General features: G+C 42.4%; 6 protein-coding genes, 3 long non-coding RNA genes, 1 other non-coding gene and 1 pseudogene across 33 annotated transcripts in view; 5 read left to right on the forward strand and 6 right to left on the reverse strand.

Moving 5' to 3' along the window:
- Positions 1 to 2068: 2068 nt before the first annotated feature.
- Positions 2069 to 44346, reverse strand: LOC117981474 (uncharacterized). Its single transcript, XR_008626457.2, has 3 exons — positions 42713 to 44346; positions 38954 to 39043; positions 2069 to 3505 (listed from the first exon to the last, which is right to left on the reverse strand). It is a non-coding gene; the product is annotated as an uncharacterized LOC117981474 (long non-coding RNA).
- A 13773-nt stretch (positions 44347 to 58119) lies between these two features.
- On the forward strand, positions 58120 to 62038 carry LOC117981475 (collagen alpha-1(I) chain-like; annotated as a pseudogene).
- Positions 62039 to 77536: 15498 nt separating this feature from the next.
- On the reverse strand, positions 77537 to 115792 carry AZIN1 (antizyme inhibitor 1). Of its 4 annotated transcripts, none has more exon segments than NM_001291493.1 (13): positions 77537 to 79913; positions 80503 to 80717; positions 81053 to 81168; positions 84279 to 84441; positions 85408 to 85482; positions 85886 to 85967; positions 87470 to 87604; positions 89961 to 90133; positions 90867 to 91040; positions 94751 to 94947; positions 101210 to 101355; positions 109506 to 109643; positions 115318 to 115792. In NM_001291493.1, coding segments are annotated over 10 exon segments (1347 nt in total). In that variant the 5' UTR covers positions 94853 to 94947; positions 101210 to 101355; positions 109506 to 109643; positions 115318 to 115792; the 3' UTR covers positions 77537 to 79801.
- Positions 115793 to 115996: 204 nt separating this feature from the next.
- Positions 115997 to 319943, forward strand: ATP6V1C1 (ATPase H+ transporting V1 subunit C1). Of its 3 annotated transcripts, XM_034966453.2 has the most exons (14): positions 115997 to 116134; positions 132731 to 132894; positions 291469 to 291639; positions 293011 to 293078; positions 299524 to 299609; positions 301701 to 301795; positions 303386 to 303477; positions 304542 to 304640; positions 306526 to 306594; positions 313609 to 313701; positions 313790 to 313883; positions 315370 to 315467; positions 316974 to 317100; positions 319312 to 319943. In XM_034966453.2, exons 3-14 carry the CDS (start codon positions 291508 to 291510, stop codon positions 319405 to 319407), a joined length of 1149 nt encoding a protein of 382 aa, XP_034822344.1. In that variant the 5' UTR covers positions 115997 to 116134; positions 132731 to 132894; positions 291469 to 291507; the 3' UTR covers positions 319408 to 319943. The 3 variants fall into 3 exon arrangements, with proteins under 3 accessions (XP_034822344.1, XP_003821776.1, XP_034822345.1); XM_003821728.6 differs by lacking the exons at positions 115997 to 116134; positions 132731 to 132894 and adding an exon at positions 271635 to 271879; XM_034966454.2 differs by lacking the exons at positions 115997 to 116134; positions 132731 to 132894 and adding an exon at positions 271702 to 272216.
- Positions 124648 to 128181, reverse strand: LOC117981477 (high mobility group protein B1-like). Its single transcript, XM_034966455.3, has one exon. The coding sequence runs from the start codon at positions 125746 to 125748 to the stop codon at positions 125104 to 125106; it is 645 nt and encodes a 214-aa protein (XP_034822346.2). The 5' UTR covers positions 125749 to 128181; the 3' UTR covers positions 124648 to 125103.
- LOC129398635 (uncharacterized) lies at positions 135148 to 188229 on the reverse strand. Of its 4 annotated transcripts, XM_055116815.2 has the most exons (4): positions 188096 to 188196; positions 152743 to 153151; positions 149679 to 150111; positions 135148 to 140007 (listed from the first exon to the last, which is right to left on the reverse strand). In XM_055116815.2, the coding sequence occupies exons 2-4, from the start codon at positions 152830 to 152832 to the stop codon at positions 139853 to 139855; spliced, it is 678 nt and encodes a 225-aa protein (XP_054972790.1). In that variant the 5' UTR covers positions 152833 to 153151; positions 188096 to 188196; the 3' UTR covers positions 135148 to 139852. The 4 variants fall into 4 exon arrangements, 1 of the variants encoding a protein (XP_054972790.1); XR_008626460.2 differs by lacking the exons at positions 135148 to 140007; positions 149679 to 150111; positions 188096 to 188196 and adding an exon at positions 162694 to 163052 and having other exon boundaries at positions 152304 to 153151; XR_008626459.2 differs by lacking the exons at positions 135148 to 140007; positions 149679 to 150111; positions 152743 to 153151 and adding an exon at positions 167971 to 169573 and having other exon boundaries at positions 188096 to 188229.
- Positions 319944 to 390925: 70982 nt separating the features above from the next.
- BAALC (BAALC binder of MAP3K1 and KLF4) lies at positions 390926 to 532054 on the forward strand. Of its 12 annotated transcripts, XR_010112826.1 has the most exons (5): positions 390944 to 391280; positions 463125 to 463291; positions 496770 to 497324; positions 501819 to 502328; positions 504166 to 505998. XR_010112826.1 is itself a non-coding variant. In XM_034966457.3 (3 exons), exons 1-3 carry the CDS (start codon positions 391121 to 391123, stop codon positions 478287 to 478289), a joined length of 438 nt encoding a protein of 145 aa, XP_034822348.2. In that variant the 5' UTR covers positions 390926 to 391120; the 3' UTR covers positions 478290 to 480498. The 12 variants fall into 12 exon arrangements, 6 of the variants coding, with proteins under 6 accessions (XP_034822348.2, XP_034822349.1, XP_054972792.1 ...); XR_008626461.2 differs by having other exon boundaries at positions 501819 to 505998; XR_010112825.1 differs by lacking the exon at positions 501819 to 502328.
- LOC117981478 (uncharacterized) lies at positions 419970 to 461972 on the reverse strand. 2 transcript variants are annotated; one of them, XR_008626463.2, is made up of 5 exons: positions 458154 to 461972; positions 452993 to 453063; positions 429712 to 429993; positions 422142 to 427208; positions 419970 to 420155 (listed from the first exon to the last, which is right to left on the reverse strand). It is a non-coding gene; the product is annotated as an uncharacterized LOC117981478 (long non-coding RNA). The 2 variants fall into 2 exon arrangements; XR_004673022.3 differs by lacking the exons at positions 452993 to 453063; positions 458154 to 461972 and having other exon boundaries at positions 422142 to 433235.
- LOC129398636 (uncharacterized) lies at positions 472249 to 568874 on the reverse strand. Of its 4 annotated transcripts, none has more exons than XR_008626465.2 (4): positions 536621 to 541865; positions 496482 to 496872; positions 482030 to 482168; positions 472249 to 476383 (listed from the first exon to the last, which is right to left on the reverse strand). It is a non-coding gene; the product is annotated as an uncharacterized LOC129398636 (long non-coding RNA). The 4 variants fall into 4 exon arrangements; XR_008626466.3 differs by lacking the exon at positions 472249 to 476383 and adding an exon at positions 565220 to 568874 and having other exon boundaries at positions 481939 to 482168; positions 536621 to 536685; XR_008626464.3 differs by lacking the exon at positions 472249 to 476383 and adding an exon at positions 549187 to 549579 and having other exon boundaries at positions 481939 to 482168; positions 536621 to 536685.
- The window catches only part of FZD6 (frizzled class receptor 6), a 34248-nt gene continuing 7096 nt past the window's right edge, over positions 549565 to 576716 (forward strand). The window contains exons 1-4 of the mRNA XM_003821733.4: positions 549565 to 549818; positions 550779 to 551107; positions 569312 to 569508; positions 575210 to 576227. Of these exons, the coding sequence (XP_003821781.1) occupies positions 550931 to 551107; positions 569312 to 569508; positions 575210 to 576227 (1392 nt within the window). The 5' untranslated portion in view covers positions 549565 to 549818; positions 550779 to 550930. The remainder of the gene's footprint in view (positions 549819 to 550778; positions 551108 to 569311; positions 569509 to 575209; positions 576228 to 576716) is intronic.
- LOC129398671 (small nucleolar RNA ZL63) lies at positions 559850 to 559895 on the forward strand. The gene has a single exon (XR_008626548.1). It is a non-coding gene; the product is annotated as a small nucleolar RNA ZL63 (small nucleolar RNA).

A 576716-nucleotide genomic window follows, 5' to 3' on the forward strand; every position in this document is an offset into this window, starting at 1 on the left:
CGAGGCGGTGGGGAGGGGGTGGATCACCTGAGGTCAGGAGTTTGAGACCAACCTGGCCAACGTGGCAAAACCCCATCTCTAGTAAAAAAAAAATACAAAAATTAGCCAGGCATGGTGGTGGGTGCCTGTAATCCCAGCTACTCAGGAGGCAGAGGCAAGAGAATCGCTTGAACCTGGAGGCAGAGGTTGCAGTGAGCCAAGATGGCACCATTGCACTCCAGCCTCGGTGACAGAATAAGACTCCATCTCAAAAAAAAAAAAAAAAAGAAAAAAAAAAAGGAACTAGGCCGGGTGCGGTGGCTCATGCCTGTAATCCCAGCACTTTGGGAGGCCAAGGCTGGCAGATCACCTGAGGTCAGGAGTTCAAGACCAGCCTGGCCAACATGGTGAAACCCTGTCTCTACTAAAAATACAAAAATTAGCTGGGTGTGGTGGTAGGTGCCTGTAATCTCAGCTACTTGGGAGGCTGAGGCAGGGGGAATTGCTTGAACCCAGGAGGCAGAGGTTGCAGTGAGCCGAGATTGCACCATTGCACTCCAGCCTGGGTGACGGAGCAAGACTCCGTCTTTAAAAGAAAAAAAAGAAAAAAAAAAACTAAAGTGCCATAGAATTTGTGCATTAACAGTAGAGTCACCCTAAAAGATCAGGATCTTCAACCTACAGGCAAATAAACCCATAGCATTTATTTGTCCAAGCCGCTCTATATGGAGGTTGTTCCGCCACAGTAGCCTAGCCTGGATCCTAATTCTGAAATGAGCAGTTGTAACAGATACCAGCAGGTCTGATTTCACCTGTATTCTGCACCCTTTCTTGGTATCTGAGGAAGGCTTGGATGATCCCGTACTCACAGTGAGTAAGGTTGCAGCTGAGATCTAAGGCCTGAGAAATGTGCAAACAAACACAGTCCCCTAACATCCTTCAAGTACTAATATGCCAGATACAATCCCATCAAATCCTCACAATAGCCCTTTGAGATAGGGAGATATAGTTGGCTGCACCTTCTTGGAGCTTCTTCCCAAATCTACTCTCTCTCTGACAAGGACACAAGTCAAGAGGAACTGAAACTGGGGAGACTGGAAAGCACAACAGCTGCAGAAACCCAGAATTAGGATGCAGAGCTACAGCCAAACAGTAGGCTCCCACTTTGAGCAGCTAACTAGAGTGAGCGCCTACTGTTTGCCAGGCCCGAGCTAAGCATGAGATGCAGTGGTGAGCAAGCCAATGAGGGCCTGCCCACTTGAAGCTTGCTGCCTAGGTGGGAGGAGACCGAGGTTCAACAGAAAATCATGCATGTGATCATTAAAGTTGGGAAGAAAGTTAGGGAGGAAAAGACTACTGGGCCCAAAGTCATGAGGAGCTTCAGGTAGGGGATAGGAATGGAGTCAGGTATGGAAGGCACAGTAACTGGGATGGGGGCTGACCTCTGGGGGATAGAGGGACATGGAAAAGACATTGGTTCCTCCCAATAAGGGAACTTAGTAGTCTCACCAGCACAAGGAGGCTGTCTGCATGTTTTTTATGGCACTACAAACGTGGCACCTTTGCCCATAATAGTCCTAAAACCTGTCCTGTGCCCTAAGAATTTGACCTAAAGACTCTCTCACACTTTCTTGGTTTTACCCCAAGATGATTATTTTCAAAATGTATTTTAAAAAGAAGGAGCTGTGACTTCAGCTATTAACAAAATAACACTCCATATGTTTCTATCAAAAAGGCAATTTTTTGTGATTGAAGAACTCAGAGCCTCCTTGCTGAGAGGTTAAAGAGCCAGAACTGTGAGTTAGGCCTCTCTCTTCCTCTTTTGCTGATCCATGCAGCACAAGGGGCTGAGAAGTTTCTGGAAACAAGTCTGCTTTATCATTTAGGGATGAATTTGTCTGGGAGTCTCCCGCTAATAACATAACTCCCAAGTCCTGGCATATCAGTTCCCAGGGCTACTATATGCATTTTTGCAGTCGTCTAATTTAACTAGGGAGTAAGTAAAGTGGGGCAGTATTTTACGGAAGGATTCACAGTTTAAATGTTAAATGAGCAAACTTCTATCTGTCCTGCCAGGAGTTCAGGAGGGGCGGCCAGCTTTGGGGGGCATCTCATGCATAACAATTGTCAGCTCAGGCGTAGTACATGGCTCATGCCTATAATCCTAACACTGGGAGGGCGAGGCGGGAAGGTTGCTTGAGGCCGGGAGTTCAAGGCCAGCCTGGGTAACATATCCAGATCCTGTTTCCACAAAAACAAAACAAAAAACTAGTCAAGCATGGTGGTACAAGCCTGTGTGCTTAGCTACTCAAGAGGCTGACGCCAGAGGATGGTTTGAGCCCAGGAGTTCAAGATGGCAGTAAGCTATGATTGCACCACTGCACTCCAGCCTGGGTGACAGAAACCACATCTCTAAAACCAAACAACTGTCAGCCCAGCCCTTGGGTTTGAATCTGCACAGGCATGAGCCTCTGCCTAGTCTAGAGAGTCACTGGGAGCTGGGGGACTGTGGATACGGCTCCCCTCATGGCTTCCTGGAGGGTGAGTATTGCTACTTTCCTCTTCCACAGAAATCTGGGCCTGGGGAAGGTGCCGAGGGATTCAGGAGCACCAAGGCCTGTCTGTCAGGCGAGGGTGGTGTCAGTGAGGCCAGGAGGGAGCAAAGTCAGGTGGCTGGGAAGGGACAGTGGCTGCAGGGGGGACATGGTGTGAGGCCCACTTGGGAACACCCCGAGTCACAGTCTATACTCCATCCAGAGCCACTGGGAAGGGGTCCCAGCCTTTAGCCCCAACAGTGGGCTCCCCTGTGGTCAGAGAAGATGGGCTGGTGGCTCCTCGGATGGGAGCCAGCCCCAGGCCTTTCTGACTCACTCCCTCCAGGAACAGAGGGGCAGAGGCCCAGAGCGGAGATGGTGAGCTGAGTGAGAACTCCAAATCCCCATGCCTCTGGCCTTCTCGCTGACCAATCCCGCCTTCCTTCCCTCTCAGGCTGACACCACCCCTAAGGCCAGCAGCCAAGAGTCTCAGCAGTGTCTTCAACTCAGCCAACCCAGGAGCTGCTCAGCCACCAGGAAAGAAAACCGTGAGTGTCCTACCAGGCAGCAGCACTGAGAGGGGGAAACTGTAACACACACACACACACAGACATACATTCACACACACACATATGCACGTACACATGCACACACACAGATTCACACACACAGGTGCACGCAGACACACAGAGATTCACACACACACACGCATGCACACATGCACACACAGATTCACACACAAATGCACAATGCACACACACAGATTCACATGCACGCTCACACATGCACACACACAGATTCACACACACATGCACATGCACACGCACACATGCAAACACACACATACTGCATGCTACAAAACAAGAATTAAGTCTGAGGCTGGGCGTAGTGGCTCACACCTGTAATCCCAGTGCTTTGGGAGGCCAAGAAGGGAGGATCACTTGACTCCAGGAGTTCAAGACCAGCCTGGGCAACATAGCAAGGCTCCATGTCTACAAAAAAAAAAAAAAAAAAAAAGATTAAGTCTATATCCTTGGTTGCTGATCTGTGGGAGGATAAATGGTACATGTCCATATGTGTACACAAAACTTACCTGGAGAGTGATAAAATTTAGTCACACACTTTTAAAACTGAGAGCAGAGGCATAATCATTGTTCAATAAATGCCAGTTGCTTGATGCGAGCAGAATAGAGGTAGTGGTGCTTTCACAAAGAGAAGGGAAAGAGGCAAGAGAGAGATAAAAGAAGAAGGGGTAGCAGTGAGATGGGAGAGGAGGGGACACACAGCAGTGGAGGGGACACAGTGGAGTGAGAGGAGAGGATCTGGGGACAGGTGCTGGGGAGAGCAACTGCGTTGCTGCTCAGATGGGAAGGAAAAGAAAGAAAAGCAGAGGAGACTGAGACAGGAACCTGGTCCTAAGGGAGCTGTGTTTCTGCACCACCAGGCTGGTGTCAGACATGGACACAGTACTGTGCACTACCGGCTCTTATGCAGGCTTCATCAGAGTGGAGCATCGTGAGGAAAAGGGGAAACCGAGGAGGCACAGTCAAGGTAGGGACCAGTTGTGGCAGCAGGTACATGCCACCTTCCAGCCAGTGGTTCTGCTGCTCAGCAATCACCTGGGAGCTTTGAAAACAACTGCAGCTTGGACCCTACCCCCACAGGTTCTGCATTAACTGGTCTGGGAAGGGGCCCTGGCAGCAGAATTTATTAAAATTTCCCCAGATTCCTCTAATATGCAGCCCAAGTTGAAACCACCCAATTTCCCGCTTAAGGGGGAAGGAGAAAATGTTCCTCAGGCCCCTACTATGTGCTGCCCACTGCCCCACAAGGTAGGTATCCTGATGCCTGGTCTACAAGTGATAAACTGAGTTTCTGCAAGACAAAGGGACTTGTCTGAGTTGTTGCTACTAAGGTGCAGAGCTATGAGGGGAATTCAGATCTGACTTCAAACTCACACTTTCCCCACCCAACAAGCAAAGGTCCACCTATGGGGGGTGGACCCTGACAGGATCACCCTGGCTTCCCCAGTCGCTGGTCCCCACTCCAGTGTGAATGGCTCCCTGCTCCTTAGCCAAGGAGATCTTCGAGAGAAAGTCTGAGCTATTGCTGACAAAGCTTGCATCTGTACAGCTCTTAGCATTTTCAGAGCTTCTCCCACACATGATCTTATTTGATCCTCACACCTACACCATGAGGTGAGCTCAGCAAGAGGGATCATTGAGTCCACCCTACAGTGGAAGGGACTAAAACTCCAAGAAGCCAGTGATTTGTCCAGGGTCACAGAGCTCATTAATTGGCCTAGAGAAAACCAGAATCCAGCTCTTCTGTCTTTAAGACCAGCACTTTTTCCTATCTCATTCCTGAATCAGGGTGTGGATGATCTGGTATTGCTGGAGGAAACCACAACTAGCCACAGAGCAAGCAACTAGCTTAGCACAGTCAGGGACAGGGTCACTGCTTAATAGCAGAAAGCTCTTAGGAAAACACTGGGATGTAAATGCTGTTGGTTATGATGATTATTACTGAGCTATGCAAAGACGTTGCATGCCCTGTGAATCAAACATGGGAAAACAATATCCGGCAAGTTCAGGTTTTAGTAGGAAAAAAATGTTTTTGAAATCAAGATTAAATTAGAGACCTGTCTGTATTTATCTTCATTTGAAGCAACCCTCTCAAGCAGATGTCAGCAGGCCACCGAGGGCAGGGACCCAGCAGTATGGCCCAGGGCCTTCCTACCTGGTGAGAACATGCTCCCTGACCCCCGCCTTGTCCTGACACCTTGGCAAGGCGAGTTCTGTCCTGCTGGAAGAGGCATAGTTGGAAACCAGCTTGGGCTCTGCATGGTAAGAGGTAAGACCTCTGGGTGAGAGGGGTGTTGAATGGCACATGACTCAGAGCATGATTGCTGCTTGCCGCAGGTCTGTGGGGACTTCTGACTCACCTGTCTTGGCCAAATGGGATTGTTAAGAGGCCAGAGAAAAAGTAAAGACAGCAGAGTTGGAAACCCAGGAGACAAATTCCCAGGCTGTCAGAGGCAGCTCCTGAGGCCCCTCCTCCCTGGGAAGGTGCAGGGAGACACCGCAGGCCTCCAAGTATCCTCAGCTGACCCAGCTAGAAGCTGATGTCTGAATTCCCGAAGAGGGTCCCATGGCACAGTTGACCTGTAATGCCGCTCACGGTGCAGCTGAGGGGCAAGACAAATGTGCAGGGACAGTGGCCAGTGGTGCACCTCCCAGCCACAGCCTCTGGGAGATCCAGCATAGTGAGGAGTGAGTGCACCGCAGCTGGAAGGGTGAGGGTGGGCTCCAGGCTGCCCCTGCCCTGCTGGGCTCTGTGGGGGTGTGGACATGGTTTATCAGCTCAGGGGTTTTTGGTTCCAAGCTACAAAGTACAAAATACAATCCTAACTTTAGCAAAAAGAGGAATTTACTGGTCACTTATAATCGGTGTGTGAATAGTGATGAATCAAGGTTGAATGAACAGAGATAAGTTGACAAATAGCCATACATAAGCCAGAAAGTGACAAATACTAAAGGTCTGAACAAAGTGCTACAAAGCAGAACCTGGTCACATCTGGCCGGAGATGGAGAACCATCTCCTGAAGGAAGCTCAAGAATGGAAGAACGCTGAGTAGGAACGCAGGAGGTCTTTCGAAGGTGACCATACAGTGTCTTCCCTCAGGAGTAGAATTCTCAGACAGAGAACTGATTGGCTTGTCTTTTTTTACTTTAATTTTTTAAAATAGAGATGGGGTCTTGCTATTTTGCCTAGGTTGGCCTCGAACTCGTGGCCTCAAGCCGTCTTCCTGCATTGGCCTCCCAAAGTGCTGGGATTAGAGCTCTACCCTGACTGGCTAATCTTGGGCTATGGGCCAACCCCTGAGGCCAGGGGTCCTGTGATTGGCAGCTCCGGTGGACAAAGACTAGTTCCCCAGAGGAAAAGAAGAGCCTATCACTCACTCCTACGGGGTGGAGCAGTGAGGGATGGTGGGAGGCAAGACAGACATCCTCTGCAGGTAAGAGAGGAGGGAGAGGGCTGGAAATCAGGGGAACTGTCTGACTAAGGAAAGAGTTGGGATGATTCATGGATGAGATGGGGCAGGGAAGAGATGGGCCTGGCCCGAGCCCAGGGTGGGTGTCAGACATGGACACAGATTGCATTGTTTCATCTGCCTGGAAGCCACACCTCCCACCCCTCCCCTCCTTCTGGGAAATTACCCTCCCTCTTTCTCCACCCCCACCTGTGTCTCTTGGGTCACCTGGAAGCTACTCTGACATCCTATACTAGTGGCTCAATCCAGGGGTGTCACTGGACCCAGCCCGGGCCAACCATGGTACTCAGCCCTTAAGCAAAACCATTGCCTAGTAGGTCCTTAAACAAGTTTGAGCTGCATTTCTGTCCTTTGCAGCTGTCTACATTCAGGGGTCTATCTGAAGCCCAGTTCTTGCCCTTCTGGAGCTCAAAATAAAGCAAGGGAGGCAATGATGACAAACATAGCTAGAATACAATGTGAGTGTACTTATCTCATGTTTCTGTTTGTTCCCATAAGTGAAAATATGAATATCCAGGTAAATACACGTAAGTACAAGCCATGTGCACACATTGGTGTATGCAGGTACTGGAAGCACAGAAGAGAGGAAGAGGGGCTTCTCAGGTGAGAGACCAGCTGGAGAAAAGAGTGCGCATGAGAGAGCACTTGACAGTTCCAGGGAATTCTGCCCAGCGTGACTGGAGTGCAGCACACACCCCAAGGAGTGGCTGGGCATGAGGGAAGAACCTGTCGGAGCTGAGCCTCACGTGTGTTGGGAAACAGTTTAGATTTCATTCTCAGGCATGGGAGAAATGCCATCAAAGGTGTGGCAGTTTGGGAGCTGTGTTTTTGAGCAACACCTGGTGGCAATGTGGTGGCCAGGCCCCCTCCCCTGTCGATTGAGCTTCAGGAAGGCCCCAGAGCTACTGCAATCACAGAGGACAAGGGGTTCAGCGGCCAGAGGGCAGACTCTCACAGGTTGTGTCGAAGACAGGACGAAGATGTGTTGGGGGGCAGAGCCAGCGGCTCCCAAACTGAGTCATCAGCCACGGGCTGTAAAAGGAGGTTCTCAAGGAGGGGAGGCCAAAGGGGGAGGGTGGCAGGGGAGTGGAGAGGCTAAGGAAAGGGGAAAGCCCAAAGCGAGAAGTGGCAGAGCCAGGAAGCAGGCGTGAGCAGAACTAACTCCAGCTCGGGTGGACTCCCACGAGCTTGTCATGTCACCTTGGAGGAGCTCGCAGGAAACCCCGGGTCCACTTAAAGGGGCCCGAGTAGGACAGGAGCAGTTATGACAGCTACAACATCACTAGGAGATAGGAATTTTTCAGCTCTATGATAATCTGACCATGATACATGACCGCTGTCACATTTGCAGTCCACTATTGACCAAAATGCCGATATTGGCACAAGACTGTATATACATTTATTGCATCATGTTTTACTAGCTGCATGATATATTCCAATGGATTTTCCCTAACTTGTTTTATTTTTTTAATTTAATTGAATTTTTTGAGACAGAGTCTTACTTTGTCACCCAGGCTGGAGAGCAGCGGTGCAATCTCAGCTCATTGCAACCCTCTGCCTCCCGGGTTAAAGCAATTCTTGTGTCACAGCCTCCCAGTGTAGTTGGGATTACAGGTGTGCATTGCCATGCCCAGCTAATTTTTGTAATTTTAGCAGAGATGGGGTTTTGCCATGTTGGCCAGGCTGGTCTCGAACTTCTGGCCTCAACCAATCTGCCCCCCTCAGCCTCCCAAAGTGCTGGGATTACAAGTGTGAGCCACTGCTCCTAGCCTCCAACTTATTTATTACTCTATAGAGAAATATGTAGATTATTTCTCATTTTTCCTATTACAAATTGGGCTTTAACAAGCACCTTGGAACAAAGGTACTTGGATATATGTGCAAAAATGTATGCAAGATATGTTTCTAGTAATGGTCAAAGGGTACGCACATTTTTGTGTAGTAAGTGTTGCCCAATTCCTCTCCAAAAAGATGTAGCAATTTATAGTCTCAACAACAGTGTATAAAGTGCTTATTTTCTTACCCATACTGGATATCAACAATCTTCTAAAACTTTTGTCACTATATTTCATTATTCTTTGGATTTGTATTCCTTTGATTATTAGTAAGGCTGAGCATCTTTTCATCTGTTTCTAGACATTTGTGGTTTTTCTTCCCACACAAATGGAATTTATCAATTCTTCTTTTCAGCTGTCTTTTTTCCTATTGAATATGAAGAGCCCTTCACATATTATGGAAATTTGCACTGTTGACTGTCTTTTTTTTTTTTTTTGAGATGGAGTCTCGCTCTGTTGCCAGGCTGGAGTGCAGTGGCGCGATCTCGGTTCACTTCAACCTCTGCTTCCCGGGTTCAAGCGATTCTCCTGCTTCAGCCTCCCGAGTAGGTGGGACTACAGGTGCGCACCACCATGCCCAGCTAATTTTTGTATTTTTAGTAAAGACGGGATTTCACCATGTTGGCCAGAATGGTCTCAATCTCTTTTTTTTTTTTTTTTTTTTTTTTTTTGAGACGGAGTCTCGCTCTGTCGCCCAGGCTGGAGTGCAGTGGCGCGATTTCGGCTCACTGCAAGCTCCGCCTCCCGGGTTCACGCCATTCTCCTGCCTCAGCCTCCCGAGTAGCTGGGACTACAGGCGCCCGCTACCACGCCCGGCTAATTTTTTGTATTTTTAGTAGAGACGGGGTTTCACCGTGTTAGCCAGGATGGTCTCGATCTCCTGACCTCGTGATCCGCCCGCCTCGGCCTCCCAAAGTGCTGGGATTACAGGTGTGAGCCACCGCACCCAGACTTGACTGTCATATGTATTGCAAATATTTTTCCCAGTTCATCAGTTTTCTCTCCACACTCACCCCTGCATCCTGTCTACCCCAAGTCTGGGTGTGTCTCTCTGTCTCTCTTTTTTTTTTCCTTAGGAGTTGTAGCTTGTCACATAATCATATTTATTGATCAATTTCTTTCTTTCTTTTTTTTCGAGATGGAGTTTTGCTCTTGTCCAGGCTGGAGTGCAATGGCTCGATCTCAGCTCACTGCAACCTCCGCCTCCCGGGTTCAAGCAATTCTCCTACCTCAGCCTCCCGAGTAGCTGGGATTACAGGCATGCACCACCACACCTGGTTAATTTTGTATTTTTAGTAGAGATGGGGTTTCTCCATGTTGGTTAGGCTGGTCTCAAACTCCCAACCTCAGGTGATCTGCCCGCCTTGGCCTCCCAAATTGCTGGGATTACAGGCGTGAGCCACCACGCCCGGCCTGATCAATTTCTTTATAAAAGCTGGGTTTCATATGATTTTATGCTTGGAAAGGCTTTCCACATTTCAAGATAATATTTCTTCTAATTCTTTGATAGTTTCATATTTTACATTTAAACTTTGATCCATCTGCAATTTATTTAGTGATTGGAGTGTGGTAGGGATACAAGTTTATTTATTCAAATGGCTCTCTAGTTTTCCCAATACCATCTAATGAACCGTCCATTTTTCTCATTTGGTTTTAAATGCTGACCTTTTTTTTTTTTTTTTTTTTTTTTGAGACAGAGTCTCACCCTGTTGCCCAGGCTGGAGTGCAATGGGGTGATCTCGGCTCACTGCAACCTCTACCTCCCCGGCTCAAGCAATTCTCCTGCCTCAGCCTCCCGAGTAGCTGGGATTACAGGTGCACGCCTCCACGCCCAAGTAATTTTTGTATATTTAGTAGAGATGGGTTTCACCATGTTGGCTAGGCTGGTCTTGAACTCCTGACCTCTTGATTCACCCACCTCAGACTCCCAAAGTGCTGGGATTACAGGTGTGAGCTACCCCGGCTGGCCTAAATGCTGACTTTTTCATACAGTCAAATGTTATGTATTTTATGTCCAATTCACAGACAAGAAAACAGAAACTCAAAGAGATTAAGCAATTTGCTTGAGGTTTAACAAGGAGCTAGTGACAGCCCAGACTTGGAAACCATCTATACTGCTTTCAGTACAACCTGCCAGACAGGGAGAAGTCAGCCAGAGTCAGTGACTAGCTGGAGAGGAAAAGGACGGGTTGCTTCAACAGTGAACCTATCAATCATGGCGCTGAAAGTCAGGAAACTTGATCTTTTGAGCCAGTTTTAAGATAAAAGATGCTTCATGTGATGATGAGTACAGTTTGGGATATGTCAGAGTGGAGATGGTACCCCGATAAAGGAGTAACCAGGTGGAAATTTCCAGAACCAGAGTTTGAGAGAAGAGACAATAGCATGAGTCATGATGGGGGTCATGGGAACTAAGGGAGAGGGAGGTGTTAAGCATGACTACCATCATGGGCACAAGACCAGCATGGGGACGAGAGCAGCGTGGGGACAGGGGTGCTGGCTTCATCACGACAGGATGAGTGCAAGGAGAAAGAGGTTGTCAGGGGAAGGAGAGGGGCCTAGAGAGTTCACTCTGGGGCCAGATGGATTGCAGCTGCTGGCTGAGCCCCCCAATAAGCAGTGAGATACACAGACCTGGAGGTCAGCCTAGCTCCTTCCTGAGGGAAGATGGAGTGGAGTGGCGCAGTGAGAGAAGGGAAGGCCAACAGGGACAGGGGAGCCAGGAAGATAATAGATTTGAAATGAAGAAAGGACCATTTGTTGCCAAAGGATAGAGGAGGGAGACTGAAAGTCCTCAAGAAGCAGCCAAGAATTTTGGTGCCAAAAAATAAGGACTTTTAGATGAAGCAAAGAAATCTATAAGCTGACCCACAATGACAATCCCTAAACGGTGAGTACCCATATGATTGCCAACCTTTGTTGTAAAGCTTTGTTGTTGCACTCCTGGAGGCTGGGTGAGTTTACGATGCTATTCCAAGAAGAAGGGGGCCCAGAGAGAAGTGAGAGCCACATTGCCTGTTCACTCGTTGTAAGAGGCAATCGCAGACAGGTCACGTGCTAAATTGTGGCAGTAGAGACCCAATTCATAGGAGGCAGAGGAAAAAGCTCTTGCCAAGGCTTGAAGTCACCCTCTGTAGCTTCCTGGAGGCAAGTCTTGATAGCTGGGTAGAAATTGAAGGACTTGTGAGCAAGATTAGTTAGGTGGGGAGAAGCCTGCCTGTTGCCAACCTGGAAACTCAATGGGGAAAAGAAATAGGAATCTGTGAAGGTTTTTGAGCAAAGGAATAACACTGAGAAAGTAGCATTTTAGGAAGAATTGTCTGGCAGGCAATGTTAGACAAGGTAACAGAGTCTAGAAGATCCAGAGGTGGCTTTTGGGAAATGTTTATTTAGCAAACATTTCCTGGGAATGAATTACACATCAGGTACTTGGTATAGGCACAGAGATGAGCACAGATAGGCACAGAGAGCAAAGACGTTGGAGCAGGATGAGGAAAAGCTTCCTAGAGGAGTCAGGTTCTGAAAGATAAATAAGAATTTTCCAGTCAAGCCCCCTCCTGGGTGGAAATGCCTTTACCTTTAGGAATACATATTAAAAAGTCCAACAATATAAAAGGGATGCAGTAAAAGTCGATCAACATAACTTGGCTTGCAGTGCCTCCACCCCAAAGGCAGCCACCGTCAGTAGCTTCTAGCATAGAGTAGCGATTAAATTCATAGGCTCTGCTACTAACCTGCCTAGATTGAATCTCAGCTCCATCACTTGCTAGTTGATGACTTTGGGCAACTAGCTTAGCTTCTCTGTGCCTCAGTTTTCTCATTCAGATGAAGAGGTTGATGATGATAAGACCTAGCTGCAGAGTTGTTGAAAAAATTAACTGAGTTAAATTGTGTAAAGGGTCTAGAATAGTGCCTGGAGCACCGTGAATACACAGTACATGTCAGTACTCTTGTGACCCTCTGAGTGCTGAATGTGTATGTGTATCATCAGTTGGTATGGATGAGGATAAGATAGGATAGTGCATATACAATGCAAATGGTATTCACCAAAACAATGTGTTAGCCAGGCACAGTGGTTTACACCTGTAATCCCAGCACTTTGGGAGGCCGAGGTACGCAGATCACTTGAGGCCAGGAGTTTGAGACCAAGCTGGCCAACACAGAGAAACCCTGTGTCTACTAAAAATACAAAAAAAAAAAAAAAAATTAGCTGGGCATGGTGGTGCACGCCTATAATCCCAAATACTCAGGAGGCTGAGGCACGAGAATCATTTGAGCCTGGGAGCTCAAAAACTTCACAAAAAAAACACTTTTTGGTGAATACCAAAAAATTACAATTGTTGCTGCTCTCGTTAGTGCAGCAGTGAGGATGAGATAGGATAGTGCATACAAAATGCAAAGAATGGTATTCACGAAAAAAAAAAAAGTGTTGTTGCCCTCATTAGTGCAGCCGCGTAGTCAGTCAGCTGGCCAGTGGGAATCAAGGCCAAGGCTTCTGCCAAGGATGATCACCTATAGATGTGTTGAATAAATGAATGAGGAGTGAATCTTTCTTTGTTTTTTTGTTTTGTTTTGTTTTTTCTTTTTTGAGACAAAGTCTCGCTCTGTCACCCAGGCTGGAATGCAGTGGTGAAATCTTGGCTCACTGCAACCTCTGCCTCCCAAGTTGAAGTGATTCTCAGCCTTCCAAGTAGCTGGGACTACAGGCCTGCACCACCATGCCCAGCTAATTTTTGAAATTTTTGTCAAGATCAGGTTTCACTGTTGCCCAGGCTGGTCTTGAACTCCTGATCTCAAGTGATCCACCCACCTCAGCCTCCTAAAGTGCTGGGATTCCAGGTGTAAGCTACCACGCCTGGACTGTGAGTGAATGTTTCACCTTACAATCACAAGACTGACTACATCAGTTCCATGCTTCTTATCCTGATTTTTTTAAAGTGCAAAAGTAGGAAGAAAGGGAGTTTCTCTTTGTGCCAGAGAGTCTTCAGTAACTCGGCACCATTCCCTACCTTGCTAGCAGGGATCTGGTTTCGATTCCATCAATGAGAGGTACTTCTGCAAGATCTGGAAGAAGGAAGAGAAGAGCAGACACAAGACTGTGTAGTGGCTTCCAGGAATTAGCATGAAAGTCACCCATTTTGGTCTGCAGACACTTGTGATCATCACTGCAGTCTTCTGCAGTTTCTGTAACTTCCTGACTCTCTAAAAGCTAGCAGCCATCCTGAGAGGTAAGACTAGTTTGCCTTTACTTTTCTTCCTCCAACACTGTCAGTAGTTTTGTAACCACTTAATTCTCTATATTAAACCCCTTTCTGTTTGAAATACCTGGGGTGGTGTCTGTTTTCCCAACTGGACTATAACTAAACACTTTCTTTTTATCAGGAAAGGAAAAATTTCCCAGCAGTCCACCATCAGACTTTTATCCACATCTAGAGTAAAAAAGCTAAGTAGGTCACATGCATACTACAAAACCCAGCCAACTGGCCAAGGTAAATGGGATTACCGTAACAGGCTTGAACTAGTCCTGACTCCTCCCCCAGGGTTGGGCATATTACTGCCTCATATCTGAATAAAGAAGAGGAAAATGACTGTGTGCAGACACCAATAGTTTCTGCTACTAGTGCTTTGGAGACCCCAGTGCAGTTTGGAGGGTCCTAATAAGAAAAGTTGGCCTGAGAGTGGGGTTTGTCTTTTGGGTCTGGCTGATGGTGGTAATGAATGTCTAAGGAAATGGGCTTCATGATAAGGCTGAGATTCAATTAGAAAAGAATCAATGTGTTTGTATTGATTTGAGGTGGGCACTTGTATTTTCTTCTATGCAAGGCTAGGCATTCTTGGGACAAAATAGAAAATAGAAGTGCAGTGAAGTAAAGCAGGACTAAAAATTATGTGTACATTGTCTATTGAATGGACAAATAATAATGCTTCTCACATGTATTATATGTTTTAATAAAGATAATACTAAAAAATAACCACTTTAATAGTACTTACAGCATGCCAGGCATTTTTCCAAATGCTGTCTGTGCATTGTCATGTAATCCTCACAATAATATAAGGTAGGTATTATTATTATTCCTATACACAAGGTGAGAATGCTGAGGCACTTGAGGTTCCCCCTCTCAAGGTGAGAACCTCAAAGTGAGAACTCTCAAGGTGAGAACCTTGAGAGTTGTCCAAGGTCACACATAGCTTTAGGTGACAGAGCTGAGATCTGAACCCAGATGGTCTGGGCCTGAGATCATACTGAGAACATAAATTTGGCTGGGCACAGTGGCTCACAGCCTGTAATCCCAGCACTTTGGGAGGCTGAGGCAGGAGGATCACTTAGCCCAGGAGTTTGAGACTGGCCTGGGCAACAAACAGAGTGGGACTCCATTTCTCTTCCCATTTTTTTTTTTTTTTTTGAAACAGGGTCTCATTCCATTGCCCAGGCTGGAGTGCAGTGGCGTGATCTCAGTTCACTGCAATCTTCATTTCCTGAGTTCAAGCAATCCTTCTACCTCAGCCTCCCAAGTAGCTGGGACTACAGGCACACACACACCCATGCCTGGCTAATTTTTGTATTTTTTTGTACAGACAGAATTTCACCTTGTTGCCCAGGCTGATCTTGAACTTCTGAGCTCAAGCAGTCTGCCCACCTTGGCCTCCCAAAGTGCTGGGATTATAGGCATGATCAACTTCACCCAGCCCTTGAGACCCCATCTTTACAAAAAATAAATAAATAAAAAATTAGCTGGGTGTGGTGGCCCATGCCTGTGGTCCCAGCTACTTGAGAGGCTGAGGTAGGAGGATGGCTTGAGCCCAGGAGGTTGAGGCTGCAGTGAGCCGTGATTGTGCCATAAATTTAAGGTGGCTTTTTGTCACTATGTATTCTGTTCATCAATAGATGCCAAAAGAAATCACATGAGGAGCTATGACATTTGTTTATGTTTGTATATGTGTCTTGTTGCTGCTGTAACAAATTAACACAAAGTTAGTGGCAATAAACAATATAAATGTACTCTTTTCAGTTCTGGAGGTCGAAGTCTAAAATCCACGGGGTTGCATTCCTTCTGGAGGTGCTGGGGAGAATCTGTTTCCCTGCCTTTTTCAGCATCTAGAGGCACCCACACTAAACGGCCTCTTGGCCCCTTGCCCCCATCTTCAAAGCCAGGAGCGTAGCATCTTCTCTCCCTTCTGACCTCGTGCCTCCCTTTGATGAGAACCTCTGTGGTTACACTGGCCCAACCAGGTCATCTAGGAAAATCTTCCCATCTCAAGATCTCTAGCCCAATTACACCTGCAAAGTCCTTTTTACCATGTGAGCTTCCAGAGAACAGTACACTGGCTTCTTTGAGGAGCCATTACTCAGACTAACCTAATGTTACAAGGAGAGCTTGCCCTGGAGAGGGTAGGAAAGGGCCCGACTAACGCAATGAGTCCATCACACAGATAGAAGGGGCAGAGGCCACTGCGTGAAGGCCCAGGCCGGCTTGCCCTGAGCTCTTGCCTGGCTCCATCCCACACTGTGGCTGGTGGGGTGGGTGGGCACCTCATCTCTGAGGACAGAAGGGGAGGGAGTCCTGTGGGGGCAAAGCAGCTGGTCTTGCAAGAGTGTCCTGCTGTTGGCTGGGCAGGGCCGGCTCTGAGGAGCCTTTCCAGGGGAGCTTTGTTTTTCCAGAAGAAAACTGACAGAAGGACAGCTGCCCCAAAACAACAAGAACTAAGTGAAAGCTCTGCAGAGGTGCAGATGGTAGCTATGTCCCTCTCACGAGGGTCCTCCCATGTTAGCAGGCCACAGGATGCATGGTGCCATCCAGCCAGTGGTCCACGTGGGCCCAGCTTGAGTATCTTCCTGATAATGGAGGCCAGGATTTGCAGCTGGGCTGAGATGATCTGGGCAAGGATGCACGGTCAGCCTCAAGCAGCCTGCACATAGCATGCTGTCCTGCAGTGTGCGGTGGAGTCACTGGGGCATGGGGTGGGGAGGTTATATGCTGGGATAGTCCAAGGGCTCCCACTCCTCTGGAGGAGCTCAGCCTTCTACAAAGTCTTCCTCTGGCTTCTCCTCTTCCCATTGTCCTTAATAATGAACTTGCAATAGGCAACTTTTACAGGAGACTCTAGAATTATGAATAAGGCTGTGGGCTGGGGGTGGAGGGAGCACCCAGGAGGAAGGGCTTGGGCTCCCTGCCCTCAGTGGCTCATGTCTGTCTGGGGAAACAGACATGAAGATGGAAGGACCACCATAGGTAAGACACCTCACGAAAATGTTGACGCTGCTTTCTGGACTCTGGCTTATGCATGGAAAATATGCAAGAACAATGAAGTTCGTTGCCTTCTGCAGAGCACTTCCCCGGATCCCGGAGTGAATTTCATACTTCAGGAGCAGTCACAATAAAGTTCTTGCAAAACAGCTTCATGTCAAGCCAGCTGAAAGAGGTAGTTCAGCACGACGTGCCTTTTCCTGGAGGCATTACTGAGCTTTTCTTGCCTGCCAGAAAGTTTCCTCTTCACTGCCTTGACGAACACAAACTCTGTCAAACACGAATTCAGGTCTGCATGTCGTCTGCGAACACAGCTGGGGCCAGCGTCAGGCAGCTGCCAGCTACAGAGGGTTTGTTTTCTTAGCAACCCTCTCCTTTCTTGACAACAGCAGCCTGGAGCCAAGCTCCAGGGTGACAGGTATGGTCAGTGATTTGCCACAGTGGCTTTTGTCCCATCCCCCCTCAGAAGTGCCATCTGGGCATGTTTTAGCCTGAGCCTGAATCTGGCCAATCCTTACACCCCCGACTCGACTTCCTTCAGACCTGGCCTGGCTTCAGCTCCTGGAACCCTCCCCATGCTGAGCAGTGGCCTAGGGAATGCAGACTTGTCCTCAGCAGTGAAGTCAGGAGAGAGAAGGATTCTAGAAAACACAGGGGGAAAGCAAATGCTGAGAAGGGCTGGTAAAGGCTGAGTGGGAACCCCTCATTCCTTACGCCAAGCGGCCCAAGGCTCCTTCTGACTCAGTTTCCTTCCCTGAAGGCCAGAGCTGTGAGGACACATACCCAGCTTACCTCCTGAGGCAAAGCTTACCCCCCTGGCTGTGAGGGCAGCAGGGACTTAAAGATGACTGAAGCCAACCCTGTCATCTATCAGATGTGGAAACTGAGGCCCAGAGAAGTAAATGACATGCTCAAAATCAGAGGGTGGGTGAGCGGCAGGACTAAGATTATTACCCAGGACCCACCTGAGAAAACCAGTAGAACTGGCCTCCAATTCCCACCCCCAACACCACCCTGACATACACACACCAGTTGCAGGTGACCGTTCTGTGACTTTCACAGCCTGACGAGACTGCCTGATGACCTGAGCACACACCTGCATACAAGTGCGGGCTCAAGGGAAGCCTGGAACCCATGCAGTGGTCGTTACAGCCACCACTGTCTGCAGCTTAGCTCTGTGATGGCCAGGGTCAAGTGCCCGCCTGCACCAGCTCCTACAATCCTCATGTCTCGGTGGACTAATGATGAGCCCCAGTTTACAGACCGGCAGATTGGACTAGGGGAGCTTCCTTCACTTGCCCAAGTTATTCAGCCAGAAAGAGGAAGAGCCAGAATTTCTGCCTGGTCTGCTGACTCCAAACCCACAGTGCTAGGATTCTGCCCCTGTTTAGACAGGACCTGCTTCCATTCTTCCTTTTTTGGGATGTTCCCCTGGGCCTTCTCTCCAGGTAGAGGGCATGCATTTTGGCAGAAGGAGATCAAGGGTTGTAAAGTTGGAAAAGAATTATTAATCTCATACTAGTGTGTAGGAAGCCCAGGGACAAACAGGGAAGTCATGCAGATCCCTCCAGGTTACCTGAACCTCGACGAGGCAGAGGCCTGGGGCTGGGGCCAGGGGCAGGGGGATACTCACTTTGCAATGTATACCATTTTATATCTTTTATATCTAGTACTGTGTGCATATGCTGTCTTTTCAAAAATGAAACAGATGTTTCAGAAAAAGTTGCTCAGCTGTATTCAGAAGGGGTGATGACCCCAAAGTAACCCATCATACATGCTTTTTGTAGCATAAGCCCTTGTGAGGCCTCGTGGCTTCTGGAACCAGCCCAGGGAATTTGTTGTGACAAATAATAACCTGACACCACCTTGGCAGAGCGTTCCAAGTGGGTTCTCGTCTCTCCTAGCCCAGTTCATGCTTTGACTAGCCTGAAAGCTCCACTCAGCACAGGCCTGGGTATTCTCTTTCTTCTTAGGCATCCAGGAAGAGGGGCAGAGGCTCAGGAGATGCAGTTGTTACCGGCCTCCCTCATCTTTTCACCCCAGTAGCTCCTTATGTTACCTCTTCATCACACTCAACATGTCCTGGAATTATCCTATTTATGTGTTTCTCCCTGCCCTTTTCTCTCCCCAGTAAGCAAGCACCACAAGAGTATGGACTTGCTCCTGATCCTGGCACCTAGAACAGTGCCTGGCACAATGTGGGCACACAAGAAGCCTTGAGGCCAGGTGCGGTGGCTCACACCTGTCATCTCAGCACTTTGGGAGGCTGAGGCAGGCGGATTGCTTGAGCTCAGGAGTTCAAGAACAGCCTGGGCAATGTGGTAAAACCATGTCTCTACAAAAAATGCAAAAATTAGTTGGGTGTGGTGGTGCGCACCTGTAGTCCCAGCTACTTGCAGGGCTGAGGCGGGAGGATCACCTGAGCCCAGGAGATTGAAGCTGCAGTGAGCCAAGATCATACCACTGCACTCCAGCCTGGGCAACAAAGTGAGACCCTGTCAAAAAAAAAAAAAAAAAAAAGCTTTCTTGAATACTTGAGTAATACAGACTCAAGTTGTCAGAGAAGAACTGAATACCTGCCTGAGCTGTACTACGCATTGAATGTGATGGTCCACGATGCATGTAAAGCTCTTATGAAGCTTTCTGCCTAGCACAGAGCCTTGCACACAGGTGCTTAAGAGATATTGAATGGAGGCTCAGAGAGGCTAACTTTATCAAGGTTACATTGCTAGTGTGTTCCAGAAGAGAATGTGGCTCTGATGTGTTCAACTGGTACTCCAGAGCCCAGAGAAAGAGGGCCTTTCGCCTTCTCCCTTAGTCATTGATATGGTTTGGATCTGTGTCCCCGCCCAAATCTCATGTTGAATTGTAATCCCGAGTGTTGGAGGTGGGGCCTGGTTGGAGGTGACTGGATCTTGGGGGTGCATTACCCCCTTGGTACTGTCATGAGTTCTTGTGAGATCTGGCCTTTCAAAAGTGTGTGGCACCTCCGCCCTCTCTCTCTTGCTCCTGCTCTGGCCATGGAACACATGCCTGCCTCTCCTTTGCCTTCTGCCATGATTGAAAGTTTCCTGAGGCCTCCTCAGAAGCCAAGCAGATGCCAGCATCATGCTTCCTGGACAGCCTGTGGAATAGTGAGCCAAGTAAACTGTTTTTCTTTATAAATTAAAAAAAAAGAGAGAGCAATATTGAATGAAGGAACGAACAATGAATGATGATGACGAGTCATGATTCATGATGAATGAACGCACAAAGGGGGAAGAGGCCTTCAAGACCAACTAGCCAAACCCAAATACTTGAAAACAAGAGAAATTAAGTGGCTTTCACTCATCTCAGCTTTTCTGAGAAATAAAGAATGCTACACCCTCCCCACCGTGTGGTTACAAGTCAAACGCCAAGCCCTGCTCCAGCCCAGGAGGGGCCTAGGGAATGCAGACTTGTCCTCAGCAGTGAAGTCAGGGGACAGAAGGATTCTAGAAAAACACAGGGGGAAAGCACGTGCTGAGAAGGGCTAGTAAAGGCTGAGTTGGGAGCCCTTCATTCCTTCTGCCAAGTGGTTCAAGGCTCCTTCTGACTCAGTTTCCTTCCCTGAAGGCCAAAGCTGTGAGGGTGCATACCCAGCTTACCTCCTGAGGCAAAGTTTACCCCCCTGGCTGTGAGGGCAGCAGGGACCTAAAGATGACCGAAGCCAATCCTGTCATCTATCAGATGTGGAAACTGAGGCCCAGAGAAGTAAATGACATGCTCAAAATCAGAGGGTGGGTGGGCAGCAGGACTAAGATTATTACCCAGGACCCACCTGAGAAAACCAGTAGAACTGGCCTCCAATTCCCACCCCCAACACCACCCTGACATATACACATCGGTTGCCCACAAGAGCATTCAGACCCTTGTAGGGTACTCCGCCCTCCCTGGACATCATGGAAACAGCAAAGCAGAACATGAGTCCCTTCCTCACACTGGCCAACAGAATTTGGAAAGATTGACTTTTGACACTCTAGGCCCAAGGCCTAACGTGCCTAGAAATCATGAGCTCTCTATTCTAGGTAACCCAGCATCCCAAGGAGCAGCTGAGCTGCCTGCGAAGCAATTTCTGCTGAGTTCTCTGGGGCTCCTACTCTCCCAGGCTGGCTCCTAGGTGAGCCTGCTGGCCTCCACTCCACACATGGGATGCTCAGATCCCATCCTCCGCCTTCAAATCAGATCCACACCTGGAACTGGCCTGCAGCTCCCAGGCCATCATTTCCATTGCAGTGTCTTGTCCAGCCCTCCTGCTGGGACTGCCACATCAGCCACAGCATTGGTTCCTCATTTTTGCTCACTCCCCTTGCCTCTGCCTCCCTTCCCTGCAAGCATGCCCAACCCCCGAAAAATCCCCCAACCCCCACCAGGAAGGCAGAAGTGGCAGCAGAGATGAGGATGGGAGCAGAAGGAAGTCCTCCTGTGGGGAGTTGTTGATGAGCCACTGCCCTGCCTGTATCAGTGCTGCTGTCCATTCCTGTTTCTTCCATGTGATGTGCACATAGTAGGTTCCCCAACAAATCCCAGTGAATTGAATTTCCTGTCATTTTCTCTCTTACCAGAAGTTCTTTTGTTCCTCTAACTCAGTTGCCTGACTGGTGGTGAGCACAGACATTTAATAGAGGTCAAGTAGGCCGGGTGCGGTGGCTCACGCCTGTAATCCCAGCATTTTGGGAGGCCGAGGCAGGTGGATCACACAGAAGTTCAAGACCAGCCTGGCCAACATGGTGAAATACCATCTCTACTAAAAATACAAAAAATTATCCAGCCGTGGTGGCGCATGCCCCTGGTCCCAGCTACTCAGGAGGTTGAGGCAGGAGAATCCCTTGGGCCTGGGAGGTAGAGGTTGCAGTGAGCCGAGATCACAGCACTACACTCCAGCATGGGTAAGAAAGCAAAATCCTGTCTCAAACAAACAAACTAACAAACAAAAATAGAGGCCAAGTAACCAGATAAGCTAGGGTTAGAAAGGAACTAGAACAAACATCCTGAGAGATTGTATTTTCTTCTCACTCCTCCATAAACCAGCCTCACATCTGGTTTCCTGTAGGTGCAGAGACCGAGGCAGGGCCAGGTGCTGCCCAGGAAGGAGCGGGTCTGGTTTCCAAATCAGAGGGCCGGAGCGTGAGAACAGCCTAAGTGGGCCGAAGGGCAGGGAGAGAGCTATATGGCTGTACCCTTTCTGCATGGAAACAGGACAGCCCAGCAGTGGGTGGTAGATGCCAGGGCCTGGCATGGGGAAAGAGCTTCTGATTGGCACTTCCTGGCATACCTGAGTGGCTTGGTAATTTCCCGTTCCTGGGACATGTGGGTGCTTAGGAACATTTTAACCCAGAGGCAAGCAAGGAAGGTTTTGTCTTGATCTTGCAGTCGAAGTAACAGAAAATCCAACTCAAGTAAAAGTAACAATAGGAAATATCATACAGCATTTACTGTATGTCAGGCCCCATCCCAACCCTCTCTACATTAATTGCTCACTCCTGTCAACAATCGTATGAGGAAGGAATCCTATTATCATCCCTATTTTACAGACATAGTCACTGAGTAACCTGCCCAACGTCATGAAGCTTGGCAAGCCAGGATTAAAACCCTGCAACTTCGCTCCTGCTAACTCTTCCCCCCTCCAGCCTTTTGAGATCAAACAGGCAAAACATCAGGTGTGCTGGGCTTGTGTAACCACGTCATAGAAAGGAGATGCAGGTGGGTCTTGGAAGACAGGGATCAGGAATTTTCTCTTTTTGTTTTTCACTTTTTATTTTTGAGACAGGGTCTTGCTCTGTGGCCCAGGCCAGAGTGCAGTGGGGTGATCACAGCTTACTGCAGTCCCAACTTCCCAGGCTCAAGTGATTCTCCCGCCTCAGCCTTCTGAGTAGCCGAAACTACAGTTGCACATCACCACACCTGGCTAATTTTTATTTTATAGATTGGGGGTCTTGCTATGTTGCCCAGGCTGGTTTTGAACCCGTGGGCTCAAGCAATCCTCCTGCCTTGGCCTGCCAAAGTGCTAGGATTACAGATGTGAGCCACCTTGACTGGCCTCTTTCTCTTTTTAATTTTTCTGTTTTCTGAACTCTAATCCCATGGCAGATCCCTGATCTCAGGAATCAGTGTGCCCCTGGCCTCCCCTTTTGGATCTTTAGTTCCTGTTTTCCTGTAGGCTGGATTTATTCTCATCTACTGCAGACTAATTTCCTCCAAAATCCACTGCAAAGCTACCGTCAGCTCTCACAGAGAAACAAACTGCCCTCCTCCCTGTGCTTCCAAGTTTGAAATTTCCAGAAGAGGACTCTGACCAGCCTGTTGGGTCAGTGCTGTCTCCTGGCCAGTCTACAGTGGGCAAGGGGGAGAGATCCACAAGAAGACAGTAATTATCATTCAAAGTCTTGGTGGGAGGTACCAGCTCCAAAAAGTGGGTGGACGGTCCTTTCCGGACAGGCAGTGCCCAACATCCACGGTACAATTGCTGGGAGTGGGAAGAGTTTCCAGATCCAGGCCTCCAAACACACAGTGGGCCAGGAGCCTCTGGGGGCTCACCAGGCAGCAGGTGGGGGCAAAAAGGAAATAAGAAGACTAAGAGGGTTACTCAGAAAGGAAATGAGAGGCCAAATGCGGTGGCTCACAACTGTAATCCCAGCACTTTGGGAGGCCAAGGTGGGCAGATCACTTCAGGTCAGGAGTTCGAGACCAGCCTGGCCAATGTGGCAAAACCCAATCTCTACTAAAAATACAAAACATTAGCCAGGCGTGCTGGTGTGCGCCTGTAGTCCCAGCTACTTGGGAGACTGAGGCAGGAGAATTGCTTGAACCTGGGAGGTGGAGGTTGCAGTGAGCTGAGATCACGCCACTGTACTCCAGCCTGGGCGACAGAGCAAGACTCTGTCTCAAAAGAAAAAAAAAAAAAAGAGGCCAGGCATGGTGGCTCATGCCTATTCTCCCAGCACTTTGAGAGGCCAAGGTGGGTGGATCACCTGAGGTCAGGAGTTTGAGACCAGCCTGGCCAACACGGTAAAACCCCATCTCTACTAAAAAAAAAAAAAAAAAAAAAAATCAGCCAGGTGTGGTGGCACCTGCCTGTAATCCCAGCTACTCAGGAGGCTGAGGCAGGAGAATTGCTTGAACCTGGGAAACAGAGGTTGCAGGGAGCTGAGATCGCGCCACTGCACTCTAGCCTGGGAGACAGAATGAGACTCTGTCAGAAAGGAAGAAGAAAGAAAGAGAGAAAGAGGTGGGGGGGAGGCTGGTAAGGAAGGGAAGGGGAGGGGAGGAGAGGGGAGGGGATTGGAGGGGAGGGAGAAATGAGAGTGAGCAGGGAGGGGCAGGAAATCAAGAGTGGACCCCAGCTCAATATGGGTCCCTGCAACAGACTGGGGAGGAGACGTGACTGTGAAGAATAAAGTGCACCTGGATTTACGGGTCAAGGGTGAGGAGCCAAACAGGATTTCTGTTCTAGTGTTTCTTCTAAAATCAGTCTCCATGGAGCTTCAGGAGGCCTGCTGGGAATTAGTCCTCATGCTTCCTCCCAGCTTGTACCAAACCTATTCCTGAGTGACAGATCACCCCAAAACGTAGCTGCTAAAGCAATAGTTGTCATTTATTACCTCTTACAGCTTCTAAGAGACAGGATTTGGGGGCTGCTTGACTGGGTGATTCTGGCTGGGGGTCTTAGTCCCTTTTCTGTTGCTTATAACAGAATACCTGAAATGGTAATTTATGAAAAAAGACATTTATTTTATTTTATTTATTTATTTTTTAGACAGAGTCGCGCTCTGTTGCCCTGGCTGGAGTGCAGTGGTGTGATCTTGGCTCACTGCAACCTCCACCTCCCGAGTTCAAGTGATTCTCCTGCCTCAACCTCCAGAGTAGCTGGGATTACAGGTGCGTGCCACCATGCCCGGCTAATTTTTTGTATTTTTAGTAGAGATGGGGGTTTCACCACATTGCCCAGGCCAGTCTCGAACTCTTGGCCTCAAGCGATCCGCCCACCTCAGCCTCCCAAAGTGCTGGGATTACAAGCGCGAGCCACTGTGCCTGGCCAAAAGGAATTTATTTCTTACAGTTCTGGAGGCTGAGAAGTCCAAGGTTGAGGTGACACATCTGATGCTAGCTTTCTTGCTGCTGGAGACTCTGCAGGTTCCCAAAGTGGAGCAGGAGGTTGAATGTGCTAATGTGTTAGCTTGGGTCTCTCTTCCTCTCCTTAATAAGCCACCAGTTCCACTCCCATGATAACCCATTAATCTATTAATCCATGAATACATTAATCCATTCATAAGAACAGAGTCCTCATGATCCAATCACCTCTTAAAGGCCCCACCTCTCAACAGTGCCACCTTGGGGATTAAGTTTCAACATGAGTTTTGTAGGGGACATTCAAACTATAGCAGGCTCTCCCATGGATTGCAGTCCCATCGTGGCTAGGGCTGGGTCAACTGGAAGACCTCCACACTCACAGGTCTGCTGTCTGGGCTGGGGGCTGCCCAGCAGGGGCTCCACAGGCATCTCTCTGCATTGCTCTAGGGCCCTTCCATGTGGTCTCCCCAGCAATGGTGGCTTCAGGGTACCCAGACTGCTTCCATGTTGACTTAGGGGCCTGAAGGCACATATTCCAAGAGACAAGCAGGAGCTACGTTACCTTTTATGAGCTAGTCTTGGAAGTCACACAGCATCATCTCCACAGCACTAGACCAACAGAGGCAATTTCAAAGGTTCACCCAGGTTCAAGGCCATGGAGCATGCCCCACCTCTCCAAGGAGGGACGTCACTATAACACTGCAAGAACGTATGGCATGGGATGTGGCCGGTGCGGCCATCTTTGGCAGTCTGACACTGTAGCTTCATCCCAAGCTACGCCTCTTTTTTGTTATAATTCAAACCATATAGAACATAAAGTAAAAAGTGAAAGTACCTGCCGGGCGCAGTGGCTCACGCCTGTAATCCCGGCACTTTGGAAGGCCGAGGCGGGTGGATCACCTGAGGTCAGGAGTTTGAGACCAGCCTGGTCAACATGGTGAAACCCTGTCTCTACTAAAAATATAAACAATTAGCTGGGAGTGCTGGTGGGCACCTGTCATCCCAGCTACGTGGGAGGCTGAGGCTGGAGAATTGCTTGAACCCAGGAGGCAGAGGTTGTAGTGAGCCGAGATCATGCTACTCCACTCCATCCTGTGTGACAGAGCAAGACTCTGTCTCAAAACAAAACAAAAAATGAAAGTTCCTGTCTTATCCTGCTACCCAGAGGAAACCTCTCTTACCAGTTGGTATTCAGATTCCTTTTCTAAGCACTTACAAATACGTATTTAAGTATGAATGTGCTGAAAATTTTCCAGGGGCCCTCCAAGGCTACTCTGCACACTTCCCCACTCTGCCCTGTGCCCCGGGAGGCTGACCTGCTGCAATGGGCTCCCTCACCTTTGGGCTTCCAGGTGGGTTTGATAACTGGGGGGCACCAGGTGGAGATGGGAGAAAGGGAGGAGAGAGGGAGGTGAGAGTACTGATTTCCCCATCTCCCTCCCTGGCTGTCTCAGTGAGGTGACCGTGTCCACTACAGTCTCAACTCCTGTGCATGGATCCTCTGCATCCTTATCTCTGCCTTTGGATTACACTGTGAGCTTCACAGCAGTTATATTTTATGTTGATGACACAGCAAGTGATAATAGAGTCCCCAGTGCTATGTGCCCCAGGGGATCGCAGTGTGCCTGGTGGTTTCCATATATCCTGCCCACAACTCTATAAATATTCCTCTTATTAAACTCTCTGCACATTACCCAATGTCCAATGTAAGTGTGCTCTTAATTGATGAAATGTAACATACCCCCCCAGTTTTAAACGGTATGATGCTATGCTATTACATAGCAACTAACTTTTTTCACTTTCTGTATCGCCTGTATCTTTCCATGTCAGCACAAATAATCACCCCTATTAATACTTGCATGTGCCATCTAGAATGCATATTTCCTAACTGGTGTGACCTTCCCCACTGACAGACATTTAGGTTGTCATCAACTTTTTTCCCTTTCACAAGCACTGACACAATGAACATACTTGCATATGTCTGTCTGTCTAAGCTGTGTTTCCTTGGGTTAAACATGCCTGATATAACTTGAAGGTTGGCCAGGTGCAGTTACTCACACCTGTAATTCCAGCATTTTGCAAGGCTGAGGCAGGTGGATCGCTTCAACCCAGGAGGCGGAGGTTGCATCAGTGCACTCCAGCCTGGGTGGCAGAATGAGACCCTGTCTCAAAAAAACAAAAACAAAAACACACACAAAAATTAGCCAGGCATGGTGGCATGCACCTGTAGTCCCAGCTACTCGAGAGGCTGAAGAGGGAGGATCACTTGAACCTGGAAGGTGGAGACTGCAGTGAGCCAAGATCATGCCACCGCACTCTAGCCAGGGTGACAGAGTAAGACCCTGCCTCAAACAAACAAACAAACAAAAAACCCTTAAAGGTCAAGGAGTAGGTTCTGGAGCTATATCTCCTTGGGTACAAATCCCATCTCCTTTATCTAATGGGAAAGCTCGTCTCTTCTGCCTAATGACTGTGCAATTGTGGGTCTATTTAACCACTCCCCCACTCCAGTTCCCTTAACCATAAAAAGGTGATAATACCTTTCCATAGGGGCATTGAGGGGGCCAATCTCACAGGGTCAGCCTAAGGATCCAATGATATAACCATGTAAAACATCTTGTACATTCAGCCTCTCTAAGATTCCATTTCCCCATCTGTAAGATGGTAACATTACATCCCTGGTTGATTGGATTTGAGGATTAAATCTCATAGGGTTGTAAAGATTAAGTGAAATAATCCAAGTAAAGCACTTAGCACCATGCCTGGTCCCAGAGTAAGTGCTCCATAAACATTAGCCCTTGTGGTTATTGCCTATATTCTCTACTAAGTTTAATATTTTATTACAGGTATTATGACTACTATAAGTTTTACAGCAGTTATATCTTACATTGATTATGGTTCTTAACAACTAAAAATATTTGCTCAGAGTAATCTAGGAAGAAGGCTTTACTTAAATGGACCCTTTAGACATAGAAATGTACACAGAAACATAGGTTATTAATTTGTTCCTTGTTACTTCCTATTGGAAAAATCAACCAAAGTTCTTTCCGTAGAGTAACATGTGAGTATTTGGGAGCTGGTGGGTGAATGGGATGGATTGCTTTGATGATTATTCCCATGAAGATGAACTCCAGATTTCTATTTTTCTCCATCTGGAGAAAAACACACATTTTTGCCAACATGCATATTTGCACCTCACCACTACATGAGCAGGCAGAGGACACATTGGGGACGGAGCCCATCCTGAGTCCTTGAACTATGGGAACCTGTAAATATTGGGTGGGAATACTAATCCCACGGAGCATTCCAGGCTATCAGGTGAACCAGGTGAAGTGTCCCTGGCAGCTTCAGAATAAACATCTACAAAGGCCAGGGTGTTCACAGCTGTTGAAGAGGAGCCTGTGGATTTTTGGAACCGACACCCCTGCCAGAGAACTACTAGTTTTAACTGCAGTTGTGACAATTAAGCAAGAGACATACAAACATATTGCTTAACACTTGTCTGTCAACACCCGGGCTGTCCACAGACCTGTGGCTGCCTTCTCATGGAACCTGACATCTCTATTTGGACAGTCTCCCCTGCAAAGTGTTTCCATCCAGAGAAAGTTCACCAGGGAAGCAAAAGGCATTAGGGTTTGCAGTCCCACTGCCCACTAGGGCAAAAGCCACTAGGACGGGCATCTAACCACGTGGGGCTTTGGAGAGTCGAAGCCAGCCTGGGGTGGGGGTGGGGTGCTCCTCCTGCAGGTCCCCTCTCCGCCCCCCCTTTCTGGCATAAAGAGATATATTCTCTGCACGGCTGTTTGCCCTGAGAAGCTGGAACCAGGCCATGGGATGCTCAGGCTGACACAGGGAACATGATCCTGCCCGCTCAGCCCTCCACTGGCGGGAAGCTGTTGTCCTTACAACTCCAGTTTGGTGATTCTCAAACTTCAGTGTGCATCAGACCACCTGGGGGGCAGGGGAGGAAGCTTGTTAAGAAGGGAGATTCCCAGACACACCCCCATAAATTCTTACCCGATGGAGGAGACTCTGCAACTGAGAAATATCATCACCATCAGAATCACAAGCTAAACTGTCCCCCAAGCAATGTTTAAAAAATGTCTGTGCCATCATTGAAAAGTTGGGAGATTTAGTGTACAAATTTTGTCTGGGCAAGATGGCTCACGCCTGTAATCCCAGCACTTTGGGAGGCCAAGGTGGGTGGATCACCTGAGGTCAGGAGTTCAAGACCAGTCTGGCCAACATGGCAAAAGCCCGTCTCTACTAAAAGTAGAAAAATTAGCCGGGCGTGGTGGTGCGTGCTTGTAATCCCAGCTACTCAGAGGCTGAGACAGAAGAATCGCTTGAACCCAGGAGGCAGAGGTTGCAGCGAGCCGAGATAGCGCCACTGCATTCCAGCCTGGGTGACAGAGCGAGACTCTGCCTCAAAAAAAAAAAAAAAAAAAATTAATTAAAAAAAATAATAAAAATTTTATTTTCATCCAGAGCACAGGCAAGCCCAAGTCTACTTTACCAGTCAGTAGTAAGAAGCCAGTACTATGGAGCATCTGCCCTTGAGGCAAGGCTGGCGCCCTCCAATCCAACCATGCACACATGCTGCGTGCACACTCATCACTCTGGCCGTGTCCTGTACATCGACTTTGAGTTTGTAAACTCTGCTCCATTCTTCCAGGATGAAGAGAAATAGCAGAGCCTAAAGCATACGCCTTTCGGCTTTCCCAGCTGCAGCGAGTTGTATTCATGTCCCTGCTGCCTGGCCTCTTAACTCCACTCTACTAGAGCATTTCTCGCTAGAATAGAACTTCCAGAAGGGAAGGGCTTTGTCTATTTTGTTCTCTGCCATCTTCCTAGTGACTACCGTGGTGCCTGGAACACAGTAGGAGGTCAAAAGTATGTATCAAACAACTACAATGATAACACTTCACATTACTAGGATGGCTATCATCAAAAAGACACCAAGTAGCCAGGTGTGGTGCTGCAGGCCTGCAGTCCCAGCTACTTGGGAGGCTGAGGCAGGAGGATTGCTTGAACCCAGGAGTTCAAGACTTCAGTATGCCATAATCGCACCTATGAATAGTCACTGCACTCCAGCCTGGGCGACATAACAAAAAAAAGAAAGAAAAGAAAAAATAACAAGTGTTGGCAAGGATGTAGAAAAATTAGAGCCCTCATTGCTGGTGGGAATGTAAAATGATGCAGCCACTTTGGAAAACAGTGTGGCAGTTCCTCAAATGTTAAATGTATAGTTCACACAAAAGCCATCAATGCCACCCCTAAATATAGACCCAAGAGAAATGAAAACAAGTGTTCAAACAAAAACTTGCACATGAAAGCTTGTAGCGGCATTATTCATAACAGCCAAAAGGTGGAAACAACCCAAAATGTCCATCAAACAGTGAATGGACAAACAAAATCTGGTACATCCATACAATGAAGTATTATTTAGTCATGAAAAGGAATGAAGTACTGATACATGCTATGACAAGAATTATGCTGTAAAAGAAGCCAGATGCAGAAGGCCACATGTTGTATGATTCCACTTATATAAAATATCCAGGACAGGCAAGTCCATAGGGACAAAAAGTAAAGTAGTGGTTGCCAGGCCCTGGGAGGAGAGGGGAATGGGGAGTGACTACTTCACAGATACAGGGTTTCCTCTGGGGAGGAAGATATTCTGGAACTAGACAGTGGTGATGGCTGCACGACATTGTAAATGTACTAAATGCCACTGAATTGCACACTTTAAAATGGTTAAGACGGTGAATTTTATGTTATGTGTAATTTACCACAACAAAAAAAAGTTTCGGATGAATGAATGAATGAGTGAATAAATGAGTCTTCCACCGCCATGCCCTAAAGGCCAGGTGTTGACAAGGAAAGTCTAAGTTGTCTCCAGAGTCCGGTCCCCACCCTACCTTCATCCTTGCGGTACACCATCTGTCCTGGGAGGGCAGGCGGGGCCCAGCTCCAAGCTGAAAATGGGGCAGAACAAAGCTCCTTGGCTCTCCATCTGCTTCCAAATCTGGAAGATGGAGTGGGCAGTCACACCCACCACTCAAGACTGCTGGGAAGACAAGCGAAAGTTCTCTGCACACCGTAGACCCGCAGTGAGTACTGCTTCCCTTCCAGTCCTCCACAGGGGAGCTATCGCGGGAGGGATTCCTCAACCCACACAGCACCTGGCTCGGGGTGGGCTGGCTGCTCGTTGTGGGATCCTGTTGGGGCCTGGACATTTGCTGTGCAGGCGAAGTGCTGAGAACACCACCCCTCAAAGTTCCACCTGGCAGGTGTCCATCCCTATTAGTAGAGCCCACGGTTCCCAACATTGTACTGCACACAGCATGGCACTCCATTACTACCTAATTTCTTGAAGATCAATGAAAACACACCGGCTTTCAAGCAGTGGACACTTCATCCCCGAAAGACAGTCCCTGCCACAGGCTGTGGCGCTCTTGAGTGATGGGCTGCAGTGGTGGGGTGTAGTGGACAGCAGAGTCACTGGAACCTGGTGATACAGAAAATGGCAGAAGCCACTGGATCTGGAGTCCTGGCTCTGTCCTTAAAGGGATGGCTTTAACCTGTATGCTCCTGGGCTTTTGTGAGAATTTAAAAAGACTAATGCGGGCCCGGCGCGGTGGCTCATGCCTGTAATCCCAGAACTTTGGGAGGCCAAGGCGGGTGGATCACCTGAGGTCGGGAGTTTGAGACCAGCCTGGCCAACATGGTGAAACCCTGTCTCTACTAATACAAAAAATTAGCCGGGAGTGGTGGCACATGCCTGTAATCCCAGCTACTCGGGAGGCTACTCAGGAGAATTGTTTGAACCCGGGAGGCGGAGGTTGCAGTGAGCAACAGTTGCCTGGTGACAGAGCGAGACTCCATCTCAAAAAAAAAAAAAAAGATGAATGCACCTAAAATGGTGTTATTGTGCACCCTTATACATTTTACCACTGTCATGCACCTAATGTGAGTGATCACTACATGTCAGCGTGAGCATCATCTAACATCCTGCTCTCTTTGCATCAGAGCTGACTATAAATAAAAATTCCACTCTGTCCACATTCACAACCCATCAGGGAATCTTGATCTCAATGGATGGAAACCAGATTACATTGTAGTGATTCCACCATGACGGCGGCATCTACTCCCTAACAGCCACTGTGGTGGGCATTTTCTCAAGGTCGTCTCTTTTGGTTCATTCTTCCAGGAGCCTTATAAGGTGTATTATTTTCTCCTCTTTATATATGAGGCTGAGAGGTTAAGTCACTTGCACAAGATCACATACCCAGACAGTGAAGGCACTTCAAAGCCTGCACCCTTCCCATTCATTTATTCATTTATCCTACAAGATTTATTAGGGGCTGACCACTGTGCTGGGCCCTGGGGGAGCAGATGACCAGACCTGGCCCTGGGCCTCACTGAATGTACCAGCTAGAAGAGAGCAAGTAGACAGATGATTTCAATGATGAGGGGATGCGAGTGACCCAGTGAGGAAGAGGGGAGGGCTCTCCAGGAACATCAAGCGCTTGTGTAGGCAGGGGTAGGAGACAGCCTCAGGGAGGGTGGGAGGATGGAAAACTGCAGAGAGTTTTGATTACCTGGAGAGCAAGGGAGAAGAGTGGGTATCCACAGTGGTGGTCAGGCCAGATAACAAAAAAGCACTCAAATCATGATGAAGAGCTCAGAAGCCATCCCCTGGGCAGCCGGGAGTCACTGATGAATTTTAAGCAGGGGAGTGATACGATCAGATTTTCTGTTTCCATGTCCTTTGAGCCTACAAATGTTCCATAAGACCCACAAAGCAGCTGTAATGCAATCCCCCTACACACCTTCCTGGCCTGTTCATTTTTCACCCACATACATTTAAGAGCCTTGCTCATAGGTCAGGAAACAGGCTATGAGGCAGACTTACATGGGGCTTACTAGGGAGATAGCTAGAGCTACACCTGCAGGGAAGTCAATGAAGCAGGATTGGGTAGGGCAGAGGCTGAACTGAGATGCATTTGCAACAGAGACCTCAACTGGTCCTATGGAGAGCTCAGAAGCCCGGATGTCCCAAAATAATGCAAGGGGCCAGGTCTGTGTACCCCCTCATCAACAATTATTGTATGCAGGTGGCATGGGGTCCATGGCCTTGGACCAGGCAGCTCCCTTCGGCTGAGGGCAGCGTCTGGGGAGGGACTCAGCTATGAGCAGTTAGCAGGCCACACTTCCTGCTACTGGGGATGGAGGTCCTGGGTCGTGCAGAGGGTCTGGGTGGGACACTAGCGTCCATTGCAGCCTGCTTGGCTCAGAGATCTGTGCCAACAAGTCTTGATGTGTGCTGTTTCCCGGCTCTTGCCCCCAGCTGCTTCTGCAGGAGCCAGTCCTCTGCAGAGTTCCCCTTGAATATGTCAGGACAGCAGCCAAGACACAATTCCTATCATTTCCCCCTCTCCTCTTCTGCCAGGGACCAGCTCATGTACTTCCGCAGTACCTGTCAAACTCTTCCCCCACCACTCTACCTGGCTGCCTATACATGAACAGACAGAGCTATGCAGTCTTCTGTGGCAAAGCGGGGTACAGAGTATTCCCCTTTGTGGCACACTCCCCTAAAGGAGCCCAAAATAACTTCTGTGCCCAGCTACTCAGGAGGCTGAGGTGGGAGGATCCCGAGGCCAATTTGAGACCAGCCTGTGCAATATAGCAAGGCCCTGTCTGAAAAACAAAAAAACTCCTAGGCTTCAGTTTCCAGGGTTAGCTCCTTGACTTACTCCCTGCTGGGCTGGGGAGTTAAAATACCTAAAGCTGTGTTTCTCAATCCTGGCTGCCCAGTAAAATCCCCTGGGAAACATTTTATAAATATCAACGCCTGGGTCCCACCCCCAGCCCAATGGCATCAGAAACTTTGAGGGTGGGGCCCAGGCACTGTGTTTTTTAAAATTCCCCTGGTGATTCTAAATATGCAGCCAGGGCTGAGAACCAGTGACCTTGATTTTTATTTACATGGATCAGTCTGGGTGTGTGGAGGGACAGAGGTGATTTGGAGGAGAGCTGTGAGGATCCAGAAGATGATGGGAGTGGAAAAGAGGAGGTAGAGACTCAGAAGCAGAATAAATAAGGGAGCTGGGTAAAGGCAGAACAAGAAAAGCTGGAGGAATCACCTGGGGAGCTAAAGGAATGCTGGGAATGAGCTCCCCACCACCAGGGATCCCTATTTGATCGGTACAGGTAGCTGAGCGCTGGGGAAAGACATTCAAAATAGCCAGGTGATTTCAATAGGCTGCAAAGCTGAGAGCCGGAGCTCCAGGCCATGCCATGGCCTCTTATCTGGGAGCCTCACCACGCAGGTGTCCAGGTGGCCTCCACCCAGTGTAGACAAGCCAGCCATGCGTCTCGCCACCTGGACCCTGGGGTGAGGTCTTGAGCAACATCAATTTCCATCCAATCTAAACTTAAATATGGGCACGCCCAGCCTCCCTCCTGGGAAAGCGTCTGAGTGGAGCTGTTCTGCATGACCTGGGTGGCCTTTTGTGACATGTTCTCAGGGGACTCTGTGCTGGGCTGTCTGCTCCTCCTGCCTAACTGTATTGGCACATGGTTTATCCGGTTCAGCATTTTCTTATATAGGTAATCTTTTTCTAAAAAAGAAATTGCTTGTTTTCTAAAGGCAAATGTAACACACTATTTTCCCCAAAAAAAACATGAAGTAGAAAATGAAAATCGCCCTTAATCTCAACACCCAAAGGTGACGCCAGTTGAGAACTGGAGAACCAGCAGCTGACCTGGTTGTCACAGCTGGGCCTTGGTGTCCCATTGAGCACAATCAGCGTCTCAGAGCACCAGCACCAGCCAAGGCCACTGTGACTGTGAAGATCGAGACAAAAACAAGAGCACAGTCCAAACCACAAAAATAACCCACCATCCCCCTATCCTGGCTAATGGGTGACTATTTTCTTTGTTTTTGTGTGTGGTTGTTGTTTCTACCAATTTATAGCCTCAGTCAATTCATCTCCATAAGAACTATTAGACACTCATCTCATCCAATCCAGAGCAAAGATCTGCTTCCTTGCACCATCCCCAAGCTTCCAGCTACCTACCCCAGGCCCACATCTTATTATGAGTCCTTTCCTGCTCCTCTTACTGGGACACCCCACGGTTCCCATGGTGTGCATGCTTCCAAACTGCAATAAGCTGGTAAACCCAACTCCATGTGTGGTCCTGGTGGTCTCTGGCTGGGGCGCATTGACACCACAGAATTTGGAAAATACCCCTCTAGACATTATTTTTTCTATGAACATAGATATATTTTTATTTTAAAAATGAGAGAGGACTGCAATTCTTTTTTTTTTTTTCTTTTTTGAGCCAGGATCTCACTCTGTCACCCAGGCTGGAGTGCAGTGGTGTGATTATAGCTTACTGCAGCCTCTAACTCCTAGGCTCAAGTGATCCTCCTGCCTCAGCCTCCCAAGTAGCTGGGACTACAGGTATGCACAACCACGCCCAGCTAATTTTTAAAGTTTTTATAGAGATGGGGTCTCCCTATGTTGCCCAGGCTGCTCTCAAACTCCTGGCATCTAGCAATCCTCCCACTTCAGCCCCTCAAAGCACTGGGATTACAGGAGTGAGTCACCACGCCCAGCCAAGAGAGGACTATAATTCTATTTTGCACTTTAAAAAAATGAGCAATCTCTTAGGAATATTATTTGAAAGAGCTGTTGTTGTACAGATGTTGTAGGCTCACTAATACCACTTTCTAACTGTGTGATGATGTGTTTCTTTAAGGCTTTTGAGAGCAGGATCTAACGCTTTTTTTTTTTTTTTTTGAGACAGAGTCTCACTCTGTCGCCCAGGCTGGAGTGCAGTGGCACGATCTCGGCTCACTGCAACCTCCGCCTTCCAGGTTCAAGTGATTCTCCTGCCTCAGCTTCCCAAGTAGTTGGGACTACAGGTGCGCACCACCACGTCCAGCTAATTTTTGTATTTTTAGTAGAGACGGGGTTTCGCCATGTTGGCCTGGCTGGTCTCGAACTCCTGAACTCAGGTGATCCACTTGCCCTGGTCTCCCAAGGTGCTGGGATTACCAGCGTGAGCCATTGCACCCAGCCCTAATGCTTTTTTGATATCAGCCATGGACTGCTGGCTTTCTTTGGCAAATTCTGAGAAGGATCACCTCTTTACCAGGCTTTGGGTGTGGAGAAGCCACAGGTGAGGGCGGAGATACTGCAACCATTCCCCATGGGGCAGGACACAGGGCCTCTCAGGTGTGGCAGGATAAGTGGCCACACATGCAGAGCCAAGCTTCAGAGCTGGCTTTGAAAGGAGGTTCTCACTCCCCAGCCCCAAAGGTGGCTCCCCCAAAGATCAGGCATGTGGAACGCATTTCACTCTCAGCTTTCAGAATACCCACTGCATTAGAGGGGATTCATTTGGGCTAATAAGGCTTGGAAGCCATTTGGCAGATTTATGTTTCAGAGAGAGGTTCTCCAGGGCAGTGGAGCCAACAAAATTCAGAAACAGCAAGGTCAGATCAGCTCTGTTAACTAATTCAACACAAGTCCGTTAAATCAATGCCAGGCAATGGGCCTTGTTCTAGCTGAGTGCTCCTCAACCTCTGCTTTGTACCCAAATCACCTGGAATCTGCTTACGACAGACAGATTCCCTAAGTCTGGGTCGGGTCTGAGATTCTGCATTTCCAACAAGTCCATGAGTGCTGCTGATGCTGCCAGGGAGTCACCAGGCCCTTGCTGTCCTGCCAGCATTTGCTACCCCCTAAGTCTCCTGCAAAACCCCCCTCACTGCCTGCCAACAGGAGCGGAGAGTGTGTTGAGGACCACATGACATATTGAGACCTCTCTTCCCACAGTGGAGAAGTCTTCCAGTCCGTGCATGGATGATGCCACCACCGGCTAAATGTCCTCTTCTCCAGCAGTTGAAACAGTAGCTTTGGCTGGGCACAGCAGCTCACACCTGTAATACCAGCACTTTGGGAGGCCGAGGCAGGAGGATTGCTTGAGACCAGGAGTTTGAGACTAGCCTGGCAACATGGCAAAACCCCGTCTCTACAAAGAATACAAAAAGTAGCTGGGCATGGTGGCACACACCTGTAGTCCCAGCTACGTGGGAGGCTGAGGTGGGAGGATCACCTGAGCCCAGGAAGTGGAGGTTGCAATGAACTGAGATCTCGCCACTGCACTCCAGCCTGGGTGACAGAACACCCTGTCTAAAAACAAACAAACAAACAAAACAAAATGAACCCCAGCAGCTTCGACATCCCTCCCTCATGTGCAGCTGTACCTGGGCGATATGAGACGACACAGACAGGGAGGGATCCCACCTTCCTGCTGGAGAGTTGCCTGGGACTGTTAATAGACCTGCTCCTAAGGAGCCCTGTTCAAGGACCAAAAGACCTAGAGGCCCTGGAGCTCCAGACTAGTACCCTCTGCCCATCTCTAGGATTATCTCCTTATAAAAGTTCATTATTCCAAATTGAGAGATCAAAACACAAGTAGGTTCAAAAGAGTTTAGCTTCGCACCACTGCACTCCAGCCTGGGCAACAGAGCAAGACTCTGTCTCAAAAAAAAAAAAAAGAGTTTAGCTAACTTCCTGATGGACATATTCAGAAAACGGCACTAAGACGGGAAATCCAGCTGGCTGGAGAGTAAGCACTCCTCCTCAGGCAGGCCTTTCTGTCCTCCTCCATCCACTGCTGGACCCCTGATCCAGTCCACTGGGGCATTTCTTATGCTCCCTGGTACCCGCTACTGTCTGTGCCACCTCGGCCATCACCTTGGGTCCCTGTTCAGCCCCCTCACCCCCTCCTAACAAGGGGTGCAGTTGCAGAGGGGCCTCTGAACAATATCAAATGAATAATGCCTATGTCTGTAGTGACTAAATTCTACAGTCCTGAGCTGCCATTTTTCTTGTTCTAGAGCTGTGCATCCAATATGGTAGTCACCAGACACATGTGGATATTTAAATTTACAATTATAATTAAATAAATTTTAAAATTCAACTTCTTGGTAGCACAAGCCACATTCTAAGTGCACAAGGGCCACATTTGACTAGTGGCTACAGTATTGGGTGGTGTAGATGTACAATGTTTCCATCCTTGCAGAAAATTCTATTGGACAGTGCAATCTAGATGTTTCTCCCCAAAACCCACTAAGGTCATAGAATGCCTCTGGGTGTTTTAGGAAAAGGCCCCTCTTCCTCAAGACATCTTACTGACCCCTACAGGAAAAACATAGAAATAAATATACAAATCTACAACCACTGATAAATGGCACCCGAGAGCTGTGCAGCGCACAACCTGCACCTTCATCTGCAACAGCCCTGATCAAAGTCCTTCACTGGTCCTTTGGGTTTCACTTATCTCTGTTTTCTCCATTTTCAAAGGCCCCTGCTATGAACTGGATGTTTGTGTTGCTCCAAAATCCATGTGCTGAAGCCCTTTCCCCAGTGTGATGTATTTGGAGGTTGGGCCTTTGGGAGACCCATTAGGTTTAGATGAGGTCAATACGGTAGAACCCCCATGGTGGAATTAGTGCCCTTATAAGAAGATGAGGAGACCAGAGCTTTCTCGCCACGTGCACACACCAAGGAGAGGCCATGTAAGGACATGACCTGGAAGAGGCCCTTACCAAGAACCCGACCATGCTGGCACCTTGATCTCAGACTTCCAGCCTCCAGAACTGTAAGGAATAAGTGTCTGTCTGTGGGTTTTTTTTTTTTTTTTTTGGATGAAGTCTTGCTCTGTCATCCAGGCTGGAATGCAGTGTCATGATCCGGGTTCAAGCGATTCTCCTGTCTCAGCCTCCTAAGTAGCTGGGATTACAGGCACCCCCCAACGATGCCCGGCTAATATTTGTATTTGTAGTAGAGGTGTGGTTTCACCTTGTTGGCCAGGCTCGTCTCTAACTCCTGACCTCAAGTGATCCGCCTGCCTCGGCCTCCCAAAGTTCTGGGATTACAGGCGTAAGCCACTGCACCCGGCTGTCTGTGGTATTTTTGTGAGAGCAGACTGAGCTGAGTGAGACAGCCTCTTATCTTCTTTTTTCTGGGGGGGGGGTGGGATTTTGCAGTTGTTCCTTGTATTAGTTTCCTGTGGCCTTTGAAACAAATGACCACAAACTGGGTGGCTTAAAACAATAGAAGTGTATTCTCACAATTTTGGAGGCAGGAGTCTAAAGTCAAGGTGGCCTGCAATCTCTCCAAAGCCTCCCTTCCTTACCTCTTCCAGCTCCTGGTGGTTCTAGGCCTTCCTTGTCTTGAGGCTGCATAACTCCAATCTCTGTCTCTGTCTTCAGCAGGCCTTCTCCTCCTATATCCAACCCATCCAGATATGTGCATTATCAAGTAAATGAAGACATGATTGAAGTTAAAGGTTAGAAGAAACAGAGCTGTCTCTCTTCCCTCCCAGCTCTCCTTCCTCAAGCCTTCCCAAACCCTACCCCCAACTCACTAATTCTCTCCCCATCCCACACAGAATTGAAAGTTTCTTGGCATTTTACTGCTGTAAGGCGATGATGAGGGGGAAACACAGTAGTGACCCAATATGATGGGAGTGTCAGAAAGTATGAGAAATAGCCAAGGCCAAAAGGGGAAGATAAGGAAGGCTTGACTCCCTCTGTGTGGAGAGATCTGAGGAGGACTAAAGGGCAGGGCCAACACCTGGAATCCCTTGTAGGGTGGGAGGTTCTTCATGAGAGCCAATATCCCTAAGTTTCACCAAACTCAATTAAACACACAGGTCAGATTTATGAGGCTGGTCACCAGGGAGTGTGGTTTTCAGTCTGTCAGAATTACCAAATGAGACATCCAAGGACAGGAACCGGCAACAGTTCCCAACATGCTCAGGCCACTATGGCCTGGCCCACACCGCATGCACTCAATTCTGTGGGAGGAAGCTTGAGGGCCTGGGAGATGGAGTTCCTGGCGTGGACACAGAGAAGTACAGCTGTTTCCTTTCAGCTTTATTTTCTAGTGGAAATTTCACAAGCCAAGTTTTGGAGGTGGGGAGAGGTGGGGAAAGATGGGAATCTGACAATGTAGAATAACAGAGTTGACAGTGGATGTTTCCTCCTGAGCTAAACCAGAATTTTCCTGGGCAGCAAAGAATAATAGAATGGGCCCAGGTTTTAGAGCCCAAGTGGTCTAGGTGGGATCTTTGACCCCGCCACTTGCTAACGCTGTGCCCTAAGGGTAGTTCCATAACCTCTCTGAGCTTCTATTTTGTCTTCTGTGCAAAATAGGGCTGAAGCACCTCACAAGATTATCACAGAGATACTCTGCTACTGGACTGTCTTCCTTCCCTTCTCAGCTCTCTAATGAACGCTCTGGCCCACATTTTGGGTTGAGGCCTCCCAGGCAGGCCCACCCGCTTTGCTCCTGCCCTCTTCCCTCCCTGTTCACCTAGAAGGGACCCAAGAGCAGCTCCCAGGAAGGCCTGCCCCATCAGAGCTGGCTAGCAAGGGGCCTGCGGGGTTGCTGAGAAGACACCACTGCACTCTCACCCAGTGACCTTTCCCCAGGGCTCCTAGGGAGTGGGTGCTCACATCTCCCCTTCCCAGGGTACCTTTGGGTGGTGCACAAATAACCAGTTACTCAGCTCATGTCCCTGAATTGGCAGGACAGCCTTGTAGGCCCCAGGGACATTCAGTGACCTCAGTCTCAGAGAATGTGGGGGAATTCCATGAGAGGCAGGACTGCACAGCCCAGCCTGAAGGGAAGGTCAGGGCAGGCTGGGGAGTTGACAGAGTCAGCTGAGGTGTGGGGTGGTGTACTGTACCCCTGGGTGTCAGGGTGGCCCCCACAAGCCCAGGGAAGACAGCCAGCTGCGTGGTCTGCAGGCCAGGCGCACTTGCGGATGTTGCCACACTGAGCCTGCCTCTCCTGCACTGGGGACTGCCCCCAGAAGCCTGAATTGTTTTCAAAGCTTCCTACTGCAGCTGCTGGGCCCCGCCTGTTTCCTCCCGGGAGACATTGCTCAAAGAGAGGCCCAGGGCCTTTTCCCAGCCCCGGGGGGCCGCCCTGGAGCCAGGCCTCAGAGGTCTCAGCTCTGGAGTCCCTGCCAGCTGCTTCTCCAGAATTTGCTTCTCTGCCTTCTCCTACTGGGGTGGAGATGAAGAGTATCTAGGATGGCCAGTTGGAGCAGATAACAATACAGGATGACCAGTTAAATGTGAATTTCAAGTAAACCGTAAACAATTCTTTATGATCAGTATGTCCCATGCAATATTCGAGACATACGAAAAAGTATTTGTTGTTTATCTAGAATTCAAATTTAATAGGCCACCTGGCAATCCTGGCCTCACCTCATTTTTTAAATTCTAAGAATATCCCTCTTCTCAGCTTCTTATCTGTGGGGAGACACTTAGAAATAAGGGCAGCTGGGCGTGGTGGCTCATGCCTGCAAACCCAGCACTTCAGGAGGCCAACATGGGAAGATCGCTTTTGCCCAGCAGTTCAAGACCAGCCCGGGCAACATACCAAGACCTTGCCTCTACTTTAAAAAATTTTTATTTTAATTAAAATTGTAAAAGAAATAAGAGTACACATAAGGCATTAGTGTTTTCCATGTGATTACAAATATTAATCTGGTTTTAAAACTCTGGGACACTGTTGATCTTTGCAAACATTTCCTTTCTTTCTTTCTTTTTCTTTTTTTTTAAAGACAGAGTCTCACTCTGTTGCCCAGGCTGGAGTACAGTGGCACAATCTCAGTTCACTGCAACCTCCACCTTCCAGGTTCAAGCAATTCCCCTGCCGCAGCCTCCCGAGTAGCTGGGATCACAGTCACCCACCACCACGCCCAGCTAACTTTTTTATTTTTAGTAGAGACAGGGTTTCACCATGTTGGCCAGGATGGTCTCAAACTCCTGGCCTCAAGTGATCCGCCTGCCTCAGCCTCCCAAAGTGTTGGGATTACAGGCATGAGCCACCTCACCCAGCCGCAAACATTTCTTAAACTAAACTTTGTATTAACTACATATTACATAGTTCCTTATTGTAATAAAATCTCCAGTGGCTAATTTGTTTTCTGTGCTTTTCTTTCTGTATTTTGTTACCCATATGTGTTTTGGAAATGTCCTGCTAGCGTATGGGAGACTACTCTATTCTTATCTAATTATCAATGCTGTTGAAGGAAAATATCCTTTTACCTTTCTCTTCTGTTCCTTTTAAGAAAAACCCAAGCACGAACCGGCACTCTGTTTCCCCTGGAAAAGGAAGCTGCTAGGTGGGTCCCAGTGTTTTTGGGAGGGTGGCTCCTGGTGAGTGACAGACACCCCTGGTGTATGCAGAGTCTTAAATGTCTGCTCTGGACTTTGAGTATGTGAGGCCAGAGGCCCAATTCTACAGGCTGGGCCGGAGGAGGGCGTTTTTGGATGTTTTTAGGGCTGTAAGAATGTGTTCCCTTTATTTGTGCCTCCTTCTGCTTCTTTTCCCATCTTTTCTCCAAAGGAATAGAAATATCAATGTTCTAAAGTCCAGAGTCACAGGATGAGGGTGTTGGGGGTAGAGCTCCTCCAGGGCCTGCACAAAGGTCCCAGGTCTCTGCCTCTGAGCATGTGGTGGGGACCTGAGTCACCTTGCAAATGCACCCCAGCTTGGAGAGCCTGCCCCGGCAGCTGCCCGACCCCTCCCAGGCCCAGCTGCTCCTCTAGGTCACTCAGGAAGAAGCCTTGGGAACATCCTGGCCTGCCTGTGGCAGCACCCTGGCAGGGTACCAGCTTGGGGCCCTTCCTACCCTTGCGGGGAGCCAGCATTGGAACCACCCCGCTGAGTCTGGAAATCCTCAGTTTTCTGACGCAGTTCCTCCTCAGCCACGAATGCAGGCAGAGCCTCCCTGGGCGGGCCCTGCAGCTCACCAGCTGCCGGTCTCTCCCCCAACCTCCCACGTCTCTTCCCACACCTGCCTTCCAGTATTCTCCAGCACTTTGTCAGGATGCCTTAATGAGGCTAGGTTGCAGCAGGCCAGCAGCATACTCACCTGACTCAGGGAGTGTGACACAGCATACGTGCTACCCAGAGCAGCTCCACTGAACTCCCATGTTGACAGCAGGGCCCTGCCTTCCCCGAACATGGGCTGGCAAGTTTCCTCCATCTCTCACCTTCTAAATCTACTAGGAAGCCCTGTGGTAAAGCTCTCAGTCTCAGGCTGAGATTGCTGGGTTCAAATCCTACCTCTCCCACTTACTAGGTGGAGTGACCTAACCTCTCTGGGCCTTAGTGTTCTCATCTGTGAAAGGGGGATAATAACCATCCTGTATCACAGGCTATTGTTGAGAATTAAATGAGGCAACACATTGAAAGAGCTTAGAAAAATGCCTGGCACATAGTAAGTGCTTATTAGATGTCAGCTGTCATCTAGATTTGCCAGGTGTCCTCTGTGGTCATCAACATTTAGTCCCTGCAGTGGGCAGCACTCAGTACAAGGCACTAAATTGCAGACATAAGAAATACAAGCTGTCGCCCTCAGCTGCTGCTTTTAGGTACCCTTGGAGAAAACCTAAAAGCACCTGCATAGTAGATTTCTCTTCTCTCTCTTTCTTTTTTCTTTCTTTCCTTCTTTCTTTCTTCTTTTTTTTTTTCTTTTTTGAGACAGAGTTTTCCTCTGTCACCCAGGCTGGAGTGCAGTTGCACGATCTCAGCTCACTGCAACCTTCACTTCCCAGGTTCAAGCAATTCTCCTGCCTCAGCCTCCTGAGTAGCTGGGATTACAGGCGCATACCACCACACCTGGCTAATTTTTGTATTTTTAGTAGAGATGGGGTTTCAACATATTGGCCAGGCTGGTCTCAAACTCCTGACCTCGGGATCTGCCCGCCTCGACCTCCCAAGGTGCTGGGATTACAGGTGTGCGCCACTGTGCCCAGCCTCTCTCTCTCTCTCTCTGTCTTCCTTTCTTCTTCCTCTCTTTCTCTCTTTTTTTCTTTTCTCTTTTTCTTTTTCTTTCTTTCTTTATTTCCTCTTTCTTTCCTTTCTCTATTTCTCTTTCTTTCCTTTCTCTCTCTCTCTTTCTTTGAGAGGCTCTCACTCTGTTGCTCAGGCTGGATTGCAGTGTGTGATCTTGGCTCATTGCAGCCTCAATCTCCTAGGCTCAAGTGATCCTCCCACCTCAGCCTCCCAAGTAGTTGGGAAGAGAGGCGTGTGCTACCATACCCAGGTAAAGCATAGTGGATTTCTGTTTTGCTTTATGGCCACATTTGCATGAATCCTTTGAATGTTCCTCCTGCACTTGGAGAAAATCTCACATTAAATGTCCCTGCCTCCCCAGGGTAGAAGCCAGAAACTCGAATTCTCAGCATCCCTTATGGTAGGGAATGGGCCATGGCCAGGCTCCACATCAGAGGGACTTGGGTGAGAGCCTGTGGAAGCAGGAGACCTCAGGTGCCTCAAGGGCGGGTGCTCCCCTCCGTGCTTTCGTACACTTTTCTGTAGAAGTCATTGCAGATTGAATTGTGTCCACCCCCAAAAAAAGATGTGTTGGAGTCCTAACCCTCAGGATCAGAATGTGACCTCTTTTGGAAATAGGGTCTTTGCCAATGATCAAGTTAAGATGAGGTCATGAGGGTGGACCCTAATCCAATGAGTCCTTATAAAAAGGGGAAATTGAACACAGAGGCAAACCTCACACAGGGAGAACCCCGTGTAAAGATGAAGTCAGCATCAGCGTGATGTTTCTACAACACACAAATGCCAAAGATGGCGGCAAACCACCAGAAGAGAGAGGCAGGGAGCAGGTCCTCTATTACAGCCCTCAAGAGGAACCAGCCCTGCTGACACCTTGACCTTGGACTTCCAGCCTCCAGAACTGTGAGAGGATACATTGCTGTTGTTCAAGCCACCCAGATTGTGGTATTTTGTTATAGCCACCTTAGCAAACTATACGGAGGGGAAGCTCCTATGTGTTATGTCAAATGTAAGCTCCTAAGAGCAGGAAATTGTGTCTGTTTTATTTATTGGTGCATGAATGGTGCCCAAGAAATGTGTGTTCAATAAATGAATGTCTTCTCCATAGTTCCCAATGCAGAACATACAGGATAGGAAAAGGCCAGTCTTTGAAAATCCCACACACTTCTTATCCATTACCCTCAGACCTCAGCTATGGTCCAGGGAGGGACTGTGCCTGCCAGTGCCCTGACAGACATCCACAGAGACCTCTGATGCAGCGGGGTTTTGGGAGTTGGGTGGGCAGTGGGGCTGGTGGGTGGACGTCCAGCCTTGTGGCTTTCAGGCCTATACCAAGAGCTGAAGAGACCGTAGAGATCCTACTCCAACTCTTCCATTTAAAAACACAAAGCCCACAAGTCCCAGTGAGTATTTAGGTATCTCCCTGACCCATCTCTTTCCACAGGGCACAGCCACCCAAATCAGCCTCAGGCTTGGCTGAAAGATACATCAGCATGGACCATTTCAAATCTGTTCCATGCCATTTTTAGGTCTCTCTCTCTCTATATATATATATAATATGTGTGTATATGTGTGTATGTGTGTGTACATGTATGCATATCTATTTTATGCTTGGCAAGGTCACACTGAGGAGGTGCTTCATGGCAGGGAGCACTTCTGAGTTCTGAAGAGAAGGAATCCTGTTGCCTGTGGTCACACAGTGGCTCTCGTGACATGCTTCCCAGCCAGAAGAAGGGTCTGCACAACGTACTTGGCTAATCTAAGTGTGGTTAGGTTGGGAATCTTCTCTCCCTTGGACTCTGAGTGTGCAAGTGTATGTGTGCACCTGTGTGTGCGGGAGGGAGAATGTGGTAGGGGAGACCTAGGAAGGCCTCTCCCAGAGGAAGAGATGAGGCCGCCTGCCCAGGCCTCTCTCCATCTGCCTGCGCAGCCCAGATCAGAATGAGGACCGAAGCCCCCACATGGGTCCCTGGGAGTCCAAGGGCACTGCCCAGAGGGGTTCAGCCTCCAGGCCACACCCAGGCTGGTCTGGGAATGACCCTCCTTTGTGTTAAGAAACATGAGCCTCCTGGATTCCACTTGGGGCTGGTGTGTCCCTCACAGAGAGCCCTTTGTGCCTGGGAGAGGGTTGACCCCTATTCTGGCAGCCATCCAGATACTGCCTGCCTCGAGCCACCCTGCCCTGGGGCTCCCCACCATTCCTCCTCTCCAGCTGCACCTCCCTTCCTCCCAGGGTGCAGTCTCCTGCTGAGGGCAGGGCACCCAGGGGAGCCTGAGCTGTGCCAGAGGCATGACCCTGAAAGCCCCAGGCCAGAGACTCGGATGACGCCAAGGACTGTTGTCATGGAGAGGAGAGAGCTCTGGGGACAGCCCACATGTGGGGACAGCCCAAAAGAGTCGGGGCTTCTTGGCGGGCCCATTTCAGGGCATCAGGGATGAGAAACATCCATCAGGGCCAGGCCAGGGCTCCATGACTGCTGCTCTGAAGCAACAAAGCCCCCTACTCCACTTTCATCTTGCCAGGGCAGAGGGTGGGCTACAGCGGGATCTGGCTTGTTGCTGGGAGACACCATCACTGAAGGTCCGCGATTATCATTGCAACTGTTCATGTTCCTTTAAAAAATTAAATTAAAAAAAAAACCCAACATGAGAAATCTCATGCTTGTCAGAGTCGTCCTCCCCCGCTGTCGGCTCCCATTATGAATCCGTGGCATCTTCTGCTGAGAGTTAATTACATGTTGTGTGAAAGATACCAGGCTTCCTTTAAAAATTTTTTCTCCTGGATGGGTTTTGACCCCGTCAGCTGCCTCCCTCTGCTTCCTCCCTGTGCAGCAGGAAAGAAGGGCATACTTGGGGGAGGCACAGGCCTGATGTCCTGGCCCTCTGCTCCTCAGAGCCCGCGTCCCTCTCGCTGATTGCTCAAGGCCTCCCTGAACCCAGGCAGTTGTCACCCAGCGCCCGGAGAGCCCGCTCCTGCCAGAGCGTGGGGATCATGACAAAGCACAAATGGAGGTGCTATTTAAGGTGCCAAGCACTTAGCCCTCCACAGGCTGTTTCCTCTCACCCTCCTCCCTCACAAAAAGGGGGGTCAGGTGGAGGGAGGGGTGCAAATGGCTTCCTGAAGCCATCCCTGTGAAGGCTCAAAAGGGAATGTGACCCCTCTAGGAGGCAAAAGGCAGAGCCTCCCAGTTGCTGGTTCTTTTTTTCTGCTTGCTCCCACACATAGACAGAAATTCTCATTCTCGAGATGGCTCATCTTTTCTCCTAAGAGGCGATGACCCGCTCCGGAAGCAACAAGTGTGGACTAATACCATGAGTTATTGCCTCTCTGCAGTGTTGAATTTCACCTCTTTAAGAGATGGCCAGTGGCACAGCTGTTGGGACCTCTCAGAGCATGTTACAACACCCCTTGCTCTGACAAGTCACAGCGTCTCGGAGCTGGAAGGGCCTTCTCAGCCAACCCCTGCCCTGAACTCAGGCACATCTTAAAGAATTTGTAGTTGGGCACGGTGGCTCACGCCTCTAATCCCAGCACTTTGGGAGGCCAAGGCGGATGGATCACCTGAGGTCAGGCGTTCGAGACCAGCCTGGCCAACATGGTGAAACCCTATCTTTACTAAATATACAAAAAATTAGCCAGGCGTGGTGGTGGGCACCTGTAATCCCAGCTACTCGGGGGAGAATTGCTTGAACCCAGGAGACAGAGGTTGCAGTGAGCCGAGATCATGCCCTTGTACTCTAGCCTGGACAACAAAAGTGAAACTCTGTCTTTAAAAAAAAAAAAAAAAAAAAAAAAGCAGAGAATTTTCTACTGTCCCCAGATATTAGTCTTGTACACCAATCAATAAAGGAAAACTCAAGATTGTGAGTTAAAAGTAATCATGTCTATAATGACAACTCTCAACTAACTACATACAGAATACTTACTTTTTAATGGGGGCAAAGTACTTTTCTTCATTCTAAACTTGATAGTGTTGAGTATGGGGATGTCAACTCATTTTAATTGTTAGGACAAATTAAGAAGAGCACTCTGCTGCCACTAGATTCCAAAATAAAATACAATTATGAATTTTATATTATTTTGAATAACTTGCTTTGCAGCTTCCCATCATAGGTACAACCAAGAATTGACTTTATAAAAAGAATAACTGCTCTCTTTGTTTTTATTCTTCAAAGCAGTGTTAGGTCAGTCATAGTGGCTCATGCCTGTAATCCCAGCACTTTGGGAGGCCAAGGCGGGAGGATCACTTGAGGTTAGGAGTTCAAGACCACCCTGGCCAACATGTCGAAACCCCGTCTCTACTAAAAATACAAAAATTATCCAGATGTGGTGGCGCGTGAACCTCCTCCTCCTGGGGGGTTGCAGTGAGCCAAGATCACACCACTGCACTCCAGCTTGGGTGATGGAGCGATACTCTGTCAAAAAAAAAAAAAAAAAAAAAGCACAGTGTTGAGTACTGAAAGGGTTGAGGAGGCACATTCGGCTAGTGTGACAAACCACTGGATTACTGAAGAGTGGGTCGTCCACAGCCTCTAAATTCCAGGGGTTTCAAATGCAGTGTGTAAAACCTGTTAAATTGAAAAATCCTGTGCCCTGTGCCCAGAGATTCTGATTTAGTAGGTCTAGGGTGGGAACTTGCCTTCTGCATTTTTTAGCAAGCATCATGGCTCATTCTGATGCAAGCAGCCATCCTTCCAAGTGGAGAGACTCCACAGGGGTGATGGCTGTGGCTTATAGGCAAGGGAATCAGCTGGACCGCAGCAACTGCTGCTCTCTTCCCAGCCACAACTTTCCTGGAATGCACATTTCAGGAAATTACTTGTATATGTATTTTTTAAAAATTGTTTTTTCCCCTTGGTTATAAAGCTAATGTAAGGCTGGGTGCAGTGGCTCATGCCTGTAATCCCAGCACTTTGGGAGGCCGAGGCGGATGGATCACCTGAGGTTGGGAGTTGGAGACCAGCCTCACCAACATGGAGAAACTCTGTCTCTACTAAAAATACAAAATTAGCTGGGTGTTGTGGCACATGCCTGTAATCCCAGCTACTCAGGAGGCTGAGGCAGGAGAATCGCTTGAACCCAGGAGGCAGAGGTTGCAGTGAACTGAGATCATGCCACTGCACTCCAGCCTGGGCGACAAGAGTGAAACTCCATCTAAAAAACAAAAAAACAAAAACAAAAACAAAAAAAGTGCCAAGTGAAAGTGAAGACACAGCCACGTGGAGAGAAAGCCATGTGCAGAGGGTGCCGTGATGCAGCTGGAAACCAAGGAACGCCAATGATTGCCCTCCAGGAACAGGTGAGGAAAGCAGAAGGAGCCCTGCTGCCACCTGGACTTCAGATCTCTAGCCTCCAGAACTGTGAGAGAATGAATTGCTGTTATTTTGTCCGGTGCTTTGTTGTGCAATCCTAGGAAACTAATCTACTATATGTTCCCTGGTGTGGTGTCAGCTGAGCCCGAAAACCTAAGGTACAAAGGACAGTTCTTGCTCCCTCTCAGAAGGGCATCCAGTCCAGCCTGCTAATCTGTTTTCCCTGGGAACATTTCTTGCTTCTGGTCACAGGAGCAAGAGCCCAGTAAGGGTCCATCAGGGGCCTGTCATCCATTAGGGCAGGGTCTGGTTTAGTGCTTTCTTCAGGGCCACATCTCACGTGGTAAGAGGAATACACAAAAAATCAACGTAGTGTTTTTCTTCAAACTCTTGGATTTTGGCCAGCTGCAGTGGCTCACACCTGTAATCAAAGCAGTTTGGGAGGCTGAGGCAGGCAGATCACTTGAGGCCAGGAGTCCAAGACCAACATGTTGAAACCCCATCTCTACTAAAAATACAAAAATTAGCTGAGCATGGTGGCACATGCCTGTAATCCCAGCTACTCAGAAGGCTGGGGCATAAGAATCACTTGAACCCGGGCGGCAGAAGTTTCAGTTGCAGTGAAAGGGCAAGACTCTGTCTCCAAAAAAAAAAGCTCTTAGATTTAACAAAATGGAATAAGTATTTATTAGGCTCTTTCAACACCTCCTGGATTAAAGCCTCATTCAGCAGCTCACACTTTGTCACTGATCAGGCCTCAGACGGATTCACTACCAGGGCCTCTCAGGCCCTAAGCCCCTGACTGTCAGGCTGGGAGGTTGAGCTACTGTTACATTCCTGACTACTCCTAGATCCGTCTTTTCTCTCGTGGCTTCTGAAAAGTTGCCCTCTCAGGTTGATCGTCTTGATCTTGGACAGAACTGGGACCTAAAGAACCCCATGTGCGTATTATACACTTAAGGAAGTTGTTACCTCAAGAGTTAAAAGTCTAACACATTTTCAGCCATCCTTTACCAAGTGCTCACTGGGTGCCACTTACTTCCTCATGTTCTCACAAAAGCCCTACAAGGTAGGCTGTGATATCATAAGAAACATATATTTGGTCTCTTCCCCCAATTCCTGGCCCCGAGCTCCTAAAACCTTTGCAATTTCCTGAACAATAGAGGTTCTAGGTGCATCTTTGGTTCTAATATTTTATCTTTGGCACAGGTTTCTGACACAGAGCTCCCAATCCCCTTGACACTTCCTGGGTGACAGGAGCATCTTTTGTTCTAAGGAGATGACTCTCAGTGGACTCCTGGATGGGGGCTGGTCGCCAGAAAGACCAAGCCATGGTTAGAATCCTGGATCTTTCAGCCCTACCCCTCATTCCCTGAAGATGGGAGAAGGGCTGGAAATGGAGTTAATAATCGATCATGTCTATGTGATGAAGCTTCCATCAAAACCCCTGAACTATGGGAGTGTGGAGAGCTTGTGCACTGCTGAGTACATGGAGGGTGGTGTCCCTGAGAGGACAAGGATGCTGTGTCCCTTCCCCCATTCCTTGCCCTCTGCATCTCTCCCATCTGGCGGTTCCTCTGTATCATTTGTAATATTGTTATAATAAACTGGTAAATGTACTTAAAGTGCTTTCGTGAATTCTGTGAGCCACTCTAGCAAATGATCAAACCTGAAAAAGGGGTTATGAGAACCTCCGATTTATAGCAAACAGATCAGAAGATCCAGAAGCCCAGATTTGTGCCTGGCATCTGAAGTGGGGGGCTGAGCCTGAAACCCATGGGATCTGACTTTAACTCCAGGTAAATGGTGTCAGAATTTAATTAAACTCTATACACCCAGCTGGTGTTGGAGAATTAGTTCTTGGGGGAAAACTTCTACCCCCGACATTTGATCACCGAAGTATCCTGTTGGGTGTAAACAGAGAGAAAAGAAGTCTATTTTTTCCTTTACATAAGTACAACAATCTCTGTTTTACAATTTAAAAAACTGAGGACCAGAAATACCAGCAGGCAGCCCAAGGTAGCAGAGCTTGTACATGGCAGAGCCAGAAGCAGAGTCAAGTCTTTTTAACACTGAGTGTCTGGCTGTCTGTTCTGTTAGGTAGTCAAGAATGGCTTAGAGGATCAGTGGAAGGCAGCTTGTCAGTAGAGTGATAAATGCTAACAAGGGATGCCAGATGTTTTGAGAATTTATGCCAAACCTTTTGAGGCAGATGTTCCCAGTTCCACTCAGTTTCATCTCCACCTTTTCTGGCATCTGGAGTAATAAGGAATTTTGTCATCATATGGCCCCTGAAAATAAGCTAATCCCTGCTAACTCACCTCTTGATTTTTATATCTCAATTTCAATAAGTCTATGCCCAAAAAGTTGCAAGGAAAGTGCGCCCTCTAAACATATACAAAAAATCTTTCTTTCTTTTTTTTTTTTTTTTTTTGAGATGGAGTCTCACTCTGTTGCCCAGGCTGGAGTGCAGTGGCACAGCCTTGGCTCACTGCAACCTCCACCTCCCAGGTTCAAGTGATTCTCCTGCCTCGGCCTCCCGAGTAGCTGGGATTACAGGCACGCACCACCGCACCCAACTAATTTTTGTATTTTTAGTAGAGACGGGGTTTCACCATATTGGTCAGGCTGGTCTGGAACTCCTGACCTCGTGATTCACCCTCCTCGGCCTCCCAAAGTGCTGGGATTACAGGCATGAGCCACCGCGCCCGGCCAATTAAATTTCTAACACATGAACTTTGGAGGTCACATCCAAACCACAGCAAATTGCTCTTTGGGAAAAGTTTTGTGAAGAGAAGCAGCTTCTAATTTATTTTTAAATATGACATGCTAGCTTTAGTGAGGTTCGCTTGTGTTCCTGAGTGTGGGTTTACGCACAACAGGTTAGCTTTAATGAGGTACACTTATATCCCTTTGACCCTCAGCCCTGGTTCCAATTGCTAGGTTAGGAGCTAAGGCTCTTTCTGCTGAACAGTTGCTGTGGGTCAAGCAGAATGATGTTGCCAGGCCAAAAAGCCTGGGCTAAACTCTCAGGCAAAGAGCAGGCAGGCAGAAATCCTCAACAAAATACTAGCAAACTGAATTCAACAACACATCAAAAAGATCATTCATCATGACCAAGTGGAATTTATCTCAGGGATGCAAGGATGGTTCAACATATGCAAATCAATCAGTGTGATGCATCATATCAACAGAATGAAGGACAAAAGCCATATGACCATTTCAACCGATACTGAAAAAGCATTTGATAATATTCAACATCCTTTCATGATTAAAAAAAAAAGAATCCTCAAAAAACTGGGCATAGAAGGAACATACCTCAACACAATAAAAGCCATATATGACAGACCCACAGCTAGTATCACACTGAATGAGAGAAATCTGAAAGCCTTTCTTCTGAGATCTGGAACACAACAAGAATGCCCACTTTCACCACTGTGATTCAACATAGTACTGGAAGTCCTAGCTAGAGCAACCAGACAAGAGAAAGAAATAAAGGACATCAAGTTGGAAAGGAAGAAGTCAAATTATCCTTGTTTGCAGATGAAATGATGTTATATTTGGAAAAACTCAAAGAATCCAGCAAAAAACTATTTGAACTGATAAATTCAGTAAAGTTTTAGGATACAAAATTCAACATACAAAGATCAGTAACATTTATATATACCAACAGTGAACAATCTGAAAAAGAAATCAAGAAAGTGATCCCATTTACAATAGCTGCAAATAAAATAATATACCCAGAATTAAACTTAACCAAAGAAGTGAAAGATCTCTACACTGAAAGCTATAAAGCACTGATGCAAGAAATTGGAGAGGACAGGCCAGGCACAGTGGCTCAAGTCTGTAATCCCAGCACTTTGGGAGGCCGAGGTGGGCAGATCACCTGAGGTCAGGAGTTTGAGATCAGCCAGGGCAACATGGTGAAACCCTGTCTCTACTAAAAATACAAAATTAGCTGGGTGTGGTGGCACATGCCTGTAATCCCAGCTAATCGGGAGGCTGAGTTAGGAGAATTGCTTGAACCTGGGAGGCAGAGGATGTAGTGAGCTGAGATCACACCACTACACTCCAGCCTCGGCAACAAGAGTATATCTCCAGCTCACCAAAAAAAAAAAAAAAAAAAAAAAAAGAAATTGGAGAGGACACCAAAAAATGGAAAGTTATTCCATGTTCATGGATTGGAATAATCAATATTGTTAAAATGTCCATACTATCCAAAGCAATCTACAGATCCAATGCAATCCCTATCAAAATACCAATGACCGCCAGGTGCAGTGGCTCACAACTGTAATCCCAGCACTTTGGGAGTCTAAGGCGGGTGGATCACTTGAGCCAATGAATTCGAGATCAGCCTGGGCAACATGGCACAACTCCATCTCTACAAGAAATACCAAAATTAGTCAGGCATGTAGCACACACCTGTAGTGCCAGGTATTTGGGAGGCTGAGATGGGAGGATCACTTGAGCCTGGGAGATGGAGGTTGCATTGAGCCAAGATCATGCTGCTGCACTCCAGCTTGAGTGACAGAGCAAGACCTCTGTCTCAAAACAAAACAAAACCACAAGAAAAAAATCAGTGACATTCTTCACAGAAACAGAAAAAAAAATCCTAAAATTTATATGGAACCACAAAAGACCCAGAAGAGCTAAAGCCATCACAAGCAAAAAGAATAAAACTGGAGGAATCACATTACTTGACTTCAAATTATACTACAGAGCTATAGTAACCAAAATAGGCACAGAACTGGCATAAAAATAAACACATAGACCAATGGAACAGAATAGAGAATCCAGAAACAAATCCATACACCTACGGTGAACTCATTTTTTATAAAAGTGCCAAGAACATACATTGGGGGAAAGGACAGTCTCTTCAATAAGTGGTGCTGGGAAAACAATATCCACATGCAGAAGAATGAAACTGACCCCTACCTCACCATATATAAAAATCAAATCAAAATGGATTAAATACTTAAATCTAAGACCTCAAACTATGAAACTACTAAAGGAAAACACTGGGGCAACTCTCCAGGACATTGGTCTGGGCAAAGATTTCCTGAGCAAATACCCCAAAAGCACAGGCAAACAAAGGGAAAATGGATAAAATAGATAACATCAAGTTAAAAAACCTTCTGCACAGCAAACAAAATAATCAACAAAGTGAAGAGACAACCCACAAAGTGGAAGAAAATATTTGCAAACTACTCATCTGACAAGAAATTAATAACCAAAATATATAAGTAGCTCAAACAACTCAACAGGAAAAAAATCTAATAATCCAAATTTTAAAATGGGGAAAATATCTGAATAGAAGTTTCTGAAGACAGGACATACAAATGGCAAACAGATATATAAAAAGGTGCTTAACATCATTGATCATCAGAGAAATGCAAATCAAAACTACAATGAGTTGTCATATCTCAATCCAGTTAAAATGGTTTTTTTCAAAAGATGGGCAATAATTAATGCTGGCGAGGATGTGGAAAAAAGGGAACCCTCATACACTTTTGGTAAGAATGTGAACTAATATAGCTGCTATGGAGAACAGTATGGAAGTTCCTCAAAAAATTAAAAATAGAACTACTATATGATCCAGCAATTCTGCTGCTAGGTATGTCGAAGAGATATCTGTACTCTTATGTTTAAAATTCACAACAGCCAAGATTTGGAAGCAACCTAAATGTCCACCAATAGATGTATGGATAAAGAAAATGTCGTACATATGGGCCAGGCACGGTGGCTCACAGCTGTAATCCCAGCACTTTGGGAGGCCAAGGTGGGTGGATCACGAGGTCAGGAGTTCAAGACCAGCCTGGCCAAGATGGTGAAACCCCCAACTCTACTAATAATACAAAAATTACCTGGGTGTGGTGGCACATGCCTGTAATCCCAGCTACTCAGGAGGCTGAGGCAGGAGAATCACTTGAACCCAGGGACAGAGGTTGCAGTGAGCCAAGATTGCGTCACTGCACTCCAGCCTGGGCAACAGAGCAAGACTCTGTCTCAAAAAAAAAAAAAAAAACAAAAAAAAGATTAAAACAATTGAACTCATGGAGACAGAGAGTAGTAGAAGGATGGTTACCAGAATGGTAGGTGGGCCAGGGATGAGGGGGAGTGAGGATGGTTAATGGATATAAAAACGTAGCTACACGGAAGGAATAAAATCGAGTACTTGGTAGCACAACAGGATGACTACAGTCAATAATAATTTATCATACATGTAAAAATAACTAAAAGAAGGCCAGATGTGGTGGCTCACACCTGTAATCCCAGCACTTTGGGAGGCCGAGGCAGGCAGGCAGATCACTTGAGGTTAGGAGTTTGAGATCAGCCTGGCCAACATGTGGAAACCCCGTCTCTAGGCTAAAAATACAAAAAATGAGAGGCCAAGGCGGGCAGATCACGAGGTCAAGAGATCGCCCACATTGTGAAACCTGTGTCTACTAAAAATACAAAAAAAATAGCTGGGCGTGATGGTGCGCACCTGTATCCTCAGCTAGTCCAGAGGCTGAGGCAGGAGAATCACCTGAACCCAGAAGGCAGAGGCTGCAGTGAGACAAGATCATGCCACTGCACTCCAGCCTGGGTGACAGAGTAAGACTCTGTCTCAAACAAAACAAAACAAAACAAGCAAACAAACAAAAACTACTAAAAGAGTATGATTGGAATATTTGTAACACAGAACAGATAAATGCTTGAGGTGATGAATACTCCACTTACCCTGATATGATTATTATGTATTGTATGTTTATACCAAAATAGCTCATGTACCCCATAAATATACACACCTACTATGTACCCATAAATTTAAAAAAATCTAGAAAATGATCAAATCTAAAATCTAAGCTAATTTCTATTTGAACTAAGAAAAATTGTTTTCCTTAAAAAAAAAAAAAAAAACGCAGATAGGGTCAAAACCCAAGATGAGGCTGTCTTGGAAGCAGAGACAGCACACAGGAAGCCCCATCAGACACAAAGGAAGCCTATGAGGCCAAACGTGGGGGCAGAAGACAGAAGAGCCGACAGCTCATTTGTTTCCCTGGGAGTTCCACTAACGAGTGGCAAGGATGGAGTGCTTGCCTCCCAGTGGGCTGCTGGGTGGAGAGGAAAGCTGAATAAAGCAAAGCCTCTCAAAGCAGGCAAAGCATGGTAAAGGCTGTAGTGGAAGTGCCAAGGGTCAAGTTAACTCATGAGAAAAGCTTCATGAAGGTGGCAATCCAGCTGGGCCCAAGCCAAAAGCATAAGTAATCAGAATTAGAAACGGTGGAGGAGTCAACCCCTACTGAGACAGTTCGGGTTCTCAGCCTGAAGGAAAATGTGGAAGTTGGAGGTTGTGGAGTTTGTGACTTAAGCCACAGCCCCCTCCTACACCTGGCCTTAGCTCCCAGGATACCTGCCCCCCACTGGGCCAGGCCACGGACTTCCCAAAGGGCAACCACATAAAGCACAGGACCTTCCACCACTCACACTTTCCAAACCTATCCCTGGCCACTATTTCTTCCCTCTGATGTCACAGGGCTCTGCATCTTGTCCCACCTCAGCAAAATTAGACCCCCTGGTTTCCCAAGAGATGTCATTTTTAACTCTTTTCTACAGGCGCCTGGAGCACAGGGCTTCCCAGAAGTCTGATTCAATGCTATTTTGAGCTGGGTTAGATTGGCAGAAATGAACCACCCACCCTTGGAAAAGTCACACTTGGGAAAAGACTGCCCCAGCAGAGGTGGACTGGGAGCTCTTTCTCAGCATGAGTTTGAATGGGGGTCATATGGAGCAAGGAGACGTTCACATGGTTTCTGCAAAGCTGTGCTGACAAATAGCTCTGGACAGATCCAGACCGGTTCTGTTCACCCAGCTGTTATGCCGCTTCTGCCTGCAAGATGAGAAAGACACCTCCCCTCCCCAGGTTGGCATCATTTATTGAACCATGGCTTTGGAAAGAACAACAAGTTCAAATCCCGGAAAGAAGCTGAGCGTGAATTCCAGCTGGAGGCCCACCAATGACAGCCCTGTCTTGCTATCCTGGGGGGCATGGCATGGGTGGGCGGGGTGCGATGGGGTGGAGGGAAGGAAATCCAAGCACCTGTGGATGCTTGCTGCCTTACTCTGTCCTCCTGGCTCCACGTCACCCTTCCTTCCTGCTTGACGTGATCAGGGAAATCTGCGGGGTTAAAGAAGCTTCTAGAAGCCACTTAGTCCCCCTGCAGGTAGATGCTTTTTTAAGGGTCTCTTGCTCACTTTGAGCATTCTAGAACCACAGATGCAGCCTCTCAGAGTGGTTACCGAGCACCAACTCAGGGGCAGACCATAGTGCCCAGCCTTGTTACAGCGAGGAAGGTGACTCTCAGTGGACTGGGGCTCTTGAATTCCTTTACCCTCAGACATACATCCTTCCAACCCCATCATCCCACGATGGTGACAGGGTCTGTGGTCAAGGGAAGGGGTCAGGTTAGGTCAGTGCAGTTCTTCAAGTCGGACCCCAAGCAGGCAGCACCAGTCCCCAAGAGTAGGGCTCGGCCAGAGCTGCTCCCATCAAAGGGAACTGGGTGGGGCCCTGTTATTCAGACACAAATATCTGCTGGGCCCCTGGGACCCAGGGTGTCCAAAGGTGGTTCTTTTCCTCCCTCAGAAACTTGGCCCAGGGCCTTTCCCAGCAAGTGCCTCCCCCTCCTCCCGCCCTCGGGTTCCCTTCCCAGCCACCCACTCAGTGAGGGCTTCAGCACGTGGCTGTGGGGGGCGGCGGGTTTCCTCTCCGCCCCGGCAGCTCTGCAGAGGGTGGTTTTCGCCCTCTCTTCTCCCCCATCCCCCGTGACTTCTTGTAAAAGGCTCCGGCGTCCCCACCCACCTCCGCCCTCCCGCGGCTGCCAGACCGGTGCCTGCCCCCGCCTCCCCCGGAGGCCGCGCTTTCTCCCCGCCCCTGGCAGCGGGCTCTGCTTCGGAAACTGTTGACTCAGAGGGTGGCCGGGCGGCCAGCGTCTGATGTCAGCCTGGAGCTGGGCCAGGGAGTGCAGGGCGTGCGGCGCTGGGAGCGAGGGAGGAAGGGTGCGGGGCCGGGCCGGGCTGGGTGGGCGCCCGCGGCAGGCGTAGGGGCTGCGCTCGGCGCTCCCGGCTGCGCGCTCGGCCTCGGCGGCGGCCCGGGCGCCCGTGACTCAGGGTGCGTCACCGGAGCAGATGCCCGGGGCGGTTGGAGGCTCCCGGGCTCCCGCTGACTCATCAGAAAGGCCTGCCGCGCGGCCCGGGGGGCGGGGGAACGTGGGGGACCGCGGGGAGCTGCCGGGCAGGCGGCAGCCGAGGTCGTTTGAGGCGCGCAGAGCCGGAAAACCCCACGGAGACGGCTGCGCGGGGGCGGGGCGATCGGCACTGACCAGGTCACCTGCAGCGCGGGCTGACAGCGGGCGACTGAAGGAGGGAGCAAGTCTCCCACCCCCAGCAGCCGGCGGCCGCTTCCGAAGCCTGCCCCCTTCCACTGCGGAGCGGCGCCCCGCGGGCCCCCAGCCAGCGCGCCCGAGGCGCCCCCGCCCCGTGTCGCTCGCGCTGCGTTATTGGGAGAAGGCGGTTCCTGAGCACCAGCGCGGGCCTCGGTGACACCGGAGGTCGCTGGGGTCTTCCCCTTCCCCTTAAGACTCTGGGTCTGTCTGTGGGAAAAGCTTTCATTCCCCACCCCACTCTACGCCGACCCTCTCCGGGGGAGGCTCCACTGGCACTGTAGACACCACGTGCTGGGTAAAAAGGCCTGGTCCCAGCGCTTCCCTGTCACTGACTGCTAACCACAAGGAGCCGTGGCACTCAGGAAATGCGGCAGGGGGGCTGGAGAACTATCAGGAAGGGGTGTGGGCAGAGAAGAGACTTCCACCCAGTCTTGGAACACGGACACAGTCCATGGCATTCAAAAGAGGTGGGAGGCTCCTCTGTGCACGGTGCCTTCCGCCCCCGGGACAGGTGGAGGAGGGGATTTGACTGGTCCTCACCCTCTGCATTTATAGTCTGGGCACACCTTGGGCAGTGCGGCAGGAGGGCGCTGTGGAGTACAGGCACATGCAGAAGCTGTGGCGAGGGCTTCCTGGTGGAGCTGGCAGTAGGGCAGGGACCTTGAAAAGGAATGATTTGAACAGATCGGAAAAGACATTCCAGACAGAAACAAATGCCTGAAACCCAAACCGAGAAGCAGGAAAGAGCAGACTGCGTTCTGGGAATGGCAGGGAGTCCAGTTTGACTGGAAGACCTGAGGCTCAGAGGCGCATCACGGCCCAGATGCAGACCACAGAGGCAGGCACAGTGGCCCAGGAGGACCGAGGACCTGGAGTCACGGGGTTCCGCCCGCTGCCCCTGGGGAACCGAGTCATGCCAGTTCCCAGACAGATGAATTCCTTCCAAGAATTCCACAGTCCTGCTCAATCCTAGCCGCCAAGCCTCCTGGCCTTGGATGGCTGCTGTCTAATGCAGATCCTCTTTCATCCAGATTTCAAATATTTTTCCTATTCTGTCCTTTGATCACTAACGTTTATGTTTATCTACATCAGCATCCCTCAATCCTGACGGCACTCTGAAATTATCTAGGGGTGCTTTAAAAAAGAAAAATGTTGATGCATGGCCCTCCTCCAGGAAATCTGATTTTATTGGTCTGGGGTGCGGCCCAGGCATCAGCAGACTTTTAATGAGCAGTTAGAGAGGAGAACCACTGATGGAGATGGTCACCAGGGAGTGTCCAGGTCAGACCGCCACAGAAGAGTGCAGCCTCCTGGCCTTCAGACCCAACTGGGACAAACCCCGAGAACAGCCTTGGCAGACCTCCAGGGGCAGCTGGACTCCCTGAGGCTGGATGTTGCAGCCTCTCCCAGGCATCCACTCTGCAGCTGAGGCCAAACTTTCCAACGGGAAGGGAGGGTGAGGCTTCTATTTGTTTCCCAAGAGCCAGCTGACCTTTGAAGCTAGTGATAACCACCACAAACCTCACTGGTGGGAGAACGAGGCACTGCAGCCAGTTCTCATCAACCCCACATCCCTGCAGGGGGCCCCAAGGCGGATGTGTCACCATCCTCTGCAACGCTGGGCCTCAGAGGTGGAGGAGGCCCAGCCATGGCCAGATGGGGGATCTGGGGAACAGGTCCTCTGCTTTCTGGGAAAACAGAGGTGATGATTCCTGGCCCCAAAGGTTCTTGTTGGGAGTCTTGAGATAAATCCCCTAGCAGTGCTCAGCATGGGGAGAATTTTCAGTGACTGTTCCCTTCCTCCTGTTTTGCTAATAACTCTTTTCACAAATTTAGGAGAGTCTCCGAGTCTGGGCCTTGCCACTCCTCACTCAGCATCTGACCATCCCCACCTCCTGGATCTACAGGGTTCATAGAGGAGGACCCAGAAGAGGGAAAGTCAGGCTGAGGAACTTGGCCTCCCTGCTGCAAGGGAAATGACATCGGTTACCAAGGAGGTGACCAGCTATCCTTTTCCAAGACTGAAAAGCAGAAATATGGCCCTGAGCCTAGAGGGTCTAAGAGAACAATAGGAAGAATTTCCTGACAAAGGACAATGTTGCCTAAAGGACTCATAAAGCTCTGTGAAAATAGGAGACTCCTGAGCACCAGACCCTTCTCCACCAGGCAGTGTTTTTCCCATATGACAGCTGAGAAAACTGAGGCTGAGAGACATGTAATAACTTGCTGAAGCAGCAACCAGCACGGCATATAGCTGAAATCTGTAGATCAGCAGTTAAAAGTGGTAGGGCAAGTCCTCTCTGACTTTCAGCGCTAAGAGCCTAGGATTCTGTGTTTTTCTGCTTAAGCCTGGGAATCAGAGTCCTACAAAAGCCGCGCCTAATCCTGGGGGTGTGGGCTTTAAACCCAGAGAGAAAGCATGTTATTGGAATACTCCTGCACTTTTCTCCCTTTGAATCCCACCACGGAAAGAAAATTCTGTGACGTGTACCCAGTATTTATTGGAGGGTATTTCCTAGCAAGAAAATGAGGGCGATTGACCAGGCACGGTGGCTCACGCCTGTAATCCCAGCACTTTAGGAGGCCGAGGCAGGCAGATCACCTGAGGTCAGGAGTTCGAGACCAGCCTGACCAACATGGAGAAACCCCGTCTCTACTAAAAATACAAAATTAGCCGGGCGTGGGGTGGCGCATGCCTGTAATTCCAGCTACTCCTGAGGCTGTGGCAGGAGAATCGCTTGAACCCGGGAGACAGAGGTTGCAGTGAGTTGAGATCAAGCCATCGCACTCCAGCCTGGGCAACAGAGTGAGACTCTGTCAAAAAAGAAAATGTGGTACATCTATACTAATGGAGTACTATTTAGCCGTCAAAGAAAAAAAAGAAAAGAAAAAGAAAGAAAGAGAAAGAAAGAAAGAAGGAAAGAAAGAAAAAGAAAATGAAGGCGATTGTCAACAGCCTCTGGAAATACAGAGCAGGGTCCAGAAATGGCCCCTTCTTAGATGGCGGGCTGGACAGTGCTGCTCCTTCTTAGCCACTGGCGGCAGAAAGACAAAGCCTGGTAATTGTTCTTGGGATTCTCCCTGTCACCTCTCCTTGTAGGTCACAAGCTTCCTGATGCGACAGCCCGTGGGACTACTAGAAGGAAAGATACTCCTTTTCCCATTTTACAGATCAGGAAACTGAGACTGGACAGAAACACCACCAGGGTTGAACTGTGAATGGATCTGACTCCAACCCACAAATTCTTCACCTGGTCTCGAAAAGAGGCCCTGGCAACCTACTGCGCACCAAAGGGGAACCCGCCCGCCGTCCCAGGCCGGGCTCTCCCTGCTGCGGGGCGGCCCGGGCGCGGCGGGACAGGGAGCGGAAGGAACGGGCTTGGCGCGCACTCGCCGAGGCCCAGGCAGGATTCGAGCGCCAGGGAGGCGCCCATTTCCCTTCCCCCGCGCCTGGGAACGCGGTGCTGGGGGCGGGGCCCGACCGCTGCCCCCTCCAACCGCCTCGACCGCCAGGTGCCCCGAAGCCCGGCCTCCCCTCCCACCCCCGCGCCTGTTCCCGGCGCAGCCCGAGCCGCGGCAGTCACGTCTCACCATCCGGCCCCAAAGTAAGAGCCAGCCGCAGCCGCGCCGACCCCGCGCTGGGTGGGAGGGCGCGGGGAGGGCGGGGAGGGCGCGGGGAGGGCGGGGCAAGGAGGTGAGGGGAGGGCGGGTTGCCTGGGCCCCGCCCGCTGCGCCCGGGTCGGCCGGGGAGAGGCGCGGGCGAGGCGCAGCGCCGCAACCACCGCCCCTGCCGGGCGCTCGGCGAGCGGGGGCAGGGCGGGGTGAGGCCTGGCCGGGGATGCCGCGAGGCCGCGCCTCCAGGGCTGTGCGCGGGCGGGTGTTGCTGGGGAGAAAAGCGCGGCACGGCCCCGCCCGAGTCCTGCGGGCACAGCGCTCTCTGCTGGTGTGGGTTGAGAACTGCATGAGACTAATTAAAGACCACCATCCACTTAAAAAAAAAAAAAAAAACCTAATTCGAATCGGAACCTCACTGTGTTACTGTGAATATGCCTAATTACTATTCGTCAATTTTAAAAAATTAATACATTGAAATAAACTAAGAAAGAAAAACCTAATTCAATAATGTGTCATAGGCGTTGCAGGTTTGAAATGTGGAGAAGGAAAAAAGAAAAAGAATCACTCATCATACCTTTATCTAGAAAGAAGCACTCAGAATATTCGTGTCTGTCTTTCCAGGGCTTCTTATCTGCAAATCTATGCATGTATGCATTCTTTAGAGGATAAAAAAGGCCGGTGGTGACTCATGCTGGTAATCCCAGCTACTCAGGAGACTGAGACGAGATGATCTAGGGTATCGCTTGAGCCCAGGAGTTCAAGGTTGCAGTGAGCTATGATGACACAACTGCACTCCAGCCTGGGTGACAGAGCAGGGCCTTATTAATAAATTAATTAATTTATAAATTAATAAATAAATTATACAATATTGTCAGCTTTGTGAACGCAGAGGCCTTATTTTGTTCACTGCCCTATCCTCGGTGCCTGGAACACTGGTAGTTGTCTGGGTGCTCAAAAACCATTTGTTGTTTCTACCAAAATGGAATCATGCTTTACACAGTAGGACCATCATTTTTAGCATACTTAAATGTGCTAGTATGATGCCCCGACCCCCTCAATGAGAATATGTGAGAGAATGGATGGTCCACTGGCCTCTTTTTTTGTTTTTTTTTTTTAGGCGGAATTTCATACTTGTTGCCCAGGCTGGAGTGCAATGGCCCCATCTCGGCTCACTGCAACCTCTGGCTCCTGGGTTCAAGTGATTCTCCTGCCTCAGCCTCCCGAGTAGCTGGGATTACAGGCATGCACCACCACACCTGGCTAATTTTGTATTTTTAGTAGAGACGGAGTTTCTCCATGTTGGTCAGGCTGGTCTCGAACTCCCGACCTCAGGTGATCCGCCTGCCTTGGCCTCCCAAAGTGCTGGGATTACAGGCCTGAACCACCGCGCCTGGCCCCACTGGCCTCTTTAACAAGAATCTGGAGGCCAGATATGTTTGGGATTTAGAATTATTCACAGTGCGCATATAAGGTGACTCTCCACCATGCTCAGTCCCATCACATGTTCTGTAGCACCATGTTTTGCTCCTTCAAAGCTGACTGCTGTAGTCTCACAAGTTTATGTTAATCCCATCCATGCTTGTCTCTCTCAGGAAACTGCCCTGTCTGGTTTGCTCACCATAGTACTCTCAGCATGGAGTGGGTGCTCCATAAATATGTGTTGGATGAACGAATGAATGAATGAATGAATGATGAATACTCTATCCTGTTTGCCTCCCCTGGAGTCATGTGTGGAGTTCTGTTTATCCCATCTCAGGACAAGCCCCAGAGAACCAGAATCATAGAAAGGGGGAGGTGTTAGTTTGCCCATCCAACAGAGCATCTGTTATGTGCCAGGCTCTGTGCTAGGCTGTGGGGATCTAAAAAAGATGCAGGCCAGGGGTGATGGCTCACGCCTGTAATCCCAGCACTTTGGGAGGCTGAGGCAAATGGATCACTTGAGGTCAGGAGTTCAAGACCAGCCTGGACAACATGGCAAAACTCCATCTCTACTAAAAAAAAAAAAAAAAAGCCAGGCGTGGTGGTGGGAGCCTGTAATCCCAGCTACTTGAGAGGCTGAGACAGGTGAATCACTTGAAACTGGGAGGTGGAGGTTGCAGTGAGCTGAGATCTCACCACTGCACTCCAGCCTGGGAGAAGAGCGAGACTGAAAAGACCTGTCAGCAGGGTCAAAACAGGGAGCAGGTGGCATGCTCAAGGGTGTGGACAAGGTGTAGGATAGCCAGGGGATGGTCCAGTTCCCAGGAACCAAAGGGGAAAGGCAAGAGGAGGGAGCAGTTAACCAGACCTAGAGAGAGAGGGCAAGCTAGGTGCAGGGCCCCTTCAAGGGCTCCAGCCTCTGCTGGGAGATTCAGCCCGCCAGAGGCAACTGGACAGGAAATGAGCCCAGGAAGGACTACCCTGACCCCACTATCCTCCCCCAGGCTTCTCCGCTCCACTTTGCTTGACCACAAAGCAAAGAGGCAGGGGAAGCATTGAGGCAGTCCATGAACATCAGCCTCCAGGTGCAGAGCAGGGTGGATGGTGGGTGGCAGGACAGCTGGAAGCTATCCAGTACCAAGAATGAGGCTGTGATAGCCAACAGGAACAGGAAGGGATGTGATCATAGTCACAGATACCATGACCACAGACTTGGCCTGGACTGGGTTTGGGCTGGCAGAGAGAGGTCAGAAGCATATGACCCTTGCAGAGGGAGTGTCATCAAATTAAGTAAAGTTGGGGCCAAAGGACAAAATATTCTAATGTCAAAGCTCAGTGTAAGACAAAGAAAAGGAAGCGCCACCTCACCCAGTCCAAATGGAGGACTATGCCAAAGGGTGATACCTCATGGGAAAATTCACTTGCAAACGGGGAGGATAAATGCATCTCTCTCTCTCTCTCTCTCTCTCACACACACACACACACACACACACACACACACACACACACAAAGCCAGGTATCTTAGGAAGGTGGAGGACAGAGACGCAATGTCTCACGTTGGTGAATTGGTGAATCCCTATCTTAGGTGTAAATCAGAAAGCTTCTTGGAGAAAAAAACACATTCAAAACTTGCTTGTAGCTGGTATGTGCCTGTAGTCCCAGCTACTCAGAAGGCTGAGGTGGGAAGATGGCTTGAGCCCAGGTGTTTCAGACCAGCCTTGGAAACATAGTGAAACCCCATTGCTAAAAAAAACTATACAAACAAAAAAATTTGCTTGCAAAACACCCAGCTGGACTCACTGTGGGTTACAAGCACGTTTAAGACTTGGTCTCTGAGAAACCAGTTGACTGCCACCTCAAGATCTTAACTTCTAAAACACAAAAATAGACCCACAAAGTCACAAAGCAATGTTTCTCAAAGCCACAGGGGAACTGCCTCCTACAGATAAAAAGATCCCTGCTTTGAGCCTGAATGAATCAGCCAAGGCCCCCTTTCTTCCAACCAACCAACCCTATAACCAGGTAAGCCCACCTCAACAACCTGACCCTACAAAAAACCCTTCCTAACCCTTTTATTGAGTGGCTCCGAAGGCTCACCCAACATGTGGGTTCCTTTGATGCATCAAAGTAAGCAAACTTGGCATTTTGTGGCCATAGGCACATCCTTAGTGGGCCTGACGTCTCCGACTTGAAGGAGTTGGTGGCCCACCTGGAACAGCCATGGCTTGAACTAAACATTTAACAATCCCTACACTTGAGCTGGGGTCTTCTGGAACATCCTCCCAAATCCCCACTGCCAGCCTGTACTGTACTTTGCTGGGGACTTGCAGAGGCAAAGGCTGTTGCTACTGAGGGAGGGGGAGGGCAGTTGGGGGAGGAGGGCTTTGGGAACGGGAGGGAAAGTGAGGCAGGAATCCCCTCTTCCTCCTGGCTCCTCCACAAAGGACTAGGGGCAGGGATGTAGAGATGCAAAGGTCAGGGAACCGGGGACACTTGTGACACTCAGAAGTGTGATAGAACATAAAAGCTTAATACTATGTGAAATCAACTCTGAACAGTGGGAAACTCAGCAATTGTTTGCTGCAACTTCCAAGGCACTATAGCAAATGTAATCCACAAGCGTCATCTAGTGGTACAATCTGTCAGTGCCGGCCAAGCCCTGAGCTCTGAGCGGCAGCTCTGCCGGGTGAGAAGTCTACACTCGGTGTCCAGAGGTCTAGGACCAAGATGGACAGCCAGCCACATCTGCCAGGGACAGCATTCAGCCTAATTGCCTCGGGCATTCTGCTCTGCAGCGTAGAAAACAAGCCTTGAAGGGAACTCTGAGCTGGGACTATAGGCATGTCCCACCATGCCTGGCTAATTTTTTATTTTTGTATATATATATAAAATATGTAATACATATAAATGATATATATAAATAGATCCCTGCAGATAATATATATATAATCTAATATATATAATCATATATATAATCTAATATATAATCATATATATAATCTAATATATATAATCTATATATATGTAAAATCATATATATATAATCTTATACATATATGTATAATCTTATATATATATATTAGAGATGGGGTCTTGCTGTGTTGCCCAGGCTGGTCTCAAACCCCTGGCCTCAAGCAATCACCCCTCCTTGCTCTCCCAAAGTGCTGGAATTACAGGCGTGAGCCACTGTGCCCGGCCAGAGCTGGGGATTTTTGGGGCACAGAACAAGCTGTGGTTGCTTGGTAAGTGACTGGGGTTGCGTGGGCATTACAGCTGTTGATGCCTGCCCAGTGTAGCATCCCAGATATGAGGGATATGAAGAGACAGTCTCACCTAATGTGTCGGATCGCCTGCGGTGCCAGCCGTTGTGATGGAGTGGGGCAGGCCTATCTCTCAGGTGGAACCAAGAACCCAGCTGGAAGGCTCTTGAAGCACACAGGGATAGAAGTGCCATGCGGCAGGGAATTGGGGCTATTTTGTTTGCTGCTGTCCTAGTGCTAGAATCGTGGATAGTGCCTGGCACCTAAATATTAAACCAAATAAAAACTCGTTGGCTGGATAAATAAATGAATGGATGGATGAGAGTTAAAGCCCCCATCGGGCTGTGCTGTACAGGAGTCAAGGACTCAGAGGGGCTGAGGGATCTTGTGGGATGCTTCCCTTTGAAGGCCAACCAGAGCCTGGAAAGCTCAACCCCAGTCACACTCCAGACAAGACTGTGAAGGGAGAGTTTAACGCAGGTTAGCAACTTAATCCAGCCAGTTTCAGAAGCTTACCCTACAGCCACAAGGATAGTGGTCTGAGGGGAGATCCTGGTGGCAGAGACAGCAGTTGAAACTACTGAAATAGTCCAGGCAGGACGTGGGAGGGTGGAGCTTGCCAGGATCTGGAAGCAGGCATGGGCTCTGCCCACCCTAGGTACAGACCCTGGCCGGGCCGTTTGTGCCTTGTCATCAGGCTGAGGCTGAGAGAGGGGAAGGAGAGAACTGGGTGATGGGCCTCTGGTTGATGGTTTTGGGTTGAGTTATGGGAGAAAGAGATGAAGATGTTGAGGAAAAAAGGGGTCATTCGAATTAAAGAAATCTCATGGCTTCAGGCCCTGGCTGGGCCAGGAGCCTGGACCCTGGGCTCACCTTCTGCTAGAGGAGAGGTCACTGGAGGGTTGCAAAACAGCCACACCCTCTGGAAGGGCCAGGCTCCTAAGTCATGGTGCAAGTGTCCCCAAGGGCTTACCTAAGGGCGAAGTGACTTCAGAGGCCAGGAAGACACCTTCTGCAATATCTGAAGGCTATTGGCTATATTATTAGAAAGAGAAAGGCGTAAAAGAATTGGAAGTGTGGAGAAAAAATGCTGGCAGTCAGTGTTAACAATAAACTCAGGCTTTTTGGCTGGGCACAGTGGCTCATACCTGTAATCCCAGTACTTTGGGAGGCTAAGGTGGGTGGATCACCTGAGGTCAGGAGTTCGAGACCAGCCTGGCCAACATGGCAAAACCCCGTCTCTACTAAAAATACAAGAATTAGCTGAGTGTGGTGGCAGGTGACTGTAATCCCAGCTACTCAGGAGGCTAAGGCAGGAGAATCGCTTGAACCTGGCAGGTGGAGTTGGCAGTGAGCCGAGATCATGCCACTGCACTCCAGCCTAGGCAACAGAGTGAGACTCTGTCTCAAAAAAATAATAAACTCAGACTTTTCCTGGTTTGGGAAGAGGAGAAAAGGGGGCTGAATGACAGAATAAAAATAGGGAGGTGTCTAGAAGGCAGTGCCACACAATATTAAGGCAGGAGTCTGTTAGAAAGCTGTCAGGGGATTTTTAAAAATAGCTTTTATATACTTTATTGCTGGAATTTTGATCATTTAAAAGATTTTATAATGGGGAAAAAACAACGATCTAACTTTATAGGGAAACAAAGAAGACAAAAGAGAGCAGGAATGCAATTGGAGCTTGAAAATGAGAGGAGAGTTCGAGACCAGCCTGGGACACATAGCAAGACCCCATCTCTACAGAAAAAAAAACCATGTTTTTAAATTAGCCAGGTGTGGTTCTGTACACCTATGGTACCAACTACTCGGGAGGCTGAGGTGGGAAGATCGCCTGAACATGGGAGGTCAATACTGCAGTGAGCTGTGATTATGCCACTAACCTCCAGCCTGGGTGACAGAGCAAGACTCCATCTCAAAAAGAAAGAGAGGAATGAAGGAAGGGAGGGAGAGAGGGAAGGAGGGAAAGGGAAAGGAACAGTGACTGAGAAGGGCTGGGAGTGGACGTGCAGGGGCCAGTCAGGGGTCAAGGGTCAATACAGTGCTTCTGTTCCGAATGACCAAACATACTTGTTATGGACTGTGTCCCCATCAAAATTCATACACTGAAATCCCAACCACCAGTACATCAGAATGTGAACTTATTTGGAAATAGGGTCATTGCAGATGTAATTAGTCCAATTAACATGAGGTCATTAAGGTGAGAACAAGTCCAATATAACCAGTGTCATAAAAAGAGGAAATTTGGAGAGACTCATACAGTGTGCAGGGAGAAAAGCATGTGAACATGAAGATGGCCACCTACAATCCAAGGAGAGAGGCCAGGAACGGAGGCTTCCCTGAAAGCCCTAGAGAGAACCAACCCTGCTGACCATTTGGACTTCTGGTCTCCAGAGCTGTGAGACACATTTCTGATGTTTAAACCACCCAGTTTAAAGTTTGTGTATTGTTTGGGCAGCCCTAACAAGCTAGTACACACATCAGCAGAAACCGTGGTTCTGACCTTGTTAAGCAGACAACGTGGCATAGGCTTTTTTTAAATTTTTACCTTTTTTTTCGAGACACGGTCTCCCTCTATAGCCCAGGTTGTAGTGCAGTGGTGCCATCAGAGCTCACTGCAGCCTTGAACTCCTGAGCTGAAGTGTTCCTCCCACCTCAGCCTCTCAAAGTGCTAGGATTATGGGCACCCGGCCTCCCAACTTTTTTCTTTTAATGATTGGAAAACGGCACCACAGTTGCATGTGCAGGTCCCATGTACCCATTCCCCTGCTACTGGCACTGTCAGCTGCTGCAGACTCGCAGTTGTAGCTCATGGCTGCATTCTTCACTGGAAATCAGCATATAACTGTGTCCATCACTGGGAACTAGCCTCTCTCACAGGGACGGCTTGCCCAAGGTTGTGCCTCCTCGAAAGGAGTGGCCTGTAGCCAATGACTGGCTAATGCTGGGATAAAGTCCCAGCTGTCCTGTCTCAGTTTGGTTCAACTCTGAAGGGCCATCCCAGCTCCAGAACTCCCATACAAACCCTAGATGGTGCCAATAGTTCTTGCGGAAGTGGTAAAAATGACAGCTTCAGCAGTTACACGCACAATACTACATGATTAATGATAACTGTGGAGTTGATCACTCTTTTCAGGTTTGTAGGCTTTTTAAATTTGAAAATAACAGTGAACAAAAATTTTAAAAGTGCTGAAGACAGAGCTTCACAGAATGTTTTGTGTCTGGGTTTTCTATCTGAATGGAACTTCCTATAGGCAATTCAAAATGTGGGTGAAATCTGAGTGATGTACTGTAGGATCATGGGGAAGAGACCGGATCCAGAGCCAGCCTGCCGGGCTACAATCCTAACTCTACCACTTACTGCTAGCTATCTATAACAATTTTTAATTTTATTTTAAAATATTTTAAGGCCAGGCGCGGTGGCTCACACCTGTAATCCCAGCATTTTGGAAGGCCGAGGCGGGTGGATCACCTGAGATCAGGAATTCGAGACTAGCCTGGCCAGCATGGTGAAACCTCATCTCTACTAAAAATACAAAAATTAGCTGGATGTGGTGGCACACACCTGTAATCCCAGCTACTTGGGAGGCTGAGGCAAGATAGCCGCTTGAATCCAGGAGGCGGAGGTTGCAGTGAGCTGAGGTCACATCATTGCACTCTAGCCTGGGCAACAAGAGTGAAACTCCGTCTCAAAAAACAAAAATTAAAAAAATATATTAAATATTTTTATTTAACATAGAGATGGGTTTCACCATGTTGCCTAGGCTGTCTCAAATTCCTGGGCTCAAGTGACCTGCCCACCTTGGCCTCCCAAAGTGCTGGGATTATAAGGTGTGAGCCACCCCGCCTGGCCTATATGACCTTCTTAAGGTCTGTAAAATGGGGCCATGAGTCTCTATTTCATAGGATGGTTCTGAAGATTGAGTTCATGTAGAAGACTAAACAGGTTACTAACCAAAGCCCTTGAACAGTGCCAGAAACAGTGTTGCAATGGTTGCATGATCCTGCAGTCCCCTAGCTGGGCAATGGAACTTCCTTGCTGCTATTATTATACAATTACAGTAATGTTGGTCTTCTCATTCATGCCACAGTACAGCACAGGGCTTACAGTTAAGGAAATAGGAGTCCTCTGCTTTTTAAAGAGGTCAACATCAGTTCAGTTTTCTTATCACCCATTACCCATCCTGGGCCTATGGCCATAAGTGTAAGAACATAAAGATTTAAGGTCAAACCTTGAAATAGCTAAAAGATTTGGGTCATATAGATAAGGCATATCAAGAGATACTTATTATTTGACCCCCTGAAAGGCTTGACATTGGTAACCTTGCCACACCTACTACTTCACTCCTGTAATACCTTACCTTCAGGAAGGGTCCTTGCTGCTTTTCCTAAAAGATCTCTTCACTTTCGACTTAAAAGATGTATATAAAGACCTGCTTTTCCCATGTCTTAGCTTGAGGTTATATACACAAGAAAAGCCAACGATTAGTTTCTACCTTGAATGAATAAAGGCCTAGGAACAGAGAAATTCAAAGCAAGATTTTACTCAACACTTTATTACCAGCAACTCTATTCCCCTTATGAAATTTACAGGCGGAACTAAAGGTCGGAACTAAGTTATTAGTAGTATAACCCATTGTTACTCTGGGAAACTTAATCCCCATTGCAACGGTGTTGAGAGGTGGGCTCATTAAGGGGTGATTATGTGATTATGTCATGAGGGCTCTGCCCTCATCAGTAGATTAATGTAATTATCTCGGGAGTGGGTCAGTTATTGTGCGAGTGGGCTTGGTCCCCATCTTGCTCTCTTCCCCTTCTGCCTTCCACCATGGGATGACACAAGAGGGCCCTCACCAGATGTGGGCCCATCAGCCTCGGACTTCTCAGCCTCTAGAACTGTAAGAAATAAGTTCCTTTATATACATTACCCAGTCTGTGGTATTGTGTTATAGCAACACAAAGTGAACCAAGACACCCTACCATCTGACAATTCACAAGCTGCAACCCTTCCACTTCCTCAAACTGTGGGTCTTCTTCAAGGTAAAGTGCTACATTGATTGTAATATTTGTGTATTTCTTTACCATTTAGCGCGTGCAAACTGTACTCCATTTTTAATTAGTTTCTATCAGTTTTGTAATGTTGCACTGACAAAGTTTGAGTGCTGTGCCTGAACCCCATTTTTTCAATTTGTACAATTTCACATAGTGATTTTTAGGAAAGCATATGTCAAGTTATAGCAATACATAAAAGGGAGTGGTAGCATCATGCCAATTGGAAAGGACAGCACCATTTTCCTCCTCAATGTGAACTTCTCATAAGCTCTGCACTACTATTCCCTTCCCTGACTGACCTCCTATACATTGGTCCCAAATCCTCAGTCATTTGGGGCAATATGCAGCTAATGTTACCTAAACCCTTTTTTAACATTTAAAAATGATGTCTGTCGGGCGCGGTGGCTCACGCCTGTAATCCCAGCACTTTGGGGGGCCGAGACGGGCAGATCACCTGAGGTCGGGAGTTCGAGACCAGCCTGACCAATATGGAGAAACCCTGTCTCTACTAAAAACACATTAGCCAGGCGTGGTGGCGCATGCCTGTAATTCCAGCTACTCGGGAGGCTGAGGCAGGAGAATCACTTGAACCCAGGAGGTGGAGGTTGCAGTGAGCCGAGATCGCACCATTGCACTCCAGCCTGGTCAACAAGAGCAAAATTCCGTCTCAAAATACATACGTACATACATACATACATATATAGTCTTTCTTTGGGGATCACTGAAGTTCTCTTCCCTCCTCTAGCAAGCTTTTAAAGTGTTGTTTATATTCTTGCCTCCAGCAGAATCATAGAATTAGGAAAGGAGAAAACCAAACTTTGAAAATGCTCTTACTTCATTTCTGTTGATAATCTAACAGTATGGAAGGTTAGGTTTAAATCACGAAGTAATGAAATCGGAAAGGCATTACTGGGCACTAAACATAGAGAAAATGCCTTGAGTGCATTGAGACAGGTTTGTTGTGACATAAAAACACCACAGAGTAGGCGGGGCACAGTGGCTTACGCTTGTTATCATTTGAGGCCACGAGCTCAAGACCAGCCTGGCCAAACATGGCAAAACTTTTTTTTTTTTTTTTGAGACGGAGTCTCACTCTGTCACCCAGGCTGGAGTGCATGGCCGGGCAAAACTCCTTCTCTACTAAAAAAACAAAAATAGAAAAATTAGCTGGGTGTGGTGGCACACACCTTTAATCCTGGCTATTCAGGAGACTGAGACAGAATTGCTTGAACCCGGGAGGCAAAGGTTGCAGTGAACAGAGATGGCGCCACTGCCCTCTAGCCTGGTGACAGAAACCGTTTAAATAAAAATTTAAAAAGCACAGAATATATATGTTTCAAAGACTATTACCTAACTTACAAGTTAAAAGCATCCCAACTCATTACGTTTAGAAAACAAGATAGGCTGGGCGAGGTGGCTCATGCCTATAATCCCAGCACTTTGGGAGGCCGAGACGGGCGGATTACGAGGTCAGGAGATTGAGACCATCCTGGCTAACACGGTGAAACCCCGTCTCTACTAAAAATACAAAAAATTAGCCGGGTGTGGTGGCGGGCACCTGTAGTACCAGCTACTCGGGAGGCTGAGGCAGGAGAATGGTGTGAACCCAGGAGGCGGAGCTTGCAGTGAGCCAAGATCGTGCCACTGGACTCCAGCCTGGGCGACAGAGCGAGATTCCGTCTCTCACACACACACACACACACACACACACACACACACACACCACTTAAATGCAGAAATTAAAACTCTATTTCTGTATATCACTATGGTAAAGGGTTGTTGGTTACCTGTACCATCAATCCACAAAAGGTATAAAACTTCGTGTATTATTCTTATTATCTTGTGCTGATACCAGAGTACCTTTAAAATTCCACCCAAATTTAGTTCCGAGAGGCAGATGGAGAGTTTGGATTGTCTCCAAAAATCTAAAAGGCCCTTGTTTTGACAATTAGGTTTACGCATGTGGTACATATTGAGGGGCACATAATCACTGGTGGATTGGAAATGCATACCTATCCTTGTTCCTTCCCTAACTAAAACGGCATTTAAAAGGAGTGAAACTCACCAGGATGGAGAAATCGAGAGATTAAAAAAAAAAGAAAGCTAGAAAATGGACAGATTGGTTTATAATTTAGCAGCTTCAGGAAATGGAATACCAAGGCCAGCAGTGGGGACAAAAAAAACCTCAGAAATTTAAAAAAAAAAAAAAAAACCAAAAAAAAAAAAAAAGTGCAGGACTTGGCAGCAGTCCAAACCCCTGGAGGTGGGGGCAAAATAAGGATTGGATGAATCTGTCTAACCACTCAAATCCCAGATCCTTTTCCCTACACTGCACAGTTGGGCAACAGCCCTCTCTCATTTGTTCATTCTCTAGAAAAGGTAGCCCAGTCTCTGGGATGGCAGGGGTGTGTTACACTGAAAGCAGAGGCCCAACCCTCACCCTGCTGGGTTCTAGAATGCTGGTAGATGGTCTATCACCCTTCAGGCACGATACAAATTGATTGAGAATCAGCTAAGACCTTGACATAATGGCATAAAAATTCCCTAACCAATCATATGTCATACAAAGTTCCCTAACTAATCAGCTGGGACAGATCATTTTTTCAGTCGACAAACTGCACTCATGCACTCAGAGCTGCCTGTTGGCTCTTTAGTCCCCACTCAGATACAGGGAATGCTTAGAATCGTTAAGATTTACAGATTATAAAACAAGACAATTTAGGCAGGGCACAGTGGCTCACGTCTGTAATCTCAGCACTTTGGGAGGGCAAGGCAGGTGGATCACCTGAGGTCAGGAGTTTGAGACCAGCCTGGTCAACATGGTGAAACCCTGTCTCTAATAAAAATACAAAAACCAGACAGGCATGGTGGTGATGCATCTGTAATCCCAGCTACTCGGGAGGCTGAGGCACGAGAATCACTTGAACCCGAGAGGCAGAGGTTACAGTGAGCCAAGAGTGAGACCCTGTCTCAAAACAAAAACAAGACAATTTAGATTGTCCAGAGCTGGAGGAAAGGGGACCAACGTGATGAAGGGAAAAAAGAACATTCTTAGCGATAAAACATATTGTTGCAACCTTGGCTCAGAAGTTTAAAATTGCCTAAGTGGAAGACAGAAGGCTTGGAATAGAGCTGAGAATCCTCCACCCCACCATACCTGGTGAAAGCAGAGCAATTTGAGAAACATAAAATAGAAAATAGATGGGAGAAAACCAATCAACTCACAGAACTAAAATTCTTAAACTTCAGCCAAGTGTCCCCTCCTCTGCATATTGCTGCTAAAAACTGAATGGGGACAAAGTTGTAGGCACAGGTACGCACCAGATGAAGTTGGGCACCATTATTTACAAATAAAGGTTAGCTGGACTCTGGGGTTAAAAATAATCTAAATAAGATATTGCAGTATCTTTAGCACATCTACACAACCCCTTTGCTGTACTGCCAATGTGCAATCACTTCATCTGTCACTCAATAGCAGATACTTAACTCTTTAATTGCCCATAACTGATCCAGTGCTAATCTTCTCAGGCCATCAACAAATCAACTGCAAAGGGTTTTGACAGACATAAGCAGTATCATGGTAGAATCAGGGTTTGAAAGACCACTTAACAATGGAATTGCTTTTAAAGCTGATGACAATTACATATATAGGTAAAGGAGTTCAGGCATATGAAAGATGTTCTTTTTCTCTCCATTTAGTACCCCAAGACCACAAAAAATGAAGCATGCTGTGTAGATTAAGCTTTCTACAAATTGCCATTAAAATAAAAAAAAGAAAACTTTTTACAGTCTGTTTCCGATAAATAAAACAAAATCTTCAACTGTGTAACACTAAAGTCACATTGCCTTTTGAGTCTCGGTGGTTTGTGTTCCACTCCTTTCTGGGTGAAGACATGCACTATGATTTAGAAGATATGTGTAGTAGAGGCCATCTGTATGCAAAGAGAAAAGTTTCTCCGGATGTCTGAGTAGGAACTGAGACTTTTCAGGTTAGCTTTAACTTAATGCAAATGCCAGTAAAGACCAGAACTAGTTCGTTTCTTGTTCCTAGGCCAGGTTTATCCTCATTATGAAAGCCTGCTGCCGTAATTACTTGCATCACACCTTTTTCCTCTCAGGATGGATGCGATTCATAGGATTTACTCACAACTCAAATGTAGGAGACTAATTTTTGTTTTACATTTTGATTCCTGCCAATTTAAGTTTCTACTATTACTGTGTTTCTTTTCTTTTTTTGAGATGGAGTCTTGCTCTGTCACCCAGGCTGGAGTGCGGTGGTGCAATCTCCACTCACTGCAACTTCTGCCTCCCAGGTTCAAGCAATTCTCCTGCCTCAGCCTCGAGTAGCTGGCACAGGTGTGTGCCACCATGCCTGGCTAATTTTTGTATTTTTAGTAGAGATGGCGTTTCACCACGTTGGCCAGGCTGGTCTCAAACTCCTGACCTCAGGTGATCTGCCTGCCTCAGCCTCCTGAATTGTTGGGATTACAGGCGTGAGCCACTGTGCCTGGCCTGTGCTTTAATACTATAAGGTTACATTAAAATTAAATCAACTAAAAGGCAGCAATACAAAACCTTCTCTGATGCCCAACCGAAAGTCCAACTTACAAGGACAAAAGAGAATGGTCAAGTACATGCTAAAGAGATCTTAATACCAAGCTATCAACCACTGGCAGTATCTGCCATTTGCATCCATGTGCCAGGCACTTTCAAGGCCTGGTAAGGTTAAGTTCTAGTGTCTTCATCCTACAGACAAGAAACCAAGGCCCAGAGCAACTTGTCCAAATCAGTATAATCAATCTAATAGGTAATAAGGGTCGTTTATTGAGCCCTGTGTGCCAGCCAGTTCTAAGCACCTTGTAACTGTTACATCCTTATAACCTTATGAAGCTGCTACTTTTACTACCATCATTTTCTTTCTTATTAGAGATAGGGTCTTACTTTGTTGCCCAGGCTGGAGTGCAGTGGTGTGATCGCGGCTCACTGCAGCCTCCACCTCTTGGGCCCAAGCAATCCTCCCATCTTGGCCTTTTGAGTAGCTGGGACTACCAGCTAATTTTGAATTTTTTTGGAGAGACAGAGGTCTCCCTACATTGCCCAGGCTAGTCTCGAACTCCTGAGCTCAAGCAATCCTCTCACCTCAACCTTCCAAAGTGCTGGCATTTACGAGCATAAACCACTGTGCCTGGCCTTACCACGATTTTCCATCTGGGAAAACCGAAGCACAAAAGGGTTAGGTGACTAGCCTATGTTCATACAGACAGTAAATGGCAGAGGCAGGATTTGAGTCAAGCAGACTGGAGGCAAGGTCTACACCTTTAACCACCACCCTATACTAGTGCATTGCCTGAATAATTAAGTAAATCTTTAAATTTAAAGTTACTCCCCAAAATATTAAGTCACCCAGTTAACTAAAGTGTTCAAAGAACAAAGAGATGATGCTTTTCATTTCAGCAGAGTTCAGAAGACTTCTTAAGGCCAAAACAGGTTAGGAAACTAAAATATATACTCTAAAAAGAAGAAAAAAGGAATTAAGCAATGTGTGGCTTCTCTAACCCAGTATTTCCATTTAATGGTATTAATGCCCATATTTACTTGGAATAAATCTAGCTTAATTTGTCAATCTATTCATTTAGTCCGGGTTTTAAATTGTTAGGAGGCTAGTGAACTGAAGTGTCTAGAAAAGGCTGTCCTGGAAACAGTGCTCACATATATACTGGACTTAACCAAAATGTCACTGTTCTATATATAACTTCCAGCATTTTTTAGCAGAATCAATTTACTTTCTAATAAAGCAAGATTGTTAATACACATAAAGCTGATATGTAAAATTTTACCTCTATTTCAGATAGAAGCCAAAGTAAAACATGAGGAATAAAAACATTTATCTATGTATTCAGAATCACACACAAGTTACCTTTACAGTTCAATTTACTATATAGAAATCATTGGGTTTTATATTTGCAGTTAACTTTTGAACTGAGATTACAATATTATAACAAAAAACTTTACATTAATTCAGAACTTTTTAGCATACCAAATTGAAATACATAGGTTCAAATTTCAGATTTATGGCAAACAGTCTTCAAATACAATACAGACATTTCTTAAAAGTTACCGTATCATTCACATGTGATATTTGCAACTCTGAGCTATTTCATATAGAACAGCTCTCCTGCAGATATGGCAAAGTTGATATGCCATGAAGTTCAAGGCCTGTATAGTCAAGCCAAGGACTCAAAGTTGCACCATCTTTAAAAAGGTTTGGCATTTCTGGACCACAACAATGCACAACATGTAAAGAAGGTAGGAAACAGTTCCCCCTCCTTGTTAAATGGTTAAAAAAAAGTTACATGGTAGCTTGGAATTTTGCATAAAACCCCATAATATACCTTGGAAAAGTCCAAGGGCAATTTGATGGCAATGGATTGGGGCCCTATATATATATTTTTTAATAGAACCCATGAGATTCAAATGGGCATTAATCAAATCAAAAAATATTAAGCACCTACTGGTTTAAGATATTTAAATTTATTAGAGATTCATGATCAATTTCTTTCCACCTCGAAATCAAGGTGTAAAAACCAGCTATTAAGTGCATTCCAAACTTCTCCTATGTAGCACAGGTAGAATTTTCTGTCCATTGGCACCAAAGTGAAGTCACATTTCCTCTTGGGAGACAGAAATTCCACACCTGAACACAGAGTAAGTTAGGAAAAAATGACCCCTGTTGTTTATTACTATTGTGATTCTGAGATCTAGGATTTCTAATATACTAGCAGTAAACAAAGCAAATTCCTGGCAACAACTGTCAGGTTAGTGATGCTAACTCCCTTCCCCCAACCACCATAAAATTTTAGTAAGAAAAGAATTAAAAGTAATGACTAAGCAGAACAAATTGGAAATAACAAGAAACTAAGGGGACAGTTCAAACCAACAACAAAAAATCCTAAATTTGAAATCACTGCAACTGAAGATAATAAGTGTGCTTCACCCCAACCCCCATCCCAACTCTGAATTTAAACATTCCGTGCAAAAGAGCAACAGGTTTCTGGATAAAGATGTAGCCCTTCTTTAAGTTTTAGTGCTCTGCAGTTTTCTGCAATTTTATTTCCCTCCCCCCAAGTTTATTCAAAGTATTTAACAGAATCTTCCATTTCAGCCAAAAGATTGTGATTCAAAGATTTACTAAGGTACTCTATGCATTCTATCTATACAGAAACACCTATTTATTATTACAATTGATTTATGCAGGATTAACATTTTTGGTGTTAAAATTGTTAAACATCATGCTTACTGCACATCAACTCTCCATAATGAATCTGAACTTCACAATGATTTACCAAACACTTTACTTAAATTACTAATTAAATAAATGAAAAATGCACCGAGCCAAACAAAACTTAACTGGGCTATAAAGAAAAAAACCCTTCAAAACAGTCCATATACACATCTATTTCAAAACTACCTTTGCTAGCTAGCCCCTTTCCCAAAGTTTTAGCCTGAAAAAACAGTAAAATCTACACAAAATTTTATTGCAATCATACAAGGGTTACATTAGGTCAACAAATACTATGATGCAATTTTACATTTATTAAACTACAGTTCAAAGCACAAATTTACACATTCTAAATACACTAAACGTTATCTAATGAAGTCACACTGGTCTTCTAACATTTGATATATCTGGGTGAAAGACATGAACTTTACAAGACTTTAAACACAAATCCTTAGTATAAAAACTGTGTTCTTGTATGTAAACGATTTAATGGGGAACCCAATTAATGGGCTTCCATCTCCACTAAGTCATCCATTTTGTTGCATATTTTATTTTAAACGCTTAAGGGGTAGGACAAACTGGTAGGTTTAAATCTGGATACATTATCTAAATCTCCCATTATCCCCAATGAATTATAGATGAAAGCTGATTTTGTCTGGTCCCAAATAGCTATTACTAATAGTTTTTGTTGCCAAAAGAATTAAGAGAATAAGATTGTTTAAATTATTTTTCCACACTGGAATGTTGACCAGACAAGCTTAACCTGCAACTTCAGATCTAAAGAAGCGTTAATGCCTGTTTAAGCTTCAGCGGAAAAGCTGTCTTCTTGGCTCAGCTGAATGCAAGAAGGCACAAAGAAGAAGTTCTTCATCATTGAGTCTGAAGTAATTCCAGCATCTTGCATCTCATACCTATGTAGAAAAAAAATCAGGTAAATTCTCAGTTTAAGCCCAAAGACCATGTAATCACATAACAAATGGATAATAAAACAGGATTATAACTAGTCTTCCAAAAACCTTTAAAAGATCATCATTTTTCTATGATAGTCATGCACTGCAGAGTGATGTTTTGGTCAAAGACTACACATATGACTGTGGTATACCGTAAAATTACAGTGAAGTTTAAAAAGTCCTATCACCTCGTTACATCGCAGCAATCATGTCATAGCACAATGTATTATCCTTTCTATGTTTAAGTAACTTAAGATACACAAACGCCACTGCATTACAACTGCCAACAGTATTAAACAGAGTAACGTGCTGTACAGGTTTGTAGCCTAGGATCAATATACCACATGGCCTAGATTATGTAGTAGGTTATGCCATCATACAATCGCCTAATGTTGTATTTGTCAGAACAAATTCCCATCATTAACTACACTGTATAGGCAATACATGACTGTACTTCTAAGTTTAGCATTCATTACAGAATTAAAACTTATTAGCAAGTCTAAAAGGACAGTTCAAATATCCCATCTGCCTTAAAATAAAATCACCTTACCAATCACTGAATGACATCATGTAATAAATGGCTGGCCTCTGAAAATCATTAAAAGCAGATGGTTCATGGAAAGAATCTGCTCCCATGTTATCAAAGATAAGCCAATCTCCCACATTCAGCTCAGGAAGAAGACAGCTTTCCACAATTTGATCAAGCTCATCACAGGATGGACCCCAAAGGCTGCTTGTAAACAGAGGCTCATCTTCCTTGTATTTCTGTAGGAAAAGTTTTACAATTTAATTTTTACTCATACTTACGCAGGTATTGAATTTGTGAGTAAATAAGTATTTTTCACTGTCTCAGATCCAATGTGCTCATGGAAAAAAGGCCTAGAGCCAAGGGCAGGGTGCTACTTAAGCCTCAATGGTACCATTAACTCCACGTAAAGGCAACAAACTAAAAAAGGGACTCCACCAGAAGAACGCAAATCCTCAAAAAGGACATTTTTCCCCATTCTAAAATGTTTTTCAAAAAACTGGGAAGCATCTTAAAAATAACAGCTCAGCTTATAAAATGCCAAATAGGTTTTGATATTTCTGATAAAACTTGCCTTGTGAACCTCTGGAATGGTATTTAAGTCCTCAGACAGTTTACTTGCAAAAGAACCATAAACACCATCATTCATATAATACATGAAGGCTGGTTCATCACTTCCGGTTTTTTCTACTGGAATAAAACAGGAAAGGGGAAAATGAATTTTTAATAAAATGGCTCATATGAAACAAATTAATGTAATTTTCACATTTCTCAAACTATTTAAACTTAAAAAGACACATAGAGCACGCATTTCACAAAGGAAGATAACCAATGAGCACAAGAAAAAAGTGCTCTAGGGCTGAATGCGGTGGCTCATGCCTGTAATCCTAGCACTTTGTGAGGCTGAGGTGGGAGGATCACTTGAGGTCAGGAGTTCAAGATCAGCCTGAACAACATGGCAAAACTCCATCTCTACTAAAAATACAAAAATCAGCCAGGTGTGGTGGTGCATGCCTGTAATCACAGCTACTTGGGAGGCTGAGGCACTAGAATCCCTTGAATCCGGGAGGCGGAGGTTACAGTAAGACAGTGAGACAGTGAGCCAAGGCTGTGCTACTGCACTCCAGCCTGGGTGACAGAATGAGACCCTGTCTCAAAAAAAAAAAAAGAAAAAAGTATTAAGATTCTAGAAGACTTTCTGATAGTTGCTGTTTCAAAAAAAGGGGAAATGAAGCAGCAAGGAAAAACACTTTTTAGTTTCTTTTCAAATCAGTAAGAGGAAGGCAATATATGCACAAGGAGTTAAATATGTGTTTGAATGTAGAATTAAAAATAAAAGTTGAGATTGTGCCACTCATTCCAGCCTGGATGACAGAGCAAAAACCCTGTCTCAAAAACAAAAAAAAAAGAAAAGAAAGAAAAGAAAAAGAAAAAGAAAACAGTGCTCTACATCGTTAGTCATCAGGTAAATGCAAATTAAAACCACAATGGGCTACCATTACCACCAACCTGACTGGATCAACTTAAAGACTGACACTACAAAACATCAGAGAGCGGGAGGAGCAACCAGAGCTCACATGTATACACTGCCAGTGGGAATCTGTGTGTGTGTGTTGAGACAGGGCCTCACTGTTACTCAGGCTACAGTGCAGTAGCGTGATCACAGGTCACCGCAGCCTCGAGCTTCAGGGATCAATAGATCCTCTCACCTCACTTTGAAACCTTTGAAAACGCCCATTCTACTCACAGCTACTCTACTCTTAGCACAACCAATACTCATTTTCAGGTTTTTAAAATATCACTCTCCACGAAAACAAACCAAGGCTCCCTGGAGAAACAACTGATTACAGGACTGAGGCTCATTTAAAAGGTTAAAATGAGCCTGGAACATCTTGATATACCAAAAAATAAAGAATTGCTCTGAGAATAATGGAGACATGTCAAAGGAAAAATGAGAGTAACAGATTATATAAACCTATTGAATAAAGATCTATGAGTCTAAACTCATAAATAAACAGGAGGGAAGGAAAAGATATTCTTTAAGTAAAGGCCAACTAATATAAACAATAATGAAGTTAGAAATTCAACAATAGATGCTAAAACTAATGGGGTGAAAATCTGGTTAAAAACAGGTAGTTTACAGAGTCTCTAATTTAAACTTGCCACTTCACAATGGAAAGAAACCTGCCCGACACAACCTTAAACAAGTGCTCAAAACTAGCATTTAAATTAAAAAAAAAAAATCTAGCTGGGTGTGGTGGCACGCACCTGTAATCCCAGCTACTTGGGAGGCTGAGGCAGGAGAATTGCTTGAACCTGGGAGGTGGAGGTTGCAGTGAGCTGAGATCATGCCACTGCATTCCAGCTTGGGCAACAAAAGCAAAACAGTCTCAAAAAAAAAAAAAAATCATAAGGCCAGGTGCACTGACTCAAGTTTGTAATCCCAGCACTTTGGGAGGCTGAGGCAGGTGGATCACTTGAGCTCAGGAGTTTGAGAGCAGCCTGAGAAACACGACGAAACCCTCTACAAAATAAAAATAGAAAAAAACCTAGCCAGGCATGGTGGCATACGCCTGTAGTCCCAGCTATGCAAGAGGTTGAAGGTAGGAGGACTGCTTAAGCCGGGAGGTAGAGACTGCAATGAGCCCTGATGGAGCCACTGTACTCCAGCCTGGGCGACAAAACAACAAGAAAAAACACCTAGCATCATCAATATTAGAATTGGCCACTATCATGTGCCTCCTAACATGATGAAGTGAGAAGAACAGAGTAACACTTTAGTGGACTTCATGCCCCAAATGCATAGCCTAAAAAATTAATCATGAGGAATCATCCAACAAACCCAAACTAAGGATCAGCTATGAAATTTCTACTCTTCAAAAATGTCAAAGTTAAAAAATACAAAGTAATGAGCTGAGAAACTTTATCTAGATTCAAGGAGAAATGACGAATTCAATGTGGTCCTGGACTGGATTCTAAGCAAGGAAAAACAAAGCTGTAAAAAAAAGACAATATTGGGGAAATGGACAACTTTCCTATGGGCTGTGGATTAGTCCACAGCCAAAAAAAAAAGTCTTCTTAATGTAAAACAGTATTTCCTACAATATTAGCCAACAAGATGGTACTGTCTAGTGCCTTTTTGTTGGTTTGACTTGAGTTAGATTACAGGGACTCTTTGTGGCCCTTATGTGAGAAAGTGTGAAAACAGAGCCTCCCTGTGACCCATGTGAGGTAAGGAGAACAGAAAAGATCACAATAAAAGTAGTTCTGAATAATGGATGAGAATTAATCATCTGCTAGACATTTATCTAAAACACACATATCTAAACATCAGTACCAAGAAAGTTGGATTTGGAAGTCTTATGGAATGGGACCTTGGCTTTAAGATTTTTTTTTTTTTTTGAGATGGAGTCTCACTCTTGTCACCCAGGCTGGAGTCCAGTGGCACAATCTTGGCTCACTGCAACCTCTGCCTCCCGGATTCAAGCGATTTTTGTGCCTCAGCCTCCCGAGTAGCCGGGATTACAGGTGTGCGCCACCATGACCAGCTGAGTTTTATATTTTTAGTAGAGATGGGGTTTCCACCATATTGGTCAGGCTGGTCTCGAACTCCTGACCTTGTGATCCACCTGGCTCTGCCTCCCAAAGTGCTGGGATTATAGGCGTGAGCCACCACGCCCGGCCAGTTTTAAGATTTTTAAAAGCTGAAAACCACCTACAACTTCATGACCATCTGCTCATTTCCAGACTAACTGCAATTATCTACCAACAAAAATAAAACTATAAACTTTATAACTTACCTCCAGAGGGAAATTTATCATTTTCAACAACTTTCTTTGCTATGATATTAACTGCGAGTGTAAATGCAGAAGACACATAGTAGCTTCCGGGTTCTGAAATTATCTTAACACCAGATCCTTCAGGAAAGTAGATATCCAACAGAGGGCTGATAACATGATTAACCTATGGATTTTAAATGCCACAGTATGGTTTCAATATTGGATTAGATAATTCGCAATATTCAGAGATTGATATTAACAAAATTTTCTAGGAAAATGAAGCAGTTCCAATCACAGATCATGAACCTTAGCAACTTTGTAGTTATCTCCAAGCAATTAATTAGGCATGCTTTCAAGTCAGTTTATTTTGTAACTATCAGAATGGCATTAATTTTAAAAATAGCTCTAATAACAAATACCCACTGGTATTTGTTTTTGTTTTTTTTAAGTCATTTTTCTATACTTGATCACTAAAAACAGAAGTAAAATTTTCAAATCATAGTTTCTAGATATCACAGAAGGAAGGAGGGCAGAGCAGGAAGGTGAGAAACAGGTGTGACGTGTATCTGGCCTAAATGCTAAAGTTGGCTGGGAGTGGTGGCTCACGCCTGTAACCCCAAAACTTTGGGAGGCTGGGGCAGGAGGATCACTTGGGGACAGGAGGATCATTTGAGGCCAGGAGTTCCGAGACCAGCCTGGGCAATATAGAAAGACTCAATTTTTTTTTTTTTTTTTTTTTAAAGTCCCAGCTACTTGGGAGGTTGAAGCGGGAGGATCGCTTGAGCCCAGGAGTTGGAAGCTATAGTGAGCTATAATTGCGCCACTCCACTCCAGCCTGGGCAACACAGGAAGACTTTAAAAAAAAAAAAAGGTAGTAGTGAAGTTTTCTAAGTATTAAATCATTTGTGCCATTAAGTACAGAAACACAACTGAAATAGAAAATGTTTTATGATAATGTTCAAAGAATTCTATCAAACTTTTCAAAGTTAGCTAGGTCTACTAACTGCCTATTCCTTTTCTAAGAACATAATTTTAAAGAGATGTTATAGGGTTTAGTTTCTGCCATTGTAAAAATCCTGCTCTACACATCCACCACTTAAGTAACAAAGAAAGCAATTATTCTGTTAATGTCATCTACTGAAAAGTTTACCTCTTCCAATTGAAATTCAGTTCCCGTGAATCCTCCACCAATGTCTAACATGTTCATCGTAAAGCCAATTTCTCCCTAGAGATGGAAAAAAAAATATTTAAATGTTTTTCCAAATTGTAATGGATATGAGAACATTTTTAAACCCCCTCCTAGGGAGGTAAATATCTGTTCTGATCTTTAGTACAGCAAATTCTTGGTTTTTTACTGATAGAAACACATTATTCAATGTTAGGTATGCTGTCTCTTTGATTTTATTTGTACTCTCTTCTAGACTTATGCAAGTAAATTACTATTTCACTCCTTTACCTGCTTAAAAGGTGTGACTGACAGAGCTCTGAATGCTTATATAATAAAAATGAGGTGTGTGTCACGTTGAATGTAGTCAGAGTAATTCACACAGGCAGAAAACAATACTTAGTCTTTAACTTAACATCCTGGCTAAAATAAAATATCAAAATAACTTAAAGAAAGAACTTACAGCCATGTCAAACACACATCGAGCATCAGATAGAGCATGTACATATACTTGAGATTCTTTGCAAGCACTCGAAACATGAAATCTGAAACACATAGAATAATAAATTTAAAGGAGCAGAAAGTTGTAGAGACACCTCCTGTAATTTCTTTCAACTGTCATTCATCATATTCATACCATTAAGTATCCCCATTAACTTTGCCAAATATTTAAAGTATTAGAAGCATTAGCTTCTAATTACCCAAAAGTTACAGTACCAGCTTTATAGAAAAGGCAATGCCAAGATAAAACTGTAATTCTATAAACAAAAATTCTTAACAATAAGTCAATTATCAGTACTGTTCCACGGTTATACAATAAGGTGTGCTTTTATGTATATGTGGCACTTTTATGTTTATATAGTGAAGTAACAAGCACTACCAAATCGTATCACATTCAGTTGAGCATAAAACTGAACATTCAATTTTACCCAACCAAATACAAAAATGTGTCTGTTGTGAAATAAATACAAATGAACATTAATCAAGCTGAGTAACAGCATTACTATTATTCACTAGTATTACTAGTGATAAAGTTTCAGAATAGAATACTTCCTGATTGTGGCAGTGGTCACACAAGTACTAAAATCCATAGAACTGTACCCGTACAGTCCATTCTTCTTTTCCCTTCATCTATTCGAGATAGTACTTCATTAATTTTTATGTCGACTTAAAACTTAAAACTAGACTGACATGGAATGTTATCTATTGTGTAAGGCACAGCATGATCCCATTCTTTGTTTAAAAGACTACCACCTATTTATGTACAAAGTAGTATAGAAAGATACACAATAAGGCCAGGCACAGAGGCTCACATCTGTAATCCCACCACTTTGGGAGGCCAAGGCAGGAAGATTGCTTGAGCCAGGAGTTTGAGGCTGCAGTGAGCCGTGATCGTGCCACTGCACTCCAGCATGGGAGACAGAATGAGATACTATCTCAAAAAATAAATAATAAAATTAAAGAAAGATACACAATACATCTTTGTGAGTGTTTGAAAAAGCAAGACCTTTTTACTTTAGTAAAAGTAGCAATGGGCTGGCAAACAACATCTAGGGCTTAGTGTTACTATGCCTGTAATTAGTTCTGAGGCTATTATCAAGTCTTTGAACCTCTTGGAGTCTCGGTTTCCTCACATATAAAATTAAAAGGCTAAAGCAAAGTCTAATTTATTGAAGTTCCCCAGAGTAATCGTTAAAAGGACAAAAAAGTCTGACACTTTTATTTTCATTAAGAATTCTAGCAAATCCCCTCCCTCCAATTTAAAAGGCGGCGATTTAAGTTACTCTGCACTAACCGAATCAAAATATTATTTGCTATTCTTTTTATTGTGGGGAAGGAGGTACAGTTGCAAAACAGTATGAAAAGGGACAAGGCATATTTAAGTTGTTTTGCCTAAACTAAGAAGAAAACACATACATGTGTGTTAAAAGACTAGAAAAAATTGCATCTTAGATTTCATGCAAATAAAGTCTTAAATCAATAACCAGAAAGACAGGTTACCACCATAAAATGTTCACAGCTTTAAAAGTTTAAAACAAATACTCACTTAACCCCAATTATTTGGACATCAAGTTCCTTAGCACATTCCAAGAGATGCCTACAGTTCTTCAGGGTAGTGCCAAACTTCATGTTACCCTCTTCACCTCCAATATTATCTTCTGTTGCAATATGTAGTAAGACCCTAAGAGAAGGGGAGATGATTGGGGCAGAGTTGGTTTACATCATCATCAGCACATGTGAAGCCTGAAGATTGTAGGAAGTGTGTTGATTATGTTGCCAGTGCTCCCAAATCCAGCGACGGATGAATCAAGTGAACCTAATGAAAAACAATCCTGTATAGAGAAAAAACTAGCAATTAGGGCCTAAAGCATGAAGCTTACAAGGATGGGATTTTGGAAAATGCAGCAAGTTAAGACTCTGTTGTAGCATCAAGTGTTGGTTGGGCTCTGTAATGAAAGACGACATTACTTTCAAATGAAGTCCATCAGTCCATAAATCCACCTAGGAAGACTAAATTGAATAGCAATGCCATCATTGTCTTTCAATAAAAATATCAGGGCTTTAAATGTCTTCAAATTTCTTTGATTGTGCTAACTAGCTAAACCTCCATGGTTACTGCAAACATTCTTCCTACTAACATTGTTACATCCCAGCAGGTTTCTAACTGGAAAAAAATAGGAAGCATTTTTAAAATTTTTTTTTTCTTTTTTTTCTGAGATGGAGTTTCACTCTGTCGCCCAGGCTGGAGTGCAGTGGCGCAATTTCAGCTCACTGCAACCTCCGCCTCATGAGAGTGCCTCCTGAGTTCAAGCAATTCTCCTGCCTCAGCCTCCCAAAGTAGCTGGAAATACAAGGGTGCACCACCACGCCCAGCTAATTTTTTTTTATTTTTAGTGGAGACAGGGTTTCACCATGTTGGCCAGGCTGGTCTCAAACTCCTGACTTCAAGTGATCCACCCGCCTCGGCCTCCCCAAGTGCTGGGATTACAGGCATGAGCTACTGCGCCCAACCCAGAAAGCTTTTTAAAAAATTATTTTATGTGTTTAAACAGCAGCCTTCTAGTCTACTGATTCAAATCTATTTGGTATTTCCTTCCAAACCATGGCAACCAAGACAAGATGACTAAAACTGATTAAATTTCTTTAATTTCAGGAGCTGAGTAATTACAAACTGCTAGAAGTTGAAAATATACAAATTCTTTTTGTGTAACTGTTTTCCTATGGATGTATTAATTACATAAACTAAGAAGGTTAATAATATGGCCATGAAAATACAGCTATGGCCCTAATTTGATAATCAGAGGACAAGATTGATGAAAGCAAAAATTATTCTAAGGTTAGAATCAGCTCCATCAAGAAGATGCCAGTCCACAATCTAACATACTAAACATCACAAATCACAGCTTGTCTTCAGAGGATCACAGAACAATATTTTTTAGAAAAACAAGTGGTTCCCTAGAATTTTCCCAACAAGGCTTTTATCCACACAAAGATTTACCAGAGTAATCAATGCTGTCAGGATATCTTAAGTACACCATTAAAGTCAGTATGAAAATTATGGACATACAAAGAAAATATAGATAGAATTCATTTCCGGAAACACACATAACTCATTAAAAAGTAAGCCAACAACTGCATAATTCAATATGCTTTTAGTATATTCTTAAGCCCTCTCGATATACCAGTTTGTGAAAACATAAAATTTGCCTTAAATCTTTTTGCTTTTAAAAAAGTAAACCTTTTTATGAGGGAGTCTTGCTCTGTTGCCCAGGCTGGAGTGCAGTGGCTCGATCTTGGCTCACTGCAGCCTCCGGCTCCTGGGTTCAAGGGATTCTCTTGCCTCAGCTTCCCAAGTAGCTGGGATTACAGGCGCAGGCCACCTTGACCTTAAATGATCCACCAGCCTCAGTCTCCTAAAGTGCTGGGATTACAGGTGTGAGCCACTGCACCCAGCCTTTAAAAAGTAAACTTTCTAATCAAGAAAAAAAAAAAAATTCTCTGGATACATGAAGATGCAAGTAAAAAATTAAACTTCATGTTCAAAAATAAAAGTATTAGCCTTAAAAACAAAACCCCCCAAATCTATGGACTAGGCTTCGAAGACACTGTCAGTAGAGATGACCATTCAAGAACTATGGCCTAGGGTAGATTAAATCCTCAGCTAAACAGGAAAAAATGCTGACCAAAGTTTATCCTGTTCCTAACGTTATCAAACATCAAACAAAGTTATAGAAATAATGAAAATACAGCCATGGCCCTAATTTGATTATCACACCAACTATCAAGGATTCCTTGAAGATTATAAGATCATATCCCCAAACTGCTCTTATTTTCTTTAATTCCAATTCCACATGAAGGATCAGAGGTAGAGAGCCAATAAAATGTTACTAGTGTTTCCCACAGAGGCCCTTTAAATAAGTTATAATTATGATACACATCATTGCCCTACCACAAATGCTCCTTTCTTCCCAGACAAAAGACAAACCCAACCCTCTAAGTGCTAAATAATATTTTCAAGTACTTAGTTTTATACTTACTTGGCATTTGGGTGATTACGTGCAATTTTCTTCAATTCAATTTCATTGTCACATGTCAGGATATTCACTCCAACTTTTGCTGCATACTTTATCTGAGACACTTGCTTGCAAGGACTTATGTAAATAATGTTTTCTGGAGGTACACCCAACTCTTGCACTAAAGCCATTTCATTCTGTGAAAATGAGGTTAAAGTGAGAATACATAATGTCACAGTTCATATTCTGGTAATGCTTCCTCTAATACTATTACCCCCACCCCTTTTAAAACCAGGGTCTCACTCTTTGTATTCCAGGCTGAAGTGCAATAGCACAATCATAGCTCAATGCAGCCTCCATCTCTGGGGCTGCTCAAGTGATCCTCCTGCCTCAGCCTCCCAAAGTGCTACCAGTACAGGTATGAGTCACTGTGCCTAGCCAAACCAATATTTTTATTTAAAAACATAAATAAATAAAAAGTGAGACGAGGTCTCACTATGTTGCCCAGGCTGATCCTAAACTCCTGGCTCAAGCAACTCTCACCTCAGCCTCTCAAAGTGGTGGGATTACAGGTGTTAGCCATCGCTCCTGGCCTAAACATTACTAAAAAGAAGCACCAAAGAAATCTCAGAGTTCAGATATCTGCTGTAGTTTGGTCTAGAAGTAGCTCTAGCCTAAGAATGAGGAACAAATTAAAGTTTTCAATTAATAAAGATAAAACGTTTCAAAGGCTCATTACACTGAAACTTCCCTTTCATTGGTGCACTTGAAAAGCTTGTAATTTTCCAACATGAGGCTGGAGATTTAAACAATTATTTCGAAACTCCATCCAAAAGTCAAACTTCCTTGCATTTGTTCTCTAACCGCTGTAACTACATTAAGTTAAATTATTCAATGTTTCAGTTTAGTTAAAAAATGAAAAATACTTACTTTACTGGAACAAGCAAATCCAGTTCCAAGAGCTGCCAAAATCTCAAGTACAGCTGGAGCAGAGTTGCACTTCACTGTGTAGAATGGCTTTATCTGAGCCACTACATTCTGCCATTGACTGTGTTTCTTCACAATCTTTCCAAGATCTCCCACAAAAAATGCATTTTTCCCTGTCTATTATGGTTATAAAAAAAAAAGACACATATGAACAAAAAACCATTGAAAATCAAATATCAAAATAGGAAAGAACACCTCTTTTCCTCCACAAATATATGGGTCAAGACATATATTTACATACAGTAATACATTTAAAGCTTGTTAACTAGATTTAGTAAACATTAAAAGAGACTCTGAATACATTTGTTCTTTCTTCTTATATTTGATTACTTTTGCTGTGCTACACTAGCATATAAAATATTCTCCCCTTTGAGATAAAAAAACTATTATCAATTACAGTGACAAAAGTCAGAATGAAACTGCCTTGATTTTACTTTTTGGCAGTTGAAGGAAGGGAACCTATTTTCTCCCATGCTTCCCCCACTGTTTAAAATACTTTGGCAGTTCAGGATATAATTTCCTAATACAGTAAGTAGAATCAGAAATGCTAAATAAAACAAGCTATATATCGCCATTAAAACTGCACCTTAAGACAACATGGTAAAATAAGAGACCATCTTCACTGGGAAACCTCTTATTTTATTACTTTTTCAAGAGTTGAGGTCTTGCTCTGTAGCAACAGACTGGAGGGCAGTGGTGCAATCATAGCTTACTACAGCCTCCAACTCCTGGAGCTCAAGCGATCCTCCCATGTTAGGCCTCCCAAAGTGCTGGGATTACAGGTGTGAGCCACCGTGACCAACCAGGAAACCATTTTTAAAAAGACAAGGTTGTTAGTCTGCACATGGAGATGTCAAAATTAGATTTTAAAAGTACATAAGTCTACCAAATATCAGATAAGCCTGAATAAGAATAATCTTCCTTAAAGTTGTGGCTATTCTAGGACTAGAGAGATGACTTATGCAGTTGGACAGAACATATATTACTCAGTGTTAGATAGCAGGCAAAAAAATCTTATTTAGGACGTACAACATCCAAATACTGTTTGAGAATCCATGAAGACAATGTTACTGTTTTCAACTCTTTAATTCACAGTATTTGAAAATGTCATTAGAATATAGTGCCCAACTGATATAAATGCAAAACGCACATTATGTGCAGCAGAATTTTAACAGTTGTATTAAGTTATCCATCCTCCCAAGATATGATATCTATGATATTCCGGAGACACAAAGTTTATATTTAATTTGGGAAAAAATAAGGTATTTACGGGAACCACCAAGAGAAATGGGATGAAACAACAAGGTATTCAGCTTCCTTTCTTAGGCATGATGTGAGTCTGGAAAATTCTCAGTAGGCAACGAAAAACAAATTTAGGGAGCAGGGAAGCCTTGTATTTAATGAATATTCAACAAAATTAAGCAGGCTTGGGCAAACAATAGGACCATGAAAAGGGAAGTAAGTTAGGAGGTCACTATAATGACATGTGCAAAGACAGATAGATAGTGGGAATGGAGGAGATGAATACCAGGACGTTATGAAGGCAAGACCAAGGTTAAATAAGAGAGGACAGACAAAAGGTGGACTGAATGACTTACAGAACACAGAAGTGTCACCCCAGAGCCAGAAAAGAATGGGGTTGAGGAGTAATCCTCATTGAATGCTACCAAACGTGGGTTAATTTAGATGTGGGAAGGAAGGAATATTTCAAAGATTATATCTGACCCCCAAAAAGTGTTGCAAAAAGTCAGAAGAATAAAGTTAAGTGATAAAAATGATCATCAGAATTTGACTAGGAGCTTCCCAGTGGCAACTGAAGAATGGCTTGGCAGAAATTGGTTGACCAATATGACAAGTTTCATGACCAATATGTCAAGTTTTAACAAGTTGAATGGCAGAGGAAGACAAAGGGATTTTTGCTAGGATGAGGGGAAGATGAACACGTCTGTAGACTTAAGGTCAAGAGAAGGAGAAAATTTTGGATATTCAATTACTGAACACCGGTAACATGAAAACAATTATCTAACAAGTTTGGCTGAATACAGGAAATTTCCTCCAATAAAGAAAGATTGTATCAGTTAAGTCTAATATATATATAAAAAAAAAAAAGACCAGGCTGGGCACGGTGGCTCACGCCTGTAATCCCAGCACTTTGGGAGGCCAAGGTGGGTGGATCACCTGAGGTCAGGAGTTTGAGACCAGACTGGTCAACACGGTGAAACCCTGTCTCTACTAAAAATACAAAAATCAGCTGGGCCTGGTGCCGGGCGCCTGTAATCCCAGCTACTTGGGAGGCTAAGGCAGGAGAATCGCTTGAACCAGGGAGGCCGAGGTTGTAGTGAGTTGAGATCGCACCACTGCGCTCCAGCCTGGGCAACAAGAGTGAAACTTCGTCTCAAAGAGAAAAAAAAAAGAAAATCACCTTAAGTAGCACTGAGTATATGATTCTGCAGAAGTTGACTCCTAGAGCAGCAGAGAGTAAGTACTCAGGATAAATTATCAAATTCTCAATGAACATACACAACCAAAATTACCTGAAAGTAAATTAATATCCACTGAAGAATACAACTGAGACCAGGCACAGTGGCTCACGCCTGTTATTCCAACACTCTGGGAGGCCGAGGCTGGCAGATCACATGTTGGTCAGGCGTTCAATACCAGCCTGGCCAACATGGCAAAACCCCATCTACTAAAAATACAAAAACTTAGGCCAGGCGCAGTGGCTCACGCCTGTAATCCCAGCCCTTTGGGAGGCCAAGGTGGGCGGATCACCTCAGGTCAGGAGTTCGAGACCAGCCTGGCCAACATGGTGAAACCCCACCTCTACTAAAAATACAAAAAATTAGCTGGGCATGGTGGCGGGCGCCTGTAATCCCAGCTACTTGGGAGGCTGAGGCAGGAGAATCGCTTGAACCTGGGAGGCGGAGGTTGCAGTGAGCCGAGATACTGCCATTGCCCTCCAGCCTGGGATACAGAGGGAGACTCCATCTCAAAACAAAAAAAAAACAAAAAAAAAACCACTTAGCTGGGCATGGTGGCACAGACCTGTAATCCCAGCTACTCGGGAGGCTGAGGCATAAGGATCCTAAATCAATTGCTTGAACGCAGGAGGCAGAGGTCACAGTGAGCTGAGATCGTGCCACTGAACTCCAGCCTGGGCAACAGTGTAAGAATCCATCTCAAACAAGCAAGCAAAAAAAAAGAATTGAGGCTGGGCGCGGTGGCTCGTGCCTGTAATCCCAGCACTTCAGGAGGCTGAGGTGGGTAGATCACCTGAGGTCAGGAGTTCAAGACCAGCATGGCGAAACCTCGTCTCTACTAAAATACAAAAATTAGCCGGGTGTGGTGGTGTGCGCCTGTAATTCTAGCTAATTCAGGAGGCTGAGAGAGAACTGCTTGAGCCCAGGAGGCGAGGGTTGCACGTGAGCCAAGATCACGCCACTGCACTCCAGCCTGGGCGACAGCGTGAGACTCGTCTCCAAAAAAAAAAAAAGAAAAGAAAATTGACAAAAATGAGTAAGAAGCCATGTACTGATTAGAAGGTTGGCTGGCATCACATCAACAGAATAAACAGAACATATGTGGGTGCCAGATGCTAAAAGGCATAGAAGGTAAAGGGCCATAGGGAGGATTTTTAAATAATGTGGATTGGAAAGAAAAATGGATCACTACTCAAGGGGAGTGGGTGTGGGGGAGGAAGGTCAAGTTAAATCAGATAGCATATGAACCAAGTACTTTTGATCAGATTACCATCTTGGAAATTAAAAAGCACTCATGTTTCAGAGCTTGGAAAATGACAAACACTGTATTTGAGAAATGGCACTTACCAGGGTATGTTCATAAACATAGTTATCAATAACATTTCCAAGGTTTGTTCCTTCATCCAACAGGCCAACGGAGTAGTTTGCATCATCAATAAATCCTTTCATCTCAGCCGTATTCCACAAAGCCGAAAGTCATAAACCAGGAAAGACAAGAGACGGGCCACCAAGCCTATGTCTGGGTCCTTAGAATATGCAACAAACTGTCAAAATATAAGTTATATAAAAGTCTGTATTATTTCAATAGACATAATGTACGAGTCAATGAAAGTGTGCTAAGTGCCTAATTTAGTGAGGAATTTATGCAATTTTACAATTTCAGAAACATCACATTATTAATTTCCTTTAACGCCCATTTAAAAAAGCAAATACATGAATTAAAATACATTTACCCAAAAAGGTCAATATAATTTGAAGGGGTAACTCACATATATACACAATATATTACAAGCCTATATGGTCACCTTACTTACAGAGTTGCAGACCCAATCTGTATTATTATCTTGTTTTGCGTTCCTATAACACACATAATTTTACCCATTTTAAGAGTAAAGAAAGCTAGTGAAATAAGTATCTGCATCCAAGAAATCAAAATACCAGTCTCAACTTCCAATATACTGTCAGCCACGTAATAGCACTGCCAGGTAATTGCAGATAAATGTCTTATAAATAAAAGTCCTGGCCGGGCATGGTGGCCCATGCCTGTAATCCCAGCACTTTGAGAGGCCCAGGCCGGTAGATTGCATGAGCCTAGGAGTTTGAGACCGGCCTGGACAACATAGCAAGACTCCGTCTCTCCTAAAAAAAAAAAAAAATTCCCAAATAGGTGAAAGTAATAAAAACGGGTGAGAGTGGAGGGTGGCTTGAGGGAACAATCTGAAGCTTTGATACAGACTGCCTAAGCCTTACCTCAAGCTAAAATAGTACTAGCTATATCAAGTTAGCAATGTTATGAGGTGAGTCGCTTTGGTGAAATCACTGGACTAGGAGTCAGAAGACCTGGTCCTGGCTATATCATTTAGGAGAATCTACATCAATGTCTCTAAACCTCAGTTAACTACCTTAATTATTTCTTCAACAGGTTGTTGTAAAAAAAAAAAAAAATCATAGAGCATATAAATTAAAAACATCTGTTTCAGTGCTGGCTAGAATAGAGCTAAAATTGTCAATTACCAGAAATGCAAAAATAACACAATTAGAAACTACATTTGTAAATTAGGTATCTGTACATCCTGAGCCAGTTACTAAGTAATCTGATTTTTAAAAAGGCTTTAGGCTAAATCCTATCCCTCTCCACTCAAATCAATAAAATAAACCTGCCCACTCCCCCGGAGCACTCATTGTCCTAAGGCAGCACATACTATACTGACATAAAGGTTTATCTTCTTTGTTGAACTTCACTGGTCCTTAGGTTACTTTAGGAAATAACTTCGACATAAATGAGATAAAACAGGTCCACCAGACAGGATACTACTCAATATCTGGTACTAATTTCTGGTTGCCACATTAATAATGGCCATTGACCAGCTGTCTGGGCAGCCTATTTTAAAACCTGCACATCCTTTCCTGTGTCCTTGATTCCTCCCACCACCCCCCTCCACCCTCCCTAATGCCCCAAACTAGAGTTCACCCTTGGGTGATGGCCACTGTCCTGAAAGTATACTCCATTTCGATGGTTCTTAAAAGTGTCAGCATTTTGGCTGCACCAAAACAGTCCTTAATAAGCTGTATTAGTCAAATTTCATGAAATACAAATACTCAGTTTTAACTTTTCAAACACTAACAGCTTCATTTCCAAGAAGCCAACTACATTCAGTTCAACTCATCAGATCTTTCATGCCATATAGCACAGACTGAAAAGTTTAGGATGTTTTTATTTTACCAAGTTAATTGAGGCCTATCTAAATAGACCTAATACCTGTGCAGTGACGTCAAATCACAGCCTGCACATTCTCTAAGATTGTTATAACAGGACTGCTGTAAATCTGTGCCCAGAAAATAGACATTTTAGGCTAAGAATACATGTTTATTTTAAGCAATTTAAAGCACCAATTTTGGGGGGATATTCAACTGAGCACTAAGAACAATTAAAAAAATAAAGGTCACTCATTTAAAAAGATAAATATAAGAAAATAAGGTAGAAACTTCCTGTTAAGTTTAACATCACTAACCTCTTTGGCATAGCAGCCAGTTTTCATTTATCTTACTATTAATAAATGAAAAAATACAAAATCAAGACTTTTGGCCTAAATAAAATACTTTGAAATGGAAAAAAAAATAAGTAAATTGTGTCCTCACTTTATGTCAATAGCTTCTTGCAAACTGTGTCTTTTAAGTAAAAGAGGTAAAACGAAACCATTTTTTTTCTTAACATTATAATGAAATGTTATTTGAGGGCTTGCTGTCTATGTCTTTTTGCTTAAAGTCGCAGTTTCCAAGAACCTACTGATGATGTTCAATGAGGACTTAATTGTATCTCAGTTGCTGTTGCTAAGTCTCTGGGCATAGTCTAATATATATGTAGTATTTAGTATTTACTTGAAAACCTTTGGTTATTGATTATGAACGACAACACAAAACTGCTGCCAAATACAGAAGGTCTAGCTTTTAAGTCAGGATAAGATAAACCTCCATTTCCTACAACCATAGTGTTCTTAGGAAGGGTAATTTTCGTTTAACAGTCAGGATCCTCAGTACTTATAAAAACATCAGGCCCACTGGATCAAGTCTTACTGGCTGACTGCCTACATTCTTCAGAGCTTCTGCTACAGTTGTATGATGATATGGATAAAGATATTTTTTCCCAAATATTTTCAAACCATATAATTTCATAGGTTCAACTCTGACTGCCTGCTAAGCTAGCTTAAATCTAACAGTAAACATGTTTATAGCAGTCTCCCAGCCTAAGTGTTTCATCTATTCAATATTAATTCTCTTAACCCTTAAAACCACAATGACGGTATTATCTCCATTTATATACTGAGGAATAGAATAATTAAGTAGGTTAGCTCTAGAGATACTAATGATCAAACTACATTTAAAACAATATGAAAACCTTGCTTCCCCAGCACCCCATCCCTATAAAACACAGGACTCCTTTTTTTTTGGGAAATCCAACACAGTTCTCAGTCTCTTTAAAAGAACTTTATCATATCCACATAATCAACTAACCCCTTTCAGACATATGAACACTCATACTTGTTGAAAAATGCTAAGTTTATTCACACTGGTATAAAAACATTATCACGCCTACTCACAGCCTTTCTTCATATGATGTCCCTTTTGCAGCAAATCCCCAACTCCACCCCAGGCAACCACTGACCAGCTTCTTGTCACTATAAATTAGACTTTTATAGAAGCTAAATAATTTTAAACATCAACTGAAGGCTAAACCAAAACAGCTGACATATAGTGGCATTATCAATATAAATAAAAATAGTGAAAAAACATGACCTCCTCTAAAGGAAAGATAAAATGTTTGTGGAGTTGACTATTCATCTTTGAAATGGAACTGTTACTTCAGAAGTAACAGCAGAGTTGTTAACCACGTCCCAGCTGAGTGACAAAATCATTCTGTTGCAAAAATGAAATAAAATTCATTTGCTATATTGGCAGTACTTGACAAAATGGATTAAGGATCACCTGAATCCACAGATGTAGTACATTAACATTTGTTTTCTTTCGTTATACAGAGAACTACAATAAAGTAGTTGATTGAACCCAATACTTTGGGAAGCTGAGGCAAGATTTTGTGAGGCCAGAAGTTTGAGATCAGCCTGAGCAATATAGGGAGAACCCATCTCTTAAAAAAAAAAAAAAAAAAAAAAAAAAAACCAATAAAGCTCTAATGGAGGTTTATTTTCTTTGATGCTCTCTTGAAGGCTTTGAGATTGCTGTAAATTCCTAGCCCAGAATAGGTACTCAGAAACAAATGGACAAAAGACTTCACAACAAAGTGGGGAGTTCTTAAACTTAGGGGTGGTGGTAATGAACTCCCTGGAAGTGTATTGAAAAAGTAGCTCGATTTTTCCCGTTTTTTTTTTTTTTTTTTTTTTTTTGAGAAAAGGTCTCTCACTCTTGTCACCCAGACTGGAGTGCAGTGGCATCACAGCCCACCGAAGCCTCAACCACTCAGGCGATCCTCCCACCACAGCCTTCAGTCCCACCTCCACTCAGTCAGTCCCTGTAGCTTAGACTACAGGCACATGCCATCATGTCCAGCTAATTTTTTATTTTTTGTAGAAAACTCTTTGTTCATAGTGTCTCACTATGTTGCCCCAGGCTGGTCTCAAGCTCCTGGCCTCAAGCATCCTCCCACCATGGCCTCCCAAAGTGTTGCAATTACCGGCATGAGCCACTCTGTCCAGCTCTTTCACATTCTTAAAAGAAGCCCGTAACTTTGATATGCAAGCAATCCAGATGTATAGTCATGCGTTGCATAACAACATTTTTAACAAGGACAGATCAAATATATGAAGGTGGTCTCATAATACCATATTTTTACTGTACCTTTTCTATGTTTAGATACACAGATACTTACCAGTGTGTTACAACTGTCAACAGTATTCAGTACAGTAACTCAGTATACAGGATGGTAGCCTAGGAGCAGTAAGCTACACCATACAGCTTGGGTGTGTCGTAGGCTGTACTATCTAGGTTTCTGTATGTACACTATGATGTTCAAACAACCACAATGTCACCTAACAACACATTTCTCAGAATCTATCTCTGTCATTAAGCTACCCATGCCTGTGAATGCAAAGCTCAACTATCAGCTACTGTTAAAGACTAAAAGGCCAAAAAAAAAAAAAAAGCCAATTCCTCAAAACAATCTGTAAAACACAAACATCTGCAGCAAAAGTTTTCTTTTTTTGTTTTTCTCTTTATGGAGAATGGGGTCTCACTATATTGGCCAGGCTAGTCTCTAATTCTTGGGCTCAAGCTATCCTCCTGTCTCTGCCTCTCTTAAGTGCTGATATTACCAGTGTGAACCACTATGCCTGGTCAAATTTTCTAATATATCTTGAGGCAACAAACTCTTTGTTCAAATGAAATGCCACTTGGAAACCCAGTATTTCCAACTGAAAAGGGACAAGTAGGTGGGTGAGGTAGGTTGCTTGAGTCTTTCATATGTTGTGCCCCAATCTCACTGAAAGAGTCCTAAAAAAGCAGCTCAAATCATAACTCTGGGATCACTGCTTGCAGTTTTCTTAATATATTAGCAAAAATAGTTTACAGTTCCATTGTTAAAAAAAAGAAAGGTTTATGTTGTGACATTTATGCCTTACTGAAAGCACTAAGAAATATTTTGCCAAAACGTTTTCAGGAGGTATTAAAGTTAATTGGCGACAATATGTCAAACCAAAAGTCTTAAGACACAGCATGTTCTAGGGAGCAAGCATGAAAATAAGTGTGCATGTGTCGGGGGTGAGCAGTTTATACCTTACTCCAGATTCACTAAGTTAATCTACCTCAATCTTCAACACCACAGGGGGCTGGGCACAGTGTAATCCCAGCACTCTGGGAGGCCGAGGCAGGCAGATCACGAGGTTGAGATCGAGACCATCCTGGCCAACATGGTGAAACTTGTCTCTACTAAAAATATAAAAATTAGCTGGGTGTGGTGATGCACACCTGTAGTCCCAGGTACTCAGGAGGATGAGGCAGGAGAATCGCTTGAACCCAGGAGACGGAGGTTACAGTGAGCTGAGACTGTGCCACAGCACTCCAGCCTGGTGACAGAGCAAGACTCCATCTCAAAACAAAAACAAGAAACAAAAACCCCCGCACAGGGACTCTTTCCAGGACGTCTCCATACCCTCCACTAAGAATGCAGACTCAAACCAAGGTGATGTATCAAGTATCTCCTTGCAATTCTGAGTGGAAATAATTCCCAAAAGAAACTGTACCACTTCTTCTGGCTTACAGATCAGAAACAGGACTGATTTACTGGCTGCAACACATTCTGGTGCTATTAGACCTTGAACTAATTATATTAAACTTGAAAAAAAAACTACTCCATGTAAATCTTAGATTCTCTTCATTAGAACTGAACAGCAAATCTAGCTCTGATGTCTAGTATTATCAATAGACACTAGAAAGTATTCTCTACTCACAAGCACTTTTAAGCTATTTTCAACCACCTTATTAACATACGGTTGAGAAAGCTCAGGTTATTTTACACTAATACAGTAGCGTATAACCACAATACTACTTTTATTAATAATTTCCTCTTAGACTCATAACTGAGAAGAAAAAATATGTAACATCCCTTATTCACACCTTCATATTGGTGTTTTTTTAATACATTTTTCCATGAAGAGCTGCCAAAAGAAACAAAAGGCTCCAAAGAACCACACACTGCTCCCTGGAGCCTTTCATGAGGCTGCTGAGTCCTCATGTTCATCGACAGGGTAGCTCCAAGAGTAGTGGCTGCAGGAGCTGGGCACTTGCCTTGTTACACACCTGCTACAAAGGCTTCTACAGTTGATTGTACTTCAGAAGAAACTGATACATCTCTCAAATAATCACAAGATAATTCTGGCAGCAACAGCCCACTTGACACCAAGCTGGATGAATATGAGTCTTGGATTTCTGAAGTGAAGACCTCCCTGGAAGTAGAACAGGGAGAGCTGAAAGGTTGAGAATACTGTTTCAGAGATACCTAAGCAGGAAACCCAACCTTAATACATCAACCGTTTTTCTAAAAGGATTTTTACTCATTAAAAATGAGAAAAGATATTCTGAAATTTACACTATTACTGTTACTCTGAAGATGCCTAGGTGCATTTCTACTTTTATTTTTACATAGGCATTTGATGACTTAGCACCCAGCTCACAGCTTTAAAAATATACAATGTTGCTTAAGTCCCCTCTGCATTCTACCTACAACAGAAAATGTTACTTACCACGTAGAATACCTTTAAAAGTAATTGACCAGAAGAGCACTAGAAGCTTCTAAAGAATGACATCTACCATAGATGTGAGACCTTGAGTAGGTCTGAAACACTACAAAAGAATTCCAGGAAGCTATATACTGAAACTGGTAGGAAATCCTATAAATTTAGTGATCATAAGATCAGGTAAACTTCTGCCACCCTGGACCCCAAAATAAGTGATAGACAATAACAACAGCCTACATTGAGTACTCAGGATAAATCAGGACAAGGCTTGCTTCAATAAGAAAGCCAGTAATCACAATGCATACCCCTAAACTTATTTTTCAGGTGATGAGGTTGAAAAAACTGAGTAACCTTAGAGGAAGAAGACTAAAGGTGACTGCTAAAGATTTATTTTAAAAGAGAAGAAGAAGAATGAATAGGAAATATGTAAGGGGGCAAAAAATCCCAAAGGTTATAAGCCCAACAGGCTAAGTTTGAAGTGCCTGTGTAAGGACTGCCCAATGAACTGCCTCACCATAAATATTAAAATGTAGCTTAATGAGAAAACAAAATACACAATTCTCACAGCAATATTATTTTTGCATGTGGAATTAACACAATTAGACTCCCTTAAAAATGTCTTGACTATTCAATGTGAAGACTAAATTTTTTTTCTGGAGAAAATGTGTGTGTACTAAAGTGTGTGTGTACCTGCACTCAAGTGAAATATTTATATCCCTTTTGGCAACTAAGATGTGATAACATTAAAGATAACTATTACAATACAACATGAAGTACATAATCATATTAATTTCAAGTTTTCTAGCTTTCCTGATTACAATTAAGCATAGGGAATAATCCTTTAAAGAGACACACTATTTTGGTTACCTTAAAGCAGAGCTCATTGCCTGCCTGTCCACTACTCACCCAAGGAAAACATATAGAATACATGTGCAATACAGTAATTGCAACCAAGACCAAGTTAAGCAGGTTATTAAGAAATCAGATGCTGGCCGGACATGGTGGCTCACGCCTGTAATCCCAGCACTTTGGGAGGCTGACACGGGTGGATCATGAGATCAGGAGTTCCAGACCAGCCTGGCCAAGATGGTGAAACCCTGTCTCTACTAAAAATACAAAAATTAGCTGGGCGCGGTGGTGGGCACCTGTAATCCCAGCTACTTGGGAGGCTGAGGCAGGAGAATCGCTTGAACCTGGGAGGTGGAGGTTGCAGTGGGCCAAGATCACGCCACTGCCCTGGGTGACAGAGCAAGACTGTCTCAAAAAACAAAAAAAAGAAAGAAATGAGATGCAATATCTCAGAGGCCCCTGTACATCTCCCTTAGAATTTGTTTAGACCTTCTCTAATCATCATTCCTTTGTTACTTAATGGTTTTATTCTTCTATGTGACCCTAAAACAGTGTTGGGCAATGTGGTACTTTACATTTTAGTACTAGAGTCCTTATTCCACTGACTGGCAGTTTAAGTAGCACTGATCTAGGGACTACAGTCTATACCTGGGACTGGAACTGCTAGATTGTTAGTGGCAAACAGTTTTCAAGTCTTTTGCTCATTTTCTTGTTTTTGCCTTTTATTTATCTGAAGGAGCTCTTCATGAATTTAGGATAGCAAACCTCTCATTAGGAGTATTATTTTTGGGGTGATTGTTTTGTCAGAATTTCCATGTTGAACATACCAGGATAACCCCATCCTACCTTTGGTCATGCCAAATATAACATGTTCATGCTGAACCTACATGAGCTAAGAAGATACCATACTTGTTTAGGAGATCTTTGCAAACTGGGCATCAGAGGATCCTTGCAGTAAAGAGCAAGAAGCAGATAAAAAGTAATCTGAAGTCAACATAAAGCTCATACTGCCAAGCACGGTGGCTCACGCCTGTAATCCCAGCACTTTGGGAGGCTGAGGAGGGCAGATCACCTGAGGTCAGGAGTTCGAGACCAGCCTGACCAACATGGCGAAACCTTGTCTCTACTAAAAATACAAAATTAGCTGGGCATGGTGGTGTGTGCCTGTAATTCCAGCTACTTGGGAGGCTGAGGCAGGAGAATTGCTTGAACTAAGGAGGCAGAAGTTGCAGTGAGACTGAACCACTGCACTCCAGCCTGGGCAACAAAGGCAAAACTCCATCTCAAAAAAAAATAGTAAAAAAAAATTTTTTTAATACAAAAATTAGCAGGGCGTGGTGGCATGCACACCGTGGCTGGACCTCATGATGGCTGGCTATGGCCTGGGCAGGTTGAACCTGACTATCCTAATCCCTGTAACCCAGTATGCTACACAGTATTTTCTACTCATGCATAATGTAAAAAACAGTGGATTAACGAAAAGGAAAGCTAAATATCTGCTTTAGTTAACTTGTGACAAATTGCTTGATTTGACTGGGCATGGATGTCCCTGGAATGGAGGAAGGACAAAATATCTGTGCTCCCTGGGGCCTCACCAGTATGTAAGCACTTCAACTTGGAAGAGTCTCCTTAGGCTTATCTGAACAATGGCCAGTTTAGAACAGTAGCCTGCCATATACTAGATTTTAAGGTTTACAAGCCTTTTTCATATATGCAATATCTCATTTATTCTAATGGAAGTTAAATATCGCAAAAGGGATTGGTTTACCTGGGGTGGGGTGTGGGGAGACCCAAACTGGAAAACTCTGAAACAAGATCAGGTTGGGTGAAGACTGTGATGGAACACACAGATTGGTAGTCAGTATTAATTTTCTCAGCTAAACTAACCTCTGTAATAAATGCAAAAGCCATTTATCCCGTTTAAAAACTGGTCTATGGTCGGGCGCAGTGGCGCATGCCTGTAATCCTAGAACTTTGGGAGGCCAAGGAAGGCGGATCACGGGGTCAGGAGTTCGAGACAAGTCTGACCAATATGGTGAAACCCTGTCTCTACTAGAAATACAAAATTAGTCGGGCATGGTGGCGCATGCCTATAATACCAGCTACTCAGGACGCTGAGGCAGGAGAATTGATGGAACCCGGGAGGTGGAGTTTGCAGTGAGCTGAAATCGCGCCACTGCACTCTAGCCTGGGCAACAAGAGCGAAACTTCGTCTCAAAAAAGAAAGAAAAAACTGGTCTACGGTGCTTTCCAATCTTTTTGACCTTCCTAAAAAAAATGCTAAATTTGCTCAAAGCAAGAAATACCATGTCTCTAAAACCTTGTTTATCCATTAATATGCTAGTATTCACATTGTGCTTTTACAGAATATTTTTCTGCTACTTTACACAAGCATTGACACACCATTGACTCTACTTTATGTATGCCAAGGGGATATACAGACTGTGTATTTCAACGATAGTGGTTTTACTCATCTTTTTGGTCAAAGAGTATCAACCGCCATTAATGAATGTTCTGTTACATTTGCTCATATCACAGTATCCTTAAAGTACCAAATATCATCTGTGAGAAATTAAATCGGGGGGTGGGGGGAGAAAAGAAAAAAAAGTACCAAATATCAAAACTGAAATTTTCCCCTTTCTCTGCAGTCAGGGTCAACAACCTCCCTTTCCCTTGAGACAGTCTTGCACTGTCTCCTAGTCTACAGTGCGGTGGCACCATCTTGGCTCACTGCAACCTCCGCCTCCTGGGTTCAAGCAGGCCTCAGCCTCCCTAGTAGCTGGGATTACATGCGTGCACCACCATGCCCAACTAATTTATTTTTGTATTTTTAGTAGAGACAAGGTTTCACCATATTGGCCAGGCTGGTCTCAAACTCCTGACTTCAGATGATCTGCCGGCCTCAGCCTCCCAAAGTGCTGGGATTATAGGTGTGAGGCACCGCACCCAGCGGACAACCTCCCTTTCCTACTGATAACTTACAGTGAAACATGAGGAAGGAGTACTAGCAAATTCGTAAAGAACATCTTTCCAGCCAGGCGCGGTGGCTCACGCCTATAATCCCAGCATTTTGGGAGGCAAGGGGGGCAGATCACCTGAGGCCTGGAGTTCAAGACCAGCCTGGCCACATGGTGAAACCCATCTCCACAAAAATACAAAATTTAGCCGGGCATAATGGTGGGTGCCTGTAATCCCAACTACTTGGGAGGCTGAGGCGGAAGAATCACTTGAACCAGGGAGGCGGAGGTCGCAGTGAGCCAAGATTGTGCCACTGCACTCCAGCCTGGGCGAAAGGAAGAGACTCTGTCAAAAAAAAAATATATATGTATGTATGTGTGTATATATATATATGTGTATATATATATATACATATATATACACATATATATGTATACATATATATACACATATATATGTATACATATATATACACATATATATGTATACATATATATACACATATATATGTATACATATATATATACACATATATATGTATACATATATATATACACATATATATGTATACATATATATATACACATATATATGTATACATATATATACACATATATATGTATACATATATATATACACATATATATGTATACATATATATATATACATACACATATTTTTTTTTTCCTAGTTAAAATAATCCTAATTAGGTAGGGAGCTCCTACTAAGGCATGTGTAAATACTAAAGATTAGGAGACAAAATGTGAATATTTAAAATGCTGATGTTCTTCTGAAGTTCCTACATGAATATATAGAGCCGACTAATGACAACCAGGTAAAAAAAAAACTTTTTAAAGCAAACTTGTTAAGAGCCCATTTAAGCAAATCAATTAACTGAATCCCTTTTCCATACTGCACAACATTAAAGGGTATGTGATAATGAATCTGACCACATCACTGGATCCACTATGAGAAGCAAACTTAGCTTTTTAAGTTTTAAAATATTTTCCATTAGGCTAATTCATTAATTATAATTGAACCTACAACCAAAATAAATAGAAAACTAGCCCACTGGAAAACCTTTACTCCAGCATCAAGACCTAGGGGATTTCTTTTTTTTTGAGACGGAGATTTGCTGTTGTAGCCTAGGCTGAAGTGCAATGGCACGATCTCGGCTCACTGCAGCCTCCGCCTCCCAGATTCAAGTGATTCTCCTGCCTCAGCCTCCCGAGTAGTTGGCATTACAGGCGCCTGCCACGACGCTCGACTAATTTTATATTTTTTTTTAGTAGAGACAGGGTTTCACCATGTTGGCCAAGCTGGTCTTGAACTCCTGACCTCATGTAATCCGCCCGCCTTGGCCTCCCAAAGTGCTGGGATTACAGGTGTGAGCCACCTCACCTGGCCTAGGGGATTTCTCAAAAGGCTCACAAAAACTTTTTCACAATTAGGGGCCCATTAATCTTTGATATTGACCTTAAAATATTTTAAGACATTTTTACAGTGTTCACATACTACATCATACACACATTCTAAATTATGAAAGAAAAGGATTATGTAAGCAACTTCCAAAATTTCCAGATACTTAGTTTATTCCATCAAAATTCAGGTGGTTGATTTAAAACCTAACTCTGAAGCCAATTCTGGATCTCAGACTACCTGCACGGGAATCCTAGTGGACCAGTTCAAGCAGAGTTCATATAGCTACATGCTTTGCAATGCTATGGGCCAAATAATTTCCATGAAGGCTGTTTTAACTCCTTTTAATGGTTTTCAAATAATATTGTTGATCTACAGAAAATTAACCCCAGGATTTCGGTGTCCAATAGAGCAAACTCTTATTGATTTGTAAGGATAACACATTTCTGGAATGCGGAATTTTCTCTTGCCAATTTTACAAATTCTAGTCAAGAAACCTTTGGGACTAGGTATCTTTGTGAATTCAGAATTCTCCAGATTTTGAACCATAATGTAGTACACATACTTTACATATGTTATGTAATATTCTTCAGGAGAATGAGTCAGCACCCTGCAACCACAATATTTCTGAAGCAAAATTTAGGAATATTAACACTAAATGGGATAAGTAAAGACAAAAATAGCCTCAAATCAGCACAGATTCAGGTCAAGTTTTTTTTGTTTTTTTTTTTTTTCCCAAATCAGTTAAGGTCACATCAAGGAAGCTATAAAAAATTTTTTTAAAGACTTTTTGGATTTCAGAATTCTATGAAAAAGGGATTGTGGACCTGTAGCTTTATAGCAAAGCATCAAATACTAGACATGCAAAATGAGAAGATTACACGTGAATATTTAAAGAAGTTATATTTGTTTGACATAATATGCATTGTACCCGGGCATAATAAAGTTAAAAGCCAGTTATTCTGACTGCCAGAACCTGCAGAATAAATTATCTTTAGCTTCTATCTGCTCCCATTCCCTCCTACCCACAAAGAGGGAGACACTATAGACTTTCTGAATCCTACATTATTAATCTAAAGACTACTTTTCCCTGATTTTGCAGAATCATTCAGCTCACTGACAATAGTCTCTCAAGTTTCTAAGAGGAAACATCAGTAGAAATATTAACTATAATGCAAGGTAACTTTTCTTTAAAGCAAGAGACACGAATTAAAAGAAGGATTATCTTTTATTGCGGTCTTCCTCAAAAGACGAAGCTTGTTCTTAAATTTCTGCCTTAGAATGGATTCACAACTATGATGTTAACTTTAACAGATTGCACCACCCAAAAAGGTTTTAAATCTCCAAGTCAACTTGGGAGAAAAACATCAGGTATGTTGCAAATAGAACAGATGGACTAACAAAAATTAGGCAACTGACTTAGTATTGAAACGGCAATGACCCTGCTTCTCTTTAATGTGCACACAAGCCACCTGGATATAGACTGATTCAGGTTTGGGTGAGGCTGAGATTCTGTATTTCTGTTCTAGGTGAGGATGCTAATGCAATTCATCCGAAGACTACACTGCATAACCAAAGATAGTAATACACTCAAAAAAAGAAATTATGCCAGTTTAACACAAAAAGAACTGTTCCAGTCCAACATTATGTTATAGCTGGGATTCACATTTGCTCAAATTTACACAGGTAGGAGAAAGCCAGTATAGGAAACCCTCTAGCCAACATTCTAAGTCAAAGGTTTCAAGAAATCTTACTATTTAAACTGTGTTTCCTTCTCTTTAGCCTTAAAAACCTGAGTCTAAAATTCTAATTTGTATTAACATCAAATGTTTGCTTAGAGCAAACATTTTTATCGAATAGGGATCTGTTTAACAAGATCAGATTAAAGAAACACTAAAACTGATATCCTCAGCTTTCCTGAAAACTTACCTCCAAGTCTCTGACCAAACTTAAAAACACTTAAATTTTAATAACAAAATCTGAATTTCCGTAACAATAAGTCTATATACCACAAAATTTTTAAATGAACCCACACAAATCTAGTAGCCCAAATTCAGTTTACTGTGGAATTACATTTTGCACAGGGGCTCAATTCTAAAGTAAAATTCACACATAGAAAACCAAGTATAGTCAAAAACTATCCTTGAAAATCTGTTAAATATCTATATTTTAATACCATACATATATTTTAATACCATATACATATTTAGATACATATATAAATTGAGATATATATATGTATCTCTATCTATCTCTATCATCTTTCAGCAAGTCCTCTAAAAACAATCAGTTGTTCCTACCAGCTGAGTAGCAAAAATCATTTCACTAAGTTAAATGGTTGAATGATGTGATAAACTACACCTTATATCCCAAAAGCCCTCTTCAACGTATATTTTCTAAGTTATGCATACAAGATAAAGTTTTAAATGATCCAGTCATTGGTAAACAATGCACACAACTAAATCAGTCAAGTCTGTAACCGGTAACTGTCTTATCTCTATTTCAGAAATTTAAAAGCCACTGCACTTTAAGAGGTAAATGCAATTTCAAATTCTGAAAAATACTAAGCAAGGCAGCACTCTTCCTTCGATTTTAAAGACCTCCTCCCCACCAACAAATGTGCAAATACTTACATGGACAAGTTGGGAGATGGAACCCCCCTATCATCAGCTAGGTTCCCAAGGTGGCTCAGCGTTGAAGTCGAACTGCTCTCTATACAGCACTTCTCCTAGGCCCTCTGGGTAGTTGTATACTTGGTCAGAAAGTTCGCCCTAAAAGAAGGAAATAAAAGTAGCAGAAGATAGTCCTATGTTAAAAAAATGTTTAGGCTGACTTAAACATGAACTATAGAATACGTGTTCATTTTATAACAATGTTTCATTAAAGTCACATTACACAAGTGATATTTTCAAAGGGTTTACCACAGTACCAAGTACTTTATGCAGTAAACATTTCCAAGCTGCTGTAAAAAATTCACAGAACTTGATGTCATAGCCATCTTACCAAGTCGTTTTATCTGCCTACTCAAGAGTTACCAGCCTTCATTTTTGAAGATGAAAACTTCATTTTTGCTTTTATTTGTCCTCTAAAATTCCACATTTTTAAGTGGTCCAGAATTTAAAAAATTCCAAGTGCCCTCACCAACCTAGTGTATATACAAGACTTTATATGAATAATGTACTAGCATGACCCAATAGTTTGGAACCACCCAGAACACTCTTTTACTCCTCAAATATTTGTCTTTTACATTTTAAATGTAAAAATCCACCACAGTACCAAAAGATTTTATGACTTAGCTAATGCATTATATATGTATCTAAAATAACTTTTGAAAAACATAAAATAACTTGAGAACTTCCTTATAATATTAAGCAACTAATCTCTTAAGATTTATCTTCTCATATCTAACCTATTTGGACATAATTCATTCTATTATCACCAGGAACAAATAAATGTGATAAGTGCACAGCACACTATACAATATGGTAGGTGAGTTTTAGACATTGTTACCACTCATCACTTCTAAGCTAAAATGATATACCTATGTTTCTATTTATAATTCAGTGGTTACTGTTTTCAAGTAAAATAATCTGACAGTATTTGCTAGAAAGGGGTGGTAAGAAGGAAGCCAGAAAACCAGAAATTATAAAGTCAAGAGTTGGAGGGATTTCAGAAGCACTGTAGGCATACCTAAAGTGTATCTCACCAGGATCAAGGCACTCCTGGTGGAGGCAAAATGTTTCATCTATCTAGGAGGAGAAGCTGATCACATGCTCAATGAATGACATTTATGGATGATGAGGAAAGAACTCCTACAAACATGCAATGATGATAATAATCTTACATTAGATTCCAAATAATGTACTACTCCATAACATTCTGATTCTTTCAACACCAACGTAATTTTCTAAATAAATAAAAAGTTGAGTCATGCTGGGGACAGATCATTCTCAATTATCCTAAGGAATAGGATCAGATACCCTGGGTAAGACATTATTCATCTTTTCCTCAATACATATATCCACAGCTATTTTGCTGCTTAATGCAACCCAAGAGCAATGATGTGAAACATTATGGACATTAAACGTCAGACATTCCAGAATGTTCCTCAGTGAGAACCCTACAACATTTCCATTTAACAAAAAGATACTAGTAGGGAATGAAGGCTCTAGAATTTGAAAGGCATTATTTAAATACAAAAAATAGGGCTAGGCGCAGTGGCTCTGAGCCAGTGGATCACTTGAGGCCAGGAGTTCAAGATCAGTCTGGTCAACACAGTGAAATCCCATCTTCTACTAAAAATACAAAAATCAGCTGGGCATGGTGGTGCACACCTGTAATCCCAGCTACTCAGGAGCCTGAGGCACAAGAATTGCGTGAACTCAAGAGGCGGAGGTTGCAGTAAGCCGAGATTGTGCCACTGTACTCCAGCCCAGGCAACAGAGGGAGAACCTGTCTCCAAAAAAAGAAAAGAAAAGAAAAAATGAGCCAGATGTGACAGTATGCACCTATAGTCTCAACTACTGAGGAGGTTAAGGCAGGAGGACTGCTTGAGCCCAGGAATTTGAGTCCAGCCTGGGCAACACAGCAAGACCCAAAAGGTGCATAGGATAAGCACTTCTTATAAACACATACAGGATAGATAAGCACTTCTTATAAGCACTTACATACAGGATAGATAGAATGTTTATCCAGACAGTTAGGATAAAAAAGCATGAAGAAGGACTTGTTAAATGGAAATGCGGAGAAAAGGCAGTATGGAAAAAAATAAATTATTTTCACTTAGAATGGTGTATGTAAACACTGCAAATTCTCTAACACCTTAGAGAATAGCACAGAGAGGGCTCGGTTGGTCAGTAAGAAACAAGAAGCATTTTATGTAATTTATTTTTTTTTTGAGACGGAGTCTCGCTCTGTCACCCAGGCTGGAGTGCAGTGGCGCGATCTTGGCTCACTGCAACCTCTGCCTCTCAGATTCAAGCAATTCTCCTGCCTCAGCCTTCCGAGTAGCTCGGATTACAGGCATGTGCCACCATGCCCGGCTAATTTTTTTGTATTTTTAGTAGAGATGGGGTTTCACCATATTGGCCAGGCTGGTCTCGAACTCCTGACCTTGCGATCCACCCACCTCGACCTCCCAAAGTGCTGGGATTACAGGCGTGAGCCACCACGCCCGGCCTATTTTATTTTCTTAAAAATAAAATAGGAATTCAAGCTGGCCTTGAATTCCTGAGCTCAAGTGATCCGCCTGCATCAGCCTTCCCAAGTGCTGGGATTACAGGTGCAAACCACCGTGCCCAACTACAAAAACTTTCTATCACTTTGACAGCAACTATTACAAACTTAGTATCTCAAAATTATCAGTACATCTCTGAAAACACAATGCCTTTACCAATGATTTTTAAAATCGTTCTGTGGTATTCTTTGTAAAAACTCCAAACCCCAGTCTAATCATGAGAAAAACATCAGGTAAACCCCAAGTTTAGGGGAGGGGAGTATTCTACCAGATATCTGGCAGCACTTTTCTAGACTGTGATGGTAATGAAAAACAAAGGAAGACTGAGAAACTGTCACAAACCAAAGAAAACTGGGAAGACATGACAACTAAATACAATGTGGTAACTTGGATTCTGGAACAGAAAAAAGACATTAAAGAAAAACTGGCGAAATCCAAATAAAAGTCTCGAACGTTTCATAGTGCCAAAGTCAGTTTCTTAGTTTTAACAAATGTACTGTAATAACGTAAGATGTTACTAATAACTGGGTGGGAAGTATGAAGAAACTGTATCTTTGTGACTTTGCTGCGCAACTAAGATACTCCAAAATAAAGTTTATTTTATTTTTCATTATTATTATTATTTTTTTAGATGAAGTCCCGCTGCTCTTGTCCCCCAGGCTGGAGTGCCCTGGTGAGATCTTGGCTCACTGCAACCTCTGCCTCCTCAGTTCAAGCGATTCTCCTGCCTCAGCCTCCCGAGGAGCTGGGATTACAGGAGCCAGCCACCACGCCCGGCTAATTTTTGTATTTTTAGTAGAGATGGAGTTTCAGCATGTTGGCCAGGCTGGTCTCCTGACCTCAGGCAATCCACCCGCCTCAGCCTCCCAAAGTGCTGGGATTACAGGCGTGAGCCACCGCGCCCGGCCTAATAAAGTTTATTTTTAAAAAAAACAACCAAGGGATAGTCACCTAATGGGCTACTACTCAGCAACACAAATAATCTACTGATAATCTACAGATAAAGACAACAGGGATGAATATTAAAAATGTGCTGAGTTAAAAGAAGCCTTTTATACCAAAGAATGCATACTGTATGATTCCATTCATGTGGAAATTCTGGAATAGACGAAAATAATCTATGGGTTTAAAAAAAAAAATCAAGATCAGCCGGGCGCAGTGGCTCACGCTTGTAATCCCAGCACTCTGGGAGGCCGAGATGGGCGGATCATGAGGTCAGGAGTTCCAGACCAGCCTGACCAACACAGTGAAACCCCTTTCTACTAAAAATACAAAAATTAGCTGGGCGTGGTGGGCGCCTGTAATCCCAGCTACTCGGGAGGCTGAGGAAGGAGAATCGCTTGAACCTGGGAAGCGGAGGTTGCAGTAAGCAAGTGGAGATTGTGCCACTGCACTCCAGCCTGGGCGACAGAGCTAGACTCCAAAAAAATAAAAAACCAAGATCGTGGTTGGCTCTGTGGTGACTGGGAGACGATTTGAAAGGACAAGAAAAAACTTTTGAGGGTGATGGCGATGTTCTACATCTGGACAAAAGGTTTAGGTTACACAGCTGTATTTTTGTCAAAGTTCATCAAATCGCATACTTAAGACTTGTGGGTTTATACTGATGTGAATTTTACCCTCTAAGATTTAAAAAATAGTAAGCGGTACTGAGCTCTATTTAATATGCACATACTAAAGTTGGAGGGGTCTCCAACTTTACTTTGAAATGCATCGACAAATAAGGCAAAATGTTAATTACAGAATCGAGGTGGAAGTATAACTCTTTTTCACCTTCTGTTTGAAAATGTATGTAATAAAACCTTGGGGGAGAAAGGCACTGACTACTCGACCTCACTTATCACCACCGATAATCATTTTCTTTTGGAGTCTTTCCTAAACTCCTTGGGGCTTATTTCTAATCATGATCAGCATCTGCACGCTCTCGTATATGTAAAAGAAATTAATGAATTATGAGGGCCTTTCTAGACAATCATGAGCCATGTTTCTGCCAACCCTTGCTGTATTTGATGTGCTTTGATGTACTTCTACTTTGTGCTTTGATGTACCTCTACATCAACCTTCGCTGAGCACAAGGCAATTCCCCCTCCTTTGAGTCTTTAGATTCCCACCCAGTCTGGGAATTCACGATAGAAACACGACGGGACACAGAACTAATATAACCAAGATGCCACCACAAAATTCAGTTAAATGTGCTGAAACATGAGGCGGTAAACTGTGTCCCCGACTGTTTCGGGTTTCTGAACCAGTAGCTTTGTCTACGAAACACACATTCAGGATACCGTGTAAGGGTTAGAACATGTTACCACCACCAACTGTTGGCAGTCAAGACAGTAGTTGATAAGCCACCCGTCTACCAATCTCCCTCTTTCTGCCTAGGAACCATGGCGCGGACGGAAAAACGAAGCCATGGTGACTAATCCTCAGGCTCCAGGAGGTGACTGGGGTGAGTGAAGGCGACTTGACCCAATCAGGAGCGCCGCAGGGGCGGAGCAGCAGCCTCGAGGCTTCCAGAAGGGGCCAAAGGCCTCTCGCTGGCTACCTGACACCGGGGCTTCCCCGCCGCCAGGCCCCAAGTGGCGTCAACTTTCCTCCACCAGAGGGGGACCGCGCTCCCCGCGCCCCCCAGGAATCCGACTTCCTCCGCAGCTGTCACCAGAGGCCGGCGCGGGGCCCGCCCCGCTCCATTCATAACCAGGACCCCAGCCGCTGCAGCCCACAGCGCCGCCCGCCCGCCGGGCTTCGGGAGGCAAAGGTGGCGGCGGCGCACCGCGGGGTAGGGGCTGCGGGACCCCGGCCCCTCAGGGCTGCGGCCGGGCCCCCTCCCCGGAAACAGCAATGCACCACGGGAGAGGGGTGGGGGCCGCAGGCCGCCAGGAGGGGACGGCGACCCCCGGCGGCGAGACCCCCGCGCGCTCCCCCACTGGCACACGCCCCCTCGCCCCAACTGCTGTGGCTCCGGCTCCGCCAAGCGTCCAGCAGCCGCCCGAAGGTCCTGAGGCGCGGCCCGCCGCCCAGCCCCGCCGCCGCCGCCGCCGGGGGCACAGACAGCCGCCACACATGCCGCCGCCGCCATGTTCGAGGCGGCCGGCCGCGGGGCGCTGCGGGGACGTCTTAAGGGCGGCGGGGCCCAGCCGGAGCCCCCCAGCCGCCCCCCAAGGCCAGCCCCGCGTCCTGGCCCCTCCCGCGCTCCTCGGCTCGGTACTCACGTGAGATAACGGCCCAAAGAGTCGGGTAAAGCGTCTTCTCTTTTTCGGCGGAATTTTTAAAGAGGGATGTGGTTACCTTGAGCAGAAATACCCAAGGCGGCCTGGGCCATAGGCTGCGGGAACGACTTGGGGGTAAAAGCGCGGCACCGACACCAGCTGTGTGCAGCAGTGGCGGCGGCGGCCGAAGGAGAAATAGAACAGCGCAGGCAAAAGAAGAAAGGCGCGGGCTGGGTGGGAAGAGGATTCGGACTCGTCACACTGCAGAGCAGCAGAGCGAGAAAGGATGAGAAGAGGCAGAGAAGGCGACGGCAGAAGAAAAAAGGAAAAACTGCGGCCGCGATCAGAGCCTGAAAGTGTGAGAAGGCGGCGCCAGCGACGCCAGTATTTATATTAGGGGGCGTGGCCTGGTGACATCACAGCTGGCCGGGCAGCCGCGCGAGCGGGGCGCAGCCCGGTTGCAGCCCGGAGAAAAGGGAGGGGGACGGAAGAGGAAGGAGGACTGAGCCCGGGAGAGAGAGGGGAGGGGTCGGCGCGCGACCGGGTCATGCAGGTGCAGACTGGCCGGTCGCTTCCCGCCCTCCAGCCACCCGCAGCTCCCCGGCAGGCGAAGGGCGGCCGCGCGGGTGTGGGCCGGGAGAAGGAGGCGGCTCGGCTGGAGCGCGCCGTCCGCCCGACCCCCGCCGCCTCTCGGGCGCCTGCGCTCACGCTGCGGGGCCCAGCGCATTGTGAGCCGGGTCGAGCTCCACGCTGGCAGCGTCTGAGAGCTGTCCTGGGCCGGAGGTGGCGCGAACCCTGTGCGGCCTAGAGTGGGCCTGGGGTAAGCCTGTCGGCGCCGCTGCCGAGCCTTCGCGTCCAGCTCCCTCCGCTTTGTGAGGCCTGTAGTTTACCCTGGGGAGTGTCCTCCCGGGCTGAGGCGCCCGCCCTCGGTGATGCGGTACTCATTTAGGGAAGCGAGTTCCTCGTGGCCGGAAAGGACCGGCCCAGTGTCCGGGTGTTAAAAAGGGTTGTGACCACGTGAAAATGTCCTCAGTGCTCGAACGTTGCAATACGGTGCAGTGGAAATTTTTTAAAGGAATATGGCTTTTATGTCTTCATTTTTAAAAGGATTGGTGGAGTCAGTCCCAAGCAGGACCCGCGTTGGAGAGGGGATTACTGATGTTACAAGCGCACATTACTTCAATCCCCTAAGTCTCATTTTCGCGGTCGTTTTAATTTTTCTACTCCACAACAGACTTTTTTTTACTAGGGGTTCTAAGATTACCTACATAGCTTTTAATTTATTTTCATCTTTTTTAGATGCCTCAGCACTAATGATCATGATCAGAGACCCCGAGTTCTCTCGTGCTGCTACGCTTCGCAACACATAGCACAAATGGAATATGTGTTGACACACCCCTCTAAAGTTAAGATCTTTGATATTAAGACCCTGACTTTTTTCCCTTTCATTCTTCCGAACCCTCTGTGTACTTTGAGCAGCACTGTGGTTGATTAATAAACCATCAAATGTGAAAGGAAGAAAGCGACCTTCCTGTGTGGAAAAGCAGGATATCTTGCGAGGCTGTATGAGAGAGTATTCGGTAGAATCAGGAGCTGTGGACGCATTCCTGATTTTGTTTTTCCTTATTTTGCTCGGCTATATCTTGGCTCTGTCTTTTATTTCTTCAAAGTTCTGTTCTATTCAGAACATTTGAAAGCACAGCCATTCACTAGACCCTCTCTGGTGGAGGAAGAAAAACTAGAGATGAATACAGTATTTGAAACCTTGCTTACAATCTAGCAGGGGAAATAAGACAGCAATACAAAATAAATTGTTGGCTGATACAAATAAAATGCTGCAAGGACCAAGTGGAGGGAAGAGATGATTGCAGCTAAGTGAGAGAAAGGCTGCTGGGGAAAGGTAAAGAGTGATTTTGAGAAAAGCCTTTCTAGACAAAGGTGCTTCCTTTTTCACCAAACTCGCCTGTTTGGTGATTTTGAGAGTAGATGTTCCAGTGTTCCAGGCAAGGGAAACGGATGAGAGAAGGCACAGAAGTGGGTGGGTTTAGAGAATTGTGAATAGCCTTTCTGGTTCCAGCATAGGGGCATGGTTGCAAATGAGACTGAAAAGGTAGATTAGGGTGACATCAAGAAGACATTGGAGGCTGGGTGCAGTGGCTTACACCTGTATTCCCAGCACTTTGGGAGGCCGAGGAGGGCGGATTACCTGAGGTCGGGAATTCGAGACCAGCCTGACCAACATGGAGAAAACCCGGCTCTACTAAAACTGCAAAATTAGCTGGGCATGGTGGCACATGGCTGTAATCCAGCTACTCAGGAAGCTGAGGCAGGAGAATCTCTAGAACCTGGGAGGCGGAAGTTGCAGTGAGCCGAGATCACACCATTGCACTCTCCAGTCTGGGCAACAAGAGTGAAACTGCGTCTCACAAAAACAAAAACAAAAAATTGGAACTTGGACTTTATTCTGGAACCATATAAACAGGAACATGATATGCTCAAAAATATGTTTTTTAGAAGATTACTCCGGCACCAGTGGGTGGGATTGAAAAGAGGTAGAAAGTTTGGAAGTGAAGGAAACTCTTACAGCAGTTTTGTGGGGTCTTTTGGTTTACTTATTTATTTATTTTAGTACTAAGGGGGCCGGGCGTGGTTGCTCACTTGGTGGCCTAGTGATGGTGTGGTGGCCTAGCACTTTGGGAGGCTGAGGCGGACGGATCACTTGAGGCCAGTAGTTTGAAACCAGCCTGCCCAACATAGCAAAACCCTGTCTCTGCTAAAACTACAAGAATTAGCCAGGCGTGCTGGTACACGCATGTAGTCCCAGCTTCTTGGGAGGCAGTGGCAGGAGAATTGCTTGAACCCGGGAGGCAGAGGTTGCAGTGAGCTGAGATCGCACCACTGCACTCCAGCCTGGGCAACAGAGATGTACTTTGTCTCAAATAATAATAATAATAATGAAAGTACTAAGGGGATTCAGAATGGATGGGAGGGAAAAGGCACAGAGAGAGTAGAGATAATCTTGACTTTCAAAGGAGATGAGAAGGTGTCAAGTGATTTGGGGATATTAAGCTTATCAACAGGGAGAATTCTGGAGCCATAAACAGAGATAGAAATAGAAGGACCCTGCCAGGAGCAGTGGCTCACGCCTGTAATCCCAGCACTTTGGGAGGCCGAGGCAGGCGGGTCACGAAGTCAAGAGATCGAGACCACCCTGGCCAACATGACGAAACCCCGTCTCTACTAAAAATACGAAAATTAGCTGGGCATGGTGGCATGTGCCCTGTAGTCCCAGCTACTTGGGAGGCTGAGGCAGGAGAATGGCGTGAACCTGGGAGGCGGAGCTTGCAGTGAGCCGAGATGGTGCCACTGCACTCCAGCCTGGGCGACAGAGCGAGACTCCATCTCAAAAAAAAAAAAAAAAAAAAAAAAAAAAAAAAAAAAAAGAGTAAGATGAGGCTAGGTTTTTTTGCCTTTTGTGTGTGTATGTGACAGTGTGTCACTCTGTCGCTCAGGCTGAAGTGGAGAGGCATAGTCTCGTCTCACTGCAACCTCCACCTCCTGGGACCAAGTGATCATCCCACCTCAGCCTCTGAGTAGCTGGAACTACTGGTGCACCACCATGCCTGGCTAATTTTTTGTGAAGACAGGTCTTGCCATGTTGCCCAGGTTGGTTTTGACCTCCTGGACTCAAGTGATCCACATACTTAGGCCTCGCAAAATGCTGGGATTATAGGCATGAGCCATCACACCAGGCCTGAGGCTGCTGTGATACAGAGTTTTAGCTGTTGAAGAAATAGCCAGGTAAAAATGGTCCAGAGGCCTCTGAAAATGGGGAGATCTGGAACCCTTTGGGTGTGAATTTGGGAGCCTTTCCTACAGACATGATAATTAAGGAATTATTGAGGTATAGAAGAAAAGAGTATAAGCACAGGATCTAGAGAATGCCAGAGATAAAAGACAGCCGCAGAGAAGACCAAGAGGCCGAAGAAAATGACAATAGTGCAATGCTATGCTATTCAAGGAAGAGGGTGCTTATCGCAAAACGGGATGAGTGATCAGGGTTGTCATATCCTCAAACAGGTTGGAAAGGGGATTCTGATTTTGCCAAATGGCAAATCACTGGTAAACTCCAATCTCATATTTAAAAGTTTGGGTTTATCAATGCTATAGGAACTATATGCCATAGGACCCTAACTCTTATTTAAATCGATTTGTCTCTGGCAAAATTGGTTTTGTTATACGGTAAATGGTTTGACTTAAAGTTACAGTTTCCAAGAACCTATGGATGACATCAAATGAGGATGTACTGTATTAAGTACTATTGTATATAGTAGATTATGGCATTGTAGCATTATAGTATATTATTGCAGTCTTAACAGTTGGGAGTATAATGTGTTTTAGTTCCCTGCCAGCCCACAGAATTATTCAGACGAACCAATAAAATTTTGTTTTGAAATTCAAGGCACATCTCACTTTCTTTTTTTTTTTTTTTCTCCTAAAAGACTCTCACTCTGTTTCCCAGGCTGGAGTGCAGTGGCATGATTATAGCTCACTGCAACCTCCACCTCCTGGGCTCAAGCGATTCTCTCACTTCAGCCTCTCGAATAGCTGGGATGACGGGTGTGCACCACCATGCCTAATTTTTTTTTTAAATTTTTTGTAGACATGGGGTTTCACCATGTTGTCAGAGCTAATCTCGAACTCCTGGGCTCAAGCGATCCTCCCACCTCAACCTCCCAAAGTGTTGGGATTACAGGTGTGAGCCACCACACCCAGCCTATCTCACCTTCTTGATACTACAAAACCTTCCTCAGTCCCCTGTTTGTTCTCTTTGCTCCCAAGTGCAATCCCTGTGTGGGCCTGCATAGCTTACACTACTTTCCTCTTCTTGTCTGAGGGAATGTGTAACTAATAAACTGTTGTTGATCTTTAAAGAAAAAAAAAGTTTGGGTTTATATTCCAAAGGCGTTGGAAAAGGCTTCAATCATGGAAATGATTTGTATTTTAGAAAAGGTGAGAAAGTGGGGCTGGAAAGGTAAAATACTCTTAAGTTTTTGGCAGGCAGAACATACGTGAAGCCATTGTAGTCATTCATGGAGAATAGCAAGGGCCTGGAAAGAATTTTATCTGTAACCTTTAACAGAGTAATATCAGCAGAGTAGGAGAAACAGGAAGTTGTAAAGGGTTGAGTGAGGGGCACTTGCAGTCAGTGAATGTTGACCTCTCTTTAAGTAGATGATACTGGACTAGGGCCTAAGCCAACATCATTTACACCATGAAGCAACTCAACAACATTTATTATGAAAACTATGTGCCCACAGGATTAGTATTTGTGTATTCAGATTTAAAGAATAATGCTAGCTTTACATGAATACAATAGAGCTTTGAAAACTATACCACAGTAGGCCGGGCACGGTGGCTCATGCCTGTAATCCCAGCACTTTGGGAGGCCGAGGCGTTCAAGACCAGCCTGACCAACATGGAGAAACCCCGTCCCTACTAAAAATACAAAACTAGCTGGGCATGGTGGTCATGCCTGTAATGCCAGCTACTCGGGAGGCTGAGGCAGGAGAATCACTTGAACCTGGGAGGCGGAAGTTGCAGTGAGCTGAGATTGCACCATTGCGTTCCAGCCTAGGCAACAAGAGCGATACTCCATCTCAAAAAACAAAAAAACAAAAAGAAAACTGTACTACATTGGAATAGACAACATAGTGTAACTTTAATGGAAGGATAGCTATCTAATGAGAATGGCATATTTAACTGTGTTTGGGGTTTTAGTTATTTTGCCAAGTCAGGTTACTCATACACAAATATGCAGGTAGTGCCAGCAAAAATATTATCATTAAATAGAGCCCTAAGATAAAATGATATAATACTGTTCCTACTTAAATCACCTAGGTCCATTGATTCAAACTTATATGCTTTTGTGCCAATAGATATGAAAGATTGAATGAATTAGATGATTGATAAGGGTAAGTCACTCAACATAAATAGGTAAGGCTGGGCATGATGGGTCATGCCTGTAGTCTCAGCACTTTGGAAGGCTGAGGTGGGGGGATCCCTTGAGCCTAATAATTCAAGAGCAGCCTGGGCAACATGGTGAAATGCTGTTTGTACAAAAAATACAAAAATTAGCTAGGCATGGTGGCATGTGCCTGTAGTCCTAGCTTCTTGGGAGGCTGAGGCAGGAGAATCACTTGAGCCCAGTAGGTCGAGGCTGCTGGGATCGTGCCACTGCACTCCAGCCTGGGTGACAGAGCAAGACTCAGTCTCAAAAAAAAAAAAAAAAGGTAAACAAAATCATCACCCTATAATAGAAATCTCATGTAACCACATATATAAAAGTTAAGAGTTTATTGGTAATTGAGAGTAAAAATCCCAGTTTAATGAATGCTATAGTTTGAATGTGTACCCCAAAATGCCTCTGTTGGAAACTTAATCCCCAGTGCAATGTTGTTGGGAGGTGGGGCCTCATGAAAGGTAATTAGGTCATGAGGGTGGAGTTAATAGATTAATGCCAGAGGGGGTTCCTTATAAGAGGGGGAGTTCAATCCTCTTACCCTCTTTCTCTCTGTTGTCCTTTCTTTGCTCTTCTACTATGGGATGACCCAGCAAGAAGGCCGTCAGCAGATGCTGGCCTCTTGATCTTGGACTTCCCAGCCTTCAGAATGATGAGCCAATAAATTTCTGTGCATTATAAATTAGCTAGTCTGTGGTATTCTGTTACATCAGCACAAAATGGACTAAGACAATAGGAATGTTTAAAGATAGCTTCCTATAAATTTTTATTGCTAAGGTAAATTCCTGGAGCACTCCTTATCCTGTAGAAAACCAAAATATATAGATGTTGAATAGTGAAAACATTCACATTTTAAAACATGATATTTTAGCCATCCACTACATCTTTTTTGTGCTCCAATAACCTTTCTAAAAAGCCAACTTACTTACCAATAATCTAATGCTATGGTATTTATGGACTAGCAAAAATGTTTCAGATTACATTGCTGGGTACAGAGTTTAGATTATATACTATTCTCTCTTTTAACTAAATAGATGTAAAAAGCCTAACAGATGCTCCTTTATTTGCTGAGTATCTGTTACTAAAATCCTGACCGGGTGCAGTGGCTCACACCTGTAATCCTAGCACTTTGGGAGGCCAAGGTGGGTGGGTCACTTGAGGCCAGGAGTTCAAGAGCAGCCTGGCCAACATGGTGAAACCTCATCTCTACTAAAAACACACACACCAAAAAAAGTCAAAAATTGGCTGTAGTCTCAGCTACCCGGGAGGCTGAGGCATGAGAATCACTTGAAACCCAGAGGCAGAGGTTGCAGTGAGCCAAGACTGTACCACTGCACTCCAGCCTGGGCGACACAGTGAGACTCTGTCAAAAAAAACAAAAACAAAAACAAACAAACAAAAAAAACGCACAAATCCTTGGAGTCATTTTTTTTTTCCTTTTAAAAATTATTTTGGAGGCACAGTCTTGTGCCTCAGCCTCCTGAGTAGCTGGGATTAGAGGCATGTGCCACCATGCCTAGTTAATTTTTGTATTTTTATAGAGATGGGGTTTCACCATGTTGGCCAGGCTGGTCTCAAACTCTTGACCTCAAGTGATCTGCTCGCCTTGGCCTCCCAAAGTGTTGAGATTACAGGCATAGCCACTGCACCAGGCTAGAGTTGTAATTTCTTTACCTGGCTTGGCTTTCACCTCAGATGAGAAATCATTTTATTTAATATAATTGTTATGTTTAATTCTTTTCACAGAATGTAGCACTTAGGTCAGTAGGGTTCTGTGCCGTTCCAGTCTAGAGATGCCCTGCATCCTAGCACTGGCTCATATTCATCACCTATATCTTTGTTCACAGGATAATTTAACCTATGGAATGATGTGCATGACCAACAAAGGGTGATAGAGTCCAGATTAAAATTCACATGTAAGGGAAAAGAAAAACATTTTTCCTATTTTCATTTCAGTGGCTGTGTATGCCAGTAGATGGGGGTCAGCATTTTCCCTCATCTGAGTGACTTGGAAGGTTTCTGCAATAAACAAGTCATAAGCATACACTGACGTCTTTTATTACTTCCAGAAACAACAGATTACTCACTGTTAATTTAAGAGGGCTGCTTTAGAAACCTCTGTAAGAGGCCAAAGGAATAATCCAGTTTTACAAGTTAAATGTAACTTAGGTGATGTGTAGGGAAAACTCTATGATTTCTCTCTACTCTGACACCACAACAGCAATCAACAACACGAGAAGACTTCTGTAACCAAACGTGGTTTTTTTTTTCCCCATGCACCAAGCAGTGGACACCAGCTGGGTGTCCTCTAATTCAGTTCTGACACTATCTACCTGAAGATACTGTCAGAACCCACAGGTTGAGGGCTCAGTCCCCAAGACTGCCCACCCCCCAACTCCAGTCATTAAGTCCAGGCCTCCTGAACTTCTGACCTACAGGCTTCAAGTTGGGGTTCCCATGACCTCCTCTTTGGGTTCGATTAATTTGCTAGCACGGCTCACAGAACTCTGGGAAACACATACCTGTGTTTACTGGTTTATTATAAAGGATATTGCAAAGGATACAGATGAAGAGACACATAGGGCAAGATACAGGGGAAGGGATGTGAAACTTCCATGCCCTCCCTGGGCCCGCCACTCTCCAGGAACCTCCATGTGTTCAGCTGTCTGGAAGCTCTGTGAACCCAGTTCCCTTGGGTTTTTATGGAGGCTTCCTGACATCAGCATTCCTTCCCCCAGGGTACAGGGCAGATTCTTTCTGGGAAAAGTCTTAAAACCCACAATCAGAAAGATAGAAGATTAGAGTCCTGCCTTGGGGCAGGTGAAAGGAGGGCAGGAGAAGGTCAGAGGCTTGCTCCTGAGGCTTAACACACCTCACATTATAACAAAAGACTGTAACAAGGGCTGTAGGAGTTATGAGCCAGGAACTGTGGATAAAAACCAATGTATATAATAACACCACAGATTATTAGAATAAACAATGGACAGATCCATGAGCTTGCTTTGGAAGTTAGTAAATCCTTGTAAAATTAATTTCATTTTCACTTTGCTACCAGGCATTTTCCGATGACAAATATATTGTTTATTGCATAATATATTGTAAGATAGGTTTGTATCTCTCTATCTCAAAATAGCGACCTGGCAGCTAGCCTAACATTTTTGGTTAAGGGCTTAGAAAATGGGAGCTCTGAGATTGAGTCTTGTTGGGTTTGAATTGCGGTTTACTCTATGTTCTTTCATAATGTAGCCTGGATGCTATCACATGAGCTTATTCTTCTTCCTAAATGTTTTTTTTTTTTTTTTTTTTACTAATAAAAAAAATTGTATTTACTTAGAAGCATTCAGAATGTCAACAAAACAGCTGCAACTTTTTTTTTTTTGCAATTACAGAGTGGTATTCAGTTAACAGAACAACAATTATTTCGTATAAGCTGCATCAGAGACAACTGAAGATGAAAAAACTACCATCCCCATATATAACTAATTTGTGCTGTGCACCAACAAGAACCTGCTTTAAATTTCCATGCCAATTTACAACCCCCATACTGTACCAGGCAAGGTTAGTGGCTATTGAAAATACCACCAGGACAGGGCTATCTAAAGACACATTCGGTAGTGTGTTAACTATACAAAAAAAGACACTGTACAGTTTAAAAACAAGTCTTACACAGCCTTACATTTCAATTTTTTTCTTTAAAAGGAGTGAGTTGTGTACAGGGGGGTTAAATGCTTTATAGACAAGAAAAAAAAAACTGCGCTAGAACCAACTTATTCATCATCATCATCTTCTTCATCTTCATCTTCTTCATCTTCCTCCTCCTCCTCATCCTCTTCATCTTCCTCATCGTCCTCCTCTTCCTTCTTTTTCTTGTTTTTTTCAGCCTTGACAACTCCCTTTTTTGCTGCATCAGGCTTTCCTTTAGCTCGATATGCAGCAATATCCTTTTCGTATTTTTCCTTCAGCTTCGCAGCCTTCTTTTCATAAGGCTGCTTGTCATCTGCAGCAGTGTTATTCCACATCTCTCCCAGTTTCTTCGCAATATCACCAATGGACAGGCCAGGATGTTCTCCTTTGATTTTTGGGCGATACTCAGAGCAGAAGAGGAAGAAGGCCGAAGGAGGCCTCTTGGGTGCATTGGGATCCTTGAACTTCTTTTTTGCCTCCCCTTTGGGAGGGATATAGGTTTTCATTTCTCTTTCATAATGGGCCTTGTCCGCCTTTGCCATATCTTCAAATTTTCCTTTCTCTTTAGCAGACATGGTCTTCCACCTCTCTGAGCACTTCTTAGAAAACTCTGAGAAGTTGACTGAAGCATCTGGGTGCTTCTTCTTATGCTCCTCCCGACAAGTTTGCACAAAAAATGCATATGATGACATTTTGCCTCTCGGCTTCTTAGGATCTCCTTTGCCCATGTTTAGTTATTTTTCCTCAGCGAGGCACAGAGTCGCCCAGTGCCCGTCCGGCTCTCACTTGCCCCGGCGCTGTCTCTATGGAGCTCAATGTACTGCAATGGCTGTGAGAGCGGGAGCCAGACGCAGCCTCCTCACTCTCTCCGCTCTGTAACCTCTTCTTCCTAAATGTTAATAACGGTAACTGCAGGCTACATTTTCTTGAATGAGACTTTTAAGATTACTGTGTCATTTAATTTGATATTTTGCAAGTTTTCTTAACCTTTTTATCGATATAAATTTGCCTTCTCTGATTGTAACTGGAAGGAGAAAAGTCCATGCAATAAAGACAATAAGATATTAGTTCTTTATCAAAGTAGGGAGAAGAAACATAAACAACTTTCTTTCACAAAAATAATCTTTTTGTATCTGACTCAAAAAGATTATCAGGCGAAGCTTGGTGGCTCACGCCTATAATCCCAGCACTGTGGGAGGCCAAGACGGGCAGATCACTTGAGGTCAGGAGTTCAAGACCAGCCTGGCCAATATGGTGAAACTCCGTCTTTACCAAAAAAATACAAAAAAAATTAGCTGGGCGTTGTGGTGTGCACCTGTAATCCCAGTTACTTGGGAGGCTGAGGCATGAGAATTGCTTGAACCCAGGAGGTGGAGGTTGCAGTGAGCTGAGATCGTGCCATTGCACTCTGGCCTGGTTGACAAGGTGAGATCTTGTCTCAAAAAAAAAAAAGATTATCCAGTCACCTATGATAATAGCAGTTAAAAGACTTCAGTCAGTCCTAGCTCTACTTGGCTAAGTGACTTAACTGTAAACCATCTCCATTTCTTTCAGAAAATGTATTTTCTGTTCTTTTGGAAGTACTTTTCCCTTTCTATTCCCTGAGTTCTGTTGTGAGCTGTCATCATAACCTGGGCCTCCCTGGCTAAGTAATTGGTACAAGGGCTTACAACTTCTTGCCCAATCTTGGGAGTTGGTGCAGCTCAATAATGATTGGCACATGTTTGATTCAGACCATTCTTTCCCTGGGATTTTTCTATTAATAAATGGTTGCAGGAAGGAAGACTTGAAGAGGGAATCATTTCTTTTCCGTCTCAAGTTATGACAATATGAGTCAAGAGCTGCCAGTAACTGGGGTTCCAAGAGAAACCTATGTGAGAAGATGAAGCCACCATTTGTCATCATAAGGGGTGGGTCAGCATTCCAGTTGTCCCATTTTTCTTGCTCTTCAGTTATACAAATAAAGAAAATTTAGGCCGGGTGCGGTGGCTCACGCCTGTAATCCTAGCACTTTGGGAGGCCGAGGCGGGTGGATCACAAGGTCAGGAGATCGAGACCATCCTGGCTAACACAGTGAAACCCCATCTGTACTAAAAATACAAAAAATTAGCCAGGTGTGGTGATGGGCACCTGTAGTCCCAGCTACTCAGGAGGCTGAGGCAGGAGAATGGCGTGAACCTGGGAGGCGGAGCTTGCAGTGAACCCAGATCGCGCCAGCCTGGGTGACAGAGTGAGACTCTGTCTCAAAAAAAAAAAAAAAGAAAAGAAAATTTTCATTCTTATCTAAGGTAGGTCCGGCTAGCTTTCTGTCACTTGCAACCAAAAGTCCAGGCTTATACAAGAGACAGAAACAAAAAGATATTTAGGTTAAAAAAATCAGTTGCACAAGTACAAGACAGGAGAGGCCTGCCTGATTATTCACAGTTTACATAGTACCTAGAAATGTTAGTTAACCACAAGCCTGCCATGAACCAACGAAGGCACAGAATTGCTTAAAACAGAAAAAAACCTGAGTGCAATTTGGATTGCAATAGTAAAAGTATAGGTCAGAAGGGAGGTAGCAGTTTGGTTTACTATGTTTGGTCAGATCCTGGCTGTAGCTTTTCTGTTTTGGGGAAAAGTTGTATTGTTGTAAAGTTCTAGATAGCACATTGTACAGGAGAATGAAAACTAGATGGTATGGAGGAGGATAGCCATAAAAGTGAGGAGATTTAGGAAAAAAATGTATTATTAGTAATGATAAAAATTCTAGAGAAAAGTTGGTGAAAAATAACAAGGGAAATGGAAAAAAGTAGAAGCAAAAGCCACCATCTTTAAACACCAAGTAGCAGACACTATACTCATTCACTTTATTTTGTTATTAAATCCTTCAGTAAGCTTCTCAGGTAGATAGGTCTTACTATGCCCATTTTACAAATGAGAAAACAGAAGTACAGTGAAGTTATGTAATTTGTTCAAGGTCACCTGGCTAGACAGAGAGGGTCCACATTTATATCCAAACATGTCTAATCTAATACCTAAAGCCAAACTCTTTAGCTATACTACCTCTTTGGATAACTTTCACTGAATAATGTGTCAAGCTCTGACAGGTAAATGAAATAAATTAGCGTCAGTACATGAGGATCAGTGGTTCCCTCAGCCAGACAGGCTATCTTGTTTCTCCCTCTGAGTTTCCATGAGGTTTGGTTTGTGCCTTTCTAATGCCCTTTGAATTTCTTGTCTGATGTTGTTGTATTATTGTCTGAACTCTGTGAACAAGATATTAAGTTTCTTTAGGGCAAAAACTTTGGTGTTTTTTTTGTTTTTTTTTTTTTTTATTCTCACAGAACACTCAATACAGTGCCTTGTGCACAGACTTCTAGTGACTTCCTAACCATGGGGTAACTGACAATGGAATGGGATGTCTCATGGAGCAGAAAGCTATTATATCACTGGATTTGTTCAGAGATAAAGAGGGAATATCTGCATTGGATGTTGGACCAGAGGAACTCCTCAGACACTTTACTTCCATAGCCCCAGTGTTCATTACATATTACATTTTTCAAAATGAAATTAGCTTTAACTTTAAATGTGATGATTGCATATTAACATAAAGAAGTTGTATTTCTTTATAATCTTTGTAATTATAAAGAAATATATATAATTATATATAATTGTAATTCTTTATAATTCTTTGCTTACCCATACTAAAATTAGGGTACTTTTTATTTATTTATTTATTTATTTTTAAAGACGGAGTTTTGCTCTTGTCGTCCAGGCTGGAGTGCAGTGGCACGATCTCGGCTCACCACAACCTCCGCCTCCTGGGTTCAAGCGATTCTCCTGCCTCAGCCTCCCAAGTAGCTGGGACTACAGGTGTGTGCCACTATGCCCAGCTAATTTTTATATTTTTAGTAGAGACAGGGTTTCACCATCTTGGCCAGGCTGGTCTCGAACTCCTGACCTCGTGATCCACCCGCCTCGGCCTCCCAAAGTGCTGGGATTACAGGTGTGAGCCACCACACCTGGCAAAATTAGGATACTTTTTAATCAGTGTTGGCCATATTATTGATTTCTCCTCCCAAGAGAAATCAGCAACGTACAATAGGAAAAAAATGCCTATGGCTGGGCACAGTGGCTCACACCTGTAATCCCAGCACTTTGGGAGGCCAAGGCGTGCAGATCATTTGAGGCCAGGAGTTCAAGACCAGCCTGGCCAACATGGTGAAACCCTGTCTCTACTTAAAAAATACAAAAATTTCCAGGTGTGGTGGCTCACGCCTGTAATCCCAGCACTTTGGGAGGCCAAGGCAGGCAAATCACCTGAGGTCAGGAGTTCGGGATCAGCCTGGCCAACATGGTGAAACCTCATCGCTACAAAATACAAAAAAATTAGCTGGGCATGGCAGTGTGTGCCTGTAGTCCCAGCTACTCGGGAGGCTGAGGCAGGAGAGTCACTTGAACCTGGGAGGCAGAGGTTGCAGTGAGCCGAGATCCTGCCACTGCACTCCATCCTGAGTGACAGAGTAAGACTCCATCTCAAAAAAAAAAAAAAAGAAAAAAGAAAAAAATGCCCATGTCGACTGGGCACGATGGCTCATGCCTGTAATCTTAGCACTTTGGCAGATGGATAGCTTGAGCTCAGGAGTTCAAGACCAGCCTGGGCAATATGACGAAACCCTGTCTCTACCAAAAATACAAAAATTAGCTGGGCGTGGTGCAGTACGCCTGTGGTCCCAGCTACTTGGGAGGCTGAGATGGGAGGATCACTTGAGCCCAGGAGATCAAGGCTGCAATGAGCTATAATCATGCCACTGCACTCCAGCCTGGGAGACATAGTGAGACCCTGTCTCAAAAATAAATAAATAAATAAATAAATAAATAAATAAATAAATAAAATAAAAAATTTTTAAAAAGCCTGTGCCTAATTTGAAAGAAATTTATAAATTTTAAGTTTTTAGTCAGGGAAGTGGAAATGAACTGTGGTAAAATGGGAGGTTTTATATTTATTTTTGTTCCTAGTTACTAAGACAAGAATGCTATTCAAAGAAAGTGAATGAATAGAAAATGGGAGACACTATAATAGTATAACATCAAGAATGCTTAAAAAAACAGTCTCAGAATTGTTCTTTGTACACAAAAACAATGGTGCTTAACAATATATTGGTTCCTAAATCAAATTTCCAGCTGCCAGCAGCCACCCTTGAGTGGGAGATGATTTAGTGCGAGCAAGTTGGTTGCAGCATGCCTCCTGCTTCCCAGGCACCAAACCCACTGGTAGCAGAGCTAGAGGACTGTTGAGCACTTGGATCCAACATCCTACTGCTCATAGTGCCATAAAACCATGAACTAAACCTTTTAATTATTAGAGAACAATGATCAGTAAAGCAAAATCGGTATTCTTCCAGATGGCATTACTTGGGGCCTCCACTGCTGCTTGCTCCTGCCCTCTGGTTGCTTAGATCTTGGGGAGCCTCGTTAGATGGGGCAAAGCCTGCATGATCTGACAGCCTCAGTGAGCAGACCAGAATCGCAGGGGAGAATATGGGACAACATGTTCTACAATGATGGCCTTACTATTAGGAGAGAAGCCCTTGGGAAACCTACTTCATGTTCTGTCATTTTTGCCATTTCGGGAAACTGCCAAACCTGCTTATTTGAAGTTCATCCATATTCTTCTTCATCCCAAGCACCCAGAATACCAAATCAAAATGTGAGGAAAGCAGGATGGTACTAGAATGTGGGGGCAAATATGGGGGCCTTCAAAGCTCATATAATTAATCAAATCAACAATAAAAAATACAACTAGAATTTCAGCTTTATCATAATGGCCATGAAAATGGGAGAATATAGCCTTTGTGTTTTTCCTAGATGCATTCTAAATTGTACTGTTAAAGAAATTTCTGAACTTTTACATACAAGTTTTTAGTTGGTCATTGTGCTCATAAAAATACTTTTAGAAAACAAGTGAAACTTAGGAGTGCTAATTTAGTAAAATAGCTGTCAAGATCTGGCAGACTGCCTTACATCATGGCTCATGCCTGTAATCCCAGCTTTTTGGGAGGCCGAGGTTTGCTTGCTTAAGCCCAGGAATTCAAGACCAGCTTGGATGACATAGTGAGACCTCCATCTCCACAAAAAATAAAAAAGTAGCTGGGCATGTTGGCACACCTGTAGTCCCAGCTACTCGGGAGGCTGAAGTAGGAGGATCAATCAAGCCCGGGAGGTTGAGACTGCAGTGAGTTGTGATTGCACTGCTGCCCTCCAGCCTGGGTGACAGTGAGACCTTCTTTCAAAGAAAAAAAAAAAAAAAGATCTGGTAGACTGAGTTAGATTATTAGGATTTCTAAAGATATATTTGAAATCAAATGATAAAATCCTATGAGTTGCTCAATATTTTACATTTTAATAAGATTGGAGATTTTTCAAATTATAAAATATTTTCTTCATGTCTGTGATATTTTCACTCAGCCTTAAAATCAGTACAAAAGAACTCCCATCCAAATTAAAATCACTGGATAACCTTAAACTTTCCCGTCTTGTCTCCTGATAACCTCCTGTTTATTCTTTAAAAATCAGTATAAGCCTAATTTTCCTCTATGGAAATTTTAATGAATTTTTCCTGTAGGTAAAGTTATTTTTGCCTTCCTTGATGCCCAAATTCTATCTGTCCTAGCTCAATGGATTCAATATTTATTGAATTGCCCAGCATGTGTGAACCAATTACAAAATTGAAGACACGGGTATTGCTATAGTTTGAATGTCCCCTTCAAAACTCATGCTGAAACTTAACCTTCCATGTGGCAGTATTGAGAGGTAGGGACTTTAAGAGGATTAATAAATTCATTGATTAATGGATTAATGGCTTCATGGATTAATAGGTTATCATGGGAGATAAACTAATGGTTTTATAACAAGAGGAAAACAGACCTAGCTAGCATGTGAGCACACTCACCCCCTTCACCATGTGATGCCCTGCACCACCTCAGGACACTGCAGAGTCCCCACCAGCAGCAAGAAGGCTCTCACCAGATTCGGCCCCTCAACCATAGACTTCCCAGCCTCCAAAACTGTGAGAACTAAATTTCATTTCTTAAAAATTATCCAGTTTCAGGCCAGGGGTGGTGGGTCACTCCTATAATCCCAACACTTTGGGAGGCTAAGGCAGGAGGATTGCTTGAGGCCAGGAGGAGTTAGAAACCAGCCTAGTCAACATAGCGAGGCTCTGTCTCTACAAAACAAAAATTAAATTATTTTTTAATTTTTAAAAATGTTAAAGTAGCTTGGATGTGGTGGTGTGCACCTGTGGTCCCAGCTACTCAGGAGACTGAGGCAGAGGATTACTTGAGCCCAGGAGTTTGAGGCTGCAGTGAGCTGTTATTGTGCCACTGCACTCCAGCCTGGGTGACAGAGCAAGGCCCTATCTCTAAATAAATAAATAACGAACCAACCCAATTTCAGATATTCTGTTATAAGCAACAAAAAATAGACTAAGATATCTAAGAATATAACTGTTAGATACTGTGGCAGGCAGCCTCTAACATGGTCCCCAATGATCCCACCTTTTGGTGTGTAATCTCTTCTCCTTGAATATGGGCTGGATTTACTGACTTGTTTCTAATGAAAAAAATTTGGCAAAGGTGATGGGATGTCACTTTTGGGATTAGGTTATAAAACAACTAGGGCTTTTTCTTGAGCATCTTCTCTCTGTCTCTCTCTCTCTCTCTGAAGGAAGCCAGCTGCCATGTTCTGAGTACTCTCTGGAAGGGCCTGCATGGCAAGGAACTGATGTTTCCAGCCAGCAGCCAGCAAGAACTGCAAGCCTTGTGAATGAGCTTGGAAGCAGATCCTCCCCTCACTCAAGCCATGATATGACAACAGCCTGAGACCCAGAGGTCAGTAAATTGTCAAGTTTGTATATCTAGCAAATAGCAGAGCCAAAATTCCTGTCTCTCAAACTCAAGATTTCCTCATCTATAAAATGTAGTTGTTCCACATGGCCAGATGCAAAGTGTCATTTAGCTATAAGAGTCTAATGAATCTAGGTCCCAAATTAAGTTCATCATTGTCCCCTCCTTCCCCCTACACCCATCCTCTTCTTTCAGGCTCCCTGCCCATGTTTTTTTTGTTTGTTTCTTTTTTTTTCGCCTGCCCATGTTCTTGATTAACTGTCAAATCAGTCAGGCTCAAACTTTTGAAAATTTTAACACCCTCTTTTTTTCTCCCTTCTCATGTATAAAATGAGTTCTGTATGTTTTTTTCTTGAAATTATCTTTTTCTTCTTCTCCCTAGTTCAAGCTTCTACCATATCATGTGTGGATAGTTGCAAAACCGACAGTGTCCAGTTTTTCCTGGCTCAATCCACTTTGTGTGGATACTTCTCATACTAATCTTCTTTAAATGCTATTTTCATCGATGCCTCCAAAAACCATAATGAGCCCCTGTTTCTTATAAATTATGTCCCACTCCTCTCTTGGCTTAGCTCTCCAAAAGCCAGCACCACCCCTGGGAGCCAGCTTTCTAATCCCCAACACAAACCTCCTGCTTCAGTCTATCTGGCTTGCTCTTGGGCCTTTGAGTTATCCATGCTAGTGTCTGCCTCTGAGACTTTGTATTGTCTTTGGATTGTTATTTTATTGTTTACCCAAATTCTGCCATCCATAGCATCCCAGCTAAATCCAACATCCTGCTCAGATCCCAAGAGGCTTCACTATTGCTAAAGTTGATATCACAGATCTTTCTAGACCCTTAGGGGCTGCTATTCCCCATTAAACTTCCCTATCCTCTTTCTATACAAGTACCTAAAATGTAAGTGTCCCCACTCATCCATCTTATCCTGTACACTGGTCCCCAGACCCCCTTGTGCCTCCCCAAACTCATTCCCTCACTGCTTCATTCCTCCTCATACCTTTCTGCTGTACTCTCCGGAACCCCCATTTTATGGAGAGCAAACCATCCTACATCCCCAGCCTGTCTCCCACTCCTTGCCTTAACAGAAACTTGGCTATCTTACAAGAACATAGCTTCCCCTGCTGCTGTCTTGAATTGAGGGGTGTTTACTTTACCAGTCCTCATATACTGCGGGGTTGGGAGCAGGGTTGGCCTTCTCCCAGCTTCACAGTGCTACTGCCACACCATTGCTCTGAAAATAAATAAGAGATTAAGCCAGCTGGCATGCCCGCCCCCCATCCGTCCATGCCTGTATCATCTAACACCTTCCTGACACTCCTACGATGATTTTTTTTTAAAGGCACCTGGTTTATAATCTTTCTCTCCTAGATTAAAGATCTTAAATTACAGCTTTAAAACAATATTTTTTTATTATTCTTTCTCCTTAAAAATATACTATAATAGGCCATGCCGGATGGCTTACACCTGTAATCCCAGTGCACGGGGGCGCTGAGGCAGGAGATTCTTGAGGCTAGGAGTTTGAGACCAGCCTAGACAACATAGCAAGACCTCATATCTACAAAAAATAAATACTAAAAAAATTAGCCGTGCATGATGGCATATGCCTGCAGTCCCAGCTATGAAAGAGGCTGAGGGGGGAGGATTGCTTGAACCCAGTTTGAGGCTGTAGTGAGTTATGATCACACCTGTAAATAGCCACTGCACTTCAGCCTGGACAACAGAGTGAAACTGTATCCTTGAAAAAAAAAAGTACTATAATAAAATCCCTCTATAATCTTATCTATCTGCACCCTACTCCAGTGATGACCACCATGCACAGCTTGGTGTGCATGCTTCTGAAACTGCAGTCTCGAATCTACTTTAGAGGTCACTGTCTTTGTGGATTACCTTTAAAGCACCCTACCCTTCCTGCACTTTTATCTGCTCAACTCCAGGGACCTTCACCTGCCCCCAACTATTCTGTATTAGAGGGCTTAAACTCCAACCTTCCTCCCTCTAACTACAACCTCCTTTCCCTTCTAGTTGCCTCATGCTGTCCCCATACCTGCTTTTAAGGTATAATCACCCAATCTTTTCTTTTTAATTGAGCTGAAATTCACGTAACACACAATTAACCATTTTAAAGTACACACTTCAGTGGCATTTAGTGCATTCCAAGTGCTGTGTAAATACTAGCCAGTCTGCAGATTCAATGCAATCCCTATGAAAATCCCAATTTTTTTTTTTTTTTTGCAGAAATAGAAAAACCCATCCTAAAATTTATATGAAATCTCAAGGGCCCCTGAATAGCCAAAACAACTGATGTAGAACAAAGTTGGAGGGGTTCACACTTTCTGATTTCAAGACTTACTACAAATCTACAGTAGTCAAAACAATATGGTACTAGTGTAAGGACATATAGACCAATGGAATAGAATAGAGAGCCCAGAAATAAACCCTCACGTATATGGTCAATTGATTTTCAAGAAGGATGCCAAGACCATTCAATGGGAAAAGGACAATCTTTGTAACAAATGGTGCTGGGAAAACTGCGTATCCATATGCAAAAGAATGAAGTTGGATTCTTACCTTACACCATATATACAAATTAACTCAAAATGGATCAAACATCTAAAGGTAAGACCTACTCTTAGAAGAAAATGCAGGAGAAAATATGACATTGGATTTGGCATATTTGTTTGATGTGATACCAAAGACAAAGGTAACAAAAGAAAAAACCAACAGTGGACCCCATGAAAACTAAAAACTTTTGTGCGCCGAAAGACACTATCAATAGGGTAAAAAGGCAACCTACATAATGGGAGGAAATATCTGCAAATCGTATATCTGATAAGGGATATGTTTGGGATATTTCCAGAATATATAAATTACTTTTTAAAACAAAAATATACTATTTTTGTGAGGTAAAAGATAATTAAAATTTAGAGGTTTACTCTCTCTATATATATATGTATTTGTATATGTGTGTATGTGTGTATACAAATAGACCCCAACTTATGATGGTTTGACTTACAATTTTTCAACTTTATGATGGGCTTATTAGGGTAGTAAATGCATTTTTGACTTAGACTATTTTCCATTTACAATGGGTTTATTGGGATGTAATCCCATCATAAGTGGAGCATCATTTGTTTTATAGAATATATATGTTGAGGAAGACATATATAAGTTAGTATAATAAGCATCATGAGATTAGGGGCCACATCTGGCATATGTAACATTTTTTCCTGCAGTGCCTTGTAACACGATCTTGACCCACAGTAAGTTTTCAGTATTTTTTAAAATTAAATGAATGAATGACAGAGAAAGAATATTCTGTTTAATCCCTACATTACTACCAGCATTATTTTTCTAAAATTCAGATCTGTTTGTGCTGTTCCTTGTTTAGAAATATTGTGTGACCTCACAGTGCCTTTAGAATCTGGTATGAACTCCTTAGATGGTGGGCAGACCTTCCCTCCATCTGTTCTCATGCTCAGCCCCCACATGGTACAGTAGAAAAGTGGCTTCAGCTTTCATGTACCTTGATCAAATAGGGGCAATAGACACTACCTCAAGGATTGTTGAAAGGATTAAATGAGGCCGGGCATAGTAGTTCACGCCTGTAATCCCAGCTCTTTGGGAGGCAGAGGTGGGCAGATCACTTGAGCTCAGGAGTTTGAGACCAGCTTGGCCAACATGGTGAAACCCGATGTCAACTAAAAATACCTAAGTTACCCGGGTGTGGTGGCACGAGCTTGTAATCCCAGCTACTCGGGAGGCTGCGACAGGAGAATCGCTTGAACCCAGGAGGTGGTAGTTGGAGGTTGCAGTGAGCCAAGATGGCACCACTGCATTCCAGCCTGGGTGACAGAGTGAGACTTGGTCTCAAAAAAAAAAAAAAAAAAAAAAAGATGAAGAAGCAGCCAGGCACGGTGGCTCATGCCTGTAATCCCAGCACTTTGGGAGGCCAAGGAGGGAGATCACCTGAGGTCAGGAGTTCGAGACCAGTCTGGTCAACATGGTAAAACCCCATCTCTACTAAAAATACAAAAAATTAGCCGAGTGTGGTGGTGGGCACCTGTAGTCCCAGCTACTCAGGAGACTGAGGCAGGAGAATCACTTGAACCTGGGAGGCGGAGGTTGCAGTGAGCCGAGATTGCACCACTGTACTCCAGCTTGGGCATTAAGAGTGAAACTCCATCTCAAAAAAAAAAAAAGAAAGATTAAATGAGGTGTCACCTGAAAATTTCCAGTGTATAGTTGTGATGAGTCAATTAACGTGTTTCCTTTTCACCCTCCTGCATGCTGCTCTTCAGCACACTATACTCTTCACACTTTCAGAGTGTACATGTAATTTCACTTCTCCATATTTTGTTCATGCTTTCCCCGCTGCTTTGTGTGTGTCTTCCCCATCTTCCACCTCTCTATAAAAATTAAATGAAAGCTTCAAGACAAGTCTCAAATTGCACTTAGTAAAAGCTTTCTGACTCCCCTGGGAGGGCTTAATTCTTTTTTTATGCTTTCATGTAATTTGATAAGACAATTTCTAAGAAACTTTCATAGACTATCTTATATTACAGTTATTTGTGGACACAACTTGTGGACATATGTATGTATCTTAAGAGCCCAACACAATATTAATTAAACTGAGTTGATTTTTTTGACCAGGAAATTTGGATCTTAAATCTCATAACTGAAATATATCATGAAATCATCCAAAGCATGCTCTCTGTATACATAGTTCCTCTCTTTATGTGATAACACCCAGCCTGGCAGTATAGCACCCTTGCCACCCACAGCTCTCTGAAAGGTACAGCTGTACAAGATAACATGAGGTAATGTGACTTCTAGGGATAGGTGGTGGTGGGGAAGCCCATCACTGCTTAGACCAGCGTCGAACATGCCTGACCCAGGTGGAGTAAATTATTTGCTCAGAAATGACTTGTATGGTCCAGGTTCTCTCAGAGGAGCCAGGCTAGTTCATGAAGAAGAAGTTTAGTGTGTATTGCCAGTTGATTGTGAGTACTGGAGCTCAGTGGTCTTCCTTGTCTAGATCCAGAAAGAGCAGCCATGTTGTGCCTCACACAGGATGAAGGAGCCGAGGAAGATAGACAGAATGTGGGAGAGGCTGGAGCTGGCTGAGAAGCAAAGACAAGGGGGACACAGAGGGACAAGCCACCCTGTCCCTGAGAATTCCCCAGTTTTCTGGCCAATTTGGGTGAAACCCAGCAACTCTTTGTGTTCCATCCGTCGATACTGTGAGGTCTCTCTATACAATCAGTAAAATGCTCCTTTTTACCTCACTGGACTAATGCTTTTTAGAGTCACATGCATGCTGACTTCAACAAAGCAAATTGTTTATCTGAATCAACTCTGCCGTGTACCATGTCCAGTCACTTGAATTTCTATTTCATCTTTGACTCTCCATTTGCTAATTATGACTTTGGGCAAATCTTTTGTTCACTCTGTGTATTTGTCCATTTTCACATTGCTATAAAGATACCGTTGAGACTGGTATCTTTATAAACTGGTAATTTATAAACAAAAGACATTTAATTGACTCACAGTTCTGCGTGGCTGGAGAGGCCTCAGGGAACTTACAATCATCTTGGAAGGAAAAGGGGAAGCAGGGCGCATCTTACATGGCAGCAGGCAAGAAGAAGAGAAAGGGGTAAGTGCCAGATACTTATCAAACAAGCCGATCTCATGAGAACTCACTATCACGAGAACAGCAGGGGGAACTGCCCTCATGATCCAATCACCTCCCACCAGGACCCTACCTTGACATGTGGGGATTACAATTTGGATTGCAATTCAACATGAGATTTGTGTGGGGACACAGAGCCAAACCATATCACTCTGTGTCTCAGTTTCTTTAGTAGGTAAAATGCAATAATTTCATATGGTGCTTTATCACTTTCCATACATTATCTCATGTGAATTTTTAAAAAGTTCTTATGATACAGGCTAAGAATTTTTCCCCATGTTTTACAAACAAAGGAACTTTCCCAAGATCTCACAATTAAGTCCTAGTGAAATGGGACTCAAACACCAGTCTCTGACTTCTGTCTACTCAGGTGGTCATCAACTCTACCTCAGAGAATATAAATTTTTTTTTTAATGGTAAGTCTTTGCAGATTGATTAAGATCCCCTTCTTGAGAATTTTTGGTAAAAGACTTTGAAGTCATAAGAGGTAACAGTGACTTCATATTATATTTGTATGAGTCCTGTTTCAAAATATATTGATAATGTGGCTGGGTGCGGTAGCTCATGACTGTAATCCAGCACTTTGGGAGGCCGAGGTGGGTGGATCACCTGAGGTCAGGAGTTCAAGACCAGCCTGGCCAACATGGCGAAACCCCATCTCTACTAAAAATACAAAAATTAGCCAGGCGTGGTGGCACATGCCTGTAACCCCAGCTACTTGGGAGGCTGAGGCAGGAAAATCGCTTGAACCCAGAAGGCAGAGGGTGCAGTGAGCTGAGATCATGCCATCGCACTCCAGCCTGGGCAACAAAGTGAGACTCCATCTCAAAATAGATAGATAGATAGATAGATAGATAGATAGATAGATAGATAGATAATGAATTCTATGATAGGACCACTAGAGTGGAGATCTGTAGTTATAATAAAGTACTTTATTTCTAAAAATATGCATAATACTTGCCTGTGTCATGGGCTTCATGAAGAATTCCAGTTACTATCTGAAAGTTTAATTGCAAGGTTTGGGGCTCAAGATGTTACTTATCCTCATGGGCAGTACCTGTTACTTCCCCACTGTAAAATATGCTAGCTCAGGTCACAAGGAACTTTTTGAGTGCTAGGATAGTACCACATGGTCCAGTTCCCCAGAACTTCTTCCCAGTGTCTCCACAGCCACTCACACAGGCTGAGCAGGTCTTGCCACTGGCAGCTCTCTTCCCCTACTTCCTCCAGGCAAGGGGTTGGCCTGATTCTGCTTAGAGCCTGCATGCGGCTCCCTCAGAGCCTTGGGGTGGCCGATCTTTGCTGCTTCCCAGAACCACCTTGTACTCTTCCATGCAGAGCCCTGTTGAGTCACCATGCCTTCCTCCGGCTGCTGCCACAGACCACATGGCTTCTTTCTCAATTAACTCTGAAAGAGAAAAGTACGTTATGCAAACCAGATGGGAGCACAAGAGCGCAACCCCCTTCCTCCCCAACACAGAGAAGCACACTGGGGCTCCTTGTGTAATTTAGAGGTTAACTAACACATCATGGTGCAATTGTGCCTATGTGAAAAAGAAATGGAAGGAAGAACCAGATTTGGAGCTGATTCTCTGCTGCAAGGGCTCACCCTCAGTCTGACCTGTGCAGTAAGACTGAGAGAAGCACTAAGGGTATGGCTGGAAAAGATCATAATATTAAAACTATTTTACTGTAATGATGATAGCTACCATTGTAGTGATATGCAATAATATTAGTAACACTGAAGTCTTTACTATATGCCATCCTGTGTGTTAAATCTTTTATGTATGTTGTGTATATAATACATGTAAAGCCTTGTTGTTGTTGTTTTTGAGACATAGTCTCACTCTGTCGCCCGGGCTGGAATGCAGTGGCGTGATCTCAGCTCGCTGCAACCTCTACCTCCCAGGTTCAAGCAATTCTCCTGCCTCAGCCTCCCGAGTAGCTGGGACTACAGGCGCCTGCCACCACGCCCAGCTAATTTTTTTGTATTTTAGTAGAGACAGGGTTTCAATGTGTTGGCCAGGCTGGTCTTGAACTCCTGAGCTCAGGCAATCTGCCTGCCTCGGCCTCCCAAAGTGCTAGAATTACAGATGTGAGCCACCGCACATAGCCCATGTAAAGCCTTTAACATAGTGCCTGGCACAAAGTAAGTGCTCAATAAAAGATAATCATAGCATTATTATTTTGTTTATCTTCACAGCCATCCCGAATTATTTGCCAAGCCTTTGCTCTTCAGTCAGTCGTTCCTTTAGGGAATGTTTATTGAGCCTGTACTATTTACCCAGCACCATATATATATATATCTTTTTTTTTTTTTTTTTTTTTTGAGACAGAGTTTTGCTTTTGTTGCCCAGGCTGGAGTGCAATGGCTCGATCTCGGCTCACTGCAACCTTTGTCTCCTGAGTTCAAGCAATTCTGCAGCCTCAGCTTCTCAAGTAGCTGGGATTACAGGCGCCTGCCACCACGCCTGGCTAATTTTGTATTTTTAGTAGAGATGGGGTTTCACCATGTTGGTCGGGCTGGTCTTGAACTCCTGACCACAGGTGATCCACCTGCCTCGGCCTCCCGAAGTCCTGGGATTACAGACATGAGCCACTCCGCCCAGCCTTCCCAGCACTATATTAGGCGCTGGGGATACTTAGAAGAGTGAATGCCCTTTCGGACATGGGTTCCAATCTGGCTTAACCACTATCTTTCTGGGTAACTTTGAGCATGCTTCTTAAGCTTTCTGAGCCTGAGTTTATTCAACTGTTAAATGAGTACAATAATTTCTATGTCATAAAATTGTTGATAGGACTGGAAACACATGCAAAGGGCTTAGCCCAGCTCAGTGTTCATACAAGGAGAAGCTCCTTAGCCAGGCCCGCTGGCTCACGTCTATAATCCCAACACTTTGGGAGGCTGAGGCAGGTGAATCAATTGAACTCGAGAGTTCGAGACCAACCTGGGTAACATGGCAAAACCCTATCTCTACAAAAAATACAAAAATTAGCTGGGTGTGGTAGTGCCTGCCTATAGTCCCAGCTACTCAGGAGGGGGAGGCTAAGGTGGGAGGATTTCTTGAGCCTCCGAGGTGGAGGTTGCAGTGAGCCAAGATTGTGCCACTGCACTCCAGCCTAGGCAACAGAATGAGCCCCTGTCTCAAAAAAAAAAAAAAAAAATCAAGCCGGGTGCGGTGGTTCATGCCTGTAATTCCAGCACTTTGGGAGGCCGAGGTGGGCGGATCAGGAGGTCAGGAGATCGAGACCATCCTGGCTAATACGGTGAAACCCCGTCTCTACTAAAAATACAAAAAATTAACTGGGCATGGTGGTGGGCGCCTGTAGTCCCAACTACTGGGCAGGCTGAGGCAGAAGAATGGCGTGAACCTGGGAGGTGGAGCTTGCAGTGAGTCGAGATCGCACCACTGCACTCCAGTCTGGGCAACAGAGCAAGACTCCGTCTCAAAAAAAAAAATTATTTACTATAGAACTTGTATATGTATTCTTGAAAAAGAATTCAAAGGGAGAACCTCTTCCCAGGGTCACAGAGTGATCAGTGCCACAGCTTGGACTTGGAGCCTTAGCTTATCTGCCATCTTCCTACTGCATCAAAGCAGAGATTGCCACGTGATTGCCCAGTATGATTGAAAGTTTGAAGTCCGTATTTCTCTGAAAACTTTGGTGTATCTAGATTCTGTATGTCTCTTGGACAGATGAAGAGCTGCTGTACACAGAAGGGAGATTTTTTTTTTTAATTGAGGAATCTAACTCAAGAATAAATTCAAGGCCAGGTGCAGTGGCTCACGCCTGTAATCCCAGCACTTTGGGAGGCCGGGGTGGAAGGATCACCTGAGGTCAGTAGTTCGAGACCAGCCTGACCAATGTGGTGAAACCCTGTCTCTACTAAAAATACAAAAATGAGCTGGGGGTGGTGGCGTGTGCCTGTAGTTCCAGCTACTCAGGAGACTGAGGCACAAGAATCACTTGAACCTGGGAGGTGGAGATTGCAGTGAGTTGAGATCATACCACTGCACTCCAGCCTGGGCAACAGAGCAAGACTCCATCTCAAAAGAAAAAGAAAAAGAAAAGAAATTTGGATCCTTTAGAAATCTTCAGACACTTGGCATAACATGAAGTTAAAACAACACCCCACTTAGTTCCATGATATTTCTGATGAATAAGAAATATGAAGCCACAGAGTGAAACCAATATTTTTAAAAACCTCTTGAAGAGACTTTTTTTCTTTGTTGATTACCATCCAGAGACAACATTTGTTTGAAACTTTGAACAGAATCAGTTTGTAGGGATGAAACCCTCATTCTTCCCCGCCTGGGCCCAGACTTTCCATATCTTGTACTCTGAGAACCTTAAAGTCTTGAAATGATTTGCAGTCCCAGCGAAGAAGCTAAAATCAAAACTGATTTGGGGAAAAACCGTTTACTTTCTGACCTCTTTGTACTCTTCAGAGAATTTTTGTATGCTTGTTTATTTTCTTAATGTCTCTTGGTTATGTTTTTTCCTGTTTTGGTTTCATATATGAAATGTTCCATCTGTGTATTCATTTTCTGGATTTATTCCCTAGAATTTTAAGTAAGAGTGTTTCTCAAACTTTTTTTTTACTCCAACCCACAATAAGAAATATATTTTGCATGTTAACCTAAATACACATATATTTACATATATATCTAAAATAAGTTTCATGAAATAATACTCTTGCAATGAGGTATGCACTATGGTTTTTTAAAATTCTATTCCACTTTATATATACAAAAGTTGGGACAGAGGTTCAGGAGCAGGGAAGGGATGAATAGGCAGAACACAGGGCACTTTTAGGGCAGTGATAGATGCATGACATTATACATTTATCAAACCCCACAGAACTGTACAACAAAAGAGTGAATCCTCATGTAAACTGTGGACTTTTTATTATTATTTTTTAAGACAGGGTCTCACTCTGTCACCCAGGCTGGAGTATAGTGGCACAATCTTGGCTCACTGCAACCTCCACCTCCTGGATTCAAGTGATTCTTGTGCCTCAGCCTCCTGAGTAGCTGGGATTACAGGTGCACGCTACCATGCCAGGCTAATTTTTATATTTTTAGTAGAGACAGGGTTTCACCATGTTACCCAGGCTGATCTCAAACTCTTGGCTTCAACTGATCTGCCTGCCTCGGCCTCCCAAAGTGCTGGGATTATAGGTGTGAGCCACCCACCATGCCCGGCCAAACTATGGACTTTGGTTAATGCTAGTGTATCAATATTAGTTCATTAATTGTATCAAATATACTTTCTGTGCAATTTTTGTGTTAACCTAAAATTGTTCTAGAGCATATTATAAATATTTGTAAAAGTAAAACACAAAGTTGGATTTAGCCTACTAAAATTGACTTTACTATCCATTAATGACTTGCTTTCCATGGTTTGAAAACTTGTGGCCGTGGCCTGGTGGGGAGTACCCTGGGGTTCTCTTAGGTTGGTGCAAAAGTAATTGCGGTTTTGCCATTAAATGGCAATTACTTTTGCACCAACCTAATAACTACATCCCAGCCTCTGTCACTCTATAGAGCCTGCCCTTCAACAAGCCACATAATAATGTCTCTTAGCTTTCTAATCTGAAAAATAGAGTGTTTTGATCAGATGAATGCCAAGGTCCTTTCCAGATCCAAAATATTATACCTGTAAGTATAAATTCTCATTTTAAAATGTCTTAGAGTAAAAGAAAAGTCATGAAGCATGAATTGTAAATTATGTGCATGTTATTTAGGCATGTTTTATGTTTTATAGGCATCAAATGGGTACTTTTCATCTTATTTAAAATAAGTAAAATGAAAAGTAATTGTTCTCCAGCAAAATATATAAATTACATTTCTCTCTGAGTTCCTGATTCAAGATCTCTGTGGAAGAAGAAAAACAAAGAACACCTAGGAATGATACAAATGATCCTTTCAATTTTGGCACTTGTCTGCCCTACTGCCATGTCCTCATGAGAGTATCCCTGAACTCAGTTCTCGTTGGTCATTTGACGTTTGCTGGGAGCGTACTGTGGGCGAGGTCTTATGCTGAGGGTGAGCCTAGTGGTGCCTCACTTCTTGTAGCTTGGGTCAGGAAATGGAAATCAGCTACTGTATCCCAGAACCTTCTTGCCTTCCCAGTCCCAAGGCAGGTGCTGTGGGAAGAGTGTGTATAAGGTCTGATGGGGACAGACCTCGGGTGAATCTCAGTGGCACTTCTCAACAGCTATAGATCCCTAAGTAAGTTATCTAATCATCATCCCCACAGTGTTCTCAGATGAAAAAGGGGGTAATACCCCATCTCATAGGAGTTTAAAAGGATTAAATAGGGAATGTAGCTATCATCTTGTGCCTGGAATTCTGCAAAGCATATAAAGGTGCCCTTGGAACTTCCTTCCCATTTTTCTTATTTGCTCTGCCACCTCTACACCCAGCCCCGCTTTCTGCAACCAGTTGTATTATAACCCCCTCCCAAACACTTAATGCATCCTCCCACTCATGTAATTTGTTTACCTTGTTTTCTATTTATTTATTTTGAGATGGGGTCTCTGTCAGCCAGGCTGGAGTGCTGTTGCATGATCTCAGGTCACTGCAACCTCTGCTTCTTGGGCTCAAGTGATCCTCCTGCCTCAGCCTCCTGAGTAGCTGGGACCATAGGCACACACCATCATGCCCAGCTAATTTTTTGCATTTTTGGTAGAAACAGGGTTTCACCAGGTTGCCCAGGCTTGTCTTGAACTCCTGAGTCAAGTGATCCGCGTGCCTCAGCTTCCCAAAGTGCTGGGATTACAGGTATAAGCCACCGTGCTTGGCCTTACCTTATTTTCTAAGAACTGATGACCATAAGTAAGTTTTGGCACACACCACTTTGTATGCATCCTCTCTCATCCCACCATGTCTGTGGAGATAAACCTCATTGACATGGAACCTCAGAGGCAGCTTGCAGAAGGAATAATACATCACAAAAAGATGGCAACACTCTTTAAGAGCTGCATTTCCAGTCCTCTGGCTTTGTTTCAGTGGGGCTGCTTTTAGGTTGATTGAATAACTAGCAGCAACGATAGCACCTAAATTATTAGTTAATGAAAGTCTGTAATTTGCTAGGCATGTGCTAACCAGTTTACATAAATCATCTCAAAGCCTCACAATAACTTTGAAAGGCTAGGTTTTCCCTTTCACAGATGAAGAAGTTGAATATTTGATTTATTTATTCATTAAGGAAGAGATTTTTAAATAAAAAAATTTTTTTGTAGAGATGGGGATTCCCTATGTTACCCAGACTGGTCTCGAACTCCTGGGCTCAAGCTATCCTCCTGCCTCAGCTGCCGAAAATGCTGAGATTACAGGTGTGAGCCACCATGCCCAGCTAAGGAACAAATTTTAATGGGTGCTTCTTATGCGAAAAACATGGGATTAGATACTGGGGATAGAAAACCGAATGACACATAGTCCTTGCTGTTAGGAAATATATCATCTGTTGGGAAATCTGGCAGATCCACAGACAATTACAATCCTGGGGTAAACCTTGGGAAGGGTTAGAAAATACAGAAGATGGGCTGGGTGCAGTGGCTCACACCTGTAATCCTAGCACTTTGAGAGGCCAAGGCAGGCAGATTGCCTGAGCTCAGGAGTTCAAAACCAGCCTGGGCAACACGGTGAAATCCTGTCTCTACTAAAATACAAAAAATTAGCCAGGCGTGGCAGTGTGCACCTGTAGTCCCAGCTACTCAGGAGGCTGAGGCAGGAGAATCGCTTGAACCCTGAAGGTGGAGGTTGCAGTGAGCCAAGATAACGCCACTGCATTCCAGCCTGGATGGCAGAGCAAGACTCCATCTCCAAAAAAAAAAAAAAAAGAAAACACGGAATATGACACCTGACCAGACTGAGGTTTGCATAGGAGGTGAGGATAGAAGCTGTATTAGTCCATTTTCACACTACTATGAAGAAATACCTGAGACTGGGTAATTTATAAAGGAAAGAGGTTTAATTGACTCACAGTTCTGCATTGCTAGGGAGGCCTCAGGAAACTTACAATCATGGTAGAAGGCAAAAGAGAAGCAGGCACCTTCCTCACAGGGCAGCAGGACAGGGAGTGCAAGCCAGGGAAATGCCAGACGTTTATAAAACCATCAGATCTCTTGAGACTCACTATCACGAGAACAGCATGGGGGAAACTGCCCCTATGATCCAATTACCTCCACCTGGTCCCACCCTTGACACGTGGGGATTATGGGTATTGGGATTACAATTCAAGATAAGATTTTGGGTGTAGACACAGCCAAACCAAATCAGAAGCCTCAGGTCTTTTCTTAAACCTAGTTAATCTGAAGTCTGTCCCCTACCTTCCCCAACCCCCACACCAGATTAACAAACCTAGAGCAATTCCTCCAAATCTCCATAAGTACTTTCCTGCCCTCAGTTAACTAAACTAGTAAATACCAATGCCCAAGGACCATGTGAATCTTAACAGGACCCTCCCAGAGACAACATGTACTGAAGCTGGGAGGACCATATAGTTTATCACAAAAATGAAGACACTTTTGAGACTGAAAGAGGCCCTATTAACAATTATTCCAGGATAACAGGTATAAACTAGGTGTGTCCTAGCAACCTGGGACACAGGTTTAGGTTAAGTATAACCTAAAGGAAGGCCTGTAATGAAAAGACTGAGGCTGAATGCTAACCAGTGAGGAAAACACTGGGGGCAGTAGTTCTTGATGTCCCTCAATCCTCTCCACTAAGCAGTGACATGGGCTTAAATCTGGGGCCTACTTTCCCTAAGCTCAGGGAAGCACTGCCTGACAGTGGACTGTGGGGGTGGGGGATGGTTGCTCTAGCAACAATCACAGAGGTCCCTTGGGAATTGTTACCAGGGTGAACTCACCAGCCAGGGGAATACCCCAGAAAGAGCTGCCAGTGGGAGGAGGGCCAGCCTCACTGGTGACTGGAGTCCAGCAGTCCCACTGATTGGGAGTGCTGAGCCAAGCCCATGTCGTGCTTCGCTGATGCATGGCTGGGCTGAAGAAAGAGCCCTTTGAATTGTTCATAGAAAAGACTGGTGCCCAAAAGGCCAGGGCTCAAGAATGAGGCTGCCTCAAGCACAGTGCTTGGCAGGACACCAGGGCTGAAAGGTACAGCAAAGGCCTCCCAGAATCGCTTCTCAGAGCAGGGGTTTGCATCACAGACTGGCCACTGCAAAGACAGATGGGAACTCACAGGTTTTGTGTGTGTGTTTGTGGTTCACTGCTGATGGATGCATGTCAGAAGGCACCTGAGCCTTGGCCCAGCCTTCATGTGGAGAGAAAACCCAGACCTGTGTGAGCAGCAGGTACTTGAAGAAAGAGAAGCAAGGCCGAGCCTCCAGGGCTTTGTCAGAGGCTCCTTCCTTCCTGGAATCCAATTGTACAACCAGGAGCCAGAGGTCTTGGTGGCCGGATGTGGGTCTAATCCTGGTTCCATGGCCTCCCAACTGAGTGAATGAGATTATAATGATAAAATATAATTTACTGTGTACCCGGCACTGCCCTAAGCACTTTGTGTTTCTTATCTCATTTACTCTTCACAGAAACTCTTGGTACTATTACTATACTCGATTACTAGAGAAGAAAACTGCGGCACAGGATAGAGTTGGTTTGCCAAGGTCAGGACCTACACCTCACTGTGTGAGGTTAGAAACTGAGCACTGGACCCCCATCCTACACTGCCTGTTTCATGAATTGTAAAAGGGGGGATAAATGTAGCACCTCCTCCCTAGGTTGTTGCGATATTCAAGTGGGATAATCCATTTACAGCATGGGCATGGTGGCTGCATGTGAAACGGTGGGAGCTACTGTCAGTTTGATTAGTTCTGGCCTCTCTGCGGCCTTGCTACTCTCTGTTTATTCTCAGCAGCCTTCAGACAATTTTCTTTTCTTTTCTCTTTCTTTTCTTTTCTTTTTTTTTTTTTTTTTTTTTTTTTTTGAGACAGGAGCCTCATTCTGTCGCCCAGGCTGGAGTGCAGTGGCGCAATCCTGGTTCACCGCAACCTCTGCCTCCCCGTTCAAGCAGTTCTCTTGCCTCAGCTTCCTGAGTAGCTGGGATTACAGGTGCATGTGCCACCACACCTGGCTAATTTTTGTATTTTTAGTAGAGACTGGGTTTCACCATGTTGGCCAGGCTGGTCTCGAACTCCTGACCTCAAGTGATCCACCCTCATGGCCTCCCAAAGTGCTGGGATTACAGGCGTGAGCCACCACGTGCAGCCTATTAAGACAATTTTCTGTTTGAACTTCACAGGACTTTCAGCTTCTTGGGTTGGGACACATTGTCTATTTGTTGCATGTGTGGAGAACAGTGGACAGCAAAGATCAAAACCCTTAGGGGAGAGGGGCAAGAGAGAGGATATGAGTGGGGATTCTCTGCTCCCCTGAACAGTATTCCAGGATTCCTTCACCAATTGAAGTTCAAGTTTGGTCCTCTGAGCAAAAAGTTTAGAGAAGTTCCTTTATGCGTTTATTTAAATTTAGAATAAACATCTCTGTAGCAATAACAACAAAGTGAACACTCCCGGTTTTGTTCTTTTCTTATTTTTTTTGTTTTGTGGCTCTCATGCACACATGGAAAAACAACACAAAACAAAACCAGATGAACTGAAACCATTTCTCTATCCAAGGCTCCCATATGTAAGAAAAGGAAAGATTTTTTCCTTCTTGGGCAGGGTTAGATGGTGTTGGTGGGGGGGAGTTGGGAGGGAATGGTTCCACCATCCTGTTCCAAAGCTCCAATTCCCCTCCAGTACCAAAGCTGAGTTATCCAAGAGAAGCCCCAGGGAAATTTGCTCCCTGTATACCAAGGGGATTCGTGAATCTCTCCTCAAGGTAGAGATCATCAAGGATGTGCCCAGCCACTCCATGGAGAGAAGCTGCTGCTCACAAAGAACATGCATGGTGGATTTCCAACTTGGAACTTACATGTGGGGAGGCTCTGGGACTCCTTCCTTTATTCCTTTTCCAGTCCTATTAGTCTCAGATGCATGTTTCCTGGTCACTGAGGGAGCTGCAGGCCCAAGGACCATATCTGCTTACACTTACCCACAGTGTTTTACCTGCTCTAGCCTGAATGTCAGCATTCCAGGACCACTGAGGGAGGGACAGAGCAGAGAGGGCTGGGTCAAGTGGGCAGCTTCCAGGAACACCCCGGGAGACCTGTGGAGAGCTGGGTTGCACTAGAGTCTGGGCACAGCAGCTCTTCCGAACTGCAGACCCACTCCCTCCCTTTAGTATTGTCCTGTCTCTGTAGGCTTGAGGATTAAAGGCATGAAAAGAGTTCACAAGCCAGTGGCTTAAGACTTCTCTTGATGTTCCCAGACAGCTCTGTTCAGAGGCATTAGCTGTCAGAGAGAATACTCTGCAAGATTTGAAGCTGTGGCATGGTTTGCTCGTCCAACCTTCTTTACTCCCATATTTGGCCTTTGCAGTTGACAAGTAGAGCTGGTTTGCCTTCCTCCAAAAATGTCCATGGAGAGGAGCAAAGAAGGCCTAGGAACAATGAAGGGAAAGGGAAATAAAAAAGGGGAAAGCCAATACCAAAGAAACGGGTTAGGAAATTTTCCAAGGAAGGTTGATCTGAATGAAAAAAAAATCACAAGTTTTGTTTTTAGAGCAGATAATGTATCTCTGTGTGTGTATATATTACAGCCTCACTTAGAAATGCCACAGGGGGCTGGGTGCGGTGGCTCATGCCTGTAATCCCAGTACTTCGGGAGGCTGAGGAGGGTGGATCAACTGAGGTCAGGAGATCCAGACCAACCTGGCCTACATGGTGAAACCCCGTCTCTACTAAGAATACAAAAATTAGCCAGGCGTGGTGGTGTGTGCCTGTAGTCTCAGCTACTTGGGAGGCTGAGGCAGGAGAATCACTTGAACCCAAGAGGCGGAAGTTGCAGTGAGCTGAGATCGCACCATTGCGCTCAACCCTGGGCGACACATCAACTTTCATAAAGCCAGGCAGGTGGAACTTAACACTTCCTGGTGAAAAGGACTTTGTGGGGTGAGGTTCTTGGACAGCTGTCCCAGGGAACTCCTGGGAGAAAGATCTGGTTCACCCGAGACTGGTGGAAAGCAACCTGTGCTAAAAACTTGCTTTCAGCCAAGAAAGCCAGGATTTGGCTAAGAGATAAGCATGGGCACGTTTGACCCTTTTGTGTCTTTCATTTGATATTAACATAGCTAGACAAGAGGGAGAAGGGTGACCTCAAAGTGATAAGGTCTGTTTCCTTTAGAACTAGAGGACCCAAAGATCTCTTTGTTTTGTTTCTGCCTGGAAGACAAGTAGAGCTCATTCCAGTTCTGTAAAAGGTCACCAAATACCCTGCAGTCTTGTTGTAGTAACTGTTTCTGTGAACTTGCTTCAAAGGAAGCAAACATACTATTTAATACTGACCAAAGACACCTGGGGTTGTTTTCTGCTTCTTCTTGTTTGTTGTTTTATTTTGCAAGAGCAGATAATGATCAGTTTAGAGTCTGGTTTCCCTGGTGCCAAAAACAAACCCTAGTACCTCCTGTTTCTGGCTCAACTGTCCCCAGCCTTCTCAAGTGATCCAGTTGGAACACGGAGAACAGAGAACAACTGACTTCCCCTTCCCCTGGGTGGTGCGTTAGAGTTCTTTCCCAGATCACACACAGTATCTGAGACTCTGCCATGGAGGAATCCACTCTGTGGGGACCTTCTCCTTTCCAGTCCCCAACCCGAATTTCTTCACAAAGTAGCAATAATTAGTTCCTAGGGCACATGGTGCTTTGCAGTCTGCACAGCTGAAATGGCTAGTCACAAGATGGTTTGTAATTTTAAATATACCTGTGCCCCACCTAGATTTCAACACATTAGTAATTATTCCACTCCTACAACCTGGTGACTGGGAGGAAGGAGAGAAGAGGGGTCAGGATTCAAAAGAGCAGCTGCAGGGCTCAGATCTGCTGTCCCCTGCCTGCTAATAATAGCTCCCATTTTAGCCAGCGCTCACTCTGCCAGGTATGTGCTAAGCACTTCTTTGTTGCCTCTGATCCCCGAGACAGCTCTGGAAGATGCAGGTGATTCCTATTTCGATTATGGGGAAACTAAGGCTTTGAGAGATGGAGGAATTTGCCTAAACTCGCAAAGCCAGTAAAAACTGGAAGCGGGTCTGAACTTCCTTCTGGTTCTCAAGCACTGCGCTTTTCATTCTCACACTGTACTGCTGCTTCAAGCTGATGAATTTAGCAAGAGTGGGTACCAGGAAATGCCATTGAGACAGGAAGGGAACAACTGCCAAAATGCCAAACCAAAAGGGGTTTGAAACCTGAGAGTTGGCAGTTCACCACTGCAAAACCACGGGGCTGCGTGGAGATATTCATGGGACACCGAGTGGTATCACTAGCAGTGGACTCTGCATGCTTACTTAGAGCATAAAAGGATAGCACCCTTGGCCATTGCCTGACATGAACTCAGTTTGGAAATTGCAGAGGTGTGGAGAGCCATGGATGGGTTTTATAATTTATTCTAATGTAATCTCTGTGCTAAAGGCTGTTTGAAAAAAATGATGAAGTTGATGTTGCTTAAGTTATATGCAAATGTAAACTGGTCTTCCTTCAAGATGTTTGGAATGGAATGAATGCCCTTCCCCTGGGTACCTCCCAATACCTACCCTCAAAAGAGCTCCAGTAAGGCTTCCTTATCTTTCCTTGCCCTGCTTCCTACACTGCTGCTGCAGGTGTCTCTGGGTGATTGTGGGGGAAACCACTGTGGTTAAGCACCAACACCAAGACATGGCACCAAGCTATCTTCTCCCTCACCATACAGCCAGGCGGGCGGCTTGGTGGATTTGGGGTCACCCTCTCCATCTGTCTCTCCCTGATAGTTACATTTCTCTTCCATCACTGTGTGTTTGGCAGTGGATGAACCTAGAGCATTACATACATTTTTTAAAATTTATTTTTTTCTCTTACTGATCTGAATGGGTAGATGAAAATTACATACATTTTTAAGAGAGCACTTACTATATGCCAGGCATTGTTCTAAGTCCCGTACACATCTTAACTCTTATCCTCATAAAATGGCACAAAGTGGGTAGCACTATTATCTCCATTTTATAGATGATAAAAATTGGGGCCCACAGAAATTAAGTAACTTGCCCATGTTACGCAGCTGATGAGTAGGAATCTGGGCTGCTTAATCCTTTGCTTCTCTTCCATAGTGGTTCTAGCGTGAGTCAGAGCGTTCATTCAGACATCTCTTCCTGGGCATGCTAGTCCCATCCATGGTTGGGTTGCTGCTGCTATAACTGGCTCTTGGTGGCAACACTGAAATTATATCAGGTTCCCAGGTGAGCGTGTTGCTATTTTAGGTGGTCAAGGATAATATCGCAGAGTGCTGTTGATATTCTCCACAGGGTGGCTCTGAACGATTCATCTTCCTCTGGGACACCCTCTTCACTTGCTTTGTATCTGGGCACTGTGACTCAGTTTCTAAGGTTATCAACTACGAGTGCTAGATACATTTGGTGGCGTCATTGCCTATTCGTAGAACATGCCGTCAGCCATCCTGGAAAGGCATAAAGCAGAACACCATAAGAGGAGCAGTATTTGGGGTCACTCCCCAAATGACCCTGCAGGAACATGCCAATTCCAGAGCTTAAGAGGGAACTTGGAGGGAGTGAGGATAATAATAGCTAATGCTTATTAAGCCCTTACAATATGCCATCTCTGATCTAAGCACATTCTGGGAACTACCTCATTTAATCCTCACCTCAACCAGCTAATGCAGATCCTATTACTATCCCCCACTGGCAGATGAAGAAAATGAGGCACAAAGAGGGGACCTGATTTCCCACAATCACCAGGCTCATAAACAGAGGATCCAGGATTCCAACACAGCCAGCAGCTTCAAAGATTGGGCTCAAACATGGTGCTACAACTGGCCCCTGAACCCATGTCCTTCCCTGTGCTTTATTTTGGGGAGATGAGGACTTTCAGCTATCTTATTGCCATCTCGTTTTCAGCCTTGAAGGAGCCCTTAGAAATAAAGTGAAAAGAAAACCTGGCCTGAAACAACTGCCAAATCCCAATTAGGGAACAAGGTTGGGAGGAGAGAGGAGGGGGCAGGATCTGACCAGGTTGTAATTCAGTAACTGATGTCTCTAATTGATCACTGAGAGGAAGAAGCAGGAATGGCCTTCTCAGTCAGCATTCATGGTGGCAGGAGAATCCGGGATCTGTTCCTTGACCTTCTTGTTCTGGAAATGAGACTTCAGCCCTGTTCATCCTTTGGCTCCCACACTACCTACTGGACTCTCCTTGACACCTGTTGCTGCTGATTGCTCACCCCCATTTCTAAGACACTGACAGGAAGGAAGGGTGTCTCCCAGCTGGCAGCATAGGTTTCATTTTAGCATCCGAAAAGCTGAGCATCACCACTCCGATTGCTGTTAATTATAACATTAGTACTTTATTTTGGATGACGTTTAAAAAGTTATGCAAAGGCCAGGCATGGCCAGGCATGGTGGCTCATGCCTGTAATCTCAGCACTTTGGGAGGCCGAGGCAGGCAGATCACCTGAGGTCAGGAGTTAGATACCAGCCTGGCCAACATGGCGAAACCCGTCTCTACTAAAAATACAAAAATTAGCTGGGTATGCTGGCACACACCTGTAATCCCAGCTACTTGGGAGGCTGAGGCAGGAGAATTGCTTGAACCTGGGAGGCGGAGGTTGCAGTGAGCCAAGATTATGCCACTGCACTCCAGCTTGGGCAACAGAGTGAGGCTCCATCTCAAAAAAACGTTATGCAAAGATATTTGCAAATATTATATCTGATAAGGGATTAATATCCATAATACTTAAGGAACTACAACTCAACAACAACAAAAAATCGTATTAAAAAATGGGCAAAGTATCCTGCACATGTACCGCTGAACTTGAAGTAAAAGTTGGAAATTTTTCAAAAAAGGGCAAAGTAGTTGGGTGTGGTGGTGCATGCCTGTAGTCCCAGCTACTCGGGAGGCCAAGGTGGGAGGATCACTTGAGCCCAGGAATTCAAGGTTGTAGCGATCTATGATCATGCCATTGCACTCCAGCCTGGGTGACAGAGTAAGACCCCATCTCTGAAAAAAACAATGGGCAAATAATTTGAATAGACATTTCTTCAAAGAAGATATACAAATGGCCAATAAGCATATGAAAAGATGTTTAACTTCACTAGTCACCAGGGAAGTTCAAATCAAAACTACAAAACCCATTAGGATGACTGTTACCAAAAAATGAAAAATAACAAGTATTGGCAAGGATGTAGAGAAATCGAAACCCTTGTACATTGCTGGTGAAAACGCCACCTGGTTACAGCCACTGTGGGAAACAGTTTGGCTATTCTTCAAAAAGGTAAACAGAATTACCATAAGATTCAGCAATTCCACTTCTAGATATATATCCAAAAGAATTGAAAGCAGGTATTCAGAAATTGTACATCCATGTTCATAGCAACATTATTCACAATAGCTTAAAGGTTATTGAGAAACAACCCAAATGTCCATCAATAGATAAATGGGTTGACCAAGTGTGCTATACACATAGAACAGAATATTACTTGGCCGTAAACAAGAATGAAGTCCTGATACATGCGACAACATGGATGAACATTGAAAACATGCTCAGTGAAATAAGACGGACACAGAAACACAAGTTTTGTATGATTCCACTTGTATGAGATACCTAGAATAGGCACATTCATAAAGAGAGAAAGTAGAACAGACACCCGGGACCAGAGGGAAAGGAGAAATGGGAAGGTATTGTTTAATGGGCATAGAGTCTGTCTGAGATAATGAACAAGTTTTGGAAATGGATAATGGTTGCACAACATTGTGATGTAGTTAATGCCAATGGATTGTACACTTTAAAATGGTTAAAGTGGTACATTATGAACATTTCACTATAGTTTTTAAAAATCAACAAAAAATTTTATGTAAAAAGTTCTGTGGGGTTTAATCTTTTAGCAGTTCATAAATCCATTAACATTTGCCACAGCTACCCTACAGAGAGGCATACTATGTGAACACCACACTTGGCTTTCTGAGCTGGAACTAAAAACACCATTACTCTACTCCTTGGAGTTTCCCCAGAGTGAGTCTGTCCACACGTGGTTGCTATTGGACCCTACCTGTTGCTACTGTATCACTGTGCTGTGTTACTAAGGAGTGTGACACGTTCTGACTTTCAAAGCATTTACACAGTGAATAATACCACTTTTGTGCTCCTTGGTATAAGGCCACATCTTCAAGTACTTCAGCATTTAAAAAAAAAAAAGTGAGCAAAGGATTTATCTGGCTAGAATTTAAACTCCAATCATTATTTAGTCAGGGACAGAGCCAATTGTAGTGTTTAAACAGCATTATTATTTAGACAGGGACAGAGCCAAGTTTACGGAATTCTGGAAGGCAAGCTTAACCTCGGGGTACCTTAGCAGTGTTCTATGTGCTGGTCTGAGCATTTAATCCAGAGCAAACTGGTCATCCATTTATAACCCAAGTTTTCTCTGTAAACTGGAAATAAAAAGATGGATAAGGCATAACTCCTGCTGTCTGTCATGAGGCTGAAAGTCTAACAGAGGCGTAGAAATAATGCGACTAGGGTACAATAAGTGTTAATCAGCACATATTCAAAGTGTGTTGGGTGACTGGGGTCAGGGTCCAGGGCAAGGTCACAGAGATGAGATGGCATTTGAGCCACATCCTGAAGGAAGAATGGAGTTTTCCAGGATGACAAAACACAAAACGAAGGAATATGCATATTCCTTTTGCATATGCAGAAGGAACTGCATATGCAAAACCTCAAAGCATGGCAGGATGGGACACCCAGAAAACCACAAGCACCCGTGTGTGGGTAGAGCAAAGGCGAGTAGGAGAGTGGCAGATCCTGAAAGGACATAGAAAGAACTGAGATTTTGTCGTAGCTCAATGGGCAACATGGGCAACTGTTGAAGGGTTTTAAGCGTGGAAGGGGCCTGGAGGGGCATGATCAGGTTTTCATTTCAAAAAAGAAATTGAAGTCTGGCGGATGGATTTGAAGCTTGGGACAAGGAGACTAGTTTGAAGATTGTCAGAGGAATCCAGGTGAGAGGTGAAGAAAGCCCAGGTTCCAGAGCTATTTCAGAGGCAGCAGAGACAAGAATTGTAACTATTTCACTAGATTGAAGTTCAAAATGAGGTCACCGTTCCTTTCATCTTGGAATTATAGCAAGGTGAAGCCCGCAGAGCTGAAGGGCAGCTGGTTCCTCCTGTACCCGCTTCTTGTGGCCAAGCCGCAGGAGCCTCAGCCTTGCCATGGGAATGGGGCCTGTAGCTGCTTTTTCTCTCTCCTTCCTCTTCTCTAGGGCACCCTTACTCAGCCTTCCTAAACTATTTGAAGACATGGCCTTTAAATTTCCTGTTGTCTTAATTTTTTTTTTTTTTTGACTCAGTTTTATGGATACTTCAAAAATCAAGAAAGAATAAGAAGATAGTAAAGAATGTTCCTCTCAGCCACCCTGCATCCATCCATTTCCCACCCCAACCTGCAAAAGATAACCACTGGCTGGGCCCGGTGGCTCACACCTGTAATCCCAGCAACTTGGGAGGCCAAGGTGAGCAGATCACTTGAGCCCAGGAGTTCAAGACCAGCCTGGGTAACATGGGGAAACCCCATCTCTACAAAAACACCAAAATTAGCTGGATGTGGTGGCGCATGCCTGTAGTCTCAGCTACTCGGGAGGCCGCGGTGGGCGGATCTGTTACTAGTCTCTTATGTATCCTTCCAGGGATTTTTGTAAACCTATAGTCAAGCAAATATGATTTTATGTTCTTCCTTCCCCCTTTTATTTCCATTCTTTCTTGGGGGCAGGGGTCCTTCTTAGGATAAAGTTAGGAAGCCCCAGGGGAACTCATTCAGACCTAAGGAGTCAGTCCTAGTTGCCGTTGTCTATTAGTAAGCCCTTTTCCTCTGCAATACCTTACAGTATAAGGGCCCCAAACAAAAAGCCTTCCAGTGGGGCAAGGCCTGATTGCCTTAGGAGGCCCCACAATGGCCGAGGCCTCCATCTATCCCTGGACCTACTGAAGTAACTGAGGCACCCATGCTGGCCTGCACCAGACAGTGTGTGTGAGAGCCTTGAACACAGTGGAAATGCAGGCATCACTGAGGCACCCAGCCTCAGGCTGAGGACAGAGTGCCTGTGCTGTAATTAGATGTGACTCCTCCACAGCCAAGAGGGCCTACACTCTCAGTGACGATTCTTCCATGACATTCAGGCACTTTCCCCAGGTACAGCCATGGCGGAAGATGGCTGGGCACAAGGGACCAGCTGCACGCTGCTCCTGGAGTCAGCTCTCCAGGACAGGCCTCAACCTTGGGCCTCTTCAGAAGCACTGCTCCTATTTCTTGCCAGCCGATCTCAGCCCAAGCTACCCAAGTCTGCACCCCCTGAGTACAGTGGAGATATTACATTAACTTTGAAATAAAAGGAGAGACTCTAGGTCTCACTGCTCCCTTCCAGAAGCTTCTTTTGCCTCTTGCAAACATGGGTGGCTTTGGGAGGAGTGCCAGCACACTTCATATACCAGAAGCACCTCAGCCCTGAGGTCTTGGGGACATAGATAGGTTCTTCATCTCACATGATGGGGACTGAGCTCTTTTTGGTGGGTAAAGTGGATTGAAATAAAGGAGGAGGGCTGACAGGAATTTGAGACTAGTCTGGGCAACAAAGCAAGACCGCATCTCTACAAAAAATAAAATAAGGTTGGGTGTGGTGGCTCATGCCTGTAATCCCACCACTTTGGGAGGCCAAGGCAGGAGGATTGCTTGAGCCCAGGAGTTCAAGACTAGCCTGAGCAACATGGCAATACCCCATCTCTACAAAAAATACAAAAATTAGCCGGGCATGGTGGCGCGTGCCTGTAGTCTTAGCTACTCAGGAGACTGAGGCAGGAGGATCACCTGGACCTGGGAGGTCCAGGTTGCAGTGAGTAAAAGAAAAGAAAACTGAGACCCATGGAGGTTAAGTAACTTACTTTTAATCACTGTTACTTATTTTTTTCTCTTTTTTTGAGATGGAGTCTCACTCTGTCGCCAGGCTGGAATGCAGTGGCGCGATCTCTGCTCACTGCAACCTCAGCCTCCTGGGTTCCAGCGATTCTCCTGCCTCAGCTTCCCAAGTAGCTGGGACTACAGGCGTGCACCACCAAACCCAGCTATTTTTTGTATTCTTAGTAGAGACGGGGTTTCACCATGTTGGCCAGCATGGTCTCAATCTCTTGACCTTGTGATCTGCCCGCCTCGGCCTCCCAAAGTGCTGGGATTACAGGCATGAGCCACTGCGCCCGGCCCAATCACTGTTACTTTTAAGGAAATCCATTTGACTACTAAGGCATAATATCACAATGGCTTAGACAAAATAGGAGTTTCTCTCTCATGTTAGTCTCATCATGAGCAGTCCAGGGCTGATAAGACAGCTGAGTCTTGTTGGGGACCCAGCTTTCTTCTTTCTTGTTGCTCTGCCTTCTCTAGGGAATACCCTATTCCACCTTGTCAAAGATGGAGCAATGCCACCTCTGCATTCCAATGGAAGAAATGGGAGGAAGTGGAAGACACAACCTTCCCTTTTAAGGGCATAACCTGGAAGTTGGGCTCATATTTCAATGGCCAGAATGTGGTCCAATGGCCATACCCAGTTGCAAAAGAATCTGGGAAATGTAGTCTGACTGGAAGGTGACTCATACAGCTAAAATTCAGGGAAGAAGGCGAGAATGGATAATGGAAAACAAATAGGAATCTCTGTCACAGTCAGAAGTAGAACTGGGATTCAAACCCAACAGTTTGACTTCAAAGCCAGAACTCTTAACCATAATCTTCATTATGCTGTTGTTTTAGAAGAATTAAATGAGGTCCACAGTTTGTAAGGTCTTTCTCTACAGTTTGAGACTTTCTTTTAATAGTCTTTGAGTACATTAACACATGTATGCACATACATTTTTGCTAAATGGATAGATTATAGCTGCTCTTGCCATAATATTATAACGCTTACTGTAAAAGTTGTTCAACATTGATGGGGAATCAAGCAATGTTTCCTTTTTTTTTCTTTTTTTGTTTTTTTTTGCCTTGAGACAGGTTTTTACTCTATCACCTAGGCTGGAGTGCAGTGGTGCAATCTTGGCTCATTGCAGCCTTGACCTGCTGGGCTCAAGGGATCCTCCCACCCCAGCCTCCCAAGTAGTTGGGACTACAGGTGTACGCCACTTGTAGTCAAAAAATAAAAATCAATTTTTAAAAACTGATTTGTAGAGGCAGGGTCTCTCACTGTGTTGCCCAGGCTGGTCTCAAACTCCTGAGCTCAGGTGATCCTCCTGCTTCCCTTCCCAAAATGCTAAGAATACAGACATAAGCCACTGCCTTTTATCCTCTTCTCATAGACTTTCAATTTTTAGTATTTTTTTGTGAGTCTTTCTTCTTTTTCTTCTCTTTTTTCTCCTCTCCCTCCTTTTCATGCCTCATACTTTATGATGCTTGGTATATGAGGCCATCATCAGTTTTATAATTTTTTTCTGCATCGGATTGTAGGATTGGGCTTGGAAATAACTGCCCCACCAATGAACTTTCTAACCTTTCACAAGCAAGTGGGGCAAACCAGGGTAACTTCTTTTTTTTTTTCTTTTTTTTTTTTGGCACAGTCTCGCCTTGTTGCCCAGGCTGGAGTGCAGTGGTGTGATCTCGGCTCATTGCAACCCCTGCCTCCAGGGTTCAAGCAACTCTCCTGCCTTAGCCTCCTGAGTAGCTGGGATTACAGGAGTGCGCTACCATGCCTGGCTAATTTTTGTATTTTTAGTAAGACATGGTCTCTCCATGTTGGCCAGGCTGGTCCTGAACTCCTGACCTCGTGATCTACCTCTTTGGCCTCCCAAAGTGCTGGGATTACAGGTGTGAGCCACTGTGCCCGGCCAGATAACCTTTAAGAATTCTTAGAAGCCCAGAAATAAAGCCAAACCTATATGGTCAACTAATTTTTGGCAAGAGTAACAAGAAGACACCTGGGAAAAGAACAGTGTCTTCAATAAATGGTACTGAGAAAACTTGATTTCCACAGGTAAAAGAATAAAATTAGACTCTTATCTTACACCACATGCAAAAATCAACTCAAAATGCATGCAAGACCTAAGCATAAGACTGGAAACAATAAAACTCCTAGAAAAAAACACATGAGAAAAGCTCCTTGACATTGGCCTTGGCAATGATTATTTTACATATCATAGCAAAAGCTGAGGCTACAAAAGTAAAAATAAGTGAGACTGCATCAAACTAAAAAGCTTCTGCACAGCAAAGGAAACAATCACCACAATGAAAAGGCAACCTACAGATTGGGAAAAAAATATTTGCAAACCATATATCTGGTAAGTTGTTAGTATCCAAAGCTTACAAAGAACTCATACAACTCAATAACAAGAAAACATATAACCCAATTTTTAAAATGGGCAAAGGACCTGAATAGATATTTCTTCAAAGAAGACATAAAAATGGCCAACAGGTATATAAAAATAAAACATCAAAACCACTATGAAATGTCACCTCACATCCATGGATAGCTATTATCAAAAAGACAAAAGATAAGTGTTGGCCAGAGTGTAGAGACAAGGGAACCCTTATGTGCTGTTGGTGGGAGTGTAGTTTGGTGCAGCCATTATGGAGAACAATATGGAGGTTCCCAAAGAAATTAAAAATAGAACCACCGTAGGATCCAGCAATCTCAGTTTATACCCAAAGGAAATGAAATCACCACCTTGTAGGCTGGGCGGAGTGGCTCACGCCTGTAATCCCAGCACTTTGGGAGGCCGAGGCAGACAGATCACCTGAGGTTGGGAGTTAGAGACCACCCTAACCAACATGGAGAAACCCCGTCTCTACTAAAAATACAAAATTAGCCGGGCATGGTGGGTAATCCCAGCTACTCTGGAGGCTGAGGCAGGAGAATTGCTTGAACCCGGGAGGCAGGCTGAGATGGTGCCATTGCACTCTAGCCTGGGCAACAAGAGTGAAACTCCATCTCAAAAAAACAAACAAACAAAAAAAACACCTTGTAAAGATATCTGAACTCCTATGTTCTTTGTGACATTATTCACAATAGCTAAGATATGGAAGCTACCTAGGTGCCCATCAGTGGATGAATGGATAAAGAAACTGTGGTGCATCTATACAATAATATGTTATTCAGCCTCAAAAAAGGAGGAGATTCTGCCATTTGCTACAAAATGGATGAATCTGGGGGACATTATGCTAAGTGAAACTAGCCATACACAGAAAGAAAAATATTATAGGATCTCACTTATATGTGGACTCTAAAGAAAAAAGTCAAATTACAGTGAAAGAGAGTAAAACAGTGGTTACCAGGGACAGGTAGAGGGGAGAACAAGGGAGATGTAGGTCAAAGAATGCAAGTAGCAGACATGTAGGATGAACAAGTCTGGAAATCTAATGTGCAACATGAGTTAATAATAGTGTATGGCATTTGGGATTTTTGCTAAATGAATAGATTATAGCTGCTCTTGCCACAAAAAGGGGGGGTAACTTTGTGATGATGGATATGTTAATTTGCCTCACTATAGTAACCATTTTACTGTTTATATGTATCTCATAACATCATGCTGTATACCTTAAATACACAAAATAACATTTAAAAAAATACTTAGAAAATATGAGAATATTTAAAATTAGGATACATCAAACATCATGATTTTGCCACAATTTGATGATTTTCATTAAAAGAAAAATTCGTGTAATTTGTAACCATTTTACTGTTTATATGTATCTCATAACATCATGCTGTATACTTTAAATACACAAAATAACATTTTTTAAAAAAATACTTAGAAAATATGAGAATATTTAAAATTAGGATACATCAAACATCATGATTTTGCCACAATTTGATGATTTTCATTAAAAGAAAAATTCATGTAATTTGTTCCCACGTGTTGTATTTTAGGGTTGACATAATAGAACGCTAACAAAATTAGGAAGTTTCATAATGATCCATGTATGTACAACTGCACTCGGATACCTCTGTCTTCTCTCACCTCTGTAAGAGCAATTTTGTTTGCATCTCTCAAGACTCTGGAGACATGTTTTACAAAAGCAGTTTGAAGTGAGTATTCATTCATTTGGGTTTTCCTGGTGTGGCCCTTTCAGCTCTGCAGAATGCCACAGCAATGAGGAAACTGTTTGTTTCCAAGCAGGAGATGCCAATGTGATGACAGACTTTTTGAAAGCATGTAGCTGGTGGCTGTTAAATCTGCATTTCCTGCCATGCATAATGGTCCATAAGCTGCTGGATGTGAGCAGAGAGTTGGTTAATAATCAAGCCTTCTTTTTCATAGTGTTTAACAATGCAAAGTGCTTTTAAATAATTATTTTAGCTAATCTTAACAATAACCCTATGAGATCGGTAGGGATATCCTGGCAACATAAGAACATATTAAACGTCATTCTCATAAGACAAAGGTCTATTTTCCCCAGTTTAGAACCTAGGTACTCTCTGATAAGTAGAATGCACACTTAAATTATATTATTTTCAACAAATGTCCATTGAGCCCCACCTATGGGCCAGTGGGCACTGCAAGATGTTGGAGAGCTACAGATGAACAAGACACAGCTGCTTTTCTCAACTCCGTCTCTCAGGAGAGAGACATGAACACCACTATCATCAGATACTAAAAGTGCCATAATCAATGTCTTCTGGGAAAATGAGGGAGAGGAGAGAAGGTTTCAGAGAGCTGCAGAGGATGTTTGTGCTGATAGGATTCTGTCTGGCAGTGAAGTGAAGGGAGGACATTCCAGGGAATGGGTGCAGCATATAAGGGGGCAGAGGCATGGACTACATGATTTCTTCAGAGAATGAGAGGGGAAGGAAGGATGCATTCGATTAGCAGATGGTGGAGAGCCTTGTTTGCTGTGCCAAAAGGCTTGAATTAGTCCCACAAACCACGGAGGCAGTAAAGAGCAGATCTAGTTAGGTGTGAATCCAAATTCCAAGAACTTGCTGACTTGGGGGAGTTGCTTAATCATCATCTGTAAAATAGGGGTTATACTCAACCTTCTGGGTTAGTTTTGATAAGCACTTTATAAGCTGGTGTATATAAAGTGCTTGGCACAGTGCCTAGCACACAGTAAGTGTTGACTATTAACTGCTATCCAGTAATATTTCCTAATCTTTTTTGAATCAGGTTCCTTTGAGAATGAATGAGTCCTCTCCTCATATACGGTATTTTGTATATAATTTAAGGGGATTCACATTATCTCCTGAAACTGGAGTCCAAGATAAGAGTCCTGCTGTGTCTTCTCAAAATTATTTTAACTTTATTTTTTTTTAGAGCAGATTTAGGTTCACAGCAAAATTAAGAAGATACAGAGATTTACCTTATATTCCCCACCCCTATGCATGTATAACTTCCCTGATGATATCAACATCCCTTGCCAGAGTGGTACACTTGTTACAACTGATGAACCCACATTGATGCATCATAATAACCCCAAGTCCATGGTTTACCTTAGGGTTTGTCCTTGGTATTATATATTCTGTGGGTTTAGACAAATCCATAATGACACATACCCATCATTATAGTATCATCCAGAGTAGTTTCACTGTCCTAAAACTCTGCGCTCTCATCTGAAGTTTTCTTTCTTTCTTTCTTTCTTTCTTTCTTTCTTTCTTTCTTTCTTTCTTTCTTTCTTTCTCTCTCGCTTTCTTTCTTTCTCTCTCTCTCTCTTTCTATCTTTCTTCCTCTCTTTTTTAGAGTCTCACTCTGTTGCCCAGGCTGGAGTGCAGTGGCATGATCTTGGCTCACTGTAACCTCCGTCTCCCAGGTTCAAGTGATTCTCCTGCCTCAGCCTCCTGAGTAGCTGGGATTACAGGAACGCACCATCATACCCAGCTAATTTTTGTATTTTTAGTAGAGACGGGATTTCGCCACGTTGGCCAGGCTGGTCTTGAACTCCTGACCTCAGGTGATCTGCCCACCTCGGCCTCCCAAAGTTCTGGGATTACAGGTGTGAGCCACCACGCCTGACCTGAAGCTTTCTTTTTCTTTTTTTCTTTCTTTTTTTTTTTTTTTTTTTGAGACAGAGTCTTGCTCTGTTGTCCAGGCTGGAGTGCAGTGGTGTGATCTCAACTCACTGCAACCTCCACCTCCAGGGCTCAAGCAATTCTACTGCCTCAGCCTCCTGAGTAGCTGGGATTACAGGCACCCACCACCACGCCCGGCTAATTTTTGTATTTTTCATAGAGACAGGGTTTCACTATATTGGCCAGGCTGGTCTTGAACTCCTGACCTCAGGTGATCTGCCTTCCTTGGCCTCCCAAAGGGTGGGGATTACAGGGGTAAGCCAATGCATTCGTCTTTGTGTGAAATTTTAAAGCAGGAGAGTGCTAATATCAGGTTTTATTTTTTATTTTTGTGGGGAGAAATACTGGATATTGGAGAAGGACACCAACTTTGGTTCTCAAATTTTTTTTTTTTGAGATGGAGTTTCACACTTGTTGCCCAGGCTGGAGTGCAGTGGTGTGATCTCAGCTCACTGCAACCTCCCCTTCCTGGGTTCAAGTGATTCTCCTGCCTCAGCCTCCTAAGTAGCTGGGACTACAGGCGCCCACCACCATGGCCAGCTAATTTTTGTATTTTTAGTAGAGACGGGGTTTCATCATGTTGGCCAGGCTGGTCTTGAACTCCTGACTTCAGGCAATCCGCCTGCCTCGGACTCCCAAAGTGCTGGGATTACAGGCATGAGCCACCGCACCTGGCTGGTTCTCAAATCTGACTGTACATTATAATTACCTGTAGTGATTCTTAGAAACCTTGGTGCACCCAGCGTCACTCTTAGATATTCTGATTCAGTTGGTCAGGGTCAGGCAGAGCATCAGGATTTTTTACATCTTCCAGGGAATTCCAATGTATAGCCAGTTTTAAGAACCATTTGGCTGTCTCCAATGTTAGACAGCCAGAGAGAGGAGAAGAGCAGAAGAGGAATGGAAAGAAGAATAAAGGAGAGGAAAGATTCAGAACACTTTGGAGATGGAATCAATCAGACCAAGCACCCAATTACATGCAGTGAGGGAAAACGGTGTGAGGTGGTCCAAAAGGGGAGGAGGTATTTGTGTTTTGTTTATTGTTTACTACTTTTTCTTCACTATGTAAAAAGGAGGAGTGGGCAAGAAGAAAATAATTCATTCAACAAACATATACTTAAAATACATGTATTGGCCAGACACGGTGGCTCACACCTGAAATCCCAGCACTTTGGGAGGCTGAGGTGGGCAGATCACCTGAGGTCAGGAGTTTGGGACCAGCCTGACCAACACGATGAAACGCCGTCTCTACTAAAAATACAAAAATTAGCCTGGTGTGGTGGTGCATGCCTGTAATCCCAGCTACCAGGAGGCTGAGGCAGGAGAATTGCTGGAACCTGGGAGGCGGAGGCTGCAGTGAGCTGAGATCGTGCCACTGCACTCCAGCCTGGGTGACAGAGCAAGACCCCATCTCAAAAAATAAAAATAAAAATAAAAATAAATAAATAAAATAAAATACACATATTAAGTGCAAACTGTGGGTCGAGATTTTGTTTTGGGCATCTTTAACATGCCTGTGGAACATGGACATGGCACATAGGCACCTGAAAATACCAGAGCAATTGGAAGTCACCAATTCATAACTGGGTGATCGTGAAAGAGTGTGGATGAGATCACCAGGAGAGAGTCGAGGAGAGCCAAGAGGGTGATGAACATGGGGAATCATGGACCACGGACCCCGGGGGATTGGGGAGGAAAGCCTTTGTGTGGGATGGTGAGGGCGTGAGAGAAGGAGGCAAGAGTTTCCAGAAGGAGTGGGTGGCCAGTGTGTGAAATGCAGTAGAGAGATGGCCAGAGGTGAAGGCCAACAGGAGCAGGCCCCTCACTTGATGATTAGGAGAGGGCTGTGGCTTTTGAGACAGTGGCAGGGATGGAAGCCAAATTCCAGTGGCTGCAGATGAAAAAGAAAGTGAGGAAGCACAAGCATTGACATAGGAAGTTTGGGGAAAAAGCAATGAAAGCAGTAGCACAGGGAAGGAAGGGTGGAGGACAGAGCTTTATTTTAGACTGGAGTGGCATTATTGTAGTCTGAGGGGAAGGAGCCAGGCTAGAGGAAGCCATGAAAAATACAGAAGAGGGAGGAGACGGGCAGTGGAGCCAGGGCTCCGCTGCGGCAGGCGGCCCGGGGCTCACAAACACTGGGTGAGGAATTGCTCTTGGATGGGACTAGGGATGCTTGTTTCTTGGAGGCTAAAGTGAAGAAGTTTCCAGAATGATGCAGGCCTGTCCGAGAAGCCACCCAGAGTCATTTCTGATTCCCATGACAGCCTCCTGCCTATATTCTCCCACTTCCCAGGACTCAATCTATTTTGTGCTCCCCTTGAATGCTGCCTCCACCCCAGGACTTGAGGCTGGCTGGAGAGTGAGATGGGATAGCTGAGGTTTCCATCTCTTTCACTGTCCCAGAAGAAAAGCATGGGGCCTCTTTCTGTTTCTAGTTTATGGCTAATCACAATGCATGAAGAATCCAGCTGCAGCTACAAAGATTTGTGGATTCTCAAAAGGTCTTCAGTCATTCTTACTCATTCTTTCTTCCCCTTCTCAGAGGGTTCTCTCCTCTGCTCCCTGGCTCTCTTGTATTGACCTTGCTTCCAGTTATTATACATTGCTGGACATCCCCTCTTCCTGAAAGTCTTTCTCCTCTGAGCATTAGTGACATTCTTCTCCAGGTTGTCCTCTTGTCCACTGTCTCCCCTCCTGTTTCTGACCTCTAGATGTGGAATGCCAGGATTCTGTCCCATGCTCCTTCTCTTCCCCAGGTACACGCTCTCAGAAGGCCATTGTGTCTAGTCCATCACTTTAAATTTCATCTCTACACTGAGATGTCCTGACCTCCTGCTCCAATACCAGCACCCCCCACTGTGTGACTGAAATTTCCATTTGGATTTCTCACAGGGATCTCAAATTTAACATGCCCAAAACAGAACTCTTGATATTTTCCCCCCTTCAATCTGCACCTTCTTCTGGTTTTCCACTCTCAGTATATACTGGCATTTGTTCCCTCAGTTGCTGAACTGGAAACTCAAGGTCAACTTTGATTCTTCTCCCTTGCAAATGCAATCTGTCAGTAAATCCTATTGACTCTACCTCCAAAATGATTTGAAATCAGTCCACTTCTTGCATCTCCAGTCTGGTCCAATGTTACTCAAAGTGGGGTTTACAGACCAGCCACATCAGCGTCACCAGGGAACTTGTTAGCAATGTAAAATGTTGAGGTCCTTTCCATCCAGAATCAGACACTCTGGGGATGGCACCCTTCAGAGAATTCTGATGCCTGCCCAGGTTTGAGAAGCACTACTCTGGTAGTGCCCTCATAATCTCCAGTCCAAGCCACTGCAACAGCCTCCAACTGCTCCCCTTACTCACTTACCCACTAGAATCTGCTCTCCCCCTACAGCCAGAGTGATTGTTTTTAAAAACAGTATCAGATTATATCACACGTACGCCCTCTATCCCCCAGTTTAAGATCTCCCATGGCCTCCCTTGGACATAACACAATCCAAGTTCTCTTTCCTGACCCATAGAGTCCTGAGGTGAGATCTGACTACACCTACCACTCCAGTGTCTGCCAAAACCTCCCTTCCCCCTTCCTCTGGGCTGCAGCTCAGCGGGCTTTCTCCCACAGTGCATCAGTTTGTTCCTGACTTGGGACTTCTGCACTGGCTGTTCCCTCTGCCTAAAATGCTCTTCCCTTGAACTTCAGTTGCTGGTTCCCTCATGTCATTTTCTGCTCAGTGTAACTGGCACCCCCTTTAGAGGGGCCTTATGCCAATGAACAAATCCAAAGCAGCTCCTTTTTACAAAATATGCAGTTTTAACCTGTATAGCACTTACTACTATCAATTTTTACAAATTTTCTTATTTATTATCTAATGTAACATTTTTGGTCTTAAGTTTTTTTTTTTTTTTCTTTTTTTGAGACAGTGTCTCACTCTGTCGCTCAGGCTGAAGTGCAGTGCGTGATGATGGCTCATAGCAGCCTCAGCTTCTCTGATCCTCCCACCTTACCCTCCTGAGTAGCTGGGACCACAGGTGCACACTGCCACGCCTGGCTAATTTTTGTAATTTTTTTTGGTAGAGACGAGGTTTTGCCATGTTGCCCAGGCTGGTCTTGAACTCCTGGCCTCAAGCAATCTGTTCATGTCGGCCTCCTAAAGTGCTGGGATCATGTGCGTGAGCCACCACACCTGGCCATTAATGTACGTTTTATGAGACCTGATTTATCTTGTTCATTGCTGTGTCCAAGTGCCTGAACAGTGCCTAGCACATAGATGCTCCCTAAATATTTGTTGAATGAATGAACTTCACTTCTTCCTTACTTGTAGGCCTGAAGTTGCTATTAAGAAATAATAATTCAGGCTGGGCGCAGTGGCTCATGCCTGTAATCCTAGCACTTTCAGAGGCTGAGGAGGATGGATTGCCCGAGTTCAGGAGTTTGAGACCAGCCTGGGCAACATGGCAAAACCCCATCTCTACTAAAAATACAAAAAAATTAGCTGGGCGTGGTGGGGCGTGCCTGTAATCCCAGCTACTCAGGAGGCTGAGACATGAGAATTGCTTGAACCCAGGAGGCAGAGGTTGCAGTGAGCCGAGATCGTGCCATTGCACTCCAGCCTGGGTGACAGAGCAAGACCCTCAAAAAAAAAAAAAAAAAAAAGAAATAATAATTCATAAACTAGTGTTTGCTCAAATGGTTACTCACTCCTCTCATGTGGCTGCACTTCTGGAAGCCTCCAGCCAGTGTCAGTCTCATCTCGGAGGCCGGGGTCCACATATTAGTGTAGTCCCCTTACAGCACATCTCGAAAGGAGGCAGGAACGTGAGAAGACATTACCCTGAAAAGATGGCAGGAGTGCGAAAGGACACTAGTGGGCTACTTTCTTAGAACTTTAGGGAGAAAATCCGTGAATGATACCTGAGGGCCTCTATTTTTGTTGTTGTTGAGTGGTAGGCAAAGTTGCCTAATTTTTTTTTTTTTTTTTTTTGAGATGGAGTTTCACTCTGTCGCCCAAGCTGGAGGGCAGTGGTGCAATCTCGGCTCACTACAACCTCTGCCTCCCAGGTTCAAATAATTCTCCTGCCTCAGCCTCCTGAGTAGCTGGGATTACTGGCGCTTGCCACCATGCCTGGCTAATTTTTGTATTTTTAGTAGAGGCAAGGTTTCACTATGTCGGCCAAGCTTGTCTTGAACTCCTGATCTCAAGTGATCCACCCACCGCAGCCTCCCAAAGGGATTACAGGTGTGAGCCATTGCGCCTGGCCAAAGTTGCCTAATTTTTAAGAAAATTGTCTTTATGGTCATAGAAGCCTGGGTTTAAGTCCTGGCTTTGCCACTTATTGCTGTGAAACCTTGGGCAAATCACTTAAACACCGTAAGTCTCAATGTCCTCATTTGTACACCAGGGGTGAGAATAGTACCTACAACACAGGACCGTTGACAGGCTAAATGAGACACCTACAACGTATCTGGCAATGGCAAGCCACCGCCTGAGTGTCAGCTATTATTGTTATTATTTTATAATGAGAGAGAGAGAAGGGTGACTAGCACCGAGGGCTCAAAAAAACAAAAAACGAAAAAAAGGCTGGGTGCGGTGGCTAACGCCTGTGATCCTAGCCTTTTTTGAGACCGTGGAGGCAGGTGAATTGCTTGAGCTCAGAAGTTCGAGACCAGCTGGGCGAGATAGTGAAATCCCATCTCTACAAAAAGCACAAAAATTAGCCAGGCATAGTGGTATGCACCTGTAGTCCCAGCTACTTGGAAGGCTGAGGTGAGGTGAGAGGATGGCTTGGGCCTGGGAGGCGGAGGTTACAATGAGCCAAGATCATGCCACTGCACTCTGGCCTGGGTGATAGAGCCAGACCTTATCTCGGGGGGTGGGGGGTGGGGAAGGCACAGCTATACACAATAATAACAGAAACACAAGCTAGAAGTGCATAAAAATGTCATTCTTCATCTTCCAAATTGGCAGAGCCTTGAAGTTGGCTGACACTGTTGGTGGAACACAGGGAAGCTGGTGGGAGGGTAAATTGGTACAACCAGCTCCACGGAGAGAACTTTGGCAACTGCTAAGAAAATTGCAAATAAACATGTCCTTTGGCCCAGTCAGTCCACTTCCAGGAATTTATGCCACAGATATCCTGGCACATATGCAAAATAAGGTAGGTTCAGGTTATTTATTTCAGCACTGTTTGCTTAACAAAATATTGGAAGCAACCTAAATGTCCATGAGTAGGGAAAGGTTAAATAAATCATGGTCTATTTATACAATGCAACAAATAAAATGAAAAACTTCCTGTATATACTGATGTGGAACACTTTCCCAAATTGATTGTTACATGAAAAATGCAAGGTGCAGGATTGTATGTATAGCAGGATATAACAGAAAGCAGGTTGTGGAAAAAATATATATACCTGTATGCATGTGTCTTTTTTTTGTTTTGTTTTGTTTTGTTTTGTCTGAGATGGAGTCTTGCTATTGTCCGCCCAGGCTGGAGTGCAATGACGCGATCTCGGCTCATTGCAACCTCCACCTCCCAGGTTCCAGCAATTCTCCTGCCTCAGCCTCCCGAGTAGCTAGGATTACAGGCACCCCGCCACCACACCCAGCTAATTTTTGTAATTTTTAGTAGAGACGGGGTTTCACCATGTTGGCCAGGCTGGTCTCGAACTCCTGACCTTGTGATCCGCCCGCCTTGGCTGCCCAAAGTGCTGGGATTACAGGTGTGAGCCACCGCGCCCGGCCATGTGTCTTTTTATATAACCAGAAGACCTCTGAAAGGGCAGAGTAGAGGAAAAGTTTTTTTGTACACTCTTTTGTAGTTCTTGAAATTTGAGCCATGTGAATGTATTATCTGTTTAAAAAAAAAAGGTGAAGATTTTAATTTTTTAAAACTTGTGAGTACTAATGCTCAATGCTTCTTACCTGTTAGGTGATGATTGGTTCTAGGAATGGTGGATGGTAAATCTCTCTCAATGACAGCAAATGTCAAATACAAAAGCAATGATAACAAAGGTACTAAAGACCCAGACATTCTTTGGGTTCTGTGCTTGATGATGTAATTGTTGGCTTGCAAGGGAGTTGTTCACGAGGAGATAATAACCTGATTATGCCCAACGGAATCTATATCAATCGGCAGAGAATGTTCTGTATTTCTCCCAAGTTTTTGAAAACAATTTTTTTCTTTTTCATTTCTTCCAGCATAAAAATGCATAGTTAACATGCATTTGGATGTTAACTGTGAGCCATATGGATTTAACTGTGCTTTTTTTGGAAAGAATCAAGAGGGAGAGTGGATATACATTTTCTTCACGTTTCTTCTGCCTTCTATTTAGCTAGCAATTTTGTGAGAGAACCTAAGCACAGCTTAGAGGAATGTGAAGTTGGCCTCCCAGTGGGCACTACTTCTCTGTTTTGAGAGTTTCTCTGCATGGCAAGCCCTCCTATACTCCTGCCAAACACTACCAGTCTCCAACTTCCTTACTACACATTGCAAAATTTTATGCAGGTTTTTTCCCCCTTCCTTCTGATTTGTTTCTAATCCCCTAACTCCCTGCAAGTCTAGTTGCCCTGGGTCCTTCTAAGACTCCATGGAAGTAAATGGGTATTAATATTATTAATTGAGTACTTCATTCCATAAACATTTACTAAGTCCCTAGTATGTGTCTGGCACCATGTCAATGCTGGAAACTTGAAAAAGAATAAGAAATGATTCTGAATTTAAGGCACTTACAGTTGTTTTGGAGAGACAGAAATACAGTACAGCGTGGGAAGTACGTGGGTGCTATGTGAGCACCAGAAAGGGGCACCTAACCCAGCTTTCGTGGGAGAGTGGGATAGGAAGGGATTCCTGGGGAAGCAAGGCGTGAGGAAAGGCTTAAAGGATAAGTGGAAGTTAACCAGGGAAGGTGGGGTGAGGAGGATGAGCGGGGTTGGATATTGGAGGTAAGGACTACCTGTGTGAGAGTGAGAAGGAGCCTTCTGTGTGATAGGAGGGGTACGGTTTCAGCAAGAGCGAAGGCTTAGAGGTGAGAAAACACCCCAGGGGTATGTGTGTTCACGCAGTTTAACTAGGACGTGATGTGTGCAGCAGGAAATGGCAGTAAATGAGGAAAGGAGGACGTTATTGAGAACATCAAGTGCAACAGAGGGGCAGAAACACAGGGCTGAAGATACTGACAAGTAATAGGTCATGGGTGACCTTGATGAAGTGGTTTCTCAGGAGTGGTAGGGCCTGAGACAGGATCTGGTATATTGAGGAGTGAAAGGGAGGTGAGCCTGCACTCAGATAATAGTTAACATTTACAAACCACTTTCTATATGACAAGGCTCTAATGCATTCATTTCTCACAACAGCCTGAGAGGTAGACATTATCCACAGCCTTATTTTACAGATGAGGAAACTGAGGCACAGAAAGGTTAAGCAACTTGCCAAAGGTCATGCAGGTAGAAGTGGCAGAACTGAGACCTTAAGGCTCCAGAAACCAAACTCCTGACCAGTAAGAAACTGGGATTCCAGAAATGCAGCCATTGCTAGAGAGTGACTCAAGGCTACTGGAGATTGTAGCACATTTATAGACACAAAGAAAGGTGCCTGGAGACATGCGGAGAGTGATGTCTGACAGAGCAAGGTCCAGGAGGATAAGGCTGAGCCCTGGATTTGACAACGAGAAAATCACTGGTGACTTCTCAGATAGCAGTTTCAGCAGCAGCTGGGGACAAGCCAGATGAACCAGAATGAGGGGGAAAAGGGCTTAAGAGCCACCATTCAAGCACAAGGGGTGTCAATGCCCGAGGGTCGGATGGAGACAGCCCCATCCAGAGGCAGCAGAAAGGGAGTGCATTAGTCAGGGTTCCCCAGAAAAAATATAGGAGTGTGTGTGTGTGTGTGTGTGTGTGTGTGTGTGTGTGTGTGTTTATGGAGAGAGGGAGAGACAGAGAGAGAGATTTATTATAAGGAATTGGCTCAAGTGGTTATAGAGGCTGACAAGTTCTAAGGTCTGCAGTTGGCAAGCTGGAGACCCGGGAGAACTGATGATGTAGCTCCAGTCTCAATGTTAGCAGGCTTGAGACCTAAGAAGAGTTGATGTTTCAGAATGAGTTCAAAGGCAGGAAAAAAATCCAGCATCCAAGTTGGAAGACAGGCAGGAGGAGTTCCCATTTACTTGCCGTAGGGAGTTCCATGCAGGCCTTCAATTGATTGGATGAGGCCAACCCATATTAGGGAGGACAATTGGCTGTACTCAGTCTACCAATTCCAAGACTATTTTCTTTTTTTCCCTTTTTTTCCTCTGCATTTTTGCTCTGCTTTATCAAATGTTGATTTCATCCAGAAACATACTCACAAACACACCCAGAATGATGTTTGATCAAATATCTTGTCGCCCTATGGCCCAGTTAAGTTTATATCTGAAATGAATCATCACAGGGAGATAAGGCCAAGTATGACTGCAGATAAATCTGTTTTGGAACACAGAAAGTTCAGAAGAGGACAGACTTTTGCCCTCTCCTAATAACATATATGCATCAAACTAGAAACGATCTTTCTTTTTTTCTTTCTTTCTTTTCCTTCCCTCCCTTCCTCCCTTTCTTCCCTCCCTCCCTCCCTCCCTCCTTCCTTCCTTCCTTCCTTCCTTCTTTCCTTCCTTCCTTCCTCCCTCCCTCCTTCCTTCCCTTCTTTTTGACAGGGTCTCATTCTGTTGCCCAGGCTGGAGTGCAGTGGCATGATCTCGGCTCACTGCCAACTCCACCTCCCAGGTTCAAGTAATTCTCCTGCCTCAGCCTCTTGAGTAGCTGGGATTACAGGCGTGCACCACCACGGCCAGTTAATTTGTGTATTTTTAGTAGAGACGGGGTTTCACCATGTTAGCCAGGCTGGTCTTGAACTCCTGACCTCAAGTGATCCACCCGTCTCAGCCTCCCAAAGAGCTGGGATTACAAGCATGAGCCACTGCACCCAGCCTAGAAACAATTTCTTAAACCAACTTCAGCTGGATCCCTGAGGTCAAGGTGACGTTTTCCATTTCTCAAATGTCTTTGAAAGGGTGGAGGCTGAGCTTTCAATAGTAATTATTATTTATAACTTTTATTATTATCCAAAAAAGTGCCAGTTTTGTGATAGGCATTTAAAAACACTGAGTTATGTTCTGATGATGACAGACTCTTGCTAACCATATGGTTACCTTGTATCAGTTACCGAGATACACATGTTCAGCCCTGCTAAATGTCCTGGCCCTTGAACCTTTTCACAGACAGTGCGTGAGTGAGGCTGGGCGGTTCAGTGACCTGGGCGGTTCAGGAGTCTGTCGCTCAGCCAGGAAGTTTCACAGCCAGAATTTAAACGTACATCTGTTAGACTCTAAAACCAATAGCCTCACCACTATGCAAGCACACTCGTAATCCAGTATGTCCACCAAATTTCATTCTAAACTATCTTAAAGGAGAAATTTTACTTTGAGACAGGGTCTCGCTCTGTTCCCCAGGCTAGAGTGCAGTGGCGGGATCTTGGCTCACTGCAACCTCCGCCTTCAGGGCTCAAGCAATACTCCCACCTCAGCCTCTCAAGTAGCTGGGACTATAGGTGCACACCACCATGACTAATTTTTTTTTCTTTTTCTTTTTTTTTTTTTTGAGACAGAGTCTCACTCTGTCGCCCAGGCTGAAGTACAATGGTGCGATCTCAGCTCACTGCAACCTCCGCCTCCCAGGTTCAAGCAATTCTCCTGCCTCAGCCTCCCAAGTAGCTGGAATTACAAGCATACGTCACCATGCCCAGCTAATTTTTTTTGTATTTTTAGTAGAGACAGGGTTTCACCATTTTGGCCAGGCTGGCCTCGAACTCCTGTGATCTGCCCACCTCGACCTCCCAAAGTGCTGGGATTACAGGCATGAGCCACCGTGCCCGGCCCCTGACTCATTTTTTTATTTTTATTTTTGTAGAAACAAGGTCTCACTATATTGCCCAGGCTGAGATATTTATTTATTTATTTATTTATTTATTTATTTATTTATTTATTGAGATAGAGTCTCACTCTGTCACCCAGGCTGGAGTGCAATGGCACAATCTCAGTTCACTGCAACCTCTACCTCCCGGGTTCAAGTGATTCTCCTGCCTCAGCCTCCTCAGTAGTTGGGACTACAGGCGCCTGCCACCACACCCAGGTTATTTTTATTTTTATTTTTATTTTTTGTATTTTTAGTAGAGACTGGATTTCACTGTGTTAGCCAGGATGGAGAAATTTTAAATGAAGGGTTTGCAAGGCTCTCCAAGAAAACAGACAGGCATTATTTATTATTTCCCAAAGCTTTTGCTTCAAAATACAACATCTTATTTTTTTAATTTAGGAAATTTTTATTAACAAAATTCAAATTTGAGGGGGTTTTTGTTTTTTGCTGTCAATAAGTTTATTGTCTTTATCTGAAAAATCCTCACAGAAAGTTGTTTGATTTAGCTCTCAGCAGCCAACTCCTGAGCTCTGAGGAATCTTGCCCTCTTTTGAGCTACCCTTTCTTCCAAGCAAGGGACATTTTGGGACGGTTCCACCTCTTCTTTTTAACTTCTTTCTTGGGCTTCTTCTCATAGACCGGATTCTTTCGTATAGTAGCATGACCTTTCTTATACATCTCCTCCATCATGTCTGAAGTTACGCTGTTCTTTATGTATTGAGAGAGCTGTTTCTTGTAAGCATCTTCATCTTCCTCCATTAAGTAGCACATGTACTGCAACATTCTGGCCCTTGATGTACTTCCGGTGTATTTCTGCATTAAATTCCTTGCTTTCAGAATCATAACCAGGGAATCATTTGGTACTGTGAGGGACAGACAAGCCTCCATCCACAGCTCCCTTCAGGGTGCCGAAAACTTTATTGCCAGTGGTAGTTCTGGCAAGGCCTGCATCCAAATAGCAGGTTAAGGTGCCTGGCTGTCCATCAGTGCTTTCCACATTGTATTCATCTCCAGTCACCTCCACTTGGCCTTCATAGATCTTGTCCATGCCAAACCTATTGAGAAGCCTGCAGGCCAACAGCAGGCTAGTACAATATGCTGCAGCATCATTTGTCAGGCCAACCTTCACACCATATTTTGGCAGTTTGTGTACATATGCTCCAGACTATTATATCCCCTTCTATGCAGGCATAAGCAATCTGACAAATGATATATCTGTTACACGAACTATCATCGTGTATTTGGGTGTGTTGTATTTATTTTTATTCTGTATCACCAAGCGTTTGTGAGCATAGTAATCAGTTTTACCCTCTCGTTGTCTTCTGAATTTCACTTGGTATCTCTTAAAGTAGGCCTTATTCTTAACAACTTGAATAACAAACTCCATCCTGTGGAACAGAGACCCTCATCCGCTGCTCAACAGAGACCTTGCAGGCCCAGCAGTGCTGGGGGCAGAAAAGGCACAAAATTCAAATGTTTATTTCAAATAAATTTAAAGAGGGAAAGGAATATCCACCAAAATGTTACCTCCAGAATTAACTGTCACACTTCTCTGTTTCCCCTGAGACTGTCTATAGGCATATACAGTGTGTATGTGTATATATGTTTGTGCAGATATATTTCTTTACATAAAGAACATCACTGGGTACCTATGCACACATAAAAATATAATTTTAACACCATTTTGATGGCTACCTGAAATACTTTTATAACAGACTTGTCTATGCCATAAGTTCTTGGGAAAACAAATAATCATAAGAATAATATCAATTGATATAAGAATATTTGTCAGTTTACTTAATAAATGCTAGGAGGAAGTCTGTTAAAATTTTCTTGTAATTTGTATTGGAGTGCCTTCACTGTTTAATATAGACTGGAGGGTGGTAGAGCATACAGGTGAAGTGTACAGGCTGAGGCGTAAATCTCAGCTCCCAGTTCCCCATTTGCTGTGTGACCTTGAGCAAGTCGCTTATCCTCTCTGTGCCTTGGTTTTCTAATCTATATAAAGGGGAATAATAGAACTTAAATGAGTTAGTCCATGTAAAGTGCTTTAGATCAGTGCCTGGCTCCTGGTAACAATTAGTTTGTGTTACAAGATATATTCATCTGTACTCTATAAACATTCAAGTTGCTGAGTCACTTAGTCCAAGAAAACCCCAAGGCAGTTTGACACAGCTGAGGCGGTTGTAGGGGAATTTTTCAGGCTGATTTCTGGGGTGGGAACTTGGAGTCTGTATTTTTACAGAACTCTTCAGGTAAGTGACTCTTAAGGTCAGCTGGGCTTATGAACCACTGGGTGAGAACACTGGGCACAGTTAGACAGCAGTTGGGTGGTGGGCGAGACTGGAAAGATTCAGAACAGTGAGTTTGAGACGGCCCGCCCAGACACAGTGGCCCTTTGTAAGCAGCAAAGCAGGGTGATATGATATTTAAAACTGGAACTTTGTCAGCTGAGAGTCAGTTGAGATAAAGAAGGCCAAAGCAACAAAAAGGTGGAAGAAACCCACAGATAGAGTAGGTTTCTCTCTGAAGTTACCGAGTAGTTTGTGCGGGAATATTTTTTCTTCTTTTTGTTCCATTTGGTTTTGTGTATCTTATTTTTAAAAGCATGCAGAGATACATTTTTTCCTTCTTGTGATAACAGCTAATGTTTACTTAGTGTGTGTCATGGCTGTGCTAGCAGTTTTTAAGCTTTCTTCATGTAATCTTCCAGACAGCTGTATGAAGCATGTTCTATTGTTCCCACTTTAAAAGGAAAAAACTAAAATTTGGAGACGTTAAATAACTTATATAAGGCCCATATCCATTTTTCCTTTCTTCTTTTGTAATGGAATTTCAGCTTTATTTGGAGTGTTCACATCCAGCGAAAATAAATTTCCCAGTACCTCTGACAGCTATGTGTGGCCATGCAACTAAGTTGTAGCCAAAGAGATGCAAATAAAAGAACTATCTAGGGCCCCGTGGGAAGGTTTCTTATAGGGTATTGATTTGGCTGTGAGGTATGTCCCTATTTACCCTTCTCTCATCCTACTTTCTGGTGCCTACAATGCAGATGTGAGCTTTGGCAGCCATCTTGGACTTTGAGGATATAAAGCATGTATTCAGTGGTGGTAGAGGGGTGGAGGAAGACAGCGCTTCTGCCCCCAGTGACCAAGGAGCTGCTATACCAGCCCTGGGCTGCCTACCTCTGACTTTTTTTATTTGAAAGATATATGAACATTTTGGTTTTTTTTTTTTTTTTTTTTTTTGAGACAGAGTTTCACTTTTTTGCCCAGGCTGGAGTGCAATGGCTTGATCTTGGCTCACTGCAACCTGTGCCTCCTGGGTTCAAGCGATTCTCCTGCCTCAGCCTTTCAAGTAGCTGGGATTACAGGCACTTGCCACCATGCCCAGCTAATTTTATACTTTTAATAGAGATGGGGTTTCACCATGTTGACCAGGCTGGTCTCTAACTCCTAACCTCAGGTGATCTGCCCATATCTGCCTCCAAAGTGCTGGGATTACAGTGAGCCACTGCACCTGGCCCCTGAAAGGTATATAAACTTTTATCTTGTTGAAGTTGCTCTTATCAACATACAAATATGATCCAAACCATAATACTGGCTTATGCTTATATTACTTATACTTTATCAAAGGTAACTATATGCTAGACACTTTTCTTGTGGTTTCTATATACTGACTCATTCAGTCCTCATAACAACCCTATGTGTACATGCGGTTATTATTCCCATTTTGCAAATGGGAAATTGAAGCAAAGAGAGGTTATGTGGCTTGCCCAAGGTCACACAGCTAGCAGTGACAGAGCCAACAACACACAGCTAATAAGACTTCAGGCCAGGTGCGGTGGCTTACACCTGTAATCCCAGCTTTTTGGGAGGCTGAGGTGGGTGGATCACATGAGGTCAGGAGTTCGAGACCAGCCTGGCCAACACAGCAAAACCCTGTCTCTACTAAAAAATAAACAAATTAGCCGGGCATGGTGGCGCACGCCTGTAATCTCAGCACTTTGGGAAGCTGGGGTGGGTGGATCACTTAAGGTCAGGAGTTCAAGATCAGCCTGGCTAACATAGTGAAACCCCATCTCTTTTTTAGTATTTTTTTGTAAAAAATACAAAGAAATTAGCCGGGTGTAGGGGTGCCTGCCTGTAATCCCAGCTACATGGGAGGCTGAGGCAGGAGAATCACTTGAATCTGGGAGGTGGAGGTTGCAGTGAGCCGAGATCACCCCACTGCACTCCAGCCTGGACTCGGTCTCAAAAAAAGCCAAAATACAAAAAAACAAAAAGTAAAAAATGAAAAATAAACCCATACTCAGTATGAATGTGGTATGTTTTGTGGCTTTCCTTACCTAAACCTTACCTTCTGCTTTAATTTATAAAATAGAGGACTCCTAGCTGGTTGCCATGAGAAGGAAACCATAGTCTCTCCCGAAGATTAAAACAGCCTCATTAGGGTCCACCTTAAAGCCCTAATTCCTTAGTGAAACCTCCAAAATAAATGTCATGGATGCATTCTAAAGTTAATTATTTTAAAAAGCATCCATGGAATCTCACTTGCCATTGTTTTCATTAGAACATTGTTTTGCTTTTCTTTTATCAAGCAGGACTCTTTAATAAACAGAATTGAGCCATCTAGCTGTCTGTCCATTCAACAAACAGTAAGCACCTGCCAAAGCCAGCCACTCTCCCAGGTGCTGGGATGCAGCAGCAATGAATAGACATCACAGAATTGACATTCCAGACAGGGGAGGCAGGTAATTAACAAATCAACACACAAGAAAAGATCACGTGCAAACAAGTGCTACAAAGAGAAGAGGAATGTGGTAGAGGCTTCCTTAGGAAGGTTTCACTGAGGAGAAGATATCTGAGCTGATGCTTGGAGGCAAGAAGGAAGCATCTTCCAGAGTGAGGGAACGGTGATTCCCTGGGGTCAGAATAAGCATGGCATGCTTAAGGGACAGACAGAAACCCCATGTGACAGAAACATGAGCATGGAAGATTGGCATGAGATGAGGTCAGAAAGTTAGGTGGTGCCAGATCATACCATACATCAAGGCCAGTTTTGGGACTTTTACTCTGAGAGGGGAAGCTATTGGATGGTTTTAGGCAACATACTGGATAATTACCACCCTGGGCATTGAAAAGCCCTTTTCTTATTTTTGGGAATCACAAAACTTGTGGCACATCAGGCATCAGTTCCACTATTGAAGCTACAACTTAGAAATGAATAGAAAAGATGGTTCTCTCCCCCTCCCCCTGGCACTTAGAGCAACGTCAATCAGATGCTCCTACCTGGGACTTTGAATCATGAGGTCATCTTCCAAGACGTAAGGTCAGTTAGAAATTAATAGGGTGGCTCCCCATCCGGGAGGGAGGTGGGGGTCAGCCCCCCGCCCGGCCAGCCGCCCCGTCCGGGAGGGAGGTGGGGGGGTCAGCCCCCTGCCCGGCCAGCTGCCCCGCCCGGGAGGTGAGGGGCACCTCTGCCCGGCCGCCCCTACTGGGAAGTGAGGACCCCCTCTGCCCAGCCACCACCCCGTCTGGGAGGTGTACCCAACAGCTCATTGAGAACGGGCCATGATGACAATGGCGGTTTTGTGGAATAGAAAGGGGGGAAAGGTGGGGAAAAGATTGAGAAATCGGATGGTTGCCATGTCTGTGTAGAAAGAGGTAGACATGGGAGACTTTTCATTTTGTTCTGTACTAAGAAAAATTCTTATCCTGTTGATCTGTGACCTTACCCCCAACCCTGTGCTCTCTGAAACATGTGCTGTGTCCACTCAGGGTTAAATGGATTAAGGGCGGTGCAAGATGTGCTTTGTTAAACAGATCCTTGAAGGCAGCATGCTCCTTAAGAGTCATCACCACTCCCTAATCTCAAGTACCCAGGGACACAAACACTGTGGAAGGCCACAGGGTCCTCTGCCTAGGAAAACCAGAGACCTTTGTTCACTTGTTTATCTGCTGACCTTCCCTCCACTATTGTCCTATGACCCTGCCAAATCCCCCTCTGCGAGAAACACCCAAGAATGATCAATAAAAATAAATAAATAAATAAATAAAAAGAAATTAATAGGGTGGCTGTGGTGGGGTCAGGAGCGCCCAGGAATGAGTGTGCCGTGGCAGCAGAGTCCAGCATATGGCAACCAATGTCCACTGACACCTGGCTGCCCATATGTCTCCTGTGGTATGGTATCAGTGGCACAGCAAGCCGTGCTGGGAGCTTTGCTGTGACAGCCTTACTTGGTACCTTGTTCTCCAGTCTTCCTCTTGATTCTCTGAGCTCCCTAGTCACTTTCAATAAATCCCTCCTCTGTTTAAACATTAGCCAGAAGTTGTTGTTTGAAACCCAGCACCTTGACTAGTACAGCGGGGGAGTGAGCCACATTTTCAAAAGATAACTGGTAAATGGAAAATGGATTTCAAAAGTCTGCTAAATGGAAAATGGTTTAAAAGGGTTATCAGCCATTGGCCAGTCAGAAACAGAAGACACTGTAGGTATTTCAGTAAATATAAAGAATTGGTTTCCCAGGCATTAGAGGGCTGAAAGAGTAAAAGGAAAAAGGAAGAGGCTAGGTAGCCTAGGGATTAATAACTGCAGGAAGCAGCTCTCGCTCCCAAGGCTGACCAACAGGAGGGAACAGGTGGAGTTGCCTGTACTGAGGAGCTTGGAGGAGGGGCCCCACGGGGCTGGTGCTTGGATTTCTGAGGACAGCTCTGCCTGGCTCAGATCTCGGATGAGGGGGTTGCTGTCTGGCTGGTGTTTCCACCAAAGGGGAGTGGCTCTGCTGGTGCTCAGACGTCCCTGGGGTGCAGCCCAGCAGGTGAGGGGGTGTGGCATGGCTGCTGCTGGCACCTGGGGCTTGAGGGGAGGCACAGCAAGGTTGGTACTGAGAATACTCAGAAGCTGGAGCTAGGGCCAGTTATGTGCTGCTACTGAAGTAAAATTGAAAACAGGAAATGGAAAACAAGGTAGAAGTCCCTTCTTTTCTTCTGCTTTGTGATCTCCTTCTAATGCCTCACATTGGAAAACCTAACAGGAAGCCAGCTAGCTGAGAGGTGGACAGATTTCGTTTGCATCATCCCAACCCCAGGATTACAGAGAAGAGCATAGAAAGATATCTTGGAGATCACAGATAAATCGCCAGCACAGACAGCATCATGTCCAGTTAGGAGGCCATGGCAGTAGCCCAGGAGAGAGAAGATGATGGCCCAGACATTTGGTCAGGTATTCTGGGGGTGCATGGGAGGGTGTTTTGGGTGGAAATTAACTTTTTTTTTTTGAGACAAGGTCTGGCTCTGTCACCCAGACTAGACTGCAGTGGCGTGATCTTGGCTCACTGCAACCTTCGCCTGCTGGTTTCAAGTGATCCTCCTGCCTCAGCCTTCTGAATAGCTGGGATTACAGGTGCACATCACCATGCCTGGCTAATTTTTGTATTTTTTTGTAGAGACAGGGTTTCACCATGTTGACCAGGCTGGTGAAACTCCTGAGCTCAAGCAATCCTCCTGCCTTGGCCTCCCAAAGTGCTGGGATTACAGGAGTGAGCCACCACGCCCGGCCTGAGATGAACATTTGAATTGGTAGATGGAGTAAAGCAGACTCCCCCTTACCAATACGAATGGATGTTATCCAATCAGCTAAGGTCTGTATAGAACAAAAAGGCTGACCCTCCCACGAGCAAGAGAGAACTCCTCCTGCCTGTCTTCAAGCTGGGACATTGGCTTCTTTTTCTTGTTTTCAGACTGGAACTGAAATGCTGGTTTGTCCTGCGTCTCTAGCCTGCCAGTGTTCAGACTCAAACCACACTTTTGGCTCTCTTGGGTCTCCAGCTTGCTGACTACAGATTTGGGGATTCAACAACCTTCATAATCATGTGGGCCAACTCCTTATAACAAATAAATAAATATAGATATGAACATAGATCCTATTGGTTTTGATTCTCTGGAGAATCCTGACTAATATAAGTGCCTTATGAGACAGGCAGGGCAGGTTTATCTCCAGAAAGAAGCAAATATGGCAGTTTGGAAGCCTCCATAAGAGGACAAAAATGAAAATGTAGGACTTCACTCATTCCTTTGCGTCATCATCTGTTTAAACCACATTTTCCTCTGTTTATGTAACTCTCAATAGTGACAGGGTTTCCCATGCTCTTTTTTCTGCTTCTTTCCACAACAGCATCTACCCACTCACCCGGGTAAGACCTTGAAATGCCCTTTCTTTTCTCCCCCATCTAAGTTGTTGCCAAACTTCCAAAATAGCTCTTTAATCTGTTCTTTTCCATATTTCCCCACAATTTGGGCCTTACTCTTTTCTTCCCTGCAGTACACTCATAGTGCGTGATTACACATTTGTGGGACTGTTCATTAAGTTGGTCTCCCACACCAGACTTGAGGTTCCAAAACCTCACTATTGTGACTCCAGCTCTTGTCACACACAGAGGTCTCAAAAAGTCTGTTGTTGAATTAACCAGACTGCCTATCTCTAGTCTCTTACTCCCTCTAATCATACTGCCCAAGAGTGACTTTTAATATGCAAATCTGAACTTTCCATTTCTCTGCCTGAGAGCTCCCTTCAGTCCAGCAGAGGTGGTGAGCTGGAGGCCCTTGACTGCATCTAAAGGTGTTTTGTTTAGCCCCCTCAGTGGTTTTGTTTTTTGTTGTTGTTGTTGTTGTTGTTTTTGGAATAATTGCCAACTTAAAAAATCTGGGCCTGTCTTATAAATATTGGGAATTCCAGCTTTTCTTGACGATTTCGAAGATTTGCTAACCCTGGGTCTGTACCCTTCCATGGCAACAACTGGCAGAAGCTGGTTGACAGTTACTTCCTTTAGTTGGGAATAGACTCAGTTTGACAGATTTGCTTCAATCCCAGCAGGGCCTTCTTCATTCCCTTACTTATCCTTCAGTCCTGAACTCCAGGGTCATGGGAATCAAGTTTACATGTCTGATCATGGCTGCTAGGGCCTTCCATCATCTCATCCTGCTTACAGTGCCTCCTGGGCTCTAGAGCCATGTAGATTATTTACAGGAGATAGTGCTTCTTCTCACCTCTGTGCTTTGGTCCTGAAAAGTCTAGGATGCCCTTCTGATGAATGGCCACACCTCATAATCCCCCTAGGGACTCCTCTTAAGCCTACAGGACTTAGCTTGGTTCATAGCCTCTGGGAAGATTTCCTCCTTGGCAGTAGTCATGCTCTTCTTTTTTTTTTTTTTTTTTTTTTTTGAGAAAGGGTCTCGCTATGTTGCTCAGGCTGGAGTGCAGTGGCACAATCATAGCTCGTTGCAGCCTCCAACTCCTGGGCTCAAGCAATCCTCCCATCTCAGCCTCCTGAGTAGCTGGGACCATAGGTATGCACCATTACACCCGGCTAATTTTTAAAAAATTTTTTTAGAGACACAGTCTTGCTAGGTTGCCTAGTCTGGTCTTAAAGTCATAGCCTTAAGCAATCCACCTCCCTCAGCCTCCCAAATTGCTAGGATTATAGGCATGAGCCACCGTGCCCAGCCATTCCTCTTCCTAATGTACTATTCACTTTGTTTTGGAATTACTTGTAACCATATGACCCCCTTCACCAGATTAAAGTACCAATAAAATCACATTCTTTTTGAGTGTTAAATAAATTGGTAACAGCCTCCTTTCACCAATTTGTGGAAACTCTAGTGGCTCACATTAGAGAACTAGAACTGGAAATTCTCACCAGTTTCCAGTAGGCCCCTGTTTTCCACTGTGGTTGATTCTGTTACTACTCTACAGTGCTGGTATTAAAAGTTGGTTTTGTAGTCCAGTATGTGCTTGTCTGCTGCTGCTGAGATGACAGTCTTTCAAGTTAATATTCCTCACCGGCCAAGAGGTCCTCGGGGGGAAGGTGATCCCATGCCCTCAGTGTTGTCTTGTTAGAAATCTTTCCCTCTTTGGCTCTTTAACTTACAATCTTATGATCATTCTTTTCCCCAAAGCCCACTTTCACACCAGGATGACTGGGACGTGAGGGGCTTCCCAGGGACTTCTCCTTTGCTCCTAGTGAGTTCTTCTCTAGAGCCTTTTTCTCTTTTCTCACCAGGGGACCTCAGTTGGGACTGCCCCATTTATCAGAGGAGTTATATAAACCTCAAAAGGGAGAGGGTTCCAGGTCTCCATTCCTCCCCTCCCAGGAAGCTTCTTGTCCTCTATGCAAAATTATCCACATTCTCCCCAACAGACCAGCTCTGTACACTGGGACCAGGTTTTCTCACACTGCAAATACTCTGTCCCCTCTTTCTCCCAGGTAATGGGTGCCTCCTTCTCTATATTTATACAATGTAGAGAAGCCATCCTGGTGATTCTTCTCCAAAGACTTCTTCCAAGGTAACTAGTGTTTTCTATTTGGAAAGTAGGCTCTGGCAACTGTGAATAGGACAGCTTTTCCTAATAATAATTTTCTAAGCTGCATCTTGTCTTAGGTGGGGTTCCCTGTAAAATGGACTCAGAGATGGAGATTTATATGCAGACGGGATGTTTTGGAGTGTGTTCTCAGGAACAACACCTATAAGGGAGTGAGAGAAGCAGAACTGGGTAAAGGAAGAGTTGAACTATGGTGCAGTTGCAGCAGAGGCCTCAGCTGACTGGGTAACCTTTCAGTGTTTACTCCAGTTGAGACAAGGAGACTGGCCTTGGTACTCCCTCAATGGCCAGTCATTGGCCAGTCATTGGATGCAGACTGCCCCAATTCCAGGAAGGGGCATTAACCTTGGGGAAGACAGCTCCCTTCAGCCAAGGGCAATTCCTGGGGATGGACTCATCTGAGTCTTTAATGGGCAACTCTGCATAGGGAGGAAGAGTGTCTCCATCTTGAAGTGGTGATCTGGGCAGTGCACCACAGTGTCCACTATAGACCTATCTAGATATAATCTGTTCATAGCTCTGTCTCCTCCACTGTACTCTAAGCACCTTGCTATGGACTGAATGTTTGTATCCTCCCAAAATTCTTATATTGTAGTCCTAATCTCCGGTGTGATGGTATTTGGAGGTGGGGCCTTTGGGAGGTAATTAGGTCATGAGGGTTGTATTAGCCCATTTTCACTCTGCTATAAAGAATTACCTGAGACTGGATAATTTATTTTATTTATTTTTAATAAATAAATGAAATAAAATTTTATTTTCCCTCTATTGCCCAGGCTGGAGTGCAGTGGTATAATCTCGGCTCATTCCAACCTCCGCCTCCCAGGCTCAAGCAATTCTCATGCCTCAGCCTCCCGAGTAGCTGGGATTACAGGTGTGCACCACCATGCCTGGCTAATTTTTTGTGTTTTTAGTAGAGATGGGGTTTCACCATGTTGGCCAGGCTGGTCTTGAACTCCTGGCCTCAAGTTGATTTGCCCACCTCCACCTCCCAGAGTGCTGGGATTACAGGTGTGAGCCACCACCCCCGGCTGAGACTGGGTAATTTATAAAGGAAAGAGGTTTAATTGACTCACAGCTCTGCATGGCTGGGGAGGCATCAGGAAACTTACAATCATGGCAGAAGGAGAAGCAGGCACCTTCTTCACAAGGCAGCAGGAGAGAGAGCTTGCGTGTGAAGTGGGAGGAGCCCCTTATAAAACCATCAGATCTCATGAGAACTCACTCACTGTCACGAGAACAGCATGGGGGAAACCGTCCCCATTATCCAATCACTTCCCTTTCTCGACACGTGGAGATTACAGGTCTCTCCCTTGACATGTGGAGATTTCAATTCGAGATGAGATTTGGGTAGGGACACAGGACCAAACCATATCAAGTGTGGTATCCCCATGATGGGATCAGACACTGAATTTGCCATGATCTCATTCTGCCAGCACCTGGATCTTAGACTTTAGGAAGTGAGAAATGAATGTCTATTGTTTAAAACACCAAATCCATGGTATTTCATTATAGCAGCCTGAGCAAACTAAGACACATCATGAGGGCAGAAGCTAGGAATGTCCAACAGAGTGCCTGGAATAGAGTATCCACTCAGTTGGTAGACAAGAGATGAATGAATAAATGCATGTATGAAAGAGTAAATATAAGCCCAACAACACTGTCATTATTATCGTTTGCATTTATGCAGAGCTTTATATATGCAAATTACTCTGCTAAAATATGTTATAAATATGTAAGTGCTCTAAGCAATAATTCTTAATAAAACCTGCCATCAAAATGAATTAATATTTAGTAGGCACAAACTAGGAGCACGAACCCTGTATTAGTCAACTCTCCAAGAATGCGTTTCTCTTCATAATAGAACTATTTGGAGGTTTCAGAGCCGGCATCCTAACTCATCTCTTAAATTGCTTTTTATGCCCCCTACATTGTTAAATAAATCTCCTTTCCTTGTGCCCAAATCCTGTTTTCGTGATATAGTGTTTCCAAAGTCTACAGAGCATTTTATTCTGCTACCAAACTGTTTGATCTTACCTCTTTTTGCATCTCTTCTGATGTTTGTAATTTTCTTGCTGGTAGTCCGATTTCTCATGGACACTTATAGTTTTGACTATTCAGAAGAGCAGCTCCCTTCTGAGAAAGGCTCCATCAAAACCCCATGTGACCCTAGTATGTGGGGAAGGTGACATCATAGAACCTCACCCCCAGGACCACAGTGATTGGCCCATGGTTGAGCACATGACCCAAGCTGGACCAATCATGGTTCTTCCCTCCAAAAGGTTTTACTTGGGAAAAACAGGAAAATAAGTTGGGAAAGAAGAGGGCTTTTTTCCCCCCTCTGTGAAGTTGCTTGCTTGGCTGGAAGTCCAGAGCTATCAGAGGCCATCCCTTACCCTGTGAAGGAGCCATCTTGCAATAGAAGAAGCAGCCCACCCAAGGAGAGAAACTGGGTGAGAAGTGGGAGGGTCCTGAGAGCTTTCAAATTCCTGATTTCAGGAGCTGAAATCTCAGAGATTCTCTGTTTCCTGACCTCCCAAGGCTCAGCTGTCAAATTCACCCTTCATTCTGGAAGCCACCTCAGCCTGCTGCCAAAAATCTCCCTTTTGAGCTGGGTGCAATGGTTCATGCCTGTAATCCCAGCTACATGGGAGACCAAGGTGGGAGGATCTCTTGAACTCAGGGGTTTGAGACCAGCCTGGGCAATATAGTGAGACCTCGATCTCAAAAAATAAAACCAAAAATTCCCTTTTAGCTTAAGTTTAAACTAATGTTTAACTTGTGTTTCTGTTATTTCTTATCCAGAGAATCCTCCTGTACACCCCCCTCAACTCCACATACATTTGCTAGGATCACTGTAGAATTCATTGGATTTAAGCAGCAATCTGAATACTAAACATGTAAACTTTAAATCATTGAAGCAGGCAACTCTCCATGAGGTGATAAAAGATAGGGTTGAAGATTTTCAGCTCAAGAGCCTTGGGTTCAAATTCTACCTTCATCACCGACTAGCTAAGCGACCTGCCTTAGCTTCTCATTTGTACAATTTGCAAAATGCTAAGAGGATCATTGTGCACATTTAATGGGATTATATCTTATATCTTTTCTTTTTTTTTGAGACAGAGTTTCGCTCTTGTTGCCCAGGCTGGAGGGCAGTGGTGCAATCTCAGCTCACTGCAACCTCCACCTCCCAGATTCAAGTGATTCTCCTGCCTCAGCCTCCCGAGTAGCTGAGATTACAGGCACGCACCACCACATCCAGCTAATTTTTGTATTTTTAGTAGAGATGGGGTTTCACCATATTGGCCATCCTGGTCTCGAATTCCTGATCTCATGATCCACCCGCCTTGGCCTCCCAAAGTGCTAGGATTACAGGGGTGAGCCACCACGCCTGGCCGGAATTATATCTTTGAAGTCACAGGACAGCACCTGGCACATAGCAAGAACTAATAAATGTAGCTATAATGACCACTACTTTCCTCTCTTGTCATTGGTGTCTCCCATGGCACAATCACCCCATGGGATTCAATGCACATTAATTTACTTAAGAGCCTCAAATTTCTTCATTTTTACTTTTGGATTGTTAAATAAATATTAATTTCTGAATTGAATGGGCTTTCCCTTGGACCACATTCTACTTCTTCTTTTTGCAAATGATTCCATCCTGATTGTTGCTCCTTCCCAATTTCTTATTAGTTATTTTTCATAATACTTTCTATTCCTATCCCCCAACACCATTTTCTTCCTTCCTTAGGAAATGCTTCTTCTTATGCCCATACTCTGGAACTTTCCTACGACAAGGAGCAATTTGCTGTATGTTTATTTTCTTTGGAATCATCTCTCCTTCATGGAAGCAGGGTTATTTATCAACCTGTGATGGAGCTCTTCCTGGTTTGGTTAGGGCATGCTGCATACTGCTCCTGTAATAATGCTTTCTTTGGCCAGGACACAAACCACAGTCAAAAAAGGTCCTCCTGAGTTCTGAAGGTCAAGCAATTAGAATTTTCTCAGGCTTGTAGAAGAGTGGAATTCTGGAAACCAGTCTTTGCCTCAGGGGAGCATCTGTTGGAAGTTCTTAGGTAAGTACTGGACTTAAAATTGGTGAAGTGTAGGTGAAGTTCTCGCTCTGCTACTTCCTGCCAGGTAGCTGCCAGGCTAGTCACCTTACCTCTCTGAGCCTCAATATCCTCATCTATCACATGGGTGTACAGTAGCATTATTCTGATGTTGTGTTGTAAGATCTCAGAAGAAGATACCCAAAAGGAAGGCCTCAGAAGCAAAAGTTTTTCTCTGACCTTATCCTGTTCTGTCCTTGGCACCTCATTCTGCCACTAGGCTAGCCACAGAAACTAGAGTCTCTGGCTAGGCATGGTGGCTCATGCATGCACTTTGGGAGGCCAAGGCTGATGGGTCACTTGAGGTCAGGAGCTTGAAAGCAGCCTGGCCAACATGGTGAAACCCTGTCTCTACTAAAAATGAAAAAATTAGCTGGGCATGGTGGCACATGCCTGTAATCCCAGCTACTCAGGAGCCTGAGGCACGAGAATCACTTGAACCAGGGAGGTGGATGTTGCAGTGAGCCGAGATCGTGCCACTACACTCTACCCTGGGCAACAGACTAACAGACTGAGACTTGTCAAAAAAAAAAAAGAAAGAAAAGAAGGAAGGAAGGAAAGAAGGAAGGGAGGGAGGGAAAGAGAAAAGAAAGAAAAGAGAGAAAGAGAAAGAAGAAAGAAAGAAAGAAAGAGAAAAAGAAAGAAAGAAAGAAAGAAAGAAAAAGTTAGAAGCTCTCATCTCCAAGAGAGATCATAGAAACCAGAACCCCTTTTCTCCCAAAGCCCACCATAAAACCTAAAAATATTACTCTAACCTTACCTCTCTACCCTCACCAGCCTTTTTGTGTAAAAACTGGCCTTAAAGAAGTTATCTGACCTGTCTTATTTAATTGTAGGTTATTGGATCCTCATTCCAGAGAGGGCCCTGCTCCATACCCAGAAGGAAGGAATGCTGCACAGAGAGGCCAATAAGAATCTAGACAGGGCTGGCTCAGTTTCCCCAGCCTGTGAGCATTAGATCACCCCTTTTTGTCCAATCACTTTTCTACACAGCTGTCCATACTTCGAACCTGATCATAAAAATGGGCAGCGTCTTCTGTATCTTTGGATCTTCATTCTGAAGTCTCCCATGTCACATACAACTCTGATCAAATACATTTGTATGCCTTTTCTCCTATCAATTTGCCTCTTGTCAGTGATTTTCAGTGACTCTTTAAAGGGCAGAGGGGAATTTCTTCCCCTGGTCCCTACAGTGTGAAAATTAAACTGAAACAATATGATAGTTTGTGAATTGTAAAGTACTACAAAAATGGGAGTTGCTACTAATGCAAACTTTAATAGGAAACCAGTGACAGACATAAAGCAGGAAATAGTTCTTCTTAGTTTGGATCACATAGTGTCATGTGCAGACACACAAGACTAATTCAGGATACTTTGGTGGAGAGCCACATTGAGGATTTTCATAAGTAAAGCAGACAAATGGAGCTAGTTATTCATGGCCACAGTCCCTCTTAATAGTTCCAGAGAATAGGCTCATCAAAGAATAATTTTAGGCTGGGCACAGTGGCTCACACCTGTAATCCTAGCACTTCAGGAGGCTGAGGTGGGTGGATTGCCTGAGTTCAGGAGTTCGAGAACACCCTGGGCCACATGGTGAAACCCTGTCTCTATTAAAATACAAAAAATTAGCCGGGCTTAGTGGCGTGTGCCTGTAGTCCCAGCTACTCGGGAGGCTGAGGCAGGAGAACTGCTTGAACCTAGGAGGCAGAGACTGCAGTGAGCTGAGATCACGCCATTGTACTCCAGCCTGGGCAACAAGAGCAAAACTCCATCTCAAAAAAAAAAAAAAAATTAATTTTAATTTGTGAATCTCAGTAGGAAAAGGTTTCAGAAGTAGAGTTAAATGACCTACGTAGCCTCTTAAATGGGCCTTCCCTTCTTCTGCCTTCACTGCCATCTTTCCTGGATCCCCTGTCCTCACGAAGTCGGGTCTGCATGGGTCATCAGGAACTCTCTTGCCCCATCTGGCTCTTATGATACAGAATTTTCTAGTGCTCACTGCCAGCCCTACAACTTTTTCTCAAAGTTCAGTTGCTGCTAGGCTCAGATTTTCCCCACCTGAAAAACAGGGGTAGTGAAGTCCTTAACACACGTCTAAACAGAACATTTTGGAAACACAGAAAGATGACTAATACTGCCTGGGAGAGGGGAAGACTTCACAAGGAAGCTAATTTTAGAGCTAAGTCCTAAAAGTGAAGGAGGTGTTGCCAGCAGGTAAAGGGTTGGAAGGAACCCTGCTCCCTGTCCCCCAGTAGAGGTAACAGCCTGTGCCTTGGACAAAGGCCTCAAAGAGCTTGCTGTGCTCATGAAACAGCAGGTAATGGTCCTGCTGGAGTGAGGGCTACGTGGGGGTTGGGGGAGGGGCCTGGTAGTGCTGAAGCAGAAGGGGTTCGGGGGAAAGGGTCCCCTGGAGTCTGGCCATGTGAGCCTGCGACCCCAACCACCTCCTACCCACCATTTCTCCCACAGCTGCAAAGAGGCATCACTTTTTTGTCCCAAATGGAAGGTAATTTTGTTAGATGCATTTTTCAGCCAACCTTTGATAAGAGTTAAAAATAACTTCCAAGGTGAACCCCCTGATCAGTCTCCTCTTTTATCTCCTCCTTTTCTTTAAACCTCGGCATCTATTATGAGCCCTCCCCCATCTTCCTCCCTGGGGACAGAGGGCCTCTCATGCAAATAAGACTCTGGTGGCCAGCTGTGACAGCCCAGAGTCACCAAGGTCAGTATTCCGATCAGGGTTTCAATTCTCCAATACTGTGTGTCGGTGGTAATCTGGAACCAGTTACTTCATTTCTCCTGCCTCAGTTTCCACATTGATTAAAGGTCTGTTAGGGATAAATTAGATGATGTATGGGCTTCTCTGTTCCTAAATCCTGGTTCTTTTTTTTTGAGATGGAGTCTCACTCTGTCGTTCAGGCTGGAGGCAGTGATGTGATCTCGGCTCACTGCAACCTCGGCCCCCCAGGTTCAAGCAATTCTCCTTCCTCAGCCTCCTGAGTATCTGGGATTACAGGTGTACACCACCATGCCTGGCTAATTTTTGTGTTTTTAGTACAGATGGGGTTTCACCATCTTGGCCAGGCTGGTTTTGAACTCCTGACCTCAAGTGATCCGCCCACCTTAGCCTCCCAAAGTGCTGGAATTACAGGCATGAGCCACCATGCAATGCCTGCTTCTTTCATGCCTCAAGACCTTTGCCCTTTCCATTCCCTCTGTCAGAAATACTCTTCTCCTGGCTTTTCATGTATCTGGCTCCTTCTTGGCTGAAATATCCCCTTTTTGGGTTGCCTTTCCTGTCTAATGTAGTTTCCTCCATCGTTCTCTATCACAACACTCCTTTCCTCTTAGACGAATTGCAGCTTATCATTATCTATTTGAGGACTTGCTGTGGTATATCAGGCTTTCTAAGAATGGATCCTGAGATGAGGATACATGGGCAAGTGATTTATTAAGGAGGAGCAGCCAGTAAGGGAGTGGGGGAGCAGGACAGGGGTAGGCAAGGAGGAAAGTGAGGGTGGGATTTGAGGCAGAGTCTCAGCTTAAACCTGATCCCACAGGGGAGCTCTGCAGTATAAATTCTGCCTTGGAGTTTATCCCAACTTGAAGCAAATAAACTGTGTTTTTATTCCTGTAGCAGTCAGTCAGTGGCTAAGGGCCACTGGGGTAGGGTTTAGAGTGGGATAGACTCCCATGCACTTCCATCTTCCTCCAGCTGCCCAAGAACATGTCTCTGGAAAGTTGCAGGTGCGGCCATCGCAGAAAACACACACAGGAGCTGGGGGAGAGGCACAGAGAAACAGTGTAGGATCCGGTCAACAGGACCAGGACAGCACTGGCTACACTGGCTTATTGATTACATCCCACAATAGAAAGTAAGCTCCCCAGGGCAGATACCTTATCTTCCTGTTTACTGATATATCCCTAATGCCATTTGCATAGTACCTGCCCCATAGCTGGCAATCAATTACTTTCTTAAATGAATGAAGGAAGCTCTTAGTGCAGTGTGTGGCATATAGGAAGTGTTCAGTTAATGTTGTTGGAAACATGAGCCTGTATACTTTTTCACCCTTCTCATGCTTCTATCCATAACATAGGGATGCTCAGGCATATGGCCTCAGAAACATGGGCTATTGAGACAGAGAAAAAGACAACTCTGGAAGGAGAGAGCCTGGACTTACAGAAGACATCTGAACTATTAATCAACAGAAATCTCACGTATAGTTGAAGGCAAGTCATAAGAGTGGGGTGGGAGATGGATAAGTCAATCCTACAGTTAAAAGAGGGGATGTCTAACCACTAGACAATTGTCCAACTCAGGAAGTAACAGCTTCAGGGTCCTAGACAACATAGGATTTGACCTCATGTGGGAGAAGGCAGGATCTTAGGGCCTCAGAGGAAAGGGCTGGGATTCAGGACAAAGATTTGGTCCTGGCAGGGCTGAGGAGTCCTGAACAAAGATAACATGGCAAAAGCCTAGGCCGATGGAGTGGCTAGCCTACAGTGAGCATTAGGCACTAAAGAAAAACTCTTTTGCCCTTCTCATACAACACTTCTGATACCAAATGTGTGGAGTTTTTCCACACAAGCAATTCTCCAATTCACTGCTGTCACCAACTGGGTGTCCAACAATCCAATCCAATCCCATCCCATCCCATCCCATCCCATCCCATCCCATCCCATCCCATCCCATCCCGTCCCATCCCATCCAATCCCATCCAGACACTATCTACCTGGAGTTAGTGTCAGATCCCAGAAGGTAAAGGGCTCAATCCCACAAGACTGCCCTACTTCAGATGCCCAAATCAAAAGTCTGGGCCACCTGTACTTACTTCTTTTTTTTTTTTTTTTTGAGATGGAGTCTCCCTCTATCGCCCAGGCTGGAGTTAAGTAGCACAATCTTGGCTCACTGCAACTTCCATCTCCCAAGTTCAAGCCTCAGCCTCCTGAGTAGCTGGGACTACAGGTGTATGCCACCACACCCAGCTAATTTTTTGTTATTTTTTAGTAGAGACAGGGTTTTACTCTATGTTGGTCAGGCTGGTCTCAAACTCCTGACCTCAGGTTGGCCACCTGTACTTCTAACCAACTGGCTTACAAATTGGGGGCTCCCATGCCTCCCTCCTCAGGTTTGACAATTTGCTAGAATGGCTCACAGAACTCAGGAAGGCACTTTACTTACATTTACTGGTTTATTATAAAGGCTACCAATCAGGAACAGTCAATGGAAGGGATGCACAGGGCAAGACATGGGATGGGGAGGGGACGGGTATTCAGAGCTCCCATGGCCTTCCAGGCACACCATCCTCCCTGCACCTCAATGTGTTCACCAAGCTGGAAGCTCATCACATCTCATGCAGAACTTTTGTAGAGCTCTATCTCCAGCCCCTCTACTCCTTCCAGGAGGTCAGAGGGTAGGGTTGAAAATGACAACCCTCCCTTAGCCAGGCGCTGTGGCTCACGCCTGTAATGCCAGCACTTTGGGAGGCCGAGGAGGGGGAATCACAAGGTCAGAAGTTCGAGACCAGCCTGACCAACATGGTGAAACCCATCTCTACTAAAAATACAAAAAATTAGCTGGGCATAGTGGTGCGTGCCTGTAATCCCAGCTACTCAGGAGGCTGAGGCAGGAGAATCGCTTGAGCCTAAGAGGCAGAGATTGCAGTGAGCAGAGATCATGCCACTGCACTCCAGCCTGGGCGACAGAGTGAGACTCCGTCTCAGAAAAAAAAGAAAATGACAACCCTCCCAACACTTGGTCTTTCTGGTAACCAGCCCCCATCCTGATGCTATCTAGAGGCCCCACCCTAAGTTACCTTGCTAGCATAAACTCAGGTGTTATCAAAAGGAGCTTGTGGCCGGGCACGGTGGCTCACACCTGTAATCCCAGCACTTTGGGAGGCCGAGGCGGGTGGATCACCTGAGGTCAGGGGTTCTAGACCAGCCTGGCCAACATGGTGAAACCCCATCTCTACTAAAAATACAAAAATTAGCTGGGCATGGTGGCAAGTGCCTGTAATCCCAGCTACTCGGGGGGCCAAGGCAGGAGAATTGCTTGAACCCGGGAGGCGGAGGTTGCAATGAGCCAAGATCGTGCCATCGCACTCCAGCCTGGGGAACAAGAGTGAGACTTCATCTCAAAAAAAAAGGAGCTTGTCATGGGTAGCAAAAGACATTCCCATCATTCAGGAAATGCCAAAAGTTTTAAAAGCTCTGTGCCAGGCAGTAGGGCAAAGACCAAATATATTTTTATTTATATCACAGACTCCTCAAAGGGTGATAAACAGTGACACTTTTTGGTCACCCAAGCTATTGAGAGTTATATCTCTTAGAATTCTTGGTTGCAAGGTGGGCGATCATCTTATCTCAAGAACTCCCTCAGTCCTGGGCATACCAGGACAGTTGATCACCCTTTTGCAAGGAAGAGAAACTGTCACAGTTTGGATTGCTTGGGAACCAGGCTCTAAAATGGAGAACAGGCCGGGTGTGGTGGCTCATGCCTGTAATCCTAGCACTTTGGGAGGCTGAGGCAGGCAAATCACTTGAGGTCAGGAGTTCTGGACCAACCTGGCCAACATAGTGAGACCCCATCTCTACTAAAAATACAAATATTAGCCAGGTGTGGTGGCAGGTGCCTGTAATCCCAGCTAGTCGGGAGGCTGAGGCAGGAGAATCGCTTGAACCTGGGAGGTGGAGGTTGCAGTGACCTGAGATGCCGCCACTACACTACAGCCTGGGTGACAGAGTGAGACTCTGTCTCGGGGGAAAAAAAAAGACATAAGAGCTAAGCAGCAGGAATAAAGTCAAACCACAGTCACAATCTGGCTGAGTTGCTGCTGCAGGTACTAGAACCTCTGCTCACCACCCAGTAGACCCTCAGCCTGCTGCTGCCCTATTGAAAAATACCCCTCCCTCCACTATTGCATCAAGAGGCCAAGTCCTGCTGTGAGTATCTGATTGATTGATTTAGCATGACCATCCTCCAGCTTCCGTGGTGGCAGGAAGTGTCCTGCCTCTCATCTAGTCTTCCAAAATGAGAATTCCCCTCAAAGATTAAAAGGGCCTTGTGCTAGGGACAACGTTAGAAACTTGTGATGTCTTTAAAAGCACCTCACTGCACGCTGAATCATGGTCTGATTAATCTTCTTCAACTGGCCTCAAGGAGTGGGATCATGAGACTTGGGAGAGAAAATCATGTGTGATTACAGATCTGATTCTCTTAAATATAGTATAAAAATACCAGTGGGTAACTCCAGGAGCAGGAATGAGTCTAATTATGTAGGTATTTTACCCAAACACAAATGTTACTTTCCAATGCAGAGAAAAGTGACTTTGTCTTGTGGAATTTGATTTCTGTGGTTATAGTGACTAGCATTGCTGTATTTTACATCTGAATCTCTACAGAGAAGGAAGAGTAGGCAGACCACTCCTCCAAATGATAGATGATACCCATCCCACATATAAGAAATGTTCTTAGGTTTGTAGGCTAATATTGTATATCAATAAGAAATATAGATGTTTACTACAATTGTTTAAACAAATTTGAAAACATATCATAGCAAAGGTATATTGGAACTGTTTCACGATAGGTCTCAGTGGGTAGATGTGACATAGTGGAATCACCAGTCTTCATAGATCTTCAGTTCTGTAGGTTCAGAAACTTTTTTTTTTCTCCCTGAGATGAGTCTTGTTCTGTCACCAGCTGGAGTGCAGTGGTGCAATCTCAGCTCACTGCAACCTCCACCTCCCAGGTTCAAGCAATTCTCCTGCCTCAGCCTCCCAAGTAGCTGGGATTACAGGCACCTGCCACCACACCCGGCTAATTTTTGTATTTTTAGTAGAGATGAGGTTTCACCATGTTGGCCAGGCTGGTCTCGAACTCCTGACCTCGTGATCTGCCTGCCTCTGCCTCCCAAAGTGCTGGAATTACAGGCATGAGCCACTGCTCCCAGCCCAGAAACCTTATTTTTTATCACTTTTCCATCTATTCATCCTTCCATCCATCCATCCTTACATTATCTATGCATCCATCCCACCATCTAGTCAACAAATATTTATTAAGCATCTAATATGTGCTGTGTACTGAGTGTGGGTACTGGGGATACAATGGTGAATAGGAGAGTCATGGCTGTACTTGTATAGCCAATATTCACTGGAGAAACAGACAAAACACAAGTAAACAGACAAATTAATTATAAGTTTCTATCAGCAAAGAAGGAAATAAATAAGAGACTGAAGTAGGAAATAAAGGGTGAGAGAGAAGATACTTGTATTAGTTCTCACACTGCTATAAAGAAATATCTGAAACTGGGTAATTTATAAAGAAAGGAGGTTTAATTGGCTCATGGTTCCACTGGCTGTACAGGAAAAATGGCTTGGGAGGCCTCAGGAAACTTACAACCATGGTGGAAGGCAAAGGGGAGGCAGACATGTCTTACATGGCTGGAGCAGGAGGAAGAGAGTGAGGAGGAGGTGCTACACACTTTTAAATAACCAGTTCTCACAATAATTCACTCACTATCACAAGAACTGCACCAAAGGGAAAATCCCACCCCTCATGACCCAATCACCTCCCAACAGGCCCACCTCCAACTTTGGGGATTACAATTTGACATGAGATTTGGGCAGAGACACAGATCCAAACCATATCAATACTTATTTTAGATAGGATGGTAGAAACTAGTTCTCACTAAATAAAACCAGTTTGTAAACCAATGTGTCTCTCTCCAAGGATAGAGGGGCTTAATTTAAAAAACAAAACGAAACCAAAATCCAGCTTTCAGAAAGGCAAGCCTTCATCATTTTCTGCATCTTGATAGCCTTATAAACATTTGTGTTACACCTGTCCCATAAAGGCATTTGAATTTTAAATCCTGGACTAGAGTCTTCCAACCAGGCTGCTCCCTTCCTGACTTAGTAAACAGAAGGTTGCTAGATTGGCTGGAAATTAGAACATAAATTGGACATTCCTATAGGATAATATTCTTTAAATTTTGAGTCTCAGTCTACTCATGGATATGAAACCACCCCCAAATTGTTATTTACTATTATTTAAAAAAAATAGAATAGACATATCAGAGTATATGGCACATGGATTGGGTGCTACTACTGCTTTGTGAAAATTTTGCTTGTTTTATTTATATGAGAACATATACTAGGCTGGAATTCAAATCTATTTCTTACTGTGGGACATATAAATTTCTAGAACTCTAATATTTTTTAGAAAAAGAAGATGGAAATATGCAAGAAATATACGAGTGTTATTAAAAGTGCAGCATGTCTATGCATCAGAAATATACATGATTCTGAAAGCCAGAGTGTCATAGAGAGCAAGACATAGAAGTTAAATATACCCATGTTCAAATCCTAGCTCCTTATGAGCTTAGTGGCAAAGTTGGACAAGTTACTAGTAATGATTATAGCTAACATTTATGAACATTTACTCTGTTTCAAGCACTGGGTTGAATGATTTGCAGTATTAAGATATTTAATTCTCAAAATCACCTTTCTGAGTTAGGTATTATCAGCTCCATTTTTTACACGAAGACACTTTGGCCCAGACAGGACAAGAACCTTACCTAAAACCACACTGTTGGGTGTTGAGCTGGGATTGGAACCAGGTAGACTGGCTTTTGCACACACACACTTAACTACTATGCCACACCACTTCTTATACAAAACCTCTCTATGTCGGATTCCTTGTCCATGAAGGAAGACCAGCATTTGCCTCATAGGTTGCTGGTTCTTTCTGCCCCTCTCTTTCCTGCTAGTTGATGACACCCAACTGATCAACAGAATTTGTCCTGAGTTAATGCCCACCTCCACCACACTTCCTGGGCATCACATCTCCATGCCTTTGCTCATGCTTTTCCTTCTACCTGGAATGTTCTCCACATTCCCTCCTTTCCAGCTGCCACCTGCTTTCTCTAGCTAACACCTACTCAAACGTAAAGGTTCAGTTCAGATGTTACTACCTCCATAAAACCCTTGGATTCTCTCATCCCTTTTCCCCTTCCCTGTCTGGCCTGGCACAGGGCCCCATCTTCATGCTACCCTAGCACCAAGGCATATACCTACCACAACATTAGCTACAAGACAGTGAACCCAACTGTTCACCCATCAGTCTCCCCTGAAAGGTACTAATGAAATTCACATCGGCTAGGCCATGTCCTTGTGTCAGTAGCCTAAGCCTTAGCACAAGCAGAACCTGGTACAGAGTAGGAACTCAGTAAGGGCTGGTAAAGTGAATTTAATCAGAGTCACGCATAACCCTGTTTCTTGTGTCTGTAGAATCACCCTAAAATGCTTTAAGCTTCTCTACAGAAAATAACTTCCTGGCTGGGCGCGGTGGCTCACATCCGTAATCCCAGCACTTTGAGAGGCCAACGCAGGCAGATCACCTGAGGTCAGGAGTTTAAGACCAGCCTGACCAACATGGACAAAGTCTGTCTTCTAAAAATACAAAATTAGCTGGGCGTGGTGGTGCATGCCTGTAATCCCAGCTACTCAGGAGGCTGAGGCAGGAGAATTGCTTGAACCTGGGAGGCGGAGGTTGTGGTGAGCCGAGGTTGCACCGTTGCACTCCAGCCTGGGTGACAAGAGAGAAACTCCATCTCAAAAAAAAAAAAAAAGAAAGAAAGAAAATAACTTCCCTATAAACATAACAAGAAAAAGTCTGTCCCTAATACATGGAATCAAATTTATTCATTCAATGACTTTTTATTGAATAACTACTATGTCCCAAACACTGTTGTAGGCAGTAAAACAAACAAACAAAAAAATCCACGTCCTCAGGGAGCATACATTTTTATAATTGCATGGAGAAGACAGACAAAATAAATAAGCAAACTGCAAACTACACAGTGTATTAGTGTGTATGTGTATATATATGTATATATGTTTGTGTGTGTGTGTGTGTGTGTGTATATATATATATACACTTTTTTGTGTGTGTGTGTGACAGAGTCTCACTCTGCTGCCCAGGCTGAAGTGCAGTGGCACGATCTCGGCTCACTGCAACCTCTGCCTCCCAGGTTTAAGCGATTCTCCTGCCTCAGCCCCTCGAGTAGCTGGGACTACAGGTGTGCACCACCACGCCCCGCTAATTTTTGTATTTTTATCAGCGATGGGGTTTCACTGTGTTGGCCAGGCTGGTCTTGAACTCCTGACCTGAAGCGATCTGCCTGCTCCAGCCTACCAAAGTGTTGGGATTACAGGTGTGAGCTACCAAGCTCAGCCTATTGTTTTTTTTTTTTTTTTGCCAGTCAAATTTAACATTGTGGGGGTGTTGTATACCAACTTTAGTGACACTAATGTTAATAAGCTGTGATAACCCACCACCATTGGACCAGCCTGTTTTTTTTTTTTTTTGAGACAGGGTCTTGCTATGTTGCCCAGGCTGGAGTGCAGTGGCGCAGTCATAGCTCACTGTAGCCTTGACCTCCTAGGCACAAGCAATCCTCTTGTCTCAGCCTCCTGAGTAACTGGGACTACAGGCACATGCCACAGTGCCAGGCTGATTTTTAATTTTTTTGTAGAGATAGGGTCTTGCTACATTGCCCAGGCTGGTCTTAAAGTCCTGGGTTCAAGCAACCCTCTTGCCTCAGCTTCCCAAGGAACCGGGATCACAGGTATGAGCCACTGCATCTAGCCTGTATTAGTATTTTTGATGGTGTTAAGTGATATAGACAAAAATCAATGAGGGAAAGGGAATAGACTATGCCAGCAATAGGTGGGTCACCATTTAAATAGTACGGTCAGAGAAAGTCTTTCTGAAAAGATGATAGTTGAACAAACACCCCCCCAGAAGTGAAACAGCCACAGTGGGAGCTGGGAGGAAGACCTTCTGAGCAGAAGAACAGCAAGTACAGAAGCCCCAAGTTGAGAGTATGCCCAGCATCCTTACAGAACAGCAAGTGGGCCATTGGGCTGGATAGAAGAGGCTAAAGGTAAAATTAGCTGGGCATGGTTGTGAGCACCTGTAGTCCTAGCTACTCAGGAAACTGAGGCCGGAGGATCACTCGAGCCCAAGATTATGAGGCTGCAGTGAGCTATGATTAACCCACTGAACTTCAGCCTAAGCAACAGAACAAGACACTGTCTCAAAAAAAAAAAGGTGAGAGTTATAGGTGGCCAGGTTAGAGAGGTAATGGAAATGGAGGCTGAGAGGGGGAGTAAATTGAGGAGGGCCTTGTAGGCCATTAAGGATTTTGGTTTTCAAAATTGAACAGATTAAGAGTTTAGGATAAGGATTAACAATACTTGAGTTTCAAGACAAAACGTTTGGGCATCTAAGTCCTAAAAGGTTATTGCAGTTATTTTTACAAAATCAAACGAGACTCCATTATTTAAAAGACAAGCATAGAAACCTGTCTAGTTTCAATATTAAATATATTAAAGGAGACCTAAGCACATTTTTTTTCTAGAAACATACCCTACATGTATTTCTCTGCTACTCTTAATAAACTATCAAGCCTGGCTGTATCCGCATATCAAACAGTGGCAAGTGTTCATCTAGCCAGGATGCTTGGCATGACATGAAGTGAATTAAATACACACAGTCCCCGGCCCTCTCCCTTCCCCTTCCCAATTTAAATTCCAACAGAAAATTCTGATAGGAATCTTGTAGTGACTAAACTGGAAGCACAGCAGTAGTACCTGAACACCACAGGGTGCTCCTGCTTAAGCTTCCAGTTTCTTCTCAATGCCAATGAACTCTGCTAATCATGCACTTCTAGGGTTTCTATCAGTTGGCCACCTTTCTATCCCCTCAAACCTGAATCAGTCATTAAAACCACGCTTGGGCCAGGTGCAGTGGCTCACGCTTATAATCCCAGCACTTTTGGATGCCAAAGTGCTGAGTGGATCACTTGATCCCAGGAGCTCGAGACCAGCCTGGGCAATGTAGTGAGACTTCATCTCTATTTTTATAAAGAAGTTAAAATATATATTTTTTAAAAAACCAGGCTTGGGCTTGGTGCAGTGGCTCTGGCCTGTAATCCCAACATTTTGGGAGGCCAAGGCAGGAGGATCGCTTGAGCCCAGGAGTTCAAGACCAGCTTGGGCAACATAGAGGGACTCTGTCTCTTAAAAATAAAATAAATAAAAATTTTAAAATTAACAAGGTGGCACATACCAGTGGTCCTAGCTACTTAGGAGGCTGAGGCAAGAGGATTGCTTGAGTCTGGGAGGTCGAGGCTGCAGTAAGCCATGATTGTGTTATTGCCCTCCAGCCTGAGCAACAGAGCAAGACTCTGTCTCAAAACACAAAGCAAAAGAAAACAAAAACAGGCTTGTATTCGGCCTCCAGGCAAGAAAACCTACTCATCCCTTATCCCACCATTCTCTGGTTTTCGAGTTGCTGTAGAAGTCATCTCTGCTCTTCATCAAGCATCACGTACTTTTACTCTTGCCTTCTGTTCTTCTCTACATGTACTCTGTTCTTGAAGAATCCATCAATTCCTTCTGCTTTTTATAGATAACTCCAAAATCTATACCCTTATCTTGTGTGAGCCAATCCTTCCTTTCCAATGTTCTGATAAACATTTCTGAGTAGATATGGGCTATTAAACTTCGCATTTACTAGTGCTCTTTCTGTTCCTATATTCTATGTATCATGTTCTTCCATTCAACAAAGTTTCAGAAAAGAAATACCGTTTCTTCCTCCCTTCCCTCATATTTCATCAGTCACTAAATTCTAACATGAAGTTACCACTTTTTATTTTCATGGCCCCCACACTCCCTCAGACCCTTATCCCCTTATGCTTGGAGTAACTCAGCGGCCCCCAGTCTCTCCTTCAACCCAGTTGGAGAAACCAGGCTAAAACGTCCCTTTGTTTTGTCACCATCTTTTAAGGAGTACTAAATTAAGACATACCTCATTTTGGATAACCCCACACATTGATCGGATCCTCAAGAGACAAAAGACAATCCAAGTTACCCAAGCCGTTTACTCCCTATTAAATGCTAGGGTTAGAACACCTCGCCTGGCCTCTGATCCTTTTCTTTCTTTCCCTGGAGCAAAAAGTTGATGAAATTTAATTACAAACTTTGCCTGATACAGTTATGACCTCCACACTTAAAATTCCATTATGAACGTCCTGTACAGAATTTCAAATAATTTATATAAATACTCCACCCTAAAGGAAGACTGTACATCATGACTTCCTTCTAATGAGTACAATGTAGAAAGGAGAGGAAAGTAACTGTACAGTGAAGAAACTTGACAAACACTACTTCAGCCAGGTGATCAATATCAACAGTCAGAAATCATGTTGATGGTATGTACCCTTGATATGATGTGATAAAGATGGTGATTTGCCTCTGTGACCTTCCTCCCAAAAATCCATATCCCCAGTATATATGTAAGAATAACATCAAACAAGTTCCAATAGAGGAGTGTCTTACAACCTACCTGACCAGAACTCCTCAAAATTGTCAAGGTCATCAAAAATAAGAAAAGACTGAGAAACTGCCACAGAGGAGCCTGAGGACACATGATGATTAAATGTGAGATCCAGGATGGGATCCTGGAACAGAAAAAAGAAATTGGGTAAAACTAAGGAAATCTGAATAAACTAGGACATACATTAATAATATACATGTATTTCTTTTTTTCTCAGACAGGGTCTTACTCTGTCGCCTAGGCTAGAGTGCAGTGGAGCAATCTTGGCTCACTGCAACCACCACCTCCCACCTCAGCCTCCCGAGTAGCTGGGACTACAGGCATGTAGCCACTACACCCAGCTAATTTTTGTATTTTTAGTAGAGACGGGGTTTTGCCATGTTGGCAAGGCTGGTCTTGAACTCCTGACCTCAGGTGATCCACCTGCCTCAGCCTCCCAAATTGCTGGGATTACAGGCATGAGCCACCGTGCCCAGCCTCATTTTTTTTTTTTAAGACCAAGTCTTGCTGTGACGTCCAGGCTGGAGTACAACGGCATGATCTTGCCTCACTGCAACCTCCTCTTCCTGGGTTCAAGTGATTCTCCTGCTTCAGCCTCCCGAGTAGCTAGGAAAGACTACAGGCATGCACCACCACACCTGGCTAATTTTTGTATATTTAGGAGAGACAGGGTTTCACCATGTTGGCCAGGCTGGTCTCGAACTCCTGACCTCAAGTGATCTGCCCACCTCGTCCTCCCAAAGTGCTGGGATTACAGGTGTGAGCCACCATGCCCGGCCTCATTTTGGTTTTAATTACACTTCCCTGATGATTAGTGATGTTGAGTGTTTTTTTCATATACCTGTTGGCCATTTGTATGTCTTCTTTTGAGAAATCTCTTTTCAGGTCCTCTGTTCATTTTTAATCAGGTTGTGTTCATGCATTTGAGTTGTTCGAGTTCCTTATATATTTAAGAGATGTTATTAATCTCTTAATATGTACTTAATTAATTATAAAAATTACAAGTTATGGCCAGCCGCAGTGGCTCATGTCTGTAACCTCAGCCCTTTGAGAGGCCGAAGTGGGCGGATCACCTGCGGTCAGGAGTTTGAGACCAGCCTGGCAAACATGGTGAAACCCCATCTCTGCTAATAATACAGCTTTCTCCTTTCACATTCCCATTTCTTGGAGACAGTTTTTGAGGAGCATGTACAAAGAAATCTTCTGTTGGTTAACGGCCTTGAAATTGTGCGTGGATTAACAATTAGTCTGAGTCCAGAGATGGAGGAAATGCTCTCCTGATTGGCTAGCGTTGCACTCCAGGAATTAACTAGAAGAGATAGACTGTCCCTCCAGGTGGACAAGGAATGCTCTGGAATCTGTCAGCCTGAGTCTTTTGAAACCCCTTTTGGGTAAAACTGAAAAGGGAGACACACAACCAGATACTATGCTGACATTTTATCCCTAACTTCACCATTTTTTTTTTTTTTGAGACGGAGTTTCACTCTGTCACCCAGGCTGGAGTGTAGTAGTGTGATCTCAGCTCACTACAACCTCTGCCTCCAACCTCTGCCTTTTGGGTTCAAGTGATTCTCCTGCCTCAGCCTCCCAAGTAGCTTGGATTACAGGTGTGCGCCACCACACCTGGCTAATTTTTGTATTTTTAGTAGAGACAGGGTTTTGCTATGTTGGCCAGGCTGGTCTTGAACTCCTGACCTCTAGAGATCTGCTCACCTTGGCCTCCCAAAGTGCTGGGATTACAGCTGTGAGCCACTGCACCCAGCCACTTCTCCATCTTTTGCTATAAGATTAAGAATGTCTTCACCTATTTCAGTTAGGATGAAAGATTAAAAATACACTTTACTTTTAAATACTTTTGTCTGCCTGTTACCGGCAGATTGCCAAGTGTTTATCACCCTAAACCTATCTAAGATTTTATATAAGATTAGGAAGATCCCAATAATAAATATAAGATTTATATTGATATATTATGTAATATATTACATAATATATAAGATTGATTATATTCAATCTTATATTGAATACAAATATGCATGAACCTTAAATATGTTAAAATGAGGGGCTGGGCACAGTGGCTCATGGCTGTAATACCAGCACTTTGGAAGGTTGAGGGGGGTGGATCACAAGATCAGGAGCTCAAGACCAGCCTGGCCAACATAGTGAAACCCTGTCTCTACTAAAACTACAAAAATTAGCCAGACATAGTGGTGCACGCCTGTAGTCCCAGCTACTCGGGAGGCTGAGGCAGGAGAATTGCTTGAACCCGGGAGGCGGAGGTTGTGGTGAGCCAAGATTGTGCCACTGCACTCCAGCCTGGGCAACAGAGCGAGACTCCGTCTTAAAAAACAAGAAAAGAAAAAAAGGCTGGGCGCTGTGGCTCATGCCTGTAATCCCAGCACTTTGGGAGGCTGAGGCGGGTGGATCACGAGGTCAGGAGATTGAGACCATCCTGGCTAACATGGTGAAACCCCGTCTCTACTAAAAACACAAAAAATTAGCCAGGCGTGGTGGGGGGCGCCTGTAGTCCCAGCTACTCGGGAGGCTGAGGCAGGAGAATGGGGTGAACCAGGAAGGCAGAGCTTGCAGTGAGCTGAGATTGAGCCACTGCACTCCAGCCTGGGTGACAGAGCAAGACTCTGTCTCAAAAAAAAAAAAAAAAAATGATACTAGTGGGTTCTATGGGGAAAAGTTTTGCTTCCTATTTCCTTGTCCCCAGAAATAGAAGGTGAAAAGTCATCTCAAGGAAATTATCTTATTGTAGCCCTAATTTCCATAGGAGAAAAGTCTTCTTCCCCTAAATGTAGGGTGTCTACCTTTGAGATTCGAGTAATCTGACAGTGACTGAAAGCTAATAACTCTACCCCAAATTTCACCCTGCAGCTGAAAGCCCATACAGAATGGAGGTCCCAGGAGGTCATAAAACGATAGTAGTTAATAGTGTATGGAGAGTGGGGTGGCTTTTAAGGGCTAAGGAAACTCAGCTGGAAACACTCCTAGATTAGTCCATATCCAATCAGGTATCAGCCTCTTTTTTCTTTTTTTGAAATGGAGTCTTGCTGTGTCACCCAGGCTGGAGTGCAATGGCATGATCTTCGCTCACTGCAGCCTCTGCCTCCTGGATTCATGCTTTATGTCTCTATAGAATTGAGGAAGAAGGTTTTTGTGGCCAGAAGCTTGGGTGCTGGTTTCAAAACGTGGGACCCTCCCACCCCAGCTAGCCCTTTTACTCTTTCACCTCTCTGAGTCTTGGTTTCCTCATCTGCCAGATGGGTGTTCTCAGTCTTGGCTGCACATAAGAATCAGTCAGGGAACTTTGAACACTGATGCTCAGGCCCTACTTCCAGAGATTCTAATTCACTTGATCTGGGTGGGGCTTAGGCATTGCAAATTTTATTTTATTTTATTTTATTTTTTCGAATTATGAAACACTTTTTATTATTATTATTATACTTTAAGTTCTAGGGTACCGGTGCACAACATGCAGGTTTGTTACATATGTACACATGTGCCATGTTGGTGTGCTGCACCCATTAACTCGTCATTTACATTAGGTATATTTCCTAATGGTTTCCCTCCCCCCACCCCCCACCCCATGACAGGCCCCGGTGTGTGATGTTCCCCATCCTGTGTCCAAGTGTTCTCATTGTTCAGTTCCCACCTATGAGTGAGAACATGCAGTGTTTGGTTTTCTGTCCTTGTAATAGTTTGCCCAGAATGTTTCCAGCTTCATCCATTTCCCTACAAAGGACATGAACTCATCATTTTTTATGGCTGCATAGTATTCCATAGTGTATATGTGCCACATTTTCTTAATCCAGTCTATCATTGTTGGACATTTGGGTTGGTTCCAAGTCTTTGCTATTGTGAATAGTGCCTCAATAAACATACGTGTGCGTGTGTCTTTATAGCAGCATGATTTATAGTCCTTTGGGTATATCCCCAGTAACGGGATGGCTGGGTCAAATGGTATTTCTAGTTCTAGATCCTTGAGGAATCGCCACACTGTCTTCCACAATGGTTGAACTAGTTTACAGTCCCACCAACAGTGTAAAAGTGTTCCTGTTTCTCCACATCCTCTCCAGCACCTGTCGTTTCCTGACTTTTTAATGATGGCCATTCTAACTGGTCTAAGATGGTATCTCACTGTGATTTTGATTTGCATTTCTCTGATGGCCAGTGATGATGAGCATTTTTTCATGTGTCTGTTGGCTGCATATTGTCTTCTTTTGGGAAGTGTCTGTTCACATCCTTTGCCCACTTTAATGGGGTTGTTTGATTTTTTCTTGTAAATTTGTTTAAGTTCTTTGTAGATTCTGGATATTAGCCCTTTGTCAGATAAGTAGATTGCAAAAATTTTCTCCCATTCTGTAGGTTGCCTGTTCACTCTGATGGTAGTTTCTTTTGCTGTGCAGAAGCTCTTTAGTTTAATTAGATCCCATTTGTCAATTTTGGCTTTTGTTGCCATTGCTTTTGTTGTTTTAGACATGAAGTCCTTGCCTAAGGCATTGCAAATTTTAAAAAGCTGTGTAAGCCAGATTTCTCCAAGGCTTTGCTATCCCAATGTGGTCCCTGGACTGGCAGAATTGGCTCCACCTGGGAGGTTGTTAAAACTGCAGACTCGACCGGGCACGGTGGCTCATGCCTGTGATCCCAGCACTTTGGGAGGCCAAGGCAGGCAGATCACAAGGTCAGGAGTTCGAGACCAGCCTGGCCAATATGGTGAAACCCCTGTCTCTACTAAAAATACAAAAAAAATTAGCTAGGTGTGGTGGCAGGCACCTGTAGTCCCAGCTACTCGGGAGACTGAGGCAGGAGAATTGCTTGAACCCGGGAGGCGGAGGTTGCAGTGAGCCGAGATCGCACCACTGCACTCCAGCCTGGGTGACAGAGCGAGACTCCATCTCAAAACAAACAAACAAACAAAAACAAAATGCAGACTCTCAGGCCCTTCCCCAGACCTACCGAATCAGCATCTGGGTATTAACAAGACCCCTGCCCACCACCACCAGGTGATTCATGTGCACGTTAAAATTTGGAAAGCTCTGCTCCAAGCCTCCCACCCTCTCTAACAGACTAGCTTTGTGACCTCTGTTCTTTCCTTCCTGGGCCACCAGGTGATTGTAGTAATCTGTGTCCATGAACCAAGGTTTACCCCACACTGGAAAACTGGCTCTCAGTTTGTGGCTGAACAGGATATTGGAAAATACCGTTGCAAAGTCTTACAAGAAGTTTGTTCAGCGATAGTTAATTACACAGTAATTTGGAAGAACATCAAGTCATTTTAGAGTTGTTTTACCTACTGTCCAGAAGCAAAAAAAAAAAAAAAGGTATTTAGGTCTTAACCTACAGCCAATTCTGAAACATTCTGTACTTTGCAAAAACCACGTCAGGCAAGCCATGCAGTTTACATTTAAAGCAGTCATACTGCAGAGAAGCTGCTCATGAGAATCACCTGGGAAGGTTTTAAAACTCCTGATATGCAGGCCCCCAACACAGGCCAAATCAATCAGCATCTTGGTAGCTTTTTAAGCTCCCCAGGTGATTCTAATAGCCAAAGTTGAGTGTCACTGGTATAGCGATTTTACTATTGTTATCGTGTTTCAGATGTACCAAAAAAAATCCTGTTTTTGGGCCAGGCACGGTGGCTCACGCCTGTAATCCCAACACTTTGGGAGACCAAGGCAGGTGGATCACAAGGTCAGGAGGTCAAGACCATCCTGGCTAACACTGAGAAACCCCGTCTATACTAAAAATACAAAAAATTAGCCGGGCTTGGTGGCACGTGCCTGTAGTCCCAGCTACTCGGGAGGCTGAGGCAGGAGAATGGCATGAATCCAGGAGGCGGAGGTTGTAGTGAGTCGAGATTGCACCACTGCACTCCAGCCTGGGCGACAGAGTGAGACTCTGTCTCCTCAAAAAAAAAAAAAAAAAAAAAAAAAAAAATCCTGTTTTTGTATCTTGTTAAAGTCAGGCAATGTTTCCTATGCATTGTCATTGATAGAGTAGCCCTGTGCTGAGTATCTTAATGTTTCAAGCACCAATAGCAGGATTCAAGAGAAGGTGCCTACCCATGAAAGAAACCTAGACACAGGCCAGGGACAGCATGCCCCTTAATGCTGTGCTTGGCTATGCTCAGGACAGTGGCAAACCTGACACTTGGTATTATTTCTCCAGGGTTCTACATGCGCAGGAAAGCCTACACTGACATTTTATTTTATTATTTATTTATTTTTTCGAGACGGAGTCTTGCTCTGTCACCCAGGCTGGAGTGTAGTGGAGCGAACTCGGCTCACTGCAACCTCAGCCTCCCGGGTTCAAGCAATTCTCCTGCCTCAGCCTCCCAAGTAGCTGGGATTACAGGCACCTCCACCACGCCTGGCTAATTTTTGTATTTTTAGTAGAGATGGGGTGTTGCCATGTTGGCCAGGCTGGTCTCAAAACTCCTGACCTCAGGTGATCCACCGGCCTCAGCCTCCCAAAGTGCTGGGATTACAGGCGTGAGCCACCGCACCCAGCCTACACTAACATTTTAAACAGGACCTTTTTTTCCTGCCGGTAGATTTCAAGAAGTAGGTCATTGGATAGGTAGGTTTGACTTTTTCTCTTGGCCCACAAATCCATGACAATGGCACTAATAAGTTAGGCAACAGATATCTACTGATAGTGGTGCCCAGCAGTTAAGGGAGGAGCTGGAGAAGAAGCCCAAGGCCTCCAGGCTTTGACCAATGAGAAAAGGCATCCATAAATGGGATAGTTAACAAACAGTGCAGGGCAGAGTATAATCAAGGTTCCTGTGGTGGTAAGATCAGCAAGGACTGCAGAAATTCAGAGGAAGGAAAAATCAGTGCCCGCTGGAATAGGACAGAGAAGCTTTGCAACAAAGATGGTGGATGGAGGGGGTAAGGTGGGTCTTGGAGGAGGTAAACAATTTATATAATGTTCTTATCACTATTTAATACGTAGAATACTATTTATTACATTTACCAGGCATTGTGCTGATTTCCATGTATTGTCTTATTTACTCCACTCAACAACATAAGGTAAAGACTACAATTATCCCCATTCTGTAGAAGATGATTACTGAGGCACAGAGAAGTTAAATAACTTGCCCAAGTTCACAATGCAGGCAAGTGACAGAGGAGGGGTTTGAACCTGGTCTGTGTGCCTCCCAAGGCCATGCATATACTATACTATACTATACTATACTATACTATACTATACTGTACTGTACTGTGCTGTGCTGTGCTGTGCTGTGCTGTGCTGTGCTATACTATACTATACTGTGCTGTGCTGTGCTGTGCTGTGCTGTGCTATACTATACTATACTATACTATACTATACTATACTATACTATACTATACTGAATATCCACCATACTATGTTGAATATCCACTTAACACTTATCAAATGTGTGCCTGCCGGCACTTCCCTAACATTCTACATTATCCCATTTAATCCTCAAGACAACACTTTCAGGTAGGCAGTGCAATTATTTTCAAGTTCTGGATAAGGAAATGTGGGCCTAGAGGGGTAAAGTAAATTGCCTGAGGTCTAGGTTGCCAGATAAAATACTAGACACCCAGATAAATGTAATAAATAATAATCTCTTAGTAGAAATATTGCATGGGATGTACTCATACTAAAATTCATTGTTTATCTGCCATTCAGATTTAAATAGGTATCCAGTTTGCATTTGTTTGTTTTTGCTAAATTTGGCAATCTTACCAAGGTCACCCTGCAAAGCGAGGTTTGAATCAGGTGGTCTGACTGAGGGCCCACACTCATAACCACCGCATTCCAGATTGGCTGGAGAAGAAGGGTCAGCGCTAATACCAGCATGTGTGGGAGGAAGTGAGTGGACCTTTCCTCCTAGGATTTGCGCTTAGATTGAGGAAGCCTGAGAAGGAGCAATGGATTCCTTCCCTCCCCTCCCCTGCTCTCCCCAGCTCCCTTGATACTGTGGCTACACCCACCTGCTGGTGGTGATAGAGTTAAAGGCCCTGGGCTATGCAGTCCCAGCCTTTGGTAACAAGTGCTTGGTTCTGACACCAAGAACAGAAGGAAGAGGAAAACAGGAAAAAATGAGTCAGTATGGGATCTGCAGACACTATCACATGCACATCTTCCTGTATAAATCGCAGGACCTCCCACAGGGGTAGATGCCTGTACCTACAAAACCTGCAGCACAGAAACCTGCAGCAAAACCACAGCAGCTGCACTTATGTGACCATCTTGTGGGCTGCTGTTAGCAAGGGAACTAGAACGAGGTCAGGGAGCCTTTAGACCAGTCAGCTAATGTAGACCCAGGGCCCATCAACCACGTGGCCATGCCGCCAGTGTCAAATACAGAAGCAGGAGACCTGAGAAACTGTGGCACCTCCAAGGTAAATGTTGCACTCAGTTCCAGTGCTTCGGCCATGGAAATCTGGCCTGGCATGTAAGCAGCAGGGCACTGCAGCTGCAGAAACAAACGTTCCTGTGGTTAAAGGGAGTGAGCACTTACATAATTGAACATCAAGCAAATACAGAACAGATCTGAGAGCTTAATAGGACCAGTGTTACACTCAGGAACAAGCAAGAAGCATTAGCAATAAGAAGCAGAAGCGGAGAAATATTCCCTGTTGTGGAGGAACAGGGATTCATAAAAGAATTCACCATATAAAAAGGTACACATACACATTTATGCTTGGTAAAGCTATGCAGTACATTGTATAGTTTATATTTACTGGTATTTTTTAGTTATTTTTATTGTTTCCTTTCTTTGTTTTCTAAAGGCCCGAGTGAAAGAACCCCTTGAGGTGGGATATACACACCCTGTGAAATGCTGAGCTGTGTCCCAAAGATGCCAAACATTGTCAGCCTAGATCTTTATTTTGAAAATTTGCTTATTTATTTTTGAGACAGAGTCTCACTCTGTCACCTAGGCTAGAGTGCAGTGGTGTGATCGCAGTCTCCTGAGTTCAAGCGATTCCCCTTCCTCTGCCTCCGGAGTAGCTGGGATCAGAGCCTACTGATCCACCATGCCTGGCTAATTTTGTAGTTTTTTTAGTGGAGATGGGGTTTCTCCATGTTGGCTAGGCTGGTCTCGTACTCCTGACCTCAAGTGATCCACCTGCCTCGGCCTCCCAAAGTGTTGGGATTACTGGCATAAGCCACTGTGCCCAGCCTGAAAATTTATTAACTAGTCATTTTACTCCCAGTCTTTCTGCCCTCTGGTTAATCCTCTATACTGCCACTAGAATTATTTCTTATCTTTTGAGAGACAAGGTCTCACTCTGTCACCCAGGCTGGAGTGGAGTGGCAAAACCTTGGCTTACTGCAGCATCAACCTCCCTGGCTCAGGTGATCCACCCGCTTCAGTCTCCCCAGTAGCCGGGACTACAGGTGCGCACCACCATGTCAGGCTAATTTTATATATATATATTTTTCTTTTGTAGAGATAGGGGTTTCACCATGTTGCCTAGGCTGGTCTCAAACTCCTGGGCTCAGGTGATCCTCCCACCTCGGACTCCCAACGTGCTGAGATTACAGGCGTGAGCCACTATGCCTGGCCTAGAGTTATTTCTTTTCGTTTTTCTTTCTTTCTTTCTTTTTTTGGAAACGGAGTCTTGCTCTGTTGCCCAGGCTGGAGTACAGTGGCGTGATCTCAGCTCACTGCAACCTCTGCCTCCTGGGTTCAAGGGATTCTCCTGCCTCAGCCTCCCGAGTAGCTGGGATTACAGGCTCCCACCACCGCGCCTGGCTAATTTTTGTACTTTTAGTAGAGATGGGGTTTCGCCATGTTGCCCAGGCTGGTCTTGAACTCTTGACCTCAAGTGATCCACTCGCCTCAGCCTCCCAAAGTGCTGGGATTACAGGCACATGCCACCATGCCCGGCTAATTTTTGTATTTTTAGTAGAGACAAGGCTTCACCATGTTGGCCAGGCTGGTCTTGAACTCCTGTTCTCGTGATGCCCCCGCCTCGGCCTCCCAAAGTGCTGGGATTACAGGCGTGAGCCACCGTGCCTGGCTGAGTTATTTCTTTAAAACATGGATTGTTTAGATCATGATTAGTTGCATAGAACATAAAATTACAAAAGTTCACTGCGTTTTGTGATCTATTTCTGAACTGTTTTCCAAATTCTTCTTTCATGACCTGTTTCTCCCATCACAGGCTACACCTGCTTTTCTCTTTGCGGATTCTGGTTTAGACTGTGCATGCTTCTCTATTTTCATCTCTCTCCCAGCCCCTCTCTCACACTATGTGGGACAATAGCCAACTCATCACCAGATGTTTTCAGTTCACGGGCTGTTTCTTTCATCTGGTCTCCCTATGGTGTGCTGGAGCTGCTCTAACTAGCTCACACACATCTAGTCCCAACTCAGTGTTCAGTGACATCATGTTGGTAGCTTGAGATTTGCTGCAGGAGGAGTATTTACACCATGGAAATTGGCAAATGATACACATCACGGCTTTTGTCCCCCTCCTGGAATGCCAGTTGAACATTCACCAGCACACCATTGTCATCTCCAGCTCTTTGCTTGGAAGATTTCTACTTATCCTCCAAGACAGAGTGCTTCTCTCTGAAGCTTTCTTGGACTCCCACAGAGGAACAGGGAGAAGAAAGCAATTCCTCTGTGCTAAGCATCTGGGCTGGGTGCTTTACATACATAATTCTCATGCTTCTATTAGAGCAGTTGCATCATATTACAAGTATTTGTGATTGTCTCTCTGCTAAGTTCTAAGGGCAAATATTGCAATCTATATTCACCTTTAAAACCCTATGTGCCTTCAAGATATCTTGTAAATTGTGGGTTCTTAGTGAATGTCACAGTGTTTAAGCAGGAACTAGGAGGAAAAGCTGCATTGCTTTGTTTCATCTGTCTCTAGCCTCCCAGAGAGTACCCCTTACACCATGAGCAATGCTAAATATTTTCCCAAGGTCTTCTGATAGGTGATTTTTAAAAAAATCTACAACAAACCCATTCATACGAGGGTATTACCAGTATAATACTTCTGGAGTTTTTACAGATGTTAAAGGGGCTGTAGGAACAGATGTATAAAGATGGAAATTTTAGGTCTCTGAAAGCCATGGGAGAAAGACATGTTGGTAAAAGGGGCTTTTCAGTGACCACGTTTTTTTTTCCTTTTTTTGAGACAGGGTCTCGCTCTGTCACCCAGGCTGGTATGCAGTGGCACGATCGCGGCTCACTGCAGGCTTGATCTCCCAGCCTCAAGCGATCCTTCCACCTCAGCTACCAAGTAGCTGGAATGACAGGCATGCGCCACGGCATCTAGCTGATTTTTTTTTTACTTTTAGTAGAGATGAGGTCTTGCTATGATGCCCGGACTAGGTGGCCACTCTTAAACCTATGAAGTAGGTGAGGTACTTAACATAGTACTGGTCCTGAAATCTGGAATTTACGTATTTATTTATTTATTTATTTTTGAGGCGGAATCTCCCTCTGTCACCCAGGTTGAAGTGCAGTGGCACGATCTTGGCTCACTGCAGCCTCCGCCTCCCGGGTTCAAGTGATTCTCCTGCTTCAGCCTCCTGAGTAGCTGGGACTACAGGCGTGCACCACCATGCCTGGCTAATTTTTGTATTTTTAGTAGAGACGGGGTTTCACCATGTTGGCCAGGCTTGTCTTGAACTCCTGGCCTCAGGTGATCCACCTGCCTCAGCCTCCCAAAGTGCTGGTATTACAGGTGTGAGCCACTGCGCCTGGCCTGGAATTTATAAAGGTAGTTGCCTCCTCCTTGTTGTTCTTCTCCTTCATCTCCCTCACCCTCCTTGTTGTTCATCATCATCATCATCATTGAATCCTGGTGTAGAGCAGGGCTAGGCAAAGCTAAGAAACCATTCAACTGACTTAAAGCTGTTTTGGGAAGCGTATAATTGTCCTTGTTTCACCTTCTCACTTTTCCTTAAATGTATTAAAGCATCAAAACATTATGAAAAAAGCTGTTTTCTGTTGTTTGGGTTGCTTTGTAAATATGACTCTTTCACCCTCACCTCAGACAGTATTAATTTAACCTGATTTGAATAGATGCTGTGAAATGATTGGCTGAAAGGTCCTTCCATGTAATTTATTCAAGTCAACATCACCAAAAGTTAAGGTAGAGATAAAAAACTGTGTCACACTCATCCTTAAGAAAGCAATAGCAGATACAGAAGCAACAGTAGAGTATGTCTGCTGTATTCTGAACCTCCTGCTGCACTAATACATTTCTGCAGCAACAGTAAAATACTCTGATCTTACTGCTTATTGGCCAAAGAGTTGCAGCAATAAGATGAGAATAGAGATGATTATGGGCTGCAGAGGGGGTTTCCTGGAAGAGAGGAGACCTGGAGGACAGGTGGAATGGAGTACTGAGGCTGTCTTGAGAGAAGAAAGTAACTGGGGTAAATGGTGAGGGCAGCATTTCCCAATCTGTGTTTTGCAAAACAGCATTTGCCAAAAATAGTTCCAAGGCCAAAGAAGTTTGGGAAATACTGTGTATACCCATCATAAATTAGACTGTTACAGACTCTGAGGAGATCTGAAGTGAAGAAACTTGTTTAACTTTGTTTAACCTAAGTTTCTCTAATGTACAGGATCATGGAATCTGCTTTTTGGTAACACGCATTAACATCTTTCAGAATGTTCATGCTCTATGACTGGAACACTGCTGGGAAGCACTAATTTATGATTTTTTTTTTTGAGACAAGGTCTTGCTCTGTCACTCAGGCTGGAGTGTGGTGGTGCCATCACGGCTCACTGAAGCCTTGACTTTGCAGGCTCAGGTGATCCTCCCACCTCAGCCTCCCGAGTAGCTGGGACTAGAGACATGCCACTACGCCTGGCTAATTTTTGTATTTTTTGTAGAGACAATTTTAACCATGTTGTCCAGGCTTATTTGTGCAGTTTTTGAGACTTCAAAAGAGTTAATCATACTACTCAGTTCATGCTACCTTATCATCACATTTTTGGGAAGGTTTCTCTTATTTTATTTTATTTCATCCCTAACCCCTACCCCTGACCATAAGTTACTACTTTCACATGTTTCATATATTTTCTTAAATATGCCTTTGTCTTATAAAGTGTATTGTGTTAGTGTATGTGCTATAAATGTTGTTTCTTGCTATTTTTTCTCAGTACTATATTTTAAAGAACTAAAATTATTGCCATGCATGCATTTCATTTGTTGTTTTTATCACTGCACAAGACTCCATGGTATGCAATCCACCCATTTTATTCATCCTTTCCTCCACTACTGGAAACCGAGGTTGATAGCAAATAGTCACATGTACTAGATAATCATTTGAATATTTTACCTCTAGCCAATAAATAATAAACCTGGCCAATTGTGGCAAGCTGACCTGATCAAGTCCTAGCAATGATGAAGAGTGAATTTCAAAAGAAGCAGCCTTCGGATAATTTGCTAGAGCAGAAGCTGAAAATCACTTAGCTCAACCCAAATCTGCCTCTGAAACTCATCTTTATGCAGTTTTCAAAATTGTGCTCTTGACATTAAAGTATGACTGTTAAAACATTTTCTTTAAAATGCAGAAAGGAATAGAAATGATTTATTACTGACCTATGGCAAGTGGCCTTGAGCTAAGACTCAGGCAGTCTGTCCAGTTGAGCAGGTCAGGGAAGGAGGTGGGATGGAAATAAGGCCAGATGAGTCTCCTGAGAGGCTCCTAAGGAGACAGGTTGACCTTCTCCCAGTTACCCACCCCCAGGACCATATACTTCCTGTTTGTAGGGCTAACCAAAGTATTTAATGCTAGGAATCTCGGACTTCAGGTAGTAACTAGGGAAGAGAATTATGTCAATTTGGAGGAGTCAAGAGGAATGCCAAACTCAGAGGAAACAGCTAATGATGTTGAGCAGGAAGTTTCATAGAGTCCAAGAACTTCTGAGCAAAGAGGAAACTCCTCCAGGTAATGAAAGTACCTGGAACTTGTTCTCAACTTGGAAGTTCTTCACTTCCTTAAGAGTGTGTGATTGTCAAAACCCTCCTAATACTATCCTGCGGTTCAGGTGGACGGTGGTGAGCTGTGTTTCCAGGCAAAGGGGAGGACAGGACGCCTTGTGGCAGCCCGAGCTGTGAAAAATAGGTATTGAAAACGAAGACATTTTTTACTTTTTTTTTTTTTTTTTTTTGAGACAGCATCTTGCTTTGTCGCCCAGGCTAGAATGCAATGGCACGATCATGGCTCACTGCAGCCATAACTTCCTGAGCTCAAGCGATCCTCCCATTTCAGCCTCCTGAGTAGCTTGGACTACAGGCCTGTGCCACCACACCATGCTAATTTTTTCTATTTTTCGTAGAGATGAGGTCTCACTATATTGCCCAGGCTGGTCTTGAACTCCTGGGCTCAAGTGATTCTCCCATCTCAGCTTCCCAAAGTGCTGGGATTACAGGCCTGAGCCACCATGCCCAGCTCTTTTCTTATATTCTAGCATTATATGAATTCCCACCATAACCACATACATGAATATTGACAAAGAGACAGCTGAACTTAGAGAATGAACTTGGTGTATGTATAAATGGAGAGACTTTGAATTTTCTGTAATTGGGGTGGAAAACCAGACAGCACAAACACTTGAGAGGATGAAAAGGGTTGCTGGACAACAGAAGAAAAGCAGCTGAGTTGAACAACAGACAGCCCTCTGGATAACAATGTCTAAGGGTTTTTACCAGTTCACTGGTGACGATTGCATAGGGTTCATTTTATTACTTACATCTAGAAAGCTCTAAGTCAAAAAACCTCTTTAGATACCCATAATGTAGAAGTCACTACACCTACAAATTGTAGCCCAGACTAAAGACCAGAGTGAAAAGGTCAGGTGAGCAGCCAACTTACAGATGGAGGTCTTAACAAAGCTTATTTTTGGTGGGGTCTGTTGCATGTTGGATTATTCTAGGAAGAAAAAGCTAAATGTTGGGCCTAGTACAAATGTTTATTGGATTAGATTTCATTTGGTGTTGCTTAAATCAGAGAAAAAAACATCCCTCTGTCTCAAGTGTGAGATTTCTGTGTTCATGCCTTTGGTTCTGGGTCTTTAGCTCTGTCCCAGAATGATATAGTCAAATGAAGCTGTGCTGAGGCGGGCCTCTGGTATAATGCAGCACCCAGCCACACGCATGAATCTAGCCAAACACATCCAGGCTTGCCAGATGTTTCAGCAGAACACACAATCCATCTGTTCATTTGGCACTTTGCTGATGCATGTGGGAAAGCTCACAGATGCCAGGGCCTGGCTTCCAGCACTAGCGACAATAGTAATGACTTAAGAGAGATATTTATTTTGTGTATTTACTCAGATGTTTGGAAATGAGCTTTGGAAAAATCAATAAAGATAACAAACTGCGGGGAAACTTCAAGATAATCAGTTCCTTCTCCTTGGTGTTGAACAATAATTATCCTGTAGTTCTCCCATTTTGAAGGAAAAAAAGTTTTTTCTTAAGCGTTTCTAGTCAGACCTGAGTCTAAAATGCAATCAACCCCTCTCTCTCCTTTCTCACTATATATCTACAAATATGTATCTATATGCATATACCTATATCTATATACATACCTATATACACATACATATATATTAATATACGACACATATGTGCGTGAGTGTATACACATCTTATTGGTTATATGGGGAGGTAGAGAAAATATAAGTTATGATCTTTGTCTATTTCTGAGAAAGATTTTTTTGATCTAAGTTCTTAGGAAGTTCTACTAATTACCCCTTCCTACTAGGGTTTCTTTTTGTTGTTGTTGTTTTGGTTTTTTTTTTTTTTTGAGATGGAGCCTCACTCTGTTGCCCAGGCTGGAGTGAAGTGGCATGATCTCAGCTCACTGCAACCTTCGCCCCTTGGGTTCAAGTGATTCTCCTGCCTCAGCCTCCTGAGTAGCTGGGACTACAGGTGCACGCCACCACGCCCAGCTAATTTTTGTATTTTTAATAGAGACAGGGTTTCACCATGTTGGCCAGGATGGTCTCCATCTCTTGATCTCTTGATCTGCCTACCTCGACCTCCCAAAGTGCTGGGATTACAGGCATGAGCCATGAGCCACTGTGCCCCACCCCTACTAGGGTTTCTTAGTGGAGTGGTCTGCAATGAGGGATCAGGATGCCTGAATCTTTCTCCCCATAGTGCTAGAAAGAAGCTGTAACCTTGCAGAAGTGATTAATTTCTCTGGATTCAGTTTCTTCAGTTACACAATGGACTAGAGGACACTCAAGGATGTGGCTACTGCAGACTTTCTGGGGCTCTGACTCCCTTCTTGATCAATCTCTCTTTTCCCCCCAACCCCCACCGCCTTTCCACTTAGAGCCCTCTGAGTGAAAAATGTGTGAACATTGGTGGTCTTCTTCCCATCTGTCATTCTGTGTGAGGAAGGAGTATAGAGACCACCCAGCAGCCATGCCCCCTTCTAGTGTAGCGGCACTCTGCATTCCTTTAGGGGAATGCACTCTCTGTCCATGTGCTTGGGGTGGGGGAGCTCTGACTCAGACTCCAGGCCAGGACAATCAGTGACCCAAACACCCAGGACCCATAACTGGCCCAATCAAAGTGAATCCCAAAACTTCTGCTCTCCCAAGAAGAGACTGCCTTTCCACCTGCAGCTGGGGGGCTGTGGAGCTAGTGGTGCTATAGTCAGTTTATCACCAAAGGAGAGGGAATGTCTGTCTCAGAAAGGAGCCAACAAAGACAAGAGCTGGAGAAACATAAACAGATTTGATGACATAATTTGAGTGCCTGAAGTCTTGGACTTTTCAGACTTTTTGGTTTGTTTGTTTTTGAGACAGGGTCCCACTCTGTCGCCCAGGCTGGAGTACAGTGGCTCGATCATGGCTCACTGCAGCATCCTCCTCCCTGGGCTCAGAAGATCCTCCTGCCTCAGCCTCCCGAGTAGCTGGGACTACAAGGTGCACCACCACGCATGGCAAATTTTTAAGTTGTTTGCAGAGACAGGGTTTCATGATGTTGCCCAGGCTGATCTTGAACTCCTGGGCTCAAGCGATCCTCCTGCCTTGACCTCCCAAAGTACTGGGATTACAGGTGTGATACAGGTGTGAGCTACTGCACCTGGCCCAGACTTTTCAGTTATTAAACCATCAGGCTTTCTTCTTGGCTTAACTTAGGTTGGGTTTTCTGTCACATGCAGAAAGAGCCCTAATTTTCCAGATTTTGTTTTAATAGCACCTAATTTTATTAAAAAGGATACAATAATCTCAAATGTTCATATTAATTGTTATATCCTGATGTAACAAGCCAGTTTCTCTTCATTCACTGAGGGTCTATCTGAGCTTCTTCAGGTATTTTGAATCTTTTATCAATGTATGTGTAAGAAGATGGTAAAAAAAATACAAAAAAGGTAACTCAAAAATCTGTCAAACATCACAATAAAACCTGAAGAAATGAATTAAATCAGTGTTGGCATTGCCCTACAGAACCACTGTAAGGAACAAGCAACCCAGGAGCCCACTGAAAGAACTAGGGAAGTCTTGAAAGCCAAAGAGGAACCAATGATGGCTGCTGTCTTGTGACACTCAGTCGCTTAAGAAGCGTTTCCAAATATTCTTAAGTAAGCAGCATCTCATCTTAATCTTGTTTTGCAGTCATTATTGTAATAAAGGCTAAGTCAAAGAACCTGGGGAAAAAAACCAGTGTTCCTTGGCTGGGCATGGTGGCTTACACCTATAATCTCAACACTTTGGAAAGAGGCCGAGGCAGGCTATCACTTGAGGTCAGGAGTTTGAGACCAGCCTGGCCAACATGGTGAAACCCTGTTTCCACTACAAATCCAAAAATTAGCTGGGCATGGTGGCATGCGCCTATAATCCCACCTGCTTGGGTGGCTGAGGCACGAGAATTGCTTGAACCCAGGAGGCAGAGGTTATAGTGAGCCAAGATCATGCCACTGCACTGCAGCCTGAGCTACAGAGCTGGACTCTGTCTCAAAAACAAAATAAAACAGTGTTCCTCTATTGCTTCTTATTGTTTTCTTTTATGTTTAATTGTTTTTTGTAGTGTACTGTTTTGATTCTTTTCTTATTTCCTTTTCTGTATTTTGTTAGTTACATTATTATTGGTTATCCTGGAGGTTACAATTCAACTCTGAAACATACAACAATCAATTTTGAATTCACATCACTTAGCTTCAAACATATACAAAAACTCTGCTCCTATAGCTCCATCCCCTTTTTAGGTTATTAGTATTGTCACAATTTTTTTTTTTTTTTTTTTTTTTTTTTTTTTTTGAGACAGAGTGTCGCTCTATCCCCCAGGCTGGAGTGCAGTGGCACGATCTTGGCTCACTGCAAGCTCCGCCCCCCGGGTTTATGTCATTCTCCTGCCTCAGCCTCCCAGGTAGCTGGGACTACAGGCGCCCACCACCTCGTCCGGCTAATTTTTTGTATTTTTACTAGAGATGGGGTTTCACCGTGTTAGCCAGAATAGTCTTGATCTCCTGACCTCGTGATCCGCCTGCCTCGGCTTCCCAAAGTGCTGGGATTACAGGCGTGAGCCACTACGCCCGGCTATATTGTCACAAATTACATCTTTAGACATTATGTGGCTATTAATATAGACCTATAATTATTATTTATGCACTTGTGTTTGAAATCATACAGGGAAGAAAAGGAATTACAAACTAAAAGTATAATAACACTGGCTTTGTTTTTACCTAGGTAGTTACATTTACCAGTGCTCTTTATTTCCTCACGTGGTTTCAAGTTACTGTCTAGTGCCCTTTCATTTCCACTTAAAGGGCTCCCTTTAGAGTTTCTTGTAGGGTAGGTCTACCAGCTGCACATGTCAGGACAAGGAGGTGGAACCAACTTATGGGTGTCTGGGGAAGACACTTGGCAGCCCTTTCCTAGAAGCCAAAATCAGAGCCAAACTCCACCAAGCACCCCAGTTTGAACTGGACTCACGGGGAAGCTGTCATCTCTTCTGCCTCATTCGGCCTTTGAACTGGGAGTCAAGGCATCTAAAGCAGGCCAGTGTGACTCTAAAACCTTTGCTATGTTTTCTCCATCTCACATCATATATATATATATATATTTTTTTTTTTTTTTGAGATGGGATCTTGCTCTGTTGCCCAGGCTGGAGTGCAATGGCACAATCTTGGCTCACTGCAACCTCCACCTCCTTGTTTCAAGCAATTATCCTGCCTCAGCCTCCTGAGTAGCTGGGATCACAGGCACCCACCACCACACCTGGCTAATTTTTGTATTTTTAGTAGAGACAGGGTTTCACCATGTTGGCCAGGCTGGTCTGGAACTGCTGACCTCAGGTGATCCACTCGCCTCCGCCTCCCAAAGTGCTGGGATAACAGGTGTGAGCCACCGTGCCTGGCCCGATTAAAGAATTTTTTAAAAGCACAGTAGAGAATCCAATTGTCTTGACAGGGAGAAAATCAAACCTTAAATACACTAAAGATTAAGTGACAAAAATTCTACACCAAACTTTTTTTTTTTTTTTTTTTTTTTTGAGATGAGGGGCTTACTATGTTTCCTAGGGTAGAGTCAAACTCCTGGTTGTAACAAACTTTCCTCCTCAGTCTCCTGAGGAGCTGGGACTACAAGTACTCCAGGCAGATGCCTGGCTCCGCACAGACTATTTTTAAATTATAAATACCTCAAGTGATTAGTTGCCCTCTTAAAAATGCTATCTTTCAAAATGCAAAGTCAGCAAAAGAACCTGTTGATGCTCTCAAAGAACTTGCCATCTGTTTGGCAAGACATATGTAATAACTAGTGAACAAAAATACAGTCCCAGAGTAATTGCAGAAGTGCTTTTCAATTACCCTTCACTTACTCCAGCTGCCAGACAGATGAACACATTCCCTCAGTACCACACTGCACTCTGAGTGCCTCTTGAGAACAGGACATTTGGGTACTGTATTAAGTTTCCTTTGGCTGCTGTGGCAAATTATCACAAACATAATAGCTTAAAACATGGATTTATCACATTACAGTTCTGGAGCTCAGAAGTCAAAAATCAGGTTTAGCAGGCTAAAGTCAGGGTCTTGGACAGGCTGTTTCTTTCTAGAGGTCTGAGGGAAAAATTGGTTTCCTTGCCTTTTTCAGCTTCAAGAGGCTGCCAGCATTCCTTGGCTCATGGCTCTTTCTTGGTGTCACTCCAACCTCTTGCTTCTATCATCATTGCTATGGTTTGGATATTTGTCCCATCCAAACCTCATGTTAAATTTAATCCCCAATGTTGGAGGTGAGGCCTAATAGGAGGTGTCTGGGTCATGAAGGTGGATCCCTCATGAATACATTAATGGCCTCCCTCAGAGGCAAGTGAATTCTTACTCTATTAATTCCCATCAGAGCTGGTTGTTTAAAAAGAGGCTGGATACCAGGCATGGTGGCATGCACCTGTAGTCCCAGCTACTTGGGAGGCTGAGGCAGGAGGATCACTTGAGTCCAGGCGTTTGAGATTGCAGTGAGCTGTGATGGCACCGCTGCACTCTAGCCTAGGCAACAGAGCAACACCCTGTCTCCAAAAAAAAAAAAAAAATGGTCCTGGCACCTCCCCCACCTTTCCACTTCCTCTCTCACCATGGGATCTCTGCATAGGCCAGCTCCCCTTTTCTTCCCACTGTGAATAGAAGCAGCCTGAGACCCTCACCAGGTGCAGATGCCCAGTCGTTAACTTTCCAGCCATCTGAATTGTAAGCCAAATAAATCTCTTTAAAAAAATGATTTCAATAGTTTTTGGGGAACAGGTGGTTTTTGGTTCCATAGATAAGTTCTTTAGCGGTGATTTCTGAGATTTTGGTGCACGTGTCACCCAAACAGTATACACTGTATGCAATGTGTAGTCTTTTATTCTTCACCTCCTTCCCACCCTTCCTCCCAAGTCCCCAAAGTCCATTATTATCATTCTTATGCATTTGCATCCTCAGAGCTTAGCACCCACTCATAAGTGAGAACATATGATATTTGGTTTTCCATTCCTGAGTTACTTCACTTAGAATAATTAAACTTCTTTTTCTTTATAAATTACCCAGCCCTGAGTATATACCTTTATAGCAACACAAAAAGGTTAAGATAGTCACCTCTACTACTTACTGACCCTCCTGCCTGCCTCTTACAAAGACTCTTGGAAGTACATTGGGCCCATCCAGATAATTCAGGAAAGATTCTTAACTTAATCACACCCTGAAAAATCCCTTTTGCCATATAAGAAACATTTGTAAGTTTCTGGAATTAGGACATGAACATCTTTGAGGTGCCATTATTCAGCCCACCACAGATACTATCCCCCATCTTCTCCTCCCACAGTTGAGCTGTATGCCTAAGAATAGTTGGCTGTGTTTGTTTTTGGACTTGATTTGTGTTCGCTTTTGTAACTAATTTTAAAAATTAAGAAACCAGTGAAATCTGAGGGCAAAAAGAAAGACTTGCAGTGTGTATGAAAACAAGTAAAATGAACTAAGGTAAGTCACTAAAGAAATACGGTCACATAGGGTATGTAGCATGTGCCTGTAGTTCCAGCTACTCAGGAGACTGAGGAGGAAGGATCACTTGATCCCAGGCATTCAAGTGCAGCCTGGACAACATAGCAAGGAACTATCTCAAAAAAAAAAAAAAAAAAAAAAAAAAAAAGTGGTCAAATTAGGTGTGGCCAGGAAATCTATGAAAGTTTTAGACAATAATTCACAACTCAAGAAGGATTAATCAATATATATAGGGGTGGCTTGTGTAAGAAAGAAGAGGCAGAATATTTCTCAAGGGAGGTCTACTCAAACAAAAGGACTAGGCCCCATGTCAAAAAACTGGCCAACAAATGCACATTTAAACACTGTTAAACGTTTAAAGTAGGTATGTTTAAATTATGATTTGCCTGCCTCAACCAACTTTTCAGGTTAACTAACCAACCTCTTACCAATCCTGATAAGAGGAATCCAATTAAATTTGATTCAGGGTTTTAGAGATAATACTAATCTATTAAGATAATAATTTGGCAGAAAGGTTTAATCAAGAGAGTGGAGCATAAACTGTATCGTGGATGTTATGTGGGATCTGAATGGATGGTTGGGGGTCAAAGCAAGGCACACGAGATGAAACAAACAGCATACAACTGTAGGGTTAGAAATGAGTGGGAACAGTCATTTCAACCTATGAGGTAGAACCCTGATAACTCCGAGTGTGGATCTCATTCCAGCAGTATCAGCAACACCTGGGAGCTTGTTAGAACTGCATATAGGGTGAGAGGAAGGAGAGGATCAGAAAAAATAATGAATAGGTACTAGGCTTAATGCTTGGGTGATGAAATAATCTGTACAACAAACCCTCATGACACAAGTTTACTTATGTAACAAACCTGCACATGTACCTGTGAGCTTAAAAGTTAAAAAAAAAAAAAAAGGAAAAAAAGAAAAAAGAAAGAAATGCATCTTTCTGAGTGCTGTGGCTCACTCCTGTAATCCCAGCACTTTGGGAGGCTGAGGCAGAAGGATTGCTTGAGCCCAGGAGTTCAAGACCCGCCTGGGCAACATAATGAGACCCTGTCTTTACAAAAAATACAAAAACTTAGCCAGGTCTGGTGGCACATACCTGTAGTCCCAGCTGCTTGGGAGGCTGAGGCGGCAGGATCAATTGAGCCTGGGATGTTGAGGCTTCAGTGAGCTATGATTGTGCCACTGCACTCCAGCCTGGGCAACAGAATGAGACCCTGTCTCAAAAAAAAAAAAAAAAAAAAAAAGAAATGCATCTTTCAGGCCTCAGCCCAGACCCACTGAATCAGAATCTGCAATTTAACAAAACTCCAGGTAATTTAATTTCACATTAACCTGTGAGAAGGGCTGGTTTAGAGAGAGTGAGAGTCTTCCTAAACTGCACTGTAGAGTTAATATGGCACATATAAAACATAATGACAACTGAGTTATTAAGCACCTTCTATATGCCAGGCAAACTACTAGGTGCTTTGCAAACCTTGTCTTACTTATCTGAAAGATCCCAGTTTTGTAAAATAGAATTGATCTTTATTCTCAATAATGAAACTATCTTTTCTGCTTTCTGCCATCCCTTTGGTTGAAGTTGGTATAAAGAATACATTAGTGTCTCAAAAATCTCAAATAATTGCTTTTTGAAATTCAGTATGTAAACTATTTTGACATAATTTTTTTTACTCCCTTCATTGGCTGGGTTGCAAACTCTTACAGGTAGGAAGATCTCAAACTCCTTGATAATTTCAACCTATGAGAGAGAGGAAAAAAAAAACACAAGGGGAAACTCAAAAGCATTCTGGTTAGGACAGGGTAAAAAATAAATAAAATAAAATCAGCAAGAAATACACTCTATTAAGTGGAATTTGGAAATGATAAATCAGATTGAACCAAATCTTAGAGAGTTTGCAATAAAGTCTGGGTATTCTTACAGTGCTGCGTGTCTAAGCAGTTTATGCAAAAAGGGAGGGCCAAACCCTCTCTTTCCAAAGAAGGCAGTAAGACAGTCTGCCCTTTCCTTGCCCAGACTGGAAAACATGAAGTACTTGTGCCTTCTTGCTCCTCCCTGAGCTCAGCGCACAGCCCATACCGAACAGGGTAGAAGGAGTACCAGCAGCAACCCCGATGTTGGGATGTTGGGCGATAGTGGAGCACGATTAGTATGCCCATGCCTCACTCACTAGGGTGGTTTTCAGTAGACCTCCAGTTCTGACTAAGCTCCTTTCAACAAGATTCAGCCAGGCACTGTGGCACACGCCTGTAGTCCCAGCTACTTAGGAGGCTGCTGCAAGAGGATGGCCTGAACCCAGGAATTCGAGGCTGCAGTGAGCTGTGAGTGTGCCACTCCAGCCTGAACAACATTGCAAGACACCAGCCTCTTAAAAAAAAAAAAAAAAAAAATTTAAAAAACAAGAAAGATTCAGTGGTTCTTCACCCACTTGCAGACAGAGGGTCCCTAAAACGGTCAAGTGCGGGGTCCTAGTGCTCATTGCCATTGTGCTTAATTGTGACAGGAGTGGGGGCTGAGGGGATAGGAGGGCTGGGGTAGGGGTGGGAGGGCATTCCTTTCCCTCAGGCTTTCACAGTGTACGTTTTGTATTCCAGAATCAGAAATCTGAGCGTAGGAAGAAGGTGGGTTAGCCCTGGAGAAAGGAAAAGGAGGATCATAGTTCTCTGCAAAGAACTGGAAGCTAAAAAGCAGGCTGTGTTTACTTACCAACCAGGACTCAGTGGGATCTTTGCCAGCTTCCAATATGGCCTTAAAAGTATATGAAATCCAAGAAATATTTCTGCAAAGCAAGAGATCTTCACTGCTTTATTTTCCACCACCTGAATCCTTGCAGTGAGTGTAGTGTGTATCTAATCAATCTATTAAAAAATACTTCAAAAGTTCTATATATGTATCAATATTTAATATTGTTTTTATATTATTTAAATGTTTTTCTAAATAATATTATAGTATATATATTCTGAAGCATTCTATTCAGTGACAAAGAATTATGTTTAGACATTTACATTTATATAGGAAAACTCATAACCTGAATATGTCCTGTGGGATCAAACCACTGACCCTTCCAGGGTGGAAGAGACCTAAGGTAGTCAGCTTCCATCAAGCGGCCAGTTGGTCTCATTGAGGAATGGTGTCACATCAAGGGCTTAGTGTTGGTCTCTGTTGCAGATATATCAGACATTTGATAATGGCAGCAGCTGGATCAGTCTTGGTAAGGGTTGGAAGTATAGTTAGTCCTCACTTTGCATGGTCCCAATATGCACAAATCCTAGTTACCACCATTTAGTTAAATCACACCAGAACCCCAACAACATGGTTCAAATTTCAGCTACAACGTTATTAACTGTGCACAATTGCACAAAGTACAAACCTCACTGTCAGCTCTTTAGTCCACAAATCACTATGTAAATAACAGATGCATAGCATGATCAATAACCAATCACACCTCTCCTTTCAAAGTCCACTAATGATTGGCCACTGCACATATGTTCAGTTCCTACACAGCAAAGCGTGTAGTTGTGTTGCTGATTTTCCTGTGAATGAAGCCACATGATGGTTTACAATAATGGATACTCAAAAGAGGAAATTGGCCAACAAAGGTGAAAGCGCAGAAAAAAGTCCAAAAAGTAGTAATGCTAGAAATGAACTCCAAATTGAATGAGTTACAGAAAAGCAGTTCGCTGTGAGAATGTGGCCACTGCATCATTCAAGAGGATATGCAGCCAGAGGAACTTAGCAAAGGCAAACTTAACATAAATGAGGAAGGAAGTGTGGCAAAAAGCATGCTGTCTCAGAGGAAGCGGTCCTGGCAGAAACTTCACATTGAAGCAACTCTGGGAAATTTTTCATGACGCTGAAAACACAAAGGATAAAATGTTGGGAGCTGATCCAGTCTTAGAAAGGAGAACAATTCATCACGTCAGAGAAAAGATGCTCTCTCCATGTTGTAAGTTACACAAGAAGGTAAGCACTATCCAAATGACTCTTGTTGTTTCATTTACAATTTATTTACTCTTGCTATTTGTTTTCTTTTTCTTTTTTTGAGAGGGAGTCTCACTCTGTAGCCCAGGCTGGAGTGCAGTGGCGCAATCTCGACTCACTGCAAACTCTGCCTCCAGGTTCAAGCAATTCTCCTGCCTCAGCCTCTCAAGTAGCTGGGATTACAGGTGTACACCACCATGCCCAGCTAATTTTTGTATTTTTAGTGGAGACGAGGTTTCACCATGTTGGCCAGGCTGGTCTCAAACTCCTGACCTCAGGTGATCCACCTGCCTTGGCCTCCCAAATTGCTGGGATTGCAGCCGTGAGCCACCGTGCCCGGTCTACTCTTGCTATTTATTTTTTATGTTGTTTATTTACGTAGAAATTTAATATTTCTAATGTTTAAATTACTAACGTTTGAAAACCTTAGATAATATACATTTAATAGTTTATTTTGAGCAAAGAACAATTCATGAATTGGTAGCTCTCAGAATCAAAAGAAATTCAGAATGCTTTGTTGCAGCAGCATGGGCAGTGAGCTTTTACACAAAGGGAAGATGAAAGTGTACTTCATTGGATTAGGTGGAAAGACCCTAGTTAGAGGTTAGCTGGTGTTTTCTTATTGGTAGGCTTTAGTTTTGTTTTACTCTTTACACTGGGCTCCAGTCTGCTTACATATAGGAACCTAAAGTGGTAGGGTTGCCTCCGTCTTGTTAAAAGAAAAACTTCAGCTGAATTAAATTTAAAGGAGTTTAATTGAGCAATGAATGATTCACGAATTGGGCAGTCCCCAGAATCACAGCAGATTCGGAGACTCCAGAGAAGGCTTGTGGTTAGAACAAATTTATAAACAAAAAAAGGGAAGTGATGTACAGAAATCAGCAGTGAGGTACAGAAACAGCTGGATTGGTTACAGGCTGGCATTTGCCTTATTTGAACATGGTTTCAACACTTAGCAGTCTATGAGTGGCTGAAATATGGCTGCTGGGATTGGCCAAAAATGCAGCTATTGTTATAGGTGCATGCTTCTAAATTAGGATTTCAATTTTGTATGCCTATTAAGCTAAGTTACAGTTTGTCCACAAGGACTCAAATATAGAAGCACGAAGTCCTTCTCAGGCAATATTTAGTTTGCTTTAACAGTCTAATGCCCTCCCTGTTAGAATTTTTGTTAAAAACAATTATTCTCTGCTTTTGGTCAGCCTCTTATGAGAGACTGAACAATACTTAGGCATAGGCACCCCTCCCTGTCACCATCACAGGTAAGTTGTCTTTGTCTCTGTGGAACTCACAAGTCATCATGTTAGGCTCATTGAAGAAAGATTCCCTTTGTTGTTCACATCATTATTGTCACTCTGATCAAGGTGAGAGCATCTAATGTACCGCTGATGGCTGAGAGCATGCATTTAAGACTCTTGACAGAATACAGCAAACAGGGTGATTACAATGATGACCATCAGGAGGATAATACCAAGAGACTAGAGTATGCTCCTTAGCCAAGGTCCTCATGAATCAAACCAGCTAAAATTGAATAAATCAAGGAATGAACCAGAGGGGGATTCAACTTGTTTTAACCAGGTGGCCTGTTTGTTAATTTCTTGTGATTGAGTTTCTAATACAAGAAGTATTTATCCAGGCACAACAGGAGGAATAGGATAAAATGAACATATTGCATAGAATCTTCCTTGTTCAGCCAATAGTCCAATGCAAGCCTATTATCTAAAACTACTCAAGTAAGGGAATTTAGAGATTTTTGTTGGATAGCTATAGCCTTAGCTGTAGAACCCGCAATAGTAACTAATGTCAAAGAAAAATTTTTGACCTTTATTTCATTTGTAGTCATCCCAAGCCATGGAAAAATGGACCTAACATATGATGCCCCCTTGGCAGGGTTGTCATCTGCTGGTCAGTTTCTTTTTAATCTATGATGCAGGTTTAGAGGGGTGTACTAATGTTTAGCTTCTGACTGGTTATGTAGCGACAATGGCACCATTAAAATCCCTAGTCCCCATTGGTCTTTCATTCTCCATCTGTCAAGGTATGGGGTGGTCCAAGCATATGGCTGACAGTTAAATTCTCTGCTTATAAAGATGTACCTAGGACATTCCTGAAAGCCTGGTTGTGGGGTGGCGGAGGGCAGTGGTAGGAAGGATGTACCTAGGGTGAACAAGCCTCCTCCTTGGGAGACTTCAGTTATGGAGTAATTAGTTGGCATCAGCAGTTTCTAACCAAGGGACTGATACTGAGTTATTACGTCCTAGAAGGCTACCAAAATACGTATGTAGATAGGCATTCTTGTAAATAGCTCTGTTAATGTTCTCCTTTTTTGTGCATAGCCTCCTTGCAATATGGTCAGCAGACCTGGCCATCCTATTCCATGGTTGGGTTAAACAAGAAGTAAGAATAAAGGGGTCTAGAAGTTTAACTCTACAAAGGGACCAACGGTATAATCTAAACAGATTGTTGCATTTGAGATTCTGGCAAATTGAGTCACAAGATATACTAATGGGTCTCTAAAAAGCCATGCAAGTATTTTGACTTAGCATGGAAAATCCAGAATTTAGCTAAATTTTCTGCAGAAGCTATAGACTGTGAGATTCTAATTATGGCATTATCATGCCATACACAGAAAGGAAAAGTAAGAAACAGGAGATAAAAAGAACAGGGGTTCCATGATAGGAAGAGGAGGTACTTTTTTTTTTTTTTGAGATGGAGTCTTGCTCTGTCACCCAGGCTGGAGTGCAGTGGCGCGATCTCAGCTCACTGCAAGCTCCACCTCCCAGGTTCACGCCACTCACCTGCCTCAGCCTCCCGAGTAGCTGGGACTACAGGCACCCGCCACCATGCCCGACTAATTTTTTGTATTTTTAGTAGAGACGGGGTTTCACTGTGTTAGCCAGGATGGTCTTGATCTTCTGACCTCGTGATCTGCCCTCCTCGGCCTCCCAAAGTGCTGGGATTACAGGCGTGAGCCACTGCACCCACCCCAGGAAGAGGAGGTTCTTGATCTCTGATCTTGGGAAAGCTGTCTACATTCAAGATGCCATCTGCTTTGGGGAGAGATGTTCCTGGGCAACTTTACCTTGAGATCCTTAACTGGTGGTCAGTTCTGAGAGTCTGGAAGGGCCCTCTTGAGTTGAGAAACATTGGTCCAAAACTCAAGGCTTTACTGTAGTGTAAGTGGTGAGAAGTTGGTGTGGTCCCTTCCAGTGAGACTCAAGGGCAGACTTTCTTGGATATAAATTCCAAAAGACCCAGTTTCCGAGTTCTAGACCATGAGGATTCTGATAATCAATCAGTGGGTCACAGAAAGCTACTATTACCAGATAGAAATACAGTAAGTCCTCAATTGATGTCGTCGTTGATAGTTTTATGGAAACAATGATTTTAAGCAAAACAGTGTTCCTTGAATAATGTATTTCATTCAATGTTGTTTCATTTTAACGTTGATGAGAAAAATTAAATTTGTTTTATTATACATTGTTTTGCTTAAAATCACAGTTTCCAAGAGCTGATCAATGATGTTGTGAGAACTTATTGTACGCTTCAGCATAATTTATCAAGGTCTGGCAATATTGAGTCATACCACAGGTTACAAATATGGGAGGTACATGAAGCTGTATTATTAAGAGCATAGGTCTTTCAGTACTATTTCATGAGGTGTCATCTTGTGCTTTCCAGCATGAGTAGATATAATTGCCATTAAGCCCAGTGTTCAAACTTTTGGCCAGGCAATCCAGAAGATTCCATCATTTTGGCCAATTTTAGTTTTAGGTTGCCATTTGCCTATTCAACCTTTCCAGAAGACTAGGGATAAGGACAATGGTCATGCTATTTTGTTTGTAAACCTTTAAAAAAATTGTTTAATAATTTGTCCAGTAGGCCAGGCGTGGTGGCTAATGCCTGTAATTCCAGCACTTTGGGAGGCTAAGGCAGGTGGATCAACTGAGGTCAGGAGTTTGAGATCAGCCTGGCCAACATGGTGAAACTTTGTCTCTACTAAAAGTACAAAAATTAGCCAGATGGTGGTACATGCCTGTAATCCCAGCTACTTGGGAGCCTGAGGCAGGAGAATCACTTGAACACAGGAGGCGAAGGTTGCAGTGAGCCGAGACCATGCCACTGCACCCCAGCCTGGATAACAGAGCAAGACTCTGCCTCAAAAATAACAATAACAATAATAATAATAATAATAAATTTGTCCAGTAAAATGAGTTCCTCTATCACTGGAAATCTTTCTAGGGATATCCCATAAAGGAAACATATGCTCTGTTTTTTGTATTTTTTTGTGTTTTTTTTTTTTTTTGCTACTGTTGTGGCATCAGCCTTCCTGCATGGCAAGGCCTCAATCTACCCTGAGAACAGGCATACAGTTACAGGAACATACTGGTAGCCCATTGAGGGTAGCAACTAAATGAAGTTCTTTTGTAGGTGTTCACATGGTCCAGCAGGTGGTAGAAATGTACCGTTTGAAACCTTAATGGTTTTCACAGAATTATGAATCTGATAAATCAGACTTGGGTTATGAACCATTTTTGCAACTTTAGAACAATTACTCCACCAATACTTTTTCATAATTTGAACCATTTTGTCTACACTCTGGTGAGCTGTGGAGTGCAGAGCCTTTAATACTGGTAGTTTTAAGGACTTAGGGAGGACTAGGTGGCTGTCAGGGCCCTCAGTGAGTTCACGTTTGGTATTAAATTTGCATCCTTTTAAGTGCCAATTTTGGTTTTCTAATTCAGGTGCATAGAATCATTTATTTAACAAATTCTCATAGGTGATTTGATCTGAATTAATGTTATAGAGTTCAACCAAATTGCATATCCTAACATGTTTAGTGACAGCTACCTTAGCATGGAAGTTCACTAAGGCATTGTCTTGATATTTAGATTCAGTTTTACAAGTGAGCTTCAATTTTAATAATAGCAACTTGTGAGGGCAGCAAAATAGCAGAAAGAAGTTCATTTGCCTGGGGCTCATTTTCGGTGGTGTACCCACTTGAAATGAGGAACCCTCTTTGCTTCTAATACATGCCAAAATCATGGACTACCCCCAAAGGCTTATCTACTGTCTGTATAAATGTTGTCTGATTTGCCCTGAGATATTTGACAGGCCTGAGTGAGAGCATGTACCTCTGCTGGTTGGGCTGACTTCAACTGGGGAAGAGCTCCCTTTTCTGTTAATTCATTCTGGGTAGTCCAGGCATGCCCTCCTTGGTATTTGACTTCCGCATTTTTAGCATAAAATCCATCAGCAAAATGTATTATCTCAAGGTGTTTAATGGGGCATCTTATAAATCAGTTGAGGAGTCAATAGCTGTGATATGAGATTTACATAGTTGTGGTCCTCACCTTTGTCAAGTAAGGGTAGTAGGGTAGAAGGGTTAAGTAGATTGCAGCATTATTTTATTTATTTATTTATTTATTTTATTTTATTTTGAGATGGAGCCTCTGTCGCTCAAGCTGGAGTGCAGTGGCACAATCTCAGGTCGCTGCAACCTCCGCCTCCCAGATTCAAGCAGTTCTCCTGCCTCAGCCTCCCAAATAGCTGGGATTACAGGCACCTGCCACCATGTCTGGTTAAATTTTTGTATTTTTTTAGTAGAGATGGGGTTTCACCATGTTGGCCAGGCTGGTCTCAAACTCCTGACCTCAACTGATCCGTCCACCTCAGGCTCCCAAAGTGCTGGGATTACAGGTGTGAGCCACCATGCCCAGCCAAGATTGTAGCATTTTATATGAGATTAGAAGGAGACAGGAGAAGAATTTCAAAAGATGTTAGTCTACTTGCTGAGAAATGTTGAGTTTGACTGGAATTTAATAGACTTTCCAAAGCGTGTGGAGCTTGCGAATAAAATTCATTTCCTAAAATCAGCTCAGATGAGACCTCAACCAATCTGGATGCTTCTGCTACTACCTTTAAACAATTGGGATCCACCTTAGCTACTGGGTCTAATTGCAGCCTATTAAGTGATGGGCCTATGTTTTCCTCTGTGTTCTTAAGTAAGAATTTCTAAAGCCTCGTTGTTATGTTCATGAATGAATGAAGTTAAAGTGATACAGGTTTGCTATAATTTCAGAGTCCTAAGGCTGGAGGTTGTGGTAGGGCCAGTTTTGGTTGGCTGAAGCCTGTTCATGATTATCCTCCCACGCTAAAGGCTCTGGGTCAGAGTTTTGTGCAAGTTCATACAAGCGAGATGCCAACAAGGAAAAATTTGGGACCTAAGACCTACAATATCCTGCAAATTCAAAGGAACCTCTTAGTTGTCTTTTAGACATGGATCAAGAGAAACTTTGAATAATTTTCATTCTTTCAGGTGACAGTAAAGTTTCTTCTGCAGGCAACAGTGGACATTTCCTCTAGAAAATTGGAGTCTTTCCATGGAAGCCTATGGCTTTTGTAAGCTAATTGTTGTAAGACGTAGATTGAGGCCAGGTGCGGTGGCTCACGCCTGTAATCCCAGCAATTTGGAAGGCCGAGGTGGGCGGACCACGAGGTCAGGAGATCGAGACCATCCTGGCTAACATGGTGAAACCCCGTCTCTACTAAAAATACAAAAAAATTAGTCAGGCATGGTGGCGGGCGCCTGTGGTCCCAGCTGCTCCGGAGGCTGAGGCAGGAGAATAGCGTGAACCTGGGAGGCGGAGCTTGCAGTGAGCTGAGGTCGCGCCACTGCACTCCAGCCTGGGTGACAGAGCGAGACTCCGTCTAAAAAAAAACACACACACACACAAAAAATAATAATAATAATAAAAAGAAGTAGATTGGGGACCAGGGGCCATAGCTCATGCCTGTAAACCCAGCAATTTGGGAGGCCGAGGCAGGTGGATCACTAGAGGTCAGGAGTTTGAAATCAGCCTGGCCAATGTGGTGAAACCCCATTTCCACTAAAACTACAAAAAATTAGCTGGGTGTGATGGCATGCTCCTGTAGTCCCAGCTACTTGGGAGGCTGAGGCATGAGAATCGCTTGAGCTTGGGAGGTAGAGGTTGCAGTGAACCAAGATCATACCATCACACCCCAGCCTGGGCAACAGAGCAAGTCTCCATCACAAAAAAAAAAAAAAAAAAAGAAGTAAGTTGAATCTATTTCTGACTCTGCCTTAGTATGAGAAAGAACATAGCAGTAGGTTATCAACATATTGAATAAGAGCAGAATTCCTAGGAAATTGCAAATTTGGCAAATCGTGATGCAAAGTCTGAGAAAAATAAGATGGGCCTTGGTAAATCCCTTTGGCATTACAGTCCAATTATATTGTTGATTTTTTTCCAAGTAAAAGCAAATAAGTAGTGACTCTATCAGCTGGAATACTGTGTTTCATCCCTGTGAACCATTTTAAATTTGGGGGTACCTTATACAACAAGGTATTAGAATTTGGAACTACTGGTAACGTCAGTATTACAATCTAATTTACTGCATGTAGGTCTTGAACAAATCTCCAACCTTATCCACTGGGTTTTTAAACTGGTAGACTGGGGTGTTACAAGGACTAGTGTAAAACATTAGAAGTCCTTGTATAATTAATTCCTCTACGACTGGTGACAGCCCCTGAATACATCTGGTTTTAGTGGGTATTGAGGTAAATTAGGTAGCAGCTTAGAATGACTTATTTGGTTTTTTTCCTGTTTTGATTTTTGTGGTTCAGCACTTTAAATATTTCCTATGTCATTTAAGGAGGAAGCCCACAAATATCTAGGTTCTTCAGAAAGAACAGGTTTTTATAGATTTGAGTTTCAGTGTTATCAGCTTCTACTAGTATGTAAAAGAGCAGTTCAGGTTCAGGAGAGTTAGGAAATTATAAGATTATCTCTCCTTCTGAAGATAATTTTCTGTACATTCTTAGCAAGTCTTGTCCCCATAGATTCACTGGGGCAGCATCACAAAGTAAGAAGGCATGTTTTTCTGAAAATGGTCCAAGTATCATTTGAACAGGTTCAGACATGGAGACATTTGGACTTGATTTGAAACCTCCACCATGAAACTATTCTTTTTACTGCAAGGGAGTTGTTGATTTACGAAGGTGGGGTTTTAAAGTATATAAGGTGGGCCAGGCGTGGTGGCTCACGCCTGTAATCCCAGCACTTTGGGAGGCCAAAGCAGGTGGATCACTTTGAGGTCAAGAGATCGAGACCAGCCTGGCCAACATGGTGAAACCCCATCTCTACTAAAAATACAAAAATTAGCTGGTATGGTGGCACATGCCTGTAGTCCCAGCTACTCAGAGGTTTAAGGAGGAGAATCGCTTGAACCTGGGATGCCGAGGTTGCAGTGAGCCGAGATTGTGCCACCGCACTCCAGCCTGGGCAACAGAGAGAGACTGCATCTCAAAAAAAATGAAAATAAAAAAATTAAAGAAGTACATAACGTGGCCGGGCACAGTGACTCATACCTGTAATCATTACACTTGGGAGAGGCCAGGGAAGGGAAGATCACTTGAGGCCAGGAGTTTGAGATCATCCTGGGCAATCTAGCAGGACTCCATCTCTACAAAAAAGTTTTTAAAAAATTATCCAGGCACAGTGGCATGCACCTGTAGTCCTAGCTACTCGAGAGGCTGAGGTGGGAGGATCCCTTGAGCCCAGGAGGTCAAGATTGCAGTGAGCTGTGATCACGCCACTACACTCCAGCCTGGGTGACAGTGTGAGACCCTGCCTCTTAAAAAAAAAAAAAGGAGTAATGGGAAGTCTTATACAGTTTTGGTAAATACGGGAGCCACTTTATCTTTTTTTTTTTTTTTTCCTTTTGAGACAGGGTCTCCCTCTGTCACCCAGGCTCAAGTGCAGTGATGCAATCATAGCTTACTGCAGCCTCGAACTCCTGGGTTTGAGTGATCTTCCCACCTCAGCTTCCCAAATAGCTGGGATTACAGGCATGAATCACCCTGCCTGTTTCCCATTAATCTTAATTTTAGTTTCCCTTTGTTCATTTAAAGGTATTATGGAAAAAAACCCTGGGAGCCTCATTAGTGTTATTATTCCAGGAGTCAAACCCTCAGGGGCTTCATCTGGAGGGGAAAATGTCTGGGTCAAAAGAAATGGGTTCCTCACATGCCTAGTGCGAGACTGGATGATTTTGTCCAGGCACGGTGGCTCATGCCTGTAATCCCAGCACTTCGGGAGGCCGAGGCGGGTGGATCACCTGAGGTCAGGAGTTCGAGACCACCATGGCCAACATGGAGAAACCCCGTCTCTACTAAAAATACAAAAATTAGACGGGCATGGTGGTGTGTGCCTGCAGTCCCAGCTACTCAGGAGGCTGAGGCAGGAGAATCACTTGAACCCAGGTGGTGGAGATTGCAGTGAGCTAAGATTGTACCACTGCACTCCAGCCTGGGTGACAGAGTGATACTCTGTCTCAAAAAAAAAAAAAAAGACTGGACAATTTTGATTCCAGTGGCCTGGCTGTTTACAGTAAAGAAGGACATCTTGAGGCAGAAGTTTCTTTGGTCCTCCTCCAGTATATTCATGTATTTGAAATCAATACTAAGAGGTCCAAACTAAAGAAACTTGTGCCTCGAGATGTCTGCCTTTATTGTAGTTGCTGTGACTATTACTTAAACCAGCCCAATCATCCCATATAAATGATGTTTATAGTTTCTTTTGAATAAACATAGAAATTAACCCTCGCAGGCCAGGCATGGTGGCTCATGCTTGTAATCTCAGCACTGTGGGAGGCCGAGGTGAGTGGATCACTTGAGGCCAGGAGTTTGAGACCAGCCTGGCCAACATGGCAAAACCCTGTCTCTACTAAACACACACACACACACACACACACACACACACACACAAATTAGCTGGGCATGGTGGCGTGCACCTGTAATCCCAGCTTCTCGGGTGGCTGAGGCAAGAGAATCGCTTGAACCTGGGAGGTGGAGGTTGCAGTGAGCCAAGATCATGCCACTGCACTCCAGCCTGGGCAACAGAGTGAGACTCTGTCTCAAAAAAAAAAAAAAAAAAAAAAGGAAGAAAGAAAAAAAAAGAAAAAGAAATTGACCCTCCAGTCTTGAAACTTGAGAAAGTTTCATTTGTCTTATCTGAGTTCTTTTTTCAGGAAATCAAACATCAGGCCTCCCCAATAGTATTAAGGAGCTGAAACTTACCAGATTACCACATCTGGACAATGAAATGCCAGATCCTTTGCTCATGATGATTGCCTACTAAGGGGTCCCCAATCCCCAGACCATGGACTGGGATCCATGGCCTGTTAAGAACTGGGCTGCACAGCAGGGAGTGAGTGGAGGGTGAGTGAGCATTACCAACTGAGCTGCATCAGCAACACCATTAGATTCTCACAGGATCAGGAACGCTGTTGTGAATGTGCATGCAAGGGATCCAGATTGTGCACTTGTTATGGGAATCCAACTAATGCCTAATCATCTGAGGTGGAACAGCTTCATCCCGAAACCATCCCCCATCTCACACCCCTACCACCATGTGTGGAAGAATTGTCTTCCACAAAACTTGTCCTTGGTGCCAAAAAGGTTGGGGACTGCTGGCTTAACTGACCACCTGCTTCCTATTGACCAACTCCTCCTCCTTACCCTTTCTAAATTCCTGTTTTTCCACACATGGCTACGTTGCTTCCCTGCTATATAAACTTCCAATTTTATTTGGTCAGGGAGATGGATTTGAGACTAATCTCCCATCTTCTCCGCTGTGGCACCTGATGAAGGCCTTCTTCTCTGGCAATACTCACTGTCTCAGTGATTGGCTTTCTGTGCAGCGAGCAGCAAGACCTAAACCAAACCCCTGGCATTTTGGTAACATAAAGACATGAGCCTATTTGCCTCTGTTGTTGTTGTTGTTGTTGTTGTTGTTTCTGAGACAAGGTCTTGCTCTATCGCCCAGCTTGGAGTGCAGTGGCACAATCACGGCCCATTGCAGCCTCAACCTCCTGGACTGAAGTGATCCTCCCACCTCAGTCTCCTGAGTAGCTGGGACTACAGGCACATGTCACAATGCCTGGCTAATTTTTTCATTTATTTTTGTAGAGATGGGGTCTCTCTGTGTTGCCCTTTATTTGTCTTTTGATTTTTCTCTTGCTTTAGAATCCTCTCAGAATTTTCAACTAGGGCCACCAATTCAATCATATCTATAACTTTCCGTCCTGGCGTATGTTTTCTAATTAAATCACTAAATTTAGGATGAAGTCCATTTACAAATACAGAAGCTAATGCCATTTCAGTCTCTGCAGGAAGCGCCCCTTATGGTATTTCAAGTCCAGCATGTTTTATAAATAGTGTTTCTAAATGGGCTCTGTAATTTGAAATTGGTTCATCTTTTTTTGTCTATAAGATTGTATGATGGACCAATCAACTTTTTGTGGAAAAATCTTAGGAACTGAATTTGAAAGGTCTTGGCAATTCTTCCAGCTTCTTTCTGCCTTTCTTTTAAGGAGGTTTTGGAGGGTCTTTCACATCCTCCCCAGGTTGGTCCCATTCCACTCCTGCTATCCATCTTCAAGCATCACCAGGTCCCAATAGCATATGAATAAATTGGTAAAGATCAGGGAGTACTGGATCAAATGCTCCAATAAGGTTTCTGAATTCCTTAGTACATTTCCAGGAGGTTTTCTTGGGGCTAGGGAAGTCATTTACAATGGCCCTAAGCTCAATTTTAGACCATGGAGTAAAGGTGATTATGGCAGGCATGCCTGCCTGATCAGAGGGTCTCATTTTGCAAGCATTTGTCTAACTTCCCTTTTTTCATTGTCTTCAGGGTGAAAGGGTAGCTGGGCAAAAGGGTTAGAGAACTCAGAATGTTGAGGTAAGGACAGATAAAGAGAAGGAGCAGTCAGAGTTAATTCAGTCAAGGTACAGTCCTTTTTTTTTAATGTCCTGAGTTTGTTGCTTAAGATTTTCCTTTGCCTCCTGTAAGGAATTTTTTAGGGAGGCAATTTTTAATTCATTTTATCTTCTAGATGTTTCTTTGTACCAATTAAAAAATGCATCCCATTGCATTTTGGATTCTTCCTTTTCCAATGTGCCTCACAGGCGAATGATTTTATTTAGGTTGAAAGTTCCCCATAGTGACCACTCTAAGTTATCTTTGTAAGATTAACCCATTTTTCTAAAAATGTGCAAGTCCTGAGCCTATAGTTCTTATACATAAAATTTGCTGGAGTTCCAGAAGATAGAGTGCCAGACTCATTTGATTCAGATGAACCTATTGTCAACAGGTACCTAGCCAAGGCCTGTATCTGGATCTGATCTGGTTAATCATCAAATCCAATTTGATCCTGGACCCTGTTTGCTCAAATGAAGTCTGGAGAGCTCAAAATATAATTCATGAAGCTCAGTCTGAGAGGGAATTAATCACGGCCTCCAGTTACAAACAAGAGAACAGTGAGCACAGTGTGGTCTGTGGGTACCTCCCCTGGTAGTTCTGTGTTCCCGGGGCTGCCATAGAATGCCTTGGATCCCATTTCTGACACCAAATCTGTTAAAAATAACACCTTTAGACAAAATAAAAGTAATAGAGTTTATTTTAAACAAAGAACAATTCATGATTTAGGTAGCACTCAAAATCAAAAGAGATTGGGAGTGCTTGGCTGCAGCAGCATGAGCTGTGAGCTTTTACAAGGAGGGAAGACAATGAAAATGTACCTGATTGGTTTAGTGTGGGAAGGCCCTGTTTAGAGGTCAGTTTTATTGTTTTATATTGGGCTCTGTTTACCTAGAAGCTAAAATACTGGCCTGTCTCTGTTTAATGCCCTCCCTATTATGATTTTTTTAAACAATTAATAAGAGTGTACTAAGTAGGCCAGGCATGGTGGCTCGCGCCTGAAATCTCAGCAATTTGGGAGGCCAAGGTGAGCGGATCACTTGAGGTCAGGAGTTCGAGACCAGCCTGGCCAACATGGTGAAAATCCATCTCTACTAAAGATACAAAAATTAGTGAGGCATGATGGCGGGCACCTGTAATCCCTGATACTTGGGAGGCTGAGACAGGAGAATCACTTGAACCCAGGAGGCGGAAGTTGCAGTGAGCTGAGATCATCCCACTGCACACCAGCCTTGGTGACAGGGTAAGACTCCATCTCAAAAAAGAAAAAAATATATATATATACTAAGCAAATATTAGTTTTAGTATGATTTTTTCATTTCTTCTTTCATAACTGACAGAGAGTTTTTAATATTTTGACAAAACTTCTTAAAAGTTGCAGAATAATCATAATTCTTCCCACTGAGTATTAAGATTGCTTTGCACTATTCACGATAGACAAGATATGGAATCAATCTGTAACCATCAACAAATGAATAAAGACGCTGTGATGTATACACAGAATGGAATACTCTACAGCAGTCCATTGTGAAAGAGAAGGAATTCCTGTCATTTATCACAACATGGGTGAATCTATAGGACACGCAAGTGAAATAAGCCAGGCACAGAAACGGAAATTCTTTCAAACGTGGAAAAAGAAAAAAAAAGAAAAAAGACAAATTCTGCATGATTTCACTTGTATGTGGAATGTATAACAGAGTTAAACTCATAAAGAGTAGAGTGGTGGTTACTGGAGTCTGGGGGATAAGGGTTGGATTGGGGAGATGTTGGTTAAAGAGTACGACATTTTAGTCAGGGCTGAGCACAGTGGCTCACGCCTGTAATCCCAACACTTTGGGAGGCTGAGGCAGTAGGATTGCTTGAGTCCAGGAGTTCGAGACTAGCCTGGGCAACATAGGGAGACCCAGTCTCTACAAAAAATAAATAAATAAGCCAGCATGGTGGCGCGTGCCTGTGGTCCCAGGTATTGGCTTGGTGCAAAAGTTATTGCAGTTTTTGCCATTATTACTTTTAAGGGCAAACCTGCAATAACTTTTGCATCAACATAATACTTGAGAGGCTTAGACGGGAGGATCACCTGAGCCTGGGAGGTTGAGGCTGCAGTGAGCCATGATCATGCCAGTGCACTTCAGCCTGGGCGACAGAGTGAGACTGTGTCTCAAAAAAAATAAAAAAATAAGATTTTAGCCAGACAGGAGGAAAAAGTTCAGGAGATCTATTGTACAACATTGTGACTATAGTCAATACCAATGTATCATAGCTTAAAAATTGCTAAGATAGTAGATTTTAAATCTTTTCACCACAAAGTGAGATAGTAGGTATGGTAGCTTGATTTAGACATTCCACAAGATATACATATATCAGATCATCATGTTGTATGCCATAGATCAAGAATCCCCAAGTCCATGGCCTGTTAGGAACCAGGCTGCACAGCAGGAGGTGAGCAGCAGGCAAACAAGCAAAGCTTCATCTGTACTTACAGCTGTTCCCCATCGCTTGCATTACCACGGGAGTTCTGTTGCCTGTCAGATCAACAGCCGCATTAGATTCTCATGGGACCATGAACCCTATTGTGAACTGTGCATGTGAGGGATCTAGGTTGTGTGCTCTTTATGAGAATCTAATGCCTGATGATCTGACACTGTCTCCCATCACCCCCACATAGCACCATCTAGTTGCAGGAAAACAAGCTTAGGGCTCCTGCTGATTCTACATTATGGTGAGTTGTATAATTATTTCATTATATATTACAATATAATAATAATACAAATAAAGTGCACAATAAATGTAATGCACTTGAATCATCCCAAAACCATCCCCTCCCTGGTCCATGGAAAAATCGTCTTCCATGAAATTGGTCACTGGTGCCAAAAAGGTTGGGGACCACTGCCATAGATACATCTAATTTTTATTTGTCAGTTAAAAATAAATTTTTTTAATTTGCATTAAAAAGAGATTTCTGCATAGTTTCAGGTTGAACAGTTATTTTTACCATCCTACACTACTATGCAAGGTGAGGACTGCTTTTTTTTTTTTTTTTTTTTTTTTGAGATGGAGTGTCGCTCTGTCTTCCAGGTTGGAGTGCAGTGGCGCGATCTCAGCTCACTGCAAGCTCTGCCTCCTGGGTTCACACCATTCTCCTGCCTCAGTCTCCCGAGTAGCTGGGACTACAGGAGTCTCATTCTGTTGCCCAGGCTGGAATGCAGTGGCGCGATCTCGGCTCACTGCAAGCTCCGCCTCCCGGGTTCACGCCATTCTGCCTCAGCCTCTCGAGTAGCTGGGACTACAGGCACCCGCCACCACGCCCGGCTAATTTTTTGTATTTTTAGTAGAGACGGGGTTTCACCATGTTAGCCAGGATGGTCTCGATCTCCTGACCTCGTGATCCACCCGCCTCGGCCTCCCAAAGTGCTGGGATTACAGGCGTGAGCCACAGCGCCTGGCCGAGGAGTGCTTTTATATGCTCTTGGAAGTATATGGGGACTCCATTTCTGTCACTGTGGCGATTCCACTTATGCATTCACCATGCCAATCCAAGGCAGCTGATGGCTTAGGAAAGTCAGAGACTGAGATATTAAAATCCCTGGGGCTATCTACCAACATGTCTCCATTCCACCTGTTAGGGTTAAAGGTTTTTCTAACCTGGGCCCTGACCTTAGCACAGATCTGCCTATATTTTTTTTGAAGTTCAGCCACTTGGACTATTAGCCCTAAACTTTTTCTGTACTGCCACTGCAGGGCTGAAGGAGCTTTGCATGCATCCACCAAGTCTGGCTTTCACACCTGAATTTCACACCTCGCTTTCACCCTTAGCTATTCCATCTTTCTGTGGAACATCAGTGTCACTTAGCAATAGCCATACAATCCCATTATCCTTATACCTACCTTTCCCTTCAAAGTCTCGGATGCCTGATACATTGCACCTGCTAGTTCATTCACTCCCATTAGTACACTCCCAAGTCATTCCAGTGAAAGATTTAACAATTGAATGGCCACTGTGCCAAAGGTGCCTGGGCTCTACCTGCCACCAGTGATGGGGTCCTCACAGCCAACCCAGTGGTGTATAATCCATTTCCAAAACCATCTCACTGCCTGTTTTCTTGGACCACTCCTGGCATCAACTGTTTCAGGTTAGAGTGACTGAAAATTTGGGTTATAAGATATTTATTAGAGATCAATATCTATTAAAAATGTGAAAGGAAGCAGGATTGTGCTGAGGAAGAAGATAAACAACAAAGATAACCACAATGTCAGCCCATCAAAGCCTTTGGCCAACCCAGCAGAAAAATCTGGAGCAGGTGTATCTTTTCAGTCTCCCCAGTTAGGTCAAAATGGCTGCGCCTTTACACCCGCACTTCCCTCAATCACGGGCTTCAGGCTGTCCTGGGCATGACCTCAGATGAAGCGGCTCACACAGCTGAGGCTAACGTTGTCGGAGCTGACAGCTGAAAGCCGTTTGCTGACCACACTCCCACAGCTGAGCAGCATGCCCTTGCTTGAAGGAGGATTTGGATGACACAGCTCTATGTCTGCCATATTTTGGGGGTCACATTCCTCACACCCAGCTCTGCCTCAAATGGCAACATTGACAAAAATTCATTCCAGTTGCAAACCAATTGTAGAATACTATAAAACCAGAGTACAAGTCTAATAGCATAAATCTCATCCTAAGTGGAAAAGAAAGGGTCATTTATTCACACATTTTTGGGAAAAAAAAAAAAAACCTTTGCTCTGTCTTTATTACAACATGGATACTCACAAAAAATAGTCATATATATTTTCCTCTTTTAAATCTTCCAGGAAAAAAGGCTGGGCGTGGTGGATCACTTCTGTAATCCTAGCACTTTGGGAGGCTGAGGCAAGTAGATTACCTGAGTTCAGGAGTTTGAGACCAGGCTGGGCAACAGGACAAAACCCTGTCCCTACTAAAAATAAAAAAAAAAAAAATTAAAAAAGCCAGGCGTTGTGGCGGGCACCTGCAATCCCAGCTACTCAGGAGGCTGAGGCAGGAGAATTACTTGAACCCGGTTGGCAGAGGTTGCAGTGAGCCGAGATCGCACCACTGCACTCCAGCCTGGGCAACAGAGAAAGACTCTGTCTCCAAAAATAAAAAAGTTAAATTTAAAATAAAATAAATCTTCTAGAAAAAAAGGAATAATTTTTCCTTTTCAGTATCACTGGAAAAGCAGAGTCATCTAGTAAACCCTGTTACTAACACGCAGTTACACTGTACAAAATTAAACACATCTCACATGACTGTCATGGGTTCCCTCTGCAGAGCTGAATCACATCTACAAAAGTAAACTCCCCTAGGAGAATAATAGAAACATGGAAAATGGGAGGAAGGCCCACCATTACAGATGCAGCGGGAAAGGAGCTCAGAGGTTAACCACAGCATGAATTCCTAACATGCTGAAATAATAAAATGATTTCAGTCCACCAACAAGTTGGCTTAGTGTCTTCAGCATTGCCTCTGAAGCTCCAGAGGTCCTGAGTGGATGCCGAGGACCACAGGCACTAAATGACTTCCCCAAGGTCATGTTGCTCATTTCTGGCAAAATTGGGACCAAAACCCAGCCCTCCTGACACAGGATGGTGCTTGTTTCTCTCTTCAGGTTTCTCTTCAGCGCGGAATGATATGTGTGGTATACGTAAGGTTATAAAACAAAGCGAGGTAACAGCTTTGCTTCTTTTTATATATATATACTTTTAAGTTCTAGGGTACATGTGCATAACGTGCAGGTTTGTTACATATGTATACATGTGCCATGTTGGTGTGCTGCACCCATTAAACTCGTCATTTATATTAGATACATCTCCTAATGCTATCCCTCTGCCCAGCTTTGCTTCTTTTCATGATGCTACTCCAGTTTCAAGATCACTGTAGCAGATGCCATCAGTGCGCACTGGCTCTGGGCATGCCTTCCTCCCACCCTGAACCTTCTCTGCCAGAGCCCACATTACCTATCATCATAATAGAGCCCTGTGTGCCTGGAGATTATCCCTCTCCCCATCCCCTAAAGCAGCCCTTAATCAATGACTGACAGGTATGAAATAGAAATATTTCCATTCCTGGACCAGGCACTGTGGCTCACGCATGCAATCCCAGCACTTTGGGAGGCCGAGGCGGGCAGATCACCTGAGGTCAGGAGTTGAAGACCAGCCTGGCCAACATGGTGAAACCCTGTCTCTACTAAAAATACAAAAATTAGCTGGGCATGATAGTGGGTACCTGTAATCCCAGCTACTCAGGAGGCTGAGGCGGGAGAATCGCTTGAACCTGGGAGGCGGGAGTTGCAGTGAGCTGAGACCTCACCATTGTACTCCAGCCTGGGTGGTAGAGGGAGACTCCGTCTCAAAAAAAAAAAAAAAAAAGTTTCCATTCTTTTTCCTCCGAGGGGACCACTCTGAGATGAGACCTACCCCATCCCTGAGACAACTCTGCTTGCTTATTTGGCCTCTTCCCTTTCCTGCTCCCTTTTCTTATTTACTTAATGATTTTTCCTGAGAATGCTCTCTATTTAAAACATTTTCATATGGATTATCCTCGTCTCAGAATGTGCTTCTGAGGAATCCAAATGAAAAATACTACCAACTCTGGAATTATTATTACTATTACTATTACAACCACGTTTTCTTTTAAATTTTATTTTGGTTTTTTATTGCAATATCATGGTTGTACATATTTGTGGGGTACAGGTGCTATTTTGATACAGACATACAATGTGTCATGATAAAAGCAGGGTAAATGGGATATCCATCACCTCCAACATTTATCATTTCTTTGTGTTGGGAACATTCTAAACCTTCTAGCTATTTTGAAATGTATAATAAATGACAGTTAACTATGATTACCCTGCTGTACTATCAAATACTAGTACTTATTCTATTTAACTGTATGTGTGTACCCCTTAACCAACTTCTCTTCATCCTCCACCCCCTTCCCTTCTCAGCCTCTTGTAACTACCATTCTACTCTCTGTCTCCATGAGATCCACTTTTTTAGCTCCCACATGTGAGTGAGAACATACAATATTAGTCTTTCTGTGCCTGGCTTATTTCACTTAACATAATGACCTCTAGTTTTATCCATGTTGCTGCAAATGGTAGGATTTCATTTTTTAATGACTGAATACTATTCCATTGTGTATATATACCACATGTTCTTTCTCTTTTTTTTTTTTTTTTTTCTGGTGATGGAGTTTTGCTCTTGTTGTCCAGGCTGGAGTCCAGTGGTGTGATCTCGGCTCACTGCAAACTCTACCTCCTGGGTTCAAGTGATTCTCCTGCCTCAGCCTCCTGCGTAGCTGGGATTACAGGCATGCACCACCATACCCGGCTAATTTTGTATTTTTAGTAGAGACAGGGTTTCTCCATGTTGGTCAGGCTGGTCTCGAACTCCCAACCTCAGGTGATCTGCCCGCCTCGGCCTCCCAAAGTGCTGGGATTACAGGCATGAGCCACCGTGCCCAGCCACACATTTTCTTCATTCATGCATCAGTGGGCATTTAGGTTGATTCCCTATCTTGGCTATTGTGCCTACTGCTGCAATAAACCTGGGAGTGCAGAGATCTCTTTGACATACTGATTTCCTTTCCTTCAGATATATACCCAGCAATGGGATTGCTGGATCATATGGTGGTTCTATTTTTAATTTTTTGAGGAACCTCCATACTGTTTTCCATAGTGGCTGTACTACTTTACATTCCCACCGACAGTGTATGAGCATTTCCCTTTCTGACAACCACCCCTTCTTGAGCACTTACCGTATGGATCTGGGTATCAGAGAACCTTGGTTAAAATCCTGGATCTGTTACTGACTCATTGTTTGACTTTGGACACATTATTGAGTCTCTTATATCTAAATTCCTTTGTAAAACATGGAAAATAATCTGTCTAAAGGATAGTAAGGACCTGTTTTATGTGGGTGTGTGTTGAGGGTACTCAATTAGACAGCAGGCTGGGCTGCAGCCTTGGCACACAGTGAGGCTGCAGCTAAATAACTTTCCAAAGTGTCTGTCACTGACATCTGTGGCCATGGAGTAAGTAAATTATTTCCAAGCTTTCTGATCACTGGGGCAAGAGAAATAGTGGTTTTTCTGTATCCCATGGGATTAGACCACTGAAGAGTTTTTTTATTGTTGTTGTTTGTTATTTTGAGATGGAGTTTTGCTCTTGTTGCCCAGGCTGGAGTGCAATGGTGTGATCTCGACTCACTGCAACCTCCGCCTCCCGGGTGCAAGCAATTCTCCTGCCTCAGCCTCCCAAGGAGCTGGGATTATAGGCATGCACCGCCACGTCAGGCTAACTTTATATTTTTAGTAGAGACGGGGTTTCTCCATGTTGGTTGGGCTGGTCTCGAACTCCCGACCTCAGGTGATCCATCCACCTCGGCCTCCTAAAGTGCTGGGATTACAGGCATGAGCCACCGCGCCCAGCCACTGAAGGGTTTTGTAAGCATTTATTGACAGACTGGTGACCGTAGCCAGATAAGCTCCCCAAGGGGATAAGAGTATTCTTGGGACACAGGGGGAAGAAGAAACTGAAGGGGAGGGAGTGGACCAGGCATGAACTGGAGCATCAAGCTTGTATATCAATATCAAAGGGAAAGTGGGGCCTGGTCCATGGAGGTCCCTCCGGAGCAGCTGAAGATTTCAAAACAAGATAATGGTGATGGGGGTGGGATGGCCTGGGGGCACAAAAGGAGTAGGTGAAACTGAATGTAAAGTGTGGGAATCTGTATTTTAAGCAAGCATCCAGGTGATTTGGGGATAAAGCCTAAGTAGAAGATCTTGCTTATATGAGAATATTGGGATAGAAAAAAATGCTGTAGTTTTCCAGTGAAAACCTCAGCTGCCCTTGACATGCTAATTTGTATCTGAATTTCCAAGAAATGATTATTGCAACCCCTGTGGGGTTATAATCCAGTCCCCTACCGGGGCAGGTGGACCTTCCACCTCCAGGAATTTTAATTCCTGTGTCACTCTTGAATGTATGCTGCCATATTTTTCAAAGCCCTAGGATGGGGCTTTCCTTGGACTAGATGAATCTTTTAAAATAGGTCTGAGCTCTTACTACACTTCCCATCCCTGTTTTATAAAAGTAAGGTATTTACTTATTAATTAATACTTATGTAAATCACAACATTCTAACATTAGTTTAACTGAATACAGTTTTATTTTATTTTATTTTTTAGAAGCTCTGAGGAGTGAATCCACAATACAGTTCAAAGAGAGATTTAAATTGCTAATTTCCCGGCACTGGAATGTGGGGAAAGATTGTCACAGATTTAGCATGAAAGCCATGTATTTAACATTCCTATGTAATAACCCTCTCTTAAATTGCATTTTGGTTTGAGAAACAGCAAGAACAAATTCAGCACTGGGGGAAACTTTGCTGTTGATTTCAAAGGGAATGAGAATTTAGGGAGCACCTCTGCCCACCAGGAAGGAGCTTTCTCTTGAGTCTCCCACATGACTGTGTACTATGGATCACATTGGAAGAACTTCTCTTTTTCCTAATGCTGTCTGAGTTTTGCATTTTGGTGCCAGAACAGGGAAGTGAAGGGATACATAAGAGACACACATAATAGAAATGTAAAAGACAAGCAATACCACCAGACGATAGATGTAATTTGGAACAAAGATATTTTTATTTGCCTAAGGCTCAGAAAGTCGTGCCAGGCAATGCTGGAAGGAATTGGTTGGCTTCCTCTCCCAAACCACTTCCTCAGTGCTCATTCTCTTTCAGGTGGACAAGATATGGCATTTTGACTGCTAGCAAATGTCACTGTGACATTTCAATGGCACAATTGGTGACAATTCAGCCAATTTTTGTTGGGCACCCTCCACATGCCCCAGGGTCTGGGCTCAGCCCTTTACGTACATGGGCTCATTGATTCTTCCATATTTTCTAGAATGTGATTTTACCCTGGCTGGCACAGAGTAAATGCCCAAAGAATGGTAGCTATTGTTTTTAATCATCATTAATTTTATAAATAACTTCCATATCAGGTGATGGGAAAATTTCAGACTGTGATTTGGGCCTTGGAAAACAGGTTCAGTTTCAGTAGATGGAGGTAAAAGGAGGCAAAGAGCGACCTTATTTAAATCCAAGGCTGAAGGAAGGAGGCACTAAGTGGTGTGTGGGTGATTAGGAGTAAAGTATCTTGTCTGAAATGAAGAGTTCCTATACAGCATGCTTATTTGGAGTCATGCCTAACAAGATTACTTTGGGTCTAATTTTGGAAGCTTGGTACTCCAGGGAGCTTGGATGTGAATTTAAAGACAATGGGAACTCACATTTAAGTTTCTGAAACAGCCAGGTGCGGTGGCTCATGCCTGTAATCCCAGCACTTTGGGAGGCCGAGGCGGGTGGATCACCTGAGATCAGGAGTTCGAGACCAGTCTAACCAACATGGAGAAACCCCATCTCTACTTAAAAAAAAAAAAAAATACAAAATTAGCCGGGTATGGTGGTGCATGCCTGCAAGGGAGGAGACCACCCCTCATATTGTCTTATGCCCAATTTCTGCCTCCAAAGAAAGAAGAAGTAAAAACTAAAAGTCAGAAATGGAATTCACAAGCAGACAGCCTGGCGCCACATTCTGGGTCTGGTAGTTAAAGATCAACCCCTGACCTAATTGGTTATTTGCATAAGAAAAAGCACTGTGAAGATCCCTGTCCTGTTCTGTTCCATTCTAATTACCAGTACATGCAGCCCCCAGTCATGTACCCCCTGCTTGCTCAATTGATCACGACCCTCTCACGTGGACCCCGTTAGAGTTGTGAGCCCTTAAAAGGGACAGGAATTGCTTACTCAGGGAGCTCGGTTGTTGCAGACATGAGTCTTGCCGAAGCTCCTGGCCGAATAAAGCCCTTCCTTCTTTAACTTGGTGTCTGAGGGGTTTTGTCTGTAGCTTGACCTGCTACACCTGTGATCCCAGCTACTCGGGAGGCTGAGGTGGGAGAATTGCTTGAACCCAGGAGGCAGAGGTTACAGTGAGCCGAGATTATGCCATTGCACTCCAGTCTGGGTAACAAGAGCAAAACTCCATCTCGAAAAAAAAAAAGTTTCTGAATGGGGAGCTGTTCTGGAGTATGCAGGAAGGATTGGGGTGGGAGGAGAACAACAAGAGGAATACGTTTTAGCGATATTGCAGTTATTTCAGGTTAAAAGTGATAGAGTCAGGGGCTGAACCAGGATATCGGCCATAGAAGCAGAAAGGAAGGGGTATGTGTGAAAGAAATTAAGAAAGAAGATGTCAGGCCTCTGAGCCCAAGCTAAGCCATCATATCCCCTGTGACCTGCACATATACATCCAGATGGCCTGAAGCAACTGAAGAATCACAAAAGAAGTGAAAATGGCTGATTCCTGCCTTAACTGATGACATTACCTTGTGAAATTCCTTCTCCTGGCTCAGAAGCTCCCCTACTGAGCACCTTGTGACACCCCACCCCTGCCTGCCAGAGAACAACCCCCTTTGACTGTAATTTTCCACTACCTACCCAAATCCTATAAAATGGCCTCACCCCTATTTCCCTTTGCTGACTCTCTTTTCAGACTCAGCCCACCTGCACCCAGATGATTAAAAATTTTTATTGCTCACATAAAGCCTGTTTGGTGGTCTCTTCACATGGACACGTGTGACATTTGGTGCCAAAACCCAGGATTATCCCTGATACCACACCTGACCCCTATGACTGTATATCTCTAATCCACCTGGCATTCACTCGATTTCCCCATATTTCCTTCTTTACTGTTCCTCACCCTGATCATACTTGGTTTATTGATGGCAGTTCCACCATGCCTAATCACCATTCACCAGCAAAGGCAGGCTATGCTATAGTATCTTCCACACCTATCATTGAGGTTACTGCTCTGCCCCCCTTCACTACTCCTCAACAAGCCAAACTCATTTCCTTAACTTGAGCCCTCACTCTTGTAAAAGGACTACACGTCAATATTTATACTGGCTTTAAATATGCCTTCCATATCCTGCACCACCATGCTGTTATATGGGCAAAAAGAAGTTTCCTCACTACACAAGGGTCCTCCATCGTTAATGCCTCTTCAATAAAAACTCTTCTCAAGGTCGCTTTACTTCCAAAAAAAACTAGAGTCATTCACTGCAAGGGCCATCAAAAGGCATCAGATCCCATTGCTCAGGGCAGCACTTATGCTGATAAGGTAGCTAAAAAAGAAGCTAGTGTTCCAACTTCTATCCCTCATGGCAGTTTTTCTCCTTCCCATCAGTCACTCCCACTTACTTCCCCACTGAAACTTCCACCTATCAATCTCTTCCCACACAAGGCAAATGGTTCTTGGACCAAGGAAAATATCTTCTTCCAGCCTCACAGGCCCATTCTATTCCATCGTCATTTCATAACCTCTTCCATGTAGGTTACAAGCCGCTAGCCTGCCTCTTAGAACCTCTCAATTCCTTTCCATTGTGGAAATCTATCCTCAAGAAAATCACTTCTCAGTGTTCCATCTGCTATTCTACTACTCCTCAGGGATTGTTCAGGCCCCCTCCCTTCCCTACACATCAAGCTCGGGGATTTGCCCCAACCCGGGACTGGCAAATTGGCTTACTCACATGCCCCAAGTCAGGAAACTAAAATACCTCATGGTCTAGGTAGACACTTTCACTGGCTGGGTAGAGGCCTTTCCCACAGGGTCTGAAAAGGCCACCGTGGTCATTTCTTCCCTTCTGTAAGACATAATCCCTCGGTTTGGCCTTCCCACCTCTATACAGTCCCAGCTGTATACAATAACGGACCAGCCTTTATTAGTCAAATCACCCAAGCAGTTTCTCAGGCTCTTGGTATTCAGTGGAACCTTCATACCCCTTACTGTCCTCAATCTTCAGGAAAGGTAGAATGGACCAATGGTCTTTTAAAAACACACCTCACCAAGCTCAGCCTCCAACTTAAAAACGAGGACTCTGTCAAGGATAGAGACCAAAAACTCACCAATCAAGGAAGTAATTATGCTGAACCCCCTTGGGCACTCTCTAATTGGATGTTCTGGGTTCTCCGAATTCTTAGTCCTTTAATACCTGTTTTTCTCCTTCTCTTATTCAGACCTTGTGTCTTCTGTTTAGTTTCTTAATTCATACAAAACGGCATCCAGGCCATCACCAATCATTCTATATGACAAATGCTCCTTTTAACAACCCCACAATATTGCCCCTTACCACAAAATCTTCCTTCAGCTAAATCTCTCCCACTCTAGGTTCCCACACTGCCCCTAATCCCACTCGAAGCAGCCCTGAGAAACATCACCCATTATCTCTCCATACCACCCCCCAAAATTTTCACCACCCCAACACTTCAACACTATTTTGTTTTATTTTTCTTATTAATATAAGAAGACAGGAATGTCAGGCCTCTGAGCCCAAGCCAAGCCATCATATCCCCTGTGACCTGCATGTATACATCCAGATGGCCTGAAGCAACTGAAGAATCACGAAAGAAGTGAAAATGGCTGGTTCCTGCCTTAACTGATGACATTACCTTGTGAAATTCCTTCTCCTGGCTCAGAAGTTCCCCCACTGAGCACCTTGTGAGCCCCACAACTGCCTGCCAGAGAACGACCCCCTTTGACTGTAATTTTTCTTTACTTACCCAAATCCTATAAAATAGCCCCATCCCTATCTCCCTTCGCTGACTCTCTTTTCGGATTCAGCCCACCTGCACCCAGGTGATTCAAAAGCTTTATTGCTCACATAAAGCCTGTTTGGTGGTCTCTTCACATGGACACGCATGACAGAGAACTTGTTAAGACTTAACATCAGGTGAAAATTATGAGGAAGATGGAAAAATTAAAGAGGGTATAAAGGTCTTAATCTGGAAAGAATGGTAGTATCATTTCCAGAAAAGGGAGATGATTTTTAGATATAAATTGGTAACCTGACTTTGAACACATTGATTTCGATTAGAGTGGACCATCTCAGTGAAACTGTCTACTAAGCAGTTGCAAGTGGAGGATGGGTAAATAGTGTAAACTCTAGGGGAACAGAAGAATGCGGAATCTTTTGTGTGGAAAGACTCATCTTTTGTGGGTAGAGGAGGAAGGGAGCCATTGAAGGAAAAGGAGGAGAGGTTTGATATGTGGGAAGAGAAGTGACATAGAAAGTAGCATCACATAAGTCAGGAGAGGAGATAGATTCAAGCCAGGGGATGGGAAGTGGTCAAAAATGAAGAGAAAAGCTTGAGGCAGTAGATATCTGTGGGGGGCACTCCTGCTCTCCTGACCTCCCTGCTTCTGGATGATATATCAGAAGGTACTACTTCTATGATTCTGTGATACGTTTTTATAACACCACACTAATTCTGACACCAAATGTGTTTGTGGTTTATTCCCCAAACACCAACCAATTCTTCAACTCTCCAGATGCAAACTGGATGTCCTACCATTTAATTCAATTCTGATACTAATTACCAGGAGTTAGTACAGGCCCCACAGGTTAAGGACTCATTCCCAAAAGACTGCCCTCACTTTAGATTCCAGTCAAAAGCCTGGGTAACCTGTACTTCTGTCAATGAAAAGAGTCAAACTCTGTAAAATATTGGAAGAGATTTATTCTGAGCCAAATGTGAGTGACCAATGGCCTGTGACACAGCCCCAGGAGACCTTGAGAACATGTGCCCAAGGTGATCGGGCTACAGCTTGGTTTTATACATTTTAGGGAGATGTAAGACATCCCTCAGTACATGCAAGATGTACATTGGTTCAGTCTGGAAAGGCAGGGCAACTTGAAGTCGGGGGGAAGTGGGGAGGGGATTCCAGGTTATAGGTAGATTCAAAGATTTCCTGATTGGCAATTGGTTGAAAGAGTTAAATTATTGTCTAAACACCTAGAATCAATAGAAGGGAATGTCTGGGTTAGGATAGGGGTTATGGAGACTGATATTTCCACTATGCAGAGGAAGCCTCTAGGTAGCAGGCTTCAGAGAGAATAGATCATAAATGTTTCTTATCAGAGTTGATTCTTTCCTGGATCAGGAAAAAGAAGGAATGGGGATTCTCTACAAAATGTAGATTTTTCCTCACAAGAGACAGCTTTACAGGGCCATTTCAAAATACGTCAAAAAATATAATTTTGGGGGTAAAATACTTCAATTTCTTTGAGGCTGCTATTTGTCATGTGATGCTATACTACAGTCAGGCTGAAATTTGGTGTCTTATTGCTACAAAGAGTCTGTTTTGTCCGTCTTGTCTGTCTTAAGATCTGTTTTAATGTTAATGCTGGTCAGCTGTGCCTGAATTCCAAAAGGGAGGATGGTATAATGAGGCAAGTCCAATTCCCTCTTTGCATCATGGCCTGAACTAGTTTTTCAGGTTAACTTTGGAATGCCCTTGGCTGAGAGGAGGGGTCCATTCAGATGGTTGAGGGGCTTTGAATTTTATTTTTGGTTTGCATAACCAACCACTTATAAAGTCAGGGGGTTCCCACAATTCCCCTTTGGATTGTATAATTTGCTAGAAAGTCTCACAGAACTCAGGAAGACATGTTACTACTACTGGTTTGTTATAAAGGATATTATAAAAGATACACATGAACAACCACATGAAGAGGTACATAGGGTAAGGTTGGGAAGGGTTCTGAGCATAGATGCTTCTGTCCCCGTGGAGTTTGGGGTGTGCCACCCTCCCAGCACATGGATATATTTACCAACCCAGAAGCTTTCTGGATCCACAAACCCCACTTATGGTTTTTATGGAGGTTTATTAGGGCATGATTGATTAAAGCATTGGACATTGGTGATAAACTTAATCTCTAGCCCCTCTGCCTCCCCATAGGTTGGGACTAAGGGTGGGGCTGAAAGCTGCAACCCTCTAATCACTTGGTCTTTCTGCTGATTCGCCCCCAACCTGAAGTTATCTAAGAGCCCCAGCCACCAGTCATCTCATTGGCATAAACTCAGGTATGATTGAAAGGAGCTTATTACGAATGATGAAGATGCTCTTCTTATACCTATCCTTCAGGAATTTACAAGGGTTTTAAGAGCTCAATGCCAGGAACCAGAGATGAAGACCAAATATGTATTTCTTAGTGTATCATCATATCACAAAGTGTTCTAGGGGCTTAGAGAAAGAGGTTAGCTCTGTGGAGTCAAGATTGTAGGTCTTGGATCGATAACTTTACTCAAAACCTCACAAATAAATCTTAATCATGGTCAGTAGCAACATCCTTGAAGATGGCAATTCTGTCATTTTATTTTTCACATCATTGTCAGCATCATCTGGAACCGATATTTACTGACCCTCAGTTGGGTGCAAATACAGAAACACAGTCTTGGCCAGGTGCTGTGGCTCATTTCTGTAATCTCAGCACTTTGGGAGGCCAAGGCAAGAAGATCACTTGAGTGCAGGAGTTCAAGACCAGCCTGGGCAATATAGTGAGATCTCATCTCTATAACAAATTTACAAATTAACTGGGCATAGTGGTGAGCACCTGTAGTCCCAGCTACTCAGGAGGCTGAGGTGGGAGGATCACTTGAGTCCTGGGGGAGGAGGTTGCAGTGAGCTGAGATCATGCCACTGCACTCCAGCCTGAGCAACAGAGCGAGACCCTGTCTCAAAAAAAAAAAGAAAAAAGAAAAAAGAAAAAAAGGAGGGGGGTAATTAAGGACTCACTTTTTTTTCCATTTCTCCAGTGGAAGCCATCCCCAGTGGAAGCTTCATTCTCAGGGAGGTAGCAAGATGGCTGTAGCACTTCCAGATCGCAACAGAAGCCTGACTATTTTGAGGAAAAAGAGAGACCACCTCGTCCTGTAGGTCTCTCCTAAGAGCAAGAGAACTTCATGGAAGCTTTCCAGCACATTTCCCCTCATGCCTCATCTGCCAGAATTAGGTCACATGCAAATACCTGAAGCAATCATTTAGAACCATTCCTGACAGTTTCCTCCAACATACTTGGCTAAACAGATGGGTCCCTGAACAAAACTGTGGTTCTGTTAGGAAGGAAAAAGAGGGAATTGGACTCTGGGTGGGACCCTGGGTGGAGGGTACATTGCTTATCAGTTTCTAGGACTACAAAGACATGTTTACTTAGGATCCCTATTTGAAAGAGGCTTTTAATCTAGTTGTGGGTAGACACACCAAAAAATGACAAAAGAATGTTTAGTAAGGTTCTAAACACACAGTAGGCACCTAAAAATATTCACTGAATGAATGAACACATAGTAATATTACACCTTGGGTGCTAAGTGAATAACACAGCTATGCCACAGAGGCTCCGAAGAATGACTGCTCAAGAAGTTCTAGTGCAATGATTCATCAAATTTCACGAGGTCTTGTGACAATGCAGATATCCAGGCCACAACCTCCAAAACTTGGATTCAGTGTTTTCATGGACTGCAGATTTAACAAGAATTTCAGTACAACCTCCATTAGTGTTAGGGAAGGTAGCTGCAGGGTGTGGTTAGGGTAAATAGGTATTGTTTCCCCACTCCCAAAATCATTTAATACATCATCAAATTAAAGACCTACGAGTTTACCTTCCGATATTTGTAAAGTGATTGCTAAGATCCAAAAAATAGTGTTTGGCTGGGTGCGGTGGCTCACGCCTATAATCCCAGCACTTTGGAAGGCTGAGGCGGGCGGATCACAAGGTCAGGAGCTCGAGACCAGCCTGACCAACATGGTGAAACCCCGTCTCTACTAAAAATATAAAAATTAGCTGGGCGTGGTGGTGCGCACCTGTAATCCCAGCTACTCAGGAGGCTGAAGTAGGAGAATCGCTTGAACCCGGGAGGGGGAGGTTACAGTGAGCTGAGATCATACCACTGCACTCCAGCCTGGGTGACACAGAGAGACTCTATCTCAAAAAAAAAAAAAAAAGTGTTTAATAGTTCTTTTTTTTTTTCTTTTTTGAGATGGAGTCTCACTCTGTCGCCCAAGCTGGAGTGCAGTGGCTCAATCTCGGCTCACTGCAACCTCCATCTCCTGGGTTCAAGTGATTCTCCCACCTCAGCCTCTTGAGTAGCTGGGATTACTGGTGCCCGCTACCACGCCCAGCTAATTGTTGTATTTTTAGTAGAGACGAGATTTCACTGTGTTGGCCAGGCCAGTCTTGAACTCCTGACTTCAGGTGATCCACCTGCCTTGGCCTCCCAAAGTGTTGGGATTACATGGGTGAGCCACCACGCCCAGCCTGTATTTAGTAGTTCTTATCAAAGAACCATATGTACAAAGGATTGTACAACTTTTCCCTTCTGGGCCTAAATAGTTATTGACTGATGAAAAGGTGAATTATATCTGAATAATGAAACAATATTTTCAGGTTTGAAGGTATTTGCTTTATTTTAGAATACAATCCCTTAAAATTGTCAAGTTGCTCTTTGATAACAAATGGAAAACATTTTCTCATATTTATTTTTCCCTAACACCAATTTATTCCATTGGATTTCTTCACAGTTTATAGTACCCAGCAACCTTACAGCTGTAGAAAGAGACTATTCTTTCCTCCTGGATTGCCAAATTTTTGTTTATTGACAGAAAACTGGCCAGGCACAGTGGCTCACCCTCCTTTTTACACTGTCTTGCTTCTGGTGAAGTTTCCCATAGATATGCCACTGGCATTCTCCAATTAACCTAGCTGACAAAGACTGGGACCAAGTCTGTTTAATTTGTCAAATATGGCCTTATTAAGGTGACTATAAACAAGAATCCACAAAGCAGGAGGAAGCTATTTGTGGCACTGACCTCAAATATGCCTGTCAGAGTCTCAGAATCAACTCCTTGAACAAATTCAATAAGCCACCAAGGCTTCATTTAAGAAGAGTCAGGGAGTGGGATCTTTCCTTAAGTTTCTGTACTGACCTTTTCCCTCAGCCCAAGACATTAATGTAGGCACGACAGAATGTATTAATAATTGTACAGACCCCTCTGCCTTGACCCACAAGGAAGAAGTTTAAAGCAATTGTATTATGTATAACACACCTGGCTACTCAGTTGAGGCAAATGCGAATACTTCAAGGGCAAAGCTGGTATCACTGATCACTTCAGCTAAAGTCAGGGGCAAATTTTGTTCTGCTTTTTCTAATGGGATGACTTCCACTGCAGCAACAAGTGGCCACTGATAGTGGATAAATAATAAGCCTGTTATCACTTTGGGGAGTTCCTCCAGGTAATCAAAGGAAGCTTCATGTTGGAGAAATCTCCACAATCATCTGAGGGCTATGTGACCTACTAGTGGTGTACACTTGAAGGTTTTTTATGATGACTTACAAGGTATAAGTCACTATATTTTGGGGAGAGAGTCAAGATAATGCCTGCCTTCCATACTGTCCTGGGATGCACAGGGCAGCTCTGGGAACAAAGTGTTGTTTAAAGGTCCGGGCACGGTGGCTTGTGCCTGTAATTCCAGCATTTTGGGAAGCCAAGGTGGGAGGATTGCTTGAGGTCAGGAGTTTGAGACCAGCCTGGGCAACATAGTGAGACTCCATCTCTACCAAAAAAATAAAAATAAAAATCAGCCGGGTGTGGTGGTGCATGTTATAGCTACTCAGGTGGCTCAGGGGAGAGGACCCCTTGAGCACAGGAGTTTGAGGCTACAGTGAGCTATGATGGCACCAGTGCACTCCAGCCTGGCTGACAGAGTGAGACCCCATCTCTAAAACAATTTAAAATTAAAATAAAAAAAAAGAAAGTGTTGTTTACAATTGTTAGCATCCCCCAAATGAGACTTATACCATTCGGTGGGCACAGATCGACAGTAACACCAACATGACCTCTGGGTCAGCTGTTAAATCAAAAGTTCTAAGGTCACTTTAAATAACTGAATCTAATCCTTATTTACGGAGGAACTGCCTGAGGGCAGTCAGCCCAGACTCTCCTGTTTGTTCATGTCACCAACAGGGTGACATTGTCAACCCCATGGAATGACTGAGCAATAGCGATAGGAATAAGGCTGAGGAAGACATCTGGAGGTATTGACAGGGATTTGCATGGGAGGTGCAGGAGCTGGGGCTATCCCCTGCTGTTTTGGATAGGCTTCTTGGTAAGATTAAGAGGAGTGATGATCAAACTGTGGTCACAGCCATCTGGCAAGAGATGGCTGACCCAGCAGTGAGTTAAATTTAAGGTGCTTCTCCTAAGGTGCAAGTTTAGGAGAATCACACTAAGATGTTTTCCTTCCTGAAGAAAGCTCTGGTGATGATTTCAAAAGACAATGATCATTAAGGTCTCCCTCCCCAGTCCTGGCTGAGGTCTAAGGTGTTGTTTTCCAGATGCTGGGGTTGTTGTTCTCAAACTGTGCTTAAGATGAGTATTCATTATTTCTGTTGGTAATTTTTTTTTTTCAAGATAGGCTCTCACTTTGTCAACCAGGCTGGAGTGCACTGCCAGGAACACGGCTCACTGCAGCCTCAACCTCCTGGGCTCCAATGATGCTCCCACCTCAGTCCCCAAGTTGCTGGGACTATAGGTGCCTACCACCACACAAGGTTTATTTTATTTTATTTTAGTTTAGTTTAGTTTGGTTTTTTGAGATGGAGTCTCACTCAGTCACCCAGGCTGGAGTGCAGCGGTGCAATCTCGGCTCACTGCAAGCTCCACCTCCCAGGTTCACATCATTCTCCTGCCTTAGCCTCTCGAGTAGCTGGGACTACAGGCACCCGCCACCATGCCCGGCTAATTTTTTGTATTTTTTTTTTTTTTAGTAGAGATGGGGTTTCACCATGTTAGCCAGGATGGTCTCCATCTCCTGACCTCGTGATCCGCCCACCTCAGCCTCCCAAAGTGCTGGGATTACAGGCGGGAGCCACCACGCCAGCTAAAGGTTAATTTTTATATTTTTTTGTAGACACATTGTTTCACCATGTTGCCCAGGCTGATCTTGAACTCCTGAGCTCAAGTGATCAGCCTGCCTCAGCCTCCCAAAGTGCTGGGATTACAGGCATGAGCCATCAAGCCTGGCCTCCTGTTGATAATTTTTTAACCACACCCTCCCCTTTAGTAAATCAGTTGCCCTATGTATCGTTAACTATTTTGAAAGACATATGTTTGTACATTCAGGAATTAGGTGTAACAACACATGGGGCACTAAAGGGATGCTGCTTATAATCATTAAATACAGTGCATCAGTGTTTTGTGTTTTTTTTTTCTAGAGACAAGTTCTCACTCTGTCACCCAGGGTGGAGTGCAGTGATACAGTCATAGCTCACTGCCGCCCCCACCTCCTGGGCTCAAGTGATCCTCCTGCCTCAGCCTCTGTAATAGCTGAAACTATAGGTGTGCACCACTATGTCTGGCTAATTTTTTAATTTTTAGTAGAGACAAGGTCTTGCTATGTTTCCCAGACTGGTCTCAAACTCCTGGGCTCAATCTTCCCATTTTGTTCTCCCAAAGTGCTGGGATTACAGGCGTGAACCATCTTGCCCTGTCAGGTTTTTTCTTTTCATTTCTTTTTTCTAATCAGATTGGTACATTATAACTACTAAATACTAACTTCCAGTTCTGTCACTTTTAGACTATTTGGTGTAAATAAGATGAAAATTAGATTTAGTCCAGAGGCAACTACTTCTTAGTATAGCACAGTACTAAGAATTGTTCAAAATCTTTCTCACTGTGTCATTTAAGCAAAGTAAAAAGTAGTAATAAAGGGAACAAAATCCTGAAATGAAGGCGGGAGAGCAGAACTAATTTTTTAAGAAAATAACTTCCTATTTCTATGAACATTTGCTGCTCCTAAGATTTCATACCATTTCTAAGGATGTAATGACAAAAATGATGATTTCTATTAGTTCAAGGACCGACACTATGAGGACCAGAGGAAAGGAACTGACAGGTTTAACTACTCAGACAACACAGTACCTCTTCCCTTCCTCATCCTCTGTCATAAAATGTTTGAAATCTGGTCTTTCATTTGGTTGTGAAATCTATTCAGCTACCCTTACTGAATGCTTACCAGGTACAATGCATATTCAGGACTCTCTGGTACAAGGTGGTCTTGATGAGGCTGATAAAATATAATGCAAGTGGAATTAGCTAAATGCCAAAAAGTGCCATGAGAATTCAGAGTATAAAAGGAGTATGTCTGAGAGACAATAAAATAAATAAATGAATAAATAAGAAAAAGAAAAAGAAAAAAAAGGAGGCCGGGCACGGTGGCTCATGCCTGTAATCCCAGCACTTTTGGAGGCCAAGGTGGGTGAATCACTTGAGGCCAGGAGCTTGAGACCAGCCTGGCCAACATGGTGAAACCCCGTATCTACTAAAAATACAAAAAAAAAAAAAAGAAAGAAGTGAGAAGAGGCTTTACATCACAGAGGACATGGGATCATGCTAAAGCATGGCCCAAGGGACCAGACAGCCTTGGTTTAGAATTCATACCTGCCACTTACTAACTTACTGAGCCCATAGCACAGGTTGCATAAGTGCATGAACATGAATAGAAATATTCTAGAAGAGGCCGGGCGCGGTGGCTCACACCTGTAATCCCAGCACCTTGGGAGGCCGAGGTGGGTGGATCACCTGAGGTCAGGAGTTTGAGACCAGCCTGACCAATATGGTGAAACCCTGTCTCTACTAAAAATGCAAAAATTAGCCGGGTGTGGTGGCGTGTGCCTATAATCTCAGCTACTCGGGAGGTTGAGACAGGAGAACTGCTTGAACCCGGGAGGTGGAGGTTGTAGTGAGCTGAGATCGTGCCACTGCACTCCACTCTGGGCCACAGAACGAGACTCCGTCCCAAAAAAAAAAAAAAAAAAATTCTAGAAGGATGTGCCCAAGTGATTTTTCCTGAGTGGTGGAATAATGAGTGATGTTTATATCTTCTTTTTGCTTGTCTATACTTTCCAATTATTAAACAGTTAATAAGTATTAATTGTTAAAACAAGAATAAAGAAAAACATTGTTTAAAAAGCTGGTATTCACTGCTTGAACCAGGCAGGCGGAAGTCACAGTGAGCCAAGATCTCGCCACCACACTCCAGCCTGGGCGACAGAGCGAGACTCCATTTCCAAAACAAAACAACACAAAACAAGACAAAACAAAAAAAGCTGGTATTCACTAAATACTTGACATTCATTGATATAACAATTTCTGTTTCTAGTCTTCTCGGCAAGGGGCTCAATCTGTAGAAACGTGTGACCATGTCAAGTCAGAAATTCACTATGAGGCTGGCATATAGGAGCGGATCTCCTAGCTAGTGAGTGAACCTGAGGTGGGAAGCGGGACTCGACTCCAGAGGCAGGGCTCCGAATCGGATGGAGGACTACCTAAACCAGGGCAGGGGCAAAAGCAGCTTTCAGTCAGACACACCTACCAGTGTGCCATGTCAATTTACCACTGCCATGGGAACAGCCGGGAGTTACCACCTCTTTCCACGGCAATGACCTAATGACCTAACAGTTACTACCCTTTCCCTAGAAATTTCCTCAAAAACCGTTCCTTAATCTGAATGCCATTAAAAGTGGGTATAAATATGACCAAAACTGCCCTACTCTGTCTACTGGGTAGCCTCACTCTGCAGGAGTAGTCACCAAACTGTAACAATGCCTCTTCAATAAAGCTGTTTTCTTCTACCTCTGGCTTGCCCTTGAATTCTTCCTGGGAAAAGCCAAGAACCCTCATGGGCTAAGCTCCACTTTGGGGCTTGCCTGCCCTGCATCAAACCTAGCTGACATCTCAAAGTGGCAATGTGACTACAATTTATTATATGATTCAATTTTATTCTCATAACAATAGAGGTAGATATTATTGTCTCACCTTACAGATTAAAAAACTGAGGGTATTATACATTATGCAGTAAGTCATGAATTTGGGAATCTGAGAGTGTTATAAGTCAAGTACCAGGTTTCTCAGCATGAGCACGGTTGACATTTTGGATCAGATAATTCTGTTTGGGGTCTGTCCTGTGCATTTTAAGATGTTTAGCATCATCCCTGGCCTTTACCCACTAGGTACTAGTGGCATCCCTACCCTTAGGCTGTGACAACCAAAAATGTCTCAGACATTGCCAAATGTCCTCAGGTTGAGAATCATGAGTCTAGTATATTCTATTCATTACCCTTGAGCAATGAACTCCAAAAATTCAAGATATAAACCTCAATACCATTTTCAACACTTCACCTTCACAGGGGCTTAGTTCTTAATGAAATCTTTAATAAATGTTGTTGATGATGAAAACAAACATAAATAATGATGTAATAAACATATTTTGCATAAATACTTTTCTATCTTTTGCATTATTTCCATTCTAATGACAGTCAAATGGAACAAACATTTTAAAGGCCTCTCATTCATACTGTTAATTGCTGAAGAAAGAGTTGTACCAATTTACATTTCTACTAGTAGTGTAAGAGTCTATCTTACCACACCCTCACCAGCATTGGCTATTATGTGTATATTTCTATCTTTGCTAATATGAGTTATTTCTATTTATTTTAATATTTGTGTTTATAAAATTTTGTATTGTTCTTATTTATATTTTTGAGCACTAGTAAGAGTGAATATTCCCCGTATGTTATAGCCAATAGCACTTCTTTTTTTCTCAACTGTTTTGTGCTTTTTGCTCATTTGTCTTTTGGATGGTCTTAGTATTGTTCTTTTTTTTTTGAGACAGAGTCTTGCTCTGTCACCCAGGCTGGAGTGCAGTGTCGCTATCTTGGCTCATTGCAACCTCTGCCTCCCAGGTTCAAGCAATTCTCATCCCTCAGCCTCCTGAGTAGCTGGGATTACAGGCATACACCACCACACCTGAATAATTTTTGTATTTTTTAGTAGAGCCAAGGTTTTGCAACGTTGGCCTGGCTGGTCTTAAACTCCCGGCCTCAAGTGATCCGTCTTCCTTGGCCTCCCAAAGTGCTGGGATTACAGGCATGAGCCACCGTGCTCAGCCCTTAGTATTGCTTTTATCAATTTGTTCAAGCTCTCTGTATATTGTAACCTGGATAGCATATATGTCTACAAAAAAATTTTGCATAAAGGCATTTGAGCGTAGACTTTATTAAAGCTCTGGGAAGATGGCAAAGGATTTAAATCACAGCAACTGAAGTAAGCTCAAATTGAGTTCTAAATATTCCTCTTTTTATAAGTCCCTTGTCATTTGTCTTTCTCTTTTCTCTTTCTTTCCTTCTCTTCCCTATGCCTCTCTCCCATCTCTTCATTCTCCAATTTCTGTTGCTTTTCAGTGGAAACTAGCTCAAGTTATTTCTTTGGTCTTTGCCTCCATTTAACCATACTCTCAGTTTTTCTTCCACCCTAGTGGAAGATATTAGTTTATCAAGGTATTTTCTTAAACAAGGACACTTAGTTTCCTAAGGGAAATGCCAGTAACAACTTTCAAGATATCTTGACTATTATACTAGAGTGAAAAAGAGTTCTGAATCCTGTTGCCCTATTTGCTTCAAATACTTTCTCCACTTTGTTTAACTAATGGATACTAGGCTTAATACCTGGGTGATGAAATAATCTGTACAAGAAACCTCCTTGACACAAGTTTACCTATGTAACAAACCTGCACACGTACCCCTGAACTTAAAAGTTAAAAAATATTTAAAAAATTAAAAAAGGAAAACAGTAATCAAAAAACAAAATAATTGGTTGCTGGTATGATTCCATCCTGCACAGCTGTTCTCTGGAGCGTGGTTGTTTACCTCTGCCTGGCTTCTCTCCTACCTAAGTGCTTGCCGCCACCCATGGAAGATTTGACGGACATGGACATCAGCCTCCTGAGGCCCCAGAACTATCTTTTTGGTTGTGACTAGAGGCCAACAAAGATTATCACTTTAAGGTGGATAATGATGAAAATGAGCACAAGTTATCTTTAAGAATGGTCAGTTTAGGGGCTGGTAGAAAGGATGGATGTTACATTGTTGAAGCAGAAGTAATGAACTATGAAGGCAGTCCAATTAAAGTAATACTAGCAACTTTAAAAAGGTATGTACAGTCAATGGTTTATCTTGGGGGCTTTGAAATAACATTGCCTGTGGCCTTACACTCAGTGTGTTTCAGGGCCTGGGCATATGAGTACACAGCACTTAACAGGTATGAAGGAAGATACAAAGCAGGACATGAAGAGGAGGGAGATGTGAGACTTTTCAGTATATCTGGAAAGTGATCTGCCCCTGGAAGTGGGTACATTTCTACAAGAAAAAAATAAAACTTCTTGCTGATGAAAATCATGATGATAATGAAGAGGAAGAAGATTTTGATGAAGGGAAAATTGAAGAAAAAGCTCTAGTGATGAAATTTATACAGGATACTCCATCCAAAAAATGCACAAAGATCAAACCAAAATAAAAAAGACTCAGAACTATCAAGATTAAGACCAAAAGGTCAAGAATCCTTCAAAAACAGGGGGAAAAAACCTCTTAAAACACCAAAAGGACCTAGTTTTGTAGAAGATATTAAAAGCAAAAATGCAAGCAAGTATAGAAAAAGTTGGTTCTCTTCCCAAAGCTAAGTGCATCAATTATGTGAAGAATTACTTCTGGATGACCAACTAGGAGGCTATTCACCATCTCTGGCAGTGGAAGAAGTCTCTTTAAGAACACAGTTTAGGCCAAGCGTGGTGGCTCACGCCTGTAACCCTAGCACTTTGGGAGGCCAAGGTGGGCAGATCACTTGAGGTCAGGAGTTCAAAACCAGCCTGGCCAACATGGTGAAACCTTGTCTCTCCAAAAATAAATAAATAAATAAAAATACAAAAAATTTGCCATGCGTGGTGGTGGATGCCTATATTCCCAGCTACTTGGGAGGCTGAGACAGGAGAATCGCTTGAACCTGGGAGGCAGAGGTTGCAGTGAGCAGAGATCGTGCCATTGCATTCCAGCATGGGCAACAGAGTGAGACTCTGTCTCAAAAAAAAAAAGAATAGTTTAAACAGCTTGTTAAAATTTTCTTTTTTCTTTTTTTTTTAAATCTTTTAACCCAATAGTTCTTTTAGAGAAAAAAATTACCTGTCATTTCATTTCTGTAACAGTTGATATCTAACTGTCCTTTTTACAATTCAGAGGGAGAAGTTCCCTAGCATGTTGGATAAATATTGTCCAGGTTCCATTGCCAAAAATGTGTTGTCCAAAATGCCCCTGTAGTTTTTAAAGATGAAACTCCATCCTTTGCTTGTTTTTTTTTTGAGACAGAGTCTCGCTCTGTCACTCAGGCTGGAGGGCAGTGGCACTATCTTGGCTCACTGCAGCCTCTGGCTCCCAGGCTCAAGCAATTCTCCTGCCTCAGCCTCCCAAGCAGCTGGGATTACAGGCATGCACCACCACACCCAGCTAATTTTTGTATTTTTAGTAGAGATGGCATTTTGCCATGTTGGTCAGGAAGGTGTCAAACTCCTGGCCTCAAGTGATCTGCCCACCTCAGCCTCCCAAAGTGCTGGGATTACAGGTGTGAGCCACCACGCCTGGCTCTTTGCTTGGTTTTCAGTATATATGTATGTATGGAATATTATGATAGGACGTAGTAGCTGTGGTCAGACAAATGGAAATGGTGGGAAGACAAAAATATATAACTGAAATAAGCTCAATATTTTAATAAAGGAAAAAATAAATTTTTTCCCCGGAAAAAGTTGTAAGAAAAAAATAAATCTTCTCCCATGCATCTTAGGAGTGCTTTAAACTTAGATGTTTGGAGATGTGTAGTCTTTAGATAGGTGGAAATGGAGGAAAAGGTGTGACATGCCCATGGCTACCTAGTATGCTTCTATGCATAGTACAGTTTTTAAAAAGTGAGTTGCTTCTCTGTAAAAACATATTACTTTACTATTAGAAACCACTGGAGAGCAATCATGCCCTGCTTATATTAAACATCTTTGCTAGATTTTTATTTGATTTTTTGAGATGGGGTCTTGCTCTGTTGCCCAGGCTGGAGTGTATGGTGCAATTTTAGCTCACTGCAGCCTCGAACTCCTGGGCTCAAGGGGTCCTCCCACCTCAGCCTCCCGAGTAGCTGGGACTATAGGCATGCACCACCATGCCCAGCTATGTTTGCTAAATTTTTAAGTGAGATACATTAAACCTCATAAAAATTAGAGCTAACATTTACTGAACACTCTGTTATACTGCCTCCCAAGTATAACATGGTAATTAAAACACTGGAGGCCAGGCACGATGGCTCACCCCTGTAATCCCAGCACTTTGGGAGGGCCAAGTGGGTGGATCACTTGACCTCAGGACTTGGAGACCAGCTTGGCCAACATGAGGAAAACCCGTCTCTACTAAAAATACAAAAATTAGTTGGGTGTGATGGTGCACGCCTGTAGTCCCAGCTACTTAGGAGGGCAAGGCACAAGAATCGCTTGAACCCGGGAGGTGGAGTTTGCAGTGAGCTGAGATCGCACCACTGCTCTCCAACCTGGGCGACAGGGCGAGACTCCATCTCAAAAAAACCCCCAAAACTAAAAAAAATCCCCAAAACATTGGAAAGTTGCGCGAGGTATAATTCAGTTTAGAAATTAAGAATCCAAGACAAAAAGTCTGCCTCAGGACCACACACAAGCACGAAGAAACCAAGATAGTTCAAGCATAGACCTTAAAACTGCACTGTCTAAAGCTGTTGTCACTGGTCTCGTGTGGCTATTTAAATTTTAATTAAAGTGAAATAAATTTTAAAATTCAGTTACTAAGTCACACTAACCATATTTCAAGTGCTCAATGGCTCCATGTAGCTAGTGGGTACTGTACAGACAGCACAGGATAACATTTGCATCATGGCAGAAAGTTTTAGTGGACCTAACAAAAAAAAAAATGCCTTTAGGCTCATTTCGTGATGGCAGATAAAAGCCTCTGGAATTCTGATAAGTTTCTGAAGCCATGTTATAGAACTGGTTATTGTAATTGCGTGAACTTCATCCAAAACTGGTGAAAGCGTCAGGTTGGGGATAGTCTGGTGGTTGTTACTTTCTGTCCAACCTAATACTGAGGCTCTGAGAAATTCTGTGGTGAATTTCTGTAGGGGGACACAGCAGAAAAGGCATAGTATAGGTCAGAAAACCTGGGTCCTATAATACATAGCAATAATGACGACCATTTACTGGTTGTTTCCTATGTACCAGGCACTGTGCTAACCACAGGCTTCATTTAATCCTCACAATACCTGTGTAAGGTATTATTACCACCACTTTGCATGTGAACAGGCTGAAATTCAGAGGAGTAAAGTCACACAACTAGTAAGTAGGAGAGCCTGGATTCAACACCTGGTATCTATTCCCTTGCGCTGAACAACTCCGTGCCCTCACTTTCTTCATCTGTAGATCTAAAAGGATTAAATTAGAACATCTCAAAATTTCTACTACTTCTAAAACTCTGTGTTCTAAATTAGGACATTACTATCTATCTCCCCAAGCTAATGAAATAAGCAGGGTTCCTGGGACGAGCTTGTTACCTATTTTTCTCCAAAGGAGATGCCTTCCCCTGTCTATGCCTCTGTCCTAAAACCTTTGGTTTCCCACTATCTAATGTGGTTTCAACTATTTATGAGGCGCTTTCGTGGCAAGGAGTGATTCTCTCCAGTAGGCAATCCTAAGAACGAGCGCAGTGCTTGGCGCACAGTAAATGCTCCATGGACCATTTATGAAATTAAGTCTAAGTGGACTTCAGGAAAATGTGAATCTGCTAAAATGAACTACTAGCCAGTATACTAGGTAGAAAACCTAGCTGACGAAGAAAACCCCAAGTGGAGAAGCCCTTGTAGGGGGCTGGAGACAATTTCTGACCCGCAGAAACCTGAAGTGGCGCTGACGTTTACAAGTGGTGGACAAAACGCCACTTGCAACACTGGAAGAAGCGGAAAACCCCACCCACTCTGGAACAACAGCGATCAGCCCCGAATCTAGGTGCCCCTTGCCGCCCCGTAGCCTCCTAGTCCCGCCCCTCTCCCAAGGCCCGGCAGTGGCAGCGGCTGCGGCTGCGCAGTGGCGCGGGCGTAGGCGGAGCAGCGCGCGCCGCGGTCAGCTGACTGCCGGGCTGGCACGTGACTTGTTCTGTGTTCGCTTGGGTAGAGGAAGCCGTGAGGCCGGAGCTTAGGTCGGGAAGGGATGGAGCGCTGAGCCGATAGCGTCCGCTAGGCTGCCTGCCTCCGTACTTGTTACTGCTGCTACTTCCTCGTTTGACACCTTCCTGGGTCAGTGAGCGATGGCTCTCCCCGGATGGGGAGTCCTGGTCAGGCCGAAGCTTGCGCCGCGGTCGCTGCCTGGGAGGGACGGGGGTGGGTGCGGGGGCAGAGACCGTGGCGTTGGAGCTGGAGCTGGCTGGGTGGCTGTGTCTGCTTTCTCGGCGCCAATTCACCGTCTTGGGCCTAGGTTCCGTCTCTAAGGAAGAGAAGGAGGGAAAAAGAGAAAGAGCTCTCGTGGGTAGTTAATGACAGGCAGAAAGGAGAGATACAGCGGTCTGGGATCTTTCTTCTTGGGTAGGAATGCACGCCGCCTGACTGATTGAGGGGAATGAAGTGACAGGTCCAGGTGAGGCTATGGAGTGGTGTGTGTGAGGTCACAGCTAGCGCAAGTGCCTTCACTGGGTGTGTGTTGGGGGGGCGCGGGTGTCGGGGGGTCGGGGGTGGTGGGATGACAGTTTAAAGGCCTAGGAGCCCCTAACTGCAGGCAAGGAACCCTCACAGAGTACACAAGGTCCCTCTAGGAATGAGAAAGAACAGGAATCCAGAGAACTCAACTATTTTTTAGTAGAATGGGGGAGGGTAGGCAAACAAAACAAAACAAAACAAACCCCTAGAAAAGAACTTGGTGAGAGTCACATAAGGCATATTGAATCACTTGAGAAATAGGAGTAAGGGGGAAGCTAGTATTCTTTTCAGAGGAAAATTCTGGTATGTTAGGGAAAAATCACATGCTTCAGTGCGAGCCCAGTACTTAGCACCGCTCTGGGAATGGAACGGGTGGGATGTGAACAGTCTATCCTTAGGAGTTAGCACTAATGTTGGAGAGAGAAGTCTACACACAGGACACGTTAAAATACGATGTAGTTTATGTATAATTACCAAAAAGAGAATGCGAAGTGCTTTGAAAGTGTGGAGCAACGACACATGTGTAAACTGGCACTATGGGAAGATATTCTGGAGGAAAGAAAACTTGAGTCTTGGCAAGCCCTCAGGATTTGAACAGGTTGAGAGAAATGGGGATAATTTTACAGGCAGGGAAAGCCACAGGATTTGAAAGCCTGAAGATGGGGGTAGGGAATGCTTCTGGTGGAGTCAGAAGTAGCTTTTATAGTGGATTGCACTGCGGAGAAGTGGGAAAGAAAGTTGGGAGTCAGGTAACGAGGACTTTTGAATGGTAGTCGTTTACTTATTCATGCAAATAATGTGTATTGAATACATGCTATATGCAGGTACAGTGCTGATGGTAGGGTTTAGAAAATTGTCTTTATAGAGCTTACAGGCAAGCAGAGGGGATGGATTTTAAAAATCAAGCAAGCGTGAAATGTGCTTTGAAGGAATAACAGTGGTATGAAAGAGTGTGGTAGGGGCATGTGTATTATGGAAGATTTTAAAAAGGCATTGCTAAGAATATGACTTTTTAAAGATTAAAACAATTTTATTTATATTCTTCATACCCTCTCGCTCTGAGAGGGTATGACTTTTGACCTGAGATCTGAAAAGAGACTGAAAAGGGAATGTGAAGGTGTGAGTGAAAAGAACATTCCAGGCCTGGCAGGGTGGCTCATGACTATAATCCCAACATTTTGGGAGGCTGAGGTGGGAGGATTGCCTGAGGCCAGGAGTTCAGGACCAGCCTGGGCAACATAGTGAGACCACCGTCTCTACCAAAAATAAAAAAATAACTAGCTGGGAGTGGTGGTGTGTGCTTGTAGTCCTAGCTGCTCGAGAGGCTGAGGCGAGAGGATCATTTGAGCCCAGTAGTTCGAGGCTGCAGTGAGCTGTGATCATGCCACTGCACTCCCTCCTGGGAAACAGAGCTAGACCCTGTCTCTGAAAAAACGAAAAAGGAACATTTCAGGCTGAAGCAACAGCGTATGTCAAGGCCCTGAAATGTGAAGAGGAAGAAAGCTTTTCAGCCTTTTTGAAAGGCTAGCATGGCTGAAACGGGGAGGGAGAGAGGCAGGTGGAGAAAGCTGGGGTCACGCCAAGCAGAGCTTTTATTCTAAAAACAGAGGGAAGCCAGTGAAGATTACAGGCAGTGGATTGAGACAGGTTGTGGCTTTTTTTTTTTTTTTTTTTTTGGTGGGGGGGAAATAATGTGGAGGGTGGCAAAAGTGAATGAGGGGAGACCCGCTCAGGGGAACATTGTTGTAATCCACTGAAGGATTTGAAGACAAGATACCTTCTCTCTCCACTGAGGACTTCAGAATGTTTAACTGTATTCACTTTTAGAGGGTTCAGGACTTGGGGAAGGGAAAGAATGATTCGATTCTATTTGTACCCTTCACAGGGTAGTCGTAACTACCCTCGAGGCAGTCCTGAAGTACATAGCGGAGGCTCTTTTGCAAAAATTTGTTTTGGCTTTTCAAATTTATCCTTTTGTAAGGTCATCTATTTCAGAATATCTTTTATTGAAATATAGTTACAGGGAGGGATCACTTTCATATTTATTTTGTTCTCACAGTTCTTTGAAAGACAGTGGATGAAAATGCTATTCATTGTATAGATGGGAACCTGGAGCTAGAGAAACACGTAAAGTGATTTGGCTGAGTCCGGAGTAACTGCCACAGTTTTCTGACTGCTGATGTATTCCTGCTGATTACCTACACAGTACTAACCACAGTCACATCTAGAGAAAAGGGCGAGTTTTTTGAAGTGCACAGTAGTCTTTGATTCAGCATTTTTTTTTTTTTTTTTGGGAACTTCTCCCTGAAGATTCAGCACTTTTGATGAACTTTTTCTAGTAGAACAGCTTCAAAGGAATTGGCAGTGGTGGGCTATGTCTTTATCTATAATAATCTTGGGTAGAGCTGTTCAATTTACAGTTCATCTGGAGGAAATAATGAACAATAAGGTGAACTGAAAGTGCTCAGGTTGTCAATCACAGTTCTTTGGCAACAAGTGAGTCTCAAATCATGCTGAAGACTGAGCCTCAGGGTTCTGTCTCAGAAGTCCTGGATCTTTTTCTCTTTTGGTATACCTTGTAGGGACTAGATAAAATCTAAAGAAACAGTACTCAGGATCTAACTAAATGCTGAGAGCTAGATAGTGTAATTCAGCTTTTAAAACTTGGCACAAAATACTCATTTTTATTTTTTTGGTATATTAGTCTTAGGAGCCTCATGTACATTAGTTTTTGCAACCTAAAAAGAAACTTCAGGGCTTCAAAAATCTGATTTTGTGATTATTTCCACAACTCATGAGATAATACCATTGGCCAACTGGAATGCCAGAGTAAACCTTTGCCAAAGGTCTCCATGTAGTTTACCCGTCCCTAAGCAGCAAGTCTTCTTTTGAACTTGATTCTGCTTAGGAGTACTACAGTTTTGACTGAGTACCTCCTACTTAAAATTTTGCTCTTGTACATATTTAAATCTGTCTACAGGTTACATCTTTTTCACTCTTTGGGTGTGGAATTATATATCATTTATAAATTAATTCATGTTAGATTTCCATGTTTCATCAATTTTTAAAGACAGACATAGTATAAACATTAGCATAGTGCCCTTGGGACGTTTAGGCAGTGAACCAAGGCAGTCTAAAATTTTCTATTGACGTGAGTGATTCTTGGAACTAGAAGTTTCAAACTATATTCTTGATGCTGAAACAAAATTTTTTATCCAGCAGGACATCTACTTCTAAGATTATACCATGTGCAAATGTACTATGCGTTTATTGAGTTAAAAAAATGAGCCAGGTAGGCAGTGGAGGAGAGGTGCTTTGGTTACTATGCATTTATTGAGTTAAAAAATGAGCCAGGTAGGCAGTGGAGGAGAAGTGCTTTGATTACGTCGGGGATAAAAGAGTATTAACTGCATATCTAAAATGTGGGGTGTGTGTGTGTGTGTGTCTGTGTGAGTATGTGTGTGTATTTGAAAATAAAATGCTAGGTAAGTGGTGTTTTATAGAAAGGGATCAATGTATCTTCTAAGATATTTTAAACAGACTATCAATGAATAGGAAGTTGTAAATTAAGGCGTGTTAACAGGTGGTTTAACTTTACCATGAAATGTTTTCCTTTTGAATCAGCCCATAGTTTAGTGTTTCTATGTGGGTGCTATTGGCAGTTTGGAGGTCTGTTTCGCCCCTACCCACTAAATGCTGATTAGCGATCTCCACATTGGGAAACCCAAAATGCTCCCATACATTTCCAGACTCCTCCTGGAGGAGAGAGGCACCATTTGGTGCAAAACATGCATGTGGTGTCAGTTTATTTGTTGGACAAATATTAAGATGTTGAGGATACAGAGGTTAAAAGTAATATTTTAATAAACTGCATATAATGGAATTCAAGTAATTTAAAATCTAGTGTTTGATGTTTTAATGTAACTCCTTTAGTGTAAAATTACTGAAACTATATCCTAATATTTCTTTGAGGCACTTGTCTTTTGTAAAACTGCATGAATAACTCAAATAGAGTCCCCTTAATCCCAATAAAATGTAGTCACTAAATGTCTTTGGGCAACTAATTTCACCAGCTGTTCCCTCATTTGCAAGTGGGGGTGGTGATAACACATCTTGTGAGGGAATTAAGTACAAAATTGCTTTAGTAGATGCAAGTGCTTATCACTGGGCACAACATGTGGTACATATTCAGTGATAGTTGTTACCAGTAAACAGAATCTCAAGCTTACTTAGGGTCATGAGTTGGAGAAAACTAATCTTAAAGTCTTTAAGTTGGTGAATTTCAGGCCAAAATACATTGTATTGGAGATATCAGCACATTCTAGCAGAATGTGGTACCGTGGTCCAGTCACTATTATAAATTGCCAGCCATGAAGAAAAGGGAAGTCATGTTTTGGGAGCCATGAGTGTAGATTCAGGGAATCCCCTGGCATGGAAGGAATTATTTGCCCACTGGGTCACTGCTGAGTTGCCTGTGCAGAGGAGGAGTCTCTAGAAGCTGAGAAGGTTTTGGTGATTACTTGCAGTAATGGGTGTACGACAGGGCCCTCCTGGCCATGTCTGCCAATTCAGTAGCTTTACCAGAAGTTACTAGAAATTTTCCAACATTGTATTATGTATTACATCCCCAGCCCCCACTCCACAATGTCACAGTGTGTTTCCAATTTTTGTGATAGGTATCTGTGTGAAAGTAAGGCTTTGCTTTTACAGATTGCTTTCTAGGCAAATGTGGAATAAAAAAATTGTAGTTGATAAAATGTGTCTAATAAAGATTAAATTGCCTTTCATATTTAAGTATATTTATGGGAAGAAATTATGGTAGTTTTAATAGGATTATAGAGCATTTATGGGTATTGTTTCCATTGAAAACAAAACACGGAATATTTAAGATTTATTTAAGAAAGGCGGGGCTGGGTGTGGTGGCTCATGCCTGTAATCCCAGCACTTTGAGAAGCGGAGGCAAAGGGCGGGCGGATCACTTGAGGTCAGGAGTTCAAGACCAGCCTGGCCAACATGGTGAAACCCTGTCTCTACTGAAAATACAAAAAATAGCTGGGCATGGTGGCTCGTGCCTATAATCCTGGCTACTCAGGAGGCTGAGGCAGAAGAATCGCTTAAACCCAGGAGGCAGAAGTTACAGTGAGCCGAGATCACGCCAATGCACTCCAGCCTGGGCAACAGAGTGAGACTCCGTCTCCAAAAAAAATAAAAAGGCATATTTTCTGACAGTTTTAAAATCTCATTTCGTATGAATCATGGACGTATTCCTTGAAAGGTAAAAATCCCCCTTTTAGTTACTGAAAATGTTTAAACAAGTTGTATTATGAGCAAGCCCCTCCCACAATCCCAATTAAGATGCTTCTGTTTCGAAGGATAGAATTTTTACATTCAAAGAGGAAGCAGTTATTTTTACTTTTTATATGTATGGTGTTAGTGATTTCTAGGGTAGGATGTGGCAACTTTAACTGAGTGGATTGTGGTAAATGTTTCGCACAGATCAATTCTGTTAAAAGTTGATGTGCACATTTGGAAGGCTATGTGATATTTCACTGATAGCTGAGGTACGCCTTCTTGTGCTTCTTAAAATAAGCTGCTTTAGTAAACTTGGTATTCTCAAGTACTGAAAAGGAAGTTGTTTTGCATGGAGACCACCTTCTAGGCTTAATTTATTGTGAAATTTAATTTACTGTGAAAGGTGATTGCATTTCAGAGACCACGGTTTGGTTTTCTTGAAAGCATTAAAATCAGTTAAGTGTCGGAGCACTTAGTGGAGTGCGGTACTGTTTTCTGTGGTTGCCCCTATCTTGGGTCAATCCCATACCTTCCATTCACAGAAGCAGTGCCAGCAGATGTCTTGTTCAGGCTTATAACCAACCCCCCCTCACCTTTTATGTTGTAATAGTTATTGTTTTATTGTCTTTATATGCAAATCAATTGTGGTAGGAAAATAATCCATAGCCTTCAAACTCTCAGAAGTGGGAGATAAAGTAAATAAAATTAACAGTCCCATAGCTTTGGATCTAGGGTTTTTTTTTTTTTTCCTTTCCTCCCACTTTTTTCCCTTCCATGTTGAAAAATAATTGTTACTTTTTTTTTTTTTAAGCAGCACACTTATTGCAGTCAGACAAAATAGAAGTGCCTACAGAATTGACTAGTGTTTCCCTTGTGCCTCCCTATATTCTTCAGTGTTTTTTTCTGTCTTGACATCTACATGAAGTCTTCCACCCTCCCTGCACACACACAGACCTGCCTGCTCGTAAGACCTGCCACCCTCTCCTACCCCCAATTGTAAGCTCCATGAGGACAGGGTCTACATTTTGTTTGTTTTGTTTCTCAGAGTCTATTACAGTTTTGGGAACTTAAGCACCCAAAATATTTTGTGAGATGAATAAGAGCTTTAATTGAGAACAGTTACAGTCAGATGAGATGTGTGACAAAACATAAAATAGATGTCTGCCTAATGCTGTTAATGACATGAGTGTAAGTAGACATGTGGGAGAAGTGGTGGGATTATAGTAACAGGTTTGGTGCATGGATGGACTTAGTTGGGAAAATCATTTTGTTAAGGGAGGCTTGGGTTGGCTTAAACTGGAAGAGAGAAATTTGTTTTGTGTGAAACGAGCAAAGGCAGGGTAGGAAAGAGAAGGAGGCCTGAGGTCAAGATGGATAAAGAGAGCTCAGGAGGAATGCGAGGATAAGGCAGAAAAACTCAGACAGGGACGCTAGTAGTGATGACAGTGAAGATTGGCAGATGTGAGTTTTGTTTCCAAGAAAGAAGCAGGACTAGGGGTGTCTGTTTTGGTGAGTTGTTCAGCCTTCTGTCCATAGCCTTCAAGAGTATTGCCATTTCTTGTAACATTAAATATACTGTATAATCATAGAAATGCCTGTCTTGTTACAGTGGTTCTGAAATTTGGGTGAATTACCTGAGGGACTTAAAATAGGAAAAAAGAATCCTGGGCCTCACCTAGTATAGGTTCAGGTAGTGAGTATAGGAGCAGAAGAGGATCCTGGATATTGTAATCCAATCCTCTCATTTTACAAGTGAAGACATTTATGCAGACAATTATATGCAGAACTGGGATTAGATTCCAAGTCTTCATATCCTCAGCGCAGTGCTCTGGCGATTACATTGTGCTTCCTGAAATTGACATTTGGGTTTTCTTTGACTATGATTCCCAGTGAGGTAAAAGGGCCGTTTACCAACTTTGATCACATCTTCAGAAGTAGCTACAATTAACCAGCTTTGCCCTTCTCTTTTGTATGAACTCCAGGGCTCTTTGTTATGATGCCATTTAATGGTCTCTAAACTTTTCAGTGTTTTCAAATATGAGGATACTGCCCTAGTAAGGATGCGGTGGGGCATTTTTTTGTTTGTGTTTACATGTAATAATTTATTATTTAAAAATTAGGAAAAAGTATACAGAAAGGATGAAAACAAACATTCATAATCACTCCCAAGAGATAATTGTTGACAGGTTTTTTTTTATAATTTAATGTTTATACCTATGCATATCCTTATTTTCTTTCTTAAGATCGGCATAGCTAGGCCAAAGGATATGCACATTTTGTGGGTTTTGATAAATATTGCCAAATTGTGTTCCAGAAATTGTCTACCTTTTGTTCTTTCTTCCTTCCTTCCTTCCTTCTTTTCTCTCTCTCTCTCTTCTTTTTTTTTTTCAAGACCCTCTGTCACCCAGGCTGGAGTGAGAGGCGTGATCTTGGCTCACTGCAACCTCTGCCTCCTGAGTTCAAGCGATTCTCTTGCCTCAGCCTCCCAAGTAGCTGAGATTACAGATGCGTGCCACCATGTCTTGCTAATTTTTGTATTTAGTAGAGATGGGGTTTCACCCTGTTGCCCAGGCTGGTCTTGAATTCCTGACCTCAGGTGATCCACCCACCTCAGCCTCCCAAAGTGTTGGGATTACAGGCATGAGCCACTGCACCCAGCCCATCTGTTGTTTCTCATCTGCAGAATTTTCTTGGGCTCCCATGTGATGTGTAATTATTTTAGATTACTTTAGAAATAGATGATGTAGTATATCTAAGATATATTTTAGATATTTTATTAATGATGACAAATTGTTATAGCTGTATTCATGCTTTATTTTATTTAAAAAAAAAATTTTTTTTTTGAGATGGAGTCTTGCTTTGTCGCCCAGGTTGGAGTGCAGTGGCACAATCTCGGCTCACTGCAACCTCTGCCTCCCGGGTTCAAGTGATTCTCCCACCTCAGCTTCCTGAGTAGCTGGGACTATAGGCATGCACCACCATGCTCAGCTGATTTTTGTATTTTTAGTAGAGACAGGGTTTTACTATGTTGGCTGTGGCTGGTCTTGAACTCCTGAGCTCAAGTGATCCGCCTGTCTTGGCCTCCCAAAGTGCTGGGATTAAAGGTGTGAAGCCACTTCACCTAGCCTATTAATGCTTTTAAATAAATTCATGTTTTACTTATCAAGATAGCACGCCATACATTTGCAAATTAATGGCACATAAGTGAATGTTGGAGACATTTATTCAAGCTGCAGCTGTTTTTTTTTTAAACAAAAATGAACATTTTTCCTTGTTAGTACAAAAGCAATACATGTTCATTGTGTTCCATTTTTCACAAACACAGTAGTACTCCAGTCTTTTAGCCTAGATTTGGTAAATTTTTGGCATTTATTGTTGTCAGTCCTGTTTTCTGTTAAATGTTAAAACATGGGGCTGAGAGAGGCTGTGAGGTTGTGGCTGAATCCCTGCATAGAAACAATCAGAACAATTAGAAAAACCGAACACTCCTGAATAATACATACAACAAAACCAGATGAGACTTCAGTTTTTGTCTGCGATGGAGTAACTGGTACCATATTTGCTTTCCCACCATAAACAATTACAAATCTGGACAAGATATATTAAAAAACTGCTTCCAGACATCGGACAATAGGCAGTACGGGAGCTGAGCGAAAGGAAATGAGCTGTGTAATTCCTCCTGCTTTTTCCTGTAGACACTCTCTGCACCGTGTTTTAGGAAGGGAACACCCGTGCAGAGCATCTTGGTCTTGCTGAGTCGAGGAGACTGGACTTGGGGAAGGTTTATCTGGCTGGAATTTACAGGTGGGATTGACAGAGAGAGGGAGCTAGGCAGAGAAATAAACACCAGAAACTTATGGGGGGGTCTCTGCAGGAGATCTAACAAAGAATGACCAGAGAGCTTTAAACTGAAGAATTGCCAGAGCTTATGGTGCTGGGAGGCATTTGAATTCTGACCAGATATGGGAGAGAGAACTTATTGAATACCTGGGACATTCAATAGAATCCCCAAAAGGTTAGACCTTAGTATCAGAGACTAAGTTAGCCCTAGAGTAAGGCCTTAGATCTATCCTAACAATGTTTGAAAACAAGCCTTGGGTGGATCAAGCTGATCCTCCCCTAACTTACCTGCCCACCACAACAAAGTACAACACTCTTAAAAGGAAGACAGCAAAGTCAAGTGATACCCAGTGCAGCATTTTTACAAATATGCTCAGTGTTTTAACAGAAAACATGAACATAATGAGGAAAGAAATGGAAGATATTTTAAAAATGGAACTTAAAGCAGAAAAATACATAAGAAGTGAAATATTCACTGGTGAGAAGAATAACAGATTAGATACTCCAAAGAAAAGGTCAGCAAACTAGAAGATACAGCAAGAGACTGTGTTAGTCTTATTTGTTGCCATAAAGGAATCTGTGAGACTGGATAATTTATAAAGAAAAGAGGTTTTTTTGGCTCACAGTTCTGTAGGCTGTGCAAGCATGGCATCCGGATCTCAGCTTCTCATGAGGCTTCAGGAAGCTCTTGAGTCATGGCAGAGGGGAAGGGGAGCAGGAGTGTCACATGGTGAGAGAAGGAGCAAGAGTCAGGGGGAAGGTAACAGTCAGATCTCATGATAACTTCTTACTATGGGGAGGGCATTCTATTTTTAACAATCAGATTTCAAGGTAACGTTACTACAGGGAGGGCACCAAGCCATTTATGAGGGATCTGCCCCATGACCCAGACACCTCCCACCAGGCCCCAGCTCCAGCATTGGGGTTTATTCAACATGAGATCTGGGGAGGACAGACATCCAAACTATATCACTATCCAAAGTAAAACACAGTGAGAAAAACAACTGAGAAAAATGAATGAAAGCTCAGTGACCTGTGGAGCAGTATCAAATGGTTTAACATACATGTGATCTTGTTTCAAAAGAAGGAAGTGAAGGAAAAAAAAATTGAGGAAAAATAATGGCTGAAAACATTTCAAATTTGATGAAAACTATGAATGGATCCAAGAAACTCAACAAACTCGAAGCAGAGTAAATACTTGTGACCTTGGGATAGGCAGGTTTTTCACATGCTACAGAAAGCATATATTGTAAAACAACAACAACAACAACAACAACAACAACAAAAAAAAAAACCCAAAAACTGATAAATCGGACATTGGCAGAATTGCAAACTTCTTTTCAAAAGCATCATTAAGTCAAGCCACAGAATGAGAGAAAATATGTAAATATGTATATATATTTCACAAGGAAATTGTGTCAAGATCATATAAAAATTTTGTGCAACTCAATAAGTGAATCCAGTTTTTTTAAAACTGGGCAAAAGACTTGAATAGAAAATATACAAATGGCAAATAACATGAAGAGCTCCTGAACTTCATTAGTCCGCATAGAAATGCATCATGGAAATGCAACATAACCCTGCAACCCACTGGAATGGCTAAAAATGAAAAGACCAAGAACACTAAGTGTTGGTGGAGCATCTGGAGCCTGAATACTTTGCTAATAGGAGTATAAAATGTTATATATCTGCTTTGGAAAACAGTTTGGCAGTCTCCCCTCTCCTCCCCTCCCCTTCCTTTTTTTCTTTTTCTTTTTCTTTTCTTTCTTTCCTCACTCTGCTGTCCAGGCTGGAGTGCAGTGGCATGGCTCACTGCAACCTCCACCTTTTGGGTTCAAGCAATTCTTGTGCCTCAGCCTCATATGTAGCTGGGATTACAGGCCTGCACCACCGCACCTGGCTAATTTTTGTAATTTTAGTAGAGACGGGGTTTCAGCATGTTGGCTAGACTGGTTTCGAACTCCTGGCCTCAAGTGATCCACCTGCCTCAGCCTCCCAAAGTGTTGGGATTATAGGTGTGAGCCACCACACCTGGCCAATTTCTTATAAAGGTAAATATACATTGATCATTCAACTTAGAAATTCTACTTTTAGAATTTTTTATCCAAGAGAAAAATGTATCTTCACAAAAAGCTTTGTAGAGGAATGTTCATAGAATCTCTATTCTTAGTGGTCCCAAACCAGTAGTAACAATCCAAATGTTCATCAACTGGTGAATGTATGAACAGACTATAGTAGATGTATGTGGTAGAATACTAAGTAATAAAACAGATTGAACTACTAATACATACAACATGGACAGATATCAAATACTTGCTGAGCAAAAGCCAGGTACAAAAGAGTATCTAATGCATGCTTCCATTTACAAGGAAATTCTAGATCAGGCAAAACTAATCTATAGTGACAGAAAGCAGACCAACATTTGCCCAGGGCTGGCAGTGAGGTAGGGATTGACTGGACTGAGTGTGAGGGAAGGTTTGGGGATGATAGAAGTGTCCTTAATCTTGGTTTTGACAGTGCTCACACAGGTGTATACATTTGTCAAAAACTCATCAAACTCTTACAATGGGTGCATTTAATTCTATATAAATTATATTTTAATAAAGTTGATTTTATAGAAAAAACAGGGGAAGTGAGGGAAGCTAACCAACTATAATCCAGGTGCTTGATGTTATCTCATTTAATCCTCACAGTAATTTTTATTGAAGAATATTCAAATATCTTCTGAGATTCTACCATGCTGGTCTCTGTGCCAGGTACTGAGGATAAAGTGGTGAGCAAAAACTATCATGATTTCCACTTACCCTCCTGGGCAGTTTATCTGAAAGACAGATACTAGTAAAAAGTGCTCCCCCACCCCCAGAGAAATACTGCAAAGAAGGTGCTATGAGAGCATATAATACATTCATCCTTAGCATATAATATATGCTGTCATATGATATATAACGAGACACATACTACATAATATACCTTGTATAATATATAAGATGCTTTATGTGCCCCGGTTTCTTTGTAACTACTACCCCTCTAATGGGGTTTCTCTAACTACTAAGTGAGTTAATACACGTGAAGTGTTTTGACTGGTGCTAGTAGATAGGAAGTGCCCAGTAAGTGTTGGCTGCTATGAACATTTGACAGTTCTAATTGTCTAATACTGCAGGGGTACACCTATACTAACTCAGGGAACAGTGGAGTAGGACTACATATTGGGGAAGAGATGATAAGTTTGACTAGAAGTGTTGGGTTTTAGCTGCTTTTGAGACATTCAAGTGGAAAATGTCTTGTAGTCAGATGTGGATACTGGTTGAGTACAACTCTAGATGCTGCAGAGGGCCCTGGGCTGGAGACATACATTTCAGAAAGTGTCCAGCATCTAGACTAGAATTGCCTCAACTGTAGAGATCATCATCAAGAAAGGTGCTATACACACACATTCACACACACGCAGAAAGAGAAGAAGGACATAGACCTGGATCTGAGCCTTGAGAAACTACGATTTAATCAGGGTGCCTTTTTGATCATCATCTCCTCTGTTTAGCATATGATTTTGCTACATTTAGGCCTGACTTCCTTCGTATTCAAGATAAAATAAAGGGAAATAATTACGAGTAAAAACAAGCAGTGGAGAAGGTGGTGTCAGGTTCTTGGCAAGTTGATAACAAATGGCCACTAATTTTGACAATTTGTTTCCTTGCAGCTGAGAGAAAAAGGGAAATATGTTTAGCAATATGGATTCCATTTTCCGATGAATAAAGACATACATATTCATCTGCAAAGATAAATTTTGTTTGAAACTAAACTTAAATTGTTCTTAAATTTCAAGGATAATTTTTTTTTTTTTTTTTGAGATGAAGTCTTGGTCTGTCACCCAGGCTAGGGTGCAGTGGCTCCATCTTGGCTCACTGCAACCTTTGCCTCCAGGGTTCAAGTGATTCTCTTGCCTCAGCCTCCCGAGTAGCTGGGATTACAGGCGCATGCCACCATGCCTGGCTAATTTTTTTGTATTTTTAGTAAAGACATGGTTTTGTCATGTTGGGCAGGCAGGTCTTGAACTCTTGATCTCAGGTGATCTGCCTACCTCAGCCTCCCAAAGTGCTGGGATTACAGGTGTGAGCCACTGTGCCTGGCCTCAAGGAGAAATTTTTTTACCTGACTTGTGTAAGTGACAAGTTGAGAGCGGACATAGTTTAAAAATGGAAAAAACAGATTTTGCAAAATACTTATGATGTTAACTGTCATAGGAAGTTGTTACATTCCTCCTTAGGTACTTAAGTAGCTTGTCTTTCCTGTTAGGCTCTTTACTTAGAGTTAGTTTGCTTTGACGAGGGGTAGAAGAACTGAGGCCATGGCTTTGCCTGAAGTACAGATAGGTTCTTTATCAAACCCTCTTTTTTATATTTTTGACTTTATTCACCCTTGACATAAAAGACAAAGGCTTACTTAGGAACCTGCAACTCTACCAATTTTTAATTTTTACTGTAAAATAAGGGTTTTCTGGAAGACTAAAAAACACTTTTAAAAAACATGATTTTTTTTGCGTTTGTTTTATCTCTAAATCAGACTTTTTGATTGGTTCCATCATTGTTGTATTTGAATTTGAATTTTATTTATTAATTCAACAGGCATTTATTAAGTCCCTGCTATTGCCAAGAATTTAGTGTATTCTGGCTCTCAGGGTTTCACAGAGAAGAAGATATGATTCTAGCTCTTCAGGATTTCTCAGTAAGGTGGAGAGGAAAATATGTTATAAAAATGAGGGAGAATACGATGAGTGCGTAGTAGGGGCATTTATAAAGTATAAGTAAGCAAAGGATATTTCTCATCTGGGATATGGGGGAGAGTCTTGGGAGGTAGGATGGGGTGGGGCAGCAGCTAATACAATCATCCGCAGGAAGGGCAGCCGCATGGAAAGGGGAAGGTCTAGGTACATTATTTTATTCATACTTTCCAACAGCTGGGTGAAAAGATGTGTCGTATTCCCACTTTACAGATGAGGAAACTAGTAAGGGGGTAGAGTCAGAGTTTTAACTGTTGCAGGACTCCAAAGTTTGTGTTCCTTCCTCCATGATCTGGCAGGTCCATCGAATCTCTAGTATCTGATCTCTAGTCTCAAAGTGTACTTTGAATCTCGAATTTTGTGTGTGTGTCCTTTCGTTTGGAGGAATCGTTGTTCCTTCTAGAAGGTAGGATAGTTTTGGATGCTGGGTGATGCTACTTTAGAAATTGTGATGATCCTGGACGAAGGGAACAAGGAAAGGAAGCTTGGATCCCTTTATCAGAATTCACTGGACCAACAGGGTGCTCTGAGCCTGGAACCAAACATAGGGTGAAGGTGTTGAAGCTTACATGTGGATTTCTCTTCAAATAGGAGAGCCCAGGTGCACCAGAGCACAGAACATTCTTTTCTCCTAGTGTGACACAATAGAGAGAACATGGCCTTTAGAGTCAAACACAACTAAATTTGAACCCCATCTGCCAGTCGTGCAGCCTTGGGTAAACTACTAACCTCTCTGTGTATTACCGCCTATCTCATGGGTTGTAGTGAGAATGGAATAAAATGATGTATGAGAAGTGAAAAGCACAACATCAGACTTAGAAGGCACCTTTTCCTTCCTTTCCTCCTCATCTTCCAACACCTAGGCTCTAGGGAGGTCTCAGTTAAAAGCTAGAATTATGAGCACAGTGGCTCACACTTGTAATCTCAACACTTTGGGAGGCTAAGGCAGGGGGATTGCTTGAGGCTGGGAGTTTGAGACCAACCTGAACAACATATCAAGACTCCATCTCTACAAAAAATAAATTTTTTAAAAGCTAAATTAGAGAACTTCTATCATATTTTTAGACTGTAGTTTTGATCAGAATTTATCATGACATTATTTCCTTTGATCCTAATAAAAGCTCAGTGAAGTAGATAGGGCAGGTATTATTTATAGATGAGAAATGGGGTCCTCTTTTCTATTCCTTGAAATCCTTTGGAAGCCTGTTAGAAGAAAAGATTTTCTGGAACTCTAAGTAGTATGATAGTGACATCTACTGTAATAGCTCATATTATTACAATCTTTGAGGAAGCTGCAGTTTAGATAATTTATCACAATCATCAGGAAGAATTTAACAGTTGATTTTATTACCTGCCATTTTGGGGGGAGAGGAGGTATAAAAATGTATCCTTTGATATACTAACAGAAAACCACTTGCATAAAATTATTATAATAAAATCTCAATTTTTCCAGAAACCACGATCGCTTAGATCTGGATTACAAAAAGAGGTTTAAAGATGCTATTAGATTTTCTAATAACTGAAAATGTTAAAGTTCAAGACAGTTTGTGCTAAAAAAGCTAGATTCGCTAAGTGCAAGAGTATTAACTGGAAGCAACCGGCGATAGGTGGTGATGTAATCCAGGTGTTGTGAAGAACAGAGACAGGATGACAAGAAGGCAGGATATAGGTCCACGAGATTTCAGCAGGGATTTATTTTTAAAAGCAACTTCTTGAGATAGGTTCTGGAGTTAGTACAGGTGTAGCCTGAACTCCCACACTTGCAACATTATGCAGTTAGATTGTTGGACATATTGACCCCCGAAATACTTTTTTAAATTTATTTTTTAAAAATAAAAATAATTTTAAAAAAAGAGAGACAGGGTCTCGCTATGTTGACCAGGCTGATCTTGAACTCCAGAGCTCAAGTGATCCTCCTGCCTCAGGATCCAAAAATACTTTTAAAATAAATCCCAAACTCTAAAAGCATTGTCTGCAATGTATTATACTTGGTCATAAGAAGATATAAACAAACTAGTAAGCATTTCTACTAGGTGTAAAACAAAAAGGTTATACTTTGAGGATTAATTTGGTATCTAGATTATTCTCTGAATATCCATTTTAAAGTTCACTAAAATTTTATTTTTAATAAATTTGCCATGCAATGTTATGTTTTAACTTGTAAATTAAATACATTCTCATAAAAATTTTAAAAATATTTAGTTTTGAAGTATTTCAGATATACAGAAAAATGTTAAATATTGCCAATTACGTCATCCATGCAGATTTAGCAAGTATGAATATTTTGCTCTATTTGCCTGATTTTTTAAATGAAATCTTACATACAAAACTAAAGCTCCTTTCTCCTATGCATATTTTAGTATTTTCTGTAAGTATATATAACTCTGAACACTATATACTATTATGTGTTTTTCAGTTGTGGAAATAGAAACTCTTACTCTGCTGGCAGGAACTTAAGTTGGTAGGGGCTTTGGAGAACAATTTGGCAATACCCAAAAGAGTTGGCAGTGGTCTGTGTCAGTTGTCTCATGCTGCACAACAAACTACCCCAAACCTAGTGGCTTAAAACAGTGATTTCTTATTTCTCCTAATTCTGTGAGTTGCTGGGGTAGTCCCTCTGCTTGTTTTGCCTGGACTCATTGATGCAGCTGCATTCAGCTGGGAGATTGGCTGGGCTGGAGGGCTCAAAATGGCCTCAGTCACATGTCTGGTGGTTCATGCTGGTTGTTGGTTCTCTACATGTGGCCTTATCACTTGCAATAGACTACCTTATGTGGTAGTCTGAGGGCAGTGGTCCAAGACGCAAGGCCTCTTGAGGTCTGAGCCCTGAACTCGCATAGTGTGGCTTCCATGCGTTTTGTTGGTCAAACCAAGTCACAAGGCCAGCTCCACCTTTTGATGGAAGGAGTGGCAAAGTCACACTGCATAGGAGCATGGAAAGACATCTCACCTCCATCTTTGAAGACATATCCTGTAATTCAGCTATTTTACTTTTATCTATCCCAGAAAAAATCTTTCACAGATAGAGAGATATGTACACATTGTTCACAGCAGAATTGTTTATAATAGCAAAAAAGGAAAAACAATTTAAGTCATTCCAGGAAGAAGCAGATAATAAATTTTAGTTTATTCATATAATGGAATACCATATATCAATTAAAATTAATGATCACTGGATAATTCTAAAAATAGGTTGAATGAAAAAATCAGGTTGGAAAAGAATATGATAGTATAATAGCCTTAAAGTTCAATATTTGAAGTTTCTTGGGTAGGCTAATGAAGATTTTGCTTTTGCTTCTGTTTTGAAATCAAAACTTATCTTTGGATGGCCTCATTAGAGCATGGTGCTCATGAGTAGCTTCCATCCTTGGATGGCCAGTTAAGCTGTGCTGTTCTCTGACCAGACGGGCTGTCACTAAAAAGCTTGTGTTTAGCTTGTTGGCCATTTGGGAAAGTGTAGCTCTTTCATTTGAGAAGGTGTAGGTAGAGCTGATAAAGGTTTAACTTCATCAGTAATGTTAGAAAAGTCCACATACAGTACAGTTTCTTTTTTTAAATTTTTTTTCTAGAATATAGTTTCTTAACATATTCATTTAATACCACCGTCTGCATCTGTACCAGGTTTAACCTGCATTTCTTATCTGTAAATGGGAAGCATGATATTTACCTCGTAGAGGTGTTGGGAAGATGAATTGAGATAATAATGCATTTAGAGCAGTACCTTTTATATGGTAGATCCTCTATAAACAGTAGTTAGAAAAATTAACAAGTATATAGGATGGCATCTATGTTAAGTTCACTTTCAATGGTATTGTAGTGAGTAGGTAGCATTGATTACCTACTCATAGGTACTTTAAGTAGGTACTTTAATTAAATTTTAGGACTACTGTAATTATGAAAGTCCATTATTAACTATAATACTTTACATTTTAAAGGAAATTTACATTTATAAACTCTTTTCACATTAATTATCTGATTTTGTTCTCAGGACAACTTTGTAAGATAGTTATATTCAATTTAGAGACATTGAATATTAGTTTCAGGAGAGGTTAAATAAGCAGTGTTAGCAGAAAGCTTATGTTGGTTCTCATGAAGGCAGATTAAAATGGAAATAATGATACCATAATACTTTGATTTTTATCATTTGTGTTTATGTGCTTTACCTACCTAGATTCTGAATAGATTTGTCTCTGTACTTTTTTCCCCCTTCTGTGTGTGTGGGAAGGGGAAGGAGGAGGAGGAGGAAAAGAGATTATAGAAGAGGGTTAGGTGAATCTTAATGGGACTCTTTGGAAAGGGAGAACTGCAGCCTGCCTCTCAGATCCAAAAATGTTATATTAACGCCACCCTCTCAGCTCCCTATATTTTAAAATAGCTAAGCAGATTGGCAAGATTTTTTTTTTCAGATTTGTAAATGTTCGATGGCAACTAAGTCTATGCATCAAAGATTTGAGGAGATTTCTCTAGGTTGACTATCGATTAGAATTAACCACCAAATTTACTAGCCATGTAGGATTTGCTAAGCCAATGTGACAAATTTATTTGGTGACTTCTGTTTATAAATGCATTGATTCAATTAAATTCTTTCTCCAAGATAAAATTTATGCTTTTTTTTTCTTTTTTAAAATTTCCTATTTTGGTTGTATGCTTTAAAAGTTTGAAATAGGTTGGGTGTGGTGGATCACTTGAGGCCAGGAGTTCAAGAGCAGCCTGGCTAACATGGCAAAAACCTGTTTCTACTAAAAATACAAAAATTAGCTGGGTGTGATGGTGCATGGCTGTAATCCCAGCTACTCAGGAGGCTGAGGCACAAAAATTGCTTGAACCCGGGAGGCGGAGGTTGCAGTGAGCTGAGATTATGCCACTGTACTCCAGCCTGGGCGACAGAGTGAGACACTGTCTCAAAAAAAAAAAAAGTTTAAGATAAACCTATAAATTTGTAACTCTCCAGCTTTGTTGGTTGAAGGAAACTATTGGTGGCTGGTATTTTGGGTAATCTCACTTCTTGGCTAACTCCCGTTAAGGATGTTTTATAATGAAAAAAAGTAGGTACTTCACATACTAGGTTTTTATCACCTCACTTTCCTAGTATCATAAATAAATCGTTTTTTCACCATTTGTATAGATTTACTTCGAGGTAGGTAAATTTCACTTTGCTTGAGATCCTATGCCAACATTAGATTAGTTTTGAAACAGGTTATATGTTATAACTTCTCCTATGATTCTGAAACACTTTAGAAACAAATGATTTTAAATGTATTTTTTTGTTTGTTTTACATTTCAGAATCTCTCTTGATTTTTGAGGAAATACCTAGTAACAAACATGACTGAGTTCTGGCTTATATCTGCTCCTGGGGAGAAAACCTGTCAGCAAACATGGGAGAAATTGCATGCGGCAACTTCAAAGAACAATAATCTTGCTGTCACTTCCAAGTTCAATATTCCTGACTTAAAGGTGAAGCTGCACTGTGCAAAATTATATATGAGTTCATCATCCAGGGGAGGGCCAGTTCTCTCTTTTAGTGGAAATGAGATACCCAGGTTCCTTCCAAAGAAAACCTCCTCTCCAGCCATTGGCATGATTTAAAATGTGTCTTCTTTGAAATTTTAGAAGTAAACTACCAAATTGAAATAATGTCTCTCTACTTAGGCTTTTTGTGCTCTTCTAAATTGCAATGAAAAATCTTATGAAAATGTTTGATGTGTTACATTCACAAATATGATTTTCAGAAATTAAAACTCTTAGTAATATATATTCTTAAATATCATAGTGAAGTTTTTGTTAGTAAATTTATATTATGCTGATTCTTACATTGTAAATGTGTTACCATGGCACCTACTTAATCACACTTGGCAAATCTAACCCAGTTACTTAATCTGGTTAATCTATGTAAGATTCACTCTTACCAAAGATCAGTCATCTAGCAGCCTCAAAGTAAAGCAGGTGTCCAGTAATCAGTTGATGGAACATTTGTAAAGAATGGAAAAGATCATGATACTGACATTTTGCTGGTTAACTGAATGAGGGAGTCGTAGGCAGCATTCATTTAAGAAATATTTAAAATGACTGATTCTTGGTGGGGCATCATGGCTCACACCTGTAAACCCAGCACTTTGGGAGGCTGAGGTGGGCGGATCACTTGAGGTCAGGAGTTTGAGACCAGCATGGCCAACATGGTGAAACCCAGTCTCTACTAAAAATACAAAAATTAGCCAGGCATGTTGGTGGGCACCTGTAATCCCAGCTACTTGGGAGGCTGAGGCAAGAGAATCGCTTGAATCTAGGAGGTGGAGGTTGCAGTGAGCCAAGATCATACCACTGCACTCCAGCCTGGGAGACAGAGTGAGACTCCGTCTCAAAAATATAAATAATAAATGCAATAAAATGACCGATTTTTAATATTTTTGGAGTTACGGATACCTTTGAGACAAGGTGTTTCCTCCAAAACGTACTCACTTATGCACAGTTTTGCATGCAAATTTAATTACAGACCCTCTAGCGCACATCCGTGGACCTCCTACTTAAGAGCCTGTGTTGTAAACTAAGACTTCAAATGATCCAGTGTCATTGAATAGTACAAGCACAGACCTGTCTTTGAGGAGTCTTCAAGTCTTAAGTGGTGCTTATAACCATGAATTAAAGGATTATCTTGTACATATAAATAGCTTTGAAATGTCTGGCAAACATCTTTTAACTGTACTTACACATTATGAAATAAAATAGGGAGAATTTAAGATTTGTGAGAACTTTAGGTCAAGATGAATCATCTTGTTTTTTTTTTTTTAAAAAGCATGCCACCTAAATAACAATATATTTTCCTTTTAGGTTGGCACGTTGGATGTCTTGGTTGGCTTGTCAGATGAACTGGCTAAACTGGATGCATTTGTAGAAGGGTAATGTACTTATATGCATGGAGTAGAGCAAAATGGGAGACACTATTATCAGGCTTCATGGACACTGGGTTTATTATCACATGTATACTCTGCTTATTGGAATGGTTTTAGAAAACGACTTTTTTCCCTTCGTATATCAATTTTATGAAGGTACAATTTACATAAAATGCACCTGTTTGAAATATGAAAATGCTGATTCTCTTTTTACTATCTTTAATGGGATATAGTTTACATGCCATGCATTTCACCTATTTCAGGTGTACAATTCAGTGATTCTTAGTGTATTCAGACTTGTGTAACCATTGCCACAATCAGTTTTAAATATTTCATCATCCTCTATTCCTGTTCCCATTAGCAGTCACTTACTGTCCCCACCACCCACAAATTGTTCTGCCACTGTAGATTTGCTTGGTCTGGACATTTCTTGTAAATGGAATACAATACGTGGTCTTTTGTGACTGTCTTCTTTTGCTTAGCATAATGTTTTGAAGTTTATCCAAGCTGTTGCATGTATCAGTATTTCATTTCTTTTTATTACTAACTAATATTCCACTATATATGTATACATACATATCACATTAATCCGTTCATCAGTTGATGGGCGTTTATTTTGTTTCCACTTTTTGGCTTATAAGAATAATGCTGCTGTGCATATTTGTGTAGAAGTTTGTGTTCTTAAATGTTTTCATTTTTCTTGGGTATGTACCTAAGAGTGGAATTTCTGGGTCATATGGTAACTCTATGCTTTGCTTTTTGAGGAACTGACAAACTGTTTCCCAGAGTGGCTGTACCGTGTAATATTCCCGCCGGCAGTGTATGAAGATTCTCATTTCTCTACATCCTTGCCAGCACTTGTTATTATTTTTATTATTTGTCTTTTTGATTATAGCCATCCCAGGGGGTATGAGATAATATCTTTGTTTTTTTTGTTTTTTTTGAGACGGAGTCTCGCTCTGTCGCCCAGGCTGGAGTGCAGTGGCACGATCTCGGCTCACTGCAACCTCCACCTCCTGGGTTCAAGCAATTCTCCTCCCTCAGCCTCCTGAGTAGCTGGGATTACAGGCACCCACCACCACGCCCAGCTAATTTTTTTTTTCGTATTTTTAGTAGAGACAGGGTTTCACCATGTTGGTCAGGCTGATCTCAAACCCCTGACCTCGTGATCCACCCACCTTGGCCTCCCAAAGTGCTGGGATTACAGGCGTGAGCCACCGCGCCCGGCTGATAATATCTCATTTTTAAAAATTTGCGTTTCCCTGTTGGCTGATGTGATGTGATGTGTTGAGTATCTTTTCATGTGTTTTTTTTGCCATTTGTTTTTCTTCCTTGGAGAAATGTCTATTCAGATCCTTTGCCCATTTTTAATTGGCTAGCCTTTTTATTATTGAATTGTAGAAGTTCTTTATACAGAATATGCAAGATATAAATCCCCTATCAGATATAACTTGCAAATATTTTCTCCTGTTCTGTGAGTTGTCTTCATTTTCTTTTTTTCTTCTTCAGACAGAGTCTCGCTCTGTTGCCCAGGCTGGAATGCAGTGGCCAGATGTTGGCTCACTGCAGCCTCCGCCTCCTGGGTTCAAATGATTCTCCTGCCTCAGCCTCCTGAGTAGCTGAGATTACAGGTCCCTGCCACAATGCGCAGCTAGTTTTTGTATTTTTAATAGAGATGGGGTTTCACCATGTTGGACAGGCTGGTCTCGAACTCCTGACATGATGCACGTGCCTCAGCCTCCCAAAGTGCTGGGATTACAGGCGTGAGCCACCGCGCCTGGCCATGTCTTCGTTTTCTTGATTGTATCTGTGAAGCACAAAAGTTTTAAATTTTGATGAAGTCCAATTTATTTTTTTCTTTTGTTGCTTGTGTTTTTGGCATCATATCTAAGACACCATTGTCTAATCCAGGGTTGTAATGTTTTACGTCTATGTTTTCTTCTAAGAGATTTATAGTTTTAGCTTTCACAGTGAGGTCTTTGATTCATTTTGAGTTAAGTTTTGTGTATGTTGTGAGGTAAGGGTCCAACTTGATTCTTTTGGATGTGAATATCTGGTTGTCCCAGCACCATTTGTTGAAAAGACTTTTTTTTCCCCTTTGAATTGTCCTGGCACCCTTACTGAAAATCACTTGAACATAAATATGAGGGTTTATTTCTGGACTCTCAGTTCTGTTTCACTGATCTATGTTTCTCTCCTATGCCAGTACCACATTGTCTTGATTATTGTAACTTTGTAGTAAGTTTTAAAATCAGAAAGTGTGAATTCTCCAACTTTTTTTTTTTTTTTCAAGATTGGCCATTCTGGGTTCTTTGTCTTTTTGTATGAATTTTAGGATCACAGTGTCAAATTTCTGCAAATAAGTCAGCTGGAATTTTGATGAGGATAGTGTTGAATCTATGTATCAGTTGGGGAGTAGTATCATCCTAATATTATTGTCTTTATCCATGAACATCAGATGTTACTCCATTTATTTGAAGATGGTTATGCTTTTGTCTTCAAAATTCAGTTGGAAGAGTTTTTCTAAATTGCAGTTTTTATTACTTTTGAAATTCAGGTACATGTGTATTTGAGCTGAAAATGGTTATCGGCTCTTTGATAACTGCATTTTGATTAGTTGGCAGAATCAGTCTACAGTTCCTTCAACTCTGGGGATACAAAGATTTTATTTTAGAGTTTAGGTACCCAGGTGTAATTTGTAAAGTACAGAATTTGGAGACTCTCAGAAATGTACATTTGATTGAACCTTTAAGGGAATAATAGGCTTGGATAGAAGGGAATTTTTTCTTGAAATCTATCCAGAAGATTTTCTCATTTCTGCTGTTAAAATGCTTTTCTGAATTGATAGAACCACCTCAAAGCGATGCTGTGGCAATAGAGACTGAGGTCAGGGTTACAGAGAGAGAGAGAGATCTTTTAATATAACACCATGTAGTGAGGAAGTAAACAGATCTAAGGATGTATTGATGTTCTTTAATATTGGAGTCAAGAAGGCCACTTAGCAGTTTCACAGTAGGTTAGTTAGGAGATAGTAAAAGCTCAGTTGGGACCAGACACTTGGCTCTTAGAATGGAAAGAGAAGATGAAAGGAAAAGCAACTTTTAGGATTATAATTCCATATATTCATATAGAGCAAATGATTATTATGAATTATTATAAATATAGTGAAAATAATTATGATGCACTCAAAGCACTAACTGATGGAAAGAATAGTCTCTTGGTTCCTTGCTTATACATTTTTAATTAAGAAAAAAATGGGCCAGGCACGGTGGCTCACGCCTGTAATCCCAGCACTTTGGGAGGCCAAGGTGGGCGGATCATGAGGTCAGGAAATCGAGACCATCCTGGCTAACACGATGAAACCCCGTCTCTACTAAAAATACAAAAAATTATCCAGGTGTGGTGGCGGGCGCCTGTAGTCCCAGCTACTCGGGAGGCTGAGGCAGGAGAATGGTGTGAACTCGGGAGGTGGAGCTTGCAGTGAGCTGAGGTAGCGCCACTGCACTCCAGCCTGGGTGACAGAGCGTGACTCCGTCTCAAAAAAAAAAAAGAAAAGAAAAAAATGTGAGGGAACTTTTTTTTTTAGTTGTCATCCCTGGAGTGAGTCTTCCCTGAGGTCTCATCTACCTCATTACAGTTACAAGTTATGACAACCAAAGAGACACTGAGAAAGGAGGTCCCTGAGAATATAATTATTAACATTTATTTATACCCTTATTAGTCACCTTGATGGCTTTATAGTTCTTTATCTTTAAATTGTTAATGGGATGTCCTGAATATAATTTAAAGTTTGCTCAGATTTTAAATTTTATTTATTTATTTTTCAGAGACAGGGTCTTGGTGTCACCCAGGCTAGAGTGCAGTGGTGCAATCATAGCTCATTGCATCCTGGAACTCCTGGGCTCAAGCAGTCCTTTTACCTCAGTTTCCTGAGTAGTTAGGACTATAGGCTTGCACCACCACACCCAGCTAATTTTTTTATTTTTATTTTTGTGGACATGGGGTCTTGCTATGTTGCCCAGGCTGGTCTCAAACTCTTGGCCTCAAGTGATCCTCCCACCTCAGCCTCCCAAAGTGCTGAGATTTCAGGCATGAGTCACTGTGCCTAGCCAGCTCAGATTTTTTAGGGAAGGAATCTGAAAAGTATTAAGGACAAATGTAGTTAGTTTGGTGAGTAGAATTTAAAGTTACCTATGCAGTGTGTCAGCTGTTCTTTTCTTCATTGTTCGACAAGCACATCTTCTTCAGTCCTCCTGAATGATAAGAGGAATTTAAAAATCATGTCGTTGTTAGACTTTGGTAGTATTGACAGATGATAGCTTAGTGACTTAAATGCTCCAAGTGTTAAAGGCCAAATATTGTAGAATATGATATATGTGGTAAATCATAGTTTGTACTTTCTTAAAAATGTAATCATTAGAGCAGATATTTTTGAGGTGACATTGTGTACATTGACACAGATCCTCTTGTAAATAGGCATACGGAGATCTTGAAGTTCTGGGTTATGCGACATTACGTTTATAAATTTGACACCAGGTGATTCTACACTCTGAAGTACTTCTATGGGTAAACATGCAACATTTTAGAATGTTCGTAGCAAATGGTTCTGTTTACAAGATGCTTGCCAAATTTTATGAGAATGATTTGTCCCTTTTGAAGGAATGGGTGAATTTTGGAGACATAGGCAAGTATATGTATAAACCTCAAGTTAAACATGTTGAAGATTTAGGACTTACATCATTATTTCTGAAATTGTTCTGATTTTTAGGTTTGAGACCACTCAGCATAGGATTGTCATTTAAATTTAGCTCTTCTGTCACCTTTCCTGGCTCATATTGGCTCTTGTTTAAACTGTTAACAAGCCAGGCTTGTGGCTCACACCTGTAATCCCTCCTGCTTGAGGGGCCAAGGCAAGAGGATCGCTTGAGCCCAGATGTTCAAAGCTGCAATGCACTGTGATTGCACCACTGCATTCAAACATGGGCAGTAGAGTGAGACTCTCTCTTTAAAAAAAAAAAATACACACACACACACTCACACACACACATTTTTTTTTTAAGGAAAAAAAACCATTACAGGAATTTCTTAATTTGTCTTCCAGTTTCCCCTCCTAGCTGTTGAGCATGTAGTCATCAGAATACTTGTCCTGAGCCCTGTTTCGACTGTGTTATGTCCCTGTCTAGAGTGTGGCTTCAGAGGCTGTGTATCTGCAATCTGGCATCCCACTTTCCTAGCCTAAGCTCCCCTACTTCTCAGCCTGCTGCTCCCATCAGTCTGGACTTCTCACCATTCTCTGGATGCCTACTGCTTTTCCACCTCTTATCATGACTCATAATATGCCCCATGGCAACGATATGCTTTCTTCCCATGTAATCATCCTTGTAAAACCATTTCTGTCCTTCATCGCCCTACTCATGAGCCTTTGGGCTTTCTTGATTGGGTAGCTGCTATGATCCCTTTTTCCTTTCTCTCTCTCTGTCTGCAACCTGGCAATCTCAGCTGGCACTGACCTCAGATTGCTTTGTATTTAGTAATTTATATATTTTTGGATCTTTCCAATGAGATTTTAAGCAATGTGTGAAGGTAGTGATTTTGTCTTGTATGATTTTGAATCCCACCCAGGGCCTAGAGGCAGACATGGAATAAGGAAGAGAACGCTGGATTCCAAAGTCAGGACAACATGTTTCTAGTCACAGCTCTGCCGTTAACTGGTCTTGTGACTTTGAAAAAGCCACTTATTCTTTTATACCTCAGTGTCTTATAAATGAAAGAATTGACAAGGTCATATGTAGGTGACTTGGTTTAGGTTGGTGCAAAAGTAATGGAGTTTTTGCCATTTTTTTCCCCCCTAAAGTAATGGCCAGAACCACAGTTACTTTTGCACCAACCTAATAGTCTTGGCATTATGGCTTCCTCTATAGCATAGCTCCTTGTAAATAGTAGATGCTCAATAAACAGTTAATGCATTAATAATGTAGGACTTAGTTTTTCATCATGACTATTGCTTACGTTCTCTTGCCTGTCAGGTCCCTTTCTTCCTAAGGGAAAGCACAGTGTCTTGCATGTCATAGGAACATAGTGAATGCTAGTTCTCAGCCTCCTCCTTTGTTGTCAGTCTTTAAATTGTCTAGTTTCTTGGCATATAAATATATGGCTATTTACAGACTCTTTCTCACTAGCTTCCCATGACTTACTTTCTAGACTAGGAGACACATTGCATGTAGTCTCCTTAAAACCCTACAGTTACTCTGTTGATTTTTGCATGTAACAAAGTCTTGGTCCATTTTATCCTTAAAACATTATAAGGTAAGATCCATTTATTGTGTATTATATGGATAGGTATAATGGGAACATAGAGTCAAATTCATGTCTTTATGTAATATGTTCATTGTATAGAATGGAATTTAGATCTTTTTCCTGAGAATGGTTGTTGATATTTTTTCTTCCCCAGAGTGGTTAAGAAAGTAGCTCAATACATGGCTGATGTATTGGAAGATAGCAAAGACAAAGTTCAAGAGAATCTGTTGGCTAATGGAGGTAAGCTAATGCTCATGATTGATCATTATTAACTCATACAAAGCAAATAACTAAGCTACAGAAACAAAAAGTAATGTAAAAAAGTCTACAGAAAGGGACACTAAATACAATAGAAAGCCATTAAAATACAATTATTATTACTGAATTTGGTGATACTTCCAGGTACATCCTGTTCCCTGAAACATAGTCTCATAGAAGACAGTCTTACATAATATGTAATATAGCTTATAATATGATGCCAAGTCTCCTGCAAGAGCAGTATTGTAAAGGTTTGCCTTAGTTCTTTCCAGGTTCTATTTATTCACTCATTTACAAGTAAGTTTCCAAGTTGTATATCTCAGCATTGTTCCAGTTGAATACCTGCTGTCTTATGTAGGTTTTTGTATTTAATAGTATGTAACTGTTAAAGCTTTAGAACAGAAATTATTAATTTTATTGCAGAATAGTGCCCCCTCAGTATGATTTTGGCATTTCTTTACTTAATACCCGTAAAATAGCCTACTGACTTCTCTGTAGCTAGAAGCCAGTATTTACATAGAGTTTGCTCTATGTAGTAATGACTTTAGAAAGATGATTCTGACCCCATTGTTGTCATTTGTACTTGCATTTCTTGTTTTCTTATGAAATGTCATTTTAGCATTTTGCTTCATTTAAAATCAGCCCACCTCTAGTGGTATGTTTTTATAATAGGAAATAATGAGCTGGGCATGGTGGCTCATGCCTGTAATCCCAGCACATTGGGAGGCTGTGGCAGGAGGATCTCTTGAGTGCAGGAGTTCAAGACAAGCCTGGACAACATAGGGAGACCCTGTCTCTAAAAAACCCAAACAAAAATAAAGAAAAAGAAAAAAGTTACCTGGAAGTAGTGGCATATGCCTGTAGTCTCAGCTAGTCAGGAGGCTGAGGAGGGGGGATTGCTTGAGCCCAGGAGTTCAAGGCTGCAGTGAGCTACGATTGTACCACTGTACTCTAGTCTGGGTGACAGAGCAAGACCCTGTCTCAAAAAAAGGAAGAAGGATATAACCCTTTATAACCTTTTCCTTTCATTCTCTACAGGATCACCTACTCTGATAAGGTTACTATATTTTAAATCCAGTGTTCCTGAAATCTCATTTCTTCTTGCAAATAATAGTTGCTCAATAAATTTTTAATCAGTTAAAAATGTAGTAACTTATTCTTGCTCTTTGTTATCAAGTAATTCTGATCTCATTGTTTGCTGTGTCTGTTAATTTGTGTTTTGAGAAACAACGAAGGTATGTTAGATATTAATAAGTTAATTTGTGTTGCCTTTACTGATCTTCTACGTATTTTATGAACCAGGGCAGTCAGTCTAGTAGGTGGAATGGTGGTTGACCAAGAGGGGCAGTGCATCTAGACAGAGTTGCTTTTGGAAATACCATCTGTGTTGTTGACTGACTGGTATTATGTAAGGAGATATTGAGAAGAGAAAGATATTTTTATATGAATTACTTCCGTCAGTTGGCGCTGCCATAATTACCATTTGGTTTCACCGTTCTTGATCCCTTTAGGGGTGAAGTCACTTTGATTACTAAACTTCTGAGGAATAAGTTGTTGAGTATTTTTTTAGCTCTACATGTTTTATTCTTTCCATTTGAAAGTGAAAGGGTCCGTGTTTTGAAAATTGTTAAAATGTGGACTCCTGGAAACAATCATCACATGGTTTTAACCGACAAGTTTATTTTCAGTTTGTTTGGGTAAGTTATCAAAGAAAGAACATACTCTTATGCAATTCTACTGTTTGAGGAGATAATTTGAAGTAGTTTCTTAATCTTTATGTCTCCTACATATGAGGCATATTAGGAATATGTACGTATTTCATTTTTAAAGTAATCAAATTAGAAGGAGCATCTTAATATGTATTAAAGTTTGAGTAAGGAGAAGAGATTACAAGGTAGAAATTTTGATTAATCCATGTTACTTAATATAGTTCACATTTAATCAGGATTCTTCAGAAATGACATCTTTGCTGATTTCCTCAATGCCAATTTCAGCATTAAAATATATCGCTGTGTAAAAAACTGAACAATTCTATTGTTTTTCTTCAGTAATTAATTTATTCCCTTATTTCAGTGGACTTGGTTACTTATATAACAAGGTTTCAGTGGGACATGGCCAAATATCCAATCAAGCAGTCCCTGAAAAATATTTCTGAAATAATTGCCAAGGTAAGATAATACTTGAGACAAGTAGGACACATTGATTTGTAGTGGCTTTGCTTATTTTATAATTTCACTATGAAATACTTTTTAGGTTTTGATAAGGCAACTTAATTATATTTCACAGAAGAAATCCTTACAACTTTAGACATTAAAAGATGTTAAAAAGTATAACACTTTAATGTGTAGATTATCTAAGTTGAATACTTAGTTATGTAATTAACTTAAATATTACATCAACAGTGTTTAAGAAAGTGTGAAAATTCTGTATTTATACAAATTTTAAGGGTACCCGAGATTGTGTAGAATAGGAAATTGGAGTCTATTAAGATTTCTAAGTCATTCAGGTAGGTGATAGCAGTCACTGAAGTATGTTTATGTGCCTACAATACTTGTTCAAACATTAAACTCTATGGGTTCTCTGACCCCTTCCGACTATTTAGTTTTGATCCTCTGCCTGGAAAAATTCCCGTATTCGTGTGCCACATAATTTTATGTAGTTTCAGGGAGTACATGGACCTTGAAGCCGATGCATGAACCCACCAAGTTAAGAGCTCCTTTTATATTGAGAAATCCTTGAACTTGAAAGGAAATCCTAGAACTTGAGAGGAAAAAAAAGTCTTTTTTCCCCCAAGATCTGTTTGTGGAATAAAAGTCTTAACAGTAACTATAATGAGACAAATAGACAAGGACCTGTTAATTGTTTGCCAGCATTTGACCTGGCTGGGGCAAGAAGTGTAGTTTAAATTATTGGACAGACTTTCCTTGGCTCCCAGTAACTTTAGTTATGCGGTGTGCTGTATAGTTAAATGTAAATAAATAGACTATCAAAGATTTTAACTAAAGTCATCATGTAATTTGATGACTATAGTTTAAGAAACTATTATTTACATTACTTGATAATATAAAGTGGTGTTCTTACTATGACTGAGCCTTTTTTTCTGTATCCTTAAGGATTTGATCATCTGCTTCCTGATGCTGTTGTAGATAGGGAAGCAGGCTTAGAGAGGTGAAGTGACTTACCCTCGTGCTACACAGCTAATAATGCTAGAGCTATGTTAAAGTCAGTTCTTCGAATGTTGTTTACTTCACATTTTCTCCCCATGTAGTTAGTTTAGTATTCTTTTGAGAAAAACAGCTTTTGTAACATTTATGAATAAATTCAACTATAATTTTAATTTCATAGAAAAATACTCTGTGTAATAGTGATGTTTGCAGTAGTCAAAACTCTTCATGTAATTTAGTTTATTTTGGAAAATATCCTTCAGTCTTGTGAATTGAAGCCTTGTAAATAGTAATCTCCAAACCCAGTGGCCTAGATTCCATTTCCATGGTTTAAGAAGTAATATGATAATTAAAATACATGTGGACTAAAACATTATTTTTAGTTGAAAAGATTTATGTGGAAATTATATTTAAAATGAAGTCGGCTGTTTTTTAAATGACCTCCTAAAGTCGTGCTTTTAAAATAATAGAATATTCTTACACTAGAAACTAGTGGGTTTTTTTGTAGAAGTTAAAGTTTAGCTACTTCGATAGTATTAGTAGAGGCAGATTTAGGAAAATTTTATCTATTTTTCTTCATTTTCTTTTTCAAAGGGAGTAACTCAGATTGATAATGACCTGAAATCTCGAGCATCTGCATACAATAACCTGAAAGGAAATCTTCAGAATTTGGAACGAAAGAATGCGTAAGCAGATCAAGTATATTTGAGTACTAAGAACTGGGGAAGCATACTAGCATGCACCGAAGGAGATATTGTTGGGATTTAGTTAGTTTCAGTTTATGTTGTTCTGTAATCAAAATGGTATTTCTTTTACTTCATGGAGAAAAGCTCACTAAGGTAAGTTTATAGAATTCAGACTAGTCCAAACAGATGTGAGGCTGATTTATTATACTTGTTTTATAAATAATACTTGTGAACTGGGTCCTGGCTTATCCCTTTATCCATTTGATATTTCACTGAAAAATAGTCTAAAATTAATTGTTTTAAATGAAATCATAGTTTAACTGCATAGTAATTACCTATCGCTTAACTATAGAATAATCCTTTTATGATGTAATAGTTATTCTCTTATCTGTTTTCAGAATTTAGGTTTTTCACTCGTTAGGTTTTTTAAAATAGGACTGAATTTTTTTGGTTGATCCCCTTGTACTATGACTACTACAAGTGCAACTTTAAGCATGAAAGTATTCAAGTTGTGCCTTCATATCCTAGAGGGAAAGTTGGTTGGATACTGTGAGTGATACAAACAGGGCAAGACATATTTATTATGGGAAAGTGATTACTGGAAGACAAATGAAGACTGATTTGAAAGAGTTAATTATTGGGTTAGCTACCAAAATTGCCTAGTATCAAATGATACCCAAGGGAGGGAAGAACACTGAAGGTATTGTGCTTAGATGACATAGTTTCATAATTATATGATGGAATAGACTTTAATTGATATCTAATGAGTAGATAGCAGTTTTCCAGTCAAGATATTATATATGTAGGCAAGAGAAGAGCTGAGTTATAATAATTAAAGCAAACACAAAACACTAGAGGCAAATTTTGATAGAATATATTTCGTTGGTTGCAAGGGTAGGATATATTCAGCTAAATGGTGACTTCTTACAAAGTAAAAATGTTGACTAAGACTAATCCCTCTCAATGTATATATAGTATATGTGAAAATGATTAGCCTGCTGTTTCTTTACTTGTGTTACAGAAGCACATAATTATCAGCCTAACAATTTGTTTTAATTCCTCAGAGGAAGTTTGCTAACTAGAAGTCTAGCAGAAATTGTGAAGAAGGATGACTTTGTTCTTGATTCAGAGTATCTCGTCACATTACTGGTAGTAGTTCCCAAGTAAGTCTTTCTATTATAAAAGGTTTTACTTGCTAAAATACAAGAAAAATGTTAGTATCTAGTATTGTAGTTTGAAGTTTTCCATAAAATCCAAGCGTAAAAGGAATATAACCTTGCCATTCATTCTGTCATCAACATTTGCTCATGTGGCACATAAAGTAGAAATTAGATCATAACCTGGCAATGGAGACTTCAATTATAAATTGAGTTTCCAAATCAAATTTAGCAGCTTGGTAGAATTGGCTCATTCAAACATAAGTAATGCTAAATTATTGATTGTTTAAAAAATACAGATTTTAGATTTCTCAAAATAGGAAGGTCTTTGCATTTTTTTCCTGAAAAAATCTTTATGACTGGTTAGGTTTAATTAAGCACTGTAAGAAGCAAAGAATGGATTAGATCAGAGATTAGCAATTTTTTTCTATAAAGGGCTAGATAGTAAGTATTGTAGGCTTTGTAAACAATGTGATCTTTGTCACAACTACTCCACTGTGGCAACTTTGTGGTTATAGCTGAAGTAGCCATAGATAATATGTGAACGAATGAATGTGGCTGTTTCAATAAAACTTTATTTACAAAACAGACTTGGCTATGGGCATAGTTTGCTAACCCCTGGACTAGATAACCTTTGAAATCTCCTTAGGATTAGGCCTTCTATGTTATTTAATATTTGATCATAGTTAATCTTAAATGAAATGAAACCTTTGGGTACTTGTAGGAAGACCTGGACTTTGTGTGTGTCTGTATAGCACTATTAATGGTTTCACTTTTGACTTACACTGAGTCTTGCTATCAGGGAATGTTTGGGGGATCCAAACTCAGGTGGGAGATTTGGGTCTTTTTCAGAGTATCATTGTGTGAAGACTTCCTTGCTGTGCTCTGCATTTTTATCTGGTTCAGAGATTTGGAGTACTAGAAAATGATGCCTCCATGGAATTTACAGTGGCTACAGTAGTATCTCAATTCTGCATTTTTTTCCCCTTTATTGCAGTATGCTAGAAAAAATTTTGGATTTTTCTTTGCACAGGGAGAAGGCCTTAAATCTAAGGATTTCACTCCAGAAATTTTATTTTGTGTTCTAGTTACATAACTCCCGTCTGCTACACTGAAACACTGATTATTTATAACAAATTCTGTGTATCTGTGCTTTTATACTATGTAGGAAAATAACTTTTGCCCAGATGAAATATTTGACTCACTCAACCTTTATTTAAAACTTGGGTTCAAAACCAGAAATTTTTACAGTTTTGTGTACCTTGTAATTGAAACATAGGACCTAGGACATCTTACATGATGAATTATTCTCTATTCTGGCCTATACACACTATAATTCTTTGTTTTCAATCTCAAACATAGTTGTCTCTCCCCACACCCCTGGAAGCCAGTGGCCTCTAGAGAAATTTGTTGCACAATGTTTTGTGGCAACATAGTTTACTGTCACTTCATTTACTTACTACCTCATGGTACTCTGTGCTTTCCATAAATATAGTTTTTTTTCAGTCCTTCATAATGGCCACTGAGCAGGAATGATAGTGATTTTAGCATGACCATTTTTTAAAAATGAGGCACAATACATATGAACTATGCAGCTTGAAAATAATTTAGAATCTATACTGTGCTTTACTTCCTTTCCAAACATAGTTCTAGGATGTGCCTCTTTTGCAATAGTTACTGGAGGTAGGGTGGTGATCTCTATTTCCTGCATTACTCAGTGTATTTGAAATTCATTCTCAGTAGGAAACCCGAATTTTTTTTGTTAAATAGAGTTGAAGTATACTTACTATAGCCAGATTTCCTATTTGTCTCATAATTTTTTCTCTTCCTGGATATGGCAGGAAATGGGACTTGTTTTTCTTTTCCAATGTGTATTGTACCTTTTCTGCAGGTTAAACCACAACGACTGGATTAAGCAGTATGAAACACTAGCCGAAATGGTAGTTCCAAGGTCTAGCAAGTAAGTAGAAGTCTTTGTAAAACCATTTGTTTCCTAGAATTCCTTTTAGAGTTTGGATGTTGGCTTAGGAAATATGTTTGCTGTCTTGCTTTTGTGATAAATAAACCTCATGAGTGAGTTCTATGAACTCTAGTTGTAATAATTTTAGACCTAGAAGGGACTTGGCACAGTCTGTTTGACAACCTCCTGTTTATAGACTTAGAAGTTTGAGGCCAGTGAGGTATTAATAGTTTGCCCAGGATCACACATCTCATTTGTGGCAGGGCTAGAACTAGAACCTAGGTCTTTGGTGTGGTACTTTTTCTGCCTCACTGTGCTGCCTTTTGAAAATTCTTTATTCATTATTGCATACCTACTATGTGTCTATAATTCCTCATTTTACTTGGCAAAGGAAGTGTACCAGAATGGCTACTGGACTGCCGTGTTGATCTCCAGATGTTCACCATCACTTTGAGCTTAGATTTTACCTAATCTGTGTGTTCCTTTTATTTAAAAAACAAACCTGTTTTTATTAAGCACTTTTTAAATTTATAGATTTAACATGCATTGTCTAATTTGAAATTTACAACAAGTCTGTGAAGAAGTATGGACAGTTATCATTCTTATTCTCATGGAAGAAGAAGTTAAAATGCTTAAATAGTTGCCTGAGGCATATGGCTGTGTAAAGTGTCCAATGGCAGAGTTAGGGCTAGAACTCACATCTTTTAGCTCCAGGTCCTGTACCCTTTTAACACTATTTCATGTCATTTTTCTGTGTTCTGCCATTGCCACACCAGATATTCTTTGAGAAAATATAAATACAGTGTATCTCCACCGCAAAGGATTCTTATAGATATATATGTGCTTCAAGGGGAGGCAGCAGGGTGGAAGATATAGGAGGCAGTAAAGAAGTGGAATTAGTAAGGTCAGGCCCATGAAATATTTTCTTTTCCAGTTTCATTGTGTCATGTGGGAAGTAGCTTAGTATGATGGAAAGAGTCCTGGACCCAGGGATCTGAGTTCTATTGCTGGTTCTGTCACCAGTAGAGTCTGTCACTGGTAGGGTCCGTCACTGGTAGGGTTGTGACTTCGAGTTGTCCAGGTTCTTGGTGTTTTGAACAAAAAATTGGACAAAATGCCCAGCAAAGCAAAATAAGAATGAAGCAACAAAAGAACGAAAGCAGGGATTTATTAAAAACGAAAGAAAGTACACTCCACAGTGTAGGAGCAGACCTGAGCAGTGGCTCAAGGGCCTGGATACAGAATCTTCTTGGGTCCAAATAACTCCTACAAGTTTCCCATTGGCCACTTCATGCTCACCTCATGTAAATGACGTGGTAGCCTGCAGTGAGCCTCATTGGTTGCAGAAAGCAGCCAACCAGAGGCTGAAGTGAAGTTACAAAGGTCACACTCCTGTGCAAATATCTGATTGGTTGCAGAAAGCAACCAATCAGAGGCTAGGGTGAAGTTACAAAGTTATACTTCTATGCGAATGAAGACTTGGCCTCCCAATCAGTCGGATTTGTTGCAGACAGCCAATTTCCCATCTGCCATGCAGGAAAGGTCAAAAGGAGTAGCCTCTGGTCCTTTTGTTACTTAGGCGTGGAAAGTTAGGGTTTTCCTTTCAATTTAGTTCTAGGAAACCGGGGTGAAACAACCTTAGGTTCCCTGCCTCCAGACCCTATTTCCTGCCTCAGTTCTGCTACCAACTTGCTGTGTGACCTGGGGTAAGTCTTTTAACTTCTCTGGGCCTCATTTTCTTTGTCTGTAAATGGAGCATAGCACCTTCCTTGTATATATTATGAAGTTATTTTAAGACTTAATGGAGTGTTCAAAATACAAGATAATGTTACTGTATTTTCACATATGTTGATCTTTTAGGAACTTAACAACAAACTTGTGCTCATCATGAATGTTTTTTTTTTTCATTTGGAGGAATATCTTTCCTTCATACCACCTCTTCACATGGTAAACTGAAGACTACAGTTGTGTCTTGATATTGGTGGCTCACTCAGGCTGTTGATACTGACAGATCTTTAGGGCATTAGAGCTGTAGAGGTTGACTCTGTGTCTAGGAGGCAGATAGAGGAGGAGAGTGAGGACGTGGTGCACACAGAATGTCCTCCAGAGATGGACATACGCCAACCCAGATGTCCAGGGGGGTGGTGTGTAGGCTCATTAAGTAAGCTCAGATTTACTCTGATAGAAAGACTTTAAAAATATTCCATCAGAGATTTAGATCTTTGGACAGTCACTTTAGTAGTTTAAAGGGCAAATTTCAGGAAGGGAACAGTTTAATGCAGTCAAGACTTTTTGCAAGTGACTTGTAAGTGCACACTAATCTTCCGAGAGCTTCCAGCCTTTCCTTGCTCAGTGAAAACATCTTTTCTACCTATTTCTCAGTTCAAAGTACATTTGGAATCACTGACTCAAAAACTTACCTGTTTAAATTTAGTCAGAGAGAACATAGCACTAGCTCAAATAGCACCATCAAGAGTATGTGCAGTTCATGTAGGGGCAAATAGGCTTTTTTGAGTGAGCCTGGAATATTGTCTGCCATTTAGGAAAGATCTCTATGACCTGATGCTGAATTTTTGGCTTATCATCAAAACCAGCATTTTTGAGTAATTACTGTGAGCTAGTCTTTGTTCTATGTGCTTTACACAAGTTAATTAATTATAGGTAGTAACACATTACTTTTTGGTATGATAACTTCAGTGATTATTGTTGGGAGCAGTGAAGATGAAAGTGGAATTTTGAGGTAGATTGAAAAATATTCACTTTAATATTCAATCTAGTATTTTTCAATCTATTCTTCTAACTGTCCTCAAACCTGAAAGAATTTTAAAGTTCACAAAATATAACTATTTATAAAATATTCTACAAAGATTGGACAGTTTTGAAATACTACCATTGCTGTGAGGCTAAATGCAGCAATGTGTATAAGTGCCATGCCAAGGCTGTGGCCAAAGAAGTGGAGGCTGTGCTGCTGTTCTGCTTTTTTTTGTTGAAACACTGTTCAGAAAGAGGTGCTTTTCACTTGTCCTTTCAGAATTACCACTTTCCTTTTTTTTTTTTTTTTGGTCTGCTTTTGCTTGTTAAAATAGTCTGATTGAGTCAGATCACTGGTTAACTTTTGCCTTTTCTCTGTCATTGGAAGCAACATCACAAACTCATGGATGCTTCACAGAGGTTTTTCTTTAGGGATCTGGAGTCCCCAGTGAAGCAGAGGAGCCTAGCTAAGAAGTGCAGGAAGAATGATACTGGCCACTGTCCAGAAGTTTCTTTATGTTTCAGAGTTTCTGAGGGAGATGGTCTGTTCTCCTGTCAGTACCACTTCAACCACACCCATGGCTCTAGCCTCACCTGCAGTTTTCGGACTGCTAAATCTTCGTCTGTAGCCAGCCTTCCCCCCCAACCACATACCTGGTTCCTACTGGACCACTCCATGTGGTATTTCCTAGGTAACTGACACTATCACCCCAATCTCAGACTCAAACTCTCTAGTTGCCTTGTAGTATATGGCAGCAACGTCTGCCCAGTGATCCAAACCGCAAGTGTGGTAGTCAGTGATTTTGGAATCTTCCTTTGCCCTTGCACCCCCCTCCCCCCACCGGCCCCCCGCCTGCAATAGTCTAATCAGTTATGTCATTTCCACCTTCCATAGTATTTGGTTGAACCGTTAAAAATTGCTGTTTTGTAGGTCAGAAAATGGTCAAATATCTACAATTTCATAGGGTTAAATCTACTCTCCCCACTCCCCCAAGACCCACTGCCACTGCTCCAGCTCTGACTCCCTCATCCCTTGCCTGGACCATGGTAATTGACCCTAGCTGGTCTCCTTTTCTCCTCTCATCAGTCCTCCACATTGCTGCTGTTTTCATCTTTGTGACATACAAATGTGTTGCTTTCCCGCTAAAACCCTGCTTGTCCCTCCCCATTTTGACTGCCTGCCCCCAGCACACACACACACACACACACACACACACACACACACCCTCTCCTTGTATCCTATGTCCCAGCCATATATGTATATATATATTGTTTTTCTTTCCTTTTTTTTTTTTTTTTGAGACACAGTCTCTCTCACCCAGGCTGGAGTGCAGAGGTGTGATCTTGGCTCACCGCAACCTCTGCCTCCCGGGTTCAAGTGAGTCTCCTTCCCCAGCTTCCCAAGTAGCTGGGATTACAGGCATGTGCCACCACACTCAGCTGATTTTTGTATTTTTAGTAGAGGTGAGGTTTCACTATGTCGGCCAGACTGGTCTCGAGCTCCTGACCTCTAAGTGATCTGCCTACCTTGGCCTCCCAAAGTGCTGGGATTACAGGCATGAGCTACCATGCTGAGCCCCAGTTATACTTATTTCTGGCAATTCCTCAGATGCACCATGTTATTCCACATCTATATTCATTTGCATATGGGGTTCTGTCTGGAACGTTCTTCTCTTTTTTGTCTTTCTTTCAAACTTCCACCTGGTATCACCACTTTGGTGAAACTCCTTTGAATCCCCTCAGATAAAGTTACTAATTCCCCAGTGTATCATGTATATTTTCTATTGCAGCACTTACAACTCTATATTGCAGTTACTTGTGTATGCCTGTTTCCTTTACTAAACCCATACCTGGAGATCAGGAAATGCTGTCTTAGTTTTATACTAATATCTAGCAAGCGCTTGCATTACAGAGTCTCAGTACATGTTAAATGACTACAAGTCTGTTATAGTAAGGACTCGTGGTTTATTTTTTAAACAGTTTTAAGAAATACCTTTCCTTAGGGGAAAGAGGGAAAGCAAGTGGCTTTTATTTATTTTTCATAATAAGGTGGCATAGTAGGATTTAGTTATAAGATAGATGGAAGTTTTATCTTGGCTTTTTTCACCATCAGGATTTTGAGTAAGCCATAGGAATTTGCTGTGTCCCAGATCTCTGCACAATGGCTAGGAACCTGCTTAATAGGTAACCTGTTCATTGACACAGGGCCATGTCAAGCACCAAATGCTTTTGGAAGGGTCTTCAAAACAGCAAAGTGTTGGATAAGTTTAAAAGATTACTATGATAACAGTAAAACGTTATTTGTGGCCCTGAAATAGCCTGTCAAGTTAGATTTGGATTTGTTTTGATCTCAAGCAGTTCACACATCACTGAGTAAATCTTGGCAAAGCAGAAGATCCTTAAACGGTTTTTTAAATTGAGCTCTGTCCACTTGGTAGCTGCCCTTCATTGGGTTTGATGGACACCAGGAGCAAGAATTAAGGGTAATCATTTTGAGAAGATACAGTTTAACAGGAGGTTCTAAATCCAGAGTACTTGAGTTTTCTCTGCATGTCAGCGATTACAGTGATCAGTACTCCTGGAGGTGTCTGCTGGTCATACACTAGGGACGTGCCCCTGCTGGCTGGCTGACGAGGAGTAGGGTAGATTCAGTACTTAAAGCCATTCTGTGATTAACACTGTAATTGCCTCCTGAATTTACTTGGCTAAACAGGTGGTTCTTAGGCTTCAGGAAAAACTACACTTGCTTTAAACATTTTTTTAATATAGTATCTTTAAATTCCCCAGCATTCCTCCATTTTGTAAAATTTCCTTTTTCTGATTTCAGAAGTACCACATTGTAAAACTGAACATTAAAAAACAAAGAAAACAACCAACAAAAGGGCACAAGGACCCTTTTGGTAGTGAGGGGTATGTTTATTGTCTAGATTGTGGTGATGGTTTCATGGGTATATGCGTATGTCCACACTTCAGATTATAGACATTAAATGCGTACAGTTTTCTGTATAACGATTATATCTCAGTAAAGCTGTTTAAAAAACACTAAACATTAGAAGAACTCCAGTATGTGAAAGACAGAAAGGAGAAGAGATTCCCCTCAGTAACAGTCCCCTGCCCCAAGGTTATCGCTGTGAAACAGCTGCCTGTGCAGCCTTGTGGACCTCACATAAGGACTTCTATACAGGAGGCACTATAGATAAATTCTGAAAGCCAAATTTGGACCATACTATCACAAGCGATACCATTCACCTTTCAAACAGTGGACTTTCACCAAAGGTATTACAGATTTAAATGACCATTAAAATTTCCTGGCAGTTGTGTCTGGAAAGGTCTTTCTAGTGATGTCCATGGAGCTGTGACTGAATGGAAGTTCTGACCTCACTGGGACCTTCTAAAGCCTAAAATGGAGCCATGAGATGCATACAGGCACATTTATTCAGAGATTACTTAGACAGTTGTGTTCATCAGGGTTTTTTGTTTTTGTTTTTGTTTTTTTTTTTTGACAGGGACTCACTCTGTCACCCAGGCTGGAGTGCAGTGGTGCAATCTCAGCTCACTGTAGCCTCAACCTCCCCAGCTCCAGTGATCCTCCCACCTCAGCCTCCCGAGTAGCTAGGACTACAGGTGTGCACCATCACGCCTGGCTAGTTTTTGTATTTTTTGTACAGACACAGTCTTGCCATGTTGCCCAGGCTGGTCTCAAAGTCCTGAACTCAAGCAATCACCCACCTCAGCCTGCCAAAATGTTGGGATTACAGACATAAGCCACTGCACCCAGCCTGTCAGTTTTTGATTGAGAGATGTCATGGGAGCAAAGGAAAGATCCAAGGTTTAAGGTACTGGCAATGCAGAGAGGCTAGGCTGGGCCTCAGTGGGGCTGAGTTGGCCTGGAGAAAGGAAGAAAGAATTAGGCTTCCAGAAAAGAAGAGTGTGCTTATCAAGGAGACACTGGAAACAAAGCAGCTTGGCGCTGATGTTGATTGAAAAGTGTGGTTCTTAGCGTTTGGATGCTTTACTGGAGTTAATGTCTAATTTTGTTGGTTAGTAAGAAATAAATGTAGAGTGTTAAGGTATCATAAGCAAAATAAATCATAAACATTCAGTATCTTCGGTGTTTGAGGCAATCCAGATTGAAAAGCATTGAGGTGATTTGGGAAGGGCTATTATACCCTACTTTTCTCTTCCACCTGTTTCTGAATTTTGCCCTTAATATGAAAGACAGCAATACGTATAAATCTTTAAATGGACTTTTTTTTTCCATAGTGTTCTTTCAGAGGACCAAGACAGTTACCTGTGTAATGTCACCTTGTTTAGGAAGGCAGTTGATGACTTCAGACACAAAGCCAGAGAAAACAAGTAAGATTATTGTTTTTTTGTTTATTTACTTTGTTAGATCAGCTGTATACAATGTGAACAATTTTGTTTTTTTTTTCCCCAAATTTAGATTCATTGTTCGTGACTTCCAGTATAATGAAGAGGAGATGAAAGCAGATAAAGAAGAAATGAACAGGCTTTCTACTGATAAGAAAAAACAATTTGTATGTGTTTTTAATATTTAGTATTATCAGTACTAAGCAGAAGAAAAAGTGGTATTGCTTTCCTTTGATTTAAAAGAAAGTAAAAATCTGCTTTGGTTTTAAGACATTTGATTTTAGTTGTTTTTTTAATTGAATAATCAGAATGAATTTCCTCTAAAGCTTAACTGTTCTAGAGATAACTATTCTATTTCTAAGAAAGCTTTCTTCTAAAGCTTATGTCTATCTGAGATAGAATAGAGTAGATAGAATAGTTATCCTAAAATACATACTTAAAAAGAAATTACTCCACCTAAATCCATATCAGACATTAATTTTAAATGCAGTATTCTGGTTAACATCCTTGTAGGTGAAGGGTGATTTTAGTTAAGTAACGAAGTTCTTTTCAGTAAGACTTTTCACTTTCTTGAGGCAGATTTTTTCAATGCCTCAATCTTTTATTGAAGCAATTTGTATTTAAGCTATTGGAGAATTGGTGTGTTCTAGGTGTAATGGGAAACGAGTGGAATTGTGAAAATCAAAGATGTTGTTAACTTTCTTGCCATCTTCAAGTGTGGGATTACTGTGAAGACTAAAAGCTTGTTTGGAAAGGGAAACATAATGAGTGAAAATGTGTTTCTCTTAATAATGTAAGAGGAAATTAAGGGAAATATTGAAAATTATTTCCAAGTACTTTATAAGCCATATCATCTCAACTAGGAGGAAACTCATTCTAACCAAGTAATGTCAAAATAACCAGCTTTTTAGGGCAAACCCAAAATCCTTTTAAAAAATAGATATTTTGACTAAAGATTTTCACTTGTTTTGCTATCCTTTTGCTTAAATTAATTGTTTGGTACATCCAAATGAGCCTAATAATGTTATCCAAGGAAGTGTTAGCTGAATCTTTTAAGTATGGAGAGAGGAGGTATTTGAAATCCGCTTAATCCTACTAAATATTTGAAGTTTAAAAAGAACTTAACGCTATATAATTTAGAATGTAAAGAGGTTTTAGATGTCTAGACCAACTCCCTTTTTTACAGATGGGAAAACTAAGAGCTAGTGCTGTTAAATGACTTGCCTACATAACTGTTTATCTTTGTTACTAAGAAGTTGTTTGTAAGTTGAATTTCATTTTACATGTATTAACTGTTTTAGAGTGTTGTGTAGTAAATTCAGATCTTTATATTTTGATTTTCCAACCTAAGGCATTTCTATATTTTGTACCATTTTAACTACTTTTATTAAAATATATACCTTTTTCTGTGTTAGTGAATTGGTTCAATGCATTTTAGTGTCTGTTGAGATCTCTCTGTAGTGGCGAACCTTTTAATCTAATTTAAGATAAGGTATCTGAGATAATGAGAATAATAGTGAAACATGTAGAAAGTGAATTATGCGACTTAATTCTTCTATAGATTCCTAATAGGTAGTCACTTAAAAAAATATTTGGTCTATCTAATTGCTATTTCTAAGACCAAATTTGTGGTAATTTTTTTTCTTTTTATAGGGACCACTTGTACGGTGGCTGAAAGTGAATTTTAGTGAAGCATTTATTGCATGGATTCACGTGAAAGCATTACGGGTTTTCGTTGAGTCTGTTTTAAGGTAAAGCAAGTTAATTGCCAAACTTGGAACTGAAGAGTTCATAGATTCCTTACATTGGACCTCTTTATTATAACACAGTCCAGCAATAGGAAATTGATTTGGAGAAACCAAAGGGCCAATCATGAAACAGAGATTGTCAGTATCATCATACAGCTTATAAAATGCATATTAGTCTTGTTCTTTAGCACCAGGTTTAGAAAAAGAGATTTATGCTGCCATACCCTCAGGTTCTTTTTCTTGTGTAGGTACTTAAAAGTAGATTAAATATTAACCAATATTTGTTTAAAAGGAAGATCCTTCAGGTGTTTTATATGTCATTGGATACATAGTATGCTAATGACTTATTGAAATCATTTCATATTAACCTAAAGTATTTTAATATTTTGAGATATTTAAAAAATCATTTTCTGGTCCAATGTATGGGTTGCTCATATTAGAAATAGTTTTTAAAAACCCAAAACTTGGCCAGGCGCAGTGGCTCACGCCTGTAATCCCAGCACTTTGGGAGGCTGAGGCAGGCAGATCACGAGGTCAGATTGAGACCATCCTGGCTAACAGGGTGAAATCCTGTCTCTACTAAAAATATAAAAAAATTAGCCAAGCATGGTGGCACGTGCCTGTAGTGCTGGCTGCTTGGGAGTCTGAGGCAGAGAATCACTTGAACCCAGGAGGTGGAGGTTGCAGTGAGCCGAGATTGTGCCACTGCACTATTGCACCACTGCACTCCAGCCTGGGCAACAGAGCGAGACTCCGCCTGAAAAAACAAAACACAAAACAAAAAAACACCCCAAAACTTACATGTAACCATGCTCACTATTTTTAAATTTTTTCAAATTTTCAAAGTAGATGTGGGTAACCTCATGCTATTACCATAAAAGTATCTGCTGACCTTACTTCTTATTATTTCCTGAGGATATTCATATATTACCTTAAAAATTGAATGGTGAGCTGGGCGTGGTGGCTCATGCCTGTAGTCCCAGCACTTTGGGAGGCCAAGGCGGGCAGATCACGAGGTCAAGAGATTGAGACCATGCTGGCCAACATGGTGAAACCCCGTCTCTACTAAAAATAGAAAAATCAGCTGGGCGTGGTGGTACGTGCCTGGAATCCCAGCTACTCAGGAGGCTGAGGCAGGAGAATGGCTTGAACCCAGGAGGCGGAGAGTGCAGTGAGCCAGGATTGCACCACTGCACTCCAGCCTGGCAACAGTAAGAATCCGTCTCAAAAGAAAAAAAAAAATGAATGGTAATTGAAGTAATTCCTAGTAATTGGCGTAGAGATTTCTAGTGGACAGTGGGGACCAAAGGTTTGCATTTCTGTTTATATTGAAGTTTTTTGTGTATATTAGTTTCAGTTTCTATATATATTAGTTGAACTTGTAAAGGTAAAGGGAGATATTCTCTCCCCGTTAACCATGATTAAAGAGTATGAGAATATTTGCTTTGAAAAGAAAATCTCTTTACATGTTTGCATGTATTGCATACTGTATTTCTGCTTTTTTGTAAGGTATGGCTTGCCAGTGAACTTCCAAGCAATGCTACTTCAGCCCAATAAGAAAACTTTGAAGAAACTGAGAGAAGTATTACATGAATTGTATAAACATCTAGACAGCAGTGCAGCAGCTATTATTGATGTAAGTACTTATTAGCCCAGTAGAGTAAGAATTGAAGTGAATTTCAGAAAAAAAATGATTGAAAGAAGATAGACAGAAAAGGGAGAGTAAGTATGATACTTAATCATTTTTTATTACTTTGAGGTTCTCAATTTGTTATGTAAACATAGTAATTTACATTGTTTACCCTGTTTTATACTAATTATATCTGTGTTTTGCTTCTTGGCATTTCTACAAGCTAGTAATTATCTTGCTGTGTATCAGATGTTTATAGCTGCAGAAATACAGAAACCAGTGATACTAGTTATTTACAAAAACTATAAATTGCAGAGAGGAAGAAAATAAGCAGTTATTTTAATTTTATTTGGTAGAAGCGATAGAGTCAATAGATGAGTATTTTCAAGGTAGGTTCATTTTTCTAAAATGGCGTAGCTGGGCGTGGTGGGACATGCCGGTAGTCCCAGCAACTGAGGAGGCTGAGGCGGGAGGATCACTTGAGCCCAGGCCTTCGAGACCAACCTGGGTAACATAGCAAGAACCCATCTGAAAAAAGAAAAAAAAAAACAGACCAAAAAATGTATTATGTGTTTATATCTTCTTTTAAACAAAACTGTTATTTTTTAAACAAAAGAAGATATAAACAGAGTTACTTGTGTTTTTTTGTTGTTGCTGTTTAAAATTGTAGTGGGCCGCTGGGCGTGGTGGCTCACGCCTGTAATCCCAGCACTTTGGGAGGCGGAGGCGGGGGGATCACCTTAAGTCAGGAGTTTGAGACCGGCCTGGCCAACATGGTGAAACCCCGTCTCTACTAGAAATACAATAATTAGCTGGGCGTGGCAGCGGTCACCTATAATCCCAGCTACTTGGGAGCCTGAGGCAGGAGAATCGCTTGAACCTGGGGGGGTGGTTGCAGTGAGCCAAGATTGCGCCACTGCACTCCAGCCTGGGTGACAGAGGGAGACTCCGTCCCAAAAAAAAAAAAAAAAAAAAAAAAAAATTGTAGTGGGCTTTTACTTTATATTTTTGGTTTTAAATATCTTGCTGATTTTTTTTTTTCTCTTTAAAAGTTTAGGGTAGATGGTAGCATCTCACATAGGCATTAATTAGAACTATGAAAAATCAGTTTTTCTTGATAGAAGGAAATGCGGGAAATGACTTGCTACACTTTTTTTCTTTTTCTTTTTTTTTTTTTTTTTTTCCGAGATGGAGTTTCGCTCTTTTGCCCAGGCTGGAGTGAAGTGGCGTGATCTTGGCTCACTGCAGTCTCTGCCTCCTGGGTTCAGGCAGTTCTCCTGCCTCAGCCTCCCGAGTAGCTGGGATTATGCCTGGCTAATTTTTGTATTTTTAGTAGAGATGCGGTTTCACCATGTTGGCCAGGCTGGTCTTGAACTCCTGACCTCAGGTGATCCGCCCACCTCGGCCTCCCAAAGTGCTAGATTACAGGCGTGAGCCACCTTGTCCCCGGCCAACTTGCTACACTTTCATGCAATTGTGGATAAAATGAGAGGTATAATTATTTGATACATAAATGTTCTAGCAGTAAATTCTTATAACATGCATTTATAATAAGTGTTATCCTTGCTTGTTTTTTGGCTCTGTTGCTCAGGCTAGAATGCAGTGGCATGGTTTTGGCTCACTGCAGCCTTAACCTCTATGCTCAAGTGATCCTCCCACCTCAGCTTTCCAAGTAGTTGGGACTATAGGCACGCAATACCACTCCTGGTTAATGTTTTTATTTTTATTTTTTGTAGCGATAGAGTCTCACTATGTTGCCCAGACTGATCTTGAACTCCTGGGCTCAAGGCCTTGGCCTCTCAAAGTGCTGATATCACAGAATAAGTATTACTTATAAATCATACTTGCTTTATTTTTACTCCATATTTTGTAAGTCTTGTATCCCATCAACTCAGTATTCTAAGTCCAAGATTTAAAAAGTTAATTTTTACAGTATACATAAAAAAGGTTGGTGGAATCATGCTAAATACATATGCAGTCAGAACACTTGAACCTGGCTTTACCACTCACTGTCTGTGTTTCCTAGGAGAAGTCAGTCTTTCAGAGATTGTTTTCTCATTTGCAAAATGGGAATAATGTCTAACTCAGATAAATTAGCCTTAAGTGCATACATTTAGCCCAGAGTAGATGTTCAATAAAAAGGTAAATGTTAATACTTGCTTTCTTTTTTTGAATTCTGTAAATACAAAATTGAATAATTGTCTGTTTTTTCCATAGGCTCCTATGGATATTCCAGGTTTAAACCTGAGTCAACAAGAATACTACCCCTATGTGTACTACAAGATTGATTGCAACTTGCTGGAATTCAAGTGAAAATGGGCTCCTCCCCCGACAATCCTGTCCTTGTGTTTGTGTGTGCTAACGGAAATAAGTTGCAGTATGGTCGTACTTTTAACTCTAGTATCCTTTGCTTGCTTCTTACCCCCTTTCCTAGGTGAATTCTCCCACAGTGGTCTGTATCTCAACATTTTCTTTTTAAAGGAAAAAATATATATATATTGTTTCTTTTTATTGATCAGGTCTGTAAATGTGTACTAAAGAAATCAGAGTTTATTTATAAACAGAATAGTTTATTTAAAGAGAAGGTCTTTTCCTTATTGATATCATGGTATGCATTAATTCCATTTGTTACTATTGTGCACAAAAGCCCTGTTCACAGGGGAATGGTGTAAACATTTATACTGTTTTGTTCACTGTATTTAGTAGACATAACTGTTGAATAGTTACTGAATCATGATGTAAAGAATATGTGACCATCTTCAGGTATGGGATTTCTGAATGTTTCAAATTTCAATCAATGAGCACTGTCAACACCCACAGGAGAGAATAAAATTACCTGTGCAAAGGTGTATTGTGGTGTGTGTAACTTAAGATTACAGTTCGGTTTGAGAGTTAAATGATGTCATAGCTCACTTGCTATGCTGCTACCAGGATTTTGTTATATGCTGCGGTGTAACCATTTGTGTTGTCTGACTTTCGTATGATTTAATTGAGCCAAATTTGGGTCAGAACACAAATTTGAAGATGACTTTTCAGTATATGATGGGTATTTACATTTGAACACTAGAATTTTAGGTCTCTCAAATAATTAAGAATAGAGCCAGTTTTGAATAAAGTCTAGCAGAACTATGCAGCTTTAGTCATTTGTTTTGTCTAAGTCTGTATTTTATGTGTTGTCTTCTTAAGATCTATAATTTTGGCATTTATGTCATTTGTGACATAGTCTGAAAATAGAGACATTGTTGGCCTTTAAAATCTCAGAAATGAATGACTTAATTTAGTGTCCTGAAAGAGCTTTTAAAAGAGGATTTTGTGGCAATGTTTCTCTTACTATGTACTCACAGGTTTGCAAATGGGAAAAAGAAGTTTACATTTCAGTTTAGGGGCATGTCTAAGCTATGCTATTCCCTTTAGAAAATTAGCCTCCAAAATCTTTTGTTTCAAAATTTTATATTATTTCATAAATAATTTCAAGCAAATACAGACATCCACAATGTAGAACATGAGAGACCCCCTCCCTCAATTTCCACCTCCCAAGGGAAGTTTATGTATTTTTCTAGGCCCTTTTCTGTGTCTTTACATCTCTCTCTCACACACACACACGTATACACACACACAGTTTATTTTTAATAAAATAGGATTATACTACACACATCCTGTCACTTGCTTTTTTGCTTAATAGTATATCTAAGAGAATCCTTTGTGTCAATGAAGCTGGAGCTACCTCATTCTTTTAACTGGCTGCATGGTGTTCCATTGAGTGTCTGTCATCATGTGTTTAGCCGAGTGGATGGATAGTCGGCTTGTTTTTAGTTTTTGCTCTTAACAAACACTGCTGCAGTCAGCATCCTTGCACAGATTTCTTTGTATACTTGTATTAGTATTTCTGTAAGATCCGAGAAGTGGAATTTGTAGGGTCATAGGTTATGTACACTTAAGTTTTTGACACTCACTGCCGAGTCATCTGTCAGAATTCTAAACTAAAGACATGTTTGGAGTGTGGATTTATCTTCAGTTTTTCTTTGGACAAGAGGAAGCTGTGAAAGATTTTGCTATCAGAAAATTTTGGTTCTTTGTCTTTTGCACATGTTCTTTGAGTCTTAGTATCTGTAACATGGCGCTACTCTCTCTATCATAGGGGGGCATGTTTTGACATTAAATTGACTTTTAAGAAAAACATGTCACTAACCTGAAGCTCAGCCATGCAGTGACTTTTAAGGTTTTATTTAGACTTTACTGTTGTTCTCATGAGAGTAGGTACAGACTGCATAAGGTTTAGAATCCCAGCATATGTCTGAAACGACGGGACTTTCACTGTGATTTCCACCAGAGAAATTATAGCAGAGTGGCTGAGCATGTGCTCTGAGGCCAGGCCCCAGCTCTGCTGCTGACGAGCTGTGTGGTCCTGGGCAGAGTGGTCTCCGAGTTCCAGTCCCTCCTCTGTAAAATGGGCATGATTAGAGTGCCCACCGCATTAGGGATGTTGGGGTGAGTCAGTGTGACCCCACGTGCACAGAAAGTGCTGCGAGTGGTGCATGGTGAGAGGTTGATGCAGGTACTTAGCCCTTGGGGAACACATGTAGTTCCTTTTCACTGTGTTTAATTTGGGAAAATCCAGATCCACATCATTGTAGAGTCTGAGGGTTAGAAGGAAGTCATTGTGTCTAACATAACAACAGAGCAGTTTGTGTCACTGAGCTCCAGTCTGTGCTGGATTATTGATATTGTTGGTGGCGGTCACCATTCCTGGAAAGGGACTGTCCCAAGCCACTTACCTTCCCGAGGAGTCTGCTGGTTCTCCTTGAGGATAGTGCTTAGATAACAGACTCATTAAACATTTACTGAGTGTCTGTCAGGGATCATTCACATCCACATCATCCTCCCGGCCCCTCCCCGTGTTGTTCATGGAGGGAGTCCTGGCCGTCCCCATTTTCATGTATGGAGACTTCAGGTGAAAGAAGTTAAGTGAATTCTTTGTTGAGTCACAAATTTTGGGCCAGTCAGAATTTGAACCTAAGATTTTTGACTGCTGGTTGTCACACTTCCCGCCCCACACTCAACTGTTGTGTGAATGAGCCAGACACATTGCTTAACCTGAGTCCGAGATGGACAATGGTATAGGAAAGATATTCGGTATGGAGAATCAGATGTTAACTTGTGTTGCTATTTTTGTTTTGTTTTGTTTTGTTTTGTTTTGTTTTTGAGACAAGATCTTGCTCTGTCACCCAGGCTGGAGTGCAGTGGCATGATCAGGGCTTACTGCAGCCTCACCCTCGACTTCCTGGGCTCAAGCAATCCTCCCACCTCAGCCCCCAACTAGCTGGGCCTACAGGTGCGCGCTGCCACGCCTGGCCAATTTTTAAAATTTTAGCACAGATGAGGTCTCACTATGTTGCCCGGGCTGGTCTCGAACTCCTGAGCTCAAGGGATCCTCCCGCCTCAGCCTCCCAAAGTGCTGGTGTTACAGGCATAAGCCACCACGCCTGGCCTGTGTTGCTATTATATTTGGCAGGAACCCAGAGTCCAGAACATTTCGTCTATGATGGGTTAGATAATGTGTCTAGTTGTTTGCATGCCAATTTCAGTAGCCTCAGTTATTCAACCTAGGAGATTTTTCTACCTCTTTACTACCCTGCTGAAGTTGCTCTTCAGCAGAAGATATTTGTGGAACCAATCTTTGTGGAACATATTCCAGCTTTTTGAATGAGTGCATATCCAGTAGTACCTTTAAAGTAACACTTTGTACATAACAAATACTCAGCAAATGTGAAACTTTATTTGCTCTTACTTCAAAATTAGTCCAAAATGTTGGAAATAAAATATAAGACATTGATCTAGATATGACGTTTTTCTCCTTCATTCTCAGCTGTCGAAGAAATCAAAGTAGCATATGCACAAGGTTAAAAACCACATATACAAATACTATAGAACAGCTTATAATGAAAACCTTGCCTGCCTTTATAAAAAATGTGATTATCTTCTTCTGTTAATGTCAATAAAAGATGGTTTGTCCTAGAAGGTCTATAAATGGTATTATGTTCTGGAGGAAACCTAGCAAAAACTTTCCTAGTTTAGTACTTGTCTCTAAATTGATGTTCACCCATTTCAATATTGCACTTATTAATGGTCTTTATTTTTCTAGCATAGATAACAATTGATTCTTTAGATTCATATATGGAGGTAATTCTTGCTTTCTAAAGAAAGGAATATGGCACATTGGAACCATTTTATTCACCAGTGGATTTACCCTTAGAGTATTTTTAGATCTGAGCTGATGACTTGTGAGAGAAAAAGGGAACAGAGTAAAGCCATGGAAGCCATAAACAGTAAGAGACTGCCGCCTGGCATGGTTTCTTCTTCTGCAGAAGATGAAACTGAGGAGAAACAAGACAACATCCTTCATACCAGGAATGGTCAAGATAATGCAAGAAGAAAAAAGCTTTCAAACAAATCAGAAGGCAGTCAACAAACAGAAAGGGGGACATTCCTTCCCTGGCAGTTACTCAAAACTGAAATTGCTTATTGTGTACACCGGGGCTTGTACTTGGGGAATTTAATAAAAATGCTCATTACCAAGCTCCAGAGAGATGTGGTTTAAAGTCTTAAGTAGATCCAAGGAATAACCTACATTTTAAACAAATACCCAGGAGAATCAGAGGCTAGGGGTTAGTTGTAATCGGATACTACCTTTTAATGATTCTTCCTCTGAACCCTTAGATTGGGGTGTTGATTTAGAATTTGTAAGCATCTTGAGGTCTCATTCAAATAGTGATTCTTCTCTATTGACAGAGACCACACTTAATAGAATCATCATGGGTAAATCAGCTTTTTCTACTGTCACTTGAAGAAATATTCCACGTCGTTAAATCAGTAGAACTGGAGAGTTCTGTCTCAGCAGGAATTGATCAATAAAGATGTCTTTTGCCCTTGGAAGGCCATAGAATATCAAGTTGAAATTTGCAAAAACTCTAAAATGATCAAGGTCACATTTTCATCTTTTAATTGAGAACTCATTGTGGACATAATTTGTCACTGCTTGTAAAGTGTAAAAAGAAACAACCAAAACAGACTTTGAAAGAATGGTTTATATGAGGAAGCCCTCCCCTCCCCCCCCGAAAAGGGCTATTACGATGAAAGTGGAAGAAGGAGTTGGAGGCAGCAAAGGTTATTGTTGATGTTGGACAAAGGAAGGAATAAACTGTATGACACCACCTTGAACTTGAAAGTCATTTGTTTTTTAACCAGAAGATGAACAGGAACTATTTAGAATATCAAATCCCAAGAGCAGCTTTCATGTATTTTGCCGTTTCCTAGGTATGTGGATGGCCTCACCACATAGTCCCGTGACAAATCTTAATTATTTTTTTCACCAACACAACTTGCCATATTTTATATAAACTACTTAGATACATATTTAGACTGTTTCTCAAGAGTGCTTTATAGTTGAATACGGGTTTTATGCATTGTTAGAAGCATAAAGACGCTTGTTTTTTAAATAGAAATTGTGACTATGCAGATACCATGTTTTACCACAAGAGGGCACTCTGGTGCCACTGAAAAGCAAACAGGTAGTTTCTCCTCCCTGCATTTTTGGTTCTGACTTGTACAGTCAGTTTAGAGAAACCTACACTCTCTGCATTCTGGTTTGGTATATTTTGTGACAAGCGTTTATTAATATAAAGTTCTCAAAAAATGTTAGATGACTTATTTTGTGACACTCTAGCCTCTGTGTGTGTGTGCATAAAACCCACACATCTTTGAGCAGACCAGTGCCAGCCAGTGACAGTTTTCACTGAAGATCAAATTAAAAAGGTAAGGATATATGTATGTGTGTGCATGTGCGTGTGCATATATAATCACTTACTCAGATAGTTACTGAGCATGTGCTGTGAACCAGGCATTGTGTTAGGCGCTGGGGATTTAATGCAAGCAGTCAGATGGGCACAGTGCCTACCTACCTTGATGGGGCGTGCAGCCTAGTGATCTGGTGGCAATCTTACTGGACAAAACACAAACCCGGCAGCCCTAACTTAGGAAAAGGATTTTACTGATCTGTGAAACCCACAGTCTGAAAACAAACTGACTTAAGGGTATCTGTCCAGAAAAGTCAACCTATGTTATCAGTCAGTGGGTAAAGAATAGATACATCATTTTATCACGTTTGACCACCTAGTCGGCCTGGCTTAGCAGTGTCCAAAATAATTTCTTATGATGATGGACATTCTATACCTGTGCTACCCAATGCCCCTAGTCACATGTGACTGAAGATCACTTGAAATGTGGCTAGTGTGACTGAGGAACTGAATTTTTTTATCTAATTTTTTTTTTTGAGACAAGGTCTGGCATTGTTGCCCAGGCTGCCTTCTGGGCTCAAGCCGTCCTCCCTCCTCAGCCTCCCAAGTAACTGGGACCACAGGCACATGCCACCACATCCGGCTATTTTTTTTTTTCCCCGGTAGAGACTGCTCACCATGTTGTCTAGGCTGATCTCAAGTTCCTGAGCTCAAGCAATTGGCCTGACTTGGCCTCCCAAAGTGCTGGGATTACAGGTGAAAGCCACTGCACCTGACCAATCTTATTTAACTAATTAAATAGCTACATGTGGCTGGTGGCTACTGCGCTGGACTTAGAGGTCTAGTTGGTCACACCTGGCTAATGAGCCTTTTTGACCTTGAGTTTCCAATATATCCCATATCCTTTGGCTTTTTTTTGTTTGTTTTTTATGACTGGAAGAGCCAGCCTTGCTTCTGTTTACTTTGATTGCTAGATTTAACATCCCCACAAGCCTGAGAAACAAAGAGAGGAAAGGATTGCTCTTGGAATCATTGTTGATGTGCCTCAGATTGCTACGCAGGACAGCATTCTCTTTGATCACAAAACACAACTACATATACTTTGTGCATTGATGTGCACGAGAGTAAACTGGTTGTCATACTGAAAGACCAGAAGCTGTTTCTGATGGGAAATATTGAATCAGCAGAATTGAAAACACAGCTGTGTGGTTCTAATGGGAATATAATTTCTTCTGTCAATCAGTGCTCACTTAGTATCCATTGTGTGCAGAGCATTCACTATTCCAGCCTCTGCAGGGAGACATCAGGGAGATGCTCACCACGTGCTTTTGAATGATATTATTTGTCTTTATTGACTCTAAGAAATGTAAGAGGTTCATAAAACATTGAAGCCGTTAAGGCCTTATTTGAGAAGTCTAGCAACTCACAGTTGCCCTTGGAAAGAGGCAAATAGGAAGGGGAGAGCCCTCTGTCAGACTTGTTTTCCATCGGTGACATGTGGCATGGATTTTACCTCCTACCGTTAGCTGGCCACCCTCTGCATTCAGGCTTGTGAAGCATTCTGGAGGCCCCCCACCCCATCCTCCACTCCCGGCTCTTCCTTTGGCATCCCCACTGGCCATATTTCTTTCCTAGTCTGTTCTGACAGCCTCCTAACTGGCCACTTGTCCCCAGTCTCTGGTCACCTTCAGCTCACCCCAGTTCTGGGACCAGAGGACTGGCAAGTCACTTCTCACAAATTCCGAATTGCTGCTCACTTGCCCTCGGGATAGAGGCTCTGTTCAAACTGGACTTTCTTCCCTTTTAGAATTGGCTTCTCTATGTGTTCTCTGAAAGAAGAATATCGTTTACTGTTGTTGATTTGATGGGGGCCGCTTTGGAGGAGGAATTTAGACCATAGATGGTTCCTAGGGATGCTCCAGCAGTCTCCTCTCCTTTCCTACCTCCTCCAAGCAGGCCACATGAGCCAACTTCACATCTGTGCTCTCTCAGGATGTAAAATCGTGGGCAGACTAGCATCCCAGGGTCTGAATCATTCCTTCCTCTGTAGAAGAAGGATAATGAGGATAACACTATAGGACTATTGTGAGAATGAGGATTAAACCGCAGGTCCAAATTTTCTAGCATGGTACATGGTGCAGAGGAGGGGCTCAACATATTAACTGCTGTTGTTATTGTGTACTACCCTTTTCCATGCTGCATGATTTGTGTTTCTTTTTTGCCTACTGCCTCATATCTATGTGAGATGAAATTAGTTCCTCTTTAACTGCATCTGTTTAGAAGGCAGATTTCCCATTAAAAACCTGCTGGCATCACATGACCAGCAAATTCACACCAACGTGTAAACCCAAGAAAACTGAAACCATATATTCACACAAAAACCTGTACACGAAAGTTGATAACAGCATTATTCATAATAGCTAAAACTGGAAACAACCCAAGTGTGCATCAACTGATGAATGAGTGGATGAACAAAATCCGGTTTATCCATACAATGGAATATTAGCCATAAAAAGAAATGGAAGTACTGACCCACGCCACAACATGGATGAACCTAGAAAACATCGTGCCAAGTGCAAGAAGCCAGATACAAAAGGTCACAGATGACTTCATTTATGGGAAATGTCATGCGTAGTCAAATAAATCGGTATAGAAAGAAGATTTGTGGTTGCCAGGAACCAGGATGGGAAGGGATTTAGTAGTGACTGCTAATGGGTACAGGGTTTCTTTAGGGGCAATCACGTTCTGGGGTTAAGATAGTGCTGATAATCACGTAACTTTATGAATATATTAAAAATCACCGAATTGTATACTTTAGAAGGTGAATTTTGTGGTATATGAATTGTTTCTCAATTTAAAAAACCTACCAGGAATTAGCTCAGATTTTCTACAAATTCTCTTAATTCTTTGCTTATCTGTTTATATCGATAGAATTTTTAAAAATTAACTTGAATTTCCTTTTACGAATGGTAAGGAGATTTGCCCTTTGGGGTTTCATTCCGTCCAGTGCTCTTGCTGTCGATTCTGTCCGTTTGCCTTTTTTGTTGTTTTCGTTTGTCCGCTCAGCATCTCAGTTGGCCTTAGCTGCAGCCGCCTGCAGCCGCCTCCTCCACTTGGGGGTTAGGTTGCAAATCTGTCCCAGAGTAGCTCATCTCACTGGTTATCACATTAGCAGTCACTCATGTCAGCAGTCCCCGAAGAAAAGATAGCTGGCTGGCTGGGGATAAAGCATCTGAAACTTTGCTGGTCTGATGATATCTTTCTGTTGTTTCAGTACATGTGTCACTGACAACTTGCTTAGGTAAAAGTGCCCATAGTTCCTTCATTTGTTCAACAACCATTTATTGAGGGCAGAATCCTCATTCACTTAGTGAATACTTAGTAATTGTTGAATACCTTGGTACTAGGGCAGGAGCAGCCAAATGAGAAAAAGGACTCTGTCCACATGGAGCCTACCTGCTGGTGGACGATACACAATAAACATAGCGAACAAGGTAAGACTTTTCGCCCTCTGCACCTGTAAGGCCATTGAGGACTGACCTGGGCTGGGAATGGGTAGGAAGAGCTGCTTCAGAGGGGTGTCTAGATATACCCCAGAGGATGCCAGCCACGTGAAGACCTAGGGGAAGGAAGTGTCTCATAGAGGTTGGGTAATAGAGGATCAGCGTGGCAATAGCTGAGTGAGTGAGTGAAGGGTGTGGGATGTGCAGCAGATGCACCTAGGCGGGGTCTTCAGAACATGGTGAAGAACTCAGACTTTTTTCTTCTAGCAAAGGGAACCCATTTTAGGGTCTCATGTGCATGTTTCAAGGATCACTGCAGCAGTGGTCATACTTGTGTGTTTGTAACCCCAATTTCTTACGTCGTGCTTGGCACGTTCATAGTAGGCACTGGGTTCTGGTTCAGAACTGAAGTGGATGAATTCATGGAGAATGTACTAAACCCGGAAGTGTGCCAGACTCTGCACCCGAAAGTTCTCTGCAGCTTCTCAAACTTTAAGAGTGTTCTGCAAACACACTGAATGCTTTGCCTGGATCTTCCTGTGAAGATCCAGGCAGAATTTAGTAATAGAAATTTGTAAAATTTTTTATTAAATTCTTTTGCAACTCTCTTGATTTTTTCACAAACATAGTCATCATCTGTTTATCAAATTGGCATTTTAAATAATATTTGACACATAACTGGCTGACTCCACAGCTCCAAATTAGTCACACGGTAGTCTTTTGATAATAGCCAACGTGACAGCAGGGATTTTTTGCACGAGGTGGGGAGCATTCTGGTTTCCTTTTCATTTTTCCAATATGTCATATTTCTCACTTCCACTTTTCTTAGAGGGGAGGGTTGTCTTTTTGCTTCAAATTATTATAGGCTTTTACTGAGAGACAAGAGGCTATGAGCCCCACTCAGTAGAAGAAGGGTTTAAGTCTATCATATAAATTGTTGCCGCTCTAACTTCTCTCTGTCCCTGCCTCTTAAGTCATTTATGGTATTTGTTTGGGTAGCTATATTGGATTTCTTCCGTTTTTCCAGGGGAAATACAGCAACTTTGGAGAGATATGAACATGGGAATATATGAATTGATTGCTTGAGAAGTGTTAGTGTTAGTTCTGGAATGGAGTCCTGTGTCATTAGGTACTTATGTTGAAAGGAAATGTAGAATTTTCCATAGTCACAGCTTTCCAGATTTTAATTGGCTGCTTGCCCTCGTGTCAGACTTTCTTTTCTAAAATAAATGTTTTGGATGGCTCTTATCTTTACAACCAGGCACACAGCTTCATTTCCTCCTGACTAGGAAAGTTAACTCTTCAGCTACATGGTGGTACACAATGTTGTCCCTGCTCAGCAGCCCTTGAACATTCATTAAATCCCACATTAGAGCTGCAAGGAGATAGTAACATTTATTAGGTGCCTGATTTTTTTTTTCTCTGAGAGCAGATCTCGCTCTGTTGCCCAGGCTATAGTGCAGTGGTACCATCAGGGCTCACTACAGCCTCAACCTCCCAGGCCCAAGTGGTCCTCCTGCCTCAGCCTCCTGAGTAGGTGGGACCCCAGGCACACTCATATTTTAAAAATTTTTTGTAGAGACTATGTTGCCCGGGCTGCCATTGTTTATCCATTGATTTTTTATTTTATTTACTTATTTTTCTTTTGTCTTTTTTGTTGCCTAGTTTCCCCCCTGTTCTTTGCTTCTTAATTTTGGTTGGTCAAAATCTTTCTTTTAACATTTTGTTTCCTCTTCAACCTTGGGAATTCTTCTGTTTCTATTCTTTCTTGCCTTTTCCTTGCTTCATTTCAGGACTCCTTTCCAATGAACCTGCCATTTTTTCCTGCAAAGATTGTAGTTTAAAAGAAAGCCCACTGGTCTGAAACTTTATGTAGCTAAGCAGCTATTTCAAATTCTTTCTGAGGTTGAGGGCAATAAATGATAAAATCACGCAGTGAGGCAGTGTGTTAGTTCTCTAAAGACAAGAGTTCAGAGTTCTGAGTTCTCCAAAGACAAGAACTAGTATATGAAGAGGTTTATTATAAGAAACTGGCTCACATGATTACAGAGGCTGGCAAGTCCAAAATCTGCTGAGTAGATGTCCTGGTTTGAGTCTGAAAGCTGGAAGCTGCTGTAGAACCCAGAAGAGCTGATGTCCCGGTGCAAAGGCATCAGGCAGGAGAGTTCAGTCTTATCAGGGTCAGTCTTTTATTCTATTCAGCCCTTCAACTGATTGGGTGAGGCCCACCCACATTATGTCTGCTTTACTCAAGATAACTACTAATTTAAATGTTAATTTCATGTAAAACACTGATATGGCTGGGCTGTGACCCCACCCAAATCTCATCTTGAATTGTAGCTTCCATAATTCCTTCGTGCTGTGGGAGGGACTCAGTGGGAGATAATTGAATCATGGAGGTGGTTTCCACCATACTGTTCTCATGGTAGTGAATAAGTCTCACAAGGTCTGATGGCTTTATAAGGGGAAACCCCTTTCACTTGGCTCTCATTCTTCTTGTCTGCTGCCATATGAGATGTACCTTTCACCCTCCACCATGATTGTGAGGCCTCTCCAGCCACATGGAACTGTGAGTTCATTAAATCTCTTTCTTTTGTAAATTGCTTAGTCTTGGGTATGTCTTTATCAGCAGCCTGAAAACGGACTAACACACCCTCACAAAAACACCCAGAATAATGTTTGACTGACCATCTGGGCACCTTGAGGCCCTGTCAACTTGATGCATAAAATGAACATCTCAGGCAGCTCTTGCTTTCTCAGTTACAACAGGCCCCGATCCTGGCCTTGGGGTTATTTGTTCTTTGATATATACAGAAATTAAACCCAAATTTTAAAAAAAAGGGACTGAAATCTCAATTCCTAACCATGGCATTATTTTTACATTTATACCACTCTGATGCCTGTTTACCACATTTTGTATGCATTCTTTTTACTGGTCTCTGGTCATCTGTCTCCCATTCTTCACAAGAATTGTTCCAAATCTTCTCCCCTTTTCACAGGGTCCCTTTCCAAAACTCCAGTTCTTTTGTGCTTTGCTTAAGATCTGGCCTCTTCCCAGATAGGAGAGGTTGTTTACCTTGCTAAGGTCACACAGCTACTGTATGGTAAGACTGGGATTTAATTTGAAGCAGTTGGTCTTGGTAGTCATGGGAGCCCACTGGGTGCTGGGTGCTAGGCACTGTGCCACGTGCTAAACGCCCCAGACTTCCCCATGCTGGGTCCTCCTCATGCTGGGAGGGTGTGTACTCTTCCAGCCAGCATGCCCTGCCCCTTCTGCATGCCACACTCTGCTCTGATCTTCCGCCCAGCACCCGTCCCTCTGCACACAGGCCTTTGGCGCTTTGTTTGCTCCTATAATTTTCTTCTATTTTCTGTTTAATTCTCTCCTTTTTATTTGCGTTATATAAACTGTTCTGTTTCTTTCATTAAGAAAACACCTCTCACAGGCACAATGGCTCACATCTATAATCTTAGCACTTTGGGAGGCTGAGGTGGGAGGATTGCTTGAGCCCAGGAGTTCAAGACCAGTCTGAGTAACATAGTGAGACCCCATCTCTATTAAAAAAAAAAAAAATTAGCCAGGCGTAATGGTGCACACCTGTAGTCTCAGCTACTCAAGAGGCTAAGACAGGAGGATGGTTTGAGCCCAGGAGGTTGAGGCTGCAGTGAGCCAGGATCACACCACTGCACTCCAGCCTGGGCGACAGAACCAGACCCTGTCTCAAAAAAAAAAAAAAAAAAAAAAAAGACAGCCCTTTTCTTTGACCCCTATGTCCCTCTCATTTGAGGAACTATCTATCTTTTCATTTTCCTCCACATTCTTTATTCTTTTTCACCTCCAAAGAGGCCCTCCACCTGCATTACGTGCCTTGCCCCATTAATAATGTACTAGTGCTATGTATGCTTGATTTTACATAAATGTTTTATTGTGCATTAAGGTCCATTCCCCATGCATATGCGCACATACATTGCACTAATTACAGTGCACAGCATGTTATATTGCAAGATTACATAAAATAGATTCAACACTTGGATATTGTCCAGTACATTAATTCCTTTCTTTTACATAGGACATAATATCATTGATTGTGCATGGCACATTAAGTCACATCAATCCTTAACAACATGCTTATCACTTCCAATAGGATTTCTGTGCCACCAAGCTTTGAGAAACCAGCAACCTACTCAGGAAATGTCCTTCTTGCTTTGGGCCCATAAAACCTAGGGGCTTCTAGACTTGAAACTATACCTAGCATCTGGTTCTTACTTCAGGGCCATGGATTTGAAACCACTCATTTGTTCCCCCTAAATAAGACATCTCAGTGTCTAATGACTAACTAGCACAAGATGACATGGAACTGTGGGGTCATGCATTTGGTATTTTTTAATTTTGGGGGGTGCTGTGATCCAACATGGCTGTCAATGCCTTGACACAGTCAGCTAGATCGTAGCTGCGCTTAAATGGAATATTCTTTACTCACATAAAATCATTTGGTGCTAATTGATTCATCTCAATGGACATAATAAAAACAAGATATAGACACAGACACATACAAGCAGTTCTTCCTGCCATGTATGATTAACTTTGTAAACCCCTCTACCCTCCTTAAGCTCTTATAGTATCTGAATAAGTCTTTTATTCTTGCCAACCCTGCCCAAATAAGAAACCTTGTATCTATTGACTGCTAGCTAAGGCTCCTATATATACTCACATGCTATTAAATTTAGTTATAAGTTCATCTAGCATTAACCCAACTCCTAATTAAAGCATTTTTCAAAAATCCAAACATCAATTAAAAATTAGGCTTTCTAGGCTAAAAGTTTTTTTCTTACTAAGATTACCAAAAGAGCCCCCAATGCTAACATAGCACATAATTTAGCAGTTTTTTCCCCAGGAGAGAATTTTCTAGATATAAGTTGATGTAGCTCAGTCCACTAAAGTAAGGCACTGAAAATGCCTAGATGAGTTCATGTAACTGCATAAACACACAGGTTTGGTTCTGGCCCTTCTATTAATTCTTAGTAAGATTACATGTGCAAGTATCTGCATTGCATGTGTAATCAGCAAAAGAGCAAAAGGAGCAGGCGTCAAGCACACTAATTGGTAGCAACTAACATCTTGCTCAGCCACACTCCTACAGGAAATAGCAATAATAAAAAGCAATAAACAAAAAGTTTGACTAAAATATGCTAATTTTCCTTAGGGTCAGTAAATTTTGTGTCAGCCACCACAGTCATAAACCCAAATTAATAAAATCTGAAAAGCACGTTTGTGTTTAGGATAATACAAATAAACTACAAAAATGACTTTAATATGATCTGAATACACAATAGCTAAGACCTAAACTGGGATTAAATACCCCACTATGTTTAGCCATAAACTTAAAGTTATTCACTAGAGTACTATCAGCAACAGCTTAAAACTCAAAGGACTTGGTGGTATGGTGTTTCCATCCCCCCTAGAGGAGCCTAGCCTGGTTCATAATTAATAAGCAATGATAAACCTATTTCTTGTCAATTCAGCCTGTATACTACCATCTTCAGCAAGCCCTAAAAAGGTCATAAAGTAAGCACAAGTACTTACATGGAAACATTAGGTCAACATGTAGCTTATGAGATGGAAAGAAATGACTTACATTGTCTGATTAAAGTACATCCAACCCATGATAAGCCTTATGAAACTACAGGCCAAAGGAGGATTTAGTAGTAAATTAAGAATAGAGAGCTTAATTGAATAAGGTTGTGAAGCACACATAGACCGCCCATTACCTTCCTCAAATGCTTCAATAAACTCAAGTTTGTAATTAACACAGACCCATCTATAAGAGGAGATGTCAGAACAAAGAATACTGGAAGGTGTGCTTGGACAAACCAAAGTGTAGTTTAACTCAAGGCACCTGGCTTATGCCTGGAAGATTTCATATTAATCTGACCACTTTGAACTAAAACTAACAGAATTTAACAACTACATACACATTTTCACCAAAACATTATTTACAACAGGGAGGATAGGAGATAGAAATTTATTTAGATGCTATAGAAAAAGTACTGTAAGGGAAAGATGAAAGAATAAACTGAAAAAACAAAACAAAACAAAGCTTACCCCTTATGCCTTTTGCATAATGAATTAACTAGAACAATTTTACAAAGAAAACTTTAGCTAAAAACCCCAAAACCAGATGAGCTACTCATGGACAGTTACAAGAACAAACTTGTTCGTGTGGTGAAATTGTGAGAATATCCTTGAGTAGAGGTAAAATGCCAGTCGAGCTGGGTGAGCGCTGAATTTCAATTCAACCTTAAATTTACCTAAAGAAATATTTAACCTTAATGTAAATTCAAACGTTAATCTAAAGAGGGACAACACTTTAGAAACAGGAAACAACCTTTTATAGAATGTAAACTGTTAAATTCTCATAACTGGCCTAAAAGCAGCCACCAATTAAGAAAGGGTTCAAGCTCAACAATCGATATCTTAATTCCAACTATTTATATAAACTCCTAATATTTTACCGGACTAACCTATGTATAAATAGAGGCGATTCTGTTAATATAAGTAACAAGAAAAAATTTATCCTTGCATAAGCTTATATCGGATACAATAGCATTCCTAATGTTAGCTGATAGTTACCAACTCAATAAATTAAACCGATCAATTGACTGTTTATCTAAACAAATATTGCAGGGTTCAGTGGCTCACACCTATAATTCCAATGTTTTAGGAGTCCAAGGGGGGAGGATTGTTTGAGGCCAGGAGTTCCAGACCCCATCTTTACAAAAAATAAGCCAATTAGCCAGGTGTGGTGGCATGTGCCTGTAGTCTTCACTACTTGGGAAACTGAGGTAGGAGGATCCCTTGGGCCCAGAGTTGGAGGTTGCAGTGAGCCATGATCACGCCACTTGCACTCCATTCTGGGTGACAGAGTGAGACCTTTTCTCTAAAAAACAAAAAAGACCAATTGTTAATCCTACACAGGCATCCACTACTGCACTACTTAAGGAAAGATTAAAGAAACTAAAAGGAGCTCAGCAAATACAAACCCTGCCTATTTACCAAAAACATTACCTCTCATATAACTAGTATCAGACTAGTATGTCACCTGCCTTGTGACACATGTTTAACGCTGCAGTATTGTGACCAGTGCAAAGGTAGCATAATCATTTGTTCCCTAAATAGGGACTTGCATGAATGACCACAAGAGGGTTCAAGTTTCTCTTACTTCCAATTAGTGAAATTGACCTTCCTGCCCCTGCGGAAAGGCAGGGATATTAAAATAAAACAAGAAGACCCTATGGAACATAAATGAATTAGTTTACGTAACACAACTTTAACCTAACTATTCAAAGGAATAACACCTAATCTACCAGACTAAAAATTTTGGTTGAGGTGACTTCAGAGTACAACACAACATCCAAATGATTAAAATCTAGACTAGACCAGTCAAAGTAACATAATCACTTATTAACCTAAGCAATTTAATCAATGGAACAAATTACCCTAGGGATAACAACACAACCCTATTTTAGAGTTTGTTATCAACAACAGGGTTTGCAACCTCAATGTTGGATCAGGACATTCCAAAGGTGTAACTACTATTAATGAATGGTTCGTTTGTTCAATAATTAAAGTCCTACGTGGTCTGAGTTCAGACCGGAGCAATCCAGATCTATTTCTACCTATTCAGTATTTCTCTTAGCACAAAAGAATAAGAGAAATAGAGCCCATTTCAAAAAACTTCCTCAATTTTAATAGATTATATATAATCTCAACCTAATATACTATTAAATGTCCTGCCAAGAACAAGGGCTTATTAAGATGGCAGAGCCCAGTTATTGCATAAAACTTAAAACTTTACAATCAGCTCAACTCCTTCTTAACAGCATGTTTATAGTTAATCTTCTACCTATTAGCCACCCCCTCCTTGCAATAGCATTGCTAACAGCTGAATAAAACGTATTAGATTATATACAGTTTCATAAAGGACCTAATACTGTAGGCCCCTATGGCCCACTTCACTTCTTCACTAATGCCATAAAACTATTCACTAAAGAACCATTACGACCACCAACATCTTCTATACTATCATATGCCATTGCACTCACCCTGGCCCTGGCCCTTGCACTTACTATGTGAATTCTACTAATCTTACTGTACCCACTAATTAACATGAATATAGGAACACTATTCATTTTAACCACATGAAGCCTAACCATATATTCCATCCTTCAATCAGGATGAACATCAGTTTTAAAATGTGCGTTAATTGGTGCACTATGAGCAGTAGCACAAACAAATTTATATGAAGTTATCCCAGCCACCATTATTAGTTCTCTCAATAAGCAAATCATTTACATTAACAACTTTAATTGATACCTGAGAATACATACGACTATTTTTTTCATCATGATCCTTAGCCATAATATAATTTACTTCAACAGTAGCAAAAACTAATGGAGCCTCATTGAACTTGACACAAGGTGTTGAAACTTGTGTCAGGCTTTAACATCCAATATGCTGCAGGCCAATTTGTCCTTTTTTTTATATATAGCAGAGTACACCAACGTCATTATAATAAATGCCCTAACCATTATCCATTGCCTAGAAGAACTCCATGATATTCACATACCAGAAATTTATATACTCAACTTCATCGTGAACACCATTTTCCTATCTTACAGTTCTTGACTTTGAGCATTATACCCATGATTCCAGTATGATGAACTCATGTACCTTCTATGAAAAAATTTCTAACCACTCAAATTAGCCTTATGCATATGACACATCTCAGTACCTATTTTACTACTGTATATTCCACCACACACATAAGAAATTTGTCTGATAAAATAGTTACTTTAAGAGAGTAAATGATAGAGATTTAAGTCCTCTTATTTCCAGAATGTTACGAATTGAACCTACTCTAAAGAATTCAAAAATCAGCTGGGCTTGGTGGCTCCCACCTGCAATCTCAGCACTTTGGGAGGCCAAGGTGGGTGGATCACCCGAAGTCAGGAGTTCGAGAGCAGCCTGGCCAACATGGTGAAACCCCATCTCTACCAACAATACAAAAATTAGCTGGGTGTGGTGGCACATGCCTATAATCCCAGCTACTACTCTGGAGGCTAAGATAGGAGAATCACTTGAACCTGGGAGGCAAAGGTTGCAGTAGGCCGAGATCTGGCCACTGCACTCCAGCCTGGGAGGCAGACAGAGACTCCATCTCAAAAAAAACAAAAAAAATTCAAAAATCTCTGTGCTGCCTAATATACCATATTCTATAGTAAGGTCAGCTAAATAAGCTACCAGGCCCATATCCCCAAAAACATTGGTTTATATTCTTTCCATACTAATTAATCCCCTATTTTTTCTACCATTCTATTTACTGTCTTCATAGGAAAACAATCATAATATTTAGCTCACATTGACTAATAATCTAAATGGGATTAGAAATAAATATATTAGCCATGATTCCCATTTTAATGAAAAAAGCAAATCCATGATCCACAGAAGCAGCTACCAAATATTTCTTAACACAAGCAACCATATTTATACCCCTAATGATAGACAGCATCATTAACATATTGTATTCTGGGCAATTAACAGTCATAAAAATTCCCAAACAAACAGCATCCCCGGTAGTTACCATAGCACTAATGATAAAACCTGGACTCTCCCCATTCCATTTCTGAGTCCCAGAAGTAACACAAAGAATTTCACTAATATCGAGCATAATCCTATTAACATGACAAAAACTGGGACCAAGTTCAATTATATTTTCAGTATCATTATCATCGATTAATCCATCAATTAATCTAAATATAATACAAATAATTGCCATATTATCTATTCTAATAAGACGATGAGGAGAATTTAATCAAACGCAACTATGAAAACTCTTAGCCTATTTATTCACCAGTTGCACATATAGGCTGAATAATAACTATCCTTATTTATAATTCCCCACAATAATCATAAACCTTCTAAGTTATATCATTCCAATGATTACCATATTAATAATATTTAGTTAAAACATAAATACCACAACACTATCACTATTGCACACATGAAATGAACTACCAATAATAACTTCTATAATCCTTATAACTATTATTCTTAGGAGGCCTACCCCTACTTAGAAGATTTCTACCCAAGTAAATTAACATTCAAGAATGTTATTATGCCAGCATTCATAATTATTTTCTTTTTTTCTTGCCCCCCATTCATAACTATTATAGTATTTCTCAACTTATATTTTTATGTATGACTATTCTTTATTATTAACTATATTTTCAACAACCAATAACAAAAACAAAACGACAATTGAAAAATATAAAATGGCTTGGGTAACATAGTGAGACTTCATCTCTACTAAAAATTAAAAAAATAAAAAGTAGCTGGGCATGGTGGCATGCACCTGTAATCCCAGCTACAAGGAGACTGAGGCGGGAGGATCACTTGATCCTGGGAGATCAAGGCTGCAGTGAGCTGTGATCATGCCACTGCACTCCAGCCTGGGTGACAGAGGGAGACCCTGTCTCAATAAAAAAATTAAAATATATATGTATAAAACAAATGTTCTTTCTCCCATCACTTGTTTTACTATCAACTCTTTTCCTCCCACTTTCACCAATATTTTCAACATCAAACTAGCGATTTAGGTTAGATAGACTAAGAGCCTTCAAAGCTCTAAGCAAGTACCCTATACTTAATTCTTGAAACATAAGGATTCCAAGACTCTTACATCAATTGAATGAAAAAAAAACTTTAATTAAGTGAAATCCGTAGTAGATTGGTGAGATCCAACGTCACAAAAACTTAGTTAACAGCCAAAACATTCTAATCAGTTAGCTTCCATCTACTTCTCCCGCTGTCGAGAGAAAAAAGGCAGAAGCAGCCCGGGCAGAATTGAAGCTGCTCCTTTGAATTGGCAATTCAGTGTGAACATTCACCTCAAGACGGGGTCGAAAGAGGGTTCAACCTCTGTCTTTAAATTTACAATCCAATGCTTATTCAGCTACTTTATCCTCTACCTGTGCTCGTTAACCCTTCATCAATCTCAACAAACAACACAGGATAGTGACACTATAATTTTCCACGTGGTGTTTGAGCCAGAATAGTAGGGACTGCCCTAAATCTTGTAATCTGAGCAGAGTTAGGTCAACCAGGAGTCCTATTAAGTGACAATCAAATTTATTTATTTATTTATTTATTTATTTATAGACAGAGCCTCGCTCTGTTGCCCAGGCTGGAGTGCAGTGGTGCGATCCCAGCTCACTGCAACCTCCGCCCCCTGGGCTCGAGCGATTCTCCTGCCTCAGCCTTCTGAGTAGGTGGGACTACAGGTGTGCACCACCACCACATCTGGCTAATTTTTGTAGTTTTAGTTGAGACAGGGTTTTGCCGTGTTGGGTAGGCTGGTCTTGAACTCCTGACCTCAGATGATCCACCCGCCTTGGCCTCACAAAGTGCTGGGATTATAGGTGTGAGCCACCGCACCTGGCCAAGTGACAATCAAATTTATAATGTCATCAGCACTATATCTTTATGGCATACCTATTCCAATTAGGCTTTCAATATGCAATATCACCTATGATAGAAGAACTTCCACACTTCCATGATTACACTTTAATCAGTTCTTGTGTCCATAATAATCGTTTCAATAGTTATGCCTATTTTAGTGAGAGGACTTGGCAACTGATTAGTCCCCTTATTAATCAGAGACCCTGATGTAGCATCTCCCTGAATAAATAACATATGATTCTGACTTCTCCCACCATCATTTCTACTCCTGCTTCCTCAACAGTGGAAACCAGCACTGGCACAGGATAAGCCACCTTTAGGCAGAAATCTTGAGCACGCAGGAGCCTCTGTAGATTTTGCCATTTTCTCATTACACCTAGTAGGTGTCTCATCAACCTTAGAAGCTATTAATTTATTACAATTATTAACATTAAACCACCAGCCGTGTCCCAATCTCAGGCACCACTATTTGTCTGATAAGTGCTAATCACAGCTGTATTATCACTTCTCTCCCACTCTGTTCTAACAGCCATATTCTTAAAAGACTGAAACCCTAATATCACTTTTTAAAAAAATCTAGCTGCAAGAGATCTAATTTTATATCAACATTTATTCTTATTTTTTTGCCACCTGGAAGTGTATATTCTTATCTTCCCTGGCTTTGAAATAATCTCACATATTATAACCTATAATCCTGGGGAAAAAGAACCATTTGGTTATATAGGAATGGTGTGAGCCATGGTATTAATTGGTTTTCTAGGCTTTATCATATGGGCTCATCGTATATTTACAATAGGGATAGACATTGACACTCATGCGTATTTTACGCCGGCCACTATAATCACTGCTATTCCCATAGGAGTTAGGGTTCAGCCAACTGGCAACCGCTTGCAGAAGTAACATTAAATGATCTCCAGCTATATTATGAGCTTTAGGCTTTATCTTCTTATTTACAGTTGGAGGCCTCATAGAAATGGCATCAGCTGGCTCATTGCTAGACATTGCTCTTGACAAAACATATTATGTGGCAGCACATTTCCACTATGTTCTATCAATAGGAGCAGCCTTTGCCATTATAAGAGGATTTGTTCACTGATTCCCACTATTTTCAGGTTACACACTCAATTCAACCCAAGCCAAAATTTATTTTACCATTTTATTTGTAGGTATTAATTTAGCTTGCTTTCCACAATACTTCCTTAATTTATCAAGAATTCTCTGAGTTACTCCAATTACCCTGATGCATATAAAACATGCAATTCCATCTCATTGATAGGCTTATATATTTCATCAATGACAGTAATATTAATAATCTTCACAATCTGAGAGACTTTCATGGTAGTGGAAAGAAGCCAAGAACTGCCAAGAAAGTACCGAGAATTCTCAGTAGTGGAACTTTCAACTACAACTTGAATGGCCTCCTGGCTGCCCATTAGCATATCAGACATTTGAAGAGCCTGCTTACGCAAGAGCTTAAAGTAAGAAACAAAGGGGCCTGGCACAATGGCTCACGCCTGTAATCTCAGCACTTTGGGAGGCCGAGGTGGGCGGATCACCTGAGGTCAGGAGTTTGAGAGCAGCCTGGCTAACATGGTGAAACCCCGTTTCTACTAAAAATACACAAAATTAGCCAGGAATGGTGGCGCACGCCTGTAATCCCAGCTACTCTGGAGGCTGAGGCAGGAGAATCGCTTGACTCTGGGAGGCAGAGGTTGCAGTGAGTGGAGATGGCGCCATTGCACTCCAGCTTGGGCAACAAGAGTAAAACTCAAAAAAAAAAAAAAAAAAAGAAACGAAAGAAAAAGGAAGGAAGGAAGGAAACGTACTTCTTAACTGGTTTCAAGCCGATTTCATCACAATTATGACTTTTTCAACAAGTAAGACATTAGGAAAAATAATTACATAACTTTGGCAAAGTTAATTTATAGGTTAAAATTCTTTATATTTTTATGGCATACCCATTCCAATTAGGCTTTCAAGATGCAACATCACCTGTGATAGAACTTCTACACTTCCATGATTACACTTTAATCATCATTTTCTTAATTAGCTCTTCAGTCCTTTATATCATTTCATTAATAGTAACAACTAAACTAGCCCACATGAGTACTGTATATACTCAAGAAGTAAAAACTACATGAACTACCCTACTGATATTATTTTAATCCTAACTGCTTTACCACCTTTACAAATCCTATGTAGGCATACCTCAGAAATATTATGGGTTTGGTTCCAGACCACTGCAATAAAGTGAGTCACATGAATTTTTTGGTTCCCCAGTGCATATAAAAGTTATGTTTACATAGTCTTTAAAAGACTTAAAGTCTGCAATAGCATTATGTCTTTAAAAAGTACACACGTTAATTTAAAAATACTTTATTGCTAAAAAATACTAACCATCATCCGAGCCTTCAGTGAGTCATAATCTTTTTGCTGATGGAGGATCTTGGCTCAGTGTTGAAGTGTTGGTGGCTACTGACCAATCAGGATGGTAGTTGCTGAAGGCTGGGGTGGCTGTGGCAATTTATTAAAATAAGAGAACAATGAAATTGGCCACATTGACTCTTTCCTTCACAAAAGATTTCCGTAGCATGTGATGCTATTTGATAGCATTGTCTCCATAGTAGACAGTCCTTCAAAATTGGAGTCAAACCCTGCCGCTGTTTTATCAACTAAGTTATGTAATATTCTAAATCCTTTGTTGTCATTTCAACATTGTTCACAGCATCTTCACCAGGAGTAGATTCCATCATAAGAAACACTTTCTCTACTCAACCATAAGAAGCAACCCCTCATCTGTTCAAGTTTGGTCATAAGATTGCAGCAATTCAGTCACATCTTCAGGCTTTACTTCTATCTAATGCTAGTTCTCTTGCAATTTCTACTAAATCTATAGTTACTTCCTCCACTGAAGTCTTGAACCCCTCAAAGTCACCCATGAGGGTTAGAATCAATTTCTTTCAAACTCCTGTTAATGTTGATATTCTTTTTTCTTTTTTGAGACAGGGTCTTACTCTGTCACCCAGGCTGGAGTGCAGTGGTGTGATTTCAGCTCACTGCAACCTCCACCTCCCAGGCTCAAGCAATCCTCCCACCTCAGCCCCAAAAATAGCTGGGACTACAGGCTCACGCCATCATGCCCAGCGAATTTTTGTAAAGATGGGGTTTCACCATGTTGGCCAGGCTGGTCTTGAGCTCCTGGCTCAAGTGATCCCCCCGCCTTGGCCTCCCAATGTGCTAGGATTACAGGCATGAGCCACCACACCTGGACTTGGTATTTTGAACTCCTTCCATAAATCACAAATGTTCTTAATGGCATCTAGCATGGTAAATCCTTTCCAGAAAGTTTTCAATTTACTTGGCCCAGATCCATCAGATGCATCACTCTTTATGGCAGCTGTAGTCTTACAAAATGTATTTCTTAAATAATAAGACTAGAAAGTTGAAATTACTCCTTGATCCATGGGCTGCAGAATGGATATTGTATTAGCAGGCACAAAAACAACATTTAATCTCCTTGTACATGCCCATCAGAGCTCTTGGGTGACCAGATGCATTGTCAATAAACAGTAATATTTTGAAAGGAATCTTTTTTTTCTGAGCAGTAAGTCTCAACAGGGGGCTTAAAATATTCAGTAAACAATGGTGTAAACAGATGTGCTGTCATCCAATTTTTGTTCCATTTGTGGAGCACAGGCAGAAATAATTTAGCATAATTCTTTTAATTATTTATTTATTTTTGAGACAAGGTCTCACTGTGTCGCCCAGGCTGGGGTGCAGTTGTGTGATCAAAGCTCACTGCAACCTCAAACTCCTAGTCTCAAGGAAACCTCCCTCCTCAGCCTCCTAAGTAGCTAGGACTACAGGTGTGTGCCACCATGCCAAGCTAATTGTTTTTTTAAAAATTTTTTTGCAGAGATAGGGTCTTGTTATGTTGCCCAGGCTGGTCTTAAATATCTGGCCTCAAGTGATCCTCCTGCCTCAGCATCCCAAAGTGCTGAGATTACAGATATAAGCCACTGTGCCCAGCCTATATAATACATATATGTGTGTGTGTATATATATATATGTGTGTGTGTGTGTGTGAGAGTGCGTATTTTTTTTTGACATGTAGTCTTGCTATGTTGCCTAGGTTGGTCTTGAACTCTTGGGCTCAAGCAATCCTCCCACCTCAGCCTCTCAGGTAGTTGCAATTACAGTAGCTAGAATTACAGGCATGCACCACTGTGCCTGGCTCTTTGATTTAGCGTAGTTCTTAAGGACTCTAGGATTTTTGGAATAATAAATGAGCATTGACTTCATCTTAAAGTCAACAGCTGCATTAGCCCCTAACAAGTAGGTCAGCCTGTCCTTTGAAGCTTTGAAGCCAGGCATTGTCTTCTTCTGTCTAGCTATGAAAGTTCTAGATGGCATACTCTTCCAATAGAAGGCCATGTTGTCTACACTGAAAAATCTGTTGTTTCGTGTAGCCATCCTCATCAATGATCTTAGCTAGATTTTCTGGATAACTTGCTGCAGTTTCTCTGTCAGCACTTGCTACTTCACCTTGCACTTTTACATTATGAAGATGGCTTCTTTCCTTATACCCCATGAACCAAGCTTTGCTGGCTTCCAACTTTTCTTCTGCAGTTTCCTTACCTCTCTCAACTTCATAGAATTGAAGAGAGTTAGGACTTTGCCCTGGATCAGGCTTTGGCTTAAGGGAATGTTGTGGCTGGTTTGATCTTTTCCAGACCCCTCAAACTTTCTCCATATGAGCAATAAGACTCCCTTCCTTCCCTCCCACCCTCCCTCCCTTCCCCCTTCCTCCCTCCCTCCCTCCCTTCCTTCCTTCCTTCACTTCTTCCTTCTTTTCTCCCTCCCTCCCTCCCCCACCCCCACATTTCTCTTATGTGAAGTGAAGCAGTGAGAGTGGAGAAGGAACAAAGAATAACTGGTTTTAAGTAATTAGTTATAAGCATGAGCGTACTTAGATCAGCCTGGTTTCCTTTCTTATTATTCATGTATTCACTGGAGTAGCACCTTAAATTTTTTAAAAAACTTCTTTTGCATTCCCAACTTGGCTAACTGATGCAAGAGGCCTTGCTTTCAGCTTCAACATACCTTCGTCACTAAGCTCAATCATTTCTAGCTTTTGATTTAAAGTGAGAGATGTGCAACTTTTCCTTTCACTTGAACACTTGTAGGCTTATAAGTTAGTAACCCTTATTGTAGGGTTACTAACTGATGTAATTTTAATATTGTGCCTCAGGGAATAGGGAGGCCGGAGCAGGGGAAGAGGGATGGGGAAACAGCTGGTTGGTGGAGTAGTCAGAACATACAACGTTGATCAATTAAGTTTGCCATCTTATAGGGTGCAGTTTGTGGCACCCCAAAACAATTACAACAGCAACATCAAAGATCACTGATCACAGATCACTATGATAGATATAATTATATGAAAAAGTTTGAAATATTGTGAGAATTACCAAAATGTGACAGAGAGACATGAAGTAAGCACGTGCTGTTGGAAAACGGACTTGATCAATGCAGGGTTTTCACAAACCCCCAATTTATTAAAATCACAATATTTGCACAGCACAATAAAATGAAGTACAATAAAATGGGGTATGTTTATACATAAGAGATCAAATTAATAACCTCCAAGTGCAACAGCCATAGGCTACCAATGATGTTGAAGTTATTAACATATAGAGTGTAAAGAACTGAACTTTGATTCTTACATAATTCCTGCAACAGACCTAATGGTAATGAACTGGGGGAAATTCAGCAAGGCCTGTTCAGATTCATTTCTGTGTCCCCTTGTCTTCAGGGATGAGAACGTTCCTTTCCTCTGGGTATAGGGAGGGCATCTCTTGTGTGTCCTACTTCAGGGGGAGGTCAGAAAATCCTTCCTAGGTTTTATGGCCTGCTTCATGGGAGAAGGGTGGAGGAAGGCGAGAGTGACCTTCCTGCTCCTGCTGTTTTCTCAAGTGCCAAGATGCCATAATTCAGGGTAGCGTATCCTGATTCTCATCAGCTATTTATTAAAACATAGAGCAAAACTTCATCTTTCTAAATAGACCTATGTGTATGTAAATGCCTAGGAAAGGCCTAGAAAGCACTGTCTGCTGGGAAGGGACCCAGGGTGGGAGTGAAGAGTGGGCCACAAGGACTTCTACTTGACCTCTATGGTGGGCATTTTTTATAGTGAGTCTCTATTTGAGTGTAGTATTATTTTCTTAATCAAAACCTTTTTTCTTAAGTAAAGAAAGAAGGAATAAAATATCACAAAGCCTGCTATTATAATATACTCTATAACATGGAAATTTGTTTTATTCTCCTTAGCACAATTCAATTATTATAACTGACTTAAAAATATCCTTTGTATTAATCCTTATTAATTTATAATTACCATTTAATCCAGTGTTTTTTAAGTTGAAGACTAAGATTTATTAGGAGTTTGTGAAACCAGCATATGGAGTTTCCGTCAGTACTTTCTTAACGAAAAAGAAAAGAAAAAAAAGAAAGAGACCAGGCATGGTGGCTCACCACCTCATGGAGGCCAAGGCGGGAGGATCACTTGAGGCCAGGAGTCTGAGACAAGCCTGGGAAATACAGGGAGACTCTGTTTCTGCAAAAGTAAAAATAAAAATGTAGGCTGGCATAGTGGTGCGTCCCTGTGGTCTGAGTTACTCAGAGGGTGAGATGGGAGGATTGTTTGAGCCCAGGAGTTCGAGGCCGCAGTGAGCTAGGATCGAGCCACTGCATTTCATGAAAAGAAAAAAAAAAAAAAAAAGCAAGTGAAGGAGGGAAGGAGGGAGTAAGACCTAGAGTAGAACAGAATAGGATAAAATAAAAAGCATTATTGTGCTATGCAAGCCATAAGAGGAAATATTGTTTTGCAAAACCTTGCAATGTAAAATGTATTTCTTGCTGTGGGCTGTGGCCACGAAATTTTGAAACTCACAGACAAACCACTTTCTGCTTGACTTTGCGAGGTGGCTAAACAAGACTGAATTTGTTCTTTCGTGTAGTTGTAGTGTACATTATCCTGAATAATCAAACACTGAAAAAAAAACAAGCACTGCAGTTTTATTCTTGTTCATTCTTGCCATTTTCTCATTGAGTTCCCCTTTGAAAAGCAGAACTAGGAGAGACTGTAGATGTTGATGGATGAACTTTTCTGCTCCTTACCTGGGCTCATTAGCACAGTCAAAGAATCTCTCAAAGTGAGGCATTTAAGAGACTTCTTCTGGGTTCCAAAGTGCACCATTCTTTTTTTTTTTTTTTAACATTCTTTTTAACTTAATGAGGAAACTAGCCAGCAACTAGATGATCAGTCAAGAATTTCTTTTGGCCTAGATTTCCTATTGCAATATATCAAAGAGATGCATTTAGAATCATGAGTATTTCAGATTTGTCAATAAAGAACCCAGAAGTCATACTATTATCATTTCTTAAAGAACGGATGCCTTCTTTTGCCTTCAATTTGCCTTTTTAAAATTTACTTTTAGGCTGGGCGCGGTGGCTCACGCCTGTAATCCCAACACTTTGGGAGGTCCAGGCTGGTGGGTCACTTAAGGCCAGGAGTTCGAGGCCAGCCTGGCCAACACAGTGAAACCCCGTCTCTATTAAAAATAGAAAAAATTAGCCGGGCATGGTGGTGTGCACCTGTAATCCCAGCTACTGGGGAGGCTGAGGCATGAGAATCGCTTGAACCCAGGAGTTGGAGGTTGCAGTGAGCCAAGATCATGCCACTGTACTCCAGCCCGGGCAACGCAGTGAGACTCTGTCTCAAATAAAAAATAAATAAATAAAATTTACTTTTATTTTCAAACTGTTACTTCCAAATGGATCCTTTATTTTTATTTATGCATGATTCCCCCATTTTATTTTATTATTTGTATAAATGTATGGGTTACAAATGCAATTTTGTTACAAGCATAAATTGTGTAGTGGTGCTGTCGGGGCTTTTAGGGTATCCGTTACCCAAATAATGCACATCATACCCATTAAGTACCTTCTCATCATCCATGCCCCTCCCACCCCCTCACCCTTAGAAGTCATGTTATCTAGATGGAGGAATTTAGAAGATGGATTTTCTGAAGTCATGTTTTCTAGGATAAGGCATATATTGTCTTTGCTGTGCAACGATGCAGTTATATTTATCCAAGTAAACCTAGTGAATTGTATTAATCACATGGAATATGTTTAATAAGAGAAGTTTCTGAGCTGAACACACCACATACCTTTAAACATGGAAATGTAACTGTCTCTTCTCTTCTTCTTTCCCTGATTCCAAGCACCTCACCTTACCCGTTCGCCCTTGAAGCTGGACCACATTAGCAGTTGAAGCATGTGCTGCAGTACAGGGATCTTAATCAGAGCCTGGAGAAGTCTCAGTGTGACGGAGTGAATGAGGCACTGAGACAATCTCGCTTCAATATGGCTAATGCCTAATTAATTTAGTTCTCTGTCATTTCTATTTCCCGCAAAAGAGAACAATTCAAATAATCCATAATCCCACATAATTGTATTTTTTATAATGCATTACATTATGTATGTATGTAGTATGTGTGTGTGTGTGTGTATATATATATAGTGTGTGTGTGTGTATATATGTATCATAGTTGTGATTTTTTTTAAATGTCCTATTTGGTAATCTGTTTTCACTTATCTAGCACATTCTTATTTAGTGTGTCTGATTACCCACTCTTAATTTTAATGCAAGTGTTCAGGCTATTTCCTTTTAATAGAAAAGGAAATGGAACAAGATATAGATGATCCTGTTATTTAAATCTATATTTATCTATAGAAGCAGGGTGCCTGCTGACTTAGCTCTAAGAAACAGCAAGTCTTAAATAGAAAAGCAACAACCAGCTTTGCCTTATTTACTACTGAACTAAATTCCACCTACCAGCATTCTCAGAATCAAGTTCTATTTCCAATCTGCAGTGTTCCTTGGGCTATTCTACGTAGACTTGTGATGGGGAAATCAGTTCTAAATTCACACTTCACATGGTATTTTGCTAGTGATCATTCTGGTGGCAGGGCCTGAAGTGGCTGTGAGCCTTTGATATTCTAGTATGATTGTTTGCTTGTATGATGGGGGCTGTAGAGTGCCCCACTGTCTTGGCTTGAGGAGTAGCAAAGAGTTGAATCCAGAGCGAATCCTCCAGCTAACCGTGTCCAAGGGCAAGTGTGAGATGTTTCCCTTCCCCATGCTATTGTCCTGATGGGTTCTAGGGACCTCTTCTCCTCAAAGAGGCTTTATGCATGTCCTGCAACATTAAAAGTAAGTAGAAAGGGACCAAGTCTTGGGTGCAGACAGGTGCCACTCTTGGAAGACGGCTAGTGGATGACAGACAACCTATCAGAGAGGTCGTCGCATATACTGATGGTTTTCTCCTTAATAGAGTAGCTCCATATTCCTTTTCCATTCATCCCTGTGGATGAGCTACAGAGTAGCTCCATATTCCTTTTCCATTCATCACTTTCCCCTATAGAGATAGAATATGCCAGATATTCCTAGGCTCTATTGCAGCTAGGGGAGGGCACATGTGACCCAGTTCTAACCAATGAGATGTAAGGGGAAATCAGTTGAGAGTTTCTAGGAAAGATTTTCCTCCTTGCTAAAAGGAAAGATGCACAAGAATAGCACTCCTTCTCTGCCTTCTGGGGTTCTGTCTGTGGATGAAGTTACATGAGGGTGTGATGCTTGGAGCTGTGGCAGCCACTTGCATCCATGAGGTAACAGCCTAAGAGAAAGCTCATCCCTCTGAGACAGCAGGAGCTAGAGCCTGGGTTCTTGATGGCAGTAAGCTGCTGAACCAATCTTAAGACCTCTTTTTCACGACTTCTTATGAGATAAGTGTCTCTGTTAAGCTGTCTTTAGACAGAAGTGTTACTTGCAGCCAAAAGCATTGTAACAAGAAGTCAGTGGGAACGACCTTCAGAAAGCTCCTCTGCTCTGGTGGTGTTTGGTGCCCACCAGGATGGAGAATGAGGCTGCTGAGTTAGCTCCTGAACCCATGGATCTTTCAGGAATAAGGTCCCCTTGTCTTGGGCTCCATTAACCTCTCCCTTTCTCCCTTCATCCCTGCTGCCCTCCCAGTCTCTACTTCCAACAGCCTGGGAAATCTCTTTGTTGTCTGAGAGTATAGAAATCTGACCCATACTCATCATAATTTTTCTGTGCTCTGAATTTTCTCTGGGCCTAAGCTTTTGAAACTAAAAATTGACCTATTTTTGAGGGTTTTGTTTTTGTTTTTGTTTTGAGGTGGAGTCTCACTCTGTTGCCCAGGATGGAGTGCAGTGGCACGATCTTGGCTCACTGGAACCTCTGCCTCCCGGTTTCAAGCAGTTCTCCTGCCTCAGACTCCCAAGTAGCTGGGATTACAGGTGCGCGCCACCATGCCCGGCTAATTCTTGTAGTTTTAGTAGATATAGAGTTTCACCATGTTGGCCAAGCTGGTCTCAAACTCTTGACCTCAGGTGATCTGCCCACCTCGGCCTCCCAAAGTGCTGGGATTATAGGCATGAGCCACTGCACCCGGCCAATAGACACCTCTTTTTTTTTTTTTCTACCATAGCGTCTTTCAATTTGCAGAATATTCTAGATGCTTAAATGGGAAGAAAGCCAAGAGGATATGTGTGTATATGTTGTAGTGGAGAACAGGGGTGGGGTGGGGGAAGGCTATGGTGGTGGCGACAGAGGATGTGGCAGATAGAAGAAGAAAAACAGAAATAAAACAGTGTTGAGGAATATTTTAATCCTTGTATCCGGTTTCAAACTCTAGCCTTTTTACTTATTTTTATTTTATTTTATTATATATATTTTTGAGACAGAGTCTCACTCCGTTGCCCAGGCTGGAGTGCAGTGGGGTGATCTCAGCTCACTGCAACCTCCACCTCCCGGGTTCAAGAGATTCTCCTGCCTCAGCTTCCCAAGTAGCTGGGATTACAGGCACCCGCCACCATGCCCAGTTAATTTTTGTATTTTTAGTAGAGACGGTGTTTCACCATGTTGGGCCAGGCTGGTCTTGAACTCCTGAACTCAAGTGATCCGCTGGCATTGGCCTCCCATAGTGAAACTCTAGCCTTTTTAGAGATGCTTGTCATGAACATTCACAGTCTTAATATTTAGAGGAGGACATGAGTAAAATCACAAATAACATTTTAAAACTTTTAAATTTTGCCCTTTTGTGATCTGCCAAAAAGGCAAAGCCATTTTCAAATCCGATAAATAACTTTCATTTTCTCCAGTCATTAAAAAAAATAGTTTCAGAGCTTCTGTGTGCTAGGGTCTAGGTGCTAGGGACATAGCAGTGTATGAAACAGAAAGAAATCCTGCCATCAAGGAGTTTATAGTCTAGAGGGGCAAGGCAACTAACAAACAAAGCAAAAGAAAGAGAGAGAGAGAGAACCAGGAAGCACTGGAAGACGCTGGGGAGGGACTGTCATTTTGAATAGGATGTCAGGGTTCCTGAGAAAGTGAGAGATCTGAGCAAAGGAGATAAGGAGGAAGCCACGAAGATACCTGGGATAGGAGCTCTGGGGCAGAGGGAAGAGCAAGTACAAATACTGAAGGCAGGAGACCTCCGGGCATGGATGAAAACAGTTTATATTGGTGTGGGCAAGGGGAAATTAGGAGGAGACCAGGTTTCCAGAGCTGATGGGCAGCCAGACTGAGGAGGGCCCTGCTTCGGGCAAGGGAAGCTTAGAAAAATGCCTCTTGGTTGACTTCCCTCTGAATGGCTGGCTAACTGACACCACATCCTGTAGTCTTGGTTGTCAGAGGTCCCAACTTGCCTCTGGGTTTATTCTATGCTGTAGTAGACAACTTTAAAGTCACCTGCATATCATGCAGCTGATGTGTAGGAATTTCTGGAGAAGCCTGAAAATTCAGACGCCATTCCCTCAGGCACTAGGCAATCGAATTTTGTTTTACTTCTTTTGTACTCCATCTCTGGCACATTTCTCTCTCTCTCTCTCTCTCTTTTGAGATAGTCTCTCTCTGTCACCAAGGTGCCAGTGTAGTGGCCCGATCTTGGCTTACTGCAGCCTGGACCTCCGGAGCTCAAGCGATACTCCTACCTCAGCCTCCCGAGTAGCTGGAACCACAAGCACACACCACCACATCAGGCTAGTTTTTAATAGAGACAGGGTCTCACTATGTTCCCCAATCTGGTCTTGAACTTCTGGGCTCAAGCAATCCTCCTACCTCAGCCTCCCAAAATGCTGGGGTTGCAGCCACCAATCCCCGTCCTTCTGGCACATTTCTGTTCGTGATATTTCTCCTTCCAGAGGCAACAGCAACATTGAATATCTGCCATGTATATATGTATATGTATATATTTGCTGTTGAAGATAAAAGGAAACCAAAGTTTGCATTTTAAAATCTTGGTAAAAGAATATGTCATCAAAAGTATGTATTTATCATCAATCCTTTAAAAAGTGTAGCACTTCGGTTGGCTTCTGTAGCCCCTTCTCCTTGCTGTGTGTTGATATGGCATCTCTCTTATCTATGCGGATGTGGCTGTGGGTAATTTTTGTTCTTCTCTTGTGGAGGAACAGATTTAGCAGGAAATCCTGCTGCTCCCTACGTTGGTCCATCTCTCCCTTTGCATTTTGTCACATTGGGTCTTTCCCCTGGGTGGTATGGTGGTGCAGCAGGGCGTCTGGCTGCAGAAGGTGAGTTGAAGGCTGGGAGGAGGCCACACTGGGGAATTCTGCAGATTTGATGGGAACAACGGATAGAACTGAATTTCTTCTCCTGTTGTCTAGTATTGACCCCACCTGTAGTGCCTCTGAAATTTTGACCTGGTATAAAATCTTTGAATGAGCAGGGATTCTGAAGGACAGCCCATTTCTGCCTTTATCATCCATACATGGACTCAAACTGTTCTTGGCAGATGGGCAAAGGATTGAATAATTCCACCATGTTAATGTATTTGTTTTTCACAATCTCTCTGCTCAGTTAACATTTACTTAATTATTTGTACCGTGTTCTAGTTAGAAATGCCCACCAGCTGCTCATCAACTACATACCAAACCTTGGTGTTCTCGAAGGGAGATCTGAGTGTGCTGAGTGGGATGATCATGTCAGTCATTCCTCAATAGACATCTATTGAGCGCCTGCTGTGTGGGGGTCATTGTTAGTTGTAGGAGTTACAGAGAAAAGAAAATATTTTAACTCTGGAGAAGCTCATGGGTGTTTTCCTAGCAGTATTGAAAGGACTCAAAAGATGGTTCATCCTTCAGCCCCAAAGTCCATTTTGATCCTTTCCTTGTGGATTGAGGATTTTTTTTTTTTTTTTTTTTTTTTTTGGCGGAGTTTTGCTCTTGTTGCCCAGGCTGGAGTGCAATGGCGTGATCTCGGCTCACTGCAAACTCTACCTCCCAGGGTCAAGCGATTCTCCTGCCTCAGCCTCCCGAGTAGCTGAGATTACAGGCATGCACCACCATGCCCGGCTAATTTTGTATTTTTGGTAGAGATAGGATTTCTCCATGTTGGTCAGGCTGGTCTCAAACTCCCAATCTCAGGTGATCCGTCCACCTCGGCCTCCCAAAGTGCTGGGATTACAGGCTTGAGCCACCGTGCCCGGCTGGATTGAGGATCTTTATGTCCTACTGGGGCCAGAGGCTGGGAAGGCAGCTCCAGTTAGAGATGCTGATGATGATCTAGAAAGTGGTGAGGCTCACAGAAGGCAAATGCCACCCCAGGGTCACCTGGTGGTCTGGTGAAGATGTTGGGGAGGGATCCCAGTCATTGCACTAAAAAATATTTTGGAGACGCCTGAATTTGGAAGTAGGAGAAAAGCTTAATTGCTGTGATGCAGGAACATCTCCAAGGAGGGGGGGAGGGCTTGAAGCCTGCAGATGTTCCAGAACAGAGAAAGCTCTCTCCTCTCCTTCCTCCTCTTACCTGGCATGCTTCCTCACCCCAGGATCTGGAAGGAGTTCAGATGCTCTCCATTCTGGGGCCTGAGGACAGAACTCAAGAGTTAATCAATGTAATGTGCTTAGAACCACACCTGGCACAGAGTAAGTGCTATGCAAATGTCTGTTTATTGCTGTTATGCTATGATGATAACTGGTCCCAATGATCTAACCAGGCTTTTCATCTGAGTGGCTCATCAGCAGTGGTGTTGCTGGGCTGAACCCTACGCAGGCCACCTTTTCACAGATGGCACATCTCTGCTGCAACCCTTGCCGGTACCATGTGACTAGATCCCTCTGCAGCCTGCGATTAGTACTTACCTGGGAAGGATAGGAGCTGGGGGAAGCTTTTGGGCCCCACCCTCCTTAGAGCAGAACAGAACAGAGGGTTACAATGAGATGACTGCCATGGTCATTCTGGTTCTTTCCACATAGCAAAGAACCCCAGGACACATTTTGTACAGAGGGCAGCAAGAGGATTCCAATCATTTTGTGAGGAGGATGGAGGTTCTTATTTGGGAAGGGGGACTCTAGAATACTCAAAAAGTGTCAAGAAATCCCAACATACCCTGCTGTTGGAGAGGATGCCCTGTAACTATGGAGTGGGCAGGTTTTCTCATGTCCTTGGTGGTGTGAGACCTGTTGGGTTATGTCCTGGTGGGTTAACCAATCCTCCCGAACCTCGCCAGGACTCTTCCTAGAAGGTGCTCAAGAATTTATCTGGAAACTGGATTTAAAAAACAAAATGACAAAACAAAACCTCCCCAAAACAGGTAATTAGGGCTTCCCTGACAGCAGGGGGCTCCAGTCACCCACATGATAAATGTAAAGCAAACATTTCCATTACAGATTTGTTTTGGTAGCTTGGTTAGACGTTGAGTTTAAGATACATGCTTAAAATTCTTTTACAGAGGAAATCTTAAGACTGCCATTATAGAAGCTGCCTAAAAAGTGAGACAAGAGTAATTACTTACAGTATCCAGTATCTACCAGATATGTGGCATGATAATTATTACAAATTCATAATATCGCTATCACCCACATTTCTAGAAGGTTTGCTAAGTGGCAGGCTCCATGCTAAGAAGCGCTTTACAGTCATCATTTAATTGTCGTAACAATGCTGTGATGGTAACACATCACAGGAGAAACTAGATGCAGTATCACTGTGGCCTGCCCGAAGTCACCTTCCTCAGCCCTGTCTGGCCCCAAAGCTGTGTTCTTAGAACCACTAGGCCAGGCCATACTGCCTAATGCCTGGAAAGCCACTCTTTTCCTTACGAACGGTTATTTGTGTTCTGGAAACCAGCCAAGCCCTTATAGGAAGACTCTTGTTTTAGATTTTGAGGAGCAGGGAGAGAATATGTATCATGATCTGAAATACAAGGGGGAAAAAAGGGAAATGGTCTGATTTGTTCTGAAATCTGAAATTGAGTGGAAGGTAGAGTCTTTTCAGCCAAAGTGGGTTTTTGTCTCCTGCTGGGGTATTTTCCCAGAGGTCCATATTTTCAGACCCAAAGTCCTTTTTCCTCTCCTGTTGCTTCGGGATTAGGCCAGGAGGCAGGAAACTGGCTTCTAGCCCAGGCTTCTCTCCTTAGCTTGGGTCAAATCCTTAGCCTCCTAGGATGTTCAGGGGTTTTATTTGCATGTCACGTGGGGATACTCACACTGCCCCTTTCAGAGCTCAGGTTGGCAATGCCGAGTGTTGCACAGACGTGCTGCATCACTGTGGTCAGGAAGATGCAGGCAAAGAATCTAGGCACTCAGTATAGAAGATGCACGCAGACTTCCTTTTAAGGAGGGCCTGAGTGAGGGAATAGGCACGCTAGAGAGAGCAGAAAGCTTCGCAGAGGTATATTTTTGGGACTGATGCAAAATTCCATGCAGTGACGTTCCAGTGACTCAGCCCAGTGGGTGGAAGTGATTTTAAATAATGACAGTATCATCATCTCCCTCCTCCTACAGTGTCACACATCACCAAGCACACACTCACCGGCCCCAGCTCTCCACAGGGCTGAAATGAATGGAGCCAACACATGTGGTTCTCTGAGCGACAGTGTAAAATAATACGTTTTTTGTGCAAATGCTTTCTCTTCCCTGGAAACCAAATCCAGGTAAACAAAGGGTGATTTTTAAAAAGTCACCTTGCACATCCTCAAATTTTAAACAGTCCTCTGGGAGTTAAGTGATTATAATTATAGCCACCACCATCAGGGAAGAAGCCACTTGAATTAATTAGAAAGGGAAGCCACCCAATTTCGGTTAAAAATATTTAGAAATTGGTAGCATTTTAGAAAAAAAACCCGCAGTAATTGGACCAGGCAGCTTACAGATGCCTCTTTTCGACAGAACAATAGGGGAATCAGCCCAGGAAAGAGGGTGCAGGTCATGACCGGGTTTGGATCTAATAAGTGACCAGTGCACGGGGTGGCTCCTGGAACCAAAACAATGCCCGGCACAGTGGGGAGTCTTGTGTCCTCCCGGAACCCGGGGGCCTCGAGAGGGAAAGGGTCAGTTAAGGACGTTGCTGGGGCTTCTGAAGGAGTGCAGTGACCCCAACAAAAATTAAAGCCCTGGAGCTAGCAGTGGGGGAAACAAGAGTGGTTTCCTAGGAGCTGCCTCCTTGTGAATAAAAATGAGTCGGAGACAGAAAAGGTTGGATCGGAAAGGAAAAGAAATGCTGAGTGGCATCCACTGTGGGAGCCAGAGGTGGCGGGGAGGGGGGCAGGGTTGGAGCCTTCAGTTTCATCCTCACCTTTGCTCATCCCAGAGCCTAAGTCTCCAGATCGAGAGCTGGAACCAGACGTGATTTATTTTGTATGCATCATCTTAAGAAACAGTTATTGTGTACTTTAAGGCCAAACATGAATTAAAAAATTAGAGGCTTAAGTCTCCTTGTTAAAAATAGGAGATTTCTCTCCCCTCCTTTTTCTTGGAGCATTTACTTCAGAAACCTTGTCATTGTAAATACTTTCTTCTCTCTTTGAAATGTATATAAACCCTTTCGAAGTCTAGATTGGCATTTCCCAGCTTTATAACCTAGGAATGTCTTTCTCAAGGATCAGGAGGCCATCTCTTTGCAATGTAAGCATTAAGGGAGGTAGTAAACCTAGGTCCCAGTTTCTGAGGGAAGTGAGGGGCCTAACCTCAGTGGGCACCTTGCTCCAAGTTGCAAAACCACCTTCTCTCATAAAGATAGGGGACGTTGGCCAGGCGCGGTGGCTCACGTCTGTAATCCCAGCACTTCAGGAAGCCGAGGTGGGTGGATCATGAGGTCAGGAATTCAAGACCAGCCTGGCCAACATGGTAAAACTCCGTCTCTACTGAAAATACAAAAATTAGCTGGGAACGATGGCATGTGCCTGTAATCTCAGCTACTCGGGAGGCTGAGGTGGGAGAATTGCTTGAACCAGGACCTGGGAGGCAGAGGTAGAAGTGAGCCGAGATCGAGCCACTGCACTCCAGCCTGGGCGACAGAGCAAGACTCCGTCTCAAAACACAAACAAACAAACAAAAACAAAAAAGTGGACGTTTGTTCTTCTTCTGAGTAAAGCCAATTAGCTAACACAGGCAAATAGTTCTGTCTAGTCCTCTTACTTGACAACTAGTTATTGTTGATCTTGAAAACATGTACGTATGGGTTATACCTACTTGACTATATAAAGGGATGAGATTTCTTTCTGTCTTTGCAATCTCTCAGCAGATTGCCTGCAATGTGCGCTACATTCTGGTTTAATGCTTATTCAATTCTCAAAGTGTTTTTGTTTTCTATTACTTTTGTGGGGAGGATTTCTGGGTTAGGAGAAGATTTAGTTTTTGGTTATATTTCCCCAACATATCTTACCATATGTCTGGTCTGTGCCTGGCCTCCTGGACTCAATCCATATTTGGTAAGTACGATGTATGTCACCTTGGCTTTTTATAGCTAAAGTTCTCTTAAAGGACTCGAACATTTCCCAAGAGATTATCTTAAAGCTTGGTGAAGTAAGAATCAGATATTATTATTTTCATTTTGTGGTGGTCCCAGAAGGTAAGGGGCCTGTCCAAGCTCAGGTAATCTGGAGAAAAGCAAGGAATTGTTAAATATTTGTACTGCAAGACACTCCATGCCTGCTGCCATATCTCCCACCCTGCAGGAACCCATGCTACGTGGATTTCCACTCTATTATAATATTACAGTTTTCTTTTCTGTCATCTGGAATATTCACTTTTCCCTCAAATCTCTGCTTCTGCTCTGTATCAGCATATTTGATCCACTCCTAAGTATAATATGTGTGCAAGACAAAGGGGGACACATGTCCACAGAAAGACCTGTTCATTAATGTTCACAGCAGTTCTATTCACGATCGCCCCAACCTGGAAGCAACCCAAACGCCTATCAACAGGCCAGTGGCTAAACCACTTGTGTCGTATCCATACAGTGGAATACTACTCAGCCACTCAAATAAACTACCTATACATACATTCAATAACATTAGTGAATTTCAAAAGTGTCATGCTGAGCTTAAAAAAAGCCAGATACAAAAGATTGCACATGAATCCATTTATGTAAATGTATGTAAAAGATTACCGGAGTCCATGTACGTAAAAGACTACATATGTGCCCATTTATGTAAAATTCTGTAACAGGCAAACTAAACTATAGTGATGGGAAGCAGCTCAGTTGTTGGCCAGGGTGGGAGTGAGAGAGACTGACTGCAAATGGACACAAGAACACTATGGGATGGAAGAAATGTTCTATCTCTTGGTTAGGGTGCAGGATGCACACACGTATCATTCGTCAAATCTCAAAATGTGCATATAAATTGGGTGTCTTAGTCTGTTAAGGCTGCTCCCCCAAAATATCACAAATTGGGTGGCTTATTAACTACAGAAATTGACTTCTCACAGTTCTAGAGGCTGGAAGTCCAAGATCAGGGTGCCAGCACGATCAGGTTCTGGTGAGGGCCCTCTTGACAACTTCTTGCTAAGTCCTCTCATGGTGGAATAGATAGGGGAGCTCTCTGGGGTCTTTTTAACAAGGGCATTAATCCCACTTATGAAAGCTCCACCTTCATGATCTAATAGCCTCCCAAAGGCCTCACCTGCTAATACCATCACACTGGGGCTTAGGTTTCAACATACGAATTTTGGGGGGAACAAAAGTAGTCCACAGAAAAGGGCATAGTTGATTGTATATAAGTTATACTTCTGTAAAGCTTATTCAACAAATAATTATACATTTTTGTCTATGCACAAAATTTGAAATAAAAAAGGAAAACAATAACAAAATGCAGTTTGCTTTCTCAGCCAAGGTGACCTAGTTCACAGATGACAGGAGAGCGACCTTTCTGCAGAGCCCTCTGCGTGCATCACAAGGGTTGCCCCTAGCCCATCCCCAATCTCTGAAAAGATGCAGACAGAGGGCTGGTCATAATAACCTGCAGCTGGGAGTGGTGTGCTCCCAGAGTTCTTCTCCCGCGAAAGCCTGCATTGTCAGGAGAATCACATGCAGCCCACAGCTGGCGGGCTTTGTGTTGAATCATGATGCTTTTATAGGAAAGAAAGGGCTGTGATTCACATGTGTCATCGTTGATGGGAATATTAAGGGCTCCCTTCTCCTGGGGGAAAAATAGAAACCTCTCTCTTTAAATATTGCATTTCTTTCAAAACAAAAAGTCACTTCAGCTCCTCCCCACTGATTCATTTGAGAGAAAAAGCTGTCAGGCCCCGTATTTGGTTAAGGCAAATCCTTTCTCAGAACAAGATAGTGCTGTGTGTAGGAAAATCACCTAACTCTTGTCAGTGTTTATCAGATGTGGAGAGAAAACCTGCTTCTCTCTTTGTCATGTGACCCATCGCTCCTGCTGAAATCGTGCCATCAGCTGAGGGGTGACTGGGTTTCCCACCCACAACAAGGGTTCAGGTAGGGGCCATGGGCCTGAATTGTAATTCAGTGTTTTGAAACAGATAGCACAGTTACTAGAGGCTGGGAAGGAAGGGGGATGAAGAAGGATTGGTGAATGGGTGCAAATATGCAGTTAGATAGGAGGAATACGTTCTAATGTTTGATAGCACAATAGGTGACTGTAGTTAACAACAATGTATTATGCATTTCAAAATAGCTAGTAGAGAAGACTTGAAATGCTCCCAACACAAAGAAATGATAAATACTCAAGGTGATGGATATCCCAAATGTCCTGACTTGATCATTACACATATATGTTTCCAAATACCTTATGTACCCTGTAAATATGTACAAATACCATGTATCATTTAAAAAATGAAAAATATAAAATAGACATCACGAAGTCAGCAGATATCAGAATGGGATCTGAGAGAGATTTTAAAAGAGGCCTTTGTACACAAATCAGATTTCTATTCACCTTAAGTATGGGCTTCCTTGAAGTCTTAAGGAAAGAAAATGAACCAGACTAGCATTTTTCAGTCCAGAAATCGCGGGCTGGCAAATGATCTAAATTCTCTCCAGTAACTCCAGGAGCAAGGGAGCTGAGAAGAGGATTGGAGGGCCTGAGGCAGAGGGGACTAATATGGGTATCAACAGCCTGAGGAGCTGCTACTGGGGACAACTGGAGGCACACCAAGGTTACCCTCTACCCTGCCATCCTCACGTCCCTCTTGGTTTTGGAAACCTCAAGTCTATGAAGCCAGTGAAGCCTCCTGAACCACCTCAGAGTGGTTGGGTTTACTTTAACAACCAAACCCATCACCCTGTCCCCAGGGAGCTTAAGACAGAGGCCAAGGTGATTGAAGAAAAAAAGGAAGGAAAAAGAATAAAGACAAGAGTCAGCTCAAAAGCTTCCCCTTTCCTGGAATTAATGGCAGCCTCAATTTATTCTCATCTGTATTAAAAATTGTTAAGTAATTAATGTGCGCATCTCTTCTGAAGCAGATGTCATGTAAGACACTAGGAAAACTGAGACCTAGTCCTTACTCTCAAAGAGTTCCCGGCTCAGTAGGGGAAGCTGATACAGAAACCCGATCTCATCATTCGGTGTTTTAGAAACAGTAACAGTGATAACAGGCTGGTGGGGTGGAGTTGTGTAGAGAAAACAGAGACAGCATCCATGGTTCCAGACATCCTGATGATGACAATAATAATAGTTTACATTTATTAAATGCCTACTGTGTACCAGACATTGTGGTAGGTTTTTATAGCATATCTTCCATTTTCCTTCCAGCAACTCTTTAGAGGAAGCAGTATCATCATCTTCAGGGTCACCTTGATGGCAGAGCCCACTCTACTCTGGTGGCCCTGGGGGTAACAGGCATCCCTTCAGGAAGGACTGTCCTTTCACCAACACCACCCATGGCTGACAGCCAGCATGGTTCATTTCTAGCTGTGCTTGGCCGTGAAGTTCAGCTGATCCTGCTCTAGCTATTTGGTCTGGTGTTGAGCTTTGAGATGGCCCAGGGAGAGGGAAAGCAGAGACAGAGGTTGAGACCTGAGTAATGAAACGGAGCTGTCAGGGAGGTGGGGGTGGGAGTGAGAGATTTATGGACAAAGGCAGTGGTTTTGGGCTTGAATTGTGTCTTCCCCAAAAGATAAGCTGAAATTCTAACCGCCTGACTCCCTGCAGGATAAGATCTTATTTAAAAATAAGATTGTTGCAGATGACTTTAGGTCATACTGGAGTGAGGCTTTTAATCCAATATAGCTGGTGTCCTCCTAAAAAGAGGAGAAAGACCCACGGAGAGAAGATGACCGTGTGAGAATGAAAGCAGACTGGAGTGATGCAACGATAAGCCAAGGGACACCCAGCATTGCCTGTTGTTGCCAGATGCTAGGAGAGAGGCATGGAACAGATTCTCCCTCAGAAGGAACCAACCCTGCTGACACCTTGATTTCAGATACCTCCAGAACTAGGAGGGATCGATTTCTGTTTTAAGTGCCCAGTTTGTGGCCCTAGGATGCTAATCATATACGCTAGCATGAGAAAGGGCTTGGTGTGTCTGAAGAAAGATCAGAAGGCTGGCATGGCTGGCGGTGCTGAGTGAGAAGATGGGAGGGCCTCCATGACCCCTCTGGCTGGGCTGTGGGCCGCTGTGGCCAGCGTGCCTGTCACTGCCCCCTGGTGGCCACCGTGGGATACTCCGAGCTGCACACTGGCCTTGGGCCAAAGAAAGAACGTTCAGATTGAGTTAAGAGAGCTGGGTTGAGCCTACCCCTCAATCTATTTCTAGTTAGGTAACTCGCATTGCCACTTTGCTCCTCTGTCACATAGGAGGATGATTATGACATTTGGCCCATCCATCTCTCAGGGTGTGAGTGGGGAGCAGGGGAAACTGTGTTTGGATGCTTATTGTGAATCATTTCTACCAGGATGTTAGGTGCAATTTCTCCTGTTACTCCACAGTTTCAGCAGAGACCCAGAGGGAAAGAAAAATAGCTGCTTATCTATGCAGGACTCATTAAACGATTATAAAATCCATTTTGAGACTTTTAGGTCTTGGTCCTTACCTACCGGGCGACTACACAAGAAGAGGCTGGGGGGACAGAGCAAGGGACAGGCAGAGGGGAGTTCTTTAGAATGAGAGCTGTTGGAGGGATAAGGCAGGAGCGTCTCCCTGTGCCCGCTTCCTGTCCCCACCACCACCCCACAACAAGCCTTGTGAGATTTTGAGGCTTCAAAACACCCCATAGAGAGCTTGACAGGTGCACTGGGGAGTTGGAGGGACAAAGGGACTCATACTTGAGCCACATTTCAAACCCTAAAGGCCGAGCCTGGTTAGAGTGGCCTATGGTGGCAGGATGAAGAGAGGGGGCATGCAGTGAGCTGCACTCATAGCCACAGGATGCAGGAGGGTGCTTCCCACGGCTGGATGAGGACCCCACAGAAGAGAGCAGGCACTGAGTTAACTTGAATGGGACTCTGCCCCAAAGGACCATCTGCAAGGCAAGGTGATCCCAGCAGAGTAACTCAGGGGGGAGTGGACTTCAGAAGCCAGGGGCTGGGGAAGTTACATGACATAGCTTGAGGAACATCATCGGGGACCTCCAAGGAACCTACAGGAGTCCACATGGGAGAGAGTGAGCATGGGGTGTGTCATGCCCAGGGCACTGATTCCAGAAAACTCCTGCAGTCATCAAAAACTGCACTGGAGCTTTCTGCTCCTTATCCACATCCCCAAAGTTGGAGATGTCAGGAAAGTATTTGAGCAAGATAAGGAAATTGAGAGAAGTCCCCAGTCTTCTCCTTCCCTATGTTGAGTTTTTGAGCCCATATCGGTTCTGAGTTTTAAAGTGGATGTGGGATTATAGCTTTGGTAGTCAACCAAACTATCTCAGAGTAGACTGAACTATCCCACAGTTTTATGGGGCCTCATTCTGCCCTATTCTGGACTTTCCAGTATCTGAAAAAGAAGACCCTTCATTAATAAAAGGGATGACTGGAAAAGCTATGGGACCTTTCTGAGAATTCATCCAGGCACAGGGAAAAATAATTTGAGAGAAGTTGCTCAAAGAGGTAGAGGTCAGAAAGAGTCAAGACTTTTTCTGTTGGTACCATTTGGAATATACTCTCTCAACAAAGAAGTGTGGTTAGGTAAATGTTAGCCTTGGAACCTTCTTTCCCAGAAATAAAAGGATCAACAGGGCCCACTCTCCTTATTGTATAGCCCAGTGAATATTTACTTAAGGGAACTAGCCCAGTGAGTATTTACTTAAGGGAAATGTTTTAAACAGTTATCAAATATGGAGTATTAGAAGCCATTGTTCTCTTTCATTAATTTTATTTAGATTGAATCCTGATTTAGCAATAAAAATGCACGTCTCCACTTAAGAAATGCTATTTGCCTTCAAAGAAGGAAATGAGACTTTCTTAAATTGTGCTTTGCTATGATGTTGTTGAATTGAGATGATTGGAAGATATTATGATTAAGATATCAGTGTCATATGTCATATAGGTTTGTAGGCACTTTGAAATGAATAGGAATGCATTAAGTCATAAAATATTATTAGAACAGCTGTATAGTTTACAAACAATCTGATGTATACTGAGTACCACAAATTCTGATGCTTGAGTCTCATACATACTGCTGTTGGCATTTGTCAGAAATTCTTTGGCTAAGAGTAAAAGGAACCCAATTTAAATTAGCTTGAGCTGAAAAAGAATACATTGGTTCATATAATTGGGAAGTGTCTAGGGGTGAACTTGCTTTCAGAGATGGCTGAATATAGGGCTGCCTCTCTGTGTCTCAGCTCTGCTATTTATGTTTCCCTTCATTTCAACAAACTTTCCTCTTAGGTGGGCAAGATGTCTCTTGGTCCTTTCTGACTCCCATGTTCCCTTCTTCCCAGCTCAGCAAACACAGTAGAAGGGAGGCTTGTTTCAGCAGAGTCCACAGAGCTATAAATCCCAGAGGCAATTCCACCCCTGAACCAACCTCTTTGGCCAAGAGATGGGAAGCCCTTATTGGCCAGCTTGGGTGATGTGGCCATCTCTGTAGTGGGAAGCTGGTGCACAATGATCTACAGTCCTATTAGGACCTCACAGAATGCAAAGATCCCTAAGGGGAACCAGCAGAAGGGGATGGAATAGAGTGCTACCTCAGCCAATACAAGCCCATTTTTCCCTTTATTCACAGAATTGGCACTTTCTTGCCTGGAATTGGAATTGAAATGGCATCCCTTCACTGTAAGCCACTATTCTTCCCATCCACTGAGTTAGTCTGCCTGTCTGAGACCAAATCATGCAACTACTGGCCTAGAGAAAGAAACTACTTCGAGTATGTGTAGTTTTCTCCCCAAAGCACCAGGGTTTTATTTTTTAACCCATCTATCCATTTGTTTATTAATTATGTGCATACATTTGCATTTGGAGAGGATTCAAGGCATCTTATAACAGCACAAATATGATATAATCAGTAAGATGAGGGCTAAAAACAGCAAATACCAAGTAAGAAGGGCATCAGGGAGATGATTGTCTAAAAGAGTCTGAGCTAAACATGGCGACTTGCAGTTCTCCTTTTGATACTGGCAAAAGAAGCTCTCGTTAGACCAACCCTCCCACAAATTGTACCTATAAACTCTGGACAATCAATACTTGGAAGATGGAAATAGCATGGGGTGAGTTTTTTTTGTTGTGTTTTCATGGCTTCTCAGCTAAAGGCAGGCCTCATTGTACCACATGGCAGATAGCTAAAATGGCAATCCAAAAGCTACAATCCTTCTGGCCTGAAGAATCAGATGATAACATTCAGGGCAACCACAACTCCTGGAAAGTGAAAGAGGGGAAATCCAGACATGGAAAGAGCCAGAGAGCCCCGAATTCCTTATATTTTGGCCGACTCTCTGACTGACCATTAAATCATGCATACATAGTGCAAATTTCAAGCAACCCAGTGAACTGAGATTTGAGCCACACCCCGAGAGACAGAGTTTGCAGTTGGAATCCAACCAAGTTAATTCCCTGCTAAAAGAAAATCAACCTTCACTGGAGGAGTATGGCAGAATCCAGACTCTGCACAGCCCAGCATTCACAATGTCCATGATAGCATCCCAAATAACTCAACACACTAAGAAATAGGAAAATGTGCCACATCCTCAAGAAAAAAAGATAATTAGTGGAGATTGATTTGGATATGACCCAGATGTTGGAATGAGCAAACTCATAAAAGCTTAAAATAATTTTCAAAGCAGGTATTATAATTACGCTAAATGATACAAAAGAAAATATGTTGTGATGACTTACAAAAGAGGAAATCTCAGCAGAGAAATAGAACAATAAAAATAACCAAATGAAAATTATAGAACTGAAACAAATATATACTTGAAATAAATTAAGTCATTAATGGGCTTCATAGCAAAATGGAGATGAAAAGAGGGAAAAGTCTGAATTTAAAGATAGTCTAATAAAAGTTATCCTATCTAAAGGTGGGTACTTTCACTTAGCAAAGTGTAGCCCTAAGTTTACTGTCCACAAAAGCACAGAGGGAAACCAGGTGGGTTGTCAACTGAGTTGCTCACCTGAAGAGTTGTGACATTATGTTTAAGGGGCTCTAATAGCCAGCACTTGCATATCCTGAGACACACCTTGGGCCAATTACTAATCTCTTTTCCCTCCACTCCAACACCCTCCTATTCTCTGCTCTGTGATGCTGGGGTGGATATTCTGCAAACTGCATTTCTTTTTTGCTGGCTAATTCTTTGTTAGGTTCTGCCGCTTGGGCAACAGAGGGAAACTGGAAGACTGAAGGACAGAGAAGGGACCTCCTTTCTATTTGTTTGTCACTCTGTTTGCATTTCCCCTGTAGCCCCTTCCCTACAGCTGTAAGTGGTCTGGTCTGTGGTTTGTTCCAACACGCTCCCTCTAGAGCTACCAGCACCTGCTGGGCAGTGCAGTGTCTTCTTCTTAGAGGTCTGTTGTGCCATTTGTATGGGTCCGTTTTTTAAGCATTTAATTTCTGACAACTTCAAACTCTTTTCTTTGTTCCCGCAACCTTAGAAATGATAGCTGCTTCCTGCATTTACGATCTCTGTGTAATCTCAGTTTTTCTTTTGAAATTTTGAGTCCTCTAATTCTTATTTTAAATTTTCCGTTAAAACAACTCCTGGGGTTTCTATTTTCCTGACTTACCCCCTACTGATCTATATCCCTTTTTATTGACTGATGTAGATCTCTGATTACCATATGTAGGGCTGGCAGTGGAAAAAATTGTGAAGAACGAAGTTTGTTCTTGGATCCAAGATACCTCCTTTCAGAGCCCTGATGCCCAGATATCCACCACAATGATGCAATGTCCCAGGCTCCTGCCAGCCCTAGACCCCTTCCATTCCATCACTCATACCCCTAGGGACTGCATTCTGATAGGTAGCAATAAGTGATCATGGATTTTGGTGAGATAAACTAGTTCCCTAATAACGCAAGCTAAAGTGTTTCCCTCCCATATAACCTACTTCCTTGGCTTAGATAAACATACTTGTTAGAAAGGCCTTAATGGAATGTCAAAAATGGAGGAAATCTCAGATGTAGTAGCTAACCCATGGTTTTCATGCAGTAGACATAGAAATAGCCATCTCCTCTGTTCACATGTAGAAACATGGGTGCTTGGATATTCCTTCTTCTTGTGACACCTTTTTATCTGGGCCACTGGGAAAGTTAAAGGAGCTCAGGCATGAAAAAAGAAACAAAACAAAACAAAACAAACCAACAACAACAAAAACAAACCCTAGAGTTTCACAGACACTATTTGTTAGAAATACAGCAAATTATTTTTAGCTGGTTACAGATAAATTAGTTTAATTTTCTCAAGTAGTCAGTTGAAATAAAATGTTCTAAACTTTGCTTTGAGTAATTGAATGTAATTTGAATTAGGGGTTGTGTGTAACTCTTGTATGTTTGGTAATCAACAACTATCCCCACTTCTTTCTGCAGAAAAGAAAGGATTTTATTTTCTGTGACTTTCAGATCACATGCCTTATGTATATTTCCATGCTCAGAAATATCCTCCTAACCCTGCAATTTAACCAACAAATCCAATGCTTTGAGATACTTCAAGATAATACAAGCAAGTCACAAGGCATATGGCTCAGTAAATGGTAACTATAATAATACTGTGTCCTATTGTATTTTCCAAAAATGGTCTTAACAATCTTTTCCTCCCCACATATTCTTTTGAAACCTTGCCACATCTCCATCAGGAAGGGGAATCTATGTCCCCTCCCCTTGAAACTGGATGGGCTTTTGTGACTGTCTTCCCTGGTAGAGCAGGAAGAAAGTGATATCTGAGACTTCTGATGCTAGGGCATCAAAGGTGATATTGTGCCTGTCTTCACGCTGGACAGTCTTCATTGCAAAATGACATAGAGATAGAGAGGGTTGCTGTAGGAACTGGTGGTTCCAGCCATCAGCTATTTGAGGCTTCTCATCCTAGGTGCAGACACACCAGTGACCCTTCAGAGAATTCTAGCCCCAGTCACCATCTGACCGTACCTGCATGAGAGAGAGAACCCCTAGACTCATGAGGTAATAATAAATTATTGTTATTGTTTGAAGCCACAACGTTTTGGGCTCATTTGTTATGCAGCACTGGCTAATGGATACAATATTTAATGTTTGGCAGGTATTGATGATGAGTCACTTACTATGCTAAATGCTTTGCAGGGATTACCTCATTTAATTCTGATTATCCCAGAGATAAGCATTTTTATCCACCCTGAGAGAAGTTAAGTGATCTGTCCAATGTCACACAACAGTCAATCTGATATTTCAATCCAGACAGTCAGACTCTAGAGCCCCGAGCATGCAAATACTAAGCCCTACCACATGCAGCGTTCCCCATATTCACTGCTTTTCTGCTGGGTAACAGCATCCCCTCTGACCCTGGCACACCCATTGCTCTGTCCTCCAGCAGCAGAGAAGCATGGTGGGTGAGCAGACAAGTGCCAGCAAGGCCATATGGATCCAGCCAATGCTGAACCGCAATATTATCATTTTATTCCTTTGGCTTTAAGACTATGTGTTGTGTTTTTTAACTGGTGGTGACAGTGGTGGATGGAGACATGCTATGTCATATTGCCCGTTTGCACTTGGTAAGGATGAGTTTGTAGGATGTCTTCCTATTGGAAGGTTTTAATGACATCTGGGGACAGGAGAGGGAAAGAAAAAGAAAGAAAGAAGAAAAAAGGGAGGGAAGGAGGGAGGGAGGGAGGGAGGAAAGAAGAAGGAAGGAAGGAAGGAAGGAAGGAAGGAAAATAGTGAAAACATGGAACAGACACCCAGAAGGGAAAGGGTTTGGAGGAGGTTGAGGTGCCAGAGGCAAGCATTCATTTGTGTAAGATTCATTCATTCATTCATTCATTCATGCATTCATTCATCGTCATTCAAACATTGTGTTGAATGTCCACTGTATGCTGTGCCCTGCGTGGAATGCTAGTGATGGATCTACCCTCTAGCAAAAGGTAAGTCCTACCCTAGTTCATTCATACAAATAGAGGTGCACACAATGTATCATGGGAGCACTTATTCCTCAACAGGCAGATGGATCAGAAAAGGATTCCTAGAAGAGGCGACAGCTGAGCTGAGGCTTAAAGGATAACACAGTTAACCAGGCCACAGGTGGTGAGTGTCAGGCCAGGAAACAGCACGAGCAAGGGCATGGGATACGGCACATGGGAGCAGGAGCACTTTTGAGCTGTTGGAGGTAAAATGCAAGTTAGGAAGCACTGAGAGATGAGCCTGGCTTAGAGGTGGCAGAGAGGGCCTTGGTGGTCATTGTCAGAGTTGGGGTTTTGTCTTGTGAGTGATGCGGAGCCACTGAAGGGTCTTCAGGGGACTGTGAGAGACCATACATCACCAGCTCTTCCTCTTTCTTCTGACAAACTCTGCCCAGGAGGATTTGGTGTCTAAATCCTGCACATTGAAGACCAACCCTTAAAATGAAATTTGTTCAAATTCCAGTGGCAAAATCAGAGAGGAAAATGTTCTGTCAGAGAGAGGAAATATTTCCCACCATGTCTGCAGCCCTTAATCCGTGAGGTCAACATGCCCAGCTGCATGGTCTTCTGGCAGAAGTGTTATTGCAGTCATCTACAGCATGCTTCTAGGGGCAGGACTTAATTGAATTTAACAGCAGCTAAATGCTCAGCTAAAAAGAGAAGTTATGGGCCGGGTGCGGTGGCTCACGCCTGTAATCCCAGCACTTTGGGAGGCCGAGGTGGGCGGGTAATGAGGTCAGGAGTTTGAGACCAGCCTGGCCAACATAGTGAAACCCCATCTTTACTAAAAATACAAAAAATTAGCTAGGCATGGTGGCGGGCACCTGTAATTCCAGCTACTCGGGAGGCTGAGGCAGGAGAATCGCTTGAACCCAGGAGGCGGAGATTGCAGTGAGCCGAGATCATGCCATTGCACTCCAGCCCGGGTGACAGTGCAGGATTCTGTCAAAAAAAAAAAGAGAGAAGTTATGGAAAACCGTGATGCTGCAGTGAAATGAAATCAGGCTGCTCTGTGTCAGGCTGCGATGTGGGGCCCTGTGTCCTGAGTCACACACCAAAACAGGAAATCCCCTATTCTCATCTTGAAAAATTTATTAGTAAAATAAAGTAAATAAGACCAAGAAAAATAAGGCTGCTATTATTTGAATCATTTAGTGAAAAAGAAAAGCTTTCTAGAACTGACAGAACATGCTAATGAACACTCTGCCCCATACTTATCAGTCTGTATTGGCATTTTCTGTGTAACATACCTTTCTTTCCTACTAGAAACAGTTTCTCTAGTTCAGGATATATGTCTTATTTATCAACTCTCAAAACTGTCCCTTCTTTGAATTCCTTTGATACTTAATACCCAAGTCACTCATTTGGCATTTATGTTACCTTGTATGGTCTATTGTATTTCTATTCTGTTTATACATACTGACTCTTGAACCAGACTATAAACTCCTTCGAGGTAGAAGTCTTGCTTTGAACATTTTGTGTCCCCATTTGTTATTTGTTGAAAACAAGGCATGCCAAGGAAGGTGCTAAGGGCTGGATATGGGATAAGAGACCCTGGCCTACCTTTGGGGATTCACAATCTGGGGAATTTCCTCAGGCGGGGCACAAAACCTATGAGACAATCCTGCTTTCCTGCTGAACTTGGACCTGGGACGGGGTGGGGATGGGTGAGGCTGGAGCTGCTGCAGCAGCGTGCCTCCAATGCCTATAAATTTCCCTTTGGCTCTCATCCGTCTGGGCTGAATTTTCTGTCAACCAATAGAAAATACAGACAGGTATTATGAAAGAGGGTGTTAGGAAATCCCATACAGTTATTATACATGTCACAAATGTGTGGGTGCATATGCACCTGTGCGTATGTGACAGACAGAGAGAGAGGAAGTGCACTAGGAGGAAATGCCATCTGAACTGAATCTTGAAAGACAAACGGGAGTTAACCGAAGATGTTCCTGAGAGAGTGGCAGGTCTGTGCTTGCATCCTGATGTCAGAGTCAGATAAATTCCAGAAGCCTCAGGGCCTCTGCACTCTATCCCAGTGCTTCCCCAAACTTCTGTTGAGGGCAGACTCTTTTAGAAGATGTTAATGAATGGATGTGCAGAAGAAAACCATCTTCTGAGAACAAAATTGCTCTAGTTTCTGCATTGCTAGTTTTCTCTGAACCTTTAGTATGCTGATAGGCACCCAACAACAGAATCCTTTGTTGGCAGAGCACAAATTACCCTCTGTCTGTTGAACAGTTTCAGAAAGTTTATGAAACACTTTTCAATGAGGTGCGGAGTAATAAATGATTCAGCAACACTTAAGTCCTGCCACCCTAGGCCTAACTGGTTACACTGTCATGAAAATTTACAAATTACATGGTACCAAAGACAATATAAACACAATCTATTGGGTAAACAATTGCATGATGGATTACTGTAGACTTATTAATAGTTATGGCATAATTCAGTCTTTATTTTTGCATATGAAAGGCTCTCACTCAAGCATTTTTCTGTAGCTCATTGGAATACAGTATAGATGGCCTGGATCAGCGCAATGTGCAACAAGAGGACTATATCGTCTCAGTAAAAACCTTGAAGAGATGAGCCCATTTCAGAGACCCAGCAAGGGATCACCTGCATATACAGGCATCAGCAGAAACAGGAATTTGGGATTTATCCTGAAGGTAGTGGAAGCTTTTGGAGGTCTTAACCAGGTGAATCCAATGATCGGGTATATTTTAGAAAGCTCATTCACAGGCAGAGAGGACTTGAAGCGGTGTTGTTACTAGAGACAAAGAAACTAGTTAGGAAGTTATTTCAGGTAATGAGGGAGACATAATTTAGGGGCTAAACTAAGGAAGCGACAATAGGAATGGAGAGAAGGCACAGCTTGCGAAGCATTTAGGTGGTAGAACTGATTGACTCAGCTCTGAGGCAGCTGTGGGGGTGAGAAGCTGGGGTGGGTGAGGGTGGGAAGATGGTGGGGAGGGTTGGAGGAGTCAAGAATGAACCATGACTTCTGGTTCGTGCAACAGAGTGAAGAGCTGAGGCCCCATGGTTTCCAGGCAGCCTGTGCCAGTGAGAGAAATGCCGAATAGAGTTTGATTTGAACTCTGGCTCTGTCAACGACTTGGTACTATGGCCTTGTGCAAGCAAGTTAATGTCTCCAAGACTTACTTTTATCTTTTGTAAAATGGGACGATGATACCCCGCTCTTGCATGTGTGAAATAACTAATACATAGTCTGTGCTTCAGAAGTGAAGTCACTGCTACTCAGAGAACACAGGAGAAGCAGTTTACAGAGAAAGATGAGTTTCATTTCATAAACACTGCACTTGAGGTGGCTTGGACAGCCATGTGGAGGTGTCCAGTAAGGCATTAGATATATAGGTATGGAACTCAGGAGAAAGATCTGGGCTGGAGAGAGTTCTAGGGGCCACTGACTTTTTGATATTAGGCCAAGGCAAGGAGGTAAATGAGAACAACCAGAGAGAGTGTGGAGAGGGAGAGAAATGCAGGCCCTAACGGACAGCCTTGGGAGCATCACCATTCAACAGCTGAGGAAAGGAAGCAGAGCCGGCAAGGGAGATGTTCTGGAGCCTGTAGGGCTGTGCAGTCAGAAGGAGGCGCAAACCAGAATCTGAAGACGCAGGTTTGAGTCTCAGCTCCCTTGCTGACTAGCTGTGTGATCCTCGCAATTCAGGTAACCTCTGTAAGCTTGTCTTCTCATTTGTCAAATGGGAATGCTGCTGATAATGTCTACTTCCTGGAGACTTTGGTGAGCTAAGGTGTATAATTTTTTTTAAGCTAGAGAGCCTTATAAGTGGTTCCATGTGGTCATTTTTTCCCCCTAGACTGAATAGGCTTGCATCTAAAAGCAAGGTCACTTTAAGAGGGTCTCTGTGACTCTGGCCTTGCTTGCTCAGCAGGAATTCCAACCTGCTCAAATTCCTCTAGGCAGCTCTGGGATCCCTGGGCAGGAGGTACAGTACCTGGTGCCTGAGTGCCCCAAGCCCCTTCCGAGGAAACGGGGCCTTAAGCACAGGCCCTCACGTTGTCCCACTTGACTTCACCACCCTGGCTACACCTGGTGGGAATTGGGATGGGCCCTGTTCCCAGGGCAGCTGACCAGCCGACCAGCCAGCAGCTCCCCACGTCTGCCCAGGGTGAGACAGGAGAATACGGTCTGGAGGCAGGGAACATAAGACTGATTCATGCTGACTTCCTAGAACTAAATCAAATGGAAATACTTCAGCTATTACAGGAAATATCCTCACCATTGACACAAGGCGTAAACCCAGTAAATGTCTTTGTAACTTTACTTGATCCTCTTCATTTACACAGGGTGTACACCAAGTAACCAATGGAAACCTCTAGAGGGCATTTAAACCCCAGAAAATTCTGTAACGGGGCTCTTGAGCCCCTGTGCTCAGGCCCACTCCCACCTCATTTTTAATAAATCTCTGCTTTTGTTGCTTCATTCTTTCCTTCCTTTGTAACTTTGTCCAGTTCTTTGTTCAAGACCCCAAGAACCTGGACACCCTCCACTGGTAGCAAGGGGGCCATGTGATAGAGATCCTGCCCCTCTCCTGCACGGACATTTGGACTCAGCAAGCGAGGCCAGAGTCACAGAGACCCTCTTAAAATGACCTTGCTTTTAGATGCAGGCTGATTAGTTGCCGAAGCCCAGCAACTGGCAGGATGGGAGACATGGTGACAGTGTCTGGGTGGCTGATGGAGCCCCTCACAGCCATGGGTGGTGGCAGGAAACGGGCAGAGGGTGCCTGGTGCCCAGGGCGGGGCTACTCTCCACCTGCCTTTGTCAAGCTGCTTCCCAGTTTCTTTTTTTTGGTCTGTGTTCTTGTGTGTCTCACAATGCACTCCATTTGTTAAAGTAACTTGAGAACGTGGCCATGTCTTGTGGCTTAGAGGAGCCTAATTGTCACGGGAGACTCTCACGATCTCTCAGGAGGGAGTGGAGTTTTCTCAGAATAAAGAGCATCAGCTACAGTGAAGAATGGAAATGGGGCTAATGTCTATTGACTGGGGACTGGTGAGCAAGATCATGGCACCTCCGCACACAATGAAATCCTGCAGCTGGAAAACAGGACAAGGAAGCTCTTTGTGTACTGATAAGGAGTGATCTGCAAGATATTTTCCTAGGTGAAAAATGTGAGCTTCAGAATGGTGTAGCAAAATGAAACTCAGAAAATATCTCTAGAATATTACACCTCATCTAATGACGCTGGTTGCCTATGAGGAGGGAAGCTGGGGGCCTGGGGGCAGTGATAGGAGAAGAAATTTTCACTAAGCATTGTGTAATAATTTTCCTAAATCTTGAATCATGAAATTCAGTCACCTCTTTAAACAATCAAATCAGAAAAACATCTATTAAGAACATGACCTATAAAGTTGAGCAAGTCCTATGCTTGGGCTTGCCTCCACAATTTATTGCTGGGTAAAGTTGAGCAAGTTACTCAACTTCTCTGAACTCATTTTGCTCATCTGTAACATAATCACAGGCTTGCCTCCACAATTTATTGCTGGGTAAACTTGAGCAAGTTACTCAACCTCTCTGAACTCATTTTGCTCATCTGTAACATAATCACAGGAATAATACCTGCCTGATAGGGCTGATTGGTTATTGTTGTTGTTTTGTTTTCTTTCTTTCTTTTTTTCATTTTTTTTTTTTTTGAGACGGAGTCTTGCTCTGTTGCCCAGGCTGGAGTGCAGTGGCACAATCTTGGCTCACTGCAGCCTCCGCCTCTCGGGTTCAAGCGATTCTCTTGCCTCAGCCTCCAGAGTAGCTGGGACTACAGGCGTGTGCCACCGCGCCCGGCTAATTTTTGTATTTTTTAGTAGAGACGGGGTTTCACCGTGTTGGCCAGGCTGGTCTTGAACTCCAGACCTCAAGTAATCCGCCTGCCTCAGCCTCCCAAAGTGCTGAGATTACAGCTGTGTGCCACCACGCTTGGCTGTTGTTACTGGTTTTCACACAAGGCATTTTCCATTTCCCATTTTCCTCTTAGCCTAATAGCATGCTCCTTAAGCTACAAAACTGCAAAGCAGTGCTATCCTTTGTTTGCAGTTTTCCTTTTTTTGTTGGGTGCTCTCCATAAGATAAGGGCCATTGAGGTTGGGCCAGGTAAATTAAAACCAGCCTCTACTGTACTCAAAATTATCTCTTCTATTTGGAATGGGCTCATAGTCTTTGGACCCAGCCCATGCCTGACGCTCTCTTTCTTTAAAACGAGTTCTTTTCCTAGCCCCTTCTTGGTCCCTCCTGCAAAGTTTTCTATGGATTACATAAGCACTTCTAGATTCCCGGTGAACACAGTTTACCTTAAGCTATTAATTAAAACATTCGTTATTATTATGGCGCCCATTTCCCATTATCTTCAATCACAGTATTTTGTGCATTGTAGTCACTGAAGTGTGACCAACATTTCATTCCCGCATAGTGATGCCTCCAGGGCTCGTGGACTGGACAGTCTAGGGTCGTGCTCTGCTCTGCAGGAGACAGGGAGCACCCAAGCCAAGTTGGTTCCTACCTTCCCGGCACTAGGGGGTGCTATCTTGTTTAGCTATTTCCTTAGTTTTATTTTTGCCTTTGAATAGATGTGCCTGCTGCATTTACATCTCCCTGCAAGGATAGCAAAAGCTATAGGAAGATGATTGTGGAAAGGAAAATAGGGTCTGTGCAACGAGCTGTCTGGCTTCCTCTCTGTGGGGAATGAGCATTAAGACATTCCCAGGCTCAGTAGGTCTGGAATGGGACCGAGATATGTGCATTCTAGTAACTATTCAGGTGATATTCAAAGCCACAGATGGGTCTTTTATTTCATTCGTGATTTGCTTTTCCCATCTTTTCTTTAAAATGTGTCTGCCGACTCTCACTCATGGTGGTATTGCCCCTCCTGGGCCTGCTGATCTCTGACTGTGTATTTATTAGATCTTCATCTGTGGGAGTCTTCTCGGCTTAGGTTGGGGGTGCTCTCTTTAGGGAAGATTTGCATCTGCTTCTTCTGAGAGCCATGGGTCACTGCCAGCTTGGAACCATTTAGAGCTCCTCGTGAGTTCTGGTTTAATGAAGGTCTTAGGTTTGGCCTCCCCTCCTCATTGCCGGCCCAAGAGTGAGGATCTGGATCATTTGCTCTTAGGGTAGTTCTGCTCCTCCCTGCTTGCTCACTGCTTCCAGCTCTAATTTCTACTTATAGTTTGCTCCATTTCATGTGGAGGAGTCCCTTGGCAACATCTTCTATCTCCTACAAGCCCATCTCATCTATGTTTTATCTAGGATGTAATTGTTTTGCAGAAGGAGAGCTGTATTAGTCCATTCTCATGCTACTAATAAAGACATACCTGAGACTGGGTAATGTATAAAGGAAAGACGTTTAATTGACTCACAGCTCCACAGGGCTGAGGAAGCCTCAGGAAACTTATAATCCTGGTGGAAGGGGAAACAAGCACATCTTCACATGGCGTCGGCAAGGAGAAGTGCCGAGCAAAAGGAGGAAAAGTTCCTTATAAAACCATCAGATCTTGTGAGAACTCACTCACTGTCAGGAGAACAGCATGAGGGTAACCGCCTCCATGATTCAATTACCTCCCACCGGGTCTCATATGTGGGGATTATGGGATTACAATTCAAGATGAGATTTAGGTGGGGACACAGCCAAACCATATCAAGGGCCTACGAGAATATTTGGTCTGAGATGTTATCAGTGGAAGTCTTTTTTTTTTTAATGCAGATGTTCTTATTTCTATGAGACAAAATGGTAATACATCTATTGTGAGGGAATTATTCATCAAACATATGCAGTTTTATCATTCTGCACTGTAGGAAGGTTGAAGGAACACATGTCTGGGTGTAGTTTGTGTGTTACTTCTCACAGAATTACTGGTGTATTATATTATGTTCTATTCTGGGTGTCTTGAGGCCTGATAAGACAAGCATGGCCATGAGAAATTCTATAATTCCACTTGTGTCTCCACCTACCTTTTTCTTCCCTTTTGTCCAGTAAAGGAGGTGTCTCTGTTGCATCAAAGCCCACCCCACACAGTGCGTTTTAGATCCCGTCCCCTTCATCTTCTCAAGGACCCTGCTCCATTGGAATCCTCCCTCTGCTGCACCATCAACTCCCTCGCAGGGAGACAGTTCCCATCCCACATTTTCCCATCTTTAAAAAACCCACCCTTGGCCAGGTTTTGTGGTTCATGCCTGTAATCCCAACACTTTGGGAGGCTGAGACAGGAGGATCACTTGAGCCCAGGAGTTCAAGACCAACCTGGGCAACATGGCGAAACCCCATCTTTACAAAAAATAAAAAATTAGCTGGGCATGGTGGCACCCAGAGAGCCAGGGGTCACTGCCAGCTTGGAACCATTTAGAGCTCCTAATGAGTTCTGGTTTAATGAAGGTCTTAGTTTTTGCCTCTCCCCCTCGCTGCTGGCCCAAGAGTGAGGATCTCGATCATGGCACATCTACCATAATTTACTCTTAGGGTAGTTCTGCTCCTCTCTGCTTGCTTACTGCTTCCAGGTGCTTGGGAGGCTGAGGTGGGAGGATCACTTCAGCCCGGTGGTCAAAGCTATAGTGAGCCATGATGGTACTACTGCACTCCAGCCTGGCTGACAGAGCAAGACTCTGTCTCAAAACAAAACAAAACAAAACAAAACAAAACCCACCCTTGACCCCACCTACCCTAATTCACTTTTCTGTTCCTCTTAGGAACCAGATCTCTCAAGACATACGTCTATAGCTGCCACTTTCCCTTTTTCACTCTCCATTTGCCTTTGCTTTTATTTGGTTTCTATTTTTAGCAAGGTTATTTGCACATATTTTAAAGAGTCAAGAGTTCCATAAGACTTGTTATGAAAAACAACAGTCCTCTGCTCTCCCCATCAGAGACAACTACTTACAACTCTTGTAGCTGCTTTTTCTTTTTGGCATTTAGCTCTGTGTTTCTGAATAAAATGCTAGTATTGGGCTACTTAATGATCCCTCAATTGTGAGCAGTAGCTATTGACTGCCCCTACAGAGGAGGAGGATTTAGCTCTCATTCTTTCCCCTTCCCACAGCATGCACATACATTCTTTCCACCTCCTACCATTCCTGCATGGTTACATCTTAACTTTCCTTGGTTCAATAATCCATGTTTACTTTATTTTGATTATATAGTGATATTGAGAGCAGAGTCATCTAGTAAGCTTAGACTACTTTTTCTTCCTTACACAACTTTTAATTTTCCTTGGGAATACTTTTTTATTTGCTTAGTTTTCTACTTATTACCAGTCCAACTTCAAACTGCCATAATTTATCTTTCTGCTCAAAACGTCTAGATTTATGCTATTAGTTTTGTCCTCTTGAAGAATCCCTTCCAAAACCTCTGACTTTCTCCAATTTGGATTGTCTCCAAACCACCCTCAAGACCTGGTGTAGCACTGTTTTGTTTTGTTGTGTTTTCTTTTTCTTTTAACTTTTATTTTAGGTTCAGGGGTACATGTGCAGATTTGTTATATGGCTAAACTTGTGTCATGGAAGTCTGGTGTACAGATTATTTAGTCACCCAAATACTAAGCCTAGTACCTGATAGTTATTTTTTCTGATCCTCTCCCTCCTCCCACTCTCCACCCTCAAGTAGACCCCAGTGTCTGTTGCTACCCTCTTTGTGTCCATGAATTCTTATCATTTAGCTCATACTTATGAGTGAGAACATATGATATTTGGTTTTCTGTTCCTGTGTTAGTTTGCAAAGGATAGTGGCCTCCAGCCCCATCCATGTTACTGCAAAGGACATGATCTCACTCTTTAAAATGGCTGCATTTAATGGTGTGTATGTACCGCATTTTCTGTATTCGAGCTACCATTGATGGGCACTTAGGTTGATCCTATGTCTTTGTTATTATGAATAGAACAGTTTCTTTGGAGGTCTTTTCATCAGTCTAGGGATTCCCTTCATCTTTTGCCTGGGTCCTGGCTCCAAACTTTTCTTTCCTGTTTTGGTGGAATGCATCTTCTAGTTACTTTTTCAGAAGTGCATGTGAGGTAAAATTTTTGAGACCTTGCAAATATAAATGCCTTTATGTTGACTTTTCACTTAATTGATGGCTAGGAATAAAAAATCTAGGTTTAAAATAATTTATTCAGAATTTTGAAGGCTACAGTCCACTGTATTCTAGCCTCTAGTCTTGTGATTGAGAATTCCAAAGACATTCTGATTCTTTTAAAACTTTTGTTTTTTATTTTTAGATACAGGGTCTTGCTATGCTACCCAGGCTGGATTTGAACTCCTAGGCTCAAGGGATCCTCCCACCATAGCTTTCCAAGTAGCTGGGATGATAGACACTTGTCACCATTCCTATCTGGCATTCTGATTCTTAATCTTATGTATGTGACCCATTTTTCTCTTGGAAGCCTGTAGGATCTTTTCTTTGCCCCCAGGTTTCTGAAAATTTATGATGGCATTCTTTGGGGTATGTTTAATCCGTTTTGACAGTTTAATTCTAGAAAAATTTATTGAATTATTTCATTGGTGATTTCTTCCATTCTGTGCTCTCTTATCTCTTTCTGGAATCCATATTATTTGGGTGCTGGATCTCCTAGACTGATCCTCTAATTTTCTTCTATTTTCTTTTCTATATTCTGGGGTTTTTTTTTTTTTTTTTTTTTTTTTTGGCCTTTTTATGACTCAGTTTCGTTTTTCTAGCTCTCTACTAAGTTTTTCACTTCTTCCATCATATATTTAATTACCAAGGGCTTTTTGTGGTTGTTGATTGTTCTCTAAAGGTTCTATTTTATTTGTATTCTTTTCTTTTTTTAGGGTTGTAACATCTCCTCTGCTCTCTCTGAGGACATTAAATACAGTTTTCTTGACGTTTTCTTCCTCATATATAGTTTCCATTTTTTTCCAAGTAGCTCTTTTGCATTAGAGTCTTTCTTCAGATATCTTTTAATACCTGCTGTCTGCTTATCCTTGACTGTGGAAACCAAAAAGCTGATTTGAAGCTTTGTTCACCTGAGTGGAACTTACCCACTATGAGCTTCACAGTAGGGCAATCTGGCTTGACTATTTCCTTGGGCAGCCCTGATGTATCATTAGGTGTTTTCTCTGGATTGGTTGGTTTTCCAAGAGAATCTTTCCTACCTGTGCTCTGGCAGGTGAGGAGGGAAAGAAGCCTGAAAGTCTCAGCACAGGTAAGCATACAGTCTCTTAATTGTCCTATTTGATATTCCAGTCAAGAGACTCATTGTTTGATCTTTTCCAGAGAATGAATCCAGTCTTCTGCCAGGATGGGGAAGGGCATCTATTAAGAGTATGGTAGGGGTCTGCAAATATAATTCCTTTTTAAATTGCTTTCAGCTAATTCTCCTTATTTTAATGCCAATTCCCACCCACTTGCCCTACCTCTATTTTTAAAGTTTCCTGGTGCCACTAACTCCTGAGACTTTGAAAAATTTGAGGTGCAAATGGTGTTGGTTTTAAGTTTCCTCACTACTGACATAGGATTCCACCTTCTTCAGCCCACTAAATTAGCTAAAACTTCTCCAAATGGTTTCCAGCTTTCAAAATACTGTGGCATTTTTGTCCTCTCCCCGTCTTACCATCCTCATGAGTTTATGTTAAAGATAATCACTTTAGTGTTTGTGTGTGTGCGTGTTTGGCTTGAGAAACAAGTAAAATTACATGCATGTGTTCCCATCTACTCATTAACCCACTTGCTCTGGCTGTGAACCCACCCCTCCACTGCCACTTTTACCAAATTCACCAATGATGTTCCTGTTCCCAACACAGTGGGCTGTTTTTCATCCTTGACTCACACAAACACTCAGGAGCCTTAGTCAAAATTGAATGCTTTCTTCCCGACAGGTGCTCTTCTCTGGGCTTTTGTGACACTACACCTTTTTGGATTTGTTTTCTGCTTCTTTTATTTCTCCTCCCCAGCTTTCTTCTCAAGTTGATTTTCCTCTGCCAGTCCTCTAAAGAGGGGTTTCCTCAAAGCGTGATCTCAGGCCATCCTCTTTCTCTCTATGTCTACCACTTTCTCCTTAGGAAATTGCACACTTTGTTCATGGCTCCAACACTGATCTTTTGATTCTTCATCTTCTCTATCTAATTGCCTACTTGTCTCCCAGGCATGTTTAACTCAAAATATCCAAAACAGACATCCTGATTTTTTTTTCTCCAAATTTATTCCTCATTAAGTCTTCCTCACCTACCTAGATATACAAGCAGAAACTGGAAAGTCATTCTTGTTTTCTCCCTCTTCATTACTTCTGACATTTAAAATATCAGCAAGGCTTCTTACTCTACCTCCAGAATGTGTCTTGAATCTATCCATTTTCTCCATCATCACTGCCACTGCCTTAGTGTATAAATCACTATTATCTCTTGCCTTGACTATTGTAACAATCTCCAAACTGATTTCCCTGCTTTTTCTCTGGGCTCCCCAAATCAGTTCTCCATACGAGTGATCTTTTATTTCTTTTCTTCTCTATCTCTCTTTTTTTTTTTTTTTTTTTTTGAGACAGTCTCACTTTGTCACCCAGGCTGCAGTGCAGTGTTGTGATCTCAGCTCACTGCAGCTTCCACCTCCTGGGTTCAAGTGATTCTCCTGCCTCAGCCTCCCGGGTAACTGGGATTACAGGTGCATGTCACCATGCCCAGCAATTTTTTGTTTTTGTTTTTGTATTTTTAGTACAGACAGGGTTTCACCATGTTAGCTAGACTGGTCTTGAACTCCCGACCTCAAGTGGTCCACCCACCTCAGTCTCCCAAAGTGCTGGGATTATAGGCATGAGTCATAGCTCCCAGCCACAAGTGATATTTCAAAAACAGAAAATCAAATTATTCTCTCTTTTAATGAAAATACTTTTCATTGCCCCTAAAACAAAATCCAAACTTGTTACCATGTTTTCTGCACCAGACTTGCTTTTCCCACTAGGGCCCCTTGTTAATTCCCTGGATGCTACCACTTCTGGGTACTAGTCTCCTGCTAGGACATGGAGCTCTAGAGGTGCCAAAGCACATCTCTCTCCCACTTTTGTACATGTTGCTTCTGGTCAGAAGAGTGCCAAATGAGTGGAATCTATCCCTGAACATCAAAGAGCTTTGAGTGAAATTATTTTCCAAGTTTCACTTATAGTCTCCTCCTTTCTATAGGATTTGGCCACAGGTTCATGGAGGAAGGGAATTTGGGGAGCCGAGGAATGAGCGGGGCAGGAAGCACATACGAACGTCCTGCACCAGGCTACACTAAGAACCTTCCCTCTGATGGCTAAGGCCTTGCTTTGTGAGCAAGCTTGCTGTCCTAAAACCTTCCTCCCGGAAGGATTCTCAGTCTGTTAAGAAAATAGAGGCCACCCAAACCTTTGTCCAGATATGTTTAGAAATATTTGAATAATTTAGCTTTAACCTATTCCCCACCACCACTACCACCTACTTTTCTTTAATTCTCTAATCACCACTATTCCCCCCTAGAATATCGGCATGCATTCTTGAGGTACATTGTCCTTTCTAATGTAGGGCTTATTCAGTAGGGTGCTTTTTAAATATATTTTTAAAAATCCTAAAATTCTGTTCTTTCTTGAGATGCTTTGATAAGAGTAAAACTACCTGCTTTCTGGCCTCTGTGATAGCAGCAGTTCTCTGAGATTCATTAAATTGCTTGCTGTTAGCTGAGAACTTGAAATGCACATCAGTTAATTCAACCTTGTGAAAGAATGTATCAGGAGACAAAATCAACAATGCAGATAATTCAAACATTCTACCAGCCCACACATCATTTTTCCTAACTTATTTCTCCTCAGAGCTGCCAGGCTAAAACTCTGTGCAACATAGATAATAAACAAATTCAAATCATCATTCTTCTATTCATGGCCTGTTCCTGAATTTGGTCATATGACTGTTTATGAGGGAGTTCTCAACTGTGGAGGGAGTATTTTTTTACCCTGTTTTCAGTAACTGTTCTATTTTTCTCGATTCTGAATAGGATTACTCACAGCATAGATGCTTCTTGGAATTGGAAATTTTTTCTCAAGGCTTTAATCATTTCTGATTTTCCTCCTGTGAACTGTAGGACAGCACATGTGGCTTTCCTGCAATGGGATCGTCCTTCAAGAGGACCTCACAGGCTCTCCACCCGGACTGTGACGTAAGCAGCTGCAGCAGCCTTGGATGTTTCTGGATAGCCAGCCCCATGAGAACAGCTTTAAAATAGGAGACTGGAATTGTGATGAAGTGTGGACTTCGCTGTCATATAGACCTGGATTTAAATCCTGGCTTCAGTGTTTATGGATGACGTTGGACAAGTCATTTCACCTCCTTAAGTCTCAGAGTTCTCATTATGGAAATGGAGCTCTTAATAGTACCTACCCCCTAGTGTGGTTGTGAGGGTTGAGATCATCTATGTTCAAAGTGCTTATTATACAGAGACGGGGACATGTAAGTGCTACATAAATATTAGCTTTTATTAGTCACTGGAGTGGAGGAGAGAGGACTGTTGCCTCCTTGTCAATGTCCCCATCCTGGGAAGCCTGCCTGTGTGCACCAAGGCCCATCTGACCCATATATCAGAAAAGGTGCCCTTCTAGGGAGCGACACCCCCCACCAAGCCCCCCAGTCACTGTCCATGCTTTCCTCTAGGTTCAAAATGCAGCTGCATCTGTGCAGAAACCAGGTGTTGCCTGTGAGTTCTGCCTTGCTGGCCAGAGGTAGAAGAAAGGAGGAAAGGAGAGGGGCCTCCATACTTCCAGAGCCCCACTGGGGGTTACCTTCGCTTGCCCCCACTCTTTTTGTCTTGCTCTGAGGATGCCAGGACTTTAAGGACATTGTCAGCGAGCACGTAAGTTCACCCCTGCAAGGTCAAAGGCAGGACAGAAAGAAGACCCAAATGTCCCAGTTAGTCAAGGAAAAACAATCACAAGAATAAAACATTTTTAAAGATTAAAATAATAGCTGCCATCTGTTGAGCAGTTGCTATGTGTTAGGACTTGTGTGAAACATGTTCACACAGTCTCTCTGCTTCCTCACAATACTGTGAAGTAGGTATTGTGCTTAATTGAACATAGGTTCATTTAAGAAAACAAATGTAAATATCATTCTAATCCTTGATTTAATTACCTCAAATTCAGGCAGAAGCAGATCAGCCCACCCTAATGAGCAGTGTACCAGGAGCTTCGTGTGTAGAGACAACTTTCACCTTCAAAATGCCCTGTGAGCTGCCTCAGCTTCTTTTCCACCAGCCCCTGGGCTCCCAGCTCTCTCAGGAGGCAGTGTTTTGCTGGGTAGTTACAGTGAAAGACCGGATTGTCCTGCTCATGTTACCCCCGTCTCCCTATTTACTATAATCAGGAAGTCATGTTTTTCATTTAGGATAAGGCAATTACTCTTCTGTTGACTGAAGTCCAGCAAAAAGCAAACTGAATCTCATTTCCACATTAATGCAATGGGGGCAGGATGGAGAGGCAGCCTGATTTCCTGGTGTCTCAGCCTCTCTCTTCTATATCTGTATCTCCTCTGATGAAGCATCAGTCGTAATAGCAACAACCAAGATAGCATTGAGAGAGTAAAGTATTGTAGTCCCTTTCCCTCATCTTGGGAAATGATGAATAAAAGTCACCATCTGCTCCCCTGAGCTTTGCTGTGGTGTGACCTAACTTTACACGCAAGTACAACGAACGACCTGCCCCATCCTAAGAAGCAGTAGAATAATATGAAAAGGACTTTTTTTTCTGCTCTGCCTGGGTAGACAAGCAACTCTTTGCAAAGGGAAAGGAATAAGACATATCATGTCTCTTTAATGATTGAAGATCCAGGTTAACTGTGGTAGAATTAAGCAAAGAGCAAACAAATGTTCTGAATGTGTTTTCTTTTCTCTCAGAGAAAGAATCTTAGTCATCTGGACTGCTTTGTGCTATATGAAAATCTCTGAGAACCTTCAAGAGCCCAAAAACAGTTCTCCTCCATGCTGTATGCCATGGTCAGTGGTTAAAGAGAACATTCTGTTCCACTCCTCCAGCTCTGCCTTAGAAACCCAAGCCCTGCACGCCAAGGCTCCTGGCATCGTACACCAGCACCAGCAATTTTCTGCCAAAAGCATCAGCCAAAATCTATTCTATCTATTTCAGTTCCTCTCTTTTCATCGGATTGTATTTTTACAGGTGACTGCTGATTCTCACACTGCTCTTCAGATTCATGTACAGCTGTGGTCTGAATGTGTGTGTTTTCTCAAAATTCAAGTTTAAAACTTAATCCTCAATGTGATAGTATCAACAGCTGCGGCCTTTTGGAAAGTGAAGGTGGAGCCCTCGTGAGTGGGATTAGAGCTCTTATAAAAGAGATTGAAGGGAGCTACCTAGCCCTTCCATCTCTTCTGCCTTGTGAGGACACAGTGTTCATCCCTTTTGTCTTCCCACCATTTGAAGATGCAGAAAGAAGGTACCATCTTGGAAGCAAAGAGCAGCCCTCACCAGACACCAAGTCTGCTGGCACCTTGATCTTGGACTTCCCAGCCTCCAGGACTGTGAGAAATGAATTTCTGTTGTTTATAAATTACCTAGTCTAAGGTATGCTGTTATAGTAGCAGGAATGGACTAAGACACACATTGTCAAAATCTTCATGAGTTAAAGGTGAAGGTACAATCAGAACTGGTGCATGGAATTGGAACCATAGGTCTTAGTAAACACTGTAAAAATGCACTATTCAAATCTATAGAAAATGCTCTCTCTTCAAGTTCAGAAAGAAGCTACAATCTGTTTTTCCTTTTTTTCTGAAGGGAAGTAAAATTCTATGTTTCTGGACTAAGAGATCTACACCCCAGTCTTTCTCTTTCTGACATGTATAGTAACCTTTGGCAAATTACTCAAGCTTTCTTTGTTCTGGTGAAAATAAAGTGCACAGGACAGTATTACTAAGAGGCCTGAGCAACATTAGAGGTTGACAACGATAGTTCCAAAGGCCTTTAAGAAGGTGTAATGCTATGTGGATGTTTTTATTGAAACTTTCCCTGGGTTTTCAGAATTCTCTTTGGAATTAGTCCTGTGGGAATATGCCTTTTGGGATCTATTCTCACCTCTTATTCAGTCCCCCTTTTCTTGTATTAAAATCTACAATTTGAAGTTATTCTGTCATTTAAAAATTAGGTCCATGACCTCATAATCACCGGGTTTTCCTCTCCAGGCCATTTCCAGTAGAATGTTGGTCATATTCCCATGTGAGAGAACAAATCAGTTATTCATTACATCTGATCAATGAGCTAGTACTACACCATAAGGAAGTGTAGTAAAACCAGAAACTGGGAAACACCAGAAAAAATTTGCTTTGTCCTGTGTTTTAATTTGGGGTATGATAAAGTGCCACAGGACATTAATCCAGGGACTGAGATAGACTCTTAAGTTTGGCAATCAGTGAAAGAACTTGCTGAATCTCTCTAGAATTAACCTAAAGGAGCCAGCCTCTTTTCTCACGAGAACACTTTATTTTAGGGTTAGTGGTGAATTAATTCTACAGTGTTTAATTCCACATATAAACTTCATTTTCTATATAAATGTTTTGTTGTAACATATTCAATTACTTTCTTTTGTTGTTTTTCTGCAACATTCCCTTTTTCACCTTTTCTAACCTCTTAAACCAAATAAAAAACTCACTTATCTTTTTGCTGTTGTAATATTTGCTTTCCTTTCTTGTTTATACTCTGTGATGATGTTTACCCGATCTGTCCACATCACCTGGATTCCAGGTGTATCATTCATTCCCTGGGGAAAGCAGTCATTCTTCAAGGCAACAGATGCAAGAATGAGCTCATGTCAAATGATATTTTCTGATTTTTTTCTCCAGATGTGGGGAACGAAATTGGATCTTGTGCTTTTGGGTGCTAAATTTGAGCCCTCTTCCTTTACATCTAAATGACAATTTGTGGATCAATGAGGATGTGTCAACTAGCCAAGATCGAGGACCTGGAGGGGTGCTCTGTGGAAACTGCTTTAAAATCCTTCAGAGGGAGGGCACGGAGCTCTGGTTCTGGTATGTTCACTGAATCTGTAGCAGTGGGGAAACTTGCTGAGATTTGGCATTCAAGACCAAAGAGATTTACCTAGGATCTGTACCCTGTTGGCCAGAATTATTGCTACTGTTGTTCCTCAATTATGCTACTTTTTCACTTGGAAAGAGATGGAAACTTGTAAGGCAGTGAATCTATCTTTACTCCTTTTCAGATGGCTGATTCTAAAGGCAGGTTTAGGTTCCTGCTGACCCTTCTGTTCCGTCCTGATTGTCCGCCTTACTGAAGGTCTGTTTTCTACAGCTAACAATAGTCGGGTAGAGCCCAGTGATGCCAAGCCACAGAAATGAGACCTTGGAGGGAGAAGCACTACAGGCCTTTGCTTCAGTTTCCATAGAAATGAGCCAGAGGTGGTACCAGTCACAGGGGTTCTTAAAGCCAAAGAGAATTTATTTTGAGAATCCCATCATATAGCAAATACCACTCTGCAGTAGTTTTTACAGGTGTAATTTATTTCATTGCTCTGGATGGCTTTGGCTCAGGCTTTCCAATGCCCTGTTGCAGCATTTCTCCTTAGGAGAATTCTTTTTTTGTTGCTTTCAAACTTGATGGAAAAAGATAACCAATTCATGCCAGTCAAGCTACAGATTCTGAACAGAGGGTTTAAGATAATGTATTACATTTTACATATTTACATTTAATTTATGACATTTATTCCTGAAGGTTTAGGAGAAAATTCAACCCCAACTAAAGAGCTGTAATTAAAAGAGCACGGAGCCAGCAGCCACAGGCCCCCAGCTCTGGCTGAAACTTCAGCTCTGCCAGAGATAACATTTCCTGTGTGACCTTGGGCAATTTTACAGCTATCTGAGCTATGATTTCCTAGTTGGTAAAATAAAAGGACTGGATTGGCTGCTCTTTAACTTTTTCTGGCTTCTGAATTTCTCTGAATCAATGGTGTTACGTAATGCCAAGAAAGAGATTCCATGAAAAAATCTAACTGCTCTGTCGATGATGATTACTTAGAAATGGGGGTAAAAAAATTTATTTGCAGGAAGGTTGTTAGCAGTAACATCATAAGGGAAGGAAAAAGAAAGGAAAGAAAAGAAAAAAACCTACCTATTTACCAAACTTCTGCAGTATGCTAAGCAAATTCACAAACATTATCTCATGTGAAAAGACATAATAATTTCAGGGATTTCCCTCTTAAGGAAGAGAGATGACATTGTTGCTTGTTGCCCCAAAAGTGCTGTGATAGCAACATTCATGGAGTGTTTCTATGTGCCAGGCACTCTTTGAGGCCCTTTACACATACTGACACAATTTATTATTCCAATTTACAGATGATGCAATTGAGGCATAAAGAGGTTAAGTAGCTTGCCCAAGACCATCCACTTAAGTAGCAGAGCCAAACTTTAAACTCAGAGAGTCAGGCTCTTGAAATTGCACTGTTAACTGTATCCCCACCTTGTCTTTTGCTATTCATTCATTAGGCAAATATTTGATGAGCACTGACTCTATGAAGGCATTAAATTAATCCCTTTTGAAGATTCCAAGCATGTCACCATATCTTTGTCTTTAAGAAGCTTAAACTATACACAATAGATGATCAGAAATGTGTGTGAAATGAGTGACCACACTCAACCTTAGCCAGGCAGTACTTGATAACCATCTCCTGTATTCTGGAAATGTTCATAATTCCATTCAAGTAAGTAGACAGGGCCTGGCAAGAGGGGTCCCTGCTCTGGGCCCCTGCCCCAGAGGTCCCACTCTGGTTCTCCAGCCCTGGTCCTCTCTATGGCCAAGGAATCCAGGGACCACAGAATGCACGTACCTGGAGCCTGAGTCTCAGCCCCTTCTAACCTCCCTGTTGGGTAGTTGAGACCTTGCAACTCTCTTCTCCAAACCCACTGAGCCTACTTCCAGGGCTTGTACTGGAAGCAAACCCCATGAGGGCAGACCACATCCCCCAGGCACATGCTCCTCAGCCAGAGGGATGGCCAAGGGCAGCTATTTGTGGGAGGGGAGTATGGACAGACCTTAGACCCATGGGCCCACAAGGACCTGTGTGTAGCAGGACTGAACTGAGGATAGAAAGAGGAGTGGGTGGGTCAATTCCACCCACAATCCCACTGCCATGTTCAGTGCAGAACTCCAAAGACTGAGAGAACTCTACATTAGAACCTGGCCTTTTAAGTTTTTATGAAGATAACTTGTCAAGGTATGAGGACAGCCCATGTTTCAATTAAACTTGCTCACTTGGTTTATAGCTTTTACAATTTAGACATATGGGCATGTGGGTTTCTATTTGGCCCCAGGATACCCCTCCACTTCATCTCACGTTTACTCTGTTTCCTGTGCTCACCAAGCTCTAGCTCTTTCAGTTTCTTTCGTTTTCTAGAACTCCCCCAGGATGGTCTAACTCAGACACTCTTTCTGGCCTGTCTGCTCTTTGGGTGGTGACATCACGAAGTGGCTGGTTATGAAAGGAGCACTGTGCCGTAGAACTGAGGAAAGCACAGGCTCTGCTAGAGATGTTAAGTATTCTCTCTCCCTGAAAGCTGGTTCTTCTGAAATCGAAATATTCAGGGGGGAAGGAAAAGAGGCACAGGGCATCTGAATTCCAAAGGACTAGGGAAGCCACCACTTCCCGGATAACTGCACTCCCTCCACCTTACACCTAAAACAAGGTTGAAGAGTCCTGTCAGGGCCATCTCAAAAGGAGAAGCAAAGCCTGCAGAGGAGGCCAGCCTGAGTCCTGGGGTGCAAACGGGTGCTGGGCTCAGCATGAGGAGGAGGAGACCCTGGCCACAGTTCCATGAATCTTTGCTCCCTTCCACATTATGGATTCTGGTGAGTGCCTGCCAGAGGAATGTCTGACAGCTCTACCCTCAACTGGATCATCTTTAGCCCAAATTACAATAATTTAAGTGAATCAAATTACTATAAAAAGATACTTCATTATTAATTCACTGGACATTTACTGAGGGCCTACTATGTGCCAGGCAATGCTCTGAACTTGCCCTACCTATTGGATGCTACGTGCTAAATGTTATAGACAATGTACTCTCGTACATTCTATAAATTATATAGGATATAATGAGTACTATATTCTCTATGCTTTACATGCTATATTAAACATCACACCCTATAGTCTACATACGATGGATAATATACAAAATATATTATATATGTATTATGTCTACTAGAACAGTCTTTTGCCACAATAGGAATTTAGTAAATATACATCGAATGAATGAATGAATGAATATGATACTTAATACCATATTCTAGCAGAGCTTGGTCATTGAAGAGTTATTCTTCCAAACCCTTCCCTTTCCTACCCACCTCTTGAAGGCTAAGAAGATTTTCATCTTTCACCACCTGTTCTGGATTCTTGGAACAGGTAAATTCATTGGCCTACCCAAGTCTGAGCTCTAGGTCTGAACCCGCATGGACCTGAGGGTGCACCGGGAAAAGAAAGGCTGACAACTGGATCCCGGGAATGTCAAGGCCACCCTGGGCTTGGAGGAACCGGCCATGCCTCCAAGCCTTGCCCAGAGAGGGGGTTCAGGATGCTGCGTGGTTCCAGGTGATCTATTGCTTTCTCGAGTTTAAAGTTCAGAGGATCATGAAGTACCACAGCTGGAAGGGGTGTAAGTGACACTGCCTAGCCTAACTCTCTTAAAAATCATAGCCCTACTCCTGCCTCCCCAAATCAGATACGACAGGCATAGGCTCTGACTGTTCCTTAAGTCTTAGTGGCAATACTCCCTGACCAGTTTTGCGGGGTTGCTCCCAGTTCCATTGCTTTTGTAACAGGTGGCCAGAAAGCCTGGGGTCCCGTGATAAGAGTTTCAGTTCTTTCCAGGATGGATGGAAAGAAGGAAGGAAGGATGGATGGATGAATGAATGAGCGGGTGAGCGGATGGATGGATGGATGGATGGATGGATGGATGGGCCAGAAACTGGGAACGGTAATGCCGGCCAGACGGGTCCGAGCACCTCGGGAGCCCCAGCCCTCCTCCGGCTGCGGGGCCGCTGCTCCTGCTCCCGGGCCGTCACGGAGCCCTGAGGGAGGGGGCGGGTGAGCGGGGGCCCTGGGGCGGCCAGGGCGCTGGGAGGGAGGACTGGGCGGTGGGGACCGGAGGGGAGGGAGGGCCTTGGAGGCGGAGAGGAGGGACGGGCTGGGAGAGGGCCCGGACGAGGGGCGGCGGGCACCGCAGGAGCTCCGCGCGGCTGCAGCGCGGGCGGGAGCGGGGACGCGATGTCGCCGCCGCCTCCTTGCGGGCCGGGACTGCGCCTCCGGTGCTGAGCCGCGGCCAGAGCCGACAGCCGAGCAGCCGCCGGGCGCTCCCGCGGCGCAGGAGGATGGGCTGCGGCGGGAGCCGGGCGGATGCCATCGAGCCCCGCTACTACGAGAGCTGGACCCGGGAGACAGAATCCACCTGGCTCACCTACACCGACTCGGACGCGCCGCCCAGCGCCGCCGCCCCGGACAGCGGCCCCGAAGCGGGCGGCCTGCACTCGGGTAAGTGGCCGGGCCCCTGCAGACCCTCGCCCGCCCGCTACCCCGGGCGCCTTGGCCCGGGCACTGAGAGAGGAGCCGGTTCCCTGAGGAATTGATGGCGCGGCGGGGGTGGCTGGGAGAAAGCAGAGGCAGGACCTGCCCACTGATCGGTGGACAGATGCAAGCCCAGGGAGTGGGGTCGACCAGAGCCCCTTACCGAAGGCAGCGCCGATGCCCCAGCTTCCAGCAGCCCAATGCTCTTTGGCCTTGTCCAAAGCTTGCTCGCTGGTCGGGAGACCGGTGGGTGGGAGGACAGCCCACCTCCTCCGCACACATATCCCTCAGCCACCCACCCCCTGATCCGCCCAGGGCCGCCTCCGCCCCGCTTTGGCCCATCTGCCATCCCCTGGCCACCTGCGTACCCAGCCGGGTGACTTCTCATCCATTGGCCACCTGGTGCCCCTCTCTCCCTGGATTTATACACAAAGCGCCTGCCTGGGATCGCCTGGGTGGAGTCTTTCTTGTCGCTTCCCCTTTTCTCCCTCTAGGAAATGAGCCCACTCGCGGGCTTCAAAGACCAGAATCCCAGTTTAGGTCAAAATAAATGCACCCCGCCCCATCGCTAGTTCTGCACTTTAGGTTACTTTCGGAGCAGTTGTTCCATAGCAAAGGACTTCTCTCCCTACCCTATGGTGTCCCAATGCTTTGCAGGAGGCAGGGCATACACGTGGATTTTGACTATAAATTAAATACTCTTGCCTAGGTCATTCCTCATCCAGCAGAAATCTGATAAAAGGAGATGCAAACAATTGTCTGGTCAGGTCATAAGTCAGGATTTTATTTTATTTTATTTTTTTATTTTTTAGCAGAACAAGTAATTATAGTGCAGAGATGCAAACTGTTGCCACAGACTGACCTTTAATCATAAACATATTGGTGACATTAAAAGGAAAAAAATCTCACTACTTATTACATGGATGTTGTCCAAAGCAAGGTCAATATTTGGATAAAAATGTTTTAAGTGTTTCTTCACCCACTGATATTATTGGCATTTTTGAATAATGAAATCTAAAATGGAAAATAGGGTTAATTTGAAGCATAATGTATAACATATGGAAGAGGAAGGAAATGCGAATTACTTTTACAAGGTTAAGAATCTTAAATCCATGCCTACTAAATAGAGCTGTCACTTTAATCAAGAATAGGTTTCTCCATTTTTAAGGACCAAAGCTGGCTCCTTTTCCACATTAACTTTGTGACTTGGTTTTATTTTAAAATTGAGGACTGTCTGTGAAAGCTGTACAATACATTACACTATATTTGTCTCCAGTTTTTCTGACTCACAGTGGCAATCATAATGGTTATTTTGTATTGCCAATGCTTTTAGCAAGTTACCAAATGGTGTGTTGGCTGAATTCAGTGTCAGCATGAGGATAGATATGAGCCTTTTAGAGGGACCTGGTAAATGTTAGATGTGACAGGGTTTCCCAAGGAGGTATGGTACTTCTCAGCAGAGAGTCTAAGGCCAGAGATGTACTCCGAAGAAATAAGGGTGAAAAGATCTAGCATGAAAAAAATAATAATAAAAAACAACCAAAACCCTGTAAGTACAGCTTTAAGAAATGGTTGCCGTGGTGACTGGGAGTATATAGTGTGTATGTGTATGTGCGTATATGCATATGTATGGGTATGAAAGAGTTATTATGGGATGGCTCTATATGTACATACATGTTCCTCACAACTTTCCTGACATTCCTTGATTTATTACTCTGCCATACTAATTCATATCCCATCCATCATGAGATCTGGTCACTGCAACAGGTGGGGCCTGGGACAGACACACTCATTCACGGTACCCTGCCAAACATGGGCCAGCCCTGCCAGAGAGGTGGTCCTGAAGGCCTGCATCCTCCAGAGGAGAAGCTCCACTTCAGCCCCAGGACAGCACCCTGAAATTGGCAAGACGCTTGTATGGGCAGGGTCATTTTAATTCCCCGGGAATTTCTGTTAGCCTCAGGGGAGAGGGATATTTCTGAAGACCAAGATTAAATCAAGGCCTTCCTTGGGGGTGTACTGGCATTCCCTAGGGCCTTTGGGAATGGCTTGACTTCTGTGGGTTTTTCAGACTGGGAGCTGGTCATCTTTAGTCAGAATGGGTCATCTGTGAAAGCTACAGATCTCCTGGGTTTCAGCCACCCTGGGAGACTGGCCAGGATTCTGTATTCGTTTCATCTTCTCTGCCCCCTCACTTCCACCTCACCCACCCCCTGCCAGTGCTTTACTCATGATTTTACTCCCAAGCTGCTGGGGGACACCTAACAGCCCCCAGTGGCTGCGTTGTGATAGGAGGCCAGAATGCCACTGTTTCCTGTTTACAAAAGTTGTTTTCTGATGGGAGAGGTGGGTAGGAGTAAATGAAAGAGCTAGTAGATTCAGGAGAGTCCAGACTGTGAAATCAACAAAAATGGCTTCACTACTAGAATTCTAGAGCTGGAGAAGGTCTCTGGAAGTCAGCCATGTGAGTCAAATGAGACTCTCAGGGGAATCATCCCCATCTGAACACTCCTTCAACCACTCACAGACTTTACCCTCAGCTCCCAAGAATCCCTTCTTTCTGGGACCTTAGTGATTCTCCTTTGGTGTCAAACTGAAGCCACCTTTTCTCCTGGCTACTTCAGGACTTTTGAGGGCTAGGGGAGAAGCTAATTCATCTTTGCATCTTCTGTGCTGAACACATCTGGGACTTGTAAAAGTTTTCAGAATGAATGGATGCTCTGTCTGAACCTGTCCTCCATCCTGTCAGCTCTTCCTAGAGCTCCTTCTGCCTCTTCTTTGCAGTACTTGCTACTGAGGTTTTCCCACTTGAATCAATTTAGCCTGAATTCTTCCAACGGCCTTTCTGATCGCACAACTTCTCTTTAAAAAGTTCTCCCCAACTTTACCCTACTCCATTCAAACACCTGGCCCAACCCAAAGATTCCATTTCTTCTGTAGCCTCCCTGAACCCACAACCTCAACTCCACAAACATGTCTGCCCAAGAAAAGTCCCATTTAATCATATCTGCTTTTAAATCTCACTTGTGTTTCTCTTAGCCCAATCCAGATTGAGGGTGTGTCACATGACAGGTGTTCAGCAAATATTTGTTGAATGAATTCTGAATTTCACTGCAGGGAGGGGGCATGTTTTTCTCCCAGTTCCACAAAGAAGAGGTTTCTTGCATCTTCTTACTCAAAAAATGATCCTGAGCCTGTGGTTCCTGTTTTTGGAGATCATCTCCACTACTCAATGGAATTGAATTAATTTTTTAGATTTGACTGTTACGTAGGCTAGAATTTAAGAGCTAGCTGAAGCCATGGTATGTGATATCCATTGCTTTCCTGTGTCACCAAAGTCTGTCCCTCTGTTACAGAAGGAAATTAAATTGGTCTGACATAATTTGATCCTCATAAAATCAGTCTGCTGGATTGATTTTTAATTCTGTTGCCTGGTGGGGGTCTCCAAGGAGAAAGGAAGTCTCTGAAGTTGCCATGACCCAACCTAGCTCAGTCATTCCATTCATTAATAACTTCCTAGCTTCATCTCAGTGTAATCACAAGCCCCAAAAATTGCATCCTTAAGCACACTTTTTTTCTAATTTCTCCAGAGAAAACATTTCAAAACTTTCTAAAGGACTTCTACTTTACATTTTTAAATTGCTAAATAATTGTCTTAGTATAATAGAGGTTTGCAGAATTACAGACACCAAAATGATTTACCTAAATAAACTGAAAGATAGTCAAATAAAAAGGACAGCATTTAATATCACCATTACCCATCATTTATTAATGACTTACTGGGGCCTGGTGCTTTATTGGGCACTTTGAATTTTCTCATTGAATCCTCACTTCAGGAACGAGGCAGGAACTATAACCACCCTCCTTTTACAAGTGAGGAAATGAGGCTGGAAGTCTGCAAGTAACTTTTCCCAGTTCCAACCTGGAATCTAGTTCTATCCATTTCCAAAGCCTCTACTCCTAAATACTGCCTTCCTGATTAATAGGGGATATGCTATGAAATTCTTGATTTTACAGTTCACGAAACTCAAAGTCAAGTCTGATCTCTTGATATTCTACTCTGATCTCAGACAACACAATTGTCTTCTGCATCATCTCTAAGGATGGAATATCTTTTCCCTAAGGAAGGAGGCTTTCCCATAACTTTATGGAGCAGTTCTCCTGTGAGACTCTTCCTGCTTCCTTGTAATTTCTACCCGGTGAACTCCAGACCCGTGTGATCAAGTCTTGCACAGACAACTCTTTCAATATTTGAAGATGGCTGTCACATCTCTTACCATTGGTCTTCCAGGTCAAATACATGCAGTTCCTTCAATCACTTCTCACACCTCATGTAGGCCTGACCACATTCTCTAAATACACTACTCGGTTTGTCAAAGTCCCTCTTGATACAAGGGACCTATGGCTAACTCCAAGCTACTGATGTCAGCTGAACGGCATAGGGCAATACAAGGTGTGCTATGATATGGTCATTGAACAAACCTCTCTTGGTGCATGTAAAATCAGGTTAGGATTTGTTTGTTTTCCTGCTGTTGTTGTTGCCATATTACCTTGAAGACTCACATTAAGCTTATGATTAGTTAAAATCCTTAGATCTTTCTTTATAATCAAATTTAAGTTTTATGACATCAAGGACATTGTATTTTCTCTGCTATGTACCCAGCACCTGGTACAGTGACTAGAACGTAGGTGGCGCTCAATAAACGTTTGTTGAATGAATGAATTTCTTTCCTTATGAATCCTGAATTGGTATAATTGACTTCAGTAACCCAAATAAGGAATTTTTGCATTTATTTCTGTTAAATTTCATCTTATTGGTTTCAGTTTAACGTTTAAATTTGCTGACCTTGATTCATTTTGATAGAGCTATGAAAACAATATTCTAGGTCTTTGTTTCTCTGTGTTGATAGAATAAGATAAAAGACATCTTTTTTTGCTCTTTTGTTCACTGAATAGACATTTGGCACAAAGATGACCTGAAGAAGTTACTATTATAGGGAAGACAAACATAAAAGTGGATACCGTTCAGGTCAGCATGGTCCATGGTCCATACTAGAAGGGCATGTAGAAAAGCATTAGAGGCATTCAGGAACTAAGCAGTTTTTTTCTGCCTGGGGAGGGGTCAGTGTGTATACAGACCCCTGCAGGAGCCCAGCAGAGGAAGGGGGACTGTCCCAGCCAACCCTCCCACCCTGGAGAGGAACAGGAGTGCAGCCCAGCTGGCCTGACTCCATCCCCGAGAGTGAGAGCACCTGTGGAGAGGACAGCCAGGGCTTCCTGGTGGATAAACCCCCTCCACCCACACCCCAGCTGCCTTGACTTACCTGTTACCGCTTGTGGTTCTATCTTTGAATAACTAGTGATTAATGTCTGCTTCCGTCAAGGATGACTGTTAGGTTTGGTAAGGCAAGGGTTCTGTTGGGTTAGATAAGGGGTCATTTCACACACAGTCCTATCCCTGTACCTAACGCTGTTCTGGCTACATCAGGACCCTGAGTAACTTCTCATAAATGAATAAATCTAAAACTTCTGTTTGTCAATTTCTTCTTGTAGACCCCAGAGATGATGTTCTCTTTCCTCATCAGTTCTCTCTGCTCAACTTTTTGTTGTCTGTCTGATGGGCTGCACAGTAAGAAAACATCCCCACCTTCCTTACACCCCTTTTGCCAAACACAAGCCTTTTTGTTATAAGTTGTTTCTTAAAATCACTGCAAGAGACAAGTGGTAACAAACCTAGGCAGTTTGTAAAGGTTTAGGAAGCCTCATGTTCCCATGGCCCTTGTCTCCTGGGCAGAGTATCATGTTGTGCCATTGGCTCTCCAGACACTTTGAGAGTCTAGTGATGGTACCTGTCACACTGCATTGCCAGGGCTTGGTCATTCCTCTGTCTCTCTAGTTAGTCTGTGAGCTCTTCCAGGTTGGGGACCACATGATTGACATTTGCATGCCTGGCATCTTCCACACATTTGTTGAATGACTGTGAAAATGAATAAATGAATGAATGATCTAGCTGTGCAAATGAAGCTTAGTCTGTCATTCTTATAACCTCTTTCCTGAGTCTCATCTTAGATGCTTTTGTCTTAGATATCAGTCCATTGAACCTTGTCTTCATTGGACATTAGATAAAACAATTCCAACCCTAGCCAAAGATGAATTTAAGGTGACTCCACTGCAGGGTGTAGTAGTATCCCAAGTGCATTCCAGAATTTCCTCCAGAATATGTAGAAAGAATGAATAAGACCTACTATTTGATAACACAATGGGATGACGATAGTCAATAATAACTCAACTGTATATTTTTAAATAATTTAAAGAGTGTAATTGGATTGTATGTAACTCAAAGGATAAATGCAGATTTTTTTTTCGCAAAAAACATTGCAGATTTTTTTTTCTTCGATTAATAGGCCCTGGTGGGAAGAACCTAGTCTTCTCTGAGTCAGAAAGGGGTCTTTTCCTGGCTCATTCTGCACTCAGCAATCCCTCAGGTTTGGACTCCTGGAGGTCCAACCTTCACCCTGGGATCTGTGCACCTGTGGTCCACAGCATCTTCCTGCTGATAAGGCCATTCTGCCCTTGTGAAGTTGGGTGTCTAAACCTGTTCTCGGACAATGGTGCTGCACCATTCATCCCAGGAGCCCTCCCATGTCAGGCCTACAGCCTCGAGACACTCTCAGCAGACCTTTGGCCTCTGCTGCAAAATCCTATCCCTATAAAGACTCCTTCAGAGCCTCTCTGGCCAGTCTATATGCCACATTTACTCTCCTCTGCAGAGCAGACTCGAGGGGTTTACCCTGAGCCCAATCATGATATAGCTCCTGCTAGCTTGGCTACCAGGAACGCTTGCTTCCTCACATGCCTGACTCCCACTCTGTCTCATGCCCAACCACAGCCATCTCTCTTGAGAATGTTGTTCTTTTGGAATGTTGTTATGTGCTGATTTGTGTCTCCCCCAATTCACATGTTGAAGCCCTAACTCCTCCTCTACCCCGGTACCTCAGAATGTGACCTTATTTGGAAAGAGAATCTTTAAAGAGGTAATCAAGTTGAAATGAGTTCATTAGGGTGGGCCCTAATCCAGAATGACTGGTGTCCTTATGAAAAGGGGAAATTTGGAGACAGAGAGACACACAGGGAGAACTCCATGTGGAGATGAGGGCAGAGACCGGTGATGCTGCCACCAGCCAAGGTGCACCAAAGTCCACTGAAAACCACTGGAAGCTCAGAGAGAGGCAAGGGACAGATTCTCCCTCCCGGCCTCCAGCAGGAACCAACCCTGCTGATATGCTTTTTCATTTTTGATTTCTGTGGGTACATAGTAGGTGTATGTATGCATGGAGCACATGAGATGTTTTGATACAGGCATGAAATGTGAAATAAGCACATCATGGAGAATGGGGTATCCATCACCTCAAGCATTTATCTTTTGAGTTGCAAACAATCTAGTTATACTTTGTTATTTTAAAATGTACGATTAAGTTATTATTGACTATAGTCACCTTATTGTGCTGTCAAATAGTAGGTCTCATTCATTCTTTCTGCCTTTTTTTGTTTGTTTGTTTTTTGTAACCGGCCTGCTGATATCTTGGTCCTGGACTTCTGGCCTCCAGAACTGGGAAACAGCAGGTTTCTGTTGTTTAAGCCATGTGGTTTGTGGCACTTTGTTATGGCAGCCCTAGCAAACTAATGCAAGTGTGTTTATGAGCACTAACACTGTGAACATTTGGAAATAATAAGAGAGACGGATTTCCACTGTTACTTCCTCACACTTTTTTCTGAGATTGGATCTATTTCCTGGCTGTTTAGATTCAAATAGCATTTATTTGAATCTACTATTTGCATTTACTATATGTGAGAATTTTTCTTTTTGACATTAGTTTATATCACCCTCCGAAATAACCTCATAAACAATTGTTCTCATCACTTGCCAGATGAGGAGCTGGGATTCAGTGAGATGAAGAGACTGAGCCAGGCCACCAGCTTGGAAGTGGGAGAGCTAGGATCAGAATTCAGGTCTCTTGTTTCTGAATTCAGGGCAGGGTCCATTGTGCTGTGCTGCTAAGCACGAATGTAGTACCCTCCCCCACCCCATCTGCCTTGGGCTTTTCTGAAAATATTAACCATTTAGCGTGGGAGCCTCCTGCCAGCGTTTACAAGGCTGAGTCCTGCAGCTCTGCGGTGCTTACACTGCCCTCTCCCTGTGCTGAGTGCCCGTGCTGCTCCAATCTCCATCTCCATAGAAAGGGTTGCAGGAGGTGCCCCAGGTGTCACCTGCATCCCAGTCACCTGACAGGCCCATTAAACAGGAACAGTCTTTAGGCAGAATCATATATTTTTTTCTGGTTTCAAATGCAGTGCATGCTCCTAATTAAACATTTAAAAAGCATAGAAAAAGCACACAGAGGAAAATAATGCCTCTCTCAGCATTTAGGTTTCATCTTTCAGGTACCATGAAGATGATGTTGTATTTACATCTTATACGTGAAGGTGATGTTTAAAGTTCCGGATGGGGGGATGGGAAAAATTCCTCAAACTGCTTGGAAGCTCAGAAACCAAGAAAAATTATATTTGTTCATTTTTGTATTTAGGAAACTATATGGAGGTAGTGGGAGCCCAAGTCTAGTTTGAATGGAGGAAGAGAAAGGGGGAAAGGTCATGGAAAAGTAAAGGGATTTTTCTTTTTTTCTTTCAATACTGGGCAAATGTACTTGAATTCAGGCAAATTACATACCAGGTAATTACTGTAGGTAATTCCTCCATGTTTCCCTCTTACCTCCCCCTCAAGCCCCCACAACAGGCTCAGGCTGAGTATGCTGTTCTATATTTTTCCTAGCTGTTTTCTGGGATTTAGTCTCTTTATGGGTTGTATTAGTCTGTTTTCATGCGCCGATAAAGACACACCTGAGACTGGGTAATTTATAAGGAAGAAGAGGTTTAATGGACTCACAGTTCCATGTGGCTGGGGAGGCCTCACAATTATGATGGAAGGTGAAAGGCACATCTCACATGGCAGCAGACAAGAGAAGAGAGCTTGTGCAGGGAAACTCCCCTTTATAAAACCATCAGATCTCATGAGACTTATTCACTATTATAAGAACAGCATGGGAAAGACCCACCCCCATGATTCAATTACCTCCCACCTGGCCCCTCCCACAACACATGGGAATTGTGGGAGATACAATTCAAGATAAGACTTGGGTGGGGACACAGCCAAACCATATCATGGATATAGAAACATGGCTGTGTGTGTGTGTCTGTGTGTATGGCTGGGTGTGTCTGTGTGTGTGTGTGTGTGTGCAGGGACCAGCTTTCTGAGTCTCAAATGCCCATGAGGTCAGACAGGTTGGCTGCCCAGAGCTGTGATTGGTACCACTCCATAGGCTTCCAGCTCTAGGTCTTTGTGTCAGATGGGATAGGTACCTAATGTCTGCCTACATCTCACCATGTGGCTTCTGTGTAATGAAGCAAAACCAAAAGTCTGGGTAGGTTTTTCTTAATCTAACACAATCTGCTTTACAAATGATGACAACTTCTCCTAGATTCTGGGATTAGGTTGCCTACCAGTCTTCACTTGTGGTGATGTTGTGAGTCTTGGTCTTTTTCTATGTCTTCACAGGCATTTTAGTGGGCAGTTAGGCAAAGCTGATGCCCTTTGGCCTGGAAATCCAACCCAGGGATTCTTGACCTTCTTCTCTAAGCCATTATCCTGAATTCTGATACAGCCACACCCACAGGATCACCCAGCCAGATCCAGTCTCTGTTTACAATTTCATACACTTCCTCCCCAACTAGTGAGCCAGCTTTTAACAAGCATCATGACCTCGGGTCCCTGGGCCTCAACCTGCTCTCTTCATCCATCACCCTCCCTGTTACTTTGTTTGAAGATAATATAATAGTTGCATTGTTAAAGAATTTGATTTTTTTTTTTTTTGAGATGGAGTCTTGCTCTGTCGCCCAGGCTGGAGTGCAGTGGCTCAATCTTAGCTCACTGCAACCACTGCCTCCTGGGTTCAAGCGATTCTCCTCCCTCAGCCTCCCGAGTAGCTGGGACTTCAGGCACCTGCCACCACGCCCGGCTAATTTTTTGTATTTTTAGTAGAGATGGGGTTTCACAGTGTTAGCCAGGATGGTCTTAATCTCCTGACTTCATGATCTGCCTGCTTTGGCCTCCCAAAATGCTGCAATTACAGGTGTGAGCCACCTCACCCGGCCTAGGAATTTGATTTTAACAACAGGCATTTATCAGCTGTGTGACCCTCAGCAAGTTTCTTAGCCTCTCTGGGTTTCAGTTTCCACATTGTAGGATGGGACTTATTGAAGAATTAATGCATTCACAAGTACAAAGGGCTTAGTGTTTCAGTGTTGTGCATTCTAGCAGCCAGGATCCCCTCACATCCTCAAGCTTGCACCAGGCTTGTCATGCCAGTCTCAAACCTTGGGTCACCCTTCCCCTCTGTTCCTTACACTCTTGTTTTGGAGCTGCCCAGCATTTCTGGAAAAAGTCATGCATGTTATGATTGCCCCTATAAGCAATTCATGCTCTAGAACAATGATCCCACCACCTCTCAGCAATTCTATTCATTCCTCATTAATATGCGGTGACAGACCCCATATAATAGCCCCTGATGCTATCCTATACTTTCCCTCTGAATATAAAAAAAAAAATCACAGACTTGCTGTGAATTCTCCCATTTTTCCTTCCAGTGACCCAGCATACATCCTTCTTGCCATCTGAGCATTTCTAAACATCTTTAGCCATCCTTTCCTCCTAGTCTGTCCATTTGAATTCTAAGTGCACTGACAAGGTTGCCCCTTGTTGTAACCATATACGGGAACCTCACAGGCAGCTCCATTTGGATGAAGGTCTACCCTGCATCTCCATGGGCCCTCCCCAAGCCCAAGCCACATCCGTCTTCCACTTGAACATCTGCCATAGCCTGCTTCCATTCATACCCTTGACAATTCATTCTTCATGTCATAGGCAGAACGATCTTTTAAAAATATATGTCAGGTCCTGTCACTCTCTTGTTTAATGCCTTCTGATAGCTTCCTGTTCTACTATGTGTAGAATAAAATCCCAGTCCCTTCCTTGGCCTCCAGGGGCCTGCATGACGAGGTCCCTGCTGATTTTCCAGCATGGTTTCATTGTTTACTCTGCTCTGTTTTTTGCTCAGCGTGTTCCGGCCACGCTTGATTCCCCTCTGTTCTCTGAATACATGGAGCCCCTTCCTGTCACAGGCCTTCACACTTGCTGCAATGTGCTTCCTCCCCACACCCGCCCCCTCTGTGTGGTTAACTCCTCTTCACCCTTTGGCTCTCAGTTCAGATGTCACCTCCTCAGAGAGACCAGCCTTCCCCAGTGGCCATCTGGTCATTTCCTTCCTAACACCACTGCCTGTCATTGTCTTGTTCGTTTACTGTTTATTTCTTGACTCTCTTGCTCCAAGAGGTCAAGGATCTGATGGACTCACCCGCTGTTACAGTCCAAGTGCTTAGAACAGTGCCCAGCACAGAGTAGGCACTCGGTGGATGTTTGTTGAATGAAGGGAACCCTCCACACCTTTTGTACCAGTTAGGGATTGCATCTGGCTGCCTGAACAGAAACCAACTCCAGGAATGGGATTTAGCCCATGGAAGGTCTGCACAGAGGTCTGGAGGTCGGCAGCCACACCCAGTCACGGACACTGTGGAGGAGCTGGGCTCCTTTGGGTTTATTGCTCTGCCATCCTTAGTGTGTGGATTTCATCCTCATGGCTGCGAGATGCTGCACCATCTTATTTCAAATGGGAAGAAGGAGACGGGCAGAAAGGGGCATTCTGCCTGATCTGTTCCTTATCTGTAAAATGACAGTTTTCCTCAAACCCAGTAAACTTTGCTTGGGTCTTATTGGTCAGAAGTGTATGATGTAGGTGTTCTGGGCCGCAAGGGTGTCTAGGAACTCAAAACTTTTAGCTTTTTACCCTATATTGACCAGGCATTGGATGTGGGCTTCCCCAGCAAGGGGATGTGATGTTGTGTGAGGTCATTTCCTTCCACACAGGGAACTTTCAAGCTACCCTAAAAGTATCAGGGTCCTCTTGGCAAAGGAAAAATGGGGAGAACAGATACTGGGCAGGCTGCCAGCAGAGTGGTCACTTCTTTCATCCTATAGCTGTGGTCAGAGAGGAGAGAAGATTTCCAGGAACAAGAAGGGGGAAAGGAATTAGGTAAGTGAGGAGGGAGAGAAGTTCTGCCAGAAACCAAGGTGACATGATTGCTAGTATTACAATTTTGCCATAACAACAATAATAATATTGTTTTTAATATTTTTATGTTTCGAGTAAGTTCATAAGGTGAACATTCTCTGGAAAAACCACATGTGCTAATATTGAAATAATTTTTAAAATAATGCAATACCTTAAACTTTAATCTTTTAGAATGGTCTTTTAACTTCAGACTGTGCTGTGTACATGAAATGCATGGTGGACTTTCCCTTGTCTTCTGCCTTATTTTCCTGCAAGGTTAATGCCAGCCAGAGACTGATGTGCCAGCTAATATTCCATGGCACCAATTTCCAGTTAGTGGGAACATTTGTGGGTGTCTGCTGTGCAGGGTCACACTGCTGCTCAGGCTGGGAGCTTCTGTTGGAGAAGCAGCTCGCAGCCAACTGGCAAATTTAAAGAGTTGACAGTGTTTTCTGTGGAAGTTCAAAAAACCCAACCTGCTGCTGTCTCTAGGGCTTGTGGACTTTAGGGCATGAAGAAACTGGAAAGGCTTGCAGAAAATAGCAGGGCAGTTTGGGAAACTGGTCGCCATGACAACAGGGCATGGCAGCGGTTACAATGGAAGCAGAGATCGCCTGTGCACCCTTCCTAAGAGGAATGATTCAGGCTTAAGCACCTCAATAAACAACTGGTGTGTTTGAAACTGAGGCCTCATTAAACGATTACCTCCAAGAATCACTTTTCAAGGGCAGTCTTCTAGCAGTCAGGCTCACACTTTCTTGCTGGGGTGATAAGTGATGATGTACAAGCACAAACGAACACAGCTACGACCTCATGGTGTGGCTTCCATTAATTGGGTGCCCAGCATGTGCCGGGCTTTGCAGATTTATTACCTAACTCTGTTATTTCCATTTTACAGAAGGGGGTAGTCAGAGAGGTGGGATGGCTTGTCTAAGTGTACATGGGCTGTGAGCAGTGGGGTGGGGTTTGGAACTCAGGTCTGTCTCATTCTGAGCCCTGTGGTCTTTCCTGTACACCAGCCCCTTCATGGATTGCCAGCTTCTGTCCTCACCGCCTTTCACCTAGACATTTGCAACAACTTTTGGACTAGTCTTCACACCCCTAGTCACTCCCACTCCAATCCCCTTCACATTATTGCCAGGTGAATACTCCCAAGTACAGCTGGGATCATTATTGTGTTATTCTTCTACTCAAAGCCTTCCATGATTTCCCACTATCTACTGAATACAAATGTCTTAGTGTGGAATTCAAGGCTTTCTTTCCAGCCTCTCCATACAACCTTTGGGGTGATGGGTGGGGCAATGGGATCAGGTGCCTCAAAGGGCATCCCACCTGATCCCACAGCCCCACCTGTCACCCCAAAAGCCTGCTGCTCCTGCCCTTCTGCTTCAGTTATGTGTTCCCTGATAGCACACACCATTTAGGACACTTACTCCCTTTTGAGTTTTCTTATTTATGATTGTGACTTATCTCTGCTATTATACTGTATACTCTTAAAGACAGAGCCAAGAAACAGACTCTGAGATAAACCCTTACTGGAGAGAGCTCTAGTAACACCACCTGTGATGTGGGCCTCTTACTATCTCAAGCTATATATATATATATATACATGGAGAATAGTATAATAAACCTCCATGTACCCATCATCAGCTTCAACAATTATCAACATATTGCAAACCTTGTTTCATCTCTGCCTCCATTCCACTTCGCCAATTAAACATTTTTGAAGCAAATTCCACAAGTCATGTAACTTCATCCATGAATACTTCAGTATGAATCTCTAATAAACTGGGACTCTTTAAAAAAGATATTAGAGTAGACCATATCTATTAGATTGGACCAAAAAGATATTAGATTGGACCATTTTGTTATTTTTGTAGGTTGAAATAGTGTAATATTAGCAATTTCATATACTTCAAACTAATATATAACCATGATACCATCATCACACCTAAAAATTAATGAAAACTTCTTAATTCTCTAATATAATAATTCAGTCAGCATCCCAGTTTCTCTAATAGGGTGAGGGGCACAGTCCAGGGCAGAGGGAGGAGTGGAATGGCTGTTGTAATAGGGGCTTCAGCTGATGCCCTGGGGAATGGCTGTTGTAATAGGGGCTTCAGCTGATGCCCTGGGGAGCTCTGGAGCTGGGATGGCCATTCAGCAATTGAGAAGACTGGGCCTTTTTACCCTGTATCGGCCAGGCGTTGGATGCAGTCTTCCCCTAGCAAGTAGGTGTGACCTTGGGTAAGGTCATTTCCTTCCACAGGAGCAGTGCCTGGAGAGGCACTCAGCTGTGATCCTTTAGCAGCTAACTCTCAGCAGCTGGAGAATCTGGTGCTGCAGTCCCACAGGAAGACCTGGCAGTAATCACCTTACTCATCTTTCTGCTTCCCTAGTGGCTGCATATCAGATTCACCTGGGGAATCTCAAACAAAGGTCCCACCCCAGGCACTTCTGATTTGGTAGTGGGAGTGCGGCTAGAAAACCTGCAGTGTCCCCATGTTCTCTAGTTCAGTGGAGAGTGAAATTTCATGGGTCTGGGTTGGACCTGAGATTCTGCATGTTTGACAGGCTTCCAAGTGATGCTGACGCTGCTGGTCCAGAGGTCCTAGATCAGAGGTTAGCAAACTTTTTCTGTAAAGGGACAGAGGGTAAATATTTCAGGCTTTGTGGGCCACGTGATTTCTTTTGCAACTACTCAACTTCTGTTTTTAATGCCAAAGCAGCTATAGACAATATATAAATGAATGAGCGTGTCTGTGTTCCAATGCCCACTCCTGTCCTAGATGATTTTGAAGCACAGCCAGATTTAAGAGCCACTGTCTTTAATCCCCAAGGCAGTGTGGAAGAGAGGAAAAAAAGCATAGGATTTGCAGTTACTAGTCCTAGCCCTCAGAAACATCTCTAAATAGCTCAGCACATGCTGAATACTCAAATAATGTTTCTAGAATAACGAACAGACAATGAATTTATGGAATTAAGTTCATTTCTCACCGTGAAGGCAGTTTTTAAAGTATCTTGGATAACATTTGTTCATCAAAGTATTAGAGATTTTATTATGCAAATCATGCTCTTGAGTTGGGTGGGATTCAGGAAGAATATGGCATCACGCAGAGTAAGGTAGAGGGTGCTTGAAGATCAATTTCATCTTCATAAGGGATTCTCCTTGCCTTGGGCTCTGAGGAATGTTGGGATGCCTTAATCCCTTCAGCACAGGTCACTGTTGATTTAGAGAGTTGGGTGCAGCTACCATGGCCTGAGTTGTTTTCTCAGCTGAATCAGATTCAGACAGGGCTTCTTCTGAGAGGGTGGAATGTTCTTCTAAGAGGCGTGAGGAATAATTATCTCACTGTGTCTCTCTGAGTTTCACTTACCTTTCCTTAACTCTGTTATTGCCACAGGCTGTAATGCCAGAAATGAGGGTTTATGGAAAGTCGCTGCATGTCTGCTTAGTTGTGAGTCTGGGCAGCTGATGAATGGGTTGCTGTTATGGTGTTTACTTTTCTGAATCAGGTGTTCCTTTGCAGAGGCAGGGGGCTTCCAGCCATTATGTAAGCTTTCAGAAAATACCCAATGAGCTTAGAGAAAGAGCACCATTTAAATAGAAGCTACTAAAATCGTTAACACAGGGACCCAGAGAGAGTGTGCCCATGGCCTTTAGCCATATTTGTCTCTTTTGCACATAAATTCAAAATTCAAACGCTGACTATTCTTGGGATTCCAAAACCCTGTAGCAGTAAGCAAAAAATTAGTGTGGAATGTATATGATATACAAAAAAGTTATATGAAAAGGTGATCTGAATGTGTAGGTACACACACACACACCACACACAAATGGAGATTATATCTTCAATTGAGCATCAAACACCATCTGGTTGCAATTGCTCAAAACAATCCTAGAACCCCTTAATTGTAGCCTTAGACATTTTTTAATATAACATTTCAAACATATATGAAAATTTGAAACTTTATATGCACATATTTCAAGCTATATATATATATATATATATTTGGAGAATATTATATAATAAACCCCCACGTATCCATCACAGCTTCAACGCATTGCAAATCTTGTTTCATCTCTGCCTCCATTCCCCTTCATCAATTGAGTAATTTTGAAGCAAATTCCGGAAGTCATGTAACTTCATCCATGAATACTTTAGTATGAATCTCTAAGAAATTAGGACTCTTTTAAAAAGATATTGGGGCTGTCATGGTGGCTCACACCAGTAATCCCAGCACATTGGGAGGCTGAGGCAGGAGGATCACTTGAGCCTATGAGTATGAGACCATCCTGGGCAATATAGTGAGGCCTCATCTCTATAAAAAAATTGTTTTTAAAAAATTAGCCAAGCGTGGTGGTGCATGCCTGTAGTCCCAGCTATTCTGGAGGCTAAGCCTGCTTGAGCCTGGGAGGCAGAGCTTACAGTGAGTTGAAATTACACCACTGCACTCCAGCCAGGGCAACAGAGCAAGACCCTGTCTCAAAAGAAAATTTTTAAAAAGTAAAAAGATATTGGATTGGACTATATTAAATTGTCATTTTTTATAGGTTGAAATGGTATAATATCAGCAATTCCATATGCTTCAACCTAATATATAACCACAATACCATTATCACATCTAAAATTAATGAAAATTCCTTAATTCTTAATTCTCTAATGTAATAAAAATTCAGCCAGTGCCCCAATTTTCCCAATGGTCTCATAAATGTTTTCCTATCATTGGTTTGTTTGAATTGAGATACAAACAACATCTGCATGTTGTATTTGGTTTGTATTTTTCTTGTTTCTTTCAGTTTATAGGTTTCCCATTTCCTCCCTTTCCCCTTCAATTGATTTGTTGAAGAAACTGGTTGTTTTGTCTTGTAGAGTTTCTAATTTTTTGGATTTTGCTGATTGCCTCCCTGTGGTGTTGTTTAAAATGTTGCTATATTCAGTTAGGAGGAAAACCTTAAGGAAAGCTATTGCGCAACATGGTGACTAGCGTTAATAACAATGTATTGTATAGAGTAGTTCCTCCTTATCCATGGAGAATAAGTTCCAATACTTCCAGGGGATGCCTGAAGCCACAATTAGTACAAAACCCTATATATATTGTTCTTCCTTTCTTTATTAAATAGAGAACTTTCACACTTTATTTTAAAGAAGCACTTTAGGGCTTTTCTTTGGCATATCAGAATTGCCAGCATCACTACTCTTGCTTTGGTGCCATTATTAAGTAAAAGAAGGGTGACTTGAATGTAAGCACCATGATACCTGGACAATTGATCTGAACACCAAGAGGGCTACAAAGTAACTAACAGGCCAATGGTGTCTACAGCACGGATACATAGGACAATACATATATACAATACATACAATACATACATACATACACATCCCAGGCAAGACAGAGCAGGACAGCAAGATATTTCATCATGCTACTCAGAATGGCACACAATTTAAAACTTAAGAATTGTTTATTTCTGGAATTTTCCATTTAATATTTTTGGACTTTGGTTGACCATAGGTAACTGAAACTGCAAAAATGGAACCTGCAGGGAGGGAGGGACAATTGTATTTGAATGTTTAAAAAGTAGATTTTAAATGATCTCACCATGAAGAAAGATATCTGAGATCATGAATATGTTAATTAGCTTGATTTAGCCATTCAAGAATATATACATATATCAAAATATCATGTTGTACACCACATATAAAATTTTATTTGTCAATTTAAAAATTAATTAATTAATTGAAAAAAGTTTCTGTATTCTCTGTAAACTGATAGAACAATAGGCTTGATGGAATTCCGGTTTGCTTTTTCAGTAAGAAACTTCATAGGTGATGAGGTATTCTTTCCATCGTGTGGTTCTACATCAGGAACCACACATCAGGTTATATCTTGTTTTTTGTGATGTTAACATTGACTTAGGCCACCTGATCTATCCTTTATAAAGTTTCTCATCAGCTTTCTACCTAATGCTTTTAGCAGTTATTGATAATCATTGCCTACATCAATTATTTCATTAGGAATTACAAAATGGTGATAGTCTAACATTTCTTCAACATTTATTACTTGGAATTCTTTTATAAAGAATAACTTTTCCCCACATCCCTTTTGGCTTTCCTGAAAAGTCTGAGTAAATGCCAAATGTTTTCCCTTTAATGATCAGTTCTCAGTTTCTCCCCTAGTATCCACCAAAGGTGGCCCGAGGAGTGTTTCTTAAAGCGTCATGATGGATTCATGGCTCATTAGCATATTGGATGGGTTTTAACTCATTGCACTTATTATCTTGTATGTGTATACTCAGGGTTTCCCATCTTTGGCTAGTGGGATCCCCTGTTTGACTCTTGACTCCTTTTCACACACTTCTAGTAGTCTTTGATAGTCCTGGCTTTCTGGTATGGTATGTTTTTCTAGGCTTATTATTATTTCTAGGCTTATTATGTTTTTATAGGCTCATTCTTTTATTTTTCTGGGCTAGGACTTGGAATTACCAATTTCTCTAAGGAGCCCTGGTTCCTCTAATTGAAGTACTATACTTAGAGCCTACAGCCTGGGCACCTAGGCTGCTTGTTGCTACTGGGTTGGCTGTTGTTTAAATCTCTTTTCACTGGACAGAGCTAGAAACTATTTTTAAAGAGACTATGTGTTTGTATTGATATTATCAATTCAGATTTTTCATCCTTTTAAAACTTTATTCTTTTTTTTTAGATGCTAAAAATCTTGGTTCCTAACAACATTATAAGTAAGAAACTAAGGTTGCTTTGTCTTATATATGTAACAGTATTGTTAACAGTGGAGGGTGTCCAGGTTCTTGGCATCTTGAACACATAATTGGACAAAATGCACAAACAAAGCAAGGAAAGAATGAAGGGATTTATTGAGAATGAAAGTACACTCCACAGTGTAAGAGCAGGCCCAAGCATAGGGGCTCAAAGGCCGCATTACAGAATTTTGGGGAGTTTAAATATCCCTTAGAGGATTCCATTGGTTACTTTGGGTATGCCCTATGTAAATGGAGAGGATGAAGTAAAATTACAAAGTCATTTACCACCTATGCCCTATGGAGAGGATGTTTCCTGTTATAGCTGAAATGTGGATCGGCCTTATGTTCCCTGCCTCCAGACTCTATTTTCCTGCCTCAGTGTGATTACTGAAAATGTTTTTAAAGATTTTTTGGGAGTTTTTTGTCTTTAGGGTATATCCCAATAGGGACATACAGTTAGATTACTGTGTTTTAAAGTAAATTGAAATAATTTATTGCTGGGTGGCTGTATGAGGGTTCTCCAGAGGAACAGAACTAATAGTCTATACATATATATATAAAGGGGAGTTTATTAAGTATTAACTTACATGATCACAAGGTCCCACAATAGGCTGTCTGCAAGCTGAGGAGCAAGGAGAGCCCGTTTGAGTCCCAAAACAAAGAATTTGGAGTCTGATGTTTGACAGCAGGAAGCACCCAGCATGGGAGAAAGATGTAGGCTGGGAGGCTAGGCCAGTCTTGCCTTTTCACGTTTTTCTGCCTGATTTATATTCGCTGGCAGCTGATTAGATTGTACCCACCCAGATTAAGGGTGGGTCTGCCTTCCCCAGCCCACTGACTCAAATGTTAATCTCCTTTGGCAACACCCTCACAGACACACCCAGGATCAATACTTTGTATCCTTCAATCCAATCAAGTTGACACTCAGTATTAACCATCACAGTGGTTAAGCCATCAACTTGCTAGATAGGTAGGTTCATTTGTTTCATTTTACTTTTGCATTTCAGGAAAAATTGCTGTTTCTTTCATTTCAGTTTAATTTTGTTTTATATTGGTCAAACATTTACATGGTTCTAAAGACAAATCTATAAAATAAGCTACATATAAAAAGTTCGCTTTCATTATCTCTGCCCCCTTTCCTCTGATTCCTTTGTCATCCTATAGATAACCATTTTATTAGTTTTTGGTTTATCTTTTTTTTTTCAAATAAGCAAACATACGCACACATACACAGAAATCTCTATATCTGTATCTATATATTTAGATGCTTTTCATTTTTAAGATAAAAGGCAGCATACTATACCTACTGTTCTTTCCCTTGGCTTTCACTGAAGACTATATCCCAGATATCACTTCAAAGCACTACATAAATTCCTCATTCCTTTTTATAGCTGCATAGCGCTCGATTGTGTGGATGTGTCCTGGTTTATTAAACCAGTCTCCTACTGATGGCCATTAGGACTGTTCCCAATCTTTTACTGTAACAAATAGTCTTGTCCATGTGTCTTTTCATTTTTTTCCAGTGTAGATTTAGGTAGATCCCTAAAAAGTGGTACAGCTGGGCCAAATGCTGAATGCAAATGTAATTTTGCTAGATATTGCCAAATTTCCCCCCAGAGGCCTTGTGCCATTTTGCATTCCCATCAGCAGCATATGAAAGTGCCTGTTTCCCCATAGCCCTGCCAGTACGGTAGATTATCAAACTTAGGGATTTTTATCACTTTAGTAGGTAAGGAATTGTAGCTCACTTAGTTTTAGTGTGCCCTCTAAGAATGAAGTTGCCATCTTTTTATACAATTCTGGAAAAACTGCCATTTCTGCCCTATATACAATCTGTTCACATCTCTGGGCCTGTTCTTTGTTTGTTTTTTGTTTTTGTTTTTTTGAAACAGGGTTTTGCTCTGTCACCCAGGCTGAAGCACAGTGATACGATCACGGTTCACTGCAGCCTTGATCTCCTAGTCTCAAGCAGTTTTTCTACCTCAGCCTCCCAAGTAGCTGGGACCACAGGTAAGCCACCATGCCCAGCTAATTAAAAACATTTTTTTCATAGAGATGGGGTTTTGCCATGTTGCCCATGCTGGTCTCCAACTCCTGGGCTGAAGCAATTCTCCCACCTTGGCCTCCGGAAGTGTTGGGATTACAGGAATGAGCCACCATGCCCAGCTTGGGCCTGTTCTTTCGACCATATTCACTAGTTGTAAATCTTCATCCTTTGAAGGTGACTGAGATATTTTGAAAAGCAAAAAGTCTAAAAGCAAAAAGTTGAAAAGCAAAAACCTAAAGTTATTTGTGGAATAAAATTGCTGGGGTTTTGCTGTCAGATGGAACAGCTGGGACTGGTTGGGCATCTCTCTTGGTACAGTCCCAGGACTTCTCCATATGCTCTTTCTGCAAGGGCTAGTTTGGGCTTCCTCACAGCATGGTGGCCCAGGGCAGTCAGCATGTTTGCATAACTGCTCAGAACTCCAGTGCAAGCCCCAGTTAGCAAGGTAGAAGCTGCATTGCCTTTTATGTCCTAGTCTCGGAAATTATACAGTTTATTTCTCCTGTATTCTATTGGTTATAAATGAGTCACAAGCCTGCCCAGATTTAAAAGGAGGGGAATCAGACTCCACTTCTTAATGGAGGAATGGCAAGTTTCTAGAAAAGCATGGTAGTTTTAATAACTAGGAAGGACCTGAGATTTTACCCTACAAGTTAGCCTGTCACAGTTTCTTGGATACTGGTAAGACACGAGACTCCAGGGTCAGAAACAAAGGACGTTACAACTGTGGCATAGCAAACCTTTTGAGCATTAGCATATTTGCATCAGTCCCTGTTCCCCCAAGTCTCACTGGGGAGAAGCAGATGGGTCCAGATAGATTCCTGCACATGTTACAGGGAATTTCCATTCCTATTAATCTACTGAAACTCTTATCACAAAGAGTACCAATTACCTTGTAAATGGAGAGTCAGTGCCCATGTCCCTTTCTGCAGCTTTCAGCACCACTGACCTGGCCAATCTCCTCTGCCTACCCTTACTCCACATTTTGGAAATGGACCTTCTCCCTCAGTTTCCCTACACCACCATTTCCCTTCCACCTCTGATTATGTCTTCTCAGCCTCGTCCTCTTTTTTAGTTCCTCTTTCGTGATTTGTCCCATGCTCTACCCACGTCTCTTCACGCCCTTGCCCAGTACTCTTCTCTTATCCAGCAGGCTCTCCCAGAGAACTCACCTGCTGCTGACGTTATCCTCCCAGTGGCTGCTTCCCGCCATATCTGCTCTTGATTCCAGACCACATTTCCAACCATCACAAGGCATCCAAATACTGTCAGCCAAGTTCCTCAAATTCAACTTGCCCCAAACCAAATTAACCTCTTCTCCCTCACACTTGCCCACCCTATGGTGCCATCCCTCTCTGTTCATCAGAATCATCTCTGGTTGTTCAGGTGTAAGATTTTGGGGTTATTTTTGTCTTATTCCTATCTTTCTCTGCACATCTAATCAGGCACCAACTTCTACAGTCTGTCTCTGAAATGAATGGTTGCAGTGAATTGTTCCTTTCTTTCCAGGCCCAACTGCTGCCCTAGTTCAGGCCCTCATTAATGCTCCCCTTCAAATCACCTACCACTGCCCTTCCTGAATGTGGGGGCATCTTGGTGGCTAGGCAGTCATTCCCTTCCTCCCCTATTGCTCCATGTGTGTCTCTTACAAAATCACAAGCTCAGTTGAATTTTGTATATTTATCACACAGAAAATCCTTCCTTCCTTCCTTCCCACAAATATTCTTCAGCACCCACCCTAGAGTGAGTGCTGTTTTAGATGCTGGGGCTGGAGCAGTGGACAAGACCAAGATTCTTCTCTCAGAGCTTACATTTGGGTTTGAGCTAATGGTGATGGGTAGAGAAAGAAATAACCAAGGCAATTTCAGACATTGGTAAGCACCGTGAAGAAAACCAAGATAATAAAATAGAGAGTGACTGGAGATGGGGAAGCCTAGCAGATTGGGTGGTAAGGCGAGGGGTCTTTGAGGAAGGAGCTAACTTGTGAGTGAAGAGCAGGAGCTGCTTTGTGAGCATTAGGGGATAGAGTGCTCCGGGAGGGGCCCCCAGTAGTGCAAAGGCCCTGAGACAGGAATGGGCTTAATGTGATTGAGGCACAGAGTGAGGTGAAAGTAACTGGGGGAAACTGGGAGAGGGATGTGGGGTAGGAGAGGATGTCTGTAAGGAGGTAGACTATTTAGGACCTTGTGAGTGATGGGCAGGAGTTTGGGCTTTATTCCAGTGTCAACGGAAGCAGGGATAGGATTGTGTGTCCGCACTGGAACCTCTAAACCTCTCGTTTACTTCTGACTTTTCTTCAGTTCATTTCTCACATTCCTGCCAAAGAGTCTTTCTGGAGGATGGATGTGATCGTGTCACTCTTGTGCCCAATATTTCATGACCGCTATTTCCTACTAGACAAATGATGAAATTCTTGGCATGGCATTCCAGGCCTTCAGCCATCAGGTCTGAGTCTTCTATTCCTATAAATACCACACTATTGAGTCCTCACTAGGCCTGCCCTTTCCTTCCTTCTCCATGTATTTAGTCTTGCAACTTCCTCCGATGGAACATTTTACCTTCACCCTTACTCATTGTACAAATCTAACCCAAAAGCCACACCTCTGCAAAGCCTCCCTAGGCCCTCCCCAAGTGGAACGAATCTCTGTTTTCCCCATACGCCTTTTCTTCTCATTGCTATTTCCACTGCTGTATGGTCAGCCTTGTGCACATGTGCACAGGTCTGCCCTTCCCCAGATGAGTGTTTCTTGGAGTCAGGAATTGGGTCTTGCTCATTACCTGTCCCCTAAAAAGGCTTGCCATTACTGTTGTCTGAGACTGACAAGTAGGAACACACTAACTTTGTATCTGTCTTGCATTTGAAGAATGTGATAGGCTATTGCTTGGTTTCAAAACTGTGGGATTTGGGGCATGGCTCCATGGACATCCAGCTGTGTGGTTGCATAGCTGCATAATTGTGTGACTGTTTAGCTGCATGATAATATGGAAGCATAGCAGTCTGGCCACAGTTTGCATGGTTTCATGGCTGGGTGGCTCCACAACTTTGACAGAAAACCTTCCCTTTGCAAATCTGTGTTACATCATGATTTCTACCAGCATTCTGAAGCTGACTGTATTTTCTACAGGAGAGCCATTGGCATCTTGGGTGGGACTGCAGCAAGCGTTGCTAAACACTAAGCATCCCTTCCCGCTCCTACCAAATGCAGTATGGCCCCCTTGTCATCAAGACAACCCAAAATGCCCCTGTTCCTTTACAAACTCCCCTTCTGTTAAAATCCCTAGATTATGAGCACAAGGGGAGTAAGGTGAAGGAAAAGCTACAAAGAAATTATGTTCCGTTCATCGGAAGAAGCTTGGAGCTGAAAAAGGATCCAAATAATCATTGAATACAAACGCTGAAGTTTTTAGGAGGCAATCAAGACCCAAGAGTTTCACGGCCTTGCCTGAAGTCCCATAGTTTGTCAGCAACAGAACAAAAACCAGAATGCATTTTCTTACCTGTAAGATGAAGATTTATGACTTATTTGTTTTTGCATAACAAATACTTGTATATTTTACTTCTTCAGCCAGCCACTGTTCTAGTTGTAAAATAAAACTAATTGAATACTTGTGGCAACCTCATGGGGTCAGATTACCCCTGCTTGGCAGATGAGCCACACAGTTAGTAAGACACTTACCCTCTTTGTGCCACAGTTCTCCTATAAAATACACCCCCAGAGTGTTGAGGTGCACATTGAATTCTGTAATGTAATGTATGCTGAGGACTCAGCCAGTGCTTGATACATGCTAGCCATCATTTATTACAGCTGTGACTGTCTCTTCCCGTGTGACTGGGGCTCCTCCCAGGGGACTCCACTGCATCGAATTGTATAAGTGCAACTCCTTTCAGTTGTCCCAGGTCTAAGTATCATTCAAGCAGCTTCTCCATTGTTTGCTTTTCCTGAAATGATCACACACGGTCAGCGCGGGATGAGGACATGTCCTTGGGAGAGAAGGTCATCTTTGCATCATGTCTTTTAGGGATTCAGAATTTAATTTTCTGCCACTCCATGTCTTGCTTGATTCTTAGAGTCACTCACTTCTGTAACCTTTGTTCCTGCCAGTGTCTGTTCTTAGAATGCCACAAGCCCGCCTGCTGATTGTTTTGTTCTAGAGAGTGAGAGAACCAAGAGGGAAGAGAGACAGATAAAGAGAAGGAGAAGCTAAATTTCCATCATTGAAAAAGAGCCAAAGAGCCCTGCTTCCTCACACTCTTTTTTTTTTTTAAGCCTCAGGAATATTTTCTTTGTTTCCAGGCACCTCCTTGAATCCAGGCTTGAAGTGGAGCAGATGTGTGGGAGGGTATGGGAGACAAAGGGCCTGAGGGCAGAAACCGTTTTGTTTTTTTGTTTTTGGAATGGACAGTGACACTGGCAAGGAAATTGTCCCACAGTCAGCATGCTGGGGAAAGAAAGATAGTGATTTTACTGTTGTCTTGAAAGATCTGATTTTATTTTTTTGAAAACCTCCAGAATGCTTAAATAAATATATTTGAATGCATCTCTGGGTTGTTGAATTTGTTCAAACCCAATGAACACATTCACTATTAATGAGGTGCTTGTGCTCCTTTGAAAGCCTGGTAATAATCCTTTTAAAAGAAAATTGTACCTATTTAATATCTTTCTTTGTGTATAATGCTAAATACAGCATCTAAACTGGATTTATAATCCACAATGCCCAAAGTGACTTCACTTGGCACAGTCAAAGGATACTTTAAGATGCTTTAAATCTAAATGGACTCTGAAAATACACATCTTCCAGGTTAATTCTAATGATTGGTTTGTAACGCAAATGGGGAACCTATTTCTAAGAATGATACCTGGGGTGAAATGGAACGCTTTGCCTTCATGAGTCTCTTAAGTCCACTATTATGACCTAAATGGTCCCATGAGTATTTATTTATTTTGCTACCTAAATTTTAATTTTCTTTGATGTGGATTTTGCCATTGGGATTATATAGAAATAGACATTACTGAAAGGCTTAAGATACTAAGATAAACCAAATATAAATGTCCTTTCAGACAGGGCAGTGGCCTTACCCTAAATGAATGAATGAATTTATTTATTCAACAATTATGTAGGGTGCACTTTCAAAGTGCTAGACATAGTCCTAGGCACTCAGGCTAGATCTAGGAGGAGTCCTTGTGGAGTTTGCAGTCTAGAGCAGCGCTGTCCAGAGACTCAATGTTCTTTGCATTGTCCAATACAGCCTTATGACTATGGATCACTGGAAATGGGGCTAGTGCTGCTGAAGAACTGAATTTTTCACACGATTTAATGTTAATTTAAATTAGCATAGCCCAGTAGAGCTGGCGGCTACCATATTGGACAGCACAGGCAGAAGAGGTAGATAGCAAACGAACTCATACAATTAATTATTATTGTTGCAAGTGCTACAAAAGAGAAGTCGGATACGATGAAAAGTCGGTATGGGGAACATTTCTAGCAAAAGGAACAGCATGTGCAAAGGCCTTGAGGCAGGAAGAGTTTGGCATTTTCCAGCTATTGGAGGACAGCAATGTTATTGGAGCATCATGCAAGCCATGAGTGAGGGGAGGCAGTGCTGGGAGCAGGAAAGACTGGATCACATGGGAGCATGTAGGCCACAATGAGGAGCTTGGACTTCATCCTAACAGCAATGAGAAGCCTTGGATGGGTTTTGAGCAGGAAAGTCCCTTGATCCAATTACATTAAAGTTTTTAAAAGATATTCATCAAATATAGCTTCTGTTTTTAGCACAGATGCCAATATCTCAGATAAGTCTTAGCTGACCCTTAGATTAGGTGACATTTCCCAGTTTTATTTTTTCATAGTTCCTGACTTCTCTTTCAGAGCACTTACATTTATAATTAACTAGTTGTGTAAACTAGTTTTTTATTTATTTCTCCTTCTACCTGTGTTGTGCAATGTGGTAACCACTAGCTCTACCGGGCTATATACCACATGAATAAAATTTAGACAAATAGTTCTAAAAGGCTTGCTATGAAAATCAACCCTGTTATGCATCCCACTTTATCAGTTCTCTTGGAGTAACTACTGTCAACTATTTAAGCTCATTCTCGTTTCATTTCCTTGTCTCTAAATAATTGGCAAGTCATACTCTTTCTTGATGTTTCGGTCTAAGGCCTGATCTATTGATTACCCTCATGAAAGGTGAGGTTTTCACTCTTTCACCTCCATCCCACCACTGCCAATACATTGTAGCATAACTCGGTTAGATCAGTGTTCTTTGTTGGTGTTTTGTTGACACTTTTCGCAGCTAAACCAGATTAGGATTACTTTTCCTTTCACAGACAATATTTTATGTTTGCTGCATTAAAAATGTGTTTGTTTTTTTTTTAATGTGAATGCATCACTAATTCACATCAAACCCTCCTCTGGTTGTGTAAATCTCCTTTCAACATGTTTAAGTAAATTAGGAATTCTATCACAATTTTTTCTTTTAATTGCCCTTGGAGTTTTCTGACCTGCTCCAATCTGGGCTGGTTGCTGTCCAGGCTGGCTGCATACCTCTTGGCCTTGACTCTTTCTTTGACATTAACCTGAGGATTTCCTTGGCCTCTCTCCTGTGTTGAATTGATCTCATAGTTCCTGTATTCTGTGTCTTTCTCTTCCTTGGTTTGTTCTCTTGTTTGGCCAAGAACATCCTGAAGTAGCTTTCTATGTGAGAGGTGACATTTTTTTGAAACTTTACTTTTCAAAAAATTTTTTATGCCTTCTACATTTAATCGATAGTTTGGCAGGGTATAAAATCACATTTCCTTAGGGTTTTCAAGGTGTTGTTGACAAGTCTGATGTCATTCTGATTCTCAATCCTTAGTATGAGATTTGTCCGTTCCTCCTGCCCCCATCTCCCTGTGTGCCTTTAAAAAAAATCTCATAGCCTTCAATTATGAAAACATTTTCTCAAGTTATTATTATTATTATATTTCACCCTAGCCTGGTCCTCTAATTTTCTTATTTTTCCTCTCCTATCTTCCATCCTACTTTTTTGGAGATTTCTTCCATATTTTCTTCCAATTTTTCTTTTGAATTTTTCATTCCCTCTACCTCAGTTTTAATTTTTAAGAACTCTCTTTTTGTTCTCTGAATGTTCCTTTTCATAGCATCTCATTCTTAGGTTTTTAGACGCAATATCTTTCTGATTATAACATTAATTAGGTTTTTTTCCCTTTATAGAGTTTGTTTATTCAAGTTTATGTTCCCCACCCCTTCTATTTTGTTGGCCTTTCTCTTGTTTGGAGGCTTTCCTCTAATGTCTGCTGGCCCTGAACTGTTGGCTTGTATTTAAGGAGAGGGCACTCCGATGTTGGTTGGAAGCTCCATTTATGACGTTGGGGCTTAAGGTCTGTCATCTTCACTATAGAGTATCTGGCTGGATCATTCCTTTCAGGAACTTTTGATGTCTGTATTTTCAGGCCTTTTTGAGGGAAAGGGAGTGATCAGATTCCACTGAGCAGACTCTCCCAATTTCCTCCCTGGAGGGCACATGCCTGACTGAGTAGGGGAAGAAGCCTGGAGTCCCAGTGCTTCATATTTTCAGCACAATAGCCCCGACCTCAATTGTTCTAAGTGATCCTCTGTCCAGAAAGTTTCACCAGGAAGTTTTTTATTAGAAAACAAAACAACAACTTCTTTCAGGGTGAAGGAGGGGCACTCATTCAGATTTGGTATTTTGGGGAGAGGTCCTTGGGTTCTAACTGCTTCTGAAGCCAGTTTTCCACAAATGCTTTCTCTCCGCCTTCCAAAGGTATCTAGTGGCTTCCATTCCTGAGTTCCTTGGGGACAGAGGGATAAAAAACACGTTGTACTCAAGTTTCCTTTTTTTCCCCTTAGGATTCAGATTTCTTGAACTGCTAAGATAGTAAGCACTTGCTTATCTCCTTTCCAGCTTCCAAAATTTTGTAGTACATTTTCTCTCTCCTCTTTTTCCTATGAGTTTATGCCTCTAAAAGTTCCCTTATGTTTGTTTTAGTGGTATTTGGGAGTGGGACAGAGCTCATTGCATTTGCAATGACAAAATTTGCCATTTAAAAACTGGAATTCAATGAGCCTTTTTTTTTTTTTTTTTTAAAGCCGCTTGGTTATATTGTAGAAAATGGACTTCATGGTTCTGTTGGTTTTGTATTGGATGGTATACAGAGTAGAATTGTATCCCCCAGAAAGACATGTTGAAGTCCTAACTCCCAGTACATGTGAGTGTGGCCTTATTTGGAAATAGGGTCTTTACAGATGTAATCAAGGTAAGATGAGATTATATGATATTAAGGTGAACCTTAATCCAATGGCTGGTGTTCTTGTAAGAAAAAGGAAATTTGAACACAGACACACAGAGAGGAGAATGCCATGTGCAGTGAAGGCAGAGATTGAAGTGATGCATCTACAAACCAAGGAACACTACGGACTGTCCACAGCCACCGCAAGCTAGGAGAGGGCGTGGAACTGATTCTCAGTTCCTCCAGAAGGAAGCAACCCTGCCAACACTTTAATTTCAGATTTCTAGCTCCCAGAACTGTGAGACAGTAAATTTCTGTTGTTTTCAATCACCCAGTTTTTGGTTCTTTGTTACAGCAGTCCCATGAAACTAATACAGATAGGTATTAAGTTACGTGATTTAGTGTTCTTAGAAATGGGGGCCCTTTGAGAAACTTTCAGTATTCTTAGAAATGGAAGATGCTTTGAGAAATGGAAGGTGATTTTTCCCTGAAGCAGCAATTTATTCTCTAAATCATTTGTTATCTGGCAGTTTCATTGAGTAAATGTCTTAATTATTCTTCAACACTATAAAATTGTCATGGTATAGAACACATCTGATGTGTCTTCTTATATCTGGCTAACTTTTAAAATGCCAATCTGATTTATTTGGAAAGCTATCAAGCCAAACAGAGCCAGCTGAACACTGAGAAATCTAATCAGAAGAAAGGGAGAAAAAGAAAGGAAAAAAGAGAGAGAGAGAGAAGAAGGGAAGAGAAGGGAAGGGAGAAAGAAAGGAAAGGAAGGGAGAGAGGGAGGGAGGAAGGAAAGAGAGAGAGAGAAAGAAGCAAGGAAGGACAGAAAGAAAGGAAGGAAGGAAGAAAGGAAAGAAGAGAAAAAGAAAGAAAGAGAGAAGGAAGGGGGGAGGGAGGAGGAAAGAGTGAGAGAAAGAGAGAAAGAAAGAAGGAAGGAGGAAAGAGCAAGGAAGGAAGGAGAAAGAAAGAAAGGCAAGAGAGGAAGGAAGGAAAAAAGGAAGGAAAGGAGGAAGGAAGGAAGGAAAGAAAGAAAAGAGAGAGAAGGAAAGAAAGAGAAAGAAAGTAAGAAAAGAAAGAAAGAGGGAGTCCAAATATATCTTCATTCATTTTGACCTGAACTCTGGAAAATCTTCCAGCAATATGAACCCAATATCCAGATTCTAGTCCCTCCACACAGATTCTTCTAGGGACTTTCTGTTTTTGCAGTTGCCCTGGGGCTATAGCTTTTCCCAAAGAGCTAGAAAACACTAGTTCTAAAGGACACATTAATAAATGCAGGTGACCACAAGGACTTGTGGAGAACAAAGAGAAACAATGATAAGAGCCCCAGGAAAGACCTCACTAGCAGATTTTCTGTCTCCTTTGCATCTGTTTACCTCTCGTGTCAGAGTGAGGACCTAGCTGGATCCAGGAAACCCAGGCAAAATCTGCTTCCCAGTAGAGTTCACTATTGGTGAAGAAACAGCCCCAAAACTAGATTTCACACAGTTCAAAAGCCAGTTCTCCCAAAATAAATTTGCCAGTTAGTGAACCTACCTGAATACCTAAGGTCTTTCCCCAGGTTTTGATTCTGCCTCAACATTGCTGCAGCTGCCTTGGCTTGGAATTGTTAGTCCAGGAATTCTTCCAAGTGTGAATGACTGGGCTTTCCTTTAAATCCATTTTTGCTGTTTTATGTCCCCTAAACTCTCTCTTTGGGCTTCTGCTCTGCTCCTGTTCCTGCCCCTGCCTGTATCTACTTCTGTTTCCATGGGGAAGTGTTTGGGAAATTGGAACCTTGGGTCCTTTTTTTACCCCTCTTCAATGAAAAGAACATTTGACTAGCTCTTGGCTAGTATTTTTGGCCTTTCAGTGAAATGGTTGTTGGTGAATTACAACTTGATGAAATGATCCAGAGGCCAGATATCCTATCCAAGAAAGCATCTTTTGCTTTAGGAAGGCAATAGAAGGTCATTAGGATTAGGTAGACTGAATTCTATTCTGGCTTGCTTTTTTTTTTTTTTTCTTTTTGAGACAGAGTCTCGCTCTATTGCCCAGGCTGGAGTACAGTACAGTGACATGATCTCAGCTCACTGCAACCTCGGCCTCCCGGGTTCAGCCAATTCTCCTGCCTCAGCCTCCCGAGTAGCTGGGATTACAGGCACCCACCACCATGCCTGGCTAATTTTTGGTAGAGACGTGGTTTCTACCATGTTGGCCAGGCTGGTCTCAAACTCCTGACTTCAGGTGGTCCCCCTGCCTCAGCCTCCCAAAGTGCTGGGATTACAGACATGAGCCACCATGCCCAGCCTCTGGCTTGTTTTTCACTCACTGAGGTAGAGCTCTATATCCCCAAGCTCCAGTTTCCCTGTAAAATGGAGATAATATTGCCAACTTCACAGATGTAGGGATTAAATGACCCTGGGGATAACTTGAATGCTTTTTTAAAAATTATGATTTACTTAAAAATGTGCATATTAAATCAGGTAAAGTTACTCCTTATAGCTTATAAACAATTATAAAACAAAAAATAATGATTTACAAAGGAGAGAGGTGCAAACCAGCCAGTGACATTCTGAATAATAGCATTAATCTAATATAACAAATGTTTTGTTTTATGGAAACTGAATCACAAATATTGCTTTTAGTGGTAGAAAGATACATTTGCTTATTTTCCATTTCACTTTTGCCCACTGGATCCTTTTGATTTTTGAGGCACGATGGGCCATCATTTGAATTGTTAACACTATCACGGTTATTTTTCATTTTAATGGTGACGCCAGCTTTAGCCATCCACAGCACTTACTGCAAGTTGGTGCATCTGAGGATGGGAACTGTGTGGCCACACAGATGTGGATGCCACTGTTTCCATCACAGGGCTCCTGCACGGGTGATGATTCAATTCTCTCACCCTCTTCTGTATTTAAATGACTCAGAAGCTTTCATCCGTGATGCCATTTTGCCATCATGAAATATAGAGATCTCATTTATATCTTCGTTTTTTCACACTTCAAGACTATTGAAGAAATTGATGCCATTTCAGCCTTTAAAACAATACATATGTCAGCACCAAATCATGGAATCCTAATAAGTTGAGATCATTTGGATGATTCTAAATTTGCTAATAATAGTTTTTTTTCACAATTACCGTGAAACAGAAGAATGACAGTATATCCTCAGATCCCCCCAGGAATTTGCTGACTGTCACATTTTCAGGCAAATTGGCCAAAATGTAGGAAAGTGTCTGGCATGTAGTAGGTACTTGGTAAAGAAAAGTTTTTTATGAAATTCATGCCAAAACCATCCAGTAAGGCCAGAGATTTCCAAACTTTATATTTAAAGTTCCATCAACTGGACTTCAATGATTCTATGTCTCAAAAAAATTAAAAAGCATTAGGGAAAATATTACTCAACTTAAACCTTGACAAAGTTGAATTGGAATATTAAGTAACTAGCAACACTGGTGCCAGAAGTGAGTAAAGTTATCTGCAGAGTGCAAAATTCGTCATGGTCCTTGCCCACAGACTTGTAGTCTACATAAGAACCAAAAGGGCGTGAAGAAATTACTGTAAAACCTATCACATTAAGGAGCAAGAGGCTATGGAAAGGACACCCATTCTCACAATGAGAAAGGCTGTCCTTGTAGAGAAACTGGAGGCCTTCACCTATAGACAATCCAGAGTGTGAAAATTACAGGGCCAGGACACAGAGCAGCTTTTGGAAGATTCAAACCCCAGAAGCTGATAGCTGCTCAGACTGTGAAAGGGATCCTGAATCCATTCTGCCGGCCTCCCCCATCAAGATGGAGTTCTCACAGGAAAGGACAAATGGACAAATTCCAATGTGGTTGTCAGGGAACCCTCTGGCAAAGCACCAAAAAAAAAAAAAAAAAAAAAAAAAGTGCCAGTCTGTTCTGGGAATAAAGGACAAAGTCATTTGTGTGTTTTCTGGGAAGCAACTGTGGTGAGACGGTGAGACTGGACCTTCGCACATCGGGCACAGCCAGGGGCCTGATGGCAAAGGAAACTGCATGCCAAGCCCCAGGAAGGGCTTCCTTCACAGACTCATAGCATGGCCTGCTACTCTTCCAGCCATGACCTTGGGACTCTGCTGCAAGGATGCCAGTTAGCTGATTTCCTGGGCTCAACTTGTGAACTGCAAAGATGCAGGCAAGGAACAGAGAAAACCCTGGATGAATGCATTTGGAAATAGATCATAGGCAAAGGGTAATTCATAGATGTTTGGATCTGGAAGAGACCTGAGGATAGAGAAAGCCACTTTTTTAGACTCACTCCACGAAGGCACCTTGGCCATGCTTCATGGTTCGATAAGCTTGGGAAATGCTCCATACCCTGAACTCCTCTTAGAGAGCCATAGTGTACATTCCCATAGTAATGGTTGGAACTATGTCACATGGCCACATCTAGCTGCAAGGGAAGCTGGAGAACATCTTTTAGCTGAGCAGCAACAGACCATCTAAAAGCCAAGATTCTGTTACAATAGCAAAAGCAAAGGCCTCATATTGGAAGGCAGCCAGCAATCTGACAACAGTCCCCCAAATTCTGGGGCATCATTTTGAAAAAATGGTAACCACTGCTAAAGGGGGCTTTTCCCTTCCATTTTCATTGCATGGAATTAATACCAGTTGATCTGCACCCAGGATAACTCCAGGACAGAGCCTGTCAGCCTGTGGCGGAACTTCCTCACTCCCTGCAGTTACTCACCTCTCTGCCCTCCCTGCCCTAAACAGTTGAAAGCCCAGAGAACTTTTTCTCAGGCCTCCTCATTTTGACTCAGCTCTGTCTTTCTCAGGGCTAAGCACCAGAGACCTCATCTCTGCTTCACTTTCTTTATCTCTACACAACCCCAAGTTTACTTACTTTCCTTTATTAACACAATCCTCTAATAGTGTGAAATACAACAAAAGGCAATATTGTGTGCTTTCATGAAAGCAAAAATATAAACGATTGAAAATGTGTGCAATTCAAATAGCTCAGAAATGATTTGTGTTTGTTTACTTATGTTGTAATTTCAGAACTGTTTTATCATCATTTCTGAATGATATCCTTCTGTGAGGTTCCTGACATGATTCCTCTCTTTCCTAGTTAAATGGAGAAAGGAATTCATGTGTAAATCCATTAATTTGGGAGAATCTTGGAAGTCACCACCCCCAAGGAAATAGGCTTTACTTCAGCAATTTGGAAGTGGTACCTTAAAACCTTTGATTTCCATGTTCAAATTTATAGCAAGGGAGTTGAATTTGAAGCAGGATTGAATTAAGAATAACTCCACTGAATGCCAGGAAACTGCCTTTGGGTGGCATTTGTCTGGGCATGACCTCAGTTGTGGGCAGTCTCACTGGAGCAAAGAGCTCAAACCCCAAGGTGGCTTTTGAGACAAGGCCTGGGTGGAGAAGTCCTGCCTTGCCCACAGCAGAGCCACCCTGGGGGTATTGTGTATTTATATCACTAATTCTACTCTGGACCAGGTCCCTGCTTTACATAGTATCCTCTCAATTAATTTGTAGAACAGTCTCATGAGTTTAGCATCACTATTCCTATTTTGTAGGTGAAGAAATTGAGGGTTCGAGATATAAAAGAAGCTGCCCGAAGTTACACAGTTGAAAGTGCCAGACTCAAGCCAAGCTTTCCTTTACTCTAAAACCCTTTTTTGAGACCACTGAGTCCCAGACTTTTGGAATTCACTGGCCAGTAAAAAGGAAAAAAATATGTGTAAGATTTAAAAGAAAAAAAGGTGTGAGTGTGTGTGCACGCTGATCACGGTGCTAACTTTTTATTTAGGGGGGCATGAAAAAGACCTGTGATTTATTACTTCTACCATTTCACAAGAAAGGCTCTCTCACGCATACATGCACACACACACATGCACAAACGCTGCAGAAAGCACTGTTAAATTAATTCAGCAAGTATGTACTGGCACTTATGATGTGCTAGGCACTGTTCTAGTCATTGCAGAATATAATAGTGACAAAAAAACCCAAAAATTCTTGCCCTCATGCTTAAAGCCTAGGTGCAGGGTAATAGATTTAAAAGAAAGAAGAAGGAAAGGACATAGTATTAATGTTAGAACTAAGTGCCATAAGAAAAAAAAAAAGAGAGAGGAGAGGGATAGATATATAAGGAAGCCCTTCCTGAAGAAGGGACAGAAACGCACCGATCTTGCTAAGAAAGGGAGTGAGCAATCCTAGCGCCCACACTAACCCACCACGCCATCTCATTTTTCTCATTGTACCGTGCGCCAGGGAAATTGTCTCTGTGACCCGCCTTTTGGAAACCTCTGCCCTGTGCTGTCCTAGCTCCACAGAAGTTGAAATGGGAGGGACCTGCATGAAGGGTTCAGACTCTGCTTCTGGTTCGTTTCCTCTCAGGCTTGGTTGGCTGAAGTCTTACCTTGCCTCTGACATGATCCGGGAAATTTTTCATTTTGCCCCAGTGTGAATCAATAGTTCGAAGGAAGAACTGTGAATAGAAGACTTCTGCTTTCTGAGGGCAAATGCTGCAGGGCCCTCGCATGTCTTCCTGCTGTGCTACCTCCCCTTTGCTGGACTTGCTGAGTTAGTTTGAGCTGGTGGGTACTTGTTTCATCTCCCCATGTGTTTCTAGCCTGTTGTGGGAAGAAAATTTAGACAAAGTATGCTTGTGCTCATTTTATGAAGGTTTTCCTCTGGGTTTTTGTTGAAGTTGTTAAAAGGGATATTTCTCAAACTTCATAAAGATGGAGAGCATATATGGATCTCAAAATTTCCTTTTCTCCTTTTCTCACTCTTTCTGTGTGCGGGTTTTTTGTTGTTGTTGTTGTTTTGTTTTGTTTTGTTTTTTGACAAAGGATCTCATTCTGTTGCCCAGTGGGGTGCAGTGACGTGATCTCGGCTCACTGTAGCTTCACTCCTGGGCCCAAGTGATCCTCCCACTTCAGCCTCCCAAGTGGCTGAGGCTACTGGTGTGCACCACCACTCCCAACTAATTTTTGTATTTTTTGTAGAGACGGGGTCTTACTATGTTGCCCAGGCTGGTCTCAAACTCCTGGCCTTGAGTGATGTTCCCACGTTGGCCTCCCAAAGCACTGGGAGTTTATAGGCATAAGCCACTGTACCTGGCCTTCCTCTTCTCTAGATAGCCACCTATCCCATGCAAAATTCCCCACCATCTTGGCAGTCTGTGTTCCCCTAGGACCGCAGTTTCTGGTTTTTACTCTGAGTACAGCATTCCAATTTCTCACAAAACTCCAATTTCTCACAGTAAATAGGGCAAGGTGGTGCTTGGAATCACAGAGACTAGAGTTCTAATTGTTGCTTTACCTCTTACTAGGCTGAGACCTTGGGAAAATTACTTGAACTTTCTCAGTCCTAGTTTTCTTATCTGTTGTGTTAGGGTAACAAGAGTTCTTACCTCATAGGATTGATGTGGACATTAAATAAAATAATATACCATAAAATTTATTGTAATTTATATGTGCCATGCACTATTCTAAGAGCTTTGTGTATATTAACTAGTTGAATCCTCCACAAATTCCTTAAAATCAGAGCTATTATTTTAGAGAAGAAGGAACTAAATCACACAGAAGTTAGGCTGCTTGCTCAAGATCACTGTGTGTTCCTAGCATGTAGAGTGATGGTTTTCATTAATATAATCTCTGGTGGGGAAATTAGGAACCATCTGGTCTTGTCATTGGAGCTCAGCTATCAAGTTGCTACTTAATAGGTAGTTTCATTAAAAAGCAGAGGACTATATCAAAGTATATTTCTCAAAATGTTAAAAACTTAATTATCATACAAATAAATAGTGAGCAGGTATCACTATCTTTTTAACTCATTGATGAGGGTCACGGCTGGATGATAAAGTCAGCTCAAAAGAGAATATGAGGATGTGATTAACAGAATCCTTGTGGTGATGGAGCTGTTCTGTATCTTGGTTGCAGTGGTGGATAAGTAAAAGTGCACATGTAATAAAATCATATAGGATTAAGTACAAATATACAAATGAGTACAAATTAAACCTGGGGAAATCTAAATAGGACGGGTGGATTGTACCAATGTCAGTACCCTGGATAGGATCTTGTACTACAATTCTGTAAGATGTTACCACTGGGGGAAATTAGAAAAGAGCACGCAGATCACTCTGTACGATTTCTTACAACAATCTATAGATGATTTTGAAATAAAAAGTTTAATTTAGGCTGGGCACAGTGACTCACGCCTGTAATCCCAGCACTTTGGGAGGCTGAGGTGGGCGGATCACAAGGTCAGAAGTTCAAGACCAGCCTGGCCAACATGGTGAAACCCTGTCTCTACTAAAAATACAAAAATTAGCTAGGTATGGTGGCGTGTGCCTGTAATCCCAGCTACTCGGGAGGCTGAGGCAAGAGAATTGCTTGAACTGGGACCCAGGAGGCAGAGGTTGCAGTGAGCCGAGATTGCACCACTGCACTCCAGCCTGGGATACAGAGTGAGACTCTGTCTCAAAAAAAAAAAAAAAAAAAAATTTAATTTAAAAACAAAATAAATAAATGGCTCAGAACAAAAGGGAATATGAGAAACTTTTAAAAATAGTTGGTGGAAAGAAGGAAAGCTGAGATAAGATTGCTAAATTAAATACAAAACTAGTTACATCCTAAAGGACAAAACAAAAACAAAAAAATTCCACAAAACCCAAACCCATAGTCTTTGGGGTTCTCTTCTCTATCAGACAGAAAAGAAACTCATCATGCATGATCAGTTCTCAGAATTGTAAACTGTTTGGCCCTAATCAAATGTGCAAACCAAGTTGCACGCTCTAGGCCAGGATCTCTCAATGCCTCCAGCACTATGGAAATTTTAGGCCCAAATAATTCTTTGTTGGGGGTGCTGTCGTGGGCACTGTAGGATGTTTAGTAGCATGTGTGGCCTCTACAGCTGAAACATCTCCACATGTCCACTGGGGGTAAAGTCATGCTGGGTAGGAGCCCCAGAACACCTTTAGGTGAGCTTGTTGGGAAGTGCTCCTAGCATAACGTTAATCATCTTTTCTGCATTATCCCAAACTCTGGATAATTGTTCTTCACACATAAAACTACCATTTGGAGGGTCACTGTGCTGAATAGAAGCACAATGTGCTCTATGCGGACTCACAGACTTTTAGCAGAACAGGATCCTTAGAGATTTTCTAGGCCGGCTTCACCCTCCTCGTTTCCCAGCTGAGGAATACCAGTGGAGATGGCTCGGCTAAAGTCACATAGCTAGTTCATGTGGGTGTGTCCAGTTCAATCCTGTCTTCTTCCAAATGGATGTGAAGCAGTCACTATGAAGTCTTTAAAACTTTGTGGGTACCAATTATGTGCCAGGCCCTGCGCTGGACTCACAGCCAGGTGATGGCTAACACGAGGTCCTGCTCCTGAGGCACTGATGGTCTTCCTGGGGAGATAAGGATGTAGGCAAATAATTACTGTGGGAGGGATATTCAGCAGTGCAGGCTGAGGATGAAGGCTGTGATGGCTTAGAGTCTCAGGGATAAGCCCTAAGGGAGTCTGATAAGGACCAGAATTCCCAGCTCCATGATCAAAGAGAGGTGGTTGTACTCATTGCAGAGGGAAGTTGTTGTTCCTGGCTCAGAGGGAATGTGAGGCCCAAAAGCGAATCTGCCCACAGTGCAGGCCTGGGCCAGGTTCTGGGATTACTGGGAGGCCCAGAAGACAATGATAAGCAGGGGGAGTGCAGAAATGGGGAGCTGTGAAGAACAAGTGGAAGAAAGGAGCAGATTTATAGCCAAGAGATCAGGCCAAAGATAGGACAGGGTGGGCGAGTGGGAGGAATGCAATTCTGAGATGGAGAAATTAAGACAACTAGAGTTCCAGGAAGAAGAGAACAACTGGGTAAAATCACAGCAGTGTTTAGAGCACGGTGGTGTCCGTGGTTTACTGTTAGTGGTCACTATGGTTTCCAGAAATCTAACTGCATGAATGGCACCCAGGAACTGAATCTGGGACTTCCTGGCTGGCTGCACCCTGCAAGGCTCATGTGCTTGGCCTCAGAGAGGAAAGGGACTGGAACTGGGACTCAGAACAAAAATTTGGCAGAGCATGAATCCAGGCCTGGCTGGCACAGGAGCTGCTTCCAAGATATTTTACATCCAAAGCACCAACCTCACATGTTGTGGCAGTTACAGGAAGGAGGCTTCCAACTTTAGCATCCTTCAAGCCCTTGCCTCGTTCCTCGTGACTCACCAGGGAGAGAGAAACTGGAAAACAGGGACCAGAAGGATGTAGAGAGAGGATTAGACAAACTAAGGGCCAGAGCAAGATGCAAAGTGGGGATGCTGCCCGCCAGTTCTTTGGGATTCAGCAGGCAAGCCTTCCTTGGGGAAACCCTTTCAGGCAAGGAGGAGAACAAGTTGAGATGTAAAGCAATGATTGTGTGAAAATAGATAGGATTGAAAACAAACCAAGACAAAATTGTATCTGCCAACTTCTTGAATTCAGGTGACTCTGGATGACCAAATATCTATGTAATAGCTTTTCTTTTATTCCTTCCTTTCTAGATAATTGGATTAGAAAACTCTAGTAAACCTCAGTTACAGCATCCCTGAAAACACAGCTCAAAAGGGGAAAAGTTGAAGAGAGCTGGCTTTCCTTTCTCTGGGATATAAGATGTAGAGTTTAGGTTTCGTGATGAGGTTTTGAGGCCTTTCAGAATATTAAAAGGAAGAGAGAGAATTCTCAGGAAAGGGTGGAGGTGCTGTAGGAACCGACTATCCCACAACGGTTCCTTCCTGCCACTCCCCAGAGGTGAGTGGTTGTGCTCTGGAGGTGGAAGGGGAGGGAATTAGCAATTTTGGAGTGTTCATCTTTGCAAAAGCTCCCTAGGTGAGTCAGGCTGTGAGCAGGGTGTTGTAGGAATATCTTTTTTGTTGTTGTTTTTGAGACAGAGTCTCGCTCTGCTGCCCAGGCTGGAGTGCAGTGGCGCAATCTCAGCTCACTGCAAGCTCCGCCTCCCAGGTTCACACCATTCTCCGGTCTCAGCCTCCTGAGTAGCTGGGACTACAGTCTCCCACCACCACGCCTGGCTAATTTTTTGTATTTTTAGTAGAGACGGGGGTTTCACCATGTTAGCCAGGATGGTCTCGATCTCCTGACTTTGTGATCTGCCCACCTTGGCCTCCCAAAGTGCTGGGATTACAGGTGTGAGCCACTGCGCCCGGCCAGGAATATCTTTAGGTAACCCCATGCTGCTAATAAAATTCCCCATGTGCTGTAGCTAAATAGTTTCTGTCTTAGTGTACATTGATTTCCTCGGGACCTAGGGCCACAGCTACAGGGGATTTGGACCTAATAGCCATAACAAAATAAATGAGAATTTGGTTAATAGTAGCTGATATTAAAACTAATATTTATTAGCAGTTTCTATGGGCCAAACATGCTGCATACTGGTGGTGGCACCCACTTAGGTAGCAGGTGAAAAGTTGGCTTCTTTTAACCTAGGATTTTTCAACCAAAGTTAAGAACTCCAAATCTATATTATAGAACATACCTTATGCTGTTCACTGAACATAAAAAATGTATTCATATATATAACCATACTTTATATACTGGATAGATTTTGCAGTGTCATTCTGGGGCTGACTCCGAATCTCTCTCCATGAGGATTTTGGGTGAAGCACCCAGCCGGGCATGAGACATGAAATTTCCTTTCTGCTTCATCCAGAGCCTTTTCTTCTTTTATCTTCCTCATTCTGCCTCCTTTGCTGTTTCATATCCCACCCTGGTTTGCCACAGAATTAATTAGCCTCCAAGGAACCCCCATTTCTTCATCTGCAAGGGTGCAACATCTCAACTCTACATTTTCTGAGGCTCCAGCCAGCTCCCTTCCCAGTATCCTACTGTTTAGATCTGCACAAGGCTAGGGCTTTGGGCTTTTGAACATTTACTCCCCTTTGATGTGAACTCTGCAAAGTGCTTGATTCAGCTGCTCTTTTGCCCAAATGGCTTTTATTGCTTTCTGCCTCATTCTGTAGTGTTGAGAAGAGGGACAGAAAGACGTAACATGTGGTTATATACGGAACACCTGGGCTTTTAAGAGAACAAATTTTCCATCTAACAATCAATGATCTCTAGTAAGACTTAAATGTAGATTTAACATGAAGTAAGTAACAAGACTCACACTGTCTTCATGACTTCTGGAATCCAGAGGTAGGAGCAGATAGGAAGAGGTTTCCATCCTCACAGTGTTTGACTGTGAAGTCCTGATAGTAGAGACCCTATGTTATTATTATTGTGTTGTCCACTTGGTCCATACATCTCCATCAAGAAGGCGCTAACTGACCAGGAATTCCTGGGGTCTGCATGAATCCCAAGATACTTATCCGTGAGAGAGCTTTCACGGATAAGCTTTTTCAGCTGCAAGTGACAGAATGACCTACCAGGCTGCTAAGTAGCAAGGAATTTGTTATCTCCATAGCAAGAAACTCAGAGGCAGGGAGGCTCCAGGGTGAGCTAACTCCATAGTACAGGGAGGCCAGGCTTCCAGGACTTCTTCCCCATGAGGACAGGTCTTCATTCACTCTCAGGCAACACCATTCAGAGGCAGGAAAGGAAGTTTCCTCCATTATCTTTTTCCCAGAAGCCCCACAGAAGATGACCTTGACATATCATGGGACAGAATTAAATCACATTCTCACCATAGAACACATCACTGGAAAATGAGAGGATTTAACCATTATTATCTCAAACCAGTCATGTTTTATTTCCTGGGGCTGGGGGAAGTGCTGCTGGGGAGCTGGGAGAGCCAGGATTGCCATTTCAGCCTTTGTCATAGGAAATGAGGTCTGCCAAGGAGAGTGAGAATGGCTGTTGGGTGGACACCAGCAAGATGGCCAAGAGTCCTTTGTCAGAATCCCAAAGATGATGGGAAGTGGGAGAAGAACATGGAATGTCTTATTTCCCTTTTGAGTCCTAACCACTTCCACTGTTCTTATTTTCCTGGTTTTGCCCATTAGCCCATTACCCTCTTGCCTTTGCACTTGCCTGGAGACACAGCAGTTTAGGGGCTCTGCTGGTTCAAGAAGGACTGTGCAGGTAGCATGGCCACACACCATGTACAGGTAAGAGAGGGTATGGGGGGACCAGATCTGGGGAGGTGGGTATGGGACAACCCTGCAAAACCAGGTAATCTATAGCTTGGGAGAGCCTCTCAGGCCCAGGTGTCATGAAGCATATTTTCCGGCAGTGGGTGGACACTCAGGCTTCAGTATGACTGCCATGGAATTGCTAGCAGTGGTCAGTTCTTTTCCAACAAAGTTGCAGTGAGTAGCTATCCAGCCCCACCACCTCTGCTCCATATCTGCTCATGAACCTAGGCATATAATTATTGAAGCTGGTTGCAGGCATAGAAGTTATGGTTGTGTCACTGCTACAGAGCACCATTAGGTATTAACTGAATTCCTGGGCATAGTCCCTGAAAACAGAATGGGAAACTCCCATGATGTCAAGTGTGTTTGTTTCCATTGCTACTGCAACAAGCTACCACAACTTTAGTGGCTTGAACAATATAAATGTATTATCTCCCAGCTCCATAGGTTAGAAGCCTGATATGTTGTCATCAGAGCTGCATGCCCTACTGGAGGCTCCTTGGGAGAATCCATTTCCTTTCCTTTTCCAGCTTCTAGAGGCAGCCTGCATGCCTTTGTTCATGGCCCTTCCTTCATTTTCAAAACTAGCAACATTGCATCTCTCTGTGCCTTTAAAAACAGTCATATCTCCTTTGAATCTCTCTCTTCTGGTTCCCTCTTTTACCTTTAAGGACTTTGGTGATTACATTGGGCCCACCAGGATATTTCAGGATAATCTATTTTAAGACCAGCTGATTATCAACCTTAATTCCACTTACAACCTGAATTCCCTTTTGCTGTGGAACCTCATATATTCACAGGTTCTGGTGCTTAGGAGTGGACATCTTTGGGACCGAGGGTTATTCTGCCTTCATACCATGTCACCAGAGTTGTGCTAATACACAGAGAGCTGCAGGGGACGAGATCTGCCATTCATTGAGCACCTTCTGTGTGGCAGACAGTGTTAGGTACTTTATAAATGATTTCACTGCATCCCCCAAAATTCAATCCCTAATTTACAAGTGAGACAATGCTGGCTCTGAGAGGCTTAGTGACTTGCCCAAAGTCACATAGCTGGTGACAACAGAACTCAGTCCATCTGTCCTCCAGTCCATGCTGCCTTGTGTTACCCTTTGCTCTCTCCCAGATAGTTCCAGAGACTTCAGCATGTGCATGAGCACATGTGAGTGTATATGGGAGAGAGGACAAAAACATAGTAAAAAGTCATCTTCTGAACTTGAAGCTAAATAGGTTCAACTTGAAATAGATGAGCATGGCAACCAGATGTGCTGACTCACCCAGGGCAGAACTGGTGACTGTTCAGCTGCTAACGACCAGGATGCAGGCTCAAGAGAACCATGTGGACTAAACCGCAGAGAGCTGTCGTTTATTCTGTTGATTTATGACTTGCCTGAGTCTGATCAGTGTGAGAACTGGCTAATAAGAATGTCTCATTGTTTCTCCAGCCCTCTGTAAAGGAGAGGTCTGTCCTTGGGCACGGTGGCATGATGGGCAGTGGAGCGGTGTTCTTGTCCCCGGCTTCACCACTCCCTAGTCTCCGAAGAATAGCCTCAACACCTAATTCTCTGTGCACTGATTCTGTATGTACCAGGCAGCTTTCTGCTTGATTTGGTATCTTTATAGCTGATTGCCTCTATTGCAAAAGCGTAATTTGAAGCCTCAGCCAGGCCCTGGTTGCTGCAAGATGATTACTTGACTCAATCTAGATGGTCTCTGCTCATTCCTGTCTTTAACCATTCCGAACTCTCCCGACTCCCATCACGGCCCCACCCTCTCCAGGGAGCACCACACTTTCTACTCATGCAAAGAAATGGGCCCATAAAATTCTTCAAATTGTCTCCTCCTACTTTTCTATTTTTTTCCTCTGTGTTTTCATCTTCTTTTGGATTGTTCCTCATATCTTATGTTTATCCCTATAACAGTTTGAAGTCTTTGCATTCTCTTTCTATTCTAATGGTTATCCTAAAGTTTATACACACATAATTTATCAAAGTATAAAGATATCAACATCATTCCCTATTTCTATGTCAATTTAATTTCTTGCTATAACAAAGACATCAGTGCTTCAGAGTAACATATGGGGCTCTGCCCCAGGCCTCAAAATTAAATGACTCCCCAGAGACTGAGACCAATGACACCTCACTGAGCGATCTGGGGAGACTGGAGGGATTGGGATTGTAAACTGGATTCTCTGTGATACTATGTTTCTTTCCTCCCCAAAATGGCACCATTTTTCATTTGAGAAAGGATTATCATCTAGCACTGGGGATGAACGTAACCAAATCATTAATGAAATAGTCACAAGTGTACAAAGGACTTTGAACTTGAAATATAAGTCATTGTGGCCATGGGCCTTGTAGGGACCTTGGGTTACTTGTTCATCTCCTTAACTGCTTAGTACATTGCCTAGGGAGCACAAGCCCAGTCTTCATCTCTTGTTCATATGAAACATTATTTGTCTTCTCTGCTTGTTCTGGTGTCTTGGGTTAGTTCTCATTGTGGCCCACATTGCCCATTTCCACACCTGAGCACAATGTGAGTGTTGAGTAGATCTGGAGAATGGGATGCCCAGCCTCTTCAGGGCAAGGGACCCAGCCTCATTCATCTGTGAGTCTCCCTCAGGGCCCATCTGGTAACAGCATCCAAGGAACACTCATCCCCTTACTGGATGTCCAGGAGTTGCTTCCCTTTATGGGGGGCTCCCCAGCATGTAGCAAGGCACCTGCTAAGTGTCAGGTCTGCTCTAGCCACTTTCTTTATGCTACCTTCACAATCATCCTGCGAGGAGGCAACTATGGTCTCTGCTTTATTAGATAAGGAAATTGAGACTTGCAGAAGGAACTTGCCTAAGATCACATAACAAGTAGGTGGTGATGAAGGGACTGAACCCCAGTGCTGTTTGACGGCAAAGCCAATTCTCATGACATTATAGCCCCTCAGCGTTAGACATAAAAGTGCCAATAAAAATGCAGTGAATAAATGGATCTGGTTACTTTTGAAAATTCCAAAGGGCCTTGCTTCTTCCACCAAGCTCCATGCCTGCCCCAATAGAGACGATTTTTTGTCTGTCTCAAGGCCTTTTCATTCAAGCTAATCTTCCTGCTACCCCAGGGACTCTTGATTAAATTTGCCCAGGAAACCCCTTCCTGCTTTCTCTCAGTATGAGCCTCCCAAACCACACACTGCAACGTCCATGCCCCAGAAATAGAGAAAGCACTGAGTTTAAACAGTGCTTTCTGGAGTTTCTTATCCTGTGGCTATAAGTAAATGAACTTGTGACTGAGCAGATGATAATGGATAATCTTGAGCTGAGCTATTTCATATGGTTCAAGGTTATGCAATTTTCCAAGTTTAATCCAAATATCCTCAGGTCCCACTGGTCTTTGGATATAAATGGGCTGACATGGAAAGCAGTGAGCTCAGAGAGCTATTTCACTGTTTCATGCCACTACTTGTTCTCTCAGGACCTTAGCCCTTTTGCAAAGTCTCCCAAAGTATTTCAGCTGGCTCTTACAGGTAATATTGGCCACGTGCTGTTCTGCTACCATTGCGGGGTCCTATTTTTGCTTTTTCTTCTTTCATTTTCTGCTTTAGAAAGTGCCCTCTCCCTCGATGTTCTTCCTCCCATCCCATACACACACACCAGGCACTATCATATCTTCCAGGCACATTTATTTTTGTGGCTGGGCATGATTGCTGCTTCTAGTGGGCACCGAAGTCCCCTCTTTATTATTGCCACAGCCACCAATGCTTGAGAGCAGTGGTTCTCAACTGGTGGCTTCTCAATGTCTAGAGACATTTTGGGTTGTTATAATACAAGGTGGGAGTGGGGATGCTATTGGCATCCAGTCGGGTAGAGACCAGGGGTGCTGCTAAACATCCTGTAATACTTAGGGCAGTTCCCTACAATAAAAAATTACCCATCCCAAATGTCAATATTGCTGAGACTGAGAAACCCTGCTCCAGAGCCAGAGTGTGCAGAACAAACAGAGTTGCATTGTAAAGCAGGAGAGGAGACTCTCATCCCTTTTTGTGTTAAGCTATAAGCTTAGAGTGGCCCCCAAGTAGTGTTGCTTGTACTCTGTGTCTTAGTTAATATTTTGGCAAACAGCTTTCTGCTTTTTGCTTATGGTCCCTCATCTCTTTGGGGTCAGGTTGTGGACAGGACACATGCTCCTCCCCTCTGACCTCTGGGGCTTGGCTTATCTTCACACTGGGTAAGGCTTGCTGGGCCTGGGTCCTTCTTCCCTTAGAGGGAGTTATTTTGGTGAGACCCCTTAATCACTAATGCAGATATGCTTCTGGCACCCACCAGTTGGTCCTGATACATCTGGACCCCAGTGTAGATCCCAGCTTCCATGCAAACAAGATAGAGAATCTTTTGTGACTTAGTGTCCAAGGAGTGCTGAACTTAGGTGAGTGCTAATAAAGATTAGAGCTTGAAGTTTACACTGTGTGTCAGTTAGGACTCTTTCAGTGGCAAGTAATAAATTAACAAAGAATTTGTTAATTTGTTAATAAATTAGCAAAGAAACAGGTCTATATTGGCTCAGGTAACAGGAAGGCCTAGGATAGGGCTGGCTTGGAGTAAGGCTGGGTTCAAGTCACCTGATGTCATGGACCCAGCATCTCCCTCTCTCAAACCCCTTCTTCTGTTGGCTTCATTCTCAAAAAGGCCCTCCCTTTGCCATGGCCAGACCACTGCCACAGCCCCACCTCACAGCTCCCAGATTCAAGTCCAATGGATAGAGCCATTTTTCTAGTAGCTCCTGTAGAAGCCCTAAGATTTACTAACTCGGGCCATGCGATGCCCCTGAACCACATAGTCTACAAGAATGCTGAGTGTGACTGGCTTTGCCCTTGGTCATGGGCTCTGACCCCGCACAGTCTGAAAGTGGGGATGGGGTTACTGGGAAAAGGATAAGGGATGTTGAGGGACAGGCGGCTGCACATGGCTTAGAAGTTCAGGCTCTGTATAACAGGCTGTGGTATTAGGTCAGGAAAGGAATCACTAATGAAGAATGTATCCTTTTAAAATAATAAGAAAGGGTTGATAATTTTGTGATTTAGGAAGTCAGAATGCAGGGTGTGTGGAGCAGAGGGGCTCAGAAATGTAGAGATTTGTAAAGGAATTCTGCGAGATAAAATACACCTGCATGTTCCTCTACTTACAGTTTTCATAGCCCAGTAATCAGGCACATGCTCCCCTTCCTCAACCTTTCAGTATCTTGAAGTTATAAACTGATCTTTGCTCGATAACATGCCAAGATGTATTCAACAGTGAGAAAGGAGTACATATATTTTTAAATCTTTATTCATGTTACAGATTTTCTCTAATTGCTTGTAAAATCTCACATCTTTATTTTAATCAATGACTTTCTAAAACAATGTCTCATTATTTTCTTTGAAACATTAAAAGTGGAGATTGGAGTACCTTTTAGTTCCATTAGACTTCAAAGTGCATTTTTTGACATATGCAATACTATTTTTAAATATAACTGTTAAATAAAAATTCATTTTTAAGGAAACAAGGATAGTAGTGAGGCTTAAATAAAATAAAGCAACTAATTCAGTGCCTGGCAGGTAGTGTGTTCCCAATGAATAGAAACTCCTTTCTGTTTATGTCTAGGAACATTTACAAATTCTCATGAAGAAAAAAGAAATAGAATACATCCACTACAACTTGTAGACATGGAGATGTTCACATTTGTTAAGAGGTTATGACCTAAGATATAGCTTCACCTTAAATCTTTGGTTTTAAAATATGTAATTTAATAATTATAATTTAACAGTGTAACATGAATTAGAGATCAAATTGTGCGAGAATTTTCAAACATTATTGTATTTTTCATGCTTTATATGGATAAAAACATAGCATAAATACGATCAAAAACTGAAATACTAAAACTCCCTTGAGATCTTTCTTCTTCCAGGATTAGCAGAGACAGCTGAGCAAAGTGAGAGATTTTTTGTTCCCAAGGGAATAGACAGCCCAGCTGGGGGGAGAAAACTTGGACACTTGGAATAAGCAAGGGATCATTTAGAGTTAAGCTGTGTGACACTGACTGCAGATGGCAGGCATCAGCACGCAAGGCACTGTTCAGAGGTTGCCCCCTCACCAGACTGGAAAGGTGAAGGAGGGAGGAAGAGCATTCCAGGTCGGGGATCATGTGGAGCAATAACACCTAGGTGGGCATGAGCCTGACCTTTCTGAGGAGCCTAGGGATACCCACCTGACCAGAACCAAGCTTGGTGATTACCATGAGCCCACAGGATGGAGCTCTTGCAAGCCAGACAGAGGTGTTTGGACCAGATGCAGTGGGGCAGTACCGTGTGAGGGAGAAAGACATGCTGAGGGAAGATCCGTCTTCCTGTCGTGATTAGGATGTGCTGGACAGTGGGGAGGTGACTGGAGTCAAGGAGGCCAGCTGGAGGTTACTGCAGTAATCTAGAGGTTAGATGAGGTGAACTGTACCTTTCCAGTGGAAGCATAAATAGAGAACAAAGGGTGATTTGAGGAGATACGCAGGGATTTGTGTCAGACGTGATTATAGGGAATGAAGGAGAAGGGAAGGGAAATGATAGGCCACCAGTTTTTAAGGCCAGAGGTTAGAAAATTGGTGGCATGTCTGACAGAAATGGCAGAGTCAGGAAGGGGAACTGGCTTGAAGGTAACATGGTAAATGCAGTTTGGACGTATTGAGTATAAAGTGACTCAAGAAACCTCCATGTGAGAAAGTTAGACTTTCAGCTTGTTCTGCAGGGCTGTCAACATCACTTCCTGAATCTCTCCCTCACATCTCTCTTAAATATCTCTTGAATTCATCCTGTTCAACTCCACCCCCATCCCATTGTTTGAGTTGAGGCTCTCATCACCTCTTGCCTCCAATTACTACCATGGTAATAGGTCTAGCCAATTTTCCTCCCTCCAGTCTCACCCGCTTTCATCCATTCTCCTCCATGTCTTTGAACTTTTCTCTCATGTTTTCATTAAGCCTATATTTCTGTTTTCTTGACTATTTAGCAATTATCTAGGGATATTATAAAGTGTTGCAATGGAATATGAATGAGACTTTCTTTGCTTTTCTTTGAAAAAAGCAAGTAAAGGATTTAGATTACTTTCCAATAACTTATGAGTGTTGAACATTATTTCCTTTAATCTAATGGCACTCCGGGACTAGACCACAAGGATGACATGATTTATAAGGACTTCATTGATTTCCATTTTCAACTCCTGCCCTAGATCTGAGTGCCTGCAGGGTGAAGATGGCAGTTTATGCCTCTGTGAGTCCCCAGAGCCTGGTGAAATTGCTGGCATGTATAGAGAGTCAGCAAATACCAGTTGAGATGAACTAATGGGAGCAGAGAGTTGGGTATCAGATGTGAGTTAAATTAGTTGGAAACAGGCTGGGCGCAGTGGCTCACACCTGTAATCCTAGCACTTCGGAAGGCTGAGGCGGGGGGATTGCCTGAGCTCAGCAGTTTGAGACCATACTGGACAACATGGTGAAACCCCATCTCTACTAATAAAATACAAGAAACTAGCTGGGCATGGTGGCACACGCCTGTAGTCTCAGCTACCTGGGAGGCTGAGGCAGAAGAATCGCTTGAACCCGGGAGGCAGAGGTTACAGTGAGCCAAGATTGCACCACTGTACTCCAGCCTGAGTGACAAGAGTGAGACTGTCTAAAAAAAAAAAAAGTTGAAAACAGACGTGGTTTCTGAGAGAGGAATATCTTAGAACAAAGAGTGGGGAACCACTTCTTAGGCTGACCACCTTCTCAGTGATGCATGAGCTGCGTGTGCTGATTTCTAGGACAGAAACTGCCAAGCCCTGGGTCAGTAGTGTAGAGTCTTGATAAGCCAGTCCCAGTTCTTCCCTAAGTCTCTGCATGACCTTGAGTTCATGAGGTTTTCCACAGGGATTCTTGTATATCTCTGCAGGGTGATCCAGATATTTTGAATGGGAAACAAAGAAATGGAAACAAAGAAATATCAGTTTTGCTGTTGTTTTACACTGAAGAAAAACTACCGTACAGGATTTCAATTTTTCTGTCTTCACATGCCCTGGTTCTAGTGTGCCAAACCAAGCAGAACTTCTGGTTCAAAATGGAATCCATGCATTTGGAGTGGGGTCAGATCACACAAGCAGGTTATGGACTTTACGGATGATGATGTTCAAACTGTTCCATCAGAAAAGCCAGCCCCCTCCATAAATATCAAGAACAGGAATATGATTTAAGGCAAAGCCAACTGCATCTACACCCAGAACTTTGCAGGCACTTGTCAAAAGGGGGAGCTCAAATTAGATTTCTCACAAGAAAAAAGTAAGCTTAAACTTGTTTCCCAAGCTACCCAGGAAAGCTGCAGAGACAGGAATGGGGGCTTAAGAGTCAATTGCCGCATTTCAGAAATAAAAAATCAAATCAGCCCACTTGGAGTTTTTGTTTTATACTTTCAGTAGAAAACCCACAGCATCAGTGTCTTATGTGACTGCCACAACAGAGAGTTTGGGTGTCACCAACTACTTAATTATTATTATTATTGTTATTATTATTATTTGAGATGGAGTTTCACTCTTGTTGCCCAGGCTGGAGTGCAATGGTGTGATCTCAGCTCACCACAACCTCTGCCTCCCGGGTTCAAGCGATTCTCCTGTCTCAGCCTCCCGAGTAGCTGGGATTACAGGCATGTGCCACCACGCCCGGCTAATTTTTGTACTTTTAGTAGAGATGGGGTTTCATCATATTGGTCAAACTGGTCTCGAACTCTCGACCTCAGGTGACCCACCCGCCTCAGCCTCCCAAAGTGCTGGGATTACAGGCGTGAGCCACTGCGCCCGCCCAACTACTTAATTATTGATAGTGAGCTATGTAGTGAGTAGGTTGTCAAACATAATCCTGTTCATCCTGACTGTGTCCTTTCTAAATTGTTACTGAAATCCTTCTCATTTAGATTGTGGCTATAGATAAAGGATTATCCTTATTAATTCACCATTGTTTTGCTTTTCCCCCTTTCTTTCTAAATAGTCAGTTGCATTTATCAGGTGAGTTTTTTGGCAAAAGCCATCATTCTGAAGTGGCACAATTCCCAGTTACAGCCTTCTGAGAGAGATTTCCAATTCGGTGAGTCCAGCTGGAAAGATAATACATTTAGATGGCCAAGGGAAACTCTAAAAGGAGGCAGCACCCCCAAGGCAAGTCTCCCTTGGCTGGACTCCCTACCTCCAGGCTTGAGCCCTTCTAATGGATCCTCCACACAGTTCCTGGGCTGCCACTGCCATGGGACAGCATCCACTCCTTAGCGAGATACATATGGCCATGCAGGACTTGGCCTGTGCTTCTCTGTGGCCCATTCTGTGCTTTGCCACCAGCAACACCTCTTAGACTTCTCTCTTACCAGCATCCCAGATATCACCACCAGGGACAAGGAATGAGCCTCTCTCCCTCCCCTCTGCACCCCCAGCCCTAGTGCAGAGTCTAGCACATCAGAGAGGTGCAGTGAGTATTTGGTGTAGAACTCCATGATCTGCAACCCCGTGGTCTGTTTTTCTAGGGCTCTGTCCACTTCTATTCAGCATAACCAAGTTTCAGTAGCTAGCCAAGCCCCCAATTATCTGTCCTTCTACAGAAGGTGAGGCATAGAAAGAGCTTGTGAACATTATGCTTTATGGCTTACCCCTGTCACAGGTGTCGCTTATCAGGCCTCTGATATGCATGCAGTAAACAGACCCTGATAGAGCAGCAATCTGCTCTGTAAATCTGGGTCTCCTGCTTCAGCTCAACCTCTGATCTCCTGGTTGGCCTCCTGGGGCCCCTTAGTATCTGGATTTTAGTTCCTTTAGGAGTCACTACATCCTGGCCAACTTGGCAGAGTTGATCTTTAGTGACATTCCCTTGTCCCTGCCTCTTTTCTCCATTTTCTTTCACCCATTTGGTGCCCTCTCTTGCTCTCAAGAAAGGACCTGAAGTCACATTGTTGCGCCTGGGAGTGGGGAACTGTGAAATTAGCCCTGACCGTGTGTCAGCTCACCTACTCTTTCTTCTTTGATGGGAGCAAATAGATGGGAGCAAGACATCTTTGGAGTCACACAGATCTGGGTTTTGAGTCCTGGATCCATCACTGGTTGGTTGTCTTTTAGCAAATTATTTGGCCTCTCTGAGCCACTGTTTCCTAGTCTGTAAAATGGGAATAACAATGCCCACTTACAGGAGTAAATATGGCACATGGTCAATATTATTATTTAGCCTCTTCTGAAAGGTCATACAAGGGACAGAGCTGGAATTTGAACCCAGGCCTTCCTGACTCCAAAAGCAGTGCCCACACCATGATAGCACATTCTTCCCTGGTACACAGTGAACCAGCCACCAAAGATGCTTGTTGGGTGAACATGAATTTAAGTCATCAATGCAGAGATGCTTAAGGCCCCAAGAGGTTCACTTTCAAAATGGAGTCAAATTCAGAGATATGCCAATGAAGAAAGAAAAAGCAGCTCAAATCCTGCTTTGTCTCGCAAGAAAAAATATCAAAAAGGAAGTCGTTTTCTTTTGATGCAAAGAAAACCTCTTTGAAATTCTCTTACTCTCAGAATTTCTTATGAAGCAGGGAGAGATTTTCCCCAAATCTTCTTTCCCTGATACCACTCTTCTGCTTCTCCATCCCTTTTCCACCTAAAGCCTATTAAATAAATCAACTTAATGTTTCTCTTTTCTTTGACTTGCTTTCCCCTGGTTAATTACCGGGATTCCTTAACCCTGAAGCAAGCCATCAGATCATTCTAGCAAACAAGAATCTTTTGCCTTTAAGGATTAGGGAAAGTAGAGAGACATTGCAAATACACACAATATAATGTAGTCTTTAATTTAATTCCTGTCACAGAATGATGTGAATTTATCATTTTCTCTCTCCTTCTTCAACCTAGAAGCAAACTGTGAGGTCATTGTAACAAATAAGAATCCTGTGCCTTGAAAAGATTGGGAGAGCTGAGTAAAAGTTACCATATTCCCTCTCCTGGAGGTAACTAAAATTTAAAGCTTAGTGAGAATCATAGTATAATAAAAGATCAGATTCTCAGCTGTCAGTCCATTCATGTTGTTATAACAAAATATCTGAGGTTGGGTCATTTATAAATTAAACACAAATTTGTTTCTCACAGTTCTAGAGGCTGGAAAGTCCAAGACCAAGGGGCCAGCAGGTTCAGTGTTTGGGGAAGACCCATTCCTCATAGACGGTGCCATCTAGTGCCCTCACATGGCAGAAGAGACAAAGGGCAAAAAGGGCACAAATGCTGTATCCTCACATGGTGGAAGAGCAAAAAATGGCTTACACTAGTTTCCTTCGGCCCATTTATACAGTAGTTATTCATAAGACTCTGCCCTTATGACTTAATCGCTTTCCCAAATGCCCTACCTTTTAATACCACCACAGCTGGGGAGTAAGTTTCAACATGAATTTTGGAGGGGACACAAACATTCAAATCATACCACCTGGGCAAGGAATTTTAAGCATCAGTGAAAAGGAGGTGCATTTTTGAGGCTGGAGAGCCTTCCTGTTCTGCACAAAGTTGGCCCTGTAGACCTTCTAGTCCCAGAATCAGAAAGTTTGGGAGTCAGGCCCTCAGCACCTTACTGGAGTCCCATCATCAAATCTCCCTCTCCCCTTCCCAGCAGCGAAGTAGCCATCTGTGGCAAGAGGGAAGGAAAGCCCTATATGACTCTGGTCTACATGAACCCTCACCAGCCCCTGTGCAGCATCCCCAGCCCCATCACCAAGCTCTTCCTGTAAGCTGAGTTCAGCGTGATCTTTACCAAGCTGAGGTTGGAGAACTGCTTTTGCTACAGGGCTTTGATGTCCATGAGGAGAAGGTATTTCTCCTTCCTGCAGCACAAACCCCTAAATGGCAAATGCAATCGCTCATAACTTCATGAGGAATCTGGAGAAGGCTCAACATACTGTCCTCAAGTTTTCACTCAGCCCTGAACCCTGGAAAGACACCAGCTTTCATTGGGAGTCCCTGGGAACCATAGCAACCCCTTACGAGGAGGGTGGGATGAGTGGCTGGCACCCTATGACAAGTCTCTGTCAGGGCTGACTTCACTGTTTATGCGAGCTGTTCCTTTCACTCCCTGATATCTCCATAGGAATTAGAAGAGCAAGCATGGTTCATGTTTGCACTTGCTTTCTTTGGAATTTCAGCTGTTTGGTACATCAAGGGAAAAAATACTTTAACACATAGAGATCCATATGGCAGCTTCTTCCTGCAGTGATGATACCTGCTCTGGCAACCGGCTAAACAGTTCAAGACTCTTTCAACAAATATTGTTTGAGCAACCCAGGCATGGTCCTTGTCTTCATGGAGCTCCCAGACCAATGGGGCAAGCAGACATGGAACAAATGATACCAACAGTGATGAATGCACCAAAGAGATGTGCACTACTGCAGGAGTGCAGGGGAGTCCAACCCGGTCTTGAGGAGGAGTCTGGGAAGGTGCCCCTTCCCCAAAAATTCATGTTTAAGTCAAGATGGAGAATTAGGCCAATTGAGAGAGACTTCAGAGTAGAAGGAACAGTGTTATAAAGACTGTGAGGTGCCTTCAATGTCCCATAAGGTTGAAGCATAGAGGACAGAGAGAAGTGCATAAGCCCATCAGGCCAGAAGAAGCAGGAGAGCTCACAAAGAGCCTTGCAGGGCACATAGGGATCGGTGTGTCTATCCCTTAGGTCATTAAGAAGTCTATGAAGAGGTAGCCATGATCACATTTGTAGTTTCTGTTTTTGTTGTTATTGTTATTGTTTTTTGAGACAGGGTCTCATTCTGTTGCCCAGGCTGGAGTGCAGTGGTGCAATCTCAGCTCACTGCAACCTCCACCTCCCAGGTTCAAGTGATCCTCCCACCTCAGCCTCCCAAATAGCTGGGACTACAGGCATGCACCACCATGCCTGGCTAACTTTTTTATTTTTTGTAGAAAAGGGTTTTTGCCATGTTGCCCACACTGGTCTTGAACTCCTGGACTCAAGCAATCTTCCTGTCTTGACCTCCCAAAGTGTTAGGATTACAGGTGTGAGACACCACACCTGGCCAGATTTTTAGCTCTAAAAGAATGCACTGGCTACCCATTGTAGAATGAAGTCCACAGGCCGCCATCCCTTCTCATCTTAGTTTGGCAGCCTCTCTCAGCACCCTTAATTGGATCACCAAAGGTCTGCAGCACCCTGGCTTGGTGAGCCTCCCTGGAATTATTTCCCACCTCAGAGCAATCCTCCCTGGAGCAGAGATTGACCAACACCAGCTGGCTGTATCCCTGACATGGGAGCTGCTGAGTGCAGAAAATGAGCCTTGTGGTGGCTTCTGAGTATTAGGGAATCAGTGTCTAATCTTTAGTGGGTGACCCAGAGGGTTGAGCTCCTGGCAGGAGAACATTTCATGGGTCTGGGGAGAAGAAAATGCACCAAGGTAGTTTAATTAAATACACTCATTTTCTCACTGGCTGCACTTCAGTGTGACCTACTTAATTCTGAAGGCAAGTTACTTGGATTTTAGATATGCTTCACCCTAGAGGAGTAAGACATTTGAACTATGGATTACCTTTAAAGCAACAAACAAAAGGCTTTCATTTATTTGATGACACCATACACCCACTAATTATTGCCTAGCTCTGAAAAGGGAAAATATGATTCATTGTAGATTTTTTTGTTTTAATAATGTAAGTTAACACAAATGCACGTGAAAGGAAAGGTTTTAGAGTCTGGCAGATCTGGGCGGAAGCCTGGCTCTGGCACCAGCAGCAGGACCTCAGGCACTTTAAATTGCCTGACCCTGAGTTTCCTCTTCTTAAAAAAAAAGAGGTGGCAGGGAGTGGGGATCATAACATCTACCTACAACATTGTTGTGACAATGAAGTAGAGCTGGGAATCAAATTCCAACTCCATGATCTTAGATATGAATTGTTTTTCGAGTCTTTCCATCTTTGTATCCTTAGGTCTGAACATAAGGCTGGCAAAAACCCACAAATGTATATTTCATTCCATTTCTACTTTCAACTTTTGTATTAGGCCATTCTTGTGTTGCTATAAAGAAGTACTTGAGGCTGGGTAATTTATAAAGAAAAGAGGCTTAATTGGCTCATGGTTCTGCAGGCTTTACAGAAAGCATGGTACTGTCGTCTGCTTCTGGTGAGGCCTTAGAAGTTTACAATCATGGTGGAAAGTGACGGGCAGCCAGCGTGTCACAGGGCAAGAGCGGGAGAAAGAGTGGTGGGGGAGGTGCCACACACTTTTAAACAGCCAGATGTCGCATGAACTCATTCATCATCAAAGGGATGGTGCTAAGCCATTCATGAAGGATATGCCCCATGATCCAAATACCTCCCACCCAGCCCCACCTCCAACACAGGATTACATTTCAAGACGAGATTTGGAGGAGACAAGTATCAAAACTATATCAGCCTTCATCCCAACGATGCCCAGTCTTTCCTTTTAAACATTGCTCAAGAATCCTCTGCTCTCTGAGGACTAACCATGCCTGATTTGAGCCATTAAATATCCCACAGGTTCTTATGAACAACTATAATTTTTTTCCATCTACATGCACTGTTAGGGTGCCTTGAGGAACATTACCATCTGACTGCCCTACAGAAAGTTGGGCATCCCAACCATTGATTTAAAAAGGTAGGACTTTTTTTGTAAAATAGGCATTGCAATGTATTGATTCCTATGTGGTGTTTCTGTTCTTATGTGTCATTATATTTGATTACTATTTTTGATAGCATATTTGATGATTAAATGTGATATAATAACTAAAAAATAAATAGCCTAATATTCTGGGTGAGTCTAAAGCTATTACTAATTAGAAAAGACAAAATGTGACATGGCTCTATTTCTTAAAAATCATTCTTATTTCACGAGTAATATATCAAAAAAGGTGGTAGAAATATTATAGATAATGCCCTTTTGATCACCCCGTGATCCTGGTCCCCTGCCTTTTCCCCAAAGACAAACATTGTTATCAGTTCGTTGGGCATCTCTCTAGTTTGTTTTCTGTGTGTATATGTGTGTGTATGTATCCCTGTACAAAAATAGCATAACATATAGTTTTTTAAACATAAAAGCTGGCCAGGCGCCATGGCTCACACCTGTAATCCCAGCACTTTGGGAGGTTGAGACAGGCAGATTACCTGAGGTCAGGAGTTTCAGACCAGCCGGGGCAACATGGTGAAACCCTGTCTGTATTAAAAATACAAAAACAAAAAAATTGCCAGGCGTGGTGGTGCACATCTGTAGTTCCAGCAACTCAGGAGGCTGAGGCAGGAGAATTGCTTGAACCCAGGAGACGGAGCTTGCAGTGAGCCGAAATTGTGCCACTGCACTCCAGCCTAGGCAACAGAGTGAGACTCTGAAAGCTGTCATTTGTACATATTTATGCTCTACTTGCTTTTCCATTCATCACTATATATTTCTATCTATATAAGTCTACTTTATTAGCTTTAAATTGCTATATAGAATTCCATAGTCTAGATAAACCACAATTTATTTAGTAATTATCCACCTGAAGAATGGCTACATTGATTCTATTTTTCATTATTACAGTGGTGTAAAGAACATCTTCAACAACCCCGTTTGTGCAATGGTTAAGAGGTTTTCTAAAGCAGATATTGAAGACTGAAATTGCTGAGTCATTTTGATGTGCACATTTTAAACATGAATAGGCTCTGCCAATTGCCCTCCAAAATGGACAGTTTTACCTGCACTTCCACGAGCAGTATATGAGAGAACGTGTTAACACACATCCTTTCAACATGTAATATTATCAGACTTTTTAACTTTTGCCATTCTGATGGGTAAGAAATGATATATTATTTAAATTTTGCATAGCTCTATTTTTCAGTAATTCTTCAATAAGCCATAAGTTCCCAATTAAATTACAGATACATAAAGGGTTCAGATAGGCAAGTGTTTTATATCCCCCTCTAACAGCACAGTGCTAGGCACAGGGTAAGCACCCAAGGGATACTAGATAATTGATTGATTGCTTTGAGCGATTTTAAAATTTCAAGAATTAAAACAATTCAGTTGATTGAATTCAAATTTTGATTGGCCAAAATATATTTCTTACATCTAATAAAGATATATCATCTAATTTCTTTCTTTCTTTTTTTTTTTAACTTTTAAGTTCAGGAGTACAAGTATTAAGTTTGTTACACAGGTAAACTTGTGTCGTGGGGGTTTGTTGTACAGATTATTTCATTACCCAGGTATTAAGTCTAGTACCCATTAGTTATTTTTCCTGATCTTCTCCCTCCTCCCACCCTCCACCCTCCAATAGGCCTCAGTGTGTGCTGTTTCCCCCTATGTGTCCATGTGTTCTCATCATTAAGCTCCACTTATCAGTGAGAACATGTGGCATTTGTTTTTCTGTTCCTGTGTTAGTCTGCTAAGAATAATGGCCTCCATCTCCATCCATGTTACTGCAAAGGACATGATCTTGTTCTTTTTTTATGGCTGCATAGTATTCTATGGTGTATACATACAACATTTTCTTTATCTAGTCTATCACCAAGGGGCATTTAAGTTGATTTCATGTCTTTACTATTGTGAATAGTGCTGCAATGAACATGCACGGGTATGCGTTTTTATAATACAATGAGATACCATCTAACACCAGTCAGAATGGTTATTATTAAAGGGTCAAAAAATAACAGATGCTGGTGAGGTTGTGGAGAAAAAGGACACTTATATACTGTTGGTGGGAATGTAAATTAGTTCAACCATTCTGGAAGAGAGTGTGGCAAAACCTCAAAGACTGAAAGATGAAAATACCTTTCAACCCAGCAATCCCATTACTAGGTATATACCCAAAGGAATATCATCTAATTTCTAATATCCACCTCAGAGAAAAATTTAATGCCAACTACAGTTGATGTGGAAATAGCTTAATGAAAAGGCTAGTTGTACTAAGGTCAGAAAATGTCAAGGAGTAAAAAACAAACGAAAACAACCAGGAAAACAGCTGCCACTTCTTTAAAAGGCTAACCACCCCAAAAATAATTCAACCAAAGAGTAAAAGACAACAGGGACTGTCTTCCTCTGTTCTGGCTTAGACTGAAATACCTATACTGGGTAATTTATAAGCAACAGAAAATTATTTCTCACAGTTCTGGAGGCTGAGAAGTCCAAGATCAAGGCACCAACAGATTCAGTGTCTGATGAAGGCTTGCTCTTTGCTTCAAAGATGGCACCTCTTGCTGTGTTCTCACATGGTGGGTCAATGAGCTCCCTTCAACCTCTTTTATAAGGGCACCAATATCGTTCATGAAGACAGAACTGTCATGGCAATTGCTTCCTAAAGGTCCTGCCTCTTAATACTATTGCATTGGGGGTTAGATTTATACATATGAATTTTGGGGGGACCAACATTCAGACCATAGCAGGGAGGGAAATTGCATTAGAATACTTTTTCCCTAAAGAAAAATTCCAGTGACTAAGAAAAAGAGTCTAAAGTGAAGGCCATCAAGCATCCTATCGTACTAGGTACCTTTGGAGCAGTTTAAGGGAGTCATCTCCAGGGCGTTTTAAAATCTCTGACTGATTAAATCTGCTGACTTTGTGGAAAGAGATCAGGCTACAAGCAGGGCAAATTGTCTGGATATGTAAGGAAGTGAAGTAAGAATCAAAGATCAAAGTAGGTCTCCGTATTCAAGCAGAAAGGAGGCCATGATGGGCAGGGCCTTGGCCAAGGAAAGTCAGCAACTCTTCCTGAGTAAATCAGCCACCAGAGGGGCAGTATGATTCTGAGGACCACCCCTCATGTGCAACCCCTGGGACTTTGTTCCCAGGCACCTGTTGGTCACCCTAGGGAAGCATTCCATGGTAAGGTTGCTGCTTGTTGGGATTGTACAGGTAAACAATTCCCTGGAGAGACCATTTGAGCCTGAGTAAGAAGGTGAGATCTATACTGTGTCACATGGAAGAGGAAGGGGGAGTTAGACATGTGGATGGATAAGACGTATTGCCTTCTAAATGTTCTCCACTTTGCCTTGTTCTCCCTCTTTTAAGGAGAATTAGGTTAATGCCCATTCAAATTCTTCTCTTTCTTCTCCCTCCAATGAGAATTCAGTCTTTGTCATCTATGCCCTGTATCCTCTCTGGTGTAGAATTGAGGAACTAGGCAGAGACAGGGAGAAGCAGCAAGGAAAGGAAGGTGGTTGGAAAAAGGATTTAGCTGAGAGACTGCAACCTACTGCTAAACTAGAAGCCTCAGATGTAAACCCAGCACTCAGCATAGTGCCTGGCACATAGTAGGTACCAAATAAATAGTTTTCAAATAATTAGCTGATTGAAAGACAAATGACAAAGGAAGGAATAAATCATCTGTGATGAGGAGGAAGCAGATGAAGGAAGAATGAAACAGGAGAAACGTTGGCAGATAAAGGTGGAAAATGGAATCGTATTATTGTATAGTCTCAATTTTTAGAATCTATGCATGTCTATGCACTGAAGTTTTGGGACACAGTAGGCAAAATATCAAAAATAGTTATTCCTGCTAGATAAGATTATGAGTAATTTTGTTTACTTTTTTCTTACCAATATAGTACAGTTTTCCACATGAAACACCTATTTCTTATGTGAGATCATAAATGTTATTTTATAAAAAGAAATGCAAGGTAATATGGGCTGAGCTGTGTACCCCTAAAATTCATGGCTTGAAGGCCTTTCCCCAGCGCCTCAGAATGTGACTATAATTGAAGATAGGGCCTTTAAAGAGGTAATTAAGGTAAGATGAGGTTATTTGGGTAGGCATAAATCCAGTATGACTGGTGTCATAAGAAGAGATTAGGACACAGACACACTCAGAGGGAAGACCATGTGAAGACAGAGGGAGAAGACATCTATCTACAAGCCAAAGAGAGAGGTCTCAGGAGAAACCAACCTGTTGACACCTTGATCTTGGACTTCCAGCCTACAGGACTATGAGAAAATAAATATCTCTTGGTTAAGCCATCAGTCTGTGGTACTTTATTATGGCAGCCTGAGCAGACTAATACAGGAGGTACACGTTTTAAAAGTGTCAGAGAATGATTCAAGGAGACACAAAGAGGAAAGAGAAGAGCATAAGAGAAGTGTTTTGAGCAATTTGGGAGGAAGGCTCTGGTAAAATATAGAGTATTGTTACAGTCCTAGCAATATTGCATACCTTAGAATAGTAAGATATAAACACGTTTGGTGGGAGAGAGAGCTGAATTTCATGACCAAGTTGGGACACCCCACCGTAATTAACATAAAGATATGGCAGTACCTGCCTTGAAGAATCTGCTCTGTGGTGCTCTTGAAGCAAAGGTGAAGAAGTTTCAAGGAAGGGAGGCATCTCTGAGAGGAGCAAAGGGAGAGAGGAAAGTAAGTACACCCTCAGAGAAGACTGGCAGGTCCAAAGGGTAGAACTAGAGAGAAGGCAAGTGAGATTTTTACTTTTCCTTTTGGCTGCCTTCCAGTTCATTAGCTTGTCTGTTGTCTCCTGGGCATCTTTTTGGGAAGAGAAGAATTCAGGCCCATTTCGCCAAAGACAAATAGGACTCTCCTTGCTTCTGCCTCCTGTCCTGTCAGTTCCAGTTGTCGGTGTCAGCAGGCTCCTGCCTCACATGCTGCTCGGTACCATGGGGAAGCCATTTCCCCTACCAAACCCTATGGCCAACGGCAGATGTTACAGGCTGGTGGTTCATCACAGGGAACAGTGGTCTTCCAATATCTTCCTAGTCAGGACCCATGTCCTTTGGGGGCTGTTGCTAGTGCTACATTGTCTAGTATACGAGTCCACTAGTCAGTTTCTCTCCTTGATCATTGCTGTTCAAATCCAAATGTGCTTCTATATTTTCTTTAGTCAATAAACATTCCAAAATGTATTGCTCACCATTTGAAAAATGACAGCTTTGTTGAGGTATAATTCACATACCATACAATTGACCCATTTAAAGCATACAATTAAATGATTTTTAAAATTCCTGGGGTTGTGCAACCACCCCCACAATCAATTTTAGAACATTTTCATTGCATCAAAAAGAAACCCTGAACTTATTAACAGTCACTGTCATTTCCTCCCAAACCCCCAGCCCTACATAACCACTACTTTTCTATCTATAGAATTGCCTATTTCTGAACATTTCATATAAATGGAATTATATAATATGTGGCCTTCTGTAACTGGCTTCTTTCACGTAGCGTAATGTTTTCAAGGTTCATCAATGTCATAGTATATATCAGTACTTCATTTTTTGTCAAACTGCCAAATAATATTCCATTGTATATACATACTATATTTTATTTATCTATTCATCAATTGATGGATATTTGGGTTGTTTCTACTTTTTGGCTATTATAAATAAGATTGCTAAGAACACTCATGAATAAGTTTTTGTGTGGATATAGCCTTTCGTTTCTCTTGGGTGTATACCCTACAGGAATTTCTGGGTTATGGTACCACTATGTTCAACCTTTTACGGAATTGCAGACTGAAAGCAGCTGTACCATTTTGTCTTCCCACCAGCAGTGTATGAGATTTCCAAATTCTCTACATTTCTGAGAACACTTATTCTCTATCTTTTTTTTATTATAGCCCCATCCTAGTGGGTGTGAAGTGGTATCTCCTTGTGGTTTTTGATATGCATTTCTTTGATAGCTAATGATGCTGAGTATCTTTTCATGTGTTTATTGGCCATTCGCATATCTTCTATAAAGAAATGTCTACTCAGGTCCTTTGCTGATGTTTTATTTGGATTATTTATCTTTTTTATTATTGAGTTGTAGGAGTTCTTTGAAAGTTAGTTCCTTACCAAATATATAATTTGTAAAGTTTTTCTCCTATTCTGTGGATTGTCTTTTCACTTTCTTCATGGTGTCCTTTGAATCACAAAAGTTTTCAGTTTTGATAATGCTCATTATATCTATTTTTCGTTGTTGTTGCTTGTGCTTTTGGGGTCATTTCTAAGAAACAATTGGATAATCCAAGGTCATGAAGACTTACACCTATATTTTCCTTTCAGTGTTTTATGATTTTAGCCCTTACATTTAGATCTTTGATCCTTTTGACTTAGTTTTTGTATATGGTGTGAGGTAGGGGGTGCACTTCATTATTTTGCATGTAGATATTCAGTTGTCATAGCACATGTGTTGAAAAACTATTCTTTACCCATTGAAGTGTCTTGGCACCATTGTCCAGAAAAAAATGACCATAAATTTAAGGGTTGCTCAATATTTTCTAAGAATGTGTTTGTAATAGCCATGCAAAAGGTCACATATTATAGTATTATACATAGTATGTGGCCAACAATTTCTCATCAGATTGAAGAAATGACACTGTCCCATTTTAGTTCATTTTAAAGATGAAACAAATTCTTAGTAAGTGGCTGAGCAATCCCAGCTTGTTTTACTTATACCTCAGTTTAGACAAAATTATTATCTGCCATGTGTTCAGGACCTGAGAGCCCAGACAGTGTTTGATGAACCAGAGTTTCACTGGCTGTGACTTTAGGAGATTCTTTCCATATTGATTGCCAATGTCTTATACTTTGGTTTTCTGTCATTGAGGAGAATGACTTGCAGGTTGTTTCTGATGATTTTGGACCAACTCTCTGTGACCACTTTCACCAAGGAAAGCCAGGTGCTCAAGCTAAGGAGAAATTACCCCTTGACCTGCTCTCCACATGGCTTCCAGCTACCATTTTTAATTTCTGTACTCTTCCCTCCTGCCCAGCTCCATTTCCAAAATAGCAAGAAGCTTTGGCAAGGAATCCCTGGGGTTGCAATTTATCAGCAAGCTGTGGACACAGCTATTTCCTATCTTTTGGCAAAGTTCAGTGATTTGACTTGTTTCCTGCATGGAATGAAAATTTTGTGAAGGGTGTCAAACAAGAAATACTCTAGGGGTACATAAGTGTCTCCTAATTTACTGGTACAGACTTCACTATGGAAAAAATATACATGAGTACTTTGTGACCCTCAAAACTAACACGAGTGTTGATCTCTATGTCAGATAGATAGATGATAGATAGATAGATAGATAGATAGATAGATAGATAGATAGATCTATATATATCTATAATATAGATGAGCCTCTGCAGTCTTTAGAATCCCCTGCCTTAGAATCCCTGGGGGTGGGATACAGGGAACTTGTTAAGATGCATATTCCTGGGCCCCTACTGAATCAGAAGTTCTGGAGGAATGAATGTAGAGATCTGCATTTTAACAGACACCCCAGGTGAGTTTCATGTAGTTTCATGCATTAAAATTTGAGAACTGCCTACTTGGGAGTTTTTGCTAATACCACAAGCTTTGGAAACATACGGAACCTGGGTTAAACTTCAATTTCTTCTTCTGTAAAATAAGGGTAATTCTCCCGTCTCCCCAGCACGAGAGGAGTGGTGTGGAGTAGACATGCAAATAGAGCCCAGGGTTTAGTACAGTGCAACTTTCACAACAATGTCCCCACTCTGGGGCACTTGATGAGCATTTTGCATAACCCCAATAGGGTTGCCAGATAAAATTGAAGACACCCAGTTAAACTTTTATCTCAGAAAAATAATAAGTTTTAAATATAAGTGTGGCAGCAGTGCTGAGGGCAGTTTCCAGAGTCTAGGGTTGGTGGAAAGATTTAGGAAGTTGTCCCTTGATAGCCTCCATGCCTCAACCTCCAGCCTTCCCAGAAACACTGTGAGCTCCCAGATTATTTTAATAAATCCTTTTTTAAAGCTTTAATTCTCCAATCAATTTCTGTTGCTTACAGATGAGAACCCTGACTGATACAGCATCTGTAACTCTCTACTCAACAACTGACCATCTGTCTTCCATTCTCCTCAGTTCCCTGAGCTCTCCCTGAAGTCATCAGGGAGACTTAATTGAACAATCTCTCAGGCTTTTCTTGCTGAGAGATTTTCTTGAAGAAGTATGTAGAGGACGTGGTCCACCCAAGACAACCTGCAAGGAAGGAACTAGGGAAATAAAAACCTGACCTCAATGTGCCGCCGCAGACCCTTCCCCTCTAAAGCTAATTCCTCCCATTGGTCAAACCCCACTAGAAGCCGGTGGACAAGAGAGCCTGTTGACATGTGCATTCAGGTCAGTCTCCTGGGACACAGAGCAGGGTAGAGAGAAGGGGAGAGTGAGACTGGAGGGGCAGAAGAAATACATCCAACAAGCAGGGTATGTATATTGTCTTGGCTCTGGTAGTAACAGAGCCTGAGATGGAGATTTTGTGCAAGTGACTCCTAGGGGCATTCCTGGGAGGAGAGTGTGAAGGAGGGAGGGAGAGAAGCAGGATGGGACAGGACAAGGAGCTGAGCAAAGATGTGATTTCAGGATTAGTCTAGCCTCAGCCTGATCCTATGGGTCACTTTGGAGTGAAAGGACAGAAATTGCTTAGAAGCAAAGGAGCTGGGCTGTTGTACCCACTCTCCCCACCAACAGGTATTTTTAGTTGGTCATTAGCATGGACTGCCACTGATATTAATATAACTGGCAAGGCTTCTCCTGGTAAGGGGGCTCCCTTCAGCCAAGGGAAAGCCTTAGGAGAAGAAGCCAGGGGTGAGCTGTTAGCTACCAACATCCACCACACCTGGGGATGGGTGCAGGGTCAGGTGTGTGGATCTGGGCAGGCACTAATAGCATCTGTTGGAAGGACATACAGCTCTGTTGACAGGTCCAGGGAGGAAAAAATAACTTTCTTTCCACTCTTAGTTCTTAGCTGTGATTAATTCTGTAATGAAAGACAGATTAATAAGATAAAAGCAAACAGAAGCTCATTAACACGTATATTTTACATATACATGGGAGATATCTAGGCAATTACTAAATCTCAAAGAAGTGGCTTGGAATTCCAGCGTATGTAGCGTCTTCAACAAAAACCAGTAAATTTTTAGAGAAGTGACAAAACAAAGGAAAAGGACTTTGAGTATCTAGGGGTAAAAAATTATGGGAAGGCAGATAGACAGTAGTTAAAGGCTAGTTAGTAAAGCTTGTTAATGCAGATTCCTCTGGTGCCCTCTCCAGGCTGATAAGGGTCTAAAGTTGTCTTCAGTGATCAACCTTTGTCTTTCCTGGCAGAGAGGGCAAGAAGCCTTTCCTCTTGTTTAGTGACCAGTGAAAAGTAAATTTATGCCCTACTTTTAGGCAAATGGCAGGGGGAGGGGGCGGGTGGGAGGTGGTGGCAGAGAACTACTTCTCCATTGCCTTCAGCTTAAAATAATCCTTATGCCAAAGTGGCATATTTTGGGGTGGCATATTCTGGTCTCCTACACAGGACATATCGCTGGGTGAGGAGGTAAAAAAATTATTTTTCCTTTGTGTTTTTCTGAATTCTAAAAGTTTTCTAACATTGAATCTATTTTTCAATAACTAGAAAACATGAGTTAAATAAAATCCATGCAGCAAAATCACCCGGTTTGTTACAGATAGAAGTAACAGAAAATTACCTTATATTCCTAACCCCTTGGGGTGTCCTCTTGACCACACTGGGCAGATGACCCCTGCTCATTGTTTGGCAAATGCCAATCCCCCAAGCTGGCCCTGGTTGTCACAGAGCTTCTCTGTTTCATCATACTCAGTAAGCCAGTGGCTTAGCACTTAGCTGGTTGTGTGACTCATAAATGAGGAATGCAACCAGTGTGGCTAATGGAGAGGGGCAAGAGGCGGGGATAGGCTGTGCCACCAATAATCAGTGCAATATGTGTGCAAGCATTGTTAGAACCTTTAGATATGGTCTCACTTAATCTTTACAATCGCCCCATGAAGGTGGCAGTATTATCTCCATTTAATAGATGAGGAAGTCTAGACTGGGGGGTTAAGAAACCAAAGTTGTAATTTTTGTTTGGCCACCAATGAAAAATGAAAACTCTAGACCAAATGATGGATTTTTAAACTGTGTTTCTAGCAGCGCTTAGGCTTAGCAAAGATGCCGGGGATAGGAGGAGCTGCTGAGAGGGAAGGACTGGCCATCGGCACCTCGGTTATGGCAGCTCTGCCTTGGTCTGTTTTATGGGTTGGCGGGGATAGCTTCGCGAATGTGCAGCCAGTGCAGCCTCACAGGGCCTGCTGGGCTCACAAGGGGCCCTGCGCTCAGGACCTAATGCTCTGCAGGCACCATCGTGAAATCCTTCATAATTTTGTCTTTTAATGTGTGTTTTATAAGTAAATCCAATGGACAATGGAGTGTGTCCCTGGGCTTGGAGCTGTAAATCATACTTGGCCCCACTTGCTGTTGCCTTTCTGCCTCCCTGGGATATATTCCCTGCTGCCTGCTCTTGATCCTGGTGCGTAAGGCCTCTCCTTGCTTCCCTGCTGCCCTCCTCGTGGATCAGCAACTGGATTGCATTGGGAGAAGGGAGAAGGGAGCTGTGTTTCATGTCCTTCAACCCCCAGAAGGACCTGGCCATAGGCATAGGGAGGATTGGGGTCAGGTGTGCCCCTTGAAGTGTCTCAGGTGTGACAAGGGAGTGGCCATCCCCATCCAGGCTGGCAGCATCATGGTGCATTCAGTGGATGGCTCAGTAGGGGCCTCTCACAGACCTTTGACCCAGGTACCAAGTCATGATGCACATAGAAAATGGCAACATCTGGAGGCTGGGTGTGGGGGCTCACACCTGTAATCCCAGCACTTTGGGAGGCCAAGGCAGGTGGATCATTTGAGGCCAGGAGTTTGAGACCAGCCTAGCCAACACAGTGAGACTCCATCTCCACTTAAAATACAAAAATTAGCTGGGTGTGGTAGCGCATGCCTGTAGTCCCAGCTACTCAGGAGGCTGTGGCAGTTCAGTTGCTTGAACCCAGGAGGCAGAGGCAGCAGTGAGTTGAGATCATGCCACTGCACTCCACCCTGGGCAACAGAGCGAGACTCCATCTCAAAAAAACAAGGCAACATCTGTATGGCACACTGGGGGAAACAGCAAGCAAAGGGAGCCCTGGCCAGCCTTGACTCCCATTCAGCAGCCCCAAGGGCTGAAGGCAGTTCTACCCTAGGCTTAGGAAATGGAGTCTCTACCTTGGTCTTGTGCTTCAGACACCCCTTGCCCCTTTCACCCCATGAGCCCCACCCTTCCCACAGGCTGAGTTATCCAGAGGCCAAGGGGACGTATCTACCAAAGCCTCAGCCCTCCTTCAGAATTCATTGCTTTTATTCCCCCAGTCCATCACAGACAAATATGTGGTCTTTGTGTGATTAATACACAACTCACCCCACTTGTGACTCACCCCATGAGTTTAAAAGCACTCAACTTAGTTTGCACCCTGCTCAATCAGTAAGTTCAGCCAGACAAGTCTGCCTTTGGATGTTCTGGCAATGTCAAGTTGCTATAGAAATTTGTAAATGCTTGCAATCAGTTCTTATATGTATCCCACGGCAGACAGTAACAACAGTTTGGTCCCTGGAGGACACTGAGTAGCACTATTCTAGGCTCTTCTGTGGGTGCTGGGACCCTGGAATCCAGTCTGAATGACACCAAATCCAAATCCACACCAAGCCTGCTTCCACAGTCTTTATGGGCCTGTTTTCCTGATCTCTTCTGCAGGTGTACACTGCCCTAGCCCCAGGCTGTTTGCAGGGAGGAGTGGGCAGAGATGAGACATGTGTACTGTGGTGTTCATACACATGCATCTCAGGCCCCTTTAGGTACAGGATGGAGAAAAGGTGGGAATGGGAAGAGCAGGGGCAGGCTGTAATTGGTGGAGGAAGGAAGCCACAAGGATTTGGGACAAGCCTAGCTGCAGGAATCCATTTCTCTGTTCACCTTGAATCCATCACAGCACCCCAATGTGCTGAGGCCTGCCAGTCAGGGAGCTCAGGACCAGATACTTTCCACTGTGACTTTCAATGTTTTGAATTCTGATTTCTATCCCATGGTCACAGTTGAAAGCTCATTAGCATTTGGCACAGCAAGTGGGTGACACACAGATAGGTGTCCTGTGGACACTGCCATCTCACTGTGTGGGAACTGCAGTCTTAGCAACTCTGCCAGTCAACACCCTCCCGCCCTTGATATACAAAAATACACTGCGCTTCTGATGCCTGCCCCATGGCAAATAATTTCTCAACACCCAGGGAAAGGATTTTGTTTGTTTTTCTTTACGTTTGATTAAAAGCAAGCCCAGGCAAATACCCCAAAGGAAAGAGAAACAAATGACTTTACAATTAAAATATAAACCTACACAATTAGTCATTAAGCATATAAATAATATAACATCTTTAGTAAATCAAGAAGCATTAATCCAAGCGATGAGATACTTTATTTTTCCTCTTAAATTGACAAAGATGAAAACCAGAAAAGAAAATATTCAGTATTTGTCAGGATTTAGGGAATATTGCTGTCTTATATACTGTTGGCAGATGGTCAACAGAAGACAGACTTGTAGAGGTAAATTTGAAAATATATTGCAAAAGAATTAAAAATGTGTATATCCTTTGAAATCTTGAAAACATTGTTTCATAGTCTTCTTATGAAACAATGTTTTCATAAGATGAATGAAAAGTTGATGTCAGTCTCACTCTTGATTTTTTTTTCCTCTTCTGAAGCTGTTCTTGATATCATTGATGTTCTGAAACTTCACTAAGGTCTGTCTTAAGTTGGGCTTCTCTTGCCAAGTATTTGGTAGCCTACTTCAAATTGAGGTTTCACATCTTTCTTTGGTTCTAAGAAATCTTTATTATTTCTGTGAATATTACTTCCCCTCAATCTTCTCTAGCCTCTCATCTACAACTCTTATTAGATTAAGGCTTAATTTACTGGATTTCTATCCTGCATTTCCTAATAATGTTCAGCCCTCTGTGCTACCATGGAGAATTCCTTGGCCTGCCCTTTCAGCTCACTAAACTGCTCTTTCTGTCTATCGTGTTATTCAGCTTCTCTATTGAGGGTTTTTTCTTTCAACATTTAAGATTATTATTTCAAATATCTCTGACTGAACATTTTTGGGTAACTCTTGTCCTCATTTTGTGGTTATATTATCTCCATTTTTCTGAGCAGATTGACTATACTTATTGAAAATTCTTTTCTGAATACCATATTAACTCCATTTCTTTTGGGGATCTCCATTGCAGAGTTAGTTGCCTCTTTTTTATGGTGTTGGCCTTCCTCAAATGTTTGCTCATTCTTGTTTTTGTACTGAGTTTTGTAACTGAAGTTTCCTGCTAGAATGTCATCTGCATCTATTTGAGAGAGCCACTTGGAGAGCAGGGATGGGAACTACTATTGGCCTAACTCTTGGCACTGTTTTCAAAATACCAGTCTTCTTAACCTGGGTTTTTCTTTCTCGCAGGTGTCTCCAGCTCCTGAGAGCACTGCCCTTCTCTCTAGTCCCTGCCCCATACAGACTCCTCTATTGTTGCTGACTGGCCTCAGCAGGTGGAAGAGTAGAAAGTCTGGGCTACCTTGCTGCTTCTTGCCTCCCTGTAACTATGGCAGAAACTCTGTCAGCTTCTGACATCATACTTGGCATTCCCTGTCATGCTTCCTGGGCCACTTTTTCTCTTTCCAATAAGATTCTGTTCATCCTTTATTAACTCCTCAGTGTAGTCCTCTCCCTTTTCAGTGAGGCTATTTATTTAAACTTCTATCATTTCTTGGCATTTGTTGTAAAAGGCACACATACTCAGTCCAACACTTTGAGCTGGAGCTATTAAAAAAAATCTCTATATTGGCCAAGCATGTTATCTCATGCCTGTAATCTCAGCACTTTAGAAGACTTAGGTGGGAGGATTGCTCAAGGCCAGGAGTTCAAGACCAGCCTGGGCAACATAGTGAGACCCTGTCTCTACAAAAAAATACACAAAAATTAGCTGGGCATGGTGACACGTGCCTTTAGTCCCAGCTACTTGGAAAGCTGAGGTGAGAGGATCGCTTGAGCCCAGGAGTTTGAGACTGCAGCAAACTATGATCATGCCACTACACTCCAGCCTAGGCAACAGAGCGAGACCGTCTCTCTAAAAAACAAAACAAAATAAAAACCCAACATTTATATAACCTTCAAGCCAGTAATCCCACTTCTAGGAATTTATCCCAAGGAAGTAATTTAGAATAAAACTTTAACCACAAGGTGTTTCATCACAGTAGGATTTATTATGAAAATGTGGAAACAAATATCCAAGCAAAGGGGATTAGGTAAATAAATGATGACATAGACATGTGAAAAATAACATGGCAGAATATTTAATGGTATAGAAAAAAGTCATCAAGGTATCATTAAGTAAAAATTTCAGGTTACAGAATTGTTTTAAAATCTCCTTTTTGTAAAAAGCATATATGTTCTTATAGAAAAGGGTAGCTCTGCATGGTGGGATTTCTGGCAACTTTTGTTTTTTCATTTTGACTATCTTTTTCTCCACCATTTTGGGATTGTTTGCAACATCTGCCATGTGCAAGCTTCTGGTTCCATCCTCTGCTTACCTCCCCCAGGCGTGCTGGAAGATGGACTGCCCTCCAATGGTGTGCCCCGATCTACAGCCCCAGGTGGAATACCCAACCCAGAGAAGAAGACGAACTGTGAGATCCAGTGCCCAAATCCACAGAGCCTCAGCTCAGGCCCTCTGACCCAGAAACAGAATGGCCTTCAGACCACAGAGGTAGGGTTGCAGCCACAGAATCAACTGGGGACTGGAGAATGGGGGCAGGGCTTGCTTCAGGGCAGAGCCACCCAGCAGCTATGTCCAGGGAGGGACCAGGGATGGCTCATCTTGGAAATAAAAAGTCTCTGCCCCACCCATGTAAAAATTGCTGCAAACCCCACCCCAAAACCCTGCCTTGAGGGTTGCTGCTTTTTGTTTCCATGTGTATGTTTGCTTAAGTACAGCTTTATTCAAGGATCTTGTTTTCTGTGGCCACTGTCACTATGTTGATCGTGAGGACTGTGCTGGTTAGAGGAACCAGTCTTAGGCCAGGCAGCTGGCCAGTCTCAGGGGTTGGCAGGGTGGGGAGTGGGCAGAGGAAGGAAAGAGAAGACCAGAGTGGTTGGAAACAAGCCTCGCATTTTACTCAGGCCCTCCAACCAGGTGGGCATTGGAAGGGCCCCCAAGGGTGGCTCTCATAGCAGAATGTGGTGACAGCATCATCCCCAGACTGTTGGAAGAGGCAGGGCAGTGATGTCCCTGGATGTGGCGGGTATCCTTTCTTTTCTCCCAGAGCTATTGTTGGGAAGATCCTCTTATGGGTACAGGAGGGGCAGCCCAGAATGAGCGCTCTTAGTAGGCTGGGCTCAGGCATCTGCAGTCTCTTCCTCTTCCACCCAGTTCCTCCTTCTGACTTCCTTATCGTCCCTATGCCCCACCCCCTTCAAAATCCACTGCTTACCCTAGGCTCCATACCCATTTTCTCCTATCTCTTCTGTCAAAATTATACTGAACCAGGTTCATTCTGTCTGTGCACAGCAAACCGATCACTGTGACAATGGGTTTTGCAAAAGAGAAAGTTTATTCATGAGGCAGCCAAGTGAGGAGGCAGAAGAACAGATCCCAAATCTGCCTCCACAAAGATAGGGTTTAGGGCTATCTATGAGATAAAGAAGCCAGGTAATCTAAGGCATGGGGAAAAATGATTGGCAGTGGGGGAAAGTGAGATAATCAGTGGTCTGTGCTTGCATAGTCATGGTTCATGGCTCTTCACAGGACTCATGTTCAGAAAATGGCTGTGTTTGCATGATCTTCAGGAAGAGTTTTGGCCTTCTGACTTCAAAAGGTCACCTCTTGGGCATTTCTACAAACCCAGTTGAAGGGTCAGTGATCTCAACTGGCTTTAACTGGACAAGAGCTAAGCCCAAGTTCCTGAAAAACAACTTTAAGCAACTGTTACAGTGGTGATCTATATGTCAGATATGTAGTCTGTAACAAAGCTAGTGGATTGGTTAGCTACGGGACTTTTAGCTATATGGGTTTTAAGATTAACTAGAAGTAAGTGATTAAAAGCAAGCAATGCAGGTTAAGTTTGATAGGCTTAATCAGGTTAGCCCCCAGTTCCAAAAACTTGTCCTGTCCCCTCGGGCCAATGCCACCTGTTTTCTGAGAGTACAACTCATTATCTAATGATGGAATTCTTGCTCATATCAGTGAGTTGCCTCTCTAAGTTTTGGTCAGAAAACCTGTTGCAAATTCATCTCTAAAGCTCATTAACTAAAGGCCTTTCAGAAATGACTTAATCTCTCAGAATCTCACGTTCATTATCCACACAATGGAAATAATACCAAAATGAGTGAACAGATGGGCCTCCTCTTATAAACTAGGATATAGATAAGAATGGCAGTAAGGATTAACAGGGGATAGTTAGGCACACAGCACCATAATCCACTTAAATGAAACACTAATGGTGGCCCTGCAGACACTGGAGAAGGTAATGAGGGGTGTAGACTTCAGGGTTGTGGTGTCCTTAATAGAGTTCTGTATTGTCTACTTTGCCTGTGCATTAGGTGGCCTTCTAGAGACCTAATCATCATTGCCATCTCTCAAGACAGTCTGGACCCACAGAACTACGTTCAAAAGCTTGGTGACTGCTCTACCACAGGCCCAGATATTTGTCTTCTAGTCTCCTTCCCACACTTGTGCCCTTACCCTCTGAGCCAGGATGAGCCGTGGTCAAGAGGAAGCAGCTTTGCCTGGTGGATGGCATGATCCATACACTTGTTTCCCCACCTCATTTCCTGCCCCCCTCATCCATCACTTTAAAATTATGTTTTGCAGTTTACAAAGTGCTTTTAAGTCTACTGGCTCCTTAAGTTCCCCTAAGAGCATTGTGAAGTAAGCATTATCCCCATTTTATAGACAAGGAAACTGAGGTTCATTTGATTGAGTTACATGAATAAGGCCATATAAGTGTTGTAGAAGGATGTTGGTAGCTTTAAATCAGAAAAGGTTTCTATTAAGAAGATAGAACATAAGAGCTTCAAGTACATTTTAAAAATGAATAGTGTATTAGTCAGTTGTTGCCTCAATAATGCTGCATAACAAAACACAGCAACATTCAGTTGCTTGAGACAACACCTCCCCCCACCCCCACCACTGCCACCATGGTCAGCTGTAACTTAAAAAGGCTCAGTCTGACTTTTCCAGGGCTGGCTCAGTCTGTTCCATATATATTATTCTGGAAACCAGGCCAAGAAAGCAGCAGCTTTCTGGGGTATATTCTTATGACTATGGCAGAAACCCAAGGGGGCAAAACCAAACTACTTGAACACATTTCGTGTCTCTGCTCACATCATACTGACTAATATCCCATTGGCCAAAGCAAGTTAAATGGACAAGCCCAACTTTAAGCAGGGAAACATACTCTGTCCAAAGTGGAGAGAGAGCAAAGAATTAGGAGCAATAATGCAGGCTACCACATACCACATACATACACAAAGAAATGCAACTCATAACTTCAATGAATTCTTATAAGGTGGCACATCCATGTAACCATCATGCAGATGAAGACATAGAACATTATCACCAGCCCAGAAATCCACAATGTCACCATTCTTCTCACTCCTAGTATTATAGATCAGTTTGGTTTGAGACTTTTATGAATAGAATCATACAAGTGTGAGCTTTTTCATGTCTGGCTTCTTTTGCTCAACATTATCCTTGTGAAAATCACCCATATTGTTCTGAGTTGCAATAATTTTCTCATTTTCATCGTTATGTATATTTCCTTATATGAATACACTGCAATTTACCCATTTTACTTGATAAACATTTGGGTTGTTTCCAGTTTGGGGCTACTGTGAACAATACAGCTTTTAATGTTTGTGTGCATGGTTTGGTGGACAGCACTTCTTTTGGGAATATACCTAGGAGTGGAATTGCTGGGTCATAGGACAGGGGTATATTTGACTTTCATAGACATTGACAAATAGTTTTCCAAAGTGGTTATGCTGCTTTATACTCTAACTAGCAGTGGTTGAGTTCCAGTTATGGAACAAAAGAATTAAAAATCAGTTAAGTTGTGCTTAGTCTGTCTTCCTTGTGGTAGCAACTAATTAATTAATTAATTAATGTATTTATCTATTTATTTATAGATGGGGTCTCACTCTATCACCCAGGCTGGAGTGCAGTGGTTCGGTCACTGCCCTCTGCAGCCTCCAATGCCTGGGCTCAAGCACAGCCTCCCAACTAACTGGGACCATAGGCATGCACCACCATGCCCAGCCAATTTGTTAATTATTTGCAGAGAGGAGATCTCACTGTGTTGCCCAGGCTGGTCTCAAACTCCTGAGCTCAAGCAATCCTTCTGCCTCAGCCTACCAAAGTGCTAGGATTACAGGCGTGAGCCATTGCACCCGGCCACTACCAACTATTTATTCATATGTGGTCTAGGTATGACATAGGGTGCAAAGCACTTTGTTATATTATCTCTTAATCCTCACAATAACTCTAAAATGTTGACATTGTTGTCTCCAATTTACAGATGGGAATTGAGACTCAGATATAGCTAGGGAAAGCATGCCCCCATGCCGCACATACACACACACCCCACACACTTTGGGAGCTCATGGGGCTTTAAAATGGGGCGGGCAGAGTCAGCCCCCATAGGGCTTCAACAGCAGTGGAAACTGTCACAGGGGAGTGATGACCACACACACCTGCCCAACGCAGCACCCCTGGGCAGATGATGCATATCAATGAGCAGCCTGTGCAGCTTTTGTTTTCATAATTAAATGAACATAGCTGTGTTGTAACTGTTTTCAAAATAAGATCAGGGAGCTAATAACTTTAGTTTTAACGGTTTATATTTAAAAGATAATCAGTGGTCTTTACATCCTGATACCTCACCAGTCACTGGCCATTCTGAGTCCCTCAAAGGCCAACGCAAAGGTTTTCTGTCTAAGATGTTAGTTTAGAAGCTAAGTTTACCTGTGATTGATGCTTCTGTCAGCAGAGCTACCTCATACCAACACTCAGGCAGGCTCTCAACTGCCTACTATTTGCCCAAAGAAAATACTTTTCTTCCTATTCCCTCCTGGGCCTTTGATATACTATTTTTTTTCCTAGTGTGTCTCTTAGACTCTGGGCCAAAGCTTTGTGCATTTTCAGTATCTGGCTCAGTCAGTATCCACTTGCCTCTTCCAGTCTTCCATTGCACCCCTATATGAGCTACTAGCATTTCACCGTGCTCCCCTTAGGCACCATCAGGCCACCTGGTTGGTGGTTCTTTGGCATTTTTTTTTAAAGCTTTCCTTCTCTAGAAGATCCCTTTCATGAAGCATGTGTCCTCATCCACAGGCCTACTGCAGTGCTGCCATTCAGATTTACAAAACAAATTTGTATGTGAAAGGCAATCCTTGTGAGGCCTGGAAAATTTTTTCATCAGTTCCTATAACTACTCTTAAGATTCATTCATCAAATGTTCATTGAGTGCTGTCTAGGTGCCAGGCACTGTTCTAGTGCCAAGGATCCAGGGGTAGAAAAGACAGACATGGCTTTTGCTCTGAAGCAGCTGCTAGTTTTAATGGAGGTGGGTTGGGAGCCAAATAATATAGAATAAATAAAGCATTTATAGACTCTGAATGGTGCTATGAAGGAAGTAGAAGGTCACTAGTCAGGGGTAGCAGCTACTCTATTTAATGCAGATGCCACCTCACGTTTAAACTGCTTTCCAAAGGGTGATGGGGCAACTAATGTTGCTTATGGCTGTGAGCAACAGCACCTTGTGTTTGGAGCCCTTCTCCACTTCATGTCCCATCAAACAAACCATATCTTCCTTTTTGTCAATTCCCTCCAATCCCCCCGCCTTATGCCTGGTGTTAATAGGTGTTAACTGGCAAGAAGATTGTGGCAAAAATGATCTTTCATAAATTGGAACTGACTGTCTCGGTGGGGAGCTCTTTCTCTTTCTTTATTGCACCTTGATTTCCCCAGTCATTTGGGGCCTTACTGACTCCACAGTGTCTGATAAATCATTGGCTTGGTCTCCTTCATCCTACTGCCTACCTGAGCTCAACAAACAACACGAGAGGCAGCGCTGTAGTTGCTTGTCTTCTCCCACTAATTAGTTGTTCAGGAACTTTGGGCTGCCTCCAAACATTTACTCTCTAACCTGAATGTGCCATTTCCTTAGGCTTAGGACTCTTATTCCCCCCCACCCCTTAAAATACCTCCTCAAGTATTCAGCTACAGTAAAAATGTATATGTGGCCATAGCTCAAGTAGAAAAGGCTCTGACATGTGGCTGGCCTTCCAGGGAACTCTCCTGTCTTCAGAAGCTGCATATTTTCAAGTTGCTTTATTATTCTTAACAAAGTGACTGGACCGTGCTAAAGGAACTAGCATGGGGACTGATTCTCAGCTAAGGAGTTTTCTCCTCCTCCTCCTCCTGCCCCCTCCCCCAGTGTCTGGTCAACATCATTGGCAAGGCCTGGCCCAGTCTGGGAAAGACAGGTGAAGGTCCACAGAGATAGGAGACCTGATCAAGACAGGAGGTTAGGACCAGCCCAGGATTTCTCCTGGATAACACTAATATGAGACATATCAAGGGAGAGTTTGGAAAGTAAATATGAGTCTCTCCCAGAAAAACAAAAACAGGACATTAAAAGGAGGGAGCAAACAACAGAAACCTCTGGGAAAACCAAAGAGAGGGGAAGCTATTAGAAGGGCACTTTGGTGTCCTTTCTAGTGCAAGCCTGGGGAAAAAGGAAGGAATTTAGCAATACAGAGATGTGCACCTACTTACTACTGGCTGCTACCTCTTGTAGAGATTTGTAAGACTCGGTATTCATGTAAGGGTCTGCAGTCAAACCAGTTCAACTGGAAGGCTCTCAGGGCAGAGACTGCCTTATTTTTCTTTATATTCTTCCCTTGACTTCTGAGCCTACTTTAGGGTTATGAACCTAACAGGTACTCACTACCTACGTGTTGATTAACTGAGACAGCCTAGTCATCACTCAGATTAGAAAAGGTTCCCATAGCTTCAACCCCACCCATCCCAGCTCTGCACCACTATCCTGTGATGACTGTTCTGTGGCTGCCCAGTTGCTTTTCTAAAGCAGGTTCTGCTGCCTTCCTAATGTCTGATCTTCTATCTGAAGTTCAAGTTGAAAAGCAACAATTCCTTTTGGCACTCGATACAAACTCCCAGGGTGAGTAAGTCTAAGTGTAGATGGGGAAGGGGGCTGCGGTCTGCACAGAATGTGCTCCAGGCTTGGAGGAATCTTAAGAGTTTTACCTGCAGCATAGTCTGACCCCTGCGTTCCGAGGCTAGCAGCTGGCCCTTGGTGGAGTTGCTAAGATCAAATATCCCCTGACTGACCTTGCATTAATGCCGTACAAATTCACAAAGCAGCAGCAAACACATTCACAGAATTTGAGAACAATTAGGGTGTGTTATTGTGTATCTTCCTTTCATGAGACCTGTCTGAAAAGAAGTCAAACATCTGGAGTTGCAGCTGCCAAAGCTCTCGTCTTTAATCTTTTGGGAAGGAAGAGAGGATAAAACTAATATTTTGAAGTGTCTACAACATGCCAGACACACTATGACATCATTTTTAACCCTTGCAACTCTAAAAGGTAAGCAGCATCATTTCCTACCTGGGAAAACAGAGGCTCAGAAACTAGATATCGGTCAACATGGCCCAAGGAGTCATGATTTGGCTGTGTTCAAATTCAAACTCAGGTCCGTCTCCATCTAAGCCCCAAGTTCTTCCTTCCCATTATCTGAAACTTAATGGTGGAGAATTTAGAGTGAGCTTTGGCAGAGTTGTGAGAGGTGGGATATGAAACCTGGGGCCACCATCTTTAGTTTGACTCATCACCCATATTGACATTGGCCTTGAGTTAATTGCATTTGCCTGAGTGGTTTCAGCTGCCTCATTGGGAAAGTGAATACAATAACATTCCCACCTGTCTCTCAGGGATAGGGCAAGGAATGATTAATCATGGATGTAATTGAAATCTTGTAGGAAAGTTCTGGGACACTGAGGCAGGGCAATGCACACAGTTTCTGTTCCCAGGGATTTTTCTTTTCTTTCTGAAGATTTGTCTTCACACATGTGTTCATGGTCAAATTATTTATTGAGTGTCTATTATGTGACGCACTAAATTAGAGTCTGGGCAATACTATAAATGAATGAAATAGACTAGGTTCCTACTGTCTTGAAGTTTACAATATGAGGAGGAAGTAAAAAAGAAGTTAAAAAATAAATGTATAATTTAAACTGTGGTTAAAGGCCAGGAAGGAAGTAAAGAATATAGGGAGAGAGAATAACAGAGCCCTATGCTTCTATATGCCTAGAAAATCCCTGCAACATTCCATAAGAAAATATTAGCCATAATTATCTCTGGGGAAGGCACTAGAAGACCTTCTCTACTCTTTGAATTTCTTTTTGCCATAATTATGTCTTCCTTTTATAATTAAAAATACTACTTATACAGAAAAATTGGTGTCTCACACATCATAATCTCAGAAGCCGTGTTTTTCTTTGTTGTATGCGAAGAACTATGAAAAGGTTTGTATAATCCCATGTTAGGTACAGATATATTTGTGGAGTTCAAGCAAAGCTGAGAACATCTCTATTTCCATTTGGGGGGAAAGTGAGAAAAGGCTGAACAAAGGTGTCTGCAGTCTTGAATCCAGGTCTCCAGGAGCAGCCCAGCTGTCCCAGCCTCCACAGGAAATGGGCTGATTATTGACATCTGAACCCCAAGATAAACAAGTCCATCTGGGTCAGAGACTGCCAAGAGGTTATCACGGTCAATGTGGTTACCCTTGAGAAATGGCAGGCTACTTTTAATTAAAGAGGCAGTATCAAGAAGACTAAAATCTATGATTCATGGGGTACTAAAGCTGCAGAAATTAAAATGAAGTAAGGAAAGAGTTGAAAAGCTGTAAAACTAGGTGAGAAGCCAGAGGTGGCCCATTAACAAGAGTCAATGGTGATAAAACTCACAAAACAAGAATGTTAGAAGTAGAGGAAGGATTGGCGCAGCTGCACGAGAAAAAGGTGCTAATTAGGCTCCTCTCATTATGGAATTGGGGGCCATACTTTTTTTTTTTTTAAGCCAGTAATTGCAATAGAAACACATTTTCTTTTCCTGTCATTAAAAAGGTATGGGGGCGTGATGTTAAAAAAGGTTTGGCTGGCTGAAAACTACATCAGAGGGGAAAATATGTTGTATAAAGCATCACAGGCACTGAGGGACAAAATGGTGATTGTTTCTTGTGTTTATATTGCTCTTCTCAGCGGAGGGCAAAACAACTCACTTCTCCAAACTTCTAGATAAAATATCTGGCATTGTGGTTCTTTTTCTCATCTTCTTTCTCTCTCTTGTTTGGGCTTGAAATCTAAGGTTTTTGAGATGTAACTAGATTGTGTTGATGAAAAGAGTCAAACTCTAAAATATTTGAAGAGATTTATTCTGAACCAAATACGAGTGACCATGGCTCATGACACAGCCCTCAGGAGATCCTGAGAATATGTGCCCAAGGTGGTTGGGGCACAGCTTGGTTTTATATATTTTAGGGAGGCATGAGACATCAGTCAAATACTTTTAAGAAACACACTGGTTTGGTTTAAAAAGGTGGGACAACTCAAAGCAAAGTGGGCAGGTGGCGGGTGGGGGGCTTCCAGGCTATAGGTAAATTTAAACATTTTCTGGTTGAGTTTGTCTACAGACCTGGGATCTGCAGAAAGGAATGTTCAGGTTAAGAAAAAGGATTGTGGAGACCAAGTTTTATTGTGTAGAGGAAGCTCTTAGATGGTAGACTATAAAGAGAGCAGGTTGTAAATTTTTTACAGACTTATAGGGGTGGCTGGCTCTTAATTGATTATCTCCTGGATCTGGGAAGGAAGGAAGGAAAACAGGGGAAAAAGGATTCTCTATAGAATGTGGATTTTTCCCACAAGAGACTCTGTGGGGCAATTTCAAGATATGTCAAGAAAATATATTTTGGGGTAAAACATTTTGATTTTCTTCCTTGTTATGCCAGAGTCAGACTGGAAAGTAAAACACAATATACAGGGTCGAACAAAACCTATCTGATGACAATTTATGGTTTGTAGATTGTGACTCCCCAGGCCCCTTAGATAGGAATTTGGGCAAGATAAAAAAATCAGAGTTTAGTCCTCAATTGCAACAACTACCAACCTCTTAAACATCCTCACGGCTGCTTTTGGTTGGGTACTTTTCCGGCGATGTCTCAGATTCAAAAGCTTCTCTTTCATAAAACATTTCTGAGAAAATGCATTGTTGTTCTAATTATTTAATTTGCTAACTTAAATACAGTGTCATTATTTGAAAGTGGATTTGTTTATGGCTTGGAACTTTTTGAGCCCATATCATGGGAGTTACAGAACTCTAGTTTGTCCTTTATCTGGAAGCACGACTTTTAGAGTTATTGTTGTTGCCATTTAGAAGTAGTAGTAGCAGTAGTCATCGTTTCAGTATAATGAGGCTTTATATTTTAATTTGCTGTTTGACTGACATCATCTTTTTACAAATAAAATTAATGTTAATAGCTATAATTGAGATGACTAACCGTCCTGGTTTGCTGGGGCCTGAGTAGGTTTCTGGGATGTGGGACCTTTAGTTTTAAAACTTTTTGGCGGGCCGGGCATGGTGGCTGGCTCACGCCTGTAATTCCAGCACTTTGGGAGGCTGAGGCAGGCAGATCACAAGGTCAGGAGATCAAGACCATCCTGGCCAACATGGTGAAATCCCGTCTCTACTAAAAATACAAAAATTAGCTAGGCGTGGTGCACGCCTGTAGTCCCAGCTACTCGGGAGGCTGAGACAAGAGAATCTCTTGAACCTGGGAGGTGGAGGTTGCAGTGAGCAAAGATTGAGCCACTGCACTCCAGCCTGGCGACAGAGAGAGACTGTCTCAAAACAAAACAAAACAAACAAACAAAACTTATCAGCCCTGGATAAACCAGGATAAACTAGGAGAAGTTGGTAACCCTCTCAATGTTATGTGACATACTTAATTCTCTCAAAGAAAAGTAAAGAGCAGGCATTATTTCCTTCATTTTTCAGATAATAGAACTGAGAGTCAAATGTCAAAGCAACATGTCTTGTTGCAGCTAACTGGTAGCAAAGGCTTGCTCCATGTCCAGATCTATCTGGCCCCAAAGTTTGTGCTCTGAATATTTCTATTGTGCAGGCTTATGATATACAGATTTAAGAAATGACCCTATTGTAATTGGGATTACAATTATATATGTATCTGTGGCTGTTATAGGAATGACTACTTTGTAGCCTCTTAAATAGGCTTGGAAATCCAACTACTGGATTTTTTGCTTAGATTTTTAAGCTTAGAAGTACAGACTGAAATAAAGAGCTTTGTATCATCTGTGTATCATCTTTAATAAACATTTGTGAAATCTTACCAACAGTCTTTTCTAAAGAAAAGCACTTCTGCAGTTTGGAACATTTCCATTTCCATTCTGGAAAACCCTCTTACCTCCCACCAATTTGAGGGGAATGCCACAGTCAATTTAGCTCACTTTAAAGAAGGCCTCTGCATTCTATTCCATGCCCCAGTCCTCAAAGCTATTTAGTGACACCCGGAATGGAAGTCAGATGGAATTGGTCTCATAATCACCACGGTTTTCTTTAGGAAACAGAATCACTGCCTTCTTTTCCTTCACAATGCTTTGTGCGTGTGTACATATGTGCATGTGCTTCTGCGTGCGTCTGTGTGTGTGTGTGTTTAGCAAGCATGGGGCAGTCCAATGTGAACTCAGAAAATGAAGTAACCACTGTTGATGAAAAGAGTCAAACTCTGTAAAATATTTGAAGAGATTTATTCTGAGCCAAATATGAGTGACCATGGCCCGTGACACACCCTCAGGAGGTCCCGAGAACATGTGCCCAAGGTGGGCAGGGCACAGCGCTTGGTTTTATATATTTTAGGGAGGCATGAGACATCAATCAAATACATTTAAGAAATACATTGGTTTGGCTCAGAAAGGCAGGACAACTCAAAGCAGAGTGGGCGGGTGGGGGGCAGGGGCTTCCAGGCTATAGGTAAATTTAAATATTTTCTGGTAGACAATTGGTTGCGTTTATCTGAAGACCTAGGATCAATAGAAAATAAATGTTCAGGTTAAGGTAAAGGATTGTGGAGACCAAGTTTTGTTGTGCAGAGGAAGCTCTCAGCCGACTTCAGGGAGAGCCGGTTGTAAAATGTTTCTTATCTGACCTAAAAGGGCACCTAGCTCTTAGTTGACTATCACCTGGATCTGGAAAGGAAGGAAGGAAAAAAAAGGAGGGGGAAAGGGGATTCTCTATAGAATGTGGATTTTTCCCACAAGGGATGGCTTTGCAGGGCCATTTCAAAATATGGCAGAAAAATGTTTTGGGGTAAAATATTTTTATTTTCTTCCTTGTTATGCCAGAGTCAGATTGCAAAGTAAGTCACGATATACAGGGTTAAATAAAACCCATCTGATGAGAATTTATGGTTTGTAGGGCATGACTCCCCAGACCCCTTAGATAGGAGTTGGGCAAGATTAAAAAAAATCAGGGCTTAGTCCTCACTACTCTTAGAAAGAATGCTTTAAAGGACAGGAGGAGTTAAAGACAAATAACAAGAGATGCTTAGTTTCAAGGTCGTGTGATTTTATCAGTTCTCTGCTTTTGGGGAAAAATAAGCCCATAAAAGTCTTTGCTAGCCCTAGTGCCAGTTCAGGCTCAGAAAACCTGAGTGTAAGACTGAGCCCTAAATAGTATTGCCTACTGGTTGTTAAAGCAAGGGTACACTGACAAGTGTGGTGCATTTATTCATTCATTCATTCACTTATTCAAACAAAGTTAAACTGAGAGCTTATGATGTCTCAGAACTGTGCTAGGCACTGGGAACACACAGAGGAAAGCAATGACATCCTATCTCATGAAATAAATAGATAAGACTAAAATTATGTAGAGTCAAAATTATCCTTAAATGTTCCTCAAATCACCCATAAAGTATGATCTTTGGTTAGGTTCCCTAAACGCAGAACCTGAGATAAGGATGTAAGTAATTGAAAGGATGCAAGTAATTCTCATGCAAGTAATTGAAAAAGTACACTCAGGTGAAACCTGCATGGTAATGAAGGAAGCAGGGCAGGGCAGGGGATCAGATTCAGCAAATGTGTGAGTTCAGTCAGCGGAACAGCTGTAGTCTAGCCTCAGCCTGATCCCACAAGGAGCCCTGGGGCAAGCAAAGCACCATGGATTTGTACCCCCAAGAGGCAAAGGGGCAGCCTTTTTTATCCTAACAATCAGGCATGGGATATGGGCCTATCCAGGATATGGGCCTGTTTGGCATTCCTGGAGGAGGTGGTTCCAATCAGATGAGGGCAATTCTCAAAAGAAGGGTGTGCTGTGAGCAGTTAGCAGCCAACAGTCACAGCAGCTGGGAGGGATGCTCTGGCAGAGTAAAGGGGATCTAGAGAGGGGTGTCGCCATCAGCTACACAAGGACACAGGATTTATGTGACATATTAGAAACATACATATCGTTTGCTAATAAATACAACAACAATGGATTTTTCTCCATCAGTGCAATAGTTCACCATTTATTTGGATGCACTACAGAGGAAGTAGTTTGTGTTCAGGGGTCATGTTGTTTGAAAAATGTGCATCTCTCAACACCCAGCACAAGGAGGTGCTCATGCCTGGAGGGGTGTTCCCACAGGATCTGAGGCAGACTATGTTCCCAGGAGGCAGACCAAGATGTCATTATACAAGATGTTAGGAAGTGCCCTTGAGGCCAACACCTGTGGAAAGGGATGATGGAAGCAGGAGTGGGTTAAGGGAGAAGTCCAGCCACAATGCAAGCTGACAACAGCTTCAGCGACCCCTGCCCCATGCAGCTAAATGGCTTGTGGGAGCTGACCTGTTTAGGGCCCAAATGGTCAGACCTTTATGCCCTTCCATTTACCTGCACATTGGCCCATCTTGGGAAGGGCACAAACTTGAGTGAGGTGGCTCTCTGCAGCTGATGCTGTCCCCAGCTGGAGGCTACTTGCTGACTGTTCTCCCTGCAGCGAGGCAGCAGGTCCTTTCTGGAATGGGGCTGGGCAGCAAATAACTGTGTCCATCCACTAGTGGAGGTGACTCACAGGCCCACTCGTGTTCACCCCCAGCACACAATCACAAGAATAGGCACAACACTGCCCCTCACCAATGTTGTTTTCTCTTTTGGGGGATGGAGAGTCAGGGACTGGACACATATACTTAAAGAACCTACAATTTAATTAATGCTTTAATGTTTAATATTAATTCAGAATTTTTGTCATTGGTTTATCCTTAGTTAGAAGTAGATAGTCTATCCTACTTTTTAAGCTTATTTTTTCCCATTTTCATTTAGTGACAGTCATTGTACTAAGTACCTTACATGCATTACCTTATTTAATCCATACAAAAACCTTATGAGAGAGATAATATTATTATTCCCCATTTTACAGATAAGGGTTAGAGAGTTGGAAAAACTTGCCCATAGTGAAATCATATAGCCAGTATTTGAACCAAAGTCTCTCTGACTCCAAAGCTCAAACAGTTAACCACTCTACTAAAGCCAACTATGAAAACTTTCACATTACCCTTTGATGGACCATAGCTCATTCACTCAACAGTGTTTTAATAAACATGCCCTATTCCAGGCTCTGTGCTGTGTTGGTATTAAAGATTCAACAAAGAAACCTCTGATAGGAAGCATATGTGCATGCGTTCTTGTGGGTCATTCTTCCTGACTGTGTGTGTGCGTGTATGTGTGTGTGTGTATTTGTGATAATCTCAAGAGATTAATGCAAATTGTGAGGACCTTCGCATATTTCTGTGAAAGGAAAATAAAAATCTCAGGACCCCAAACTCACTATGGAAAGGGAAAAGTTAAGGTTAGGAGCTAAGCCACCCAAAACTGCCTTCCATTTTGTTCCTAAACAGATAACTGCAAAGATAGAAGGCCACATACCTTCCAGGGGGACTCCCTCACAATTTCTCACAAAGAAATTCCTTGTGGGCCCTAAGATCTTTACCCTAAAACAGAGTTCTGTTGGATTTCACCCCATGTAAATTAACAGCTTATCTTCACAGGTATGGGACAAAGACAGGACTAGGAGTCATCCCTCTGCTCACTTGAGACAAATGCATATTTTACTCATTAACTATTCTATATGTTTCTTTTATGTAAAAAATGCAAGTTCATTGAGCATGAGACAAATGCATATTTGACTGTTCCTCTATCCCCTCCTTTCACACATAAAATGTGGATTCAGTGAATGCTCATCAAAGCCTCAAAAGAATGTAACTGTTTGCCCCTTTTCTCTACCCTCCCTTTTCCTTTCCTCTTTCCCTTACTGCCCACTCTTTCCCCCTTAAATAGTGAAGTCCTCAAACCCTCTTTGGGAATTTTTGCACAGATCACAAATGTTCCTGTGATTTGTGTTCCTTTTTCCCAGGCACATTCTCAACTATGGCACAATAAACCTCTAAATTGATTGAGACTTGCCTCGGTCATTTTCTTTGGTTTACATTTCCTAGTAACTCAATTCACTGTTTTCAACTTAACAGGCTAAAAGAGATGCTAAGAGAATGTCTGCAAAAGAAGTCACCATTAATGTAACAGATAGCATCCAACAGATGGACAGAAGTCGAAGAATCACAAAGAACTGTGTCAACTAGCAGAGAGTCCAAGCAGAAGGGCAGATGGACTTCTTCAGTGTCCTTCACGGCACTGGATCCCATCAAAGAACCTTGAAGAAGTCGCTGCCCCTTGCTGGACCTGAATGCTACTGAGTCCCTGGCAAGACTGTCTTACCTGGCAGCAAACTGCTGCCTGATTTGTTGGGACCTTCTGAGCCTTCTACTTATCATGTAAATGTATTGGCACAGTGCTTACATATGTTAATAAACTGCAAATGTGCAGTTCAGTTTGTCTCTTTGCAACTCCTGTAATACGGTCTGGTGTAAAAGTAGTGAGTTAAAGCTACAGGTCAGTTTATGAAACAGAAAAGTAGGAATGCATTTTCTAGGTGAAAGAGTCACACCTTAGTGCTATAAGTCTCCTGCCCATGATAGTGTATTCTGTTTCAGGCAAGCTTATTCTTTCCTTCTTTCATTTTAAATATATTGTCATTAAAAATCTTACCAGGTTCACTTAAAAGCTGGCTTTCATCCAACTCTAAACCTACATATTGAAAAAAATCAAGGTACAGGAAAACTCCTTGTTATCCTTGTTTCCTTAGCTTGGTATGAGACAGATCGGATCCAGTTTCCCATGCACCAACCCACTGCCCATGGCATGTCTTTGGGAGGTGTCTGTGAAGCAGTCATACCTGCTCCTCATCTGCCTGGAAAGTCCTCCTATTCCGGTGTCCATGTGTGCCTCCAGTCCTTAATGTCACCGTGCTTGTGGCCAATGCATCCAAATAAGGATACCCCTCAGGGCTCAGCTAGACATTGCAATTTTGCATAGCTTTCCAGTTCCCTTTGCTTGTCTTCTTGACTGTCTTCCCTTTCTATCAGGGTCACTTGCAATTGTTAATCAAAGACTGAACACTGCGTAGGAGAGGGAGACGATCCAGAGACATGTGGCAGCAGGCATGGCTTCCCTTTGGCCTCTCTGTACACTGACCCAGGACTGTCATTTTGGCATCTGCAAAGGAATCACTTTAGAAAGCCAGCACCTGGTTGATGTGTATTCATACTGACATTAGATTGACGTGCACTGCATTAGAAATGAGGTAGCTGACACAGAAAAAGGATGTTTTGATAGGAATAATTTTCTAGTATGTCTTGAAACATGTTCATCTGGAAGTATTTTCCTCCAAAGTAATGTAGCATGATTTTTCAAGGATTGTTAACATGCCTGGGATTGGGAAAGATAGGACTAAAGTTGTGCCAAACTATATCAATAAATTCCATGTTTAGCAGAAATAGGCAGCCTATTGGTGCTATGTTTATGTAACATAGTCCAGAGAACTGACATGCAGGTCAAAAGTCAGATACGCAACCTCCTTATCTGCTAACTCTGTTATTCTTCAAACACAAGTGGGTAGTGTCATTTTTCCTTCCTTCCTTCCATTGGCAGATTGTATATTTATTCACTAAACATTAAATGTCCATCCTGTGCCAGGTACTATGCAGATGTTGAGGGATTTGGGGTCTGGTTAGTCGTGACTATCTATCCTGAATCTAACAGTGACTTCATAACTAGGAGACTGAATTAGACCCTTAAGGTATAGTGTGTGTTGCAAATCACTCTGCAATGGAAACTTTTATATTCAGGGTAGGTTTGTATCTTAAACTAGGTGTTCTCATCAATGTACAAGACTTTACCATACACGAAACTATAGTTTTTCTAAACCTTCATCATTTTGTGATTCTTTGAGAAAGGGCTTTTAGGAACTTTATGTTCTAAAAAATGTTTTTAATAATAATAAGATAAAAGAAAAACCTGTGATTCATATGTCCCCACTGGCATTACTCAGCAGGAGCCCCCAGCTGCCAAAGGTTGGCAGTGATCCTGCAAGTTCAAGGGCTCTTTCTCCCTGGGGATGTGCTTTGTGGCTTCTCTTTACAGCTTTGTTTCTGCATCAGTTCACTGCTGCATGTTGTTTGGAATTTATCACCTTAAGAAAGTGTCTCTGTTTTATATAGAAACACTTTCTCACTTACAGGGGAGAAGGAAATGCAGGGCACATGATCTGGCCCTCCCCAGAACAATCTGGATTTCATGGAGACAGCAACCAGAAGTTAAACCATGTGACTAAAAATGCATCTGGCTACTTTTTCATGTATGTATGAGACAGAAACTAATCCTTACTATCCTATTAGGATAACACTTTTCATTGCAAAGTTTGTGTCAATAAAGTCATTAATTTTAAACATATATGGGCAGTTACAGAGAATCTTTACTGAAACCTTAAATTTGTATGCAGAACTATTTAGACTATTTTTTAAAAATGAAGACCTTTTACGTAAGTGAACCCTGTGAATCCTCCAAAAAGCCTTGTGAAGTAGGTAAGAAGAATGCTATTAGCACCAATTTACACTTATGGAAATATTTATAGTCCAGTCAACTAGTACTTTTGGTGCAGAGATTCAAGTGGGGGAAGCCTGTCTGCAAATTCAGTTCTTTTCCTGCCACCACATGGTGCCACCATGGCAAGAAGGTCTGGTGTAACTGAGAGATGAGGCCATTTAGAGGGGAATTGTCATGGAGCCTCAGGCTGGGCTGAGTCCAAGTCTAAAAGGACAATTTGGGTGATTGGAGGGGGCTAGAGAGAGAGGATTGAAGAGGGCTGGTAATGAAGATAGTGATTGGAAAGGGCCAGTGAGTTCTCAGGGAATTTGGTTCTGGTCCAGGCTCACTTATCCCTCCAGAGAGAGTGACCTTGACCTGGTATGAGAGGTCAGAACACTGAGAGGGACTTTATAATTCAGAGAAAATAGAAATTGCACCCCTTGGAATATCTGCTTAGACCTAAAGGTAAGGGAAGCCAGGGACCTCCCACGTTGCTGCCAATGTCCTGAGCACAGCTTGGATGTACAGGTAAGAGAGAGTAGCCCCTCACCCTTTATTCATGGCCCACTTTCACAGTGCTTTCCACAACCCACCCCCACCTCCCAGGGTACCTGAACACACCCCCGTTTGCACTGCCTGTCTGAGTCCTGCTAACCTGCATCTGTTTTTGATCCTCACCAGCCAGACTTGCGGGCTGCCCCATGTGACACTGAAGTGCATCCCATTCACATTTGCTGCTCTAAGCAGGGTTCACAACACTGGAAGCTCCTCTGCTGAAATCAGGTGACAGAGCTGCTGTGTTTAGCTGTCATGGTGTCAAAACTTACTTAGGAATTTCACATAAATAGCCAGCTGTGGCACAGACTCCTACTTTAGAACTCCAGTATCCATCCTTCCCTTCTTTCTTAGTTGAGCACATGTCCACTTAGAACAAACATTACACTTTCCAGCCTCCCTTGCAGCTAGAAGTTGCAGCATGATTAAGTTCTAGACAATGAAATGAAATAAAAGTGAGGCATAGAAGCTTCCAGGAAGTCAGGCTCTTTCTTTCCCCTTTTGCTTCCTGGTGTGCAGAATGAGGAGGTAATGGCTGGAGCTACCTCAGTCCATTGGGCCATAAAGCAACTTCGAGAATGAAAGCCATGCCAAGATGAGCAACAAGTTAGAAGAAGCATGGGTCCCTAATTCCATACAGTTTCATGAGTCTTGGACTATATACCACAAACCTCTTTTTGTGGGAAAGAAATATACTTTACTTCATTTAAGGTGCTGTTTCAAATGATTACTCACAGCCAAAACTGATTCTTTTTCTTTTCAAGTCTGAGAAATTGAACAAAACTAATTCTAATTTGTATGCATATACTTCCATCTTTCAAAAAATTGGAAGATCACTCACCCTTGGGGCCTTGGCTGCTTGGCCACATCTGGCTGGGGCTGATGAGTCTGCATTAGCTGGAGCTGGGAGGGTCTCCAGATTGTGATGGTCGCAACCACTCATTGTGGCTTACACATGGTAACCTCCCCATTTCTGTTACCTGCCAGAACCCAGAGACATTTGAGCTTGTAACTCCTGCTCCACTGTATGTTCCCAAACATGTTGTTTTTACACTCTTTTCAGGAGTCATTGAGATATACAAGGTCCTTTTCTCCTGTTTCACCAGTCTGGGAAGTGGCCAATCTCAGGAGAATTTTCTGAGCAAATTATGAATATTACCTAATATTTAAAATCATGCATTCACTTGCTCATTTATTTAATCCAAATGTATTTACTGAGACTCTTCAATGTGCCAGAAGTTGGGATGTGGTGAGAGATACAACAGATCTGGTCCCTACCCTCACGGAGATGGCAAAATAGTAGAGGAAACAGAAAATAACGACATAAAGAAATAAGTCATTACAGTAACTTAAGATGGGGATAAATGCTGAAAACAATGTTAATAGGAGAATGAGCTGGATGGAAGCAGGAAGCAAAGCAGGAGACCGTTTAGGAGGCTACAGCTATAGTCCTGGGAAGAGATGTCAGTGCAAGGAATAGGGTAATGGTTACAAAGACGGATGAAAATAGGTGGATGCTGAGAACATTTTGGAAATGGAAACATTGGGACTTGCTGATGGACTGGGTGTAGAAAGTGAAGTCAAGGGAGAAATCGGGGTGATTCCTAAGTTTTTTGGTTTGAGCAACAGGGTTTTTGGCAAGATAGGGCAAAACAGGGTGGGAAAAGTTTTTTTGGGGAGGCAGTGAAAATCAAAAAGAACCATTTTGGACCCATTAAGTATGAAATAACCAAGGGGAGGTGTCCAGTAGGGAATTGGATGTACGAGTCTAAAGTTCAAGGAATTGGTCAAGGGTAGAGCTGTGCATTTGGGGGTCATCAACACATGGAAGATATTTAATGGCACAGGAGTTAGTTCACCTGATGAGAAGCTACTGAGGAAAGTCTAGGGCTGTGCCGGGAGACACCCCAACATTCAGGGAGTTGGTGGTGGAGGAAGAGTCAGCAGAGGGTACTGAGAAGTGCTGAGGCAGTTAGGAAGAAAACAGGGAGCTCATTTACTGAAGCCAACATTTAAAAAAAAATGTTTCATGAAGGGAGAAATGGTCAATCACGGTGAATGCTGCCAAAAGGTTAAATCATGTGAGAACAGAGATGTGACTCCAACTAGCACCATGAAGGTGACTGGTGATCGTAACAAGAACAATTCCAGCAGAGAGGTGGTCATAGAGCCAGACTACAGAGGATGATGACGGGAGGGGTGGTGAGGAAGTGGAGGGAATGAAAAAAAACTGTCTTTTGAGAAATGTTGCTATGAAACAAAGCAAAAAAAGGCCAGCAATTGGAGAAAGAGATGGGTCAAGAAGAAGTTGTAAAACGTGGGACATACTAGAGTATGTTTCTCAACAATTGCAAGGATTCCTTAGGGTGAGGTTGAAGCTGGAAGGGTAGGGGCATTATCCACGGAGTAAAAAGTCCTTGAGGAAGTGAGAAGAGAACAGATCCAGGGCGCAGGTAACCACATTGAAATTTAAAACCTCTGTATGATAAACATTCACATAAAGATGAATAACAGTCTATTAGAAGATATCTACAGCCCATGTATCAAAGAGTTAGTATAGTGATATACATTTAAAAAATGAGAATTTCATAAGCAAAAGACAAATGACCAAGAGAGAATAACATGAACAGGCAGGAGGAAAGGTGAATGGCCAAGAAAAATACAAAAAGATCCTCAGTGTCATCAGTAATTAGGCAAATTTGGGTTTAAAAAAAAGAGATGCCACTTTTTAACCTATCTGATTAGCAAAGTTTTTAAAATGTGATAATATCAGTGTTGGGAAGGGTGTGGGAAAGAAGTAATGTCAGACGCTGCTGGTTGAAATGGAATTAGTGATACTATGTTGGATGGTGTAGGGCAGACAAAGCTTTACCTCTACCTTCATAGGAACCCCGGCAGGGCCTGAGAATTAGATTGACACAAAACAGACTAGCAGGAGAGGAACATACAGATTTACTTAATTTTAAGTTTTATGTGAGTTGAGAGACTTTATAAAGAAACGACGGCCCAAAGAAGTTGCAAAATCTCAATGCTTTCCTACTATGTTGGACAAAGTGAGGCAATTGTGAAAAAGTAATTAAAATATACAGGAAAGCTACAGAAAGATAAGAGTTGTTTTAACAAAATTCGATTGTTTACAGAGAATTGTCTCTGTCTCTGGTGATAAAGATATTTCTTTCCTCCTGGTACAGAGAGGGCATCTTTTACATGGGAGTTTTATATGCTTTCAGGAAAAAAAGAGAAGTCAGAAAGTTCTGCTTGAAGAACTGAGCACATTGGCTCATACCTGTAATCCCAGTACTTTGGGAGGCTGAGGCAGGAGGATCACTTGATGCCAGGAATTTAAGAACAGCTTGGGCAACATAGCAAGACCCCATCTCTACAAAAAAAAAAAAAAGAAAGAAAGAAAATTAGCCAGGCATGGTGGTATGCACCTGTATTCCCAGCTACTTGAGAGGCTGAGGCAGGTGTATCACTTGAGCCCAGGAGATCAAGGCTGCAGTGAGCCAAGGTCGTGCCACTGCCCTCCAGCCTGGGTGACAGAGTGAGACTTTGTCTCAAAAAAAAAAAAAGTTCTGTTTGCACCCACTTTTTAAAAGTGCTTTTAGCTCAAAATAACCCTTATGCCAAAATGGCATATTCTGGAAAAGCATATTCTGCCACTCTTCAATGTCAACTTAGCCAACTTATTCAAATTTAAAATGTGTATATTATTTGGCCAAACAATTCCATTTTTAAATATATACCTGTCAAGGGCTGAACTGTGTCCCCGCCAAATTCAAATTCATATGTTGAAGTCCTAACCCCCAATACCTGAGAATGTGACTGACTGTATTTGTAAATAGTGTCTTTCAAGAGGTAAGTAAGGTAAAATAAGGTCATTTGGATGGGTCATAATTCAATATGACCGGTGTTCTTATAAGATTAGGAGATTAGGACAGGCACACACAGAGGGAAGACCATATGAAGACAAAAGAGAAAATGATCACCTACAAACCGAGGAGAGAGGCTTCAGAAGAAACCAACCTTGCCTCAGACTTCTAGCCTCTAGGACTATGAGAAAATAAATTTTTGTTTTTCAAGCCCACCGGTCTGCAATATTTTGTTATGGCAACCCTAGCAATCTAATACAGTACCCTAGAAAAATATCTGCACGTTTTTATGAGGCAGATATTTGTGGGACAGGACTCAGACTTGTAGAACTTGATTCAAAGGAATCAGAATGGCAGAGGACAAAAGAGCACAGGACTACAGCAGACACCACTGGCTCTACCTTCCCTTCAACCCCTTTACTGCATCCATGCTGACTTCTAACTGAGGCACCTGCTGTCTGTGGCCTGAAGTCTTTATCTCACCACTCCCATGGCAGGAGTTGCCAGGGCATTGGCGCTATTGATGCTTATTCATTCCTATCCTCATCCCAGCACCTGTCAATCAGTCAATGACTGATGAGAGCTCCTTCAACCTTGGGTGGGGTAATGCTGAGATACGTATTTTACGCAAGCTCCTAGAGTTTTCCCAGGTGTATTAAGTTCCAGCTACCCAGCATGTAGCTGGTTTAATAATGCATTCCTTTACTGGATGCTTCCTTGATCAATCTCCAGGGTAGAGTCATTGTTGTAGTTGCAGGCTTCTATATAAACAGCATCATTTCTCTTGTCTTTCTTTTTTATTATCATAGTCAAACATCATCTTTTCCACAACTTGGTTTCCACCAGTAGATAGTCCTCCACTTCCTCCCTAGCATGAGATATACATCCCACTGCCACTGGTCTATAAATGTTCTGTTTATGTACATTGTACCACAATAAAAGATGTTAAGACCAATAAATAAGTAAATAAGTGTTCTGTTTTGCTACAGAGGGAATCTCTGATTTATCCCAGATATAAGAAGTTACTTGGAAAGGAGCCCCAAGAGATATCTTAACAGAAGTCACAAACTACATGCTTTCAGGGTACAGGCAGGTGATATAAAGGGATGCTGTAGGGCATTGTGAGTAGTGGGAGCTGGGACGAGAAGGAAAATGCATACACACTTAAGAGCACCACACAGTGAGCCTGTCACTCTCCCTGATGAAGAAAGATATTTGCAATAGCTGACTCAACTAAAAATTGTTAAGATGGCGCTTCAGGAAATGTGGTGCCCAGTACAGATTTACTGACTAATTGAGATTTCATAATCAGTAGTTGCTTGGGATGCCAGAAAAGTCTTCCATTGTCAGTGAGCCCTCTGCTCCATAGCTCCACTTCATCACTTTGCATTTCCTTCTCAGGCCTCTACCATCTCACTTCTGATTCCACTACTCCAACTGAAACTACACTCTAGGGTCACGAATACTCTAATTGCCAAAGTCAATGACACCATCTAAGTCCTCATCCTGCTGGACCTCTCTGCATCTGTTAAAATAAATTTTCATTTTTAAAGCCCACTGTTCTGTGGTATTTTCTTAGGGCAGCCCTAGGATGGGTTTCCTCAAAGTTTTGTCAACTTTTGCATTTGGAAATGCTACCCTGCTTTTGGTCACCCCCTTCTTTCTGATTCTACTCTTTGTCAGTCTCCTTTGCCGATTCCTCTTCCTCTGCCTGTCCCTTAATTTCTGGTATTCCTCAAGGTTCCCTTTTCAACCTTTCCTCTTCAGACTCTACCCAGTTTTCCTTAACAAGTTCATCTGATCCCATGGCCTCAACAATTTAGATGCTATTTCCACTCTATCCCAAGCTCCTATGCCATATTTCCAAATGACCATTGCACACCTCCCCTTGGATGGCCTGTGTGGCAGGGATTTTGTACCTATTCTCTAAAGCCCATTCTCTTCCTTCCTAGGAACCCAGCTTGGCTGTATTTCCCAAGTTCCCTTGCAGTGAGCTCCCAAATTATTTCAGCAATATTTGATTCTTCTTAAATTACTTCAAAATGTCTCACAATTTGAATTGTTATGGTCTCCCACGGGAGACCATAAAAACCAGCAGCAGAAAAAAATTATGCTTAATTCTCTTGGGAATGTGCATCTGATGTGATTAGACAATGGCTCGCCCAGGTTTTTGTTTTGTTTTGTTTTGTTTTGTTTTGTTTTGTTTTTTTAGCTCAGCATAGAGCTAAGGCTAGGAGTACTTAAGCCAGAGGGAGCTTTGCAATTTCAGTTTCTTAGATGGGTGTTCTCCAGGTAGAGCTCCACCTTAAAAGGAAAAGGGGTAAATGATAGTGCCCTTTCTGAGCCAAATAGACTTTTTCATAACATTGTCATGTGCTTGGAAGATAGCTGAAAATTTGTTTGCCTTTTAAATTTGATTCCATTATCCAGAGACTCCCTCCCTCTGTTCTAATAAATACATCAGCTACGGGATGGCCTGTGAAGCAAGGTATGGCAGCCAGCCTTCACAGGCTTCAGGTACAGAAGACCAATCCTAACTGGATGTTTCATGGCTCTGTGCCTTGGGGCAAATTGTGGAGTCTCTCAGGGCTCACCTCCATCAGTGAAAATAATACCATCTTTTTGAGGGTGTATTGTGAAGATAAAGGGAGATAACAAATGTGGATAACATGGTGTCTGCCACCTGATTATAATTATCGCCATGCGTCAGATACTATACTAGATGCTTCGCACACTATCTCATCAATCATACAGTCCTGCCAGGTAAGGCTTCTCAGCCCCCGCTTTACAGATGAGGAAATGGAGACTTAAAGGCCCAAGGCCGACCAGGCATGGTGGCTCACGCCTGTAATCCCAGCACTTTGGGAGGCCCAGGAGGGCAGATCACCTGATGTCAGGAGTTCAAGACCAGCCTGGACAACATGGTGAAACCCCTGTCTTTACTAAAAATACAAAAATTAGCCAGGCGTGGTGGCACATGGCTGTAATCTCAGCTACTCGGGAGGCTGAGGCACAAGAATCGCTTGAACCCGGGAGTCGGAAGTTGTGGTGAGCTGAGATGGCGCAACTGCTCATCAGCCTGGGCAACAGAGTGAGACTCTGTCTTAAAAAATAAAAACAAACAAAACCAAAACAAACACAGCTAGCAAATTGCAGAGTTGGGATTTGAACCCATGTCTGCCTGTCTATGAAAACCCATGTTCTGTCTGTTAAACCATGAGTAAGTGCTCCATAAATATTCATTTCCTTTTTGTCACTATGCAAGTAACTTCACAGCCCTTTGTATAGCATCACATCTTGGCACTTCCAAGTTGTCAGTGCCTCTCTAGGATCAATTATAGCACCCTAGACACAATTATGCAAAATTTCAGCTTTGTTTCTTTTTTTTCTTAACAGTAATAAAGCAGTAGCAGTCTTTCCAGTTGTGCCACAATATTAAAATTCATTTGAAGGTAATACTAATAAATTTGTTTTTTTTTCTAAAACATATTACAAATCTAAGCATTATCTAGGTACCATAGTAATCACTTTTTCCTCTTCCTTCTTGAATAGGAAAGTGAAGGCCTGAGCTAGCTGGGTCTCCAAAGAGAAAGGAAATGCAAATATAGGAGGTATACAATGTCTTGTACTCATTGGCCTCTTAACTATTGCCTGTGGAAAGCAACAAATATAATTATTTTCTAGTTTTAAAAAATAACAGGTGGAGGCCAGGTACAGTGGCTCACACCTGTAATCCCAGCACTTTGGGAAGCCGAGGTGGATGGATCACCTGAGGTCAGGAGTTCAAGACCAGCCTGACCAATATGATGAAACCCTGTCTCTATTAAAAATACAAAAATTAGCCAGGCATGGTGGTGTGCGCCTGTAGTCCCAGCTACTCAGGAGGCTGAGACAGGAGAATTGCTTGAACCTGGGAGGCAGAGGTTGCAGTGAGCCGAGATCGCATCACTACACTCCAGCCTGGGCAAGACAGTGAGACTCCACCTCAAAAAAAAATAATAAAATTAAAAAATAACAGGTGGAAAGAATTATGATTGTATAGCACACTGACTGGCAATATGGCTGCACATTGGAATCACCTGAGGAGGTTTAAAAACTATTGCTGCCTGGGTCCCACCCCCTAGAGATTCTGGCTTAACTGGTCTGGGGTACAACCTAGAATCAAGATGTTTAAAAATTCCCCAGATGGTCCTGATGTACAGCCAGGTTTGAGAATCACTGGCTCAGCAGATCACAGATGGAATTCATGTCTCAAAAATTCCATAAGGCAGCCTTAAGTCAGACTTCCTGGGTTGAATGCCAGCTACACCACCTACTAGGTTTGTAACCTTGGCAAGTCATTTCAGTTCCCCATGTTCCCTTTTGCCCATTTAGAAAATGAGGCTCAAAATATCTCATGATATCGGGAGGATTTAGTAAGGATATATTGATAAAGCACTTAGCACAGTCTCTAGCATAGGAAGGTAAACACAAGGTTATTATTGTTGAACTGTGATTCAGCCCTGAAATTTTCAGGACATGAGCAAGCCTGGCATAGAAAATTCAGCTCTCAAGGGTAAATGTACCAGAAGGCTGGCCCTTTATTTAAGTACTTTGTTCTCATCCACCACAAAATGAACCTGTTTTCAAGATAAGCACTTCTTGTCTAACACAAAATGGACCTTAGACATCCCTGGGGTGAGGAAAGTAATATCTTCAAGAAACCATCCTAAGGAGCATGTACTTGTTGGTTCTGGGAAGAAGCACTGACTCCAGATAATGTAGAGGAAGAAATCTCTTTAGTTGGTTTGGGCTCTAGGAACTTTATGATGTCCCTTTAAACTTGACATCTTTCATTTGCAGACTCTTTGGCGGGTAGTTTTCCCCAAACTGGTAATCGGCAAGTGGGACATGATTTTGGATGTAAAGATGTGATTTGTTAGGAGTTGTAGGGCAGTGAATTTGGGGCTTTCACATCTTTCCTTTGTACAGATAAACTGCCTAAAAGTTAGCATCAAATATACAATGTTGTTCTCCAGGCAGACATAATACTCATACCCAGCAGTGTGACAAGGCCAGCAACACTCCCTGTAGATCCAGGAAAGACTCAAGTAAATATGTATATTCAAATACATCAATTGAGTGGGCAAAGAAAGTTAAATTAAATCCCTTTAAACAAGAGATGCTTCTAAAACAGTTTTTTATTTGAGATCTTCGAAAGACAAAGAATGGGAGTTAGAGTTTTTATTTATTTATTTATTTATTTTATTTTTATTTATTTATTTTTGAGACAGAGTTCTGGTCTTGTTGCCCAGGCTGGAGTGCAATGGCGTGATCTCGGCTCTCCACAACCTCCGCCTCCTGGGTTCAAGCAATTCTCCTGCCTCAGCCTCCTGAGTAGCTGGGATTACAGGCATGCGACACCACACCCGGCTAATTTTGTATTTTTAGTAGAGACAGGGTTTCTCCATGTTGGCCAGGCTGGTCTTGAATGCCCAGCCTCAGGTGATCCTCCCACCTTGGCCTCCCAAAGTGCTGGGATTACAGGCGTGAGCCACGGCGCCCGGCCAAGTTTTTATTTTTAAAGGATCCCTCTGACTACTGTTAGCAGAAGTAGATGGATTTGGGATACATTTTAGAGGTTGAACTGACAGAACTTGCTGTTTTGGCCTGGAATTGGTACAGAGAGCAGATGAGAAAATCAAAGAGGATTCCTAGATATTTGGTTGATGTCATTTTGTGGGAAATAGAAGGTATGGGGAAGAATAGGTTTGGGAGAGAAAATCAACAGTTCTCTTTGGGCCTAGGCACAGTGGCTCATGCCTATAATCCCAACACTTTGGGAGGCCGAGGCAGATGCCTCGAGACCAGCCTGGGCAACATGGTGAAACCCTGTCTCTACAAAAAACAGAAAAGGAAAAATTAGCTGGGTGTGGTGGCATGCACCTATAGTCCCAGCTACTTGAGAGGCTGAGGTAGGAGGATCACCTGAGCCCAGGAATTTGAGGCTGCAGTGAGCCATGATCATGACACTGCACTCCAACTTAGGTGACAGAGTGAGACCCTATCTCAAAAAACAAACAAAAAAGAATTCTGTTTGGGCATGAAAGTGTTTAATGTTTATTGGGCATTTGGGTGGAGATGTCGAGTAGGCAGTTGGAAATTCAAGTCTGTAGCTTAGGGATGAGAGCAGGTGGTCTCTCAGCAGTCATTGGCAATACATGATTCGTGGGACTGCAAGAGCTCAACACGGGAGAGAATATAAAGAAGCCCTTTCCCCTCATTCTGTAGATGAGGGAACTATGCTCAGAATAGACGTATCTGTTTTCACAGTGAATCAGCAATAGAATCAGGATTAGAATCCAAATCTAATACCACTGAGGGATTCCAAGGTGCAGGACTTGCAGTGCTAAAACCATGGAAGTTCCAGGCAGCCAAGGAGGGTTGATCACCCTATTCCTAGGCCAGTGATTACCTAACCATTTTCTCCTTTGGCAACCTGGAAGTGATTGATTGCTGTGAGTGCTTTGTTTATTCTTGTTTTCAAGAGAAGATTGTTTTCATTCTTTTCTATGTCAATGAAATATTGTGTTCATTTGGAAGAAGACTTAGCTTTTACGGAGAGGAAATTACAAAGTGGTAATTACCATGTTTTCTTGCTCCTCCTGGAATAATCAGAGCAAGAAAGACAATATTTTTGATGGTGGCACACGATTAACTCTCAAGACAAAGCTGAAATCTCAGCTGGAGGAAGAGGGGCAGGAGAGAATAAAGTGCCTCAAACTGAGCTCAGCATCTCCCTGAACTCAGCCACTCCTCCTGACTCTTCTGTTTATGTTGCTATCACATCTTTTCTCTCCCCTTTATCTCTCCCTTCCTGATACCACTCCAGTTTCTTAGTTCTATAAATTTGTCCTCATCAACATGCCTTGCATCTGACATTCAATGACCCACTATACACAAAATTGCTCAAAACAGAAACTCTGGAGTCACCCTTGACCTTCCTTTCTCCCTCTCTGATGGAATCTTTTCTCCCACACTTCCCAAATGCCTTTTATACCTGTCTTTTCCTCTCATGTCTCACAACCACCACCTTAGCACAGGCCACCAAAACCCCTGGATTTCTATAGAAGTCTACTGCGTTCTTTATCTCCCACTTTGCCTCTAATCCAGGCTCCACACTGATGACAAAATTATCTTTTTAAAATGCAAATCTGATTATAGCACTTGCTGCCTTCATCATTAATGCTTTTTAAATTTTAAAATTTTTATTTATATATAATAGTTGTACATATTTTGGGAACGCCAGTGCTATTTTGATGCCTGTCTTCAATGTCTAATGATCAAATCAGGGTCATTGGAATATCCTTCACCTCAAACATTGATCTTTTCTTTGTGTTGGGAACATTACAATTCTTCTCTTCCAGCTATTCTGAAATACACAATAAATTATTGTTAAATATAATATCCCTACTGTACTATCAAATATCAGGACCTATGCCTTTTCTCTAACTGTATTTTTGTACCTGTTAAGATTTAGACTTTACTAAGACTGGCTTCCTCCATATTTACTTCAAAATCTGGCTCCTTCCATCACTTCCAGTCAGTTTCTATATTCAGATCAGATCTTTTTGGATCCTCTCATTGGGAAGACGGGAGATCGTCTTATGTTCGAGGTTGCTTTGCTTGTGGCAGTGATTCAGTGCCTGAATGTAAAGGAAACATCTCTCATTCCTCTCAGCTGGGATCCCTACCTTCAGTCACCCTCGCTGCAGTTCAGCCTATCCTGCTGCACAGCGAGAGGAGTGGCTGTGGTGTGCTGGGAGTATTGATCTTGGAGTCAAGAGACTCCAGTAGAATTCTAGCTCTGTCACTTTCAATCCGTCTGACTTTGGGCAAATCATTTAACTTGTCTGAACTTCATTTGCCTAATCTGTAAAATGAAGGCACTCCATAAATGTTAATTAAAACTGAAACTTCCTTGCTCTAAATTTTTAGTAACTCTCATTGCCGGACTTACCCAATTTCTCAGTCTGGCTGTTTTTCAAAACCCTCCCTCTGTCTGCAGCTTTAACCAACTTGCACATACTTTGTGCTACACACCAGGCTACTGGCAGCCCTCTGGACACCCATCACACTGTGCCTTAGGCAAAAATGTCCACTGGAGCATCCCTCTCGTCACTGTTGTCACACTCATTCACCTTCTGAGGTTCAGTTCCATTGCTACCTCATTCTGCAATGAAACTTTTCTTAATCCCTCAACCAAATGTAATCTCTCCCTCTGCTAAATGCCCCATCTCTCTATATATAGTTTATGGTACCAATCTATTCATGTTATAGAAGTTCCTGTGCTTGTCTAGTAAGTGATTAGGATCCTCCACTTTATTGTAAGGACCTTAGCATCATAGGACACATTATGTTGAGCATTCTATGTCCTCAACAATTATTTATTAAAGTACTTATGGGACAAGGGCATTAGCAAAATCCATCATCTAAATGCCTAATTAGGAATCTATTAATTCATTTGTTCACTTATCAAGCATTCACTGAGTGTTTTTTTAAGTCCTGGAGATTTATAGAGAATTTTAGACAGAGTTCCAACCTTGAATGATCTCATAACATAATCAGACAGCTAAAATATAATGTGATAAATACATAACAGGAAATCAGCAGATAAATAAACATGATTACAAATACTTTATTTTATTGATTATAGTGAAATGCCTCAAAAAATTCCATTTTAGTCTTTGTAAAGTCCTACAGTTTAGATACACAAACCCATGCATGTCTGCTTAGGCAGAAGGAGCAGGGAATTACTATTTGTTGAATGCCTATTAGGTGCTGTATTAGCTCTTGTACTGCTATAAAGAATACCTGAGGCTGGGCAATTTATAAAGAAAAGAGGTTTAATTGGCTCATAGTTCCACAGGCTGTACAGGAGGCATGGCAGGGGAGGCCTCAGGAAACTTACAATCATGGCAGAAGGTGAACAGGAAGCAGGCACATTGAACATTGCTGGAGCAGGAGGAAAAGTGGGGTGGGGAGGTGCCACACACTTTTAGACAACCAGATCTCACGAGAACTCTATCATGAGAACAGCTCTAGGGAGACGGTGATAAACCATTAGAAACCACCCCCATGATTCAATCACCTCCCACCAGGTCCCACCTCCAACATAACAGATTACATTTCAACATGAGATTTGGGTGGGGATACAGATCCAAACCATATCCGGTGCCAAGCAATATATACACATTATTTCATTGTCAGAGGTATTGTGGGATATTGCTATAATCCCCACTTTACAGCTGAGGAAACTTAGATTAAGAATTGTCACATAACTTGTGTAAGGCCTTACAATTAGAAGTCCTGAGTCAGTTTTTAAACCCAGGACTCTTTGATATCAACTGGCCTGTGACATCAACTTTTTAGACGACAACCAGACAGCAACTTGAGGGCCTGCGGGTAGTCTGTCCCAGGAACTTGAGCTACTGATTTGGAACTACAGGAATTTGCTTCTTGGCCAGAAGACTTAGATATCAAAGGGACCAGGGATATTTGGCCAGGCTAAGATAAGATTTAGAGGAATCATTCAACCAGGAAATATGGTAAGATAGTCCAGGTGACAACTCAGGAAAGAATTGCCACTTTGAAGCCGGAACACAAAACCCTCTCCCTGAAGTTCTATCTTTGAAAACTTCACCTCTTTTGAAGCACCCTCCAAGGGAAAGGAGCCAAGGGCTGCTCCTGTTCTATGTTTTATCTGCTAACCTCAGCTTCCACTCAGTCACCTCATTAGAACAATGGAATGTGGTGAAACTGTAAGCACAGAATGATGAAGGTGGGAGTGCCGTCAGGAGGAACACCACGCTGTGATTTCCAAGAATGTAGAAAAAGAAGCTAACATTCTCAAGACTTTGTGGAAAGATTAAGGAGACAGCTTTCTAGGGGGAAAAAATGCAATAATTCCTCTAACAGATGTGTTTGCCACAAAATAGATAGAAACAAATTGTATTGTATAATGCGAAAATGCTTTCAAATATTTGTACAAAAAAAGTGAGGTGGTAAATAACAGACTTTGCTATTCTTCTGTCTTTACTCAAAGATCTCTAAATTCCACTAAAGTTATGTTTTCCACTGTAGAGGGCAGAGCTATGGCCAGACAAGGCTCCTTCTGCATTCAAATTGAAAAGTGGCGAGAACTGTGCTTATTTCTGCAGCTGGTGCTAATATCAGTCCATAGACTTAGGTGTTCAAGAAATGCAAAAATTTGAGTTTTATAACTCAAAATCTACCATAGTCTTCATTCTTCCAGGTGAAAGAAACTTAATCTCAGCCTATTTAGGGTTTCTGCTCTTCCTAAGAGTTATATCTTTGTACCAGGAATACCAAAAGGCTGGGGTGGGAGTGCACACGAGAGACAGTATCCAGACATCTGTCCCTATCCATCCACACTGCCATCCACTGAGGTAGACTTTGGTCTGCATGATGACTCATTCCAGTCTGCAAGGTCCTTTCCTATCCAGTGGTTTTCTTACACTCTTGTAGGTGCACAGGAAACATTTTGTGGCTTCCAAGCCACACTGGGTCCAGGAAAGCAACCCCGTGCTTCTAAGACCCTATCTGCTTCCATGCAGTTTGGGGGCCTATGAAGTTATTCCATTTCCCTGTGCTATGCAGGGCTGCAATAGCCTCTGCTGTTCAGGCCCTTTAGCCAGGACCAACCACACTGCCCCTTCTCCATGGATATTTTCCCTCCCTTCTGGGGACTCACTTGGGAAAGCACTTCTAGTACCCTCACTGTCTTACCCCAATCTTCCAAATCTATCTTGAGATTCTCTTGCTCTCCTCTCCCTCTCAGGACCACACATTTAAAACTCCAAAACCAAGTGGATAATCTGTGACTGGAAGGAGAGAGGGAGGTCACGGGGTAGCAGAAAGTATGAGGGGGAAGGACCAGGTAGGTCTTGTCTCAAAATGGCACTCACAGTTTTCTGTTTTGTTGTTGAGTCTAAATGATCCTCTCTCCCCAAAACAAACAAAAAATATGTTTTTTAAAATTTAAGGACATATTTCAAACTGTTTATAGCCCAATTCATTTAGCTTTGATGATCTCTCCTATTTCTGACAGTTACAAATGCAAATGTTCTCTTTGGGAAATCAAATGTTACTTTGAGTTCCTGGGATGTTTATGCAGAGCTATCAGAGAGGGAGGCAGTTTATGACATGGGAACCCAAACTTAGCCAGGGGTAGGGGGGCACATTTTCCTCACACTCTAAGACAGGGCTAATAGCTATAATTTCACCTGCATTCCTGGATAGCAGCCCTTTCTTGCCCCAGGCTCTGACACGATGCCTCCCAGGATAAGGGTCTGATAACAGACCTGGCTATACAGGAAAGCAAAGTAGGTCATCCTAGTTAAGTGATTTGAGGGCAATTACCTTCCATTTGAGGATGCCGCCTGCTCCAGGCATCTTCTTTACCAGCTCACTGTGGGCTCTCCCCTTCCTCTGGGGAAAATTTGTTTCATCAAGGTTATTTCTTTGTTTTAGAAAGCATAGATTTGAAGACACTGCCTTGACTCCATACAGACAGAAAGCCCTTCCAGGCGGCTTTTGATTTTTCCTGGTACCTGCAGACTGCAGGGCAACCAAAGGAACTGGGATGCTTGCAGAGTGTTCTCTATTCATTCACAGAGTCTTCCCACCTCTTTTCTCCCTTCTCCACAGCAAGTCCTCTTCTGAATCCTCATTGCCAAATATCTGCATGTTGTTATGGAGCTGTCTCAGCACGGGGTCTTTGACGCCTGTATCCTCACACCCTTAGAAGATCCTGAGAAAGGAAGATAACGTGAGAAACTTCAATGTCTTCCTGCCATAAGCAATGTCTTCCTGCAATCAGCTTCCAACTGTATGCATCCAAAGGTGGTAGAATTTGTTAGCTCTTTTTTCCTTCTCAGCAAATTTTAGTTACAAGCTGGAGCATAATTTTCTTACCTTTTATGAAGTCCTTCAGAACTATAGGTGTTGAAACAAAGTGCTGAAGATATTCTTCATTGGAAAACAATTTCTAACCCACTCCAGTTTCAAGAGGAGCCCTGGGAAACACACAAAGACTGAAAATTCCCTTATTCACCTGCCAATTTCTCCATTTACTAAGGAGGTAACCTGGAGAAAATGGTTTGAGTCTTTGTGCTCAGTTCCTACTCGGAATTCAAGTTGGAGAGAACAATGTTGATTACATTTCTAGCAGCAGCAAATACAATGGGAAGTAAAGCTCTTTTGGTATGTGTCAGGGTAATTTTTATCATAAACAATTGGGTTGTCACACATTAGTCATACGTAAGTATTAGATCCATAATAATGTGTTCATTCTCCAACTTTGACATTTAACATTAAGTTTAGAATAGAGATTTTTCAACCATAGCTGCACATTAGAATAATCTGGGGATTTTTAAAGCAATAGTTAAGCCACACACAATCTCAGAGATTCTGACTTAATTGCTTTGGGGTGAAAGTCAAGGTGTCAGCATTGTATTAAAATCTTCACAGGTGATTCTAATCTGAAGCTGGGGTGTGGAACCACTAATAGAGAGAACATAATGCAGGCTTTGGGGTTGGACAGACTTTGGTTCAAATCCCTGCTCTACCACTAATTGGTTGTGTGATTTGGGGGGAATTACTTAATGATTTTAAGCCTAAATTTCCTCCTCTGTCAAAAGGAAGATGGAGTAGTCATATAGTTTGAATATATGTCCCCATCAAATCTCATGTTGAAATTTAATCCCCAAGCTGGGAGGTGGGCCTGGTGGGAGGTGTTTGGGTCATGGGAGTGGATTCCTCATGGCCTGGTGCTGTCCTTGAGCTAGTGAGTGAGTTCTCACAAGAGCTGGTTGTTTAAAAGTGTGGCACCTCCCGCAATCACTGCTGCTCCTGCTTCATCTTCTGCCATAAGTAAAAGCTCCCTGAGGCCTCCCCAGAAGTGGAGCATATGCCAGCAACATGCTTGTACAGCTTGCAGAACCATGAACCAACTGAACCTCTATTCTTTAAAAGTTACCCAGTCTCAGGTATTTCTTTATAGCAACACAAGAACAGCTTTATACAGGTAGTGTTTAAGGGGCGGTATTAAAGATTAAATGAGGTAACCGGCATATGTAAAACATGAATTGCCTGGCACAGAATAGGTATGCTATAAATATAGGTGCTCATCCTCCCCTTTTATACTTGATCATTTTTAAGATTCAAGTGCTAATCCTTGAGGGAAACGGGGGAAACCCTATGGACCTAGTGCTTGGAATTGAAGTGAAGGTAGATTTGGTGTTGATCAAAGTAGAGAATAAGGAGGATGAGGTCAAATCTCAATTTTCTCTGTGATGAATAATCATACAAGGGTTGCAAATCACAGTTCCATAATCGCAGCTCTCAGAACATTCTGGTACAGTTTCCTTTTTTAAAATTAAACCTTCTGGTATCATACTGTAGAATCTATATTTTAAATTTAATATTCAATAAAGTTTTCCTGAGGTGTTTTCAGATATGAAAAATCACTTGGATATTCTGTTCCATGCACTTTATTTGTTCTCTAATATTGGCTATTAGTAGGAAATTTACAACTTCACACTTGTATTTACAACATTCACAAAAGATAATTTATTGAAGATACTCCACCTGTTCCTCCTAAACTCCTATTTTGCCCCCGTGTTGTGCTGAACCCTTATTAACCTCAACAAAGAAGCTTCCATGTTTAAGAGGCCAAAGAAGAGACCCTGAGCCAGGACATGAGACATGGGGTTTTATTAGGGGCTCACAAACAGCAGAGAGAGCCCAGTGGCGGTGGGCTGGACAACGTATCCACCTTCCTGCAGTCCAGTGGCAGTGGGCTGGACAGGAAAATTGCAATGGCTTGCAAACATCCAGTGTACATAGTATTTTCACTTAACACCCTCCCCTTAACAACCTCCACTTGGCAACCTTCATATAACCCAAAACTCAGGGCCTCAATCCCCTGCATGGCCTATGTTCCACAGGATGAGACAGGGGCTTAGATATTCTTCATAGACAAGGAGCAAATCTCAGGGTTGGCCACTCCCAGATTCTATAGCTTGAAACACTCATTCAGGTGTATCTGCCATATAGGGTCATGATCAGGGTATGCTTACATTATTGCTATCAGGTACATTTCCTCTATACCACCTGCCAAGAAAGAGCCTGAGATTGCTTTCTAAATGTCTTAAAATAAAAGCTGTGAAGAAAGACGATGCCATCCAGGCCATCAACAAATAACAAAAACCCTGTGAGCAAGAACATGACTCATGCTCCGTGCTATATCTTTGAGGGCTCAAGGTGATCTTCTCTGGTAAAAAGCTCGAGATGCCAGAAAAACCCCTGGACAGGCTGAGGGCAATTGGAACAAAGAATTCAAAAGAACAGAAGAGTGAGGAAGAGCAGGTTTGGGGACAGTGGAAAGAAAGACATGCTCCAATGCTTGAGATAAACCGGGTAATGTGGAACTGGGCCCAACTGATTGCTTTGTTGGAAACCAGCTGAGCCAAGAGTCTAAGAATTTGGTAATTCTGGGTCAGATCCTTTTCCTCTTAGCACTAACAAATTAGGACCTAGCCTAGCACAGGGAATGACTCGTTGTATTGCTTTCTTTCCTCACCTCCCCTCTCCTTTTTTAAAAAGTGGGGACAGGGTCTTGCTTTGTTGCCCAGGCTGGTCTTGAACTTCTGGGCTCAGTTGATCCTTCTGCCTCAGCCTCCCAAAGTGCTGGGAGTACAGGCATGAGCCACTACACCCTGCCTTTTCCCTCTTTTTAAGGATGTAGATATTAGATACTAATTTTTTAAAATTAAATAGCTAGAAGGGAACCTGGGTCATTTCATCTAGACCGTCTTCAGCAGAGCAATGCTCAACTTATAAATAAATCTCCAATTCATACACACACACACACACACACACACACACACACACACACGATGGGGTAAAATTTCCTTATAAAAGTTAAAATATAAATATATTTTATGTCACATAGTATAGACTAAGAGCTTTGGCTCACGAGCAGCACAAATGTGTATGCTAATCCCAGCTTCCAAATTACTAGCCATGTCGCTATCTTGCTAAGCCTCAGTTTCCTCATCTTTGGAATGAGAATAATAATAGCATCTACCTCACAGATGTGATGTGAGGATGAAGTGTTAGTGCTGGACACAAAACGACCACTCCAAGTAGTGAGCTATTGATGTTAAAAATATGGGGAAAATCACATATTTATAATTGATGACATATGGTATGGAAAGCACTTAAAACAGTGTCTGGCACATGGTAGGTGCTGATGTCATCACCCTCTTCTTCCTCCTCATCACCATACTAGACTGCATTTCATTTCCTAGATGATATTTAGTCCAAGTTATTTTTGTGATACCTTTCTTTCTTTCCCCTCTAATTGCCAATGCACTTCTCCTAATATGAGTGATATGTATCTCAATATTTCCCAAAATGACTCAAAAAAGTATTAAATCACCTCCACATAGCCATGAGATAATATTGGATATATAAATAATATATATTTTTAATTTGTATTTCAAAATGTTATTTCCATATACAGTTATTGTATTTTGTAACCCAAAAGTCAGGATACAACATTATATCCATGGTCTGACAAGGGGACAGAACACTTAGAATTGAGCCTTCCCTGCATCAGCTTGACTACATTCAGTGATAGAAATGTATTAGACTTGACCAAGCTTTGTCCTCAAAATTGCTTCCTAATCAAATTCTGGCCTAGGAACTCCTTGGCATGCCTCCATGCAAAGATGGAATGGGTCTCTTCTTGAGGAGAGTACTGGTGGGTTCCTCCCTGGTGCAATAGGATGCCAGCCTTCCTCTTCACTGTCTGGTTTCTAGGACATCTGCTGTCAAACAGGGTCTCTATCTACCAGTATTCCAGAGCCTTGCAAGAGAGAGTAGCATCAAACAGTCTGGTCTGCTTCTATCAAAAGCCTCCCCAATAAAAAAGATATATACTTGTTATTGGCTGAAGAATATACAGTTTTTCACCTTTCCAGGTACTCTAAATTACAGACTTGTATCACGTTGAATCCAAGGCTGCCTATACATACTAACAACTGATGTTTATTGAGCACTAACTAGTGCTAGGCATTATATAAGCACTTTACTTACATTATCTCACTTAACCCTCTCTCTCTTTATATATATATATATATATATATAGCGGAAATACAGAAAGAGCCTGGACCCAGAAAACATCCATGAATAGCTGCATTGGCCATGGATGGCCCAACATTGTGCTACTCCTGAGCCGAAGCTCTTAGTCTATACTATATGACATAAAATATATTTATATTATAACTTTTATAAGGAAATTTTACCCCATTTTGTGTGTGTGTGTGTGTGTGTGTGTATATATATATATAGTGTGTGTGTGTGTGTGTGTATGTTTTTTCTTTTTGGAGGCAATGCCTTACTCTGTCACCTAGGCTGGAGTATAGCGGTGTGATCATGGCTCACTGCAGCCTTGACCTCCTGGGCTCAAGCAATCTTCCCACCTCAGCCTCCCAAGTAGCTGGGACTACAGGTGCATGCTACCACACCTAACTAATTTTTAAAAATGTTTTGTAGAGACAGGGTCCCACTATGTTGTCCAGGATGTCAAAATAAGTCTGAGTGACAGTCTCTTATTATCCTCCTATGGCTGATGCTGTATATAGGCTACTCATAAACAATGTACATTTCTTTCCTCCTTCATGACTGAAGTGCTGATGTGAGAATGAAGGTGCCACAGCCATTTTGCAACCATAAGGGAACAAGCATGAAGACAGAGGCCTCCATGCTAAGGATATCAAAGCAGAAATACAGAAAGAGCCTGGACCCAGAAAACATCCATGAATAGCTGCATTGGCCATGGATGGCCTGACCCTGGACTTATTATATCAGAAAAATAATCCCCTAAGTAATTCTGATAGATTTTTTCGTTCTTGGAGCCAAACACGTTTCAAATTGATGCACTTCATTTTATGAATAAGGAAACTAAAGCTCAGTGAGTTTGGGTAATTTCTCCAAAGTCCTGTGGCCAGTAGATGCTAGAAACAGGATTTGTACCCACATCTGCCCAGCACCAACACACATGCTCTTACTCACAAGAGCACTGAAGTGCCCTCCCATCACTGTATCTGCATCAGTTCACCACGTCTCATCCTTCCCAAACCATGTGTCACAGAACTCAGATATTATTCATAGATATGCCTCAGCAGAAATGTTTTGGTGGTAAGTTAAGTTCTAAGAACACAGAGTTTTGTATTCCCTTTTTGTAGAGAACCACAAAGCATATCAAAACGTCAGTTTCCAAAAAAAAACAAAAAACCTATTATTAAGAAACCTGCTTGACTTTGATTAATTCAGTGGTTCCCAAACTTATTTGAGTACGGAACACATTTTTTTAAATGACTTTCCTATAAATATCTTCCAGAACATTGTTCCCTTGAACGCCAATTTGGGAGATCACTCACTGAATTTTAAGCATTATTTCCTCAGCTTTGGTTTAAAGTAAAAGGAAAGTGAGTCACAATTTTGTCCATTCTGCACCTCCTGGTCCCCTATGAAGTCCCAAAGGATAAATTTCTTTGAGAATCTGGTGCTCAGGGCAAAATATGTACCTCCTGAGGAAGTTATTTGCTTCCTTTTTAAAAATAAAAGTATGTGACTTACAGAGCTTCTCCTTTTGTTTTGGCTTTCTGGAGGCTGAGACAAATGGGAAGCAATTATCAGCTCATGTTCCTGGGTTTTACGGATTTGTTGTTGTTGTTTTTTAATCTGATCTTGATTTTTCCTCTTGATCTTCCCTGTCTTAATTCTGTATTTGAGTTTTATTTGGCATTATTGTATATGTTCTTGTGAATGACATTATGTTTGTGGAATAGAGTGGAGTACAAATTCGTTAAATAAAAATCAAGACTGACCTGAGGCTGGGCGCAGTGGCTCATGCCTGTAATCCCAGCACTTTGGAGGCTGATGTGGGTGGACCACAAGCTCAGGAGTTCGAGACCAGCCTGGCCAATTGGTGAAATCTCATCTCTACTAAAAATACAAAAATTAGCTAGGTGTGGTGGTGGGCACCTGTAGTCCCAGCTACTCCGGAGGCTGAGGCAGGAGAATCGCTTGAAAGCAGGAGGCGGAGGTTGCAGTGAGCCAAGATCGTGCCACTGCACTCCAGCCTGGGTGACAGAGTGAGATTCTGTCTCAAAAAAAAAAAAGACTGACCTGAAAAATACAAGTCACAGGCCCTGTTTGTCAACATGATTGTACTGATAGTATCTGATCGAAGAATCAGTGTAGTTTTTAATAACTGATACTATAAAACTTGAAATTACGGCTTATGAATATCTAATGAGAGGAAGGAATAGATTTTCAAATGGGGATATATTCTTGGAGATAGAACATAAATGTCTTTGCTGAATTTTTATTGAAATTAATTATACTTCTCTAGATTGCCAAGCTAAATCAATATCTATACCATCAAATTCAGTAACCAAATTAATCACAACCTTGCAAAAATAAAATAAAATTAAGAAAGACATGCCCTGTGATACATACCTATTTCAGGAAACCTAGTTAACCATGGTTGAATAGCCATCACTTCCTTAAGAAGGAATACAATTTGCTATAATTGTCAACACAGAGGAGCAGTAAGTTATTTGTGAAGTTGGTGACTTGTGCCATTTATTGAAGAGTCAACCCAACAAGCCCCAGATCAATAAACAAATGTCAACTAAGGGACATACTGTGAAATACAGTAGGCAATACAAAGAAATATGATCTCGCGGCTGCTATGAGAGAACACTCAAGTATTAAGAAGGGGCTAGGAGAAGCAGCTCAGAATGTTATTTGCAGCTTTTGTTTTAAAACGAACTCCTATAGCACTGCTTTCAGACATCATCAATTGTATTGATAATCTTTCATTTTTCTATATGGCCTCTCTTAGATCTTTAAAACCCTAAAGTCCAGATTTTAATCCGAGACATGGTGACTGCTTAGATAAATTTCATGTGTGAAGATAGAACATTTTAAAATATTAGCATTTGTTTCTTTCTCTCTACTTTTTCAGGCAGCAAAAAGATGTCCTCTTGGTGGCCTTCAGAAAAGGGTTCTTGCAATATAAATGCAAAGAAACAAAAGGGATCTGATTTTATCTTTTGAGTTTCTATGTCGATCTTTGGACCCATGGCTGAAAAAACAGCTTGAGAGAGAAGAGTTTTCAAGAACAAAAGCCAAATCCCTCTTAGAGTTGGTTAGCCTGCATAAAACAGAAAATGGAAAAGCTTGAATACAGTTTATTTCCCTTTCTTGTAGAAGAAGTCTGGTAGATAGGCTAGAGCAGGTGTGGTTATCAGAGATTCAGACTCTGTCTATATTTCAGTTACCTCCTAGTACTAGCTTGCAGCCTCAAGATTACCTGCTGGTACAAGATGGTTGCTAGAGCTCCAACCATTATAACTACATCTGAGGCAACAGGAACTAGGGAAAGGCAAAGAGAAGACCTTCCTGCTGAGTCAGATCACTTACGCAGCCGTCTCAGAAGTACCAGGCAACTCTTACGCTTATATTTCATTTGTCTGATTGTAGTTACATGACCATGCTGGGCTTCAAGGGAGCCTGGAAAACATAATTTTTTTAGCAGGGCACACACCTGATTCAAAAAAAGAAACCAGCACATGTTACTGAAGCAGAAAGGGAGAATAGATGTAGGGTTGCAAATAACAGTCCTTGCCACATCTCTAAAGAACCCAAGGGGGTAAAGTTGATACCGTAAGTGTAAGTTGAGAATAATTCTTGATTATGCAGGTGCAAATTTTCTAACCCTAGATGAGATAAACATCCTTTGGACTGGAGGATGAGCAAAATAACAGAAAGGACATGAAAAGAAAATAGATGTTGTGCATCCCTACGTGGGTCCCTGTGCCCTAAGAGTCATCATCAGATCCTCCAGAGGGGGCACCAGAAACCTCAGATAGACTGGCAGATCCAAACCAGAGAAGTCCTGTGCCTTGCACCTGATAGAGGCCTGGTAGATAACAAGCTTCATGGCATTTCTCCTGACCTGCCTGGTGAGATGTCCATACTGGAAATGGCAGCCTGGCATGTCTAGGCAGCAAAGCCTGCAACAACTCCATGAGATCCCGTGTGATCCTACAGTAGTTTGGAAGAGCACCCAAAATGTCCCAAGGCCTTCACACTCCCTTATGAGGGGCTCAAAAGTAGCTGAGAGGGGCCAGCAGGTTTGAAGACTAAGTCAGAGATGAGAAGGATATGGGGTAACCTTCCTGGACCAACTACCAGAAACCAGATGGGGAACCCAGATGTCCTAGAAATTTCCTTTGGGGATGATGTACAACTCCACAGATGCCAGCAGGGACAGATGCCTCCCTCTCCCTCAACACGTGGCTCTGTGAAAACTCCTCAGAATTTAGACATGATCTAGGGAACAGAGGGTGGTAAAAACCCTGAACTGACTGGGGTTGGGGGGAAGGCAGATTTGAGAGTGAAAATTCTGATTTGACTGTGTTTTCTTTAAAATGGCTGGGGTTAAATTATCCTACCAGGCAGAATGGAGACTTAAAATTAAAATTCAGTTGTAGAAAAAATTATTTTATAAAACTGAGTGTATGACTTGTGAAAATTCATCTGCAAAACATGCTTTCTCAGTTTGTCAATTCTCACTACTAAAAGTCACTTTTGAAAGCTCAGAATTTTGGCACATTCTTCATTGATGTATGAAAAGTTGTAACAAACAAGTATTTTGCTGTTTCATCATTGCTTCAATAATATTGTACCTCATACTCATGACTCACAAATACCCTTTTTAGCCCTTGCCAACAAGCCAGGCATTGTTGTATTTGTACAACAGATACAAATAAAATTTGTATTTCCCAACACTTTAGCTGCATCTAAGTGCCCAATTTGTCCTAGCTTTTTCAGGACTTTACTGGTTTTAGCAATATAGTCCAGTACCTCAGAAATCCTTCCAACAATCCCAGACAAACCAGGATGGTTGGTTACCCTCTCTGCATCAGAATCACCTGGAGGACTTGTTAAAGCACAGATTCCTGGGCTGCACCCCTAGAGCTTTTAATTCAATAGGAGTGGGGATGGGGGCTCAAGATCTTTTATTTGTAACAAGCTCCCAGGCTACAAATCTAGGGACCTTGTTGCACTGACCAAAGACACAGGTCACGGTTTTTTTCCCCAACATTAACATAATAAAGCAATTGCGTCAATCCATAACCAACATAACAATGACAAATCAATGATGGATTCTTAGCAAAAACTTTGACCAAGGTCTCAAGTTTTTCTCCTTTTCTTTTATAGCAGTTCCCTGAACATGGCAGCTCTGTGGAGCTGTACCAGAGTTCATTCGTGGGAGGTAAGCTTAGAACTTGCCCCTTAGCCCTTCCAGAGGTTCATTAAGCATCTAATTTTTCATATTAAATCCCTTTCTGCTAAAACCAGCAAGAGTGTTCTGTTATCTGTAACTAATCTTGATGCACACATCATGGGGACACTGGGTCACAGGGTTTGATAAGTGGTAGAAGAAGGGGGAAAGAAGTTTGTGCACATTTCAGGGACAAGAGGAAAAGGAAAAGCAGAGATTTCCTGTGAGTGCAAAGGCCTGTCTAGGCAAAGATGCCCCTGCCCACCTTGGGCCATTTACAAGGAAAACACTTACAAACCCAGCAGTAGAAAACCATATCAATACATTCCCAAACAATTACTACAGTCAGCAGAGATGACATCATTCTCCTTCCCATCAGAACAATAAGCCTGGCTCTAACTCTATAAACAGTAAAAGCAAAATGTGTTTCTCTAACAGATGGAAATGAATAGGTTTGAAGTTGATAGTGATCTTTCTGTGGTCTAAAAGGCCTCACCCAATACAAATATCTTACCCTAGACAATAACAAATGTAAACACAACCAAACACAGTGAACCCCCTTGAGCCGAGTGAAGGCTGCCAGAACCAGAGACCCAGGTCCTGGCAAACTCAGACATTTAAGGACAATCTAGAAGAAAGGAGTCCCTAAATTTTCACACATCTCCAAAGAAATCAACTTCAGAGCTACTCCTTTTGAATTTTTATTTAAGCCTTAAAAGTTAATTCACCATGTAAGGTAGAGAGGCAAAAAGAGATGACAGATACACTCTCCACTACCAGGTCACTAATCTGCTAAATCAAGCATGGCAGGGAAGCAAGTAAACCATGAAATCTCAGTGTAGACGACCCTTGATTTTAACTCAAATATGCCGATTAAATCCTTGACATTGGATTATGCATATGTAAGGAACCAGTGTTAGATGTTAAAGCTAATATTTCTCCTGATGAAGCAGCACCTTTGCTAGGACTTAGTGAGTTGGTAAGCGTGCACTGACAACCCCGTCCTACAGCAGTGGCATCCACACACTCAGGGAAGTACCACACATCGCTATAGTCTGATTCTCTTATAGTGTTACAGGCAACTTACACCATCTCTGATTCACTTAAAAAATTCTCAGCTGACTTGCAAAATAATTGCAACAGACTCTCTTTGTGTAAACTTGATTACTATTTTGTAAGGTCCCGTTTCTATAAGGCCAAGGAATCCGTGAAATCCGTATTTTTTTCCTTCTTTTAAAACTTGAATTTTTATCCCAATAGATACTTTTTACCCATAGGACTTAATACAAAGTATAAAATTGTCATATGTTATGGTTTTTACAGTTTTATTTCTGCTTTTCTTTCCTGCTGCACTTGCAATGAACTTACTGTAATAATTGTATCCATTCATTAGAAGGCACTTTATATCCAACAAATCTTCAAGTCACAGGGTTTGTAAGAGGAAAAGAGTGGTTAAGAATATAATGACTAGTTTCTACTCTTGAATATCTCCAATCTTTCCTCAACACAGCAGCAGGCCCGTTGTGAGATTTAAACCCAAACACGGCTCTCTCTGCTGAAAATCCCTCAATGGTTTCCCATTGCGTTCAGAATAAACACAAGCCCCTTTACAAGGCCTACAATAAGAGGCCGCTCATCTAGGGTGTTATGTGAGTTAATAAATGTAAAATTCTTATAACTGTGCCTGGCACACAGCAAGTGCTCAGTGAATTCTAGCTGTCCTTCTCCTTCCTTCTCGCCTTTTCCCTCCTCCTCCATGCTTACCTGGCAATGCTTCCCATGACCTCTCCCTTGCCTCACTCTGCTGTCAGCCACCTTCTCCCTCCTCCAGTATGCTGCATTCACACTGGTCATCCTCCAGATTCTTGAACACATCAAGCTTTTGCCTATTTCAGAACCCTTCCCCAAGCGGTTCCTTCCCTGTCATCCAGGTGGCCACTTCTCATCTTTTAGGCCTAAATGGCTCCTCCTCAGAAGAACTTCCTTTTCTGCCTAATCTAAATTGGTCCCCCCTATTATTTTCCCACAGACTAAGTTCTTTTCTTTTAGTGTCCTAATTACAACTTGTAATTGATACTTGTTTGTTTTAAATGTTCAGTGTCATTCTTTCCCATCAGCCCTTAAACTCTCTCTTTTAGGAAAGAGGACAGATGTTTTGTTTGCTAGTTATTTAACACTGTGTTTGCCATCTAGAGGAAACTCAATTAGTATGGAAGGAGAAAAAGAAAAATTATTTAAAAGTAAATTCAATATTTATTAAATGTTTACCATGTGGCTAGGCATTCTACTAAATACTTAGAATGTATTAGCTCCTCTAATCTTTCAAATATCTATGAGCTATGTTATTATCTCTTTTTCACATTTGTAAAAAGTGGAACTCAAAGAATTCATGTAAGTCATACCGGTAATAAGTGTCAGAGCTGAGATTTGAACTGAGGTCTTTGTAGCTCCAAATCATTTGCTTTTCCTCTCATACCAAGTTGCTTCCAGTACCAAGGGAGTGGAAGTATGTGAAATTACACAATATGATAAATAGCTCCTTCTGCCTCATTTATGGCATGTAAAATTTCCCTGAGTAAGTGGTTCAGTTGTCCTTCTGGAATTGAAACATCAATGAGACAATTTTGCTGACATGTAATGAGCTTTTCCCCGGGCATGTGCTATATCTTTTATCAGCCCAAGTAATACTTAAGGGCTTGTGTACTTACCATGTATTAATTGTATGACTTTAAAATATTGAGTAGTGCTCCCTCAAGGGCTGTGTTTTCTGTCAGGTGCCATTGTGGACTTGGGTTTGTTAAATGAGAAAGTGATCAATTTCCAGAGCAACCAGAAGAATACCCTGCAGAGTGAGCTCAATGGAAAGAAAGCAATCAAGTGTTAAGGGGTAAGGGGAAATAATGGCAAGAGGTTGGGGATGGCAGGGAGATCTATTGGTTCCAAATCAGATGCGCTCAGTCTTAAAATCAGTAACATCTCAAGTTATACCAGTGATTACTCCCAGACTAAAGGCTCTTTGACTCCCATTTCATTTCCCAAATAGTGAGATGTTCTTGAATATCAAATTGAAAATTAGAAAGCCAAGAAAACAAGAGGGAAATAATAATATTTAACATTTACTATGCTAGGTCTTTTACATGAATTAACTTATTTTGTCCTCAAAAACCTTCATGGTAGACACTAATATTATTCCCAATAAACAGATGAGTAAGCTGAGGCACAGAAAGGTAAAATAAGTTGCAGTGTGGTCTTACTAAAAATTGTATTGGATGATGAAATCAGCAAGAATGATGGAATAAGAACCATTGAATATCATCTCCTCTACAAAAGCAACAAAAACACTAGAAAATATTATGTCAACTTCTTCAGAATCCTGGATATTAACCAAAAGCTTGCAACAATTCAGGAAGCATTAATTCAAGAAAAATGACTGAATCTTAACAAATTTTTTTTGACATTTTAACTTGCTTTGTTTCTATGCCTCTCTCCCACCTCTGTGGTAGCCTTGAAAACCAATAGCCCACTGTTACTGTGAAAACCAGAAGCTTCTGGGGGACACACATTAGGGGTGGAGTTCTTTCAAAGCCTCATTTTCAGAGAATTGTCATTGCTTGACCTGTCTGCGAATTCCCTGGAAAACCCCACTTGCAGAGTTTGTCTTTATCTGACCTACTAGAGCTTGCCCAGTGACAACATTTTCACCAAGAGTGTTTATTGAAAACAATCAGTGGCAGTTATATACAATGAAACAGCTATATGAAGGAGCAATAACAATTTGGGTAAGCAAAAAATCGGACCAAAAAAACTTAGAAAAATCTGGGGAATGACATTCCATAGGGGGCTTTGACAAGTTCCAACATATTCCTGGAAATCTGGAAGTCCATGCATGTGTATAGAGCTGTGTACAGGCCCAGGAAATACTTAAGAAAGTCCTAAGCTCATTTCTCTGGCTGACCTTGAGGCTCTGCACAAGCAAGAAGTAGAAATTTGGCTGGGTATAGTGGCTCACGCCTAGAATCCCAGCACTTTGGCAAGTTGAGGCAGGAGTATTGCTTGAAGCCAGGAGTTCAAGACCAGTCTGGGCAAAATAAAGAGGCCTCATCTCTACAAAAAATGTAAAAAATATCCAGGTATGGTGACACACACCTGTAGTCCCAGCTACTTGGAAGGCTGAGGCTGGAGAATCTGTGAGCCCAGGAGTTGAGGCTGTGGTGAGCTATGATTATGCCACTGCACTCCAGCCTGGGTGATACAGCAAGACCCCTATCTCTAAAAATAAAATAGGCCAGGCGTGGTGGCTCACGCTTGTAATCCCAGCACTTTGGGAGGCCGAGGCAGGCAGACCACCTGAGGTCGTGAGTTCCAGACCAGCCTGACCAACATGGAGAAACCCTGTCTCCACTAAAAACACAAAATTAGCCAGGTGTGGTGGTGCATGCCTATAATCCCAGCTACTCGGGAAAGCTGAGGCAGGAGAATCGCTTGAACCCGGGAGGCGGAGGTTGCGGTGAGCTGAGATCTCGCCATTGCACTCCAGTCTGGGCAACAAGAGCGAAACTCCGTCTCGAGAAAAATAAAAAGTAAATAAAAAATAAAAAGAGGTTGAGGTTGTAAATGGTGTGCCTAAGCATTGACGGTATGTCCCAATATGTACACAAAACCTCTTAGCAAAGGCTAGAACACTTACTGGTTTCAGGTATCTAAGGATATCTATATCCAATTATTAGCTGACCACAAAGCTGACTGAGCAGATTTCAATGGCTATACACTATAATGAATATAGACCTTGCAGAATAAGTTTAGAAATGCCATTAAACAAACAACAATAAGAAAAAACAGAAATAACAACAATCCTGGGGAAGAAGGAAGAATCAGATTTTCAAAGTTGCTATATTTTATAATTTAAAATGTCTAATTTTCAACAAAATAAGAGGGATATTTAAAAAATCAAGAAAGTGGCCGGGCGCGGTGGCTCATGCCTGTAATCCCAGCACTTTGGGAGGCCAAGGCGGGCGGATCACGAGGTCAGGAGATGGAGACCATCCTGGCGAACACTGTGAAACCCCGTCTCTACTAAAAATACAAAAACATTAGCCAGGCGTGGTGGCGGGCAACTGTAGTCCCAGCTACTCAGGAGGCTGAGGCAGGAGAATGGCATGAACCCGGGGGGCAGAGCTTGCAGTGAGCAGAGATCGCGCCACTGCACTCCAGCCTGGGCAACAGAGTGAGACTCCATCTCAAAAAAGAAAAAAAAGAAAAAAAAAATCAAGAAAGTATGGCCCATACACAGAGGGAAACAAAAGTAGTCATTATAAATATTCACTAAGGAAGCCCAGATGTTGGACTTAATAGCCAAAGACTTTAAAATACCTATTTAAATATATTCAACTAACTAAAGAAATATTATGTCTAAAGAATTAAAAGAATATATGAGAACAATTTCTCACCAAATAGAGAATATCAATAAGGAGATGGAAAGTATCAAAAAGAATTAATAAAAATTCTATAGTTGGAAAGCAGAACAACTGAAATTTAAAAATTATCTAGAGGGATTCAACAGCAGATTTGAGCTAGCAGTAGAAAGAATCATCAAATCTAAAGATAGGCCAGTTGACATTATCCAGTTTGAAGATTAGAGAGAGAAGAAAAAAGGAATGAAGAAAAATAAACAGAGCCTTAGACATCTGTGGGACACATCAGCATGTCAATATACTCATAATGAGAATGCCAGAAAAAGAGAAAAGAAACAAGAGCAGAAAGAATATTTACAGACATTATGACTGAAAACTTCCCAAATTTGATGAAAAACATTAATTTACAATCCAAGAAGTCACTACAAGCTCCAAGTAGAATCAAACTCAAAGAGATCCACCCATAGACACATTATTGTCAAGTTGTCAAAAGACAAAGATACAATTTTGAAAGCAACAAGAGGGAAGTGATTCATCACATACAAGTGATCTTCAATAAGATTAACAGATAATTTCTCATCAGAAACTGGAGGTCAGAAAGCAGAGGGATGGGGTGGGAGTTGGCGGGGGGGGCATCCTGTCAACCAAGACTTTTATATTCAGCAGAACTAACCTTCGAAAATAAAGGAGAAATTAAGATAAACAAAAACTGAAAGAATTTGTCACTAGCAGACTTGTACTACAAGAAACACTAAAGGGAGTGTTTCAGGCTGAAATGAATAAAAACCAGATAGTAAGTCAAATACAAATGAAGAAATAAAGAGCACTGATAAGGCTGGGCTCAGTGGCTCACACCTATAATCCCAACATTTTGGGAGGCCAAGGCAGGAAGATCACTTGAGGCCATAAGTTCAAGGCCAGCCTGGGCAACATAGCAAGACACTGTCTCTACAAAAAAATTTAAAAATTAGCCAGGTGTGGTGGCATGCACCTGTAGTCCTACATACTTGGGAGGCTGAGGCAGGAGGATTCCTTGATCCCAGGAGTTTGAGGCGGTAGTGAACTATGATGGCAACTGCACTCCAGCCTGGGCAACAGGGCAATACCCTGTCTCTGGAAAAAAAAAATAAAAGAGTGCTGGCAAAAGCAACTACATTGGCTGATATAAAAGATAGTATAAATCTTTTATTTGTAATTCTTTTTTTCTTCCTATCTAATTTAAAATGCAACTATATAAAGTACTAATGTAAATCTGTTTTGTTGGGCAGATAATATATAGAGATGTAATCTGTATGACAACAATAAGACAAAGGAGTGGTGGGGCAGAACTATATAGGATAAAATGTGTGTATACTACTGAAATTAAGCTGGTATTAATCCCAACTAGATTGTTATAAATCAAGATATTAATTGCGGCTGGAAGTGTTAGCCTCCCGAGTAGCTGTAAACCAGGTGGTTTACAGCTACTCGGGAGGCTGAGGTGGGAGGATTGCTTGAGAACAGGAGTTTGAGACCAGCCTGAGCAACATAGCAAGACTCTATTTTTAAAATTTTTAAAATTTAATTTACTTTAAAAAAGACACTAATTATAATTCCCAGGACAACTACTATGAATGTAACTAAAAACATGTATACTAAAAGAAATAACAAGGGAATTAAGATTATACACCAGAAAATATTTATCACAAAAAAGGCAATAATGGATGAATAAAGGAATAAAACATAAAAAATGAATAGAAAACAAATAGAAAAATTACTTACATAAATCTTACCTTATCAGTAATTACATTGAATGTAAATAAATTGAACATTTTAATTAAAAGACAGAACTACATTTTGTAAAAAACAAAACAAAACAAAACATGATCCAACTTTATGCCAGGTACAAGAGACTCCCTTAGATTAAAAGACACAAATAGATTGAAAGTTAAAATATGGGGAAAATATACCATGTAAACAGTAACCGAAAGAGAGATGAAGTGGCTATACTAATATCAGAGAAAACAGACTTTAAAATATGATGGTAAAAGACTCAATCCAGCAAAAAGATACAACAATATACATACATATGCACCTAACAACATGAAGCAAAACTGACAGACTTGAAAGGAAATGAAAATAATTCAACAATAATAGTTGGAGACTTCAATATCCCACTTCTAATAACAGAACAACCAGACAAAAAATCAGCAAGAAAACTGAATACTTGAACAACATTATAAACCAACTAGACCCAACAGACATGGATGAACCTTGAAAACACTATGCTACACTTTTTCAAACAAAAAGTCACATATTATGTGATTCCATTTATATAGATTGTTTAGAACACAGAGTACAGAGAGTATATTAGCGGTTTCTGGGAGTTGTGGGGAGGAGAAAAAGGGAAGTGACTACTAATAAGATTTTTTTTTTTTTTGAGATGGACTCTCACTCTGTCACTAGGCTGGAGTGTGCAGTGGTGTGATCTCGGCTCACTGTAACCTCTGACTCCCTGGTTCAAGCGATTCTCCCGCCTCAGTCTCCTGAGTAACTGGAATTACAGGCACGCACCACCATGTCCAGCTAATTTTTGTATTTTTAGTAGAGATGGGGTTTCATCACATTGGCCAGGATGGTCTCCATCTCCTGACCTCATGATCTGCCTGCCTCGGCCTCCCAAAGTGCTGGGATTATAGGTGTGAGCCACCATGCCCGGCCATAAGATTTCTTTTGAGGGTGATAAAAATGTTCTGGAATTTGATAGTGGTGATGTTTGCACAACAGTCTGAATATACTAAATACAACTAAATTATAAGCTTTAAAGGGGTAAAATTTTATGATATATAAATTAAATCTCAATAAAAATTATATGAAGTTGGGAGTTAGTTGTGTCTTAACACACCTTCAGCTATTTTCACTTGTGGATTATCTAGAAATACACCATGTATTATTCAAGACTTCTGAGGGTGCTCCATTACCAATTCATTACTTTATATTAGATATTGCTGTCCCAGAGTTCTCTTTTAAAACATACATCAATTGCCTTAAGGGTAATTGCCATATGAAGTCTCTAACTCCCTCATGTGAGTGGATTTTTAGTCCCCAGAGAATGGGCAGAGAATGGGCAAAGAATGGGACATCAGCTTTTTCAGGCTCAGGACTCTGTTTAGCCTGGAGGGGAGGAGAAAGAAACATTCCTATCTCCAATTATCAGATAATTCTGTGTCCTTAGAAATGAGTTTTAACCTTTCTAAGCATTTCCTTGTAATTTGCTAAGCGAAACTAATATTAATTGCCATTCATGTGTCACTGGAGTTTCGCTAAAATTTATGAGATATTAAGCCTGAGTCAACCAAGCTGGGAAGGGCAGTAATGGGGCCCAGCAGGGAAGGATGAAGAATGGAAAAGAAAGACAGAAGAAAAACCACTTTCTCTTTATCCACAAAATAATACTTGTTTGGCCCACATCACAGGGCTACTGCAAAGATCAAAGGATGTTGTGTCTGTGTAAGTGCTTTGCATCCACAATATGCCACACAAATGAGAGGAATCATTACTGTTTAATGAGCTAGAGAAGCAGTTCACTACATTATTAGTGGTCTGAGTTACTGTTCAGTTCTCACGTGCAGGATCTTGCCCAAATTTTTCATAGAAAAAATTGGTCTTTAAAAGATTGGTGTGTTATAAATATGAAATAATAGCATTGTCATTAATGATTATAAATTATTCAGCAACTGTGACTGAATTACATAAAAAATTTGTCTTTAAAAGACTGGTATGTTACAAATATGAAATAATAGCATTGTCATTAATGATTATAAATTATTCAGCAACTGTGATTGAATGACATATCAACAAAAGTCTAAAGTACATAATCAAACGTTCTCAATATGTTGACAGAATTTGAGCAGAATCAAGACAAAGATTTAAAAGCACTTTGTTAATGGGAAAATGCCAAATAAATGCCAGTTATTATTATTAATTGAACTAAGAAACTTTTATTCATTTTAATTTTTAAGCTCATCTTGAAAAATATTAACCAATTTCTAATGCAGTCCCATGACAGTATTTATTGTGCCATCTGCTGGAAGTTTCTGAAAAATTGATGAGGTGAAGATGAACAAAATGATAAACGGCACAGCACATTGTATTTTAAGTGCACATATTCCTATTCTTCACATATTAAAATGAATGTAGGTTAAGTTCCTGGCATGCATTTCTTGTATTAACATTTGCTATGTAAAACATTTTAATGCTAAATAAATGAATGTGTGTCTTGAATTATAGCATCATCATTCACTCATTCACCAATATGTTTTGAGTTCTTGCTGTCTCTGCCAGGCCCTGTGCTAAGAACCAAGCATGCAAGGAGGTATAAGTCACTGTCCCTGCTCACACGGCATTTAGGGCCTCCATTTGGTGGGGGAGAAGACAGATTCACAAACAACTAATGTAACACACTGGAAAACAAAAGCTCCATGGGGGAAACTGAGGAGGGGCCTCTCAAATCTAAGGGATGGTAGTTTTTTCCACAAAATATTGAAATCCACTATCTTTGCATAATTGGGGAAAAGAGAGAAGAATTATGGAAGAAAAATCAAACTAAGGAAATGAAGCCACCAGGCAAGTAGAAAATAAAGGTATAAAGAAAACAAAACTTTCTCCAAGCCTGTGAAACATCACAGGTGTCAAGCGGTCTCCGTGATCATCAGATTAGATTTAAATTAGTCTAGCCTTCTGCCTATTAAATGCACCATAGATTTCAATACAGAATATATAAACTCTGCAGACCAATATATTTATGATGAAACCCCAACATAATTTGCCCTGCAATGAATTCAGACATAAGACAACTGTAATGAGCTTTCATCTTACTCAGCAGGCTCATCCCAATCAGTTTGCCAACCCCACAAAAATGCAATCCTGCATTTTACATGACTGAAATTTTTGGACCCCACCCAGGGAGCTTTAGTGGGGACTAACAGGTATGTGTAATAAAAGTTATCTTTAGACCAGTGGTTCACAAACTTTAATGTGCATAAAAATCACCTGGAGAGCTTCTTAAAACGCCGATTGCTGTCCCCTTCACCCCTAACCCCAAGAGTTTCTTATTCAGAAGGTCCTAGGCATCGTCTGAGAATTTGCATTTCTAACAAGTTCCCAGGTAATGTTGATGCTGCTGGTCCAGAGACTACACTTGAGAACTACTCCCTCAGACTATGGCAACACAAAGGAAACAAAGACAAAATATTCATCAGCTTTATAAGCCTTTTAAAATAACTTATGGTGGTTTGTTCTGATTTTAAAAGAAATACAGGGTATATTGAAAAAACTGAAAAATAGAGACAATTACAAAGAAGAAAAGGAAAATCACTTAAAATTTCAACACCCAGAAATAACCACTATAAACATTTAATATCTTTTGTTCCATATTTCTTTTGATGTGTGTATGTCCACACTTATACAGAATTGAACTCATTCGGTGTATACAATTTTGGCATCTGATTTTTTCTTTGGGTATCCTATTTTGAGCATATTCCATATTATCTAAAAATTAGCCAATAGAGAGTACATCAATGATCAGGAAATTGCCTTGAGCAGCTAGGGTTTAAAACATGGGACCTCTGAAAAACGGGTAGAACACACCACAGACTTGACCCATTCAGGAGGCAAGGAAGCTGGGGAATTTATCTTATATTTTTTCTTTGTCATTAGTTGAGGGCCAGTGCTTCCAAGACTATTAACTTTTCAATACTGCTGGCCTTCCAATGTTTGGCCAAGAGAAAGCCCTAAGAAAGTCGCAGGTGCTTCCAATAGGATGCCACTGGTAGGTAAAGGAATGATGAGTAAGTATGGATAGGCTATGGGCGGGTAATCAATAACAGCTGCTACAGGCAACACATCTAGAGTGAGGATGAAGCCTCCCACAGAGAGGACTTTGAGAAGCACATCCATCTAGTCTTCTATTACGTTCATTTGTTTTTTAAAATATCAGTCCTATTATTAAAACAGTTACATCTTGCATTCTTTCTATTGAAGCAGTTTTTATAGAGATTGTCTTTCAGGAGATGTTCTTATGAACTAAGCCTTACATCCTGCTGTACTCGTGGCTTGGAAATGAAGGACCCTCCATCAGCTTGCTCTGACCCCATACCTTCCAGCATTCCTTCATGCTGCATTATTTTCTGTAGTAGTTCAGCGTATCTTAGACTGCCTGTGGTTGTCTCCATTTTAGCTCTCTTTCTACAGGTGGTAGAGTTTTCTGAGATTAATGTATTCCAGTTTTCTCCAAATCGTTTAAGCTGTCTTCCAGTCAGTACCACCTCACTATGGGTAGGGCAGCTCCAAGCTGTTTCCATGTTTATCTTCTTAGTGTGATTTTAGGGATGCTGAAAATCTTGCCTGCCCCAAATTCTGGCCTGGTAGAGACAGCCTGTAAGAGAGCTCATGGGAACAGTTATATCTAGGGGCCAGTTATTCTATAGCAATTCCCTTTTGGAGTCCCTGAGCTGTCAAGAAAGTCTTAGCTGAGCTATGGGAAGTTAAAAGGAGAATCCATGCATGTGGGAAACGAGAGTCAGAGTTCCCTGGGGGCACTGTGGTGGTGACAGCTGTGATGAATGTGAGATTCCTAAGGGAAAGGAAGATCTCAGAGGACAGGAGATAGGGCTCTAACATCGGCTGCCTTTCAGTGTCAATTTCCCACCCACCGATAGCTTTAGAGGATGACAGTGTGGTTTTATTGAGGAAGATGATAGTTCCTTATATGTGTACTGAACATCATAGGCACATGAACTAAACAATGGATAGTAAATGAATCTCCAAAAGCAAGAGATGAGTTCCCTTGCTCAAGGAAGTGATACTGGACCAGCCTTAGCCACCATTAAAGGAGCACTAGAGAATGGTAGAAGAGCAGTAATAGACCACTCAGGCATTGAGGATAGAAAGGGTTATACTTGCTTGAGTTCAAACCACTTTGAGATCCTCAATAATAACTGTGTCTCTTATATAAGGCTCAGCAGTATTCTTCTATGAAAAATAAGCAAGTCACATAAACCCTCTGAAGCCAAGGCTACCTCATACATAAAATGGATGTTGGGACTATACTAGGTCCTATAAATGGCATCCATATTTCCCATTCAAGTTCAAAACCAATCATGAGATAGCCAAAGAGGTCAGATAGCTAGAAACTACAACGCCAACTTTATTACTAAAAGAGCTGATACTGGAAAACCTGGGCTTAGGTGCACAGCAACAGTGGGCTTCCTAATACTGCATGCTAGAATTGGGCAGGCATATTCACCCAGTCACTGGCTCAGATGGACAGCAGAGACCTCTTCATTCCTTCCTTCAGGCATGGAGAGGCAGGAGTAAATGCACACTAGCTGTTGGTGGGCAGATTTGACAGAGACAAAGACAGAAATGGGAGAGAAATAGGAGAGAAATGGACCAACAGTGCTTGTAAAGATCTTTCTTCCAAACTCTTCCTGTAGGGAATAGAAAGTTACTGGGTGTATTGTATTAATGAAAGCTTCTCTGCCTGGAGACAGGCAGAGTAATAGGAATAAGCAATCATCCTCTCCAATAAGGATAATCCTACTTACTTGGCAGAGTTTGCTGCAAGGCTTAAATGAGGTAAAATCACATTCGTGGTTCATCACATGGGCTTAAGCTTCCAACAGCTCTGAATTTGGAACCATGCTCTGTAACTTTAGCTGGCCTTGGCAGAATACTAAACTCTTTAGCCTCAGTTTCCTAATAAATAAAATGAACATAATAATTGTTTATTTCAGAAGGTTGTCTTAAGAATCGACAAAGAGCATTTAGCACAGAGCTGGGCACATAAGAACTCCATACCTACTAGATATTTAATCATATTAAGGCATGTAACACAGTATCTAGCACATGGGCTTAGTAAATAGCAGTGGTGGTGGTAATTATTGTTGTTGTTATTTTTATTGGCCTAGAATTGTTCCTAGGCCTCCTAAAATGCTATTATTTTCTAGGAAAGGAGGTCTTTTCAGTACTGTTGTTAAGACTACTTTCATTGGTTTTGACTTCTAACTTCAACACAGCCCTACTTGCAAGGAGTCTATAGAAACTATCAGCTGAGTCAGGACCATTTCCTGAGCCTTTCCCAACACCTCTGCTATTTAGAGGTCAGATGTCAGCTGCAACTCAAGAAAAAGATGCCCATATTAGGAGAACTCTCAGATCCCCATGGAGCTACATTGCCCAACACCATCTGTGTTGGTTTCATGCCGTTAACACTCATCAATTCCCAATTGACAGCAGCACTGGTTCTATTCCAGTAATTGTGGCAAAGAACATAATACTCAGAAACTCCAGGGGCAAAGAGATGTATGTGTTCACTTAGTGTGGATAAGGGATTTTTGCTCTCTAAACTACCAGAGATCTAATAAACATTCCTTGAACCTGTGATACAGTGTCCTATATCCAACTTTCTCACAATCTCTTACTTTTGTTAAAACAGCTTTATTAAAATATAATTCACATACCTACAATTCACCCATTTAATTGTTTTAGTAGAAACACAAGGATGTGAAACCATCATCACAATCTAATTTTAGAACATTTTTGTCTCCCCTGAAAGAAACCCAGTGTCCATCAGCAGTAATCTCCATTCCCGTTAGGCCCTCTCTAGCCCCACACAAATGCTAATATATTTTCTGTCATTATACATTTTCTTATTCTGAACATTTTATATAAATGGCCACATATAAAATGTGGTCTTTTGGCTCCTTTCACCTAGCATAATGTTTTCAAGGCCCATCTATGTTGCAGCGTGTGTTAGAACTTCATGCCTTTTTATGGCCAAATAATATTCCATTGTATGAGTATTCTACATGTTATTTATCCATTCACCAGTTGATGAAAATTTGGGTTGTTCCTACTTTTTTTGGCCGTTCTGAATAATGCTGCTCTGAACATTTGAGTACAACTTTTTGTGTAGACATAGGTTTTTAATTTCTCTTGGATAAAATTTCTGGGTCATTTGATAACCTTAATTTTTTAAAGAATTGCCAAATTGTTATAGAAAGCAATTGCTACATTTTACATTCCCACCAGCAAAAATGAGCATCCCAGTGATATAATTTGGCTCTGTGTTCCCACCCAAATCTCATGCTGAATTGTACTCCAGTGTTGGAGGAGGGGTCTGGTGGGAGGTGATTGAATCATGGTTGGGGGATTTCCCCTGTGCTGTTCTCATGATAGTGAGTTCTCACAGAATCTTGTTGTTCAAAAGCGTATAGCACCTCCCCACTTTGCTCTCTCCCCTTCCTCTAAACATGTAGGACGTGTCTGCTTCACCTTCACCTTCTGCTATATTCTAAGTTTCCTGAGGCCTCCCCAGCCATGCTTCCTGTACAACCTGTGCAACCGTGAGCCAACTAAACCTCTATAAATTATCCCATTTCAAGAAGTTCTTTTTAGCCATGCGAAAATGGACTAATATAGAAAATTGGCAACAGAGAGGTGAGTCATTGTTATACAGATACCTGAAAATGCAAAAGCAATTTTGGAACTGGGTAACAGGCAGAGGTTGGAACAGTTTGGAGGGGTCAGAAGAAGAAAGGAAGATGAAGTAAAGTTTGGAGCTTCCTAGAGACTTGTTAAATTGTGACCAAAATGCTGACAGTGAAATGGACAATAAAGTCCAGGCTGAAGTTGTCTCAGATGGAGATGAGGAACTTATTGGGAATGGAGCAAAGGTCACCTTTGCTATGCTTTAGCAAAGAGACTGGTGGCATTGTGCCCATGCTCTAGGGATCTTTGGAACTTTGAACTTGAGAGTGATGATTTAGGGTATATGGCAGAAGAAATTTTTAAGCAGCCAAGTATTCAAGAAGTGACCTGGCTGCTTCTAATATGGTCGTATGCATGAGCAAAGAGATGATCTACAACTGGAACTTGTATTTTAAAGGGAAGCAGAGCATAAAAGTTTACAAAATTTGCAGCCTGACCATGTGATAGAAAAGAAAAATCCATTTTCTGGGGAGGAATTCAATCCAGCTGCAGAAATCTGCATAAGTAAAGAGGAGCCAAATGTTAACAGCCAAGATAATGGGGAAAAGAACTAGAAGGCATTTCAGACCTTCACAGCAGCCTCCCTCCCACATAGGCCCAGAGGCCTAGGAGGGAAGAGTAGTTTCAGAAGTCAGGCCTGAGGCCCTGCTGCCCTGTGCAACCTCAGGACATTTCTCCCTATGTCCCAGACAGTTCAGATCCAGCCTTGGCTTAAAGGGCCCCAGATACATCTCAGGCCACTGCTCCAGAGGGTGCAAGTCATAAACCTTGGTGGCTTCCATGTGGTATTAAGCCTGCAGGTGTGCAGAGGACAAGAGTTGAGGCTTGGGAGCCTTCATCTGGATTTCAGAAGCTATATAGAAACATCTGGATGTCCAGGCAGAAGTCTGCTGTGGGGGTGGAGCCCTCATGGATAACCTCTTCTAGGGAAGTGTGGAGGGGAAATGTGGGGTTGGAGTTCCCACACAGAGTCCCCACTGGGGCACTGCTCCTCTGTGAGGAGAAGGCCACAATCCTCCAGACCCCAGAATGGTAGATCCACTGACAACCTGCATCATGTGTCTGGAAAAGCCACAGACACTCAACACCAGTCCATGAAACCAGCCCTGGGGACTGTACCCCACAGTGGCACAGGGGTGGAGGTGCCCAAGGCCTTGAGAGCCCACCCCTTGCATCAGTGTGGCCTGGCTGTGAGACATGAAGTCAAAGGAGATTATTTTGGAGCTTTGAGATTTAATGACTGCCCTACTGGATTTCAACTTGCATGGGCCTGGTAGCCCCTTTGTTTTAGCCAATTTTTCTCCCTTTTGGAATGGGAGCATTTTCCCAATGTCTGTACCCCTCATTGTATCTTGGAGGTAACTAACTTGTTTTGATTTTACAGGCTCATAGGCAAAAGGGACTTGCCTAATCTCAGATGAGACTCTGGACTTAGGCTTTTGAGTTAATGCTGGAATGAGTTAAGATTCTGGGGGACTGTTGAGAAGACATGATTGTGTTTTGAAATGTGAGAAGAACATGAGATTTGGAAGGGGCTGGGGGCAGAAAGATATGATTTAGCTCTGTGTCCCCACCCAAATCGCATGTCAAATTGTAATCTCCAGTGTTGGAGGAGGGGCCTGGTGGGAGGTGACTGGATCATTGGGGCGGATTTCCTCTTTGCTGTTCTCATGATACTGAGTGAGATCTAATGAGATCTGGTTGTTTAAAAGTATCTAGCACCTCCCCATTCACTCTCTTCCTCCTGCTCCAGCCATGTAGGGCATGTCTGTTTCCCCTTCACTTTCTGCCATGACTGTAAGTTTCCTGAGGCCTCTCCAGCAATGCTTCTTGTACAGCCTGTGAAACCATGAGCCAACTAAACCTCTTTTCTTTATAAATTACCTTGTCTCTGTAGTTCTTTACAGCAATATGAGAACAAGCTAGTATACACATTTTCTCCACATCCTCACCAACATTTGTTATTGTCTTTTTTTTCTCATAACCATACTAGAATGTGTGAAGTGGAATTTTGTTTTAGTTTTTATTTCCATTTTCCCAATGATGTTGAGCATCTTTTCATGTGTTTATTGGCCATTTATGTATCTTCTTGGGAGAAATTACTATTCAAGTACTTTCCTCATTTTTTACCAGGTTATTTGTTTTATTGTTGAGTTGTAAGAGTTTTCCATATGTTCTTGATACAGTAACTTTATTAGACACGTGATTTCCAGATTTCTCCCATTCTGTCAGTTATTTTTCATTGTCTTCATACTTTCTTTGAAGCACAAAAGGCTTTAATTTTTCGGTAGTCCAATTTATTTATTTTTCTTTGGTTTCTTGTGCTTTAGGTGCAATATCTAAGAAACCACTGCCTAACCCAAGTTCATAAAGATTTACTCCTATGCTTTCTTCTAAGAGTTTTATAGCTTTAGCTTTTACATTTAGGTCTTTGATGCATTTTGAGTTAATTTTCGTGTATGATGTGAATAAAGGTCTACATCCATTCTTCTGCATGTGGATATCCTTTGCAGAAAAAACTATTCTTTCACCTATTGATGTCAAAACTAAACTAACCAGGGATTTATGAGTTTATTTCTGGACTCTCCATTCTATTCCATTGATCTATATGTCTATCCTTATGCCTATAACACACAATCTTGATTACTTGAAGTTTGTGGTAAGTTTTGGAATCAGGAGTGTGAGTACTCCAAATTTGTTCTTTTCATGTCATTATTATTTTGGCTATTCTAGATATCTTTCATTTCCATATGAATTTTAGGATCAGGTTTTCCATGAGGTATATACCATAAGTTTTCATATATTATGTTTTGTTTTCATTCATCTTGAATATTCTCTAATTTTCCTTGTGTTTTTCTTCAAACCATGGTTAATAACATGTTGTTTAATTTTTACTTATTTGCCAGTTTCCCATGTCTGTTATTGATTTCTAATCTAATTCCACTATGATTGGAAAAGATACTTGGTATTATTTCATTCTCCTTAAATTTATTGAGGTTTGTTTTGTGACCTACCATATAGTCTATTCTATAAAATGTTCCATGTTCACTTGAGCAAAATGTGTATTCTGTTGTAAATGTGTATTCTTGAACAAAATGTTGATGGAGTGTGTCCTATAGATCTCTGTTAGGTCAGGTTGGTTTATGGCCCCATTCAACTCTTTCATCTCCTTATTGATCTTCTGCCTCATTTTTCTATCCATTATTGAAACTGGAGTATTGAAATCTCCAACTATTATTGGGAATTCGGGGGGAGGTTTTATTGTCATTATTGTTGTTTTGAGACAGGATCTCACTGTGTTGCCCAGACTGTAGGGTAGTGACCATTATAGTTCACTACAGCCTTGAACTCCTGGGCCCAAGTGATCCTCCTGCCTCAGCCTCCCAAGTAGCTGGAACTATAAATGCACACCACCAAGCCCAGTTTATTGTTTTTTGTAGAGACGGGGTCTTGCTATGTTGTCCTATTGCCTTCTGGCCTTCACTGTTGTGGTGAAAAACTGGCTGTTAATCTTAGGATTTCCTTGTGTGTGATGAGTTATTTTTATCAGGCTGTTTGCAAGATTTTCTTTTTGTCTTTCCACATTTTAAAAGTGGAAAGTGATTGTGTTTATCTTACTTGGAATTCATTGACCTTCTTAGAGGTATATGTTTTCTATCAAATTTGGGAAATTTTCAGTCATTGTTTCTTCAAAAATATTTTCTGTCCTTTTTCTCCTCTAATTTGGTGACTCACACTAATGTATATGTGGGTGTCCTTAATAGTGTCTCACATTTTTCTGAGACTTCGTTCCTTGTTCTTTATTCTTTATTCTGTCTGTTTTTCAAACTGAATCATCTCAAAAAATATATCTTCAAGTTCAATGTTTCTTTCTTCTACAAGCTCAAATCTACTATTGAACCCCTCTAGTGAATTTTTGATTTCGGTTATTGCAATTTTCAACTCCAAATTTCCACTTGGTTATTTTAAATAATATCTGTACTTTTACTGATATTCTCTATTTTATGAGACATTGTCATCATACCTTCTTTTAATTCTTTAAGTATGGTTTTCTTTAGCTCTTTTAACATATTTAGAATTGCTTCTTTAAAGTCTCTGTCTGCTTAGTTTATCATCTGGGTCCTTTTGAAGTCAGTTTCTATTTCTACTAATTCTTTTCCTACGTATGGGTAACAGTTTCCTGGTTCTTAGTATGTCTCATAATTTTTTTGAAAACTGGAAATTTTAATTAATGTAACAACTCTGGATACAGATTCCCTCTCACCCCACCCCAGGAGAGTGTTGTTTTCCTTGTCATTTGCTTATTTGTTAGGTGATTTAGCTGAACTAATGCCATGACGTCTCTTTCCCCTGCAGTGTGCAGCCTCTGATGTCTCTGCTCAGATTTTTTTCCCCTTGATTTTATCTTTTAACCTGGATACCTACAGATTGTCCTTGGATTGGCATAAGCAACTTACTGGTCAAAGGTTGTGCTTAAGTTCATTCAGCTAGTTAGATTTGTACTCTAATACTGGATGTATGTGTGATTTGTAAACTATTGTCACAATTCAGGGAGTTTATTTATTTTTGTCCTACATTTAGCCAGTGATAACTAGCTTGAAGATTCCCTCTCTGATCATTCCTAGGAGGACAAAGCTTTGGGCATGCACACATTATTCCAGAGAGCCAAGGATGACTATGACTATTTTTAAGCCTGACTTCCTAGGAGTCATCCTTGTGGCAAAGTAGTATATTGGGTAGTCAGTATTTGCTCATGGGGTTATGTTTATGTCACTTGTGTTGATGAGTCTGTGTGCAGGTTGGGGAATGCTTTCAAGTCTGTGCATGTCTTGCTCTGATTGCTCCTGAGTGGGTGCAACCTAGCATAGGTACACAGCTTTCCTGATCCCCAGAGTTGTCTGTAATCCCAGAAGAGCTCTTCTTAGTATCTCTTTGCTGTCTCTTGGTTTTTCTGCCACTTTGCTTGTGGCAGAGCTATCAGCCTCCTCTTAATTGTTCTCCACTAAGATCTTCACTGTTTTCAACAAGGCTTTTCTCTATTCTCTTTTCCAAATAAAATCGGTTCCTCTGGCAGAGCTCTTTGTCCTTATGATCTGCCTTTCCTTCTGTGCAAAAATCCTATACAACTGCAATGAAGCTGAAGATAGAGATATGCTTTATCTAGTGTGGCACCCCCACCCTATCAGTGGACATGTGGGCAGGTTTACCAGCCTGTGGTCTTTTGGACTTGTTCCTTCTGGTATGGACCCTTTATTTTATGAGTTGGGGTAGGGATGAGTTGTGGTCCCAGTATCTTTTGTCTGCAATGCCTGAGATAGAGCTTCTGCTTATCAACAGTGACTGGAAGGCAGAATAGAGACCCAGTTCTCTCAGCCATGGCTGTCCAAAATTACCTTTTTCTGCAGAATAACGTACATTAAATACAACTCTTTTTAATTACATACATTACATACACTAAAATAATTTGTCTGCAGAATTACAGAGATTCTGCAACATGGTACTGAGGGTTAGGGGAGAGAATTTCTAGTGGCCTGCCCTTTCATGGTGAACCATGAGCCCAGTCTGAGAGAGAGAGACGGAGCCCCTGTCTTCTTAGCTGCAAACACTTGGAGTAGAACTTTTGTAACACAAAACTGGAGGCAGAGGCGAGAGTAATGTAGCTGGTTGCAGCTCAAATGCCACAAGCTGCCACTGTTCTTAACAAAATTTAGTAGACTTTCTTGAATGAATGTTTCTTCATTGTCATATTCCCTCCAGATACTTTGAATGATTTCTTAAAAATAGTTTTCATCAGTTATATAACTGTTTTGCTGGTGAGAAGCTCCATGTAACTCCTGAGCTATCATTTTGGAAGTCCCACCTCATCCTTTTTTACTATTTCTGTCCCTGATCAACAGTTGGTGGGAAGAGCATGAATAAGCAGGAAGTCAGCAATCAAATGTCTCCTTTGTGGAAAGTTCTCTTAAGCAGTTAGATTCACAGAAACTATAGATTCTATAGAAACTCATAGATACTATAGATTTCTATATTGTATATTATGGATTTATCATTAGAAATAATAGGAGAATTTACATTCTGGGATCTTCCCATCCTCTGTATCTTCAACCCCTTTAACCATTAATGAGTAGTATTAACTTTGAATATGTTAAGTATAGTAGGTGTAAGCTGTAATTTTTTTGAGGCCAAAATCAGCTGATTAATCATGGAATTAATGTAATTGATTATTTTAGTATCCCTAATAAATCTGATTTTAGGTTTGTCAATAAAAATTTAGGGTAAGATTAAAGATCAAGGGAAGATCCGTAACTTCTAAATTAAAAAAAATATTTTTATGTAAGTAATAAATGTTCACCACAGAAAAAAGAGTTATAGCTCTGCTTCTCAAAGTATTTTGATTGTTTAGGCTTTCATTCTAGCTAATATTCACTCCAGCTTTGGTCTAGATAATAGTCATTCTACATTTGGTTAAATCTTAACACTTTTCATTTTCTTTCAACCATAATTTACTGGTTAAGATCTTAGACTCAGAGTTGGAGTCTAGTTAGAAACAATCCAGGTATTTCAAATTGAGGAGTTAATAGGAAAAATAGTTACAAGTGCTGGAAGGGCTGAAGGAGTAAAAATGAGACTATGAGATAACTGAGAAATTAGCAACTTCAGGAATCTGCTACCACCCTAAGGCTGGAGCAAAAGAAAGGAAGAAATTGCTGTTACCAGTCCTGTCAGGCATTCATCTCTATTACTGCTGAGGCTTGCTATTGCTGCCAGAACTACTGACACATCACCGGGGCCTGCAGCTGCCACCACTGCTACACACTGCTTACCAGCAGCTATAGCCCACAGCCAGTGATGCTAAAATTGCCAAAGGACACCGGAGTCTGTAGCCATCAGAGGTTGTTAGAGGAAGAACAGTGGTTTCTCCCACCTCCCATCAGTGCTTTCCATTGGCACTGAGAGTTTATTGAAAGAAAATGTTGTTTACAGGGTCTAGAATTCAGGATTCTCATAAGCACCTCCTGATATGAAGCAGAATTTTCTGCTGTGATGGAAATGTTCTATGATCTGTGTTGTCTGATACAATAGCCCCTAATTACATGGGGACTATTGAGCACTTGAAATGTGTATGAGATGACTAGGAACAAAATTTTAAATTAGTTTAATTTAAAGAGCCACATGTGGCTAGTGGTTTCCATACTGGCCAGCATAGATTTAGCATCTACGATGCAAAGCAGATAATAGAAGTGTGAGATTGGAGCTAGGAGTAGGCAGGCATAATGCTCAGATCATAATAATCAGACAGACGTGGTTCCCACCCTGGCTCTGTCACTCACAAGCTGCGTAGCCTTGGGCAAGTTCCTCAATCTCTGCGAGCCATCTGGAAAAGTGACAATAATAATAATACCTCTTAGGATTAAAGAGTTATTGGAACAACTAAACAAGATGATGCAACCATTCTGCAAAAACCTGACTCATGGTAAGTGCCCAATAAATGTTCATTATAATTATCACTTAAAAGAAATATTTTCAAAACTTTGATCATGGGGAACAGAGTAAGATGCAGAAAGCCTATGGAGAGATGGTAGTCCAATTTGTCTCCTAATGTTTCTTTTAGCTATAATTTTGTGAATGTATTTGCTAAATATTTTCTTTCTCCCTTTTTTCTATGTTATTGTCTTTTTGTCTAGCTGGTAATTTCAATGTCTTCTTATTCTTCTTATATTATGGATCACTTTTCCTTGACTTAATTGTCATACATTGTGGAAGTTTCATACTATTATGGAAGACTGACTTAATTATCATATGTTATGGAAGTTCATGATTATGTCAAAATAATGTTTGTTGGACCTGACACCATGATATAAGCTTTCTTGCTCTTTGCTCTTTTGTTCCCAGGGGTGATTTTTCTGACACCACTCTAACATACTAAGACTTTAACCAGAACACACTGCACTGTTTATGGTGACTTTTCCTTATCATATGCTTAAAGATTAAAAAGTTATAAATATTTACAAGTGTTTTATAATAGTTCTAATACATTTCAGAGGCTTAATTTATTAAGAAATGTCATATTTTGTGCCAAACCTAGCCATCTCTCTCATAATCTCTTTTGCTCTTTCAGTGGTTTAAGAGAATAGATGAGCATCTAGAGATATATCTCTTAGACAAATAATGTTGATACAGCCTATATATGGTCAGCTGCTTAAAGAACAATATTCCAATTGAAATGACAGGAATCTCACAAGACAGAACCACTCTTGCAACTGTGTTAAAGGAGCACCTTTGTTTAAGTCAGAAACGGTGCTAATGAGACACACCTGGGAGTGAAATGCTTTTCTCATAGGGGCAAAAAACAACAATAAAAAAAAATTTCATTGCTCAACTACATCTTAGACATAGTATTTTTCTTAGATAACTTACAGTGAGACTTTGGAAAAAGAAGAATAAACATAAAACAATGCTGAGTCCTAAATGGAACCAAACCCAACAATAACAAGATGAGCTGCATGCAGCTACAGTGGGCTGCTATTCATAATATGTGATGGCACATCAGGCCTTTCACCAAAGTCAGGCAATGCTGTGTATTGCACTGAATGTTTCCTGTGGATCCTCTATTAACACTAGTGGGAGCTCTTTACATTAAAAAAGTCGTAAGTCCCACAACTGTTCTGCAATCCTCTCCTCATATTAAATCTACTCATCATGTCTGGGGGAGTTATCTTTAAGGAAATCATTTGCCAAGACTCAGATTTTTAAAAAACATTCTAAGGCACTAGAATATGGAAGTGAATAATTTGCTCCAATCTTCCTTTCCACCTCTGAATAAAATGTAGCCAGTGAAAGGAAATTAGCCCCTGGTCATTAGTGCTTTTCAAAACAGACTATCTAGTTGCCTGCCCTTTCAGTTACAGCTACTGTGACGCCCCATATTCTGTTTAACACCATATATAACTCCTGGCATAATGCCTGGACAAAGGGGGCAATTTCTCTCCAACTTTGACTTTCCAGATAGTCATACTTGATCACCAAAGCCAGGGTTGCCTGGCACATTCTTGGGTAGCCAAGATGCTCAAAATTATGGGATTATTTCATCTAGAAGGGCTGTGAATTTCCATTTTCATGCACTTTCTACACTCCAACACTCCTACATAATTCTATTTCTGATAAAGGAAGTGAAGGAACAATCTGGAGGAAGCAATTGCTGGGCTATCAGGTACCCTGGGGACCACAGAACTGGTCCCCTTCCTTACACATTGAGGTGAAGACTCCAAGAGCTGGAGTGAATTGACCTGTTTTCTTCTGATTCTTTCCAGGGCACCGTGCTACTCATAACAAAAATGCATTGAATAAAATGCACAGCTTCCACTTAGTGGAGAGTGGGAGTGCAAGGACACACTAAGTGTCAGGCACCAAGCTAAGGGTTTTATATACCTTCTTTCTTATAATTCTCATGCCAAAGCTTGGAATTCTTCTTTTTATTTTGCAGATTTATACACTGAGGTTTGAGGGTTTAAATAACAGAGTTAGTAAATGACTGAGCCAGGATTCAAATACAGATATGTCTGACTGCAAAGGCCATTTTCTCAAACCACTATGCTATACTCTAGTGTATATGCAGAATAATACTCATTCTAAAGAAGGAAGCATTGTTGGTTGGGCACAGTGGCTCAAGCCTTTAATTCCAGCACTCTGGCAGGCTGAGGTAGGTGGATCACCTGAGGTCAGGAGTTCAAGACCAGCCAGGTCAACATGGCAAAACCCCATCTCTACTGAAAATATGAAAATTGGCCAGACACAGTGGCTCATGCCTGAAATCCCAGCACTTTGGGAGGCTTAAGGGGGTGGATCACCTGAGGTCAGGAGTTCGAGACCAGTCTGGCCAACATGGCAAAACTCCATCTCTACTAAAAATTAAAAAACTAGCCAGGTGTGGAGGCGGGCGCTTGTAGTCCCAGCTACTCGGGAGGCTGAGGCAGGAGAATGGATTGAACCTGAGAAGTGGAGGTTGTAGTGAGCCAAGATCACGCCACTGCGCTCCAGCCCTAGGCAACAGAGAGAGATTCTGTCTAAAAAACAAAAAAGGAAGCATTGTCAAGACATGAAGAATAATTTGAGATCACAACAGGAGATGGTGAGATCACAGAAAACATATCCAGAATATTATTATCCCTTAATAATAATGATTAATAGCTACCATTAACTGAGTGTCCAGTATAGGCCAGGCACTTTATATTTGTTATTTTATTTAACTATCATAATCTCCCTGTGAGGTAGGGATAATCATACCCATTTTTTAGGTGAGGAAACTGAGAATTAGAGAAATTAAATAACTTTCCCCAGTCTCACACAGTTGGCAGATAGTAAAATGAGGCTTAAATCCAAATCTAAGTGACTTGAAACCCCACACCTCACTTACCTTAAGATGCATTCCTGACCCATGGAAACTGCTTAATATATATTGAGCACATGAATAAATAAAGGACCATGAATAAACAGTGGCTGGAATGGAGCATGTATCTGTTATGTAATGCCCATGTTGGCCTTGATTAGAAGCTCTTAAAAACAAATGAGTAACAAATACATGTTTTGTTTTGCTCCAAAAGGTATAACTGGGACAGATCAGTGGAAATTGCAGACTTCCTGTGGCTTCCTGTACAGGAACCTGGCTTCAAAGAGTCCATTGCCTGAATGACCTTCAATTCTGTGATTCAGAGATTCTGTGAGAGTCTGTGTCTCTACAGAGGGATAATAAGGGAAAACATTCCCACAGTGAGAGCTGCCTAGTAAAACAGTGAGCTACCCATTTTGGAAGACGTTCCAGGTACATGACTACATGCCAGAAATGCTGAATAAGAAATTATTAAATTGTGTGGTGCAGAAGATTGTTTGGAAAATGGCTGCAGTTATTCCCTTTCCTTTATTCATTCTCCTTTGCAAGATGACTCTTAAGCTCCTCCCATTGAGAGATGGTATTTCCCCAACCCTTGAATCTGTGTTGGCCTTGTGACTGGCTTTGCCCAAAAGAATGCAGCAGAAGACATTTCATGCCAATTCTAAGTCTAGGCTTCAAAAGGCCTTGCATAGTTTCAATCTCCTTTTTGAAACCCTGAGGCTACCAAGTGAACAAACTGTAGCTAGACTAGCCTGCTGGAGGATTAGAGGCTACATGGAAGACAATAGAAATGTCCCAGTGAATAGTTAGCCAACCTCTAGAAGCAGAACCACCTAGCTGCCTTGTAGCTCACCACATATTCATGGGCAAGCTCAGTGGAGACCAGAAGAACCAACTAGTTGACCCATAAACTCAAGGGCAATAAGAAATGGTTGCTGCATGATTCTCATAAGCACCTCCTGACATGAAGGGAAGATAAAAGGAATGCCTGATGTCCCTGTCAGAATAGTTCATGCCACTATCATCTGCCTGTATGTCAGAAGGCCTCCAGGGGCTTTCCTCAATGGACATAGCAACATCCAACATTAATTGGGCATCTTACTACTTGCCAGGAAATAGTCTTAGTGTTTTGCATAAATTAATTCTTAAGCCTCACAACGAGCAGCGAAAAATTGATTATTGTTATGAAACTGATTTCACAGATATAGAAACCATGTCAGAGAACTTAAGGAACTTACCTAAGGTACAGAGTTAGTAAATGCCCAGCCCAGTATTGGAACCCAGAAAGTCTAAAGCCACAGTTCTTGCTATTAGCCACACCACATTGCCTCCTGCTAGTCGTCCTAAGGGGAAGGTTGTGTGCAGGAACTATACTTGCACTCACAAAACCTACTAGTTGTATTTCCTGATTATTTTCACCAGGCTTTCTTTGCAGAGTCTGGGATGTCACCAAATATCTTGTTCATGTTCCACGCTTCTCCCACCTGAAAGTCATTTTCTTACTGCCTGTTTCTGAGTAATCTCACTATTAAGCTTGAAACCTAGAATCTATGATCAGGAGAAATGTTTTAAAAGACTCATTACGAAAAACACCGGAGCAAGTAGAAGAAACAGTCCTTTTCCAAAAGAGAATTAGTTCTCCAGTATGAGAGTTTCCATTCTATTCACAGTTGGAAACGCGTGTAAATCAGGTTTAAGAAACATATGAGATGGGCTTATGCGAAGGCCTTAAGTAGGGAATCAAATGCTAAATAAAATGTTAAAAGCAGGTTTAATAATCATGCCTGACATCCAAGATGGGTCAGTTTTTTTTTTCTCCTATAGTTTCCCTGAAGCTCAAGATAATTACAAAATGTCTTAAATCCCTGTTTTTCTTATTGAATACAATGGACTGCCAACATTTCAACTACAGTTAAACCAGCCCAACAGGAAAAAAGCCAAGGAATGTGTCTATTCCAACATTTTCTGCAAAGTCTGGTAGTATATAGCTCTCTGTTTTGAGAAATCTTAAATGGAAATTCCATTTACAAAACTGGATGAAACATGACCAACCTATATATACTTTTCTAGAAATTTCTTCTGCCTTATCTAATTTCCCCATTAGAGGAGGCAGTATCACTCACTTCCCTGCCATTGTGGGTTTTTTCCCAGATACCTCTTGGGGCCCTGGTGCAGTTTTCCCCACCCCAAACGCACACACACAGAGTACAGCTTAGTAATTGTTGACTTAATTAATGTGGGGCAGTGGAAATCCCCTAGGACCCCCATACCCACCCCCCGCCCACTGCTAGGGATTTGACCACTGCCTCTAGGCAGAGTAGTGTCAGTGCCTGTGTGTCTGCACAGACCTTGCTTTTATTTCACCCACTATGTAACTGATGTTTTAGGAAACTCTGGTAATTTCAACTCCCTCTTGCCCATGGCTTTTTAAGGCCCAGATAGGAGCCCCCAACCCCTTCCATCCTTTAAATTAACCACCAGACTCTCGAAAGCAAGATGTCAGTCTCGTTCTGGGAAGTTTTCATGGAATCCTTCCTGCGCCCTCCTCCCCTCCCCTCTCCTCTCCTTTCCTTTTCAACTGTATTTTTTTTAGAAGCTTTAGGTTCACAGCAAAACTGAGCAGAAAATACAGCGATTTCCCATATCGCCCCCTGCCCTCACACATGCACAGCCTCCCCGACTATGAGCATCCCCCACCAGATGGTATATTTGTTATGATCCACGCACCTACGTGGACACATCATTATCACCCAAAGTCTGTAGTTTGTGTTAGAGTTCACTCTTGATGTTTTATATTCTGTGGGTTTTGACACATGCACAATGACATGCAACTGCCATGATAGTATCATACAGAGTAGTTTCACTGCCCCCAAATCCTTTATGCTCTGCTTATTTATTCTTCTCTCCCTCCTAACCCCTGGCAACCACCAATCTTTTTTTTTTTTTTTTTTTTTTTTTTTTGAGACAGAGTTTTGCTCTTGTTGCCCAGGCTGGAGTGCAATGGCACAATCTTGGCTCACCGCAACCTCTGCCTCCCGGGTTCAAGCGATTCTCCTGCCTCAGCCTCCTGAGTAGCTGGGATCACAGGCATGTGCCACCACAGCCGGCTAATTTTGTATTTTTAGTACAGACGGGGTTTCTCCATGTTTGTCAGGCTGGTCTCAAACTCCTGACCTCAGCCTCAGGTGATCCACCTGCCTTGGCCTCCCAAAGTGCTGGGATTACAGGCGTTAGCCACCACACCTGGCCCAATCTTTTTACTGTCTACATAGTTTTGCCTATGCAGTTTTCCATATTTTCAAAATGTCACATAGTTGCAATCATACTGTAGTATTTTGACTTTTCAGATTAGCTTATTTCACTTAGTAATATGCATTTAAGTTTCCTTCATGTCTTTTCATGGCTTGATAGCCCATCTTTCTAGTGCTGAATAGGATTCCGTTTTCTGGATGTACCACAGTTTATCCATTCACTTACTGAAGGACAACTTGGTTACCTCCAAGTTTTGACAATTATAAACATAGCTGCTATAAACATCCATGTACAGGTTTTAGTGTCAACATACATTTTCTACAACTTTGGGTAAATACTAAGGAGTGTAACTGCTGGATCATATGGAGAGAGTATGTCTAGTTTTATATGAAACAACCAAATGGTCTTCCAAAGTGACTATATGATTTTGCATCCCCACCAGGAAAGATTGAGAGTTCCTGTTGCTGTACTTTTTTGTCAGCATTTGGTATTGTCACTGCTTTGGATTTTGACCATTTTAATAGCTGTGTATGGTATACCATTGTTGTTTTTACCTTTGTGTATTTATTTCATTTTTGCCTTTTGCTTTTGTGTATATACTATACTGTGAAATTTTCCTATTTTCTTCCAACATGTTTTCATAAAAGTCATGCATGATTGATGTGAAAGAAAGGCAACAGTCTCCTTTCCACATCAGACTCCCACTTATTCCATGCAGCCATAAGGGACCCAAAGTTAATAGTTTCTTATACTGGCTTGGAAATACGTATTCTATCTCCCCTCTTTATGTCTGTCCCTCCCATTATATTCCAGTCTCACCCAACTCAAGCCTAGACCTGCCAATTGTGTGGTTTTTTTTAACTTAAGAAAATTTTATGTAGGAAGACATACTAGAACTTTCAGTTTGTCTTATAACTATAGTAAGACCATAGAATGGCTTTTACAATCTCAGATGTCTCTAGTTGTTAAACGTCCCATATAATTCTCCTATTGTCATTTATGTTACAATGAATTTGTTAATCAAATTAAAGACAACATTTATTCTATCCAGAGTTCTTACTAAGATAGAAATATTTTATAAATAAGATTCTTGTTTAAATCATCTCTCTCTCTTGAATATTATCTTTAAGATTATAATCCATTCAATTTGAGCAAACGTATAATTATTTTAGTTACGGCCATGTTTTAAAATTAAAAATAAAAGTGATCATCCAAAATTACATTTAAAAAGAGTCAAGACTGACCCATGTTTTTATTGTGAATTAAGTTGTTCATTAGTGGAGTTACTTGGAGGCTGAATTCACATTGAGGATAACTCAATTCTACTTTCAGACATGGCAGTGTGGGGAAAAATCCAACCCAGGGAAAGAGGATAATGAAGAGGACCATTTGATGAAAAGAAATTCTTCATCATTAATGGAAAAGGTGGAGGGCCAGGCCGAGCAATGAGAGAGAAGAGTTTCCTCTTCCCACAAATTCTTCCTTTGGCAGCAAGGAACTCTGGATTGGAGGAAGGAGTGGAGGGACAAAAGCTGGCAGGGCTTACCTGGTTTAAAGATCTCTGCAATAAAGATCTTCCATGTACATGGGCTGCTCAGGGTTCCGTCTCCCCTCAAATAAATAAATGAATAAATAAATAAATACATAGTTTTAAGTTTTGTCAAATTTATGCATACAAAAGTTAACTAGTAATACAAGGTTTATTATTCAAAAAATATATGTCAGCAACCTCCTATTCCACCATTTTCCCTTTCAAAGGAGAAATCAATTAAACTCTTCTAGATGTTATTAACTGCCTCAAAACTCATCTGAAATACCCAACTTCCCTGGTCTCCACTATATTATTTTCCTCCATTCAAGAAGAGTGAATTTTGATTGTGAGGTTCTTAAACTTATACAATTTTGAGACCTTTTTAAAGAAAAAGAATGTAAGATTCCAAAATATCAAATTAGATAGAGCCTTGGAAAGGTCCCTAATGCTTAAGCTTCATTATTCATAGTGCATCTGCTTCTGCCTTCAAGTGAGAACATACAAGATCCTTTGTATTAAATTATCCCATTGCTGCCTCTAAACCATCTCCCCATCCACATACCATGTCGAGATCACCAAATCTCTCAATAATTTGACATTCAAGTAGCTCCCCAAAGCCCATCTCCTCTATAAAATCCGTTCTATTGAATTGAAATATAGTCATATTTCTTTAATTCCACTTTCTCTAAAAATTTAACTCCATGTTTTCCTTCACTTATCAACCTATGATACTACTTATCCCATTGTGCTTATTTTTTGTATTTCTTTTTCCCTAGCTTTATTAAGGTAGAATTGGCAAATAAAAATTGTGTATATTCAAGACATACAATGTGATAATTTGATATACATAAACATTGTGAAATGATTACCACAATCAAGTTAATTAACACATTCATCACCTTACATAGTTACCATTTTGTGGTATGTGTGTGTGTGTGTGTGTGTGTGTGTGTGTGGTGAGACACTTAAGATCTACTTTCTTAGCAAATTTCAAGTATATAATACAGTATACAACTATAGTCACCATGCTGTACATTAGATCCCCAGAACTTATTCATCTTATTTTTATTTATTTTATTGAGACGGAGTCTCGTTCTGTCACCCAGGATGGAGTGCAGTGGTGCAATCTCGGCTCACTGCAACCTCTGCCTCCCAGGTTCAAGCGATTCTCCTGCCTCAGCCTCCCGAGTAGCTGGGACTACAGGTGCCTGCCACCACGCCCAGCTAATTGTTTGTATTTTTAGTAGAGACAGGGTTTCACTGTGTTAGCCAGTATGGCCTCGATCTCCTGACCTCGTGATCCACCCACCTCGGCCTCCCAAAGTGCTGGGATTACAGGTGTGAGCCACCGCGCCCAACCCAGAACTTACTCATCTTACAACTGAAATTTTTTCTCCTTTGACCAACATCTTCCCATTTCCCCCATCCCCCTAGCGACCACCTTTCTACTTGCTGCTTCTGTGATTTTGACTTTTTTAGATTCCACATATAAGTGAGATCTTACAGTATTTGTCTTTCTGTGTCTGGCTTATTTCACTTGGTATTACGTCCTCCAGGTTCATCTGTGTTGTTGCAAATGGCAGGATTTCCTTCTTTTATGGCTGAATTATATTTCATTGTATACTTACATCATGTTTTCTTTATCCATTCATCTACCAACAAATGCTTAAGTAGTTTCTATATCTTGGCTATTGTGAATAATGCTATAATGAACATGGACGTGCATATATCCTTTCAACATACTGACTTCAGTTCTTTTGGATATATAACCATAAGCATGACTGCTGGATTATATGGTAGTTCCATTTTTAATTTTTTGAGGAACCTCCATACTGTTTTCCATATAGCATACAGGTAAACCTAGGAGATATTTCAGGTTTGGTTCCAGACCACCACAATAAAGTAAATTTTGCAACAAAGCAAGTCACATAATTATTTGGTTTCCCAGTGCATATAAAACTTTTGTTTACTATATACTGTAGCCTATCAAGTGTGTGATAGCATTACATCTAGAAAACAATGTAAAATACCTTATTGCTAAAAAATGCTAACAATCATCTGAGCCTTTAATGAGTCATAATCTTTTTGCTGGTGGAGGGTCTTGCCTTGATGTTGATGGCTGCTGGCTGATCAGGGTGATGGTTGGTGAAGGCTGTAGTAGCTGTAGCAATTTCTTAAAATAAGACAACAATGAACTGTACCTTATTGATTGACTCTTCCTTGCACAAAAGATTTCTCTGAAACATGTGATGCTGTTTGATACCATTTTACCCACAGAACTTCCTTCAAAATTGGAGTCAATCCTCTTCAGCTGTGTTGCTGCTTTAACTAAGTTACATAATATTCTAAATCCTTTGCTATCATTTCAACAATATTCACAGTTTCATCAGGAGTAGATTCCACCGCAAGAAATGACTCTCTTTGCTCATCTATAAAAAGCAACTCTTTATCCATTAAAGTTTGATCATGAGATGGCAGCAATTCAGTCACACCTTCAGGCTCCACTTCTAATTCTAGTTCTCTTGCAATTTCTACCACATCTGCAGTTTCTTCTTCCACTTCAATCTTGAACACCTCAAAGGTCATCCATGAGGGTTGCAATCAACTTTTTCCAAACTCTCATTTATGGTGGGTTTTTTTTTTTTTTTTTTTGAGACAGGGTTTCACTCTGTTGCCCAGGCTGGAGTGCAGTGGCACAATCTTGGCTCACTGCAGCCTCAACTTCCCAGGCCCAAGTCATCCTCCTGCCTCAGCCACCCAAGTAGCTGGGACTACAAGCACGCACCACCATGCTTGGCTTTTTTGTACTTTTAGTAGAGATGGGGTTTTGCCATGTTGCCCAGGCTTGTCTTGAATTCCTGGGCTCAAGCAATCTGACCACCTCAGCTTCCCAAAGTGCGGGATTACAGGCATGAGCCACTGCGCCCAGCCTCTGTGTTGATATTTTGACCTCCCATGAATTATGAATGTTCTTCATAGCATCTAGAATGGTGAATCCTTTCCAGAAGGTTTCAATTTATTTTGCCTAGATCTATCAGATGAATCACCCTCTCTGGCAGCTATAGCCTTATGAAATTTGTTTCTTAAATAATAAGACTTGAAAGTCAGAATTACTCCTTGATCCATAGGCAGCAGAATAGATGTTGTGCTAGCAGGCATGAAAACATTAATCTCCTTGTATATTTCCATCAGAGCTCTTGAGTGACCAGATATATTCTCAATGAGCAGTAATATTTTGAAATAAATCTTTTTTTCTGAGCAATAGGTCTCAAGAGTGGACTTAAAATATTCAGTAAGCCATGCTGTAAACAGATGTGCTGTCATCCAGACCTTGTTGTTCCATTTATTGAGCACAGGCAGAGTAGATTTAGCATAATTCTTAAGGGCATTGGAGTTTTTGGAATGGTAAATAAGAATTGGCTTCAACTTAAAGTCACCAGCTGCATTAGCCTTTAACGAGAGTTATTCTACCCTTAAAAGCTTTGAAGCAGGTATTGACATCTTCTCTCTAGCTACGAAAGTCTTAGATGGCATCTTCTTCCAACATAAGGCTGTTTAGTCTCCATTGAAAATCTGTTATTTAATGTAGCCACCTTCATCAATGATCTTAGATATTCTGGATAATTTACTGCAGTTTCTCCATTAGAACTTGCTGCTTCACCTTCCACTTTTATATTATGGAGACGGCTTCTTTCCTTAAACCTCATGAACCAACCTCTGCTAGCTCTGCAGCTTCCTCACCTCTCACAGCCTTCATAGAATTGAAGTGAGTTAGAACCTTGTTCTGGATTAGGCTTTTGCTTAAGGGAATGTTATGGCTGGTTTGATCTTCTATCCAGACCATTCAAACTCTGTCCATATCAGTAATAGGGCTGTTTTGCTTTCTTATCATTTTTGTGTTCACTAGAGTAGCACTTTTAATTTCCCTCAAGAACTTTTCCTTTGCATCACAACTTTGCTAACTGTTTGGCACAAGAGACCTACCTCTCCGCCTGTCTCAGCTTTCAACGTGCCTTCTTCACTAAGCTTAATCATTTCCAGCTTTTGACTCAAAGTGAGAGATATGTGACCCTTCCTGTCACTTGAACATTTAGAGGTCACTGTAGGATTATTAATTGGCCTAATTTCAATATTGTTGTGTCTCTGGGAGCAGGGAGGCCCAAGGAGAGGGAGAGAGATGGGGAAAACAGTCAGTCAGTGGAGCAGTCAGAACATACTTAACATTTTTCTGATAAGTTCGCCATCTTCTATGGGCATGGTTTGCAATGCTCCCAAATAATTAAATAGTAACATCGAAGATCACTGGTCACAGATCACCATAACAGATATAATAAAAATGTAAAAGTTTGAAATATTGTAAGAATTTTAAAAAGTGACATAGAGACATGAAGTGAGCACAGATCACTGGGAAAATGGCACCAATGACTTGCTCCATGCAGGGTTTCCAGAAATCTTCCGTTTGTAAAAAGCACAGTATCTATGAAGCACAATAAAGCAAAATGCAATGAAATGAGGTGTTCCTCCACTAATTTACATTCCCACCAGTAGTGTGCCAAGTTTCCCTCTTGTCCACATCTTGCCAATATTTATCTCATCATGTTGATAATAGCCATCCTAAGAGGTATAAGATGTATCTCATTGTGGTTTTGATTTGCATTTCCCTGATGATTAGTGATGTTGAGCATCTTCTCATATACTTATTAGCTATTTGAATGTTTTATTTGGTGAAACATCTACGCAGCTCCTTTGCCTATTTTTTAGTTATTTGTTCTTTGGTTGGTTTTGTTTTGTTTTTGTTTGTTTGTTTTGTATTTTTTGCAATTAAGTTGTATGGGTTTCTTATATATTTTAGATATTAACTTCTTATCAGATACGTAGTTTGCAAATACTTTCTCCCAGTCCATAGGATTGCCTTCCCATTCTGTTGATTGTTTCCTTTGCTGTGCAGAAGCTTTTTAGTTCGATGTAGTTCTACTTACATAATTTCGCTTTTGTTGTCTGTGCTTTTGATGTCATATCGAAAAAAATTATTGCCAAGACCAATGTCAAGGAGCTTTTCCTTATGTTTTCTTCTAGGAGTTTTACAGTGTTGGCTCTTATATTTAAGTCTTTAATCCATTTCAAGTTAATTTTTTCACATTGTATAAGAAAAGGGCCCAATTTCATTTTTTGGCATGTGGATGTCTAGTTTTTTCAACATCATTTATTGAAGAAACTATCTTTTCCCCTTTGTACATTCTTGGTGCCCTTGTCAAAGATTAGCTGATTATATATATATAATATATATTATATATATAACATATATATTATATATATAACATGTATATTATATATATAACATATATATTATATATATAACATGTATATAATATATATAACATGTATATATTATATATATTATATACATGTTATATATATTATATATTATGTATATAATATATAATATATACATTATGTATATATTATATATATATTATATATATAGGCTTATTTCTGAGCTCTCTCTACTGTTCCATTGGTCTGTTTTTATACCAGCATCATACTGGTTTGATTACTGTAGCTTTGTAATACAGTTTGAAATCAGACAGTGTGATGCCTCTAGTTTTGTTCCTCTCTCTCAAGATTGCTTTGGCTAGCCAGGGTCTTTTGTGGTTCCATATGACTTCTAGGATTATTTTTTCTATTTCTGTGAAAAATGTCACTGAAATTTTGATATAAATTGCGTTAAATCTATGAATTGCTTTGAGTACTATGGACATTTTAACAATATTAGTTATTCTAATCCATTTGTTTTCAATGTAATTTTAAAAATCAGAGTTATTACCTAGGAATCCAACTTACAAGGGACATGAAGGACCTCTTCAAGGAGAACTACAAATCACTGCTCAAGGAAATAAAAGAGGATACAAACAAATGGAAGAACATTCCATGCTCATGGGTAGGAAGAATCAATATCATGAAAATGGCCATACTGCCCAAGGTAATTTATAGATTCAATGCCATCCCCATCAAGCTACCAATGACTTTCTTCACAGGATTGGAAAAAACTACTTTAAAGTTCATATGGAACCAAAAAGAGCCCACATCGCCAAGTCAATCCTAACCCAAAAGAACAAAGCTGGAGGCATCACGCTATCTGACTTCAAACTATACTACAAGGCTACAGTAACCAAAACAGCATGGTACTGGCACCAAAACAGAGATATAGATCAATGGAACAGAACAGAGCCCTCAGAAATAATGCTGCATATCTACAACTATCTGATCTTTGACAAACCTGAGAAAAACAAGCAATGGGGAAAGGATTCCCTATTTAATAAATGGTGGTGGGAAAACTCGCTAGCCATATGTAGAAAGCTGAAACTGGATCCCTTCCTGACACCTTATACAAAAATTAATTCAAGATGGATTAAAGACTTAAATGTTAGACCTAAAACCATAAAAACCCTAGAAGAAAACCTAGGCATTACCATTCAGGACATAGGCATGGGCAAGGACTTCATATCTAAAACACCAAAAGCAATGGCAACAAAAGCCAAAATTGACAAATGGGATCTAATTAAACTAAAGAGCTTCTGCACAACAAAAGAAACTACCATCAGAGTGAAGAGGCAACCTACAAAATGGAAGAAAATTTTCACAACCTACTTATCTGACAAAGGGCTAATATCCAGAATCTACAATGAACTCAAACAAATTTACAAGAAAAAAACAAACAACCCCATCAAAAAGTGGGTGAAGGACATGAACAGACACGTCTCAAAAGAAGACATTTATGCAGCCAAAAAACACATGAAAAAATGCTCAACATCACTGGCCATCAGAGAAATGCAAATCAAAACCACAATGAGATACCATCTCACACCAGTTAGAATGGCAACCATTAAAAAGTCAGGAAACAACAGGTGCTGGAGAGGATGTGGAGAAATAGGAACACTTCTACACAGTTGGTGGGACTGTAAAGTAGTTCAACCATTGTGGAAGTCAGTGTGGTGATTCCTCAGGGATCTAGAACTAGAAATACCATTTGACCCAGCCATCCCATTACTGGGTATATACCCAAAGGATTATAAATCATGCTGCTATAAAGACACATGCACACGTATGTTTATTGCGGCACTATTCACAATAGCAAAGACTTGGAAGCAACCCAAATGTCCAACAATGATAGACTGGATTAAGAAAATGTGGCACATATACACCATGGAATACTATGCAGCCATAAAAAATGATGAGTTCATGTCCTTTGTAGGGACATGATGAAACTGGAAATCATCATTCTCAGTAAACTATCGCAAGAACAAAAAACCAAACACTTCATATTCTCACTCATAGGTGGGAATTGAACAATGAGAACACATGGACACAGGAAGGGGAACATCACACTCTGGGGACTGTTGTAGGGTGAGGGGAGGGGGGAGGGATAGCTTTAGGAGATATACCTAATGCTAAATGACGAGTTAATGGGTGCAGCACACCAGCATGACACATGTATACATATGTAACTAACCTGCACATTGTGCACATGTACCCTAAAACTTAAAGTATCAAAAAAAAAATCAGAGTTATTAGCAGCCCATGAACCACAATTGGTATAAAGTTACTTCTGCACATCAAAAAAAATTAATTTAGCTATTGTCTAAATTACTAAATTGGGGCAAAAAGCCCTTTTCTAGATGCTACAAGCTTTATAAAGGGAAAATACTATTTCTAATATTCGACTTAACATGGCTGCTTTGGTTAAAAAAAGGATAACATATTAAATATTTAAAATGACCAGATGGTAGGTTTGAATCCACTGAAAACAAACCCAGCAGGGCAAACTCACAGGCACAAAATGTAACTCAAAGCATTAATAGAGCTGAGGCTGTTTTTCTTTAGCATTATGAATCTCTTATTTGCAATGACTATACCAGAGCTCCAAAGAGGCAGTCTTATACATCAAACTGTCATTAAAATATGTGGCTCTTTCCTGCAGTGTCATGTTACTACTGCACTGAAAATTTTATTTTTCCAGTAACACCGGAGGTAGTAATTAGAAGGTCTATTATTTCTGGCCAACCATAATGGATACAACCATAATGGACACAACCCAAAGGTTAATTGCTGTGCTACAAACACTGCAGCAATTAGCTTTCAGAGTAGGGAGTGACAGGGAATGTATTTCAAGTGAAAGTTGGTTTTTAAATAGAAACTATCCTCTACGTCATGCGCATAAACTTCCCTAAATTAAGTCAGTGCATGATCAAATTCACAATGTTACATGGAGGGAGTGAAGCCATGGTAGAGCTTTCAAGGGTTAGGGAAAGAAGTATTAGGGAGAGAACTTCATGACGGAAGGGGTTCATACCACTGGAAGTTCTAACTGCTTCCTCCCAAGTTCCTCTTTGCTTCTGTACTCTTCTATGCCTCTGCTCAGCCCAGCCTCCTCCAGCTGGGGTCCCTCTACTGCTGTTTGTTCCTCAAACTGCTAATGTCTCAGTATCAGGTCAGTGGCCACAAGCCGGCCTATCCCCCAGTATGTGTACAGGGCCCAGGCAGGAGTACAAAGGAGGACACCATGCTATATGTCTACATAGCTAAAATTCATATATCAAACGAACAAACTGCTACTTGAAATATGTTCTATCCTCCTACCTTGAAAAAATGTACCTTTATAAAGACAGAAATGTTTTTAATGTGTAAAGCTATGTTTTAATGAGTAGGCAAAATATCAAAAGTAGATAAATTCAATTATTATGGCACGTGTTTGCATAGTCTGGTGATAGGCTGGAGATGTTTGGGTAAGTAATTAAATAAAAACTTACACAGTTTACAAGTTACATATTTACCCCTGTGAAATTTACTTTCTTCCCTTCATTTTAGCAAAATCCCTTAATTATATTGTCATAATAAAAATTTTCATATAGTCAGTCTTCTATGAATACTAATGCCAAATTACATAACTTTTCTGAATTATTGCAGCTCTTGGGATTTTTCAACTCGATTTTAACTTGGAAAAACTTTGCTCTGCTAAGGCAGTAGCAACTGGAATTATCAATAAAATTCTTAAAGTCATACCTATTTTTAAAAATGAGAAATTAAGGTTTGTAGTGTGGCATGTAAGGAGCTTAGCTGTTACTTTGTCCTGACAAAAAGTAGAAAGTTGAACAAACTGAAAATCAACAACTCTTCCTAGATCTAGCAGAGAAGTGAGGACACAGAGCAAGCCACTGCCCCCAAAGTTGGAGAGACAAACAGGCAGATACACAGAATCACAATTTACTAGAGCAGAAACCCGCCGGCAGAAACCTCCAGGGGCATGAGTACAGGGTAGGAAGACCAGAACTGTAACTGATGAATTGCTAGAGGCTCAGGGTGGTCAAGACTAAGAGTTTAAAACTCCAGGGGGTCAGCTGGGCTCGGTGGCTCACGCCTGTAATCCCAGCACTTTGGGAGGCCTAGGCAGGGAGATCACGAGGTCAGGAGACAGAGACCATCCTGGCCAATATGGTGAAACCCCGTCTCTACTAAAAATACAAAAATTAGCTGGGCATGGTGGTGTGCACCTATAATCCCAGCTACTCGGGAGGGTGAGGTGGGAGAACCATTTGAACCCAGGAGGCGGAGGTTGCAGTGAGCCAAGATCACGCCACTGCACTCCAGCCTGGCAACAGAGTGAGACACACACACACACAAACACACACACACACACACACACAAAGGGGGAGGGGGCCTAGTCTTTGGAGGGCACACTCACACTTTTGTAAGTTTTACCTCCAGGAGCTCTTCCAGGTTCTCTCAGTGAAAATCAAAGAAAAATCACCTCCTACATCCAACAGGGAGAGGTGAAAAGAACCATTTTGAAATATGTCAAAATATTCTGTTCTTTTTAACAAGGCCTGCCCTCAAGAGAAACTACCAGAGCCTAACCTATTACAGTTTTAGCAGAGCCTAACCAAGCTGGTAGATGGGAAATATCCAACCCCAGCCCCCTCTAGACATCCTGTCCCACCCAAGAAGGGGGATAAAAACTAAGAAGCACTTGTGAAGTTTCCAGCCTAGGGACACAAGCTCACTAAGACTGAAATCTAATCATAGGTCTATAGAATGCTTCCCCTCCTCCCACATCTTAACACCGCATCACTAAAGCCCATTTACTCCAGTGCCTTTCACCCAGTGCATCATGTCCAGCTTTCAACTAAAAATTACAAGGCACACTACAGAGCAAAAAACACAGTTTGAAGAGGCAAAGCAATCATCAGAACTAGACTCACATATGGCACAGATGTTGGAACTATCAGACCAGGAACTTCAAATAACTGTGATTAATATACTAAGGGTTGTAAAGGTAAACGTAGACAATTTGAAAGAACAGACGGTTAATGTAAGCAGAAATGAAAATTTTAAGGAAGAATAAGAATTGCTAGAGATATAAAATTCTATAACAGAAATGAAGAATGCCTTTGATGGATTCATTAATAGACTGGACATGGTTGAGAAAAGAATCTCTGAGTTTGAGGATATGTCAATGGAAACTTCCAAAATTTAAAAATAAAGAGAAAAAGGACTTAAAAAAAAGAAACAATATCCAAGAACTGTGAAACAACTACAAAAGTATAACATATGTGTAACAGGAATACCAGGAGAAGAATTAAAGAAAGGAACAGAAGAAATATTTGAAGCAATAGTGACTGAAAATTTCCCCAAATTAATGTCAGTCACCAACAATGTTAGACCAATTATCTAAAATCTCTTCCAGAAGATAGAAGCAGGGGGAATACTTCCTAGCAGCATTGCCCTAATACCAAGACCAGACAAAAACATTACTAGCAAAGAAAACTATAAACCAATATATCTCTTGAACAAAGATGTAAAAATCCTCAACGAAATATTAGCTAGTAGAATCCAGCAATGCATAAAAAGAATTGTACAGCATAACCAAGATTTATCCCAGGTATGCAAGGCTGGTCCAATATTTGAAAATTCATTCATGTAATCTACCATACCAATAGACTAAAGAAGAAAAATCACATGACCACATCAATAGATGCAGAAAATGCATTTGACAAAATCCAGCACATTTTCATCATAAAAACTTTCAGCTAACTAGGGACAGAGGGGGAACTTTCTCACTTGCTAAAGAACATCTACAAAAACCCTAAGGTAACAACATACTTAATGATGAGGAGCTTACCTATAGAGGAACAAAAATAAAGAACGACATCCAACTTCTCAGAAACCATGTAGACAAGAAGAGAGGTGGAGTAAAAGTGTTCAGAGAAAAAAACTACCAACCTATAATTCTGTACCTTGCAAAATTAGCCTTTAAAAGTAAAAGTCTGTTTCTTCTACTTTTGGTCACCACTGTCCCCTAGCATCAGCCCAGAGGAACAATGCAAAGAGAAAGAGAAGGAAAATGAGGAAAACTGTCAGATAGTTCCATATTTACAGATGAAGAAACTAAAGAGGATCTGAATAATTTGCTCAAGTTCACACAGCAAGTAAATGCTGGAGCTAGGTTTTGAACCCAGGGATTTTGAACTCCAAAGTTTGTGTTCTTAATCTCGTACCATTGGGATGAAATTGTACAGTGAAAGACAAGCGATGATATAGATGATTGCCTAAGTATTCCAAATGCATCCTGACCAAAAAAAAAAAATCATTCTAGTTCATCACTGCTCACTATATAATTAAATACAATGAAAAATAAAACAGGCTTTACTTCTGTATAAATCAACTTACTACAATTTTTCCTTCCAAATCATGGAACAAGTATTCACTTGAATTTCAAAACTATCGTTTTCAAATGATACTTTAAAAGTATCGTTTTCAAACGATATTTTAAAAAGTATCGTTTTTAAATGATACTTTTAGTGATACTTCACTGCCTGGTAGTCACTAGAGCCTGATCACAAAAAGATCTCATTAAGTTCGTAGAAACTGGAGAGAAATAGTCTTCCAATGTAGAAAATTAGAAATTTAGGGGAAAATATTCTTCCTACATAGAAATTTATTCTGCAATACATCAACTATCCAGCTCTTAATGATGTTAATATTTCTTCATCACTACCTGTCTCCCAACATCAGTAAGCTTTTGATAAAACTGGGGAGGAATTCCCCACTCCAAATTCGTCTTTCCTCACAGATTCCAAAACTCTTACTCTGGTTGTTCAGGGTTGTCCTTCTAGGTATGGAAATATGACATTCCTTTTCTGCAACAGGATGATTTATCTGACAAGAATAGCCTCCATCTACAAGTTACTTTGCATTTTTCAAAGTACTTCTACAAGTTCATTTGCTTCTCATACTATTCTGTCTGTTTCATAGGAGGGCCTTACAGGTTAGGTGTAAACACTTGTAACGAACTTGGCACTATTTGACTTACAGCCAGTGCTCAATTAACGTTAACCATCATTACAACTATTGTCATTCCTGTATTGTGAGGAAACTATGCCCCTTAAAGATTAGGGTAATTTATCTAATATCTATGACAGAGTTGGTACCCCAAACTAGGTTGATTTCTACAGCAGTTCAACTTCCTATTGGGGTTTGTATCAATAAAACTGTGGGACCCGCCAGGGCTGGAATCCCACTGCTACCTGAGCATCCAGTTGGTGACCAGGCTCCCCGAATTAATAAAAGTATTTGTTGTTGTTTTTATAGCAGTTGTCCAGGAAGTATCTCCTTTCGAACTCAAGTCACTTGGGCAATTGGCTTTACAAAGCAAATTGGCTCCGTTTAAGGATTCTTGACTCCTGAAATCCGCAAGGAAGTGGGTTCTTTTAGAGCCAGCGCCAAGAGCTTCAAAAAATCCTTCTAAGGTGAACCCCTCCGGACCCGGATAGCGAGATGGGGCTCAGCCTTGCGCCTCGGGGGTCGTAACAGACGGCAAGGTGGAGGTGGCTTCCCGGCCCCGCAGCCGGACCTCGGCACCCCGAGCCCGTTCACCGGGGCCGGGTCCTGGCGGGCCGCGGAGTGAGGCCGCGCGGCGCAGCGCAGGCGGTGCCCGGGCGCAGGGCCAGTCCCACCGCCGCCGCCGCCGCCGCGAGCCCGGACCTGCCCGCCCGACCTGGCGGCGCAGTCTCGCGGGATCGCTCAGCTCTCGCTCCCCGTGCGGCTCTCGAGGCAGCTCCAGTCCCGGACGCAACCCCGGAGCCGTCTCAGGTCCCTGGGGGGAACGGTGGGTTAGACGGAGACGGGAAGGGACAACGGCCTTCGACCGCCCCCCGAGGTGAGGCTTCCACGGCTGGGACTGGGCAGGGGCCGGGCGGGTGCCGGGGGAAGCGGGGAGGGCCTCGAGGGGCGAGGGGCCGCGGCTGGGATGAGGCGCGCCGGGAGCCGCAGGTGCTGGGGAGGCAACGGCGGGACGGCCCGCACCTGAGTTTCCTCGGAAGCGGGAACCGGCTCTGAAAGGCGATGCCGGGGCCCCGCGGCGCCGCGCAGGCCAGGAACGCTGCTGTCTGGCTCTAGGCCTGGGGCAGGTGCCCGGGTGTGGGGCGCTGGCAGACCGGGCATCAGTGTGTGTTGGGGCGCGGGTAATTCGTAATCCGGGGCCTACAGCCTTCCTCCCGCAAGGGGACTGCCTTCGCCCTTCCCCCGGGACAGATTTGCGCACTTTCCTTTCGACGGCAGCACTACACCCTCCTAGCCAGTGAAAACTGCAATGTTGCTCCTCCACTGGAGGAATCCTAAAAGTCTCCCTCTAGTTGGCCTTACGAAAAGCGAGAAAACTACATACCCAGAAGACTGCCACAAAAACTGACTCTTTAGAGTCTTTTACAAGTTTAAGAACTCTTTGGGTCTTAAGGAATTTCCCAGGGCCTTAGTTTTCTTGTACTTAATAAGCTTTCCAACAGGGGCCCTTAGATTGTATGCTTATATTAATCCTTTATAATTTACTCCGAATCACCAGCTTTCCTTTTTTCCTCCATCTTACTCTTGCCATTCCCTCTTTTTAACCCTGTCTTCCATACAGCACCAACCTCCTAGCATCGGTTTCCTAGAGGTGCAGCTTCCTTAGCAAATGATATATTCCATGCTAAGGCAGGTGGAAGAGTATCTCATTAGGACAGAATTTTCCGTTGTTTTTCCAGTGTTTGTTACCTGGGGTGAAAATCTTAACTCTGCACTTTGACTCCACATTTGAGTTTATGACAAATGTTGCTGATACACCCTCCTTTTGTTTTTACAGTAATTGACCCAGGACTCATTTTTAGGAAAGCCTGAAAATGAGTAAAATAGTGAAATGAGGAATTTGAACATTTTATCTTTGGATGGGGATCTTCTGAGGATGCAAAGAGTGATTCATCCAAGCCATGTGGTAAAATCAGGAATTTGAAGAAAATGGAAATGTTTACATTTTTGTTGACGTGTATTTTTCTACCCCTCGTAAGAGGGCACAGTCTCTTCACCTGTGAACCAATTACTGTTCCCAGATGTATGAAAATGGCCTACAACATGACGTTTTTCCCTAATCTAATGGGTCATTATGACCAGAGTATTGCCGCGGTGGAAATGGAGGTGAGTAGTGCTTCATACCTTTATTGAATAGTAGTTTATGCTCTGTTCTAGAATAAACTAGTAAAAATAAGTCTATTTTTAAACAGCCGATTTCTTCAAGTTGTGTACAAGTTGTGTTTTGAAAAGTCCTTTTGAAAATTAAATCCCTCTACTGACTTATGTTTTGTGTACTTTTGCGGCCCTATTTAGTAGATTCGTTTAAATAGGGTTCATTTTATATAATGAAGTATGGTTACACATGATTTCTAAATACCTTGTACCTAGAAAATATTTTGCTTTCCTGAATCAAGTATGATAGTTCTTCTAGAAATGCGAATTCTGAATATTTTTCTAATTCACTGAACATGTAATAGTTATTGCCTGGACTAAAACTGAAGAAATTTACAAGTTTTTATAAGTAGTTGTAATATTCACCTGGTATAGTTTTTCTGAAATAAATAATCAGAATATTTTGTTGCTGTAGACTGTATTTTAAGGCTATCGCAAAGTCACTAAAAAGTGACTTTGTTTTCTAAGCATAGCACTTATATGTTCTTTATAAGATACTTGTTAAAAGAAACCACTTGGGAGGAGTACAGTGACACTAAAGATTGCCTTAGGTGCCTTAGTTACCTGTCTCTGGTTTAGAGATATGCAAATTACTAGGGAGTGTGAGAAGAAAGCTACCTGTACAGACAGGAACCTGCCTTCCCATACAGATTTGTTAGGTTGTTAAGTCTCCTGAAGGAAACTAGACTCATGCATTGTTTTTGTAGTTTTTCTCCAGAAAAACAGAATAGTAAAGGCTTTTTTCCCTCAGATTGTTGCTAAGAGAGGAAATCCCTACAAATTTAATATATATACTATTTTTAAAATTGATTAGATTTGATTTTGCAGCTTTGAAAGTTTTCTATTGTTGTTCAGTTGAATAGTTGTCTGACTGCCTCATTGTGGACTCATGTCTGGAATAGGAAAGCTTATAAATACTAAGTAGATGTTATTTAAAAGGATAGTACAGATTATATTATTGTTATCTTTCAGTGGTTTTTTTCAAACTGATGCTAGATGTCCTTTTGAACTGAACAAATGATGCACTGAGACTTTCATTAATCAGAACCATTTTGATGGTTCAATCTGATTCAATATGAAGTATATAGTGAGAACACTGTGAAGCAATAATTACATCATTCATTCACTTTTTTGCTGATGATAATATGTTTTGTAGTGTTCATGTTTTAATAGTGTTCCTAAATTTTTTAAATCTAATTTCCTTTGTATGTGGTAACTACATACATTTTAAGGTTTTTGTTTTTTCTTTTAGAGATGGGGTCTTACTATGTTGCCCAGGCTGGTCTCAAACTCCTAGGCTCAAGTGATCCGTCCTGCCTCAGCATCCCAAAGTGCTAGGATTACAGGCGCGAGCTACTGCACCTGGCTGACCATTTTAAGTTTGAATGCTAACAGTGACCTTATAAATTCATATCGCCTAGACTCAAGAGAGATGCATCCCTGCTATTAAATGCCTGTAATTATAAGATGGTAGCAACTAGCTTTGTTCTGCATGTCTTTTTAAAACCAATTTTTTTTTACTTTCAAAAAAATTACTTTTTAATTTACCTAGCTTCTTTCCCAAGTAGTTTTGTGCCTGGATATTATCAAGAAGGCTTTTTGTTCTTACCTCTTTTATATGATTGCTAATACTACCAATCTCTTCATTATATAATTTTCCACTTATAACTAACCTTTCTCATAGCCTTTACTAATGAAGTTTTTTTTTTTGCTATAAATCATACTTCAGTAAATTTAAGGATACAAAAGAAGAGAGCCATCAAGCAGTCACAATACCAGTATTAACCTAAGTCTATAGAAGAAAGGAAAGAGAAATGAAAAGGCAAAAATAATGTCAACCTGGGTCAGACTTTTAATCCCTATATGTAATTTCTTAGTGTATACTATTGTGTTTTTCCTACTGCCCCTTTCCTATCTATCCTTATACAGTAGTATTCTCTTTTAGTTCCTGTATTTGAATGTCCAAAATCCTATAAGTTGAGAGTTGTAAGTGACCCTAAAGATCATATAGAGCTTCTTAACCTTTTTTATGCCATTAACCCCTTCTCAAGAGAAGTTTTAATATTTAAATAAATAAAATGGGTAGGATTACAAAGAAAACAAATTATATTGAAATATAGCTCAGGTAAAGAACCCCTGAACCCTTCATTATACAGATGAAGAAACTGAAACCCAGAAAAGCTGCGATTTGTCCCTTTGAGCACTCTAATCTGATAGTCTTCTCTGTCTACATGGACCATAATGTCATCTTTAACTGGTTTTTTTTTAGGCCCTTGTCTGATTGGATAAACAAGATAATATTTCTTATGATTTAGAATGCAATGTGTAAATTTCAGACTTTGCTACTTATTTGCAAACTTCATTTAGATAAAAATTAAACTGGGTGATTGTTTCACCTCTGTTTAGCTCTGTCTCTCTTTTTCCTTCTTACAAGTGCCTTGAATACAAAGTCTTGTTAGACCAAAAATAAAATCTCTGTGGCGCACACCTGTAGTCCCATCTACTCTGGAGGCTGAGGTGGGAGGATCACTTAAGCCCAAGAGTTGGAGGCTGCAGTGAGCTATGATCGTTCCACTGCACTCCAGTCTGGGCAACAGAGTGAGACTTCAACTCAACAAAACAAAATGAAAACAACAAAAACAAAGCAAAAGTTAACTCCCTAATCTTCAGTCTCCCTAGTGGTGCCACAATGATTTTATTATAATTCAAATTTGTGCAGTCCACTTTAGGGTTAAAATCCTTCATCATTTTCCCTAAAGCTGGGGGAAAAAAGACCTGATTCTAGAGCACTCCAGGCCCTTCATGTGGGACCCTGGCTGCTTGTCCAGTCTCTCATCTTGTACCTTCCCACATTGCACACTCTGCTTCAGCCAACTGACCTATTTGGAGAATTCAAATCCATATTACTGTCCATCACCTCTGTATCTTTACACACACTCTATCCTCTGGTGAGCCGTCTGTCTACCTACCTTTCTTCACCTGCTCAATTCCTTCAGTTCTCAGTTAAAGCAATAACTGTTTTTAGCGAACCCTTCTTTCACCTTTCTCCTGAGCAAATTTAATCACCCCACTCTACACCCTTACAGTACTTATAATGTACAGTTGTTCTTATGCTATTTTACAGTGAATCTACATGTCTCTAGATTGAGAGTTTGTTGAAGGTAGGGATGGTGTTTTTTTTTTTCATCTGTATCCCTAATACTAAGTACAATGCCTCTGAGCATGGTAGAGGCTACATAAAAGCTAAATAAAGAAAAAGGTAGGATTTTATGTCCCAATAAGGTAGCAAAGGGAATTTTCCCTCCAAATCTTTACATTCCACTTCTATCATCTACAGTGTCCAAGTCAAAGACATACTAATATTTTTAGGTGGTTTACGTATCATTCTTTTTCATTCTGTCTGAGCCTAGCTGTAATGAAATATATCAGTTGACATCCTCTATTTTGTTTCCCACATTAGCTCTACACATATTCATTAGAATTTGCTTAAAGAATTTGATTTTTAACCATTTCTAGTTATTTATATGAAGTAAAGGAATTCAACTTTTGATCGGACCGTTGGATTATAAGCTATATGAGTCAGTTTTTTTTTTTCAAACATTGTACTTTAGTCCTTAAGTGTATATTCCAGTTGAGTACTAAATTATAGCTGCTTGTAACTTGGCTTTTACTAAAAATGTGTTTTATAGCTTCTCTAAAGATCAGATTGGGTTTTACACCTCCAACCCGATTACCTTTAGTTTCTGCTGGTTCCTATTGAATTTCCAGGATTCACTGTGAATTAGTGTTAGGATGAGGGGCTGAAAAATTGCCTGATGGCTATGGCAATGAATTGTACTCTCTTAGTCACTGAGAATTCCGTATAAGTCAAAAGATCTATCTCACTCCTTTTTTGTTCCTAGTTTTCATTTTGTAACAGCTAGCCTGTTTTATAGAATTTAAGCATTTATGGTCATTTTTAATCTGTGATTATATGAGATGGTTTAGAGCAGTGGTTCTTAAACTTTAGTTCATAGACCAGCAGCTTGTGAGCTTGTTGGAAATGCAAGCTCACAGACTCCTATCCCAACTTACTGAATCATGATCTCTGAAGATGGAGCGCAGCTGTGGTTTCACAAGCTGCCCAGGTGTTTCTTTTGAGTGTTAAAGTTCAAGACCCACTGGTTTAGAAGTTTGGATTGCAAATTTTTACTGTAAAAGACCAAATTATTTTGACTTTCCAGACCATACAGCCTCCGTCACAGCTATTCAACTTTGAAATTGTAGCACAGAAGCAGTCAGACAATATGCCAACAAATGAGTGTGGCTGTGTTTCAATAAAACTTTATTTACAAAAACAGGCAGTGGGCTATATTTGGCCCAGGGGCTACAGTTTGCTGAACCTTGGTTTAAAGTACTTGAAAATGTTTTAAGGATAGTATAGAATGAAATAAGTGGACATTATTGTGCATTCTTATGTTAATACATTAACTGAGTTATATGTTACTTACTTTCCACATAAATTTTTTAAAGTAAAATTTATCACAAACCAAAAGGATCTGACTGGGACATCTTGGTTCTTCAGTTTTGTTTCAGAGATTGCTTAAAATGAGGGACTTCAGTTTTTTCCTAATTTTATTATGTGAACCTGAAATCATTTGTATTACAAAGAGTTAATTTACAATTCTGCATAGTAACAGGGCTTTGTAATGAAAAGGATGTACAGTCTAACTCTCCCAAGTGGAAAAACAAATGGCTACTGGTTTTCCATTGTGTTCCTTTTGTTTCATATCTAGAGCATTGTGAGATTGAGGTCCCTTGAGAGACTGATTTCATCCAGAAAGAGCTGAGACTGATCTAGGGAAAATGGAAACAGGAATGTTGTATTTTTCTTTTTCAATTGCCTTCATTGAGGTCTAGGCAAAAGCCAGGTCACGTATTGTGTTTGGAGCAGCAAGTGGTCATTCCCTTTTTAAACAGTCTAAAGGGAAGTGGGCCAAAAGAAAAACAACAACTTAACTTTCCACCTGTTAATATGTGCTGTTAGAATGTCTCTATTCAGTTAAAAATAAATGGAGAAAAACTGGATAAACAGACTTTTTAGGAAAATATCTATTTCTGTTGTATAGTGGCTTTTAAGCATTTTTATTTTCCTGCTTTTAGAAGAGTCCAGTCCCTTCCTGCTTTCACCTTTCTTCCATATTCTCTACCCTTGTATGTCCATACACAAATAAAGAAAATGTTTAGTGAGATTAACCTGTTTGTTTTTCAGGAAAGACTATCTGAAAATAACTGTAGCTATTCTGAAAGTAAGACATTAATCATATAAAATGAAATAAATACTGAGAAGTGTTCCAAGCCAGTTGCGTGTATAATGACTACTGTTGTGTTTTAAAGGTAGAAACCTTCCTTCGTGATGTTGCATTGCAGTAGCAGGGAAAGTCCCTTGACTCCTTCTTTTGAAACTGCAGAATAAGGGCAGGCCTGTATGTGAAGAGAAAGGATATTTCTCCTGGGAGGCTCTGCTGATAAGCACAAGGTTCCTAGTCCATTCCTTAGTATTCCATGGGAAGACTGTTGTGATTATTTCCTTTCCCCAAGAATGTGGCATGTAAATAATGAAGCTTTATTACTCTAGGTTATATATTTGTCATGTGTTCATTCATATTTATTGAATATGTACCTGAATATGTAGCTTTCCCAGAATTACAGTTTTTCAAGTTCTAAGGTTTACATTAAAAAAGTAATTTATTCTAGACACATTCCTTTGTAGTATCAATCAGTTAATATGTACATTTGTCTAATTTCCAAAGGTACTCTCTTCTGGAGAAATGATTTAAATTTTCTAATGGTCCCTCACAAGAAATAGTTTAAAAATAACAAGTTTTCCATTATGGAAATAATGTAAATTCCTGCTTTTTGTTCTCTTGTATTCCAGGCTCCACTTTACATTTTTTAAAGAAGCTGACTTGCCTGAGATTGATCACATTTGTGAAAATAGGTAGCAAAATTTGCACCACTTTCCTATACAGTAGTCCATTGACATTCTCAAAGAATTTACTCAAGACTTTTGTAACCACTTAAACAGTATTTGCCCAGTGAAGTCTAACTGAAAACATTTAAGGGCCCCTTTAGACTTTAGTGAGCCTGTTGTTTTGCTAAGGTTCATCACTTTTTTTTTTTTTTTTTTTTTTTTTGAGACAGAGTCTCGCTCTGTCACCCAGGCTGGAGTGCAGTGGCGCCATCTCACTCACTGCAAGCTCCCTCTCCTGGGTTCACGCCATTCTCCTGCCTCAGCCTCCCGAGTAGCTGGGACTACAGGCGCCCGGCACCAAGCCCGGCTAATTTTTTTTGTATTTTTTTAGTAGAGACGGGGTTTAACCGTGTTAGCCAGGATGGTCTCAATCTCCTGACCTCATGATCCACCCACCTCGGCCTCCCAAAGTGCTGGGATTACAGGCGTGAGCCACCGCGCCTGGCCCCAGGTTCATCACTTTTTTTCAATGACATTTTAAATTTCCTTCACTCAGTTTTAATCACCATCACTGTAAATCGACTTTGTTTTTGGTGTCAATTTACAGCAAGAAATATAGCTTTTCTCACTGCATGGGAGTTACTGTGTATGTCACCATGAGTAGAAAGCACAAATCCTGAGCTTAGGATCAGATGCTTTGGAGTCACTTGGTCTTGTTCACTGGTGATGTGGCTTGCTTCCATGTACCAGTGGGATTCTGATTCATGCTTCAGAAAAGTGACAAACGTTTATGTATCCCATATTTTCAGTACTCAGGGAAGCAAGGCACTGCCAAGATACTGCCACAGGACCACTCTGCTTAGGTTATGCTTTATATATTTTTAAGAAACCAAATAGTTCCTTCTTTTGACCCCTCTCAATTAAAATTCTAGCCCAGACTTTCCCTTCAGGATCTTACAGCGCCACCAACCCCAGGCCCATATTATGGTTCCTTTCATTATCATATTATTATAGCATCAGAAGCTAGCTGGTCCTTTCCCTGTATATTTCACTGAGACTAGCTGGTGTTTATTCATTCAACAAATATTTGAATGCCTAAATAAATAAATATTTGAAGCACTGTTCAGATACTCGACATACGGTAATGCACAAACAGACCTATATGCCCTCACAGAATTTATATTCTAGTGGAGGGAATGTAAAACAACCTATCTGTTTTTGTCATTGTACTTTCAGTTCTACTTTTTGACAAAGGCTTATTTTCTTAGATTACTTTTTTGCCCTTGTTTACTCATTTCCAAAAAATACTTTTAGACTTATTTTAATATTATTTTGCCCTGGTCATTCTTTCATTGATTTTATATAGCTCTTAATTCTTTTAACTCTGAAGAAGGAGCCTCCTTTCCTTGTGTTCTAAGGTGTGTTTTTTTTTTTTTTCATGTCCTTTCCATCTTAGGGTACCCAGACTGGTTAAGCAGAAAAGGAATTGATTATAAGAGTAGCAGGTAGCTCATAGAATCGCCAGGTGGGCTAGAATTCAAGCTCAGGCTGTAAGGAAACATGCTACAGCTAAGATGCTGGCACAGGTATGGTCTACTTGGGAACTTATAAGCAAGGGATTTCAGTGAGGACAACTCTTGGATGGAAAGGATCCAGGATACTTCTTAACCTGACACTAGATAGTTGGTTGATCCTGCTGGAACATGATACCATATTGAGGGCTTAACGTTGGTTACTGCTCTGCTTCTGGCAAATGAACTACTCAGCAGTAGCCAGATCACCCCAAGAAGGAAAAGTCTATGCTATTGGATCTGGGCACTCTTCTGCCACCATGGCCGTTTTGTTCCTGAGCCTGTTAAGCCTATACTGGTGCAACTAGAGAAAAGGCTGATTGACATCCACAGAGTAGATTATTTAGTCTGCACATTTAAGAGCCTCCTCTGTCTTGGGGCCTTTGGGTTTGCATTCACATGCAAAAAAAATTTTTTTTGAGATTATAGGCCCATTTTGGAGAAGTCCAGTCACATACTGCTTTTCCGGACTCCTAATACCAGTTCTGTAGAACTCTTCCAAGCTCTTGTTGCTTGCAAGTCCCTATCTTGTTGTACCATTAGCTATAGCCCATGAATCAATGTAACTTCTTACCTGAGACCATCTTTCTGCTGATAACATAGACAGTGATTGAAGTTCTGCCTGCTAGGGCCACCTCTGAATGGAGTTATAATCCTATAGTAGCTCACTTACAATAGCTGGGGCCAGCTATTGTAAGCCAGGCTGTAATTGTTTCTTCATGAGTCATTTGGTGAGAGGGAACTCTGCTTGAAGACGTAGGTGTGTTTTAAGGAAAGAATTATAATATGGCAGAAGCAGGCATTCTGAGAATGCAAGCAATATGCTACTTTCCCATATCTTTGAGATCTATCCAGCCACTTGAAGATGGAATGCAGTTGGTCCCTGACATCATGAGTAGGTGAGTTCGGTAACACTCAATTCATGAGAGGTAACTTGACTTGATGATCTCTAGATGTTCTCTCCTGTTTAGTTTCTATGAGGAACTAGTAGCAAAAGCCAAGGTCCCTTTTAATTATGTAGGGTTAATCTCCTCATCTGCACTCGTATCTTACTATGGCATCTAGGGTACATGTCTATGGCCTCATCAGCTTTATGTCTTTGATAAGTTAGATTAGTGTGATGTCCTGTGAAGTCGGTGATATGTTTCACTGACTGAAATTGAGGCACAGAGCTGAAGAGCTGATGATGTTCCCCTAAAGCTGAAGCTCTTAAGCTTTGGTGTGCATCAGAATCATCTGAAGGACTTGTTAAAACACAGATCACTGGCTCCATCCCTGAGTTCCTGAATCAATAGGTCTGGGATGGGATGGAAAAATTCCACATCTAACAAGTTCCTAGGGGATGCTGATGCTGCTCACTCAGGGGCCACTTGTTGGGAACCACTGCTCTAAGGCAAGTTGGCAAAGATATGCTGCTGTCCCTGCTGGGTGAGAACAAATTGCTTTTGTAGAAGAAAGAACTGGCTAGCTTAGAGAGGCATACAAAGTGCCTGAGCTTTACTATTTGCTACAGGAAAGAGACCACATCTGGAGAATCACCTTAGCCAATTGAGTTGAGGTTGCTTAAGACAATCCACTGGAAAGTTGAAACGAGGAGGTGGTAGGAACTGTTACCCCTGAATATGTTTCTAGTGGTGTTGCCAATCTCTGAAAATCCCCTTGATCTGCAGTATTGTTTTTGATTTTCTTTCATGGTAGGGAGGGAGACCTCTAATGGTTTTTGTTTGGCCCCTACCATAATAACATTTATCCAGGAAACAAATATGCCTATTGTGTTTTTGCTAAATACAGCTATTTTAGGTGTACATACATGGACTTGGAAAATTGCAGTGGGTTGGATTTAGGTCTCACTGAACCCCTGTCAGAAGCCCATTTATCATCTTACCTCCAAAAGCCCAGTCTCTGAAGCTAGCACACTGAATCTAGAATCTCTGAGAAATAACCCCATGTCAGTATGTCTTAGCCCCATCTAAAATTGTATTCTTTCCTCCTCAATTCATAACCCTCAGAAACCAATATAAATTAACAGTCTTACAACTAGTTTGTAGGTCTTTTTTTCAGATTTGATTTTGACTTGATGCTCCGAAGGCGTGCTGGGGTGAAACTCTAGTTACAGGTTGAGACATTGAAGACTGGTGGGATGGGGCAGGGGGCTATTTATTTTCTTCTTACAGAAAGGGTCTACCTTGAGAGCTGCAGGTTCAGAGCACTCTGCGATATCCTGAGCCTTGTGATGTGTCCCCACTACAGAACTCTGGGTCTCAGTTTCCTAGTTACAATATCACCAGGTCTCTTATGTGAATGGGAAGCACATTAAACTGATATAATTTAGCCACCTGCAGATCAAACTGTGCTTGGTTTTCAACTCCTTGAGCCTTAAGTCCTTTTTGTCCTTTTGTGTGTGTGTTTCATTTTTTTTAAAGACAGGGTCTCACTCTGTTGCCTGGGCTGGAGTGCAGTGGCACAATCATAGCTCACTGCAACCTGGAACTCCTGGGCTCAAGTGAACCTCAGGCCTCAGCCCCGGAAGCAGCTGGGACTGTAGGGCTGTGTGCATTGACAACCTGCTATTTTTTTTTAAGAGACAGGGTCTTGCTATGTTGCCCCGGCTGGTCTCAACCTCCTGGCATAAACCAGTCCTTCCACCTTGGCCTCCCAAAGTGCTGAGATTACAGGTGTGAGCCACCATGCCCAGCCTAGTGTTTTACTTCCCACCTTGAGTCAAAAATTCAGAGATGCCAGTTTGTTATTCTCTTCCTAAACCAAGCAGTACCATTAGAAGTCCTCACCCTACCCTACAATCTGATAACTCATGCTCGTTATATTATTTTCTGGTTCTCTGGCAGCAGGCACTCTTTTGATCTCCCACAGCCTCATGTTCATGGGGCATATCATTCTATTATGTACAGAGAAGCTAAGCTAAAACCAAGCTAAGTGGTTACAAGGATAATTTAATTCACTTTGCCATGGGTTGCCAGATTTCCATCTTTAAATACTAACAGGATGCTCACTGCCTTTGGCCTTAGACCAGAAACCCAGTTCTAGAGTTCCTCCTGTTTTGCTGAGATCATTTGCAAACCATTCTTTATGTTTTTTTTCTGTACTAGTTGGTCTTCTTGATTACAAACAACAGAAACCAATTCTGACTAAGCAGAAAATTGATGGATTTTGGACAGCTTGTAAGATCAATGGGAAGGCAGGAGAACCGGGTTCAAAATGTAAGGAGGAGCAAAGGGAACTGGGGCATAGCTAAGGTCATACCATAGGATTAGTTTGTCACCAGTGCCAATACCATTGGATACTTCCTGAGCCATTGTCACTGGATGCTTATTTGGCCACTGCAAGGATTACGGATCGCATTGCAGCTTCCTCAAATAATCTGACTATATCTGTTCTTTTGCATAACCCTCTCCCCAGGAATCACAATACCCAGAGTATACAAATGGCCAAGCTTAGATTAGGTGCCTATGTTTTCATTGCCAGGCTGTATCCCTGCATCCCTCTTAGCTTCCATGGTGTCTTACCTACTTTTGGATTCCCCCAAATAGTAAATATTCACTCTAGAGCACAGTGTAAAACAGTGTTACTCTCTGGGAACAGTGGTTCATACCTGTAATCCCAGCATTTTGGGAGGCTGAGGCAGGAGAATCACTTGAGCTCAGGAGTTCAAGATCCGTCTGGGCAACACAGACTCTATCTCTACTTGGGAGGCTGAGGCCTGAGGCTCACTTGAGCCCAGGAATTGGAGGCTGCAGTGAACTATGATTGTGCCACTGCACTCCAGCCTGGGCCACAGAGTGAGAACCTGTCTCTTAAAAAAAAAAAAAAAAAAAAAAGTGTTAACTTACCAAGGAGAAAATTTCACCGTAGCACCTACAGTTGTTTTGAAATTGATCTCTAGTTCTTCTACTCAATTCTTTGTTACCCTCTTCATAAACTTTTGAGCCATAAATCTCCTTAGTGATCATCGAGTTCATCACTGTCACTTTACTGATGGATACTCTGAGACTCAGAAACAGAAAACTACCTGCCAAAGGTAGCACAGGTAGTTAAACTAAATAGTTAGAATTAAAGTATTAGAATTAAATAAGAATTAGAACTTAGTTAGAAATAAAATGCTAGCATTATTTCCAGCGAAGGATTATATAAAATACTCTATGTATTTTGATTCTCATTTTTCATTTATCTTACTGTTGGCTCAGGCTGTTTTTCACGATAGAGATGTGAATTGCCTTCTCACTTGCCCTCTTCGTTCTCATCTCTGCCAGTACTAATAGTAACTGCTATTTCCAGGGATTTCTGCCAGGGACTGACCATTTCCTTAAAGGAGCCTACCTTTTATTTCTTGATTTTTGAAACTGTAATTAATAACACTGTTTTAGTTATTGAATGGTAGAATCTCAGAACCAATATTAATAGTTATTAGATGAGTTTTTTGAGAATGAAATTTGAAAGGAGGAGTTTATAAGTGAGATCATGAAAGCACTGGGTTACTAAGGGAGTTGAAGAAGGTGGTATCACTAAAGGTGAGTAAAAGGAACAGACTGATGCGACCAGGTTTGATATTTGCTCAATTCATAGATTTGCACTTTAATTCATGAGTTTAATTCACAGGTTTGGCACTTAACGTGCTAAATCCTAGTTTAATGATGTGATGAAATTCATAGCATAAAATTAAGGACATAAGAAATATCTCAATGAGTCATGTTAGATTTGGTTTCTGAGAATGGTACCCAGGACATTTTGAGGAAGAACATAAAACATTTCAATCACGATTTTTACTTCAAAAGACTGTGAAAATATGTTCATCCCAGTTATGTTTCAACTGATTGGTATAATGAGTTCAATACTAGGCTGACTACCCATTATTTAAAGTGCTGTGATTTGTTCTGAAAGTACTCCATATGATGGAATACTTGCTCTTGCTTCAGGAGATAACGCATCATCTGGAATGTGATCAACATAGCTTGAGGTTTTATAGTCTTTGATATGTATCCTGTGAACACTTATTTTTTTTAACTGAAGAGTTTCTTTCATGTGGAAGAGTCCCAATCCTCTTGATATATTTTCTTCCCTTCATCCTCACTGGCATTTTTGCCTGTCGCTGTGCTTTGGGAAAGGGTAATTTTCAGGGAGAAATGGGTAGCAGCACAGAGTGAAGGTTAAAGAGGACATACTCTGGAGTCATAGGAACATAGGTTCATATCCTAGTTCTGCTTCTTACTACTATTGTGACTATACAAGTTACTTAACCTCTCAGAGCCTCAGTTGCCTCAGCTGCAAGGTGGAGAGAAGAACAGGTTGTGATAAAGGAAAATGGTATATGAAAAAGCACAGTGCCTGGTTTATGGTAAGTACCAAATAAGCCAAAGCTCTGATTTATTATCAGTAGCCATAGAATTGGTAAAAGTAGCATTCGATCAGGAATAAAGAAACCTAGCTTCTAATTCAGAGTACATTTTGGAATGTGAGTAACAATTTTAATAAGAAATTGGCTTCAGTTTTCTCACTGGATCCAAGGGCTTAGATTAGGTCAGTGGTTTTCCAATTGTGATCTCTGGAGGTGCTCTGAGGTCACTGGTAGCAAAGGGGAATGGTGAGAAGTATCTCAGCAGGGAGAGCTTCCTTTTCAGCCCAAGAAACTATGCCTTTATTTATTTAGTATATCGGCCTCCTTTTAACTTCTTATTTAAAGAAAATGTTTCTTGGCAAAGTGTGCATGTGTGCACACACAGACACACATACACTTCGAAAATAATTAACTTAAAGGTTTTCTCTCAAGTCCCTTCCAAGTCTAAAATTCTTTAAGTCTATTCATCTGCAACTGAACTTGGAAGTTGGTAGCCCACACTGGATCTGACCTGAGACTTGATTTTTCTGTGTGTGTGTGTGTGTGTGTGTGTGTGTGTGTGTGTGTGTCAGGGAAGGGGGGGGCCCTGTTTCAAATGTATAGATTAAAGTGCCAAAATCTAAAATTTGGGAAATTACACATAACAATCTAGGTTCTGTTTTCTTAGGAAAAATGGATATACCTGACAGTTCTATGCCCCCATTTCCAAATAATAGTCTGCTGGAGTTGAGTAGCAGCAGCTTCCCAAATACTCCCTATCGTCTTACAGGCATTTGCATTTACCTGCCTGGCCTCTGAAGGTATCTGAGTTTTCAGCATTCAGTTTATCCTCTACACAGTGCAGGAACATCAACGTTATTGGATTAGCCAACTTTGGCACTGTAAAAGAATTAAATTAGGGAAGTGACTTGTGTTTTCCATGTAAGAAAATTGTTTTTGTATAGCAAAAGTACATGTATTGCATTCATTTTGCCTGCCCTTGAACTATATAATTACTTCTTAAGTGCTGACCACCAGTTAATCATGGCTTCTGGGTTAGAAGAACTAAATAAACATAGTGTGTTTTAATTCTTTCCACCAAAGGATCTGATTACCAGAGAGTCAAAAAATTTAGGAACTAGGCTTTTTTGGGACAGTAAACAAAGAGTTTACCACAGTTTACTAGTTGCCCGCAGCTCCCCTTCTCCTACCTCAGGCTCAGAGAAGGATTTGCACACCGTCTGGGCACTCTCTCCCCTTCACGATGGAGGAAACTGAGAAAAGTGCTGTGCTGTTTGCACTCCAAGTTCCTGTGAGGTGACAAAGGATCCAATCTCAGAGCATCATTCAAATAAAAGCAATAACATATGTCAACCATGGCAACCCTGTCTCTGCTCAGTCACTTGCCCCATCAGGACAGGGGAACTTCCCACTGGTCCAACATCCTTCATAGCTATTGTCCTCTAATTGTTGGGTGTGGGTTCTGTATATGCCCTTTAAGTCAGACTTGTTAATTGTAGTCTGTAATCAAGGCTTATATTTACCTATTAATTTTTGTCTGCTTGACCGTTCATTTACTAAAGAAGATATATTGAAATTTCTCATGACCATGGAATTGTCCATTTCTCCTTATAGTTTTATTGCTTTTTGTTTATATGTTTTAAGGCTATTTTTAAGGTGTATACAGTGCTCAGCAATGCATTTCAAAGTATATTTGTTGCACTTTATCCAGAACCTGAATGTTTTGTGGCAGGAGATATTTAGTTGGCCATACTGATGAAAGAAGTTGTCATTCCTTCTTTTTATCTTTCAGAAATTTCCCAAAGCTTATAGGGAGCCCTTTCTTTATTTTTTTAACGCAGTTATGGATTTGTTTTTTACCTTTAAACCTTTTCTTTCATTTCAATGGCATTTCGAGTGGAAGGAGATGCTAATATATAGAGTCAGTGTATTTCCCTTGAATCAGAATTTTCATCTTCTCTCACTCTACTTATTCTCCTTAGGTAATTTCAGCCAGTTATTTCAATTACCACTTTTATACTGATGACTTGTAAATCCATATCCTTAATTTAAAGTCTCACTTCTACGTAGCTTTATTTAACTGCCTGCTAGTAGATATTTCACACTCAAATGTGCACTTCAGACTGTCCATCAACTGGTAAATGGTTAAGAAAATTATGGTACAGCCACACAGTGGAATATTACTCAGCAATTAAAAAGAATGAACTACTGATGCATCAGACAACATGACTGAATCACAAAACAATGATGCTAAGTGAAAGAAGCCAGACAAAAAAGAAAACACACTATATGATTCCACTTACGTAAAATTATAGAAAATACCACTCCGCAGTGACAGAAGGCAGATCAGTTGTTGTCAGGCGTGAGAGTTACTGAGGGGGTGAGGAGGATGGAAGGGCAGGAGGGATGACAAGGGAGCCAGAGGAAACTTCTGGTGGTGAGGGATACATTTATTACCTTGATTGTGATAATCATTTCAAAACTTATCAAATTGTACACTTTATACATGTTCAGTTTATCATACATCAGCTATACCTGAATAAAGCTGGAAAAGAAAACCCTCAATACTAAAAGGCTTTGAACAGAAAAATAACAGTCCTTGCCCACCCTTTTCCACCCATATCCCAGTCCTGCCCTTGAGAGGCAGCCTCTTTGAACTGTTTTAGGTGTTCCTCTGGTATGCAGGCCACATTCTAACTAACAGGTTTACTCTGTTGGTTATAGATTAATCAGTTTAGCACTTTAGGCCGTTTCTGTTTATTCTTTCCTATTAGGGTAATTGATAATTCATTTCTCTTACCCTGCCACTTTTACTTCTCCTCCTGATACAGTTTTTGATTAAATGAATAGTCAGTGATAATATTACTAGAAATATTAAGTAGTTGTATTTTCGTTTGTTTTTTATGTAACAATGTCTGACTATTTTTAGATATCCTAACAGACTTGTCATACACCTAGCAGCAATTTTCCTAGTGCTCAAAATAACATATACTCTGTCAATCTCAATCCCCGCTCCTTTCCCTTGGAGACCTTTCTTCTTCAGCCATCTGCCCTTCTGTCAAATGTGTTCTGATTACTTCTGGACTAGATTTGTAGTTGTCACATGGAGAATTTCTCTTGTCATTCTTCAGTGTTGAATCAGCTAATTCCTGGGTCCCATATTATTTTCCTTCCTTGTTTATTCATATATTCCTTCAATTTGTTTCAGGAATATTACATCTTCTAGTTGCTTCCTAAACAGGGATACTTGAAAGTTTAAATTGTGTATTCCTTACAGTGCCAAAAATGTCAGTAGTCTACTCTCTAAATGTTTGGGTGGATCTAGAATTCTAGGTTGAAATGCATTTTTCTTTAGAATTTTATAGTCATTTTTTCATTTTCTTCTAGCTTCTGATATTGTCAAATATTCACAGTTTAATTTAGTTACATGTATTCTGGTTTTTTTCCCCCTCTGGAAACATTTATGACCTTCTCTTTGTCTTGATGCTCTGAAATGTTTTATTGATATGCTTTGTCAGTGTTCATTTATTGTTTTGGAGAATCATGCATTTATTCTGTAAATATAGAGAAATGGCCATGTAGCAGACACTGCTTTAGGCACTGGAGATAGAGCAGTGAACAGAATAGACAAAAGCCTTTCCCTCTTTGAATTTAAACTCTAGTGGTGAAGGCAAAAATTAAATAAACTAGTACATAATGAAATGCCAGATAGTAATAAGGATTTAAGAGAAATGCAAACCATGGTAATGGGAAAGATAAGAGCAGGATAATTTTAGATAGGATGGGCAGGAATGCCTCTTTGAGGTGAATTGAGTGGAGACTCAAATGAGGGCACAAGACTCACTATCTGGGTGAAGAGGTGAGGGGAACAGCAAGTGCAAAGACTCTGAGACAGAAATACACATGGAACTATAAGAAGTAGAAGTCCAGTTTAGTGGCAATGGAGTAAATAAGAGACAAAGTGGTCAGAAATGAAACTGGAGACATAGCGGGGAACACGGAAATTTAAAGGCTCATGGGAATTGGAAAAGACTTTGGAATTTATTTTATTGGAGTCTTTGAACAAGGATAAACTTACATTTTAAAGAATCGCATTGGTTGGAAAATTGACTGTAAGATTAGCAAGTGTGGGAAGTAGTGAGACCTGTTAGGCGGCCATTTTAGTAGTTGAGGTGAAAGATAACAGTGGCTTAGACTGGGTGGTAATAGTGAGAAATGGTCAGATTTGGAATATAAAGGGAGAGCCAACAGGATTTGCTGATGGGTTGGAGATGGGGTGAAAGAAGAGAGGAGTAAAGAATAAGTTGTAAGACCAGCCTGGCCAACATGGTGAAACCTCGTCTCTACTAAAAATACAAAAATTAGCTGGGCGTAGTGGCATGCGCCTATAGTCCTAGCTGCTTGGGAGGCTGAGGCAGGAGAATTGCTTGAACCTGGGAGGCAGAGGTTGTGGTGAGCTGAGATTATGCCACTGCACTCCAGCCTGGGCAACAGAGCAAGACTCTGTCTCAAAAAAAAAGAAAAAAAAAAAAAAGAAAGAAATAAAGAAAGAAAAAAGAATGAGTTGTAAGATTCTTGGCCTGAGCAACTTGGTAAATGGTGGCATTATTTACTGAGATGGAGAGTACTAAGGGAGTGTTTGGGAGGCAGAGATACGGTGGGATTGAGTTGTATTTTGCATACTTTGGGTTCAAGATGCCCATTAACAGCCAAATGGGGTTGTCCCGGAGCAGATGCTCATTCAAGTCTGTGGTTCACAGTAGACATGGGGACTGGATGAGTTTCCCTTGAGAGTCAGTAGAGATAGAGAAGAGGTCTTGGGGACTGAGCTCTGGAGCATTTCAATGATCATAATTGGGAAATGGAAGAGGACTAGAAAAGGAACAGCCAGTGAGACAGCCAGAAATCCAAGAGAATTCGTGTCCTAGAAGACAAGTGCAAAAGGGGCCTCAAGAGGAAGCTAGGAGTCACTGTGTCGATTGCTGTTAAGAGCTGAGTAGAAGGGATGTTCAGAATTTACCATCAGATTTGACAATGTGGAGTTTGTTGGTGACTCTGGCAAGTGATTTCACTGGAATAATCCATGTCTTCTTGAAAAATATATGATTGAATAAAATAGTAGTATCCCATTGTGTATGAAGAGTTCATAAGTCTGATAGAGGGAGATTTAAAGATTCTTTTGGAGTATAAGTGAAAAAGCATATACTTTAAACAGTAAATATATTAATTTTATTCATTTGTTATTAAAATGTTTTCTAACTGTATCTTGATGTCTTTAATAGCATTTTCTTCCTCTCGCAAATCTGGAATGTTCACCAAACATTGAAACTTTCCTCTGCAAAGCATTTGTACCAACCTGCACAGAACAAATTCATGTGGTTCCACCTTGTCGTAAACTTTGTGAGAAAGTATATTCTGATTGCAAAAAATTAATTGACACTTTTGGGATCCGATGGCCTGAGGAGCTTGAATGTGACAGGTAAACAATGTTTTTCATGGAAAGCTACTAATGGTATTTTACTACTGGTACTAGCTCTCTGGGATGTTAGTGACAAGCTTTCATTATTTAATTCCATAAATGTTTATTACACACTTAATATATGTCAGGCACTATGGTGCTAAGTGCTGTGGACACAAAGGTGGGCAAAAAACAGACTTGGTTCTTGCTCTCAGGGAACTTACAGTGAGGTGAGAGGGACAGACAGTAATCAAATAATTATGCAAATAAGTGCAAAATTATGACTGTGATAGATACAACAAAGGAAAGGTAGATAATTCTATGAGAATATATAATGATACCTTTGACCTAAACTGGGGAAAGGGGAAGGAAATGACTGTTGAGCTAAAGTATGAAGGGTAAGGGTAAGACAGAGGTAACTAGGCAATGAGAGGAGGGAAGAGCATTTTGGGCAGTGGGAATAGCTTATTTAGAGACCCTGCAGGGCCCCTGAACAGGGAGTGAGGGAGCATGGCATATACAGGGAATTCAAAAGCTAGTATAGCTGGAGTGATGAGAGTGAGAAAGAATATGGTGCAAGATAAGGAAAGAGAGAGAAGCAGCAGTCAGACCACCCAGGGCCCATCTTTCATATTTTTATGCTGAAAGCAGTGAGGTCTTCAATATTTTAAGACAGGAATGGGTAGCACAATCCTGTGAGCTTCTGTGTAGAGCATGGCACCTGTGTCAGTCTCCTGATGGTTGGGCAGCACTCTGTGGCAGTTTCTGTTAGGAATCCAGGACACTTCCATCCTCCAACTCTGTCAGCCAGGTGGATGGGAGAGAGAAGGTAGAGAACTCACGCCTTTTCTTGAGTGCCTCAGATGGGAAGTGTTATACCTTTTCCACATGCATTCCTGTTGGCAAGATGTCAGTCATGTGGTTATAACTGAAACAAATAGGGAAAATAGTAAATGTGTGTCCTGAAGGAAAAAAGCATTCAAGGCAGAGGACATGTCAGGTGCTGCCAGTCAAAAAGAACATTACCTTATGCTATTTCACTAGAGTGACTGGGGCAAAGGACAGATCGCAGTAGGTGAAGGAGTGAAGAGGAAGTAAAGCCAGAAACAGAGTTCTTAGGGAAGCTGGCTATAAAAGAGGAAAGTTTATGAGTTTAATGGGAAAGAACTATTTTAAGAACTACTAGGAAAAAGGAAGAGGCAAGCATATACGGGGTAGAAGAGGTCATCAATAGTAGTTTTCTAAGAAGGAGATAGGATCCCAAGCATAGATGACATTTTGGCCATGGATGGGAGGAACATCTGTTGTAACAGTAGGAAAGGATAGGATGGCTGTGGATATAGGTAGGTTTGTGTGTTTGGTAAGAGTTGTTGCAATAATTTCTTTCTGATGGTTTCTATTTCCATTGTGACATAGTAAGAGTCAAGGAGGTCCTCTGTTGTGAGTCTGGGAAAGAAGGATATGTGTTCGAGAGAAGTGGTCATCATGGAGCATGGGAGAATGAGTCAACTAGAGAGGCTTCGTAACATTTTAGGTAAATCAGGCGATCCTGAATGTGTGGATCTCATCTGGCCTGTTGAGAACTTCTCCAGCTGTGGTGGGATGCTTGGGGCTAAGCACAGAGAAGGCAGATAGTTGTGCTCATCTGTGGTTGGGGTTTTGTCAGATGGATTCAGTGCAAAGATAAAGGTGCACTAACAAATGAAGGATAATGAGAAGGGTGTTACTGAAACAATAGCCTATGAAAGTCTAAATAGATGGGGAGCGAAATGAAGAGAGAAATGAACTAATGTATGGAGACAAGCTGGAGGAGATCTATCCCAATGAGGTTTTTTTTTTAAAGGCATAATGAGGATTTTTAAAAAAATGAATTGAAAGGATAGGAGCTTGCAGATGAAGGGCAGGATGCTTGAGTTGATTTTTGGAGATAGTGTGTACTTGCAGGTTGTGGCAGGGTTCCTTGTGTGACTTTGATTACAGGTGGCCACTGCGGGTTAGGGTTAGTCATTGGAGATGAGGAGGCTAAAGAGCCGAGAAGCCAGAGTGTGGATAGCTTATTCTTGGTCAAGTCACCAAGGATGATGACAGCAAAAGGAAAGGAGACAAAACTGATGATTCATTCAACTCATATTTCTTGCACTCTTACTGTGTGCCAGGACTGTTCTAGGCACTAGAGTTACAACAGGCAAAAATTCCTGCCATCATGGACCTTACATTTTAGTGGAGGGAAGGAGAAGATTCAGTAAATAAGTTATATTTATATGAGAAGACGGTCAGGCCTGTGGAGAAAATACTTGCTCTTTCATTATGAGATTGCCTACTCAGTTTCAAAGCAGGGGAGGTTATAACTTAAAAAAATTTACACTGGCACCTATGCTTAATTTCTAACTCTGTTGGAGTTTTGGTCTTCGTAACTTGATTTTTGGAGAAACGGAATTAATCTAAATCAAATTTATTCGTGTTTGAGAATGCTTGATACATTGAATTGGGAAGTAGAATTCATTTTTTAAAATTATTTAAGCCCTATATTAAACCATATCCCATTAATATAAAGCAAACCCATTAACATCCTTTTATACAATGTTAGTTGGGTCAGCTGCACATAAAAATAATTCTAGTATGGCCTATACTGGAGAATATTTTTTCATTTCTATAAATAAGACCTTCAGGCTTTTGTGGCATCTTATTTACTTTGAAAACACACACAAAGAAAGAGGGGAACCTCTGATTAAAACACAAAATCTAGCTCCTTGAAAGATTTCTAGCATAATGAAAGATTTAACATAACTGTGGTAAAAACATGAAGGCTGCATCTATTATTTGAGAAACGGCAGAACTGTGTGGTTATGGCATGCATTAGGCTCTTGGTTCCCCAGGAGGATGCCTTTGCCTTGGAAGAAAAAGGTGCATTCATTCTTTGAGGTCTGCAGTTTCCTCAGCTCATCAGAGCACAGGCAGATTCTTTTCTACGTGAAGAGTTTTGTAAACTGAACTTTGTTTTCATTTCCGGCTCCAGCCATCCTCGGGTAGCTTGCCAATAGATGAATCCCACTCGTTTGACCCATGACGCTCCTTCTTTTCATTTCTCCCTCTTTCCCCACAGCAGTGCATGTCCACCATACCACCTGAGAGTCTGTGGAATCTAATTTTCTGTTATACTTCTTTCCTTACACTCATTTTCCTGTCTTTATTATGATAGTCTAACTTTTTCTCCTCAAAGGTATAGCTGCCTTGCTTTCATGAAAACACACTTTCCTAATGTGATTTATCAGAGGCCTTTCCATACCTCAGCCACTATGCTATGACAGATTTTATAATTAATAAGTGCATTTCAAAGTGAAAACGTTACAAACATGCTTAACAGATGTTTTTATAACATGAAATATTCTACTGCGTTAAGATCAAAATGCTGACTATACTTGTTCCGTATACCTTCAGACCACTGTTAATGTAATATTTTGGCAAGGTGAATGGTCTTTTTTGGATATAAAAATCTCAGCATAAGCCAGGCATGGTGGTACACAGCTGTATTCTCAGCTATTTAAGAGGATTGCTTGAGTCCAGGAAATCAAGACCAGCCTGGGTAACATAGCGAGACCCAGTCTCCATTAAAAAAAAAAAAAAAAAAAAGAATCTCAGGCATATACAGGCATATATTTAAAAGAAATATTCTATCTGGACCTTTCCGTGATAGTGAATAAACTTGATGAATACTGACTGACTTGATCATTTGCAATTAGAGTTCATGTGGAGAAAGTAAGATTTTAAGCACAGTTAACTTATGAATGAATGTATCCATTCACTGACCTTTTCCACATTAGTCTTGATTAATTTTTTTTTCCTATTCTCTAGACAGTGGAGGCTGCTAATTTATTCTACTGATACAGTGAGACCTCATATAATAAATTGGGGAAAGAAACTGGTTAGCTTTTTGTTTTATTTTTAGGCTGAAGAAACTATAGAACCTATGTGGAACTTACACACTTCTGGTAGATACATAATCATTTTCAAGAACAATTGAGTAACATATAGTAAAATGGCAGATGCTTAACCCTGCATCCTAGGAAATCCCCTCCCATAGAAACTCTTACACAGAGAGTCGTGCACAAGAATATTGATTGTAGATTATTCCTAATTCTTTTAATGGGAAAAAATCTAAAAGTCCATCATAGAAGAATGATTAGTAAATTGTGATGTACTTACACACTAGAATACTACCATACAGTTGATAAAATGAATGTAGTTGACCCACATCTGTTGACATGGATAAATCTAGAAAATATAGTGTTAAATTTTAAAATGTAAGTTATAGCATGCTATATACAGCATGGTGTCATTTATATAAAGTTCAAAACCTGAAAAACAATACTTTATAAGGTTATAGTTAGTAAATAATGTAATAAAAATATTTTAAAATGCTTGAGAGTAAACACCGAATTTGTGTTAATGAATACTTCTGAGGAGAGAGAGAAGGAAATAAGACCAGAAAGGGTCCCCACTGTATCTATAATGTTATATTGCTTTATTTTAAAAGATATAAAGCAAAATTGACATAATATTATGTTTTAATAAAGCTGGTAGATTTTTTTTTGTATTTCATTTTATGGGCATATGTTTTAGTCTGTTCTTATCTAAGGTATATTTAAAATGCTTTCTCATTTAAAACCTCCAGTACTTTTTTTTTTTTTCCTTGAGACAGCGTCTCTCTGTCTCCCAGGCTGGAGTGCAGTGGCTCGGTCTTGTCTCACTGCAACCTCCGCCTCCCAGGTTCAAGTGATTCTCCTGCCTCAGCTTCCCAAGTAGCTGGGATTACAGGCACCTGTCACCACGCCCAGCTAATTTTTGTATTTTTAGTAGAGACAGGGTTTCGCCATGTTGGCCAGGCTGGTCTTGAACACCTGACCTCAAGTTATCCACCTGCCTCGGCCTCCCAAAGTGCTGGAATTATAGGCATGAGCCACTGTACCTGGCCAAAACCTCCAATGCTTTTTAAACCATTATAGATCCCCCAAAATAATACTGGTATGTACAAACTCAACTTAGTGATAAAGAGATGGAAATATCTCCATCTATCACTCAGGACTGTCCATAAACAAGGGAGGCAAAGAGCCCAACCTGAACAAAATGGTGATGTTCATTAAGCTGGTCCTCAGCCTGCCTCTTGCTGGTATACTTGCCTTTCTTTAAAAACTTGAACTCTATCCTGTCAATCCAGGGAAGGATCTCATTTCATTCATTTTAATTATCATCACTTTAGTTATATGGTTGCTTTACTTTTCTTATGGACATTAGAAAGTAAAAGTGAATAGACAAGATATATTTCATATGATATAAAGACATATTTCATATGCTATAAAGAGACAAGCCAGTACTTATCTGGAGCCTACCAATTAAGATAAATTCTTTTAAATATTTAGTCTTAAAAACAGAAATTATTTTAAAATTATGAATTGGCTAATTTTTTCCAAGTAAGTGCATTTTCATGTTCACCTGCTTTGTATTTAATATAAATTATTGTGTTGAGGCCCCATTAACAGCCACAAGTTTTTAGTCAACTTCAAAAATTTCTACTCAACTCTTATCTGTAATCCATTTAGATTTGTATCTCTTCCCATCAATCATGAATACATAAGGTAATATTTTATAGTTGGAAAGCATTGCTTAATATATTGAATCAATAAAAATGTTGATTTCATATATTTAATTTTTATAATCTTTACAGATTACAATACTGTGATGAGACTGTTCCTGTAACTTTTGATCCACACACAGAATTTCTTGGTCCTCAGAAGAAAACAGAACAAGTCCAAAGAGACATTGGATTTTGGTGTCCAAGGCATCTTAAGACTTCTGGGGGACAAGGATATAAGTTTCTGGGAATTGACCAATGTGCGCCTCCATGCCCCAACATGTATTTTAAAAGTGATGAGCTAGAGTTTGCAAAAAGTTTTATTGGAACAGTTTCAATATTTTGTCTTTGTGCAACTCTGTTCACATTCCTTACTTTTTTAATTGATGTTAGAAGATTCAGATACCCAGAGAGACCAATTATATATTACTCTGTCTGTTACAGCATTGTATCTCTTATGTACTTCATTGGATTTTTGCTAGGCGATAGCACAGCCTGCAATAAGGCAGATGAGAAGCTAGAACTTGGTGACACTGTTGTCCTAGGCTCTCAAAATAAGGCTTGCACCGTTTTGTTCATGCTTTTGTATTTTTTCACAATGGCTGGCACTGTGTGGTGGGTGATTCTTACCATTACTTGGTTCTTAGCTGCAGGAAGAAAATGGAGTTGTGAAGCCATCGAACAAAAAGCAGTGTGGTTTCATGCTGTTGCATGGGGAACACCAGGTTTCCTGACTGTTATGCTTCTTGCTATGAACAAAGTTGAAGGAGACAACATTAGTGGAGTTTGCTTTGTTGGCCTTTATGACCTGGATGCTTCTCGCTACTTTGTACTCTTGCCACTGTGCCTTTGTGTGTTTGTTGGGCTCTCTCTTCTTTTAGCTGGCATTATTTCCTTAAATCATGTTCGACAAGTCATACAACATGATGGCCGGAACCAAGAAAAACTAAAGAAATTTATGATTCGAATTGGAGTCTTCAGCGGCTTGTATCTTGTGCCATTAGTGACACTTCTCGGATGTTACGTCTATGAGCAAGTGAACAGGATTACCTGGGAGATAACTTGGGTCTCTGATCATTGTCGTCAGTACCATATCCCATGTCCTTATCAGGTAAAAGCTATCACTTGGATTATGTCTCTATTTACATTTAATGTAGAAAATGTTTCATGGAAATATACTTGTCATGGATGTAAAAGTTGATTTCAGGTGAGAAAATACAAGAGCCATAGGTAAGGATTTCCTATACATCAACTGAAACTGGGATGAATGTTTCATGACTTCCTTCCTCAAGCTTTAGCTTCAGTTGTATAGTAAAGCACTTCCTTTATTCTCTGAAAAATTAAATTGAGCTGCAAAGGCAGATTAATAGCAATAAAGAGCAGAGTCAGAAGAACAGACCTTGACATTGGGAGAAAAACAGAAGTCACTTTTGTCGCATTGGCAATTATTTTTAATTTTTTAGTTAGTAGTAAAAAATCTTATTTGGATATATTTAATTTGATCATATTATCTTATAGCTTTTTACATAGTATATACTTACAAAAACAGAATTTGCTTTTTGCCTGACTCATCTGTCATTTCTCAATTGAAAAACACACA

The sequence above is a fragment of the Pan paniscus genome, chromosome 7 (genome assembly GCF_029289425.2).
Source record: "Pan paniscus chromosome 7, NHGRI_mPanPan1-v2.0_pri, whole genome shotgun sequence".
In the NCBI taxonomy this organism is placed as follows: domain Eukaryota; kingdom Metazoa; phylum Chordata; class Mammalia; order Primates; family Hominidae; genus Pan; species Pan paniscus.

What these genes read in the sequence shown, in the direction of transcription:
- LOC117981477 (XM_034966455.3), bottom strand. Translation starts at nt 125,748, where the DNA reads ATGGGCAAAGGAGATCCTAAGAAGCCGAGAGGCAAAATGTCATCATAT.
- ATP6V1C1 (XM_034966453.2), top strand. Translation starts at nt 291,508, where the DNA reads ATGACTGAGTTCTGGCTTATATCTGCTCCTGGGGAGAAAACCTGTCAG. An exon ending in TTTCTGAAATAATTGCCAAG is followed by an intron (nt 301,796 to 303,385) that starts GTAAGATAATAC and finishes TCTTTTTCAAAG; the next exon opens with GGAGTAACTCAGATTGATAA. An exon ending in TTCGTTGAGTCTGTTTTAAG is followed by an intron (nt 315,468 to 316,973) that starts GTAAAGCAAGTT and finishes CTTTTTTGTAAG; the next exon opens with GTATGGCTTGCCAGTGAACT.
- AZIN1 (XM_008975143.5), bottom strand. Translation starts at nt 94,852, where the DNA reads ATGAAAGGATTTATTGATGATGCAAACTACTCCGTTGGCCTGTTGGAT. An exon ending in GATTTGCTTGTTCCAGTAAA is followed by an intron (nt 90,134 to 90,866) that starts GTAAGTATTTTT and finishes TCATTTTCACAG; the next exon opens with AATGAAATGGCTTTAGTGCA. An exon ending in CCATTCCAGAGGTTCACAAG is followed by an intron (nt 80,718 to 81,052) that starts GCAAGTTTTATC and finishes CTTTTCCTACAG; the next exon opens with AAATACAAGGAAGATGAGCC.
- LOC129398635 (XM_055116815.2), bottom strand. Translation starts at nt 152,832, where the DNA reads ATGAACGCTCTGACTCACGCTAGAACCACTATGGAAGAGAAGCAAAGG. An exon ending in TCATCAGCTGCGTAACATGG is followed by an intron (nt 150,112 to 152,742) that starts GCAAGTTACTTA and finishes CATTGTTCCTAG; the next exon opens with GCCTTCTTTGCTCCTCTCCA. An exon ending in TGACATTCAGGCTAGAGCAG is followed by an intron (nt 140,008 to 149,678) that starts GTAAAACACTGT and finishes TTTCTCTTTCAG; the next exon opens with AGTTAATTGAGAAAGAAGCC.
- BAALC (XM_034966457.3), top strand. Translation starts at nt 391,121, where the DNA reads ATGGGCTGCGGCGGGAGCCGGGCGGATGCCATCGAGCCCCGCTACTAC. An exon ending in AGCGGGCGGCCTGCACTCGG is followed by an intron (nt 391,281 to 463,124) that starts GTAAGTGGCCGG and finishes TACCTCCCCCAG; the next exon opens with GCGTGCTGGAAGATGGACTG. An exon ending in ATGGCCTTCAGACCACAGAG is followed by an intron (nt 463,292 to 478,178) that starts GTAGGGTTGCAG and finishes TCAACTTAACAG; the next exon opens with GCTAAAAGAGATGCTAAGAG.